A 569,611-nucleotide genomic window follows, 5' to 3' on the forward strand; every position below is an offset into this window, starting at 1 on the left:
CAATATTTGATATAGTTATGCAAGCAGTTACATGTAGAAGTAAGCAGTCCAATAGTCACAGAAGGCAGTAGATTCACTGTCCCACATCAACTCCCCAGAGAGATGTGCATCTACCTCCAAGGTGCTTTCCAGCCTCCAGTTAATCTCTCTTTCTTTGCTTCTATCACTGTATCATGCTATGCCTCTTTATCACTGCTCTTTAAACCACAGTTTTCCCACCCACAAACTTTAAGACCCACGCTTAGCTGGGGAGGGATTAGTCATCCACCCAAAACTGCTTTAAAAAATATTTGAGGGATGATCAAGAAACCATCCTCTAACCATTAGTTCTCCTTAGGGAAACATTGGTCACCATGCCTGAGCCATGAAATATATCTGTGACATTGTTTTGCTCAAAATACAAAACAACAACAACATTGTGGCACCTTGAAGATTAACAAATTTATTATGGCATAATGTTTTGTGGACTAAAACCCACTTTATACAAAAATGTTCATATGGGTGAAATACTTCAAATGGGTGCTGCCACTCTTTTTGGGTGACTGATAACCACTGGATAAAGAAATGCAGACTACCTCAAGTATATTATTTGATATGAATTCTCTGCTCTGTTTGAAGACTCGTGCATGTGAAAACCTGAAAAGCAAGTTTGGACATTACATTAATTTATTGCGTCTGACCAAATTAAGGACATTCATCTTAGAAGGAGGGGCTCTACTCTGTCAGATTTTATGATGGAACAAATCTGGAAAGAGGTTTGAAGTAGTTCTCAGGCAGAGATCTTTCCTAACCCTTGATATAAGAACGTGGGTTTTTAAAATGGAAGATGCCAATGATTAAACCTGGGATGTTCTACATACAAAAATGTCTTCGATCACTGAGATATGTCCCCTTTGCAATGGGGAAAACCTATGTCATCAGATATGACATTAACAGATGCAGTAACAATCCTAACCAATAATACAATCCTCATCACGCTTTGTTCACTAATGCAGTGAGTGGATGAAATACCACATCTCTCTGGCAATGGTAAAGATAACACAAATACTAAGTGACATGATTTATTTTATTTCAGAATTTGTATGCCACCTTTCAGGAACACCCTCCTAAGGTAGTTCACATTAAAATAGAAAATAAAAACAGAAATACTGAATCAGTGCAGGACAAACTTGGTGAAACTGGATCTCCGTGTGTGTGGGTCCTTAAATACTTTAACTGCTCATTGTATGCACACAGTTGGCCTCAGCTGCAAAGCCTTTAATGAACAGCAAGAGAAGCATATTTCTACAACCTCAACATAGAATAATAGAATTAGAGAGGGTCCTCTAGTCTAACCTCCTGCAGTGCAGGAATCTTTTAGCCCAACATGGAACCCACAACCCAGCAATTAAGAGCCTCACGATCTACTGACTGAGTTATCTCAGCAGCCATCAACTTTCAAGTAGCTCATGGCAGTATTATATTTGCTGGCTGACCAATTTCAGTGGATTGTGAGTTCATAGGATGGGTAGGTAGGTAGTTACGGTTAGGAAATGGTTGATAGTTGAGAACCTGGGTTTTTGCATGAGATATCCACTGTCAGCACTTGGGAGAAGATGGCACTCCTCCAGCTAAGAAGACAGATACAGTATATTCCGGCGTATAAAACGACTGGGCGTATAAGACGACCCCCAACTCTTCCAGTTAAAATATAGAGTTTGGGACAGGCATCCCCAAACTGCGGCCCTCCAGATGTTTTGGCCTACAACTCCCATGATCCCTAGCTAAGAGGACCAGTAGTCAGGGATGATGGGAATTGTAGTCCAAAACATCTGGAGGGCTGAAGTTTGGGGATGCCTGTTTTGGGATATACTTGCCGTATAAGAAATATGGCCCGCGTGTAAGACGACCCCCGACTTTTGAGAAGATTTCCCTGGGTTACAAAGCAGTCTTATTCGCAGGAATATGCAGTATTTTTGCTTGAGTAAGGGAAAGGGATGCAGCAGAAAAATTAGCTTGGGGTTGCAATGCAATTGCTGCCTCTGGGGTTTCTCTGCTCTATGGGGAATCTACCTTATGTGTGTCTGTCTGCTACTTATGCTCTGCTTGTATATTTGTAATTAAAGCACTATTTTGGAGACACCTTAGGTTTTTTCAGCTGTCTCTCTTCAAGAGGAACTAAATATGTTAGTGCTGTTCCTGGAATTTCTCACTACTCAGGAAAGTGGGAAATGTTTTAACAACAGTACTGTATAGTGTGCAGACCAATATAAAAGAGTGGGGCTAAAAATGTGAATGTTGTTCCTACATATCAGCTCTCTCAGTGGTGGGGAACTTCCAGCCCATGGACCTAATTATGCCCTCCAGACCTCTACATTTGGTCCAAGTAGTTTGGCCCAAACTATGCCCACCTGTCCATTTTCTGGTGTCCTATGTGGCTCAGGTAAAGTTGTCGGGTCAAATTCAAAATGATTTTTTCTTTCCAGCTGTTAGTAGTTTGGTGTGTGTGCGGCCTTTTCCGTTGCTGCAAAAAAGAGCAGAATTATAGCTGGAAAGGAGGAAGCAGGATTGGGTTTAAATGCGCAATGTCAGCATGGCATTGGTTTGGTGAGTTTGTTGCCACCATAAACATGGCTCACAATGGGTAACGCTTTGGAAGATCGCTGTGGCAAGGGAATGTGAGAATATGAAAGACATTGTTGCTAAACCTGATGAAGACGCCATGACATCCGTAATATCCAAGAGAGATGTGATTTCCAGCAACTGGTATACAGAGGCATACTGCACCTAGCTATGATGGTTATGCTCCAACAACACTGGCAGAGGCAGCGTACCTCTTTGTACCAGTTACTGGGAATTGCAACTGGTGAGGATGCTGTGGGACTTAGGTCCCACGTGCAAGTTTATCATCAACAATTGGGGGAACAGGCAGCTGGAGTAGTAGGCTGGCCTTTGTTCTGATCCAGTTTTACACCACGGTTTTTGTTTTCACTAGGAATGCTGACATTTACAGGTGTTTTTTTTTTTAAATAAAACACACATTCTTCTCATGTCAGATTTTTCTCTCTTAACAGCAGAACCATCGCCAAATTTACCCGGCAGCAGCAAGTCTCTCCTTTGGTTTCACTAGGACGGACTCCCTGTGTTATGTGCGATTCGGACGGCAGCCTAGTCGATGTTGCCAACCCAAGCATTACTGCGCGGAGGGCTGGATTCCGTGTTACTCATGCGTAAGGCAGACTCGCTGGCATCAATGGGGTTTAAGACACAGCTATGGATACCCTGATCTGGACGGAGTCTGGATCCGTCCTGTGAACTTGGCTCCACGCGCACCTCCGCCCTCTGCTTGTCCCCGTTTCCTCTCTGCGCCACCGGAGCACAGGGGTCGCCCAGAGGATCCGGCGCGGGGATAAGGAGGAGCCCGAGCCCTTTTCCCCGGTTCCTGCTGCGCCTTCCACCGTTGCCATGGCCAACTGTCCACCGCCTCCCCGCCCCCGCCGCATTTCCGCGCGCGGCCAGGTTTGGGCGGTAGCTGCTCCCGCGGCGACCCCCCGCCTCCGCGTGGCCGTGCGCGATGACGTGCGTGATGACGCATGCGGCGGGCGTGGCGGCGGCGGCGGAGGCTCGGGGCCCCTCCCCCAGAAGATGGCGAGTCCGTGCGGGAGGCAGGAGTGCTCCATCGAGAGGCGCGGCTTCCGCCACCAGCTCGACTCGTGGCGACACCGGCTGCTGCGCTGTGTGGGTGAGGGACCATGGGGGGAGGGGAGCGGAGCCCGGGTGGGCGGACAGGCGGGCGGAGGGGAAGCGGACCGCTTATGTGGAGACACCCCCCCCCCTTTTCACCTCCGCCCCACTTCCCCTCATCTCTCTCTCTCTCTCTCTCTCTCCACAGTGAGGGGGGAGAGAGAGCGCTGAGCCCCTCCCCCACCCACTCCTCGGTTCGCCCGCCGGCTGACCGCGCGCGCGCCCTCGCTCGCTCCCTCCCGCGCGGATTAGCCGCTCCACGCGCGCCTCACACACCCCTCCCCCTTCCTCGCGCCTCACGGAGCAACCGCGGCCTAGGCTCCGCCCCGCCCACTCCGGCCTGGTCTCTCCTCCCCCGCCCCCTCTCGGGAAGGTGGGAGGACGGGGGAGAGAAGAGGGCCCTTTGTTTGGGGGAAGGGGGTGAGCTGGGCTGTGTCCGCCGGAATGGGTCAAGGAAGGAAGTGCTTCGGGTCGCCTCCTCTCTACCCCCCCTCGCCCGTCTATATATTTATATATATATTTATATATATATGTTAAGCTCCCCCTCCCCGCCCCCGGTCAGAGGCTGATTCGGCTTGCGAAAGTTACCTTTGATGGGGATGATGGCAGAGTAGGATTGTTCCGGGGTGACCACGCCCCTCTCCCATTTCCAGATTTTTGCACACAGGTCATTCTTGCTTCCCTGTCCCCCTAATCGGTTTGCTCCTTGGTTTCCTATGTTCAGCCACATTGTGTCCGTGTGGCCAAGGAGCTAGGATCCTGCTCCGTTTATCCCCTGGTGTGTGTGTGTATGTGTATGTGTGTGTCGAAATATAGTCACCGATTTACCTTGCAAAATGTTATCATATATACCCTAATAACATGATACCTCTTGTCGAAAAGCTAGTACAGTATTCCCTTAAATCTTTTGGATTGTGAAGATGACAGAATAATTTGCCTTGGAATCCTCATAAACTGCTAGGTAAAAACACTGAAATTAAGATGTTCTTTTTTAAAAAAAGGAAACACTTTTTGTTGCACTAGTGCATGTATCAAACGACATTCAGGACATTGTCATATTTGTTTAACTATCAAAAAATAGACCAGGGCTTTGGAGAGAACCACAAGCACATCTGAGTGATGTCACTGGTTAAAAGGTGGGTCAGAGTTAACTGGTTGACTAAAAAAAGAATGGCTTCTTGCCTTTTGGAAAAGCTACAAGCAGGTAATGCATTAGCATATTTCTTGAGGAGAAATATGTGCTGTGAGTGTGCTTGTTTGTATTCAGATTATCAGTTAGGTGACTGTCTCTGGAATATCATTTTACTACTTCCTCTGCCTGATGGAACTGAACACGAATTTATTCTTCATCCTAGTATCTTTTTTATGTACTTGAATGGTGGCGTTCGTGTCTGGGTGTTAAAGTATACTCGAAGGCTAAAGGCTAGCAATCTTTGCTCCAATTATTTCAGGTCATCAGTTACTTGAGTTGTTATGTATCCCTGTTAGTAGTTGTGGGCATTTGTTTGAAATTCTGTGATTTGCAGGGAAGATTGCTACTGATGTTTTACTCAAGCTTGGTCAGAAATACTAAGGATGTTTGCAAACTCAAAAAAAAAATATCCAGTGGTAGTCATACTCAGAGTAGACCACTTAAGTATTGGTTTCAGTGGGTCTACTCTGAGTATGACTTAATCAGATATCACAAAAAGGAAACCTGTTGGAGCACTGCTGCTGCAGATTTGGAAAAAATGAACATAGCATCTGGGGGAACAATTCTTTTTGCTTCTCTCCCCACCCCTGTAGTCTCGGTATCTATTTGGGTGCACTTTCCCCCCTTTTGTGTAAACAGAAGATATGAAGGAAATGACTAAGCTGCGAAGGTTAATCACCTAGCTATCCAGATTATTTTTTGAGGTAAAGTACAAAAACATTTTAGAAGGTCCAAAGTATAATTGTGTTGGTAGCATTTTATCTTGATAGCATTGCACCTAACAGTTTGAACTTCAAATTGATCAGTTTTATGAGGTCTTAGCTTCATAAACTTCCAGGGTGCAATAAGTATTGGTGATATTTTCCCCTGATCTTTCTCTGGGAAAGTACAATATTTGAGTTTATGAGTCCATTCCAAATTAAACTTTAGTAGGTGGGAGGATTGGTTTGGTTTGCATACAGGACTCTAGGTTTTGACTCAGGTAACAGTAGTACTGGGAAAGAGAACTACCTGTGGCTTCAGAGGCAAGGTTCCAGTTCCACTGGCAAACAGGTTGATTATGTGTGGCAGCTATCATTGGTCCGATTTGGGGCAATAAGTCCATAAGAAAACTGTTAATTTTATCTTGGGTTCATGGTCTTTGGTTAGGCCATATTGCAGTAACAACATTTTAAATAGAACTCTTGGAGGAAGTATGGTAAAGGTCCAACTGGGGTTTTAAAACATCTAAATCAGTGTTTGTGAACCAGGGCGGAAGGGAGGCATATGATGATCTTGAGTGGGGACAGAAGTGTTCCCAAAATATGCACAGTGTAAGTAAAAAAAAAATCAACCCATTTGAGAATTAAAATAAATAATGTAGGAGCCAGGTTTGAAGGGGGAGGGTGGGATTTTTATATTACTAAAAGGGGGCATGGGTTAAAAAAGATTGAGAAAAACTGGTTTAAAGGCTTTGAATTTTACTAGAAGAGTTGTTAAAAGTTAGCAAGTCGGTTGTTTAGATAGAACTATACTCTAATGAAGTTTAGCTGAGAGTATTAAAAATTGGAAGGGAAATCTTTAGTTCTATTCTCACCAAAATATACTTTGATTAAGTAAGCTCTCCTTATTGCTCAGGATGTGGAAGCAAATAAATATGATTTGTTTGATTTTGCATTGTTAAAAACAAGGTCATTTGCCTGGATGCCAGGCCAGTGAGTTTAAGTTTGAAATCATAGCCACTTGTCATTTTACAAGTTATCAGATATCTGTGCTCTACGTATTGTAATAAAAAGTGCTATAATTGGTGCCAGGAAGGTTACATGCTACGATAGCCAGATTTTCATCTTCATGTTGAAAGCTACATGTCTTTGAAGTGATATGACTGACTTTTGAGGGGGGGGATATCACATACCAATAGCGTAGCACTGAGTTGTAGTTTTGATTTCCATGTTTTAGAAATTAGGAGTGTATTTTTCAGGGTTTGATATGAATCTGATTAATTTGGAATGCTGTGAGGGAATAAGGGAAGTTTCAGATAGAGGCTTGATACTTAGGGCTACTTTCTAACACTTTCTAACACAGGGAACAAAGTCAACAAGCTTTATTTTTATGGTTGCTTTTGGTATTGATAAAAAGTAATTCACAAGATATCTTTTGTTACCTAATATCTGATTGTCCCTATAAGTGCTACTTTAGAATTTATATGCACCAGACCTTCGTGCAGGCATCATAGTGACACTCACATTTACCTGGCTCCAGATTCCAAAAGATGTAATTCTGTGAAGCTGAAGTATGATATTTAAAATTAGAAGCACAGTAAAGACAAGGAAAGATGTTCTCTCACTATTCTGGTAAATTTTAATAATCTGTAAGAAAAATAAAATCACTATTTTCTTCTGAATCTTAATGAAAGTGCATTATAATGTATGTTTTGTTTCCTGTCAATAGTGCACATGCCAATATTTTGTTCATTCAACTTTCTCCCTTTCATAGGAGCTCCACTAATATACCCCTGAACCTACTTCATACATTTCCCTGAATAGTGAAGGAAAAATGACCCCGTAAACCTTCAATGTGCCCATACTTTTCCTTTTTTGTGCATGCTATACCCTGCTGGATTTGGCTCTAAGAAATCATGAACATCTTAGGAAACTAAAATTAATAATTATGTATGGTCTACATAATAGTAGCATTGTTGATTGTAAATCAAGTACCCCTGAACTTGGAACATTGTGAGTGGGTGTGCAACTATAGGTTGTTCAGTATTACATCTGGTTATCATTTTACAGTGCTAGATACTGTATAAAAGTTAAAATATGGAATTGGTATTACTATGGATGCATATAGTTACCAACCTTGAATAGCCTGAAGGTTATTCTTTCCAAGATGTATAACAGTCGTGCTTATTTCTTTGATCGTGAATAGAGAGGCTGTTTTCATTGACTTCTGTTTGTAGGCCTTTCTGGTTGTTCAGCATCAAATATCCAGGTAACTCGGGATTGCAGAGCAGTGGAAAATGTTAAAACAACAAATCTTCAACAAAATGCACAACATTTAGAGGCCTGCACATGCTTTAGCTACAGAGTCCAGCATTCTGTTCTCAAAATGTCTATGTGAAGCTCATATATCTGTAAGTGATAACTGAGAAAATAATTGGGCCCAGCTTTCATGTGTTATAAAAATAGAATGTGTTTTTCATATACGACATACATATAACTGTTCTATTCAGCTATCTCTACCTGTGCACAAAATACCTTCTAACATTTTCCTCTGACCTAAGATGGCCCTGGTTAAGCAGCATGTACAGATATTGAAATGTTTTCTTCTCATTGGGATCATCTTTGATTAAAGAAGCAAACCCTTTTCTTTTGCATCTTTTGTGGTTTCTTAGACATGTGCTAAGAATATATGGTATATATTTCATTGTGCTTTGAACTTTGTCTAAATTATATAAAGTAGTTACAGGATTTGTGTCTGTTGTGAGAGCTCAGTAGGTGTTAAAAGTCTGAAACCTAACTCTGAGGACCTTGCCATCAGGGCTGTCTTAACCCCATCCGGCACTGTGGTGCAAAGGTCCCTCCGGCGCCCCCCCATTTTACAGAGTTACTGACCTTTACTGAGCAGCACTTTGTCCGGCGCGGCATGGCAGAGGCGCCCTGCAGGCATTGCTGCTCCAGGCCACCTTGCCCCTGGGGGAACTGCTGCTGCCGCTGCTGCCCAGGGCGGGCGCGTCGTCGTGGAGCACTTCCCCGCCCCACAGCACGGCCAGCAGGAGGAGGAGGAGCCCCGGCCACAGCCGCTGCATCGGCACCTGGAGTGACCCGGCGAGGGCGCACAGCCCTTGAGCTTCCTCTCCTCTCCTCCTCTTGAAGCAGAATCAGCGAGACTCCTGCCTAGAGTGCCTGCTGCCACTCTAGGCAGGAGTCTCGCTGATTCTGCTTCACGAGGAGGAGAGGAGAGGAAGTGGGGGGGCACCGGCAGCAGCTGCTCCCAGACACCAGCCGTACGGCTCCCCTTCCGCGCCCCAGGTGGCCAGGTGCCCTGGCACCTTGCGCCACCTGGCCCAGGCCTAGAGACGGCCCTGCTTGCCATTATTAGTTCATACACTTATTCCAATTTTTCTTGGCCAAGCTATGCACATTTAATCATGAGATTTTATAAACCATTCAGATTATGTACAAAAAAGGTCCAAAACATGGTCCCTGGTGCTTCTGGTTAATTCTTGCTTAATTCTTATCATTCCAGTAGAGTAATAAGGCTTGGTTATTGTGTGTGTGTGTGTGTGTGTGTGTGTGTGTGTGTGTGTGTGTGCAGTTCTCTTGGGGAGAGAAAGAGCTGGGAGGGACTGCAGCATAGGGAAGGTAAATTGCACAAATGTTCTGTTTCCTGCTCATTGGGAATAAATTGAAGCTCTTCTTACTTTTGCAATTATTCTGAAAATGCTTATTCAAAATTTTTCATCTTGAATCCCATGAGATTATATTGAATGAAACAGTTACATTTCATTTTTCTTGTATTTAAGTACTGAACTTAATTTCTTATCTACATTAAGAAATCTACATTTTCCAAGTTGGTCCAATAATAACTGGCCAGAGTTCTAGGCAAAGAACATAAAACAACAAAAGGCAGCCAACCCTAATATAAATTGACCCTGTTGTTTCCTCCTCCAGTAATGTTCAAAGGAATAAACAACTGTAGAAATTCATTTTCCGGTTACGCTTTTAAAGGGAATGTGCATCTCTTGCTTCCTTGCCACTGTTTTTGGGTGTTTCCTTCCTTCCTCCTTTAGACATCTTAACTATTTCCTCTGCTTCATCTTCCATTCTCAGTTCTAAATCCTTTATTTCAATACTGTACTACATAATTTGACTCTTTCCCCCACCTCATCTTCATGCCTAGCTTGCTGCATGCTGAACACTGGCAAAATGTCCCTCCCTCAGTGACTTTAAAAAAATAAATAAGTAAAACTCTAGATTGACCTCAGGGTCAATCTTAAGGTCAAACTTACCACATAAACTTCTGTGTTACTGAAATATGCTTTGCTGATAATTATACAATTGAAGTATAGAATTTTATTTATTTCCTGTTGAAGTCAAACTTTCTAAAGAAAAAAGAAAAAAGTTCCAGGGGAACAAAAAATATATCAATATCTAGTACTGTATCATTGTCTAAGCTGGGGTAGACAGAAGGTAATTCAGGATCTCTGGATGATTTTTGGTAGATCAGCAAGCATTTCTGATGCCCAGTTATTAAACAATGGCAACAAAACAACTCTCCCTACCAAAATTAGTCTGCTGAAATGATGATTAATCAGGATTGGACTGTTGTGTGAAAAGATGCTAAACTCAATTAGTTGTGATCCTGAAAATGCTCAGAATATGCTCAAAGGCACTTTGTTCTTTAATTCTGTGTGCCTTGCACATGGCTCTGGTTGGTAGATCTCAGGACTCTAGTGAAAAAACAAAGTTGATCTTACCAGTCTAAGATCTGCCCACCCTGTCCTAATCTACTACTGTAGCCAGATAAGCAGTGTGTAAGAGTGAAGAAAGCTGATTGGTACTGTACAATGGCTTACAGCAAGTGACTCAAGCACAAGAGTGTCTTTAGTGTGGCTTGAAGGCACAGTGTTGTATTCAACAAAGTCATTGCATGAGCAGAACTTCTGCTTTTGCAGCAGAACTTCTCTCTCCCCTGCTTTCCACAAAGCAGATAAGGGTTGCATGGGGGGGAAGGTGATGGAAGGGATGTTCTGTTGTGGAGTGTAAGTCCTGTTTGCACACTGGTTTCAGATACAGCTCACAAACACTTTTTTCTAACTTCTTGATCTCTTGCAGTCCCCTTTATCTACTTTTTATCCATTACAACTAATCCTCTGTTTCCTTTGAACATTTTTGTTGTGTGCTAGAATTTCATTACATGTCATTGGCACGCTTTCCTGAAATGTGATGTGTTTTCCTTCGTATGTTCCTAAATTCATTTATATTTTTGTTCCTGCTAATGTTTGCAACATTACCCAGTGTAGTGCCATCTGTGAATTTAACTAACATGCTGTTTACCCTTTCTTCCAGATCCCGTTTCTGATCCTACTTCCACATTTGGGAGTATGCAAGGGACAAAAGCACCTCTTTGCGTAGCTTGACTGGATGCCCCAAGACTAGGATGTTAGTATATTTAAACCATTTTCCTTCCTTTGTTATGTTGCCAATAACTATTTGTACATTGGTTGTTTGGCTATGATTGGCTATTGTGGCACTTTATAAATAGCAGTAGTAAAAAAAGTTAACTTACAGAGCTTCTGTAAAGTTTGGCCAAGATGTTGAAAATGTGTGCCAAAAGCCTAGTGCCTAATTAATCCCAATATGATAGGTTCTTGGAAGCACTGACTACTGTCTGTTCCCTTTATCAAGTGAGAGTTGAGAAAGCTCAGTATTTCTAACTAAAATAAAGCCAAATGTACTTGGGAGTCTGATTTTAGGTGCCTGTTTCCCCAAAAAGGAATAAAAACTTTGTGATTATGGTATTATAAAATGGTTTGCATTCAGGTGATTTGTGCAAGATAGTTTTAAATAGTGATGATTCTAGTCTGTAGAGACTTTAATATCTAACACACAAAAATAATGGCATTGTTTTTTTCCATTATTTTTATTTGGTTCAGAATAGCCTGTGCTCCACAGTTTAATACTGTACCAATCTTTCTCAGTAAAATCTCCATCTTGAAATTGCTTGAAATACATGACTTTGGTGTCTATGCTTTATTTACTTATTTTTATTTTGTAATGTGAGGGATTGACTGAAAACTTAATAATTCGACTGGTGTAGCTGAATCAGCCAAATATGAAAACATGGTTCCCCTACCATATTCTAAATTCTATGCAAAGCAATTCGTAAATGCTCAGATTCCTAGAACTTTCTCTTAACAGTAATATTAGCTTTGTCAATAACTTTTCAGAAATGTATTTTGCTTCCCTTTGTTCAGTCTCCACATAAAGCATGAAATGAAAGAGAAAGCAAACATACAGGAAGACATAATAGAGCAGTGTTTCTCAACCTTTTTTGGGCCACGGCACACTTGTTCCGTGAAAAAAATCACGAGGCACACCACCATTAAAAAGGTTAAAAAATTTAACTCTGTGCCGCCCTATATTATAATTATGACTGTAAGAAACACTTGCCAAATATTGCTTTCCGGCGGGTCAGTGATGTGTATTGGCGGCCGCCAGGCTCGTTTGCATCGAGCTTTGGGAAAGAGGAGGAGAAATATTGCTTTCCGGCGGGTCATTGTTGTGTATTGGCGGCCGCCAGGCACGTGACAATGCAAATCACCCTTCTCGTCGCCGCACGTCGTGGCACACCAACCAGCGTAGTGTGCCGCGGAACAGTGGTTGAGAAACGCTGTAATAGAGGTGTCCTGCTGTAACTGGAATCATAAGGGGCAGTGATAAGAATAAGTAAACAGGCAATGCAGTCAAAGGGGAAGTTCACTGGAGTGGGATGGTGAAGGGAAAGCATGGGATGTGTTTCTTTTTGCTGCTTGGCTGCTTGTCCAGGGGCAGTTGCTACTTGCCAACTTCCTAGTCATTGACACACCACTAGTCCATCTAGTTACTGGCAGAGGTTCTCCAGCATCAAGCACTGATAGTTTTTCCTGTCACTGCTGCCTGATATCTCTTAAGTGGAAATGACATGAATCTCTCATATATTTTGTTTGGAAGTGTTTAATAGGAGTGAAAGGCAGAATGCAGAAATATGTGGTGAGGAGGAATGAATGAACCAGTGGAATATTTGAAAGTGGTTGAAAAAAGCAGAGAGTTGTGAATGGGTAAAGGAAAAAAAGGAGATGGAAGGGTGATTGAGGGACAGTAGCATTGCAGTATGTGCATATCACTGCAGCAGAAGAGAGGGGCTGTACGCTAAGGGAATAGAGCCAAAAAGCGGTTTAGAGAAGATAGCTTTATAAAACATCACACCATGCACAGAATAGTAATTATATTTATATCCTACCTTTCCTCCAAAGAGCACAAGGTGATGTACATGGTTGTCGTCTTCCTTGTTTTATCCCCACAGTGACCATGGAAGGTAGGGAAGGATGAGAGACTGATTGGCCCAAGGTCACCCAGTGAGTTTATTGAATAAATAAAGAGCAATGTGCAGTGATTAACTTGTGGTTTTAGTGGCAATTCTGGGGCACTTGTTAATTGTTATTGCTGGGGTTAGCATTCCTTCTCTGGAGCTCTGTGCCCTTTTCTGGTCAAAGCTGGAGCCACCAAGCCGAGATGGATTTAAAGGAGCAAGGCAGATCAGGTCCAGCCAGGAAACAGAGTAGAATAGGATCTGAGGCAAATATCAGGGACAAAAGGGCTGAGAAAGTGAAGCCTCTTATATTTTGTGGGCCACAACAGTTTGGCCCCAATGAACAGGGATAAGAGTGGGCTATAATGATTTCTAGCATAATGCTCATGCAATTCACAATTATATTTGGCCTTGATTACAGAAGGACTCCAAAGCCCTTTCTGGAGCTGGCTCCATGCTTCAGTAACATTAATTTGGTTTGAATAGAGACAATGCTTTCCTATATTGTGCTAATTAACATACATCTAAGCTCTGATTGAATTATCACTGGTTGCATTTTTTGCACCACATTGCCATTTAGCTCCCGGTTTATATATTTATTTTCCCTAACTCTTATGTATACAGTACATATTTGCCAACTCAGATCTCACTTCCTACATCTGACAATTATTTTTCTTAAAGTGCCACAGGACTCTGTTCTTCTTGGTGCAACAGACTAACAAAGCTACCCCTCTGGAAAAAATTCATCCCTGACATGTCTGTCAGTGAGGGCTTTGGATGGAAAGTTACAGGAGGGGGGAAATCCTCTTATTTGCCTTGCTTTCTCCTCCCCCCCCATTTGCTTAGTAAATTAAGGTTTTAGAATTAGATCATGTATGTGTGCTTGGGATAGGGCAGCAGGATAAGAGATGGTCACATCAGAATTTTCAGATCTCCTACCCTTGTGGAAAAAGCACTAGGGATGCAAATGACCCTCCATCTCTTCCTCAACCCCCCCCCCCAAAAAAACAAGTGGAAGCTGATGGTTTTCTTTGCAGGCTGCCAGGGAATGTTGGCAGCAGGGAGCAACATGTATGCAAGAGCCCTTAGCCAGCTGGTGCTGCGAGTTAGGCTAAAGAGTTTTGGCAAATGGCCAACTGCCTAGGGACCAAAGATAGGGGAAATTGGATGTATACTCTCTGAGGCCAATCTACCCTTCCAAACAAGGTATTTAAGTGGGGCTGCTTCCTTGCAGCTTGAAGGATCACAAGATGGGGAAAGTACATTAGCCTCCCAGAGCAAACTTTACTTGACCCCCCCCCCCTTTCACATGTGATATGTTCATAGGTCTCCTCTTTTTTATATGAGTATTGAAGATTATTAATATGAAGATAATACACAGGGCTGTGCAAGGGTAACATTGTGTCTCTGGCTCAAAATTCATGTTGAGAATCTTGCCTTCCATTGTTTTGGGCTTTTAATTTGGGGCTTGAAAATAGATGTGCTTAGAAGTTGGTATGAAGCCCAGAGCCCTATTTACAAACAGAGATGTACATTCTGTTGTTGCAGCTTCACCCCAATTTTTCACATTTTAATACAAGATACTTTTATCTGGAGCTTCCTTATATGTTAAGCAGGGCTGATGTGAGTAAAAAACTCAAGGGTGATAGTCAACTAAGAGTAGACACACTGAAATGAATGTACATAATGAAGTAATGTTCATTAATATCAGTGGGTCTACTCAGAGTAGTTCAGGGTTCCTGTTCCCATGGGACAAGTATGAGAGCTCATCTCATACTGGGGTGCAAAGTACAACCAATCAAGCAGTGGGAATTGTAATGTATAACCTCTTCCATTGATGTTGATTTACACTACTGACAAGAGTGGCATATGCTAGATATTTTAAACGTCTCACTATGCTGCATGCTGTGCCATCAGGCCAGAGTTCCTCTTTTGTGTGTGTGTGTGTGTTATATTTTGCTACCCAGGAAAGGGAAGCCCTATATTTGTCTAGCACAGGGATGATTTCTATGGATTAATAAATCCTTCCGTGTGTGTGATTCCTTTGTTCCTGTTAAAATCACCATGTGTTAATAAGCTTTTAATTTGCACTTATCCTTGCTGACCATAAGAATGCCAGCAAGATAAATGCATGTAAAGGCTTTCATTCTGGTAACTACACAAGAAAGTCCTGAATGACAAATTGCTGGCTGACTGAGAGAGATGCACCCATTTGCTCTTTCATCCAATCCCACCAACTGTTTCCTATTCTTTTGCTGAGGGAGGTAGGGAGAAATGGTATCTGCTGCTTCAAGCAGAGCAGGATTCAACTATTATTCTTGTCATGGCAAGTGTGGCACCACCCTCTTGCAAGCGTGAGGAGTGGCCAGCTTTCCTCCCAACTTTGAAAACCAGGGAATGGGGAAGGATCATCCCAGAAATGTCCAGGCAATCTCTTCCCCCTTCACCTCTCTAAAGTTGGGAGGAAGGCTAGGGATGGTATTGCAGTTGTGTGATTCAAGCCTGTGCTAGAAATTCACCAGACACATTTTGTGACTGGTGCAGGTCCAATTGTGACCATGTGGAGATCTCTGGATGCCAGGTTGGCGACTTACATCTCCATCTGTCTGGCCCCTCCAGTTTTCTTGAGCAGGTAAGCAGAAGAGCTTATTTATTGCATATACCTATTCCACCTTTTTCTCCAAAGAGTACATGGTTAACCCTCCTCCTCAGTCAATCCCTACAATGACCCTGTGAGGTAGGTTAAGAGGCTGTGACTGATCCAAGGTCACCCAGTGAGCTTCATGACTGAGTGGGGATTTGAACTCTGTTCTCCCTGGTTCACACTCTGACCGCTATACCATACTGGCTTCCTAGAGTACTTCTGCTATTGGGCTGCTATATAAATTAAATAGGTAAATAAATATGGAGAAAGCAAAACAATGCGTAGAGAAGGATATGAAATATTTTCCTTGGATCTTGAATTTGTTTTATTCTGGATTGTTTTATTTGATGTTTTAATGTGTTGTAATGTGTGGTATAGTGGTATAGAAATGAAATTAACAATAACAAACACATGGGAGGATGGCACCATTGTGGCGACCATAACCTGGGTTTAATGTGCCACTTGTCAATTAGCTTATATATCTGAATTTATAACACTTATCGAAGCCCCCTGGAGTTCCTTGGTCCCAGAGGGACAAACCAGCAATACCTCTCCCTTCCTGCTTATGGACATCTTGGGTGCTATTTGAAAGCAAGTGCTGTTGCCCAGCACCAGCTGAATCCCCCACATTCCTGCCTCTTTTTCCCACAAGATAAAGAGGCCTTTACAGTTGTTGCTTGGCAGACAGGCCCGGAGCTCTACTGCTGATAAAGCTGATAAAGCTGACATGATCCTAGCCACTCTTTTCTGCAAGAAAGAGGTGGTAGGGGTTCCAGCCACTGCTTGGTGATGGTGGTCCCCTGCTGAGTAGTTGCTGAAGTTTGCATGTTCCCTGAAGGAGAGGAAGGAGAGGATGTTTCTTGAGCCTTCGCTTGGTGGAAGGGCCAGAGCTCTCTCACTAAGCATTGGCTGAAATTCACAAGTTCCTAGCTTGCAGGAAAAGTTGGGCAGGGGGAGAACTTCTTTTGGTGTTGGGCAGAGGTACTTGCTTCTAACAAGCCAGCAGTGGGGAAGACCCTGGCAATCACAATTTTTGGATTGGCTTGACAGTACCAGCCCAAAATCTTAGACAACTTAAAAGCCATTAGTCCTAGAAAGGCCACTGTTACTTCTAGGAATGGATTTCACTGGTCAATTCTTGCTCTGGCTGTGCAGGAAGAAATGAGATTTCATTCTCTTGGACTACTCTTAACAGTTTTACTTCTCATTTAAAATTAGTTATCAGCCAGTGTAAAGAATACGGAAACTGCCAGCAGGGTTCTGCAGAATAGTGCAGAACTAGGGAAAGAACTCTGCTGTGCATGGTGCTTTAGAAATCCTGGCTTCCATATTGTTGAATTCATAAGACTGCATTTGCTGTTGCATATAAAGAGAGTCATTTGTAATAAAAAAGTAAAATCCTTGACTGTGGTCTATGAAGTTGTGCTGGCCAGCAGAAGAATAATCTCTTATTTAAAAATCTTTGTTTCTAGTCTAAATATTATTAAAGCAATTGGAGAAAAAATGCCATACTCTAATAACCCACGATACTTTTTCTGTGAGCATGATGAAGGGACAGTAGTGATATCTTGTATGTTGGGTAGAAGAGGTTGTTGATTAGATGTAGAAAGTGAGAGAAAAGCATTTACAGTTAGGTAGATTAAAAGTCAAAAGTACATAAAGCCAAAGGATGTGTTGGTTTTTTTTTTTGCTTCCCATCCCCTTCAGATCTAGAAGATTAAGACACAGTCTGCCAAAGCAATTACCACTTCATGTGAAGGTAAAGGCAACGATTACCTAGGATCTGCAGATTTGTTTCATCCATGTCAACTAGGTTTTTGCATAGGGATGTGCAGGGATTACATGATGTCAGCAGAGAGCTGGGGTGGTATAGTGACTAAGAGACTGAGCTACAAATCGGGAAGCCCTTTATTTAAATCTTGAATCTTGATGGCTTTAGGCAAGTCACATTCTCTCAGCCTTAGCCCCTAACCACAACATTGGATAATAATGCTGTTTTACTTTACAGGGAGTCTATAAAAATTATCTTTATTCAAGGTATATCTATAAAGATGAAACTCTTTGAATGCTTTGCTGTATTGCTGTATAATATATTTTTAGAAGAGACTGAATGTTTTCAGTAGGAGGCTGAGTATTTGGCTTTTTTCATTCTGTCTTTCTTTCTTGTAATAAGGGAAGCTGAATTCTACAACTTCTATAAATTATGAATATTCAGCAGATATGCATTATTCCTCTTACTGTACTTTGCATAATTCTGCAATTTTTACTCTTCTGCATAACTTTCATTGTTTTTTGTTTGTCATAGAGAAGGCACAAAGCTTTACACTGTGCTGAAATGCTGTTCTCTTAACTACTGGAAATCATATTCTGCAATTCCTCTAGCTTTCGACATTTCAACAAGCAACACCCACACATTTCCAAGTATATCTTTGCAACATTAATGCTTCTTTTTTAAAAAACTGTTTACATGTTCATCACATATGATTATTAATATGTGTGACTATTATGTTGAATATACTGAAGTGTGTGCATTTGGCACATGTAGCTGTGTACATAGGATTTATGTTCAATGTATGTGAAGGATGTTGTTAATATGAGAAGTTGATATGATCCTTAGAGGCTATACAGCATCTGTATTAGATGTTTGTCATCAATAGGATCTTAGTGAAGGTGGAAGTGATGCTGATTATGTGAATCTCTTGGAGGAATTCAAAGACACTCATGGAGTTAATGTAACTCAATGTCCTGCCCTGTGGCCGAATGAATTAATTTACACAATTCCTGATAAACATCTATCCTGTTTTTACACAGTCATTTATCTGAAATCTTACCACTTGCTAAGGTCACATTCCTACATGTATGTATAATATATATGCATTACATATATACATTTTGGTGTGAAGTTCTTCATTTTGAATAATCTCTACAGAAATAACAAAGGCAGTTTATCTCTTGATGAACAGAGCCAAAAGTTACAGAATTGCTTTACCCAAAGGAGCCAACATATCTACATACAGTACTAAATTTGCAAGAACAGTGAAGTCAGACTTCAACTGTGAAACTATTAGATTTAAAAGATATGCCCAGGATTCTCTGTATCTGGGGCTGTGAGCACCCTTGCAAAGCACTGTCTTTATTCACACTTGTATTCTGCTTTTGTTCCAAGGAACTCAGGATGACATACATGGGGGAATTATCCCAAACAACTCTGTAAATGAGGTTAGGCTGTGAGTGAGCTTTGTGACTGAGTGGGACCCAGTGTAATCAGTTGTTTCGATAATCACTGCATTTTTCTGTGTATAAGACGCACCCTACTTTTGGGGACCCCAAATTTAGAAAATGGACATATGAACTATCTGTGTATAAGACGCCCCCAGATTTTAAACCTTATTTTAAAGTAAAAAAACCCTAGTCTTATACACGGAAAAGTGCGGTACCTATGTGTGCTGGATTAGAATGTTGATTCGCTTGTATCATATTTGCTAATACTGAAGTAAAAACGTGAGGCCCCACCTGAGCATACGTGTCTCGTAGTGTACTTGCTGCTCCTAAGCAGCAACGGAGAGTGGGAGTTGGCGCCAGCTGCAGGAGTTCTGTAGCTTTGTTGTTTTACCTCTTTCTCAGGTGTAGCATATTTATTTGTATGAAGTTGTGACTGGTATCACAACTTTATTGCAGATAAAGTCGCTCAGATTCGGGAAGAGGTAGACTCCACCGTGGGAGCAGGGCCGGGGCGGGAGAGTGCTAGAGCCCTGTCTAGTCCAGTTGCGTGGGATCAATTCCAATCTGTTACCTCCGAGGATGTGGACAGGCTGCTTGGACGAGTGAAACCAACCACCTGTCTCCCTGATCCTTGCCCATCCTGGCTCATAAAAGCGAGCCGGGAAGGGCTGGGCGATGGGCTTCGTGGGTTGGTGAATGCTTCTCTCCGTGAGGGAGCCTTTCCAGACCCGCTGAAAGAAGCGGTTATTAAACCGCTTCTTAAAAAACCATCTTTAGATGCGGCCAATATGGCCAACTATCGCCCAGTCTCAAATCTTCCATTCTTGGGCAAGGTGATTGAGCGGGTGGTTGCTGAACAACTCCAGGCACGCCTGGAAGAAGCGGACCATTTGGAGCCCTTCCAGTCGGGATTCAGGCCTCATCATGGGACTGAAACTGCCTTGGTCGCACTGGTTGATGATCTCCGGCGGGCTAGGGACAAAGGTGAGAGCTGTTTCCTAGTTCTGCTGGATCTCTCAGCGGCTTTTGACACCATCGACCATAACATCCTTCTGGGCCGTCTAGAGGGGTTGGGAGCTGGGGGCACTGTCATACAATGGTTCCACTCCTTCCTCCTGGGCCGTGCTCAGAAAGTGGTGGTGGGGGATGAGTGTTCGAACCCCTGGGCTCTCACTTGTGGGGTGCCTCAGGGCTCTGTCCTCTCCCCCATGCTTTTTAACATCTACATGCAACCACTGGGAGAGCTCATCAGGGGGTTTGGGCTGGGTGTTCATCAGTATGCGGATGATACCCAGCTCTACCTCTCTTTCGAATCAGAACCAGTGAAGGCAGTGAAGGTCCTGTGTGAGTGCCTGGAGGCGGTTGGAGGATGGATGGCGGCTAACAGATTGAGGTTGAATCCTGACAAGACAGAAGTACTGTTTGGGGGACAGGAGGCGGGCAGGTGTGGAGGACTCCCTGGTCCTGAATGGGGTAACTGTGCCCCTGAAGGACCAGGTGCACAGCCTGGGAGTCATTCTGGACTCGCAACTGTCCATGGAGGCGCAGGTCAATTCTGTGTCCAGGGCAGCTGTCTATCAGCTCCACCTGGTACGCAGGCTGAGACCCTACCTGCCTGCAGACTGTCTCGCCAGAGTGGTGCATGCTCTGGTTATCTCTCGCTTGGACTACTGCAATGCGCTCTACGTGGGGCTACCTTTGAAGGTGACCCGGAAACTACAATTAATCCAGAATGCAGCAGCTAGACTGGTGACTGGGAGTGGCTGCCGAGACCACATAACACCGGTCTTGAAATATCTACATTGGCTCCCAGTACGTTTCCAAGCACAGTTCAAAGTGTTGGTGCTGACCTTTAAAGCCCTAAACGGCCTCAGTCCAGTATACGTGAAGGAGCGTCTCCACCCCCATTGTTCTGCTTGGACACTGTATTTTATTTTTCTGTTGGAAGCCGCCCAGAGTGGCTGGGGAAACCCAGCCAGATAGGCGGGGTATAAATATTATTATTGTTATTATTATTATTATTATTATTATTATTATTATTATTATTATCCCACTTTATACATACTGTAAATCTCTCTTTGAAGCATACAACACAAACTTTGTAATAGTTTCTTATTGAGAATAACCAGTTTGGCTACATATCCTGTGTAGATGCTTTGTTGTGCAGTAGTCATTGGAACATGTTTTGCAATTTCCCTTTAGATTAAAAGTTAGCAAGAGTGTGCTTGGTCAGCCAGAGATAAATCTATCTGCTGAAGGGAAAGCTTGCCACATTGACTCCTGATCCCCCTAGCAAGCTTATGGTATCTCTCACTCAATGCACCCTGACGCACTGCCGCCATCTATTAATGAGTGGAGTCTTGGCCTTTGGTTTGGTGATTGGGTTGGACTGCCTGTGGAGTTGTTACTGGGTGGATTGTATTAAATTGCCTGAAGTGCTGGGGAAGAACCACATGGCCTGTGTGGAGAATGCTTCACATACGTTCTACCCACTCAGTGCCACAGCTTTTCCTAACTTCATATATATGCAGTGATGGAGAATGAGCTGCTAGTAAATGATGAGGAACAGGATTTTGGGGTTGTGATGGAGAGCTTCAGGGCCATCCGGTGTACTGCAGCTGTGAGAAAGGCAAATTCCGTGTTGGAGATCAGCAGGAAAGAGACAAAAATTAAAACCCCTTGTGATCTTGATGTGTCTGCACAAAACTATGGTGCAGTCATAGAGCTGGAACAACTTTATGAGGAAAAGTTTGAACGTTAGGTTCAGTGCCGAGGGCCTTCTGGCGGTACCCTCGCTACGAGAAGCCAAGTTACAGGGAACCAGGCAGAGGGCCTTCTTGGTAGTGGCACCCACCCTGTGGAATGCCCTCCCACCAGAGGTCAAAGAGAACAACAATTGCCAGACCTTTAGAAGGCATCTCAAGGCAGCCCTGTTTAGGGAAGCTTTTAATGTTTGATGGATTTCTGTAATTTAATATTTTGTTGGAAGCCGCCCAGAGTGGCTGGGGGAACCCGGCCAGATGGGCGGGGTATAAATTAATTAATTCATTAATAATAATAATAATAATAATAATAATAATAATAATAATAATTCTATTTAGTTTAGAAAAAAGGTGAGTTAGTAGGGGATGATAGAAGTGTATAATGTTATGCATGGTGTGGAAATTTTCTCTCTCATCATACTAGTACGAATTGCTACTAGTCCTGGTGGCTAAACATTACTTCCAGCATCAGAGATGGCATGCCTTTGAATCCCAGTTGCTGAGAAATAACAATGAGAATGGGACTTGCTCTCATCTCCTGCTTTTGGCCTTCCCACAGGCACCTGGTTGGCCACCTTGGGAAACACTGTGGTAGCCTAGAAAACCTTTCCCACTCTTTTGCATGTTAGTTCTTTGAATGTGAGTGTGTAAGCGTATCAAAAATTTGTGATTTTATTCCACTTGATACCGAAGACTGAGTAATCTGAGGCAAGTGAGAAGCAAGAATAGTAGCACAAAGCTCTTGCTGCTATTTTGTAAGAGCAATATAGCAGGTTACTAGTTTGAGTCATATACCTGAAGGTGTTCTGTATTCTGTACAGTTTGAAAGAACCAGTGATAAGTCCATTAATTTCTTGCAGCTGCCTTTGCCATCTTCTCCACATCACTGAGAACACATTATGACACAACATGTTCTGAGAAGCAAACCTAGGCTCACATTCCCTGGCTTGGCTAGCATTCCAATCTTCACTTTTCTGGAAAGGAAAACAGGCTGGCTGGCTCACATGCAGGCTCTCATGTGAAACACAGGCAAAAACAGTGTTTATTGACAGACATTTGAGACTGCTTGTATGAGGTTTGGAAGGAAAGGACTAAGCTGTTTTGTTTCTGCTCTTCAGTGGCTAGGGAATACTCCAGGAGCAGTAGAAGGGGTTCTAGGACTCAGAGGGCTTTCTGTCTAGTCTCTAAAGGGCTGTAATAGAGCATTTTATTCTGTGCCACAAAGCAATCCTATTTCCATTGTGAACTTGTGTAGGTACCCAATCTCCCTCTTTTTATAGTGTTTGCTCATCACAGGTGACTAGACAAATGGCTATGTAAAGCCAGGGTATGCAATAAGAGATAACCGGCTAAGTAAAGCAATTGAGAGATATTTTAGGGTTTATGCATCTTCAGTGTGATGAATTGGACTCAAAAGACCAGTGCCAGCCTAGATTCTGTGCTGAGCTGTGTTGAGCTTTGAAGATGATAGTGCAACACATTATACAAGGAAAAGCTAAATGAACTGTGTTTGTTTTAGCCTACATGATGCATGTGTACATCAAAATTTTCCAAAAGATTTAATTATCAAAGAAGGGAAACAGGTCATTAAACCATTAGCCTAAAATACAGGGTTAGATAATAGGGGAAATGTCCAGTTTTCGTATTCTGGGTGCATACGCGCACACCTACTCCACAGTGAAATTTATTTATTACCAAATTTAACTATGCAAATTGTTTTAAGTTGTTTTTTCAAAAACCAAGATCCATTTAGTTTGAAATAAGAGCTGCTTAATGGGCTACTTTTGAAGGTGACCCGGAAATTACAACTAATCCAGAATGCGGCAGCTAGATTGGTGATTGGGATCGGCCGCCAGACCATATAATACCAGTCCTGAAAGACCTACATTGGCTCCCAGTGCGTTTCCGAGCACAATTCAAAGTGTTGGTGCTGACCTTTAAAGCCCTAAACGGCCTCGGCCTAGTATACCTGAAGGAGCGTCTCCACCCCCATCGTTCTGCCTGGACACTGAGGTCCAGCGCCAAGGGCCTTCTGGTGGTTCCCTCACTGTGAGAAGCAAAGCTACAGGGAACCAGGCAGAAGGCCTTCTCGGTAGTGGCACCCGCCCTGTGGAATGCCCTCCCATCAGATGTCAAAGAGAAAAACAACTACCTGACATTTAGAAGACATCTGAAGGCAGCCCTGTTTAGGGAAGTTTTTAACGTGTGACATGTTAATGTATTTTTAATCTTTGTTGGAAGCTGCCCAGAGTGGCTGGGTACAAATAATAAATTATTATTATTATTATTATTATTATTACTACATCCCGAGTGGAAGAAAATGTGTGCATCAGCATGCATCAAGATACCGTTTCCTTTCAAGTAACTCTTACAATAATCAATCAGTGGTCCTTCTATAGTAAATAATAGCTAATTTCTTGTAGAGGAAACTTTTGGAAAATCCAAATACTGTACCCTTACTCATTTTTGTAGAATGAAAACATCAGCAAGCCTGTTTTTCATTGTACAATAAATGGCCTTCTCTTATTGCCAAGTCTTCATATGTAAAAGCAGTTCTGAAATGTTGTGAAAAATAGCAAAATTAAAACATCCTGAGTCTCTTACAATTTCTGTGCTCTTATGCTTGTCACTGTTTGTATAACTGCTTCTCTTCAGTAGCTGTAAATGATCAAACATGCATGTGAATGATGAAGGTATGAATACAGGAATTTAATGGACAACCATGTTAATTCTTTTCCTTTGAAATATAGAGAAAACATAATCTGTCAAATAGGGAAAGAAGGAAAATATCATTGGAGAAAGGAATGTTTTCTACTATCTCCTAAGAGTGATTGAGAGAAATCCTAGTAAAAACTAGGCAGGATCTCATTTTTCAAGATCTCTTCAGGGTATTTGTTGCAGATACATGCACATGATTTTTCTGGACTCTTTAAGTGATTGAAAGTAACAGGCAGGTCATATCCCTTCATTTCTGTGTTGCTTCCTGCTGCATGTTGTTTGCTGCTGCATTATGCCAAGTCCTTTAAAATAATTTTTGAATATATTCATTCTTGCCTTATTTGGCTTTTTTGGTGACAAGTATTACATATAAGCTCTTCTGCTGTTGCTATGCAACTGTTAAATCTAATATTTAATATTAATAAAAATCAAGTGGCATTACCATTGGTGAGAACAGTGAACAAGGTAGGATTCTATACTGTCCAGGCTGTGTAACCCACTTGGCAGACATTGTGAATTTTCTATTGTATGCATAGCAAACTCCATGGGACACGAATCGTTGGTAATTACTAATACAGATATTGTAATAGGTTTGGGTGTGTTTTTTAAAGCATTCAGCCTTGCACAGAACTAAACTGTTTGTAATCTTAAGTAGTAACATTTAGATACTAACTACACATTACATGCTTTTGTATTCAAGCTTTCTGTTCACCCCACCCAGTTTTTTCAGTTTATATTCTTGAAAAATAAAAAACCTAGCAAAAGCTGCTTATTTCATGTATACATTTTGTGGGGAGGCAAGTGCATGGATTTAGAAGAAAAACAAACATAAAGTGATATAGGAATATCTAATTTTGGATGGTCTGATGCAGTGTACCAACTGAAGCTTCTGATAGCAATGGTACAGGAAGAGATGTAGGAAAACAATATATATCCCAGATAACGGATAAAATAACATCAGCAGAATACATTATCCACTTATCCTGTTAACATGACAATTATGGGGAAGGGAATGGTTTTTAAAAATAACCCTGGGTATATTTCAACTTATCCCATTTTTATATTGCCTGCTATTCTATCAGGAAAAGAATCAGCAATATGAAGACAGAGAGGTTAAGGACCTATACAGGTTAGGAGACTAATATACCTGAACAAACAAAAAACCAGGATAGCCATTTAAATAACAATTGTAAAATATAAAGTAGCTGACTACAAATTAATTAGATGAAACGTTTTACCTCTGACACTAAAGTAAAAGCAGACACAATCAGACTTGTAAAAGAATATGAACAACTACTAAGCATATAGGGATGGTTTCATATATAGAAGAACAGTAAAATAATCTACGACACAACAGAAGGTATAGTGGCTATAGGGAGAAAAGACACAGGGAATCAACTACAAGAAGAACAATGGGAATCTATGGACTAAAAGACCCTTTAAATCTGTATCAACAAATATTAGAATGCAGTCAAAATCACAGATGATATTTAACACCATTAGAAATAAGCCACATATACAGTTTGCCAAGCCCTCAGTGTTACAGAGGATGCCTAGAAGTGGCAATGTTCTAACACGTGATGGAAAAAAACAATTTCTGGCAACTTGAAAAACAATTTCTGGCATTTGTTTGTTGAACTTGCAGACCCAACCCAAGAGACTAACCATGGTTTCTTTTCTGACTATGCTTTGATATTATGTCCAAACTCTATAGCCTAACTTAACAATGCTTTGTTTTGCCACCCCACCTCACTCACCAAGTTATAAAGGCCTGAGGCAAGAGCAGGTGGAGAAACAGGCCATGACTTGTTTGCTTATGTGTGAAACAGTTCATATATAAATGCAAACAAACAAACAAACTGTTGAACAAAGCATGGTTGAAACAAACCATGGTTTAGTGTTATATGCAGACACAGCCATTCTCTTGTGGAAAGAGTTAAACAAAATATACCAGCAAAATACATTATTGAGTTGTTGTTGTAAAGCAAATACAATTATTTATATAACATCTACATGTTACATGCATATGTGCAAGAGTGCCCCAACACTTTTTTCTTTTAAAATAAAAGGAAGGGAAGTTTCTCTGCTTGTCATTTCTGCATTTCACAGATTCTTCTCTGGCTTTTTCTTTTATTTTATAATAATAAAGCAAATGGTTCTCTGTTGGAAACATGTGCATAATATACAGATAGTCTTTTAGAATTTTAACTTTTTCTTGGTAATTATGTTTCCCCAGACTTGACTGTGACTTATATTTCTGTCAGTTTTACTTTGTAACTTTAAAAAGTTAGCAGAGTAACTGTAAGATAATGATGTCCAGCTGCATTCATTGTATTTTGGCTTATTGTGTGCTCATTGCTTTACACGCATATATATTTATTACACTTCCCCCTTCTTTTCTCTGTATTTTTGTCTCTTCTGTGTTTGCTTCAACCTGGTAGATTTTTTGTTAGCTGATCAACATTGATCAAGAAATGCTTCTGGTAGCAGTTTCAATCCACAGTAGCAAATTTAACCTCTTACTAACATTAAATGATAGCAGTGTGTTCTAAGTTTTACATCTGATAGCTAATGACTGTAACACATTCAAATTTGCAATATGGTTCTTGGGTATACTTTATAAATGAAGTATACACACTGGGTTGTGAAGCTTGCTTGAGAGAGAGAGTCATGCATCTCTAAAGCAACATTGCCCTATATTGCAGTCTATTGTGGGTCCAAAAATAGCTGTTGCATTGCTTTTTCCAAGGCTTTCTTGAAAAAAAATCATTTTCTTTCTTGACTTCAAATATTGTAGTAAATTGTAGTAAAAGTAGAAATTATACAAGTACAATACTGTTAAGTATATGTGGAAATTGTACTACAAAATCCCAAAAGTATGTCTTATTTTTCAGAGTAAACTCTGGCAGAATTAACAAATGTCTCCTAAAATGTCCCCAGTATATTTTCTAGAATGTGCCCCTTTCCTTATGGTATGAGTAATGGGTAGCTAGTTTGGCTATCTCTTTAGCTGCAAGCCATGATTTAGATTAACACTGAATTTACATTTACAAATAGTGGCAATAATTGGGTGGTGGTGGTAGAATCTTTTAGAACAGAAACACTCTGCACTCTTTAAAAAGGCATAGAAAATATTCTCTGTAATAAACAAGCGTATACACAATGCATGCACACTGTATTTTGCTGTTTCCTTTGCACCTTAGTGGCTTTCCTTTTTCTAAGAAATTCTAAGGCTTGAAGTTCAGAATCTTTGCTAAAAAGTGTGATCTATAAGATGAGGCAAAAATACATATTTTTTATAACCTAAAAAGAGTGGTGGATTTTTGTGGAAAAATTAATTGCATTGATAGACAAACATTTCCATTTGTCTACTCTATACTTCTTAATTATTAATATAGTTATTTGGTGTAACTCTTAAAGATAATATACATAAAGGCTCATTTCTCCTCCCCCAATTTATTTGTCATGATTGACCAGGAGGCCTTGAGTTCATTGCATAAAAGCATGCTAGGAACAGATGAATAAAGAACCATTTTCAATATTCTGACAGTAACATATATTATAGAGAAAGCTAACTATTCTTTCTTTGCTTTTAGGATTTGAAAGTATTCTAGAAGGGCTGTTTGGACCTGAATTATTAAAAGATCTGAGTTTGTTTAAAGGTATTAAATCTCCCCCCCTTTTTTGCCTTGATCTGCATTTCTAATGACAAAATCAACCTCTGCTCTGCCTCTAGAAAATGTATGTTACCTTGGTGATTTGTGCTTTTTCCCTCCCCCCAGGCAATGCTCACAGTTAGTTTCATATTGGCTAAAATTACTAATGAGCATGCCTTCATCTCTGTATAACTGGCAGTGGTTTGGGTGTTGCTTAGAAAAATCAGCTTTGTGTGTAGGCAAATATTATACTTTTGTAACACTGTGGAATTAAAAGCATGACAAAATTCAAATTTGTGTTTTCTGAATTTCACCAAGTGTCTTCTAAATCATGTAGTGAATTGGGAAATGATCTTTAGCCATAAGCAAGTTGTGGTCTTTATAGATATGAAGTAACAGCTTCTTCTTCTTCACAGACTTTGAGCCTGAAGGTGTCTCTGATTGGTCTTTTGATGAAAATTGTCTTTTCTGCTGTTTGAGACGAGAGAAAGTGAAGGTAACAAAGCAAATATGCTCAGTTTTTTAAAAAAAGGATTTGGGTTTTTATCTGGCTTTAGTTTGGCAAAATAGTAATGGGTAGAGGAGCCTACATTTGCTTCCTTAAAGTAAAAGGACATCGAACAAAGGAAAAAGAAAAAGAAAATTGGTCAGTGGAGGTCTTTTCCTTTTACTCATTTCCTATTGAGAGGAATCTATATGCTTAAATTCTATGTTGTATGTGAAGACAAATGGTACTCAATTCCTTCAGTGGTTGCGAACTGCGAGGTTCAGTCTGTAGGGGCTACCCAGCATGTCACTTTGTCTGTGATTGCAATATAGAGTCAATTTTCCTATGTGCACTTTGTGGAGATCTCTTGCTTCACTGCAATGAGAACAACAGAAAGCTATATCTGCCAGAATCTAACTTCATTGCTTGATTGTGGTTCTTGTGTAAGTACCTAGCATGTGGGTAGAGTTCAGTCTGATGGCAGCTGTTTCATTCTCTGCACACATTAATCCACAATTGCCAACAGATAATTAGCTTTGCACCTTCTTTTCTTGGCATAGTGGACTGTGTACTACATTCGCAAGCTTTTCTACTAATCTTTAAATAAGCTATGCACCTCTGTCAGTAAACTCATGAGATACTGCAGTTACTTGCTGAGTCCAATATCTACAGGAGCGACAAGTGCCTTGCTGTTTTTGGAAGTATCTGCACACTGTACACACCACCACTGTCCTTTTTTGTATCATTATTAAAGTGGGGAGAAGAAAGCACATTGTAATCTAGGCAGATCAGAATGTGGACTGCTCGGAAAGCAGATGTTAGTGATCCTAATTTTAAGTGTAGGAACAGCACTATGCTTATGGCTCTTCTCACCTCACTGCAAGTTCTCTACCAAATTCATGTTTCCATTCTGAATCCATATATGGCTATTATAGCATCAGGCAGGCATCCTTAAGCCTAGGGTCCAAAGTGTGGAGACTGTGATGCCCTCAGACACCTCCTTGGTGCCTTCCAAAACCCACTGCCTTGCCTAATATTTAATTTTTTAAAAAACTGATAATTGTTTTGTTTGGGGGAAAGTTGCCTGCTTTTTCTTTTGCCTGCATTTTGTTTGTTTTGGGGTGTGTGTGTTTCTGTGGCCATGCAGGTGTGTTTGGCCTGTTTTTGGAGGGTCCCGGGCATTGCCTTTTCTTCTGTGAAATGGTCCTGGGGCTCATAAAGTTTGGAGACCCCTGATTTATGTCCTTATAAAATGCAGTGAATATTGATCTGTTTTCAGGAAGATGGATATGAATTTGCAGTGTCCCTTACTCAGTCATGCTGAAGGTATTGAATTTTGTCGGTTAGCTCAGTTCTAAAGTTGCAGATTGTTTTCGTCCTGTGAAAAATGAATGCTAGATAAAATAAATTTAAGCTGGGTTGATATGTTACACGGCTAGTGTTACTTAGCAGTTGCCATCCTAAGTTATGATTGCAATTCTCTTTTGAGCTTTGTTCAGTGAGCACTGCATTGGCTATCACTGTTAGATAATAAGACATTTGAGGAAAATCTGGGGGGAAGAATGTCCTGATAAGAAAGGTGTTTCCCTCCCAGAATGTACATAAAAAGTTGTAAAAATAGAAATATATTTGGTAGGAGCTCTATAATTAGTTTTGTATTTTAGATGAGCACAAAACACTTATTTTAATGTAAACTGTCAGTGTAAATGTAACATTAAATATAATATGACTTTTGGGGGTTTTTTTTAAAAAAGAAAACTTTTCCAATCTGCTTTATCCCATTCTTGTGACAAACAACAGACAACATGGTAATATTACAGGAATAAATAGAAATAACAAAGACCGTGAAAACACTAAATCATATATATGCAACTGGAGGGAATGGAATACATAACACATATGCAATGTGTCTCTGAAGAGGCGAATAAGACTCAAAAAGTGCCATATTCAATGTGCAAAAAGTCCAATGTAATAAGGGCCTAAGGTCTCTCAGATGTCTCAGATGAAGACGTCTGAGAGACCTTAGCACCTTATTACATTATCCCATTTTTGGGCAAGGTTCTAGAGTGTGTGTTGGCACCTCAGTTTGAGTGTAGGAGACTGATTATATCTGCCTTGCTGGGATAGGACTTGGAGGCACTCTTTAACAGCGGGTCCCTTCCTGGAGGGGCAAACACAGAAGGTGGTGCTGGGGGACTCCTGTTTGATGTCTTGGCTGTTGACCTGCGGGATTCCTCAGGGTTCTATCCTGTTATTTAACATTTACATGAAATTGCTGGGAGAGGTTTCTAGAGTTTGGGTGCTCGGTGTCACTAGTATGCTGATGACACCCAGCTCTATTTCTCCTTCCCACCTACAGTGGTGACTCGCTTAACGAATGCCCTGCTTAACGAAATTTTCGCTTAACGAAAGGTTTTTTCTTGCGGAGGTTGCCTCGCTAGACAAATTCGTTTTCGTCTAGCGAATCGCGGTTTCCCATAGGAATGCATTGAAATTCAATTAATGCGTTCCTATGGGCAAAAAAAATTTCAATTTTTTTTCAATGCATTCCTATGGGATTCGCTAGACGAATTTTTTCGTTATAAGAAAAGACCCGTGGAACGAATTAAATTCGTCTAGCGAGGCACCACTGTAAATGCAAGAAAGCTGTCTTGGTTCTAAAATGGTGCCTGTCGTTAGTAATGGACTGGGTGAGAATGAACAGATTGAAACTGAATCCAGACGAGACAGTAGTGGTCATTTGGAATGCAGAACAGGGAATAGGGATTCAGGCTGTGCTGAATGTGGGTAACACTTCCCTTGAAGACACAGGTTTGCAGTTTGGGTGTGCTCTTGAACTTAGCCCTGAGCCTGGATGCAGGGCCGGCTCTAGGTATAGTCCCGGTGGTGTGGGGTGCTGGGCTGGTAGGCACGGCGCTGCGCGGCTTTGCCGCGCAAAAGTCATGATGCACCCTGCGAGGGCAGGGGCGCCGGAGCGATCTCCGCCCCTCAGCGCCAGGGCGCGCGACCTGCTTGAGAGTGCCCTGCCTGGATGCCCAGGTCTCTGTGGGGGCCAGAAGTGCATTTGCACAGTTAAAGATTGTGTGCCAACTGTACCCCTTGATCACTGGTCACAGTGACATATGCCTTAGTTACATCCCATTTGGTTTCCTGTAACAAACTCTACACTTTGCAAAGTGCTCAGAAACTTCAACTGGGTCAAAGAGCTGCAGCCAGATTGGGGCCCAGGGTTGGTTATAGGAAGCATATGTCTCCCTTGCTATAAAAGCTCCATTGGCTACCAGTCTGTTTCCAGGCACAATTCAAAGTGCTGGTTACAACCTATAAAGCCCTACAGGGCCTAGGTCCAAGCTATCTGAAAGACTGTATTCCCTCATATGAACCTTCCTGGGTTCATATGAGAACTTCAGAGGAGGCTCTTCTCTCAGTTCTGCCACCTTCACAGGCACACTTGGTAGGGAGCCTTCTCAGTGGCTGCTCCCAAACTTTGGAATTCCCTCCTTAGAGAAGCTACATTGGCTCGCTCCTTGTTGTATTTTTGCCTGCAGGTGAAGAGTTCCTTGCTTCAACATGTTTTTGTGAACTGACTGTTTTAGGTGAAAGAGCTGATGCTGTGTTGTTATTATTGATATGATTTTAACAGATTCTATATATGTATATAGTTTTAATTCTATTGATGTTTCTTTTTAAAAAAAGATTGTTATGTTTTTAACAGTTCTTGCTTTTATCTGTAAACTGCCTTGAGTTCTGTTAGAAAGAAAGGCAGAGGATAAATAAATAAATACTAACATTTGTTGTTGTTGTTTAGTCGTTTAGTCGTGTCCAACGTTATTATCTATATTCATTTTACATATTTTATGGGGAAACTTTGATGGCATGCATGTACTTGTGGTCTGTACTCCATGACCCTTTGCACAGTTATGCCTGGGTCCACTGAGGGAAGCAGATCAGTCCCATGTCATGTTTAAGAAGCTGGATAGGGATCTGTGTGGAGTGCTCATTTTGATCCACAAGTGTCCAAGCTTAGCAGAAGTTTCCTTATTGCATATGTGGAACCTTTTTTGTACTCCTCCCTTCTCTTAGACAGGAGTCAATGATGATGCCTGTTCCACAGAGATTCTGTCATAGATCAGGGATAGGGTTAAGATTGTAACCGAAGTGTCTGCATTGCAGATGGCTATGCTGTACGATAATGGTGTTACTTTGCATTGCTTTTATCATTTTTATCTATTTACAGAAATATTTATATACTGCCAACTCATAAAATATCAAGGGGATGTACAACAGTATATACAATAAAACATAACATGCCATAAAAACAAAAAACACCCAATAGTAATCATTAAAATGACTGGCTAATCGGGAAAGTTTAAATAACTTCATAAACCTGTCAGCATAAAAAGCTATTCGTGAGACACCCGAAAGTCAGTAGCAAGGATGCCTCATGAATCTGTGGTGGAAGAATATTCTACAGCATGGGCTTGGCAACATTAAATGCCCAACCTCTGGTTGAAGCCAGTTGGACCTGTGTAACTCAGGGAACAACTAATTGCTCCTCTGGATTATCTTAATGATTGAGTTTGGATATAAGGGCTCAGGTGGTCCTTAAGGTATCCTGGACTCAAGTTGTTCATGGCTTTATATATTACCACAAGAACCTAGAGCCTGGTCCCAGTAGCAAATGGAAGCCAGTGCAGATAGTTTAACAGAGTTCTTACATTCCATTGGCAGTTGGTCATCCATGCCTTGTAGAATGGCGTCTTAGGTGTAGATGCTGTGTATTACACTTGAGACTCTAGGATATTCAGGCTGTTCCTGGGAGTATATGGGTATGGTTTGCCTAAGCTCATTCTTAGATGATGCTGGTGCCACTGATAATGTTTTTGTACAAGGTGCAATATGCTGAATACATTTCTTGCTGGCAACAGTTTCAGATGGTAAAGGATAGAGGTAGCAGAAAGGCAGTTTATTTGAGGCAATGGGGCGAGAGCCTAGATCTGTGAGAGCAACATCCCAACCTCAACTCCTGAGCTTTGTCTTGTAGGCCCTGTTCCACTAATCATACAAGTGGACCACAAAATTTGGGTGCAATATTTTGTTTGTTCATGAGTTAATTGCTCCATAACATAGTTTCCAAGTGGAGTTATTGGTGTCCCCAACTGTGAAGTCCCACAGAGGATGGGGAAACTAGTTTGAGTGGTTGACAGTTCAATGACCATTGTGGATGGAATAAATCAGTGAATGCTCATATCCCCAGGTCATCTCTCGCTTTGTGTTCATTTTCCATCTTCCCCTGTATTTTTACTGTTGGCTATTCATTCTGTATTTTATGAGTCTAACGATTTTAAGGTGTTTTATTGATTTAAATGTACACCACCTTAGTTTTTTTTAATGAGTTGTTGGATTATAAATATTATAAATAAAAATAATTATTTGGATACATTCTAGAAGTTTGCACTTCTAGGTGAGGCGGGAATGAGGGGCCTGCCAGATCATCATGGCTGATGAGGAGTGACTACTCATTGGGAAGATGTTAAACCCCATGCTGGTGGCTATTGTAGCAAGGCAGTTTTATCCCTTTGTGGGCACTGTTGCATACACGTGATATGTGTGAAGTCTGTGGTGGTGTGCAGGAGAGGTGTTCCTGTGCGTGAACCCAGTCCAATAGTGTCAAGTAAATGGATTAACTGCTTCAGCTCTCTCAGTTCTTCTGGTGGTTTCAAGTAGTGTGCAAAGGATTGCTTCTCTTCCTCCAGGCTATCTTAGCTGTTTGTGTGGTACAAAGTAGGGAAGCATCCTTGCCTTATTGCATTGTAGTTTGCAATTCAAAAAAGATGCATGCTAACAGTAGTATTAGATAGTTTGCACCTGGAATGCATGGTACCCTGATGGTGGAGCTCCCTTACTCTTCATTTACAGTTGGCGGCAGTGCTTTTTTTTCTGGGGGTACTCAAGGTTACGTAGCACCAGCACCTGTTTTCCTAGAAGAAAAGCACTGCTTAAAAATGTGGCACTTAATGTAACAACTTCATGGTGAGTACCGCCACCTTTTTTCTAGAAGAAAAACTGGTTGGTGGCAACTCTTGTTAGCTTTCAGCACCAGTTGAAGACCTACTTAATCACCTGGGCTTTTGGTTGAATCTGTGTCACTGCACTTTCTAAATAGCTATTGAACTATGTATGTTTTATTGTTCATTGATTGCTTGATTTTTAATGCATTTTGTTGTATTATACTCTGGTTTTAGATTATTTTATAAAGAAAAGTAGGTACCAAATCTTTTTTAAATAAATAAAAATAAAGTGTGTTCATTGCAAAGGAATGGATTGGTCAGTGCACAAGAAAGCCTCAATCTGTATCCCTGTTCCATCAGTCTCGCTGAGGAATCCATGACCCATACATGCTCCTCTTGTCATTGTGGCCACCTTATATTCTCCTTCAATGAGGTGGGGTTTAGATGTTGGAGAATACAATATTAGGGACTGTATGCATCTTTCCAGAGGAGCATGTTGCACTGAAGTTAATTTTTATTTATTTAACATTTATTTTCAGTCTACTACAACAAAAGACTTCTAAGTGGTTTACAGTAGGCAGTCATAGTTTACTTTAGTCATGATTATTCTGCCGTGTATTTTCTGGTTGTGCTTATTATGCAAGAAAGGATAGTACAGAGTTGTTAGATCAAGCACTGCTAGTGAGCAGAGTGCTTGAAATCCAAGGCCTTGGTTGTTTGTGCTAGGCATTCCTTTTGTAGCTTGTCCTGCAGGCTTAAAGGTTAAGGTAAGGTTCTGGGTGTATGTTAAGGTTCTGGGTGTATGTTAAGATACACTTTGGTGTTAAACTACCCTCCCCCTCCCTTGGTTACCTGTGTTGGTGCTTGCATCTTGTGCTGGTGTTGCATCTTGTGTTTCAGCTTAAGAGTTGAAATTTCTGTTTGGCATTTGTGTCCAGAATCCTAATGCAGATCCTAGGGCATGGCTTGAGGCCACATGTTGCAACAGCCTTGCTGAAGCTAAAGTAGGATTGGTTCTGGCCAGTGCCTGATTGGGGAAGCGCTTGGGAACCCTACCTATGCACTGTTGAATTGCCTTGTGGAAGAAAGTGTGGCATGAATAAATACTGTAGAATTCCTTTGGAAAATCAGAACTCACAAATGTTCCATTTTTCTTTGTTTTTTGCAGCACTTTTTTTATAAGCACCCTGTTATCCTTGGGTTTGTGTACAGCAAATTTTCACTAAAGTTTCTCATCGCCAGGTTCTTTCTTGTGATCTTACGTATTGTGGTTCTATAGGTCAAGAGGGGTGTAAGCCCTTGCTGTGATCTGGATACATGAGATATCCTTCACTGCTGCTTTTTTGTACCATGGTTTGCTGGGGCTACATAATATCCTACCAGCCTTAGTCTGAGGGTGGTTGATGTTTTGGAACTGTTGAGCATATGTATTGTGTTTTGTGTTATTAGCCTATGTTTGACAGTGTGCTATACACCAGCACAGGGTGGTTCTTTCCTTGAAAACAATTGGTGCCTAACTGTAATCAATCCACTTCTTTATTCCTTCCTTACAATCTCTTTTCGATCCATTTTTGTCCTTCACTGATGTAGTTCTTACAGTGTAATTTTCCACACCGCTATAACACCATATTCAGTTGGCTTATGTGGACAGCAGCAACCCTATTCAATGAAGCCAGTGTTAATGAAAGTATTTTTTTTAAAGTGCTGTGAGTTCTTTACTGATATATACTAACATTAGGTACCTTGTTCTATACAAGATATTTTTACCTGTAAGGAAAGGATGGATTTTCAGACAATGCAGAATAAAGTATGGTCTTAAAATTCATGTGAGTACTTCTGTTTCAAAAAGTTGAATCAAACAGGTAGCAAGGCAAACTAAATTGTGCCAAGAAAAAAAATAAAATTATTTAGCCTTTATAAATTATGCATAGGTTGAAGAGCTTAAGTCAAGCTGCTTATTTTGCATAATTCTGGCAAGGAATTATGTGGGATATTAAAGGTATAAGTTGCCTGAAGCACAGGGGAGAGTGTTTCTTAAGACATGCTAGACACTTTACCTCACACCCAACCTCTTAACGGGCATTGATCATTTATTTTAAAGTCCTTTCTTTGTCTTTGTTTCCAGTGTGTGTGTGTGTGTGTGTGTGTGTGTGTGTGTGTGTGTGTGTTGAAGAGCAATGTTTTGACGACCTCCACTTATTTTGTTACATCAAAACTAGGGTGAGCCCACCATCTTGTCATTCTCTCTTCACTATAGTACAAGACAGGCTCTCATTTCCATCTATAACATTGAAAACTTTAGGAACTACTTACATGTGCTCCCATAGTTAAAACAATATTTTAAAGGCTGTGACCTTGATTATCATTTTTGCACCTTTACTACTTCTATGATACCTTTTGGAGATACTCACTTGCCAATATGGTTTAAACCAATATGGTTTAACAGCTGCATAATGTCACTGGCAGGGCCGGCTCTAGGTAGACCCCCGGTGGCGCGGTGAGCGAGGGCGCCGGGCCAGCAGAAACCATGCTGCACCCGGCGGGGGCGACGGAGCGATCTCCGCCCCTCAGTGCCAGGGCGGCCAACCTGCTCGAGACTGCCCTGGTCACTGGGTTGAGATGGTTAGACTATTGGAAATAGTTGCATGTGGATAACATCAAACTACAATTTTTCTTTATTTTGGATCCAGCAGCAGCTGTCCTCATCCTGCATAAATACCTACAGACTATTTGGGATAAGAATTAATCAACAGGGGTTTAATGGAGACAAGGGGGAATTCCTGTTGAGTGTAATCACACTCCTCTTAAAGAACCAGGTTTGCTGCTTGGCTATGTCTTTTGAATCCAGGTTTCCTCTTGGAAAGGCCAGATGGCAACCATGGCCAGGAGTGCTATCTAGTGGTTGCATATGGAAAGTAGGGACTTTGTAACTGACTGCTGTGCTTGATGTGGGATTCTTTTTAAAGAGGTCTATTTCAGATGTAAAGTTTCCAAATTCTTAAATAGGGGTAAGAGCATTAACAAACTGAATTTCATTGTGTGCTTATGATTGGGTTCTCAGACAGTCATTTTTTCTCAAAATCTTGACTCTGGAGATTTAAGGTCAACCTTGACAGAAAATGGGTACCTACATGCCTAACTGGGCATGTAAATTGACCTCAGTGTTGATCAGTTTCCTTAGCTACTTTGCATGTACTCTCCCTAAATATAGTAGTGTGGTAGAGGTTTTGATGGAAAGGGACTTTTAGGTGGGTGAGAGGAGAAAAATGAAGTAGCTTTTTGGAGGGCAGGAGAAAGTGGTAAAATTTTCAAGACTTGGGCACAGACCTTAGTAGTAAAGGCAGCAGTGGCAGCATAATCCCCCCACATATTTTCCTTTAACCAATTTTTTCTTGCTCCTTCACATAATTTAGAGTTGTTGCAATCAGCAGCCAGGTTGCCATTCCACCGCCCAGTGCCTTGGTTGGAACAACCCCGTGTTTGATCAGTTTGAAGTGAAAATTTTGAGTACTTTTCCTTATATGATAAATTTTATTAAATAATGAAAAGATCGTTCTTCCTTTCTTGTTCTGTATTTAATATTGTGACTTTGTTGATGCATTCATCATTGTATGCATTCATGATCAGATGTAGCTGCCACTGAGTTTAGTGGAAACTGCTTCTTAATAAATGTACAACCCTAAGTGTTAAGCAATGAGAGATGGCTGACAAATTCTGACATATATTCCAAATTGTATCAGATCAAATTGTATCACTGTCTTTACAGTGAGCAGTTTTTTAAAAGTCAGCATAAAAAAGAAGAGGTGTTTATATTTTTACATTTGTGTTAAATATTTTTCATAGGAACACTTAGTCAGTCTGGATGAGCCAGCTTTGGAAGTTGGGCACCAAGCTCTGCTTAGACAAGAGCAAGCGAAAATCATTCGGTTCGAGAGGCAAGCGGAAGAATTTATCCATGCAGTCTTTTATCGAAAAGGTTGGTCATGATGAAAGAATGAAATTAATACTCTAACTGGCTTGCATGCTTGGCTAACTGATCTTTTTAAAATACTTTTTTGAGATAGCCATATATTATTTCCATTAAAACTCTATTCCATTAAATAATCTTTAAAAGGACACTGGTTGGCACCTTTAAATATATATTGCACCCAACATGCTTCCCAAGCACTTCCCAGAGGCCCAACAATTACCATACCTGGTTTTCAGGCATTTGTGAAGTGCTGCCTACAGGGAAGAACAAGACCTTTGAACTATCTCCTGAGTCCTCTGATTCCTGTGGTCCAACACTGATGTATCAATCAGCCAGTGTTATTGTGATGTTAGATGGTTGACATTTGGGCAGTCCTACCCACCTGTTAGAAGTTGGCTCACAGAGTTGAGGGGAGTTAAAGTTTTGTCCCACTGGGCCCGAAAGGTTCATCACCCTCTGGGTAGTTTGTGCTCTAAATTTTGTCTCCATGCAGTGGTTCCATGTGCTTTTTTTTTCTAGAAAAAGAGGTGCCATGAACACTTCTCTTTTTCTCTTATAATGGCAATCACACCCACCTGGAACTGAGTTCTGGAGAGTTCCAGCTGAAAAAAGCCCTGTTGGTGCCCAAGATTTCTCAGGCAGCTGGACTGGTGGGAAGAGAAGAATTTTGCGGAGTTATTAATAACAGCATTTACATAGCAGAGTTTGTGTTCAAAGTACCGCACATAATATTATGTCAGAACCAGTAAATAGGCAAATATTATATCCATGTGGTTGTGGGGAAGCTAAGAAGAATTGTGGATTTAAGGTGGTTAGTCTAATTCTACCTAGAGAGTTTTGGCTTAGGTGAGATTCACATTGATAATTTATTAGTTTATGCTCTTTAGCTCAGCTTATTTTGGTGGGCAGATTATTGCAGACCTAGAATTCTATTTGGGGACATACATAGGGTCTCTGTCTTATGTTGGCAAAGGGCTGTTATACTGGAAGGTGATTCTTTAAACCTCCATACAAAGAAATACACGCTTAATTTGCCTCCCTCTTCCCATTCCAGCATAGAATAAATTATTTCATTCTTGTGAATGTATTATATCATTTTAAAATTCTCTGTGTTAAAAATTGGGCATTGTGATCTTAAGGAGCTGGTGCAGACATAGGGGCTCTTTTAAATGCAGTTAAGAGAGGGAGCTGTAGGGAATGGGTGCACAATTCTATAAGTTGCATCAGATCTTGAAAATGCAATTAAGAGAGACCCTGATGTAAGACCTGTGCCTTTTTATTGTCTTGCACTTGCACGTTAAAATATTATAGCTTTTTTAAATAAATAAAAACCCCACAACCCTCAGTTTCAGAAGTTGTCTTGCTTTAAAATTTGTTCCACATAAAACTTCCTTCTTATTTATTTTACCATTTAGACAGTCATAGGGTCTCTGACCCCAACATTCCCCTAGTGGCCCGTGAGATCATGCAGCGGATGATTCGACAGTTTGCTGCTGAATATACCTCAAAAACTAGCTCTACTCAGGACTCCAGCTCGCCCAATAGCACAAAGAACCAAAGCCTGCTGAAAGCATCTCTGGTAGCCTCATCCCCTGTGGGTGCAACGGCTCAAAATCCTGTGCTCAGCAAACTTCTCATGGCTGACCAGGACTCGCCCTTGGACCTCACTGTCAGAAAGTCTCAGTTGGATCCTAGCGAACAAGGTATGCCACATTTCTGTTCATAGCCCCTTGCAACCATTTGCAATTTGCTGGCCATTAATGACTAAGTAAATCATAGAACGGAAATAAGAGAGGCATGGATTGATTAGTAGTGCATAAGGGAATGGAGAAAAGCTGTGCTGAAAATGGTGCGAAAGTGCTATGTGCCCTCATTTTATTAAGCATATTCCAGATGGATGCTGGGTCTGCCAGAAAAGAAACTTACTCTCTGGGAAATTTACTTATGCTGAATTAATGGGTTTGATATTGTCCTTCCAGCCTCCATGTAGTGAATTGTGCCTGTAATCACACTTGGCAAGTATTTTGGCAATTTGCTCATAAGCAGAATGCCTGTAATTGGAGCAGAATACTCAAATTGTCTTACAGCAGCCAGCTTACTAAAGGCTGTTTTATTTACTTTAAATATAGTCCTACATGTCAATTGTAACTTTCTTTGTGTGTTTAGTTCTTTGTGTGTGACATCTTTTAAGTATGTGGTATCCTACACATAAGAGTGTGTCTTCTGGTGGAGGGCTTTAAACAGGACCCACATATTTTGGCTGACCTTGGTAGCCAGGAACCAGTTGTGGTTATCACTGACCCTGTTCTCCACCTATTCTTCTGACATGCAAAGGAGATTTGGTGCAGGGTCAGGACCTTGTGGCTGGTGTTACTCTGAGCCCCAGAAGCATCAGCACTTCTCACTGGTTCCAGGTGATTATGGTGTCTAGGGTGAAGTCAAACATGAGATTTCACCTTTCCCCCAAGTTTCAGCCTTAGTTAAATTACTATAAATGCGTCACCAGACTTTGGAAATACTGATGCTCTGTCCAGTGTCAGGTGAAATCAATGCTTCTTGGGTGTTCTAGAAGAAAGATGGAATTTTGTTCCTGACCTTCTGGAACACTTGGAAGCAGAGGAACTTCTCATTGATTCCAGGTGTAGGTTTCCCACAGGGATCCGATTGGCCACTGTGAGAACAGGATGCTTGACTGAATGGGTCATTGGCCTGATCCAGCAGGCTCTTACATTCTTCCAGAGTTCCGAACAACATCGGAGATGAGCCCAACCTTTCTCATCTTATGCTGGAGGTAGCAGGTGGTTGCCAGCATCTTAAGATATGGTAACTGCATTTGTCAACCTCTCTTTGTGGTGCTTATGTTAAAAGAAAACCTTGGTGTTGACCAAGTGCTTTTGAAAGAACAAATGCTAGGTTGTAGCAGTTGAACATTTTGTTCTTTTCCCTTGGAAGTGAACAAATACACAGTACTTTTAATGGACTTGAAGAATTTTGCCCTTCATCTTACATTATAATGTATGTTTATTTGAATGCATTCTAGAGGCGAGAGAAATCCATAAGCTATTGAAAGCAATTGTCTGCCCAAAAGTTAGTTTATTTTGTATGCCACTTGGGCTTTGCAGAAAAGTCAATACATATGTGTTAGAAAATAAAGCTCTTAAAATATTATTGTCTAGAAATTTTCACAAACAGCTTAAGCAACAGTGTGATCTGATACATGTTTACTAAATAAAATCCCACTGTGTTCAATTGTGCTTTCTCTTAAGTGAGTGTGCATCAAATTCCGACTTTAAACCTGTAACTTCTTTGCTTTGTTTTCATAGAAAGCTGAAAAACCATTCATTCTTTCCATTCTGGTATTTATTGAAAACATAATTTGTTTGCCCACTTGCCTTTCTGGTCTCAAGGCTACATATACCTATTCCTATAGCATTTCCTCATATAACTTACTAGAGAGAGTTCCACATATATACAGAATCCATCAGCTTTTTAACACTTTCTTAAGATATTGAACCAAAAACCTGACCCACTAGAAATGATGTCTTACCCGCAAATACTGTTATTACTTAAGTCTTAATGTAATGCAAATTAGAATTAATCTTTGTCACAGGTTGATGTTGTTGAGTCACATTAATTTTGTTAGCTACTGTAAGCCTCAAATCCTTGTAAGCATGCATAGCTGACTATTCTCCACTTCTCATGTTATTTCATATGTGTAAAACTTCACCTACACCAAACACAAATGAAAAGTGATAGTGAAAGGGATTGTGAATCTCTACCGTAGAAGAATAACATGGGTCTTCTAGTTGGTTTTCTCGTAGAACCAAATAAGTATTTAATTTGCAGGGGGTAACGAGGTACTGCCCCATCTTTCTATTAATAAGTAGACCTTTTCCAGACCTGACTCACGCCCCTTAAATTGCAAAAATACATGTTGAAAAACTAAATGTTCTTTATTGTTAAACAGTATAGATGATCTTGAAAGGAGGGTTTGCTTTAAATAACATTGCTTTGAATAATTATGAACTTGAATGTTTTCCATTTCTGTGAGCCAAATAGTACATTTTAGCATATAAATGCATGGACAGCAAATATTACCAAACCTCCTTAACTGTCCTATTAATGTAGTTACAAACAGGCTTGAAACAGTTCCAAAACTGTTTTGGTAGAGGAGAGAACAGAAAGATTTAGATTCATAATAAAGTTCTGGTTAAGAGTCTTAAAGGTGGTCTGTACAACCATAGCTTTGTTACTTGTTTGCTAGAAAAGGAGACACTGTTTCACTGAGCTGCAGCTGCTAAAAAGTGAGTTCCTGTGTGCATTAGAAGTTGCTGTATACTCCATATGCTGGGAATGGAGTTGGATCCCTTGAGAGTTTAGGTGTTCTATGAAACACAGCAATAATTCAGTGAGAATCTACCCAGCTTATTAAGAAAAAGAAGAATCTGTCCTGCTTATAGGATGCGGGCACCTATAAATTTACACATTGGCAAATTGTGTGGTAACTACTCTACCCTTGCCACCGCTAACCCTTCCTCTTTCCCACTGGCTACCTCTTAAAAGTTGTTAGTAATAACAAGTAGCTCATTAATTGTGCAGCTTTTAAGAGTGTTTATACTTAAGCTTCATGGGAGATAGTCTTTGTGTAGAAAAAATGATTTCATCAATCTTATTAGTTAGTCTTCCACTTATGGCTAACAATATCTCAAGTATCTTATAAATGCAAAATATATTATTATGTGACTTTTAAAATCCAGTCACATGACTTTCTAGCATCTGCTTTACTTCCTTGGAACTTGCAAGGCTAGCATTGCTGAACTAGTTACCGGTATCTCTGTTCTAACTGAATAGCTCATGGATTGAATATCTGGACTGCAGCACTTTTAAAAAAGCAAGAATAGTGGTAGCCAAAGTAGTGCACTCCAGATATTGAGGGGTACAATTCCCATTACCCCAGCCAACATGGCCAGTGGTCAGGGATGATAGAAGTTGTAGTCTACAACAGTGGTTCCCAACAGGTGGTCCGGGGACCCCCAGGGGTCCGCGAGCTATGCCAGAGGGGTCCTCAAGATGCTATTAGAATAAAAAATATATTAAATATATTTCGTATGATAACAGATTTTTTGTTTTGGCCGCTTCCTGCATGAGCAGAGTCTAGCGCAAAACTAGAATTAGATAGAGGCAGTAGTTCTGCTATATGCCCCTTAGGTGGCGCTTTACAAACACTACTGTTTTGCAAAGAGGCAGCGCGTGCATTCTACTAACGCTCACCTCCCCAAGATGCTTTGCGCGTGTCGGCTTCATTTGTGCGCTACTGCGCAGGTACCCTGTCTTCTCCATTCCCCTCCCTCCTCCCTGGCGCGCGCTGCCTCTTTGCAAAACAGTAGTGTTTGTAAACAAAGCGTTGTTTTTCGCGGAAGCTACAGTTCGCGTAGTTAAAAATGAACCGTTGGTGAAAAAGTGGTTCATCTCATTAAGAACTGAAAATTAAAACTAACTGTATACTGATGGAGTACTCTGTTGTAACTGTAAAAAACGTATAAATATAAAATATAAAAAGACTCTTAATTTGGCTCTCACTTTTTAATTTTAGGATTAGGAATTAATGGGGGTCCTTGTCACAATAGCGGCTCAATGAGGGGTCCTCGAGAAAATTTTGTTGGGAACCCCTGGTCTACAACATCTGGAGAGTGCCCTGTAATCTATCCCATTAAATAGTATTGTTTTTGCTAAATTTAAAGATGGAATAATTAAAGATGGAATATAAATATATTAACTAAAATGAAGTGTACCCAGAAAATACTTACAGTAATATGAAAGCTGCAGTTTGTTTGCAATAATAATTGTAAGGCAATAATTTCCCCACTCTTCCTCCATTTTGTAGTTCTTGAATTAAACACTTGTTGAGTTTTCTTTTATGGGTACATGAACTCCGGTTCTGGTTGTTAAGATGCTTTTTCTTTCCTGTTCTGCTTTGTGTCTTACTTGAAACCATCAATACATAGACTACATCTTAATGAATGTATGGTGGATAACAAGAAGTATACATGCTCAAAAAGTAGTAACTTGATCCACTTTTCAGACACTATGAAGTGTAAGCAGAGAACCATGTTTTGAAATTAACCTGCATTCTATGCTCTCAGATTTAACGTGTTCATACTGTTTAATCTACCATTAATATTTTGTTGAATGAAAGTCATAATATTGATATGTCCTTAACAAAACAAAATAAGGAAAATAAAATAATGGCTGATATGTCAAGAGACTTTGATTGAGGTTCACTAGGAAGTTCCAAAGCAACCCAAGATTAACTGAGACAGAGTTTCAGCCATAAAAACTTGCCAAGTTGTATGTTTGTGTGTGTTTAGTTTTATTAATTTCTTCCTATTCTCAAGTAATTCTCATGTCTCTGCAGACGGAGTACTTGATCTGTCCACTAAGAAAAGTCCATGTGCAGGCAGCGCCTCCTTGAGCCATTCACCTGGCTGCTCCGCTACTCCTGGGAATGGGTAAGGGAAATTCTTAGTATTTTTAATCTAAAAACCCCCTCAAGTTATTTGCATAACAACAAACTGAGGGTCAAATTCTTCCTCAGGGTTGATTTAACCCTTCAGAGTATAATTACATCTTGTTAAAACACCATCTTCCTATCCTTAAATATGCAGTCAACTGAAAAATCAATTCCATTTTAGGAATACTTTGGTTTTGTACCTGATACATGAAATGTAGAGCTATGATCTTTCAACTTTTTAAAAATTTGACTATTTTGACTTTGTTAACATGCTCAGCCACACCTGTTGTATTTGACTATGGGAGCATTGGGCCTATGAGCGGGCTAACAACTTGGCAGGGGTTATGTTGGGTGCCAGTTGTATGAACAACCATTTTCCCTTGAAGCTTATACAAACAAATACTGCAGTTTTCATGATTGTAGCAAGTCAAAAAGTGTTATCACAATGCAGTTTCAGACGCTTCATGTATGGGAGTATCAGGTCATACAACCAGTGGCTGCACATGATCTTTGTTGGGTTTGAGCCTTTGGTAGTTCCATGCACATCCCACAGGTGACCACATGAGGCTTGATGAGTATCTGAACCCAATTTCAGCCTTTGATAGGATGGGATGATGGCTGCCTTGTCTGAATAGATCAGCAAACCAAACAGTGTTTCCTTTAGTAGTCAGAATGTTTAGGCAAGGCCACTAAAGTAAAGATAGTGGTTGAGCAAAAATTGTAAAATATTAGTTAGGATTTTTTTTTGTATAACATGCTATTATAGTACAGTGCTATAATTCCATTTGTTTTCTAATGGCTCATTAGATATATGGTGGATTTGTAATTACTTACCTTGGAGTTGTTTCCAAGATGAATACTCAATAATTCAAACATTCCAAATACTATACTATTATTAGACTAGTAGATAGTTTCTGGGTGCAGATTTTTCTTGGTGAAGGTTATACAATTCCTTCAACCTTGTATTTTTTGTTGCATGCTCTGATAGGGGGAAGATACATGATAATAAAAAAAATTGGGGTGATACTTTAAAATGCTGCAATAGAATACATTTTTGTATAATTTTAAAGCTAACCAGCCCTTAGAATATTTAGTGGCTGAATATAGATGTGGAATTACATAATCTTCAAGTTGCGGGACTTCTAGTGATATAAAAATGACCATTGTTGACAGTCACTGACTTATAACTGCAAAAGAGACATTTAAATTCCTCACAACATGGATATATTACTTAACCCTGTATGTCAGAACTCTAAACACTGTATTGTGAAGGAGAATATCAATTTCTGTTCCCTTTCTGAATATTCTAACAGGTTCTGTGCATTAAAAAAAAGTGTTCCTACATGGCTGATTGAAATCATCTTCAAGAGATCAGCATGTGTTTGTGCTTTGTACTGTTCAGTTAAATGCCAGTTAACTATTGCCCTCTGTCTTTCAAAGTGCTAGTTCAGGCTTCTTCAAACTCGGCCCTCCAGATGTTTTTGGCCTTCAACTCCCATGATCCCTAGCTAGCAGGACCAGTGGTCAGGGATGATGGGAATTGTAGTATCAAAACATATGGAGGGCTGAGTTTGAAGAAGCCTGTGCTAGTTAATCTTTATAACTGGACAGTGATTTTTAGAACTAGCTGAAATATTCAATGCATGTTTAAAGTTCTGGTAGAAATTTATTATTTTCCTTGGGTGGTTCTTGTTCAGAATTCATGTGGACTGTTTGTTACCAAATTAAGAATCTTCAAATTCTGAGTAATGTTTAATAGGCATTTACTAAAGAATTAGGAAGTCCAAACTTGAATGTATGTTATTCCTTCTGCCTTGCTATGCATCCAAATCTTCTGTATGTTGTTGTTGTTATTGTTGTTGTTGATTAGATTTCTTACCTGCCCTTCATCATGAGGTCCTAGGGCTGGTTACAAAAATGTAACAATACAATATTGAAGTACAAATTACAGTCAAGAGAGTAAGGTGGGTCCTAAAATACATATCTCAGATGTCAGATGGCTAGGTTAAAGGGGTATGTGAATATATAAAGGCTGTCTGCTAGATAGGATATGCATAGTAATCATCTTAATGAGCAAAGTACCAAGAATGCATTGCATACTTTTTGTTCATATTATTTACAGGAATTGAAATAATTGTGTACATAAAACAAGATGGATAGTCTGATTAGACTGTAGATAATATTCTTTTTTTAAAATAGATTTAACCTGGATCTGTTTAATCAGTAAAGTTGGAAAGAGCATAATAAATAATACATATGTGGCAAGAAAATATCCTGCTTCTTTACCTAGGCATGTGAAAAACAGAATCAGTTTGATATTTATGTGGCTTATGATTAATTTTAAAAGGAAATGGAGTCTGAATTTGTGAAACATTTTTATTTGAGAACCATTCCGTTTTTCTGTTTTAATGTTTAATGCAAAGTAAGCAAACACCTTTGAGTTCTGCTGAGCGCTCTTGATGCTGAGCAGCAACTTTAGCATATATAGTGTTAATCCATGCCCTCCAGAGCTTTCAGCATTTTATAAAAAGTGCAGGTGGCAGGTGTGTGAGAGTGTGTGTGTTGAATTTGCTGCATTTTGTCACTTGGCTTACTCTTTTATTACTGTACTTGTTTAGTGGTAACGTCACACTAGTAATACAGTCGTGAATAGACTCTAGCAAATGATTATTCCTTTCTAATCTATAATTAAGATGCTATTTTCAGACACTTGCGCGAAGCCTTTTCTGCTCCAAGATTTTGTGAACCCAGCCAAAGACCAGCTGACAGGTTTCGTTTTTCTTTGCCCAAAAAGCTTCTCTTTATTTTTGAACATTTTTTTTTAAAAAAACTGACTGCTGAGACTTAAAAAAATAAAAATAAAAACCCACAAAAGTGATGTTACCCAAGCAAGGTCTTCTAATAAAGGAGTGGCCCCCTCACCCATTCCTCCCTACCTGTGCAAGTCCTGCTCACATCAGTTTCCTTCCATCCAATTAGGCGACCTGGGAGACCCAGCCAGCACCATGCAGAGGGACTTCGGAGTGGTGATGGGGTGCCCCCGAGAAGTTGGCAGGATGGAACGAGGGAAGGGTCTGGCCACTCCACATCTCTCAAAGTTCCATTGGCTCGATCACTGCAGATAAGCGAAGAACTGCTGAGCAGAAACCAGCATGCTACAGCTGCCAGCCATGGGCCGTCTGGGCTGCAGAATCACGGACAGCACATGATACTATCCAGGGAGGCTTCTTGGGCAAAACCACACTACGAATTCAACTTCACCCGAATGAAATTCAGGGGAAATGGTGCACTCAGCAACATCAGTGACCTTCCTTTTCTTACAGAAAATTCAGCCTTTCAAAAAATGGCACTTCAAACTAAACAAGATGGGAAAAAGGACATGAGCCATTCAACTCCTGTGGATTTAAAGATACCACAAGTTCGAGGCATGGACCTTTCATGGGAGTCCCGTTCTGGCGACCAGTATAGCTATAGCTCTTTGGTGATGGGTTCACAAACGGAGAGCGCGCTTAGTAAAAAGTTAAGGGCTATCCTTCCGAAACAAAACAGAAGGAGCTTGCTGGATCCCGGACCAGACTCCTGGGGCTCAGATGCTGAGCAATCTACCTCTGGACAGCCATATCCCACCTCTGATCAAGAGGGAGATCCTGGCTCTAAGCAACCTCGGAAGAAAAGAGGCAGATACAGACAGTACAACAGTGAGATATTGGAAGAAGCGATCTCTGTGGTGATGAGTGGGAAAATGAGTGTCTCCAAAGCTCAGAGTATTTATGGGATTCCCCATAGCACCCTGGAATATAAAGTGAAAGAGAGGCTGGGCACTTTGAAAAACCCTCCAAAGAAAAAAATGAAATTAATGCGGTCGGAGGGACAGGATGTCTCTGTAAAGCTTGAGATAGATCCCCAGGGAGAGGCAGCACAGAGTGCGAATGAGTCAAAGGATGATTAGGGATGTTGTAGAGTGCCAATTACATTACAAACTGGGTGAGCACTATGGCATTGTTCAACTCCTGCTGTATGTACCCAACTCCTCTTCAGTCACTGGGTGCAGGACATGCTCTTTTGCAGTTCAGCAAAGACTTGTATGGACACAGGGGGGAAAGGGTGCTCTGAATGTTGCATATTTGTAAATTTTCTGGCCCGGAATGGCTTAGAGCCCTCTTTTGTGTTTTTGTTTTGTTTTGTTGTTGGGGTTTTTTTTTTGGCCTTTTGCATGTTTCTCTAATATTCTATAGAGAATTGAGTTACCTCACAAAGAATGCAGACATGGAAGTGGACTGTTTGCCTCTTGAGCCTGCATGGACTTTCAGTTATTTTATTGGGTTTGCTTTCTTCATATGGCCTTTAAAAAAAATCACTTTCTTGAGCTCTAGTACCAGACTTGTAAAACAAAAACTGGATAATTGCTTATAATTAGGCTTTCACAGTTTTTTATTCTTCGATCCAGTTGGCTTGAAAGAGAGTTTAACCTTTTTAAGTATGGCTAGTCATTTTGAATTCAGTGATTGGTGATTGGATTCCTAGTCAGTTGGGTCTAATTGGAGCCATTTTGTTTTAAATTCAACTCCTCCTTTACTATTTGCAATCTGCTTAGTGCTCACCCGGCGGGGCGGGTGGGAGTGGGATGGGGGGAACTTTACATACACTACCTTCAGAATGCTTTGGTTCATTCCTTTGGAACACTACCTTCACTGTAATTGTGTTTGCTCTTTTGCAAAGGCAAGAGAGTTCAGCTTGCCTGCTTGAGGATGTAGCCTTATCTCAACACTCCATTCAGGAGCATCAGGGTACATTGAATGATATACTAGGGTATTCCTCACTTTAACAAAATAATGGCTTTTTTGTGACCTACGTGCTTTTTAACAGACTGGATTCTGAGTTTGCTAAACTGTGCGTTTCCAACATCTTGTTTAAAGAACTCTCTTCTGGGAGTCAGGAATACATATAGTCGCTTACTGTTATCTTGGGCAAAAAACAAACAAAAATCCTCATCAAACCAACTGATCTCTAAACATACAACCTCAATAGTCTGCCTAAATAGTCATGTAAATGAAGGATCTATATTAATGTTCAGGGAAGTAATTTTTACAAATTTTAATAAAACCCATTATCAGATCACTCTGGTCTGATTTAGGCTGAGCATCTTATCTAGTTGTTATACTTGTCAGGTTTGAACACCCAATGGGTGTTTCCTTTTTAAATACTACAGTTGCCAGTAGCAGGAAATGTTCTTGCATATCCTGAATTTCTGTTTTTATTTCATCCACTATTGATTTTAATAGGGGACTAGCACACACTCACATAGGCAGATCACCACAAGCACTCCTAAATCCACAGTTCAGTCTTGTTAGTTGCAGAGGCATCTAAACATTCTTACATGTTAAGCTTTAAATAAAGCTTTCTGGACTTGCAGCTTCACTGAATCAGACTTACTGGTTCTTTGGGTAGAGAAACAATTTAATCTTAGCTGTGCAAAAGATTGGTAAGACTCCACTCTACTGCTTTGCACAACCAAAAGAGGCAATGGAATTTGTATGTGAGACATCATTTGAGCACTGTTCTTAATTAGTTATCCTGTGTTAATGACTGAAAGTGGATGCTAAGATTCATAGGAAGAAGGCCTAGATAGCCCCAGGGCTGCTGCTTGAATTTGAGGGCAATTAATTGAGTTGGCCTTCTTGATTGGTTGATTGCTTCCCAGTAACCCACTGTATTCAAAGGTTAGGCACACCATTGCTGTCGTGTTAAATATGCACTTCTCATTCTTGAGAGAGACTGGGCTTTTGGCCCAGATATGCTTTGTACTACTGTTCTTAGACTTTTCTTTTTGTTTTGGTAGCTTAATGTATTTCCATACTCAAAAGCAGAGTTCCTTTAGCTATCTAGGTGTCATCTCAGTACAGAAACCTGTTTGAAGCTCCATAGTGGTGTAGAAACTCTGCAATATACTCCAGCTTTTCTGGAAATTGCAATAAAAATGCACTGTTTTAAATTTGTGGTTTCATCTGCTATTGAAAGTGTGGGAGAAGATTTGCTGCAAGCTAGAAGTGTGACACTTGCATAGAGTTTTGCTGTCAGAGGTTTAACCTTTTGTGGCTGTTTTTATTTAAGTGATGTATGAGTTGAGTTCCGTAAAACCTTGTCATGGTGTATGTGCTGTGCTCATTTTACTTACCTAAATATTTTCTATGTGTATCATTAAGTGGATGACAATCGTGCAGCAGAAAAATGGTGTGCCTACCCTTTAATGCTGCAGTTTAGAAAGAGAACTACTTGTACGTCATTTCAGACCATAGGTTGAGAACTGTAAATAGATAGTGATAGTTGCGTATTCTTATTGCTTTGGTTAGAAAATAAATTAAACAACCAAACACTTAATTTTCTCAGATTAAAGTCCTGGGACCTGACGATTGTAAGATTCCTATCTGCAAAGCTTTGAAATATAACACTTAATATCTGTGATCACTTCCTATTCAGGTAAAAAAAAATCCCAGAAGCTTTGGAACAACCATATTTCCTCAAAAGGTCTCTGCTTAAGAAAAGGAAAAAGTAGGTTATTTTTAAAGCACTAATTGCATTACTTTTGTAATTGCAATATAAAATAGCCATTATTGTTTTGTGAAGCATGGTTGAAATTAGTTAGTTGTCCCTTTCTAAAATTTCAGAAGCCTCTCAAAAATAAACAAAAAGCTGCTGAATATTCAAAAGATAAAAATATATCTATATTTTACCTTATTGTAGGTTTTGTAAACTTAGTCTGTAATATTCAGGTGCACCTTTTTAATGTTTAACTTTTGTTTAAGACTTCATCTCACCTGTTTTTGCCCAGGTGGCTCATCCTGTGACTGTATCTCACTCTAGATCCTAAGTGATTGACTGAAGTAAGACTGCTCTGACAGATGCCTTTGGTGCAGCTTTGAGTAGTATTTGGGAGCATCTTTCCTGTTAGGAAAAAATGGAACCAGTATTTATCCATTAGCATGCTTAATTTTCTGCTGAACAGAAGTTTGCATGGCCAAAATCCTCAACTGACCATAGTTTGATGTGGAAAGATGTGGTTTGCTGCTGTCTTTGTAAGAGAAGCCTTGTTTTCTCCTGTTTTCCAGTAAATGGATGCTCATGTAATTTGTGCAAGACATAGGGCTTAGGCCTTGTTTTCCCTGTCACTTTTGAGAACATTTTAAGGGGACAAAGCCAAGTGTAATGCTCCAGAAATGGTGAAGTCTTTGGGAGGAAGAACTGGACATTTTAATCACATGTGTGTTAGATCCAGAACCAAAATTTGGTGGAAATATTGTGTATCTGTTGATGGTGTCATGTACACCTGGATGACAGAATGAAACTGTGAACAGTATTTGTGGCAGCCTCTGTTTATACAGACCAGGTATCATGAAGGATAGGTTCTCCCTCTACTCCCAGCCTAGAAGACTAATGTTAGAATGTGTTTGTGTAACGTTTAAAATCAAGTTCACTATTGTACTGGAATTTAGATGTTGCTTGGTAACCTTTTGCTACAGCAGGTTATACAGATGAGTAAGGCTTAGTGTTGTAGGGGTACAAGTGTGGAGTTAATTATTGTGCAGTTCTGTGGAGCGAGCCCAGTGTGTAGAAAATGTATCAGTTTTTACTTGGATCTGTAAAATATAAAAGCTCTTTCCTGGCGATCTGATACACTATTACCTCTGTCAGCCATTCTAGAACCTCATTTTCTGTGCCCCAGGCCTTTTTGTTTTCACTACACCTCTAAAGAATGGAAGTTGTAGGGTTTGGACTGTTGCCCTTACTTTATATATAGATATATATATATATATATAACCTCCAAACTCCTGAGTTTATTAAAATAATTGAAAGATAACTCCTCCAGGGGCACTAAGATCCTCCTCTTGCATTAGCCAAATGCCCCAAGAATATGTCCTTGCTTCTGTATGGCCCTAGTACTGCTCCATACTGCCCGCTGCTCTGCCTCCAAAGGAAAGGCCTAGTCTGAATGTTTTCTTAAATATTTTCTAATGCAAATCTGGAATAATTTTTAATTATCCTTTAAGAATGAGATGTACCTTATAAACATGGTAGCAGTGCAGGTCTGCTTTGTTTCCTGTGGCTTACCCCAAAGCTTATTGACAAATGATGGGGCAGTTTGAACTATGACCTCAGATGACACCATGATTGCTCATAAACTGTCAGGAATTATTTATGCTTTTAAAAAAAATTCCCCCATGAAAACCTCCACACATTGGCTGTATTTGTGATCCCATTGACATCATGCTATTGATGTCTCATGGTAAGCTCCTTAGCAAGCCAAAAAAGGAAAGGGGGGTCAAATTTCATTGTGGTGTTGACAGGGAAAAGCAGATTCCACCCTCCGTGTATAATAAATTTAGGATTAAATCTTCCTAAAGTCTCTGAGTGTCTCAGAGGTGATAAAGAGGATAAAGGCATGGCACCTGAGTGGGTTGGGGAAGCATTCCTAGCATTCCCCTTTCTTATCCAAAAGCACTTTGCTAGAACTCTAAAACAGAAACCTTTAAAAGTCTAGCTTTCAGCCCCACAGTGGGATGGTTCACATATTAGCCAAGGCTGCTTGAAGGACTTGGGCAGTCTTGAAAAGATAAACTTGACATAAAAATATTTTTTCCATATGTTTTCAGGCAAAAAAAGAGGTGCTTCTAGGAAGTTATAGGGTGTCCATTCTTTTTTGGATCAGGCATCTTTTGCTTTTCTCCCTTGTAGTTTCAGAAATGTAATTTAAAAAATCAACTTCCCTGCTGTCTGCAAATACACATTCTGCAGTTGGCTTTTATAACACATGGGTGTCTAATGGCTTTCATAATTGAATTTTAAAACACTGTGATTTAGCACCATTTTAACAAGTCTAGTCTCCTCCTAAATTCACATGCTCTCTCTTTCCCTCTACTCTTTCCACAGAAGGAGCTCGGAAACATTTGCTTTTGGTTTTAGGTATATTTCATTCAAGCTAGGGTTTGTGGTTCAACACAGACTGGTTAGTTTAAAAATAAGCCACTTTCAAACCACGAGTTAAGCAGGTGGCTTCGTGAAGTTAGCCAAAGTTAGTGTTAGATAACAACCTCCAGTTTGGATGAAGCGGCCCACCCCACTTAACTTAAACCAAACCAAAGCTTTCAAATTCTTCCCTGCTGTGCAGCAAGAATGAGGAGAGGAAATACATGAGCCCAGCAGGAGGCAAGGCTCATTCGCATAATATGAAACCATCGTTTTACATTATGCCCAAATGTGGCCATTATATCTGTGCTCCATCAAACAAAATTTCCGAGTTGTGTAGTAAGTGAACAGTTTGGTAAATTGTCATGATATATACCAGGGTTGGCCAAATTGGTTTATGAAGCATATGCAACTACTGGGCAGTTCAAGATTGTGAACAGAAAATCACTGATGGAGAATTTGGTTTATTAGAGATAGAGATTTTCTGTTCACTCCTTCCATCAAAAGCTTGCAGCTTCACATTAGATCCAAAGGAGACAAAGAAGAATGCAGTGGTAGATATTTGGGCCTCTGACATCATGGGTTGGTAGGCAGAAGGAAGGAGCTGCAGACTGACCAGGGACTGGAAGTGATCTAGGGCTTGGAAGAGAGGGAAGGATTTGGAGATGTGCATGTTTTGGCCCTTTAGCCTTATGGAGTTCTCAAACGTAGAACTTGGCAACCTCCTTGGAAATACACCATAGAATATCTAGTCATAAATTGAAATTTTGCAAGTGAGCAAGCTTTTGTTAAAGTCTAAAATTATGCAGATATAATTAAATTGGATGTAACAAGTATTGTAATGTTACTTTTTGCAAATTTGTGGACAAATCTATGTAGGCACCTAAAATCATCCACAGATGCACTCAAAATGCCAGGGAAAGAAAAACTCAAGTTGTCAGCCACTGCAGCATCTTTCTGACAGAGTTTGTATAAGTCAGTAATATTTTCAAGCCTGCAAAATTACCTCTAGGTAGGTAATGGCCTGAAAACATTCATTATAAAATTCTCAGATTATTAACCTGATTGCACAATCCATTTTTATTAATACAAAGGTTTTTTTTTTAAAAAAAAATCCTTAGAAGATTAGATGTTCCATCTGTTTATACAATAAATACATTGCTTCTTTGGTCGCTAGTTTATAAAAAACTGACTTAACTATTTCCTCTCCCACTCTAAAATTGTGGACATACCACTTCAGCCTCTAATGTACCTCACATTTGGTGCTACACTCATCAGACCTTTACAGACTTGATAGAAAGATAGATAGACCATTAAAGCACTTGTCTGACCTGTTTTGTTTTGTTTTTAAGACAGAAAAGGGACCTTTCAGCACTTTTACTGTTACAACTAGAGTCTTAATTTATCTGGTCTTCAGAGTCTAAGGTACTGTAAAAGTTTCAGTCCAGGAATTTTATAATGTTCAGGCAGCTTCTGGGTGTACACGCATGATATTTTAATTAAACATTTCAGTAGACCATTTCAGGGCTTTAAGGTTTGGGATCTAAATGGGGGAGGCTAGGTAAAGTTTCCCAAATGAAGAATAGTTTTAGACCATTGTGTAGTGCTCAGTTTGAAAGTATATCACTAGGAAAATGGGTAGGGATTCTCTCTCCCTTTTGTCTTCAGGGAATGAGCAGTATTTAGAATCTTTGGCTGAAATTCAAGCCTTTTTACCATGTAAATTTTTAATATAAATTCACTGACATGCTTTTTACATCAGAGGACTGAAAATGGATCTTAATGTTTAAGTTGTCGAATGGTATATTTCTTAAATGAAGGGGGAAATTTAAAAAAACTAACTAGATTAGCATACCAGCATTAGTAATCTTAAGGGATTTTAGTATGTAATAGGAAAGTCTTTGATTAAAAATCTAATCTTGAATTGCTAGTCTGTAACTAGGTGCATTCTACATTAGCAGGTGAAACTTCTTTACTTGTTGAGAGAGGGTAGATGGCGGCTGTCATATGCCCTAGCATCAGAAAAACAGATTACAGACTGCAGCCTCTTGGAGTCCCATTGGGTGGTTATATCCATGGGATTTTTGCTTACAGCAGCTTACTGCTGCTTAAACATGTATAAATATGTTTTGAGTGTTTGCTCATAACTCTTTCTAACCTCCACTTGTTAAATTGTCAAATGTTGGTATTTTATCAGTCCGCAGTGTAAGTTATAAACTAACGTGCTTAGGATTCCAGCTTGTACACACACTGTTTGAAAACCCTCAGGGACAGTTTACACACTACCCTCACTCAATTCAGGTACTTGTACACTATTCTTAAACCTAGCAGTGACTTGTATTTTGTTTTTGCTTTTCTTTTGATGTGCTAATAGCACATCCTTGATGAATGTCAACTTAAACTCAGTTCAGGTATCCAGGTATAACTCAGCCAAACGGATTTTAAAGCTGCATATTACTCTCCAGCACGCAGTGCCTCAGACACGTAGTGGCATTCTGTATATTCAGTTATTACTACTGAGCAAGATCGCATGGGGGTTCCTGATAATTATGTATTGTAAGAAATTTCTATATATAGTATGTGTATTATGTTATATACATATATATTATATATGTAATCTTAAACGTATATATTTAAAAATGCCACTACCAAGCCAGCACAGCTAATGTCAAATACATTCCTGGCTGTCCCTGTAAATGGAACAGGGGCAGCTTCTCAGTATGGCTGTGGTTTCTCCTTCATCCCAGGTACTTCTAAACTTGAGCCCTGGCCCTTGGGTGTCTGACCTCTACATTCTAGTTATGCAATGTCTCTAGGAATTCTGTGCACTGGCCACTGTGATGGAAGCCAATGGGCCAGATGGGCTTGAGTTTATTAGTAACCCTTCTGCCAAAGTTGGTGTTTTATGGCAAGAGTGTAAACCTTTCAAATAATCAGCAGCAGCACATAGATTGTGGGAGCACATGATCGCGCCTACCTTTATGCTCCATGTCGGGCGTGTCACCTCTTGTGCCGTGCACTAATTGTGAGTGTGTTGGCATTTCACGCCTGTAGTGGTGGGTCTGTTTGCTGAGCACTAAACAGTGCATGTGTGTAACACATTAAAATAAAGCCTGCTGCTCGCACCAGCATTAATTTCACTGTAGCTGTGCGTCAGCAATGCCTCTGCTTTATTATTTGATGCTTTACACCTTAGAAAGTTCTATTTATGTAGAGTATGGAAAAATGGCATTTTTCACAGACCTCTAAAAGTACAAGTGTCATGGAAAAATAAAGCAGGAACCCCCTTTTTAATCTATGGACCTCATTTCAATATACTGTTTACAGTTTGACGGAATTGTATAATTTAATATTTCTCTTGTACTGTAGTTTGTATTTATTTACAGATTTTTTTGTACTGTGTGATTTGAACTTTTTTGTTCCTTGCTATGATCAACATTTTATGTAGTAGAGCACTTATGATCACAAATTAAGGTTTTGGTTTGATTGCACTACATTTAATTTTTAATGCAGTTCTGATTTTTTGACTGGACTAAATAAGCTGTGTCTTAATGTATGTGATAAGTACTTATAAATTTTTAATTCACGTGGTCCACCTTTTTTTTTTTTTTGCATTGTATGTCAAAAGCGCTGATTCTCTCGTTGTGCATGTGTAAGGGTTTAACAGCCCTGTTGTATTCTTTGGCCATGTCATTTTGAAAACACATTCCCAGCTGTAACGTGTATGGTAGTTTTCACTGGATGCTAGACTTTTCAGAACCACTATTCTTCTAATAAATTTTGTTGTGAAAACTTGAATGGTTCAAAGCACTGGTTTCTAAAGTGTCTTTTTAAAATATCTATGGTTCTGTTTCCTTGCGATGCTTTCTTTAAGTGGAGTACCAGGGTGGGTCAATATATTTGTATAAATACACAAACAAAGCTGTGTTTTGTATTTGAGTAGCAGAGCAGATGCTCATGAATGTAAAAATGTACCCTTGTCATGCAGTAACTGCCTCTCAGCCACATTTTCAGTTCCCTCCTTCAACCACCTTTTAATGTTTAGCTGATGTGTAGGTTTATCTAGCAACATAGCACTATCCAATGACATAGCCCGTTATTGTGGTTTTGATTCATCTAAACTGTCATTGTATCACTTTTACTAGTTGAGTTACCTTTTTACATGAATTGATTAAATTGACTTGTTTTATCTTTTTTATTCTTCACTATTTTGAAGCTCCTATAGAGAACTGGGATGCAAGATTTAAAAATAAATTGTACCAAATGAGGAAATGTCATCACAAGGTGTCTTTTACCTTTCACTTCCTTGTGGTTCTTCCAAGTGCTCTTTCAGCGTAGTGAAGTATTATTACTAGACACAGTATGTTTTCATTGTATCCGAGGTATGATAAATCTCAGGCCTGCCACATGGGAGCATGTTCAGAAGAAATTAACACCATATGAAAATAATGTGTGAACTTTTGTTTGCTACATTCTTTCAAAAATGAATATCTGAATGTAACCACAGACACTGTGAAATATTATTGTCAAAAATCGTAATTGCTAACAGCCTTTAATTTATATGGGCAAGACAACCGTCTTGAGCAACACAGTACATACCTGGATAAAAAGTCAATTCCTTTTTCATATGGCTTACGTGTACTGTAGCACAATGCTGCCACTTGGCACTGATTTGAAATCAGTGTTATAGGGCCTTTCTACATAGTCTCGTCTCTCCCCAGTCAGTCAAAGAAGTAGATCTATGGTTTTCAGCTGCTGCTGGATAGAAGGCCATATTAGTGATGCCTGTACTTTTTATAAACAACCTTTCCACCATCCACTCAGGATGATTCATTTACAGCACTTTCCTTCCAATCTCATATTCCTATTAATATGCAGTCTTAACTACCTCAGCTGTGTAGTTTGCTGAGTTCTCAAGTCATTATATATGTGCAAGTTTCTGGGATCCTCCTTTGTCACACACTTTGCATCAGCTACAAACACAACCAAGGGCAAGGCTATGTGGACAGAAAGAGGCTTCATTTTCAACAACTCTCTTTAAATTCTATGGGCCATCGTAAGTGGACTTTTAATTGACTAGTCCATTGTGAGAGGAGGGGAATCGCTTCCTCTGAGAAACAAAGGCTGCAGACCTAAGAGTACTCCCTGAGAGTCAGCCTTGTTAATAATAATAATAAATGTTTCATAAATTTTTATTTATACCCCGCCCTCCCCAGTCAGAACCGGGCTCAGGGTGGCTCACTGTTGAATTCAATAGGACATGGGTGGCACTGTGGTCTAAACCACAGGCTACAGCTTGCCAGTCAGAAGGTCAGCTGTTCAAATCCCCGCGACGGGGTGAGCTCCCATGGCTCTGTCCCTGCTCCTGCCAACCTAGCAGCTCGAAAGCACGTCAAAGTGCAAGTAGATAAATGGGTACCGCTCTGGTTTCTCTCCAGATCGTATAAAATTTATCCAGATCGTATAAATTTCTCTCCAGGTCGTATAAATCTTTCGCCTTTTGAATGACAACCTTCCAATCCTTTCAATGCAGCAGCCCTCACGATAGGATTAGCTGGAGACGCTGATGGTAGCAGCCTGAATCTAAACACCTTTACTGGGAAGGAAATCTGACTGAGTTTAGTGGGATTTCACTTCCCAATATGTGTGCTGTTATTAGTGAGTCATGCGTGGGAGCAGTTGCTGCTGCTGGCTGCAGAGCAGGCAGAGTAGCCATTTTCGTTTGTGATTCATATGCCACATAGGCTGAAGATTTGTTAGTATTAACAACCAGCCTGACAGCAGGCCTAGTACTACCTATGCCTGAAATGCTTGTATACGAGCCCAAATAATGTGACTTCGCTAAAAATGCTTATAGCTACTTTTTTCTGCATAACAAGAGTTGTAACTGGCAGCACTTCATTCTGTTCACTGTATTGCTAAGCTCTGTGTTTGCCTGACTCCAGATATTTGATTCAACTAATTGGAAATATTTTAAGACCCCGACAACAGCTCATTTCACTAGCAAAGCTTCCTGTGCTGTGGGTGAGAAGTAGGGGAAGGGCAATACTGTACAGGCAGTGGAAGATTCAGGTGGCTGTTATTTCAGGTAGCAAAAAACAACTTCTCTGCTCCCCCCCCCTTTCCATCTGCTGCAAGGAGCATAATTTGCATCCCATTCATTGCACAGCAGTATAGAAACTATATACTTCTTTCAACATAACATAATACAGGTGGTAAGTCAAGGCTGGATTTGCCTTCCCCACTGCCCTTCAGGTCTCTACACTGTCAACTGAGTGGGGAGGACTCTGCATGATTTTCATGCCATGCTGTTACCTTTGGCTAAGGCACCTTGCTGTGACTTTTCCCTTGAGCCCTTTTATTATAACTGTATTTAATCCTTTTATGCGCGCGCACACACACACACACACACACACAAACAATCCTTTTGAAATAGCATCGTGAGGTTTCAGGCGTGTAAATAAACTTTAACATCAAATATATTCAGCAACGCAACACTAAAAATGGTGCTGATTTCTGAGCCAAGATTTGATTGGTGCATTTTTCTCTAAGAGAATTCAGTCAACTCTAGCATAGTCCCAGTATTAAGGATTTCATTAGCCCCTATTGGCACTGGTTTCAATCTGTGAAAGAAAGCAGAACTCTGTTCTATTTGGTTCTGCTTCAGTCTTGTCTACTGGTACTCTCATGGATGGATGGATTCTTGCACTTCATCTAAGTTCCCAGGGTGGGTTTAAACATTTAAAACGGTTTAAGACAACTTAAAATGACAAAATAAGGTCCATCTTAAGATATACACCTCAAGTGTCAAAAGTCAGAGTAAAGAGGTGGCAGACACACCTCTGTGGGGGAGGAGTACTTAGGGGCCACCGCAGAGAAGGTCCTCTATGGCTGCCACACCACCCATCAGTTACAGCACCTGAGATGGTCTATAGCAGGGGTCAGCAAACGTTTTCAGCAGGGGGGCTGTCCATTGTCCCTCAGACCTTGTGGGGGGGCTGGACTAAATTTTGAAAAAATAAAAAATGATGCAAGAGCACCATGAGCCCCGGTGGCTGTTTACCTGTGTCTTGCGAGCAGCAGGGGCTGGCGGGGGCGGGATGATGAGTGGCGCGCAAAAGGGCTCCGGAGAGGGGCTCTTTAAAATGGCAGCTGCTCGAGCACTGCTGCTGCTGGCACCAACAAAGCCCAGCCCCCTTCTTCCTCTAGGCAGGGAGAAGCCAAGAGAAGGGATGGATCCCTTCCAGTCGGGATTCAGGCCTCATCATGGGACTGAAACTGCCTTGGTCGCACTGGTCTCCGGCGGGCTAGGGACAGTATGCGGATGATACCCAGCTCTACCTCTCTTTCAAATCAGAACCAGTGAAGGCGGTGAAGGTCCTATGTGAGTGCCTGGAGGCGGTTGGAGGATGGTTGGCGGCTAACAGATTGAGGTTGAATCCTGACAAGCAGAAGTACTGTTTGTGGGGGACAGGAGGCGGGCAGGTGTGGAGGATTCACTGGTCCTGAATGGTGACCCAGAAATACACATTTCTTCCATTTTGGATGACACCCGGGGCGAGGCACACTCCCCGCACCCCCTTGCTACGCCACTGCACTGATGGTGCCTTTTGTCTAGTGTGGGTAGCCTTAATCATGAGAGACAACTCTAGGCATTTGTAGGAGCCCTCAACTTTTATTTGTCAAGGGGCACATTTGGAAATCGAATAAACTGATGTAGCCACTATAAAGTACCAGTTTCACACAAGAAAAACCTGGAGATGCTGAGAATCCCCCCTCTCAAAAACACAGACATAACACTATACACCCCAAGAAAATAAAATACAGAAAAAACGCAGTCAGCATTCTCCAAGAAGCTAAAAAACTAAATTAAAAAAAAAACCACCCCAAAACATTAAGAGGGCAGGGGGATTGCGGGGTAAAGTCACGTGCCTGAGAGTGCTGTGTTGCCCACTGTGTTTTGCACTGAGAACCCTAGATTATACCCTTAGCTACTGTATAATTTTATTTATTTGTATTTCTTATCTGCTTTGTTTGCCATTGTTCTAGGCTGGGTTATAACAAATAGTATGAGGCTAGCATATAAATCTATATAAATAACAAATGCTTTACTCACATAACAGCAATTCATTTATGTTATCCATATATTTATCTTCTCTTAAAAACTTCTATTTGCACAGGATACGGGCATCATGTGATGTTTTAAAGATGCTCATCCATTTTCTAATGATTAGTTGACATCCTCACCTGAAGTTTTTAAGCTAAATCTGTGGAATTGATGTGTGAACCTGTGCTAAGCGAGTGAATGGTATCTTCTGTTCATAGAGTGTAGTAAAATCGGGACTTATATAAACCTGTACAGTACTAACCTTTTAATGTAGTAGAAGTGGCCTTGGGTCAGGTAGCCCTCCATAGCTTGTGGCTTTTATTCCTAGCTACAGAGATTGTTCTCAGAGCCCTGGAATTGTTAGATTAGAAGATTTTTTTTTCTGGGTTTGGGTTTCATATTTAAAGCAATTCATCAATTCATAAGTTTGCAAGCTCTTATTTGTGTTTTTATTTTATAAAGGTGGCCGTGGTGGCTGCCACGATGCCCAGCTGTTAAATGAGTGAGTGGTGTTTGTACTAGCAGCAGCAGGAACACCATGCATTCACCCAGAATGGGTGGGGGGGGGGGAGGAAGAAAAGCTCCCCAACGTCCTTGATAATCAGAAAAATTAGCAAGGACCATTGTGAAAAGCCCTTGAAATGAAAGCAGTACGTGGGTTAATGTTTCAGCATGATAAATCTCCCCTGGTTTAAAAGGGATGGACTGAATGATAACGTTTTTCAATTAGCCACAAGAAGGTTGTTAGATGCGTCACAGCTGGTGATTAAAATGTTGTATGGGGGAAAGTGGGTGGGTGGGAAGGAGAGCAGAACGCTCTGGAAAGAAATAAAATGCACAGATCAGGTACCCTTGATATAGGTTGCAGAGGCTTCCTTACCTAACTTGATTGGATTCAGATAGTGAAGAAGGTTGCTTTTTAAAAAAAATGTATAGTACCTCCAAAATTCCATACTCTGAAGAGCTAAAATTCTGCCTTGCTGTTTTTCTGGACTTTTTAAGTAAATTTGTGAATTGGTACAAAAAACTACTTGATTCTCCTTTCTCCCATATAGAGTTTATGAATCCAAAAGACATCACCAAAAACAAAGAAAAGCAAGGCACTTGTAGGTTTGATTGGCTATGTATTTGGCTTTTTGAGAATTGTGTACAAAATCCCCCCTCCTCTTCACAGACCCCTTGATTCATAAACTATTTTTTTCTGGCTCAGCTTTCCCTGTGTGTTCAGAGCAGACTAATTTCTGCCAACCACCCTGCATTTGGGTGACAAATGTCGGGGGGGGGGGGAAGCACGAGGCTTGTTCCAGATTATAGCCAATGCTTTTGTTGTTCTGATTCATAAACTAGCCAGCCTGAAACAACATAGGCAACACAAACTGGCCTTAGTTTTGTTTGTTTGTTGCATTTCCTGCATGAAAAAAACCACAATGATGGGAAATTTTATTCAGTTTGAAGTGGGTCTCCCCCCTTTTTTTCAGAATCATCAGCGAGAGATTCATTCAGGAATAAAAGACATTATTGGTGTTCTGAAAATGCATTTAAGGGTTAAACTAGTGTTTTTTCCCCCCTTCCTCAGCCCATCCAGGTGTGGGTTGCAGTTTTTCTAACTCACCACCTGTGTTTTTTGGGTTGCTATGAGGAGGTCTGGACCACTGTTTATAAGGCGTGTTTCTGCACAGAGGCGATGTGTCACTTCTTCATTGACCTTTTTAAAGCCTCTGCAGCTCAGGCTGAAAACCATGTCCATCTTGTGACAAGCTCTGACTGTTTCATGTTCCTTTGGTTTCTGTTGCCCCCTTAGTCTGAAGGGGAGAGGAAGTTCTGCTCCTGCTGGTGCTGGGACTTCTGCTGCTGATAATCTGTTTTGTGAGTTGGCTGCTGAAAAGCATAAGGGAGAGGGAGAGAACTGTCTCCCTCTTTATGTCTAAAAAAACCCAGGGCTGGGTTTTATAAGTTTATAGCTATGTCTTGTGTTGTTTTTTTTTACAGAGCGCTATAATCGTGGTGCTTAGAGTGATCTGAAAGGAACAGAAACACTTAGCCTTGAACTTTTGTTCTGCTGCTTCTTCTTGTGCCTCTGAGGTACAAAACATGCCTGTAAACTTATCCTCTGTCAAACTGATTTACCAGGGGGCTAAATGGAGATGGAAAGGAAACTTGGGAGGCAGTGGGTGGTTAATTGGAACACACGCACCCCTCTTATTTGGATATACAGCAGCTCAGTTAGATGGGTTGCAAACTGTCTGTTCCGTAGCTGGGGAAGATGCATCCATTTTGGTCATATTAAGGAAGTGGGGGAAAGGGTGTGTGTTCATGTGTTAAGTAGAAGATTTTGGTGGATATACAAATAGGGGCCAAACTGAATGGCCTGAACTTCGAGAACTAAATTTCTCAGGTTAACCCCCCCCCCCAATCCCTACAAATTGAAGATTACTGTTGCTTGCTATTGTAGCTAATCTCTTGCCCCCACCCAAAAATCACCAGCATTGCTCAGAAATTTTAAAATGTTCTTTAGCAGCCTGTGTGCATCCTTCACAAAAAAACAACAAAAAAACAGACTGTATATGCGCATGTGGGGATTTGTGCACACATACTAATTGAGAACAGAACACCAGCCAGTGACAGCTCTGTGCAAATAGACATGTTTCAGCATCCAGCTATGCAAATAGCTGCACTGCAGAGCAAAATCTGAAAAGCATTAATTGTGGCACTGTGACTGTTGCATGGCAACAGTTGTGTTTGAACAAATGACAGCTACTGCCCCTTGATTTCTCTCTCTCGTACTTAGTGACAAACTGGAATAAGAAGCAATGATGGCTGCCCTGGGGAAAGCTGTGGCAGGTGCTATAAGAGCCCCAAAGTCAGGAGGCAGAGAGGTGAAATCTGTTGCGGGTGACCTCTAGGCTCTTAAAATCATGTGCACAACAGAAGTGGAACGGAGCTCCTTGATGAATGGGGGGGGGTGGGGCTTTATAGGGGCTAAGATGTGTCATATCAACTAGGTAAAGTAATAAAAAAAGGATAGCAAAAATAAACCACCCTCAATTTCCAATGAAAGATGTGTTTATATTGGGATTTTTAAAAGTTAGTATTTTAAAAAATGTGCAGGAAAATCTGTGAAAGCTGGAGGCTCTCAAGAGTTTTGGAAAAGTGGATCCTGCAAAGAGTTACTTTATCTGCAAACAAGCATATGCAACAACCACCATTTTGAATGGGAGTTCTTCTGCAGTGTGTGAGCTTAGCTGATCAAGATCCAGACTCGACATCCCTACATGCATCAAGGCTCGCCAGGCAACAGCCATGAGAATCCTTTTGATGATTTAATATTGCTGCAGCTCTGAAGGATGATGCAGCTTCAGTTTCCACACTCACATTTCCCCCACCTGCTGCAGCCAGAGAAACTCTTGTTTTGACACACAGCATCTGGGGGTGGAGGGTGGGTAAGAGGCCCAGGAGGAGAAACAGGAAAAGCCACAGCTGAATCCTGTTTAATGACTGTGGCTCTGCCCAAGAGATGAGAAGGTTCTGCAGGTTGTGAACCCTACCTGTATCCTAATTCTTGCTAAGAAACCTTTTGACTGCAGTGTTTGGACCAGACTCAGTGAAATGTCATGAGTACATCCCTTGTTCATTTTAAAAACTATTAAATGATCTTGAGGTGCTGCTAATAAGGTTGCCAGACTCAATAGAGGACAGGACTTCTGTGCCTTTAATTGCCCTGCTCTCTTTTGAGTCTGGAAACGTTAAAGAGAAACCAGCAGACCCTTTGTTTAATTTCCAAGCAAAGGGTCTGGTCTGCTGGTTTCTCTTTAAGGTTTCCAGACTCAAAAGAGAGGAGGGCAATTAAAGGCACAGAAGTCCTGTCCTCTATTGAGCCTGGCAACCCTAGCTGCTAAACCGTTGCTATTTTCAGTTGGGGTTCAGTCACATACTGCCAGATCAAGGAGCACAAATGTGGTTGATTTGATGCTCTTGTACATCAAATGTGTTTTCCCCAGAACTTGACCTTTTGTGATGAGGAAAGTACTGTGAAAATTGGGGTGGGGTGGGGCGGCGCGGGGTGCAACAATTGCTTGATGTAATATTGTGTAAACTCCCTTCAAACAAATCGGAATGATGTTTGTCTAACCTCCTTGAAACAAATTAGGATGAATGCTCAATAAACAGGTCTAAGAAGTGACCTTAATAAGCACAGTTCACCTTTTATTTGGCCCCTTGAGACTGCATTCCTAAGCATACTTACTTGGAAGCAATTTTCATTAAAATCAGTGTGACCCTCAGTTAAATATGCTGGTGTGTTGGTCCTTTAAATTCCCAGTATTCTTCTAGTTAATTTAACAATCAAAAGAAAGCCCCACAGTGATTGAGCAGAACCCAGGAGAATGCTGTTGAGAAGCCATACTCTATCCAGGATCTTTATAGCCCAGTTTAAGTACTTAAATATGGCTGTTGTCCTGACAACTGCTTGTGCTGGCTGAAGTTGCTGGGAGTTATAGTTCAACAACAGGTACCATGTTGGTTACCTCTACTTTGGACTGTGACAGGGTTTCAGTTAGGCTGAGGTTCTATCATTTTAGCTTACTGAGAATAGCTGTTAAGTTTGCCTGACTTTCTCAAGGATAGTTCAAATAACCGAATGGAAAGCTTGGTTTACATCATTAGTTCGGTCACTTTTTCCATTGATCCTTTCTTCAGTTTCTGTAGAACTGCTTGATTGACATCATAATTGAATGTTGATTTGACATCTCAGTATAATTAGTAAACTAGATTGAAAAAACCTGTTTTCTAGGATGATGTCCTATACATGCATTTGAATATGTATTGGACTGAACAATTATATATTTACTTAAGATACTTCATACCATTCTGATTCAGAGATTGGCAAACACTGTTTATGAATGAGCTGCAAAGGAAGTTTCCATGGATTATGTGGGCTTGCAAAACAGTCAGATATGAGGTTTATGTACCTAACAATTAGAGAATAAGGTTCTACTTCAGGCAATCTGAGCTCTGGTTGTCTCATGCGGCAAACCTGTGTTTGGACTGTACCACTTCAGTAAATGGTTAGAGATTTAAAGTGATTGAATGCTCCTCCATTCAAAAGAAATACACATAGAAAACAAACATGTTAGAGAGAAAGGCAAAGATCCTTCTCCTTGCCATCTAGTTTTCTGTATGCATTTTTTTTAAGTGGAAGAGCATTCAATCTTGTTGAGCCCCTAAGAGAAATCTGCAATGGTACAGCTGAGAAACAGGGGTATTCCCTCATTTGTGAGAGATAGGCCTGAGCAATCCTGATAAGAAATTAATGTGAATGCTTTTTCTTTGGAATCAGTAGTCAGCTTCTAATAGTGGCTACGTTCAGATATGGTTTGGTGCTACTGTCAAACCTCGGATCCTGAACACTTCCGTTTTGGAATGTTTTGGCTCCCGAACACCGAAAACCCAGAAGTAAATGCACTGGTTTTCGAACGTTTTTCAGAAGCCAAACATCTGACGCGGCTTCCGCTTGAGTGCAGGAAGCTCCTGCAACCAATTGGAAGCCGCGCCTCGGTTGTCGAATATTTAGGAAGCCAAACGGACTTCCGGAACGGATTACATTCGACAAACGGGGTTTGACTGTATTTGAACAAGCTTTGTGTTCACACACACCCTATTCCCTCCCATACTCAGGTTCAGTTAGTTTCCTTCTCTTTAGCACACACGATAGTCCTTTGTTCAGATGCCATTTCATCAGAGCACAAACTATGGTTTCTGTGCTTGCTCTCCAAAACAAGATTGCACACTATGGTTCAAAACTTGTTTGTATTCCTGCTTGGAGGGTAGGTGTGAACCATAGTTTGCCAGATTAGATGTGATGGCAAACTGTGATTTGTCCTAAAGATGAAGTAACTAACTGAAGTGGGGCACAAAGGGGAGGAAAACATGAGCACAAGGCCTTGTCACCTAGCTTGGCATTAACATATGAACCGCTCCAGTAGTGCAGCTCCTGAGTTCAATAATGAGTGAGAGTGAATAATTTTTCATGCACTTCCCAAAGAGAGAAAGGTTGATCGTTTTATTCAGTAGCTGTCAAGAAATAATACTGCTCACTCTCTAAGATGATGTATCTTCTCTACCAGGAGCCTAGCCGCTGGATTATATAAATTATATATAAATCAGAACCTGGCTACCTACTTTGGGGGCAGGAGGGAAAAGATTGATAGGGCTGTTTAGTGGAGCTTTGCTGTTCTCAAACACTCCAGCTGTCATCCCCCAGCCCCTTGCTGTGCTCAGGGCTGCTGCCTCCTTCCACACCTGTTGAGTTAATTATTATTCAAGACAGCTCTTTCAGCTCTTCATGTTTATGGAATTGTGGTGGCTGATGCGGAGAGGGCAAATGCTATTGTCCATAGGTTGGCTATTCAGTCTAAGTATGTTAAGGATCTTGCATATATAGCTGTTATAAAGAATATGCATTGTTGGGTGTCTGTCTCTTCCTAAACTCCTGCTCCTGTGAAGCTGTTGAGGACTTGCACTGAATTTGGGAAGATAATATTTATTTTATCACTTACATATTTGGCCTTCCCTTCGGCCATATTCCCAGAGCATTGATGGCAGTCTGTTCATTGCCTGAAATGGGGAAATGTCTGCAGGGAAATGGGGAATCTGGTACAGTCGTACATTGGAAGTCAAACAGAATCTGTTCCGGAAGTTCGTTCGACTTCCAAAACATTCGAAAACCAAAGTGCGGCTTCTGATTGGCTGCAGGAAGCTCCTGCAGCCAATCAGAAGCCATGGAAGCCCCATCGGACATTCGGGTTCCAAAAATAGTTTGCAAACCGGAACAGTCACTTCTGGGTTTGCGACATTTGGGAGCCAAAAACTTTCGACTCACACGGCGTTCAAAAACCAAGGTATGACTGTAGTTGTTTTCCAGCTTTTTCACATTGGTTTCCCCTACAACCAATCTTTCTAAGGGACAAATGTGAAGGAATAAAGCAAGGTTTGTCCCAATAACTTTTCAGTGTTTAATATACTGAGGCTATAGGTGAGCCGTGAGGAGGCAAGGGAGAAATGACAAACATAATCTTGAGCTTTTGCTTTAGTTGCCTGCCCATTTTAGGTAGACAATTGGAGCTGCCATCTTTGTAGAGCATGCAATGTAGGGGAGCAGAAAGGAGAGAGAGTTGTGAAGATTTGCAGTGTAAAGTGATTTGTTCCCCAACTTTACTGATTCTTTCTCTCTCCCTCTCTCTAGTGAGGACGCTGCAGATTGTCTTGGCCAGCCGAAATCTCCATTGGAAAAATTTATGGTCAGACTGTGCACGTACCACCAGAAGCACTTCGTCCGTGTCCTAAACGACATATGCACTGACGTACAGACAGGCTGTGAGGGGCAGCAGTTACCTGGAGCAGAAAACATGGATGTGTCCACTTGTAGCTCTGCCTGCAGCCAGTATCGCACTGAGAACCAGGAGCTTGGAACTTCTTGCTCTGAATCAAAGCTCCCTTCTTCCCTGGACACAGAGCAATCAGGGTCTCATGGCTCTCTGCGCATACTTTGCCATGCCCTGAAGCAGGCTGTGGATCTGAAATCTACAGATAGAAGGGAAAACTGCAGCCCAGTTGTCCGAAGGGACTTCTCTGAGCTTCCTAGCGTTAGAACAAGTTCTGCAAGTCCCAGGGACAGTCCCTCTCAAGGATACCTCACTGCCTCCAATTCCCATCACTCTACTAAAAGTCCCGAAGGCCAAGCCCTTGGTAGTGACCAAGAGATGGGGGGTAGGAAAGGTGAGGATGACAAAGACCAGGTGCAAAATAGAGCTTTGCTGGGAGGCTACAATGCTGTGAAAGCAACAAACATACACATGAGTGAAGACGGTCTGGTGGGCTCCCAGAAGAACACTTTTAAAGCTTTCCCAGAGGAAACACGAGACCCAGGCTTCACCACCAACTCCCCTAGGAGAGCAGACAAAGAGAATGCCTTGCAGTGCAGCTCCTCCAAAGCCTCTTTGCACCCGGATACTGAAATGAATGACCAAGAAGCAAGACTGAAGGCAGAGAACCACCTCCAGGCTTCAGGGAAAAGCAAGGGGAGCTATAACATGCAACCTGTTGACAAGACTCATGTGGAGAATGCCAAGGACAGCTGGCTATCCAATAGCTCTGTGCCAGTGGCTCACCACAAAACCACCAATGGACACTCCAGGACCAGGTGTAACTCATCCTCCACCAAAAGCACACGTAAGAGCAAAAGGCCTTCAGGGTTGAGAATTAATGACTATGACAACCAATGTGATGTTGTTTATATCAGCCAGCCAATTACAGAGTGCCACTTTGAGAGCAAGAGGGTGGTCTCCTCTAGGAAGACGGCAAGGAAGAGCACACGTGGATACTACTACAACGGTGAGTGCTGTGAGATTCCCACAGTTCGCACCTTGGCCAAGACTTCCCATGTTCAGGAGAGTGGGAACACTCTGGCACCAAGGCCTGAGGTGCTGACAAGCCCTAGCCAGGGAGCTTCTCTTCCGAGTGATAGCTGCTTAGCAGCAGCCCAAGCCATGAGTGGCGATGGTGACAAAAGACCTGCTGTGGTTGTCCCTCAAGGAGATGCCTCCAACAACAGTACTCAGGAGAGAGGTGAGATGTGTCCGGCTGAGAAGGCCACTCCTGAGGTAAGTTTTGTGAAGGAAAGAGATGACAGTTCTGCTGAAGCATCCACAGTTGCTCTCTCCCCGCCACCTGGCCCTGCTTTGCGTGTAGAGAAAGGCAGCCTGTCCAATTCTTCACTGCAGACCACTCTTGTCTCTCCCTGCCAACTGAGTAAAGGGGAGCCACAGGACGAAATGGACGTGGACACTGTGCAGAAGGCTGGCAATGGCACAGACTCTTGTAAGAGCAGTAGACCCAATGAAGACAGTGGCAACGCAGGAGGTTCTGTGGTGCTGTCTGCCTCAGAGGTTGCTAATGGTGAGGAAAGTGTCATGTTCTCAGAGACTGAGGCTATCCCTGAGCCTTCCATTCTTCCAGACCAGGTGCCTCCTGATAGCATGGCCCTTCAGCCCCCTGAAGACCTTTCCCCTGGAATGGACTTGATGCCTCCACTGGAGGAGCCTGCCCCTGTTGAACACTTGCCACCATTTGTAGAACTCCCTTCCGATGTGGAACCCCCACTTCTTTCCCCTATAGACCTGGCAGAACCTCCTGCCCTTGTCCGTCTGGAGCCTTCCATAGCCTTCCCTGCAGAACTCCCTCCTATCCCAGAGCATATGTGTCCAGAGGAGCCTGTTGCCAGTTCAAGGGCAGTGTCTCCTGGCATTGTGGTGTCTGAGCCTCCTGCCCATATTGACCTAGAGGCTCCTTCAGGGGCTCCTCCTATAGAATCTCCAGTGGTGGGACCTGGCAAGTTAGATATGGAACTCTCACAGCCACTTTCTGATTTGGATGCTGCAGAGCTCCCTGACAGCTTGCAGGGTGCAGATGCACATGAAAGTATTAATACTCAAAATATCATTGAAGGGATTCTGGACTCAGGTGGAATCCACTCTGGGGAAAGTGAGACTGTGTTGCCTGTTGCAGATAATGATGAAGGTTGGGGAGAGGGAACAGTAAAAGATACAAGTGAAACAAGCACTGTGGATGATGGAAAGGAACTTGGTAGCGAAGCTCCAGCAGTGCCCCAAACATCAGAAGTGGACAACAAGGAGGAAGCTTCTTCCAAAACAAGCCCAGACAAAAAACGAAAGTGGGAGAAAAAACCTCAGATTGTATCCGATCGCTGTCTTCGAAGCCAGCAATCCCTGTCACCTGCAGAGGATAGTCATAGGCAATCCACTTCTTCCACGTCTCTACAGCTTCCTCAACTTCAGATCAAGTTTTCTAAAAGCCCTGGTGCTAAGCGTTTCAAGAGGGAGGTGCATCTTGATGGTGCAGCATCGCTGTGTTTTCCAAATGACGGGTTTCATGAAATGCTGCTAAACAACATTGGGAATTCTTCTGAGCAGCAGTCAGGTGACAGAAATGACATCACAATGGGACAGGCCTCTCAGACACTGTTAGCGAAAAAGACAGTAGTAGAGGAAGACCAGGATGAGGAAGGAAACAAGGACAAGGCAGGGGCAATGCTTGAAATTTGCTTAGAGGGTGATTTTGATAGGAGAAGTGGTCACGTCCCAGCAGAGACCTCTGATAAGGGTGAAAAGCAGTCAGATTTGACATCAGGCACTCCAGAGAACTCTGACAGTATGATGGAGGTTACAGAGGAGTTGCACACCCAGCATGGGCCCAGTTCTGTTAGCAGGAGTGAAAGCAATCTTGAACTACCAGAGAGGTCTGTAAAATCTAAGAAGCCAGCTCTCCAGTTCTACAACCTGAGGCACACCCCTGCCCCGACCCCTGTGGCCACTGCTTCCAAAAACACTTCTGGAAAAGAAACCGTACAAGGAGATTCTAATGCTCTGACTATACAAGCAGGCTCTAATGTCACAGACACCGTTGGCTTCAGCAGCATGGAAGTGCTTTCTGACAACAAGCCCAGTTTTGTGGAATGGTGTGCTGAGGAAGAGAACCAAGAACTCATCACTAACTTTAACACTCAGTACATGAAGGTCCAGAAAGGTTGGATTCAGCTGGAGAAAGAGGCTCAGCCAGCTCCAAAGGTCAAGAATAAATCCGACAAACTGAAAGAGATCTGGAAAAGCAAGAAGAGGACCCGCAAATTCAAAGGGCCCACGGAGGTCCAGAAGCTCTCCCCGGTTCAGATGCTGTTCATGAAGGGATTTGACATGTCCAGCATCTGCAAGTGGTTTATGGAGACCACTGAAACCAAGTCTCTGGTCATTGTGAAGAAGATGAACACACGTCTCCCGGGGGACATCCCCCTCATCAAGCTTCCACTCCAGAAGGGCTGCTATTCCGGCAGCTACCCTAGCTCCCTTCAAGCTGAGCGTCTGAAGAAACACTTGAAGAAGTTTGCTGCTATGACTCCGGCAAAAAACACCATCAAGATTCAGAGGCTGTGGGCTAAGCTTCGAGAGGGCTCTGAGGAGAAAGAGCCGGAGCAGGCTGCCAGTTCGAAGCAGACGCCTCCCTCTGAAGTAAGCGTGGAGCACAAAGCCGAAACCAAGAGCGCCCAGCCTCCGAGCACGCCTGTGCAAACCAGCTCTCGCATCCTGAGGAAGTACTCCAACTTGCGAGGCAAACTCAACGCCATACGCAAGGTGGCCAAGCAGGACAAGACTGACAGCGTGGCCAAGCACCCCTCTGCTGAAAGCAAGCCGAGTGGCAAGAGCCTGTGCATTAAACCCCTGGTGTCTCCGAAACTGGCCCAGCAGGTCCAAGCCCCCCCACTTGCGACTAAGACAAGCCTGGTGGAAAGAGGAGGGAAGGGGCGAAAGACAAAAGGCAAGTTACAGGAGGACACCTCATCTAAAGGCCACCTTCAGCAAACCAGGAAGAAGTCGCCGGCCGAGAGCAGCAGGTCACAGAGGCTGTTGAGCACCTCAAGCAAAGAAAGGCTTCCTCTTAAGAAAGCCAGTAAACTGAAGCCTGCAGGGCCTCCTGCTACGAGGAAGCAGGCGGCTGCCGACAAGAGTCATAAGCCTGTGTCTGGGAACGAGAAGGCAAAGAAGCTGAATGACTTGCGGCCTGGGAAAAGGAAGCCCCCCATCCAGAAGGGGAAAGCCAAGGCCGGTCAAAAGGCAAGCTTGCCTTCCAGGCAAGCAGGGCTTGCTAAGCCTCCCAAGCAGAAAGTGGTGCAAGACTCCAGCAGCCGACCTCCCAAAGTGGCTGCCCAAAAGGCAAGCAGTGGCAAAGCCTTGACTAGGTCAATGAAGCGAATTCAGGAGAGCAGCAGAGCCCAGGGCAAGAGGAAGCTGAGGGCAAGCAAAGACTCTTCACCCAGCAAACGCAGGTGTCTGGATGCAAAGTAACCGGCTGGGGTTGGGGGTGGGTAGGAGGTGGGTCATAGAAATACTTCCTAATGCATTAAACAGATCCACTTCTGAACATTGGGGGGGGAGGGACGCAAGTGTTTAGCCGAAGGCCAACCCCCCCCCACTCTCGGATGATGAGGAGCCCCCTAGCTGTGTTGCAGCCAGAAGGGGAAGCTATTATTCTCTGCCCTTGAGAAGGAAAGTTGCTGCTTCTGAAAGCTCCTGGAGTGGAACTAGGAGTTTGGCAGTTTCAGTTCGAAGTACAGTGCCTTATTTATCCTTTTAGGAACTGAATAAATTAATCTGTGTGATTTAAAGGCTGGCAGTTTATAGTTAATGCACAAGCACTTGAACTGTAATGGAAAGAGAACCAGCTTTCATGCACATCCCATAGACCTTGGCAGCCCGTCTGCCGGGGTTCACACAGGAGCATTTTCTTCCTTTTGTGCATTGTAGCATCCTGGCACTGTTTAAACCAAGCAGGGCATTATAAAGCCAAAACCCAAAGCATTTGCATCCTTTATTCCTGTCAGTCAGTCAGAATGGTGTGTGTTGTTGTTAAAGTATGAACAGTTGGACTATCTTTTGTAACTGGGGCTTGGCTGTAACAAAGCCTTGCTCTCATGTCAAAAAGATGCTGATTCCGAAGCGTCAGTGATTGGCAGCCATGCTCGGCCAACTTTGTACTTAGCCAAGAAAGGAACTGGACCGCTTGTTTGGATAGAGAGCCCTTCCCTATTAAGTACATGCACACTGCCTGCCACTTCTGACGTGGTTGTTTACAGGTGGGCGCCTTTGGGCCTGGATGCATTTCTGAATGGTTGTATTCCTGTCCATTTTACTGTGAGGCCTGAACACCCCTGAAATATGGGTACTTGAAAGCACATCTTAGGAGCGAAATAGATGGACAAAAAACCATTCGAAAGTGAAGCTTGCATGCATCTTGTGGGTCTGTAAAATTAATGTTGGAAAGTGCCCGTAGTCAGAGGTTCTTCTCTGCTGTAAACGTACATGATTTCTATGCAGTTGCTGCAAGTTCCTTTTCCATCTTTCCCTGTTTGCCATAAGTCAAAAAGATTTTTAAAATTATTGTTATTAAAATAAGAATGAGGCGATGCTGGCTGCAAACATTTAGCAGCTAGAAATAGCTGGTGCTTTTGCAAGCTTTTCCAGCTTAAGAGTAAGCAAGCTCCTCTCTCCCTTGCAAGGCCTCACCCTGCAAGTTTAATCAATGCATTATGTAAAGGTCAAGAAGTATCTGTCTTCAGACAAGGTATTTCTACGAACACCTATTAGAAAGGCAAACAGTCCCCTTCTCAATGCAAACATTTGTTTTGGATCTGACAGCATTTGGAAGCAGCCTTTTTCTCAGAGGAAACTCCCTGCCCCTTGTACTTTGTGCTACCCATCTGCTGGGAGATAGACAGTGGTTGCTGCTACTCTGGGCTTGGAGAGAAAAGCAGCCTTTTATTTATTTCCATAGTTTTCCTTTAAATCACAACAAAGGCAGAGGTATTTGCTTAGAAACTTGTGCAAACTTCCTCTCGCTTGCTGTGCGTGGTACCCAGGAGCTTCCTGCGAAGGCCTTCGAATGGCTTGACCTTTCAGAATAGCTTTCCATGGATACCATCTGAGATCGACGTACTCAAACACATCTTTACACATTATTATATTAACTGGCTGGAACCAGTCTTTCCAGTTGGTGAGGGATTTGTAGAATAAAAGGAAAGGCAAACTCCTTAGGGAGCAAGAACAAGGCTTAGGTGCAAGGAAATTGGTTTTATTTCATTTTTTAAAGGAGGGAGGGTGCGGTAGCATTGGCACTCCTATACCAAAGCTCATTACTGCAGGCAGAACATGGATAACTAGCTGTATAATTTGTTCCATTGATCAAAGAGATTGGGAGGCAGCACCTGGAACTGCAAAGCCCTCCTGCTCACCTGCGTACCCAAGTCTGTGTCTTGAGAGGGTGCACTAAAGCTATAAGACACATCAGGGTGGACTCTTTTTGTATGAATACTTTTAAATCATTGATTTTTAACTTCTGTCTTTTGATGTAAATCATGCTGTATAAAATGAATAGTTGTAAGCATTAAGTCAGGCCTAGCATTCTCTGTAAAGATTGATACGTATTTGTCTGATTGCTATTTGAACTGCACATATAAAATGTGCTAGACATTCCACCAGGAGTATTAAAAGGTATTTAAGGAAGTGTGGTGCGTGAGCATGTAAGTGTGAGTGAGAGGAAAGGGTGAGCATGTCAGATTTTTCACCTCTACTTTTCTCCAACTTCAAATGCCTCCATCCCGAAAGGTGTAAAATCTTCCTGTTCCCTCAACCCAGGGCTGCTTCCCAACACAGTGCTGGGGGGCTGAGCACCTTGTGCTAATTTTGGCTACTGATTCTGATCCCGACACTGCTAATAAAATATTTCTACACCTATCTGCTTTCCCATTTCTTGTGTGGTCTGTAACTTCAGAGAATCCCTTTGTAAGCCCTGTGTAGCGTTCGAGAGATTCACAGCTGCCCCCCCCCTTCCACCTTTTTTGCAAGGTTGCCTATGAGAGGTTGGAATACAGTGACCATGACTTGCAATGTTTTGGTGAGGTCCGGAGAGAGTTTGGTCCAGTGGTTGATTTGTCCCAGGTTCTAGCACCAGTGGTTTCTGGCAAGACAAGCCTTTGCCATGTAGACAATTGACTAGGCAGGGGTGGCCAACTCCCAAGAGACTGCGATCTACTTACAGAGTTAAAAACTGGCAGTGATCTACCTCCTTTTTTGGGGATCAGGTCAAAGTTGTTGAGATTTTTTAGGGCAGGGGGAAGCCTACTTTTTTAGGGGAGCCAAAGTTGTTGAGCTTCTTTGGGGGGGAGCCAGTGATCTACCAGTGACCTACCACAGACGTCCAGTGATCTACTGGTAGATCACGATCTACCTGTTGGACCTACCTGGACTAGTGTAAGCTTGGGGGGGGCGAGGAGAGAGAAGTGAGCCAAGTAGTTTAAAGCAATTTAGCTTGTGGTTTTTTAAAGAAAAAAAATTCTGATGGTGATAGCTTAGTATGATTTATATTGAAGCAAAGCTACCTTCTGGTTGGGAGGCATTCTTCAGACTGTGCTCTGTGCATCAGTCCTGATGTCATGCAAGTGACACTATGTCACCGACATGCCGGGTTGATATGCTGTCTGCTAAATAAGTTGCAAAGAGGCCATTTCTTCTCCTTTTGATGCCCTGCAACCCACTTACTTTTGTGATAGTGAGAACTTGACTCTTAATTCTTCCAGTAGAAATAACTTTGGAAACCAGCCTTGTTGGGTTGGGCTCTTCTCTTTGCAACGTAAGGGGCTTAATTCCTGCACACTGTTTCCCATCCGTCCACTTCTTCAGCATTTCTTTTTTGTTTTGTTTTTGCAAGGGGGGGTGTGTCATCTGTTAAATGCAGTCTTGCGCTGTTGGTTTCTGCAGCGAAAATAGGTGTTTTTTTCCAGAATCAATGGTTATCTGCAGTAGTACAGTTGCTATGGCCTGGTGATGTTATACCGTAAACATCTTCAGCCACTTGGTCTGACCTGGTGCTGCTCTCTAGCAAAAGAATTGCGAGAGTAAGGGAAGAAGCTTGGGGTTGTGACTGTAATAGTGACAACTACTCAGTACAGTGACGAGAAAGGCTTTTCAGTTCCTCTAACCATGGCTGTGTTTCTGCTCCTCTCTACGTGCTTGGCAGGTTCTACTGCTTAAGCATCTTGGGCCCCATTGCCAAAATGGTCTAAAGGCAGTGCTTTTTGTGGGGGTAAAAAATGAATTATCATGTCTTGATAAAAGTGTGGTAGGTGTCAGCACAAGATAGCTGCCATGGGCAGCAAAAAAAAGAGGTGATGATACCAGTGAGTACTGTCGCAAAACCCCTGTTCACAAGTATAGTCAAACTGGGGTGGTTTGTGCATTCTTCTTTCCATGCTCCTTGGGCATTCCTAGAAGAGAGTGGATGGCTTTGCTTATTGGATAAAACCAGCCTCTGTACTGTTTTCTTTCCATCAGATGCAATGGGCCATCATGAATCCTAGCCTCTCCTTTAGCACACACCATGTTTGAAAAGGGACATCCTTCCCCCCTGATGGTATGGTGGACAATTCCCCATAACCTGCCCTGTTGCTCATCTCTTTATAGCTCATCTATTTAAATCTGGCCCTTTGCCCTCCCTGCCTGTTGAGACAAACTAGATGTTATTCACAAAAAGATCTTCCATTAGTTGTGCTTCCATTTTCTCCCAACAGCCTTCTTTTTGGTCAAGTGTGCAGTGCTTTTCTTTCCCTGTGGTTGAGAGTATTACTACTTCCAGTAATTTTCAATGAAGGCTGTTATCTTGTATTTAAGGGAAAGCCCCAACTTCTGTGCACATGATGAAGGCTTGATGGTGCAGGGCACACAATGCTTAGAGAACCTTTTGTAGCAACTTTTGCTCTGGAGAGTTCTTCTGTCATAGCTTCTGGGTGACTCCTGCAGGAATGCTATTTATGGCTCTTTCCTCCCGACATAATTACTGTCACTATGCATAGGGTTTTGCTTTGCGGTAGTCAGGATAATGATGATATCTCCCTTTTCCCATTCTATGTCTGGGGAATATTTAAGCTGCACAAAACTGTTACTGAGGCTTATCACTAATAATCTATTATTATTATGAGCTGTGACATCCTGGCCAGTTATTCCTATTCACCTTCTAAACCAGAAGCTGTTTCTCTCCAGAGTCATTTCCTTGTTCCATTTGTAGCCTCATGTGATAAGGCAGCCTTTACCAGCCTGCTGCCCACCAAATTTTTTGGACTGCAACTCCTATCTGTCTTAGCCAAAAACATCTAGATGACGCTAGTTTGGCAGAGGCTTTGATACGACAGTCCTCTTTAAAGGTGGTAGCTAGTACCTTACCTCTCTTTTTGTTGCAGAAATCAGTGTCAGTATGCTCTTCCTCATCACCAGTAAGCACAGCAAAGCAACGGGGAATTAACTTGTGCCAAAGGGAAATGCAAAGTATTGGGCCGGGTTCAACTATTGAGTCCCACTAGCAGGAGCCAGCACAAGGTCTCCTGTGAGTGCAAGAGGGATTTTAGCCCCTCTCCTCCCTGCCTCCCAAATTGGCTCTGGGCTGTGTGTAAGGATAATCAACAGCAAGCAGAGGAGGGAGAAGGGCAATTGTTCCTTCTGGAAAGCTGAAATGCTTGTGTTGACAGAATAATCTCCTTAGTGCTACGTTGAATTCCTCCACAAATTGAAAAGGGACTTCATTAAATCTGTGAGTGCCTCTGAAAATGTTGCTATAAATATAACTCTCTTCACTCAGTTCCCACATGCCCACCAAATAGAAACAAATATGCAGATAAGAGATATTTGATGATGCTATGCAATGGCCTACAAACCAGTGCCTCCCTAGTCTTTCACACATCCCACCTCTGTCCTTGCTTGGACTTCATCTGCCATCGCTCCCTTCCCTGCTACAAGCACACCTGATCTAGCTCTGCCTAGCTCTCAAATTTCATAGAATGGAGTTGCCTGGGGAGGTCCCCGTGTTCCTGAAAGGTCCCATATGTAATCATAGCTTGTTTCGAGGGGTTAAACTGCCTCAGGCCACTTCATGCATGCTATTTTCCTGCACGGAGATAATCTCCAGGCGGCATCTTTTGGCACAGATAATCTCAATGAAAAGACACTTGCATGTTCTTCCCTAAGCCGCCTTCTTGCTCTCCTGTTGCCAGTTAGTTTCTTTTGTATTTCCAACACCCCACCCCAATTTGGCTAGGTCACTGGAAAATTCCCTATCTATTCTAAGATGAACTCAGGAGCTCTGGTTTGCAGGTAGAGGAGACTCTGGCCTCTTCTTTAAAACCCTTCCCTCTTGAAGTGTCGCCCTAAGAATTGTTTCTCACAGAAATAGTGAAAGTGAGTGGAGTCTGAATGGGTTTTGTTACCCGTGTGTGACCTTTTAGCTAAGTGGGTCTTTTTACACTGTAATGCTTATCAAAGGTTTTTTTAAGGATCTGCTTTTTGTTTGTGACTTTAAAATGCAATGTGAATATATACATATATGTATATGTGTGTTTATATATAAATATATATTTAGTAGGTGCTGTGTTAACATAGCATCCAGCTAGCGGTTGTAATGCTTTCCTAGGTGCAGGGTAATTGCTGCCTTTTCTTCCTGGGTGGTCACAAAAACTAGAAGAATACTGTAAATAGTTTTAAAATATTTATTTCCTGTACTTTGTGCTAATAAGTCTCGGGTGTGCTGTTGGTTTGCAATGTAGTATGGTTTTTTTGGGGTGGGTGGGGGCTTCCTACTGCAAAAATAATTGGACATGGGGGGAGGAGAAGGACTGGCATCTGGTCTGGAGTTAATGCTGCAAAATCAAGGACTTAGTTCCCACTGAAGTTGCATTTGGGCTATACCCAGAATAGACAAATGAATGACACTTACATAATTGAATACTCCATTTTTAAAAGCCCTTTCACATAGAAAGCAAGCTATCGGGGCGAATTGTTTTAGCCTATCCTCCCCAATATGCTAGCTTTTGCATGTGGGAGAATGTTTTCATATGAAAGAGTGTTCAATCATGTGAGCTCTCACCTGCAATCTGAAGTGACATTACTTAGAACTGGGCCTAAACTGAGTAAAAGCATTACATGAGTTGTCTAAAATCTCATTTTCTGTGGAAGCGAGTCAAAGTACAGTTCTGGGCAGCCCGTTTTGTCACGTGCATCTTCGGGGACAGTACATGTGAGCAATAAGAATTTTTAGTAATAATGTTTTCAGTGACAAATTAATGTTTAAGTCCTTATGGGGATATTTGTGTAAATGTGTGTGCACATCTCATTGAAGACTGCCCTTCTTCACTGGCCTTGCCACATAGAGAAAGAGACATATTTTGCTTCAACATCTCTGCATGCTTATTCACCTGGGCAGGTGGACTCAGGGATACTGAATTAAGGGGAGCTCTTGCTGGGGATAGGAAGGGAGGAATGCCAGTGGCACACATGGAGGAAGTGATGGTGCCCTCTAAGCATCTTTTATAGTTGATTATTGTAATCTAGCCAGCACCTCTTGTGTTCTGTGTTTGATGTTTCCTGTGCTCATCCCCCCCCCCTTTTAGATTAAGCCAATCGTTCATCACTTCCCATGTTTCCAGCTGCTGTGAAGAGTCCAGGGCCCCATTTTTTTACACACACTCTCTCGCTCTCTGAATTTATTTTATTTTATTACTTTGGACCATTAAGTATTTATCCTCTCTGCTCCCTCTCTCTGCTGCTCCCTGTGTTGTATTAGTCTTATTTTGAATGTCTATTTTGTGATTATCTCATACTTTTTAAAGTTAGGCTAGTGTGGAAGGTCCTAAGGGTTTGTTTCTTGTTGTTTGTCTTGGCCATTCAGAATTCCCACCCATCACCCCTCTCTTCTTTCTATGGAAAACATGGCAATGCAGCTTCCTAATGTAGCTCCAGAAAACTTGTCGCTTTGCTTGCACCCTCCTTCTGCCATCTGAAAAGCTTCAGCCCTGCCTATATCCATTGTAAAAGCCCTCAATTCTCAGATGAAGTTGCTAAACGAGGTGGGGGGGAGGGTAGACTTGCAACCTTTCCACAAGGGCATTCTTAGTTTAGGATAACCTCCTGCCCAGTTGAATGAACCTCTATCAGTGTGTTGCACAGCACTCAACAAGACTGCAGGTGTGTTCTGCACTTCCTGTGTTGATTTATAGTCAGTTCATTCTTCACTCCGTGTTGCACAGGTATTTTTACTTGCTGTGTCTAAGAGACTCCTATCTTCCCCATATGATGAACCAAATGTGTGTGTTGGGGGGGTCTATTCTCTCTACTCCCCACCCCTCAGGTCTGGTACTGTGCACATCACCCAAACCCAGTGTGTGATCATGAGTTGGGCATTTGAAGGCTTAAGTTGGAGCCTCATTCCCTTCAGGGCCCTGGGAAATGCTGTGACTTTAGAAGAAGAGTGTGTCTGCTGTGAATTGTTGGTAAAATGTGTCATTAGGTAATATTTATATACCTCACCTGAGTAACATTTGAAAATGTATATAAAAATAAAGGTTCTGTTCAGTGGCTTCCTACCCGTTTGACACACCTACAACATTTAGGGCTACTCTACCATGGAAATTGTATTGAATCTCTGCCATTACTTTTGTGACAGCTCCATGATTTTTGTGTGTGCTTTATTAACTCACCAGTGGAAGAGAACGCATTCTTGTTACAGACTGTGGGGCTGCAGGTGAGGCTTAGACCTCTGCCTCTTTCCATGTTTCTTCTTCCTCTTTATGCATTGTTTATGTGTTTATGCGTGCCCTAAGGAGTCTTACTTTATTGCCGCTTATTAAACATTTCTTTTATATCAGTATTGGTGTGGTGTGATATAGTTTGATGTGCAAAGACAAGACACGTTGATGAGCCAACTCAATTGCTGCTTTTGGAGGTTATCAGGACATATACATACTTGTGAAGGGTGTCTCCAAACAATGAACATCAAGCATTGCCCTCTGCAGCATATGGCTACCAAACAATACCCAATATAATCTACTTTATTACCAAAGCATGGACTGCAGTGGCAGGCACAGTTTTTAAAAAATCAGACGTAAGATACTTTCCGTGTAATGGCTATAATTGGAAATGTGAAGTCATAAGAAATTCCAAAAACCCTAATTAGTTTATTTTGTGTAATTGAACTTGTTTAGGAACCTTACAAATGGAAGTTTAAAAGCTGCACATTCTCAGTGTGAAGAAAAATACATTTAACATTCTTGAGGTTTCTATAATAAATAGAAATGAAAAATAATTAAGATGGCAAAACCAGAATATGAACGAATGGCTGCAGATTTAAATGGCCCTGCAGATCCTGTTATGTTAACAGAGTTTCATGTTGTACCTTTCTGCAAAAGTCACCAGTCAAGGCTTTTAGTACTAGCAAGGCAACTTATGCCCTGCTGTCATGTAGTTTCTGTCTCTTAACCTGCAGCAATGGAAGTGTTAGCAGGTTCTGCATGAATAGCACACACACAGAGATACAAGGTGGGAGCCCCTGTAGAAGCCCCTGCAACTAGCCATCCATTTGATTCTCTGCAGGAGCAAAGGATAGCCTCCTTGCTGCTGGTTTTACCCATAATATAGTGTATAGTTGAAAACCTGTGCTTCTAATAACCAATTGTTTTATACTAGGGGGTATCCTGAGAGCACCTAGTATGCCACCCTTTTATTTCTCCCATATCCAATGTACCTCCTAGAAACCTGCAACCTTGAGATTACATTTACCAGATGCTTCCAGGCAAGTAGCTCTACCTTTTAGGAGGGAAACCCCCCCCCAATAGGAAACATGATCCATAAGTTTCAAGGAACAAGCATCTGGCTGAGGTTGCCCTGGAAACAAGAACACATGTACAGCCAAGGCCTCCAGGCTTGTACAGGAGAGCACATTGTTTCTCAGCAACTGGATTCTGGCATGACTACTGGGTGAAAATTCTGCATCCTGGGAATCTCATCTCAATTTTTTCGAACCAAGTTGTTTCAAGCCTTCAAGTGTCTCCTCTACACTTCAAAACCTCTGTCTAATGGAAGTCTCAAAAGCCCAGGCTGGGTAAGTAGCATTTCCAGTGGTTGGGACATGGCGACTTCTGTGTGCTATTTCTTTTCTCCTCCCAACCAAGAGAAGCAGAGCAAACCATGCAAATAATCTTCAGATTTGCTTAATTAACATAGTGCATATAGATCAGAGATATTAACTTTTCATGTGCAGAATCTGAAGGAATCTGGCTTGGTGTTTCTCCCCCACCCCACCCCACCCGCAACTCTAATGGTTTTACTTCTAATTATTGGTCAGTAGCTAGTGGTGATAAGTGCAAACTACTTTTTCTCTGCAAGAGTAAGTTAGATCAAAAGTGTCTTTGACCAATTTGCAGCGCTATTGTCCGGGGTCTAGCATTAAAAAAACCTCTATCAAACACGGATTTGGAAACATAGCAAGAGAAGGTACTGTCAGCTTAGTTCATTTTAACTGCCTAGATCTTAAAGAGCCACCTTATTTCTTCTGATGCTGTGGCCCAGGCCTAACCCCACCTGAGCCCTGGGTGGGCCAATGTATAGCACCTGCTTTGGAAGCCTGTGCTTCAGCTTTTATTGCAGGTGGTGGCTGGTATACCCAACTCCACAACCCATTTCAAGAGGGCAATGGTACTTTGTGGGTGGGCCTGCGGTATGAAGAGTAATGCTACAGTAAACTGAGTGCAAGAGACACATGCAATTCATTCCCCCCCTCCCGTTCTAAAAGGCAGGTGAAAGTGAGCATGATGGGTATGAAAATGATTATTCTCGAGTTCACAGCGGTTGGGTTGCAGAACAGGCACCACTCTCAAACTATCCAGACTTTTCAATACAGAAAACCAGATGGCATTTGGGCAGAAGACAGATTTTGTGGTGTAGAAAGGCAGTGATATAGGCAGAACCAGAGAAAACTACAGCTGTCCCTGTTGCTGCACTCAAATCATGGAGATGGCTGGCTTTATAACTGGGGACATGAGTCTCCCCATCCCATCCAGCAGAGCTACAACAGGAAGACCACTAGCCAAGGTTTCTCCAGCCTTCATGCAACAAGCTCCTACACATGTTTACTTGGCAGTTAAGTCTCATTGCGTTCAATGGTGCTTTACTCCCAGCTAAGTGAGTGCAAGATTTCAAAATTAGGGAAGTGGTGGTAAGTCCTGTTAATGCTGGTGGGTCATTCAACCTGGAGCAAGTGTGGCTCCTTTTTGCTATTAGATGAGAGGACCAGACTGCAGCTCCAAGGTTAAGCTGTTTTTAAATACCATTTACCTTGCAACCATCCGGTATAGGAGGCAACTGTTCATACAAACACTTCCCATTCACCTAAGGGATTTTATCTTTGCTAATTCTGCAGCAAACAATCCTCCTGCCTTTGCCCTGGGTGCTGCCTCTGCATTACTTGCAATTTAGTCCTATAAACAGAAGATGAGGTTGCAATGAGCAGCCAGTAGGAATAGGAACAGGTGGGTATTCAGCAAGAGAAAAAGCAAAACTGCCAAAAGGAAAAGGGAAAAAAAGACAGATGTGGTGCAGGAGAGCAGGGTTTAACACCAGGTAAAATGACAAGATATGAAATGGCAGGATCCCGTGTCTAGGCATGAGCTGTGGACATGGCCTCTCAGGGCACCACACTGGGCAAAACAAACAGGCATGGCCAGCCTTGCTAAGAATCCATATTGTGCACAAGTAGTGGCCCCAGAGATAGAGTCTGTGCTGGATATAAATACATCTGTTGGGCTGGATTTCCCAGCAAAAGTCTTCTATCTACACCTTTGTCTGGTCCATCCAGAAGAGCCATTGTCACCATGCCAAAGGAGATGCTCCGTTGCCAAACTTGAGAGCCCTGCCCCACCTCTCTTCCAAGCAGCCACAGGGGCAAGAGGAGATGGCAAGGGTGTTCCCAAGGCCTCTGTCAGGGCAGGCCTGGCCCACTTGTCTCTGGCTCTGGCCTGTCCCTTGCTGGAGGCTACATGCACTGGGAACAGCCACATTTGCTGGGTTTTTCCACCTCCTCCACAAAGGAAGAGCCATCGCTGCACTCAAAGGTGTATTTCCTGCGCTTGAGGCGCAGTCCTGCACAGCATCCTGGCCCTGGGCACGATCCCCGGCACTCTACCCAGGAGACAGGCCGGGTTGTCTGGCAAATGGCATAGCCTCGCTGGACCTGGTGGAAGTCTCGCACGGCCTCACCCCGACACTCCGACTCTAGGGAAAACATTAGAAAGAAGGAAGTCAGGCTAGGAGGCTCCTCTGCGATAGCCTTCCTTATACATTATGCTTGGGGTTCTGGTGAAGGTCAACTAAAAAAACTGGGCATTCTAGTATGTATAAGCATACTATGATGAATTATCTTGCCTTTTGAATGGTTAGCGACAGGTAGAAAAAAATCTTATCTGTCCCTTATCTGGTTGGCTGGGGGTCCTGCCAAAATGGTCTTGCTTTTTGTCAGTGGAAGAAGAGGACAGAGAGGCAGCATTGGGGGGGGGGGTGGATCAAGAATCTGTGGCTCTGTTGCTCATGCTCCCTTACCAAAGTTGTGGCCATAGTGTCTGGAAGAAGAGTGCAATGGTATTGTACTGGGATGTACAACACTGGCTGTTCTGTGGGACCACAGAATTTCAAATTCCCATTATAGCTGGTGCAGCAGAAGGGATGGAGGTCTACAGTTGCTAGAAAACTTACTAGGGGAGGAGGCTGGGCAAAAAATAGCATCTAAGTACACCCTGGGGTACTTAGGGGTTCTATGCACCCTGGGGTACATTGTGGGGTTTCTTCTGCCCACAATGGGCATACCTGGCTTAACACAATATTGGCAGCTTAGGTACAGGCCCAAGCGTCTTATCAGGGGAGGGCCCTCGGGGTCCTGAGCTATGGAGCACATGTGAATGTAGGGAAGAAAGGGAGATGTGCCTGACCTTGGTCACAGAGGTCGCCATCGAATCCCCCGTTGCATTCACAGAAGGCCTCGCCTGTGTCTGAGATCTGGCACTGACCATGAACACACTGCAAGCTCTTGCATGGGTTGTGGAGTTCCCCTTGCTGGTTGCACAAGGCTCCCTTGTAGCCATCCTGACACTGGCAACTATAGGAGAGGGCATCAAGGGGCATGCAGATTCCATGGACGCATCTGTAGAATGAGTGAAACCAAAAGCTAAATATAGGTGAATTCAAAAGGTTGCAGTAAGGCCACCCCATCTTCTAGAAGCAGCATTTAACAGAGGAAGGACCTGCAAGATTCTCTGTGCACCTTGGCTTCTCCAACATCGTCTTAGGAGTACAAAGAAGTGAGAGAGGAGGAGCATTCTCACTGACTCCCCAACTTCCCTTATCCTCCAAACACACAAGTACAACTTTATTGAGGCTGCTTTAAAGGTGAAGGAGGAAGTGGTATTTGGTATGTGCTGTTGTTCTTGAACGGTTACCAAACCTATGCCCCTGTGCTGGGCTTTAGAGGCAACTAATTTCTGCTTTTGTTGCTACAGTCATAAATGCCCCGACTGCCCCACCTCATCAGAGATGAGCAAACAGGAGAGGTTCACCATATCAGAGCCCACAGGATACGGATGCAGTTCCAGTCACACTTAGGAACACAGGGAGCTGCCTTATACCAGGTCAGACTATGGGTGCATCTAGCCCAAAATTGTCGTTCCTGATCCTTTCAAACTGGAAATGCTAGGGAATGAACTTGGCCCCTTCTGCGTGAAAAGCACATGCTCCACCACTGAGCTGCAATCCCTCCCCCCCCCCACTTTCTCCATCTTGCCCACAGCACTGCAGTGGGAGAAACCCACAAGAAAAGGGCTGAGGGGGATTCTACTGCTGTGTACTCACTTGTGACCCTGGCAGGGGTTGCTAATGGGCTGGTCGCAATGGGGTCCAACCCAGCCTGGTTCACAGTGGCAAATGGGGCCATGAGGGGTGTTGGGTTGGCAAATGCCATGCAGGCAGTAGAGCTTGCGGCAAGGCTCACAGCCAGGCACCACCCCCGGCTTCATCTGCGTCTTAGTGAAGTCCTGCAGCTCGTTGTTGATGTAGAGGTTGCGGATGCAGCCATGGAAGCTGGAGCCATTCAGGATCTGCCAGAGGCGGAAGGCGGCAGAGTTCACATCCACGGGCATCCCTGTGGAGGGGAGAGCCAGAACAGCAAGGTAAGGGGCAGGAAGAGGAGGGAAGAGCAAGGTCCTGGGGGAAAGAGAGATGGTTCTGGTGGAAGGAAAAGAGCTGTGGACCCCTTATTCTCGAATGCTGTGGAAAGAGCCACCTTCTTCCATTTCTCTCCCCTCTCCCCACTGCCACAGCAGTTTGGCACTTGGCTCTTAGTGCCCTGCAGTATGAGCTCAGACACCCCACCCTGGAGAGGAGAACGGAAACGTTCCTCTTGCATCATTACTATCCAATTGACGTGAGCTAAGAAGAGTGAAGGAGTTCTCCGTTCAGTTAGTGCCCACCAGGTGCAAGCATGTAGGTGAGAGAGATACCAGCCTCTCTCACCCCCTTCTCCCCAACTGGATTGGACCCAAGTCACAGTCCTACCCCCAACATAGAGTGGAGCCTCAGAGTTCAGCGTGTGGGCCTTGCCAAAGCCGTCCATGGTCATGGGGTCTCCTCCATCGATAGAGAGGTTTACCATCCGCTCAAAGGTCACCAGCTCTACAGTGTGGAACTGCCCGTCATTGATGGTCTCTGCACTAGGGAGAGAAGGGAGGTGTGGGATGGGAAAGGCTGGTGGCACCCAACCTTTGGCCTGATATCTGGCATCCACAACCATCTGCATCCATCCAGCATGGATCCACTTTGCCTTGTATTCCCTGTCACTTCAGCACTAACTCCCCACGATCCAGACCCCCAAACCCTTCCTTTTGCCTTCATGGTCAATGTGCAGCTTTGCTCAATGACTGAGGGTCACTCTGAGCTGGAAGGAGAAGCCAAAGGCAGAGGGCTACCTGTAAATGGCAGAGCTGGGGTAGGTGCCTGGATCATAGCTAACGCGCACGTGGCCTTGGTACAGCTCCACCGCCATGTGGTCAGTGTCCCCATTATATAAGAGGATCCCATTGTCTTCAGCCGTGGAGACCTGCAGAGAACGAGGGAATGAACAAGCAAGGGGCAGAAACATGAATTCTACAATCCAACCAGTCCCACAAATGGCACAGATGAAGAGTGTGGGCAGATGACCCCATCTTGGGGTGGCGGAGGCGGCGGCCTTGCTAATCAACACTTACCTGCAAAGTGATGTTGGCGCTGGGCCAGTTTTGCAGGTCAGTGAACTGGAGGTATGTGTCCCTGTCCACAAAGTTGACACTCAGCAGCTTCTCGCATTTGGGCCCCCCAAAGCCAGGAAGGCACTGGCATAAGGCACGACTGCCTAGCTCCACACAGTTGGCACCATTCTGGCATTCTGCCCTCTCGCATGGGGTGGGTTGGAAGGAGCCATGGGGTGGAATCTCACAGAGCTGGCCACTATGATAAGAGGGAGAACACAACAAGGCACAAATGGCAGGAGGCAACTTGGAGATAACACCACAGGGTCTTAGCAGGGCCACAGCTGGACCCTATGGCACTCATACAGTTTTAAGGCAGCGTGTGCTCTCCTCTGATTTTCCTCTTCCCAGAGGCTGAGTAAAATGTGCCTGGAATCACATGCATGATCTTTCCTGGTCCCCATGATCTTTCCTGGTCCCTGTTTGTGCCTGCACAGTAAAAGGACTCCAGTTCACTGCACTGGGGCATCAAGTGAATGGGACAAGGCAAGTACTCAAGTGACATACAAGTCATCACACTGCCCTGAATCACAAGGGACACTTGATTGAGACACTTTACTCGGTTTACTTCTTCTGCTTCTTCACCAATAAAGACAACCAGAATATCTTTGGCCAGGGGTGTTGTTATGGGCCAGTCCAGGAAACAGGGCCAGCCCAACACATTTTAGCACCTGAGGCGAACCACAAAATGGTGTGCTCCCCCTCCCCCAACCAGGGAAGAAAGGGTGAGAGAAGATGTACACCAGGAGTCCCATATGCCCAGAGACTTTGTGCCTGCCCACTAGGGGAAATAGGAAGCCCCGAACATTTGTTTTTTTAGATGCCCCTTTTATGACGAGATATGCATTGCCCCCCAACTGGAGAGGCTTGCTGACTTTCTGGATAAGCCTAAACTTAATGCTCTCCTCTTAGACAAAGATCAAAAAACGACCTGGATGGTCGCCAGGTTCTGCGCGCAGATTTGTAGGCGCAGACCATCCTCCCAGAACAAATTAGTCTGCTGGGAAAACAGTCGAAGTGAGCCCCCAGGGTGATAGGGCCAATCTGTATGGTAACTCAAACTTTAAATTTTAGGTTCTCACGTGTCTATGCGTTTAACTTAATTTTAATTCTTAAGCTGTTTACTGTATATTGTTTTAAATGCACATTTTATTCTTGTGAAAGCTGTCCTAGATGTGCCTTTCGAACTGGTCTATAACCGTGATAAACAAATGAATGGATGGTTGAAGTCGGAATCAAAGGCTATTGTGTGTGTGGGGGGGGGGGCCTCACTGAATCATGCCCAGAGGGCAGCCCTCATCATTTTCTCCCTAGTCACTGTAGAGGTGGTATTTGGGGGGGCTGTTGAGGAGGTGGCAGGTCTGCCCTCCAAGGAATACATCATAGCTGTTGCTGCCACCACAGTATCCCTTTGAGGCTGAATCCACTGCCCTGTGAATCCTGCCACCTGAGGCATTTGCCTCACCTTGTCTCATGTGCGAGCTGGCCCTACCACCCTCTTAATTTGCCCAGAGGCATTCTACATTTATGCAGGTTGATGTCATGAGTATGTGCCCCAAGTCTTTTAAGCTGCCCTCAGCTGCAGGACAGAGCTATGTCGCATTACTTCCCTATATACATTACTTCCCTATATACAGGAACTACTTTTGCCAGGATGTTCAGAACAGGACGTCTCGACTCCTTGGTGGGCAGAGCAATTCACACTAGGCATGTAACTCCTTGTGTGGTACAAAGTCCCAGCAAAAGTGAGATGCATTCTTTTAATCTCGTAAGCACAGTCAAACAACTCTGGAAACAGCCAGGCTCTTAAAACTAGAGCCAGGCTCTTAAAACACTGTTTGACACTTCTGGTAACAACTGATCACTCTTTTTGTCGTACCTCTCTCTCCCAGCCACCCTTGTGGAAGAGGAACTCTTCCAGTAGAGGGCAATCCCAGGTGTTGAGATTTACAGGTAGCTTAGAATGAGATGAACTGGTATATACTCCTGTCCATCTCACAACCTTACCTGTAGCCTCCAGTACAAAGGCAGGAATACCCATTTGGCTCATCAAAGCATTTGGCGTTGTTCTGGCAGCGATGGTCCAGGCAATCATCATAGTCCACACTGCAATTATCTCCCACAAAGCCGGGCATGCATTCACATCTGTAGGTAGGGACAGGAACAAGCCACTCACTGGCTATAGCTGCATCCGTTTCCTATCCACTTTATTAGGTAAAGGTAAAGGGACCCCTGGCCATTAGGTCCAGTCGTGACCGACTCTGGGGTTGCGCGCTCATCTCGCATTATTGGCCGAGGGAGCCGGCGTATAGCTTCCAGGTCATGTGGCCAGCATGACAAAGCCACTTCTGGCGAACCAGAGCAGCACACGGAAATGCCATTTACCTTCTCGCTGTAGCGGTTCCTGTTTATCTACTTGCACTTTGATGTGCTTTCGAACTGCTAGGTTGGCAGGAGCTAGGACCGAGCAACAGGAGCTCACCCCGTCACAGGGATTCGAACCGCTGACCGTCTGATCAGCAAGCCCTAGGCTCAGTGGTTTAACCCACAGCGCCACCTGGGTCCCTATCCACTTTATTAGTCTATTGCAATTCCCCTGGTTTACTGTAGGTTTAAATCTTTCTGCTTCCCCCTATGCCGCCATGGTAGCTGCTAAATCACTCACTTGGGCCCATCAGGGGTAGCCCTGCACACGGCATCATGCTGGCAGGGGCTAAGCTCCAGGGAGCAGACATCCATTAGCTGCTCACAGTAAGACCCTGCAGGAAGGAGAGAAAGGTAGAGAGAAAGCAGGCTCAGGCCCCATGTCCCCTGAGCCCAGTCTGCATTTGGCTGAACCAGCTCCCCCAAGGAAAGGGCAGGGAGGGAAGGAATGAGGAAGAACAACCTTTGCTGTCCCATCACTTGCATCCGTGCAACAGAATCAACAATTTATGGGAGGGTTTCCATATTTCAAACAGTGAAAATCCGGACCCGCAAAGTTATGGAGCTTTTCTTAGTTTGCCCAAAGTTGTTGAGCTTTTCAGGCAGATTCACATGAAGTTTTAAAGTTTGTTTTTAAGAAAATCAGCAAAAACGACAATGCCGACATGGGCTGCCATTCGTCCAGATTTTCCCGAACATCTTAGTGGGATGTACTACAATATTCTGGAGATGTCCAGGAAATTCCGGATGTATGGCAACCCTATTTTATGGGCAGCCCACTAGAAGCACCGTGAGATAAGGTATGGCAACCTTCCATTCATACAATAGATGCCAAACTACTTTGAGGGGTGGTTTTTCTTTTAACAATAAATTTTATGAAATAAATTTAAAATAAAATATTTATAGTCTCATGCTTCAGCCCAGAATGCTGTTATTTGTATCTAACTCCCAAACCCATGACTCAATATTCAACCAGGATATAGGTAGGTCTCCTTCTATTGTTCAGGGAAAGACACTATTGTTCATCGGCTAGATACTAACCTGGCAGGGAAGAGGGAACTACTACTTGGGAAGTTAGAGTTAGTTTTAAAAAAATGCATTGGGGTATCTTCAGGTATTGGTGGAGGAGAGGTGCTACCAATAAACTAAAAAAAGTAAGTGTTGGGCACTGTAGTCAGATCCTTAGGATAAACCTGCCTCTGGCACTGACCAGCTTAGAAGAACCTTAGCTCTCTTCTGCTTCTCTCCAAGTGCATCCGCTTCCATTACAAGCCTGGCCCTACCTGTGAAGAACGGAAGGCATAAGCATGTGTAATTGCTGGATCCATCAATGCATGTGGCACCATTCTTGCAATTGTTATTGTTGCAGTTGTTGGTCCTTAGACTGCAGGTTGGACCTTCGAATCCATCCACGCAGGAACACCTGTCAAAAGGGGAAATGAGGGTTGTTTAACAAACCGAGAGGTTAGAAGCTGCTCGCTTTGGGGCATTTCAGGGGTTTTGTGGGTGGTTTTCCTTTATCATTCTCAAAAAGAGCCCAAAGAAGGGTGAAAGGAAGCCAGGGCTTTCCCAGAAGAACATTCAGTGCTCTGCCAATGGTTCTGAATACTGCACTGTCTTGCACCAGAGACACTTTTGTCTCTGATTGGTAGGATGTAGATGGATCCACTCTGGAGGCCACTCAGCATAGAAGGGGTTAAAGAGATTATTGTTTTCAGGAGAGTTTTTGGGGCAGACACACTTGGAGGGGCTTTAAGTTGAGTAGTGGAACAGGCAGGTGAGGGGAGGGGTTAAAGAAGAAGAAGAAGAAAAGAGGGATGGGCAAGAAAAAGACACAGATGTGAGAAGCCAGAGGATATGAGACTCAAGGTTAAATGAGCCTAAATGTTTGTTTAAATATTGCCACTTAACTGTTTCTTGCTACTCAGCAGTGATTTCGGGTGTGTTTATTGTATTTTTCTCTGGTTGTTGAATTTTTTATACAAACCACCCTGAAATCCATTTTCATGAAGGGCAGTATACAACTATTTTAAATAAAAATGTAAACCAGCAAACAGGCAAATAAAATCAACTTTCAAAGCTATACCTATGGCTGCATTTGCATGCCCAAGCTAGATCAATGTGTGTGCTGTATCTACAGTTCTGTGCACATAATGCATGTGGTGCTGTGTATGTATGTATGCATGCATGTGCCTGGTTGTGTACCGCGTGGGTCTGAACTTGATATTCATTTACGTGCACCATGTCACATCTGTGCACACATCAGGAAAGGGACGCATTGCATTCACATATATGTGTGTGTTTGCTGGTGGCGGGGTATGTTGTACTATAAGCACAGGTGAGTGTTGTGTGCTGCATATGCTGGCATTTCCATTTATACTGCCTGTAGCCTATTTAGCTGGAAGAGGAAGCAGAGGTGGAAGAACTGATGACCTTCCGTCTCTGGCATATTGAATTGCTCTGCAGGCTGAGGGTCCTGATATCCTTTCCTAGAGGGTTCATCTCCCTGCCTACTACGTTTCCCCCAAAGGCAGAATCTAGTCTGGCATGTGCAGGCAAACAGCTTTGTCAACCCCCAAAGGACATTATGTGCTGGCTTTGAAGATGCTGGGTTGTTATGGTGACGGGATGAGAGGCCATTTAGCATCTTGGCAATTTGGGTACACAGAAAGGGCTAGGGCCCCATTCTTTCTCTACTGCCTGTGGTTTATTTTCAGCCACTAATTATGGTCTGTTTCCCAGAAAGCCACCCACACTGTACTCTGGAGAGTGAAGTGGGGAGGAGCCCTGTGTATTGAGGTCCAACTGCAAACCAGAGCTACAGCTCCCCAAGAGGCTGTATATGCCTTAAAAGGTTTCCCCTGCCAGGTCCCAACCCATTTTTACAGAAAGAAACTGACTACGGCTTCCAGGATTAGTGATTGTGGTGGTGGACAATCTTGGTGGAGGGTAAAGAGTGCATTTTTGCACAGTATCAACAGAATGCTTCCCAAAGCCTTTTCACAAATCTGTTACAAAGCACCCCTAAAAACATCCAGCTTTTGTTATGATGGCCTGCACCTCAGAAGGACATTGGTTTTAGTCTGGAGAGGCCTCAGGAGAGACTCCATTACAGAAAGCCAAGCTCACATGTTCCAAGCCAGCTGAGCTGCAAAAGCCCCTGGCAAATTCATTGTCTCCTTTCACTGTAAATCTCTGCCATTCCTCCCTTATAATTTGTAAATTTAGAAGTAAACGAAAGAGCACCATAAACAAAGAAATGGCCACCAAAATATCACTCTCACGATTACTAATCAAGAAGTTTTGATCGCCTGAGGCTCTTGTCTGCAGAGTCCAAAAGATACGATAATCTCTTTTCTCCAACTCACATAAACAGCAGATTAAGATGCATTTATAAGAAGCCATTTTGCAAACATCTTAGACACCATTTTCATTTCTTTACACTCATTCACTGCCAGTAAGACAGGTTTTGCCTTCTTTGCTTTTATGCTAATTTTTAAGCCCAAGGTAAGCATAAAAGGTGATGCTTTTTGCCTTACCAATTAGTAACATCCCTGTGGACTCCCACTTCTTCTTCTCCTCCTCCTCTCCCCTTTTTTTTACTGCTGAAGAGGTGCTCTCACCTCCACTACATACCACCAAAGCCTCACAGAACAAGGTATGAAACTCTCTCAAGCCCATCAGCCAGTCAACCCCCACTCCCCTTCCCCCAATTTTCTCCTTTCAAGCCCCATCAGGTTCCTCTTTCTTAGGGAGACCTGCTCTCTTTATTCTCCTTGCCATGCCCCAAACTCTTCCTTTTGCTTTCTTCTAATTCCTGCCCTAAACCCTCCCCCAAAGTCCCTACCGAAATCTCTACCATTTCCCCCCATTTGAGAACCTGAGCAACCACTCACGTGAAGCTGGCTTCACTGCCTTCATGAGACAGGCAGGTCCCACCATTCTCACAGGGCCTGCTGGAACAGCCATCCACAGAGAGTTCACAGTTTTGGCCCTGGAATAAGACAAGGAGAAGTAGCAGCCACAATACAAAGAACAAATTATAAAGCTCTGGCCAGGACATGAGGTTTCTCAGTCTCAGTTCCTTGCTCATCAGCCATAAAAGAACAAATATAATAATAGGAGTTGCTGCCTATACATAATGCAGCCTGTCCTTTTTGGGATTGCTTGTTTTCGCCACCAGGATTTCCTTTATAGGTATTAGTCAAGAGCTGCCTTCCCAACCAAGCACCCGCTGTAAGTTTTGAAGTTCAGTTTCCATCATGAGCAGGGACAATGGGAGCTCTAGTGCAAAACATCTGGCGAACATCCAGTTTGGGAAGGTTTGAATATATTTAAATGAAACAGCCAGTTCCACATCCCCCACCCCCAGAAATAGTGACAGCTCTAGGTCCAATCAGTAGGGACTGAGAGTGTATCTCGCCCATTCCTGATGGCAGTGACAGAATAGGCTGGTTGTCAAACTGGAGAATGGGTTCCTTCCACCATGTCTTGGTCCTTCTCTGAGCCTTTTCCTTTTTCCTTTTGGTCGTCACAAGCTGTCAGAGGCTATGGTCCCCAAAGCAGGGAGAAAGCCCAATCCTTCCCTTTGTCAATGATCCCTTCACCCTCCCTAGTCACCCCTCTCCTCCTCCTCCTCCCCATCCCTCTTCTCACCTTGTAGCCAGTGGGGCAGATACAGCGGTAGGAGTCCAAAGGGTCTTGTTGACATGTGCCCCTATTTTGACAGGGACTGGAGAGGCAGGGGTTACACTTGGCCTGGATGATGAGGGGAGGAGGCCCTGCATAGATGAAAGAAACCAGACAACCAGGAATTGGGGTCAGAGCCAAAGAATCACTGAAAGGGAGGGAGGATTTCCACACATCCTCCTGTGAAGACTGTCCCCCTTCTTGGCCAGAATCTTTTGCAAGGCACTTGCCAGAAACTTAGAGGACATCGCAGACGGATTAATGGTGGAGCTGAATATATATTAACAGATGGAGGATTTCTGAAAGGAGGGCCCGCCCACCCCACTCCGTGGCACAAAGCCAGGTTGTGCTTACTTGTTTTTCTTCTTTAAATAGTAGGCCCTGTAGCTCAGTGCTGGGACACATGCGTTGCATGCAGAATTTCCTAGGTTCAATCCCTGGCTCCTCCAGTTTTTAAAAAGGGGGGGCTGGGTGGCAAGTGATAGGAAAGACCTTTGGATGATGAACAAACAGTCCAACGGGGTTGAGTGAAGTGGCTTGATCATTCCAGCCCTACATGGAACACCTGCCCCTTCCTTTGCCATATAAAGAGGCCAGGAACAGGCTGGAAGATGCGAACAGTTGGAGTGCTCCGACATAGACACTCTTACCAAGTCAGCTAGGATGGATTTGGCTCTAGTGACTTAGCTGGATGAGAAGGCTATGGAAGGAGGAAGCAACATAGCCTCCAGTCAGTGTCCTTCCTCCAGGTCTTCCTTCGGAGTCTCACCACCAAGACACTCATCTTACCTTCTCAGCACTATGGACCAAACATGATAGGAGCAGCACATGTGTGGCCAATGTGGTGAGACACAGAAGTTGCACAAGCCTCACCACAGTTCCAATCACTAGCATAAAGCCCTTCCTTTCATCTCCCCCCCTCCTCGCACATTAACAACCCTCATGCTCCCTCTCTATGTGCCCCATGCTCAACCAACAGGCCCAAGCCCTATAGTACTTGGAGTTACCCAAACTGTTCACCTGACCTGCCTTGGAGCTAAAGTGCCCCAACCTCAGTCCCAGTTTGGTTGGGAAAGGGAAGAGGGCCAAACAGCAACTGGGCAGAGCAGGGTGGACCAGAAAGAGCCATTGTTTGGACAAAGCTGCTCTACAAAATGAATAAAGTATAAAGTATCCTATAAAGTATTTATTCACTTACCTAGGCACTCAAACTTCTTGGCAGGAGTGGTGAGCAGCAGTTTGCCCTCCATATCTGCAGGGCCAGCACAACGGGCAATGCCAGGCTCCTTGTAGCCAGTTTTGACCCAGCCTGAGAGCCAGCGCATGTGGCAATCACAGTGCAGTGGGTTGGCACCGATGGCTCTGTGAAGCAGGGAGAACCAGAATCTCAACAGAACTCCTTAAGGTCTGTAGGGGGGCTGTCATTCATTGCATTTTATCTCTCTGGCTGCCTCTAGTGGCCCTGGAACTGATTAATAAGTAAGGTTTCTATTTTCAGACTCTGAAACTGCCCTCATGGAGCAACATAGCTGCAATCTGAAGGAGTCTCTCTCCTTCTTCATACTGTTCTTAAAGGTATGATTCACACATGCTGGCTTGCAACTTGCTATCTCAGTTCCTGATGACATCACTCAATAAGATGCAGCTAAATGTGCAAATTGCGTCCACCGAAACGCAGTGTGTTGGTACCACTCATCACTTCAGGGTGCGGGTGCTGAGTGATGAACACACATAGAGTAGTCCCTAGGGTTGCCGCCTTGCCTAGAGGTGCTGCTTATTAGCATATCTAAAATCTTTTCAGATGTATGTAAATTGAGAAACAATTTACTCTGAAGGCTGAAATTGCTCTGCAGGCTGAGGGTCCTGCTGAGGGAAAAAACCCTAAACAAAAAACATACCCCAGTCTTTCCCCAAATGTACCTTTCCCCATCCTTCTCCTTAGATTCTAATCCAGGTAGAGTCTGTTGCAGTGCTTTATAGTTCTGAGCATTGGGGTGCTGGTCTATGCTGGTTTCTCCTGCATTATTCTGAAGTGCAGTAGAAGACAAGAGGCACAACACAACTTCCAACACAACTTCCTCCCCCCACCCCACTCAGTCAACTGGGCATTAGGAGCCTGTACAGGCTGGTTTGTGTGTGTGTGTGTGTGTGTGTGTGTGTGTGTGCGCGCACACACACACACACACACACACACTCCTTTGCCTTACTTAAGAGGTGCAAACTACAGGATTGCAAGCTTGGTTGCTGCCTCCTGATAAAAGGTGCCAGGAGGAACTTCAGCAACATTGCAAGAAAACAGAACCAGACCAGTTCCTGCTGCTGTTCAGCATGAAGTGCACACATCTGCCATCACGTCAGCCAAGGCAGCCATTACACCAAAATGAAAATAGGCTTTACTCCTGCTTAGCATCATTCTCTGACCTGGCGGATAAACAACGGTAAACAAAGGATGCTTTCTAGCTTTTGCCTTCCAAGTATTGTCCCACAGAGCATCAGGTAGTAGTGCCAAGCTGGGATTCTCATGCAAGAGGAAAGAATGGGTGTTCAAACTGATGCAAATACTCACAGGTGAGATAGGGAGATGACATCAGCAAATATCCCCTCAGGAAGTGTAGCAACATCATTTCCATGGAGGGACCTGTGCACAAAACACAAGTAGCATTCTCAGTGTCCTGGACTGCGGGACCCACCAGTCTTACTGTACCTGTTGTGATGTAACCTTTAAGAAGGTTAGGGGAGCATGATCTGCCTAAAACCAGGGAAGTCAGGAATTGGGGTTTTTAGACTTAAACTCCTTCCCCCTATACCATCTGCATCATATGTCAAGCAGTGGATTACGAACCCGCAGACTTATGATAGATTGCCTGCTCTGTGCCCAGATGGTGTGTGGCTGAGCCCTAACTGGCCAAAGAAACAAGGAGAGCAAAGTGGATGTCCATATGACACACAACACACACAAACTAAGCAAGTGGAGGGCCCCTCAGCCCATTGTTCTCCCTCCACTACCAATTGCCTGGCTGCTCACTTCTTAAAGTAACAGTTTCCCAGGAATTAGGCCAAAGTCAGTGAGGGGATTCTCCTTGAACTGGGGCATAGGGGAATACAGGAATACAAGGTACCTACAGCAGCCGTAGCGAACGGAGACCCTCAAAGGCCAGGGGAGGGATACACTGCAGGGCATTGTAGCTGAGGATCCTGAGGGATGGTGGAGAGAAGGAAGAGTTTGAATCATCACACATTCCTAAGAAAACCCCCAGCCCACATACTGTCTGATATCCTTCCCCCAGCCCCATATTAGTTAAAGGAAGGCAAGTTTCTTCCATCCTGCTCCCTGTGCCCATCAAAAAAGCTTCTCCTGCAGGTGGGGTGGGGGCCTCCCTAAAATTGGACTCAGGTCCTAAGGTAAGCTAATGTAAGAAAATTCATAGAAGGAAACCCTCCTGGCCTTTCCTCCCCCAGCAAACCTCTGTGCCCAAACCCCCATTGTTCAGGAGACACCCCCACCAAGCCTACAGACAGGCTTTTTGCAGGGCAGAGTGGGAGGCGGGGACAGGAAAATTTCATTCTGTGAAGGTTCCCTAGGTAAGCACACCTTAGGAGCCAAGCCATTGTTTCTTTCAAGATTCTCTAATGGGCAACTCACATAAACTGGGGCACGGTGTGTTCTTTGGGTGTGGTTGGATTCCACTCAGTGAATGCTAACAACCCATGAAGTTCATATTCTCTCCAGGTATTTGCACAAGTCTAAAATTGCAACTTTGATGGCAACACAGAAAATAATCGGGTCTGCTGGCCAATGATGAATTTTTACTTTCTACATTACTTCTGTTCAGCTCAATTCAACTATTCAGTTCATCTTTTTTTTAAAAAAAAGGATAGGTTTTTTTTCCATTAAATAGCAGTGGCATTCTATTTATTGTTAAGATGATTTTAAATATATTTCTCAAGAGATCAATCAACAATATGTGTCACCAGCACCCTTACAATTGAGATGACTGAAATCCCACTAAAATCCTGTAATTTCAAGGCTCAGGCTGCCAGAAAACAGTTTAATCATATTTATTGACTGAGACGTTCAGTCCTACATTTGTCTTTTAAATGAAAATAAGTTTCCAGCCCGTCTGGTTGACCCTTAAGGTTGGAACTCAGAAACTGAACACCACAGTCAATAGAACAGAAAGAAACCTATTAATGTTAATGATGATTTATAAGCTAATATCAGGGTGGGAACAGACAAGTACATGTGTATGGGTCACATGGATTTAAACAAATTCCAGATTATATAAGTAGTTGTTGTCACAGAACACCTTGTAGACAAGAATGAACTGCGGTAGGCATGCATTCCTGTTTAGTTAGTTGGAACCAGCAACTGCCACCCCATCAATTGATGTTCTCTTAGGCCAGGCAGTAGACCCCAGGGATCAATGGCATTTCTACCCTGCTTTGCACAGTGTAAGCAAATGTTATCATCAGTCATTTAAAAATGCATTTCTCTCCCTGTAGAGGAGGCCTCTTTTTGCTGGAGGCGTATCCTCCCTTTCTGATCTGCTGTTCAAATGCTGTATTGGGCACTCACAGAGTGGTGAGCTGGCTCATATTGGTGAAGGATGAGTTGCTGAGAGAGCTGATCTTGTTGTTGCTCAGATCCCTGTAAGACAAAAGCACGGTGCAAGCTCACATCACATTTAACTCTCTCTCCCTATAGAACAGACCCTCCAAGTGTCCCTATTTTCCAGGAAAGTCCCTGATTTAGAGAAGCCATCCTGGTTTCTGATTTGATCCCAGAATGTCCTGCTTTTCCTTAAGATATCCCTATTTTCATTGGAGAAATGTTGGAGGGTATATGGAGTTATCCAACCCCCAAGCAATCCTGTATAGGGAAGATTATTAAAAATGTTTTATTATGATTTTATGTATGTTGGAAGCTGCCCGAGTGCTGGGGCAACCCAATAAGATGTGTGGGGTAAAAATAGTAAAATTATCATTATGGAATGGGACGTCCCTATTTTCATTGGAGAAAATGGGAATGGAACAATTCTGTCCTCCCCAGGTTTCTGCATTCAAACTCTACAGTCTTTTGCATTCTTAAGGACACTCTCATGTGAACAGTGGCTCCACAGATAGAACATCCAGCAGATGCAGTTCTGGTGGCACCTTCAAATCTGCCTTCTCCTTAGGCAACAGCTCTGGGCCGATGACTGCATGATGTCAGCTAATTCTTCTAATCTCTTCTCTGTCTGGTGCTGCTGCTAGAAAGGAATCTTGATAAACTGTATCATGTAGGAAGAAGGAAATCTAGCAGTGCACATGCTCTGAAGGCCAGGGAAAATCACAAGATGACCTGCAGAGCATGGAGTGAATCTTGGAGTCAGTGCACTTAAGACTTAAGACTTAGCTGCATTTCAACAGCCAGCAAATAAAATAAACTGGGAAGGCTCCTTTGGAATTCCTTAGGCAGGCAATAAACAAACATTCGAGATGAAAAGACAGTGAGGTAGGGTCAATGGGGCAGGGGGAAAGGCTATCATGCAGAAAATTCCAGGAACCACATATGAGAGAGCAGCCAGAAGGGTAATCTACCTCTTGGGGAACTGAAATCAGTTCCTAAAGGACTCACAGTGCCTTAGCAGAAAAGCAAAGCTATTCTAATGTCCAGGGAAACCAAAGTAAATAGAGAGATGGATGAACTCCAAATCCCAAGTCAGATGGACCTGATGGCGTTTTTAGAATTATTTACTTCACCCAATATCCTGAGCTGAGTTAACTGCACCTTGCTCAAGAGAATCCAGCTTTTTTAGTTGTACGGCATTCAGTGGCAAACGGTGCCGCCTGGCCGCCACCCCCTGGGGGCAGGGCGCCGCGCCGCAGTGCGCATGCGCCCTGATGCATGCATTCTGACATCACGACACATGGAGATCGCGCCAAGACGGACTGTGCATGTCTGCACATGCGCAGTCCGTCCGGGTTGGCACTGCTGCTCTGCTCGGCCGGCGCGCTCTGAAGCGGAGCAGGTTGCCGGGCGGCACCAGCAAAAAGTGAGCAAGCCGCAGAGAGGCTTGCCCGCGGTTTGCCGCCGCCTGGCAACCCACTCCGTAGCGCACTCTGCTTCTTCCTGCTTGGGCGGAGGAGATGAGGGGCGGGCCAGGGGCCGGGGCACTGCCCTCACGCGCTGCCCCCGCCAGAGTGGAGCTAGGGGCGGCCCACCCCCTTTGCCCCTCCCTTGCTACGCACCTGGCGGCATTTGTATTTTAGCCACTTTTGGGAATCTGTCCCCATAACCAAGGTGGCTAAAATCTAAAAAAAATTATTAGTTAAGTTTCTTGCCTTACACCTCTCACCTCCTCTTCAGCTATACAAGCTAATATGTTAAGCATAATTTTATGTAATTCAGAATGGGTCCTATGCCTCCCCTCAAATTCTCCCTTAGGCAAAAATTATTTCTTATCCTCTATGCTAGCTTCTTTGACCACCCTCTTCTTGTTGTTTTTCAGAAGCTTCTCTGCTTCCATATAGCTCTATGGTATGTGTGTGTTTTAACGAAATATCGCTTTTTTGGCATTTTGATGGAAGAACCATGTGGGAGATACAACATCTGGGTGCCATTTGGCCTTTCTGCACCTGCTTTATTCTCTTTGGTGCTCTCTTGGGAGCCTGAAAACAGAATGGCCACCTGATTCCACAAAGATCTCCTGTACCCCCAACCAGCCCCTCTGTACTGGTCAAAGGCTGATACCATGTGAGCCAAATCAGTTGATCAGCGTGCAATGAGATACGAGTTGCGCCACTCCCCACCTAGGCCTGGTCTAAAAATTTCCACAGACATGATGCACAAATGTCTGAGAAAAGGCCACAGCCCATCTCCTGCCTCTCTGAAAGAAAGACTATCGGGGACCCACACAAGGCCACTTCTTCTCAGATACTTACACCAGCTGTAGGTAACGGAAGGTGGAGAGCTGTCCAGGAACCAGGGTGAATTGGTTGCCATCCAAGTAGCTACAAGGACAATGAAGGATGCATCAGAGGTCACAGCAGCAATTCAGGAGAGCAATGTTAAACTTCCAACAATGGTGTTCAAAGGACTCTAAACCTAGAAGCTATAACTGTCCCTGCTCCTCTGTCAATGATGCCAGCTAAGGGAGAACCATCTGAGTTATCTTGTACTTGCAAATGCCTGTGTTTCACACCTGTATTTCTAACAGGGTGGCATACATGCTCTCCTAAATCTGAAACTGTGTTTGTCTCAGGCTGCCTTGCTTTCTTCCAGTTTTCCAGCTGTTTGATTCTAGGTATCAACGTTGGATTCATTAACGCTGCAGAGTAATATAACAGTACTACAGGCCCCTTCCACCTGCCACAGAACTCATTCCCCTAAATAAAAAATCCCTTCAGAGTTCATGCACTGGATCAAGGTCTAGCTTTTGAGGATGATCTGCAGAACAGTGCAAGGTATAAAGCTGCATGCCCCTCACTTGGCTGTTCCCAGCCCATCCATGGGTGCGACTTGCCAGTTTCCCCATTGCCCCTTCTTCGCGGATGCAGTGCCAGCAGAAGGGCCCAGGCAGCATTACTCACAGCTCTGTGACGTTCTTGGGGATCCCTTTGGGGAGGGATTTCAGGTGCTTGTTGCTGCAGCGAACAACAGTGTCTAGGCAAGTGCACTCCTGGGGACACTGAGGGCGTGGGAAGCAGCTTGTCTCCTCCTGACCTGCCAAGGCACAAGCCAAAGGGTTCACAGTGGAAAGAGACGGCATGGTGATGGAATAGGAGATCTTGAAAGCAGACGTTATCCTATGTTTCTCCAGGGAAATCTAGATCTCGGTCTGCCCTTATATCACCATTATAAAGTGTCCCACTTTATCAAAGGGCCAGAGGCATCAGCAGCAATTAGAACTGAGAATATTAATCAACTGGTGTGATTAATTTATTGCAAATAAAATGCAGCTCTTAATTGGAAAGAGTGTGAAAGGTCTCTTTGACATCTATGTCCTCCTATTGATTTACACAATTTTTTCAATTCTCAGAAGCACATGGGAAAAGCTATGGGGCTGTTAATTCCCCTCCCCCTGAACAGCAGCCACCCCTCAATACCCTGCATACACGCACCATATCAGAAGCTGCTGGTTGGACCAGGGCCAAAGGCTTAAGATGATTTGCTAGACAGTTAATGATTAACCTATTTAGTAAAGTGACGCTGTGTTAAACATCTCCAAAAATATTTCCTGCATTAAGATACTGTACTTATTTATACTGAGTGGTTAAATACCTGATTAAATTGCCTTGCTTTTAACCAATTAATTGACTTTGGGCGGGGGGGAGGGACCTTGAGACCACTCCTAACCACAGCCGACGGCGGCACAGCCCGCTACGTCAGTGGGGGCCTGTTGCATCCTTAACAAGATTTGTGCTATGTTTCAGTTTATCTCTAGTTTGAAGCTACCAGGCAATACAAAAAACTGCTAGGCATGTCCATGTAATTGCTGCTGAGCTTGACCAGTGCCCATCTTGGGACCAGTGGCGGAGGAAGCCGCTCAGGCACCCGGGGTGGGGTGTCGCTACGTAGTGATCCTCTACATGCAGCTGCAGCTGCGAGCAGAGGATCCCGGCACCGTCCATACGGCGCTGCAGTGGTGCCGCCGGCAAACCACTAATGTAGCACGCATGTGCGATGTCACTACGTACGATGCATGCGCCGTACATAGCAACGCCACACAAGCGCTGTACATAACGGTTTGCTGATGGACAGTGCCGGGATCCTCTGCTTGCAGCTGCAGCCGTGAACGGAGGATCCGCCACATGCGGCGTGATGGCTGCTCGCGCCGCGGCGGTAGGGCACCGCCTTGTTACCCTCGGAGACGTGGCACCGGGAGTGCACTGCCCCCACAGGCCCCCCCCCGTTGCGACGCCACTGGCTGGGACAACAAAAAAGGCCATCCCAACTGAGGAAACAGTACGAGAAGAAGAAGATTGCAAGACATACATACACACACACACACAAACACATCCCCTAAATCTCCCACAACTTTTCAGAATGGGGCGACCCCATCATTTCATTAGTGGCTGCAGCCTTCTTTGCCCTTTACAGCAGCCTTTGGGTTCCTTCCACTTCAGCTGATCTGTGTGAGGAAACTCATTCCCATGTGTGACCTGCTACTGCAAGATTTGAGGGCTGAGGCAGTTTACACACACTGTGCAGCCTGGGCTAATGGACATTCAGCGTTTTCAAAATCTTGCTTAATACATGGCACTCCCATTTTCCGTAATGACTTCCTGTGTGCCCTCTGTTGGTTTAAATTCATATTGCAACAACTCTGGACAGGGGAAAGGGTTGGACATTTATGGCTTAATGGGAATATCAACCTCATACAACCACAACAGCCTTCCCAACTGTACTACACTTAGGGGTGTAGCAACGGGGGGCGATAGGGGCGGTCCGCCCCGGGTTCCACTCTGGGGGGTGGGTGACAGTCGGCGCCCCCCCTTGCTACTCCCAAAGCGAGCCCCCTCAGCCTCCCGGTAAAAAGCCTGCTCGGCACGACATGGCACGCTGCGCCGAGCGAGCTTTTTACCTGGAGGCTGGAGGCTCGGGAGTCGGGGGGTGCGCCGACTGTCACCCCTGTCCAGCTCCAGGGTGGCACCCGCCTGCCACGCCGAGCGAGGCTTTCTAGGCTGGAGGCTCCATTTAGGCTCCGTTTAGAAGTCATGGGGGGGCGCGATCTCCCTCTACGTAGCATGCATGTGCAGCGGGATGCTGGGCATGCGTACAACGTAGAGGGGATCGCACCCCCCGCGACTTCAAAACGGAGCCTAAACGGAGCGTCCAGGCTCCAGCGCACCAGCGGGCTATCTGCCTGGAGCCTGGAAGCTCTGTTTAGGCTCTGTTTTGAAGTCGCGGGAGGTTGCGGTCCCCCTCTACGTTGTACGCATGCATCATTATGTAGCGGCGCATGCGTCATTACATAGCGACGCTCTGCCCCGCGCCCCGGGCATGGCAATTTTCCGCCCCGGGTGACAAAGCGGCTTCCTCTGCCACTGAGCACACTGGTCTGCTAGCGGAAACTCAAATAGGACCTTATGTGGGTCTGTGAGAAGGTAAACCTGCTATATAACCATAGCCTCAGTTTGCATAATTGCTCCCTCCCCATCCTTCTCATCCCCACCAAGAGCCTGTGAGTTACCTTCCTCACACCTGAAGTCGGGGAAGGCCACATCCTGCAGTGGGATTTGGCGTAGGAAGTCCGGATTATTGCAGCGGGGGTTCCCAGTCACAATCTTCCTTCTACGAAGCCAGTCGCCCAACCAGGCCAGGCGGCAATTGCAGTTGAAGGGGTTAGCGAGCAGGTTCCTGGGTGGGAGGGGTACAGGAGGGGGATAAATAAACTGGGCAGACACAGGATAATCTAGCAAAGGCTTGTAGGCAGGTAGGACTCAGTCACCTTCTCCCTTTCAAGACCTATAACACAGGCCAGAGAGTCTACGTTTGCAGGAAGCTGATTTTTTCTCAGCCAAACCTCTGGTCTGCTTAGCTCAGTATGGTCTGCAATACTGGTAACAGCCCTCCAAGGTCTTAGGGACAGATTTTCCCCAAGACTGCCACATAGGAGCGCTTTTGAGAGGCCAAGGATTAAATTAGGGACCTGCTGTAGAGAAAGCGTGGGTTCTTCTCCTGAGCTATGGAGCCTCCTTACAATCGAGGTGGGGTAGCAGAGTGGCCTACACTGTGCAGATAGCTCTCACCAAGGGATAGAGGACCAAGCGTGTTCACAGGTTAGTTAATAGGTTAGAATTTCCCCGCCTCGCAACTCACAGCGTGGAGAGTGACTGCAACGTGTCAAAAGCACCAGGTGCGATGGTGCTGATCTGATTGTCGTACAGCGAGAGGAGGCGCACATTGCGCAGTCCCGTGAAGCTGTCGTTGTGGATGCAGTTGATGCGGTTGTTCCTCAGCATCCTGGAAGGAAGACAGAGAATGGGAAGAAGCCCGTTCTACAAACTACCCCTTGAAAGCCAAAGGAGCCTGACAGCATTCTCCACCCTGCTACACCTCCTGTGTACTGACAACCCACCGCTGCCACTCTCTCCTATCTTCCCTACCCACTCACAACCCCAGTTAGGCCAACTTACAGGGTCCGTAGCCCATCGAGGCCCCGGAACATGGCGCTGCGCACTGACTCCAGCTGGTTAACCGTCAGGTGTAACTCACTGACAGAAGCTGCCCCTTCAAAGGCCCCATCCTCAATCTCTGACACCTTGTTGTTGCTCAGGTTTCTGGGAAAGCAAGGAACATGAAGTGATAGTGGAACACGGGAGCAGGGAGAAAGTTTTCTCAACTCAGTGTGCAGCCTATAAGGAGCATTTCTCTCCAACAGAGACAAATGAAGAATATTTGTAGTAGTTCCAACAGCGCTGGTTTTATTTTGCTCTCTTTAATTCTTCTGCGAGCTGCCCCTGCTGCACCCACTTTGAATGTATGCCGTATGTTAAGTCTTAAGCCTTTGACTTCCTCTAAAAAACAATTGTTTCTGAGTAGCCCCTGGCAATCTCGATCAGAATCTTCTCCCTCCTGTGCCTGCTGTTTGCACTGAAATGAAAGCTCCCACTGATGTCAATGGAAGCTTTATTCTCCTTGTAAACAGCAGTTGGGGGGGGGGGGCAATTCCAGCACTGGGTCATAGCTCCCCTCACTTCACACCATTGTCCTGATCTGGCTGGCCCCCCCCTATGCCAGCTGTTCAACTTTTAAAAATCAACTATGCAACACCAAGCTATGTAACAAAGGTCATCTCTAATTTGGCCTTTACATTCTAGGCATACATGCCAGCCTCTTGCATGAGAAATATCTGGCTCCTGTTGGAATACTGCTGCACTCTAAGCCCTATTCATATTGCCGCCTCCTTTTCCCCAGATCTTGTGTGCACAAGAGGTCTTTGGAGTATCTCCTCTGCTATGAGAACCCCTTACCCACATACTCACATTTTCTTTAAGTGTGGGAGCTTCTTAAAGATGCCTGTGGCCTCCAGCACTGTGATCTCATTGTTGTTCAGCCGCCTGCAACAGAAATAAAGGATTGTAAGCATACAGCTCAGAAAGCAAAGCAGCGAATAAAATAAAATATATGTGTATTCTAGGCCCATCTCTGAAAAGTAACTTCATTGCTTAACACATTATTTCCACTCTGCACTGAGTTAATCCCTGTGCATAAAAATGTGCATATTTATCAGAATATAAAGCATAATGCAAATGGATTGTTCTGCCAGGAGTAAGTATATGGCTTTGAAAGCCAATACACACCAGCTTTCTAAATCAAGCATCTACAGCAGAAAGCCACTTGTCCGCATGAACAATGTGCCCTTTTCCTACACAGAGATAATTTCAATAAATTTAATATAGAATAGAAATAGAAGGTGAAATGGCCCAATGAAAGACTCAGTACTGGATAGGGCCAAGGGCCATTCCACTGTGCTTGCATGGAGAATAAATGCTTCATATAAAAGGCTTCAGGTATCCATTTAGTACACAATATGGGATACGGGGTGTAGTGCACTACAGTAGGGAGAGGCACTGGAATGAAAAACACACCAGAAATAGAAGTTCTAAGCTTTGTCAGTGTGTAAGATGAACACTGGGTACAGAAGTTAGGAATCTGAGATGAGTGGCTGAGGCAACCCAGATGGGTGGGGAAAGAAGAGGAAGAAGAAGAAGAAGAAGAAGAAGAAGAAGAAGAAGAAGAAGAAGAAGAAGAAGAAGAAGAAGAAGAAGAAGAAGAAGAAGAAGAAGAAGAAGAAGAAGAAGAAGAAGAAGAAGAATTGGACAAAGTATGAATTAAGTGTATGGTTGCCAGACTCAATAGAGGACAGGACTTCTGTGCCTTTAATTGCCCTGCTCTCTTTTGAGTCTGGAAACCTTAAAGAGAAACCAGCAGACCCTTTGCTTGGAAATTAAACAAAGGGTCTGCTGGTTTCTCTTTAAGGCTTCCAGACTCAAAAGAGAGCAGGGCAATTAAAGGCACAGAAGTCCTGTCCTCTATTGAGTCTGGCAACCCTAATTAAGTGTGAGGAGAAAAAACCCTTGGACAACAAGGAGTTTCCCCCTCACTTCTATTTTCACCTTAAAAAAAGAACTGCGGGTGTCATAGATTCATGGTTAGCAGCAAGTATGTAGGGAACCTTTTAACCTTCACCTCCACTGTCAGAGGCAGCATTCTTCCAAATACCACTCACTGGGAATTACAAGTGGGAAGAGCACTGTTGTGTCAGATCCTGCTTGCAAGCTTCCCATAGGCCGCTGTGAGAACAGAATGCTGGACTAAACGGACATTTGGCCTGATCCAACACAGGGCTCTTATGTTTGCTGGGCTCTGTAGAGTTAAAATGAAATCCTGCTTCACAGGTGGCAGGCAGACTCAGTCTGGGAGGTCAGGTGTGCCTCAGCAGGGGGAGCAGGTCCTTCCATCTCAATGCAAGATGTGGGAGGGGGGAGAGCAAACCCCAAAGCCATAGAGAATGCCTCTGTGTTCCTGCCACAGAGATCAGCCCTCAAAACCCCAACAACCCTACAATAGCAACATTTGCTTTCTACAACTGTGTAAATAAAGCCACATGGAAAGCAAATAAGAGTACTCGGTTTTTGATAGTGAGGAAGGAAGTATGGTTCTTAGATATGGCCAAAGCATGCTGACTTACAGTTCAGCTGTGGCTTGAGGGAGGCGCTCTGGGATCTTTGTCAGCTTCAGGTTGGAACACTCAACCACGTTGGCTTCACAGCGGCACTTCGGGGGACAGACGACGTCACTGTGACATTCACTGTTCAACTGGTAATCTTCTGTACCTGCCACCAAGAGAAAGCAATGAGGGTGTGTGCACACAGAGGCGTGTGTGAATACTTGGGACTGTTGCATAAGCATATTCTGGAAGGGGATTCCTTCTGTCTGGGGGCATGAGGCCTCACATGCTGACTCTACTCCCAATATTCCTGCTCATCTGGTCCCAGACCTTCTCCTGTTGAATGGAGCTTCTACCATGGCTGCTTGAATGTGAGTAGAAGCCACCATGCATCTGGGAGCTCTGCTTTATCAGGGATCCCAGTTGAATGTAGAACATATTATATATATATATATCCATCCATCCTCTGGCCAGCATAATTAAGCCAGAAATTGGACCACCTGTGGCCTATTGAGTTCCCCACTCCTGTGCTACAGCAAATGGAGAAGTCAGATATAAAAGACAGAGACTGGTTGATCTTGTTCTGAGCCTCTGGAAGGACGCAGTGCCTGCAAACAGTCCATGCCACCACTGCTGGATCTAATGCAAGCCATTAAAAATACATTATAACAGCAATTCTGCAAGGCCGCAACCTCATTCTGCCAGTAGTACAAACATACCATGAACATACACATGCAACTCACATGCAAATTCTAGGATCTCCATACTGGCTCCCTTACCTGGAATGAAATACTGTTCTTTGGCTGTGAACAGAAATACGGAGAGTGTTAATCTGAATGCAGCAAATTTAATAGATTAAAGTCCGTGCTGCTCATAACTTCCTCAAACATGTATGAACGAGTATACTGCAGTGTGTGAAATGAAAACAGAATGCCTATTTCTATCCAGATACATATACTTAGAAATGATATCATGCATATTAACTTAATATGTATTTCTGATGAAAAATAGGCATATACTCCACCAGCCATCAAAGTGTGCACAAGATGTAAGCATTAATTTTTAAAATAAGAGAACAGAAGCACTGCAGTTTTTCACTTTGGGGTGTGTGTGTGTGTTTCTACAATATCTTCCCCTAGATTTCACTGAGGTGCTAAGGTCAGAATCCCTGAATACGTATGCAATGAAGTGCAGGAGGGACATCCAATATCTGCTCTGCCCTGATCCCCAAATCTATACGCAGCCCTACAGAAGAAGATCATTCATACGGGAGCAGCGGAATTTCTTGCTCTTGATCTGTCCGATGCGCTTGTTGGCGAGGCGGCGGGGGCTGGCACAGCGAGCACCACTTGTTTCAATAGGATTGGCACGCAAGAAGTCTGCCAGCCACTTCAGGTTGCAGTCGCAAATGAAGGGGTTCTGGGCCAGATGGCTGTAGAGGGAAAGAAACAAGAGCAGCTTGAATTTCAGAGTTGTTCTGGTGGCTGCTGTCAGAGCAACCTTAAATCTAGCAACCAAGATGCTGCTTCTAGCTGGCATAATGCTGAATGCTCTTGTAGGCACCCTGAAGGCAAAGTGGTCCATTTTCTTGTGACCTCACTTTGGTGGCAGGATGTTGAGCTCTGCCAATGGCCCTGGGCCAGCCTCAACACTCTAGGGTAGTCTTCCCCAACTTGGTGCCCTTCAGATATTTTTGGAGCAACTTCCATCAGCCCCAGCCAAGTTATGGGCAGCAACGTTTGGAAGACACCCAGTTAGGGAAGGCTGCTCCAGGAAGAGAACATGGTTGCAAAGGCATGGCCTTGCAAGGCTTCTTGCTCTCTTTCTAGAGCTCTGCCTGCCTTGGCCACAGAATCCTACCTGCCTTCTCAGTGGGACCCCAGTGTTCCAAGGGCATTTCCTCCCTTCCTCCCACAGAACCCTGTTCTCATTGGACACATCTTCAGAGAAGTCAGCACTCACAGAGTCTGGATGGCTCGCAAGGTGGCAAAGGTGCCCTTGGCCAAGGTCTGGATCTTGTTGTCATATAGCGAGAGCAGCGACAGGTTCTGCAGGTCAGCAAAGGCATCTGCCCGGATGCAGTTGATCTTGTTGGCATTCAGGAGCCTGGAGTGAAGGAGCACAAAACACCATATCAGTGTGTGTGTGTGTGTGTGTGTGTGTGTGTGTGTGTGTGTGCGCGCACACACACACACACACACACACTGTGGTGGCCGTAGTGGTAGTGGCTATTACACACACACACACACACACACACTTTCTTGGCCATTGCTTACAGCAGGGGATTCTGCAGATCCCACCCACTCAACTAACACCCAGCAAGTTACTCACACAGCCCAGACCGAGTGATAGGAGGTCAGAGAACAAAATGGCCACAAAAAAAGACAGGTGAGGAGACAGGATATCCACAATCTTTCTCTGAATTTGAGGTGGACAGAAGGAAGGGATAGTATAGATGAGGAATATAGGCCGATGAGGAGGGAAGCAAAGATTACAGCTGGGAGAAGAAAGTAACTCTAGATGGGATTGTGGAGTAGAAAGACACAGGGGAGAGTGAAGCAGGCTGTGTGGAAGATGAAGACGGGGAAGAAGAAAAGGCTTGTTAAGTAGTAAGGAGAGTTGCAGGTTCCAGGGAAGAGATAAAGGGCTGTGAGGTTTGTACAGAAGTATGCTGAAATTGTATAGGAGCCAGATGTGAGGTCTGGAGCCCCTTTGCCATCTGGATCAAGGTTTCCACACTGCACTCGTCCCCTGCTATAGCGATGTCCAAATGGCCCTCTAACTATCCCTCTCACTTGTGCTTACAGTAGTTGCAGTGCATACAAGCCCCCGAATACCCCTTTGGGCAGCTCTGTGATCTTGTTCCCGTACAAGACTCTGGAAAAGAAACAAAACCAGTGCTTGAATTAGTAGCGTCTCTCGGTGATTAAGTCCCGATGTACCTTGCGGAAAGAGGGCATCTTGAACTGAACCCAGGCTCACCCTTCATACATAGCAGACATAACAATAATGAGACTGTGAGGTGCCAGCTGGCTTATGATGCCAGCATCAGGGAATCTGGATTCAAATGTGATTTAAGTCCCTGCTGAGGCCCAGTTCGTATATGCAAATGGCCATATGCAGCCACTTGAAACAGCTAGGTAGGCACAGCTCCACATGGCAAGCTGCCTGTGTCAAGTGGCTCCCCACAAGGTTACAACAATTTCTCTCGTTCCATTGTAAACCTTCGAAAGAGAAGGGTTGAAATGGTGTGGCTGAAATTGCCATAGGACCATGGAGAGCTGCTTCATGCAAACACTCGCCATCTGGAGCTGTGCCTGCAAAATTGCATTTCAAGAGACAACCATGACACAGATTGCTCTTTGGAATGGAGCCACATTAACTTGCTGGTGCAGTGGGTGGTGGGGGAGTGTGGTGGGTGGGGGACTCACATGTTAACATTATCGGCAGCAAATGGGAATTAGAAAGGCCAAGCAATATGTTGGCCAAGGGGGCTGTGAGTTGGCATTGGCATAGTTAGGAAGCCACAGCGCATAGCCAGTGGAAGAGCTATGTGCGTGGAGCTTGTGCAAGAACTTTCTCACGCTGCATGCAAGTGGCATTTCACTTCCCCACCTAGACTAATGTCTGCCATGCTTGCTCCCACTGTGGCTACTCACAGAGAGTTGAGTGAGCGCAAGCCTTGGAAGGCATCAGGCGCAATCTCCAAGATCTGGTTGTTGCTCAGGTCTCTGAAAGGCAAAGACAAAGTTAACGCTCCTACGTATGCAGTCACAGCTCCTTCCTTTTCTGAAGGTGCCTCTCCCACCTTGTGTTCTTTATAGAGCATAATAAAGGCTTAGCAGGACTGAGATGGAATGTGCACATCAGCCAACACAGCTCTGTGCTCCCTCGAGTGCACCTTGCAATGCAACACCTGCTTCCCCTCTGCCCGCATCACATCTAGACAGAAGGTATTGCCTTAGGCCTGCACAGACTATTTGTCCATCAAGCCCAGCATTGTTCACTCTGGCTGAAGACACTCACATCCTTCGTAGCTTCTTATATGATGAGAAGGCTCCAGGTGGGATAGACTTGATGCCATTCAGTTCTAAGCGTCTGCATGGGAAACAGAACACAAGAAAGAAAATCCGCTTGACTGCACCATGGGAGCAACTGAAGTGCCATCTCTTCCAACAAGGATGCCACAGAGATCCGGCAGGAGGTAGCCTCCAAGAGTAGGCAGACAGCTGCATTCCTGAACAGATCACTTTGACACATCTCCATGTGTCATCTCCCCCAGTTCTCTGGAAGCAGAAATCTCTGATCCTGGTACAACTTTTAGCCACAAAAGGAACTGGTAAAAACCAGAGTCATCTCTGCATAAGGGAGGAGTGGTGAAGCTTTATGGACCAGTGGACCACATCTTTATCTTCCCCCTACCCTTGCGGGCCAACTTTAACAATCAGTAAAGGTAAAGGGACCCCTGACCATTAGGTCCAGTCGTGACCGACTCTAGGGTTGCGTGCTCATCTCGCATGACAAAGCCGCTTCTGGCAAACCAGAGCAGCACATGGAAACGCCGTTTACCTTCCCGCTGTAGCGGTTCCTATTTATCTACTTGCATTTTGATGTGCTTTCGAACTGCTAGGTTGGCAGGAGCTGGGACCAAGCAACGGGAGCTCACCCCGTCACAGGGATTCGAACCGCCGACCTTCTGATCAGCAAGCCCTAGGCTCAGTAGTTTAACCACAGCGCCACCTGGGTCCCTTAACAATCAGTAGGGCCACCTATATGCCAGTCACCTGACACATAATGACATCAGGTGATCAACACCTGTCAAAGCTTTGCACAGCGCTTCCCAAATGCCCAGCAAACCAGGTGATTGTCAGATGTTTGGGAAAGCACTATGCAGAGTGCTTTGCTAGTCACATGCTTGGTGCTTGCAAAATGCTGGACACAGACCTCTCAAAGTGCTTTGTGCTTCATTTCACAGACACCTGGCAACTGGCTGATCTTTGGGTGCTTGGGAAGCCCCTTTCAGTCATGCCCTACCCTTACATGCTCACTTGAGCGAAATGGCCTGGCAGGCCAAATCTGGTCCATGGGCCAGAGGTTCCCCACTCCTGCCATAAGCTCACAGTTGAGAATTGCCCTATGGTGTTCCTTAGGCAACAATATATTCTCTGTTCCAATACCAGCTGAATCAATACTAGCCAAAGGAGACAGGAGCACCCAAGCAGAGTAGATGTGATTAGGAAGGGTGCTAGTGCTCAGGTCCCACCATCCCCTGCCTACCCACCATGTTCCTAGTATCCACTCACATCTCAGTCATGGTCTCAGGCAAGTTGGCAGGGATGGCTGTCAGCCCCTTGCCGCGACAGTCCACAATGCCATTGCTGCAGGTGCACATGGCGGGACAGGAACCTGATGAAAAGCTGCAGATTTGGGTCCTGGTAGCATCCATCTGGCCTGCAGAGAAGAATGCAGAAGCTTAGTGCATCCTCTTTGCATAGGGCTTGCAACCCACGGCACTGCAGGGCACCCCTAGCCCTGCCTACCTGTTCTTTGCTTGTGGAACATTGTGGTCTGTTGGCGTTTTGGAATGTGTACTTTCTTCAGGGCAGCTAGAGAGCCTTTAGGTCACTAGCAGGCCCTCCTCTCAGCTCCTCTACACGTAGAGATGAATACATATGCAGGCATATATCATACATATGCAGAACTGCTACACAGGTTGATAGTTCAAATCAGCAGAGACAATAAATGAACAGTGTGATGGGGAGGGCAAGTGCACAAATGAGCATGAGATAGAAAGGGGAGGAGGAAACGTTGAGGAGGAAAACTGCATAAAGAGCACAGGCTGGTGCGGACCGCAAGCGGCCATCTTTCAAGATGGCAGCTTCCAGCACTAATGGTTTGATAGCTTCACACTGTTAGAACTAGAAAAAGGCAGGATAAAAGGAGACGGCGCTTTTAAAAGAATTTCTGCAGAATGAAAAACAATTTCTGCAGTCCAGGCTGCAGTCATGCAACCACCATGGCCTGCACGAGGCACAAGAGCTCCTGAAACTAATGTGTCATGGTAAGAGGGTCTGTGTGCATTTGAGAGACCAATGGTCTCTTGTGGCAGGTTTCACTAACCCTTTGGTTCCAGGGCTGATATGCCTTGAATCTGAGAGCAGAAGGGGCCTCTTTCTGGTGATTCTAGGGGTCTGCAAAACTCCCTGGAACCCCATAGATGCCACTGACCTGAACAGCTGAATTCATTCTTCTGAATCTCTGCAACGTTGAGGCCACGGAGGGCAGCAGGGCCGGCACACTGTGTGAAGAGCCCAATTGTGGGGCGCTGGCGCAGCCACTGGGAAAGCCAACCCAAATGGCAATCGCAGAAGAGCTGGTTGGAGTGCAAGCGGCTGTAGGGACCCAGGGGAGGAAAGGTGGGGGGGGGGGAGAAACATCAATCATTGTCTTTCCACAGCTCCCTCTTGAAACACCTGCATAGATAGGTAAAGCCATTCCTAGAGAGAAGGACTTAGGCTTACTGAGTTGGAATGAAAATGTGGGGACATTTCCTGGGAGAGTCCAGTCCCATAGGGATCTGAAGCTGTGGGGTTTGGGCCTTAGTACTCTCCATTCCATGGACTGGATTGCTGTCACCCAGCGTCCTGCCCACCACATTAATGCCACCACTTTCTGTCCCATAATGCACCTTGTCATTAAAGGAACCAACAGCTCCATGAACAGAGCTGTGGCTCTTTCTGCCATTGGGGGGCAGCATCCCACATCTTCGTAGGGCCCCAGGTTCTTGGGATCCTGGGCACAGGGCCAGGCATTACCTACTATGAAAACATCAGTGCCAAGAAGGGAGATCTGCAGGACCTAAAAGTGAAAAGTTGCCACCAGGATTCCTTGTACGGATTGGTAGCTCCCAGCCCACCATGCTTTATGAAATCTCCAGTCTGCGGTCTTCCACCCCACCCCCAGTCCCACTCTGCCCTTGGGCTGCTTCATCATGTGCTCACAAGGTGCGCAGTTTGGGCATATGGTTGAAGCTGGAGATGGGGATGGTGCTGATGTTGTTGTTGTTCAAAGTCCTGCAGGAAAGAGGAAGAGCATCAGTGAATGTTGGAGAGAAACATCTTGTCGTTTCATCTGGCTGTGTGTGCAGTGCACACACAAACAAACAACGCTCACAGAGTGGCATGTGACACTTCTCAGACTGACAGCACATCTCATTTTCAAAATCATTTTCAGCATGGGAGAAGCAAGGGCCAGTTCTAACACACCCCTACAACAGAGGAGTGACAGATCAACAGGTGAATTTTAGGGCATCCCTTAGCAAGAAAAGTTACATTGACTAATAGGTCTGCTTCCCTTCATCTGACCCACCACTCCCCTTAAGGTTGGGAGGAAGGCCCTCCTGACATTAGTAAGCTCAGGACTAGGCTCCAGTGGTTTGCACAAGGGGAGCTACTGGGCTTTGGGTTGTCACATGATCACTTTTGAAACCAGCCCAGGTATAATGTTATTTGTTTTGCTTTGTTTTCACTGCTGGGAATGGATTTTTAAAACCCTCTTAAGCTACAATCCTATGCACAATTGCATTTCAATATAGTAGGACGATTATTACTACTGGTAATTATTACTATTGTTGTTGTATTGATTTATCGCCCACCCTTTGAAAACAATTTAAAATTCAACATTAAAAACAGTTCAAAACAAATTAAATACTGAATCTAAAGTGACCCATCAACACTTCTCTTGGGAGGGTATCCCATAAAGTAGGGGCCACCACTGAGAAGGCCACCAATCTAAATGATCTCAAATGCAGGCCAACAAGTAGGGCTTCTGATATCCACCATAAAGCAAAGGTAGATTCATACTGGCACAGCTTCTCCTTCTGATAACTTAGCCCCAAACCAATGAGGGCTCTAAAGGTGGAAAATAGCACTTTCAGTTCTGCTAGGAAGCACTGCAACTGATACAGAATCGGTGGAATACCAAAAGACCTCCATCCTTCTGGGGAGAAGGAATGCTACCTGGACCCTGTATGTTACCAGCATGGGTGGGAATCTCAGGATATACACTCTCAGTTGAAAACATTTCTGATGTGGCCTGGTGCCTACAATTGAATAGTGGCCAGGAGTGGGGTGTTGAAGGCTATGGCAACCTGAGCCAGCAGATAATACACCAGTGATAAAGATATAGAGAAAAACAGACTCTGCCCACATTTTGGGGTGGGCACTGTTTCTTGCGAAGAGTTAGCCCTAGCCCCCGGGTGCTTCCAGACCACCCTCCCATCAACTGAGCTGGATTCTACCACAGTCATGCCTCTCTAGGCAGGCTCTCCATCCAGCCCGATGGGACAAACCTTCTACAGAGCCCTCCCAGAGACACTTACAAAACTTCCAGGCCACGGAGAGCACGGAAGGCCCCTTCCTCAATGCAGCTGATGTGGTTCTTGTCCAGTTGTCTGAATGATGAAAGAGGAGATTAATATACCTGTTCTCAATAGCTGTGCTGGCAGACCAATACCTAGGATGCTCGACACACAGACCAATCTGCTGCACTCAATGAAACGAGAAGAAATGCTGGAGGACTTGGTGGTATGCATTAGAAGCACTGGAGAACTGCAAGTAGCCAAGAGGAGGAAAGGGATAGGTATGGGTGGGTGGGAAATATGATTTGGGGTGCAACAGGCACTGCATTATATCTGTGGGACACGTTCCCACTGCTGTTATCCTATTAGTATTTGCTGTTGTAGAAGGAATTTTTGAGATCTTCCTCTACACAGTTGTTAGCCCTATGACCTCAATTTTTGCATGCATGAAACATAATGCCAATTTCTCCAGGGCAATGTGGCATGCTGTGCTTCCCTATCCGCTGCCCTGCTGGGCCAGGTCACTCACAAGTTCTTGAGATCAGTAGCTCCACGAAACGCCTTCCTGGGAACAGCCAGAAGCAGGTTCTCGCTCAAGTCCCTGCAGATGATAATTTTAAGAGAGCCATCTGTCAGTGGAGAGACAATGAAGTACGGGGGGTTGGCAAGGTGGTGAGGCATCAGGTTATGAGGACTAGCAGGGGAATACTAAGCAGCAATCGAGAAATATTCTGCACATGCTCAGATGCATGACCATCCTTACTGTTTTATATGCACCAGAGTGAGCTCTGGCACTGAAGAAGAGCTGTGTGTGGCCCAAAATGCTGCTCTTTTCACCAAACACCCACCAGGACACTGGCACAACAAACAGCATTGCATTCTGTGCCCCATTCATAGAATGAATGGTTCATCTCATGCCACTTCTGTCATGGCAGCAAGATGAGATGACTGATGGTGGTTTGAATACCTTAAGCAATTTAAATAAGAACACACATTTTCAAAGATCCAGTGTCCACCTGATTTACGGCAAGGTACAAAAGCAACCCAGTCAGTCCATTTTTAAAAATAGCAAAACAAACATGAACACTCCATTTTAAAAATAGCAAAGGAGGTGACCTAATGGACAATGAGGATGCATATTCCAGTCTCTGGCACCTGCATGCAAGAAACAAGGTGAGTCACACCGCAGCCTTATCAGGTGCAAAACCTCTTCCAGCTCTTCATTCCACAGCATGGCTCATCCAGTAACCCTGTTGGCCCCTTGCATCTCACCAAGAGTCATGAAGGGGTTGGGAGAAGGGAGTGGACAGTGGACACTTGCCTCTCCCAACCCTTGGAGTAGAGGCATCCTCAGAACAGAAATGTCCAGGGAGGGACTGCTGATTTATTAACAAAGACACTTGGCAATTCTATGCATCACACACACACACCACACACACCACAGTACCTGAGTGGAAACTTAAAAGAGCACAGGCTGTGATGGTTTTTAATTGCCTTGCTGCCATTTCCTAACTTCCATGCAAATTGTTTCGTGCAAGCCTATAATGGCTGATGCTTATCAGTGAGGTGCCTTCTGATAAATTTCTGTATCATGAGACTAACACACAAACATGTGCACACACACTATTGTGTGGACACAAACACACAGCCTGCTCCACCACCCCTGCGACCCTTTTTTGAAAATAACAACTGTAATCTAAGAGCAGGAAGAAAGTAGGATTGCCACAGTACAGCTCAAACCTAACCAGGAGAGGGCAGCAGAAGCTCTTGCATTGCTGACTGATGTCACCTCTTCAATCTGTTACCTTTGAGACAGAACAGCAGCTCCTCAGACTTGGCACATAGCATTGGGGAAAGGAAGTGTGCATGACATCCTGGTTTCTTCTCCACACTTCTGCTAACAACCAACCTCTCCAGCTAAGCGGCATCATTAAAAAACCTCCGCTGTTTATAATGAGTGTCCAACACTCCTTTAGACTGGACCCTCGTGTCGCTACAGGCAGCGGCTGTGCAACTTTTGCCCGAAGAGACATGTTTCTCTCTCTCTCTCTTTTTTAAAAAATAGGTTTTTATTAATTTTCTTGTTAAAAACATTAACAAACCACATAATTACAAACACAAACACAAACATTCTTCATCCACATATTTCTTTTACAAAAAAAAGAATACAGGGAAAAAACAAAAAACACACAAAAACACACACACACAAAAACAACAACAAAAACATGAAGTATTGGACAAAAACAAAGAAAATCTTTAAATGCGCTAACCCTAACCCTAACCCTAACCCAATACAAATTAAAGAATAGATAATGATGTAAATAGGTTAAGAATTGTGCGATATAATAAGGTTAAAGTTTACAAACTACAGAGAGGTAAACTGGAAGTCAAAATAAAAGAGGTATAATTGATGTGCATTTAGAGACATGTTTCTCTCAGAGGACGTGTTTTGGAAGCAACTTTCTTTAGCCTCCTTCCCTCTGGCTCACACCCCAGGAACCCACTACTGCTTTTCTAAGGAGCATGAGATGAAAAGGCTAGAGCTGAGAATATGTTCATCTTCAGCTGCAAGATTATTACTTGCCAAGAACTGGAAGATCCAAGAAATACCAACTGTAGAAGAATGGCAAATGAAAATGATGGACTTTATGGAACTTGCCGAACTAACTGGATGACTCCGCGACCAGAAAGAAGAGATGGTGGAAGAAGATTGGAAGAAATTCAAAGCATATTTGAAAAAATATTGCAAAATTTGATAGTTTATAAGTATTTTTGGAAGTTTATATAGGCTATCGGTTTAGAGGTAGGAATGCTGTTTAGTGTATAAATAAGATACGATTTTAAAATAAGGTAAATTTTAATCAGGAGATGATATTGATTATATTTAATATTGTTTTAGAAATTAGGAAACTGCTAAAGATGATTAAAAATGAAATTCAGATAGGAGGGACTTGAGGAAGTCGCCCAAAGAGGTTAAATGAAATTATGAAATGAGAAGATTATGTTTGTATTAATTGTTCTTTTTCTGTTTTCTGTTTTGTTTTGTTTTTATTAGTGTTATGTGTGTATTGTGTTTTTATAAATTTGTTTGAAAATGAATTAAAATTTTTTTTTAAAGAGAATATGTTCACCTTCGTATTCCTCTCCAATTCACCTCTGAAACATCTCTCTAACCCAGGCACTGTGGGGTTAAAGGTAAAGGTAAAGGGACCCCTGACCATTAGGTCCAGTTATGATCGACTCTGGGGTTGCGGCGCTCATCTCGCATTATCGGACGAGGGAGCCGGTGTACAGCTTCCAGGTCATGTGGCCGGCATGACAAAGGCGCTTCTGGCGGACCAGAGCAGCACACGGAAACGTCGTTTACCTTCTCGCTGGTAGCGGTACCTATTTATCTACTTTCAATTTGACATGCTTTCAAACTGCTAGGTTGGCAGGAGCTGGGACCAAGCAATAGGAGCTCACTCGTCGAGGGGATTCGAACCGCCAACCTCCTGATCGGCAAGCCCTAGGCTCTGTGGTTTAACCCACAGCCCCACCCGCGTCCCTACTGTGAGGTTAGCAGAGGCTTAACATCTTCCTGGTAATATGTGAATGTTGGGGGAGACCAAAACACTTCCAAAGATTGACACATTTATTTATCTATTCATTCAGTTTATTCCACATGTGAATGGTGTGTGCTATAAAGAGGCAATTTAATATTAGGAGGTGCTAAAAACAGCACTAGGGTATTCAGGTGATGGGATCCCTCAGCAATCTCTATGTAGCAGCAGCAGAGAACATGGTGAGGCCTTCCAACAGTTCAGTTGCTGCTGCCAACTGGGAGGGGTGAGGCAGTGAGAAGGCTGGCATGGTACAATCACATCAGCGGAGGCAACCTGGTGCTACTGCTTTGGAGCCAATCTGGGGTTTGGCCCACACCACCTGGTAAGCAGCAGCAACAATTCAGCTGTTGGGAGGTGAGCATCACTGCCCCACCACACCATCTGCCTTTGATATATAGATCTATTTACCTAGGCAATTTTTTAAAAAATAAGAAAATCCAGGCTCCACTATTACTTTTCCAAATTTCTTTCACTTTTTGACAACTAGCTAGTGAGAAGAGTTTGCTAACCTTATTCCCATGTATTCCCTAAGGGGAATTGTTTCTAGGGACTCATAGGTCTGGTTCACATGTTGTAATGGTTAACATTAGGTAAAGGTAAAGGCGCCCCTGACCATTAGGTCCAGTCGTGTCTGACTCTGGGGTTGCGGCGCTCATCTCGCTCTATAGGCCGAGGGAGCCGGTGTTTGTCTGCAGACAGCTTCCGGGTCATGTGGCCAGCATGACAAAGCTGCTTCTGGCAAACCAGAGCAGTGCACGGAAACACCGTTTACCTTCCCGCCGAAGCGGTCCCTATTTATCTACTTGCACTTTGGTGTGCTTTCGAACTGCTAGGTGGGCAGGAGCTGGGACCAAACAATGGGAGCTCACCCCGTTGCAGGGATTCGAACTGCCGACCTTCTGATCAGCAAACCCTAGAATCTGTGGTTTAACCCTTAACCATAGTTAAAAAACAAAAACAAACCATAGTTAAAGCTGTAGCGCCTGTCAGGTTTTCACTTAAGTCTTAGCTTATTGTGTCACAGAATGGTTAAAAGCACCAGCAAGAGCAAGTGAGCCTTAACAGCAGTTTCAATTTTTTTGCCACTCTTCATCTGCAGATCTGTAGCATTTGGGACACACTAGCTCCTTAACTATAGTTAAGAAAGAGGTCGAAGTTCACATGCAGGACTAAGCTGTGGGTAATTTTAACTAAAGTTTATAAAGCAACTACAAATCTTGATTAGCAAGTGACCTTAAACCATTAATGAAGTGGCTGGACTGGGTTCACACATAACGCTAAGCCATGGCTTAGATTTGTCTAATAAATAAATCATGAGCTAGCATTGTATATGAACCCGTCCCTATTCACACAATCCTATAAAACACTCATTGGGCGCATTTGGCTGGAGGCACTTTAAATCCAAGGAAAGAACCTTTGGGAACAGGGAGCCAACATTTCTCCTCTGAAAGAGTGCATGATCACAAAACTGTTAGAACAACCAGGCCCTTGTGAAAACGCCAAAGCACAAATAACATTCCCATCTAATGAGGACTTTTAGAGTTCTAGACAACTCAATATTCTGTGACGTATTGAAAGTTTTTAAAACCATAGTTCTTCTGAAAGTAGGAGTTCCAATCGCTTCATCCTCAGAATTAAAAATCTGAGAATATTAGAGATTATTAGGAACTTCAAATCTTCCAAAACATTGTTACCACAAATGACTTGGTTGGAGTCCACCAGCTCTTCACAGCGACTGATTATATTGCTATTTTTATTCACTTTTGGTTCTTTTCTTCTCCATGGTCTTGGTCTGTCCCCAACTACCACTAGCAACCTGCTGCACAGATGTTGAGCCAGAGCATAGTTTGGAGTAATGTAACCATCGACCTTCCCTGCCTTTGGAGAGTTCATATTCACACTCCTCTCTTCAGGGAGGCAGCTGCTCTAGAGGTGAGTGGAAATAATGGAGAAAATCACCCTGTTCTCTCCCTCTTGTACGGTACATGTATGGACCTGTTTTCATTCAGTATCACAGTAACTCCAAGGAACATTAAGCTGCCAGTTTCCCAGACACAAATTGCTCCAGTCTTGATGAATAACAGCTTGCAGCAACAGCTTTGTCTAGCTTAAGAGGAACAATCTGACCATTACTTGCACCATCCTGCCACCCATTTATGCTGAGTCAGATAAATTGGGACCCCCAAGAAAAGCAGCCTTATTACAGAATGGAGGATAATCTCTTAGTGAGTGAAAACTAGGGGACCCCATAACCAGTATGCATACAACAAAGTATGTTTCAAGCAATACAAATTCTGGTAGGACTACAGAGCAGGGCAAATATCTCCCAGGCTCTTCATCTGACTTTGAACTAAATGCCCTTTAATAGCAACACAAATAGAATATGAGGTTCATAAAACTAAAGCACTCACGTTACTTTTTACTGCTCAATGTTAAATGGGCAATAAACAGGGGTGGGTGGGTTTCCACATGTGATGGGAATGCTCAGTCTGGACAAGGGTGTTCCAAGAAATCTCTTCCATTCTACCACAAATAATTCCAACAGACCCCCAAGTCAGCCTTATTGTCTATATTTCCTGATACAAAGTGAAATATGATGTGCCAAGACGTAAACCACTTTGTCCAGAAAACATGCTGATTTCCTTTAATTATCCCTGCATTTAGTTTAGAAAAGATTATCTCATCTCTTTCACCCAATGACTCCTTTAAAACAGGCATGACCACCAGTCTCTCCAGGGCAATCTGACCCAATTTCCAGTTTCAGTTGTGGTCGCATCCCATCACCAAACAAATCACTGAGAGAGTTTTCCTGGCTAGCCTGCACCCTCAACATTGCACACTCTCTTTTGTCTTTGCCTCAGCCATCACTCCTCCCCTGTGTGCCTTGGACATGAGCCACTTGGAGGGATCCCTCACTGGGATTGGTGCCTCGATTGTGGGAGCAAGTGAAGCCTCCCAGTGTGAGATCCTGGCCAGCACTCAGCAAGGAACTAAAGCCAAACTGTCTGACATCCATAGGACATAGCTTTCCCAGTGGGGAGCCCACTCAGGCAGACAAGCCAAACACTTAATCTCCTGCCCTATGGGGCAGGCTGAGCCTGGTGCAAGCAGGGGGTGCAATGGTATTATGAGGCTCTCATTCTCTTGGCTAATCCCAACTTCACACTTTAACCTGATTGAGGCGTGTTTGGCTTGCCAGCCCCTCGTGCTGTTTGAGGGGATTAGGGTTCGGCTCAGCGGGATGGTAATTGCTTCCTACTGCTCCAGACCAGCTTGCCCAGCCTTTAGCCATGCCATGGAATATCCTGTCTTCAGTGCCCAGTCACCAGCAGGGAGATAATCAACCTGCAGTGCAGAATTGGCTTCCCAGACTCCCCGCTTCCATCTATACCACAGGGAGGTATGAGGAACATATATATTGTGCCCACAGAGGAAGGACCTGCCACTTTGTCATGCCTGGATTGTGTCTGCTGCATGCTGTATGTTGGTGACACTCAACTCTATCTCTCTGTTCCATCTTTCAATCCAAGAGATGTTCCTTAGCTTGTCACACTGGGAAGGAAGAGGTCAAACAAACTGAGGCTGAATCAATGAAATACAGAAGTCCTGTGGGATGGGAGACTGACTGCTCTGGAGGAGGTTTGGAGCTGGTTCTCAATGGGGTGGCACTCCCCTGAAAGACTGGGTACACAGTTCGGAAGCACTCCTGGACTTGGTGTGACCGATGTAGGCTCAGGTGGTGCTGGTAGCTAGGGGTGCATTCTTTGGCTGATATGCCAACTGCAGCCGTATCTGAATAGGTCTAACTCAGCCAAAACATTTTGTGCCCTGCTCACATCCAGGCTTGACAAGTGCATTATGCTCTTTGTGGGACTGCCCTTTGAAACTTAAGTTTTGATAGGGATAAGAATGTCAGCTTCAGTAATATATTTACCATACCAGCCACACTGGCTTCTGTGACATTTCTGAGTTGAATTTAAATGACTTGCTTTCATATTTAAAGTCTTAAATGGTTTGAAGGACCACCTGCACCCATCATCAGGCTGCCCACACACCGAGATGTGCAGTGGTGGCTCTCATCATGCACCCACCTCCTACATCAGTGAGGTTGGTGGCCATGAGAGGGAGGGCCTTTTCCGTAGTGGCCCCACAGCTTTGCAATGCCCTTCCAGAGGGTCCAGAGAGGGCTGCCATTCATTAAGCTATCTGGAAGTCTTTAAATACATCTCTCCTCTGTATCCTGTTATTGATCAATGCCTTCTGGCTTGGATTGTGGGTTGCTAGTGCTGTGAAAAGTGTTTTAACTGACAGGCTGAGTATGTTGATTGATTTTTAACAAGGACTGAAGGTTGCAATGTTTTTGATTTGTTGATATTTTGTGAACATTGAATTCAGAAGAGATAAGCAACCTTACAGATATATAAGGATGGCATGGAAGTTTTAAAACCTTTTGCCCCTTTACACCACCCTTTCTAAACAGCCGCCACCACAGTGCCTGGACATAGTTTTCTTGCTAACAAGTGAGGAGATACCAACAACCGCATTCCTGATGCTCAGCCTCTAAAAACTTCCAGACTGCCAAAGTGATTGCATGTGTGCATGTGACTGTGTCTTTCTCTCTCGCTCCTACCTCTATTTCCACCTCTCTTTATCGCCTTCTAGTTATCTCCTTTGCTCCATTCAGATCTGCTTCTCCTAGAAGACAGAATTAAATTGGAATTCTGATTCCTTATTAGAGTCTACTGTCTGCCTCATTTTCCTCTGGAGACAACATAGCTAAGTGCTGGGGCTCTCTCACGCCACGGTGCTATAAATTAAATGGCATTACCCCTTCAGCCAAGTGCAAGTACGACAGATGAAAGGTTGTTGGTGTGACATTCACTAGGCAGGCTTCTTGAGGGGTGTTTTTGCTTTAATTTATCCATGTCACATAAGTCCTGAGCCAGTTGCAATCAACTACTGGTGCTAAGTCTTCTTCTTCTTTGGCGATCACTCGTAACCAAGTAAGATTGTCTTCCATAAACACGATTTTAACAATGGGTCCGTAAGTGACTGTGGAGGCCAATTCTGGATCCACACGTCCTTCCACAGTGGGGACATTAGTTTTTGGGCGGGAGTTGATCACGGTGTGGATTTGCCAAGTGTGCCTTCCTCTTAGCACGTTTCTCCCTTGCATCCTGAGTTCGGGTGTCTTCAAAGCCCATGACACCTCTGGTAAAGGCTGTTCTCCAACTGGAGCGCTTGCAGGCCAGTGTTTCCCAGTTGTCAGTGTTTATACTGCATTTTTAAAGATTTGCCTTGCGACAGTCTTTAAACCTCTTTTGTTGACCACCAGCATTACGCTTTCCATTTTTAAGTTCGGAATAGAGTAGTTACTTTGGTAGACGATCATCAGGCATCCGCACAACATGACCAGTCTAACGAAGTTGATGTTGAAGCCTAAGCCTTTCTCGGAAAACAGAGGTTTTCTGGGACTAAACATGGTGGCTCCCAGACCTATGATGTACTGGGCCCAGCTTGAAAGCTGCTCTGACATCTGCTGCCACACCTCCAGAGCCTTCCAGGGCTGTCTCTATCCCAGCCATCCCTGTCCTGGCAGTCTGTGATGTCCTGTGGTGCAGTAGACTCCAGCTGCACCTTGCCAGGGTTGGGAGCAGAAGAAACTCCTATGGGGCCAAGAAGGCCCACTAGATTTCAAATGGCACCACAGCCACTCCCACCAAGCTGGTCGCCAGCACCACCAACACAGCATGCATCCTTCAAACACCTCCTCCCCCCATCCCTCCCTGTTGCTTGTGGGCAGTAATTAGTACCAAAGTGGCCTCGGATCCAGCCCCTGGGAGTGGCGCTTCCACAGCTGCTGGCCTTGCTGTGCCTGCTGGAGGTATGCAGACAACAGCCAGGAGACAGGTAGGATCAGCCAACAGCCAGCAGGTGGTGAAAATGGATCGCATTTCTCAGGGGAATATACCCTGCACTTGTGCCAAAGGGAAGCACACTTGCAACTCCGCTTCCCTTTGACACATTTATTTAGATTCAAAGCAGGAATCTACACCTGTGGGTTAAGAACATTGCACAAAGCACACTGGATAGCATAGAATCCACACCAGTTGTTTTGTTCTGGCATGCCATGGGATGGCAGGCTTTTGGAGAGCATGTTAAGGATGCTACCCATTGTATCGGACTGGCAACACAGAGACTCCAGAGGTGACATGGTAGAAAGAAAGAACCAAAGGATTTTAAGCACAACAGTGTTCTGAATGGGCCTTTAAAAAAAAAAGTAATCTCCCTCTGTCTCCCCTCCAAAACACATTCAAAACTGCAGACCAGCAGGCAGGTACTTGTAAATTCAAATGCAATTTACTGCAGCAGCAGTTGCCTCCTTCCTCTCCCGCTGTGACTGGAAAGCTGAAATGTATTTAGCCCCCTGCATGCAAATGAGATACTCTGGCCAATTCAATCTCTGTGGGGTGGAATATCGGGGAAGGATCCTTAGACCTCCACCCATGTATCTCCCCCTGCCCCCCCCCCCCGGCCCTCACTGCTCCATCTAGAAATTAGATGAGAGAGCCTGAGAGTCACAGACAATAAGGGTTCGAATCTGTTTAATGTCTTAAAGAGAAGGGTGCAATGGAATTAGTGCATTGGCAGATACCTTCCCAGGGAGAAGAAATTGAGCACTAAAGAGCGAAGGAAGCACAACAAGAACTGACAGCTGGGAGGTGAAGCATGACACATCCCACTTGGGAACAACAATGGTTATGAATTGGATTAAGCACTGGAATAAGCTGCCCAGGGAAGGGCTGAATTTACCATCACTCCTAGGTTGCCAAGCAAAACCAGGAGCTTTCCTAGAGGTGACGCGTGTAGCCAAAGACAAGGGTTGTTGTTGTTTTTAAATAGAATGGGCTTAGTGTTAACAAGAGGAAATTCCCTGGTCTGTGCCAGGAGAGTGGGTGAGAGAAACCCTTCTCATCTTGCAATTCTGTCTTTATGTGTTTTGAGACAGTGTTTTGTATATTAATTTGGTTTGTTGCTGCTCTTTTCTGACCCAAGGACAGCTATGTTTCACAGTGCCAGGCTTAGAGGCAAACTTCAAACATTCAGACTGAGCATAGACAAGACTGGCTCTGGAATTTGTATAGGAAGACATTCACAACAAGCCTTTTGATCATGATTCTAATCAATTCAGGGCTTCCTGGCAGACAGGATACTGCAAGGAATTTGATGGGTTTCACATATTCTCCCATTTCCTGGTTCCCAGATTTGATAAAAACCCTACATATTAAGTTTTCTCTGTGATTTGAAATGGTGCAGAAACACACTTGATTTGTTTCCAAAATAACAGGACTCAAGAGATCACTAACTATATACAACACCTCCCCCCACACACACAGTGGTGAAGGAACAGCAAACAGGGCGACTGGATTGCACAATACTAGAAGGTGTACAGAGCAGCTTCAGAAGTGACAGAGATGCAAAGAAAATAGGAAGCCTCTGCACTTTGTGTTTCTGAGGCAAGGCCAAGAGGTGTTTTCATGCTGCTTATTATACCAAGGTCTTAAGAACACCCACTACAATGGGTGCAAAAGAAGTCCAATGCCAGCTGCAGGGAAAAGAAGGAGCACTTTAGGTTCTGTGACCCAGAAGAAATGTCACAGCTAGGCAGTGCAGCATGACAGGTTTAATCCAATATAAGGAATGTCTGAAATTCTTTGCAGGAACTTTATCCACCTCCCTGACCGCCACTAACTAAATTCCAGGTGAATAAACACTGAGTTTCACTTCTCCAAACACAGCACTGCTGTTAGGGACTATGGTTACTGACCATATTATGAAGGCGCAGGAGCTGTCAGAATGGTAAATGTGAGGCCTAAGTGTGCCATGTTCTAATGGAAATCAATAGGGCAATTAGCACCTTCATTAGGGATGAAAACCTCGGAGAGGATAACTTGCTTTCAAAATTTCTGTGTTACTTCTCAACATGGATTTTCAGAAATTCACAGGCCTGCTCAACTATGTGTGGTGTGTGAAACATGAAGCATAGGCTGTGGATGTGGCTGGCTGCCACCAGGTCTTTCAGGGAGGTTTGCATGAAGTGTACCTAACGTTTGCCCTCTTGCTCACCAGGACCTCATCTTTCATTAAGAATAACATTTAAACCATCAGCTTCTCATGACCTGCCACAGTGCCAAGAAGTTTTCTCACTACATTTTCAACAAAGCCCAATGCACCTCATCCCTCTGTTTCTTCATCTTGCCAAGAGAGGCAATGTGAGTGGACATTGAGTGGCCCTACCAGGGCCATTGAGATGGGTGACTCCTTGCAAACTGTCTGGATCACAATATTTACTAAAACTAGCACACAGAGCAGTTCCTGGTTTCAATCATTTCTTGTTTTCTCCCCTGGGCACAAGTGAGAGCAACTTGTTGTTGTTTAGTCGTGTCCGACCCTTCGTGACCCCATGGGCCAGAGCACGCTCACAGAAAGCAAGTACCGTGTTTCCCCTTTTTTAAGACACCGTCTTATAACTTTTTTTCCTCAAAAAAACACAGGGTGGCTTAGTTTCGGTGGGGTGTCTTATTTTTTTATTGCCGGTATGGTATTTATGGCTCAGGGCGCCGCTGGGCTCTCTTGAGTGCTCGGTGCTGCAGCAACCACTGGTTCCGGGTGGCGGGGCGGCAGGCGTCTTTGACCAGGCCAGGCGGAGGCCGCTGGCTCAGGCGCTCCGCCCGCTGCTGCAGGGCGCTCCAAGCTCCTTGGCTGGGCCAGGCAAGGAAGAAGCAGTGAGCCCAGCGGTGGCAGCAAGCACGGAAGCAGTAGGGACGCTCTTGGAGCGCCGCTTCACAGCTGATCGCGCTCCTGCAGTGCCGGCCGCATGGAGTGACTCTGTGAGTGGAGGTGCCTGTGGGGGTTGGTTTCCGCGGCGTGGAAGTATGGCTTATTTTCGGGGTATGTCTTATATTTCTCAAATCCTTAAAAACCCTGCCATGGCTTACTTTATGACTATGTATTAAAAAAGGGGAAACAGGGTAGCTGTAAGTAGCTCTCTACTTCTGTAAGTAGAGAGCTACTTACAGAAATCAATGGAGAAATCCAGAATTTCAGTGCAGCTGTGAAAGAAGTCCAATGTGCCACCTCCTAAACAAAAGAGGTACTGCTAAGGTACTGCTCTTTATTGTCGTGTTTGTAGGGAGCCATCCTTGCACTTGGGGCCAGAGAAACAGAGGTGACACCTACAGTGGGACTATCCCGCAGTGGGTCTGCCCCATCCAAATCCCATCTGCCATGTATCCTTCCTCGTGCATCCAAATCTAGAACAAAAAGTGTCACCGGTGAGCAATTGAGAGAGAGGAAGTAGTGAGCCTATTTAATGCACCTGAAAACCCCCCTCTAATTTTCCTTTCCATCTGCTGCTCCCCTTGCAGCATTTCTCAACATAAGCAGTTACCAGCATAAGCCTTCCATCACCGCTACCACTTTGCTCCCCGTATGTTAACTTCTTATATATTTATACCTTCCATTTACACCCCCACTTTCCTCCAAGGAGCTCAAGGTGGTGTACATGGTTTCTTCCTCCCCAATATACCCTTACAACAGTCCTTGTGAGGTGGGCTGCCTAAGATACTGTGAATAGTCCAAGGTTACCCAAAGAGTTTCATGAGGACTGGGGTTTTGAACCCTGGCCTCCCGGGTCCTAGTCCAACACTCTAACTACTGCGCCACACTGGCACATATGAAACGGCCTTATCCTGAGTCAGACCATTAGTCTTCCTAGCTCAGCATTTCATACTCTCGGCTAGCAGTGCTCTTCAGGATCTCAGAAAGAGGTTGTTCCCAGCCTGCTTCCTGAAATCCTTTAGCTGATGCTGTGCTCAGGACCTTCTGTATGCAAAGCATGCACTTGAGCCATGGCCCCTCAAAAATTCAGCGCTGTCTATCCTGACTCCTCACTGCCAATAATCACAGCCATCCATTACTGGGCAGCTGCTGCCACTGCCAATTATGTGCTGAGTAAATCAATGGGCTGTAATTGCACTATTAAGATCTCATTACGCCCCTGACTCTGCAGCCCCAGCAGCTTGCACTGCGCTGTGACAATTTGGCTCCCACTGCCAAGCGACCACAGCTGCTGACTCAATTGTTTTTTTGTGGGGGTTTTTTTCACCCACTTCTGGCCACCACATTATAAAGATACAAACAAACTGGAAAGGATTCGTACTAAAGAAACAAGGACAATTAAAGGGTTTACTGAATGCACAACATATAATGGGGAAATGGGACTGACCACATTTAGCTTATGGAAGAGATGGGGACAAGAGGCACAGTCAAATATCTTAAAAGGTGCCTTTTTTAAAAGAAATATGGTTTATCAGGGACTTGTTTCATCTTGCTCACGTGATGCAAGGTTGGCATGAATGACAGGGGAAAGAACTGTTGCTTTCTCTACCGCCCCACCATCAAAGTAAATTGTATTCTTCTAATCATGAAGATCTACTGGTACTTGGAATAAGGTTTTTTTGAAAGACACGCTCCTGTTGGGATCCCAGACAATGCGGCTCCAAAGCCCAGCGCTTGGTGGTCACTTCGCACAACCAAGTTCTAGGTGGGCCACCACCACCAAGGGACTGAAAAAGGCTTCCACTCTGGGAAGCGCTCACCACGGAAAAAAGGGGGTGGGTGATTCCCAGAGTTGCTGTGCTTTCTGCCTCTGATTGGTGTTGTTGCTAATTAACTAATTACCCCCTTATCTAAATATCTTGGGAACAGCCATTTAATTATGGTTCTGAGTCATCATGGATATCAAGATCTCTCTCACTCTCTTTGTTTGGGCGTAAATGACTTTCTGCATATCTAAATCCATCCATGTGTTTCTGTCTATCCATTTCTGGTGCAGGAGAGGTGAACACAGCACCTCCCATTGGATATAAGCAGATCGCTTGTTGTAATAGTTACAGGTAGGTAGCCGTGTTGGTCTGAGTCGAAGCAAAATGAAGCCTGTTTGGCAATACAGGGTGCTTCCAGTCAGGAGTTTATTGTGAAATGGGTACTGCCAGGCATACAAGTTTGTTTGTGTGTGTGTGTGTGTGTGTGTGTGTGTGTGATGTCCACATAAAGTTGTAATCATTAAAATACCAACTCATACTTTATTTTTTACACTTAATCTAGATTTCCCCTTATCACATAAAATCCTACAAGTAAAAAAAATAACCTTATATATATATTCCATCATTGTTGCTGGCTGGTCACTGTGTAAGAAAAGGCTGGTGAATTGGATGGACTATTGGTCTGATCCAGCAGGCTATTCATTTGTGTGTAAGCTCATTAATGTGTTTGTTGTTGTTTAGGTGGGCAGTTTGTCACATTGATGGTGTTGTTTTCGTAAGCAGACTTTAGCACTACACCCCCTTACTTCCATCTGCTCCTCACCTGAACAAAATAGTCATTTGGTTTCTAGTGGCCCAAATGATATTTCCATCAGTTGCTGCATGCTGAAAGCATGTTAACAACCCAGTTAAGAGGAGCCATTCTCTCAGGATCCACACACAGTACATGTGGGGAATTACCTTGGAGGCTAGAATGGCAGTACATACATTCGGCTTTCAATAATGATGATGATGATGATGATGATGATGACGATAAGTCTTTCGCACCAATCCCCCTTTGTCAGTCTTGTGATGGAGGAGAGGGACAAAAAAGCACAGGAGCCCAGATATATCCCATGAAACGCCACCCACTGGTATAGACAGCAAACAGCAGAATATCAATTGCTATCCATGACAAAAAGAGGTGCCAAACATGCACAAATTGAATCTGAACCACCCACTTTTGATAGAAGGCTCCCATCTGGAAGTACCCCTAGATTCAGTGCTATGGATCATGCCTTAGGCCTGGAAGGCTTTGCACCTAACAGAATCCTCATTTGCCTGGCCTTCGCCATCAAAGGGGAAGTGATAACCTGCACTGCTCCAGAATGGACTCCAGGAGGCACTGTGCCTCAAGAAGACCAAATAACTTTGCACTCTGTGGTTTATGCATAATAAGTTTCATCATTGCCTCTTCTTCCAACCGGATAGGATGGCTGGCACTAGGCATGTCCCTGATGGCGTGGAGCTCCTTGTTTTTAGAGACACTCATCCAAGGTGAAAATGAGAAAGCTATGGTCTCTTTGTTCCGTGCTGGTGCTAGTTCCCACAGGGGGCTTTTCAGTGATGGTGTTGTGCTCAGAGTTCATTTTACTCCCACTGTAATGGCTTTACTCCGCTAATAAGTGTGAAGTGGGCATTCTCACCTGTCCAGATCTGAGAAAGGTAAAGACAAAGCTAAGCCAAGCTGAGAATTGAGTCCTGGTTGTACTGGGATTCTGCAGTCGGCCCACTAAGAGGCAGAGAGGCACAGGCCTGCAACACTCACTTTATAATCTATTCAGTGTGTTATACATATGCTTGTACCATAAAATACATTCCTTCTGTGTTTCAAAGATGAAGCCGAAACTGGAGAAAAAGCAGATTAGAACGACAAATGTTCAAGCTTGAACGAGAATGGACAAGAAGAAACAAACTTCTGTGAGCATATACAGAAGCAAATGTGTTCCGAGTGCAAATGTTTGTTTTATCAAGCCAGCTGACACTTCCCCCTTACACACACACACACACACACACACACAGCGGGGGGGGGGAGAGAAAGAGTCTCAGCAGGCTTGGCTGAATCCTATGGTTTGCAAAAGTAACCCCACCCCCAATATCTTCAAGGAAAAACCCCTGTGGTGGTGGTGGGGGAAATCCTTCCCCCACAAAAGCCCAATAAGTAATGTGAGTGCTCAGTAATCGCAGAATGCTGACATACTATTAAGCAGATGAAATGGAGGGTGGGAAACTGGGTGGGAGGGGGAATGGATTGGGTTATTGTGGCACTGGCTGACTGGCTGGAAGAGTGAACAGGAGGAGCAGGATACAGGACAAGATTTTGTTGCAGGTCCCACTCATGCAATTCTGTGACTACACTTGCAACATCAGATCACGCAGCAACAAAAGACCACAAAATCTTTCACTGCAAGCCTATGTCATTCCTATCTTACAATATGGTATTACGGACTGAGCACAAAGCTCAGGATTTGTCAGGGCATTAATAAAAATCACCAGAATGCATATTTTGTACAAATGAGTTCAGAAACTGAGAAATTTATAGCAGGGCACACAGATAACCTCAAATTCTGTCCATAAATTGCTAATTTAGTCACATAAATTAAACATGAGAAATTTTGATCATGTTGAAATTCTCATGTATATGATGGCCCCGCATTTGAAAATGCCTCCTTTTCACACTATGGAATTGTTAAGGCTGTAGACAACAAGTGCATTTTCAAGTGCACCCAGGTAAGAAATAAGTGGGGCCAGTGGGATGGCTGGCTCAGTGGAATCAGGTTTCTCAACATCATGAAAGCAGAATTTAAATTTGGCTAGGAAGGGGGGGGTGCAGGGATTTAATGGGTGTTAGAATTAGGAATTTGTGGCTTTCAGACATTGCCAGCCCTGTGTGTGTGTGTGTGTGTGTGTGTGTGTGTGTGTGTGTGTGTGTGTGTCACAGATGCAGGGTGTTGCGGGGGGGGGGGGATTGAGTGCAGGATGCAACACAATATAGTTTCTTATCAGCAACAACAAAGATTGGCTGGTAGCTCTATTTGTAGCTTGAATCAGCTGTATGGTGTGCAGCAACCTGACAATGTAACCTGAGAACAAGAAGAACTGCATCAGATAACTTTGTCCTCCTTCACCTTGCGGGGACAGTTCCTTTTATGATCCCTCACATCATACAATGGTTGAGACAGAGACACTTTAAAGAGAGAGAATTGAAATCCACTATAAATGTGAAAGAGAGGCCTTGCTATTAAAATGGTAACCTTCATTGCTTTCTTCATATCCCACCTCTGATTAAAACACTCCAGACAAACGTTTTACGTGTGAGGAGCTTCTGATTAGCAAACAATCTATGCATATCATACAGTTTAAGGAAAGACTCCATTCACCTTCTGCATTCCCACCAATGGAAGTCAGCTCAATTTTTTTATTTTATTTTTTTAAAAGGAAGTCTTCATTTGCAGAGAAACCAGAGATTGCGCTGAGAATCTCTAGGACCCAATGGAAGAGACACCCTCTCAGAATGAATATCCTGAGAAATGAAAGCCTGGTGGGTTTATTTTTATCAGTTTTGACTGAAGCTGGTTTTCTGCTGACATTTATACTCCTTCCTCATTATCAGCTCCCTGCCTTCCCACAGCCAAGATGAAAGTGAGGAATGAGGTTTCTGAATGGTAGGGCCCTGGGTGCAAAAACCTGCATGGAGAAAGTATGTGCCAAATCAACCACACACACACACACACACACACAGGATAAGTGTCTAGTAGGTAATTGCTTGGGTGCAGAGATGGGTTGCAGGGGACAGTGCTTAGAACTTCTGAACTCAGTGTTAAGAGGTCAGGTATCAAAAGAAACAAAAGCGTGTCCTGCAGAAAGTGTCTTCTACAATGCCTTTATTCTCCATGTGTTTCTCGTCTTCAGAATCTTGAGGGACTGTTCTGGAGGGAGTGTCAGAGGACAGGAGCAATTAAACAGTTGGACACACGAGTTCCTTCCTTCACTATAAACACCTCCCAAAGTTCCTTCCTTCTCTATTATCAGCCCAGGTACATAAAGAAATGGGGACAATAAAGGATGAGAACATCAGGACCAATTCTCTACTTTCACAACTAGGCTGTCAGCCAGTTCCTGTACTAACAAAAGGGCAAATTATACATTACATGCAAATGCATGTAACAAAGCCCCAACTGCTTTATTAAATGCACAGCAGCAATTTTGAGCAAAGGCATCAGGGTGCTTATGTTCTTCTCTGCTTGGCAGCTTTCATGATCTGGAAACTCTACAGGGGAAAAGGGAAGCTAAGGGAAGGAAATTTTTAGTGGAAAAATTAAGCACTCCTTCCCAACTGCTGCTCAAAAACTGCAGCTTCCCAAATGCAGTCACGTGGAACATGAATGGCTTCCTAGAAAGAGAGGAGGCCAGCCATGTCTTTCTCCAAATAATTGTAGCGCATGTTACCAGCATCCCAAGGAACTGGCAATGGGCATTTGAATAAGAGCTGGCATTGCATCTCCTGCCAAGCAGACAGCAGTTGGCAGACACAGCACCATTTCTTTGAGACTAGTATCATAGCCTCCAGTCACAGGGTAGGTGGCAGCAGTTCAGACCTTGGTATTAGCATGTCCAGTCAGTGCCCGGGTCTCTGCCACCCAGACAGCCAGACAGCTACCAGCCTTTAGTTAACCAAACAATGATCAAAACACTTCCATGTAAGCCCTTACTCTGCTTTCCCCACTACGGCTTGCTATGAGACACACATCACTTTTCCTGAGCTACAATAACCACAAAAAAATGCCTTGCTCATGTTACAAAAACTGCTCCTGGTCCCTTCTTATTCCTTTGCAATAATCATTCTACCAGTAGCTCCAGTGAAGAGCAGCAGGAAAAGACCAGGGAAGCTAGATGAGCCCATTTCATAGTCACCTTTAGTGGTTGCTTCAACAGGGGCTGCCCAGTTCCCCATGTGTAATAGAGGACATCTCTATTCTGTACTGAAGCCCGTATATCAAACATCCCAACAGGCATGGAAGTAAAGAAGAACTCTGCATTCAACATGGGAGCAATGGAAAAAGCAGGCAGGCAGCTAACAAATATATGGCAAGCAATGCAAACCCATGACACAGAAAAAAGGTCATTTGCAGCACAGATATGATCTGAATATCTGAAGGACTCTAATGAATCCAACACTTGGGGGGGGGGCTAGGATTGCTTCAAACATGAAACAATTTCAGCACCAACAGCACTTCCATCTAGGAAAAAGCATGCAACCCTTGTATAGACATGTGATGACTGCATATATGTGGCATATATGTGAATATCAGTGGCCGGGAGGGAAGAGCAATGCAGACTGTTGCCCTCACATGTTGTTTGTGGCTTCCTAGAGGCATCTAGTTTGTTGCTGTGGAAATTTATTTATTTATAGTTTTCCTCACCAAAGCAACTTACATATAATTGCCGTAAGAAATCAACAACAATGTCAAGGCAGTAGCAGTGGAGCAGAATGCTGGATTAAATAGATCTGTGGTATGTTCTCAGGGTACGTGCAACGTGTGCATTCAATGTAGGCAAACATTTTTGTTTGAAACAGGCCTCAGATCAGGGACAGGCCATTCTGTGGGCATTCAGTAGCTGTGGAATTCCCAACTCCCACCAGCCCCAGTCAGCATAACCAGGGTTCAGGGATTATGGTGCAACTATAACTGGAGGACTATAGGTTCATGATTCCAGCACCCTACAGCCAATGCACATAAGTTGTGAAAATGTGTGGGTGGGTGCAATGTGAAAACAAAAAGACTAAGGACACTCCCCCTACTTCAACCAAACTCGTGTAAGTTATCATTTTATCAAAGGAACTCTGGGAATGGTAGTTTTAGTTGAGTTCTCTTTATAGATCACTCACTCCGTCACAGAACAAGCTGATGTTGTAACTGGAGAGATGCCCTGATTCATAGGCAAAATTTCTCCTTTCTTTTAACTCCTTTAAATATTGATGTGCATGTATTGTACACTTTTGCCACTTTAATTCTCTCTCATTAAAAGTTCATTTCTTAATGTCCACTTCGGGTGAGAAGAAGGGAAGTTCCACGTCACGACCTAGGAATACTTGGTGTTCTTGCATCACCATAAGATGCTACTATAAGGCGCCTAGTGTGAATGCACATCAGCCCCACAGACATGCAAGACCCAGCTGGTAGGAAGTGGAATACATGCATAGAAATGAGGAAGGGATTCTGCTTTGGGTACCCGCCAGGCATTCATTATGTTCCTGGGTATGAAATCAACAATGTCTAATTAGCAAACACATTTCCTGCCTGGCGCTCAGAGAGCTGTATGCTAATTAAATATTGCAAGGATCTCAAGGCATTTCTGACACTGCGTTAGATACGGCAGGCTCAGCAAACTAGCCCCTTGTCCACTGACACTGCGGCAAGGAAAGCGTGTCTTTTTGGCTGGGTGAGCAATCTTCATACATCTCTCTTTTCAGACAGGAAGCAGGGCCCCATCTGCCTTCTTGCAGCCATTTATTAGGCTTGGAGATTCATCAAGGGACAGAAAGTGATCAGCTTGAAACACTACCACATCACATTGCGCGCGCGCGCACACACACACACACACACAGAGTGTTGTAGCCCTGACACAGCCCAGTGAGCTAAGCAAACACAGTGAACTCCTTGGAGTTTGATTCCTGCCCTCAAGCACTGCATGACTATTCTCTGAGGCACAGCAAGGAAGGAGCTGTGAATGCAGCTCAGAGAGCACAGGCCTAGCAAGTCTTTTAGCCTAGCAAAACGGAGGTGCCACATGAAACCACTGCAGGTATACTGTTGTCTGGTACACAAAAGGACCTCTTGGGTTATCCCTCACCTCATAGTTCAGACATGCAAACAGGCAATATACGCACATGTGGCAATGCTTTTGACCGCTCTAGTTCCAAAGTTTTGTAGCAGAAAGCTGCACTGAGGGAAGCAAGGCAGGCGCATCAGTGAGGTCGGTGGGGGAGTGGGAGGTAGGAGTCTAGGAGAGGTACCCCCTCCTTATTACCCTTCTAGCCTGACTTTTCAGCAGGGAGCAGAGAATCAGTGCTGAGAAAGAATGCAGTGTAATTGCCTGCAAAGTGATAGGGCTGTGGAAGTGAACCTGGAAGTGGCAGCCTTTGAAAAGCTAAGCTGTTTCATCTCTCAGCACTTCTTCGCTCTCCTTGTCAGGCCCAGGCGAGATAATAAAAAGGCCAGGAGGGTTTGAAATTCACACTTCAAAGTCAATATTGGAAGAGTCTTGCCCTGTGCTGCCTGCCAGATTTGAGACAGAGTGAGACTGAAGAAAGGGGGGGTGTTGGATGGGGACAAGGAAAGAATTGGGCTCTCTGGCCTTTGTTCTGCAAGCAATCTCTTGCAGTTTTCCTTCTTTTTGCTGCCAGAGATTGCAGTTTGCTCTGGGCTCCAGCTGCCCCTTCACCCCAACACACACTGCAATTAATGGCTATCCAGGCCAATCTCCTGTATAAGATTTTTAATAGGAAATGCACCATTAAATCCAACAGCATTGCATTTAGTCAAAGCCTGCAGTCACCTTTGCTCCAGCACAGCACAGCAAAGCAGAAGCGAGAGGTGGAATAGCCCCAGGGAGCAATCGTCACAGTCGTTAACTATAACTACTTTTATACATTTATCAGTGGTGCCCTGAGTATCGTACGGAACGGTGTGTATGACATGGTCTTTATCCGTAAGGGTCATATTATACTGTATCTCCAATAGACCAAAAGGGCAGGAATGGAGGAAGGCCAAGACTATCCATGAGGATGGTGTAAGGGTGGCTTCAGATGGCAGGGAAAGAGCAAATGCAGCTCCCCTCCCCAGATTGTACATGCAACAGGACCATGCAGATACATTCACAAAAGCACAGCAATGTTAGTACTTTACTTAGTGATAAAGACAAATACGTCCAAGCCAATTCAGAATGAGCACCTCCATTTACACTTGCTTCTTGCTTATTCAAAGGAGCTAGTTGGCTCCATATGCCAATATGCCAGCAAGTTTGGAAAAATATGCCAGCAAGTTTGGAAAACTCAGCAATGGCCAGAGGATTGGAGAAGATCAGTCTACATCCCAATTCCAAAGAAGGGCAGTGCCAAATAATGCTCCAACTACCGCACAATTGCGCTCATTTCACACGCTAGCAAGGTTATGCTTAAAATTCTACAAGGCAGGCTTAGGCAGTATGTGGACTGAGAACTCCCAGAAGTGCAAGCTGGATTTCGAAGGGGCAGAGGAACCAGAGACCAAATAGCAAACATGCGCTGGATTATGGAGAAAGCTAGAGAGTTCCAGAAAAACGTCTACTTCTGCTTCATTGACTATGCAAAAGCTTTGACTGTGTCGACCACAGCAAACTATGGCAAGTTCTTAAAGAAATGGGAGTGCCTGATCACCTCATCTGTCTCCTGAGAAATCTCTATGTGGGACTAGAAGCTACAGTTAGAACTGGATATGGAACAACTGATTGGTTCAAAATTGGGAAAGGAGTACGACAAGGTTGTATATTGTCTGCCTGCTTATTTAACTTATATGCAGAATTCATCATGCAAAAGGCTGGACTTAATTCCCAATTAATTCCCAATTAAGATTGCCGGAAGAAATAGCAACAACCTCAGGTATGCAGATGACACAACCTTGATGGCAGAAAGTGAGGAGGAATTAAAGAACCTTTTAATGAGGGTGAAAGAGGAGAGCGCAAAATATGGTCTGAAGCTCAACATCAAAAAAACCAAGATCATGGCCACTGGTCCCATCACCTTCTGGCAAATAGAAGGGGAAGAAGTGTTCTCAAAGCTACAAACATGAGTTTGACCAAACTGCGGGAGGCAGTGGAAGACAGGAGTACCTGGTGTGCTATGGTCCATGGGGTCACGAATAGTCGGACACGAGAACACTGTCCAACCATCTCGTCCTCTGTCGTCCCCTTCTCCTAGTGCCCTCAATCTTTCCCAACATCAGGGTCTTTTCCAGGGAGTCTTCTCTTCTCATGAGGTGGCCAAAGTATTGGAGCCTCAGCTTCACGATCTGTCCTTCCAGTGAGCACTCAGGGCTGATTTCCTTCAGAATGGATAGGTTTGATCTTCTTGCAGTCCTTTACCTTTACCTATATACAGTGGTATATACAGTGGTACCTCGGGTTAAGAACTTAATTCATTCCGGAGGTCTGTTCTTAACTTGAAACTGTTCTTAACCTGAGGTACCACTTTAGCTAATGGGGCCTCCCGCTGCCGCCGCGCCGCCACGCAATTTCTGTTCTCATCCTGAAGCAAAGTTCTTAACCCGAGGTACTATTTCTGGGTTAGCGGAGTCTGTAACCTGAAGTGTCTGTTACCTGAAGTGTCTGTTACCCAAGGTACCAGCGCATGAGTCTGCACTGAGGACAGGTCCAACTCCTTTCCCTCTATTCATAATGTATCAGAACATGCATAACACATGGGTAGGCAGACTAAGGCCCGGGGGTTGGATCCAGTCCAATCGGCTTCTAAATCTGGCCAGCGGACACTCTGGGAACCAGCGTGTTTTTACATGAGTAGAATGTGCACTTTTATTTAAAATGCATCTCTGGGTTATTTGTGGGGCATAGGAATTCATTCTTCCCCTCCCCCCAAAAATATAGTCCGGCCCCCCACAAGGTCTGAGGGACAGTGGACCAGCCCCCTGCTGAAAAAGTTTGCTGACCCCTGGCATAACTGATTGTGGAAGAATGATCAAAATATTTTGGTAGTTAGGCATTTCATGAAGCTGCTACAATACCCTGCAGTGAAAACATGGCACACAATACCTTTCCTTCAATGCTCACATCCCAATTCAGACATGCATATATATTGGCACTTCGAAAATAATATTCTAATGAGGCCTGTCTTCAGGGCCAGCCTCAATTCTCCCGCTGCCGCCACACATGTCTCCTTTGCTTATCTACATATTGCCGAGTTTAGGGAGGTAGAACTGCTTTCAGCTACCAGTTTCTACACACTTTGGGGAACCAGGGACACTTCACGTTTAAATATTTACCATCTACTGCATTTTTAAACAACCATAACATTTACACACATTTCAAGAACCACGAAGGCTGGTTTAGATTCTGGATTTCATGGTTATGTACGGAGCAGAGCTGTGAGATTTTGAGCAAAGCCTGCTGGAATCATGGTCAGCGCATGAGTCTGCACTGAGGACACGTCCAACTCCTTTCCCTCTATCCATAATGTATCAGAAATGAAACAAACGCCCCAATGCCATCCTGGTACTCACCAGGAAATTTATAACTCAGAAATCCAAGGGCCTCACATTGGTGGTAGGAACCTGGAAATGATAAGCTCTGCCTCTGGTGGCTGATAAGAATCCATAGGCCAGGCTTGGGGGACCTTTGGTCCTCCAGCTGTGGCTAAACCACAACTTCCATCAGCCCCAGCAAGCATGGCCAATGGCCAGGGATGATGAGAGTTGCAGTTCAGCAACAGCTGGAGGGCCAAAGATTCTGCACACCAGCTGCAGGCTTTTGGACTGCCCTTGGGAAGTTTTCAGAATTAAGACTCAGTAAGGGAACAAGGAATGACAGGTTTTCGTCTAGCATGCGTCCACAATGGGCTTGATATTGATACACTGAAGGCAGAGCCAGTGAAGGTATCTTTGCACTTGCAGTCTGGGACTTATTTTCATCTGTGTGCTGCTCCCTACCACTTTGGGGTGGGGTGGGGAAGGATTTAATTACATTGTAATAGTCATTGTAATTGTAAGGTCATTGTAATAATTCATCCATGTATTATTACATGTATTTGGAAAATGACAGAAACGCCAAGGAGAAGGATGACTGTAGGAAACAAGGAGGAGGAGGAGGAGGAGGAGGAGGAGGAGGAGGAGGAGGAGGAGGAGGAGGAGGAGGAAAGTCGTAGATTCAGAGCCTTCCCCCCCCTTCCTTTTTTGTCTTTTTTCCTTTTTTACTTCTTTTTTCCTTTGAATTTTGCCATATTATTTACTAGGTTGTGAAATATATTTGATATCAAATGTATTATAAGGAAACAACCGGTAATGTCAACAAAAGAAATGTTTTGTATTATTGTTTACTTTTAAAAATTAATAAAGATCATGTTAAAAAAAAAGAGTAATAATTCATCCAGGGCTGCTTTCTGAGTTGTTCAGTTTCCAGAGTCATATTACAGGAACTACCGGTAGTAGAGTTTACCTCTTCCAGAAGCACATACGGTACATTGGTGTAGAGAAGGTAGCTCAGTCAATAGAGCATGAAACTCTTAATCTCAGGGTCATGGGTTCAAGCCCCATGTTGGGCAAAAGATTCCTGCATTGCAGGGGGTTGGACTAGATGACCTTTCTGCCAACTTTACAATTCTATGATTATATATGTACAAAAGTAGCATACTAACAGATTCCCTGAGGAATTGCTCCTTCAGACTAGGGAAAAGGCATTTCCACTAGTTGCTGGCTTTCCCTTGGATTCTGAGCCAAATGGGGGCAACCCAAACATGGATGATTGGAATGCCTGCTGGATCTGTGCCTTCTTCAAGGCCAGTGGTTGGCCAATACAACCCTTGTATGTGTGGTGTGGTGTGGTGTGGTGTGGTGTGGGTGTGGGTGTATAGCGGACGGACTACCCAGACCTCAAACCAGATGCCTAGCATAATCCATAAGAGAGAAAAAGCAAGTAGATCTACATATTCCAAGCTTTGTGAATTCCTGAACTGACATGCAAAGGTGTACTATTCCATTTTTCAATTTTTTTTACCTGGAGTTGAGGGTTTTATTCACACAGCACCCCCTTTTTATCCTCACAACAGCCCTGTGGGGTAGGTTAGAGGTGACAAGCGTCCAAGTCATCATTTTAAACTGGGCCTAATTTACAAAGAAGAGACAGACCACAAACCAGACACAGCCTTCTGCTAGGATATGGCTTTTACTAATAATGAACTCAGCCCACCAACACATCTCCAGAACATAGCTGCCAAGTTATCCCTTTTTTCAGGGATTTTCCATTATGCTGAATAGGCTTCCTCGCGAGAAAAGGGAAAACTTGGCAGCTATGCTCCAGAAGGCAAGGTGTTGACCCTTAGCTACTGCAGACAGGCGATCTGAACCTAGGCCTGCCCACTCCTAGTCTGGCACACTAATCACCACACCATGTTGGTTCTCATCCTATGGAAGTGCTTATTCTGACCAAGCCCTGTATTATGACACCACACTCAAATGAGACACCTGATCCAAACACAGGGATACTGCATTACAATAGCTTTTGTTGCAGCTGAGCACCAGTGAGAGGAAATCTTCCCTTGGACCACTTCCCCCCCCACACACACACATACAGCAGAGGGGCAGCCCAGCACCTTCACCATCCAAGCAGTCTGTCTATTCCAAGACCTGGGTTGTCTGATAGCTTATCAATAATTCACAGGTACAAATGATAGCTTGAGCTGTCAGGGTCCGGGAGCCACATGCTGTCGCAAGGAGGGGCATTTAACAACTAATGCGCTTCTGAGTTGCAGGGGGGGGGGAAACAGCGCAGGGGATAAATATTTAACCAAGTGTCGCTAAGCAAATACACCATGACTGAGTCCTGAACATTACCTTACCCTGAGACGCTCCTGGAGAACCGTTAGTGCAAGTGGCAATGGGGACTCTACTTCAGATACAGGCAGTGGGGGAGAAAACCAGGTTTTCCTGGCCTATGCAGTTTCGTAGCATATTCTGTTTAAGTGCAAGCAACTCCCCAGGATGCTGAGTTAAGGCATAAGGTTAGGATGATTTAAATGCCAAGAGCCAAAGAAAGGAAATACTGAACTTTAGCAGCCTGTGAACAGTGAAAGGGGAACTAAAAGCTATGTTAAGATCTCCATAATTATCAATATAAATTGTTCATTAACTGGATGCCACTTTTAAGGTTTGCAGATGTTAGCATAAAACTATGAAACAAAGTTATACAATTTGTCCCCTGTGTGCCCCCCCATTCAATTGCATGGATTTTAGCTAAATTAAGTATAATACTCTTATTTCCATGTTTCCATTTCAGCAGCTGCCCTCTCTTAATTTGATACAAACCTTAATTTCTTTTATCCCACATTTCATCAATCAGTCGCCCTCTAGATCCACAATAGGAGATATTCTCATGAGAAATTGCTGGGATAAAATTGGTTTAGTGCTAAAATACATCTGGGACATGAAACCAAATGGCTGTATATTATATGAAAGAACACCTGGCATGCTTTCTAGTAAGCACATTGATTTGACATGAAAGAATGCTCTCTGCAAGAGGACTGCTGGGCAAGAAGATTGTTTGACGTCAAGTGACTCTGTTATGCAAAGTGGACAAATGCCATTCTCCCTCTCCTTAGCCTTGACTGCAGCCTGTTTATATGCATAGTAATGGGCAATTGAATACAGCTAGAAACCCTTTGTTCCAAGCATCTGTAACACACATTGGATGGGGAATCACACCCATCCCTAAAAAGCAGGTTCCCTAGTCTGATTGTATGCTGAGATAGCTGGAAAATAAACATCTGGGACTGCATGAAACCAAATGACAATTAAAAGAAACTGTAAGGTAAATAGCTAGTTTGGATTTGGGAATGCTGAACTGAAATTGTGAAAGAGCAGGTACTGCCAATATGCTTACTTACCATATACAGTGGTACCTCGGTTTACAAACACAATTGGTTCCGGAAGTCTGTACTTAAACTGAAGCGTACTTAACCTGAAGCGAACTTTCCCATTGAAAGTAATGAAAAGTAGATTAATCTGTTCCAGATGGGTCCACGGAATTCTTAAACTGAAAATACTCAAACCGAGGCGTACTTAAACTGAGGTATGACTGTATCTCCTTCAACCCTTGAATGCTGAATGCATTTGTATAATTTTACTTTCACTGCACTTGAACACAGTTAGACTGACAATCCAAGGTGAACTGGCAAGCCAGCCAGCAAAGCACTGTAGCCAGTTCAGCAAAAAGTTCTGCAGGTGCCCAGTCTTAAGAGGCTGGACAAAACAGGGTTGTAATTTGCCAAGTTTAAGGGTGTGTGTGTGTGAACTGTTCATTATATCCACGGGATGGCAGAGCTGGTGATAGCCTGCCTGAGACAGCTTGGTGCTCAGAGGTTCTGTGGATGAGAGAGTCACAAGTTTGTGACCCCATTGGTTGAGAGCAAGACCACCTACATTCGGGGCTGCAGAAGGGGGATTAAATTAAATGGAGATAGAAACAAGCTGGGATATTTCAGCTGAAACCTTCACTTCCTCGAGACTCACATTAAAAGACCAGGGTCTGCCACCATTCTGTGCAGTGTGTCATGGTGACAGGCAGAATGATGACAAGTGAGCTCAGTAGCGAAAGAGCAAAGCACTGTGCCAAAGAGGTGGGGACTAATAATGACAGGCCGCTCCTGTCACCAAGGCCTATGCACTTTAACTTGGGTGGGCAGCCAGGGGCAGTTCATTGTGACAAAGAATTACAAAAGGGACACAAAGGAGTCGCATGCTTCACTTCCTGTGACCTTCCCTGCAGACTGAGTGAGGTCTAATTCTTCTCATGAGTGTAGAGGCTGGGCTTTCTGTGCAAATCCCTTAGCGCAGGCAGCAGAATAGGTGTATTTGTTAGTGGCAGCCTGAGGGGAAATGCCTATCATCAAGTGCAAAGATTGTTGGGAAGAGGCAATGAGGAGTGTGTGTGTGTGTGTGTGTGTGTGTGTGTACCTGCACACAAATATACACCCAGGAGGACAAACATACATGAGGACTTCTCAGCTTTCAGAAGCAGGTGCTGGGATAGCTTAGTCAGTAGAGCATGAGGCTCTTCATCTTAGGTTTGTGGGTTCGAGCCCCACAATGGGCAAAAAGATTCCTGCATCGCAGAGGGTTGGACTAGATGGCGGTCCTGTCCAACTCTACAATTCTATGATTCTACTACGCCAAGTGTTGACCCTAAAAGTCAGCAGAGGAAAATGAATACCTCAAACATCAATTTTTGAGAAATGGCAGCTAACTGTCAGTTATTTAATCAGTTTAAATATTTGCACTGTATCTGGGGAGAGGGTGCCACTTTTTCCCTCAGGAGAAGAAATACTTGTGTGCATGTCCAGAACAGGAAAAGGTAAGTGGATGACAAGGGAGTAGTTACTGAGGTGGGGAGCCAGACCACAGAGCATGGGAACATTCCCCTCAAGGACAGCCCATTGGTGTAAATGGGAAACTGCTGTATAGCTATGGAAAACATAGGACTTAAATTGTGCCTACAATGAACCTCATATGGCAATAGCACAAACAGAAAAATTGGATCAGAATGACTAGTTGCAAGTTATTGCTTTGCCTAGAAGCCCCTTACCACAGACAAACATGGGTAGTACCAGAAGTTGTCACCTGATAACAACTATTAAAATCGCCTTAGAAAGATCCAGCTAGCCTACCATAGTTTGCACACATAGCGGTATATATTAGTTATTATAGCTAAGAATGCAAACCTCACATTCATCTGTTTACCAGACTTTGGTGATGCTCACCACAACTGGGGATGACCAACTGTACCCTGCCCTAGTTATGGGTTTCTCAGGTGCTTGTAGTGGCCATTGCCAGGGCCGGACCAAGACATTTTGGCACCTGAGGTGAACCACAAAATGGCATCCCACTCTCTGCCATGGAAGGAGTGAAGATCTATATCAGGGAACAAGGTGGGGTGGAGAATAAAGATCTGCATTAGAAAAAAGGGTGGAAGGAGAGCAGCAGCTCCTCCTATTCACCAAGAGGCCACTTGGCATGGAAAAGGCTGCCCAAGAATATGGCAGATCCGGCCTCCGAGGAGTGTGCCACAGTCGTTGCTGTTACCGCAGTGGCGGCAGTGGGCAATGCATTCCTTGGAAGCTGGATCTGCTGCCCCTGTGGATACTGCTACTTGAGACGGTCGCCTCACCTTGACCCATGGGCAGGTCAGCCCTGACTACTGCAAAGGACAGATGGTTGAATTAGAGTGGCCTATAGACCTGGCCAAAAACTGCTTTTCCTGGGGACTCCTTCTGAAAAGGGTTTGAGGAGCGATGAGATAATGCCACACATCCCAGCCCTTCAAAGCTGCCTGACAGCAAATCCGGTTACTCCTGTCACAACTTTTACAACTCCCTTTCATCTGGATTGAATGCTTCCTTCTGAAAGCCTGAGCCAAAGGACTTCCTGTTTCCGATCCTAATCTATGGCCTTATTTAGCAAGGCAGCACTTGTGCGCTTCTTCACAACTGTGTGATGCTCCCTGCCACAGTTTCCCAGCCATGTACGCATACACCACCTTATTATAATTCTGAAACTATAGAGAACGTTGCAAAAAGGGACAGAGCTTGTCATTGTTTAAAAAGTTTCTTAGGGGATGTAACAAGAGGAGTTCCGTCAAATCTGGGTGGTCGAAGCCTCAGGTCTCAGATGCAGTCCCCCCATCCTTCCCCCACCCCGCATATATATATGGGTTGAGACAGCCAGTGTAAAATCTGAGTAGGCCAATCCAAAGTCATTCACTCAGTGCGGGTGATTACATTTCACTATTACATATACTCAAGGGTTAGATTTAAGTTGGTTTAGTAAGCTGAGATACTTTTGCATTTCCTCTCCTCAGCTGCCCCCGTAATATCTCAGTAAATCCCCTATTTATGTCAGGAAAATCTGTTTCGCTTCTGCTTATCCAGAAAGCACAGCTTTTTCATGCAGTCCTTTGACCCTGAGCATCAGGAGCTCAAACCTTCACTGGCACTGACAGTCTGTTCAGCTGAGTAGCATACTGGCAGTGGGGGGGGGGGGGAGAGCCACAAGGGCAAGGCAAAGTAGTGACTATGCCAAGAGAACAAGGCTATAAAAATGTAGAGATGGGCATATTCATGATGTGTTCTTGCTAGGAGTCACCCAGCAGCCATCGAAGGCTCCATGCAGGGCCAGGGTGAACATTTGCTCAGCTGGAGGCCTTGTGTATATCCTTTGCTCTTGTCACAGATTTCCTGCCTGACTTGAGCATTGCCCCTAAGTAGCCTAGCCAAGCACCTTCACCAGCCACTGTTGCCTCTCCTAGTCAAAATATTCCATCACCCTGACCTCCTTTGCAGCACCAGGTGGCTCAGCCCTACATCTGCTATACATTACAATCCCAAAGCCAAGAGGCAATTATGTGCACACTATAAAACTGAGCTGGTGTGAGGTCCTGTTCCAACTCGAGTACTGTTTAAGCCCCTTATGGAGTCCTCTTACCTGTCTTTAGTTCTGAGTCAAAGCGTACAGTTTTCAAAATCCTGGGGAATCTCAAGACCCACAAATGAGATTTGGGGCAGGAACCCATTAGGGACTGTCCCCTACCCAAGGAGCTCCTATGAAAAAGGTTCGGGAGTATTTCTTCTAGATGTCCTCTGTTTATCCCTTAATCCAGGATGTCACCACTCTGTAGAACAAAACAAGTTCAATTTGGATCTGACAACCCTGTCAGTTGATTAAGGCCCGCCTGAGGCACTCCCAACAATACTAAAAGACATAGTTAAGCAAAGTATTATGCTCAGCGTAGATTCATTTATCTGAAAACACTGCTTTCTGCCACTGCCTCACCATCACTGACGACAGCCACCACCCACTAGGCAAACCTCCAGCTACACCACTATGGAACAAGCCATTATCAGGAGATGGGCAAATCAGAAAGGTTTGCCTCTCTGGTTAAGGGTGGGATAACTCTTTCTGTGGAGACCACCCATCCTGCAGCCACAAGGTCAATGCAAGCGCTGGCTAGGAGCAGAGGCTCCACCGCCAAGGCACAGAGGAGAGCAAATGTTTGCTTTTTCTCAGGTTAAGGCCCCCAAGCTGCCATGGAATGTCAGGGGTCAGCACCTGTGTAAAGGAAAATGGGCCGAATGAGGCCGGCAATCTATCTCCTGCTTCACCCCCCTCCCCCATGTCCTCTGCAGCCTTCATTCCGCACTATTTATTTTTTTATCATTTATGGAAGGAAATGAGAGAAAGTAGGAAACATGAATCCATGCAACCAGGCAGGCAGCCCAGCAGCAGAATGTCTGGAGAAAGCCAACAGGTGGGCCTCCCCCCAGCCTCAATTCCACTGCCTAAACCAGCCTTCCCCAAACCTAGTGCCCTCCAGAAGCAGAGGCAGACCTAGGGGCTGGCGAAACCACCTGCCACTGGGGGCACAGGCTGGGGAGAGCTCACAAATGTCACCTATCAGGCATTGGCATCCTCCCATGACACCTGGAGCACACGCACCCTCAGCTCAGCACTATAGCACCTGCTTCACCCACAGAAGGAATCTGCCAGGATCTCCAGTAGGAGAAGCTGCTGCTACTGCTGCAGGAGGGGACAGAAAGAGGTCCTTGGAGCAGCTTCCAGGCAGGGAGCAGTGTGGGCACCCCATCCAACCCTGAAGAGGCATGTTCCTCCTGTCCAGGCAATCTCGTTTGCTTTTTAGATTTTTTTGGGGGGGGCAGCACAGATATAGCTCCTTGTCGGAGGGTGCAAGGGACCCTAGGTATGCCTCTATCCAGAAATTTTGGACTACAGCTCCCAACAGCTTCAGGCAACACAAGTGTGGGCTGAAGCTGACAGAAGTTGCAATCTGAATCATTTGCAGGTCACCAGGATGGAGAAGGCTGGGTAAGAGTGAGGCAGTAAAGATGGTCCAAACCGCCCATTTGTGGTGCTATTTTCTCAGCTAAAAGGCAGAGCCCTGTAGCATCCAAATCAGTCTTCCCAAGAAGGTGGCATTAGCTTTTTTCTTCCACTACATGCTCAACTGTATACTGGCCTAGTACTGTGTACAACACTTTGGAATCTGGCACAGGTTTGGCTTCCTGAGATGTTCCACTTTTATTTAAGTTGGGTGTGGGGGGAGAAAGTATCTGGTGCTCAAGATGAGAAGAACAAGGCAACTGAAATGGAAGGCAGATTCTAAAAAGATGCTCTTCCATGCATCAAGAAACCATGCAGTCATGCAGTGCTCTATTTCTCCTCTTATGCAAACCAACAGCAGCCCAAATCCCTAGGTCTCAGTGCAGTGGTCACAAAACCCACAGACACACCAGTTTTGACTTACGGCACCAGAATGTGAAAACTTTATTCTTCTGTATATTTCAGATTTTGGGTTTTCTTGCAGACACAGATTCTGAACAGTCTTGGGCACTGGACCATAAAAGGCTGTCCCCCCCCCCCAAAAAAATGGGATGGTGGTGCCCTCTACCAATTGGATTGAGATAGCCAATGTGCAAAATGAGGAAGACATTCAATGACAGACTTTGTATCACCTGGTACTTTCCAACTGGATACATACAAATATGTTCAGCAAACATGACTTCATGAGTTGAACACTTCAAAAATACATAAGCAGCAGTTGCCAAGGCAATGCGGACAGCCAATGATTAATACATGAACTTGTGAGATCAGGTGGTAAGATCAGTGGTGATGGGGTGGTAGGCAGAAAACAAACCAAATGGTGAGCAGCAGAAGAAACAACAACAGAGGCAGAGGAGATGCAACAGGGGACTTCTGAGTGCCACTGTTTTGGGGTAGGAATCAATCACATACAGTACTGGAAACCCCCGTTTTAGGTGTGACTGATGTGTGTGCAATTGCACACATGTGCACAGCGCTGGACCCAGAAGTAACCCAGAAACTTCATGAAAGACGTTACTAAAAGGGCGGGGCAAGGGCAGCGGCAAGAGCGGAACAGAGTGTTTCAATTGTATGTGATTTCACGCAAGTGCACAATGACCCGGAATGCAACACCCGCGCAAATCGGGGGTTTGCCTATAATCGATTGGGAGGGCTTGAGCCAAAACCCACTTAAACAACTTGTTTTTATACTGTAAACCACCGTGTGATCCCTTGGATAAAGGCCAGTATATAAATTTTATAAATAAAACAAATAAAAACAATACATACTAAAATACACCACCAAATAAGTAAGGCAGCTAAAAACAATCAAGAAGGTAAAACAATAAGCAGTTTACAAAACTTAAAATGCCGGGGGGGGGGGGGAGCACGTCTCATACCCTCCAAAATGTTGAGTCCCAAAACCGGGACGTGCGTCTTCCCACCCATGCTCGCACACAAGTCACGTGACCTGCTTGAGATCACTGACCCCCCCCCGAAAGCATGCTTTTTTCGGGCTGGGCTGTCACGGTGCCCCAAAACATGTATTTTGGGGTGCCAAACAAGGTCACAGCCACTTTGGGGGGGGGCAAGATCTTGGCACAAAATCACGGCACCCAAAATGGCTGCGGCACCCAAAATGGCTGGATTAATAAATATGGCAGGGGGCAAGGGGAGCTCAGGTCTAAACCCATGCAGATCAAGTCTCTAACATGACAATATGCTGGAGAAATATGGGGAGGTGAGAAGAAATGAGCAAGATCTTGTCCACCCTACTCCATCTATCCAATTTGAAGCACATGAAGTGTTCCTCTGACCTGTGGTGTCAGCACTGAAAACACCTGATAATATTTACAGGTGTGGCATTTACTAGGTCACATATTACAGCTTTTTAAAGCGAGTGAATCTTTCTATAGCATCTTAATTTGCAACAACAATACACCTGGAAATTTCACGAACATTGGTTCCTGTTTGACCTTGCTCTCACTTGCTTCTCCATTTCTTTGTTCCAAAGTTAAGACATGTGCACGTAACAATAATTGTTAGCACCATCCATGAACAGATGTTGCAGGATTTCCCAGCCCTTTACAGGGAGCATAGAAAGCCAGATTATTGATTTACAGCACAGTATTTATATACCGTTTCTCAGGTGGACCTCACAAAGTAACAACAACAACAACAACAACAATTTATTTATACCCCGCCTATCTGGCTGGGTTTCCCCAACCACTCTGGGCGGCTTCCAACAAAATATTAAAATACAATAATTCATCAAATATTAAAAGCTTCCCTAAACAGGGCTGCCTTCAGATGTCTTCTAAAAGTCAGATAGTTGTTTATTTCTTTGACATCTGATGGGAGGGCGTTCCACAGGTTTGCATAAGGTTATTACAACAATAAAAATTGCTCTTAAAAAGTTGCCAAAAAATGGAAATAACAACTTGTTTGCTGGAAGCTGTTACTACTTATTCTAACTCCCCTCAGGCAAGATGGTTCTGCAGAAGACCTGGTGGTGGTGGTGGTTGGGAGGTGGGGAGGTGGAAGATTGAAGAAGCTACTATGGAAGCTAGATGGATCCCCCAGATTTCTTTATTTGCCAGTCCCCCTAGGGCAAGATGGTCCTTCAGACATCCCTGTGGTGCCAATTGGGGGAGGGACCGGTTTTCCAAGGTCTCAGGCAGAGGTCTTTCATATCTGCTACCTGACAGCCTTTTCTCTAGGGAACATGGACCATGTAAGAGCATATGACTGACTTTGTCTATGAAAGGAAGACAGAATAATGCATGGGATGCAGGATGAATAGCCCCCCCCTCCTAGTAAAGAGGAAGAGGGAGGGAAAGGGCCTTTGGTTTTTATTCTGTGGCTGCTTTAAATTTGTTTTAGATTTTATGGTAAGTTTTATTGTTATAGTCTTGTATTTTATAGCTTTAATCTCTTATCTTGTGCACCACCCAGAGAGCTTTGGCTGTTGGGCACTATAGAAAAATAATAAGCATGGAGTTTGCTTTTCCAGTACAAGAAAACCATTTGGGGGGGCAGGGACTAGGATTGGATGCTGCCAGATGTGTGCTGAAGGCAGGGGTGGGGAGCCTTTTTCAGCACAAAGGCTGCGTAAATTCTGGGGACGCAAGACAGTCAGTTGTGATGCTGAGGCAAAGGCAAAAGTGGCCGGAGCAATGAATGTGAATTTTACCTTTGTAAAGCAAGCCAGTTTCTGCACATACATACGCAAACAACAGGCATTATCAGAGTTCAAGGATACATTCCAGACAAGCAGAAATACTCCATTATGTGATGTTCTCAGGGCCCTGGAGTACCTCATTCAGCCCCCAGGCCTGATGTTTCCCTATGCTGGCCTAGATGACCCAAGAAGTCTACAGGATACAAGCCAGATAGTTGTTTCAGATGAAACAATGGGTCGGTTCAGTTCACCTGGCTGTTAACCAAAAGGCTGGTGGTTTGAACCCACCAAGGGATGGCTGTGAGCAGGACTCCTGCATTGCAGTGGGGATGGACTAGATGACCCTTGGGGTGCCATCTCTACAATTTTTTGATTCCATGATAGGATATCGACAGCAAGGGGAAATGATTGCCCAGCAGTGCATTTGCCATGGGGCCAAAGTGTGCCCAGGCAAAGAACACACTGCTCAGGGAGAAGTCAGGTGGGTTACCAAACTGGCATAGGTCCCAGACTGGCAGACAGTCTGCCCAGTCTTTCTCTCTCTCTTGAACACACACACACACACACACAGAGAGAGAGAGAGAGAGAGAGAGAGAGAGAGAGAGAGAGAGAGAGAGAGAGAGAGAGAGAGAATTACATGCACAGGGTAAGAGGAGTAGCTGACAAATGACAGAGGAGGGCCCAGGACGCCCAGGCAGTTCTTTCGCCTTTATTGCGGCTGACCTAAAACCAAATACCCAGGCCCTTGTCTCCCGGGCGACACCTGAAGGGCCCTGTTCCTTAGCAACCAAGAACAATAGCCCATGGGAAAAACACATGCAGCTGTTTCTTGGCAAACTGCTGGGTCCTGTTCTGGCTCCAGGTCCCTGCTGGCAAAGAATGGGATCCTGAGGACCCGGAACTGTCCTGAGCCGAACAAACTAGTCCAGAGAGGCCCTCTTAGGAATGATACCCTCCCGACTCCTGCAGGACATGCTAATCCACTCTTAGGGGCCATAGAAAAGAGCCAGATATGTCCATTAGTTTTTTCTCGCAGCCAAGTGTGCCAAGCCTCTGTGGGTGCAATGCAATTCTCACGCATAAGATGTTTCAGGCACTCCTCAGAGGAGTCATTTGCAATGTGTACGAGAACAGGCAGAAAGCCAGGACTCCCATGTTTCATTCATTCCCATATCTGCGAAAGCAGTAGGAGGGCGGGGGGTATCAGTTGTGCAAGAAGAGTGGGCTAATATAATGGATTGGGGAGCGGGGAGGATCAGAAGTAGGAGTCACAACTCCCGCACTGACTTGTTTCTTACAGTTAATACACCTTTGAAAAGAAGCTGCACATTTTCTAAGTGTGTAACTAGTCCACTTATGACCTCAATAACTTAATAAATCCCATCTCCTTTTCCAGATTCCAAGTAAAGGGGATGGAAAAATTTGTGTGTGTCTGCCAGTCAGCTAGGTTTAGTCACTATTCTGAGCCTACTAGCAAGGTGCTAGCATTTCTGCTCCTCCGTGTCCAAGGAAGTACATCAGCAATGCAACAGAATCCTCCACACAAATATGCACACATAAAGCTTTAGGAATGTGTTGCAGAACTGAAAGAACACTGTGCTATTTTTCATAGCAGCCATTCTCTTTATTAGCACTACTGTTTATCTCGTTCCCAGTGCAAGAACTCTGTACAGTACATCCAGCAGCAATTGCTTGGGACTTAGGGCTTTAGTATACTACCCAGATTTTAAGAGATTCATCCTTATCCAGAGCTGCCTACAATCTACATCTCTCTCCCAAAAATCCATCCCCCCCAAATGAAAGAAACTCACATTTGTACCAGGGGAACTCAAATTCAGCACACAGAATGAATTATGAAAATCGGGAAATATGTAAAATATTTTACCTACATGCATACACTCTTGAGCTCACTGTTTGAATAGTAAGAGTTGATTGGCAGTGGGAAGACACTCACAAGAGGTAGTGGACTCTGCCTCCTGGGAGGTTTTTAAGCAGAGGCCAGATGGCCATCTGTCATGTATGATCTACCGTAGATGAGACTCCTGCATTGCAGGGGGTTGGACTAGATGACCCCACTAGGGTCTCTTTCACCTCTACAGTTCTATGGTTCTATGAATACACACACACACACACACACACACACACACACACACACACACACAAAACACACATGGTTCAATTTCTTTCTTGATGGGAATGATGTATCAGCAGGAGGAGATTTTTGTTTAACTGAGGGAAAGCTATTGGCAGAGCCAAACTTGCAGGTCACAGGTTCCTGGATACTGGAGCCTTTTATAAACACAGCATTGATGTTTCAGGTGTATCACCATGACCACAAGACATTGAAACATGCTACTTTTAAAACATGAAACATGGAAAATGAGGTTTCGTCACAAGCACCAAATTTTGTATCACATCCTAGATTTCATGTGAAATACTACACACATTGAAAGTACAGGTGTTAAAGTAATCTGGTAGTTATTCCAAGACAGGTCCTGAGAAACAAGTCCCATTTGCACTTGCCTGTGTAACCTGCAGCTCTTTGGGGGTAACCACCAGTTCTGCCCATGTCTCCCTGGATCAAACAACAGATATATTCCAAGGATCCAAAAATCACTTGGAATCCATCAGAATGACCACAGGTGCGGCTGCAACAATTCCCATGACACCGTGCTTTTCCTCTTCTGCTGCAATTACATGAATTGCTGTCAGCCATATCCTTGATGACATGGCAGCACACACATGACATTTGTCCATACAACTGCATACCCAGAGACAACTGGGACTATTTATGTGGATGAAAACAGCGCTTTGTGTGTGAACCTGCCCTTAGAATCCAATTCATGGTTATGCAGGAAATATTACTGAGCAACATGCAAGGGACAGTAGATGCACTTTGGTCCAGACAGGTGCAAAAGGGCTACACCAACATCAACAGCACACTTTCTTACACATGCCCATGCCTATATAATTTTTGTTTCTTTACAAGATTTTTTTTAAAGCTGTATGCTTTCCTGCTGTACAAGCAAAGTACAGCTGTGTTCATCTTGTGAGTTTTCATCACCACCCCGAATGGCAAGTAACAGCAAGATTGTCAGCAGTGCCCTGCCATTTTGTTTCAGGGTGTTTTTTTGCTTTGTTTTTAATTCTCTGAAGACTGTGTGCTCCCCTCTTTCTTGAACTGGAGCACACATATGACCAGATTTTTAAAAGCAGTGCTGGGGTGACAAAAAGTCTCCATGTGAGGACCAGGTATCATATCACAGTAAATATTAAAAAGTTCCATGTATAGTGGAACCTTGTGTTATGTACGAATGCTTCAGGTTACGAGCTCTGTTAACCTGGAAGTAGATGCTCCCGGTTCCGAACTTTGCCCCAGGATGCGAGCGGAAGTCGCGCGCTGGCTGCGCGGCAGCAGCGGGAGGCGCCATATCAAAAGCGCACCTCCGGATAAGAATGGTTTCGGGTTACAAACGGACCTCTGGAACGAATTAAGTTAATAACCAGAGGTACCACTGTATATGGTTTATCGTGCTGTTTTACATAGAGCAGAATAGGTCTGCATTCTGCACACTGTGGTATTAGAAACTCCTCATATTCTGTTCATAAATAGATTAGGTAGAAAAGCTTCACTATGTGTCGCATGTAGTTAAGATATTGTGCTGCCATTGTAAAGAGATGTGCAAGTCTATCATGAAAAGATTAAAATTTGCATGGGGAGACCCCTTCACTGATAATTTGGAAAGGCCCTTAGATTCCTAATCCTGCAGCTAAACCCAGCTCAGTGTGCTAAGCCCAGGACATGCCTTGGAATCCTCTTAGGAATCATGTCACTGGCTTCTGCAGCAGTCTGCCTCCCATCTGAAGTACTAAGAACCCCCTTCCAAGGCTATCACATTTTTTTCTTTTTTGCATGGTCCCCTTTGGATTATCTCAACCCTAGAAAAGTCCACGTGACTCTCTGCTTCTCTCTACGTCTGCAAAAAGTTTCTAACCCCAGATCTCTCTCTGACTTTCTCCATTGCCTCCTGTTCTACCATGGGGCTACCAAAGGGCAAAGCCACTTTGTCTCCTTAAAAGCTTCTCCATTAAAATATACTTCCGTGTGTGTGTGTGTGTGTGTGTGTGTGTGTGTGTGTGACTAGTTGTCAGCAATGGCACCTTTCCTCCTGTGCCAAATATTCTTTTCAGGTGGCAACTTTCATTGGGACTACATCACAGGGCAAAAGTTAAACCTCTTCCCTATGCTTCATGGTCCTGCTACACTTAAAAGAAAAAAAAGCCATGTAAGGACAAGTTATGCAATTAATTATGTAGCATGGAGTTTGGCCTTGAGAGAAAATTGGGTCAGTTTTAAGCCAGACAGAAACAGCCAAAGTGAAGCTGTAGTATAAAAATGAACAGAACTCTCAATACCACAATATGCTTTCTCCCCTCCCCAAACATAGGCACATTCGGCTCCATATAGCACAGCATGAAAAAGCATACACATCGAGCTCCCCCCCCCCTTTTAAATAACTTTTTGGGATCTTTTAAACAAGAATCATAGCAATAATAAATGACACAAATAATGAGACCAAGTATTTTCATGTCATTTGCACATCACAAAAATAGCTATTAATGTATAAGTTCCTGGTTTGTGAATTGGTTTAAACAAAAATAAAGGAGAAACAGGATAGAACAGAGTTAACAGATACTGTAACATTCAAGATCACATAGCTAAACATCTAATTAGGAGCCCTTGTGATTGTGCTTAGATTAAGAATGAGTAATAGTCATTTTTCCTCCTATGTTACCAATGAAACAATATAATTATACACATGGAGCTTTCTAAAGCCTATCCTATTCTGGTGTAACACTTGATTCTCACATGGTAACTTTCTGAAACACTCATGAGCATATATACATGTGGGAAATCCATGTACGTTTTCTCTGAGTAGGACTCATGGGGAACCTGAGATCCTGTTTATGGAACAATAACCACAGAATTGTGTAAACCAGATCAAAACATAATTCTTCTACATGTGCTCACCTAAAAAAAAATCACATTGCAGACATCATACATTAATTTAGTATCATCTTTTTGTTCCCTTATTAATTTGCACCTGTGTAAAACTACTGTACAAACAGGCATGCTGCCAACCCCCTTGCTTAGAGAAACAGAGGTGAAGACAGACAGTTTAAGGTGTGCTGGAAGTGGTCTGAATAAACATGGATACCTGGAGTTAGGGGAGGGAAGATATCACAGCAGGCGGCAGCTTTGCCCCCTTTCATTTAAAAAGCCAAGCACTGCCTTGACTGTCAGCTCTCTTCCTGGCAAAGTCCAGAGTCAGATGTGAGAGAAGGACAATGAAGGGGTGGGGATGGAGATTCTGAGCCATATATTGCAAGCCAATCTCTACTACTGCTTCCTACCACCCAGTGCACAGACAGTGAGACATCTTTAGTTACAAATGGCTCCCTTGGGCAAAGTAAAAATTAATCCAGCTTTTCTTGTCTTTAAGAAAAACATGGGCGTAAAATGAGATTGAAGCCTCTAAGGAGCGGGAGGGGGGGGGGAGAGGCAGCCGGTGATGAGACATGCTAATCCAAAGACTGTTTAATTGCTCAAGCACTCTAGTAGACTTTAGGCAAGGGGTGGGGATGTTAACCACAGACGTCTCAGTCTAGGTGCCTAAGAGCAGATAAGCATGGAATGGTAATTAGCTTAACAGAGACAAGTGGAATGAACCCCCCCCCTTCTCCCTAAATAACTGTGGTCCATGCTCTTAATGACATGGTGTGTGTCTTTGCACACACATGTGCATGTACCCATTGCAGACAACTTGTCCAGGAATGAGACACTTCTTAAGAGACACTTATTTTCTCACCATGTATTGATAGCCAGAGCGATTCTATGATCTTATCCTCCTGGGATCCCTCACACTGCCACCAGCAAAGACAGCAACACAGCAATACCATGAGAAGCAAAAGCTCACACAGCGAGACCAGCAGTCACTCCACAGCACCCTGACAACTCTTGGAGGCAAGTAGCTCATGGAGAGAGAGCTACATAACTCCCAGTATTTGCAGGCAGGGCTGGGAAAGACCACCGTATGAAATCTTTTAGAGCTGCTGCCAGTCTGTGGAGACAATACCCACAGTCTGGCTCAGCATAAGGCAGTTTCTTCCATACCTTTGTGCCACCGTCAACTGCCAATGGTGACGTTGCTTGCCAATGGTGCCCCAATATTAGCCATGCATAGAAGACAAGAATGCAATGGTTGCTTCCTGGAGCAAGCACATCCCTTCTTCCAGAGGCAATGCACACAGCCATGCTCACAGGAATAGAGGACAATGATTCCCATATGATGCATGCATGCACAGGATTTCCAGAAGTCCTGCTGGGGTACCAATGATTCCACACAAACGATACTGCACATAACACATTTGTACTGAATCTGAGTGAGAGGGGAAATCTTTACTGAAGGGAGGAAGGACACTGGTGCATAAAGGTTAGAGAGTTGGTCTATGACAGGCATCCCCAAACTTCAGCCCTCCACATGTTTTGGACTACAATTCTCATCATCCCTGACCACTGGTCCGCTTAGCTAGGGATCATGGGAGTTGTAGGCCAAAACATCTGGAGGGCCGCAGTTTGGGGATGCCTCATCTATGACCTGGGAGACCAGGGTTTGAACCGCCGCTCAGCCATGAAGCTCACTGAGTGACCTTGGACCAGTCACCATCTCTCAGCCTTACCTACTTCACAAGGTTGTTGTGAGGATAAAATGGAAGGGGGGGGAGAAGAACCAAATGCACCACCTTGAGCTCTTTGGGAGAAAAGGTGGTATATAAATGTAATAAATAAGGCATGATGGACAGCAACAAAAGCAGGCTCACGGCAGGTAATATATCGCCTGGTAACTCAGTGGGAAAGAGCAATGCAATAGGAAACAGAGCTGTGGGTGCAACTTAAGAGAGAAGAAAATGTGTCTATCACAGGACAGATCTTAACTTCCTGGGGCTCTAACGGCAACAATAATTTTAGGTGGAAACAGAGAGGGAGCAGGACAAAAACCCAAAGCTTAGCCATACAACCAACCACTAACATCTTTGCGCTTGTCCAGAGGCCAAGTCCACGAGTACATACCACCTGTCACCCGCCAGCCTACCTGTGCATGGAACCAAGAGATTCCAGACCTGTAGTCCAATACCAAAGGAACCCTAACTGGAGCCATGGATCAGTGGAAAAGCACAATCTTCTTCTACATGAAGATTGGGGTTCAACCTTTGGGTTAGAATCTTACAGGACAAAGTTCTGGGACACGTATTCACACCAAAAAGAGTGAAATGTGACAGCCAACCAGAGTGTCCAGTACATAAACAAATATCCCAAGGTAGCCACCTGGCTCGTCTGTGTCACAGGAAACCTTTCTCTTTGCTAGCCTCCTTCATTCTCTTCTGCAATATGCACTTGTTGGGATGATTGCCTGTGCCTGCCTTTTATTTTCCTAGGACATATTGTTATCCACCTAACATTCCTAACCAGCTTCATTGGTTCATTTTCACCTGAACAGTATCTGGAGGCAGGGGGTGAGAGATGTCAGCACTGTGCTACTATGACCTCCATTTTCCCTTGCTAGTGCCCCACTGGGAAGGCTATAGGCAGGCTCCTGATCCCTGGTGAAGTGTTGTGATAGAAGATTAAATATACTGTTTCCCATTAGTATTTCCCATCCTGAGGTGAGAAACATGCAGATTCCCCATCAGTTCATGAGAACAGAGGCACAGCTATAGTGGTCACAGGTTTTATTGAAGAACATTGGTTCTGTAGTCTGATCTGGCATCATCACAGAAGAATGGAGGGTTGGCATCCTTCTTTATCTTGCAAGGTAATGCAGCAGTTTATACATTACTGTGCACTGTACACTCTGGAAAGGCACAGGGGCCCTGCTAGACCTTAAAATATGGTAGCCCCACAGAGAAACTTCTTACTGGTTACTACAGGGAATCTGCCTCTTGAGTGTGTTGAATGGTTGCCTTGTCACCTACAGAGAGACAAGAGACTTGAAGCTGGTAACAGGCATTAAATTCAAGTAATATTGTGCCACTTTGGGACTGCTGAATGAATAAAGGAGGGGAAAAACATCACCCTAGGTACTGTTCATGCCTCACTCTGGTCTCCCCAATTTTCCATTGGCAATCCACCTGATAACTGCATCTGAGTGTTCACTTCTCAGGGCAGACAATATTCAACCATCCACTGCAGGGAGATGCAATGAAGTGCCACTTGTAATTTCTGTTTTCTGTGCTCATGTGCCCTGCAAAGAAAAACAAGCTGTGTTTGGCCAGCAGTAGCAAGAGGCGAAGCAAGAGTGCCTTGTATTCACCAGCAGAGGTAACTATATTTCCCATTGCCCTCTCTAGAACACGGAAGGCATCCCCTTGCATTTGGAGAATTTAGGAGGAGGGATGGAGGAGATGCAGATGTCAAGCTTTAATGCAAGGACCCTGCCCTCCGAGTGAGTCCCCCTTCACTTGCTTACCTGCATGGGGTGCCTTGTCCCATTAGGCCCAAATGCTGGAGTGGAGGGAAGGATCTTGGTGGATGTTTGTGTGCAGATTCCCAAAAGACAGAGTGCCTGTATGAGCTCTGAGAAGACAGGCGTTATTCATTTGACCTTCCTATATCTGTTGCTAGCCTCAAGGTCTGTGCAAGTACCCATCTGTTAAAGTTTTGTGAGAACAGTACTATAGACAGTGGTGTATCCCTGTGCTGTCTTAATGTATCAGCTCTGCTTCCTTGCTAGAGTTTATCTACTCCTGCTAATATGCCACAATTGTCTGCAGAGTTAGTTAGAATCCTCCCCTCCGTTATGGCTAAGGTGGTGGAGGAGCAACAACTGTTTGGAGCTCTTGAGTGACTTGGGTGCTTTTAAATTCACACCACCACTTTCACAGGTATTGTGCTTCACTGTCCTCAGGTGTAGCATCAACCCTTGTGAGCACAAGATCCCAATTAACTTCTACTTGACTTCATGGCTCAGAGGTAAGAGCACTGCTCTTGTAAACCAGGGGTCACAAGTTTGATCCTTGGCTGGGGGCTCCATTTTTCTCCCCACAACAGCCACTACAGGAGCACCTGAAGGACTACCTTGCCCTGAGAGGAGGCGAGAAGAAGCAGTAACAGCTCCTTCTGCACAAACATGTCTTACCCATTCTATTGTGACTTTTTAAAAGCATTGCTTATTGTTTTAATAATCTTTTGTAAATCATTTTGTGAGGTCTGCCTGAAAAATGGTATATAAATACTGCAAATAAATACTTCTGCAAAGCTCCCCAACTCCACTCAGTTTCCTTCAGCTAACAGTGTTTTGGGGTCAGTGCAAATTCCTTGTTTGTGCATCTGTGGCCTCTGCCAATGCTAAGACACTTTGGAATGACCTTATTCACATCTAGCTAGTGTAAACTGGAAACAGGACCGCATACTTTATCAGGTATTTCTAGCAGTGTGTGAATCAAAACCAGACTGTCTTTAATGATCCCCGCCCCATATCTTTCATAATAATTGTTTAACTACATTAAGAACACATATCACATACACAATAATAATGTAATGTTAGAATGACATGAAGTTAAATCTCTTCCTTTCTAAATATCCAACCATATTTAGTTTTCTAAAATGTGAGGTGTGGGACTCAAACCTGCTGCCATGACCACTTGCAATGAGCCCAGACTTGAGCAGATACCCTTGAGCAGTGGAATGCCAGTGATTAAGCAAGCACAATTGATAGGGATTTGCCTAGACACTGACATGAGTCCCATTGCAAACACAGGCAGGCATAATTGGAAATGTCACCGCATGTTCAAGACTACAGGCAGCACAAACAGGGTGGGAAAGAATATTTCAAGCAGGGTATGCACAAAAGGAGACAGCAAAAGCAACAAAAAGAGGGGGTTCTTATTAAGGGGCTGCTGGAACAAAGAAGCCACAGGTTTTGCTCAGCAGAAGTGGATCCAACAGAGATAAATCAATGGACAAAAAGCAACCAGGGCAAATGTGCCCAGTATTAACGCATAGCTATAGGGCAGCCTGTCCTCTCCGCAAGCTTCATACCTACCAGCCATTCCTAATAATCCCCACTTAAAAGCATCCAGTAATAGCCTTTACTTCTCTATTTCCCACAAATTGAATTATCCCAGATTGATTTGCTTAGTAAACCATTGGCAATTTTATTTACTTCTGTTAATTGCTTTGACTTATTTTTATTATATGGATTGAGCTAAACCACATTAGGAGGATGGTCTTTTTAATTCTGCTAATAGCATCTAAACCCTCAAAAGGATTATTTTCTGTGGCTCTGCTGAAATAACATTGACCAGCTGGATAGACAGAATTCTCTGCAGTGTTCAAGGATAGTACTCATAGCTCCAAACTTTTGTTTAAAAAAACATGAATTTTGGAAACTGATAAATGGTGGGCTATTTGCACTGACACAAGAAAAAGGGAGGGGGGAGAAGGTGCCTTTTTCTATGCAATGAAAAACAATAAAAGTTACCTTATCAATATTTGGGAGAATTGCTAGGATCCCTGCCCTTCTTCCAAGGAGCTCAGCATGGTGGCAAATGGGTATTGTCCAATGTAATCCATTTTGAGATGACTGAAGCTGAGAGGTGTGCTGCCCAGTGAGCTTCCTGACTTAAGTATGCATGTCTACTCGGAAGTAAATGCTAGGTGTGTACAGGATTGCACAATGAATGGGAATTTGAACCTGGTCTTTCCAATCCATGCTCAGCACCCCATGCACTACAACATATAGGTCAAACCCTAGGCCAGGAAGTGTAATACCAGCAGTCTCAGTTCTGGAAAATGTTTCTGCATTCTGTGCTCAGAGGGAAGGGCCATAGCTCAGTGGTAGAGTGTCTGACTCGCATGAAGAATGGCCCAGGTTCAACTTCAATCCCTGGGCCAGGGATCCAGGAGGGGCTGTGAGGGATCCAGGTGGGGCTGTGAGAGAACCCTCCCTGAAACACCAGAGAGCTACTGTCAGTCAGTGTAAAGGTAAAGGGACCCCTAACCATCAGGTCCAGTCATGACCAACTCTGGGGTTGCGGCGCTCATCTCGCGTAATTGGCCGAGGGAGCCAGTGTACAGCTTCCAGGTCATGTGACCAGCATGACAAAGCTGCTTCTGGCGGACCAGAGCAGCACACAGAAACGCCATTTACCTTCCCGCCGGAGCGGTACCTATTTATCTACTTGCACTTTGATGTGCTTTTGAACTGCTAGGTTGGCAGGAACTGGGACCGAGCAACGGGAGCTCACCCCGTTGCGGGGATTCGAACCACCGACCTTCTGATCGGCAAGCCCTAGGCTCTGTGGTTTAACCCACAGCGCCACCTGCATCCCTGCCAGTCAGTGTAGAAAATACCAAATGAGATGGACCATGGTGTGACTCATAATAAAGTTGCTTCCTCTGTTCCATTCGTTGATTGACTATTCATGCAGAAAATTAATTTCATCAAGTACGAGGACACAGTTTAAACTTTTATGCGCATAAAGCAGGGGTGCAGATTGAAGCCTCCTCCACCACACAGCCAAGTATAGCTGCCTATTTCATGCCAACTCCTTTTGGACTAAGTACTCTGGTGATCCTCCTCACCCATTAGCACCTCATTTGTTATCACTGTCACCCAGCCACACTGACTCTTTGTTGCTTTGAGCTCACCCCCCCCCCCATCCCATCCCATTTTCCTGTTGATCACTGTTGACATTAACCCTGCATCCACATCTCTCCCCCTCCTTCCAGGCTGAGTTGCACAGACCCAGACACACACACACTCCACCCCACACACCCCACCCCAACCATTTTGGCAAAGCAAATTTCTCCTCCTTATTGGTATTCGGCAAATCACTCTCAGCACCGAGCCTCTTGCCTTCTTCCCACAGAAGGGTCTTTTGTCAGTTATGCCATTTAAGCACACACCCTCCCCTCCCCAGTGCTGTGGGATTGTGGTAGAGAATTGCAAATGGTAAACCCTGACATGTCTGGTGACAAGACTTGCCCCCTCACCAGGGGGGAAAAGCATAAAGGCAGGACAACCCTCACCTCACAGGAAGCACTTTGCAGGAATGTTACATCCAAGAAAAAGAAAACAAGTCAGGCCCAAACCAGCACCAAATCAACAGGTTGTCCTTGTTCAACTGGGGGTTGAAATGCCTACTCGCTGCATTCCTGATGGCATGAGATAGCTCAGCTGGTTAATGAGTGGTGCTGTTAATGCCATGGTTGCAGATTCGATCCCCATATGGGAAAGCTGCATATCCCTGCATTGCAGGGGGTTGGGCTAGATGATCCTCAAGATCCCTTCCAACTTTACAATTCTGTGATTCTACAATTCTAAAATGGGACGTAGACATTTAGTCATTAGCCTTATGAGGAACAGTTGAGGGAGATGGGTATATTTAGCCTGGTAAAAATGAGACTGAGAGGAGATATGTTGTTGTTGTTGTTGTTGTTGTTGTTGTTGTTGTTTAGTCGACAATAGCATGCCAGGCACTCCTGTCTTCCACTGCCTCCCAGTTTGGTCAGACTCATGTTCGTAGCTTCGAGAACACTGTCCAACCATCTCGTCCTCTGTCGTCCCCTTCTCCTTGTGCCCTCCATCTTTTCCAACATCAGGGTCTTTTCCAGGGAGTCTTCTCTTCTCATGAGGTGGCCAAATTATTGGAGATATGGTAGCCATCTTCAAAAATCTAAAGGGATGTCACATGGAAGATGGAGCAAACTTGGATTCAACTTACAGAAAAGGGGATTCCGACTAAACATCTGGAAGAAACTTTCTGATGGTAAGAGATGCTTAACAGTGGAACAGACTTCCTCAGAAGGTGGTGACCTCTTCCTCCTTGGAGGCTTTTAAGCAGAGAGGTTGGATGCTTTAGGTGAGATCTCTGCATTGCAGGGGACTTGACTAGAAGATCCGCAGGGTCCCTTCCAACTGTACACTTCCATGATTCTATTATTCATTTATCTTTAAGAGCTCACAAAGAACACAGCTATGATAATATGCTTATACCGTGTTTCCCCTTTTTTAAGACACCGTCTTATAACTTTTTTCTCTCAAAAAAACACAGGGTGGCTTATTTTCAGTGGGATGTCTTATTTTTTATTATGGTTTTTACTTTACGGTCTCCTCGGCCGGGCCGCTGGCTCGGGGCACTGCTGGGCTCTCTGAGTGCTCGGCGCTGCAGCAGCCGCCAGTTCCACTCACCATTGTCCACAGATACCAGATTCCCATGCCCTGGCCCAAATGGCAAATGCTGCTTATTCAAAGGGTTGTCAGAATTGTGTTTTTATCTTTTGGAAATCCAGCCATTAGGCTAGCTTGTGTCTTAAATTTCAACTTCAGAATGATTTGGCTAGAGACCTGTTCTGAGGAAGGAGAAGGGCATCAGCATAATTTTATGAGCAATTGTTAGATATGTTCACTTACGGGATACTGTATGGGATTGCAGACTTTTGTTTTGAAAAACAATAGCCCTCGAGACAGGGCTGGAAGACAGAGCCAGGGCAGATAGAGCAGAAGCAGTCTGGAAGTATCCCACTGACTGAAAAAGAGCAAGTTTAGAATCTACCAGATCAGAATGCAGCTGCCTACAGAAGGTCAGGTAGCTCTGTAAATTGGAGGTTTTAAAAGACACCCCAGTTGTCACCAGAACTGGGTATCTCAATACAGGAATGCCTGAGCAGGGACCACAGAAATACTGGGCTAGCAAGCCACACTTGGCCCTCGTCAGGGGCAAACTCATCCTTTGAAGCAGACACACTCTGCTGTGGTATGGATGAGTGCCCCCATGGCACTTTCTGCTGGGGAAAACAACAGAGGCTGGAGTGCCGTGAAGCACACTTGTCTGCAGCAAGAGCCTTACAAGCCAAGGGAAAGCATGCGCTTGTTTTGCTCTGGGCGGCGGGATGGCAGGCGTCCTCGGCTGGGTGGAGGCGAGGCCGTTGGCTCCGGCGCTCCGCCCGGCGCTGCTGGGTTCTCCGAGCTGCTGGGCGCTCCGCGCGCTCCAGCAGCCGGTTCAGGGCGGCGGGATGGCGGGCGTCCTTGGCTGGGCGGAGGCGGGGCCGTTGGCTCCGGCGCTCCGCCCGGCGCTGCTGGGTTCTCCGAGCTGCTGGGCGCTCTGCGCACTCCAGCAGCCGGTTCAGGGCGGCGGGATGGCGGGCGTCCTCGGCTGGGCGGAGGCGAGGCCGTTGGCTCCGGCACTCCGCCCGGCGCTGCTGGGTTCTCCGAGCTGCTGGGCGCTCCGCGCGCTCCAGCAGCCGGTTCAGGGCGGCGGGATGGCGGGCGTCCTCGGCTGGGCGGAGGCGGGGCCGTTGGCTCCGGCGCTCCGCCCGGCGCTGCTGGGTTCTCCGAGCTGCTGGGCGCTCCGCGCGCTCCAGCAGCCGGTTCAGGGTGGCGGGATGGCAGGCTTCCTCGGCCGGGTGGAGGCGAGTCCGCTGGCTCCGGCGCTCCGCTCGGCACTGCTGGATCCTCCAAGCTGCTGGGCGCTCTGTGCACTCCAGCAGCTGGTTCAGCGCCGTGGGATGGCAGGCCTCCTTGGCCGGGTGGAGGTGAGGCCGCTGGCTCCGGCACTCCGCCCGGCGCTCTGAGTTGCTGGGCGCTCCGCGCTCCAGCAGCCAGTTCCGGGCGGCGGGACAGCATGCAGGCCTCACCCTCCTGCTGCTGCCACAGCTGGCGTGCTAGGTCCCGCTGGCTGGCTGGGGCGCTCGGCGGTCTCGCTCCACATGTCATGGGTGTATGTCTTATTTTCGGGGTATGTCTTATGTTTTGCAAAAGCTTAAAAATCCTGCCATGGCTTACTTTATGACTACGTCTTAAAAAAGGGGAAACACGGTATATTATATTATTTATTATATCAGACTTTCTCCCTTAATTCAAAGTATCTTGGACCCAATGGGTTGTTGTGTTGTTGTTTTTTAAAAAAGAAAACTTGGTGTAGATCTGATTGCTCCGACAACACATGAAATGACTGACACCTGCTGCTTCCACAGATGGTCCTGATTTGTGGCGCTACATGGAACACACTGCTGGGGGTCTGTTCCAAGTTTGGAAGATGTTCATTGCCTCATCAAACACACATATTTGCAACCAGGAGAGAAAGTATTCCTCTCCAGCAAGTAGTCAAAGCACTGAAGGGGGGGGGCGGGACGGACATGCACTGCATCTATCCTAATGCAATAAGTCAAAATCTGCAAATTAGGTCAGTTTGTATGCCACTGTAGAAAGCCCTCAACATGTGTTGTCAAAATGCAAATAGCCTTTGTTGATAACTTTGTTAATAACCAGGATAGCCAGCAAGATACCGTCTCTTCATCTATAACCTCTTTATTGCCTAGAATACATTTCATACATGTGCTATGGAAACTGTATGTCAAAAGAGGATTTGGTGTGAAAAGTGATGGAACTGGAGATTAATTGAAAGAGATTCTTAGGCTGCAAAAGAATAAAAAGGAGTCACAGGCGGCTGCAATCTTCAGTGAAGATACAGCAAGGGGAGGGAATGCTTCACCCTTTGCCCTCCAGCCATTTTCCCCATTCAAAATTACCTCTCCTGTGATGAAAAGAGGTATCTCTATGTCATTTCCCCATATGTGACAAAGCTGCTGAGGGAGGGTGAATCTTGAGCAGAGGGAGAAAAGATTAAGCAGACCCCGCCTTGCCAGTCCTTCACTCGAACATGAAGTCTTCATGGTTGATATATCTATAGCTATATTCATTCTGCCTACCTACCGTGCTTCCACTGTCTTATATTTATTTTTCCTCAAGAAGACACGCTATGGCTTATTTTCAGGGGATGTCTTATTTTTTATTATGCGTCCAGCCTCGCCTCTTCCTTGGTGCCCCTCCAGAACTGCGCCTATCACTATATCTTATTTTCAGGGTATGGCTTACATTGCGCAAATGCTTAGAAATCCTGCTACGGCTTATTTTATGGGTATGTCTTATTTTCGGAGAAACAGGGTACCTGAGAGAAAGTGACTGCTGCGCAAGTTTGTGGTATAATTTGATCCTTATTTAGAAGACTGTGAATGTGGATAGGAGTGCTGTGAGTGTCTACAGAGATGGAGCCACGGCATTGTCATTCACATGGTATGGACGAAAAGAGTAATGCTGCCTTGTATAGAGTAAGCTGGATAAAACAGCTGTAGAGTCAAGAGAGCAAGGAGACAGACGATCATACTCTGTGGCCAGGCTGGCAAGGAATAACAAGCAACTTGTACAGTATTTTGAAACCTACCATACATTGTTTTATCCCCACTATTTTCTCTCCCCGTCACCACTTTTGCCTATCTTTCGGACATCCCTGTGGGTCACCAACTATATGCATAGCAAGGAGGAGAGCGATGGAAATGTATTTGGCTGCATGATTGCCAAGGTCACCTTCCCGCCTTGGTAATTTTCCTTGATGGGAAACAAGATTCATTTTTAACAGCTCTTCATTTTCACTGTGACACTGCCCTCCTGCTAGTGTGAGACTGGGGGGAAGTGGGGGAGGCCTGGCCCTTTGTTCCTCCGTCCAGTGCTGACAGTTTAATTAAACCCCATTTGAGGCAGGGTCAGCAAGGTCAGGTGCTCTCCAGCAAAATATCAACTAAGCACCATTTTCAGGCACCAAGGCTACTTAATGAGATACTCTCCAGAGGAAAAAGAGCATAGGTTTAAGGACACCTTTGGTAAATCACCACCTCTCAGCCTAACCTATCTCACAGGTTTCCTGCAGGGACAAAATACCATAGACCTATATATGCCATCTTAAAGGGAATGAGGGACCTAAATCAAAACAACTATACCACACATAAACCATGAAGATAAGTCACTGATGCAACAGCAGTTAGGAAAGAGCAACTTTGGGAGAGGCAGCCATGATAGTCTGAGGCATGGAAAATGACAAGTCTTTATAGTGCTACAGGACTGGCTGTGTCCACACAACAGTTTAAAGTGGATTCGATGCACCCCATATGTCCATGTCTTTTGCGTCATCTCTATAACATTGCTCTTATTCAAGTAGTAGTCCATACTCTCCCCACAACATTTAATTTGGATTTTCCTAAGGAGGGAAACCCAACATAAAATTGCATGTTACCCAACTGTGGATGTATGGAAGCACATTGGGTGGGTGGGTGTTTTCCGTCACCCATCACCACACCCCCTGTTGGTGAGTCACTCCTTTGTAGGCTGTTGGTGGGGCTTGTCGGGACACACACACATATTTACTTTTGTACTGTTTTGTACCTATGATACCTGCGTGCATGCCTACAACGGACCTCAAATTTCCAGAATTCAGAAAGCATGGGTTACTGGTGGGGCCAGGTCAGGCTGAACATACACATGCACACATAAACAAAACAAAACAAAAAACAAAACTGTAACTCAGTATTTTGGGCAAGTCTAGTATGTTGGAAAACTTGCATCTCAATAAATAAATAAATAAATAAATAAATAAATAAATAAATAAATAAAGTATTGAAGTATAGATGAAAACATATAAACAAATACTTCATGCATGCCCACAATTGACCTCAGGTTTTCAGAACTTAAGGAGGGTAGGGAAATACTAATTGAGGGGAGGGAATGACAACATAGTGTAAATACATCTCATCAAGCACAGTCCACTAGCGCTGATGGGAACAGAGTTCAATTCAAAGCATTCGTGCGTATGTGTAGATAGATGAATGTGCACAAAAGTTCACATGGAAAAATCTGTGCAACCCACATGCGCATTAGCACTCTGCTGTATACACAGCCTTTGTTGTTCAGTTAAGATGAAATATATCTTGTAGAAAGAATGCCCAAAGAGACATGTCCCTATCCAAATCCACACACGCAGACTGGCGAATTCTGAGTTCAAATGCAGGTTACTGATCAACATTATCAGGTACCCTTCCGTGGAGCTGATGACTTCCTGTGCCCTTGAGTCCTGCCTCAGATCTTTCCCCCCAAACACCAACTTCTCTCCACACTATGCTTTTCCCACTGAAACGTTTCCTTTAATCTAAACACACCGCTGTCTTGCCCATTAGCTGACACAGCCTGCTCCCCCACAGTGGTACAGCCTTATATACGCCCCCTTGGAAGGAAGTCCCATTGAGTTCAGGTAAATGGGTAGTTGATTGAAGCCTTAGTCCTTTTATAAAAAGGTCCATGAGGTAGAGAGAGAGAAATTTCCCACTGCCACAATGCACCCTCTCAACCTGCCTACCTGGCCACAGCAAACAATCACAATTACAGGCCGAAGGCTCAGAGCAGATTTCAACTAATGGGAGCTCACAAATAATTCACATCATACTTCACATACCTAGGACCAGTGCTTTTTTCTAAAATATATATATATATGTTTAAGGGTACTCTTATTTTCCTACTCATATTGAAATACTGCCCCTCAATGAGGCCAAACATAGATTCACAAAATGCTTAGGGGTGTGCGTACCCCTGCATCCCCCCAGAAAAAAGCGCTGCCTAGGACTGATATTTTTAAAAAAATGTCATTTGCAAAACGGATCATTAAGATTACATTACAAATCTCAATAGGTTTTGAACTATCATGATTTCTCCTGTGAAATGTAATTTTGTATAGATGCTGGGAAATCTTCAGCTCCCATCAAAGAACACCCCGAAGGTTTCTTGGGGGAAACTGTTACAGTTAAACCAGCTTGTTTGTCACTTAATAAATAGCCTTGAGAAACATTCATAACTGAAAAGGGGGGCATCCGTTGTATTCAAAGAGACTGTGAGGAATAAAGGGCCATCCTCTAAAACGAGACTCGTAAAGGGCATGGAAGGACAGCTGGCTTGTAGGGTGACACCACTTCCAGCTGTGTGACCAAGATTTCCCATGCAAGGCATGGTAACCGCAGTTTAAGGCTGTCATTCCTGCTAGTGCTCAGAGTTGATTTAAATGCACCAGACTCGGTTTCACCCTAACCGACTTCATCATCATCATGGTGGGAAAATACTATTTGTGTTATTGGAGAAAACAATAAACTGCAGAAGGCATTTTATGACTAGTACGGGATATTAAAGCTGGAATGATCCATAGGAGAGGAGACAGGAGTAAACATCAGAGGGGAACTCCATACACAACTCACTGAAAGTCAGAACACAAGGAGTCACTCCAGGCTTTGAGTCTGGCAGCACATCGGGGTCAGTATTATCTTCCTCATATTATAAATCTGAGTTGGGGGACAGTAGTGTTTCAAACTTAGAATATTGTAGTGGCTTGCTTAACATTAACCAATATATTCATAGCTAGCTTGTGTGCTAAACTAATGAATTCCTGAGCTCACTGCTCATTTTCTTTGCAACTGTCTATGCAGGACGTTGCTTCTCTCCATGCCCAGCTGTAATTTGTTTGACAGCTTGTCCTTATGACCGTCCCAATTACAAAGAGAATTTCCACACCAACAGCAAATACTTGCAGAAACATTCAATTAAAGGCATGGATGTAGTCAGGAGAAGTCAATATAGAAGTTCCAAGCACTGCACATAGTTGTTCTGTGTAAAAGAACGACACAAAGCTTAAAATGTGACAAGGAACTAAAGGTGATGTGGGAAATAGTCAGAGACTGTGAAGAGCCAGATCTTCTAAGACTAGGATCCCTCCCCTACCATACACCCCCCCTTGCCTCTCTCTAGCTGTTTTACCTCTGGGCCAACAAAGGAAGGAAATATGAGGGAGTTTCCTAAACATCCCTCCCTCCTACACCCATCTTCTGTTGATGAGATTTGGGTTTACAAGGATGGCATTAAAGACAGAGCCGATTAAGGGAGGGGGCAGAATTCTGCTCTACAATAATTATCTTAATTGTTTTATTTCTAATGTAAAAGCCAGAGGTGACCTTGAATGCAGCATTAGTTCCAGCCAGCATATACTTGTTGCCATTTCCACACACATCTATCACCCAAGACCTATAGCAATGTCTGTAACTTAATTTTAAAGAGGTGCCATTACCAGGCTGTGGGCATGCTGTTGCACAGCATATGCACTTGGTTTATCTGACTGGCTGAACCTATGTCCTGAAAGTGGGAGGTGAGGTGTGATAGTTGTGGGGAAGCTACTCTGTGACCAGCCAGCGAACTGGGCAGTGTTTCTCCACAGGCCACTGCCTACAGCATCCCTGGCATCCTTCTTTCCAAAGGGACTCACTCTTGAACTTAAATATCCAACAGCACCTAAGACACGGGGCCCAGCTAAATATACATCAGCTAATGCACTGGTATTGCCACCAGGCCTGAAATGCCAAAAGGCAATTAATGCAAGGCACCACACATGAAGACATACATACTCAAAGCCTTTTCTACATTTGAACATATATCTTATCATCATTAATCTCATTTGGGGATCTAGTTGGACTGTTGATACCTGTATTAATGTTTAAAGCAGGACTGATGACTTATTATTTTTTTACTAATGTGAGCTAATGGTGTTGGCTTTTCTTTTTCTAGAGACATACTTACAAGTCTGTTCTATGATATCTTTAATATCTGAGACTGAAGCATATACAAGGATGTCCTAATTTTTTTAACAACTTGCCTCAAATCGGTAAGATTTTGTATTCCAGAGATACCTTAAACACAATAAATAAATAAGGAAGGAAGGAAGGAAGGAAGGAAGGAAGGAAGGAAGGAAGGAAGGAAGAAATACAACAACCAAGGGAGTCCTTCCAGGGGAGGGAGCATCATGGCCAAATGAACAAAGGTTCTCAAAGAGCTATGAATACCCGAAACACCTAAAGAAAAGTACCCATATTTCTGAAAGGCACACTTCTGGCAGCCTCAGTTCTTGTATCACCACTTCCTAGTGTGATCTGTGTGTCTTTTTGGAAAATTATCACTGTGAAATATGAATGTTGAGTTCTACACTTGTTCCATGACAGCAAACATTACAAAGTCCTCCAAAACTGAATTTGAGTAGCCCTGTGTCAATGACTATGAAAGCATAATGCTTCTTCCTACAAACAAATCAAAGGGAACCTTAGGTATGCAGAAGCTCATTATACTTAACATTTGCCCCCCCCCAAAAAAAACCAGGGACACCCCCCCAAAGCTGTATATGCAATTCTCGGCTTATTTGACCACTTGTATTCCTTCATTCTAGACCAAGGGCTTGTGCGTGCACATCATTTTTTTAAAACTCAGAACCAGGCGGACATGGCTGGCCCACCCCTACAATAAGGGAGAGAATCTCTACCTCCCCCGTCACCATTTCCTTGGCACGGGGCACCATAGCCACCAGCTCTTTTATTTCATCCCAAGTTTTTCAGAGCTTTGTAAATTAATACAAGAACATTGACCTCTGCAGATGGGCAGCTTCTGCAGAGATTTTAACAACAATGTAACATGTTGTCACCTATCTGCCCCCATCAGCAGTTTAGCCACCACAGACGAGGCCCAAGGGCAGCCCCACGTACAGCATATTGTAGTAATTCAGACTTGAGGTTACCAACATATGAACTTCAGAAGTCAGCTGTCCCTGACCAGGAACGCCCATAGCTGGTGAACCAGATGAAGCTGGTAGAAGGCACTCCTGGCCAGAGAGGACACTTGAGCCTCTAGGGACAAAGATACATCCAGGGGTACCAAAAGAGTCTCCATCTTCTCAGGATTCAAACACAATTCATTAGCCCTCCTGCAGTCTACCAATGCATCCAGACACTGGCCCAGAGCTTGCACAGCCTCATATCTGATTCAGATGTCACCAAGAAATAGGGCTGTGTGCCATTGCCTTTCTCCGAAATGCCTTAAGATATAACATACAGTAATGAAATAATATAAATATTGTGTGTATCTGCTGCATCTAACAGAAGGTTGAAAATTAATCACATCCAGGCCAGATCAGGTAGGGAAGAAGCAGCTTTGCACTGCAGGGATTAATCCACCCAGAACTTCATAGTTAGCTTGACACCCTGGTATTATGTGTGGGTTTGTGAGTATGCACTTGTGTGCACATATGCTCTGGAGCCCCTCATGCAAACTCACGAATGTCTACATTTATATTTATGGAAATTTGCATCCAACTAAGCCGTTCTCAGAGTATATCCACTGAAATCAATGCACTTGACTTAGTCAAGGACAATGATTTCAATGGGTCTGTTCTGAGTATGACTTGGGGGTACATCGTTCTGGGAGGGGGGAATACACAATTGTGGGGGCACACTGTCCAACAACAGTGAATAACTGTTTAACAGCTTGAAGAAGCAAAGTCGACAGTCAATGGCAATGAGCTAGATCAAGCCATCAGCTGCCATGGTAACGGCTGCCTCAGAAACCGTGCCTTTTAGGGGGCCTGGCACAGGCCTATCCCCTCTCTTGTCCTTTTATAATCACATATAAAACAGAGCAAACCATCTCCTTGGTACTTCCTTTCACACTCATTCCTAAGGTCTTGCATCTGGATGAGAAGCATGTCCCAGAGAGCAGTGGGAAATATCTGCACATGCCTCCTGTCCTTGTTCTTGGGACTGGAGCCCCGAAAAAACCAGGCCAAGCTGACATCCCTCAGGAATCAACCTGGCATTCCTTAACATGTTGGGAGAGGGAAGGGAAGCACACACTTATTCTCTGAAACCTCTGCTTCCCTTACATGGCTGTGCTCTTTTTCTAGTCACAGAATACCACCCACTGGCTGAGGATACTGGGCTATGATCATGTGGGCTTTTCCCACTGGCCTTTTTACCTCTTCCCAATATAATTCCAGGCACTCGGCAGAGTCTGGTTTGCATGGGTTATTATTACTATTATTATTATTATTATTATTATTATTATTATTATTATTATTTATTTATTTATACCCCACCCATCTGGCTGGGTTTCCCCAGCCACTCTGGGCGGCTTCCAACAGAAATATTAAAATACACTAATTTCTTAAAGATTAAAAGCTTCCCTAAACAGTAAAAATGAAATGACAACATTACTGTGTTAAGTCTAATGGCTTGTCTTCCTTAGCTCTGACAGGGGTCCATTTCAGACACTTGATCGGATGGCTTTAGACATCTGTACCCTGCCACATATTCATAGCCTCCAGCAAGGAACAATGTAAGTAAGCATTTGCAGCTAATACCTGTTGATTTTCTGATCTTCATGAGTTTTTAATCTCTCTAAGAAACTCATATGTCATTAGAAAGGCCATTCGTAAGTGAAGAATACAAAATGAAGATAAAATTTAACTACTCTCTGATCCACTGCAGCCCATCCCTTCTCCTTATAACTCAGGTAGACAAAACGGCACCTTCCCAATGTAATCATACTCCAACTTCCACCAGCCCCAGCCAGTGTAGCCAATAGTCAGGAATGACGGGAGCTGTAGGCCAGAAATATCTGCAAGGCATCACATTGGCTACCTCTGACACAGTAAGGACCCTCATTCTCTGTGTGGGTAGGGAGAATGTATACCAGCATATAATTTTTACAAGAACACTTGTGATGATTTAAAATCTTTTAATTGTGGTTGTATGAACTTCTGCTCTTAAATGAGATCTGAAAGTCCTTCCACTAGCCTCATGAAAGTGATCTTTAAAAATCAGGCGAGCCTGGATAAGTGAAGATGGGGAAGGGAAATAAGACAGGGAAAAATGAAATGACTCTTGGTTATCCGCCAACCTCTACAAAAGCTAAAAAACAAAAAGTGTTCCAAGCCAAAAACTCAGCTTAAGTAATTCATTTGTTTCTACTAGTAGTTCTCCTATTGCAAGCTGTCATCTCTGCTAATGCTTCTACCTTCTGTGTTTGTGCCCACACACAAATACACACACAAACACACACACACACTTTAACAATGCAAGTGGCTTTTTCTGACTCAAAAGCTTTGCCAGAAACCCTTTTTGAATCCCTCCAACATGTGATAATGAGCCTTGGCAGGTGCCCACCCCCTATGATTTTGATAATGTTTTGTTAGCAGCTGCCGGTGCACAGAGAAGAAAACATGTTATGCAAGTCATTGTTACTCTTGTATTTATAGAAGCCATAAAGAAATACATAATTATAAACACATTTTATGGGCAACTGCATATTTCAAGTTATTAGCACAAGCTTTTAAGGAGACAGGTCTATAAAGGAAATGTTATTTTATACTTCCCTTTATTAATTATTTTACGTGAACATTTTATCTTTAATCTTTCTTTTTTAAAAAGACAGTTTTTCATTTTCTGTCTTTCCTAGCTCTTGGTAATTAGCAAGGGAGGATAGAAGTGATTATATATTGTCTGTTCAACTAGGGAGACAAAATGTTTAGATTCACAATCAACTCAGCAAAGCAAAAAATCTAAAGAGCCCTCTTACATCACTCATCACAGCCCTTTTTTGTGGGGTATACAGGTGTACACAGACACAAACGGATGCTTAATGGTACCTATGCAATATAACAATAGGCATATTTAGGGTGTTCCCTTCCATCTTGGTGAAGCACACATTCCAGTGCGTTATACCCAACAGAATTGCTTCACTCATTTGATTCACTTCAGGACTGCTTTAGCTCAGATATTATGGAATTGAAGATGCAATTCCATCCTTCCTTCTCATGGTGGCAAGGGGAAGACCATCCAGTCCTGTCCATCAACCAAAGAAGGAACAGCTAAAAGTAGTACAGTAGCTATAGGGAGCTTTGCTTCCCTGTTCCCACCTAGACCAAAGCTTTTGGTGCACTCTCCAGGCCTGCCTAGCCAGCCCTTGGGGTGCTGCCCAGGCCACACCTTCCCCCAAGACCACACCCCCCACTGGCCCTGTTTGTGCCTTCTTCAAGTGCTTTTGCCTGGCTGGAATGTGTCCTTGAACTGTGATGGTGCCTCTGGGTGGAAGATGGAGAGATTTGGGGCGTAGAAACCTCTGACTTCCGCATGTCTGAAATGAAGCCCACAGTATACAAAGGGAACATTCACATCTGCCTGCCCACCCACTTTTTGCCTCTGGCCCTGTCCAGCACCAGCAAGCAACCCCTTTCGAACATGGCGCTCAAGCTGAAAAATATTCCCCACCTCTGTTTTACAGGAAAGCCTTTAAGATAACCGATCAATGACTAACTTCCATATCGCTGCTGCTATTCTATATAGGCATTCAGCAGGATTCAGTCCACCTAAAATCTGCAGTTCATGGTGGATTGTGGTCATCTGTGTGCAACACATGACCTTGGAAATGCCCAATACACATAATGTCCTCAACGTCCAAGTGATATGTATAAAGATCTCAAGAACCCACTGGTCTTTCCATACCAAGGCGGCAATAACACCAGGCTGTGTACACACAACATTTTATTCTAGAATCAATGGAGACTGAGTACTTGTTTCTTCTATGTAGTTCACATGCAATCTAGATCTATTGCGTAGTCCGCCTCCCTTGAAAAACATTTATTGAGAAGCTGGTTTAACTGGGTGGGTGGGGGGACACCTCACTGCAGTTTGTTTCCATTTGAAAGACAGTGTGGCCATTTGAAGAGAAATGTAAGCAGACCCATGAATGGGGGATGTATCCACACCTGCCCAATAACACTGTGGGTGGGTGTATAACAAGGCTGCAGTCACCACTTCCTACTTAATTTACCTGGGGCATGTGCAGGAAGGAAAAGGCATAGGTAACCTAATCAAGGTGAGGGTTTTCAAATGTGTACCACACACCTCTTGAGAATGGCAGGATCTAGAATCAAAGACTGAAAGCAGCATGTGGATGATGAGGATGAATGATTATGGACTGAGAAAAACTCCATTTTTGTTCTACAAACAGGTTAGGGTGCATGCAGCCTCAATTTGTACCATGCCTTAAAACTCTTGTGACCTGGATCTCAAGATGTGGCAGTTGTGGACTGGACAAAGGCGATCCGTTTCTCATTCTACACATCCAGGGCACAGAAGTCAAACCACAGATCCACACCTTTATTTTCTGGTAGCCCCATCGGCCAATTCCAGTACACAGCAATTGGTGCACCACACCCGAAACCGTTTTCTCGCTGCTTTCCCATTCAAGATTTGCAGCACTCCCTCAACATCCTTCTTCAAAGGGGCAGAAAAAACAAAAGCAATATGCAAGATATTCCCAGGTACTTACAGCCGAGACAATGCTTGGTTATTCTGGAATAGGAGCTCTGGCAAAGTGTGCAGCTGGTTCCGATTCAGACGTCTAGGAAAACAGAGGGGAAGGAAGTTTCATAAGCATTCACAGACTCCCATCTTCCCTGGTGATGGTAGCCTGGGTTGATGGGAGTTGGGAGTCCACAGGTTCTGCACCTTATTATAAGTCCTACAACAATAGCAGCTGGGCTTAAAGGTCACTTGGTATTGTTGCTGCCACTAGTAGTCTTTGTGCCCCAATGATCTCACAGCTTAACTAGAACGCCTTCCGCAAACCTTGACCGATATTTTTCAGCCAACTACTCCATTTGCTTCAGCACACCCTTACAGATTAAGAACATAAAAATACTTGTGATAAAAGGTACAAGTGTGCATTTTCAAGAGAAAAGAGGGGTACAAATCTGTCAAAGGTACGTAGGAATGTATAGGTAAACTACAGGTGAAACTCGGAAAATAAGAAAAGTGCATTTATTTCAGTAATGCAACTTATTATTTTTTATTTTTCTTTTAATTTTTACAAATGCTTTCTTTCGGGAATTCCACAGTAATAAAACAAATAGTTGCAATAATACAAAAATAAACATCGCTATTACATTTCATTATTTACATTCCATTTATAACTGACCCGCCTAACGACAAATAATTACAATTACAACAAATAAAGGCTTGACATATCTTGCTTTGCATGTCATGCACCTATCTTATATATTGGTTTCACCTTTTAAGTTGCGTTACTGAAATAAATGCACTTTTCGATGATATTCTAATTTTCCTAGTTTCACCTGTATACAGATGTGTCGAAATAAAAATAAAAATGTCCAGTAGCACTTTAGAGACCAACTAAGTTTGTTCTGGGTATAAGCTTTCGTGTGCATGCACAGTTCTTCAGATGCACCTGAAAGCTTATACCCAGAACAAACTTAGTTGGTCTCTAAGGTGCTACTGGACTTTTTTTTTTTTTGACCGTGTCAGACCGACACGGCTACCTACCTGTATATAGATGTGTGCAATTTTAGTGGGTTTTTAAAAATTCAGATTGCAAACTACATGTGTTTTAAAATATAATTTAGAATTGTTTTTAAGGAAGGGGGAGAACAAAGAATCTGAATGGGCAACTGATACAAAGGTAGTATAGGACCAAGTATCAAGACACAATTAGATAGAGGTCCAATTGTGGTGTTTGCAGATTTGTACAGGACATGGATAATGGTCAGAGAGTGGCCACAGATTAAAGAAAAGGCAATGCAGCCTAAACTTCCAATAATAAATTACCCATCATGCTTTATGGATGAAGATTGGGGTCTCTGTATGATATCTCTATACTGATGGAAGTCAATTTAGCCTGGCATTTGCCCATTAAAGGGGTAGCATGTTCTGCACACTGCTAGGCATGCCAGTCTCATCCAGGACTGCACTGGAACAACCCTTTCCCCCCTGGCAGTGGCAGGACAAGGGAAGGAAATATTCAGAGACAATAGAAGCACGTTTTGCAGGTGACAATTTACAGCTGTTGTGTGGGAAAGAGGCAGACACAGCTTGGGTTGATTTGAACACGGCCCCTCGTTGAATGCACACTGCTGAGAATTATTTTAGATCTGAAAGAAATGGCGAACAGACTGGGAAGCATCTGGGTGTAAATGCCAGCCAGGCTGTTCAGGGCTGGGTGTAAAAACACTTAGTGTTCACACCATCTGCCTGTGTCAGCAGGAGGGTGGGGGTGGAGAAGCACTGGTTCTTGGTGTAGGTACTGGAGCTGACTGCTTTTGAGCTGTTCTCTCCACCCCTGGCCCAGTCCCACCTCTGAACTTCCTAGGACCAAGAAACCCGCCTAGGCCTGTGAATGGCCTGCATGGAGGGGAGAGAGAAAACAGGGTTTCTGTTGGGAAATCTCTACAGTCCCCCCCCCCAACGCGTGCCACACACACATCTTTTTCCTCTGTGTGTATACTTTCCCCACCCCCAGCTTCTGTAGTTTGATCAGTTCCCTGAGACACTCACAGTCGCTCCAGCTCTTTCATGTCGTCGAATACCCCTCGCTCCACCACACTGATCTGGTTTTCCATCAGCTGCCTGAAAAAAGTAATAAGAGCATCAGAGCTGGGATAGCAGAAGGGAAAAACAAGAGGAAGAGGACAAAAGGGAGCCCAGCATCCTAGCAGATGGGAGTTCCTCTTTGTTGGGCTGACTGTGCACAGGATAGAGAAGGGTGTGTGAGTGTTTGTTGAAGGCAAGTTGCTGTACAAAGGCATAACTTTGCCCCCTTTGCTCCTGGCCCTGCCCACTACTGGCATGCGGCTCTCAGAAGGTTGCCCAGAAAGAAATGCAGTCCTTGGGATGGAAAAGGTCCCCCACCTCTGAATTAAAGGGAGCACATGCACGCACACACACACACACAGCAGCCCCACTTGGCTTCAGTAATAACAGGGGTGGAGACATGAGGATAGTATCACTTTGGAGGCAGCAGGGAGAGGCCACTCACAGAACTCGCAGCTGCTTCAGCCCAGCAAAGTCATTTTTGTGGATGCGGGTGATGTTGTTCCCATTCAGCTCCCTGTGAAGTGAAGGACAGAAACACTATAAGTTAGGAAGTAGACACATGGTGCAAGGCTTCAGCCAGGACCAGTTAAAACACATTCATCTGCCTGAGGCAGAGGACAAAATGGCACCTGCCCACTGTCATGTCATGTAGAGGCTATGACTGGACTAGCAGTTGACTCTTATTCCAAGACTCGTGATGGGACAGTATGCTGAACCGCACCTGAGGGCAGCAACCTAGTTTAGGGGCTGCAGGGCAGGATATCTGAGCAATGAGGAGCTCTCTCCTCCACTTAGCACCTCCACCTGAGGTGGCCACCACACTTTACCTAATGGTAGGACCAGCCCAGTGCCATATCCATAGTCCCTAACGCAAGAGTGCCAGCCTCATATGTACTATTTCCACACAAGCAAAACAGAGTTCACCTGTCCTGGACACCTTACTATGCTTTCCACATAGTTAGCACCATATTTCACAAGAGTTCATCTATTGAGCAGCAAGGGGTTGTGGGCTTTCCGCACGCACACATACGCATAGGCAGACAGGCAGGACCCACCTTATTCTTCTGACTGTAAATTATTTTAACTAATTTTAATCCTGTATTTTATAGCACTGTAACCCATGCTGGAATCTTGTGGTGAAGGGCAGGTAAGAAATGAAATGAATGAAATAAAAAACAAAACAGCAGCTATTTCACAAACTTGAGATGGGTCTGAATTCTGACATTTCAACAGCATCTCTTTTCCTTGCCTGCTTCCACTGCAGAAAACGGGGTGGGGGGATATATTCCTCCTCAATCCTTTGCCTCTTCACTGGTATGAAAAACTAGCTCCATGGCCACCACTTGATGCCCCTCTCTGACCTTTAGGTCTCTGGGCTACAGCTATTCAGTTTCAAGTTTTGTTCTACAATTACTGAGGATGAGAAGCAAACTACTCCCCCCTTTCCTCCCCTCTTTTTTAATTGAGCCCCCAAATCAGAACCAAAAGTAGCCAGTGGGAGGACAGGTAAGGTTCACCAACAGAAGAAAGGAAAGGAAAAACCTGACTGGTTTGAGCAGGAGTGAAAACCAGAGCCTGGATAGACCAGGGAGAGATTTTAGATGGGATCTGGGATATACAAAGAGTCTGTTTTGAGACAGCGTTAAGTATGTGAAACTTTAGGTGTGTAATGTATGGCTATATGGTATGCATTTAGGGCTCTGGGTGTTCAAAGATATCTTTTCTAGCCCAATGTGGTAGCAAAGGAGACTGACACAAAGGGAACCACTAATTACTTGCCATGGCTGGAGGAAGTGCCTTTGTGTGCAATGCCAACTCTCTTCCAACTGTGATGAATGTGGAGTTTTGGATGCGTCAGAGCAAACATACACAGCACCGGCTTTTCTTCCCACTCTCAGCTTCAACCCACTGCCTACAGATAGGAGGGTCCTGGGACAATTTCTTTGCAATTCCACCTCAGCCAGACTGTTCCACAAACGGATTTGTATGCTTGGCTTGCGTAGGGTCAAGACTATGGATATGGCTTCGCCCATGAAACAAGCAAGCATCATCCCTCGGAGAGACCTCATTGTCCAGCTGAAACGGCAGCTAATTGCATCCATTCGATCACAAAGATTGCTGGCCTCCTTTCATTATGAGACTGCTTGGTGCGGGTGCAACGGGGAAGCACGTTTCCAAGACACCAGGAAGGACCACCCTGAATGGATGGGGTGAACAAGCATTGCTCCCTGCCCTTTTGTGTCAGGCTGAAACCTACACTCATTCCTGCTGCAATTATGCAAACTACAGTGACAAACATGCATGGCATAATAAGAACCTGAGGCAGCTAAAAGGCTAATCGCATACCCACCAATACATAGCGGCTCCAATCTGGAACACCATCTTCCAGGAGTGCACTTCTGAGCAAGTCACATCACCCAAAAAAAAACACCATTTTTTCCAGACACGACACCCAAAAATGCACATTTTGGGGCACCACACAAAAGCGCTGCCCCAAAAAGCGCCTTTTCAGGGTGAGAGTGTGGCCCGAAATTGTGCAAAACCGTGGCGGCCAAAATGGCTGCCGTCCTCTCGTGAGGAAATATGGGGTGTCCCATTTTTCCCCAGGACAGTTGATGGGAATGTAATTGCTCAGCAACCTGAATGATTTGGAGCTCGGTCTTCTCCACAGAAATAGAGAGCAAGATGCAAAAACTTGCATTTTACAGCCACCGTTCCTTTCAGTTCCTGAAATAGGGAGCAGCTAAAGGTAAAGGTATCCAAAACAGGGATAGTCAACATGGTGCCTTCCAGATGTTTTTAGACTACAATTCCCATCTTCCATAGCCAGCATGGCCAGTGATTGGGGCTGATGGGAGTTGTAGTCCATCAACATCTGGGAAACACCCCCATTAGCTACCCCTGCTCCAAAAGGGGAAAGACTTCTGTTCCTTTAAGAATTCTGAGGAAAACGTAAGTCAGACAGGTGCAACTTCTCCCATCATTGACGGGGAAAACTACACCTACTGAATTGTTGCCTCTTGCTTTTAAATGGGGAAGAACTCCCAGTTCTTTTAGGGATATTGTCAATCTAGCTCAGGATGAAAACATACAAGGTGAACATAGATAGCCAAAGGAAAGAACAGCCTACAGTTTTTAAGGCCATGTTAAAAATCTAGCTAGCCGTTGCCGTCGTCCCCCACTGGCAACATTTATAAGGCAGGGGAAACTGCCAAGGTAATCTTGTCCTCAAGCGCACAGGATCATAATAACAGTGTTTTGCTGCTTGCTGGCATGTTGTGAAGAGAAATTTAAACCGTGCCAATAAAAGACTCAGAACCTCCAGAGACAGGGGAATCGAAAAGGCCATTCAAGAGAACATCACAGCAGTCAAGACAACTGCCAGAAAGAGAGAGAAAGAGTTTGTTGCAGCTGTTGAAACTGTTCTAATGTTTGTGCGCCTCAGTGGGTGCCTCAATGCACAGCCCTATGCTCAATCACATATGGAAGGAGGAATAGCAGTTAAAAATCAGGGTCATGTGTTCAAGGGCTTTCTGGGGTAAACCAGCCACTCCAAACAAAATGACTTCATCAGGAAATTACCATTTATATTGCTTGTGGTGTCTAGGGGCCATCTAGGAGATGTGCCTATTGTCTTGGGTGCCACATGTGAACTCAGCTGCAGGTGTGCAGGCAGAAGCATAGTCATGTACACACACACAAATGCCGGAGTAGATCATAAGCCACAACGTTAAGAAATTTACATTTTCAATTACAAAAGCACAACCTTTTGGCTCGGGGCTCCCAGCTCGGGGCAGCCATTGCTAGAAGGGAATCAAATATTTTCTGGTATAGCTGAATCTTTTTGTTTTACCCCCTCAGTGCAGGCTACCCCACCCCCCACCCCTCTGCTCCAGTTTCCTATCTCAATGTGACTATTAAGTTACTGGTGTCAGAGTGCATTTCTCTGAAAAGCACCTGATTGTCAATTCAGTAAGGATGCCAAGTGAATGCAGCGTAACTCCTGAGTTTTAGCATGCTAAGGTGCTCATTCTGTCACTAAAAGCATTTCTGACCCTCCAGAGCAGATTTGGGGATGACATAGGGATGCAGGGTCCAATTGCACTCGCATCATTGTGCTGGTTTTCACTAATGAAACAATCTGGTTTAATACAGCCCTGGATGTTTTGCTTGTCACTTTCCTTGACACTGAAATGTCAAAATGAACCCCTTTGACAATAGATTACATTTTGCCAATGATTAATATTTCCCGGCTTCCTGATATTATAAGGACATACAATCATATACTTGCAAAAACAACACAAATCTTCATCCACACCAAACATGTAAAGCACTTTTTTACCGTTTTAACCATTGTGGCTTTCCCCAAAGAATCCTGGGAACTGGGGCTGGTTAAGGTTCTCCTAGCAACTCTCAGCACCCTTAACCAGTTCCCAGGCTTCTTTGAGGGAAGCCATGACTTGAAGTGACATAAGAGTGCTTTAAATGCTTGGAGTGGATGTCTTGGAGTCTTCCAGGCCTGTAGCCATGAGGCACATCAAATATATTTGCCTCTCTATATAGAAGGCACCTCAATACATTTCAACATTATTACCTCTACAGGCATACAAGAGGGATATAGACCGAGGATTCACTGGCTTATTCCTCCCCATCAGCAAAGAATGTAGATGGATTAATAATATATTTAGGCTTCCTCCCTATTCTGTGAGCTCAGAACAGGTTACAGTATTTTCAGTTATGAATAGATAGTACCTGCCCTGCTCCACGCATATATCTTTAGACCAGATGTTTCTGTTCAGATAAAATCCATTAGAAGGGGCAGACTTTCTGTCCTGTGTACAAGACACAGTTTGCCCTTGAACTGGCCAGTGTCCCCACAGCTCATTCACAATTCTGCACCCCACATGTGTGTCCATGACTGCCCTAGATCTGTGGCTCCCAAAGCTTCTTTGTTCCATTGAATTATGGCCTTGAGAACACGGAAGGGAGTTAGCAGCAGGTGAAAGCTTATTTGCAATGATGTCACAACAACAGGGCTATTTAACTCAATAGTGGTTCTTCTACCTCCAGGTCCCCACCAATCTCTCAGATATTAATTATAGTCTGTCAAAGTCATACCTCTACCACGACCAAAGGGGGGGGGCGAATGAAAGGGTGGGTGGAGGAAGCCTTCTCTCAAAAACATGTACAGTAATGAGATTCAGGAAGCTCATGGACACATCGAAGGCATGGCAACTTTTTTTCTTTGGCTATGAAACGAAACAACAACTTCTCCATAGAAGAAAAGGATGTCAGACTTTGCTATCACCAGTGGTAGAATCTTTTCCAACAGCTTCCACCTCTATTACCTAGTGACAATATATACAGTCTTTGAGAGTTGAAAATGTGGTCTGCATAGTTTTGCCTACTTCTGTGACACAAGCATTTTGTTTAATCCTTTGTAGGTTTGATGGAGTTTGCCAGTTCTCCTTAGGGCTGCAGCTCTTGAGCTGGAGACTGTGATTAATGACATATTAATATCTCTAGGTCAGAGAAGCAGGATTTGGGTATTGCCCTCCCTGCTTGCTGTTGTGAGTGGGACTACTGTTTTTGCCTCAGAATTAGCTGGGAAGGGAATGGCGAGGCACAGTGGCAGAAGACGACTTTTCCTAAATTGGCCTGTGAAACCTGGTACTGAAGCAAGAAGTGTAGCCTCTTGGGCAAGAGCTGGCAATCCTATTAAGGGTGTCTGAAGTCTGAGAGGTGATACATTCAGCAGAACCGCAACGTTTTCGGAAAAGAAAATTCAACAGTTCTGGCTAAATATATTCAAGGATAATTTAAAGAATCGAACTGATTCAGAAAACTACCTCTCAATACGCTGGCACTGGCTTGGCTCAATCTCTTATGCTCCAAAAGGAAATTGGGAATGAGAAGGGGTTGCAGGCTGTAAAAGGAACTTGCCCATTAGCATATGTAAGTCCATTTCAAAATGCTTTTTGTAGTGGCAGTATCATTGCTAGCCCTATCAAACCCTTGTGTATAACTCAGGAGATTCTTTTTATAACAACCATTATTCTTGATATTTCTCAAGAATACCAAAGCAGCAACCAGTCAGCTGCTTCCTAAAATATAGATGAGCTCTCCAAAGGGCACTGAGAATTTTCCCATGGATCAATTCCCTCATTATTATTTTTCTCTGACGATGGGGCTGGTTCTTCCTCTCTAATTAACCATCAAGGCCATCTTTCTAGCTGATTTTGATGTAACCCAACTTGCTATCATCCAGAATATTAATAATTAACAACAATAAATGGTTTTATTTAAAGAACAGCCTTCTATTCATGGCACTTTAAAAACCCCAACATAGACAAGCTGAAAACTTTTCAATGCCATTTTAAAAACATTGAAACAGGAGAAGGGCAAGTGACACAGAAACCAGTCGCAGTCACAGCAAAATTACCTGATTATCGAGTAATCAGGAAGCGCTGCAAGTGTTTCTTCCGAGAGAGAAATAAATGAGGCAGGATGGCGGTGAAAACGTGCTTCTCCCAAATAAAACAATATTCACAACATTTGCTCTTGCATTGAGACCATTAGCCCTATAAGGCAGTGTTTGGTTAATATCAAAAGCAAAGGCTTGATGATCCAGGGCAGGAGCTTGCAGGAATTTAAGCCCCAGACAGAAAGACCAAAGATAATAAGAATGAACGTGTGTAAGTAAGGAATGAATGTGATGCTATGAAAAAACTGCAAGAAAGGGGTTACCTGGTTTTAGGAGGTTCACCTTTGCCCGCAGTTCACTCACCTGTCAGGGAAGTATCCCTAGTTACAGTGTCCCACCCCCTCCCCATATACTACCAAATTCACTGCCTTCACTAGCTGCAAGTGACAATGGGCAAGCAAATGGTAACTGGCAACCACTGAGTATGAGCACACAACACTCCATTAGGTTTTATGAGGTTATTAAACTGTTCCAGCTCTGCCATAAAACATTAAGCCTCAAAAACTGCACCAAACCGTGAGAGCCATAATGGGAGGCAGGCAAGACTTTCTGGTCTCTACAGCGTTTACTACCGGGTTTTCCCACTGTGACTGCAATGCTCTCTGGTGTATAAAGTGACTGAATTAATGACTCTGGCAATTGAGAAAGAGGGGAAGTTGGGGCACAAAAGGGGGGAGTTACTGCGAGACTGATGTTGGCTAGAATTTGTGCACCTGACAAGCCCTGGCGATTGTGGCACAGCACTGAATCCTCCTGCAGGTCCTCCCAAACTCATGCATTCAATTAGGGATGAGCAGTGATAAGCCCAGCACAGACCTTTGCATACACGCTTTAAATAAATCATGAAATTAGCATATTCCAGTTACCCAAACCCATTTAAAATGCACCCTAAGACATGGATGATTAATGAGGAAGGCCTGCAAACCCGGCGACTAACATTACACCTAATATGCATTGAAGCAAAGATCATTCAGAAGTGATAGGTATGAAAAATATTATAGAGCAAAATAAGATGAAGTGGAGTGCATAACTACAGGAGAGGGGGAAAGGTGACAGGAATTGTCACCACTCTGAGCGACAGGAAGCCAACTTCACCCCCCAAATTCAAGCTTTTCCAGCGTGATTATTTTAAACTCTGACTTATAACTGTGCAGCTTTTCGTGTGCATACTTTCTATTGTTGCTCTTTTCATCTTAATTTTTTGTAATCTGCCTTCGACTCTTTGGCTATACGGTGGCATAATAATCTTTTCAATTAATAAGCTTCATAGTCTCCTCTGGTTACAGTGTACAGCTTTCTGCAAACTGAATAATGCAGTCAAATATCCTTTTATCATTCACAGTACTTCTCCCGAAACCACATTAGGATCTGTAAAAAGACTAACATTTGTATCAGCCCATGTCATCCTTTGAATGTGGCAGAGAACAATAAGGATTATCAAGTACACTTCTACAGATAAAATTATGCACTATATCATTCCTGGCAATGAAGTTCTTGCCTTTAGCCTTTCTTTGACGTCAGGGCTAAATTAGACACTATGGTGGACTATCCATGATTGGATGGGTGGTTATATGTCCTACTTTCCATAAGAGTGTCGCTATTTAAAGGGCTGCCAGAGGACAGCGCTCAATTTGAAGGAGTGTCTGGCCGAAAATCCAGTTTGAAGATAATGAGCCATAAGGAGAGAGAGCAAAAGATTCAAAGTGGCCCATCAGCAGTTAGCATCTGGACAGCAGATTTGAGCAACAACTGAGAACCCAACAGTGCTATACAGTATCCATTCCCACATAATGCTTGGGAGGGTAATATTTCTGTAGGAGGATTCCACACTACACTAACTACAACAAATTGATGCATTGGCTGGAGAGAAGAATCCCTATATACTGTGGTTTGAAAACTCGTAAGTGAATACTCAGAAAAGAAGCACTTGATGTCTGGATTCCACAATAACTGTGCAATGATAGGGGGGGGGACCTGGTAAGGCTCCCAGATAATTCTGGAGGACTGATCAATGTGCACTAGGACAGGCTTATTTGATCCTCTAGACGAGGGAAACACAATGCGATGCCTTCCAGATGTTGTTGGACACCAGCTCCCATCAACCTCTGCCGGCATGGTCAACGGTAAAGAATGATGGGAATTGGGAGGGCACAACATTGGCTGTCCTTACTATAGACATTCCAACATCCAGCTCAGCAACTCTTAGGCATGTCACTAAGCATCAAACTCTTCAAAAATGTGATACCAAGAATTGGCCAAACTGAATGATTCAGGATCATTCACTTTTTATTATTATTAATTCAAGGCAGCTGAACATGCTTTGTTTTCAGAGGTAGTGACTGACCCAAGATCTCCAATGAGCTTCATGGCTGTGAGGTTCTGAACCTGGGTCTTCCCGTTCTAGATCAACACTCTAACCACTGCACCGCAATGGCTCCCGTTTGCCTGGTGCCGAGGGAGGCGATATTCTGTCTTCAGTCTCCAAAGAGCAGCAAGCATGATAATCTCTCTCTCTCTCTCTCTTACACACACATTACTGTCCTATGCTGTACAAGGGAGGTATGCTTTGAAATAGCTACCCTTCCCTTACAGCCCACTGCCATTCTCCCCCAACAAACCCCGGGATTAAACCAAAGGTGTTAACAAAAGCCATTGTTCCTGCTCCCTTACCAAGAGAGGTTGCATTCCAGGAAGTAGATTAAGCAAGATTATATCAGATTTGGTTGTCTTCTTGATCTCCCTACCATTAAGTAACTGCAGAAATGTTTGAACAAGTATCATTCACAAAATGCAAGGAATTTTCAAGACGGCAGATTGTGAACCATTATTTTTTTTAATGGATGCAGTTCATAGATTCATCCCGCCAGGTTCACTTCTGCAAACTCATTGAGCACTGCAAACTCATTGAGCCTCTGAAAGAAACTGCATTTCTCAAAGTACAGCAGATGCAGGCAGAAAGTACAATTAGTCTTGTTGATAGGATGCAATTTATTTGGATATAAAGTCCATCTCTGTTTAGGGTGGCCATGTGTCTTACTTTATACAACACAGTCCTATGTTTAGAGGTCACATATCACCTGGACAGAGCTTTCCTCAATATGGTTAGATGTATTTAAAGTAGAGCAACTATTTCTAAATTCGCAGTGCGAATTGACCTCTTTTTTGTGTTGTGTTTCCTCATTTGGGGTAACATTTATGTGGTCACCAGGGATATAGGAACCCTTTTGCAGCCTGAGGGCTGCATTCCTTTCTGAGCAACTTTTCTGTGGAGGAAACACAGGCCAGTGGTAGGCGGGGCCAGAGGCAAAAGTGGGCGTGTCTGATGTAAATTATACCTTTGCAGAATATACTAATTTCTCTACACACACACACACACACACACACACACACACACACACACACACACACACACACCCTAGCCTCCATCCACACATGCAAGAGTTACTATCAGAGCATTGTAGGCATTTGTGGAATCAGAGTTCACAGACCTCTACTGAAGCTGAACGTTGGAAGATTCAGGGCAGATAAAAGAAAGAACTACTTCTTTCAGTACTGTACTAGGGAACTTGCTCCCACAAGAGGTAGCTTTATAAGAGGATTAGGCAAAGTTGTGGAGGACAAGCGAATCAATGGTTATTAGCCATGATGGCTATGTTCTGCTTCCAAGGCCAGAGGTCAGATACCTCTGAGCCACTTGCTGGCAACTGCAAGTGGGCAGAGTGCTTCTGCTGCTGCTGCTGCGCTCCATTACTTGCTTGCAGGCTTCACACAGGCACCTGGCTGGTCAGGGGAATCTTCTTACATTACACTTCAACCAGGTCAAAGCACTTGGGGAATCAAGCAGGGCCTGTGAGGCGTGTGGCTGGGGAGAGTTCCATGGGCCAGATAGACATGCCTGGAGGGCCACATTTCACTCCTGGGCCTGAGGTTCCCTGCTCCTAGTTTAAGAGAACAGCAGCTCTACCCTTGTCTCCTGAGGACTGAATGACCCTGTCTCTATGGCAACAAGGCCCTACGAAGAGAAGAACCTTAGGGCCCTTGTATGTTTTGCCCTGCATGGGAAATGGCAGGTTCTGTTCCTTTCTCTCCACCTCAGGAAAATGCTTCCGGGAGGGCATTTAAAAACAAAACAAAAAACCCTTCCAGAGCACCATGATTTCAGTCCCCTCCCCAAAACAAACACACAGAGAGTCTTTGATCTTTTTTTCTTTTGAAACCCTCTCAAGAGATCCTGTTCACATATTTTCTGCCTCACTTCTCCTTTGGCCCTCTATCTCTGTCCATATCATGAGAAAGCGGCAGAGTTAAGAAACAACCCATCCAGGGAGCCTAAAACTATCCTCCCAGAGCTCTCTTTGTTCTTCCTTCATCTCGCACATCTTCACAAGGAAAACTAATGCTCTGGTTAGCTTTTGTTTCAGGGCTGGAGTCATCCACAGGCAATGGGGATGCCATCAGCTGAGCCCAGACACACAAATGCTTTACGGTATAATGGGTCTCACAGCTATGTCTCTTTCCTCAGTTGCTCACCTCTGGCAGTTCTCCAGGGAACAGAGAAGCCCCCAGTAAACTCTGCATCTGTTCCTGTCTCCTGCCTAGTGACACCAGATGCTTAAAAGCCATTTGCACTTCCCCATCTGGCCAATGAACTTGTCTTCCCCTTGACTGCCTGAAAAGATTCCACCTCTCCTTCTGATTTTGGCAACTGAGACGGAGTCACTCTCTGCGTACAACCCTACTGCTCTATTTAACTGGGGTTGCTCTTCTGAAGTGCTTGCTCCACTACCAGAATCCCTAATAGAAAAAAAAAGCCACTGCGTGTGACAGGTGTCTGGAGTTGCCTCTTTTGTGCTGAGGGAATGACTGAGCAGCAAGGACTTCAGGCACTGTGTTCAGATTTTGGTGCTGTTTGACACCAGACAGAGAACCACCCACATGTACCTGGGCCTTCTTATAGAACAGGCATCCCCAAACTGCGGCCCTCCAGATGTTTTGGCCTACAACTCCCATGATCCCTAGCTAACAGGACCAGTGGTCGGGGAAGATGGGAATTGTAGTCCAAAACATCTGGAGGGCCGAAGTTTGGGGATGCCTCTTATAGAAGCTAGTTGATCTCTTTCTGCCCAGTGATTTTGTCCTCAAGTTCAAGTAGAAACCACATTGCAGCAGACCTGCTCTCAGCCCAATAATTTCTCACTTCAGCAACAGAGAAACTAAAGGTTTCGATGCTTCAGGTTTGTCGGTCTTCTAGACCGAAGCTCCTCTCTACACCTGGCTGCCTTTTCGTCTGTCTGCTCTGGTCTAACAGCTACAGGTACAGTCTCTAGCTTTGTCCAAGGGCCTGCGTCAACCAGCAAGTGTCAGAACCCAGAGTTATTAAGGATGACTCCATCAAAGGGAGCTGGTGTGAGGGGTAAAAAGTAGGGAACAGGTCACATCCAGTGTGAGAGGGCAAGGAACACTCCCCTTGACTTTGGAGATATTGTTGTCACCCTGCCAACCTAAACTTCTGCCCTTTATAGAACGTTACCCGGAACTCAATGTCTGCAGGTAAGGAGGGAGCAACACTGCCATGGCAGGCACCTCACCAGACCTGTGTGCGTAGCAAGCTCTGCACATTCAGCTGCACATTTGAGGCTCTCTGCACATGTTGTAATGAACTTATAGCAGAGAGCCCTGTGTATACAGCTGCACTCTCAGGACGCACATTATAATGAACACACCTAGGCCTGCTTCAGCCAGTCATTGTCTCCCACTAACCTACCTCGCAGGGTTGTTCAGAAGATAGCATGGGGAGAACCACCATGTGCACTGCCCAGAGATCCTCTGGCGATGGACGGACTACAGATAAAATATACTAAATAAATGTCAGGCAGGGGCTTTTGTAAAGCAGAGAGATAAACGCATACAGTCATACCTCAGAAGTCGAACGCCTTGCGAGTCAAATGTTTTGGCTCCCGAATGCCGCAAACCCGGAAGTGACTGTTCTGGTTTTCGAATGTTCTATTGGAACCCAAATGTCCAACGCTGCTTCCGCGGCTTCCAATTGGCTGCAGGAACTTCCTGCAGCCAATCGGAAGCCAAGCCTTGGTTCCCGTATGTTTTGAAAGTCAAATGGATTTCCGGAACGGATTCCGTTCGACTTCTGAGGTACGACTGTATAGGGATTCTACACACTCCCCTCCCCCCACATCCAATAATTATATTGTATATTATAATATATTATAATTATTACCCCTGTATTGGGAAGTTTCTAATATTTGACGTTTTATTATGTTTTTATATGTGTTGGAAGCCACCCAGAGTCTCTGGGGCAGCCCAGGCAGATGGGTGGGGTATAAATAATAAAATAATTACACACACACATATGGAGTATGGTAGGGAGAATTGCAGCCAGTTCTTTTAACTTGTTTTTTTTTTTTTTTTTGCTGCAAGCAGCAACTGAAGTCCCATTCACTGAGAAGCTCAAAATCATTGGAGAAATGCCTCGTAGTGTTGCTGTAAGAAATGGTGTAGCAAACGCACTCTGCAGCAGAGTCACAAACTGCCACGTCTGGGGACCACAGTATCTGCTTTGTAGGTAGAACAGCAGACAATAGGCCCACAATATTCATTAGGAAATCACCAAGGGTTAATTTGGATGAATGAAATGTTTACTGGAGCCATAGGTGTAATAAAATCCATTACTGTTACAAATAAAAGTTTTATTATTTGGTAATGGTTCCATACATACATGTGAGCATACACACGCACATGCACTGACAGAGATTATGACCGTCCACCCACAGAAAGCTCATTCTCTGTTGGCTCTCACATCACAGCTGCTTCCCCTTGGCAATCCCTCCCTGGAAAGTGATCACTGTTTCTACCCCTCCACTCAAAATTCATCCAGATCCTGTCCCTGTGACACACACACACACACACACGACCAGGCTAAGTAGCAGCATTCCCTCTGCCAACATGTGCTTTGACTAGCTGTCTTGAAAGGCGCAGCATGGCCAGTATAGAACTAACAGATTTTCTCAGTTTGGGGGATGCAACTTGAGCTGAAACAGGCAGTTTCAAGAACCAAGCTCCTGCTTCGAGAAGTTGAGCTGGGGCTGGTTGTGTGTTTACTTGCCTATGTTGATTTTCTTGTATGTTTTCAGGAAAACCAACAAAACACATTTCGAAGGAGAAGAGGAAGAGGAAGAGGAAGAGGAAGAGGAAGAGGAAGAGGAAGAAGAAGAAGAAGAAGAAGAAGAAGAAGAAGAAGAAGAAGAAGAAGAAGCTGGAGGAAGGCTTGTTGATCTATTCTACAAGCAACTTTTTTTGCTGAAATGGAAAGAGCACTGAAAAAAACATTTAAGAAACAATGTGTGGTTCAGTGGCTAAGAAGCCTTGCCCAGAGGGTTATTTGTGGGCTAAGAAAAAACCTGTTCTGCACTCCCCAAAGAATGAAATACAAATAATAACTAAACCCCTTTCACACTTACTCAAAGTACGTGCAGCTAAGCTACATTTACAAGGGCCACTGTGGCACACTTAAGGCAAGTATATATCTATATTTTAAAATGTGCCATAAAACAGAGGGCAGAATTGTATTTGTAGGGAGCAACTCGACCTGCTGCTGGGAAGTGTCCCCTGGAGGCAAATCCTGTTGCTTTACTGCCCATTATTGAGGCTTCCTTCATGCCTGGGATGATCCATCCCTGCTAACAACCTCGGCTTCCATCAATACAAACACTGCATAGTTTTTAAACTAATATTTTTCCAGCATGCAATTCCATGGAGAGGCGAACACAGCGTTGCCATGGCAATGCATAGACAGCATCTGCCTGGGAAGTAGCTGAAGGGAGAAACTGGAATAGAATTGCAAATTCCCCACAACCCAGGGAAGGATGTGAGGGAAAGGAAATGCAACATGACTGCCAGTGTGATCCACCACAAGCCTACCACGCTGTTTCAACACGGGAGCACCTTCTGCCAAGCTAGGAAGCTCCCTGGTGGGATCTGAACTCCCATTTCAGCTAGATAAGCTAGATGTACTTGCCTGCCTGCCTTGTCCGTCTGTCTCACTCACTCACTCACTCATTCACTCACTCACATAAAGTCCAATAGGAAACCAGAGGGCCTGTTATTCATTTGCTACTTGCTATGCCTAGCTTACTGCAATACATCAATGTGAACATATGTGAGCGAATACTGGGAAAGGGGACCTTCTCTTGGCTCCTAACCATTGCAATACAAACTCTCCCCCTCCCCAGTAGTACCACAAAGTGACAGAAGCGGAAAATAAGGAAATATTTCCCTTGAAATCTGATCCATTTACCTAGGCACACAATACTAACAAGCACAGAAATTCAGAACTTGCGGCAGTGCTAGCAAAGCAGGATCCCAATGCCCCTCAACCAATTCTTGCCCCCAAGCAGCTTCTTTGGAATTGATGCCAGCTCAATCCCAAGGCTGCTGGCATGCCATTGGCAATCCTGTGCCCAGTTCCAAAGCAATAGGAGGAAAGAGCCCGAAACCTCAATCATCTGGGTGGCTAAATGCTATCCAAGCATGCTCACACACTCCCCTCTCTCTCTATATATACACACACACACAAAACCTTATTTCTATGTTTTAGGTTGCAGGCTGGAGTCTGAGAGCTGCCAAAGCTGTGAAATGCTTCTGGGTTCATTCCAGCACCACACCTGCCATTCTGCTCTGTGCAGCATGGCTGGCATTAAATGTGGGCAGAAGGCAGTCTTTTACCATTCCAATTTTACAGTCTCATGCTTCCCTTTTGAGCAGCATCCTACACTCTGCGGATTTCTTGCCTAATCCGTCCAGAGATGCTGGATTAAGGAGACACTCGACCCTCAAAGTCTCTGCAGCAGCCTGTCACTATTCAAACAGCAAGCAACTTGGAATGGAACATACGGGGATCGGTGAAGCCGCACGATAAGAGACAGCTTTACTCTGACAAAAAGGGAGAGCGGGAACATACTGCAACTGTTGCCTAGATTAGGTGATGGCTGTGGCAGCACACATATTGCACAAGGGAAGCAGCATGCCATGAAACAGGGATACAAGACAAGAGGAAAGGGTAGGAAAGAGAGCTTCGCTAGACTATGGAAGTGACAGGTGTGAATCGTGGGGAAGAGGCTGCTCAGTTTTAAACTCTTGAGAACACATGAAGTAAGACCATAAGAAAGTCCCTGCTGGATCAGGCCAAAGACCTGTCGAGTCCAACATTCTGTGCTCATGGTGGCCAACCAGGTCCCTGTGGAAAGCTTAGCAGTAGCATGGCACTTCCAAAGGGCCGTCCCTTCCGTTAGGCAGACTGGGGCGCAGTCATTTTCATCCCTCAGATGCCCATTTGCTTGCCTTGCTACCTGCCCATCACTGCCACCCGCTTTTCTTTTTGGGGGGGGCTCTCCAGAGTGCCCACTGCATCCCTGGACTTTGCTCTGAGGGCAGCATTTTGGGTCACGTGATCCAGAGGGGTACATTCAGTGTAACACAGGACAGAATGGGGATGAGTTCAGAAGATACTATGTGGATGGGGCAGAAGAACCTACATGCTTAATTGTCTATGGCAGTGGTTCCCAATTAACTAAGTACAGAGAACGCCCTGTTTTTCATAAGCCAAGCCATGGAACCCCTACTTTTGAAAATGCTGATATATCTGTGATACTTTCTGTAATGTGAATGGTGCCACCATACCCTCCAACACATCCTAGAGCAAAACTGGATCGTGGGTCTTCCACACGAGTCATGTGACCCATGCAAGAGCATGGTGCCCCAAAATGGGATATCCTGGCCATTTGATGGGTATGTGCCACAGACCTCTTGGGGTCCGCAAACCACTAATTGGGAACCACTGGTCTATGGCATAAGGTAGCTTTAGGAGAGAATTGTTCTGTAATTTATTCTTGCATTATATAAAGAACATCTACATTTGATGTATCCCAATGTATCTACATGAGGTTTAATTTCTGGAATGTACAAAACCTAATTTACACATGTGGGCCATTTCAACACTTAAATATTCAAGTCCTCTCAGCAGGCTGCCATGATTTAGAGAACAATAGTTTTAAGGCATCAAGAACAGGCTTCAGTTAGACAAACACCTTCCGTGTGAATCACAGTGAAATTTGAAGGGGGAAAAAAACTTATCTTGAAAAGCTTTTGAAGCACAATGATTTACATAAACAAAGACAGTCCAGAGCTGAATAATGGTTCAATGTATATTCTGGCCCATCAGTATGGGGACATAAGAGTCACTGTAGCTTGGTCATTTCCCACGCCTTTCTGGCAACATGTGAAGAGAAGAAATACATGCACAGGCTGCCTGAAAAATGGCCACTTCCCATTCTGACATTGCTCTGCTGGTGACGCTGCAGAGGAAAGCTACCATGTCCATGTCCATGTCCATTGGCCTGGTTGTTTCCTTTCCATCATTGCCAAAGCAGCATAAGGAGCACCACTGCCTCCTGTCCATTTAGGTTTTAAAAGAATTGGGCCTTTCACAATGTTTGGGTTTTGTTTCGAACAAGGGTTCATTTTTCACTAGGTAAGTTGTCAACTGACCATATGCCATGCATGCCATACCTCTAAGACCAAAAATACTGTGTCACAGGCTCTGCTTCTGACCAGAACATCTAGACTGAGTGTAACTTCCTGACATTGTGCCTGTCAGTGGTGGCTAAAGGCTGCACTCCTAGGTCCACTCACTGGGGATTAAGCCCCAGTGAACTCAAAGGGACTTCTGAGTAGACATGGGTAGCTTTGCACTGCTAAGTCAAAGCTTAGGGTGGCATTCAATGCTAGTCCTACTCAGAATAAACCCACTGAAGTCAATGAATATGACTTTCTTAAATACAACCTGAGAGGGAAGAATTCAACGTCGCACTAAACCAGTTTCAACAGCACAAGTATTTTTGCTTGCCCAGCAGAAGAACCTCACATCTCCTCCTCCTCCTGCGTACTGTTCAATGGATTATCCCGACCCCCACAGGACTGATTTGATGGGGATGGCACAGAGGGAGAGAGTGGAAAGCCCCACCACTCTAGGAGGAGCCCTTGTGAGGGCTCCTGCTAGCAAACCCACTCATTTGAATCTGGTCCTTAGTGTTTAGCCAATAGCATGTTTGCATTATTTTATTTTCTGTGCCTGGTTCTATGCCTGTCAAACTGTGGGTACTGGGTATGAAATTTAAATTGGTTTTAGTATCTTGCAGGATATAGTTTGTTCTGAACAGCATGATAACATTTTAAGATTGTTGTTGCTTCTCACATGCATTGCTTTTCTGCCAAAATATTGCCCTCCACACACCTTTACAAGCTTGAGATTTATTTATTACTTAAGATAGGCAACATGATGGGACACAGGTTTAAAGAGTGGGTCCCATATGTTTCCATCACTGGGAAACAGCCAAAGAGAAACAAAAATTTATATACGTAAGCGGCACCTAGAGATCTAGCTTCAGTGATCAGAAGCCGCTTCTCTCAAAAACAAAAATAAAACATGCACAATGCAATATTTTAGCTGCCCAGGCAGGACAACAGTGGCAACTGCCCAAAGAACTAGAGAAATATAGTATTTCAAATCAGGCAAAAGCAGGGTGGGGTAGAGAGGAAGTGAATATTATCTCATAGATGGCCAAAATTAGGAAGTGTTTGCTCAAGGCTCAGCGGTTTTTGTTGTCAAACTTTCAGTTTGTCGCCGTTAAGGGAAGATCGTTCCTCCACTGCAAAAATGCAAAACTCGGACCAGGGGGAACCAATTTAAGAGTTATTGGTTCCGTTCAGATATCACGCTAAACCATTGGTTGTGCTTACCATATCGTAGAACTCAAAATGTACAAGCAAACCAAGATGCAGAAATGTTTGTCTCCTTTTGTTATCCCACACACACACACACACACACACACACACACACGACACATACACACAGCTTCATAAATTCCTAAGTTCACTCCTGTCTCCATGGTGCAGCAACCTCTCTATAGACAGACTGATGGCCGTAACTATGGTTTGTAAATATAAATATGCCGGGCCATGGTTTAACAGCCCACTTCAAATCATTGTTTCTGATTCTGGTTGCTGGCAGATCACAAGCCATGGTTTGTCCAGTAGCCGAGTACATGCTGAGGTGCAGCTCTGAAGCCACAATCTAACACTAGTGCTGTTGATTTTTGCCAGGATAGAGGGGCAGTGAGATTGGGAATGTGTGGGTGCAGCTGAAGCAGTCTGAGATGGATGGCAACAGTCCCACTGATGCAACTACGTGTCCCCAAACGCACTGCCAACCCGCCCCAAGCCAGATAAAGCAGTAGAAATGCCATCATCAAGAGGACGGTTCTTCCCCCCACACAAGCTGCCACTGAGTTTGTCAATTCAGACATGAAGACAAACTGTGATTAAGCTTCATTAAGCATGGCCTGGCATGATGTCCGAATTGTGCCACCATACCTTTAGCCTTCAGCCTTGAGCCATCTTTTCATCGCATCAGACTAAGGGCTGATTTCTACAGCACATTTGCTTCTCTGAATAAACACCTGCATTCTTTTTCAAAGTATGAATCTGCTTGGGCATTATAGCATGTTAACAAGCCTTTGCAGATCCAACCAGCAGCAATTACAGCAACTGGATAAAGTGCCAAAGTGATCAGAGGAATTGCTTCCAGCTGTATCCATTATTACCAAATTTATACTTTACATCTGCCCACGTGGTTGTGCTTTTTGTTTCTGTTTGAGAAGAAAAAAACCTCTATTCCATAAGCATACCTGTATTACAAATCAGCCCTGAGTGCTCACTGGAAGGACAGACCCTGAAGCTGAGGCTCCAATACTTTGGCCACCTCATGAGAAGAGAAGACTCCCTGGAAAAGACCCTGATGTTGGGAAAGATTGAGAGCACTAGGAGAAGGGGACGACAGAGGATGAGATGGCTGGACAGTGTTCTCGAAGCTACGAACATGAGTTTGACCAAACTGCGGGAGGCAGTGGAAGACAGGAGTGCCTGGCGTTCAACGAAGAGTTGAACATGACTAAATGACTAAACAACAACAACAACAACAACAACATTACAACAAATTACAATGCATTTAACATTTAAATATTAGATTTAGCATATATTAGGAATCTTAGGGTGGATTGTATAAATATATAATAAAGTGAATAAAGCTGCTAGCCATCATTTTTCATCTAAACCTTTCATGGATTATGAACACCTAATTAACTAAATAAATGCATAAAATCTACACCTTGCCCTGAAATGTGTAATTCTCTCTTCACATATTGAGTTACCAGATATCATTTACCAATAGCTTCTCAAAAGAAAAAATCCCATTTCCCTTTAGCATAACTGTTAGCTTAATACAGTAGATAAACTATTCAACTAAACATATGTCCAATGTTATTGTATGCCCAAAGGAAAGTTTGAGTGTTCTACAGAAAGAGAGAAGGCAGATAGCATTAAATGGGCCTAACTGTTAAATATACCCAACTCAATCTCCTCCCCACAGTTGTTTTTGTCCAAAATTGTGTGACAAAATGATTTCTCTGCACACACAATTCCACATCATTCAGTTAACTGTGTTGTGTTTCAATCCTCTGTGTTGACAAAGGATCCTTTGAAGTTTGAACATTTGCAGCAAATCAGAACCAACCAACTATAATCCTCTCTTCTATGGTTGTGTATACACATGTAGCCTTTGAAGTGGACAGGGATTCCCCCCCCCCCCACCAGTGGGCTTTTGTACATTATGGTCTGCAATTGTACACACCTTCATACAACAAATGTTATCTAAAGTAGCAGTTATCATCTGTGCAATTTGTAGAGTGTTAGAAACTCAAATATATAAGCTAGGTGGCAAATGGCTCCTTAAACCAGGGTCACAGTCACCAAAACAGAATGCCTAGTTGCTGTTTAGGGGATAGACAACTCAAAAGTTGTATTTTTCAATATGACTTTTTGGTTCCTGAAATTCATTCTGATTGTGCAGATAAAATATAACAGACAGAATTCTACAGGACGCGTTGCTAGTGTTTGAAAATAGTCATGATCCAAGGATTCCCAGGCATGCCCCTCCAGATGGTGGAGACATCAAGTGACCCTAGCGCCCGGGCATCTTCACTTGGTCACAAGTAGCTGATAGCCAGGTGCAAAATGAGCCTGGTGCCTGGCGAATTTTGAATGCTGTTTCTACATGCAGGTGGGCATGTTTTCAGACTAGTGGTCAATAGTGTTCTCTATACCCCTCCTGTCAATTAGTGTTTCCACAGAATAAATAGAATAAGAATAAGAATAAATAAATAAGAATACATATTTTTAACTGCCTTTTGAAAGAGAGGGACTAAATGCTGGTATAATGATTTTCAGAAGTTATATAAGGGTATAAAGAGACAGCTAGGTTGCTGTACTGTTTCCTATTTGCTTCTTTCATTCATAGACAAGGTGAGCTTGATGAGGGGGAGCAGCACAGCCCTGCAACAGCAAGTAGGCCTGTACCAACAGGTGACCTGAAAAAGCGCTCTCTTGTGCACACATGCATGCTGCAAGCACTTGAGAAGCACATTCTTGGCACAAAACTGTTCATAACCATTCCAGTAGAATGTGCTTTAGGTTGCCATATAGTGTGGGATAGGGATAGGGATAGCATTGTATGTGCAGCATTACGAAAAGGCACCAGCATCCAGCACTGAATGCACATTATTGCACAGTGTGTACACACCCAAATCTTTCATTGACTGGGATCAACAGGGCAAGGTAACACCTCTGGATTAGAATCATAGACTCTGAGTATCATCTAGTTCAACCTCCTGCAGTCCAGGAGTATGCAGCTGCTACATATAGGGACTGAACCTGCAACTTTGGCTTTATCAGCACCACACTCTAACCAATCGAGTTAGAGATATTTAATGGTCAGATTTCTCATTAGATGGTGGAAGGAAGTTTTCAGTGTTTTTGTAATTCTAACACCTTTCCCCATCCCATTTCTTTCTCAAGGAGGGATGTCGATAAAACTTCTGGGGTCAGTCTATGTGTGGGATACAGGGAAGGTGTATCCCTCTTTATGCAGAGTGAGAGAGAGTTTGGATTTGATATCCCGCTTTATCACTACCCGAAGGAGTCTCAAAGCGGCTAACAATCTCCTTTCCCCTCCTCCCCCACGACACCCTGTGATGTGGGTGGGGCTGAGAGACTTCAAAGAAGTGTGACTAGCCCAAGGTCACCCAGCAGCTGCATGTGGAGGAGCGGAGATGCGAACCCGGCTCCCCAGATTACGAGTCTACCGCTCTTAATCACTACACCACACTGGTGGGTAGGTCTTACCCTCTCAACGGGCCGTCCCGCCCACCTGTCAAAGTTAGTCCATGGAAGAGTGAGACAGATAAAGAATCTAGCCCCCTTGGCCAAAAAGATTCCCCACCTCTGAAGTAGGATGACCATGAGAAGTAGTGCTCCAACTGTGACAACTGAGGTCCCTCTTGTCAAACCAGGAATGGTAGCCCTTCCTGGTGTTCTGGCATTTCAGATCTGAGCCAGGTTTAGTGCATGTGGGCAGCACACTCATTCTATACTCACAAAGCAGCTCCCCGTGGCTGTGCCATGATAACAACTTCAATGAATGTAATTAAGGTGCCAGAGAAGGAAATGCTGTTAAAGAAGGTGCCCTTTTAAAGAAGGTGTCCCGCAGTGCTACTACTAACTGAGTTCACCAAGCTTCCTTTGTTGTGCATAGGAGCATCTAGGGCCCTGACCTAATTAGGCTCACTCTGAGGGCATTTATTGGTTTGTAGAAGGAATGATAATAGGAATGGGTGGATTGCCTTGTAGGAGATCCTCACAACGGACCAGGCTTGCCTTAGTGCCTGGGATGTGGCTTCTGAAACTCTTAGAATCTGCAGTACTTCAAGGGGAGGGAGGACTGTTGTGCTCCCACTGTACTGCCGCACTTGGAGCTGGGTGGGTGGATCATATCCCCATGCTTGGCCCAATAATGAGCTCACATGAGAGCAAAGAAGATGATAGCCAGAAGCAGGAAAGCTTTGGTGCCTTGATGTGGAGTTTTCTTGTACCATGCTGACCAGAGACAAGATGTTACCCTCACAAGAGACCAGGAAAAGGGCTGCATCTAAATAAAACTGCTATAATTACCCACTGCGAGAATATTCATGGTGCAGTACTGCCTTTTATGCAAAGTTGCTTAACTTCAGGTTTAGCATCTCTCTGGGTAGCTAAGGGAGCACCCCCTGCCCACCAAGTTTCTGCTGCACCTGATGCTCATAGGAATCTTCCACATTCACATTTTACACCACACGCCATCCCCATTCTTTTCTAGGTTACCCTGCAGTCAAGCATAAATCTGAAAGAGTATCCTACACATGAAGCCCCATCCCAGCCTGTCTGGCGATGGAGGGAGACATTCCTCAGAGGAGATCAAGAGACAGCAAATTGGGTGGTGGTGGTGGGGGAGAGCAGTAGGTCAGCCTTCCTCCCCCTCCAGATGTTTGGGACCGCAACAAGCTGTACTTGTCCAGGGCTGACGTGAGTTGTAGTCCAAGCCATCTGGAGAGCACCAGGTTGGGGAAGGCTGGAGGGAGGCTAAGAAGAGAGACTAAGGGGCTTAAGCAGAGGCTCTGGGGGAGCCCAGACAACAATTGCACAGGAGCTGCAAGGCAGGCTCAAGGGTCCTGACTCTCTCCTACAGACTTTGTCCGTTGCGTTTCAAGCTGCTTTCTGCATAAAAGCAGAAAAGAAACAGAAAGAATCGCAAGGCCTTAAGAGGTGCAAGGAGGGGATATCCTGCTTGACTGCAATAAATCCAACCACTCAGCCCCCTTGTTTCCCCCCAGCCTAAACAGCACGTTCCAGTGCTGCATTCTGGTGAATTATTTAGCATCCCCTCCAGCTTTTTACTTCCCTTTGCACCCCCCACCAAAGCAATGGACACCGTCAGGCTGCTGCTGCTGCGGAGGAATGAGGAGCATTCCAGCCAGCATTAAGTAAGTGTGTAATGAGGAGGGGTGTGTGTGTGCGTTAATGATCAGCCCCTGTTCCAGTTGAGCTCCCATTCCCTCCCCTCCCCTCCTGCCTTTATTCTGGATAATTCAGAACCTCACATGCAGAGATGAAAGGCACACACAGTGCCTGGGCTGCCATTCCCTTGTCTGTCTCTTCCACCCCACTCGATCTCCCCTTTATCTCCCTGGTATTCTGCTTTTGCCATGGATATTGCCTGAGTGGGAAGGGTTGATCATGGGGAGAGGATTTCTCCCCCCACCCCATGGATCCTCTTTCTTCACCCCTCATTAAACTGCGGAAAGAGGGGGCAAAGGGAGAGATGGGAAAGGACAGCCACCAGGGCTGCAGGCTTGGCTAGAGACAGCAAGCCCCCTCCTGTAAGGATTTGGAAGAGGAGGCAAGGGACACTCAAGACTCCACGGTCCAGATTCCATCCTCCACACCCACCTCCTCCAGCTGCTCCACATTTCAAGCCCATTTCTTCCCCCAGAGAATCCTGGGAGCTGTAGTTTGCTAAGGGTGCTGGGAATTGTAGCTCGGGGCATGCAATTTGCAGTTCGCAGGATTATTTGGGGGAAATAAATGTATAGTGTGGGTGCAGCCTTGTCAGATACACTTACGTGGTGTGGCCAGTTATATAAGGGGTAGGAAAGGGGGCTACGCTCCTAAAGAGGACTTGACTTTCCTAGGACCCCCCCCAAAAGGCATCCATCTAGCTCCACAGAAGAGGAGGCAGTTTCCCCAGAGAGTCTTACTAGAGCGGACAGAACACGAACACACGAACACACACACACACACACACACTGCATGCAGATAAATGGAGAAAATAAGCAGCCCTCGCCAGCCGGCCCACAGGAGATTCACACCCGCGTGAACGCGCCAGCACACACATACGCGTCCACGGTGCGTGCTCCCCGTTTCTGGAACCTTGCCGAGCAGCCAGCTCGTGCAGCTAAAGTTAGCCTGGTCCCGGGCATCTCGCGCGTTGCAAGTAGGCGCAGCGCAATGGCCGGATCGCGCTCAGCAGGAATCCCCCCTCCCACGACCCGCGCTGCTCTAAACCTGACCCGGACCTGCAGGCCACCGGACTCTGGTGCACGTGTGAGAGACGGGGTGGGTTGGGGAGACGTTACACACCCACCCAATGGTTTGGGAGGGGGGCACACCCGCACGGGGGCGCGCCGCAGTTCCCTAACAAAGGCAATCGAGTGATTGTTCCCGGAGACCCCGAAGGGATCTGCGGCGGCTGCCTCAGCCCGACCCAACTCCCTCCCCACGTCCCTACTTCCCCCAGAGGGATCATTGTCTGCCCCCCATCTCGGACCGTCTGAGCGCGTCTCGCAGTGGCACATCCTAAGCGGCTGGGCTCCATTGTGAGGGCGGGAGAGGGGGTGTGGCGGCCGGCACCGGCGGATCCCCTACCCGAGAGAGGGGCCACCCCAAGGACCCCCCGGGGTCGCAAATGTCTCCCCCTCCGAGGCACGCGATCCTCCCCAGCACTTACAGCCTTTCTGCACTCCTCGGGATGTTCTTGGGGACGCTGCGGAGCCCCAGTCCGTGACAGTCGACGGTGGTGCCGCTGCAGGCGCACGGCGCGGGACAGGCGCTCGCCCGGACCCGGCAAAAGGCCGCCCAGGCCAAGAGGCAGGCTCCCGCCCGCAGCCACACGCCGCCCGACGCCGCTCGCTTCACGGGAGCCATGCTGCCTGCGCTGGCTAGCGAGGGGCTGCCCCGCACATGATCGCACGGCGCGCTCGCCGAGGCGGCGTGGAGTGGAGAGGCTGCCTTCTGGCGCAGGCGGGCGATCCCGGCTTCTGCTTCTTCCACTTCGCGCCTTCGTCGCCTGTCCGGGTCACAGGAGGAAAAAGCCCCGGCCGCCCAGGAGGGTTAAGCACAGGAACACGCGCTGCCTTCGCGTCTCGCTGCCTCGCTCTCAAAGACACACATCCAGAGCCCTCGTCTCATCCATCAAGCCCAGACAGCAGGAGCAGCCTTGGCTCCGCCCCCGTCCCCCCTTCAGTCTCCTCACCCGCCTCGGGCGCCCAGATCTCTCCCCGCCACCGCCACCCACCCACCCTCTTCTCCGACAGAGGGCCGGGAGGGGGCGAAACGGGACAAGAAAGGCGCGCACTGTCTGCCCAGGGAAGCAGAGAGGAGGCTCCCACTTAACGCACTCGCGGAACCACCAGCCAACTGGCAAGACACCTCCGCGGAAGAGAGAGCTATACACTCGCGTGTACACACACGTACGTACACACACACCCAAGACCCAGCGAAGCACACGCTCTGAGAGTCTGTCGTGGAGAGACGCAGTCACGCGTCTTGTAAAGATGCACATAGAGAAAAATAGGCGAAGAGCGTCCCAAAGTAGCAGGCCAGACACAGAGGCCCAGGGAAGGAGAGTCGCCCTCCTCACTCAGACACACACACACAATGGGGTTGAGCTGTCCTTGGATAGTCATTTGTGGTAAACAGGGTTTTTTGTGATTTCTGTTGATAGGTTGTATTTTGATGTAAAACTCTCTGAGGTCACAATCCGATCTATACAAGAACACAAAACCATATTGGCTTTTTCCACCATCTCACGCCATCAATGAGTGCACCCAACTCCCCTTGAATAAATGCATGCTTTTGGCTTATTAGCTCAATTGCTAGGGTGGTGTAAATTTCAAAGGAAGACTCTTCTGAAGTGAATTGGCAAGCTAGGGTGCTTTGCCCTTTTAGGAACAGAAGGGAATCTGAGAACACCCTGAGCTTTCAGTATGAATGGAGCTGAAAAACAAAGGGATGTAACCTTAAGATACCTGGAATCGCATCAGCTTCTCAGGTGTAGTAGTGCTGTGTGTGTGTGTGTGTGTGTGTGTGTGTGTGTGTTTGTTTAATCTACAGGAAACTAGACTATCCACAGCTGCTGGGGTTTGGAATTTAACTTGAATGTGGTCAAACTGATGATGAGAGAATGGGGTCCACATATGTCCTTTCCTTACCTTACCTTACCTTACCTTACCTTACCTTACCTTACCTTACCGTACCTATATATGACACTACCTTTTGGATATTCACATGTAAATGATTGCCCAAGCCCAATACCAGGCCACCACTGATTACCTCTCTACTCCTATATTGACTGTTGATGTCTGATGTTACAGACAGGTAACACACCCACCAATAAGAGTTTCCAAGCACCAGTCTAACACCTCAACCTCCTCTCCAGTTTCAAATGGACTAGAATCTGGGTGCCATCTGCTTATTGATGGCACTTCACCAAAAATCTCCTAATGACAGCTCCCAAAAGCTTCATATAAACGTTAAATAGCATTGGGGAAAGATGAAATCCAGTGGGACAGACACCACAGAATACCTCCCATCATACCAGACTGTAGCCCCCCATATCTACTTTCTGGAAACAGCTCTAGAAGCAGGAGTACAACTAGTAAAGCACAGTGCCCTCAAGCCCCACCTCCTCCCTGAGATGCTCCATAAGGATACCATGGTTAACAGTATCAAAAGCCACTGAGAGATTGAGAAGAATGAGCAGGGTCATACTCCCCTCACATTTCTCTCCTGACAAATGTCATAAACCAGGGTGATCAAGAAAGCTTAAGTGCCACAAGCAGACCTAAAGCCAGACTTGAATGTCTCCAAGTAATCAGTTCCCTCCAAGCAGGCCTGAAAGTAGACTGCCAACTCTCTATTCTCCACAGCAATAACTGTTAACACTTCTGGGTCCAGGGAGGTCTCCTTAAGGATGGGACAAACCACTGCCTCCTTCATCTACCCCTTCTCCAGTGAAGTATTAATCAGTCCCTGAACCCATCCAGTCTGCTCCCTACGACTAGCTCTAAGAAACCAAGATGGGCAAGGCACAAGGAGGCAGGTGGTTGGCTGCACTTCTTAAAGCAATTTGTCCACATCCTCAGGCTGCAATAATGTAAACTAATCCAGTATAGATGGAACAGACAGTACTCTAGAAATCCTCATTGGACTTGCTCAAATTGTGGCATCCAATTTTGTCCAAATCTGAGCAATTCTGCCTCTAAACAGCAACAATAACTCTTCAAATGGTGGCAATTGATCTCATCTCCAAAGATCCCGCTTGTTTGCCACAGATGTTGCTCTCCACAACCAATCCATGGGTAGCATTCTGCTTACTATTTAGGGTAGCCCACAATTTATTTGCCTGTTTAGGTGTATATTACATCCCACATATCTATTCATTATGCAAACAGGCAGACTCATTCATCAGGCAGTCTTAGATTCTGACTGGTGGTAAATCTAGAGCATACGGTACTAGATTTGGCAACCTTTTGGTACATTTTCCTTACTAGAAGCAGGTACAAATTTGGCAGCGAGGAAGAAACACCTATTTGCATGCAATGCAGATACAGCACCAACTTGGAAGTCTTCCTTAATGACAGCTAGAGAGAGAGGCTAACCATATGCACATGTGAAGGGTTGAGAAAGACACAGCCAACTCGGTGTTATCACCTCAGTCAACAAAAAAGCAAATTCTAGATTAAACTATTGAGTCCTTATTTTGTTGAATATGACTGCCTGATAAGGCTGGTGCCATTTTTAAGGTGCTCAAAACATGAATAGTGAAGCCGTTCTACCTAGACAACAATATATAGCTTTCTCCACTTTTTATTCTGTTTACTCTAAATTGCTAAGGGCTGTCCATTTATCTTTAAGCACATGGGTATCCTAGGTACAATGAAGGTGTATTCAGCATGCATAAAGACATACATAATTTGAGCAGTAGGCTCACTGTGGAAACACACTCATTATTTTTTTGTTTTGTGAAAGGTACCATTTTCACTCCCAGATCAACCTCAAAGAAAACTCATCATTGTTAAACTCTCAGGGAGGTCTTCTTGAGGAAGGAGTTCAGTACTGCCTCTTCCAAAGCAGTTGGCACATTCCCTTCCTGAAAGGTGGAATTAGCCACTACCACCCCCGTCATTCCACCTTGGCTAGCTCTTACAAGATAAGTGCAAAGGTTGAGATTTCAGGTGGTAGGCCAAACACTTTAAAGTATATTGTCTATAACCTTGAGCCTCATCAAGGGAAACTCATCCCAAACAAAATGAGAGCAATCTAGAGCAGTCGTCCAGAGACCTTTTCAGGCTCAGGACCCACTTTTAATCCCAACATGCATATGGGGACCCATTTTGTAATCTTGCACCATATATTTGCATGGTGGTAGAGTGCTCCTGCTGCAACCCACCTTGGATTAGGTTGAAGACCAGTGCTCTAGACACCCCACTAGGCCTGTCATAAGCTCAGCCCAGATGCGAGCAACTTTGCCACCAAAGTGCCTAGCCAACCTGTCTCAACAGGAGTCAAAGGGTTCTAGTCTATCACCCTTCAGGGAAGTTCCCACCAACCCTATCACCTCTAAGAAAAGTTCTGCTGGACAACTTCTCAAGGACACAGTAGTCTCAGAGAAGTAGGTCTCCTTCACTGCTATGTGGTAGACATGATTATGCATGATCTTGCCTATGCTTGGTTGCATTTGATACACTATTTGTACCACCTTGGCCACCATCCTGCCTTTTTTAATCGTCAGAGCTCCCCCCACACTGATGGAGAGGGCACGCTCATGAGCAACTATGCTAATGTTTCTCTTACCATTACACAGCAAGACTAGGGCCAGTCATGGAGAATCCTCCCATAGCATTCAGCAATCCCTTGGGCTTCCCCGAGTTTCTGGGAGCAGCCAATCCTCCACACTGCAAGGGGGGCCTGCTGCCATCAGTCCAAACCTTACTAGGAAATAGTTGGTCTATGACACCAAGGTAAAACTTGTGGTAGAGCACCCAACAGCTGGAAAAGTGAAATACAGTATACAACTCCCATCCCACCTGTTCCTCTGAACCTCAGGTGAGGATGATTTTCAAGGCTATGAGTAATTACTTTGAGTTATGCCTACACCTGTCCTTCCCAGGGAGCAGCAGAATTGGCTTCCTCCGCAGTTCTCCTGTGACAGGTGTGCAAAGCTTGAGACCAAAGTGATCTAGGCACAGTGAAGGGAGAAAACCATCTCCCCTGAGCTGTCACAAATGCACACCAGACCTCAGCACTCAAGAGTTTCTAGGGCTTGCTGATCAGAAGGTCGGCGGTTCGAATCCCTGCAATGGGATGAGCTCCCGTTGCTCGGTCCCAGCTCCTGCCAACCTAGCAGTTCGAAAGCACATCAAAGTGCAAGTAGATAAATAGGGACCGCTCCGGCGGGAAGGTAAACGGCGTTTCCGTGTGCTGCTCTGGTTCGCCAGAAGCAGCTTTGTCATGCTGGCCACATGACCTGGAAGCTGTCTGCGGACAAACGCCGGCTCCCTCGGCCTATAGAGCGAGATGAGCGCCGCAACCCCAGAGTTGGACACGACTGGACCTGATGGTCAGGGGCCCCTTTACCTTTACCTAAGCGAACCAAGAGAGAGGGCGAGGGAGCCTATTGCATGAAAGAAAATAAATGTTTAAAATCTCTCTATCCCAATGCAAACAGAAATGAATCTGACACAGCACTGGGAATAACACTGGCTGAATAAGCTCTGGGGTTTGGCAGTGGGTGCAAACTTTCCACCCAGAGTCTCTCTGGATGTAGGATTCAAATCAAAACACTGTGGTGGTGACATTTTCCCCTGTAAAAGGATGCGGAAGGAGCACTTAGTTCAGGTGCACTTCTTGCAGGAGGGCATGTAAATGCCATCCTTTGCCCTGCTTGAGTTACTGGTGTATTTGCAATGTACAATGATAGGTTATTTTGGTAGGGGTCACCCCTCTGGGGGAGGAAGCAAGCCCCTCGCTCTTCTTCTTTCTCCTGTCTCAGCATGATAAAGAAGAGGGTTAGTGGAAGATGACTCAATTTTTCATCTTCACTCTTCTGGTTATCTAAGTCATCTGAGGGAAAATACAAGTCCTTGGGTCCCTCTCCCATCCCAAGGAGCACTATGTGGTGGAAGAAACAGCAGTCCAGTCTTAGTCCCAAGACCCTTTGAACTGATTGCTTTATGAACAGCAACAAGTAGAACATGAGCAGCAAGGTTTGGAACAACACAGACCTCTGGATTTTCTTTGCTTCTCAGCCCTGTGAGGGTCTGAAGGACCAACACAGTCTCTATCAGTTGCTTTATTATCATCTATTTGCTCCGTAGCAACAAGAACTGGATCAGTAACAGATTTGGGAGTTACATGAATTGGGATCTATTAATATTTAACCTTTAACCTTAATTTTGCTTAGATAGAAGAAAAATTTGAAGTGTAAGATAAAATGACTATAACAAAACATAATTACGACATGCAAAATATCAACAACATGCAACATGCAAAATATCATATGACATGCAAAATATCAACAATTTTAACTATTCAGCTCTTCTTTGACTTAGCACTTCCACCTTTCCAAACTAGTTAAGAGCTTTGCTATGCTATGGCTCTACAGTTAACTTACCCTAAATAGTAAGGAAAGAATTAAAAAAGAATATTACGGCTACCAACCAAGCAGAGGTTCAAAGGAACAGGTTTCTGTGGACTTGGAGGAGTGTTAAGAGATAAATTCTAGATACTTTTGTAGGAGATGAATGCTTTTTGGGAGGGAAAAAGCTGAATAATAAAATGTTTTTGTTTAAACCTCACCAGTCAAAAAGCAAAAATAAAATAAGAAAATTGTGTATATAAAACTTAAGATTGTTCATAAACCAAAGCCCCAGCCTCAAAGGACTAGTTTAGAAGGAAAATGGCCACAAGCAGCTCCGAACCTGAAGAAGGGACAAATTTAAAGCAAGACATCCCTTTTCTTAAAGAGAAGGCAAAATAGTAAATGAAAGGTCATGGGGCAGACACCTGCAGAAACAGGTTTCCATTGTTCTGAGGAACTGGCATGTCTTTGAGCCTTATCAGGGCACAATGAGGCTTGTGAAAGTCACAGCTGCTGCTGCAATTGAGTAAAAATATTGTAACTTCCTCCCAATGGTGTATTTTCTTAATTTGACTAAGGCCTTCTCAGCAATTTCTATTTCTTAACATTGCAGAAAACAGGCAGAGGACATTTCCACCCTCAAGACAAAATATTAGGCCTGCTTAAACCATGAACCAGAGTTTTCTTGACCAAGTTTTGCCTCTACAGTACTCCACAGCTTTTTGGGAAATGTTGGGATAGGGCCTAGAGAGATAAACCACAACATTTTAAAAAGAGGTCCTACTACTTATTTAGGAACTTCGTAGAAAAGAATGAACACTGTAAAGGAAAAATTAATATTATATATTATAGGACATCAAGGTAAAGGTAAAAGGACCCCTGACCATTAGGTCCAGTCGTGACCGACTCTAGGGTTGCGGCACTCATCTCGCGTTACTGGCCGAGGGAGCCGGCGTACAGCTTCCAGATCATGTGGCCAGCATGACTGAGCCGCTTCTGGCGAACCAGAGCAGCACACGGAAATGCCGTTTAGCTTCCCGCCGGAGCGGTACCTATTTATCTACTTGCACTTTGACATACTTTCAAACTGCTAGGTTGGCAGGAGCAGGGACCAAGCAACGGGAGCTCACCCCATCGCGGAGATTTGAACCACCATCCTTCTGATCAGCAAGCCCTAGGCTCAGTGGTTTAACCCACAGCGCCACCAGCGTCCCATAGGACATCAAATATTATGTTAAATATAAGATTTTTAATCAGACTTGTAGACTATATTATGTTTTAAAGAAATGTAATCTGATATACTGTTCATGGGGGGAGGAGCAATTTATATTCAATATTTATGTTTATACTATAATTAATATTACTTTTTTAACACAGTTTGGTTGGAAGAATTAAACAAATTATTAAATAAAAAATATTTAGGAACTTCTATCACTCAGAATGGTATCACCACAACAGTAAAACCGAGGCGTGGGAGGAGGGAAAGAGCTTGACTAGTTAATTAATTAATTAATTAAATCTTATCCTGCCTTTCCTCCAAGGAGCTCAGGATAGTGTCTGTGTCCCCCTACTCCACTTATGTAATCTTTACAACAATCCTGTGAGGTAGGTCACCCTTCATGAGTTCTTCCACAGCTGAGAAGCAAGAGACGGTTATTAGCCCCCTTCAGCAATGGCAGATCCAGAAAGAGACAGCAGGAGTTAGCCAGGATCTCACCCTCTAATTGCTGCACTATCTGGTTCCATAGAGACTTTTAGAGGCCTTGCTGCTGTAGAAAATGTAATTCTTAATCATGGAAGTCAGTAACTCTGCAGAAGTTCAGTTAGGGTGGGCTAGACTCCTTTTTTTTTGTCCTGAAGGCAACACAGAGTGACAGCATGAAGAAATACAGCAGGCAGTTTTGGCAGCAGCAAGTAGAAAGCTAGTCTATTAATCAGTAAAATAACCCTGCAAGGCTTCTTTGTTGGAGAGAACCCAACAGAACAAGCAATATAGAAAGAAAGGGACCTGGGAGGCAAGTGGGACTGAAACAGCTCAAGTCTGAACCATCAGCTTATAGTGGCTCCAGCCCCAAACCTCTCCATGGGCCCTTGGTTTGAATTATTTTCATGGCAACAGAAAATATTAGAAAGTGTGCACAGGAGTTTGCTGTGTTGGATTTCAGTGCACAAGGGAAGGAGCTCTGTTAACTCCTGAAAAGGCTTCTGTTTAGAATATGCTATCTTTGTTAAAAGATGCTAAATATTCAGTACACAAACGCTGCAGCCAAAGAGAAAACTGTTTGGGCCTTGTTGCACCATGTAACTACTACAACACAAAGGTAACACAACTGGCATTCTTTGCTCTTGGCCCCTGGGGCTACTGACAGAAATTTGGGAGTCTAGCTAGTCTATCTTCATATTTCACTGCTTCCTCAACCATGGGCTTCCTACTTAGGTCTCTGCATCCCAAAACTTTACTTGATAAGGAAACCATCCCAATTCCTACAAGCCAGTTTTATGCTGTTTCATCCTTACCTGGTATATACACAAGCACACACCTTTCACTTTGAAGGGAGCTAGTTTACAGGCATATTCACACTATACATTTAAAGCACAAAGAATTCTGAGAACTGTAGTTTACCTCTCATACAGCTACAGTTCCCCAGCACCCTTCACAAACTATAATTCCCAAGATTTTTTGGATGAAGCTATGTGCTATAAATGTGTGGTGTGCTTGTGACCTGGAAAATGGTGTTGGTGCTGGGATACAGTAACAGTGGACATTATTGAGAAGAGGGAACCAATTGCATTATCATTACATAATCAGCTGCAGGCTTGGGCATAGACGCAAATAGGTCGCTAGATAGGAACAACAGATCTCTCTCTCTCTCTCTCTCTCTCTCTCTCTCTCTCTCTCTCTCTCTCTCTCTCTCTCTCTCTCTCTCTCACACACACACACACACACACACACACACTCTCTCTCTCTCTCTCTCTCTCTCTCTCTCTCTCTCTCTCACACACACACACACACACACGCCTCTGGATAACTATTTGTACCTGCAGATTAAGTTTCCTGTGCAGTTGAGCATTTTGCAACAGTCCTCCATCTCATTTATCCTACCCAACCATCTCTCTTCCTATCTGATTTGTTATAATTGGACATGGAGTGCTGTGTGGTTAAGGGGGAGGGAGCCGAGGCAGATTGGTCAAGTTTGTGGGGTACCATCTCCATGGAGACTGCATTCTTTGTTTAATGCTTCCGACACACTTCAAAGGGCTTTGGGTTTGGAGCAGGCCCTGCTATGGCTCTCGAGATGTGGGAGGGGAAGATGTTCATGTTCATATTGGTGCAGCTGGAGTCAGAATAGCAACATGTGGGACAGGCCCACGGAAGCTCGCTGGTGCTAACTTTGAGAAACAGGGAGTCTGACCTGGGATACCAGAGGGGCTAGGGCATGTATACCCCCACCCATGCTTAACCAGATCATTGAGCTTTGCAGTTACCTAGCAACTGTAATACACATTGCCTTGCTGGGCAGCACAGCTTCAGAAGTCAGTGCCAGTCAGGACAAGGAAGGTGTGTGTGTGTGTGTGTGTGTGTGTGTGTGTGTGTGTGTGTGTGTGTGTAGAACTGGGAAGAGTAGAGACCCAAAGCTGAGGATGGGTGCAGAGCTATTTTTCCTCCAGGGCATATAATCCTCTCAGGCCAGCCCTGCCAGATGCTCAGGACTCCTATAGTCCCCACAGTGGATCTATGAACTATTCCTGCCTTACTGATTATGGTGGGTGTCACTGTCTGTTCCCACCAGAATAAAAGAATAAAGGGGAGGTCACTGAGGATTTCAAGGTTGAAAGTAGGAATGTCAGGGAAGCAAAAAGCATGCTGAAAATAAGAGGCTACTCTACCCTCCACTTTCAATCAGAACAACAAGCTGCTCACATTGAGATGTGGCCAATGGATTTTCATTTATTTTTAAATTTTACATCCCGCTCTTGGTCAGAAGAACTCAGAGCAGGTTACAACACTAACAAATAAGAACTATCAGAAAACTATAGACGAACTTATTAACGACTTTAATAAGCTTTTGGGTTAATAAGTGAAATTGAGCTTTTTGTCTATCAGTTACCAATTTTGGATTGGATTATTACAATGTAATTGGAAAGCCTTCTGTAGAAAAGCCAGCAAGCCCTGCCAGAAGCTCAGAGAGAGGTCTGGCTACCATTCACTGCACATACTGCACATTTTTCCACTAGGCTAATCCATCATTGCTTCCTCATGTTCAACTTTCAACATGCATAACAAGTGGGTCACAAAACCTCTACTTCTGATGCTTCATCTGGAGATAATGAAGACCAACAGTATTAGTATCAAATAGCTCATATGCAGATAGACATAAGTAGAACTGAAAGTCACACAACACAACACATGTTTCCTGCAGTAATGTACCTGGCTGTAGATCACCAAGTCTTGATTGACAAATGAGTTGTTACTGATTTTTTAAACTCATGATTGGATTGAATTGCCTTTGCCACTAGATGGTCTTTGTGAAAGAATTAAGATTTGCTAACCCTTCACTGTTTTCTGATGCAGGAAGTTTGCCAATAGCAACACACAGAAGCAACCCTAACCAAATAGTTAAGTATTTAATTGGCGTTGGGTGGTGGAATAGTTTGAGTGCTGGACTAGGTCTGGGAAGATCCGGTTTCAAATTCCCATTCACCCAAAAAGCAATTGGGTGACCCTGGACAAGTCACTAGCTATCTCTCAACTTAACCGACCCCCAGGGTGGTTGTGAAAATAAAATGTGTGGGGAGGGGCCCTGAGCAACTTGGAAGGATAAAATAAAAATGTCAAAAGCAATCATCATATGGAACTAGATCCTAATGAAAATGAATGTAATTAATATGACACACCTAGTTTGAACGAATGAGATTATTTTGAAAATAATGTGTTTTGGAAGACCGATTTAATGCTAGAGAGAGTAAATGTAAGGGCAGATTTCAGACGAGTTCTTTCACAAATGTATTTTGTACTGTGCCTTCCCTTGCTTTTTCATTTGCTTCGCACAAGACCAGGTACCTGGATCTGTATTGATCGATCAAATCCTTTATTCTCCCACAAGACTAACATAATTCAAAGAGGTCCTCAAAAGCTCTGAGCCCATTTTTTCCGTCCCACCAGTCATTATCCACACATTTACCCCTTAGTGAAACCAGACACCTCCTCAATTGCTTTTTATGACAAAAGCAGAACCTTGCTTTCATATTCAACTAGGGCAGTTCATTATTCCTCTCTCATATTCCTGGTGGAGGCACAATTAAAATTTTCACAAATTCTAGTTCTCTTCATAATTTATTATAGAAATCTCTTTCCACCATTCCTTTCCTACAAAGTCTCTTTATGGAGGTTTGAGATGTGTCATTACATGACGATGATTTGATTGCTGCCTTAATGGAATACATCAGGTTCTACATTATATGCCATTAGGAAAGTAATTTCAACAATCATTACCACTATTCATTTTTTGTCTTGTCACACCAGCACTCTCTTGAGGCTGGCAAAATTATTGCACACAACGGTCTCCATGAAGCAGGGGGAGCCCTCCAGGTGTTGTTGGACTATGACTCCCATCAGCCCCCACCAGCAGAGGCAATGGTCAAGAATCATGGGAGCTGTAGTCCAACAACATCATGAGAACCACCCCTGCCATAAAGAGATACGGAGATGGAATTGTAGCCAGAGCATCCAAGATGGACTCTGAAAGTCTCTCTCCTGATGAAACAACAATGACTGAGAAAATGCAATGAAAGGTGTGGCTCAAAAGTCCTCTCTTTATTTGTAAGGCCCCCTGTCATGAGCTCCAACAACTTTGACTTACAGCTACTAACACAGAGAACCAGAAGATGTCAAGGGAAAGCATCTCTGAGCACTTGTGAGCAGCATGGTATGTGTGAGAAGACCAAATAAAAGGGGCTAGAAAAAGCAGGACTTACCTGAGACAGAGATCAGTTCTGGAGTCTTTTTTCCAGTCCTAGGCCGAGCCTTGGAACATGTGGCTAAAACACAAAATGTGTGCTGTACCTCCAGGATAATTTCTCTCACCGGCCTGAGTTCAGATATAAACAAGACTTCCAGCTCAGAATGTGCAGCTTCCCCAGCTCTTGTTCACACTAACAACCATGTTTTAGCTACTGCATGAACCACTTTGCTTTATGGCTATAAGGTGTGACATATTGCGTACCCATGAGAAATGCAGAGGAAGAAAAGTAGGTAATAAATAGCAGAAAGGCTCTGGGCGGCCCTAGAATTTGGAACTCCCTTCCAAGTTTGGAACTCCCTCCCATCTTGCCTCCTTTGCAATGGCCTCTAACCACTAGGTGAAAACTTCCTTTCTAGCATTTGGCCTGCTGTGCTCTTCATTTCCAGGTTAACTGGGCTCAAAGCCTGTATGGTTGCCACATCTCCAGAACAACTTCTAGAAGTAATTGTTGTCAAAAACGGGCCAATTCAGCGTCAGACTAGTAATATTTGAGAACACCAGTTAGTCAAGTCACAAAGCCTGAAGGCCACTCCTGCCATTTCCTTAACTTACAAGGGTCTATCCAAGACTTATTGCCTTGATATAAGAGCAGCCCTCATGCAAGTGGGCTGTGACAATTATTGCACTCCTGTTTTGGGGACAATGTTGCTACCAGTGCTAATTATTATTGTTTACATGGCAATACAAGCAATAAAGGCATAGATTTGCTCGTGTCCTGCTGGGTTCAGAGAGACAGAGAGTACATTTGTCAAAATATGACTCAATTCCAGCCATTGGTTGCTGATTCGACATGGTGACCAACATCTGCAAGCATGGAGGTGGAATTTACATATGCCCTTGAAATGTAGGTTAAAAACATTCATAGTAGCTGCTAAATACTTGGATTTCCACCACCTTTAGGTCTGATATTGTCAAGTCAGAGGACACACAACACCTCCCCCTTCCAATATGGCTTTATTCCAGCCTTTAAAGCCATCCAGAGTTCCATAATGTAGCACGTTATTGGTTACAACGGAAGCCTATTTTGGTCGTAGCTTCTGGGATTTGTTATGCGGTCCTACCAAGGGCCTTCACGGTTGTTTGGGTAATTGACTGTAGCAGTCTCCCAGCCCAGAGAAAGTATTTATTTGTAATCTTGATTCTTAGTTTATTTCCTACGGGCAAAAGGAAAGATCCCACCACTTGGGTGGCTCAGGAAACTGGCTTCAACTGCAGGTACGTGGACTTGAGATGGTTATTGTCCTGGAACCCTCAGAGACTCTTATTACAATAGCTTTCCTAACAGATGCTGCAGAATGTGCCAGCTATTCCCCCACCGCATTCTAGCCATCGTTTACACAAAATGGATCAAATTCCACACACATGTGACAAATTTGTGGGAATTTGGTTACTGTTCCATGTAGAATCTCGAAGCCAGAGACCCTGTTTGTACTCACTGTTACACTTTCTCCCTCTCTCTCTCTCTCCCTCTCTCTTCCTTTACTTGGGAGAAATTCATTATCCCTCCTCAGGGAAAGAGTGGGATAATTTACTGCTTATTAGGCTAACTTTCCACTTGCTGTTGCCAAGTATGTCTGGCATATTTCTCCATAGTGTCAAACACTGCAGTTTTACTGCAATAAACTCATGCCTCTTTGGAGAGGACTTGGTTCCCAAGGGTTTTTCCTGATTGCCTTGGCTCCCGGAAGGGGGCAGGAAGGATTCAAAAGGAAGTACACTGGGCATCGCATTGCTTCTCTTCAACGCCATTTGATTTTCCTTTGCATGGAGCCCACCAAACCCTTTCCCTGGCCCAACAAGAGAGGGAGGCATAATAGTCCTGTCCTGCTTTATTGATAGAGATGCCAAGGAGTTGTCTTCTCTGTATTTATGGCTAGCTAGAAGGTGGTCCTGGGATGGGAGTCATTAATAACTGCTACAGGGCTGTTGTGTTTCATCTGCATCAGGAACTGCATTACAGCATGTCATCGGGTTGGCGTGTGGGCCCCATTTTGCTTGGCTTGAGGAATCTGGAGCAGTTTGCCGTTTGTATCAAGTGAAGGCAATGAAGAAAATAAATCACAGGGCCCCATCTGCTAAAACAGAGAAAACTGGCCAAACCAAGAATGAGAATAGCAGTCCTTTGCTCCATCACCTCTCATGTCACAATCCCTTTCACCTAGGTACCAGCTGATCATGCTAAGGTGTGTAGACAGGAAATCTCAAGACATGGATGAGCAAATAGCTCCCTCTTCTGGCTCTGTAGCAGAAGATTTTTCCTCTCTTTCCCGAGAATAAAGTAGAGTTTGCTTAGATTTTAATATCGGAGAAAGGGAATTGGCAGATGAGTATCAGGTCCTTCCACCCAGTTATTGACAGACACTTGCATGCATGGGAAGGCAACCAGGTTTCACATCCTATCATCACTGCTGCCATGACTTTTCAAACTCTCACAAAATTTCATTTTCCAGGAAAAATAGCTTTGAGACCTTTCCCAAGGTCAGTCTCCAGGGAAGTAGTTTGAGTTCAGGATCTCTCCGATTCCCTTAGTTTTGACTGTCAGCACATGGCAACAAATAACTTCTCTGGGTTTTAGCAATGTTAATGCTTCAGAAGTAGCATTGGCTACATGGGTTGGCAGAATGCAGTTATTGGTAGCTTGCTGGATGATTGCAAGGCATAGCCTCTTCCCCATCACTTTGTTCTGAAATAACTTGGATGTTCTGTAGATTGGTATTTCTACGCACAGGTTATCCCAAGGCATGGCACATTAAGCAGTTTGCAATTCAGAGCTGACTGGGAGCTGCCTTGAGCCAGAGAAATGGTGCAGCTAATCCAACATTGTCTAGGCTGACTGGCAGTGGCTCTCCAGGGGTTTTCAACAGGGGTCAATGCCAGCAGAAAGCCTAACTATGCCTTCCCCTCTGATTAAGCCTTGTGGAGAAGTGGGGTGGATTTTGACTGCATCGTTGTCTTGGTTCTCTACTCCATTAACTCAGTCCATGGGAAGAACCTTCTTTCCATAGTGATCATCTAACACAGGCTCCCTCTTTCCCCAAATGTCTTTTCAGAAGCCCTTCTAAAGCAGAGATGGGGAACCAGTGACCCTCTAGCTGTTAGTGGACCACCATGCCCACCATCCCTGACCACTGGCTGTGCTGGCTAGAGCAGATGAGAGTTGTCCTCCAGTAACAGAATGGAGGGCCACAAGTTTGCCCATCCATTTTACAATGTCTGTGAGGACTAGTGTGATGCATACTTTCTATACCATTGTGGAATACTGGGCCAGTAATGGGAAGAAGAGCAAGAGGAAAAGAAGTGGGTTGCTGATAGTTGGAAGGGGACAGGCACAGGAGTCCCCTGATCAAGTCCAGCTCCAGAAGTACAAACTTTTAAAGTCATTATGCTTATGGTAACAGACTCTCTGTCTCTTAAATCCAATCACCATTCTGCATAAAAAATAAAATTAACCAAGAGCCTGTTAAGAAGGCACCAATAACCACCAGTATTTAATGTAGGATTTTCACATTAACAGCGGGCAATACACCACAAGAAACAACATATTATTTTACTTACATTACTACATTGCATAAATAAGTAAAGGTTGTCCACACAAGGATAAGTTAAGAGAACAGTAAAACATGAAAAACAATGGGGGCAGTCCTGCTTTCACTTACAATACCGCTAAGATTTGGATGACACAAGCTTAAGATCTAGAGTAGCCAAAACTGGTTTTGCCCACTATGACTGCTTCCCCTAACATTTTTTGGGCACTTTTCAGTCTTGTCTATGACCTCCCAAGTGTTAGCAGCTTTCTACTTCTTTGGCTGAAGCTCCATACCAGCTTGGGGGTTGGGGAGATGAGGAACATAGAAGCAGCTAACCTGTGAGTCTCCAGATGTGGTGGGACCCCAAATTCTTTATCAGCTGCAGACCATATGGCTACTTGTTGTGGGTGACAAGAGGTCAAGTTGAACAACACCTGGAAGGCTACAGGTTACCCATACCTGCTTTAACAGGGGTGTATACATCTCTACACATCAGAAGGCCGTTTGACAGGGTCCCTGACACAGATTTAGGACTCTTTTTAGAATAATAAAAAGCTCAATCCTCACATATTTAGGAAATTAAAATATACAGTGCTTTTGCAAAAGCCTTTGAGCCAAATCTCTCTGAGACTAAGGCAGAAGCCAGTTATCAGGAATAGTAAGTGGCCCCTCCAGATGTTGTTCAACTCAGCCACGTTAGCTGCGGCTGATGAGAGTGTACTGGTAATAAGTGGGAGTTTTAATAGGCGTTTTGTCCAACACAACTTGGAGGGCCACAGGTTTACCACCCCTGACCCAGAGAGACACTTCTTCCTTTGGGTGCAGGGGAAAACTTAGCAAATATAGAGCTGCAAATAGCTGTATTGCTATAACCTTGCACCACCTTCCCACCTGCCCTCTTCTCGTTGATGGAAGGAAACAGGAACATTTCTTTTATTCATCTTGACAGCCTCTCCTCCTTTCCAGGGAGTGAGTCAGTTAGCCTTCTGCATTTCCAAGTTCCTCTCTTTCAGTGCATTTTCAACAGATTGTTAGTCATTAAACTGTCAGCCCCCTGTCCTGCCTGAGCAATGTACATCAGAGCCTGGGCCACAGACAATGGGAATGTGACAGGTAGGGGGCAGTGAAACAGACTCCATCAGGCAGAGCCTCAGCCAAAACGCTGTCTTGACAATCAGTGCTGACAGAAGAATAATTGTAGCAGGCAGAAGGCAAGTGTCTGTGGCAACAGAACTGGCGGCCTTTTGAGGGGAGAAAGATGTAATCACATTGCAGGTGATTCACGAGACATGCTAGAATTCAGACAAGGAGCCCTTGGGCTCTTATTTTTTTTAAGGGGCAGTTTGCAGAAATTATTTCCTGCTACCGCTGCTCTTAAATGAGGGACCTGTGGCTTTCCAGATATTGCTGGACTACAACTCCCAATCATCCCCAAGAATAGGACATGCTGGCTGGGCTAACTGGAGACTGAATCCAACAACATCTGGAGTGTCACAGGCTCCCCGCATCCCTGGTTTAAGATGTTCGGATACTTCCGACGCTGGGATTTGTGACAGATGAGCCACAGGCCTGAGGGAGATCCCTGCAATCTGGGAGAGGCAGCTAAGAGCACAGCTACTTCTCAAATCCCATCAGTAACCACAACAGAGAGACTTCCATACAAAGAGATGCCGAGATGAGCCTAGCTGCCAAGGGGATCTGAAAGCTTGACTCTACTGTGGATGCTAATGGGAATTGCAGGGGTAAAAGAAACAGTGTGTGTACACACTAAAAGCCAAAATCAAAAAACAAACAAACACCAGCCACAAAACAGGACAGTGTAAGCCAAGTCCCAAAGAATTGTTAGGAAGATGGACAGCTCAGAGAACAAGGCATACAAAGCAACCTCTCCAAAGAGAGGCTATACTGCAGACACTGTCCAGTCCATTCTCAGGCTAGACAAGTGGTTGAATAGTGGTTTCCTCATGTTCAATGGAAGAGTCTGTTATTCTGGCAGACACACAGTTGTAGGCCAGGATCCAATAAGTGAGGTTAGAGGGATAAGCGAGTCCTGACTCACAGCTTGGGAGTAGCAGGCATTATCCACAGAGCTGCAAGTCTTTGCTGTGTGTGTATATATCTCTATATATAGAGAGAGAGACCATTGAGTGGATCTTCAAATGGAAGACTCCTTCGTCGAGGAACCATGGAATCGAGTATATTTACGGGAGTCCTGTACCAGAAGGAGAATAATTAGTACATTTGTACTGAGCTGTGCTTGCAAGCATTAGGAAAGGACAGGAAGCCACGAACACATTTCACCCCATTACACGTCTACTTCCTGTTGAGAAGACCAGATTTAAGGCCAAGGAGCATTTTCATCCACTCTTCTAGCTTGGTTGCTTCTCTGCACATCTTCCTTTCATTCACGGATGCTGCCAACAGAAATAGCCTATTCAAGGCACTTTGAGGACTAACAATAACACTTTAACTTGATTCACTAGTTTTATCTGTCAGATAAAAGTTAACCATTCTGACAGCAGCTTCTTGGTCAATTCTTGGCAATGAGTTTAGGCATCAAGCTATAGACACACATCACACACTTAAAAAGAATATTTGCAGTGTCTGTGTCACAATGGGTCAATGTGTCTGAATGTTAACCAGAGGGTTGATGGTTCAAGCACACCCAGGGATGACTGTGGGCAGGATGCCTGCATTGCATGGAGCTGGACCAGATGACCCTTGGGATTCCTTCCCACTCTACAATTATATGATTCTATGATTCTAAAAGGCAGGTCTGTAAGTCCATAGGTTTCATACCAAAAAGGAGAACATGAGATTGCAAGCTGCTGCTGCTTATACTGTACATGGTAATGTATACATATAGAATTGAATTCCCCTTTCCTATCCTCAAGGGACCTAAGACTTGCTCAAATCACATTGATGGCTGGAGAGGAAGCAGGTTTCTGTAACTAGGGAAGATGAGAAAACTCTAACCTCTGAACCTTGCTGTCACTCTCTAAGATAGGATGATTCAGTTGCCAGCAACTGGCCTGCCTAAATTCAAGTCAACTTCTAACATGATCCTACTCATGCTGCATAGATTTACTAGCCTGTCGTGTCACACACTTGTCTGCCAAACTTCTGGAAATTAAGCTGCTGCAGAAAAAAATATGGAGCCTTAATTGAGAAGGAAGGAGCATCCAAATGCAAAAATGGCCATCAGCCAATAGGAGCAGAGGCATCAAGTTCAATTCCCCAGATTTGGAAAGGAAAGAAACAGCCTTTTGTTACACTGGGAAAGAAAGAGTTCAACTACCTAAGAGCAACAGGGCAGATGGGCTCAGTCCTACACTGGCTCAGGGGTTACAGGATTCAGTGGAAACCCTGTTGCACTGGAAGAATGCCACATGTGTCACTGCCACAACAGATATGCTGGCAGAACGCTCAGCCAGTGACATATCTGGAAGGCGTCACAGCTATGGGCAACAGAGACAAGCAGCACTTATGCTGGATCCCATACCACTTCAATACACATCCATGTCAACATCAACAGTACATCTTTATACCAAACATGGCACAGAAAATTTCCCTTCCAGTTGCTCCTCTGTAGGGTTGGCTACTCAGCACAAAAACTCTACTGGGATGACTGGTTAGTAACCATGTACATGCCTCTTTATCTTTTCAGATCCACTCTATCGAGTGCCATTCAATAAAAAAATCAATGTTCCGTAACTGTTGAATCAGGTTCAAGTGGTCTTAGGATGCAACTCTTGGAAGGAGGGTGGATAGGGAGGTTGGATGTGACTTGGGACTCCCCCACTTCCTGTTTCCTCTGGCTCCACAGATGGGTCACTGAGAATGCACGAGGGGGCTGAGCGTTGCTGCCAGGGGATATGAGGCAGTCAGTGAGGGAAAGGATGCTACCCAGAAGGCAGAGGCCATCAGGCACAGGGTGGTTGGGGGTTGGTTCTATGGGCTGCCAGGGATCTGAGGCTGGTGTGCAACAATGTGGGGTAGGGTATTTGAGGTGCTGGATCCCTTCCTACAAGGCTGCCTGGGGCCTCTTGGGTGCCGTGCTACTGAGGCTCACATGTTGGGATGCTGTGTATCGAGGAAGCATGGTGGTAGCTAGCATGGCTCCACTTGAAAGTCAGCCAGTGTGGTTTGCCTCTGGGCAGCGTGGGAGGTATCATTTCTACCACATTCTGGAACTGATGGACAATAGTAGGTGTTCCCAAGGAAGTTGGGGTCATGGCTGGTGTCTCCCCCCTCCATTCCCCACTCATGTCCAGGGTTGAGCATGTACTGCATTTAGTAGCCATTCCACTCGCATAGCAATGGCATATTCCAGACCCCAACATCAACACAGCTTAGGCTGCTCCGTTAGTCATGCGAGTGATGCATCTAGAGCTTTGGGCCTATTTCCAGACTCCCTGTTGTGCTCAGGATAATTTAGGGAGCCACATCAGTGCAGACAGATATGAACTGCAGGCAACCCCCTTCATGAACCAACCCCATTATGAGTGCACAGTGAGTGTTCTTCCAGCTGGCCTTACCATGATAACATTCTCCTTGCTGCTGTGCTTCTGCTCTTTCATGCCCGATTCCAAAACTGCACCCTTCCCTTTTTTATCCAAAGACCCTTGACTCCCCAGCACCTTACGCTGTATGAAAAAAAAAGGAAAACACCGGGGCTGTGACTGGGGGAGGAAAAGAAAAAGGCAACAGAACAAGAATAGGGCTTATTTATGGAAGCCTGAATATGTACACCCCATGCCATCAGAAAGCTTATGCACCTGGACAGCAGACAATATGCCTGATACGTACACCAGTGAGAAGTGACTTAAGCAGCACCACTACAGTGGAAGTTACTGCTAATGGTAGAAAGATCCTTACCTTGATTAAGCCACTGAAGGAACGAGTGCGAGCCCGCTTCTGGGTCCGGGGTGTGGGTGCACCTGCCTGAGGAGTGAGAGCTTCAGGGTGCTTCTGAAACTAGAACACACACTTTATAGCATGGTTAGTTCTGCAGCATTGCCCATCCGTCCCAAAGATCGATCCTGGTTCCCACAAAGCCCCATTCATGCCTCTTTGCTCCAGGCAATTACTCAAGTTCTACCTGTTGAATGAGCTTCTTTTTCTTGGCAGAGTCTGGCATATTATGAACATGGTGGAAGAGCTCTTTCAGTGCTTCTTCTGTATGTTGCTGTGTGTCTTCTTGGTGGGCAGAGGGATCCACCAGTCCTCGCTTCTTGAATTTCAGAAGCTGGAAGTCTTTGAAATTCCGGGGCACAGGCAAGTCCAAGTCATCCTGCAAAAATTCAGAAGAACACTCTGCACTTCAGGCTGTTTTGTCTTATAAAGACCATTAGCACCCCACTCCCTATCTTGTCTTTCATCACACTAATAAAGGTAGTCTGAGCTTCATATCCAGTAGCAAAGCCAGACCTGGGTACACAGCTGAGGGCCTGATCTTTTCCTCTCTCCCCATTAATGCATGTGCTAAACTAAATGTTGTCCTATTTTTGACAGTTAAATGAGAATTTGTTCCATTCTCTAGAATTTTAGCATAACTAGAACACATTTTATTAGAGGGGATATGTAGCAGTCCAAGTGGCAAAACTGGGATCTAATTAACGTTTTTTCTGCCTTGCTAAGGAATGGATTCCCTTCAAAGAATCCCTTATTGGAAATTCTCATGAACACAGCAGCGTCGCTAGCCTTCTGTCTGCCCAGGGTGGCAAACCCGAAGGCACCCCGCGGGGGGGGGGGGGCGTTCGTCGCGCGTCATCACGCACACGCCGCACTACGGAGCGGGTTGCCGGGGGGCGGGGCGTCCGTCACCTGGATCTGAGGATCCCAATGCTAGAGCGCCGCCGCCAGCAACCCGCTCCGTAGCTCGCTGGCGCCCCTCACCGCTCCGCCTGAGTAGGAAGAAGCACAAAGTGCACGGCAAGCCTATCCATAGCACGCTCTGCGCTTCTTCCTACTCAGGCGGAGGCGGAGCGGCAAGGGGCGTCAACGGCCGCTGCTGACGCTGCTCGCTAGCCCGCCCCTTGCCTCCGCCCCACCAGAAAGAAGTGAGAGGCGAGGCCAGCAACATTGGGGCCTCCGCAATGGCGGTCACGCCGCCGCCACGGTAGCAGCAGCCATCGGTGGAGGTGGCAAGAGGGCGCCGCGCTGCCCCCCGCAGAGTGGAGCCCAGGGCCCCCCGTCCCCTATTGTGACGCCCCTGCATGAAAAAAACTGTTTTAGTCATCAGTTTGCTGACCTGCTGGTGCCCATGTTGGGTGTTCCCTTCCACGACCAATGTCATGGACTGCTCTTACCTTTGAGGCATGTGTTCTGGAGTCCAAGTAATGCAGCCTTGCACATTCCCGGATATATGAGGGAGCCTTGGAAGGAGAGTGAAACAGAAGGAGTCAGAGACAATTAAACCGAAGTCTCCCCAACTTTGAGGTTCCATCCTATAGCAGTTGCTCCAGGCACTCACCCCGCCAGACCAGCAACTTCATACAGTATTTGAATGTAATCCATGCAAAATCTTCTGAAGTGTGCTTCCTTTATAGGTAGGAGGGTCACCCAGGGCAAACATTCAGTCCTTTATCATCTCAGATAGGTTGTATGCTACCAGATGCTTTAGGAGTCTTACTTTTTGACAAATGTGAACCTGCCTAGTTTTCTAGAGATTTTAGCCATTAATAGGGATATTTATTAAGCTAAATAGCAAAGAGGGACAGATGAGGACCCAGAGAGCAGTCTCAGAGGCTATGATAGCAACTGATCAGGAAAGGGGCACTGTCTGGTTAAGGCAGAGTTTGGCACGGTAACTACAAGGACACTCACATGTGCAGGATAGTTTGCCATTTAGAATAGGAGGCCTTGTTTTCACATATCAGTGCCACTTGTGATCTACCCAGCAAAGGGAGCAGGCACAGTACATGGCACCTCCAAGGAAGTAATAGATAAAAAGATGTCAGGCTTGACAGCGTCAGGACTGTGCACAGAACATATTTCCCCCCAGGAGGGGACAGCCTGAGACATTTGCTAAGCAGATACTGAAAGAGAAAGAGATTGTCCCTTCCTTTTGCAGCACCTACCTTGAAGAGCTTCTGTGAGTGCTTGATCATGAAAGCCATCCCGTTATTTAGCTTGGAAATGTTTTCCTGTAGGTCACTGGCAGTCACCTGGCAATAGTGGGAAACACCAAAGCAGGATCGTTAGAGTGTAGGTAAGATGCAAGCTCCCTGGTAGAGGTAGGTTTGTTTTCAGGAGTCAGGACACAGCAGCCAAGCTGGGATAGGACAGATGAACTCCTTCCCAGCCTGATTTTTTGTACTGCTGCCTAAAAATCTAACACCACTTACATTTCGAGGCCACAAAATGTGAGGTGAAAACATAAGAGCCAGGTTATGAGCTGACATCTTGTTCCTGTCCTGCTTTTTGGCTGTCTGATAAAGCAGATCCAACAGCAATTTGAGAAGGCTGCGATTGGGGGCTGGCAGGATCAAGAAGAGGAGCTGCAGTGCTTCAATCTGACGCTGCTTATCGGGTATGTTGGTCTTGTTGCCCTTGTCATCAAACTGCATCAGATCTATTAACATGAAAACATCTCAAGAAACTTCAACTGCACACACATTTCAGGAAACTATACACTATTTAATGAACTGCCCCTTCCCAACTTGCCATCACACTCCTTTGCACTCTTCCCTTCCTCAGCACAATCAGAAATCCCAAAGGTTTCTTGCTTATATATTCCTATTATAACATGGACAGAGAAAGTAGGCCTTTCTCTAATCTTAACCCAATAGCTTTACCACTGAACAAGACAAACCCCAAGTTATTGATGCTGACATCCTGTGGGCCAGTTCCCACTTCCCTCCAAGGCTGACTCACCTGAAATTTTGAGGTGTGCATGGAAATGTTTATGGGTTAACAAAGGCTCTGGTAATTCCCCCAAGAACATCTTCAGCAGAGTGGCCACATCATTGGAGTGAAACTCCCCTGAATCCAAGTCAATTTCTGTCCCACTGTTCAAGGCTTCTTTCAGGTTCTGCTGCCTGGTACTGTTTCCTGGCACTCGGAACAAGCCTTCCACCCGCAGATCTGTAGCATGGGAAGAAAGACAAAAGGGGTATCAAGAATATGTTAGATAAAATGTTGTCCTTTTCTAGTATACTGTATTGACAAAGCTTCTTAACCTTTTATACTTTCCTTTTCTTCCTGCCACATTATCTGAACATCCTACAGGGGTCTAGTACAAAAAAATCACTAAGCATTTGATATGGGGGTGGGAGGAAAATAGTGTCTAGAATCACATAGCTCCTAGGACTTCCTCAGCTCAGAAGTGAGTTAAATCTGTGCCCCCAGACCAGTCCACTATCCGTGACTAAACAAAGACAGAAAGGAAACCACAAACCACTTACTCTTATGCAGATACTCTATCAGTTGAGATATTTGAGCAATACCTTCTTCAGTCAGTGGAGTTCCAAAAACCACTCCTTTCTCTAGAGATGAAAAGGAGGAGATAATGAGTAGCCAACATCATCAACTGTTGTAAGACCCAGAAATGTGTAAGCATTTCCATACTATACTGAAAAGACAGAATAAAAAAGACCCAGTTCACACTGTGTGTTCACTTCGACCCTTTCTCTTGCAAATGCAACTCCTCATCTCCTTAGGTTAAAAAAAAGCAAATAAAAAACTCTTATTGTGATCTGGAAAGGGAAGTATGCTGTAAAACAGATACTTGGGTTTTCTAAACTTGGATCTGTTTCAAAATGACCCAAAGGAACAGATTCCACAGAAGAATAGGAAATATATAAAAACCTAACTTCCTGGAGCAAACCCAAAGTCCATCTTGACAAACGTTCTGTTTCCAACAGGCCTAATTGAACATTTCATAACAATGATGGTCTTCCCTATTTGTCTCCATCATAGGAATTCATAGGTACACAGCCTCAGCACATGGAACTCCATTTAGATACCTGTAGGCCGATATGTTTCTGCTATCAGCTCTAAGTCAATGTTTCAACTTTAGCCAAATGCAGGGCATCCTGAGTCAGCTAAGTGCAACATGCCAGCTTCAGGCCATCTCTTGATGCTTGGTCCTCTGCCAAAGGCAGCATATAATCCCACAAGTTGCCCAGCTATAAGTTTTCAGCTACATAAAGGATTTCATCACACCTTCTCCCTCCATGCTGGTTGGAGTGGCTGCAATATTTACTTCTGCAAAACCCAATGTCTGTACAGGAGGAAAAGGTCAAAAGAAACTTGTCCCTTGGACCCAGGTTTCACAATTAACCCACAGTCCAATATCTGGAAACTCCTATGAAGCAGAAGAGCACCTTGAGCTGCGCAGAATACTAGTAAGTATTTTTGTAAGCTTGTAGAGGCTTGCTGTATTTAGCCAAATTTCTTATTTGTTCAGGGGGAATCCTAAAGTAGCACCTGCAGAAACCAAGGAGGTGTATAATCAGACATAGTTCTGGTTACAGGTAGGTAGCCGTGTTGGTCTGGATCGAAGTAAAATAAAAAAAATTCCTTCAGTAGCACCTTAAAGACCAACTAAGTTTTTATTTTGGTATGAGCTTTCGTGTGCATGAAGTGTGCATGCACACGAAAGCTCATACCAAAATAAAAACTTAGTTGGTCTTTAAGGTGCTACTGAAGGAATTTTTTTTATTTTACTATAATCAGACAATTAACAAGATTGAGCTGCAATAACAAATATACTTAAGTGAGGTGAGGTGAGAGGTAAAGGGATGCAGGCACCACATAACTGCTAAGTTATCTGGGCTTCATATTTTGCTGATATATTTCATGGGCTACATCATGAAAGCAGAGCGCATACTCGGCTTATATCTTTAAACACTGTGTGAATGAATCCAGTGAATCTAGGAGCACAATGATTTAGTATTACTGAAGTTACTGATCAGCTCCTGAAAATAATTGTGTGTGTGTACACACACAAACATCATGCCATGGCTTTCTATGAAGGTAATTGCCAGGCCAATCGGAACAATCAAAAAACTGAAAATACAGGATTCAACTATGAGGGGGGGAAAGGATAAGATCTTAGACATTTGTTGTAGAATACACTCTAACTGGCTACATTAGATATGCCAAAGGTCCTGTTACAAGTGCATAGTTGAAATCTGAATATCTGCCCAAGCCAGACACAGCAAGCAACTCCTGTTAGCCAAGAAATTAACTGCAATCAAGACTGACTTTATTGTTTTCTCCTCATAGTATTGGTTCCCTCCACCTCTCATCTCCCTGCAGTCGAATATTTTACTCTTGCTGTTCAAACTCATTAACCACCAGCTCTATTACCCTATAATATGAATATTCAATAAAACCTGTCAGTTAAAAAACCAGCTTTAATTGAGCATTGCTTTTCTTAGTGTTCCATTTACTTCTCACCCCACTTCCTCTCACTTTTCCAAATCCATGCTGGTTTCAATAGCAACATGAACTCTTATGAGTTTTAAAAACTTGTTGTTTTTCTATCACCAAGTATATGTATTGTTACAAAGTTACCTGAAACTTCATACATATAGGCTGTAAAGCAGGCATGGCCAAACTTGGCCCTCCAGATGTTCTGGTACTACAACTCCTATCATCCCTAGCTAACACGACCAGTGGTCAGCATCTCTAAGCAACATCATGGGAACATTGCTCTTAGCAGCTACATAGGTCTAGTTAAGACTTTGAAGAGGAGATACAAATAAGGGTACAGTGGTACCTCTGGTTACAAACGCTTCAGGTTACAGACTCCACTAACCCAGAAATAGTACCTCGCGTTAAGAACTTTGCTTCAGGATGAGAACAGAAATCGTATTTCGGCGGCACGGAGGCAGCAGGAGGCCCCATTAGCTAAAGTGGTGCTTCAGGTTAAGAACAGTTTCAGGTTAAGAACGGACCTCCGGAATGAATCAAGTTCTTAACCAGAGGTACCACTGTATCTTCAAAGGGAACCGAGACTGAGAGCCAGCTGAAGCAGGAGAGTTTAACTATAGGAATCCTCTTGCCTGCTAGTAGCACAGAATGACCAGCTGACCAAAGAATTAAACGTAAATGTTTTACAAGTATGCACGGGAGCACAACATTCATCCAAACCTGGCACACCCAAAAGTGTAGGCAGCACAATGGGAGGAAGAGGGTACACCAGTTGACAGTGATTGCTTTTCTAGGAGAGATATAGGGCATAGACTACACTGCTCAGACTATTTGCTCATCTAGAACTGAGTAGGCTATTTGTCTGGCTGGCAGCAGCTGTCCAGGATCTCAGGCAAACATTTTTCACATTACTTTAAACTGTAGATTCCAGGGATTATATGTGGAACCTTCCAAATGCAAAGCGCATGCTCTTTCACTAAGCAAAGGTCTCTCCTCAGCTCTCCTATTCCAGATGAAACAAGAGGCACAGGCCATTACTATTGCAGCTGTACGTAGTAAACTACCCCCAAAAGTGGATCTCATGTTGTGGGCAGGCATCTTTGCACACCACACCCTCCTCACTCTCTGCTGCTTTCCACCTCCTCTTCCCACCCTCCATAGGAGCACACACCCATGCAGTTTCCCCCTTTCTGCTTCAGGACTTTTTTTTGCATATACAGTACTACCTTCTAGCATGGGTGGTACCATTTTCGCTACAGAAACAACAGCTTTTTCCTCCATAAGAATGGAATTGAAAGGTCCGAATGACGCATGATCACGCACAAGGCGCCAAACCCAGAAGTAGCCCTGAAGCATCATAAAGATGTCCTGAAAAGGAGGAGAATGGGGGTGGAACAGGGTGGGGGTAGAATGGGCTTACGCATGCTTCGCCAACACGCGCAGGGATCCAGAACTGAACCCCCATGTAAAATGAGAATTGCCTGTACTGCCCATCTTATTTCCTTTTAATAAGGGGGTGATCTGCACTGTACTTGGACCAGAAAAGTTTTCACATACTTCCTTGGAGTTGTTGCCACATATGTGGGACACTTAGCAGAGGCTGTACTCAGGATACCAAGGCTCAACATCAAAAAATTAAGGGGAAAATGTTAGCCAACACATCAGGCTCACCTTTGCGTTTCAGAGACATCAGGGAACGGAAAAACCCTGAGGATGTGCCAGGCAACTGAGGGTCCTCCTGTCCCATCAACTGGGCTAGCTCTGCTCCAGGTAGGTCAATCAGCCGGGTGATGTTACTGACCACAAGCTCTGTGAATGCCTCAGGTTTCTCATGTCGCAGCTTCTCCACAAAGAAGTCTGGATTGAAGATGATCTGATGCCGCTGAAGGGAGGACTCATTGCAGATAACTAAACTGCAAATGGCATCACTAGGGAGAGAAACAAAGATACATTACTTTGGGAGACATGCTTAACACAAATTAAAATATTCAGCTACGCAGGAGCTACCTGCAGACCTGGGGTGGGGAACCTATTTCAGCCCGAGGACAGCATTCCCTCATGGACAGTCTTCCTGGGAACCACATACCAGTGGAGGGTATATCCACCACGTAAAAGTTTCTAAAACACACACACAATATGCCCAATGCCCTGCAGCAAGGCAAGAAAGAGATGTTACAATAATTCAGAATAGGTTCAACCTAGATAAAAGCACTTGAGGATGCAGGGCTGGTGACAGGCTTTGGCAGAGTCCTGAAAGCTGAATAGAGAGGCTTGGAGGGCCACAGTTGGTCCCTATGGCCTGAGGCTTCTTATCCTTTTGTAGATACTAGTATAACATGTATAAATCAAGTCAGGTGGGGCTGACCAGATAGCACACCATCTAGCAATCAATCAAGTACAACCTGCAGATAGTCCTTCAGCATGGTCTCTAACTATTTGGAGGGATGCACTCACCTGTCATATTACACATCAGACCCTACAGATGGCCAGACCTTATGACTGGCCAAAGTTTGGTATAAGGATCCTAATCAAAATACTTAACAAAAAGACCAACAATTTAACGTACATTCCAAATTACTAAGTGTGTATGAAAATAATCTAGAACAGATTTGAGGTAGAGATTGCATCATCTTCTGAGATGTGACATTCTGTGCCAGGTTTATCTCTATGCAAAGAGAGCAAATTCCCATTTTATGAGGGGGTTCAGTTGGACTCAACAAATATAATTATCTGTTTTCTTAGAGGTGAAGTATTATGAAAAATTTGTTGCAAGTCAAACATTAAAAGACATTTCTGAGATAATGTATCCAACACACAAGAAGAAAGGCTGTCACATGAATTTAACCAAATTATCTCTTATGCACTTGAATGCCGTAATGCAGTGGAATATTTTTACCAAGATTACCTGAAAGCCACCCCCTGGTAGGTAATACCCTGCTGCAGTGCCAGTCTAGGGGTGAGTTGTATCTGGACAGTAGGTTCTGAATAATTGGAGCAATTAAGTTGGCAAAATCACTCCAAAAGCAGCAAAGCATGGAGAAGTACCGCTTTCTCCAGCCACTTGGTGAGTTGGCTGCCAAGTGCAGTCTGATTCCAGTGCTGCTCAGTAGACTTCCCTGCAGTTTGACGTGCTTAACAAGCCGAGGACAAGATGGAGCAGTTCAGCTCAAGCAGCTGGGAATGACTGTCGATTGACCTCCCACTTGCAGCACATTCTGCTGTCTTATACATGTCAGCCCAGGCCAGCTCCACCACTAAGTACGTTTTGTCCAAAACACATTGTAATCTAATTAGATCCAACTTCTCTCTACTTGCTTAATGTGGTAGTTAGCATCTTCACCCAAGAAAACTGATCACAGAAAAGCTATGCCAGTTATTCACCCTCCCCTCCCCTGTGTCCCAGTAATGATCTAGAGACATTAAGGAAAATCCACTGAACTAAATCTGACTGTCATTCATGCAATACCTGCCTATTTGTGGGGTTTCAAATCTAAACTTCTAGGAAATCTGATAGCCCCTATTACTTAATAAACACAGAAAATCAGATCGCTTACACAAGTGCAGAAAGCTTCTGATGAGGCATTGGGAAGCAGAGACACAGCGAGAATAACTTGCTCCTTGTTTTCAGAAACAGATCTGCCTGCTCCAGCACAGCCTATGCAAATTCCATGCACACTAAACAACACAAAGACTCATTTATTAGCCCTCTTGGCACAAATGCATCAACCTTGATATGGAGCCAGAGCAGAACTCAAGCTAACCAACTTCTTCTCCACTTATCCTACCCCACAGAAAGTGACAGATGGAACGCTAGGCATGTCACCTCCATCAGACTTGAACACTGAATGGAAAAAAGTGCCCTTGTCATAGTCATTGACAGACTCTGCCCATGATTTTAAACAATTGCTTTTAAGATTTCTTCAATTTTAAGCAAACCCTCACAATAGTTTTGACATCGCAGTTGAAAATAACTCTTGGACTCATGCTGGTACATTCCCCTCATTCATGTCCAGTATATCACCGCATTTTCCCTCTATAAGACGCCCCCCCCCCATGTATAAGATGCCCATTTGGGGAGGACTCATATTTAAGTAAATGGGGGGTGTATCTGTGTATAAGACACCCCCTAATTTTTGACCTTATTTTTAGGGAAAAAACCTAGTCTTATACATGGAAAAATACACATGCTATGTGTATATGCGTAGTCACACAATATATAAACTTTCATCTCTACTGACTTTCCTTCCACATCTTCTGCATAAAATTATTGTCTTTGTCTTAGTGCCTTCATGACTGTGCCCTACCTACCCTACCTGGTAGATCTGATGTCACTCGCTGCTGGAGACTTGCAAAAGCTTGCAACCTTAGCACTTAACTCCAAAATATTTTACTTCTTCCATTGACTTCACCATTCCCAGTTACTAGAAACCTTTCACACATCATCTCCGTCCAGACTTACCACACATTTATTTTTCTTTATGTAGGCCTTTGGTTGAGTGGATATCCTGCCTCCTCTTCAATTACTATCCTGTGCTGTTGTCAATTGCATTACTGATTAATTTTGTGGTTATATTTTTTGAGGTTTTAATACAATTGTACTCTTTTAGTTGTGATATTTTTCTAACCTGCCCTGGTTAGAAGGGCTGGTGAAAGGCTGGCTACAAGTAAAATAACAAAATAATTAATAAAAAGAAATCTTTTTAAAATCTCCCCTTTTCATTTTTTCACTCCCGAGTGTGTAACTACATTTGATGTCCATTGCATAAGATCGTGGGGCAGCCCGCCTCCATCATTTGTTGTCTTTCCCACCCCCAATTTATTTTTAAATTTTATTTTAGTTACTCTCAAAAACCTAACAATCAAAAGAAAACAATGCCAAAAATAATTAGAGGTTACATTCCATCTCTTCTTCTTGCCTTTTTCTCATCTGAAACCAGCCTGAAGGATCTTTGGAGTACAGTTTTCCCCTTGTTTTAATTCTTTAATCTCCCATGCATTTGGGGTATACTGTAACAAAGAAATGGGCTTGCAGTCCATTTATTGTCTTGCCCTGACAACTAAAATCCAACCCAATTTTATGATTAGAGACCTCACAGTTGGAAGCAGCCCTAAACCCCCTTATTCCATACTACATTTTACTGGGCTTTGTAATTTTGAAAGGTCACTTTATCAGCAACACTCCCCCGCACAAAAATATGCCTGCCTATTATTAACGCTAATGAAATGGAAATGCGAGACAGCACATGCAGTTAGAACCCTTCTCAGACAGCCCAGTCATGCACAATAGAAAAAGCCCTGTACTGCAGCCATGTTAAAGGAGGAGGATGTGTACAGCCCACTCCCACAGTTTGCATAATATTATAAAAGAGCAGTTAATGGTGTGGGCAGGGGGAGCAATCTTGTTTGCTTTGCAGCTTGGATTCTCTGCTTTTATCACCATAGTATTGCAATCAACAGTGCAATAACCTTCAGTGTTGCTGCTTTACCCCCTCTCTATTCTTTCCTTCCAATTAGAAAGTGGGTATCCAGGAGAAGGAAGAAAAGATTATTTGGTTTTTATTACCAAGGTTGAAGAAAAACCAAATTAGCAAGGGCAATGTTTTGCTCATGAAGGGGTTGGGGCAGAGGAAAGGATGAGTGACAATGCCATGAGTGAGAAGACTTTTGTGAATGGAATAAAATCCTCAAGGACTTTGATCTAGTGCCATAGCAAAACGAAGGGGAGCTGGGCTCAATAGAAAGACAGACTAATGGAATTATGTGATCGCTTTAATTGATGCAACATCTAGGCATCTTTTAGTAGCATATATTTTTTCAGTCATGCACAAGGCTGAGCCTCTGACATCTTCCAGAACTTTTAACTTGGTGCTTAGGACCCTATGCTTAAGTACCTAATACTTGAAGCTGAAATATCTGAAGAGCACCTCTAGTACGTACTGACTCGCCTTGGTTTTAAGGTCTGCAGTGTAGGTCCTACAGGTGGTTTGGGCCATGACAGAGTGGGGGGGGGGGGGCTTGTGCAATGCTTTTCCTCTAAGATGCATCTGGCCATATTATTGTAACCACATTTTCAGTGGGTCAAGACACATTTCTTTGCATAGGTCTTCGGGGGTACAGGATTAGTTAAGAATATGCATTCCACTGCAGTGTTGTTACTGATGTTGCTTGCTTTGATATGCTTCAATTTATGGCAAGGCATGTTACTTGTATGTAATTCAAGCTGGGATTACAGGGTGGAGTAGGCTATAAAATACATATAAAATATAAATAAGGCGAGGAACACCCACATGCATTCGAGGTAAGGCCACAGTAGAAGATGATTGTTCAGTCATGGCAGGTACAGAGGGATATTAATACAGTAAGTAGAACAGTTAATTTAACTATAAAAGATATTGCAAGGAGCAATTGGCCTATGGGGAAAATATAAGAATTGATTAAGCACAGAACAGTGTCTGCTTAACATATAAAATATTGACAAATTGTAATCTGTGGTTTGAACAATGGTATATTTGTATCAGTGCTAGGATGCTGATGGCATCATCAACTACTGTTTGGAGAATAAGAAGCTAATATTTATTATTGTTCATGCTTTTTTGCATTTCATTTCCTCTGATTTAAATCCTCACCAACCATGTGTACATACACCTGCAACTTGGAATAACACTTCATGCATCTGAAGGATTGCAGCCCTTTAAGGTTATGCCATAAAATAAGTGTTAAGAAAACTTTCCTCCTGTAGTCTCCAAGTTCCAGAGGGTCAATATCAGAGCCTTGTAGCACCATAAAACTATTTCAAGGAATAAAGGCATTAAAAGTAATTGCAAAGAAAGGCCTTTTAACTGTGAAAGGTGGTCAGAAAATAAACTATGGAGGAACCAACTGCTTAATAAAACATGCCTATTGTGGAGAAATGAATACTGAGTGTTCATTTTGGCATTTCTTACAAAAAGAGCCGTAGTCATGCTGTCTGTATCAAAGACCTAAGCTAATGGATGACTTTGAAGATTACATTGTAAGATCAAACATAATTGCTGCAACTGCAGCTCCTAAAAAAAGAACTGGTGCTTCCTGAAAAATACAACAGAAAATAAACTGCAGCATTAACTCTACAGCAGACTCCATCAAGCTTGAGCAAAGAAGCCATTTAACCTACAGGATGTGATGAATAAACATGCTGAAGCCCTGAAAAAAATCAAAAGGTCACAAAGCAAGGAGGATGTTATTAGAATAGAAATTTTATTTTATTACACAAGGAACCTTTCTTCTAGTAGTGACACAACCACTCATAGCAAAAAACAAACAAAACAAAACGGCAAAGGACTTGATCATCTACACACCACACAATGGAAACAGAATAAGTGGACAATTGCTTTATCTGAGAAACTACGGTAACTAAGAGAGTACTCGACCTGAATGATGCAACCAATAATTTGTTGTGCATCCCATTATAAAATATTCAAATAAATACCCTGATGACTGACACCCACCAATTATGCATATAGATTTATGGGGAAATGTGACACATTAGTATTCTATTCTGGGGGTGGGGATCCAATTGTTTTGAAAATGTCTTCTGGAAAATTAAAAGGTATTTTAAAAAATAGTGCTGAGAGAGGTTGACTGGCCCACAGTCACCCAGTGAGTCAAGTAGATATGCAGCCTGGTCTCCCAGATTCTAGTCCTACACTAACTAGTACACCACATTAGCTCTGTATTAACACTATTCCTTTGAAATTAGGGCAGAAACCCACACTTTGTACTTTAGGCTGACACATGGAAAGACAGTGCAGCATAGTGGCTAGTGTCAGACTAGCACCTAGGAAACCAAGGGTTCAACTCCTCACTCGGCCCAGTCACTTGTCTCTCAGCACTAACCTACTTATAGGCTTCTTGTGAGGATAAAATGAGGAAGGGGAAGAACCATGTACATCACCCTGAGCTCCTTGGAGAAAAAACTGGTAAAGGTAAAGGTAAAGGGACCCCTGACCATTAGGTCCAGTCGTGACCGACTCTGGGGTTGCGCGCTCATCTCGCATTATTGGCCGAGGGAGCCGGCGTATAGCTTCCAGGTCATGTGGCCAGCATGACAAAGCCGCTTCTGGCAAACCAGAGCAGCACATGGAAACGCCGTTTACCTTCCCGCTGTAGCGGTTCCTATTTATCTACTTGCATTTTGACGTGCTTTCGAACTGCTAGGTTGGCAGGAGCTGGGACCAAGCAACGGGAGCTCACCCCGTCACAGGGATTCGAACCGCTGACCTTCTGATCAGCAAGCCCTAGGCTCAGTGGTTTAACCACAGCGCCACCTGGGTCCCTAAATGCAATAAATGTTTCCAGCAACTGCTACCTGTATTTGGAACCATTGCTGCCTCCAGCTGCGGAGGTATTGCACAACCACATCATGGCTAGCAGTCTTTGACAGCTCTCTCCTCCATGAATTTGTCTAATCCTCTTTTAAAGCCACCCAGGTTAGTGCCCATCACTGCCTCCTGGCAGGGCGAGTTCCATAATTTGACCAAGTGCCTCGTCTTTCATCTGTCCTAAATCTTCCAACATTCAGCTATATTGGATGCCCACGCGTTCCAGTGTTATGAGAGAGGGAGAAAACCTTCCTCTATCTATTATGCCACCCGTAATGTTATCAGATTCTTCTGTCATGTCGCCCCTTACTCACTCCCGTCTCTGCTCCACCCCAGACTTCCTCCTCGCCCAGGCGCGTCTAGAGGGAGAAGCGAGATCCCCCCTTGTTCTCCTTAGCCCCTGGGCAAAGAGCAAGAGCAGACGGGTTGCTTCAGAGCATTGCACCTCCGCTCTATGAAACAGCTTGCCCTGGAGGCAGGACCACAGGCCTCACGTCCCAAGGCCGCACAAATGCTTGAGGCACCACAGCGAAAGGCTCATATTCCCTATGTCTTGTTTCTGTCTCAGTCCAGCAGCTTTTCACTGAAGGGGGGCCGCGATTCCCTAATGCTTGCACAGCCCGTGCCATCCCCGCCCAAGGCACGCGGGCATGCAACTCTCCCTCTACCGCCCATCTCCAACCCCGCCCTCGCCTGACCCACTTCAGCTTCTCAGAGACTTCTCGCCACGCTACCTCGGCCCGACCGACCTACCTCGCCGCTCGTTTCTCTTCTCCTCTCCCCCTCAGAGCCGACCTCGCCGCCATCTCATATCTGCCGCCTTGCTTTCCGATTGGTCGCTTCAACTGCAAAAGCCTATTGGCCGTTTGCAAAATAGTCCTACCCGCCGCCGCCTCGTGACCGCGCAGCCATTGGCCTGTTCGAACACGGCAAACGCCTAACGACCATCAGGCCTGGAAGCGCCGTTGAAAACCGAGGAGGGGGGAGGAGGAGCAAACCCAATATGGGACGCTAAGCTTTCTGGGGCTTGTAGTATTCTCGGCGACATTTCCAATGCCTTCTTGATAGCTACGGGGTTATGATGTGATCCGGTAGGCGAAAGGAAGCGTTTTCAACCCTTAGAAGGGACAGCTCTCTCCCCCTGCCCCTCGTATATTTCCTGCGCCCTTAACGAAATACAGTACTTGTCGCCATGGCAGGGAGATGCAGAGCTGGTGTACAAAAGGTCCACTTGTGTGTGAGCTCTCTGCCCTTCCAAGTTGGTAAAGGTAAAGGGACCCCTGACTATTAGGTCCAGTCGTGACCGACTCTGGGGTTGCGCGCTCATCTCGCATTATTGGCCGAGGGAGCCGGTGTATAGCTTCCAGGTCATGTGGCCAGCATGACAAAGCCGCTTCTGGCAAACCAGAGCAGCACATGGAAACACCGTTTACCTTCCCGCTGTAGCGGTTCCTATTTATCTACTCGCATTTTGACGTGCTTTCGAACTGCTAGGTTGGCAGGACTGATCAGCAAGCTCTAGGCTCTGTGGTTTAACCACAGCGCCACCTGGGTCCCCCAAGTTGGTAGGTGTCCTAATAAGGTTGCCAACTAACCATTAAAATAAGCAGGCCAGGACTGTTCTTGCGCCTTCCCCAGTAAGTCAAGACACAGAAATCAGCTAAGAAAGCAGACACATCTTTTACCCAAATATTAGAATTAAAATAGTGTAAACTGATGTGCTTGTTTCTGTAATGCGACTGGAACTATTCCAGTTAGTAGTTGTATCTTTATAGTATAGCTTTTAGGATTAAGTATTTCATAGAATCATAGAATCATCTAGTTCAACCCCCTGCGATACAGAGATCTCAATTAAAGCATCCACTACAAGCATCTACAAAAGGAGGGATTCTCTGCTCAGCCCTCACACCAAATTTGCCTGATTCTGCCTGCTTTGAAAAATGTATTGTCTCAAATGAAATGTCAGTGTTGCAAACTAGATGTTAAATGGCAACCCCATCCCTGACTCACATGCATCAAAAAAATAGTTTGGTGCGTTATGGTTTTTGTAGATCTTGTCAACCTTTGAAATAAGAAAGGGTTGAGTGATTATTGCTCTGGTCAGTGACTCATGAACTGCCATGCAAACTTTTGCAGAGGTTATTTTCCCCGACGTCTGCCTTGCCAGTATACTCACGGTCCACCCCCAGCTTATATTGACAGCTTGTAGATAAGGAGATAATGGCTCCTGTTGCTTTGTCCCTGCTGCTGCCAATCCAGCAGTTCAAAAGCATACTAGCTAGAGTAGATAAATAGGTACCAATGTGCCAGAAGCAGTTTAGTCATGCTGGCCACATGACCCGGAAAAGCTGTCTGCAGACAAACGCTGGCTCCCTTGTCCCAAAAGAGTTGAGCATCACACCCCATAGTCTAATTCGACTGGACTTAACCATCCAGGGGTCCTTTTACCTTACCTTTTACCTAATCAGTGAAGGAAGTTAAGGATGCTCTGTGTTTTGTTGATTAAGACTGGTGAGCAGCAGGTGAGGATTCAAACTTACTGTGTGAAGGGGTGTGTGTTGTTGCTGCCTGAGCAACTGGGACTGATTGCAGGAACTATGGCATGATTTTGCATGTGTGTGGGGTGGGCATTCTCCTCATTGTGGATTCATTGGCTCTGTCCCTGTGCATGTGTTGTGACTGGTACACTCCTTGACTGGGATGTATGTAGCAAGAGAACATATAAAATGGGCACATGGAATTTGGTTCAGAATTTCTCATAGCTTTCTACCTCTGACTATAATACTACTATTTTCTAATTTTCACAAATACCAACCAGTCACTTTCCTCATATAATAAATCCTGAAACGCAGAGAACATTAAACTTTCTAGAATGTTTAGCATAATTCCCAAAAGCACAACTATGTTGCTAGTTCTGGCACTTTTCAAGCCAGAAAAAGTAGACAGATGAGGACAGCAGCGTTTACACAACCAACTTCCATTGGTTACATTTATTGCTCAGAAGTTCATTAAACTTCTCTCTCTCGCACAAAGTTCAAGGCTAGATGAAGAACGCCTATTTGTGCAAAAAACCATGGCAGTAGCATCTGGTGAGAAGAGCCCTACTGCATAGCTCCATAAATAGTAGAAGGGAGTCTGGGCTAGAATACACATCTTCACCGTTTTTTGGCTGAGAAAAGTATACACTGCAACTGTGTGGAATTAGTGATCTCATTCCACTTCCAAAGAGCAGCTCAGGTTGTGAGGTGGCAGCAACCAGATCCAGAGTCAGGTTGCCTTGACAGGAACTGCAGCCCAGAGGAGTTTCAAGGGGATCTGCTTTCTTCAGACATGGGGCTGCTTCTTACGATGCCTCTTGCCTGCCTGGGCACCACGCTGGGCCCCCTTCATCAGGCCCTTATACTGTCCCTGAAGTTTTGCATTTTTCCTGCCAGAAAGAGAGGGAAGAGATTAGAATGAGTACTGCCATAAGCACAGCAGCTACGTGTGTAGTTCTCCCATAGAGGCATTTAGGTGCCCTGCTTCTGCAGCAAAAGCAACTTCCTATGCTCTCCCCACAGCATCCCCATATCATACCTTCTGTTAAGTTTGGCTCTGTTCAGTGGGATGTAGGCATAAGGATCCAGGCGGCCCTTCTTGATATCACCTTTGCCTTTCTGTAGAAATAGAAGAGAATTAGTGCTTAGTGACTGGAAGCAAGACATGGAAAAATGCAGACTTCTGTATCTAGCTTAGAGATATAGAGATTCGTCTTTAAAAGGGAGCCAGCCTGCAGCCCTGTGTTTTGGGTGAGAGTTAAGAGAATGCTGTTTACAGGTAGGTAGCCATGTTGGTCTGACGTAGTCAAAACAAAATAAAAAAAATCCTTCCAGTAGCACCTTAGAGACCAACTAAGTTTGACAAACTCAGTTGGTCTCTAAGGTGCTACTGGAAGGATTTTTTTATTTTGAAGAGAATGCTGTGTTATGTAGAAGACTGCCATACCATAAGTACCGTGTTTCTCCTAAAATAAGACATGCCTATAAAATAAGCCATGGCACGATTTCCATGCGTTGGAAAAATAGAAGACATACCCCGAAAATAAGCCGTAGTGCTACTTGGTGAAGAGGACAAAAGTGGCATTTGCGGTGGAGAGGAGAGGAAGGCACGAAGAAGAAAAGAGGAGCGATTAAAGACGCCTCGTGAATGACCTCCGTGTGCGTCTCTTTTTCTCCCCCTGTGCGCGTCTTTCTCCCCCTGTGCGCGTCTCTTTCTCTCCCCCTGTGCGCGTCTCTTTCTCTCCCCCTGTGCGCGTCTTTCTTTCTCCCCCTGTGCGCGTCTCTTTCTCTCCCCCTGTGCGTCTGTCTCTCTCTCTCTCTCTCTCTCTCTCTCACACACACACACACACAGAGAGAGAGAGAGAGAGAGCCCACCTCTCGCTTCCCCCCACCTTTTCCCCCTTCCATTCTACCGGTATGTGCCCAGCCATGAGTTGCCTGTTGATTTCCTCTTGATGGTCGAGACAGAGAGCGAGGCAGGCAAACTGCAGCTACGGTAGGAAAGTAGCAAGCTCTCGCAGACACGCGGGTGGTTTTTTTAAAACTGACATCCCCTCCCTTTTCGTTTTGCCGAGAGACCCAGACAACTTGCATTCCTAGGCTTCAAAGGTTATGCATATGAAAGAGGAGATTAAGGAGATAGATAAAGACAACTTCCTATTATCACCTTGCCTTTGTCCTGAAAGGTAGAAACCTTATGGTAGCCATGAGATCTGGGCATCAAAGGAAAGTACTTAACAGCTATTTGATAAAGCCAATTGTGATCTCAGGCAGCATCTGGCTAATCAGTCCTGAGAGAGAGAAACGTGATTTCTGTTGTACAGCATCTGTAAAATTAATATAAAAAATCATTTCCCTGTTATGATCCAGCCCCCGAATAAGACTTACCTTGAAAATAAGCCATAGTGTGTTTTTTTGAGGAAAAAATAAATATAAGACGTGTCTTATTTTAGGAGAAACACGGTAAGTCAAGGAACTTTTCTGATAGGAGACAAGAAATCTTCAATGTCTGTACCAAGACATCTTTTAACATACTTTGATACTATGAATCTGTACTTGAGTTTCTTGGTAAGTCCAATAAACAAGGCTTCCTATGATGTGGAAAAAGTGGCTCTATACAAATAATCAACTTCTGGGAGCTATAACAATGCCAGGTTCTAACTATTCACATCACAATCTTACCTTTGCCTTGTATGCTTGTCTAGGTGCTGCATTCTTGCCAATAGGCCGATGGATTCCAACACCTCCAGCTGTGAAGAACAAACAATAATGGAATAGTTCCTAGGCTTCTCTCAGCTGTACAACAAGGTTTCTGCCCAGTCCGCCACTGAATTGTAGGCTTCTTGTAGCCAACAATGCTTGAAGTGCAGCCAGCCTGTTTGAAACACTTCTCCCACCACATTGTTGTGCTTCAGCAGCACGAGAAAGCATACTGTGGATGGGCTATCTGTGTTAAGGTTTAACTGGGAGCAAGACATAGCACTGAGTGGTTTTGTAGGATAAGCACAACACATTATCCCATGTTTCAGAGGTCCAACTGGACTTGAGTAGAAGTTGGCCATGGTGTGGAACACTCTTCCAGCAGAGATTTGGCAGGTATCCTTGCTTTTGACTTTCAGGCATCTCTCAAAGACCTACTTATGCCAGCAGGCCTATACAGCTGATTGAAATGATTATTTTGTACTCTTTTTAATGGTGTTTTATGTAAACATTTCATTGTATACCATCCTGAAATTTTCAGAGATGGTGGTATATAAATAACCTTAAGCAGCATCTCATTCTCTTTCCCTTCCCTATTACAGGGATATGTATCCAATGTGGTAAGGCAGCTAAGTCCATACCACCAGCCCAGAAAAAAGCACGTACCCTTATACTGTGGTTTTGCATCAGTGCCCGGTTCCTCATCATCTGCTTCTTCTCGGAATCTGCGCTTTTGAGCCTTTTTCTGCAACAGAGTTTCCAAGCATCAGCACTTGCTACATAAATTAGGCTTCTCACTAGGGTCCAAGGCCTTCTCCCTTTCCTGCATTATCTACTTGGTAACAAGAACTGTATTTGACAGTCAAGCTCAGTTTCCCTTTGATTTCAGCAAGCAATTCACCTTGGCAACTGTGTGGGCCTTTAAAGAAAATGCTTGAAATTCCTATTTTCCCCCTCCTGCCCATGTCTCAGTACTTACACTTCGGATCCCGACTTCCTGCATAAGATCTGCCATCTCTTCATCCACTCCTGTAACAGAAATCAAAATTCAGCGCGAGAACAATACATAAAACATCTTTGTAAAATCATTTGCATTTATAGTTAAAAGTGTGCATTTCAGCTGCTCAATATGTTTTTACACATTGAAATGGGAAAACTTTAATCAGAAGCAAACACCAGAGTGTTCAAAGGAGCTTACTCCCAGAAGAGTATGGACAGGACTGCAATCATGCCACAAGCACACCAGAACACTCTTTGAAAAAGAGTGCTAGTGCTTCATTTTTGTAATAATCCACACACATTTTGGTTGCTGTTTTTTATTACAAGGAAACAATGTAGGTTGTGTTAACATTTAACAGCTGGTAAGCCCTGAGCAACATATTTTAGAGGGATCAGCAAAAAAAAATTCAGCAGGGGGCCGGTCCACTGTCCCTCAGACCTTGTGGGGGGCCGGACTGTATTTTGAAAAAAATATATGAACGAATTCCTATGCCCCACAAATAACCCAGAGATGCATTTTAAATAAAAGGACACATTCTGCTCATGTAAAAACACTAGGCAGGCCCCACAAATAACCCAGAGATGCATTTTAAATAAAAGGACACATTCTACTCATGTAAAAACATGCTGATTCCCGGACCATCCGCGGGTGGGTTTAGAAGGCAATTGGGCCGCATCCGGCCCCCGGGCCTTAGTTTGGGGACCCTGTTTTACATGTTCCCTAAGATATTTGGAGGAGGTGCTGCTGATTTGTGTTGCATCCTATGGAACCAACTCCATTTGTGATTACATGAAACGAGTGCTTTCTCTGTGGTGGCACCTACATTGTATTGTATGCTTGATGTTTTATTGGACTGCTTTATGTTTCCAGTAAATTATTATATTATTACATTATAATTATTAAATTATTTTAATAGAAGAAAAATAGTTTGAAATAAATACATATTTAAGCACATTATAATTTTATGTGAAGACAGTGAACAGTCTTAATTTGAAAGGGATAAAAAGTGTCAAAAGCCCTAGAGTGAATCACATGTTGAAAGTAAAACAAATAAATCACATATTCACCAGCCTACATAAAGCCCAAGTTACCTAACTTCCAACAATTCCATCAAACAGTATGAGGATCAATAAACGTATACAATGTTGATACTATCATAGTGGAACTGGACTTCACAGCTGGTTAACAGAAACTAGTGCTTGGATACCAAGCCCAGCCATAGTTTGTAGACCACTGATGGCCAGTTTCCAGCTGAATACATTAGGCTATCCATCAGTACCTTTAGCCCCTTCTTCTTCTTCCTCCTCTTCACATATAATAAGACGGCCATCAGCTGATACCTTGAAGTCATGGCTGATTTTAGCAGCCTGGCCCGTGCCTGGTTTGGTAGCTGCATAAAAGATCACAAAAGACTTACAAGGAGATAGGACAGCCCCTCTATCCCAGCATAAATGATCTCTCACCTTCCCCAAACTGAAAAGGCAGATTGTGCCACTGTCAAACTGCTCCTTACCCAGAACCCTTTGTGCCACATTAGGGTCCAAGAAGTTGAGGGGCTCATCGCCTTCTCCCTCCTTAAGCCAGGCCTGGCTTTGTTGCCGTAGCACTTTCCTGGTTTCTTTTCCTTTGTGCTGCTTGATGTCACCTTCAAGGTCAGAGTCAGAGTCTGCCAGGACCTCCTCCATACTGTAAACAAGGCAGGAGGCAATGCAAGTAGTACTTACTGAGGGTGCAGAGGAACATAAAGAACACTTCACCTTCTAACGCACTTGCCATGGCAGACATCACTCCTGCTCTAGCCTTAAAAAACTGTAGCTTTTAGGTTCAACAATGGCATGACATGAAGACAAAAGACCAGCACTACATCAATACCTCTCCCCCATGGGTCGTTGCAATGGTCCTCCTTCTTCTACAGAAGTAGCTGCTGCCCGTTTCACAGCTTGCCGCTTGCGGTTCCTTGCCTCAGCCTTGCGGATATTCAACAGCACCTTGCGATACGACTCAGGAAGCAACGCCTGCAAAGGCTCAAACCTGGGAAGTAGAGATGGAAGACCAGTGTCACAGAAATCAGTCTCTCGCGTATTCCCCACTACCAGTCATAGACGTCAGACAGCCATTAGACCAGTGCTTAACCTGTGGCCTTCCAACTGCTGGGACTAAAATTCCAGCTAATCCCAGACCTTTGGCCATATTGGTTAGAGCTAATGTCAGTTGGAGTCCAGAACATCTGGACTACTATCAAGTGCTTGGTCATCACTCTCAAGGTATGTTTTGTGTGCATGAAGCTGTATCCAAGATGGCACAGTTCAAGAAAAGCACATCTAGGAAGCAAGTGCTTTGGAGTGAGCAGATATAGATCTTAGAACTTTTCCTTCTTGAGCATCACAACAAGGGATCTCCCCGGTCCTCCCTCTAACCCCAGAACTAACCCAAATTTGCGGATCATTTTGGAGAGGAGGTTTCGCAGCTTCATGCGGAAATGGCGTCTCATGTCGTCTGTCAATCCTCCTATGGCTTCTAACTGTAAGCAGAACACAAGCTTTAGAATTTTGATGCCCCCACCACCACCACCAAACCTTGCATGAAATACAATTCCCTTTGTTCTCTCTCTCATGCATGTGTGCAAACTTGCCCCCCTCCCCGGGCTTCTACTGCTTCCCAACAGAACTAGAAGTGGCACAACACCTCACCAAAGCTGGGAAAAGAGTGGATCATTAATTCCAATATATACCCATGAACTCTGAGTCAGGAACTAGACAGACAGTGGGCAGAAATAGGTTCCAATAATTCAGGCACCTTTCTGCACCACTCTCTTTTAAGTTACGCAAACTAGGCTACTCTTATTCCCAGAACCTTCCTTCCTACAGGCTGCCCTAGTGCATTTCCTCTTCTCACCATGGTCTCCAAGTGCCGACTCAACAGTGCCGTGTCCAGGAGCAAGAGTGCAACCTTGAGGAAGCCCAAAGCTGACTTGACGACATCCCGCGTCCGTGAGCCTACTATGAGGCAGACATGCTTCATGAGCTGCTCCAGGGCATCTGACCCAACGTGTTCTGCAGTAGAGTAAAGCTAATCTTAGACATACTTCAGTTCTTCAGATTCTACTGATAGACAACAGAGGGCTCTCATTACTTTCAGCAAGTTTCCTGCTCAGCAGCAACCCAGCACAGGCCTCACAGCGCTTACATCTGGTGTGGTGATTGGAACCCCAAGGGCAGAGAGCTCTCTGCTCAGGATAGTAAATACAACCATTCATGTCACCCTTAGACATATTCATTAGCATGTCCATCCAAGCAATAAGCTCAGTTCAAATGGCAGTCTCCAAATGCTGTTTGGTGCCTCCCAACTTTTGGTGCCTGCAAATTGCAGGAGAATTCTGTACTAAACTACTGAGGCTATAAACATTATCCAGCAAGTTTTTTGCATTCAGATCTCTCACCTTTGAACTCAAAGAGCAAACGGGCAAGAGCGAGCACCGTGCAACTGATCATGGTGACTGAACTCGTCAAGCCCGCATAGACCAGGAGGAGATATCGCTGCATTCCATCTGGGGGAATAAATGCTGAGGGTTATTGCACTGAAACTGCTAAAAGTATGATACCAACCATACGACACAGGCAGCATTGGGGCTGAAGAGCCCCCCCCCAAAAAAATGGCTACAATGATGCAGAAAACCCAATGTGAATGAAAGGTTTTCAAAAGAGGAACCCAGGCACTATGGAGACAATGCTAACATCCAGGTCTCTGAGTAAGCTGGAATATCAAAGACCAAAAAGACAAAAGTACAGATATCAATAGTAGATAGGCAATATTGGGAAGGGAACAGGCAACAGTTATAAGACACTGAATTAGGAAGAACAGGAAAAACCCCATGTTCTGCCTACTGAAAACACTTCTTCTGAAAGCAGGAACCAATCTGAAATGTTAAATGAGTTCTGCTTTATACAGTGCAAGGGTGGAAGACTGGGATATTCAAAGCCTCGGCTAGGCTAAGTGAATCCTGCATTTCTTTAATTAGTGTGGAATTTAATATCAGATGCCAAATTTAAAATTCTAGTACTTATGATTCAAGGATAATCTGAAAAATGTGTAGGCATTGCCTGATAAGATCTATGAAACAGGAGATTAAGGAGGATTTCTAGTAGTCAGGTGGTTAGACTTCAGTACCCTGCCCTTTGCTAAACAGAATTACACACAAAAAAAATCAATATGTACAGATTTTCAGTTTGCACAAAGTTCAGCCAGGTCTCAATGCAGCAATTAAATGCAAAATTTGGCTAATCTGGAAAAACTCAAAAGAAGTTACATGGACCAGTGATAAGAGGAGAGCTAACTAAAATTAATGGAATAAATGAAGCAGAGATGCAAAGCAATGTACAGTAGTAAAAAATAGAAGAGGTGTATATAGGAGCCAACAGAGCTTTTGACAGAAAGGGGGCACAGAGGAACAAATTCCATCTCTTTTTGGAAACAGCCCATGTGGGCAAACCAGGACTCACCGTTTGGTGTGGGGCCAAAGCGCAGGAAAGCATGACCAATCTCTACAAGTAAGTTGTAAGCGTTCTTGCGGGCACCCACCGACACCTCCTTGGTGCAGAGTATGACCTAAATACAAAGGTACCTGTCATCACCCCGTACCACCTCTGCCCCACAGTTTTCAACATCACTGTATTATCAGCATCAGATTTCAGAGAGAACTGAAATATAAGCCATTGGTCTAAAATGCATTACCAGATCAGAGCTCCAGCCAATCTATGACTTTCCCAAGCACAAAAACTACAGCCATCAAGTTGACCTATTTTTTTTTAAAGTGTGACAACAGACAAAACACTTTCAGCAGTAGGAAACTTCTTGTTCTGAGGATTTCACAAAGGCAGTTGCTATCTAATTCAGATTCAAGGAGGGAGAAAACCTTTCTAGTTTATTGCTTTTAAAAAAGAGAGCAAATCAGGTGAACCTGAAGATGGAGCACTGCAGAGCAGGCAGGTCAGAAACTGGCAGTAACTTCCAGCTGTCAGGGACTAAGGCAAAACTGCATATGCCCTGCCTGTCAGAATAAGTGGGAGCAGCAACCCACTATAGGGTATCATCCTCCACTGATGAGAGAATATATTTATTCCCTCATCGCATGGTAGGAGAAGCAAAATTCCTAATTCTGAATTACAACAGCTTATTCACAGCATGAGAACAAGATGTTTGTAATGCAAAAGAAACAAAGCAAGCAAGGAATGAGAGAGGATTACCATGCTGCAGAGCTATACAGGGCTTGAGTTTGTTTGCAGCAGGCAGGAGAGGAGAAAATTCCATTTATAGGCCAGAAAGATGTGGGGATTCAGAATATAGGAGAACTTGTACCATAACTTGGCTCTGTTTGGAGATGAAGATTTAGTTCCATGCATGCTCCCACGTCTAGCCCCAGAAGTACTATTTCTCCCCATCTTCTGCGGACACAAATGCCCACCTACTTTCCCCATTCCTTCAGCACCCTGCCTGCCACTGCCTTTTCTGCTCACCTCTGGCACCAGGGCAGTAACAAAATCCTCATGCTCCACTGCGAGTTGCTTGACAACATGGAAGAGGCACTTCAAACGGGGCTGGGAACAAAGAATGGGAGTGTGGAGTTAGAGACAGGCAGGCAGAGCAATCTCTTATTTCTATCACCACCCGTGCTTCAGCACCCTACCCACTACAGGGGGGAAAGCAACAAGTGTCTTCTCCCCAGACATCTTCCTTACCCTCTTGGCAGGTGAAGTGGCACTGGGCAAAGAGCCTAGTAGGGCACTCTGTAGCTCCTCCAGATGACTTCTAACAAAGTTCTGACAGGCAGGTCTGTCAGAGGCACATATTTCCTCCAGCACCCGATATGCCTTCTTCTGTATCCTGTGGTCTTTGTTCTAGGATGATTATACCAGACAAATTAGTTAGCAAAAACAAACTGCATGCACACAAGAACAGAGGCTCTCAGCCTGCACAATATGGAAAAGGGGGGGGGGAGAGTATTCTAGAAACCATCTATAGAATCATAGAATTGCAAAGTTAGAAGGGACCTGAGGACCATTAATCCCTTTTAGATATTTTAGTTGCATAGGAGCTGAATATTTGTCAGTGGTTTCCATGCGGTTGAGAGACTGTTTAAATGTCACAAGTGTATGGAATGTGAGGGTCAATTACATGAGTCTTTTGCACAGAATCAGCATCAGTTGGAGCATCAGAACATTCTCCTTGCTGCAGAGAAAATGTTCAAGGATAAGCAGCTCCCACACAGCTGGGAAAACACCTAGGAGGTTACCCCTGTGGCCACGAAAATGCAAGAGGATAGGCACTCAACATGAAACAAGGACCATAGGGTTGCCCAAAGCAGATAGCTAGGTTATTACAGTATCTGATTATGCCTGACCAGGAGAGCAATGGATCATAGACAAATATGCCCTACTGCTTCCACACAACTTTGGGGAGAAGAAGGCAAGTAATATGGATAAGGTCAAACAACTCTGCAGCCTCCTTCTGAACAGATTAAGACACTGTCTCCCTAAATGTAATAGTTAAACTGATTTTAAGGGTGTCAATATGGCACTCTCAGGAAGAGCAGGGATTGTGGTGGTCAAAGCTAGCAGGCCTGGAGCTTGCGATGTTCTACAGCATACATTCCAACAGCCAACTGAAAGGCAGCTCACCTGTAAGGAGGGCTGGATGGTGCTATAGAGATCATGCAGAGATGGCTCATCTGCGTAAGGGGCCATGGCTACAACAAGGTCCAACACAGAAAGCCTGCAACAGGGAAGGCACAGTTAGCAAGCGTGAAGACAAAAGCTAATCTTTAGGACTCTGCTTCTCCCTGGGAATAGTACAAAGCCAACTACTTATTAGTGCAAACCTACAAGATTCCACAATTACTAGGGCCAGGAATGGAAAAGCAATGTGCATCCCACTCTCTCTGCCTTCTCTGACTCGCAGGGAGAGGGGAGCACCTGGGAGGAACAGAGGAAAAAATCAGGCCTCCAATGAGGTGCTCTGGAGCTTAACAGGTGTGGGACAAGAGAGGGGCTTACTCCACAAACAGATGAAAACAATATTGATTTACATAGGCCTATGTAACAGAAAAGTGGGTAGCACAACCCATCTGAGGATACTCTTCTCCACTGTATGGAAAAGGATGGACTCTGGGGTGTCCTTACCTGGTGAACTCTGAACTATCAGAGCTGGTCAGCTTCTCACTAGCTTTCTCTAGGAAAGCATGCACCATCTGCAAGAGAGATAAAGAGTGTGTCATCCCCAGAGCTTCCCTTTTGCACTACACGTACATTGTTTTATTTGTATGCTGCCTTTCCATAGTTCAAACCACGTGCAAGGCAGTTCCCAGCATGGGAAAACACATAATTACAAATATAACCAAACGTAGTCATAAACAATAAATAAAACATCAAAAAGTACACAAATTGAACAATTGCCTCATAAACCATAATAAAATCTTTAAAAGGATACAAAAAAAATCAGTATCAATAACAGTAGCACCCTGCCCCAACAAAAACCACTAAACTGAGCAGCCTCAGTTTTTGTAGGTATAATCAGTCAGGGCCCCATTCTCCTAGGCCTGATGGAGAAAGGCCTGCCCCCCCCCAATGTTTGAGATCCATCCAGCTACAGACACATCCCCCCTCTCTCTCCTAGCACTGGCAGACCTTAGAGATGTGACCAGCTTGTATCCAGTTGGTCTGAAGCAAGCAGAAGTGCAAACCATCTTGGATCTGACCTAAGAGAACTCAGGCCTAAGAGAACTCAGCTATAAAACCTGCGTGAACACTTCAGGGTTAAATAGCATTTTGACTTGTGCTTTTGGAAGCCATACTAGCAAACACTGCAGTCTTTCAGTTCCCTGCTATGACCTTGAAGAGTGAACATTCCAAAGCGGCAGGTGAGAAGCCTTTCTAGCAAAGGGCTTTTCATTTTGAGCTGATAGTCAGTGTTCTGCACATCCACCCACCTGCTTTTATATTAATATGCGAGACTTACAACAGAAAAGGAAAATGTCTTTTATGTGTATAGACTGTTGCCCATCAATCCATCCTGTTTTATCACTACAAAAATATATTAATTGTATTAAGAGGCTAAAATAAGGAGAATGGCCCTTCTCTGAGGTCCAGCTTCAAGGGCCTTCTGGCAGTTCCCTCCCTGCAAGAAGTGAAGTTGCAGGGAACCAGCAGAGGGCCTTCTTGGTAGCGGTGCCAGCCCTGTGGAATACCCTCTCATCAGCTGTCAAGGAAATAAACAACTATTTGACTTTCAGAAGACATTTGAAAGCATCCCTGTATAGGGAAGTTTTTAAGGATTGATGTTTTGCTGTGGTTGTTGGAAGCTGCCCAGAGTGGCTGGGGCACCCCAGTCAAATGGACAGCATACAAATTGTTGTTGTTGTTGTTGTTGTTGTTGTTCTTAGCAATGCTGTTCACTTATAGAGCCGGCCCACATGAGATAATTGATAATTATTGCTATTACAATCTGTTACTCACCCTTCATTCCAAGGTCCTGCCTGGAACAGGTTACAACAATGAAAACACAATATTAAACAAAGTTTAAAATTAGCCCTGAAAATCAAATCTTGAGAATTTGGAAACTAGTAACCCTGCTGGCTTCCCACTTTCTAGAGGAAAGGTTGCCATGCAGGTAGAATGACAAAGCAAGTGGTGATGATCTCAGAAGTCTAGTCTCGTTCACAGAGATTTGCTCACCTCTGGCTCTGTCACAGTCAAGTAGGCCCGGATAGTGTCCAACACAGAGCGCCGCTGTACAGGGCTTTCACTGGCACCACCCTCCTGGCTATACGCATTGAATAGAATGGGCAGGAAGTTCTTTGCAAAACGCCTGACTTCAGCACGCTCGGCCTCTGCAAAGAGAAGGAAAGAAAGAAAGATGTTGCTGGTGAAGCATGCTTCAATATGTTGGAATTGACAGCAGGGCTCCTGCCAGGCTCTCTACCCCTTTCTCCACTCTTGCATCCTCAGCAAGAAGCAGAATTAGTCCAGAAACAGCTCCAGGCACAGTGACTTGGCTAGAGTAAACTGAGCAATGGTCACTTCCAAAGACAGATCTTACCTGTTTGACAGCCTTTGTTAATTAGCCTGCGCAAAGCTTGGCACACGATGAGCCGCAGATCAGGACGATCGCTGATGGCCATGCCCAAAGTACGTGCCAGTCCTTTGAAGGAGGATACCACATCGGTAGGCTGGCTACAGAAACCAGGCAGAAGGGTCCAGATCTGAAAGACAGAGAAAGCAGCATTGTTACGAACCACAGTGTTACACTCCAAACCTCATAAGCACAGGGTCCCAGTCCTAGATGCAGAAAACAAGCAAAGCAAAACTGTAGGGGTGCTGCCTCACCTGCCACTGCAGTGTATCATAGATCTTGGCTTCTAAGTGCCGTTTAGCCTCGGCAAGCTCTGTGGCTGGAGAAAGGGAAGAAAGAGGCCTGTGACTGTAGCTTAATATATATGAATAAGTTAACCTAAGGGGCAAATCAATACACTCTGCCTGCAGGACACCTGGAGTTTGCATGTTATACAAAATCTCATGAAATTAACAGGCAACTGCTGTCATGATGTACTCCATACAATAGTTGACCCATATATTTGTGCAGATCTAACCCGTATCCAAAGCCACAATTGGTGCAGACCCAAAGGATGAATTTCTGCTTGCTGAATGCAAACAGTACTGGTGTGCAGCAATGGACTATAACTAAATCCCAAGACTGAGACTTCAAACATGGAGCTTTAACATCTGTATTTTTTTCATTCTGTATGCCCAAATACCCCAAATCTGGTACTTGCTGAGGGGTAGGGGAAATCTCATTAGAAGCTGTATTTTGTTTTGGGAGTCTGGTATGGTAGATTTTCGGATGGATTCTCCAGGTGGAATGTACCACAGCTCTACTGCAATCTTAAACCCTAGAGATGGAGCTGTTGTCGTGCTCTTTTAAGGTCCAACACTCAGGTCTGCTTGTACGTGCTCATGGTCTTGCCCATCTACATTGTCAGTTACCTCTGTGTTTTAGAGTGGCAGCCAGTGGCAGGAAGTAACTGGAGAAGAAGGCAAGGGGTGCATCTCGGATACTGTCTCGGAGTACAGGAAGGAGCCAGCTACGGGGGAAATCCAGTGTCTCCCTTGTGGAGGAAGCAGAAGAGAGAACAAATGACAACATTACGAGGATTGGGGAAGCAATGTACCTGGGTATGCTGGATTTTGGTGCTGATGTGCCTTTGCAAGTAATTTCAGCTACAACAATGCCCTAAGACAGTGGAGGTGTGAAAGGCCCAAGTAGTAAACACCCAGTTCAGCCTACAATCATGTCCAAGAATTTCTGTTCTTGGAGCATCCAACTAAATGGCAAAGGCAGATTCAAATGCGATTTTGCTAATCTCTTCTAAACAGAGTTTGCAACATGCAACAGTGTTCCAAATTAATGGAAAAGTATGGGATCCCAACTTTTCTTTTCATATGAACCCTGATGCAGATGCCCATTCAGACAGTCACATATTCAGGTGGTGGCGAAATCCAATTCGAATCTGCCTCTGGCCACTGCGGATGTTGAACTAGATGGCTTGATCCAGCTGGGGTTGTCTTATGGGAAGGTATAGAAACATAGAAACATCAGAAACCCAGAAAGGCAGAGATTATACTCACTCTGTGCCATCAATATCCAGGGGCACAGCCTGTAGAACAACCTCAGGGCCCATAGTGGTCACTGCAGCCCCTAGAGTCTGGTCGAGCAGCACAGTGTGAGGAAAGTGTGGGGAGCCACGCAGGTCAGCTAAGGACTGTAAGCACTGAAGAAAAAGGAAAACGAAAGAGAGCATCACACAAGCAAGCATGTGTTATAAAACAGCCTACCCTCTTATAATGACTCCTATCACTGACTTCTTTATATCCACTGCATAACACACATTTGTTGTTGTTGTTGTTTAGTCGTTTAGTCGTGTCCGACTCTTCGTGACCCCATGGACCATAGCACGCCAGACACTCCTGTCTTGCACTGCCTCCCGCAGTTTGGTCAAACTCATGTTCGTAGCTTCGAGAACACTGTCCAACCATCTTGTCCTCTGTCGTCACACATTTATGCACACATTTATGCACCCACAAATCTCCAGCTCAAGGTCCTAAGAGCTCTAGAAAAGTTTAGCAACAATGCATCTCAGACGTTTGCGGGGCCCCAGTGTCCAAATGTTCTTTTGCCATGGAGATCCCCTTCTTGTCTCTTGTGGAACAGGGCTCGGTCACCACAGAAACTCCTTTACCTTACACATGGTGAGATGGCACTGATGCCCACACACTTCAAAGAAAGTCTTCAGAACCTGCAACACGGAGGCCCATGCCGCATGGAACCGGTATGTCAAGCCCTCTTCCACTGCCCTACAAGGAGGAAAGCAAATAGCTATTCGACACGCAGCCTTTCAAAACCAGGATTTTGACCTCTTTCCCACAACCCACTGGGCCACTTCTTCTACCTGAACATCTTGCAGATGTGAGCAGCTGATCCAGAGGGGGTGGCAGAGGAAACCAGCCCCAGCTCTGCCATGTGGGGGGCCACACATTCATTAAGCAAGACCTACAAGAAGAGGCAAACACACACAGAGAGAGAGCTTTAGCACTAGCCCACTCTCCTTACAGCAAGGGTGGGCAAAGTCCAGCATGTGTCCCAATTGGGCCCACGAGACAAGTTTTCCTCAAACCATGCCCTCTTGCCAACACGGTGACATAGATGCCAAAGAATCAGGAGCATTAAAGTGCTCCAATTGTTCCTTGACAAGAGAAACTTGCTGTCAGCTGACTGGCTATGCAGCAAGCCTGCAGTGACGGACTGTGCTGAGGAGTTCCCCACCAGCACAGCCAATGCCTGCTTAAAGCAGGCTTTCGGTGAGTGCCAATCACTGCTTGCAGCAAGCTGGCTGTAGGGCCAAGTATTCTGCTACATCCCGGGGTTGAACTGAAGCTGGCAATGCAAAAGTTCTCTGTAGGTGTGTATTCACAAAGAGGACTTTTGGGGAGAGTGGGGTCGCTTACTTTCACTGAAATGCCAAACAAATCTTTATTTCAGCAGCACACAATTCTTGACAGCCCTACATGGGTACACGTGGGAGTAAAGATAGGACAGTACCTTTAGGGTTTGAGCAGCAGCCGCTGCCACCTGTGTGTGAGGAGAAAGGAAGCAGTTCATTGCCGCACTGAAGAGGCGGGAAAGGTGAGCCCAGCACAGATCCCACTGCAGCCTAAAGAATGGAGAGACTTTTTGTTATGGACCAGCTGGGGAGTAGACCCAACACCACCCATCCATCTCCCCCACGACTCTCCTCCTTACTTTGCCAGATTGACATGTGCCCGCTCCATGACAGATAGCCAGGCCAGCAGAGGCTGCAGGTCATTTTCACTGGGTAAATAGTCATATAGGGCCTGGTAAAGCAGAATAGATAGCGTTATTGGTTGTTTACTGAATCTGCATTGTTTTAAAGTTGTATTGATACTAGCTTGTGAATTGCTTTGAGAAGGGTTTTTGCCTTGACAAGTGGGATATATATGTACCAAAACAAATAACTAAATATTTGAGCCCCCAGGGCTGGTTTTACACCCTCCATTCATCTAGTCTGACTCTTACAGTACTCACCATGATGATCTGGGCATTGAGTTCAGCTGGCAGGCAGGATGGGGGTGGCTGGGCAACGAAGAGGCTGTGGAAAGCTTTCATAGCACATGCTGTCACTAGCTGGGGGGGGGAGGAGAGAAGATGTGTAAAAATAAGTTCTTTTAAAAGCATCAGACACATTGGCTCTCCCACAAAAGCCTATGTGCCAAATATGGTAATGAAGTGCCCCTCCTAAAATGACAGGGCAATTATTTCCCATCCTCAAGAGGGACTTTAGGTACATAGGTAATTCATACCAAGCCCCCATTGGTAACAAACAAAGACTATTCATGCTTTCATTCTTACTGAAGCATGTTGGCTCTCCCCACTGGGCGGTGTGGCATCCCCAGAGCAGAGGCAGCGCCACAAAGCCACTGTTAACCAACAGAAGAGAGCTCACCACATGGCTGAGGGTCATAACTCGAAGGAGGGTCTCGCAGGAAGATTTGACAGATGGGGCAGGCAGGCAGGGCAGCAAGTCACGCAGCAGAGTGAGTATATGAAGAGTGGTTGTGGCCTCTTTGGCACCTGGAAAACCAAAGAGGTCTAGCACTGCTACCTTCTCCAACACAGTTTATTATTATAAATCTCACAGCCCACCCTTCAGGGAGATTTGTCCCAGAGCAGCTTGCAAATATTAATAAAACACAACTCATGAATTTCCCGTCTCCAATACCTCCAGCTTTCTCAATCTCTTGCACACAGAACTTGGCAGCAGAAGATGCAGCTGGGTGATGTGAGGGAGCCCCATCCCCAAAGAGGAATTCACTACCTCTCAGGATGGAGCAAACGCCATGCTGAGCAGCCTTGCGAACCTGCAACCGAGGAAAGGGGAGGCAGAGAAGGTGGTGAGCTGGGCTGTACTTCATGCCCAACTCCAAGCAGTTACATACTGGAAATGAGCTACATCTCTCGTTACACTTTATTGTTAGCCCCCATAGCCATTCCACATGGAAAGGTGGGACATACATTTAACAGATGAAACAAAAGCGAAAGTTACTGTGGCAGCATTGGGGTGCATGCTGCCAAGTGCAGTGAAACTGTGCTGAGCAGGGTAGGTGATGTGAACTCACCTTGGGCTTGACATGGACAGAAAAGCTGAGAAGGCCATGAAAAACTTGCATCGTCACAGAGTAATTCCAAGCTACCAGGTTCTGTCTTCGCAGCAATGTAGCTAGGCAGGAGAGCACCTGAAAGGAGAGAGACAGGTTAAGGATGGACATAGAGTGCTATCACTATACCAAGAAACATCCTTGCATATACACTAGTGAGCCCTTAAGCCAGGGGTTCAGTTTAAAATTTCTGCTGCATCTGACACCACTAACTACGTCCTTTATCTTTAAGCCTATCAACAGGATTCATTCAACCCAGCACTGCTCCACACACCTTGCTTGTGGGGGTCGTGGGGTGAGAAGCAATAAACCAAGAAGCTATGCAGAATGGCCCCTGACTCCTGAACATGCATTTTTTATTCATTTTTATTTCATTTCTGCATTATTTCCCATGAAGCGTCTCAAAGGGATTTCACAATACAATCACAAGTGCACATCACACTACATAAAGGATTCCATTAATCACAACAGCTGCCCACACCCAATATCCAGGTGTCCCTCCTGCCCCACAGTTAGTCCTCTCCTGAAACACTTACCCAGCGCAGGGCCGAGGTGGAGTCTCCACAGGCTTGGGAGCCTAAGATCCCCATAAAGGCCTTTGATGTATCAGAGAACTTCTTGATCAGCACAGGACCTGGTACCCTATTTGGGAGTTAAGAGATAGGAGGAGGCATCAATGTGAGGCAGAAACAATAGCAAGTACAGTCGGACCTTAGAAGTCGAACAGAATCCGTTCCAGAAGTCTGTTCAACTTCCAAAATGTTCGGAAACCAAAGTGCGGCTTCTGATTGGCCGCGGAAGCCTCGTTGTACATTCGGCTTCCAAAAGAACGTTTGAAAACCAGAACACTCATTTCCGGGTTTCGATCATTCGGGACCCAATTTGTTCGGGAGCCAAGGCGTTCAAGATCCAAAGTATGACTATATTCCACTACCCTTTGCTTTCAATGAACTTTACTCTCTTGCAGCTAGGCTTAGTTTGGTAGCACCCTGTACCACACTCCCAGTCCATGAATCACCCACCCTGTTTCAAAAGACAAGAGAGTCACCAAAGGCCCAGACCAGATATTGCACTTCATCACTTGCACAGTTATCCATTGTCAAGTGTAAGAGCAACAACATCCACACTTGGGTCATGGTGGGGAGTTCTGGTCATCTTATCTAAACAGAGATATAGTGAAGTGGTAAATGTTCACAGAAGTGCTTGAGTGATCAGGGCTGCAGAAAAGATACCAGAAAATGAATGTCTAATAGATTCAGGATTTTTTTAGCATTAAGGACAGTTTAAAACAGGGTTCCCAAACTAAGGCCCAGGGGCCGGATGCGGCCCAATCACCTTCTCAATCCGGCCCACAGACGGTCCAGTAATCAGTGTGTTTTTACATGAGTAGAATGTGTCCTTTCTTAAAAATACATCTCTGGGTTATTTGTGGGGCATAGGAATCCGTTCATATTTTTTTTCCGAAATATAGTCTGGCCCCACACAAGGTCTGAGGGACAATGGACTGGCTACCTGCTAAAAAAGTTTGCTGACCCCTAAAAGGTCAGGTGCAAAAAATTGCTAGGGAACTTTTATTTCAGTAACACATCATATGAATGTGTCAATCAATTAAACAGCAACACAAAGAGGAAAGATATTTATAGGGGATTCATTGCCAGAATACAAGAAAAAAAGAGGTCAAGAGTGTAAATGGATTCACAACAGGGCCCAACACATTCATCCTTTCCCAGATCAGCCTTTGTCTGGGAAATAGTCAAGATAGCATTGAAGGTTATGCTTGCATCCTCAATTGTTCTAATCCTTTTCTAAAGCATCCTGACGTGGGCCACTGGTCTGGTCCAGAAGTACTTTTCTCACGTTCTTAGAACTCACCTCTTCAACACCAGATTCAGCAGGTAAGCAACAGCAGCCAGGGACTCTGGAGATTCCACAGCTTCCAGAGTAGTCATCTGAGGAGACATAGTATGGTGGAGGGAAGTAATCAGAAAGGATGTTGGACTCCCTGGGATTGCATCTTGAAGTCTAAAGGAGCACCTTTAGGTTATTGGTTTGGTTTTGCTCTTATTATGTTTCTATTGTGTACTTTGTGGTTTTATTCTGTATTTTTATGCTATGAACCACCCTGAGATCTTCAGATGAAGGGCAGTATCCAAATTTAATTAAATAATAATAATGGCAACAACAACCTGGCCATATGCTGGCTCAGGCATCCCCAAACTGCGGCCCTCCAGATGTCTTGGCCTACAACTCCCATGATCCCTAGCTAAGAGGACCAGTGGTCAGGGATTATGGGAATTGTAGTCCAAAACATCTGGAGGGCCGAAGTTTGGGGATGCCTGTGCTGGCTCATGTGAAAATCTTCCCCCACCTCCCATATTGTTATGATAAAATGCAGGATATGCTGCAAGGAGCACTGAATCATAGCACGCTACCACTAGTATATGAATGTCAGAAATATAGACGAGGGCTGTGTTGTGGGGCTCAATCGTTATCATGAGTTCATTGGCTCCCTCTGCAATTGCTACCATGGGTGGGCTATGGATGCACCATTTTGCAATTTTCTTAGTGGCTTATTTCCCTGTTCCCTAGGCTGAGTGCATATCAAGTGGAGCCTTATCTCACCATCATCACTCCAACTGGTGTATGGAATTGTTTCATGCAGTGGGATTGGTGTTGGTTGTGCTTACTGAATTTTATGTAAGCTTCCCTGGAAATTTTCCTTGAAGGGCAAGATGCAAATGTAGTAATAAAATAAATAAGTAAAAAGCATGAAGGGAAGCAAGATAAACTGTTCATGCAAATGCTACAAGGTCTTGCCATTACTTCCTGTCTGCTATTTGCCCTATGACGGTCAAGTCTGTTTGTTTATTGGGATTATTGATGGTACTGCGATCACAGCAGTTGTTGGTAACCACACTCAACTGTACACATCAGTGACCAGAAACCTCTAGGTAGCTCCTGCCTGCCTCATTTCACAGTACTGGTACTTACCAATGCACCAAAATACTCTGTCTCACTCTCTACGCCACCCTGTGCTCGGATCACCTCGGTGACAGCAGCCAATACCGCACATATCTATCAAAGAATCCAAGTGTGAGAGTTCAAATTAAAGCCCACCTAATTAATTTAACATTCCCTCACAGCATGCCACCCCAACGGCTACATGCAAGTATTGTTGTCCATCCTTATGAATGCTTCCTGGAGAGACTGAAAACTCCACCACTGATTACTGGTCAGCATGATTTCAACATAGATAAGCAAATAGCTGGAAGAGCAGACCAGCTATCTATAACCACTGTGCTGGGCTTTCAGCATCTCTTGAGCTGACATGAGAGTAGGAGTGTTGTGTCTGAACTAGAGATCCAGGGAGATGAGTGGTAGATTGACATTCATTTCACTTGCTCCTTCAATCTGGAAATGGAGACACAATGCCCACTTTTCTCATTCCTGCAATCTAAGTATGAATTCAAGTTCTGCTTTAAATTTCCAAAATGGCATAGCAATTCTTTCTCCATTTCCCTCAGAACAATGAAGGCGCCAAAGTGCCCCCAATATGTAGCAGGAAGCCAGTGCATTCATAATGTGCCTCTGAGGATCCATCTCTTACATTATTACCAGACAGCCATCAACTACAAACTGTTCAATCCTGAATAACGAATATAGTGCACACAGTTCTCAGTTATGAACAGAGAGAGGCAGACTGGCCACTCTTATGAATATGATTATTACTTATTAATCTTGTAGCTTTAGGGCAGTTAACAATGAGCTAACAACATACCAGTATCTGCTGCTTGTGTGACACATTGTCAGTTGACTGCTGTTACTTCTTTTAGTCTATCACTTTGGTTGCTTGGTATCCACTTTTCTCCGTTCCTTCTAATGTATTGTTTACCCACTTTCTTCTCTGCTGGCCTCTCTTCCATTCCATCTCCTCTTACAGTCACAAACTGACTTTTTCCTCTACGTGCTTACCCCCAATATTCTATGCCCTCCCTTTCACTGCCCTTGTGACTTCCTAGGAGCTGGCATTCAAATACCTCCTTGTGAGCAGCAGAGTTGGACTCCCAGAAACGTTGCACTTTACTGAAGGTGAGGCTGGTGCAGTCACTCAGTCCACTCAGGAAGGTGGCTGAAGATTTGTGGGTCTTAGCAGTTTCGGCATTGTCATCCTCCTCCATGCGCAGCTGACTCCCTTCCCCATCCCGTGAGGCAGGCAGGGGTCCTGAGGACTGCAGTTCATTGTGCAGTTTCAGAGCATCCACAGTCAGGTTACTGTTTTCTGTAAGGGAAAGACAGACCTTCAACACTGGGGAGGGAACACACTTCATAACGGATTGCTATGGGGTTTCTGTCCATATAAGGCCTACCAAGAAAGTCACAAATGACAAGCCAAGTTGTTTCCAGACAATCCAGAAAGGAGATTAATCCACAACAGGCTGGCCACGGCTTTAGATAGCTACTCACTGGCTTGGTATCAAAGTATGCACAAGTATCCTATTACTTATTCCAACTTAACCATCAATGAAGCAGCAGTACTTCATCCATAGCAACAAGGGTCGCTGTGGAAAATGAAATGTCACACTTAATAGGAGAAAAGATATACTTATTGTCCTTTGTATTATGCTATGGGGCACATAAGATGCTGACACCAGCTATATCACACAGGGTGGGTACAGGAATTCATTCATGTCGGGCAGTTCCACGGTTTCAACGTTCAATAATGTAGGATAACTAAACAAAGTTCATTTCTCCGGGTGAAGAATGCTTTTCTTCAACCCCATAACTCTATAAGCCCTTGTAGCAGATTTCACTCTCTCTGAAGCCCTTCTATTCCGATCCCACCTCCTCCTAGAAGTGCATTCTATTCCCCCACTTATCGTGGCCGCACATACCGGATCGGGGAGCGAGCAAGCGACCCCGGGCAGCCAGGCGGTAGCGTCTCCCCTCCGGGTTACTGTCGCTGCTATGCCCCTTGCGCCAGCGCTTGAGTTTACTGGCAGAGCCAGACCGTAGCTTGCCCGAACGCCCCATTCTGAACGGCGCAGGCCACGAGAAATCCCACGTGCAGCTCCTCAGTTCCGCCTTGTTTTCCAAGTACTTCCGGTTATCCGCCTCCGTGCGGAGAATCAACTTCCGCTGTCCCTCCAACATTTTCCGCCGCTATCCAAAGAGGTAAAGAAAAGAAAAAATACAACATCCACTTCCGACCCCGTTAATAACCCTCCATATGCGACGAAAGGATAGTGGGCGTAAAAGGCCGTGAGAAGAATCTTAATGCTGCCACAGTCCTTTACTCACTAGATGAGTCTATTTGTCTGTTATGGCTGCAGGTGTTTTCTTTAAAAAAAAAGGTGGTTAAATTGTTCACGAGCGTGGTGAGGATTGATAGCAAAAAGTAGATATAAAGCGGATTTCGAACTTGTGTTTTTTTATTATTATTATTAACTAAGAGTTAAGAACCAGTGTATAATGCCATACTCATTGATCCCATTCCTTCTTGACAATTATTCGCAGAAAGGCATGGGTTCCAACTCCATATCTGCCGCGTATTGGTGTATTGACTACAAACGACCAAATTTATAATCCCCTCCATACCAGTGCCAACGTTTTGCAATCATTTTGTTGAGTTTTTCAGCCCAAACCCTATGTTTTGCGGTGACCCCCGAATTGAGAAATTTATACATCAAACCGGGGGTCATGGGTGTCACCCCAAAACCCAATGTTGTTCTGTTCTCTCCAAACCAGTGCCAAAGTTTTGCAGCAGAAGCCCCAAGCTTTACAGCACTTCCCCAATAGCACAGTAAGAGATACATCAAACTGCGGTTCCTAGTTAACAGCACTCAAAATCCCACCTTGCCCAATTTACTCCAAACAGATGGTTCCATGTATCAGTTTTGCAGTTTGGGGGATGCGACAAAATGCCTAAATAACTTAAGCACCAGTTTACAGGGGATCCCAAGTTTTGAGGTTCGTGATTAATAAAGCTAGATGTAGCACTCAGAAGTGCTACATTTTGTTTTCAAGGGCAGGGCTGGTGGAAAATAGAACACCAGTGTGTCTTGTATGAAAATGGGGTAACCTGGAGGCATAGTACCTTAGGCAGCATTGATTAGTGCCAACACTGTGACCATGTGCCTTGGCCATTTATGGAAGAATGTGCCTTTGGGGGTAAAGTCAAACCATTGGAGAGTTACAGCATCTGCTGTGTCGGTAGCTGTAGATACCAATACAGGAAATACATGTTTTATTGCAGGTGGGGCAGAGGAAGCAGGAGTGCAACTTGGACCTGTGACCATGGGTGCCGGGGCCATGGGGGCCATGCAGTGTGGATGGCCCTGACACCAACATTTGTGGGTGCCAAGCCCCTTCATGGGGAATTTTGTGGGTGCTCATGTTGGAGTTGGCACCTATGAGGGGAAGACATCTGTTACAGGTGCACCATGATGTGCTCATCCCAGTGTTCATTCCTCCTCTGGTCCATGCTGTGGATACACAACCTGTCTGTCTATCTCCAGGCACTGTGATCGTCTGCAAGGGATTCCCACACTGCAAGATTAATATTGTCAACCTTCATGTCGTGTTTGCGGACATCTTTGTAACACAGAGTTGGTGTAGTTCCTGAAGCCAGTTCCTTGTACCGGTAGAAAACCTTGGAGATCCTGCAAATAGGCTGGGAATGTGGGCTTGAGAGAGAACATATTTATTTCAGACTCTGTCCTGCCATGTGATTCCCCAAATCTTCCTGACGCAGTACATATGGAAGGCATTAGGGTGTCACTCCTGCCCATGACTCACTTCCACAAAGCAGCATGCTCAACACGCAAGCCTAGAAGACCTTCGTTTTGGTATTGAGAAGATTTTTTTTGCTTATAACAGTTGTTAGCATCACATTCTCTCATACATTTTTGTGAAGGTTTTTTCAGGCTAGTATCACTGTAGCTGGGGTGGGGTGCGGTCAGATATCTGTCCTGCTTTGAGCACGATAGGAAGAAATTAAGGTGGGACTTTCATTCCTTTACACTCTAGTTTTCTAGAGGCAGAATCCCCTGCCACCCAAGAGGAACATTCAAGCATGCAAAGTTGCAAACCCCTGTTGCGTGAACTGGCTATGAGCCTGTGTTATAGGTGTTAAGTGTCTTCATTAGCATGTGGTGGTTCTAATTTAAGGCATTCATCCTAAGCAAGCTGGTGCTCATTTTGAAGGATCCCATCTGTAATGTATGGCTCCCCTTATGATCCAACTCTAATCTGCCCAGTCTGGCTCATTAGGGATCTATCCTCATTGCTGTGTTAAATAACATCTTGAATTAAGGGTGAAATTTAAAAACAGAGCAGTCCAGGGGATGAAGATAAAACTGAGGGAGGGGGGCAGAAAAGGAGCAAAGTATATTTCTGGATGAGCAAGTTATGTCCCCACGTTATGATCTCTGGCAGAAAAATTACAGTAATGTTAGTGACAGGTGTCTAGCAGTTGAAGGGGGTGGAGTGAGGGCCAGCTAATTAATTTTGGGGGGCACTTTCCCCCTGCGCCCCCTCTAGCACCGCCCGTAGGGGATGCCCAGGCACTTTGCAATGGTGACCATCCCAGCGGATGAAGGTCACGTTGCCCTTCGCGTGCGCTTCGTGAGCGCCGAGCCGGAGGGAGCGACCAGACACTTCCTTCTGGACGCATGCGCCAAACCTTCATAGTTCCTCCTAAAAAACGCACGTATGAATTCCAGTCTGAGACACAGACGGCCGGACCGAAAATCAGAGCATGCGCAAAACTGAATCCGGAGGGAGGGGTCCAGTGGGGCTAGAATGCCCATAGAGATTGTAAAGATGCAGACACACAATTCAAATATCTGGAGGCAAACTTCCTGGCTCCTTTAGAAGTGGTTTTAGTTTCTCCTGGGTTGGAAAAACTGCTCAGAGAAGTCAGTGAATGGAGACATTCAGAATTTTTATATAGCGTGCTCCTTTGTAATCCATATCTTATTTTATGTAGCAGGTGCTATTTAACATAGTTTCAGTACACTGACACATTGCTCGGCCATTAGCCAGTTATTTCATATAACCCCTTAGAAGCCCACTTGCAAACTAGCGATGGGCCTGAGCCTTGTTTCCAACCAAAAAAAGCCCCATAGAAAACACTCTTAAGGTTGCCACACATATACAATACTTAAATTACCCCCTCCTCGGACTTGTTTACAGCCGAAATCGGCGATGCGGTGCGCTTATAATTTAATAAAAACATGCCTTAAATATAATTTTCACACGACAAGTTCTGCACACCTATCTTGGCTGCTGCGTTTGGCGAGAGGGAGCTCTGCTGCCCAATCACAACTAAGCCAAAACCTTAGATTTCTTTCTTTCTTGATGGGCAACCCTCATTTCTCTTGGGTAGAAAAACGTTATGCGAAAAGCGAGCCCGGAATTTGTCCGCTGCCTTTCTGTGGGGATGCGTAAGCTGCGCCACCACGTCTTTGGGCGCACGCCCCTTTCCTGGCCGAGAGTCTCCCGGTCGGTGGCGTCGCAGTGTGCAGAGTGCATCTTCGGCGCTTGCATCGCATCCCAGCTTCTCGGTTCCCGCCATGGCTGCTGCTTACAGGCTAGTTTTGGTTCGGCACGGCGAGAGCGCCTGGAACCTCGAGAACCGCTTCAGCGGCTGGTACGACGCAGACCTTAGCCCGGCGGGGCAGGAAGAGGCGCGGCGCGGCGGAGAAGCGCTGAGAGGTGAAGGGGACCGGGGTGCGGCGCTGGGGGCTGGGGAGCCGGGAGGCTGCAGCAGGCGGAGCGAGATGGGGATGCTTGGAGGCTCTCATCCCGGGGGAAACGGGGAGGCGGACCAGAACTCAGCGCAGGGGTCGGGATGGTATCAGAGCAAAGCCAGAAGCTCTTGCGGGTCATCTTTGGACCACGGAGTGTCCCAGTAGCGGGCGATGAAGAAGGAGGTTTGGGCGTGCGGGTGTTCCCTTTCTCCTGCTTTAGCCACGTGGTGAGCTTCCGCGTTCTCTCCGCGCAAGAATTGGGTCTACAGTACAGTGGTACCTCTGGTTAAGAACTTAATTCATTCTGGAGGTCCGTTCTTAACCTGAAACTGTTCTTAACCTGAGACACCACTTTAGCTAATGAGGGCTCCTACTGCCACCGCACCGCTGGAGCCCGATTTCTGTTCTCATCCTGAAGCAAAGTTCTTAACTCGAGGTACTATTTCTGGGTTAGCGGAGTCTGTAACCTGAAGCATTTGTAACCTGAAGCGTTTGTAACCCGAGGTACCACTGTACTCGGAAGTAAGCCCCGCTGAATTCAGTTTCACTGGCTCTCCAGTAAGCGTGCGTGGAATTGGCAAGGATGCTCTACTTCCCGGAGGGGGCTTACTCTTGTTGGGAGGGGAATGGAAGGCCAGAATGGTTTGGGGGGTTTCGAAGCGAAACCGGGAGTTGGACACGTTTCTGGGAGGGACACGTGTTCTCGGCCGTTTGAACGGCAAGTCTCTCGCTCGGAAAGATGTGAAGTAGGACAAAGGAGAGGTTTCCTGAAGCTCGTGCATCGGCCTCCCCGCTGAAGAATCGAAACGCAGCTCCCTCCAGCCGGCACTGAAGCGTGGGGTGGGGGCGTCCTAGGCTAGCCGGAACTCCGGCCTTACTCCTTTCAGAGATTGTGACGCCTCTTGGCCCCGAATAGCCTCGGGCTAAATCTGTGCCAAGCATAACAGGGATTGCATCTGATTCCTCTGGGCGGCAGGATGAATTGACTGAAAACGTGCCGCTTGTTCACTCGCCAAAGGCGTCACGGCCTACATAGAGAGGGTGGTATAGGCTACTCTCCCGGTGTGAAAAGGGGCAGCTGCCTCTCTAGCCATGTCCCCCACCCCGCTCCGGCTGCGCGACCTTGGCTAGGTCACTTTACGCATTTTGGGGGCACTGTTTCGGTCTGAATCAAGGCATGCCCCCATTGCCTCTCAAGGAAATCTCCACAGCAGCGTAATATTATTTAATTTAATCTAATAATTGCTTCTCATGGAACATCTCAAAGCTCTTTTGGAATAAAAACAACAGCAATAAAATTACTTTAAAGCAATAAAATTACAGCAATTTAAAAGGCCAATTAAAAAATTACTGTCCTATACAGAGGGAGATAAAGATAAAAGGCTTGCTGGAAATAGGAGAAGCCTTAATATGGCATGAGAGTATCGCTTCCCTGCATTCCTTACACATGCACCCTGCGCTTGGCCACCCTGCAGGATTGCATTGGCAGTCTTGCTGGGCCTTTGATATGGAAATATAGCAGGAGCAGCTGAGTCATTCTGTCTTGCAGAGAGAGAGAGAGAGAGAAGGCTTGTGCTCATTATTGTTACAGGAAATGTGGGGGGTGGGGTGGGGGGAAGAGCTCCAGGAAGCAACTAAGGTAGGGACAGCATGTCTTCTGCAGGCTCAAGAAACAGCCTGGCCAGTTCCAGTTTTTGTGCATTATAATTATCTATCTGGGTTCTGCCCTTCTTTGAGAATTGCGTAGAGCGTTTTGAGTAAGCAGAATAAAAAGCCCTGCATTAAAAAGTGTCGATTATTGTTAATTTCTAATGCTGTTATTGTTAATTTCTGGTGCCCTCTTAAGGGATCATCCAGGGTTGGGTGGGTGTTGTTTGCAAAAAAGACATTTGCATGCAATGGCGCATGACTTGCCCTTTGCTTGCCTTTGTCCGGTTTCATCTTCTGTGTTGCACAATTACTGCTTTCCCCACCCTGACATTGGTTGGCATTATTGCACAGAACCTCTCTTCCTTTCTACAGAATGGGACAATCAGGCACATGGGAGCAGACAAATGATTGTAAGGACGTGTTGTTAAGGCTACACTACAACATAACCTCTTTCTTTTAGATAGAGGTGACTGGTTGTTTCCTCTCCTCTTGGTGAGCAGAGCGTGGCTGCTGTTCAGATTCCTCCCCCGCCCCAATGATTACATAAGCATTTCATCTTTCCACTTTACTGGGTTTTAATGTAGCTGGCCAAAACGAGCCAGCTACATTGTAAAGTGGAAGATGAAATGTGCAGTACAGTGGTGCCTCGCTAGACGAAATTAATTTGTTCCACGGGTCTTTTCTGATAGCGAAAAATTTGTCTAGCGAATCCCATAGGAATGCACTGAAATTTTTTTTACTTCTTTTTGCCCATAGGATTAATTGAATTTCAATGCATTCCTATGGGATTCGCTAGACGAATTTTTCGTAAAACACATTCGTCTGGCGAGGCAACCTCTGCTCGAAAAATCCTTCCGTTAAGCGGGAATTTCGTTAAGCAGGGCATTCGTTAAGCAAGGCACCACTGTCTTTAGCTGAGTTTGCTGCTAATTTCAGCACTGGAACTTGGTAATAGTAACCTCAACATATGATTAGTAAACGTACCTATTTGTTTGTTACCCCTGCTACTCAGTCTTCACTTTGTCGGGGGAGCATTTACTGGATTCTCCCCCCAGGGCCGTCTCAAGCCGGTCGGGCGCCCTGGCACCATGGCGCAGAGATCACTCTGGCGCCCCCGCCCTGGTGGGCGGGCGCAGCTCGGCTTCCGTGCGGCTTTGCCGCGCAGCACCCTCCTGCCGGCCCCGTGCCACCGAGACTACCCCTAGAGTCAGGCCTGTCTCCCCCCACCGCCTGGATTTGGTGGGTGACTACCTATGTCAGTGAAACATTGAGGGGCTTCCACACTAAGGTGTTAATGTGTTGCAGAGCATTTGGGATAAAGCATGCTTCAAATAAGATAAGCATTGTACTCTCTGGGCCCTTCCAGATGCTGGTTATGAGTTCGACATCTGCTTCACATCTGTGCAGAAGAGGGCAATCCGCACCCTCTGGACTGTGCTGGATGTCATCGATCAGATGTGGCTACCCGTAGTGAGGACCTGGCGCCTCAATGAGAGGCACTACGGTGGCCTGACAGGCCTTAACAAGGCTGAGACGGCGGCTAAACACGGTGAGGCCCAGGTGAAGATCTGGAGGCGTTCCTTTGACATTCCGCCACCCCCAATGGAGCCTGATCACCCTTTCTACAGTACCATCAGCAAGGTGAGCTGGGAAACTCTAGTCCATTAGTGGCGTGGGGGGCAGGGGGGGGGATGGATCATTTGGAAGTTGTCATGCAGCGGTACCCTGTGAACAGGATGTGACTTCTACAACACCTTCCTGTTTCTGCCCATTGTTGCCCCAGAGCCATGGATTCATTGGACTCCCATCTTCTCCATTGCTTGGACTTTTGCCCTTACATTACTTTCCCTTTGTCCAGTTATTTTGGGAGTCCTACGGTTGTCCTTGCTAATTGCTGGTTTTATATGGGGTGTCACTCCTGCACTGTTTTGACAATTTAATGGAACTTGCCCCTTTCATGCAATTAATCATTTACATTGTGCCCTTTCATTGATGTTTGTACTGCATGGTGACAACAGTCAAGGTTATATTCGTGGAGGGGCTGGAATCTTCCATCTATAGAACAACATGTTTGTTAATGGTTTTACCATGTGAGATGGTCAGATCACAGGCTTGGTTTCATCCGATCACATTAGTGTGGATTATAATACCGGTACCATCTGCAGGCACTGAAAAGCTAAAACAGCTGAGTACAATAGGTAATGAAATTGAAAATAGGCAATGAAATCAAACAGGCCAATCAGGTTAAGTGCAATAGGCAATGAAATTGGGATAATGGCTGTAAAAGAGGCAACTTCTATAGCACAGGTTGCTGAAGAGCCAAAGCAGTGTGTAGAAACTGCAGAGAAGTGGATTTTGGCTAAATGTTAGGAGAAACCTTCGCACAGCACAAGCTGTGCGTTTGACATTGCAACAGATTGCTATGGGGAAGTGCTTGGTTTGCATACCCTGGAGGCATTTAAGCAGAGACCGGATGGCCATTTGCCAGAGATACTGCAGTTGTATCGTATATTGCAGATGCTGCAGTGAGTAAGAACTAGATTATCTTTAGGGTACCCTCCAGCTCTGTGATTTTCCAAACATTAATAGCTTCATACCACACCTGGGAGGACAAATAGAAAATGTTGGTTTGGGCAAACAATTATTATTTAAGGCCTAGCATGCTGTTGATATGAGACGTAAGGAAGGGCCGCTGACCAGAGCCCAGAGGAAAAACAAATGCTTAGATAGGCTCCTGTAAAGTGTCTATTTTAAAATGTCCAGTAACACAGGCAACCAGCGAGCATGGTTCACAGCTGGAGCATGTGGTAGCACAGGCCAAAGAAGAAATTATTCCAAAGAGAAGGTGCTTCGTAGATCTCCCTAAGTAGGTGACTTTGAGCATCTCCAGGAAGCAGAAATCGTGTCTTAAAAGGCCACCCCATATTCTTCCGCAGGATCGTCGCTATGCTGACCTCACTGAAGATCAGTTGCCTACATGTGAGAGCCTGAAAGATACCATCGCTCGGGCCCTGCCCTTCTGGAATGAGGAAATTGTTCCTCAGATCAAGGAAGGCAAACGTGTGCTCATTGCTGCACATGGCAACAGTCTGCGAGGCATTGTCAAGCATCTAGAAGGTGAGTCTGCTTGTGACTTGAGACACCCAAGGCAGCACAAGCCTGGCCAAGTCTAAAGGCAAGCCCCAAGAGGGTTGCCTTCTAACAGTCCTTGGGAGGGGCACTATAACCAAGCTCCTGGTGTGATTCACCCCTTGCTCTTTGCAGGAATGTCTGAGGCAGCAATCATGGAACTGAACCTGCCCACTGGAATCCCCATTGTCTATGAGCTGGACAAAAATCTGAAGCCCATCAAGCCCATGCAGTTCCTTGGGGATGAGGAGACTGTCCGCAAGGCCATGGAAGCTGTGGCTGCCCAGGGCAAGGTCAAGAAGTGAAGGCAAAGCCAAGTACTCAGTAGAAGATTCCCCCCCTCACCCCTTTCCTTCCCAGCACATGCCTGCCACAGCCTGAGGGACTGGGCAGACGAGCCAAAGGAGGTGAAGCTTCCTGGGGCCTCGATCTTTCCTTCAAGACCAACGTCCTTCCACATTCACTTCCCCCCCCAGCAGGATATGGCTAGATACACTAGGGATGTGGACCACAGTCCAGCACGGGGGTCTGGCAGATGAGCAAACCCTAGCGCCATGGAATGCGATGCTGCTAAAGGGAAGGGGGGAAATCCCCAAGCATTCCGAAGAGAGAGCCCCTCCTGCCTTCTTTCCATTTTATGTGGCAGCTGTAGTAGTGTTGCTCAATTTGGTTTGGTCACTCCTGATTAAGGCTAGCTAGGGGTGCTTCAGACAGCACAACAGGGATGCTCAAGGACCATTTATTTTTTATGGGTCTTTTTAAAGAGAGCATGTAATTTTGCTAAACAGTCTTTTTTATTTTTAGTTGTCCCTGGAGTTACGTCTGATTCTGTATTAGGTAACAATAGCCAGCTCGTTATTTCATTGCCTTCAAAACGATTGTAGGAAGGGGTGAAGCTAGGGGAAGAGAAAAGGGACCACCACCCACCCTGGAATCTCCAGCTGCAATCCCATAACTTCGCTGTGTAGTGCCAGTAAGCCCAGATACTGTGTATCATCATGTGTTGCTTTTCTGCCCCACAGTCTGTGTGGTATCCCTGCCTGATTTAGGGCAGGTTTACACTGGAGCTCACTTCACTGTACAATGGCTGCATTTGCCCTAATCTCAGTAAAATAAAGGAATTATGTGCAATAGCTGCTGTGTCTGTACAATCTTATTGATTCCAAGGAATAGTGTTACTTGTTCCCCCCCATGCTGATTCTTCCATCTCTCCTTTCCCATTTAGTCACAGTATCTATCCAATCCAAGCGGGTCTGAAAAGGACCCAGGCATCTTTTGTTCCATCTTAAAACTACTGGCTGTGGAGCCCAAGTAGGTAAAGTCTATATAAGGACAAGTGTTACTAGCTGATCCCCAAACCACTCCCAAGGTGAGCATTGCAGGTGGTCGGGGTCCCTGTTGGCTTACACCAGTTTCTCAACCGCTGTTCCGCGGCACAATAGTGTGCCGCGAGACACTGGCTGGTGTGCCGCGACGTGCGGCGGGGAGAAGGGCAATTTGAAGCCGGACGGGTCACGACGCTGCTTCCGTTCCCGCCGCCGGCCGACTCGGGTCCTGCCTGCGCCTCCCGCCCAGCCGCCGCTCGGCCTAGTCGCGGCCGCCTCCGCTCTTCTCCCTCTTTCCCGCCTCCCGCGCTGCTGCCCTTTATGCCACCTGGGTGCGAGCGCCGCGTCCCCCCGATGCCTGAGGCTCCGGGTAAGGAAGCGACAAAGCAGAGCTCTCTGCCCCTTCCCGCCGCCTCGCGTCTTTCTCTCCTCCTAAGCGGGAGGCGGCCTCGGCGGCCTGTTTATTAGAATGCAAGGCCTGGGATGGAGAAGGGGGGTTCCCTTTGCATTTGCTGGTGGGGGTGGGGGTTTCGCCACAGCCGTATGACCCAGCGGCTGCGAAGAGCCTCCTTCCGGCCCCCGACGAGGTTTGCAGAACAAACTTGCGAGCGAGCGGTTGCGCTGTCTTCCAGGACGAGGTCTTTCTTGCGTGGATGGGCTTGTTTTTGTTTTGCTCGCTCGGGAGCATGCACTGCAGTTCCCCCGCAGTAAACTGATAACGTGTGTGTTTGTGTGTAAATAGTAACATTGCATTTGGGGGTGGGGGTGGGGTGGAGAAGCAGCTCCCTGGAGGAAGTGGCAAGGCTGCCCTTTGTTCGCGTTGAAGCTGTGTGTAATAATGTGGCCGATCCTGTCAGCATTTAGTGAGCAGGAGTGAGGTTTTTGATGAGACAGAGATGGTTTGGGCCATTAAGGAGTTTTGATACCTGGCTGCTGAAAAAAAAAGTTCGAAGTTGAGGCCTTGTATGTAGCACATCTTTCAGTCGTGGCAAACTGCTGTGCAGGGAAATCTTTTAAATACCATTGTTTAAGAAAAAATATTTTTAATGGAAAGTTAATAAAGAACAAAGGTTACTGACCAGGCTGGATACTGAAAATTGTGTAAGTAATGCACACCAATAGATTTCTAATACAGTATGATGTAAAATGTCAAGCAGGTAATACCTTTCTTTAAAAGAAAACCAGAAATGGGTATTCAGCTCTTAATGAGATTGCATACAGTCATAATTATATAGTCAACATAGGGCGGCAGAGTTAATTTTTTTAACTTTTTAAATGGTGGTGTGCCTCGTGATTTTTTTCATGGAACAAGTGTGCCTTGGCCCAAAAAAGGTTGAGAAACACTGGCTTACACACACACAACTGCTACAGATCAACAGAGAAATATAGTTCCCAAGTACGGGATTTCTCTTCCACGTGGCCCTGCTGGCAAAGAGAGGGATTCAAACCATTATGTTTTCAGATTTGGTAACTAGTTTACATGGGAATGTCAAAACATTGCAATACTGTGGATACTAAACATAAGCCAGTACTGTATACAGAAAATGTGAACACAAGAGAAAGAGGAGGGAACACAAAGGCTAATCCTGGTTTACTTACACTTAACCATTTATGTTTAGATAGGAACAATATCAAATTTCCTTTGTGACTAGGCATTCATTCCTTTGGTTCTCCCCCTCGAGTGCCTTGGAGCTATCTACTTCAGAGCTTGAGCACTGCCTGGGATCCTGCACACCTAATCACCACCCTTGCTTCTCAATAACATCCTCCAACAAGGGCAGGGGGTTCACTAGATCAAACTTATCTAGGACTAAATGGACCCAAGTTCAAAGGAGGAAGTTAACCTTCTCTAGAGAAAAACTTTTATATAGCCTATAGGTGGTATTCATTAAGGATAAAAAAAACAGAACTGCTTATGGCTCAGAAAGGAAGAATGGAAGACAGTTTTATTTGTCCTTTACCAGGTGTTAAGATTAAAATCAGGCAGGAAAGACAGGGAAGAGTTGGTTGGTTTATAAAACAGTACAACAGTTAAGAGGAATCAGGAGTTGTCATCAACTTTTCTTTCCCAGACCATTCCAGAAGCGAAAGTGGCCCAGCTCTGTTTTGCACACTCATAATCTGCAACAGCAAAGGAGGCTGCTTCCATGCCCCACTAAGCTTGCAAGCTGTAGCAAAGCCTCTCATGTACTTGCTGTGCATCTTTGGGCATACATCAGTCACTACGTCTGCAGAAACTGGGGCTGTACTCTGGCTACCTTGCGCAGTTCCTTGCTATGTGTACTGGGGCACTGCATTTCACACCAGCTGATTGGCACCATCTGTACCCCTGAAATCAGAACAGAAATCTATAGTTACACAGACACACTTCCCAGGGAAAGAAGGGTTCCTCCACTCATTAAAGGTGCCTTGTGACCACCCTGAGACCCCCAGATATAAGTAGTGATGTTACTAATGCTGCTTCCTTAATCATACATTTAAGAGGTCCAGAATATGTTGGCATGTTCAGTAGATTTCAGCATTATGTACAACCTGCTTGGAACAAGACTGGTCTTACCTGCTTCACTATGAGCCACCACTACCCCCAGCTCATTTTCCGCTGTTGTCAGCAAATAGTTGGACTGTGCATCACCCAGAGAGATCTAGCCCCACAGGTTGAGTTAAGGTGCAATACCTAAAGATTTCTCTTCCAGCTAGCACATACATACATACATAGCACATAAAGGAAGAAACAAGGATACAACTTTGGCCAAAACAATATCTCCTGGGCGGAAACTCTTGTAAACCTCTACCTGTCACCATGCATGAGGTGGGAAGGAAAGAAAGTGTGAAAAGCAAAATACTGAGACAACTTCAAGGGAAAGTGTGCAGTGAAACATGGCCGATTTGAACACGAAGAGGACATCCATCAGATCTTGTGCTAAGATATCATTTATCTAGAAACCACAAGCCTTTTCTTCAACAAACGTACAAAAAGAGGCATTGCTAAATATCCTCTTGCCCCCACAAGGTTTTGCTCTTCCTCAGGTAAGTTCCCCCAAGAGCAGTAATGATTTTATTATTATTTTTATCGCACGGTTTTCTCCAATGAGCTCAAGGTGGCAAACCCACTTGTCCCCCTCTCCATACTGTCTTCACAGCAACCCTGTGAGGTAGGTTAGGCAGAGAGATGGTGACTAGCCCAAGGTCTCCCATGTCCTAGTCCGCCACACACATGTATGTATTCGTGCCAGGAAGAAATGCTCCTGGCTATGCGCATTAGGTATACTACCTATTCCCATCACATGTAACCAAAATGTTTATTCCACTGACCTTGTCTTTCTCTGTAGCTCTGACATCTTCTCTCCTGCAGCAGGAGAAGAGAAGGTAAGAGTTCACCCTAGTCCTCCTCTCCCTCCCCTAAAAGAAAACTGACTATACTGACTCAGCTATAAGCGATTGCCAAAGAAGCAGAAGCAGCTTTTGGAGGAAGAGTTAGCTAGTTTAGATGAAAAACCAAAAAGTCTGAACATGAGGGCAAGCACTTTACTGAACAAAGTAGATCTGGGTCTTGCTTATGCCTAGACAGATGACTGCCTGGGATTCAAACACTGCCTTGGGTTCCACCACAAAATTATATAAATGAAAGGAACATAAATAAAACAATTCCCACTAGCGCTCAAGTGCTAATGCTGAGAGTAAAACAAAATATTTATAAGGGCTGGCCTTTTCTCCTCTTTAAAAGCGCAGACACCCAACACCTCAGAAGAAGCCCCCACAACAAAGTTGTCTTCCTACCGGATAGTTCCACGGAATGGGGATTTTAATGGCGTAGAGCCAACATACAAGATGTGCACCTTGGCAAAACGAGAGTTAATGCTGCAAACCTGGGTGGGAATATTGGGGGTGGGAAAAAGGGGAGAGAAAACCATAACTGAATTTCAGATTAAACAAATTGAACGGAGCAATCACAGGGAACAGTAACTTCAATGCCTCAGCAATTCCCCCTCCCCTTTTTCCAAGTAACAAAAGTAATTTTAGGATTGCAGTCGGTGATGCTTTCTGCTCTGTGGAGGAGAAAAATCAAAGCTAGTTTTTGAGATGAAGTACGTGCTTCTTCCTTTCCATCAACAACACTTTGTTCTGGCAAGGGCAATGCTCGCAAGATTTATATTGGACTTGCAAATGAAGGAACTTGGGCTTCTGGTATTCAGGGCCTGAACAGACCAAGAGCCCTGATATTTATTACTAGGGGCTGAGCTCCTGCTCACTGCACTTGCCAGCTACACCCACCCACTTGTCAACCCCCCTCCTCTTATGCCTCACCAAGTCAACCCCTCCCATTAGAGCACATCAAACCACCACTACCTGGTCCCATTAGTTTGCCCTCAGCTCACCTAGGCTTCCATCCCGTCTCTCTCCTCCAATTCTCTTATCCTCTGATGTTGCTAAGGCCGAAATGGTGTCACTGGAGAGACAGGCAGCAGCAGAGCAGGATGGTTGCTGGGCTGCTGCCTAACCCTTCCTGGCCATTCTTCCATGCCAGACACCTGCCTCCATCTCTCTCCTCCTACCACCTTTGTCTCATCCCCCAACACTGCTGTGATGGGCAAGTGGCTCTCAGAAGTCTGTTGTCACACTGTAGTTTGCAGTGCCACCAGCCAAGCAAACTGCTGTGTGAAAACATCCATACCATTTTATTATATATAAGACATCTATATCCTTTCCCCGCAAAGCTAGTCAAGGTTGCAAACATGGTTCTCCTCTCCATATTATCCTCCTAACAACCCAGTGAGATAAGGGAGGCCAGGAGTAGATGAATGAAAGACAATTCTACTGTGCCAAGATAGAAATGAGGTTACCTTGCACGTCACTGTAGCTCCCACATCAGGAAGAAGCTGAGATTCCACGTCCCGCATCACAGAAACCACTGGGAGCTAAAGAGAAGCAAAAAAGACTAGTCATGATTTATTTGATGCATTGCTTTAGAGTGGTGCTCATCAACCACGAGTCCTCAGGTGTGGATGGACTAAAACTCCAATCAACCCCATCCATTTTATCCAATGGCCAGGGATAATAGGTGTAGTTCAACAAATCTGGGGGACTCATGGTTGACAACTACTGTCTTACAAATGTTAAGATGACACTATAAGACAGGACTACAACCCCCATCATCCCTGACCACTGGTCCTGTTAGCTAGGGATGATGGGAGTTGTAGTCCCAAAACATCTGGAGGGCTGAGTTTGCCTATGCCTGCTATAAGATAACCATGTCTCAAAACTTCTTCTGGATTACCGGCTGATCGTACACCACTTCTTCTTCCTCTTCTTCTTCTTCTTCTTCTTCTTCTTCTTCTTCTTCTTCTTCTTCTTCTTCTTCTTCTTCTTCTTCTTCTTCCTCATATTTATTAAATTTGTATACCGCCCTATACCCACAGGTCTCAGGGCGATTCACAGGATAATATAAATGTAAGCATCTAATCACTACAGGTGCCGCAGGATATATTTCAGGCTTTATAGGGTGTCATGCACCATCCAGTTCACATGACATAAAGCTTACCTGCCTTCTTGCACAGACCCATCTCCAGTCAAGAATCTGTGAGACCCAGAACAGCTCCACAGCTATTCACAGAATCATACTGTAGAGTTGGAAAGGACCCTGAGAATCATCTAGTCCAGGCATCCCCAAACTTTGGCCCTCCAGATGTTTTGGACTACAATTCCCATCATCCCTGACCACTGGTCCTGTTAGCTAGGGATCATGGGAGTTGTAGGCCAAAAAATCTGGAGGGCCGCAGTTTGGGGATGCCTGATCTAGTCCAACCCCCTGCAATGCAGGAATATGCAGCTGTCCCATACGGAGATCGAACCTGTAACCTTGCCATGATCAGCACCATGCTCTAACCAACTGAGCTATGTTGACTCATCCAAGGTCACAGTTATGCACTCCCCACCTCCCCAAATCTGTGACTTGGTTCCTCTCTTGGTCCTACACTATGAACTAGCACTGCTCACATCAAAGCATTCTGCCCTTGCAATTCCCACTACACCACACCGTCATACTGTTGCCCAGAGGTTGCTTCAATCTCACCATGCCATTCTCACTTTTCTTCATGAGACAACCAGCCAAGGAGGCATAGATCGAACCATGACGGGTGTAGGTGCCGCTTCCGGGGGTTCCTTCCTCTAAGCTGCAGAGTCTCTCTCCTGCAGGACAGAATGCAAGTCAAACATCTCATTGCCTAGAGTTGACTGTCCTCTCAAACAGTTAATACACACAGCAGGAGAAGCTGTCATAGTGAAAAGCAGGAACTCATGTACCCCCAGCCCCATTTATTGACTCTCATCATGCTGTTAACAGGTGCGTATCAAACATTAAAAACTTTCCTATGGTTTAAAATGGGGGCAGGAGGGAGAGGAGGCACAAATCCTAACATTACTCAGCTGCGCAACTGCGTTGCAGTTTGCCACTGCTGCCATCCTGAACACGGACTGTCCAGATACCTCTCCCGTTGAGCTACCTGGAGTTATAAACATGGACCACTTATAAACGCCATCTCCAACTCCTCAAAAGATTCCATCATTTTTCTCCGAAAAAATTTACACATCATTTGGGAAGACAGGTGAACTAATGCCAGTGTACTGGAAGAAGCAAAGATCACCAGTGTTGAAGCAATGATTCTTCAACATCAACTTTGTTGGACTGGTCATGTTGTTCGGATGCCTGATTATCTTCTTCCAAAGCAGCTGCTCTATTCCGAACTTAAAAATGGAAAGCGTAATGCTGCCTGGTCAACAAAAGAGGTTTAAAGACTCTCTCAAGGCAAATCTTAAAAAAATGTAGTATAAACACCCGACAACTGGGAAACACTGGCCTGCGAGCGCTTCAGTTGGAGAACAGCCTTTACCAAAGATGTCATGGCTCGAACTCAGGACGAAAGGGAGAAACGTGCTAAGAGGAAGGCAGGCTTGGCAAACCCTCACCTTGATCAACTCCCACCTGGAAACCTATGTCCCCACTGTGGAAGGACATGTGGCCTCCACAGTCACTTACGGACTCACTGTTAAGACCGTATTCATGGAAGACAATCATACTCGGCTACGAGTGATCGCCAAAGAATGATCGCGCGACTTCGTTTCTGCACCCAGCCATGACGCCTCCCACCCATAGCTGCCAAGTTATCCCTTTTTTTAAGGGATTTTCCCTTATGCTGAATAGGCTTCCTCATGAGAAAAGGGAAAACTTGGCAGCTATGCTCCCACCCCAGCTCTCCCAGTCACCCACCAGGGACGCAGTACCGCGCGGGAGCCATCTCGCCCCGGGCGAGTCTGAGCGGCGGCCTCCCTCGCGGGAAACGCGCCTTCCGAAGTAAGTCTCCTCCACCGAAAACGGGGAGCTGAACCGTTGTCTCATTGGCCAGCTCTGCTGTCACATGACTTCCTCCCCGCGCGCATGCTTTCCTCCCTGGGCGGAAGAGCCTTTAGAAAACGGGGCGTGGGCAGAGGGATAACCACATAGGCAGAGGGCGCGAGAAGACCGTGCGAAGCGACGCGCAGTGGGTGACGGGAATCGTAGTTCCGCTTAGCGCTTGCGGCGTGGAGTCGCGCATGCGCAAGCGTGAGGGTGGTCAAAGACAGGGAGCAGGATGCCTCGGTGGATGCGGTAACGCGGGGAGCGGGTTGTAGTCTCGGTTTGACTACACCCTGATCATGGCAGCACCAGGTAAGGCGAGGGGGAGCCCTCTGACGCGCGGTGGTCCTGCGGTGCATGCTGGGGAAGACCTCGTTTCCCCTGCACGCTTCGGGAGAGCCTGCTCTGTCGCCGCCGGGTAGCTCCTCTTCTCCTTTGCTGCTTAAGGGCTTCGCCTGTTTGCTAAGGCTCCCGTGCCCGGTCTGTGAAACAAAGCTGGGGCAGGTGCTCTTCGCTTTCGCAGATACTGCTTAGCAGCGTCCCGAATGACTGCATCCTTGGAATGCACGTTGGAACAGACCTTCCCCAAGAGGCATGGCTAGAGAGCCGCTGAACTCGGTAGACACGCGCCTTCAGGTCCCTACGCCTCTACAGAGCTTTCGTGGGATGGATACGAATGGTGCTTTTTTTCCCCTGTCCCCACTCCTCTCTGGGGTTTGTTCCCGCGACCGCATCTGGGGTTGTTATGCCTAGAGCAGGCGAGCTGGGGCTCACTTGGAGGTGGAGTTTTAACCTCAGCTGATCTCCTTTTTCTTAGAAAATGTAGTGGAGACAAAATCCCTTCCCCCACCCCACTGGGAGCCTATTGACACTCACGCAGGTCCCGCTGTCTGATAACCATCTCGGTGGTTAATCTTCCCTTGTGTGACTTCTGCTGTTGCTGCCATCTGCTAGAGGGGCAATGCTGCCTTCAGAAATCACCCTTAATCCGTGCTCAGGAAGGATGCCAGCTCTGCTCAACTGGCCGAGAATGGGCCGAGCTCTGGGTGCATGTGACTACTGGCAGGGACAATGTCTCTCTCTCTCTCTCTCTCTCTCTCTCTCTCTCTCTCTCTCTCTCTCTCTCTCTCCCTCCCTCCCCTCCCTCTTTCTCTCTCTCTCTGTGTTATTTTCTGCTGTAATGTCAACACAGACAGGCTGCTGTGTGTCAACACTTTTATCATCCAGCTGCATATGAGCTGGTATACTTTGCCTGAAAGCTTTAATTTTGTCTCTAAATATATTGCCTCATGAAAACTAATTATGTGATATTATTATTATTATTATTATTATTATTATTATTAAATAAATCTCAAAGTGGTTTACAACAACGCATTCTGTTGTGAACCAAGTAAAATAATCTGTTTGCCTTGGGGGTGGGGGAGAGACCTGGAGGTGTTCTTGCTATTTATTTGGCTACTGGGCAGAGTGCTGCAGGAATTCTGCAACATGTTGCCCAATTTTACCAAAGTTTCTACAGCAGCAGAATTAAGAAGACCCAGAACTATGCTGATTGCTGTCCCTCTCCTCTCCCATCCCTGTGAAAATACATTCATGTGTGAGAGGCTGTGAAGTATTATTATCTCTGTTTAATGTGCAGCTATAACTTACCCTTAGATGAACCAAAATAGGGTCACTAGGTTTGTGTTCAGACTAACAACAAGGAATGTACTCTCTTCAGAGCACTAGAACACCTTTTCGAGGCAAGTAGAATTTGAGTGGAGTGAGAGGTTGCTGGTACAGTAATATGTAAGTGGAGATTGGGCATAATGGTTGCTGCAGAGTCAGCCATAGGCCTACTTCCCTAAGTTTCTATGCACTAAAAAAAAATTATTTGATCTCTCGACAGTGGTGCCAAATTCCTTTTTAGGTCTCTTTGTTTCATTTCTGCACTATGACCCCCTTACTAAGTTCCACCTTGCTGGTACTGTCACCACCCCTGAGGGGTTCGTAGGGTCACATTCTTGGTTAATATTAATTGGCCAAGATCAGCTTTCTCCAGAGCTGGCCTAGCTCAGGTTCCCTCTTGCTCTTAGATTAGCTGCAGCTTGATGCTGGAGTTCTGCAAGCAGGTAAGTGCCATCATTTCGTTCCTCTTCTTTTATCATTTTGGCCTCCTTAGCCCTGCTAGCTTTAGTAGACAGGTCTAAATAGGATTCCCCCCCAAACTGAGGCAGAGATGTCAAGGGGATATGCTGAACTCTCTCAAGACCAGGACTGGGTTTGGGAAGGTATCACTGTGGCTCCCCACCCCCCTCTTGCCAGTCAATTCTTTCCCAACCCAGAAATATTTTGCAGAGATGAAAGGATGCATGGGAGCAAGGATTCAATCCTTTCCCTCCCTGCATGTCAGTTCTCTAAATCTCATAGGTGCTCAGCTCTATATGGGCTTGTCTTCCATTTTGGAAGGGTCCATCCCTAACTCAAAGTATGCCCCCTACCCTTAAAATTCTGGGCCACACCACAGCAAACAACTTTGGGGAAAAGGCACTGTATCCCTGCCACTCATGAGATGCCTGGTTTCCTCAGTCATTCTTTCTCTCCCTTTGCTATGAGAGCTGAAGAAGAGCCTGCTGGATCAGGGAATGACCTGTCTAGTCCACCATCCTGTTCTTACAGAGGCCGACCAGATGTATGGGAGGAACCTGCAAGCAGGACCTGAGCACAGAAGCCCTTTCCCCTTCTGCAGTTTCCAGCAACTGGGATGCAGAAGCTCCCGACCCTGGAGGCAGAGCATAGCCATCATGGCTAGTAGCCACTGATAGCCGTTTTCTCCATCATGTCGCAGTGACAATTGGGAAAGGAAATCCAAATGCAAAGTTCATAGATGTGCCTCTTTGGCATTTGGGGTGATCTGTGTGCTCTGGGAAATCTCTTGCCCTTTGAACTCGGTGTATATGCATTCACACAAAGGAGCCTGGGTATTCCATCTTGGAAGATAGATAGGCAGGAGAAATGGCAGAGCCACAGAGGAGACACTTTCAACTCTGGGTGCATTCTACTAGCTGTCATTACTCACACGGACAGCAGTGGGTGAGCAAAACCTTTCCACCAATGCCACACTGGAGTCATCTGAAGGGAGAGTGACTCCTCACCCTCAGCACTATTCTGTGATCAGCCGTGACTCTTCCACCTTCCTACATCCCTTAGCATCATGATGCTGGAGCAGTAGACTCAGCTGCTGAATATTTGGCACCAAGCCTTTGCCTTCCATCTAAACCTGGTGTCCAATATCTACTTAACACTGCTTCTTCCTGTCTCCACAGGCTCTGAGTAGCAGGGATGAGGAGCCGCCAGAGGATGTACTCCGCTGTCATGCGCTTCTTCTTGAAATGCCTGCGGATAGGTCAGCGGCGCCGGTTCTGGCTGACTAAGCATGTGGGGCAGCTCTGGCTGTACGGGCGCCTCTGTTTGCGCTCCCTGGTGTACAACTCCTTTGCTAATGGCGACACTGCTCTCGACGCCCTCTTTGAGCCCATCTACTGGCTGGTGGATCACGTCACCCGCTGGTTTGGGGTGGTGAGTATCTCAGGAGGAAAGGCAGCAGAGTGCAGCTTCAGGCCTGCTGGAGACATGTTTCGCTCTAGGAATCAGAGTTTGAGCCCCGGGCTTCAAGCCACCATCAAACATCTAAGCTGGGCAAAGAGATACATGACCTTGCAGATGTGGGGGGAGATGGCACTGATGCTTCGCTGAATTCTTTGGTGGTCCCCTCGTGCTGCTGTTTTCTTCAGACTAAGGGGAGACCAAGTTGGGTTTAGGGTGGGGATCCATCCACCAGAGACATTCCTCCATTGGAAGGGCTGAGACTTGTCTGCAGTGTGTTGGTGGCTCAGACCCTTCCCTCTTCCCCCTCAACAGGTGTTTGTGGCTCTGGTGATCACTCTGACCAGCTCAGTAGTGGCCATAGTGTATGTCTGCCTCTTGCCACTCGTCTTGCAAACCTACCCCCTTCCTTGGATCTTCTGGCATTTCATCTATGGTCACTGGAACCTTGTCATGATTGTCTTCCACTACTATATGGCCATCACTACTCAGCCCGGTTTTCCTCCACAGGTAGGGTAGAGGCACCAATATCTCTGATTTCACTTTTATTAAGTTTATTTTTTAACACAGAGATCCATGGTAGGACATGATTTCCTACCACTTCTTCTTTCATTGGTGACTCTTACACAGAAGGTTATGGACAAAGGGCTGATCTCGAGTTGCCGCTGTGTGCAAGCTCCAGAGGGCCCATGTCCAAATATGCTTCACCCAGTGTGTTTTGGGTTAGTGTAAGGGCAATGACACTCTTGCAACCACGCTAAAGGCTACCAATGTTCCTTCCAGCAGCAGTTGAAGAGCGATGTCGCTGCTGTCTCCATCTGCAGGAAATGTATTTCCCCGAAGCCTGCCCGGACCCACCACTGCAGCATCTGCAACAGGTGGGCATTCCCCTTGTATCAGACCAGTGTCACGTGTGAAAACCTGAACCCTTTAAAGATGCTTTTTGGGCAGGCAGATAACCAGAGTCATTTATCTTTCACATTGTATGTGAGCATGAAATGTCTTGTGGTAGCTGGTGTAGAATCCTGTGTCTGGCAAAGACTCCTGAGAATTATAGAAAGCTTTCTGAACTCCATGTTCCCCTTTTGGCATATACTTCTTGTGATTCTCTCTTATATTTCCCCCAAATATCCAAATACATGTTTCAGAATAAAGCACGAGAATGCAGGAAGCATAACTACTTGACTCATTGCACACTTTTGTGATCTTCATAATTTTGGATATGGAGTGAGAGTTTCTTCTGATGCAGAATTGAGATGACAATAATAATCTGGGCATAGATGAATTGTTGCCTGTTTCTCATGCTGAAGTCTTTGAGTCCCTCTAACTCAGGAATCCCCAAACTGCGGCCCTCCAGATGTTTTGGCCTACAACTCCCATGATCCCTAGCTAACAGGACCAGTGGTCGTGGAAGATGGGAATTGTAGTTCAAAACATCTGGAGGGCCAAAGTTTGGGGATGCCTGCCAGTCTAACTCTTTCAGTTGAGATATAACCTGTAAGAACATCAACATAGTTTCTCTGCACTGAAAAAGAAAGTGCAATAAATAGAGGAGGAGCGGCATGGGAGGGAAAATAAAATTGTTTGGTTTGAATAAATTAGGCAAATATGAACTTCAGACTGCATATGTCTGTTTTGCATAATGTCTGCTACCTGTGGGATTAGGGATAAAGGACTATGCAGAGCTTTGGAAATGCTGCTCAGTCCTCCTCCTCTTTGAAGTTTCTTTGCTTTCTCCACTCAAACCTTTGGATTTATTTCCCAAGCCATAAAGGTTAGAAACTTGCCTTTTTTTAATAAAAGGAAACATGGTCAAGAAACTAAATTCTGCCAAATGCTGTGTAGCCTTGGGGTGCATCTGTGTATCTATAGACTATATGCATCTCTACCTTTAGGAACACCTGCAAGTTTGTGCAGAAGTCTCCTTACACTAAGGTAACATTGCCAAAGACTGCAGAGGGCTTTGCATTGAGGCCAGTGAGCAGCCAGTACCCAGCTCTCGCCAAGCAGCCTTCAGCCGGTCTCTTGCTTGCATGCACATTAAGGGATCGAGTGGTGACTTGTTCTTGCCTTGTGTTGCTGCACCGTGTCATGTTCCATAGCTGCATCATTTCCTTAATATTTAAGCTGTGCTGCACTGTCAGCAACCCCTTCTCCTTCTGTCTCATCTCCAGTGTGCAATAGTGCCCTAATGCAAATGCTATTTCCCTTCCACAGGTGTGTGTTGAAGATGGACCATCACTGCCGTATCCTTTTGCAGGCCCATAGCTGGACTGACTTGGGGATCTCTTGTAAGGTCACTTGTCCCAGGAACGCGATGATATATGCAAAGTGATAATATATATCCCCAGTGAAAGTAAAGGATGTCTTGAGATTAACTGGTAAGGGGATAAACTTGCAACATCGAAGAGGAAAAGGGCAGATCTCCTGTGAGGCATGTCTCAGTCAATGTTTTAGGAACAATCAGCCGCATTTCAGAGGGGGCATTCCTGTTTCAGCACCAAAGCGAAATGGTTCTTAGGCCAGAACTGCTGTTCCTCCTATGCGAAGCATCATCCCCTGTTCTCCTTGGCTGCTGGGTTATGGCTTTATTAAAGTGTGTCCTGAGTAAGCAGATCTCCTCACTCCCCCAAATTGAAAGGAGCAGCAAAACTGGGAGGAGCCCCAACAGGTGGCATGATAATCAGAGGATCAATTAAATCACCAGTACGGTTTGGGTGGGAGCTCCAGAATTGGCTATCCCCTGTTACAGGGTGAGGAGGGTTGGAGATTTTTGCCTGCCTGTACAGACCTTTAACCCCAAGGGACAGCATGGCTGAACAACTGCGTGGGGCACTTCAACCACCGCTACTTCTTCTCCTTCATGCTGTTCATGACCATGGGATGCATCTACAGCAGCGTCAGCGGCTGGGACCTATTCTGGGAGGCCTATGCTGCCATTGAGGTGAGGTTTCTGGCTGAACTGGGGTCTGGGCACATGGTGGCATGGGAGGGGGGGTGTGCTTTCTCAGTGGAGGGGGAGGGGCTCTTCCTCCTGGCCTGGAGAACTGCACGAGGAGTTACATAGGCCGAGGAGAAACTGAGTGTGTGTAACTGGCAGCCTCTTTTCCATCCGATAGAAAATGAAACTGCTTGACAAGGGGAGACTGCACGTGACAGCCAATCAGGTGGGGTACCTGCTGCTCCGCTGCTCAAGTCAGGGACAGGGCAGAGCATGGCAGGGGAGCTTGCTGCTCTGCCCCAGGAATTGACTCTTAAAGCCGTGGCTGTGACTGCTCAGATTCCCTTTCCTGGGCAGAATCACTCCTTCCCTTCTTCCTCCTAAGGGAGCCCAAGCCTATTCATCTGCGGTTGGTTGTGCCATCGAGGGGAGGAATTGTTTGCCAACTGGCTAAGTTACGCTGTATTTTGGTCTTCCAAAAGATAATGTATGAATGGGGAGTAAGGGAAGTGAGTATTGAACCCCAGTACCCATGCTCTGCCCCATCGCTGATTCATGATCAAGACCCTTGCCTCTCAGGAGGTGTCTGTCTTGTGCTGTGCTGTCTGTCCACCCATTTGTCCTTGAAAGACCTCCACATCTCATCGGTTTGGGGTCACAGCATCCTTCGCTGCATCCTCACATCTCTGGCCACCGCAACATCTGCTTTTTCCTTGCAGACTTACTCTCAGACACCACCACCCACCTTCTCCTTCCGCCAGCGAGCTTTCCACAAGAGTATAGTCTATGCCTGGGTCCTCTGCAGGTAACTGATCTGGTTGTTTGGTGCTCATGGGGAAGAGGAGGGGCAAGTCTCTCCGGAATGCTTTGAGAAAGCTGCCAAGTCAGCCTCCGGAGCACAGAGCTTTCTAGCTATCTTATTCTCTGCTCTCTGCAAAAGCCTCATCCAGCTATCAGTGAGAGATAATAAGCAACTTGCTCCAGCTATTTCAGCTACTTTGTGTTTGTCCATCCGCTGCAACATTCCTCTGTTCATTTCCCTGCAGTTCAGTAGCCTTGGCACTGGGCGCTCTCATGCTCTGGCATTCTGTCCTCATCACTCGTGGTGAGACCAGCATTGAAAGGCACATAAACCGCAAAGAAAGAAAGAGACTCCGATTGAAGGGCAAGGTGAGGAGGGCAAGGCTCAACCTTCAATTGGGGGGGGGGATGGAGGCAGAACAGCTGAGCACACCTATTTGCTTGATGTGTGTGTCACGCTAGAGTTCCATCAGTTCAGGGTGTTTAGTTAGAAAAATACCTAAAACAGGGCCTTTTCTCCTGCAGCCCCTTCCTGTATAAACAAACTTCCTCTTGAGTTGACCCTGTTATTCTCCGGCTTCCAGAAAGCACAAAACTATTTTTAATCAGGCATGCATTTGAATATACTTTTTCTTTTAATATTTTATTTGAATTAATTTGAATTAATTTAATTTTAATTAATTATATAGAACTCAGCTACTTATAAACAGGGATACTTTTTTCAGGGTATGATTCCGTTGCACTTATTTTTGACCATTTGAATAATTCTGAAGTTTGACTGTAGTCAGATTTTCCCAAGAGGGGTTGCTATGCAGAATGGAAATATGAATAAATATGCTAGAACCACCTAGCAGAATATAATTTCATGCTACTTTTCCATTTGCTCTAGGTCTTCCGAAACCCATACAACTATGGTCCTTTGGGAAATTGGAAGGTTTTCCTGGGTGTGGAGACACAGAGGTGAGAATGGGAAATGTGCAACTGGTATACTCTACATCTGCCCTGTCTTTTGGATAATAGGGTGGCTGGGATTAGCTAGATCTTGATGAAGCAAGGTACCATTAGCACAGCTGAAGCTGCTTATTTTGCATTCCACAGTAATGCTGTAGCCCTCTAGGTTCTCTGTAATCTGGAAAATGCTTGCTCGGAATATACTAGCAAGCCTGTAAATGTCTTCCTGTGTTCCATTTACTCATTGAAAGATGTTCTCTTTTCTAGGCACTGGGTCACCCGAGTTCTACTACCCTCCACACACAGCCCCTATGGATCTGGCCTGACTTGGGACACTCCACCCTGCATTGTGCAACAGAAGACTCCTCTCTTGACAATTTGAGTTCGATAAAGGGCAGAGTTGACCAGCTGCTGGAAGACTGGAAACCACAGGCTGCTTTCAAGGAGCAGCACAATGGACAGCTTAGTTCCCCGAGGTGCTGGTGACCTCACATGCCACAATTGCACCAGCTGCAGCAAACTGCTCCAGCAGTCTTAGGATGAAGGTGAAAAAGCCACCCCCCCCAGCTGCAGGCAGCTGCGGTGAGACAGCCATGTCTTGCCCACATAATCCAGCCTATGTAGGATGAAGTATTGGTATTCCTGGTAGTGGTGGAGGAAGGAGCAATATGCCCCCCCCCCATCTCAGGCCCCTGGCTGGTATGCCAGGGTCTTGTTACTCTTCCACTATGTAGGCAGGGATTTTTTAAACGGAAATAAAAATCATTTTAATATGGTGTGGCATCAGTTCCTCTTTAGCTGAAGAGAAGGGAGACAATGGTGGCAATATCTTAAGAAACTGATTGATCTCCCTGTAGCTCACAACTGTCTTTTCATAACAGATTCCAGGCAGTGTACAAGACTAATGCTGCTTTTACAGATAGCTGTAGGTCTTAAGAGATTTTGTTGGTCCCGGCCATTAGGTGTAAGGCCTTGGGTTGAAGTCTAAAAATATCTTTCAAAGGCCACAGATTGTCCCTACTCTTGTATATGCACCATTGCCAATTTTTCACTCTGTTGACCTCTCACCAAACTGCAGATTTCTGTAGCCCTTTCGAAGCAGCAACATGAGAAGCTGACACTACCTCTCTGTGTTCTGCCCTTCCATGTTTGTACAAATAATTTATGAGTAGTCCAGAGCTAGTGGTGCATAGTAGGATTAAGGGGGAGGGGTGCTATGCAGGACTGGTTTTGTTTGACTACCTGAAATTCAGCTATGGAGCATGTATGAAAAGCAGCCCTGAGAAGTGTATGGTGAGGGGTTCCGTTATAATAGCCATGGGACATATGCCATTAAGCACTGCTTTCTTTGCAACCATCTACTTAATAAGAGTGATTAGGCCTTCAACACAGCCCCAGGCCCCACCATTAATTCAAGTTAAGGTGTGTGTGGTCAATGGCTAGACCAGTGTTTCTCAAACCTTGATCCCAAATGATGTTGGACTACAATTCCCATCATCCCTGACCACTGATCCTGCTAGCTAGGGATGGTGGGAGTTGTAGTCCAACAACAGCTGGGGACCCAAGTTTGAGAAATGCTATTCAAGAGTAGGTACCTTGCCAGCAAAAGTCTTACACCCAGGAAGGGTAAAGCATGGACTCTCTACTACTGAGGCTTAGCTGTTTCCCAGCAGGTACAACGCGCTATGTCATGGCCAGTCATGTACTTTCATTGATTTTCAAATGCAGTTCTACTATGTTCATTAATGAGGGTTGTCACTGGAAAGACACAGCAGAGGAACTAGGGAGCTGTAACCTTTGATGCCATGTATAAAATTCAGATGGGCAGTAGTGACACTCTTTAAAAACTTTATTTGTCGAACACTTTCCAAACAAGCAAACCACCACCTCATTGCAGAATGCCACACAGGGGCCCAGGTGGATTTCTGAACTCATCTTACTCCCAAGGCAGCTGCAGCTTCACCAATTTAATACCAGTGGCTGATAATCAAGAAAGTAAACCACCAGCAGCCTGTACTTACAGAAAAAGGCATACCAGATCAGTCAGTATCTTCCTATGCTAGTTTGCTAGATTTCTCCAGCAAACTAGCATGAAAAACACCTAGACACCTAGGCTCAGCTCTTGCAACTTGTATTCAGAAATATTCTGTATCAAAGTAATTCACTGTTTGATCTTTGCATGAGAGGTGCTAAGTTCATGCAGTAGGCTTTAGTTCTATTAGCACATGAAAAATCTCTCTGTACACATACACCATTATGGCAGGAAGGTGGGGAAGCTGGACTTAATATAAGGCGAAGGCAAGGCCCTTATTTCTACTACTTCCCCACAAGAAGCACTTTTGCCAGAGGTTGTTAGCAAACAAGTTTTTATTCTTCTGGCCCCATACATACATAATATACGGGGGTCCTGCCACCTCCACTCACTACCGCACTGCAGCAGGAACAGGGGCCGGCTGTTCCTTCCTACTGAACGCTGATGTGATTAAGAAAGGGCAGTCCACAAAAAAGTCCTCTTCTGCCCAGAGCCTTGCTGGAAATCTAGGTCCCAGGACATCAAGGCCGACAGCTTACCAGGTGAGTGGGGGCAGGTGAGATTGTCAATCAGGATTTGCAGTGTGAACCTTCACCTGGCAGGTGTCCCAAGCAGAAACCTGAAGAAAAAGAACACCACAGCAGGCTTTAGCAGCAGCAAGGCATGAACAAAGGGAACCCTTTTTATTTATAAACAAATACCATTTTCATTTTTTTACAAATTTAAACACAACCTTACACCCAAATACAAAACCTACTTTTATCCTTGACTTCCCTTCCCCCTCCCATCCCTGGTTCATTTTATTAACTCTTTTCTGCTACATATTCTATTTCCCCCCATTCTCGTTTTCCCAGTTTTATATCAAAATATTTCTTACTGCTGAATTTATTCTATTACTGTTAACATTTTTATGTGTTTACAATAATTCAGATATTCTACATTTTTTCCAGTCTTCCTTATAAATTTCCCCCCACCCTGATTGCTTAGTCAGAACCCAAGTTATTAATCCAAACCTCTACGCTCAATCAAAATGGCTTCATCCCATCTGTACAAGGATATGTTATCCTACCTCCAATGTAATTACAGTGAGCCTCAAGGACAGCCGAGTCGAGCAACTACAGTCACACCTCGGGTTGAGTACGCTGTGGGTTGCGTACTTTCAGGTTGCGTACTCGGCGGACTCAGAAGTTTACTTCCGGGTTCCGCCCCGCATGCATGCGCAGAAGCATTCTGCGCAATTTGCATGTGCGCAGAAGCCCTCTATCAGCGATTTGCACACATGCTAAAGCGCCGCTCAGGTTAAGTACTTTTCGGGGTGCAAACGGCACCCAGGAATGGGTTAGGTACTTAACCCAAGGTACCACTGCACAGTGTATTAAAGTTGGTACTGTTTTTTCTACACTGTCCCCCAAGAGAAAGAGTCCTGCTCACCATTCTCCTCGTGCTGCCACAGCTTCCTTCCGCACCAGGCGCTTCTTGTCATCCAAGGGTTTGGCTAGGGCTCGAATCACCCGTGACTTGTAAGGTATCACCTGGTAGCAAGCAGAAGCCACCATCAATGAGGTTCCCACAGTTCCCATGGAGGTCTTAATACCTGTTTCTGCTAGCAACAGGAGACAAGTAGATCTTGGCACAAGTAAGGCAAATGAACTACCCTGTTGGAGCATCTGGCAAGCTATCGGGCAGATCCATTACTTACCACCGGAGTGGGGAGGGAGGCAAGTGCATGGAGGCACTGTAGCGCAGCAATGCGGATTGCCTGCAATATAAACGGTACATTTAGTCTTCCACTGACCATCCAGGAGGAAACCAGGAGTATCCAGCTGCATAAAGAGGCTACCCAGTACTCACCATAGCAGGGTTGTCTGTCAGGCTGATAAATTTGCCCACGAGTGTGTCAATGTGCAGGCTCATGACATGTGGCGCCTCGAGCAACAGCGGCTGTAGGCAGTGCAAAGTTGAGAGCTGCACCACAAGGTCAGGACACGACAGAGCTTCCAGCAGGAGAGGTAGCAACTGGGGGATAAGAGGGTAGAGTCATGGAATCAACAGAATTGTAGAGTTGGAAGTGACCCTAAGGATCATTTAGTCCAACTTCCTGCAATGCAGCTGTCCCTTACAAGGACTGAGCCGGCATCATCTGCACCATGCTCTAACCAACTGAGCTATCCTAGCTAAAAGAGGGGGGCATCATTCTTCTCCAAAATAATTCCCAAGAGTTCTTAGGGCTTGGTGCTCAGCACTGCTGCACACTCACCGTAGGCAGCTCTGTCACTAGCACTGGTTTGGGCAGGTGGTTCAGTATGTGAGACAGGCCTTTCAGGTAATTCGCCTTCACATCTAGGAAGAACAGAAGGGCAAGGCTGAGTAGGCAAGCTCACAGTTTTGAGCTCTCCTACCCAAAATCATCTCCAGAAACTCCGAGGGGTCGGGGAAGAGGAAGAAAAAGGCAAGAGGCTCGAACTGCTCCTCTTGTTGTCGAGGGTTCAAAAGCTCCTGCTGTCCAAAGAGGGCTACAAAAGGCAGGTCATGCAAGGAGTCCACAATTTCTGCAGACAAAAAAATTGCTAAAATGCTGCAGTAGCTTCTCCATTTCAATTTGACCATTATTCCAACTGTGCTCCTCCTGTTAATTCAGATGATTTCCGTAAGGAATGGGACAGAGGAAATTCTTACCAGGAGCTGCTGTGTGGAAACCCTGCACCAACTGCGGCACACACTCTGTGAAGAAGCGCTGGCGAAACATGAGGCGCACCTCAGCATGGCAGCTCTTGCCCAGCACATCTGGGGAGTCGGCCATAAGCAAGGCAAGGCCATCGCCCACCGCAGGGCCAAGGACCGTGTCCCCCAAAAGCACGAGGAGCTGTAGGGTAAAGGACAGGAGCCATTCAATGTGGTAAGGGCACAGTGGCCTTCCTGAGGGTCCCAGGCCTTTCCCAGAAGCTCACCTTGTCCGTCAGGTGTGTGGTTAGCGGGTGATAGCGTAGCAACAAAGCCTTGCTCACCTGCAGGGCAAAAATAAAGCCACATTGAGCTCTGTTTCTGGCAGACATGGGAGGGATGGGGGATGGCAGAAACTCACCCACAGCAGCAGAGTGAGGGCCTGGCTTTGATGAGAACCCTCATTCAGACCATGCTCCAACTTGTTCATGGCCAACTCCAACAGCTCATCTAATTGAGGCCCTGGAAAGGGTAAAGAGACTGACTGTTGTTCCATGCAACTTCATGCATCAGTCAAGAAGGGCATCACTTAACACAGCCCAGCTCTGAGGTTTCACAAGCCTCTGAACAACACCCCCAACCCTTCAGTCCTAGGAGAGACACAGGCTATTGCTCCATCGGTTACCTGCTGGGTGCTTGTTAACCAGTCCTGCAAAGCATTTGGCAGCAGCTGTGGCAGTGAAAGGGCAGTCACAGGAGCAGCTCAGGGCTAGCAGTTCACGTAGCAAGCGGTCTTGCTGAGGAATTGGAACCTGAAAGGAAACCAGAGCGTGGGGAGGCATGGAGGCAACAGCAGAGCTTCAAGCTGCCGGCTCCCAACATCACTTGCCTAGGGATCAGGCACACAAGGCAGGATGGGCAGATCCATTCTCTCAGCCATGAGGCAACCTCCCCCCGCCCTCCAAATCTTCCCCAGGACTCACATTCCTTGGCAGTGAGCAGACAAAGGCCATGAGGAGTGCAACAAGCCTTCTCTGGGCTGCCATCAGACACTGCCCATCCTGTAAAGGAAAAGAAATATTGTTTCCAATATCCAAAGTCTCTGGCCACATTTTCCCATATGCAGCAGCAGCAGCAGCAGCAGCAGCAGCAGCAGCAGCAGCAGCAGCAGCGCCTCACTCATACAAGATACCTGGAAGGGCTGGAAAGTGGTGGGAAAGGTGTTTCCAGGTTGGAAGGAAAGCTCTCCATCCAAGAAGAGGGGAACCACTTTGGAGACACTCTGGGCAGCCTGCCTGCCAGGAAGAAGAAACAAGAACACTGGTTTACAGCACATAATAATATAACAATTCATTATTTATATGCTGCCCATCTGACTGCGTTGCCCCAGCCACTCTGGGCAGCTTCCAACAAATTAAAACATCAAACATTAAAAACTTTCCTATACAGGGCCTCCTTCAGATGTCTTCCAAAAGTCAAGATAGTTGTTTCATTTCCTTGACATCTGACAGTAGTATAAAAACACCAAGGAGGGGAAGGGGAGACTGCCTGCACTTCTGTTCATGGAGTCATGCTAGAACCTAACCTTATCCAAAAGCACAAAGATTGTGCATCACTACTTGTCACTCTGCAGGGACAGAGATCACAGGATGGCAGCAGCTGTTACTCACTCTGGTCTTAGGTGCGTACACGCACTGCTGATGACCGATACCATGGCTGATAAGGCTTCTTCCTTCAGCAACACACTGCTTGGCAATGTATGGGAATTCTCTGAAAATAGTCACGAAAAGCGGGGGGGGGGGATAAATGTGAGGGGATGGAGACAATTCCTGGAATCCTATCAGCTCCAAGGTCTGCCTTTCAGTTTGCCACCTGCATAATGGACACCTGACAGGGACACTGAGATTGTCCCCGAGTGGGTAAAGGCCAGCCCAGCACAAGGGAAAGGTCCTTCCCTTTCTCTCAAGGTTCGAAAGTATACAGAACCCCACCTGAGCTGTGGGTACTGGCCTGGTTCGGGGAGCACAGGGTCTGTGCTCATCTCCCCACCTTACCTTGCATCGCAGCCTTGACTGCTAAGCCCACCAAGCAGGGCACCACAGCCTGGTGGAAGTACCAGTAACTCTGAGCATCTTGCTGGCACTGGAATGCCACCTGCTGCAGACTCTGGCACACAGACACCACAGAATGGGTATTTGCAGGTATACTCTCTGCAAAATAAAAAATTCAAAAGAGCATTCAGGGTGGAGGTTACCAGTTCCAAGTTTTTTTTTTTAATTACTAATACATTATCACCATGGCCATTTAAAGGCATCACATTGTGTCAGAAATGGGTTAAGGGCCAAAACAGTCAAAGACTGATGGTCCTAGGCTTCCAACAACAAGCTGTACTTCTCCCGCTAATGACAGAATTATGGGACTGTACAAACAGCTCTCTACTAACCCCTTCCATACGAACAAGGAAGCTCTGCCTTACAAGGAATCAGGCCCCTGGGTCCACCTAACTCAGAGCTGTCTACACTGACTGGCAGTGGCTCTTCAGTGTTTCAGACAGGAAGTCATGGAAACATAAATTGTAGGGTTGGAAGGGACCCTGGGGATCATCTAGTTCAACCCCCTGCCATAGCTGCCAAGTTATCCCTTTTTTCAGGGAAATTCCCTTATGCTGAATAGGCTTCCTCATGAGAAAAGGGAAAACTTGGCAGCTACGCCCCCTGCAATGCAGGAATACGCAGCTGTCCCATACAGGGATCGAACCTGCAACCTTGCCATTATCAGCACCACACTTTAACCAACTGAGGTATCCAGTCTTTTCTGGAGATGCCAGGGATTGAACCTGGGGCCTTCTCCATGTTTAGCAGATGCTCTACTACTGAGCTCCAGCCCTTCCCAATCTTACACATCCTATTAATGACACACAGGTGCTGAGCCCTTCTGTTATTGCTGTCCCAAGCACTGGGCTAGGTTCCCCGCTTCCAAAGTATCAATAGTTTACCACATACAGTTCTTACACTACCTTGCTGAATCTGCTGGAAGTGCTGCAGCAGGACTGGAACTGTTTCCCTCACTATACTAGGGTGTGTGGACACAGCTGCTAGAGCCTGCAGGCGACGTTCCTGCTGGGATGGATTGCTGTCCTCCTGAAGCTCTGAAACACCATACAGAACACAACAGCCAGTCAATGAATTTGTCCCTAGGGACAAGGCCATGGAGGCACCACCTTTTACCCCTCCACACGCACAGGGATTTGGGAATAGTTGATTCTTGGACCTGGAGCTAACCTATCAGTCTGCCCATTTGGCCTTACTCACGTTCCTCAAGGTACAGAGACTGTGCAGATACAAGTCAAAGTCCCCTGCAACGGCTCTGCCTACAATGCAGCTAGCACTCAGGGACAGACGCTGTGAACCTCTGCACAAATGCTTAGTAAAGGCAGAAAAAGAGAGGACATCCACTTCCCCACAACCCGCCCAACTTGCATGCTGTACCTGATTGCAGCCCTTCTGAGAACTTCTGAACCAAGCACTTGCTGAAGGCTTGTGGATAGAGGGGAGCCAGGCGTCCAGCCGCCTCCATAGCTACCATGCTGCAGGGATAAAGGAGTGTGCAAGGATGGGTGAACTCGTTGGTCACTCAATACCGTAAAGCAACTCACAGTCCTTTCTGTGGTAATCTAATTTTATAATTGTAATATCGAGTTGTGCGTGCATTACATTTTATAAAAATGTTCCCTTGATTACAAGAGCTCTTTGGACAAGAATGCAGTTAGACAGCGATGCAGACTGCCCAGGGTTTTGTTAAGCTCACTCCACCTGGGTTCATCTAAGAACTTATCAGAAGAGGGTGGGATTCTCACATCACTATAGAAACTATGAAAAGGTATCACTGGATCTGTTTGGGAACTGTCCTGTGACTGGCAGGTTTGGATGCACAGCACACTGAATAGGAAATGCAGGAAGGGCAGAGGAAAAGATATAGCGCTTGAAATCTTAAAACAAACAACAGGATGTTAGCAAGCTAGACATAAAAAAAAGGGATTTAGAGATTATTATACTACGAGGGACATTTTTACGGAAGAATGTTTAACTACACTATTGGGTTCAGACTGAAATGAATCTGTGCTAAGAGAATGAGGATATGCGCTCTATTCACACATTAGAACAAAGCATGATAAACCAAAGGGTGTTATAGTACAAAACTTAAGGATGAAAAAAGATCATAAAAGCAGTATCAGTAAAGCCCTTTTCTTAATTAATACACATGCAAACCTTAACAGATCAGAGTAAGACAACACCAAACAGAAGCAGAATATTGGATTAAGAAATGAGTAATTCATGAGACTGTATTAGAAACCTTGTCATTTGCCATTTACAGGTAACGAACTAAAAGAATGTAAACATTTTCAATATTTAGAAAGAGATTAAGCCCAAAGACAATTCTGGGAAGTTCAACAATGCCTGCCATTTCCCTTGCACCCACAGGGTCCAGCCTTGTTTCCACCCCTCACCTCGTCTGGGAATCGTCCTCATGCAAGATTAACTTTGTAAGGTGATCCACAAACATCTCCACATCTGAGAGGGTCAGGAGCCCTGAAACAGAAGACAGACTGAAGTCCAAAGCTTTTCCTTTCCCTAGTAGCAACACTCTGCTATCAGTGCCAGTTTTACTATATTGCATTCCACTTCCTAGAGGCTGTCTGCAGCCCATACAGTTCAAGTTATGCAAGGTGGGGTGGGACAGTACCTAATCTGATTCAAGTCCAGCTGTCTGGCTGCACACACATGATGGAAACAGGTCTGTGTGCACACTAGGTGGATCTGTAAAGGAATGCACACCAAGGGGGAAATCTCTAAACAAGCCGTAATTCTTTCCTGACTCCTGGGAGTAAGTAACCCACAGATCAACACAATACCTTGCAGTGATCCTAGAAAGGTCAGAACCCGGATGCCAACCAACTGAAGTTGCACACTGGACTCAGAAAGTGCAGAGAACACCACGGAACACAGGGAGTCTTTGAAGCAAAGCAGTGGACTCTTGTCTGCAAGGGAGAGAAACAGGCAGTGTCATGAGACTGACCATCCTGGGCACGAATCACTAGAAATTACAAGGTCCTTGGTAGGGGCACTTTACTTTCTAACCCGGAGTCTGAGAGGACTGTGATCAGAATTTAGATAGTGAGGAATGAGAAACTTCCTAAAATTCTGAGTGGTCAGCAATGGTACATGGATAAGAAAAGAACGCAGATGGATTGCTCATTAAGAGCAGTCATCCACCAAGTTTACTCAACTGCAGTCACCACGTCATCCTGCAAAAAGCATTTCTACTTGGTCACTGAAAGCCATGCTCAAAGAAGCTTTGGTTCTGGAATACTTGGCTGGGGTCCCAAATGCATTGCATTTAAAGCATTCTCATACCACTTCAAACAGTCATGGCTTCTTCCCCCAAAGAATCCTGGGAACCTTGGTTTGTTAAGGGTGCTGAGAGTTGTTAGAACAGGGATTGATTGTTAAACCACTCTGGGAATTGTAGCTCTGTGAGGGGAATATTGGTCTCCAAACAACTATCTGTTGTTTAAGGTGATATGATACTGCTTTAAAGGTGTGCTGTAGTTGGAGCCCAACTCTTTTGTGTACATTATCTAAGACTTCTCTCACCGTCCACAAGAGCTAGAATTTCTTCTGGGAAGCTATCCTGTCAAACTCTTTGTTTTTCAATTCTGTTGTCTCTGCATTTCTCTTCTCCCTATTACTGCACCCATCTCACTGCCCAACCCCCTTCCCAGACAGGCCATTGCTAAAACCCATAGATTAAGGTGACTCTTCTCTGCAAACAACTGCTCTGGGCAAGACAGGAACATTGGAAGCCCAGGATGCTGCAGAAGGCAGCACAAGAAGAATGGAGAACCATCTCACCGTCTTCCTCAGGCCCCCACTGTTGCCGCAGCTCCAAGAAACCAAGCAGCACTTCCAAGATTGTCCTGTGCTGGCTACTCTACAAGAGATCAAAAAGGGCAGAGGATGGGTTGAAGGGACTAAGACACAGAAGGAGAGACAAGTTCTGCAGGCCATTGTCCTACATGGAATTTGAGCCCAAGCATATGCCTGGGGCAGGTATATGCCACTAAACATCCCTTAATATGAGATTGCAGTTACCTAAGCCCCTTTCACTACTCTCCATCCAAGCATATTCCGCTCCCATTTGTCCTCACCTGCTCATGCTTGGTGTACTGTTCCACCAGCAAGGGAAGTACACTGTATGTGATCCGGTAATAGGCTCGCAAAGAGGCCCCTGCAGCCGCCTGCAAGAGTTTGGCACTTGGCCACACCAGCTTCATGTCAGGCTCACACAGATGGTGTCTGCAATCTGAAACAGGTAAGAACGCTTGGGAGAAACAGTATCACTCCCGATGCCACTGCAGAAATCCCAGCAAGAAATAGCACTACTTAATTCCACCAGCTTGCAAACTGCAAACAGTTTCAAAGCTTAGTGGAGAACTTGCTGCCTTCCCACAAGTCAGCTCCAGGTTCCACCCCTTCCCTCCAGTCCTGTAAGCCATGGCTGTAATAGCATGAGGAGATATTTTTCCCTTGGGGAAGTGGTCATTTCCTCCAAGCAGCAGTTTATGAATTAGAAATGGAAGGTCTTTCACAAGACTGGAAAGATGCTAGAAAAGGGATGTTGCTCCAAAGGTTACCTTGCAGAATGCTTGTAAGGAAGGAATCTAAAAGATCCTCATCATCAGAACTGAGCACCAAGCGGGACAGACATGTTGACAGAGCACGCAAAGCAGACAGACCTTCTGCTTCAATCTTCTCACTTGCTGTCTGGAACACCTGTTGAGGAGCAGGAGGAGAATCAGCTGTACAGTGCAGACAATCCTGCAAAGAATCCAGTCAGTGATCCTGCAATCCAGCAAGTAATCCAGTGATCCAGCCAGTGATCATACTGGTAATGAATGGGGGAGAGGATTACAGGTCCGTCAAATATTACAACAGATAATTCATTGTAATGAAACTACTGTATTGGCACAAATATATGCCGCACACAAATATAAGCCACACCTTTAAAATTCAAGGGGGAAAGGGGGGGTACCTGAATATAAGCCACTCCCTTAAAATTCCGCAGGCACTCACATCCCTTCCGTTTTACTGAATATCTGTTTCAGCAGCAATATCGCAAAAGGCAATTTTTGTAAGGTCACGAATTTAAATTTAAACCACACTTTAACTTTTCACGGTCGGAATTTAGAAAAAAAGTGAGGCTTATATTCAGGCCAATACGGTATATAATGTTTCAAGCAGTCCCCAGACACAGAGAGCAGGAACAATGTGATGGATGCACTTTCACAGGACACCAGAACCACCTCGCTTTGGGAATCGTCACTCCTCTCACCTCCCTGCGCAGGGACGACCAAAGGCTGGGTAGGAACTCCTTCAGCTCCTTCTCCCCATAGATCATGCAGGCAGCATTCTGCAAAAGAAAGAAAGGTGGGGGTGGGTGGGGGTGAGAGTCAGACACGAGTCATCAGGGGTGTGTTGTTAATTTGCAGTCAAGATGCTGCATTACCTAGAAGCAGCACCAGAGCCACCTGCCACCCCTTAAATCAGCTTGAAGGGCACATAAATCCCAGTGCAGGGGAAAGAGAAAACTGCAGGCTTGCTTTGAGAAAAGCTGCAGGAGCAGAGAGGGCTGCATGGCAACCTACTGCGGAGCCTTGATACCTTTGCTCAGGGCTCTTACCAGGGTTTGCAGGGAGTCCAGCTTGGCACTTTGTACGTCAGAGTCCATTTTCTCAATGAGCAACGGGATCAGGAACTGTAAGGAGAGATGATCCTGGAAATCTCAATATACTTTGCTCAGCATAATATTATTATACCTCAGAAGATCAGACCAGAGCCCAAACAAGCAGGCCTCACAAATCAATGTAAAACCCATAAAAAGAGCACAATGCAATACTCCCCACCGACACTACCTTGCTAGTGACCGGGTATTTGTGTTCGAATACTGGACAGTCTGCTATCACCTTAGCCAAAGAGTGCTGCTATTTGTGTGAGCGGGAGGGGAGTGTCCATCATTGTAGAGGGTCTAGATTCACTCATGCAGGCAGGAAGCTACCACTGGTGGTTTTGCTGGCAGTAGCCACTAGAAAGCTCTGAGAGGATCATCAGGCTCTAAGCTGCACCTGACTGGAGCTGGTGTAGCAAAAAATCAGGAAAAAACACTCCCCACCTTTTGCCTGGCAGGGCTTTGGATATGATGCTCAGGTGCCCACTGCTGCCGGGCCAGAGTTAAGATTGCTCTGGGAGTTTCATAACTTTCTGACTTTATTCTAATTCTATGAGGGGCAAAATATACCTACCACAGCAGCAATTTGTGTAGCATACGGGCCATTTCAGAGAGCCATTAATCCCAGCTTTTTAAAAAATAAAGAAGAATTTAATTCGTCCCGCAAGTCGCTTCGTATAGCGAAAATTTCGTTTTGCGAAGCGGCTCCCATTGAAGTACGGTTTCCCATAGGGTGCCTCGCAAGACAAAAAAAATAATTCATCTTGCGAGGCACCCTATGGGACGGAAAAAATTCATATTGCGAAGCGCGCCATAGGAAACTTTGTCTTGCGGGTCTCCATTGAAATCGCAAAATGCTTTCGTTTTGCGAGTTTTTCGTCTTGTGAGGCATTCGTCTAGCGAGGTACCACTGTATTTATTTATATCTATAAATCAATCTCTCTGTCCAAAGTCTGATGGTAGTAGCAGTTTGAAAGATCAGTGTTGGGAAATGCAAAGGGACCGGAGTAAATATACTCCCCAACTCATATATCTGCAATAGACTGAAGTCTCAAAGTTAAGGGTAAAATTATCTCTACAATATGCTTGTTCTGTGATTAAATGCGTTGGCTTATCCTAACGAAGGCTCTGACAATGTGATGCTCCCATCAAGAGAAGAAGGAAATTTCACCTTACAACTTCTTTGGCCCTTCAAAAATCTTGTCAAGAGCAGCATGAGAGGTGGCGCAAGGGGGAGGGAAGATCTGCAATCAATGTCCCCTTCCACAACATCTTCTGTTGATGAGGAACTATTATAAATGGCTGCATCATGGGCCCCAGTAAGGGAAGTTTTTAATGTTTGATGTTTTATTGTGCTTTTAATTCTGTTGGGAGCTGCTCAGAGTGGCTGAGGAAACTCAGCCAGATGGGCAGGGTATGGATGGATGTATGTATGTACAGTATGTATGTATAAATTAATAATAATAATAATAATAATAATAATATGTCCACCCCAACTCTGTCAATGGATTATTGCTCAACATAGTATATCAGGATGGGAACCAACTCTGCTACAGGGTCTCAGGAAGAACCCACAGGGCATAGAAAACAGACTTCAGCCATGATACACAACGGCCCTACCTCAGCAAAAATGGGAGTGGAGGTCAGCACTGCCCGCAGGCTGATGATCAAGTCTTCCCTCTGGATTCCATGAGGATCATTGGAGGGCTGGAACAGAAGCAAAATGGAAAGATTTAGACATTAATGTGCTGAATAAACCCATCTCCATATGGACACCCCCAGTTCCAGGCATTACACAAACTATCCTGCTCCAACACCCATATCCAAGCATTGTGAAGGAGGGACAAAGCACCAGATTTACTCACTCACAGGGGTAAAGTCGATGGGGAAGTAGCAGGAAGTCACCTCAAACAACTCCTCTGTGAAGGGCCCTGAGAGGTGAAGACAGCAGTATGACCAAAACAGTCAGTCATAAGTCTGCACACGGACTATTTATTTACATCCTATTTAGTGCTACCATTCTCACAGGCCACAAATTGAGAGATAGAAAGAGAAAGGGAGTAGTCCATGGCCTCAACAGCAGGTATAACCTGTGGTTCTATGTTCAATGATTCCAAAGCTATGCACGCTTTAACAAGCTCCCCGTGCAGCCTGCATCCTCACACACCGCAGGCATGATCAGAAGTTTAACCAATCAACCAACCGCTTCCAACATGGGCTTCCCCACACTGACAAGGACTTGGACATACCCAATGCATAGCCTTTCACAATGATGTCGCGTACGATCTGGAAGGCTTTTAACAGGTTGCGTGGGTCCTTCTCTCCATCCATCACCTGGATGAACCCGAAGGTGAAATCGGCACCCAGACCTTTCAGTTCTGCAGGGGAAAAGCAGCAGGTAAGGAAATTCCCAGGGTTTTCCAGCAGGGTGTCCGACTCAGCCCCTTCCACAGCCAGCCATCCATCTCACCTGCCTCTCGAGTGCTCATGAAGTTAGTAATGATACTGTAGATTGTATGGCGATCCGCTTGCAGCAAAGACTGGAAGATAAGAAAAGCAGAGCTGGGAAATAAAGCAGTATTACGTGAACCTGTTCCAAGCCTTAGAGATTTATGTTTTTGTTATGATCCTCTCCAGTTCATGTTATCATAGTCTGGTCTGTAGATTTGGGTGCCTAATTTGCCTTCCATAACATCCTCTCTATCTTTATTTTTAGTCTTGCTGAGAGCAGCTCCAATTCCCTTAATGTCCCATGTGAAAATCAAGATACAGTATACACATTCACATCGGAACTAGAGGCATTTCACAGCAGAATTTGCATACATTACCACACACACAGGATACATGTGTCCACTCCTTTTATATTTAATTACTCAAGGCTCAGAGAAGTTGCCACAATCTCATCTTGTCCACCCACCCAACTACTCTTTCAAATAAGGTTATTAATAAGGGCAGTGGGGAGTAGATAAAGAATGGCAGCTAATATAGTTACTTGCCAAAGGCAACTTAACGTCAAGATAAATTTGAACCTATATCCAGCTCTGGTGCAATATTCCCCCAGGTTGTGTTTCATAGTTTTATTTATTTATTTAATAAACTATTTCTAGCCTGTCTTTCTAGGCAATGGACATCTAAGATGACTTACAACAATGGCCCATTACAAAATATCAGTAATACAGCCATAAAATGATCAAGTCTCAGATTTCCTAATATCGTTTAGACAGTGTCAAAGAGCAGGGGAGATGATTCTCAGAACTTCTGCCATGACCCAGTGCTTCAATTCTCTTGACAGCAAGAAAATATTGATGAGCAGGTCTTTGCTGTCTATTGTCCACCAAGAGGGACCACATGAAGTACGTACAGGATACTTCAGGAATAAGTTTAATAATAATAATGAGAACAGAAAGGCCAAAGCATGGATGTGGAACGCAAAGGCAAAATTTAGAGTATTTATCAGGGCTTCTCACACTTACCTGGACATGAACCTCCTGGAAAATGGCTTTGAGAACAGACACTGCCAGGCCTGGAGCCAACGCCACACACATACTCTAGAGACAAGGAAAGTAATGGTAACAACTCAGAACCCATCTACATGTAAGAATGGCTGCCGGTTAGCATGCTTAAGGCCTCAGACTGCCCTGTATGGCATATTAACAGTCAGTGCAATGGAAACAAAGAAAAGGAGTCCATCATTTAATCAGTGTGAGAATGACCCAATCATTAAGAGAGAAAGGGGGGAAATTCACTGTTAATTAATCCCTATAAGGGACGCGGGTGGTGCTGTGGGTTAAACCACAGAGCCTAGGGCTTGCTGATCAGAAGGTCAGCGGTTCGAATCCCCGCGACGGGGTGAGCTTCCCTTGCTCGGTCTCAGCTCCTGCCAACCTAGCAGTTCAAAAGCAACTCAAAGTGCAAGTAGATAAATAGGTACCGCTACAGCAGGAAGGTAAATGGCATTTCTGTGTGCTGCTCTGGTTCGCCAGAAGCGGCTTTGTCATGCTGGCCACATGACCTGGAAGCTGTACGCCGGCTCCCTCGGCCAATAACGCGAGGTGAGCGCTGCAACCCCAGTTGGTCCCTTTACCTTTATCTAATCCCTATAAATCCCAAGTGGATTCAGAAAAGATTATTTCTACACCAGCACCTACTACCTTAATCAGCCTGTCTTGTAGCAGCTTTCAATGGTCTCTGTTAAATGAGCCAGAGCTGTCAATCTACTATCCTTGGGGAACCTTAATTTTTTACCACTGAGCAGATGAAGAGACAGTGTCCCCAGTTTTGCCACAGATTGCTATCACTTGATTATTTCTGCAAGGCTTCTTATAAAAATTATTTGCTTTTTCGTAATAATCTTATCAGGTGATCCATTCTGTATTTCTGTTTCTTTAATATATTTTGCTCCGATTTTATTGTGTTGTGTTTTGGTTTTAACCAAGATCTAGGGCACTACATACATATACTTTTATATTAAGTTGCAAAACAGAAATGAATAAACGAGAATGACTACCATGAAAAAAATTCTCACCAGAGCTTTGAGTCCCTGCAGCACAGAAGAAATGACCAGGTGATGATCTTTCAGCCGGTTCTCATAGAACAAGACCAGGTGGGACACTGGAACAGAAAAGCATTATCAGAAACTAGGGCTATGGTGGTAGCTGGGCTTAGCTACCACAAATAGAGATCCATGGGGCAAATTGGCATCCACATCCACCTCAGCAGATTTGAAAGGATGAAGGAAAATGCAGAATCATTACAGGTCACTTGGCAATACAGGCATTCTCCCCCTACTCTTGGCTCCTCAGACCTATTTTAAAAAATTCATCTGATGACCGATAAGTGGTTGCACACAAACATAAAATACCTAGCACTATGACCAAAGAAACAGCAAGAGGACATTCTGAAAGGGAAACTGCAAGCTAACTGAACACTTAAGATCTCCCATCTCATAGGACATTCTTTGGTGCAGAACCATATCTCAGACTGCCTCTAATCATGTGTTCTTGGGATTGCAGATATTATTATGATTATTGAAAGTTAACAATGCTACCCACATAGCTCTGGACCACAGCATGGTAAAGAGGTCCCTGTGAAGCCACTTAGTGATGGGCACTGCCAAGGGTCTGAAACTAGCTTATACACATTTGGGAAAACTCAGGCAGGAGTCTCAGTATTCCAGGAGAGTCATACCATTAAGTCAAGCCCTCCCTCTCTGTGTCACCCTAAAATCCATAATCCTCTTGAAAGTACAAAATACATTACTCCTTACTGCTTCAGTAAGGCATTGCCTTCCATCTTCACTCTCTTCCAAACATTTAACCGCTTTCTAACAGAAAGTTAGAGCTTTCAATAAACCTGAGTTCACCCCAGTTACTCAACGAAGAAGCATATGGCGTGTCAAAAACCACTGAGTCATTGACTCCTGCCTGCCTAACCTCCTGCTGCTAATCACTACCCTCGGGCATGATCCCTTGAATGCTGAGGCCAGCTCCTGAAGCAGCACTCTCCATGGTTGCAAAAGAGTGAGGACTGAGCCCATATGTCTTACCTTCCTGCTCTTGAAGGAGGGAGTAGCATTGCAGGAGGACTTCAGAAAGCGTTTGGATGCCCTGTGCACGCATCCGAGGATCTGCATTCTTAAGAGGAGACCTGTATTTACAGACACAAAATGAAGATTTTACAGGCCATAGAAGGAAGAGAAGACAGTGAAATATGTTGTTTCAGCGAGTTTGGCGGGGGGGCAATGAGAGACAGTATTCTGATTTAATTTGATGATTCAGTTAAGTGATCAGCTTCCCTTCCTTTTGATCGGGGCTTCATAAGTTATGAGCCAACATAAAAGTGATTAGGAGAAAAAAGGCTGTAGCTCAGTGGAAGAGCACTTGCTGTGCAAGCAGAAGGTCCCAGGTTCAATCCCCAGCTTCTCCAGGTAAGCCTGGGAAAAACTCCCTGCCTGAAACCCCAGAAAGCCAATGCCAGTCACTGTCAACAAAACTGGGCTAGATGGACCAATGATCTGACGCTGTCCAAGGCAGATTCCTATGTCCCTACATTATGTGTTTGGCTTCCTCCCTTTTGTCCAGGGCGTCATGATTTATTGGCTGGTTTGGGCTAGTTTAGCTTTAGGGAAATAGAGCCTAGGCCCCACCAGGCTCACATGCTCCATCATCTGACCATCGTCTGGGCAACAGGAGTTCAGAAGCTTTGGCTTCTCTTCTTGATTAACTACAAGCTCGCTGCACCGCTTAAACCTTGACAAACTGTGGTTAATCTACACTGTGAGAAGTGGAAACAAGCCAGCTTCAAATCAGTTAATGAAGTTGGCTTGTTTTCACTAACTATTAGATTACCTACAGTTTTGGGTTCACATGACATACTAAACCATGATTAATCTAAAACTGAAGTGAAAGTTTTCAATCAAGTGGTGATTGTGCTGAATGAGGCATGGGGAGCAGGTAGTGTGAAGTCTGTGGGGAGGCTAGGCTCAATCTAAATTGATATGCTTATTTATTTTTAATTTGTACTTATAGCCATTCACCGAATGGCCCCAAAAGTATCGCAATTAAAGCAATATATGAATGCAACCTATGACTTGGATTTTGTAGCCAACCACTTTGTCATGGTAGCCTGTGCTGATGTCTAACCCTGCCACAATATGCTCAGCATCAGCTCCTGGCACATTACTGCCAATGGAAGATTGCTATACAGTTTAAGGTAGGGATCAGGAAGCTGGGGCCTTCTAGATGTTCTAAGACCTCAGCGCCTACCAGTCTCAGCCAGGATGGTCCATGGTCAGGGATGATGAAGGCTGCTGTGGTCCAACAACACTGGATGGCCACAGGCTCCCTATGCCTGTTTTAAATTCCAAGGAATTCAAGGTTGGTGGGAACCACAATAATGAACCCAAAGTACAAATTAAATTAATGGTTAAAATGCTTCTGCACTATCTGAGATATATACACAAAGAACAATGTTTGCAGTTGTTTAAAGAACACTGACGTGTCAATATATTCCTCTTTGCTCTGTTCTGGTCCACCACATAGGTGCTCTTCACTCAACAGACTGCTTCCTTGCAATGAGCAATGACTACATCTGGCAGTCTGACCATCAGGATAAGAAAGGGAGTTTTCATTTTTCCTTCAGGCTGATTCCCACCAGAGCAATCTACTCATGTCAGGAATGTGAAGTGAGTGTGGAGGGAGAGCATTTGAGAGAATAACTACTTGTCTAGTAAATCTGTGGCCAAGGTAAAATTTAACCAATGATTTCCTGGCTTGCAATCCAAATTTAACCTCTATGCTACATTGAGAGGAGGGCTCATCACCACCATTTAACGTAGCTACCAGCCTAGGCCAAACATCTACCCATAAGAGTGCCCTGCAGTTTATCTGGTTGGCTAAATGGAGGCGCTAGCAACTGCTCTGCCAACAATATGTACACCTAACTGCCATGGAGGCACTCTCCTCCCAGATTGCTAGGGAAATACTGGGAAGACCTGAAAGCATGTAGCCCAAAACCTTGAGTTACTCATCCCAATGTCAGGGTAGCAAAGTTTCAGGATACCCTAATCATGTAAGTCATTTTATCTGAATTGAATTTTGCCCAGCGTGGACAAAGGGCATCCATCAGGCAGGCATTAAGCATTGAACAACAGAATTATAATGTTGTTGCAGTAGTCCAAAGAGTCATCCTGGACACCGGCATACATACATACATACATACATACATACATACATACATACATACATACATCCCAGAGCAGTAAGCTGTTGCACAATCTTCTACTTACCCCAAGTTTTCAACTACATCTAAGATGGTGCAGGTCCCAGCTTTTACTCCTAAGAAAAAGGAAGTATCAAAAGGTTAAATCACGATAGGTAGATTGTTACACCAAACTAAACAGCACTTCTTAAAACAAATTTAGACATGGGAATCCAAGTTTCAGGTACAGTGCAACTTGCCTTTCATGTTTGCACAGCTCAGAGGCAGAGCACGTGATCTGCATACAGAAGGTCCCAAATTTCCTTCCAGTTAAATGGACCTTTTGCTTGAGACCTCCGCTCAGAGTATGGAGCAATGGCTCAATTGGTATAAGGCAGTTTCTTATACTTCTTATCACAAATTGAAAACCATTTAATCTACAGGAAAAGGAGTGGGAAGCTGCATTTGCCCTCCACTTCTCTGCTTCCCCACTACAGTGCTCTTCCCCCACCACAAGCAAGAAACACAGTGCTAGTCTGCCTGTCCTAGTCTTTTGAAAATTGAAGGGTTAACTAAGATTCCTTGCAGTGCTTCTTCCAGCCAGGAAAATGATAGCCAAGAAGCATACTGTCTCTCTAGGCCAGCGGTAGATACCCATGTGGTCTCCAAATGTTCTAGACTAAAATTCCCATCACCCCTACCTAACCATTAGGCATGCTGGATGGGACAGATGGAATCCAGAAATTTTAGGAAGTGTCAGGGTGCCTACCCCTCTAGGCCCTTAATGAGACAGGCAACTTTTCCCAACTTTTTGTAAAGAGGTCTAATTGCAAAAGTGAATGGGCAAAGGAACATCAGTTCTCAAGCTAGTACTGACACATCTCTGAGATACTGTGCAGTTCATTTAATTTACCGGTATATGCCTTGGACCAAGTAAGACTTTAATTAAGCAGGTGCTCATACAGCTACCTAAAAGCTTATTGAGTGCTACAGAAATCACAAAGACAGCATACAGAAGAAGAGCAACAACTGCCGGCAGTGAGCAAGGCACAGTTGACTTAGTCAGCTTTTCGTCTGGAGATGGTGCATTCTCCAGGGAAAGTAGCCTGCCAGATCACTATTGAAACAGCCTCTTACACAAGCAAACATGCATGTGTTTGTACACACCTATCTGAAAGACTGGGATACACAGGTGACTCAAGGCAAACATTGCTTAACCCTGTCCCTAACCCTAAACAGAGGCATAATATACTTTGTTTTTACACCAGAGGAAAAAGCACCGGTCAGCTTCTGTCCTAATCAACCCTGTGATTGCCAGTTCATGGGTAGCTGCCCTCCTTTGCTCAATTCACTTGAGCACTCACCTGCATTCCCAGTGACAAAGAGGAATGGGCACCTGTCATTATACTGCACTGTGTTGCTGCATCCTTGCTGGCAACTCCAAACATGAGGACTTTGCATCCCTGCAGGAGTCCAGGAGCTGTGAGTTGGCACATCGGGAGAGCCCTTATCGCAAAGGGCTGTAATGAGCCTGAAAAGGCAGTGGCTGCTTGGGTCTGTGGAGCTGTATGTCTTTGCTACTTGAGTGCTCACTTAAGGACAACAGCTGCTTTACCTCAGATTATGGCTGTGATGATAAACACACTTATTAGGAAGTAAACCCCAATGAGACTTATTTCTGGGTAAAGTTGCTTAAAATTACACTATATAGCCAATACATTTTATATCCAAATTTCAAATGACTTTAGTCATCTGCTCCCCTAGTGACATTATGTATGTATGTATGTATGTATGTATGTATGTATGTATGTATGTATCTCTGGGCCATTTGCCCATGTTGCACAGACAGCTTAATTTGTAGAGTTGCACAATACATTTTAAATGATGCAAAATTTCATCCAGACGCAGATTTATTTATTTCATAACATTTATATAACACTTGATGTCAGAAAAATCTCAAAGTGGTTTACAAAAAGAAGTTCTAGCACTCAAATTTTAAACTGCCACCCACATTTAACAAATTTCAATGTTTAAATTGAATTTTGAAAACTTATTTTAAATTATTCCAAAGTTCAAGTTCAGAAACTGCAAAGAAGCCAGTGGCAACCATCCCATCCCTGCTGAGTAGTTCTCAAACTACCTCATTAGCAGTGGGGAGAGCTGTCCAGCAGCCTCCTTCATTTTCCCTAGATAAAGGCATGAAACAACCTGTCGCTTGAAAATACTATCTCTCTTGCAATTAGAATGGGGAGGTGGGAGGAGACAGCATGGGAGTACAGAATATCTTCAGTCAAGTTTGGCACAATTTGTTAAAACAGCTGATAGAGTACTGAAAGACCAGTGTGAATGAACCAATTATAAATCCTGCATTCTATTCTTTTCATCAGCATCTCACTCTCAAAAGTACAAGGCGTACTAATTAAAGAGCTGCAAGATTTATTTTCTTAGGAAGCTGTTCTGAAAGCCAGGAGAACCATATTTCCAAGAACACCTCTCTATACTTGAAGGCTGGTCCAGAACCTAATTTGGAGAGCGTGTGTTGCTTAAAAGGAAGGTTGTTTAAAAGTTACTGCACTCCTGTCCTCTTCTCAGCTGTATCTGGGGCAAGTTCAGATGTGTTAACTATGTTCAGTATATCATTATTCCCAAAGTAAAGTTGGTGTCCCATATGCATATATATTGGATGCCAAAATGAGCCCAAAGAGAAGGTAGTGACAGGTTCTTATAGACTGGGGGACCCTGAGATATGCAAGACAATACTGGGTTTGTCTTTAGAGATTCTCAGTTCTTCCAAAACACAAGCAGGGTTCAAGGGCCGCACATGCACACTGCCCCCATGCTGTTCTGCAACACTGGCAACAGAAAGCAGCACACAGAAACACAATGCCCTCAGCTTCTGGAGTTAGGAATTAACTGAAGATCTATCTGTGCAAGCTAGTTTCCTGGTTCATGAAGTTGGGATAAATAGTACAAACATCTAAATGCAGATGACATCTACATGTGGATGTCATCCAATTCACACAGTTCCTGGTCCAGTGAGAGCTAAGAGATATCCATGTGGATCATTGTTTCCATACACAGATTTCCTTAGTTAGGTCAGGATGAGGAAGCATGGTTGATTGACAAGAGAAAAGTTTAAAACTTCACTCTTTGCCCTTCCATCTTCTTCTATTTCCATGAATGTTTTTCAGAAGGCCACAGTGAGTATTTAAATGAAAACAATGTATTTAGTTTGTTTTTTGGTCTTTATTTATATTGCATGCCTTACCATAATAATTTTGTTGCAGGTCTACACTTGCAATACCTATTATGAACCTCACCAATGCTGCTAAAGTTTGCAGCATTGGCAAAAGCTGTAGCTGTGCTACAAACAGCCTTACAAGTACAAATAAAGTGAAGTCATTTTCAACAGCATATCAGAAACTAACACCCACTCACCCCTCAGAAATCTAGGAGTCCTGAGTTCCAGAACTCACAGAGTTACAGTATATGGGTTAACTTGCCTTCGTGTGGAAACATGGTAAAGCAGCTACATCATGATGAATTCCCAAGTGGCTACCACACCACAAATAGTCATCTGAATTATGATAAACCATCTATATTTTCTTATAAAACATTAAGTAAACAAGCCAGTGTTTCCAGGAAGAAAAGTATGCCTCTTCATGATGATGGAAACTCAAGAACACTTCAAAATCCTTTAACAGTCTTTAAATGATTCGGTCTTCTCTTGTATTTTTAAGGTAGCTTGGGTGATTAAGGGTTAGGTTTCCCTATCTTTTCATAATTTTACAGTACAGGCAAAGGAAATGGATTAATAAATGGTAGAAAAGAAGAGGTCAAGGAAACAGGAAATTATATTGAGTATGCCCAGGTGCACAGGCTCTCCGTTGATCTGATCCCCTGGAAAAGTACATTCCTGAAAACACATATGGTTTTATCTCTAGCCAGCCTTGCCCACAGCAGCCTCCTCATAACCCAACCTCAACACAAGCGTCCAGCTCATTATCGTCTCTGAAATAATCTTCAGGAGGCGAAACAGCTCGTTACTTTGCCCCTAATTAATGCCGTGAGTCACACTGCCTCGCCCGATCAACACCCTGCATGCGCCCACCCGACTAGCCCTAGTAAATGCCAGTACGCCTTATCCCGATGTGGGTGGATGGAATGAAGTTAGGCAGAGGCACTCTGCACACGCCCAGAGAATCTCGTTTGCATTCCTTTACACACTCCCCCGAATGAATTCCGATCCTGAGCACAAATCCAACTGGGCGATCTTTCTCCCTGACACTAGAGCTCTCCTCTTCTTCCTCCTCCCTCCGTCCCCACAGGCTCCTGACCACCCCTCGAACCGCCGCTTCGGTTCCTCTCTCGCCCAGCCCGCGGCACTGCTGGAGCCCGCCTCCTGCTCCCCGGCCCTGGCCTTTGCCCCCCCCCCCGCCCCATCCCCACACGCACCTTCCGCCGCCTCTCTGGCCGCGCCTTCCCGCTCCCAGCCCGGCAACAGGGACGCGTCCGCCCCCAGGTCCACCTCAGCCCCTCCGGCCGCCATGATAAAGCGAATAGCAAGGCAGGCGAGAAGCGCACAGCGCGCGTGCGCGTCCCCTCTGTCACGTGTGAAAACGACAGGGGCAAAGCGGGCATCACGTGGCAAGAGGGAACTCTATCAACGGGCGCAGTTCGCGGGGAGGGCCGTGAAAAAGCAGGGGCGCAGCCCGAAGGGAGGTGGTGGGCAGGCCTGCCAAAGGTCAGGGCGGGCGCCTTAGGCCGGGTCACGGAAGGGGTGGGTTTTGCTTTGCGTTAAGAGGGCGCGCAACACGCAGGAAGCCGGGAAGCGCAGAAGTGAAGCTCGATGCGGCTTCACACAACCATTCCTCCGATGCCAACAGGCTTCCACGCGCTCGAAGGAGGGGGAGGAGAGCGCCGCGTTGCGTCTGCTGGAGACTAGCCTGTGGACAGAGGCTCTTCATTCTCGGAATGCCATCCCTGGATATACAAAGAATGCCACACGCACTTTATGATTTTGTTACTAGAAACGGCGCTTAGTGTTAAAGATGCAGGCTTGTTTTCCATTTGCTTTGTTTGTTGTTTAGTCATTTAGTCGTGTCCGACTCTTCGTGATCCCATGGACCATAGCACGCCAGGCACTCCATTTGCTTTAGGAGGCCTAAAAATACCAGGCAATTGGGCAAAACACGTGCATCCAAGGAAGGAAACACTCAGACCTCTGGTTTCAGTGAGGAAATCGTTTTAGCGATCCACGCTCCAAGTATAAATTATGGCAGCGGTTCTCACATGTATCCGCCCACCTACCCGCGAACTGCAGTGCACTTGGAGGAGGAATCCAGTGATCAGGACAGGAATCATTGTGGTTTGGTGTTAGTGGTGGAATGAATAGATCTCTGCACCCCGCTCCACCTATTTATCTTTCAGAAGTCTGCTGTCTTTGCTGGTTATCATTGCCACCTTCATAAAGAAGTCCCATCTCCAGTGCTAAAGAATGAACAATTGTTGTACATTTCCAGTACATTTAACGCTTAGCTTACAGTGTGCAAATGGTTAGGGTATTTTTCAGTAGGATAAATAGGCACATCTAATCTTTTCCCCTGAGCAAAGGTCAAAGAAAGCTTGCCCTCTGAACTAATGCAAAGCACCAACACTAATGTTGTTCCAGCATTTACTAAAAACTAATTAATTTTCTCAGGCCTTTGCTGGCTATTTATATACGGCAGTTTTATTTTAAAGTTATGTCTGCCCTGGCCTATCAACTGCTGCTTTATTTTATATTGTAATGCATTTTCATGTATTTTTAAAAAATGTACACCATCTTGTGGTTTCAAATTAAAAACAGCATGTAAAGATTTTAAATAAATAAGGACATTTGTTGCTTTTAAAATACATTATAGTATCCTTTTCTACAACAAAACAGTGCTTATTCCCAAGCAAATGTATTCTGCAGCAGGGCAAAACACTATTCCTATAGTTATGATGGTGCTATGATTTAAGTGCTCAAGTTTTCAAAAAGCAAAACTCTGCATGCTCTTTTTTATTTCTTTTTAGTATCTGGATTAGCAAAGTTTTCTCTCTCTTGCTTCAACATTATAGCAGTTACAGGTAGGTAGCCATGTGGGTCTGACGTAGTCAAAACAAAAAATAAAAAAATTCTTTCCAGTAGCACCTTAGAGACCTTCTTCAGTGTGCATGCACATGAAAGCTCATATCTATGACAAACTTAGTTGGTCTCTAAGGTGCTACTGGAAGGATTTTTTTTATCATAGCAGTTGTAAGGCATTGATGGCAGTTGGGGTGAGAAGAGGCATGTTAATTGTGTACTTCAACTGAGGTATACACACAACTATCTAAACCACACACACAACTCACACATACTTCAGAAAGGTCATTAAGTCCAAAAGGTCTAAAATTACCTAGCTCCACCACTCGCCAACACAGCGTTACCTTCAAAGGAAGAGTTATGAGATAAGAGATATAATGGAAGAAGTAGGATAGGTATGACACATATCCAGCACTCTTGATGGGACTAACAGCCTGAAAAAGCGACACCTGGATTTGACCCCATTTGGGGTTGGCCAGAATGGTAATTGACACCAGAGATCAGAACAAAATCCTGAACTTGCCATGTCTTCTCTTCATAGCATCCAGCATTATTATGTAACCATGGTCAGCTTTCCCAGTGGACACCTCTGCCGCACTAAGCTGGCTTCCCAGTGATAATCAAGGCCTAAAGGTCTGAGAGAGCATTAGTTCTATCACCCCTCAAAAGCAGATACACAGAACCTCTCCCCCCGCCAGGCTGTAGCTATCTACATCGTTCAACTAATACTAAATTATCGTTAATATGTACATTAATATAACACGCTGCTTTACAGAGTAATAAAAATAAAGGTGCACCGTTCACCAATGTATTTCCCCAGTCCCATCATGAAAATAGGGGGCTGAGGGTTGAAAAGCTTCATAAAAAAGGCAGGTCTTTTTAAAACAAAAATAACTGAGGGATTGGAAGGAAGGAAGGTGGCTCCCGTTCATATTTTGAAAGGGAGTCTTATGCATCCAGGGCAAAGGCGAGTCTCTTCCACTGCCCATAGGGTAGACTGCCATGTCAGTCTTGCTAAATCCAACTCCCTTTCAGTACAACAACAACATCGCCTTTACATATTATTGCTGGGCAAGCTGGCTCCTCCGCAAGGTAACAGGACTTTGGGATGCCAACCCCAGCAGGGCCATCTGACTGCTCTGGCATTTGTTGGCATATAAAGAGCCAGCCTTTGCAAATTATTATTATTAATAATAATTTCATTTCTATGCTGCTTTATATTTTTAAGAAAAAAATCTCAAAGCGGTTTACAGAATATTAAAACAATAAAACAATCTGAAGAAAGTCAAATATAGAGTATACAGTCAAAGCAACATAATTAGCAGAAAACTAAAATATTATCCTAAAGATTTCAAAATAAAACATTACAAATCTGGCTGCCCTAAATTGGGCCTGGAGGTCGCGCCTCGTGAGAGTTCTAGGAGGCAACTGAGGAGCAGCCGTGCGCTACGAGCCCAGGCCAGCTCCCGCTGCTCCCGCTGTCGGGGGCGCTGGCCCTGCTCGCTTTCTCCCGCCCCCGCCCCCTGCAGCGTGGTAGCCCGGGTCACGGACAATCCTCTTCCTGGGGCTGGCAGAGAGAGGGCGGAGTGGAGGCCGGGCTCCTGCCGCCGAGTCACATGCTCACCTGGAGAAGGAGGAGGAGCTCGAAGTGTCTCCCAGGGCCGGGGGATCCTCCCCGGCTCAGATCCCCAGCTCTTCGCGGAGTAGCGGCTGCAGCAGCGGCGAAGGCAGTGGCGGCGGCGGCGTCAGGCATAGGAGCCGCTGGGCCGGCCTGGGCTGGATCCAACCCGAGAGGGCAGCAGACCTTAATCGGCGCCTCCCGTTCCGCAAGACTCCAAAGCCCCGTCTGGAGGGAGGCGGAGGCGGCAGCCGCGCCGCACAAAGTTTGCGTGCTCGTCCGGAGGGCGGATTGGGGATCCGGCTCCATGCTGAGCGGCAGAGCCCGGAGCCGGGCTCAGGCTGGTAGATCCATCGCAATCGCAGCCTGGGGTTGTCGCCATGGGCAGCTGCGTGGGGAGGCAACACCGAGAGCGGCCGACCACCCCGGGGCACCCGCGCAAGCGAGCAGGTGAGCGCCGCCGGTCAGGCACCCTCTCGGTGCCGTGGCAGCCGGAACGGGCAAGGGAATCTGGGCCGCTGGAAACACCACCGTGCTTGGGCCCCTGCAGACACTCCCCTGGGGGCCCTTTGCTGGAGAATTAACTTGTCTCAGATCCCCCACTCCCCACTCCCACCATAATCGGGCACCGAGACCACTGCCAAGACTGCGAATAGGGTACCACTCTGTGATTGTCTTGAGTGGGCATCGGATCTTTCAGGATTGGGCCCGGATGAGGGCATAGCGGAGCGGACTGTAGTCTATGTGCTTCCCCTCCTGTTAGCGATGGGAAGATTCGGTTTGGGGGATTTTTAAATGACCTGGATCTACTGGGTGCTCTGTACTTCCTCGGAGGATCGTGTGGGATGTGTGTTGGTAACTGTATTGGTGGGGTAAGGCTCCCTGGAGCAATCTGGGTTTCTACTGATCCCTTAACTCCGTGTTTAGGAAGAGTGTGTGGGATGTCCCAGAAACTCGCCTACCCGATTTATGTAAGAGCCAGTCCGGCCCGTCTCACCAGATGGGTTGGAAGTGCAAACTACTGTTTCCCCACTGGCTCAGAAGTACAAGTTTGGGCTTGGGGCTGCTCTGAGGTCAGTAGGCTGCCACCTCAGGTTTCAAATCAGAGTAATTTTGTTTATTATTACAGATTTACTAAAAGCACTTTTATGCAGCTTTATGTGTTATTGCAGAAACAAGTAGTGCACAAATACCGTAGTAATAAGATGCATTATAAGCCATACAAAAAGAAAAGAGCAATATAAAATTCAAATGATAGTGTGCATAGATTTGTGGCTAGGTCCTAGCAAGAACATTTCCTTTGCCCTTGCTGCTTGATTGGAAACTTGTCCTGCAAACCATCATCAGGTACTCTGGTCCATGTGTGGGCTCCCGGACCTTCACAGCATGTGCTAAGGCCATATTTGCTGCTGGAGAGATTGCAGCCTTCTCTAAACCTAGGTGCAGAAATCCATGTCCATTTCCAGGTTCAAGGGCCCTCCCTGCTAAGTCTTCTGCAAAATGATAAGAATTGAGCTAGCTCAGGCTTTGCTGCCTGAGTCTGTGCATGTGACCCTGTGTGGTGTGTGCCCATGTGCGCAAGACCTGCCCTGACTTTTCTTAGTCCAGGTCAGTCAAGAGCACAGTTGGTTCCCACCCCAGACGGCTCAGATCAGTCTCACTCTGCTGGAGCTGCATTAGTTGGATCAATAGCAGAAACAGCTTTAACCCAACAAGCTCATCAGCAGTATTTGGCATTGGCGGCAGTGCACACACACATTGATGCAGGGTTTCTGGAGACAGAACAGTCGACTTCTCAGCAAGAGAGAGGCCTTTCTAGACATGAGAGCATCTAAGGTACAGTCTCTGTATATGGCTGCTCAGGGTTGATTATGGCTTTTCATAAACTTGCAGATTACTGGTGGTGCTAGAGCCCTGATTAAAACCATGCGCTTGCACTGCCAAAATGATAGGCGACACCTTCTCACATGCTTCCTATAAATGCTTATTTTGGGAGGTGTTGTTTAGGGGCTCCCAGGCAGCCACTCTGCAGTTGTTACTCTGATTTCACAAAGAATTGTGTCCCGAGGTGTCCCTCCACGATGCAATGAGACTGGATTTAACTTTGCTGAGCCCTGCACATATACACTGAGACCGGAATCCACCAGCAGCACACACTCTTTGCTCTGATCTATAGTCCATGGTGGTCTGAACAGGGTATGCATCTCTGCATGTTCCTGCTGGAGAACTTTACCCACTCTAATAGAGATTGGGCTAATAGGACTCCTTGGCAGAAACCCTGAAATGCTTTGGCACCATAGTGGCTATTTCACTGTGTGGCACGAAGGTTTATACTTGACACCCTGCTTTATATGATACTTGAAGTGCTCACTTCATGCTTGGGTATAGGAAGCTGTTGTCTATGAAAGCACAATAAACTAGTCTTGAAAGTGCCATGGCACTTTAAATATATATCGGTGCTACTGACCTAAATGCTTCCAACTACACTTCTGGAATTTATTTCTTGGAAGACCTGAGCATGTACTTTAAAACCAAAAGTAAACACTTGGCACAGTTTGTAAGTCTTTCTTGGCAAATCGCTCTGGGCAGGAATGCCTAGCTTGTGCTTGTGGGGAGCACTGGCTGGAATCTCTATTGCTGTTGGGCTGGGTTGTGAGAAACAGGAAACACTAGCTTCCTTGTAGAGCTCATGTTTTGCATGTAGAAGGTCCCAGGATCAATCCCTGCTATCTCCACAAAGAGCTGGGAAAGCCCCCTGCATGAAATCCTGGAGAACATCTGACAGTAAGTGTAGACAATAGTGAACTTGATGGAGCAGTGCCTTGACTTAATACTTAGTTCCATGCTGGGAAAAGGATTTAAGATTTTGTTAGTCTAATATCTTATACAGCAGGGAGCTGGCACCAAGAAGCAGGATCTTCTGGGAAAGGATACACTATTCAAAAAGAATAAAGTTTCCCCTAATGCATTTAGTCCTTTTATTTAACCGTTTTTGCAAGCATGTCGGACTCCTGCTTTTGTTGGGCTGCAGTCCTACTCACTCTTACCAGGGAGTAATCCATATTGAGCACACATTGGGACTTGCTTTGAAGCGAAAAGGCATAGAATTGTGTTCGTTAGGGAGCAGTCTATCTCCCTGCCGCAGGAATCTTGAGCTGCTCTGAGGCTTTGTGGTGGTCTTTACCTTAAGTGCTTATGAAAAGTTGGGCTGGCACTCCTGGTGATGTATTGCTGGCATTTTGCAAACGCAGGCAGTGTGAGCTCAGCTGAGTCTTCAAGAAACAGCAGAAACATGTCCCCGATCTACTCATCCAAGAGTGTGAACTGGAAACTGTGCAGTCAAGTGCAATGCAAGCATTTTGGCTGATGGGATCTGCTGAGTTCTGGACTAAGCAAGTGTGGACTTTAAAAATATTTGGGGGTGTGAGTTGCACCAGAAGCTTAGAGACCAACAAAGCGAGGCTCTTACAGAATGACTTTTCTTTCACTAGAGAAAAATAAAAATAAAAGGAAAAAGCCTTGATTGGGTTAAGGGCATTGAAGATCCCATGGAACTATGGGAATAATTTTGAGCACTGATACCATTGCTGAACTCCAGCGCAAGAATGACTTTTTGTCTCCAATCATGACATAGTGTCAACTTAAAGGCTATTATCTTGGCTTCCGGTCCTAAATTATGGGTCCGTTACTGTAAGTCAGTCACTGCACTTCATCCCAACAATGAGCTGGGTGGAATGATACTTAAGTTTCCCTATCCCAACTCTCTGAGGCTCAGGCTGTTTTGGACACTATGTTCTCGCAACTTCAGGGTTGTTTCTTGTGTCTGCATGCATGGGTAAACATAATATGTAAATTGCTAACACATGGACCTGCTTTACTGATAGGCCTATGAAATCCCACGATGGTTTGGGAATTCTGCTTTTCACAGCTCTTTTGATGAGTCAGACCCATATGTTACCAGTTTACACATTCAATTTGCCCATGCATGCACATGACGTCACTGAAATGATTCCTACATATGCCACACAAATGTAGCGTGTGAACCTATCCTGGAAGAAACTCATCAGCTGGTTTGGGTGTTGTGCAATGTGCAGTCGCCTGGCATGGTTCTTTCTCTGAGTACACCCTATCATAATCAGAAACTGGCCCCACCAAGGACTTCAGGACTGACTCATGCCTTTGCTCTGCTCATTGCAACTGCCTGCGTGTTGCTCCCTGCAATAATTACTGTTTTGTAGGAGGAGAGAAAGGGAAACAGGAAATGGGGAGGGCTGGGTAAGTGGGTTGAGAGCAACACTTGTAAGTTACACCTTCCCAAAGAGGAGGCTGACTGCATCTGATCCATAAACAGAGCTGTTTTTCCTATTGGGCTTAGTGGCGCGTTGCCCCAGGGCGCCGGCCTCTCAGGGGCGCCCCAGCGAGTGGGGGAGCTGCGCAGCTTTGCCAGCGGCCTCCCCTTTCCCTGCATGCACGCCACATGTGCCCCGTCAACCATATGGGTGGTGGGCGTGCAGCTTGCCTCCCAAGCGTCCGCGGGAGGAGAGCGATCCCTGCAGAGGCTTGGGAAAAGGTCAACAACTCTGGGAAAGGGGGGGGGTCGGAGGGATCTTTGCACCACGGCGCTGGATATGCTTAAGACGGCCCTGTCCATAAAGAACAAGCAGGTGTGTGTGTGTGTGTGTTGGATATCATATGTAGAGGGAGAGAGGACTTCAGAGAATCATAGGGCGGGAGGAGAGGTGGGCTTATAGGCCATTGGGTCTAATCCCTGCTTGAAGAGACCACCACCACCACCACCTTCCTTGATGAGAATTATTCCTTCTGTCACCACAAGCATATTGCTGTTGAGTCTCTTTCTTTTTGCTGGCCCCTGCTTGCCCTGCCTCTGTTGATGTTATATTGACTGATTTGCTTTGATGCTGTAGGTAGGCAGGGAGTTGACCTGTGTGGTCCGGGAGGTCATACCTGCCTTGGCGGCTATTGGCTTAGCTACTCTGATGTCACAATGAGGCTTGCCTGGCTTGATTGTTTGCCAAGGCCTTGGAATCTGTTGGGTTCTGTGGACCGCAAGCGTCCTACGTGAAACCAAACTGCATTTTTGTGGCGAGAATGGTCTTACACATGTGGGTGCTGAGTCAGATCTGTTGAGCCATCCTGGGGCTTTTGAGAAAGAGGGACTTGTGGTTTCTAAGGTAAGGGAAAGCTAGAATGCTAAATACATGTGATTGACTTGTGTGTGACCGCGTATACGTGTGGTGCTGGGAAATAATTAAATCATTCAATTCAAACTTGGAAATGGTGGGAGAGAGGTGGAGAGTCCTCATGGCTCATGAGGAGACCCTCCCTGCAGCCTGAAAAGGACGACAGTGAAGGCGGAGGAAGCCCCAAAGAGACAGGAGGTGCAGTGGGTATTTGTTTACACCGCTCAACCTCCCCATCTAACAGCTGGTGTGTGGAGTAGCGCAGCAGCTGCTGCTTTCCGCATGTCTTCCAGCCTCCTGCTAGTCCCAGAGTTTCAATTCCAGTTGTTGATATTTCTGGTATGGATTGAAGAAAGAGTGGCAGAGAGGGTGTTTAGAGGGTGCTCCCCCCATAGCTGCCAAGTTCTCCCTTTTTTAAAGGGAAATTCCATTATGCTGAATAGGCTTCCTCGCGAGAAAAGGGAAAACTTGGCAGCTATGGCTCCCCCACTTTATGTGATTTCACTTATGCACACAAGGGCCCAGAACGTAACTTCCACATAAGTGAGGGGGATGCCTATACTGAACTATGCTATGGTGGTACAGTAATTTAGAATAAATGGCACTGTAATGATCCTACCAGCCCTGCTGGGGTAGGACAATGGATTAGTAGACTGGGAATTTTTTTCCAAACTGGCTGAAATTATGATACTGGTACCAACATAGTGTGAACTGATCAGTGTGTTCTGATAGGGCCCAGCCCCTGGGTAAGCAGGTATTCTGGATTACTGTCTGCCTTCTGCCCTTTTTCATTTGTGTGATTAAATTCCCTGTTTTGGATTGAGCTTTGGTTTGGACTTATTGCCTGGTTCAGTTGAAGGATGGGTGCAGGCCTATGATCCTGGTTATCTTTGTGTCCCACAGGTCAGATTTTAACCCCCTGGTTATTTAGTGGAAGTCCCACTCTGTCTGTCTCTTATTACTACAAGAGCATCTTGTAAGGTTGGAAGCTGTGTGTCTCCAACCATCTTTCTTTTTTGGCAAGGTTCAGGTTTTCAGTAAGCTAGTCCTGTTACCTGCATGCAACAGTTCCTCTGGCAGGCTTTAATCTATGCCCAGCCCTGATTGTTTGCTTAGCTCAGAAGGTGTTGCCCAGATGCTTCCCTGCAGAGCAGCCTAGGCAGGAATTCACACCTGGGAGCCTAAGTTTACACTTACTGTTGCTTGAGGGTGTGGCATCACCAGTGGCCTTCAGAACCATCAGAGAACAGATGTGCACAGGTTGTCAATTTAAAAGGGCAGATTTAGGGTATCTTAAGGAAATCAGCCCTGAGTGCTCACTGGAAGGACAGATCGTGAAGCTGAGGCTTCAATACTTTGGCCATCTCATGAGAAGAGAAGACTCCCTGGAAAAGACCCTGATGTTGGGAAAGATTGAGGGCACTAGGAGAAGGGGACGACAGAGGACGAGATGGTAGGACAGTGTTCTCGAAGCTACAAACATGAGTTTGACCAAACTGCGGGAGGCAGTGCAAGACAGGAGTGCCTGGCGTGCTCTGGTCCATGGGGTCACGAAGAGTCGGAAACGACTAAACGACTAAACTACAACAACAACAACAACAACAACAACAACAAAAATTGCAATCATTCCTGTCCTGCTGCATCCTCAGTGTTGGTGAAAGACAAGATTGCCTGCAGCTGAGCCCGTTCTGTGTTGACCAGATCAAAATAGGACAGGATTTCTGCACCTTTAATAGTTGTGTAGAGGAGGAAATTTTGCTGGCTACAGCTTGTCACATTGCAGAGCTGAGAGAAACTGTACCCAGTAGAATTCTCCTTTCTGATCAACTGTTTTGGGGCCATATCCTGAGCTGTGTTTGGTTAGCCTAGCTGACTCACAAAAGCTGGGGTTCTTATTTGCTGACAGGCTGGCGCGCCGCTGCCTGTTCATTGTATTCGTAACCCTCCCCTCCTCTGCACCATGTGGCACTTCCCTAGAGTGCAGAGTGCAGAGGCACAGGAAGAGCAGTGCCAACATGACTTCAGTTGATGTGGCTTTTTCAGCACACTTCTTTCTTTCTTCTGCTGTTTGGGCCCTGGAGTCAATTTTGCAAGGCTGGTGCTGGGAGACTGCTCCGGCTTTGCCCAGTCGAAACCAGAATACAGTTCTAAGGGAAAGAAATGTCCTTTGCGACATAACCCAGCATGGCTCATAAGAACATAAAAAGAGCCTGCTAGATCAGGCCAACAGTCCACCCAGCATCCTGTTCTCACAGTGGTCAAACAGATCACTGTGGGAAACACACAAGCAGGATCCGAGCACACCAGCACCCTGCCCACCTGCAGTTCCCAACAACTGGTACAGTATTCAGAGACTTACTGCTTCTGGCAAAGGAGGTGCTACATACTTACTGTGGCTAGTAGCCATCAATTTGCCGTCTCCCCCATGAATTTGCCTAATCCTCTTTTAAAACCATCCAAATTGGTGACCATCGCTGCCTCCTGCGGGAATGAGTTCCACCGTTTAACTATGTGCTGCTTGAAGAAGTACTTTCTCTTATCTGTCCTGAATCTTTCAATATTAATTGTATGCCAATGAGTTCTACTGTTGTGAGAGAGGGTGAAAAATCTTTTCTCCATCCACCTTCTCCACACTGTGCATAATTCTATGTCACCTCCCACTTACCTTTCTCTAAACAAAAAGTTCTGGATGGCCTCATTTTTTTAAAAAAAAAAAAATCTTGGATGATCCTGCAGCCAACTCTGACATTTTCCAGCACTGTGTAACATAATTCAGTGGGCAGGATTGTCCTTGGCTAATGCATCATGCATTTACCAATCCTGGTGGTGGTTCCCTTCAGAAAATGCTGATCCCTTCTGTTTTCTTGCAGAATGCCTCTTTTGTGCCCAGGCAATTTGTCATCCAAGGGCTCATGCAGGGCAGAAGGGAGAAAGAGAGTGGGCACAGCTGTGTCTGAAGGGCATGTCCAGGCAAGAAACGACAGAGCAGTGTTAACACAGTGCATGGGAGCATCTTGCTTCCAGCAGCACAAAAAACAAAATGCTTTATGCCCTATGTGTATCCCCTTCTGTGACCGCAGATGCTACGTTTATGCTGCGTTGTCCCCAAATGACTTCTGGATGTGCAGTATTCCAGCCGCCTCTGTTCCTGCCAGGGTGCTTATTAATGTGTGTTGCTAAGGAGCTGTGCCTACCCACCAGCAGATTCCCATTGATGGGCAGCTGAGGAGTTGTGATTTACTGCATTCACACAAAACAGACAACACTTGTAGGGAGAGATGTTCAGGATCCTGAGGTTTAGTCGTCATCTTCTGTACCTGGTTCTCTGCCTTGTCCTGGCAGGAACTCTTTCATACCCAACTCATTTCCATATTTGCCACAGGTAGTTTTATGAGGCTCCTAAATCATCCCTCCCTCTCTGTGTTTCTCTGTGAAACCTCCTCGCCGGGGCCTAACAGACTGTTACTGATTGCAGGCTGCACACCAGTCTTCAAGTCCATTGAGCTTTCTGCCTGCCTTCTGCTTTTGGTGCTCTCTTGTTTCCTTGCTGTGCTACGTGAGGGCACGCATGAAGCATTCTGAAAACAGTAGCATGCTATATGGAAACTATATGTTATACATATTTTCAGCTCAGGAATATCGCAGGCTCAAGAATGGCAGGAGGGTTAACGTTCAGTGTGTGTTATCACACGCAGTCTACCTTCATAAGGATGTAATAGGACCCCTGCTAAGTCAGACCTAAGGCATCTTTAGCCCAGCATCCTGTTTCCCACACTGGCCAACCAGATGCTTATGGGAAGGAATCCCACAAGAAGGACGTGAGAACAATAGTCCTTTCCCACTGTCGTTTCCCTGCAACTGGTGATCAGAGGAACCAGAAGCACTATATCCTGGTATAGCAGGCAGCCATCACGACTGGTAGACTGCGAGAAGCCATGAATTTATCAACACCCCTTTTAAAGATTTTCAGCTAGTAACCATCAGCACAAGCACCAGGAAACTAGAGTTTCCTAGTTTCTGCCAGTGGCATCCACAAGGGATCCTAACATTGGCTTTGAGGGATTTGGCAATGATATATGGTACACCCTGAAGCAGTAGAGAGCATGTTGCATGATAATGGCCCACTGGGCTGAGGATAAATCCTGAGCTCGGCCTTGCCTGCCCTCTCCTTACTCCCTGCCCTGCCCACATCTTTGTGGCTTTGGTGTTAAACAGCTGGCTCCTATTCTGTGCTGTCGCCTTCCTGATTCAGATATTTCAGCTGGATCCAGCATGTATACATTCCCTTTAATGGTTCTCTCTGTTTTGCTTCTGGGCACTTGGTTTCCAAAGGAATTAAGAATAACATATTGAAGCAGACGCCACCTGACTCAGGAGAGGCAATGGCAGGAAAACCATCATAAGTTGTCTTATGTTGTTCAGACTGGCTACATGGTTCCTTCTTTTTTCAGCTTGCCTGATTCAAAGTGAAATTTATATCCCGCATTGCCAATGCTTAGTTTCAGAGGGGTGGTCGGGTCAGTCTATATTGTAGCAAAAGCAGCAAAGAGCCCTTTTTGTAGCTGTTGCCTACATACCGTATTTGGTAAGAGTCTGCCTCAGTTTTGTGCATTTTCTGGTTACAATAGCAGGTACATGACTATTTAAATATTTTCTGACCCGAGATCCTTAGTCCAACAGACCACAAACATTCATTTCTTCCCAGTGACACTTGTTTCTTGATTCACCTGCACAGCGGAAGACTTTTAAAACAGCCTCTGTGTGTGTGTGTCCCCAGCATGAACTCAGTGTGGCTTGTCTCTTTCCTGTGTGCCATTTCACACAGGGATCCCATAAATCTAATATAATGGTTGTCTTGATATACGATCAAATATTTTAATTCTTCTTTCTGAGGCTAGCATAGGAGAGTCACTTTATCAAGTCATGAGCTGTTCTTTCCTGTCTCAAAAAGGCATCTGAAGTCATTTTTTAAATGCCATGGTAAAACCAGTCTAGCAACTTGAAACCTGGCTTCCCCTCACCCACAGAGGAACACCTTGCTTCCGTGGCCAGCTCCTGAATCTGCCTTCTGATTCCTTTGTCTAATGAATAGAGTCCATTGCTTCCTAAGACAGTCCCAAAGCCTAATTCTTCATGTACTGTATACGTTTTACATTTTGCTCCCTTCTTCACACAGCCTTTGGGGTCACACCCCTCCCCATAATCTGAGTAATGTTAGACATGCCATCATTTGTTTTGCACTAACAGGATGAACCATTTTAACATCATACCCCCAAGTAACCCAGAAATCAACATGTTTTCTTTGTAGCGTATAATTATGTCCATAATTTTGGTCTTGTTTGCCAGAGAGGTGACTGGGCCAGGTACAAACATAAGTCCGGGGTGCTCTAGGTATAAAGCAGGACTTTCAGGCTTGAGGGTGCTGAGTTTGAAAGATGGCAGATTAGAGATCTTGCCTGATTCCTTTCTGGCATGTTGCAAACACAGTGCATTTGCTACCTGTACAGGTGAGCTCCCTACTGACTGTAGAGCTAGAGATTGTGTTTCTGGGGAATAAAGAAGAAAGTAAAGTATATTGAAGTGGAGATGGGGGGGGCTTAGGTTAGACTTGGCAGAGCAGGAGGGGAGCACAGCCCATTGTTTTCTGGAGAGGGAGACAGCTGGCTTGCAGAATGCTGGGGAGAGGGAGGCAGCCCATCCCTACTTAAGCTGGGGAGAGGGAAGTTTGGGGTGGAATGGGGGGTGCAGACTCAGGTCAACATGTGATGTGTGTCTGAAACATGTGATAATGTGTCTGAAAACACCCGATCGGGAGTTGGTGCGAAGGGCATGTGTGTGTGTGTGTGTGTGTGTGTGTGTGCTGTCAGTACCCTCCTGCTTTGGCGAAGGAGCCCCAGTTCCTTTGAAACTTGATAGTGATAGACAAGCAGGGCCGGCGCATCCATTAAGGCGAACTAGGCAGTTGCCTAGGGCGCCAAAATGGAGGGGGCGCTGGTGTGTCTCCCTGCTCGCAAATGCTCTCTACCGCTGCCGCTTTCACTCCTGCTGCTACTTGCTGCTGCAGAGGCGCTTCCCTGCAATGCCCTGCAGGGGGCACAGGGCCGTGCCGCCTTGCCCAAGCTGGGAGTGGAAGCACTGCCGTGCAGGGCAAAGGGAGCCGACTTGGCTCCCCGTCCCCTTTTTGCCTCTTTAACCCCATCTGGGCTTCCTGCTCGCCGGCTCCGAAATGGTGGACTTGCCGAGGCTGGAAGAGTTGGGTGGCGGAGGCACCAGACAAGCAGGCTCCACTGTGGGGAACAGAAGCTTGTTACAGGGCAGAGAGAGAGAGAATCTGACCCACTGCTGGCAATTTCCAGTTATCGGTTTGGCGAACTTGATCTTTCCACACTGCACAAGTGCTGGCTAGGCCTAGCAACATCCCATGTCTTCTTAAAAATGTGGTTAGTTTTGCAGTACAACAGGTTCTGCAGAGTGACGATAGCTTAGCATGTTTTTTAAACCTGTTGTCTGTTGATCTCCTCGGATGCCTCCCAGCTCTTATGATTATGAGATAATAATAGTTGCCTCCACAGGGCTGATTGCAAGTGGAAGTTAGGTAATGGGGGGGGCAGATCTTGTTGTCTCTTCACCTGGGTTTGAAAAGGATCTGAATATTTCATTAAAGAAAACCAATAAATGGCTGCCAGCACAGATAGGACGGTGCTTTTCCTGAGAGTCCCTAGGTTCCCAAGAAGTAGACGGTATTGCCTATGCACTTGCACTTCTGCTGGAAATGGTGGTGAAATATTTGGCTGGCTGGATCCATAACCTGACACAATAAGGCTTTGGATACACTCCTCTCTGTAATGTTGCTGCAACAGCCATGACTCAGTGGTAGAGCACTTCTTTTGCATGTTAGAAAGTCCCAGGTTCAATTCCCTGGCATCTCCACACAGGGCTGGGTTTGTTCTCTGTCTGAAACCCTGGGCAGCCACTGGACAGTCAGCAGACAATGCTGAGCTTGGTGGTCCAGTAGTGTGACACTGTGCAGCATAAGGCAGCCGTTTCCTGTGTCCTTGTGCCTTCTAGGAGGAGACCCCCCCCCCGGTGGCATATTTTCTCCCCAGACTCATCAAATCTGGTACTTAGATAAAGGAGGAAGGCTATTTCACACCACCTTCCACACACAACTGCAGTGTCAGGAATGAGTGGTCCATCTTGAGCTATTGTGGGATTTGGGGGGAGCAAAAACCTACACAAAAGGAACATCTTGTAGCAGGGTAAGGTGTTTAGAACCTGTGGCCGAACTGGCTGGACTTTGGTGGCAGCGTCATTAAATAGCAGCAGCTTGGCACTTGCTACCTAAGGTTGGTAGTGGCTGCTGCTCACCACTTCCCTCTCTGCTTTCTGACCATGGATTCAGAGGCTGAAAACAGTTGTTTGAGATGGATTCCTGCGCACCTTCTGCCTGGTTTTTGAGCTGAGCGTTGACTTCATGAAAGACAAAGCAGGGGTCCTGGTTTTGGAAGTAAACTGGATATCTCCTAGCTCCTTATCTGAATCAGAGAAGGCAGACCCAACCTTTCTTAATCTTGAAGCTCCTTCCGATAGGGACCACAAAGCTGCCTACCACTTTAAGAGCTTGGCGAAAGCAAGAGAGCCTGTGCCAGGCAGTGACAGTGCTTCCTGGGCGGAGGGACCACTGCTGCCCACTCTCACTGCCTTCTGTCTTTTAAAGTAGCAGGCGGAATGGCCAGAGTTGCTCTGATTAGTGCCTGATTGGCAGGTAAACCTAGAAGCTGTCTCAGGGTTGTCCAATGGGGACCCAGCCTCCTCTGAAAGCAGCCTTTGTACCTCTTCAGTCAAAAACCATTTCCTCAGCATGCTGAGTTGCCTGGAGCCAAAGGAATGGTGTCTCTTGTCTATCGAGGTGGCTGCTGCCTGCCTCTTCCTCTGCCTACTACTGAGCTAATTGTTCCCAAGCTAATCTCCTTGAGAAGCTTAATTTAGCTGGGGGCTGGGAGAAGCCAGGAGACTCTGCCTATGGCCTGGTACGGTAATGCCAGCGGCTTGCTGTGGAAAGCGGGTGGCCAAAATAAGTTCTGATTTTGCAGCGCAAGTAGAAGTTATTTCCCTTTGCCTCCTGTATTACAAGGTGCATAAAGAGAACTGTTTGCCCTTGGGGTTCAATTAGCTCCAGCAGGGGGGGCCTTGCTAGCTCCCCCATCCTTCATTGCAGAAGTTGTCTGCTAAAGATGCCACATAACTCATTTTAAACAGGCCTGACCTGTTTTTACTTCCCATCTGTCCAGGTTTTTGTTTTAATTCAGCTTTGATGCTGGGCACCAGGCCATTTAAAAAGCAATTTACGTATTAAAATGGCGCAACTACAATAGTTCATATGCAAATAAGCCACAGCTCCTTTTGACTGTGGGAACCCTATTGCCAGGCCTGCCTTGGGTCCCCTCCTTCTCCCCTGGAGGTAAAGGACCTCTAACCAAAGTATCCTGGTCCCTTAGTCGTGATGGCAGCTCCCCCTTCCTATCCGGGGCAGCCATAAAAGGTTGCTACCTAAGGTATCGGTGGCGCCATCCTCAATGATGCAATGACCATGTTTGGGGACAAGGGAAGGGCCACCCAAGTTTGGGACTTGACTTGTCTCTTGCTTTTTCCAGCTTTGTTCTCTCTTACTTCAGAACATGTCTTGCCCCTGGCTTTTCTCTTCATCTACCCACCCTAATTAGACTTAAACCTGCAGCACAAGCTTCTTATACAGCTGACTTGAAGCTAAATCCCCTTGCAGAGCCAGCCTGGGCAGGGTCAGCTCAGGAAGCTGGCCTTCTGCTTCCTCCACAGAGAGCACTGAGCAATGTACCTCTGTGAAATGGATGAGGGGTGAGTGGTGTGGGGAGGCCTCCCCTCTGTGCGCCCCTTGAATCTGGAGGGCATTTTCCTGGGGGATGAAAGGACCGCAACAGCATTGGGGGCAGGGCGAGAATTATTGTCTGGAAAACGATGTTTACTCTCTGTGCCTATGATTTCATCTTGCTTGCACTCATGGAATCCGTCACAGAATTTGGCACCCATAAAGTCTCCGTTTTCCTTTTAAAACCACATATCTGTTGCTGTTATGGCTGTGAACAAAAGCTGGGACACGTGGGCAGGGTTGGGCAAATTCCTCGACGCCAGAGGACCCTGTGCAAGGCTTCCAGCTTTAGGGGCGGGTGTGGGGAACAGGGACAGGAAGGTGTTTGGGTCTTCCCTTGGGTGTGTTGTTCCCATCTCCCTTGCGTCTGACCATTCCCCAGATCAACTCATTTGAATGTTTCGATCTTGGAAGCAGAAGACAGTATGCACGCACACAAAAAGCAAAATACGTGCATATTTTGCATGATTTCCATAATTTATTCAGGTCACCGAATTTGAACCTCCTTGGTGCAGAAATATACACAGCCCTCATTGTTCGTCTTTCCTCCCAAGTACCAAGGAGAGGTTGTTGCGAGATAAGAGTCAAACAATATTGCATTGATTTTTCCAACACAATTAGTCTCTATGATCTCTTCTGCTGCAGATAGTGACCCCACAACCCCTGAGCAGCTGCTCCATAAAACTTACTTCCTGGTAACCTATTGGTGAGAGTTACAGATTCTGTGCTGTGGTGGTTTTGGAGTGGGTGGGACGAGTCAGCTGGGCATGAGATGGGAGCAGAGAGCCAGTATTTGACTTTGTTCCAATGGGATCCATGCAGGACTTGCTCCCTTTGGAAACTGCTAAGTGGCACTTTTATCCAGGGTGGGGGGTGGGGTAGCTTTTACTTTCCCAGCTATTTAGTGGTCTTATGAATATTGCATGAGAATTGCAGGATCCTAAGAAGCGGAATGGCTCTATATTTCGCTCCCTGTTCCTTGGGAGCCAGGCTAGTGGCTAGCTGTCCATTCTGGGATTCAAGGGTAGCCATTTCCCCCAGCAGTGTGTGTGACTTTCTGACCTGTTTCAGGGTTGTCATTGGCCAGCAAACTCTCCGCACAGGTTTTATTTCTGCAAATGGTACTGAAGCACTGCTCTTTCTCAATGCTCCCATTAAACTGCAACTACTTACCCCAATCAATGTCTTCCTGGCCATCTCTAGTACCCCTAGAGATTGTGGCTGGTTAATTGCTTACATCCTGGCGGCAGATATTCCAGTCACCGCATCTGGTGGGGTTGGGCTGGATCAGAATGCTTGCTTCCCGCACATCTCCCCCTCCCCCTCCGCTTTCTCCAGACTGAACATTGCAAGGAGGCTGAAATCTACAGTGAAAAGGACACCAAAGTCTACAGCAAGCAGCAGCATTCTGAGGGCTGCTTGGGAAGCAGAGGAAGCCTTGCAGTGAAATCAAAACTTTGCTCCATCTGGCTCAGAATTACGGAGGCTGATTAGCAGTGACTCTCCAGGTTTTGAGGGCCAAACTGCACATGGCACTGAATGTGTCACTTGGAATCGTGTCAGGGTTGTTGTTGTTTATTTGATATTGGTGCAGGGCCGTAGCTTTCATCAGGACCACAGTGCAAGGGGTGGGGAGGTTGAACCCAGTCAGGGCCGGCGCGTCCATTAAGGCGAACTAGGCAGCTGCTTAGGGCGCCAAAATGGAGGGGGCGCTGGGCAGCCTGCCCGCCGCCCCCTGGTGCTGCCTGGGGCTGCCTCCACTGTGCCTGTCACTGTTGAGCAGCTTCAGGCCACTATCCCAAGGTGTGCGTGTGCCTCCAGAGAGCGGCCTGAAGCCGCTCAACAGCTGACAGGCACAGTGGAGGCGGCCCCAGACTCGCGCTCCCCGCGCGAAGCTCCGGAGGCGCGCGGGGAGCGCGAGCCTGGGGCCACCTCACTGCGCCTCTCAGCTGTTTTTATTTTATTTTTATTTTTTATTTATTTATTTTTTATTTTTTCTATTTTAGGGGGGGAGAAGGTGGCGCAAAAAACCCTAGCACCGGCCCTGAACCCAGTTAACACACACACACACACAGTGCAAGGGGTGGGGATGTTGAACCCAGTTAACACACACACACACACAGAGAGAGAGCGCACTGTTGTTAGGCTAGTAACAACCAAGGGTTGGGGGGGTGGTCATTGAGAATGTGGGGATGGAAGGACCCTTCTTGCACTTTACAGTCCTGATAAAATCAGGCCTCCTTGTGTCTGCTTTAAAAAAAAAACAACCACCACAAAGTGTTTCCAAGTGATGCATTAGGCATCACATGTAGTTTGGCCCTTTGACAAGGAATGCTTCCCAGCCCTTCCTGCAGATGCCAGGGGCTGAACCTGGGACCTCCTGCAGGAAAAGCATGGGCTCTGCAACTTAAGCTGCAGCTCTTCTGAGGTCCTGTGCCAAAGAAAACCTCAGGAGACCTTGCTCAGGGCTGCCCTCTGGTTGTATCTAAGATCCGTTTCCTGCTGCTTCTTGGGACCCATTATGGATATGACGTCTGACTGTTCACCCACGAGTGTAAGAATCCTAAGGACACGCAAGGCAGGCCTGCTCAGTTGGATCTTGTATTGTGCTCAGCCTTTGACCCCTGGCCTTATTTGTCGTACATAAGCTTTGGTCTCCAGCTGTTTGGGACTACAACTCCCATCACCCCTAGCTAGCAGGGCCAGTGGTCAGGGATGATGGGACTTATAGTCCAAAACAGCTTGCGACCCAAGTTTGGGAAACCCTGATATTCACTATTGCAGGCATGAGGAACATAGGATACAGTCTTACACTCAGTCAGACAAATGGTCTATACAGCTTAGTATTGTCTTGTTTGTTTGTTTGTTTGTACCCCGCCCACCTGACAGGGTTGCCCCAGCCACTCTGGGTGGCTTCCAAAATATGTATAAAAACATGATAAGACATTAAACCTTAAACAGCTTCGCTATACAAGGCTGCCTTAAGATGTCTTCTAAAGGTTATATAGTTACTCATCTCCTTGACATCTGATGGGAGGGTGCTCCACAGGGTCTATCCTGGCTGGTCATGACTCTCTGGGTTTTTAGGCAAGGGTCTAACCTGGTTTTTAGGCAGAGGTCTAACCTGGAGATACCAGGAATCAAACCCAGAACCTTCAGTATGCAAAGCAGATGCTCTACCGCTGAGCCCAAGGTCTTTCTTTCCCTGTAGAACCTTTGGCTCTCCAGATGTTGCTGAACTACAGCTCCCATCAGCCCCAGCAAGCATGGTCAATGACCAGGGAAGATGTGCCTTGTGAAACATCTGGAGGGCCAAAGGTTCCCCATATCTGCCCCCCTGAAAAGATGTTTTACGATTCAGGAGGCAGCCTCTCGCTTGGATTATCTGTCAGACCATCATGTGGGGTGCTTGAGGTGCTCTGTCTCCCTTCACTGCCAGCCCCCCCACCCCGCCCATTGAATACCAAGTGGGGATGTGAACCCAGATCTCCCAAGTCTTAGTCCGACACTCTAACCCAGCCTTTCTCAACCTTGGGTCCCCGGATGTTCTTGTACCACAACTCCTATCATCCCTGAGCACTGGCCATGCTGGCTAGGAATGATGGGAGTTGTAGTCCAACAACATCCAGGGAACTAAGGTTGAGAAAGGCTGCTCTAACCACTACACCACACCGCCTTAAAATAAAAATAAAAATCAGCATTTTAAAATTCTGCATTTTTAAAACTGTTCCCCTCTCCTTTTCTCACCCTCCTGCCCTGCCCCACCCCATTCTCTCATTTGCCCATTTATTTGAATGGTTAAATCAGACAGCTTTAGAATGGGATTGTACTTGTTGTGAGAGCCACTGTGGCGACTGTAGCCAAAAAGGTGGGTGCAATATTATTAATGATGATGATGATTATGACGACGACGACGACGACTCTGAGGCATGGTTGAGTTGGGGACTTTGTCTGAATGCACTGTCATGTGAGAGATTGTCATGTGACTTGGCATTTTCAAAGGTTCTCTCTATATTCCCCTCATACTCTGGAGCACAGAACATGACTCAGAATTCCATCTCTCCCCCCACTAATTACACACTTAATGTTAGTGCTCCTTGGCCCCATCATTATACTCAGTGGCGAGTGACATTCACTGGGTTGTTTTGCAGAGCGCCAGTTATATCCTGAGCAGGGCCGGCCCTACGTGCAGGCTGGGTGGCGCAGGGCACCATGACGCCGGCCTGCCAGGAGGGCGCCGTGAGCTGCACCCACCCGCTGGCTGGCCGGTCCGCCGCGCAGCTGCGCCCACCCACCCACCGCGCTGGAAAACAGGGTGGTCCATGGTCTGCAAGCTTCATTCAGGGAGCTCACGGCATGTCTGTGGATTTGGGCTGGAGACAGGAGCTGGCCCACCCATCACATAAAACATTGGCATTGATTTTTAATTGTTTCTTATTGCCTTTTTTATTGCAGTGGTTCCCAATTAGCTCAGTACTGCAGGCCCCCTGTATTTCAAAAGCCAAGCCGTGAATCCCCTTCTTTCGAAAATGTTGATATCTCTACGGTAGTTTTTGTTACATGAATGGTGCCATGGATCCCCTGGGTGGGTTACGAACCACCAACTGGGAATCACTACTTTATTGCATCACCTTTTGAATTCTATGGAATTCTAATTGAAATACCGTCGACTCGCAACTTACATGCATTTAAGTTGTGCGACCCCAGCTTTAACTGGTTGGCACCCAAAAGGCAGGGGGATGGCAGAGGGGGGGGGAACCTTTGGCAACCCCAACTCCCATTGCCCTTGGGAGAGCCATTCAGAGGTGCAGGGAGAGTCTGTAGCTGCCTTGGAAGAGAGCGCAGAGGTACAAGGAGAATGCTGCGCTGTGCTTTTTATGGTTTTAAAATGATGTTTTGACTGTACACAATTTTGGCTTTATGCGCTATCCCCCAGAGTGTAACCCCCGCATAAATTGAGAGTCAACTGTACAATCAAATGCCATGTATAAGAGATTAACCTTCAACGTTGCACTGTTACCCTCCATCAGTGCAACCATTTCTGGATAATCTTCCCTCTCTTCCGCCTTCCTCTGATTCTCCAGAGCAGGTTTAGGAGAGGTGCAGGGGGCCTGTGGAAGGAGGAAGGAAAGCCCCATCATGCTCGTGGGATCCTTTGCGTTGGCTTCTGCTAGGACACCAGGTGAATTGAATTTGGGCTGGAAGGTTGTATTCAACTAAGTCTTACTCAAAGTTGAGCCACTGAAATGAACGGACCTAAGTTAGTCGTGTCCATTAACTTCAGTGTGTCTGCTGTGAGTTGGACTAGTATTGAATACAACCCGAAAGAAGCAATAAAAACCATACAGCATCTAGCACAGCACATTGGCTGCAACAGGCGAAAATAATAATTTAAGTGCTGTGCCATGACCCTCAGCAATTTCGAAGTGGTCCCTTGGGGGGGGAGAGTTTGGGGACATAAGATGAGCCTTCCGGATCAGACCAATGGCTCTTCTAGTCTAGCATCCTGTGTTCACAGTGGCCAAACAGATGCCCGTGGGAAGCCTGCAAGATGAACTGTTCCAGAAAATGAGCTGAGGAAGGGATGTGCCTGCCTCTCGGAACATGCTCCAAGGCGTGTAGCAAACACCTTCCTGTGTAGCCCAGAACATTCCTAACAATTTCACATCTAGCCCAGTAATTAGGCTCGTAATGTTGGTATTGTTTGCCACATCATTATACCCAAGAGTCGGTTGCAATCCCCATATTATTTTGCAGAGCAACAGTTATGACATGGCATTAGCTTTTTGTGCCAAATCATCTCAAAAGGTGGCTCATATTTAGTTTTGGTTACAGGTAGGTAGCCGTGTTGGTCTGGATCGAAGTAAAATTAAAAAAAAAAAAATCTGAAGAAGTGTGCATGCACACGAAGAAGTATCTGAAGAAGTGTGCATGCACACGAAAGCTCATACCAAAATAAAAACTTAGTTGGTCTTTAAGGTGCTACTGAAGGATTTTTTTTTTCATATTTAGTTTGTTATTCTGTACACACACACCAAGACTATCCACACAATGCTGCTTCCGCAGGTTCTCTCTTCTTTATAGATGTACATTCTTGCAATCTTTCCTGTGTTATGCTCCGTATGTATCCTATTAAATTTCATCGGTTTGTGTTCTCGGCACAGATCTGCGGTGTATCGAGAGCCAAAAGAAAGTTTGTCCTCTCCTCTGTGGGGCTTTTAGCCCCCTCCAATTCCATACTCAATTAAAAGTAAAGGTTTCATAGCCTTCTCTGTTTAATGCTGAGTTATTATTTCTCGAGACAGCTTTCCACTCAAATTGTGAGGCTCCCTGCTTTGTATTAGCTGTTCCTCAACTTGGTTGCGTGCACAGTTTTTGGATGACACATTTAGAAAATATGTGGAAGGCCAAAACAAAGCTAAGATGGAGAATACAAGATTTTGTGCAGAGATAAAAATGAAGTAAATGTGCTATTCGGAGTGGGAGATTGAGGAGAGACATGGGAAGTATTGAAATGTCCCCCTTTTAAATCACTGTTAAGAAAAATGAGTTTCCTTTAGAAGGGAGGTATTGGGGTGTTTGTTGGCAGATATACACCTGCTGGCTTTGCTTTGGGGTGCCTCGTGGATCCTGCTCCTGGTAAAGGGGCAGAACTTGAATAAGACACTCAAGAATCCATGCCACAGTTAGGAAGAGAGCCCAGTTGAACTGAATACTATCCTCAGAGGAGCCCCTGCCTTGCTATAGCTCATCCTTTGCCAGCCTTGCAACTCACCAGACTCCAGCTCCCTAGCTTATTCTCCGGCTAATTCCCTGTGCTATAAATACTGCCTGGGGTGACAAACTCCTTAAGGCTCCGGTCAGGGCGGTGGCTGTGCAGGAAAGCTCTGCCGGCGGCTACGTGACTCGTGCCAGGCTGTGAAAAGGGCGGGGCAATGGCTGGCAGAGGAAAGAGTCTAGTTAGGGTGAATCTCTAGCTTTGGGACCCCCCATTTGAAGCCTCCCTCTCTCTCTCTGCAGGTCGCAATGAACCTTTGAAGAAAGACCGTCCCAAGTGGAAGAGCGACTACCCCATGACCGATGGGCAGCTGCGGAGCAAACGGGACGAGTTCTGGGACACGGCGCCGGCCTTCGAGGGCCGCAAGGAGATCTGGGATGCTCTCAAGGCTGCTGCCTATGCAGTGGAGGCGAATGACCACGGGCTAGCACAGGCCATTATTGACGGTGCTGGAGTGACCTTGCCCCACGGTATGTGATGTGGGACGGGAAGGGGGCAAGAGAAGAAATAGCACAGGGCTAGTTCTTTCTGCCTTGTCTCTTGCCAGAGGTAGAAATCATGCCCTGTGCTGTGAATGTAAAATGGGAACTTCTATCCAGGCAGAAATCGTAAAGCAGGAATAGGCAGTCGGTGATCCTCTCCAGGTTTGTTGGACTGCAATCCCATAATCCTTCCAGGACTGTTGGCCATGTTGGCTGGGCTGATAGGAGCTGGGAGCAGGAGGGCCCAGAGATTCTCCCATCCCTGTCTTAGGGCCTGAAATCCCTGTTTGTAACCCCTTGCCTGCCTGCCACAGTACAAGCACACATGTGCACATGCAAACCCAAGAGAGCAGCAAATGTGTGTTTATCACCATGCATATTATGCAGGTTAGACACACACGGAAGTAATAATTGGCCGTGCCTCCCTGCTACTTGTCTGCACTGTGAGAACTGTGTTTACTGCCACAAAATATATGAAGTGTCCTCAGAGCTGGTACTTCCAGGAGGCTTGAGCTCTTTTGACCCCTTCTGTACACATTTGTTTCTGGATTAAGGACAACATTCTCCCAAGACCTGAACAAACTGAGGCAGCTTTGCACTGTCCCTGCCACTTCACCTTCAGGAGGAAAGAGAAAAAAAGTGCAAACTCCATCCCTGTTACCCTGTGAATTAGTCTCCGTATGGATGAAGCATTTATTTGTTCTTTATTAACATTGTATCCTACTCTTCCTCCCAAAGGGGCAAACATCAAAATGTTAAAACAATACAATCTTAAAAACGAAAAACACACATGTACAACTTTTGGAAACAATTTAAAACTGTCTAAACACAATTTAAAAGCAGTCACATATCCTCACAGTTACTTTTTTCAAGGTTGTCACGGCCAGTACCTATAACCCATCAAATGCCTGTGTAGTGGCACCCGCCCTGTGGAATGTCCTCCCACCAGAAGTCAAAGAAAAAACCAACTACCAGACTTTTAGAAGACATCTGAAGGCAGCCCTGTTTAGTTTTTAAAGTTTAACAGACTATTGTATTTTAATATTTCGTTGGGAACTGCCCAGAGTGGCTGAGGAAACCCAGCCAGATGGGCAGGGTATAAATAATAAATTATTATTATTATTATTAATTATTATTAAACAGGGAAGTTTTAAATTTCTCTTGAAAGCCAATAATGAGGGAGACAGATGCTCTTAATCCTGGAGGGGTGTTCCACAAATGGGGAGCCACCAACGAGAAGGCCCTGCCATGGGTCAAAACACCAACTGGGCAGCAGCCAGAGTTGGTATGACTGACAGGGCCTCACCTGCCAATCACAGGGCCTGGGGTGCTTAATGTTGCGGGAGATGCTCCTTTAAATACTTCGTTCCCAAGCCATTTAGGTCTTTGTACACCAGCACTCACATCTTGAATTGGGCTCAGTAACTTGCTGGCAGCCAGGTGGCTGGGCAAGGTTGCTTGGTTAGAGAGTTGGACTAGGACCTGGGAGACCAGGGTTCAAATCCCCGCTTGGCCATTGAAGCTCATTGGGTGAGCTTAGGCCAGTCACTTCTCTCAGCCTAGCCTACCTCACAGGGTTGCTGTGTGGACTGAATGAGGAGGTGGAGAACCACGTACATCACCTTGAGCTCCTTGGAGACTTAAAAAGGGAAATAGAAATAAATTAAATAAGGAGAGGAAATGGAAAGCTTACATTTGGTTTGGTTTAGAATTGAGGGGAAGAGACTGGGTTCCATTCCCCCTTGTAAGCCTCTCACGCCCCCTGCTGGCGCTTTCTTTCTCCTGCAGGCTCCCTCACCGAGTGCTATGACGAATTGGGTAACCGCTACCAGCTTCCAGTTTACTGCCTGGCCCCCCCTGTCAACCTGATCATGGAGCGGAGCGAGGAGGAGGGCGTGGAGCCCCCCGAGCCAACGCCCAACACCCGGCGCGAATTCCCCCTCAAAGTCCGCCTCTCCACGGGCAAGGACCTGCGCCTGAGTGCCAGCATGACAGATACTATCGGGCAGCTAAAGAAGCAGCTGTATGCCCAGGAAGGACTGGAGCCCACCTGGCAGCGCTGGTTTTTCTCGGGCAAGCTCCTGACGGACAGGAGCCGCCTGCAGGAGACCAAGATCCAGAAGGACTTTGTCATCCAGGTCATCATCAACCAGCCGCCTGTGCCGAGGAACTGAGCTGGAGGCAGGTGGTGCGGCGCCCAGCCTTCAACCCAGGGACTGTGATTGCAGGAGGCTGCTCTTGCACCTGGAGGGGGGGCAGCAGGTGGCGCCCTCGGAACCAGGGCCGGAAGGTTCCCCAGTGGCCCCTGAGAAATTGCACACACTCACTCGCTGCAAGAGGCAGCAGACTGAGTTAACAACGCAGGTGGGCAACGTTGAAAGTGGTTTCTCCCCGTGGTTTGCCTCTCGGGGCCCTTTTGGGCCAATTTTTTTAAACTTCCCAGAACCCCAAGGATCGGTCCTCCCCCCTCCCAAATTATCCAGGCTCTGGGCTCGGCTGGCACCGAAACACATGCCTCCCCCACCCCTTGCTCAGCTCCATCCCGGGCGGGGCTGCCTGCACTTGAGCCTATATGACGGATTGCGGATGCTGTCTCCTTCAGGGGCTGGGCACAGCTCTTGTTGTCTGGGCACTGAGAAGCTGGAGACCAAAGCGTCCCTGACATGAGGGACCAGGCTGGGCCCAGGGCTGCACTACGTGGGTCAAGACCCTGCCAGTTCTGGCTCCCCATTTCCAGGCCACTGAATGAGAGCTTGAGTAAAATGCCGAGGTTGGCCCTCTTTGCACAATTTCATGGGATGAGCCCAGCAAGGCAGCCCCTCAACCAGATAAGGTGCAATATGGGGGGGAAGATGGTTTGTATGTATCAGTGTAATTTATCAATAAAGCCTTTTCCAACAAGCCTGGGCCTGATTTCAGCCCTTTCGGTGCCTTCACTTTCTGCAAGCATCGAAAGACTTAAAGAACCAGCCTTATGAACTTGGTAAGCCGGATTTGCTTTTGAAGAAAGAGGTTGTCAGGCTGACCTTTGCAATGCAATGCCGGAGCATCTCCAGAAGGGCAATAGGCAATCTGCATGAGGCAAACCAGGTAGGAAAGGCTGTAGCTCAGTGGTAGAGCAATTGCTTTCATGCGGAAGGTCCCAAGATTAACCCCAAGTGGGGCTGGGAGGGATTACTTCCTGAAGCCCTGGAGAGCCTGTCAGTGTAGACGAGGCTAAGTGAAGTAGACCAATGATCCGTCTCGGTATAAGGCAGCTTCCTGTCTCCCAAATTTCAATATGGAACTAGAAGTTCCCTGGAGTAATGTGGCTGTTAAGCAGAAGGTTGGTGGTTCAAGCCTACCCAGGGATAGCTGTGGACAGGATTCCTGCATTGCAGGGAGGGGGTTGGACTAGAGGGCCCTCAGGGTCCCTTCCAACTTACAATTCTGTGATTCTGTGAATTACATAGTGGCCACAATAACAAAAATGGGGGGCTGGTGCAACATGTGGGGAACCCTCTGCCGGCTGGCTGCTTATTTCCTCCTGTGCTTCTCCGTTCCAGGCCTTTTTCTTTCCTTCTTACCTTCAGCTGGTCTTGTTTCCCTTTTCACAGCCTGGCTGGAAAGGGGAGAAATAGACGCTGCCTGCACAGAGGCATTTGCACAGAAGAGGACCAGGCAGTGCACCACTTGTGCCCTTCGCAAGGGGAGGGAAATGTGGGTTGGCAGCCCCCAGGCTCCCCTTGTAAGGTCTAGCTTGGCCTTCTGATCCAAGTTCTCCGGCCACATCTAGCCAAGAGGTTTTTGAGACAACACACCAGACGAATACGTTGAAAAATGGTACCACTAACACGTCTTAAGCTTATTTTATTGCTACAGTGGTCTTTCTGTTTTTGAAAAGGATGCCCGCCCTCTGTGTACAGGTGCTCATTGCCCACCTGCAAAGCACAAAGGAGAGAGGCGAGGGCAAGGGAAATTAAAACGGCAGAACCCGTGTGAAAGATCCACTTGGCCAATCTCTGCTTGATGGACAGAAGTGCTCAGCAGTTCACATGACATGTGTACAGCACTGCTTCTGAACATTTACACATGTGGTCTTCTGCATTACTATTTAATACTATTATTACTATACTCTGTAGATCTCAGGACAATTTACATCATCATCATCATTTGTATACTGCCCTATACCCGCAGGTCTCAGGGCAGTTCACAACATAAGTATAAAGAATATAGAATTCATAATAAAAATAGGAACAACAATGAACCCCAAATCCCCCCTGTTATTCAAAGGCAAAGGTAGTTATGGCCACCAACGTGAATGGCTTTGGAAGAGGATTAGACAAATTTGTAGAGGATGAGGCTATTATAGCCACTAGCCCTGGCGGCTATGTTCTCCCTTCACTGCCAGAGAAAGCATGTCTCAATACCAAAACCTACCTGTTTCTCCAAAGCAGCATACAAGATTTCGTGTGAACCAGCATCCACATCTAGTTATTAAGCGACCATCAGTTCCCATCCAGATTCATACATTGATTTTGTTCTGTGGCACTCGTACAGCTGCCGTTCTTTAAAAACAACGTGTGAACTAAAATAATATGTATACTTGCTCTCCTTATATGTTGGTTTGGGGTCAGGACTGTCTAATGAAACAGGGCTGGTGACAAAAAGAGCACCCACGGATTTGTAAGATGGGCCAGGATATATTTGGACAGGTCCTCCTCTCCCCCCCCCCCCGCTTGACTGCTGTGGCTCATCCTGGCCTCTTATCACCTCGGAAGCTGCCTTGTAGGCTTGGAAGGTGTCCCACGTCATTAATTCTCAGACTGGTTATTGGGAATTGGGATGTTATCTCCATCCTGTTGTGCAGAAGAGCACCCTGGAGCTCAGGAACGACTTAAGTAGCACTGCTGTCACGGTACAATTGGGGGCTATGAGACAGAGGGATAGACTGATGTGTCTGTTGCCATAAATAACTTCCAGCTCATCCCTTCCTGGTGTCCTCTCACCTGCCCCCACCCTCCCCAGTTCACCCAATGTTATTCATCCTGTTCCACCACACTTTCTGTTCCAGGCTTTGTGCCTATGTTAGCTGCTTGGCAGGTTGGTAAGCTGTTTCCTGGCAGAGCCCAGTGGCTTGGGCTAGTGCCCTCATGAGCAGGCCCCTCTGGAGATTTTGGCACCCACAGCAGAGGGGAAAAATGCCCTTAGGGTATCGTGTGTCTCACCACAGAGGCAGGAGTTCTATGCTGGGGGAGCAGCAGCCACTACTAAGGCTAGTGATGGAAGCCTTTTAGAAGAAGGTTGGTTGGTTGACTTAGTTTATTTACATGCTGCCTTCACACAATGAGCAATGCCCAAAGTGACTTACAAGTTACAACGAACATTCACTTTTCAAAATACAAAGCACTGGGGTGGGGGGTGGGGAGAAAGGCCAGTTTACAAAATGTATACCTCTATTCCTAGGTAGCACTTTAAAAAGGGAGTTGTCCTTGATTCCAGAAGCTCATAGTAATTGCAGGATGGATGCCCCTAAATTTATCATTTATTGCATTTATATACCACCTTTATCTTCCAAGGATTTCAATGTGTTGTACATGGTTCTCATCCTCACAACAACCCTGTAAGGTAGGTAAGGCTAAGAAATGGTGACTGGCCCAGGTTCACCCAGTTTACTTCATGGCTGAGCAGGGATTTGAACCCTGTTCTCCTAGGTCCCAGTCCAAAACTCTAACCATTATGCCACACTGGACAGAAGGTGGTGGACTCACTTCTGCTAGTAGTTTTTAAAGCAGTGGCTGGATGGTCACCTGTTTCAGGGATGTTTCTGGAGTGGTTTTCCTGCATTGACAGGTGGCTGAACTAAATGAACTTTGGAGATCCCTCTCAACCTGATGGTTTTATTACAGCCATATTTCAGATGCTACAGCTTTTGACATTATGATCGGCAGCTCTGTGCAGGGACCACCACTTTTGGAAACTCCACGTGTACGTGGAGATTCTGGGATGCATGTACACATGACAATACAAATCTCCCAGGAGTGACTCATAGGATAACTCGGGACACTTGCCGCTGGGCACGGAGCCACAATCCCTGTCCCCAATCTATCCAGGAGAAGGACATCTGCCTATATGGAATTGACAAATCTTCCCCAGGAGTCAAGGGGGAAACTCAGTGCGCACCTCCCTATTGGGAGGGAGTCTCTAGCTACTAATGGGTCGTTTTTAGGAAGGTGAGCTGTGTGCAGTTGGAAAAGGAGAGATTGCGACAAGCTGAGCTCACGGCAAAGGCGTTTGGAGTGGGGAATGTGAACAGGGTCACTTGGGAAGGACGCACACCAGGTCTTTTAAGTCGGCGGCTGTGAGAGGACGGAGCAGGTCCACAGAGTCCTGCATAAAGCTTGGGAAGAGAGCAGAACCAGGGGGGAGCATTGGGGAAAACCTCACACCTCCAGGATAATGGCAGAGAAGATGGCAATGGACCAGGGGGTGAAATGGGCAACAGACCTGATTGAACAGAAGCTGGCGCTGGAGGAGGAGGAGGAACAGGTGAGTCTTGGGGATGCATTCCTGGGACTCGGGAGGCAGACCCAGCAGCTGTACTGGATGGGGTGTGGATTCCTGGATATCCACGGGAGGCAGACTTGACCCACGGAGAAGTATCTCATGTTCTTGCCAACCACGGGAGATAGAACAGCTTTACTATGAAATGGTGTGAAATGGTTGTTTCGAAGCAGCTGATTTATTTCATGTAACCTCCTTTACATGTAATTAGCAAATAATATACCGGAAAGGAGGGACGTGGGTGACGCTGTGGATTAAACCACTGAGCCTAGGGCTTGCCGAACAGAAGGTCGGCGGTTCGAATCCCCGCGACGGGGTGAGCTCCCGTTGCTCAGTCCCAGCTCCTGCCAACCTAGCAGTTTGAAAGCACATCAAAGTGCAAGTAGATAAACAGCGGGAAGGTAAACGGCGTTTCCGTGTGCTGCTCTGGTTTGCCAGAAGCGGCTTTGTCATGCTGGCCACATGACCTGGAAGCTATACGCCGGCTCCCTCGGCCAATAACACGAGATGAGCACCGCAACCCCAGAGTCGGTCACGACTGCACCTAATGGTCAGGAGTCCCTTTATATCGGAAAGGGTGTCACCATTTTGAGTGTCTGAGTAAGGGATGTTTAAGGCTGGCGCTGCTATCTCTGCCCCCAGTGAAAATGTGGCTTGTTTATTTGGTTGTATTTATTTCATGTGTTTTTAGACAGTTTGTTGTAGGCAGCTAAGAAATTATGTAGTGGTTATTCTGGACAGCTTCAGAGAGATGCCCCAGCAGAGATCATGGGAAGAAGAGGGAAATAAGAATAATGCTGAAAGATAAACTACCTGTAGGGCACCAGAAGAGACTGATGTGGAACATGGACGGCTCTGGGAGACGCCATTTTGAGGATGACAGCAATTTGCAGGAAAGGGTCTCATGAAAACCAGTCTTGCATAGTCTGCTCATCATTGTGATCATAGAATACATCCACTTTTTAAATAGGCGTGGAAAGAGAAGCCACAGCTCACTACACGGTCAAAAGAAAAGAGGTGTGGGATGTTGCAATGCTTTTCCTGTCTCCTGTTTGCTTCACCCAGAAACACCGTTCCTGCTCGCCTGCAGAACCGCCAGTTGTGGCCCGGCTAGATACCCCACTTCTGGAGGATGAGAAGAAGCATGGGCCTCTCAACAAAGGTCTTGAGGGGCTTAAGGTGAGAGAGGCTGCGGCCCTCAGTGAGGCTCTTGCATCCTACTCTGTTGGGCCCAAAGCTTTATAATGTATGAATTCATAATACTCCTGGGGGTATCATAGAATCAAAGAGTTGGAAGAGACCACAAGGGTCATCCAGTCCAACCCCCTGCCGATCAGGAAACACCATCAAAGCATTCTTGACATATGCCTGTCAAGCCTCTGCTTAAAGACCTCCAAAGAAGGAGACTCCACCACACTCCTTGGTAGCAAATTCCACTGCCGAACAGCTCTTACTGTCAGGAAGTTCTTCCTAATGTTTAGGTGGAATCTTCTTTCTTGTAGTTTGAATCCATTGCTCCGTGTCCGCTTCTCTGGAGCAGCAGAAAACAACCTTTCTCCCTCCTCCTCCCTTCTCCATCATCCAGGTTCTATCAATCCAGTAGTCACAAGGATCCAGTGGAAGCGTTTTAAGTTGTCTTTCCTGTCATTATAAGCCATGCCATGTTAATGGCCTTTCAAGTGTAGTGTAATGGTTAGAGTACAGCACCAAGGTTGGGTGAAGCCCGGGTTCAAATCCCCACTTAGCTCACTGGGGGACTCTTTGGCAGTCCCTCACTCTGTGCCTAATCTGCCTCCTCACAGGGCTCTTGAGGAGAAGGTGGAAAGGAAAGAGACAGGCTGAGCTCCTTGGGGGAAAGGTGGAATAAAAATACGAACAGATAATACACAGTCAGGAAAGATCCATTATCAGAGTATGCCTGCTTGTGATCTCGTACTGTACATTCCAGATGAATTCCCAAGTGCCTTTTCTGCCCTCTAGTGGCTAAATACTTCCACCGTTCCCTGATATTGGGATAATAATAAGTGCTTTTTTCCCCTAAAAGAAAATATTTAGGGGTACTCTCATTTTCCTACTCATATTGAAGTACTGCCCCTCAATGAGGCCAAGCTTAGATTCACAAAAAGTTTAGGGGTATGCGTACCCCTGCATCCCCCCCAGAAAAAAACACTGATAATAATAGCCTTCCTCTTCTGACTCTAGCCAGGGCTGGCCCATCCATGAGGTAAAAGAGGGTGACCGCCTTGGGAAGCAGGATCTACAGGGAGGGTAGATCCAGCCTCTATTGGCTTATCTAGATCAGTACTGTCTACTACGCTGACTGGCAGTGGCTCTCCAGGATTTCAGAGAGGATGAATCTCTCCCAGCCCTACCTAGAGATGCCTGTTATTGAACCTGAGGCTTTCTGTGTGCAAAGCAAAACACTCTTCCACCGAACTATGGTCCTTCCATAAATCTCTGTATCAGAACGACGTGGGTCCCTTCAAGCTCAAGTCGGACCATCAGCCGTATATTGTGGCCTGCCCACCGGGTGCTTGACAGCCCCCCTCCTCGATTTCTGCAGTTCCCTGACAGGCAGCCAAGCCAGGAGATTTACAGAGCCCCAATGGGCTGTCATTCAAGATCGATGGACAGCCAGCATGCAGCTTGGCAGGGCACAAGCCACGCTGAGTGTTTCTTTCAGTGCAGTCCTAAAAATAAACCCAACATAGTAAAACGTAACATCATTTGATCTGGCACTAGAGCAGGAAAGTTAATGTTCTGATAGCTACATAGGATGTTCTGGGCTACATGGGCCGTTATTAGGTACAAATTCTGCACACACCACCAACAAGCCCCACATGGTAAGAGGAAAAGTAGTGGATATTCCTTTTATAATCTCCATTGCCTGCAGGAAGTTTCATTTCATAATGAGGCAGTTGCAACTCTAGTTGGCCTGGGAACCCAGTTCTCTCATGCCTTTGAGGGGCAAAGGAAACACACTCTGCATATGCTCAGATATGCTCCTGCATGCTCTAGGGCTGAACTCTTGTCATTAAAAAGGGCTGAACCCATTGGCTCTATTGCAGAATGCTGCTGTTCCCAGACTCAACTGAACTCTGCTCCACTGTCCTCAGCCTAGCAGGATATCTTGCTGGAATCTGGAACAGTCCAACACCCCCCCCCCCGGCATCCGCCACCCCCTTCTAGGATCTTTCAGACGGGCATTCAAAGGAAGTTGCTCTCTTGGTGAGTGAAATGAGAGAAGCCAACATGAGTCAGCAGGAGTTTATGTTGCTTATCACAGTGCCAATTTTAAATGTGAGGACTGGAGTAAACAAAGACAAAAATATTCCATTTGATCATCAAGCCCTTGGTTACAACAAGCTGGCCGAGCCCGGCCCTACCATTAGGCAAAGGGAGCATTGTTGCCTTGGACAGGAAGCAGTGGAAGGCAGAGCTGTGTTGATGACATTGCCTACTATCCACCTCCTAAGCTCCTCGGCTGTGTTGGGAGCAAGATCAAACTTACCATCCACTTGGCGGCTGCACATGGAAAGAGAGGCACCATCTCATCCTTCGCCTCTGGGAAGGGCCTCTTGGGCCAGCCTTAACTGGAAAGCAAAAGAAAGGGGTGGGCAGAGTGGATTTGCTGCTGGGGGGGGGGGATAAAAGCAGGGATTTAGTCCTAAGCAAGAGTTTTTCTGTATAAATCTCTCTCCCACAGGGCCAGGAAAGGGTGCGGAAGAGCTCTGTGGACTTGAGACGAGAGATCATCCAAGTTGGTGGCACACAATACCTCTTCGAGCTGCGCAAAAAGCCAAAGAAGAAAAAAGAGGAGAAGAAACCAGAGCCTGAGCCAGAGGAGATTGTAAGGGGTGGCGGGAGCTTCTTTAAGCGGGAGGAGGGAAAGAAACTATGGAGGCGGCAGCAGGGAGAGCAAGATGGCATAGTTCCAGTATAAGGGAGTTGCCTTATATTGAGTGGGCTTGTTGGTCCATCTAGTTCAGTATCACCTACTCTGACTGGCAGCAACCTTCCCAAGTTTCAGACAGGGAGACATTCCTGGTCCTGCTGGAGATACCAGGTGCTCAACAACTCTTCCCCCAGGGAGGAGTCCTTGGGCAAGGTACCATGAGTGGGGCCCACTTTGCTGCCGCTGTTGTTGCCTCTGCCCACTTGCTTGTCCTCTCCTTTTGGCTACCATCTACCCAACTGTTTCGAGGGGGGTGGCAGAGTGAGGTGGGCCTCCTGCTCTTTCCTCCTTGCTCTTATCCCTGCTCACTTGCATAGAGGGGCCAGGTGAACTGGCAGAGTAGGTAAGGAGGAAGAGGAGCAACAGCCACAGAGCCCAGCGTCTTCAGCAGTTGCGGGTGATGAAGGAAACCCTGCTGGGGGTTGGGCAGGTGCCCAAGGACCCCAATTCCTGATGCTCACCCTGCAGAGAGCTAATTGCGCTCCCGGAGCCCTCTTGAAATGCATACCCCATCCCATGTGCGTGGGGGGTCAGGGATAGCTATGCCCCTGCTCCTTTTTTTTGGAACAGCCTTTGTAATGAACTTAATTCATTTTTATGATTCATTTCCTACAATTTAATGTTGTGCATTCACACCAACTGAGTGGCAGCAACGGCAGGGTCGATGAAACAACAAACTTGTCCACAATATCTTTGCTTGCTTTTTATTTTTGAATACAGTATATATACAATACATACAATACACCCCTCTTAGCACCATTCCTCTATACCTCACACTACACAAACTCATGAAACATTTGGGTAACTTAAATACAATTTTCAAAATAATCAATTACCCAATCACCTTGCCACATTCAGTGTAGCAAGGAAACTCCACCTCCAGTTATTCAAATTATCAAAAGCTCACAGGTGTGCTATCATTCAGATCAGGGCTAAAAACACACATCTCTGAGTAGCACCATTGACCATGTCAATCTTAAAGAAAAACCTAACATTTATATGCCGCTTGATTGTTTTAAAAAAAAGCCTCTAAAGTGGTCCAAGCCCCTCGCCGTGGGCTTTCAGAGCTTTTGAAACACCCATTGAAGCGTCAACCCTTTCCCCTACAGACGGGCCCTGTGACGGAAGAGGACTTCTTGAAAGCAGCTGTGCAAGGCAAGGTGCATGTGGTGGACAAGTTCCTGGCAGATGGGGGGTCCCCAAACACCTGTGATGAGGTATGACGCAGCGAGCAGCGCTTGTTCTCTGTGATCTTTCCTTTTCATGAAATGCCTTCAAATGCCATCACCCTATTTGGAGAACCAACCATCTCCACACTTGGGATAAGGCTCACAGCATTGGTGTGTGTGTGTGTGTGTGTGTGGCTGGCTGGCTGGCTGGCTGGCTGGCTTCTGCAAGCAAATCAGGATGAATACTCAATCACTATGTCATGTGAAGAAGCCCTAATTCTGTCCTTCACTTAGTTCCGCAGGACAGCATTGCACCGTGCCTCACTTGAGGGGTACACGGAGATTGCAGAGAAGCTTTTGGCCCATGGAGCCACAGTCGACTTCAGAGATCGAGTAAGATAAATAACCCTTCATTACATCATTCTGTATCTCTGCCTGCTCATTCCCCACCACCACCACCCTGCTATCTCCATCTATGCCCACATATGCTTCTTCTAAGCCACTACCATCAGTTTCCTCTCTCTGGTACAGGGGTAGCATTTACTGGGTGCTCCAGTTTAAAAAGAGAGACTGGCTTTGTTATGTTAAGTAACGCTGGGAGATGCAGTTGCATGAATCTCAAAAGGGTTTGGGGCAGGGAAGGAAGGGGGTGAACATAGGAGGGAGAGGTTCTCCTCTTCTGATGGATGTGTACTGCTTGCCGACAGCTGGACTCCACAGCCATGCACTGGGCCTGCCGAGGAGGACACCTGGACGTGGTGAAGCTGCTGCAGGAGAAAGGATCCAATCTCAATGTCAAGGACAAGGTGAGGAAGGTTGGGAGTCCAGGATTTGGTTCGTGGTGGGAGAACAGCACTGTGGGAGGAACTTGACAAGCAGACAGTGGTGGGGGAAGGAGATTTGCGTGGGAGGAGTGGAAAGAAGGAGGTTTTAAGGGGCTGTGGGATCTTGCAGCTATTCTGGGTTAACAGGAAAGTGGTTCTGGTTCTGGAGCAATGCAAGGTCCTTCCAATAAGAACATGATGAAGCACATGATGGAAGCAGGGGCACTAACATGAAGTCATGTTTCCCCTTTCTTGCTCCCGTCTTCACCACCTGCCCAAATCCAGCTTCTCAGCACCCCACTGCATGTGGCCACCCATACTGGCATGGCAGAGATTGTGGAGCACCTGATAAACAATGGCGTGGATGTCAATTCCCGTGACCGGGTAAGAGGCACATTGTGTGGTTGCTTATCGCAGTGCACCCTGCTCATCTGGGTCTAAGTAGTAATTGTACACACACACACAGGTTTGTGTAGGAATCACACCAATCTGTGGAAGGGCAGGTTATAAATATAATACACAATATATGGATACACAAAGTCCCTTCTATAGGGAGGTGCATGCATGCAAACAAACAAAAAAAGATAAAAGAAAAGATCAAGTTTTAAAAGGTGGTATATTAATTTAATAATGTCAATAATCTCCCCTTCATTACTGCCTTCAATTCCTGAGTCCTAGTCCTAGTTTCTCTTCTTTTCACTGAAGGATGAGCTGCCCTGTATACCAATGGTTCTATACCTCTCTAGGAATTTTTAGTTACAGGTAGGTAGCCGTGTTGGTCTGAGTCGAAGCAAAATAAAAAAAATTCCTTCAGTAGCACCTTAAAGACCAACTAAGTTTTTATTTTGGTATGAGCTTTCGTGTGCATGCACACTTCGTCAGATACACATGCATGCACACTCTGAAGAATACACATGCATGCACACTCTGAAGAAGTGTGCATGCACATGAAAGCTCATACCAAAATAAAAACTTAGTTGGTCTTTAAGGTGCTACTGAAGGAATTTTTTTTATTTTGCTAGGAATTTTTAGCTAGGGATGCCCAAACCGAGAGATCATCCATGGATATTCCCTAATCCCCAGAGTTAGTACCTTCCGTCCATTAGAATGGGGAAATTGCAGCCTACTCTGTCGATGGCACGCAGAAAGGCTTTAAGTTCAGCTGGCTTAAGTCTTTCGTGGTACAGTATTTGCCATGCTCTTCTCTCTTTAGCTCACCAACTGATCTCTGCCCACAAAGCAATCTATACTCAGTGCACCCAGACTCCCGTTTGAAGCACTTGATCGATCTGAACTGGATGAGCAGGCGGATAAACTAACAATTTCTGCTAGTCTTATGAGCAGTGAGCATAAGAGTTCTGGTGGCTGCCTGTCCTTGCCTTACACATAGTGGTGCTGCCATGTCTGTTGCAGGAGGGAGACAGTGCCCTGCACGATGCTGTGCGCCTCAATCGCTACAAGATCATTAAGATGCTGATTCTGCATGGGGCAGACATGATGGCCAAAAATCTGGTGAGTGTTGCCCCCTTGTGGCCCATGCATGGAATAACAATGCAAAGTACTCGATTCAGGTATATTATTATACCTGGAACAAACTTAGTTGGTCTCTAAGGTGCGACTGGACAGTTTTTTTTTATTATTATTTAATGCAAAGTACATCTGCTGCCCAATATGTCCTTTTGATTCATCATGGTTTGTGTCCAGGCATAGGCAAACTCGGCCCTCCAGATGTTTTTGGGGCTACAACTCCCACCATCCCTAGCTAACAGGACCAGTGGTCAGGGATGATGGGAGTTGTAGTCCCAAAACATCTGGAGGGCCGAGTTTGCCTATGCCTGGGTTGTGCTCTTGATGTTATATGTGATCCCATTTTCAATTCTGCTTTTGCCTGCAGAAGTTGTGGGGCAGTCATACGGCTTTGTTTCCAGTTGGTGCGTGTCTCATGGTCTCCTGCTATACCACAGATGCTGTTGGTTTAGGACTTTCCCCCTGCTTTTGTTGTGCTATAGTGAAGGGTGCCCTCCCAGAGGCAATGTGATATCATTGTGGAAGCATTGCAGAACAACTACAGTAATAAAGTGCAATGATGTGGATGCTTCAGAATAAATCCACCACTAAGGCACTATTATTGTGTCAACGACATGTTTCAGACTACATTTGCAACAACAACAACAACAACAACAACCTGTCTGGAGGAGACCCCAGAAGCATGCTTTCTTAATTTCAGGTGCTGCCTGCTTGACATTTTAGAAGGCAGCTAGCTCATCTGCCAGTTCTGAGGTGGGGAAGGTCCCCTGTGTCAGGTTTCCCCCCCCCCCCCAGTCTGTTGGTTAGACACTGCAGTTTTGTGACCCAAGGATGCTGATCTTTCCTTCCACAGGCTGGGAAGACACCCACCGACCTGGTGCAGCTATGGCAGGCAGACACACGGGAAGTGCTGGAGAAGCAAGAGCCCGAGGCAACAGAGTTGCCAGCATGAGCAAACGGACAAAAGATGGAAGTCCAAGCAAGGATGGTTCTGGACTTGGGAGAGGCTGTGCCATTAACACTCAATAAAGAACCAAGCAAACGAAAAACCCGTGGGAGTCTGGTGTCCTCTTTGGGTTGCTGTAAAGCAGGAGGTGACTAACTTGTGGCTCTGCACATGCTGTGGGACTCCAAGGCCCATCAGCCCCAGCCAGCATAACTACGGAAAGTGGAGTTCAACAACTTCTGGAGGGATGAAGGTGATCCACTCCTTTAGAAGCGCATAATGGGCAGAAATTCAACAAGTCATTGCTCCTATCAGCCTCATGTGTGACATTTTTGCCAGCCCCACAGCTGTTACAGGAGCAGGGACTTTCTTAGGTAAACAAGTGCTAATTTTATATCCACTAGGTCCAACTGAGCAATGTCTATTTGATCCAGCTCCATATTATTCAGACAGGTGCACGATGGCAAATTTGCCCATGAGATGCTACAGTCCAAAACTGTTTGCACTCTGTTGCATGGTTTCCATAGCTGTCAAGTTCTCCCCTTTTTTAAAGGGAATTTCCCTTATGCTGAATAGGCTTCCTCGCGAGAAAAGGGAAAACTTGACAGCTATGGGTTGCGCATATATGGAAGTCAAGATTCAAAGCATCTCCTAGGGATTATAATGTAACAGTGCATCTTTCCTCAAGCAGTGGGAAAGGCTCGCAGCCTGAAGAGCAGCAAAAGGCCTGACCTCAGCGTGGGCCTGATCTGAGCTGCTGTGATTGAGTGATTGGAGATGAACACTGGCTGCAAATCCAAAGCTATTCCAGGAAGGAAGGAATGGTGAAAGAATCAATGGAGGCCCGGCAGGCTCATATAACCATCTGCATGCAGATCCTTGCAGTCTTTCCTGGTCTACCCAAAACCTCCTTCCTGTGTATCTACTCGCTAACTACTGTAGCTGGCAATAATATATCTGCCCCAAACCCCATCTCCTCTAACTGGCACACATGCAATACAAACATAATGCACATTAAATACCAACTTCTAGGGGATCTGGGGTGAACAGGGCAACCAACGCCAAACTGGCTCAGCAAATGGAGATGAAATCTGCTGTTCAAGGTACAGAAATTCCTGGTGCTTAATACTAGGACAGCAAACTCATCTTCCTCCTAAGAAGACTAAAGCATGTTCCACACACATACATAATAGATATAACACCACATTCCATAAAGCCGAAACAGTGCATTAAGGGCATAGTCCTATGTCTACTCAGAAGTCTTAGTGTATAATGAGGCTTTCTCCCTAATACGGTAAGTATGTTTAGGCTTGCAATCTAAAACGTTCAAACAGATGAATCAATTTCCAAAACCAAAATTCCCAAGAAACCCACAGCTCCCCCCCAATCCTTCCCCCCTGCTAGCTGAAAGAAAAGCAGATTGGCAGGGGGGGTATTTGGGGCCCCTCCAAACATCCTTTTATTATGCATTTATGCTTAGGGTGGCATGGGGCAGTAACGAACAATTCCACTCCCCATACTGTCTGCACCTGCAAAGTTTGGGAACAAGGCATACGACTTGGCTTCCTATCAGGATCCAGTTGACGGACCCGCTGCAAACCAGCGCGCCTCCTCCACTCCTCTCTTGGAGTTTGATAAGGGATTCATGGTGCGGCGAGGCCGATCTGCTTGGACTCCCACCCCACGCCGACGGGGCGGGCTCTCCCCGCCCCCGATCAAGCGTTGTGCAGCTCCCACAGGGCGCAGCGCTACGCCGCGAGAGGGCCATGGTGCGGGTGGCTGTAGCTGCGCGGCTCCTGCGCCTGCAGTGGCAGAAAGGCCATCACCTGCGCCCCGCGGGGATTGGGGCGGGCAGCGCCCCCAGGAGGTTTGCCGCGGGGGCCTCGGCAGCCACACCCTCCCGGCGCCTCGACCTGCGGGGCATCTACCCGCCCCTTGCCACCCCGTTCACCTCGCAGGGAGAGGTGGATTACAGCCGGCTGGAGGAGAACCTGCGCCTCTACACCGGGATTCCCTTCCGAGGTAGGGTCGGCAGGCGGGGCAGAGCACCGGGGAGGAGAGGGCGGATGCCGCAGCATCTTTGTACTTTCTGGAGACCGATGTGGGTCGCAGTTTGTTACTGTGGGGTTCTTCCGGGGGGGGGGTTCTTCCGGGGGCGTTGGCAACGCTGTTAACTACTGTACACATCCACACCATTCATTTAAAGCGCTATGATGCCGCTTGGAACAGTCATCGTTTCACACACACACACACACACACACACACACACACACACACACACACACACACACACACCATAATCCTGAGAGCTGTCGATGGCTAGAGGTGCAGAGAGTGATGGGCAGCGCCTCCCGTTTAGTCATTTGAGAGGCAAAAGGAGACATACTGCCCTACCCTGCTGGCTGCCACCTGCCCTCCCATCCCCACTGGAGCAGCGCTGGATTCCCCTGCAGCACTGGGTGCTGAGCCGAGAGGGTGCAAAACTGAGAAAATCCATAATTGAGAAGATCCATTTTGGGGCACCAAATTTAGGCCTCACACAGAGCGCCATATTACAAAAGTACTTGTTACAGGTAGGTAGCCATGTTGGTCTGACGTAGTCGAAACAACAAATTAAAAAAATATCTTCCAGTAGCACCTTAGAGACCAACTAAGTTTGTCATAGGTATGATAAGTTTGTCATACCTCTGACAAACTTAGTTGGTCTCTAAGGTGTTACTGGAAGATTTTTTTATTTTTTTTATTTTTTTTTCATATTACGAAAGATTACTGGTAGCTACTCAAGTCTGCCCCTGGCTAGAGAAATGGTGCTGCCATTGGCACTGATTTTGGGCGAAGTCATGCCAGTTTCCAGCGAGATCTGGCATAAACCGTATGAGATCTCATGCAATTTCAGCGAGATCTTGCCTGAAATCTGTGTGATCTCCCCCAAAGTCTGCACTGGTGTTGGTGCCACTTCCCTGGCGGATGGTGGTGGGACAGACCCACAAAGATGCTGCCTCGGGGCTTCCACCGCCTGAGGCAGTGACCTGACACCCTACCCAATGACTGTGCAGGCCTTCCTAAGAGTGCTTAGGAGACCCCTGTTCCCCTCCCAGAGCTACTGTTTCCAGAATGGTTTAAGTCTTAAGACAAATCCATCTTCATGGGGGAGCTCTGCGAAGTGTAGCTCTTTGAGAAGAATTGCTCTTCATTCATTGGTAAGGCAGCTAGGGATAAGGACCCCATTCTTGGAATATACTCTCCAAACAGATTTGTGGGGATCTTGTTTGCATCCTGGAAGGCAGGTTCACAGTGAACTAGGGCCACCTTCTCTATAACTCTGGAAAGAGAAACAAAACAAAACAAAACCCTCAATACCTTTAAGAGCTATCTGATACACAGAAATGCAACGTGTCTTGCTAGACCTTCTGCCCTGAAGCTGATAAAGGCACAGAATGTTTTGCAGGAAAAATGGATAAGCAAGTGGTTTCACTGTACTGTATTGTAGGCAGTTATTCCCAGCCAGCTGGAGGTATGTGTGGGTGTGTGCTGGATGCACATACAGTGCTGAAATGTCCTTCATGTGGGATATGTCAGTCAAATCCAACATTCTAAGAGAGGACCAGCTGCCACTATGTGTCAGTTAGTTTGGTCCATTGGCCGGTTAGGCTGCTGCTTGTGTTAAGAAGTAAATGCTGTGATGGAGTCTTTTAAGGACTCACTAATATCTTATATATAGTTTATATCTATTGTAACCTAAGTATGTACTCAATGAATCTGACAGTAAACTAGTTTATATTGTTATCATTCAGATTCATGTGCATTTATTCTTTCAAGAGGGACAAAAGGGATTAACAACCAAGAGGGCAGGAAGGACTCAAACAAGTCAGCAATCCGCTTGCTGCAGTGTAAATTCAATAAGGAAATGTTTAACCCTGCTATATTATATATAAACCTTCCTACACTTCAGAGCTTGCACTGCTACTTCTCCAATGGTGACAATTTAACAGAGCAAAACCAAGCCTTTCATTTACTTGTTTCATCCAGCGGGACCTTTCCCAGTAAATAGGAAAGGGGTACACAGCTGAATTGAATTGTCAACTATGCTATTTCTTCAAGGACACACCTGGCTGCCCGCGAACTTTGGCCTTTGTCCACCACTCTGCAGGAGATGGGGGAGGAACCTGCATTTTTGGCGTATTTTTCCTTCCCCTCCCCCCCCCATTATGCTATCCTAGTCTTCACTAGCAGAGGACAACTTTGCATGGATCCCCCTACCAGTAACCGGCTGCCAAACTTCCTGGATTCCACATGCCCAGGCATCCTTTCCTAAAGGGTCTTGGTTCACCACCTATCCAATTACAGTGACTGCCCTTTTCTAAGTGTAGTTACTATGTTGCTGACAGTTCCCCATCCCTGCTTTTGTAGCCTTACCTGTTGGATTTCTGTCTGAAATGCAGCTGCTAAAGGCACAGGAGCCCTGCCAGGAAGAAGTCAGTAATGCTGCCCAGCATGATTTTCTTCTCCTGGGGGTTTGGACATGGTTTGGCAGGCAAGAGTAGAAAGCTTCTGTAACTCAATTGTTGTTATACCGGTAGCTGTGAGACAGGTGTCTTCATTTGGTTGGCTACTTACCACCTTGATTTTGTGGCCAAGCCCACTGTTAGATCACCAGAATGCAGCTATTGGTGCTCCAGTAACATCCTGGTTAGACTACTGTCATGTGCTCTGTTGTGTATTGAGTCAAAGGATTTTATCTCTGTATTATTATTGTCTGTATTTGCATTAGGATAAAGTAACTGCCTTTTGGTTCCAGAGGGTACAGCTACTATTGGTTCATTTAAGCTGCTGTATTTGGATCCTCTGTCTTATTGGTTCCCTCCAAAAGGCAGCACTGTGATTGCCTGATATTGTTCCCTCCAAAATGTATCCCCTTCTAGCTAGTTCCCTGTCCCTATAAATGTAGCCTTCCTGCCCTCACAGTCAGTCTTGTTCACTTTAATAAAGAGCTGTTACTAGAGAACTGTCTCCAGCATGTTTTGTCAAGAGAGCTGAAATCACAAACCCCACGTCACAACAACTGGCGACGAAGGTGGGATCCGGAATGCTGAGGAGCGGTTAAACACAGCCCTGCCTCAGAGTCCGGATTGCAGCTGAGAACAAGACTCACTGGCCAGCTGAGAAGACGACCCTGCCCGCTAGGACAATGGAGAGTCCAAGGGTATTGGAGCCCTTCCAGCCATCAGAGCCCCACACCTGGGAAGACTACGTCGAACGCTTTGAGTTCTTCGCAGTGGCTCAAGGGATCACCGATGCCAGCAAAAGAAGGGCCACATTCCTGAGCTACTGTGGGCCCGAGACCTTCAAGCTAGCCAAGGCATTACTTGCTCCAGCGAAGCTGAGTGAGACATCTCTCCAAGATATTCTTGCCTGCCTAACAAGCCACTTGGCGCCTACTGAGACCAAGATGGCCCGGCGGATGAAGTTCCATAAGAGGTAGCAGCATGCTGGGGAGTCTGTATCCACATTTCTGGCTGAACTCCGGAAGCTCGCTCAGCACTGCGGCTTCCAAAATCTGGAAGAGACTCTCCTGGATCGGTTTATTGGTGGTCTGAGCAGCAAGAAAGCCAGAAGACGCATCGTGGCTAAAGAAGAGGTTACCCTTGCTTCAGCCTTGAAGGAGGCCACCGCCACGGAGAATTATGAAAGAGAGGAGCTTGATGCCAGTCGCAAGGCCACTAAGCCACAGATAGAAGTTGCGCATGCCATGGACGAGCTAGAGGCTACTCCGAGCCAGAGCCCAGTCCGTGGGGTCGAGTTGGTGCGTCAGGCCTGCACAGTGCACAAAGATCACCGAGGCAGTTGCCCAGGTTGTGGCGGAAACCATGGGCGGAAGAGTTGTCGTTTCAGGGATGCTATGTGCCGGATGTGCGGGAAGACAGGTCACATCGCCAGGGTCTGTAGATCGGCGGCGTCAGGAGCAACAGGAGCACCTAGACTGGAGCATCGCAGACCGCCCACAGCAACTCATTTTCGAAAGGACTGCCACTACATAACGGAGATCAACGGGAGGGCCGTGCAGTTTCCAGCGCAAGGCAAGGCACACGTCAAGGTGAAGATTGAGGGTCAGCAGTGCGACATGGAGGTGGACTCCGGATCTGCATTCACCATCGTGTCGGACCAGACCGCGAAGACATTCTTCCTCAGGGGTAAGTTGCCCCCTCTGGAGCCCTTCCCGGCAACCTTGCAGTCGTACTCAGCAGGCCGCATCCATGTTATGGGAATGTGTGCCGTGAGAGTACAGTTTCGGGACAAACAGGCTGTACTCAAACTGGTGATTGCGAAGGGCAGTCGCCCCAGTCTCCTGGGCACTGACTGGTTCCCCGCCCTGGGACTGAGTATCTCAGGGCTTAATTCAATCCAAACCTGCCCTGAGATGAGCGAGGCATTATGCAAGGAATTTGCTGGTCTCTTTAATGGAAAACTGTGGGGCAGTCTTTGAAGACTTCATCAAATCTTCAATAGGCTCAAATTACAGCAGCTAGGAGGAAGCAGTTACGAGTTTCCAGTCTCTGCAGCCACAGCAGGCGCTGTGATTCTTCATTGGTTTGACTTTACCCCCGGAGGCACACTTCATGAGCTAGACTGTTGCATAGCTGTCAAGTCTCCCGTTTTTCGCAGGAAACCCCCGGATTTAAACCCGTTTCCCGCTGGTCTCCCGAATTGAAAAATATTCCGTAAATCCCCCGGATTTGCAGCCACTGCCGGCTCCGGCGGCCATATCCCGGCTCCTGGCTGGCTGCTCACTCACTTGGATTCGGATATCGCCTCTGGACGCGTCTGGACATGCGCAGAACCATTTCCAGTGCTGCTCTGCCCATGTCTGGGCACCGGAAATCGAGCAGAGCTGGCACCGGAAGTCGCTTCTGCGCATGTCTGGACCAGGGTGCTGGATAATACGTGATTTTAATATTGGCTGCATGGGACTTTCTCTGGGTGCCCTTGCCATTAGAGGTACAGCAGCTGGGGAGAGAGACGTCAGTGTTGGCACCCTCCCCAAGCAGATTTATTGAGTCCTTTTTGCACAATTATGTTTAGATTCCAGGTTAACACTTTTTTAAAAAATTCATCAGGGTTCCTACTGCACTCCTAGTTCTTCTCGTTTTATTCACTGCTGCTTTATTGTTTTCTACTGCTATTTGGGCTTGTTTTGTTCATGCACATTTGTTTTACATGTTATCATGTTATATATATATATATATATAGCTATATAGCTATCTACACACACACACACACACACACAGAGAGAGAGAGAGAGAGAGAGAGAGAGAGAGAGAGAGAGAGAGAGAGAGAGAGAGCACACTTTTTTCAGCCAGAACTTGCCAGAACTCAGTTGGGTGCCATTGCCATTATAAGAGAACAAGGTTCATGGTGAGTTATGGCACCACTTCTTTAACACACACACACACACACACACACACACACACACACACACTTTTAGTATTTTTAGGTTTTGGTGTTTCTCTGTTGCTTTGGGGTCCTTCTGTTTAAAAGCAGGACAAACTCTTGAAATGAAAATGGCTGAGTACCATGATGGAAACAGAAACCCATTGCCAACTCTCTCTCCCTCTCCCTCTCCCTCTCTCTCTCTGCAGGTTTTTTGGTGCAGGGTTCCAATGGGGAATTTCCCTACCTGACTCAACAAGAACGCCTGGAAGTGGTGAGACGGGTGCGCCAAGCTATGCCCAAGGATAAGCTCCTGCTGGCTGGGACCGGATGTGAATGTGAGCAGCGTGCAGGGGATGGGGCCAGAGGATGACATTCTCCAGCCACAACACATCCTGAATTAAGATGCCAGAGCTGAGCAATGAGCCTATATAGGCACATTCTGTCCCCTGCTTCCATCTCTAGTTCTCGGAGCCTCTTAATCTCACTGAGACCTTCCTTTGGTCCCACAGGCCTCTTAAAACCCTTTTATTATTTTTGTCCATTTATCCTCTTTGTCCTCCTTCCTTTAGCAACTCGGGGCACCATCGAGATGACAGCACAAATGGCTGATAAGGGCGCAGATGCTGCTCTTGTGGTGACGCCTTGCTACTTCCGGGGAAGCATGACCAGTGCAGCCTTAATTCATCATTACAAACAGGTGAAGGATGGGACGCAGGCATCTCCCTGGTCAAAGCCCCAGGGACGGGGGTGGGGTGGGGAGGCTGAGATGGTGGTAGCTTGTATTACAGGTTGCTTGATGTTGCAGGCATGAGTGGATTTTCAATAGAAATGCAATTAAAATAAATACCTTTAATTCTGAATTCAAGGGCAACTTCTCCCTAAGATGCTTAGGGTTTTTATTGCAGGCACCAGTGTTTGCCTGGGTTAAAAAGTATTTATTCAGAAAATAAAAAGCTTATTTGAGAAAGTAAAAGATGTGGGTTTGAAAAGAGGGTGCCTTTGGTCTCTAGCTACCTTGAATTTTAGAACAAAGATCTGTATTATTAAATAATCTTTCTCTGTGTCTAATTCAGATCAGTGATGATTCATTTGCAGGGTTCAGTGTAGTATTAAACATGTGCTATATTTCCACAGCTACTGGGCAAGGTACCCATAAAGTAAAATGAATAAACACTTGACTTGCTTCTTCTAGGTCCTATTCCCTTTCATTATCAAGATGTTCTTCCTTGGAATGAGACTGACCTTTGAGTACTAAGTTATTTAGCTTGTGTATGAGAAGTTATTTTTTTATTTCATAAAATTTATACACCACATGATTGTAAAAAACAAAAAATCAATTTCCAAAAAGATTTTTTTAAAAAAACAAGAAAGGTTTACAGCCAGACTTTAAAATATACAAAAGTTAAAATACTAAAGCAGGTTAAAATTACCTCAACTTTTAAAGCACCTGAGTAGACTTGTCTAAACAAGAATGTTTTTAGCAGGTGCTGAAATGAGTTAAATTGTTCCCCAAGTCAAAAGATGCTTGCAGACGCTTAAGGCCGCCTGGGAGCCTGGGCTGCAAGTCTTGTTGAACATTGCTGTGTTGGAAGAGTGGAGAAATGCAGCCCAGAAAAATGAGCATTTTGTTGCAGGGATGATGAAACCTGTGTCGCCACTACAACTCCCGTCATCCCCAGCCAGCATAGCCCAATGGTCAGGGATGATGGGAGTTGTAGTCCTGCATCATCTGCATGGCTGCAGGTTTGTTGTATTGCTTCACGCTCTGCATGACTGAGAATTTAAAAAACCCAAACCTGTCCAGTCCCAGTGAAAACATTGGCTAATAAGTGTAACAGCACACACAGTTAAGTGTATCTATACAAGATCTACCACAGCAAGGGGATGACCGGGGTTGACATGGATTTTACTATGTGAAAAGAAGCATGTGAATCAGTCTTTGAAGGGTAACTTGGTGTGTGGAGGCTTCTTACAATCTGCATGTGGGTTGTCCCATGTGCCACTATCATGCTATTTTGTGTCCTCAGGTAGCTGAAGCATCTCCAATCCCTGTGATACTCTACAGCGTCCCGGCCAATACGAATCTGGAGCTGCCCACCGATGTGGTGCTCAGCCTAGCACAGCACCCCAACATTGTGGGGATCAAGGACAGTGGTGGCAATGTGAGTGAAGGGGGGAAGGCGGGTTGCGATTGCATCTTGGGGTGCTGGCAAGAATCTGAGTTGGAGGGCCTGTCAGTATTGGCCCTCTTAAGCAAGCTAATGGCCCACGGGGGGGGGGGGTCTGGAGACCTGCCAGCATGCCCCTCCTCCTAGAGTATTGAAAGATTAACTTTGAAGTAATCATTTCCCACCGTTTAGAAAAGACTGTTTTCCATGTCAGGGCACAGCCAGGTGGCAGTTTCCCCACACTCTTTCCACCAGCTTCATTAATGTGTAACCCCAACAGTTTGGATCCCCTCCAAACTGATGCAAAGGTTTTGTGCTCTCTTTAAAACACTTTCGAACTGTGGTCCATCCTGCCAGTGGAGCTATGGAATCAGCAGTTTCAGTAATAAAACAGCTCCATTTGCTTATCCCAACAAATCCATCAGGAGATATGTGACTGGAAATCGGCTGTGATCTCTTTCGAACCCAGACCTTCAGCGGTGGCTCTAACAATGTATTTCCCCTCCTTTTGGTATTACACTATTTCTGTTTCCCAAAAGTTCAGCGCCACCTTTGTGGGCCTCTCGTCTACCCCGGAATTCGGAAGGCTGTGCGTTAACAACGTGACAGCACCATGTGACCTTAGACTACTACCCTCTACTTAGTAGCATAGTCCATCCCTCCCTCCCCCCTAGATGTTGTGATCCCCCATTGTAGGTAGAGCATTAGATAAGTGAAGCAAAAAGAGGGGAGTTGCTGTGGGGGCTGATGCTCTTCTTTCAAAGACCAGGAGCTGCCTGATAGCTTACAGGGGGAAGCTGCAGAACTGATAAAGCCAGCTTTGAACAAGAAAGGGGACATGAATAAAGCAATGGCAGAGCAGCGTTCTCATTGTCAGCATCAACTGCTGCCCCCTCATTTTGATGGATGCCTACTGCTGTCCTCCCCTATCAAGCGATCCCATCTCTTGCCAGATCACCCGCCTCGGACTGCTCGTCCACAGGACCCAGCATGAGGACTTCCAGGTACTGGGAGGATCAGCTGGTTTTCTGCTGGCCAGTTACATTGTAGGTAGGTAATATTGGGAGCTCATGTCCACACGGGGCAGTTCTGGAGAGAGAGAGTGGCTGGCTGGCTGTTTCAGGACATGGGGAAGGGTTAGAAAGTAGCCTAGGGTGTGCATTATAACATTTGTCAAGAGATTAAAAAAGCATTTTCCAACTTGGTTACCCTTGATCAGAGTACCGTATTATTATTATTATTATTATTATTATTATTATTGTTATTATTATTATTATTATTTCTGGGAAGTAGGGGTTGGAAGCTGCTACAGGGAGACCAACATTTGGGCCAGGCTTTGCTAGTTTGAAACAAGCAGAGAGAAAAAGAATGCTGGGGAAGTGGTGTGTCTGAATGGTGCAAAGATGCCTGTTTCACTGCTTAGGTGCTCCACTCTTTTTTGACGGAACTGTGTTCCTTGCTCCAGGTGCTGCTGGAGCAATTTGTGCCCTTGCCAATGTGCTTGGCTCTCCAGTCTGTCAAATTGAGCAACTGTGCTGTGCTGGAAGCTGGGATGAGGCCCGTGCACTGCAACACCGACTCATTGAGCCTAACATTGCGGTAAGAGGCAGAAAACGGGAGGAAAGTGAGACGTAAGAAGTGGGAATACCCCATTTCCATGGGAATGTATGGGGAGGAAAAGGCCCAGCTGGAAAAGAGGTAATGCTTTGGTGGAGCTGCCAACAATGGTTGTTGCTCATGGTCTGGAACACAGGCTGTGGGTCAAGTCCTATCCTTCCCCATCCTTTGCAAACCATATTCCCTGAAGCAGATGTTATCTGCACCTTAGTACCAGATCAACAGCATGACCAAGCAATTGTGTTTTATTGCTTGCCCTTTGGTTTTACATTTCTCCCACTTTGCCTTGTCCTATTCTGCGTGAGCGTTGGTGTTCTGAGCCATCTCAGCATTCCATTTTTATTTTTGTGACAATTTTGGGAACGTCAGCCAAGCTTTGGGTTTTTCATTGCAAAACCTGTGACTTATTCACACTACAATTTTCTGGATTTTGAAAAAGCATGATATGCAACTGTGAATTTTATTTTTATTTTTTGGCAGTTTCATTTTGGCTCCATTGAATAATTTCAGAAACATATCTGGGGCTTGTAATTCTAGTACTAAACCTATGGAGCCCTTGTGCCTCCCTCCCAAAGCTTGATAAGCAAAGAAAACCTGCTGGGTGCATGGGTGGGGAAAATAAATAAATAAATGAAGGGGAGAGAAGAGGTTTCCCCAGTTCTCCATGTATTTATTTCCCCCCCACCTGTGTAAGATTGCGATCACATAAGTAAAGCGAGCGCAAGTTGCAAGCTCACTGTATATCCTTGTACTAGTAGTACTTTCTTAGACCTCATGTAGTCTAAGAATTAACCAACCGCTTTTTCAAATGCACATACGCTGTTGACTTCAAATGTTCACGCTTAGTATGTATGATCTGCACCATTCCCTCCTTGCCTGAGTTGATTAAGTGTCAAACAGGAATTCTTGGGTCATAAAACTTTCCCATGTCTAATGTACTGGACATTCTGTGACCACAGACAAGTCCTTGATGGTGCAATTCTTCAGTTTCTTCTGAATTCTGCAGGCCTGGAGCTGAGTGATGCTTGTAGGGAAAGGGGGTTCACGTACACCTCTGCCACACTGTTGGCCACAGAGCAGTTCTGAGTGCCCCACACTGTTTCTCTTTCCACAGGTAACAAGCAAGTTTGGAGTCCCAGGCCTCAAACAGGCCATGGAATGGTTTGGTTTTAATGGGGGCTTCTGTCGCTCCCCCTTGCTCCCGCTAAGTGAGGCACAAGTGAGGGAGCTGCGCCAGGATTTCAGCTCCAACGGATGGCTCTGAAAGACAAAGCTGTTGCAGGCAATGGTTGGAACCTTGAAATGGGCAGCAGGCATATTGCCTTCCAGTTAAGCCTCGAAATTCATATCCTGCAGCTTACTAAAATACAACTTATTCAACTACACTGTTCATTGGCATGTTTGAAAACCAAAGTATTATTACAGGTGAAACAGCATAATGAAGATGCCAGAAAAGTTTTCAAATGGGCAAGTAAGCACTTTTCATTGCAGTAGCTCTGAATTCCTTTTCCCATAGAGGTTCTAACCCTTCCTGCTTGGAATCGCCAAATTTGTCCTTAGCTGGGGTACTTCTCTATTGTACCTGTACAAGGGTTGCTTTGGGAACCATTTAACATTTGAGGGCCCGAGGCACTATCCTTTCAGGTTGACTTCCTTTCCCCTGCTCCCCCAGCTGACAAAGAGAAAGAAAGCAGACCCCATGTCCTTTGCTTTTCCAAGGGGGTCTGGATAACAGCTGGAGCCAGCAAAATTAAAACTACCATGGTCTGCCAATGGACAGAGTTGCAGTCCAACAATATCTGGAAGGAAATAGATGCCTCATCCTCCTACTCCCCATCATTACAATCTCAAAGGAGTCTGCTGCATGACTACATGGCCTACTTCCATAAGTCAGTAGGTGTCAACCAACTGCAAATTCACAAGGTGTGTAAGAATGGAAGATGGTGGAGCCATATTTGTTTGATCCATAGATTCATGGTACTGGCTGGTGTTAGCTCACCAACTAGGAACGACCTTTTAACAGGGAAGATGCTTTATTTGCAAGATACTGCTTCCTGGGGTTGAGTCTCTTGCCCTCAGTGACAAAGATAGCATGGGGTGGAATTAATCTTTAGAAAAGTATGTTCTCCAGGTAAAAATGCTTTGCCCCATCTACTATCTCAGTAATGGTACACTCTGCTTGCAAAGGGGAAATAGAGCGACTGAATAGATGGCGAAACCAGCACAATTTCGGGCCAGAGCTGTGCGTTGAGACAAAGGAGGGAAGCATGGATTGTCTGCACAAAACAAAAGCAGCATACAGTACAGATCTGAGTGTTCCTGCTGCTGTACTCCCTGCATAAAGATGATTAGAAAGGCTATTACAGCATGCACACAACCCACCCTTGCTGATATGTTACATTCTTCCAATGGGAGGAAAAAGACATGGAGGCAGAGATTCAGCAACTCTTTATTTGGCCAAGGCCCTTACATGGGCAGAGACACGAAAGGCACGAGGGTGGCATTGACACGCAGACATTCAGTGTGGAGGTGGGCTGGTAACAAGAGGCTCCAGCATGGCACTTAGGGAAACACACCATGCAGGTCAATGCTTGGCTAAGAACACCCCCCAGTCTCGAAACAATCCCATTTTTTACTTTCAGTGCACAGAAACACAAAGTGGCTGGGTAGAAACTAAGTTGCTCTTCAAAGGCCACTCAGTCCCAACTCAACCCCCCAGCCCATCATTTCACAGGCTGATATCCCACAGCTAGCTTTCCCCTTCTGCTAGCCCAGCCCTATAATTCCATTCAGCCTGCGAGGACCCTACCAGGAGCTGTTTCTTTCTTCTACGATTTCATTGCCCCAGCGTAGCATGCAAATGTATTAGGGATGCCCTGCACACTCTCTAGTTTTTGAAGGCTCTAGTGCTTGCTTGCTTGCTTGCTTACTTACTTCCCCTACCAAAATGCTCCTGAAGAGCTACACAGCATTACCAGATCTCAGTGCAACCACCTCTTTGGACCTAGTGGACAAAATGGGGATGGACACCACTTCTTTTGGGTATTTACAGGGCTGTGTGTATGCCATTTCTCTGTGACTGCATTCAACAGTATTGGACACAGCAGTCAGCATCATGAGACTTGGTTGTATTTTTATTTTAAAGCAAATTTCTAGCCATTAAGGCAGCAAAAGATAGGCTTAAAAGCATTCAGGCAATGCCTGATAAAATCTCAGAAGCTGGAAGAGAGAATTAGGGGAAGCACAAGTGTTCAAGAGATATGGCATTTGTGCTCTCCAAAGCACTTTTGCCTTTTCCTATTACTAGCAAAAGCAGAAATCATGCAAAATAAATAATTATATGCCAATTGTTTCCGTGTAATTTATACATGTTGCAGAATTCAGCTTTTCTTTGTACAGAATTGTCATTTTTGAAGGGCAGAATACACGCAGCCCTGTGTCTATGGCACTATGGTGCATGGATGCCATGCAACAGCTCTGGAAGATCTCTCCCTCTGGGTCAAGGAGCACAGGCCTTATATAAGGGAGAAGAGCTGACTTTCACCCAAGAGGCAATCCAAATACTCACAGTGAGAATGGCCCAAGTGAACTGGATAAAGCATCAGAAGGCAGTGGCAGAAAGCAGTGGCAGTGTGTCCCAGATAAACTCTAGAGCCTAAAGGATGGCAGGCATTGCAGCTCAGGTCTCCTTCTTAGGGCTGATGTACAACATCGGGGAAAGGCACATTCAGAAGGTCTAGAATTCTGCAGTATATAAATTTTCCATTTTTGCAATAAAAATAAATAAATAAAAGGAACAAAGAACCCCATGGAAGCGACATGGAAGAGAGAGAACCAGAGGTTTAGGGCCATTGAGGGCAACAGGAAGCTGTGCTAAATGCAAGTTCCAACTTCTCCCTTGAACACTGAAGACCAACCCATCTAATCTCATGAACTCTCAGCTGCACTAGTCTCAAGCTAAGAAAAAGGTAAAATGATGTCTATGCATTAGTGAGTCACTCCTTGTGCCTCTAAGGTGGTGGTGGGAGCAGTAACACACACACACACCACACACACACACACCCCGCCGTTCCCACTGCAACTGAGGCTATAGCACTAGAAGACTGTCCTATGGAGAACGTTCTTGACAAAGGAATGCCACAGCCTCAGGAATGACAGACTCACTGTTTGGCAGGGGACAGTGGCTCTATAAGTTGAGTTTTGGCACTGGATTACACTATGGGGGCCAGGCTGTTTTAAGGAAGTGACTCAGGTAGGGTGCCCACCTGATCAGGGCTGGTGTCTGTCTCTGTGACTCCTGCACTCCACACTCCTGCCAACCCCCAGGTTGAGCTGCAGTTTCATGGGAGAGTCCTGGGGTAGGGTGCTTTAGAGCTTGCCCCCATCATGCTGTGAGGCCATGCGCCAATTTAGAGGCACTCTGAGCACGCTGGACGACTGCCGGGCACTTCTCCCGTCGCAAGAGTTTGTTGTTCTCAAAGAAGCCTTCATTGCGGGGGATTCCATGAGAGCCATCAGGAAAAGTCAGAAGCCCTTTGGAAGAAAACAAAACATTATTATTCAGCAGGGCTGCAGGGCTCAAGGCGGAGGATCAGACTTGCAAGACTTCAGCTGAGGAGAGCTGAGAATGCAGAGCTGTGAATCAAGATGAGGTACTGAGGTATACGTCAGCCTATACTGTGCTTTGGAAGATGGTGTTTGCCCAGTTCTCACTTGTTCCCATCCCACACTGCAGCCATCCTTTCAAAATAGATTTAGCCCTAGAAGATCAGTGTTGCTGCTTGGCTACTCCAAACAAGGAGTTTGCAGCACTCACCAAAGCCATCAACGCGTCCACCCTTGAATTCTCCCTCGAAGGTCATGTTGTCATACCGTGTGAAGACTCCAACGCCGTTGAATTTCCCCTGTACAAACTCCCCTTCATACCTGTGTCAATAATAGGACTGTGTAAGGATAACGTACTATGGCATACAGCCAGAAACTCAAAACACCAGGAGGAACACAGTATTCTGGACAGAAGGCAAAGAGGCATCACTAAGGAGCTCTTTAAACATGAGTCTGTAGTAATCACAGTGACTACAGAGAACCTAGGATGAGAATGGTGTAACAGCCAAGAGAAAGAAGTGCTTGCTTATGGTTCTGAATCACAGAGGCATGCTCACATACAAAAAGGTCTTCATGCTAGGCATAGCAAGGCATAGACATTCTTCCAAGTTCAAAAAAAACAGCAGAGCAGCCTGCTCCATAGAGCATCCTTTTACTCTCATTTTCTTGGGGCTGCTTAGGTCATGCACATGCACCAAATGCAAGCCTAGAACAGTGTGTGCCCCAGCCCTGTACCCACCTGGAGCCATCTGCAAAAGTGAGCACCCCACAGCCATTGAAGAGACCATTCTCAAAGTGTCCCAGGTAAATGCTGCCATCAGCAAATGTCAACTGCCCAACACCATGCCGGCGCCCTAGGCAGGGAGAACAAGCAGTATTGCTCTTTTGTCAGTTGTCAAAAAGGGAACCATGGTGCCCATTAAGCAACAAATCAATGAAATCTATGGTGACACTTTTAATTTCAAAAACGGGACAAAAGGAATAGGATGTGGGCAGTGGTAGAGGTCATGCTGGCTAATATGTCTTACAGAGCAAGAATGTAACAGACCCCTGCTATTGCTTGTTCCTTCTACCATCCACAAGGCATGCTGGAGCTTAGTATGCATTCATACAGGGACTCACAGTGCAGAGACAATACCGTTCCTAAAGGGCTTTGTGGACCTCAAGGTTGCTAAGTTTGATTGTGCAGCCAGTGAAGGATCTTAGGAGTCTCCAATATATCGCATGCATGTTCCTAAAGAACAAGTTTTGCCATCCACCACCACACATAAACAACTGCCAGCCAATGGGATACAGTGGCCAAGAAGAGGTTTCTTGTTTTCTCCATATCTTGATGGGAGCACTTGTGGGACCAGAGCAGAGAGCACTACCTGGGAGAGGAGGTTGGAACCACAACAGGGTATAAGGAGCTGTAGTTCCTTCCCCACATGCTATAGTCCCAATCCAGATAAGGCCCCCTGCACTTAAAGGCACAGCCATATAGGTAATGTAATGTGTAGTTTGGCCCCTAAAGAGGAAGTTGTATGCAGTCCGCCAAGAACAGACACCGTCCCCTGTATCTTGGCTCAATGAGGGGACCCCTCCCTGGACTTGGCCAGCCTCACTCACCTTCCTTCCACTCCCCACAATATTCCTCCCCGCTGGAGTAGGTGAAGGAGCCCTTGGTCAAGGTCATGGTGCCAGCTTTCAAGAAGGCAGGACAACAGCTGCAAGAAAAGATGCAGGAGTTTGAAAGCAGTATGCAGGAGCAAAACTCTCAAACACATGTTCCCCCCAAAATAGGGTATCCTACCTTAGTAGGGAGGACACACAAGGCTTAATGTTTAATAGACTATTGTATTTTAATATTCTGTTGGAAGCCACCCAGAGCTGACCTGGCATATATGTGTTTTGCAGACTCCTGCCCTATTTCTCCACATCAGTGCCACACAGAGCAATTTCCTGCCTCCACCAGACAAGCGTATCCATTCTTTCCACAGGAAATTCAAGCCTTATGGCTCATGTTGCTATTTCTTCTTGGGGTTTTTCCACCAGACTAGACTCAAATGCAGCTCCAGCACAAAGGGCTCTACCTCCATGAAACATTCATGTGTGGAGCCCAGATGGGGACCCAGCCTGGTGCTTCCTATCTCAGAGGATTATTCAGGTAGTTTTCAGCATTAAACTCTGCTATCTCCCCCTTCCTACTATCAGCAAGAGACTAGTAGAACTGCAAAGTGCCCAGGCCCCTTTGTACTACATGTTTACTACGGTACATGCAGGTGAATAGTGGGTATTTTTATGTATGCCATCTCCCCTATTTCTTTACTGTTTGACAGGTCCTAAAAGCAACTAGCAGAACCTACATGTTGAATTCCCTGCTTAGTATTCCAAACACCCGCCTAGAACTCCATGCCTTGGCAAGGGCAGAAACCTTTGTGCCAGGCTAAGCAAGGATAGCCAAAAGGAAAGTTTACTGTTCATATCCATCTACACTTGGCTCTGTCCAGGAGGACAAGTTGAGAAAAATGCAAGGAGCTTTCAAGGGCAGATCAAGGGAAGGGGAGGGACTGAATAATAAAATCATTACCATGTTGTTCTAAACTGCCTTAAGGATTTTTTATTTTTTTGCAGTCAAGTGCTGAATACATTTTATGAAATAAAGTAAGAAAGATATAAAATGATGTTGTTGTTGTTGTTGTTGTTGTCGTCGTCATCATAATCATCATCATCATCACTGATTAATTAATCTTCATCTAAACAATCTCAAAGCACTGAAATCCCTGATCTGAGTTACAGTACTGTGCAGCAGGCTTCTGAAATCTTTGGAACTTACAGAAGACCTACAGAAGACCTTCCACAGACCACAGCAATCTACTGGGTGTATAAGGGACGAGGCAGTTTCTCAAGTAACCTGGTCCTGAGCCGCATAAGGCCTTGTACATCAGAAGCAATACCTTGAACTTAGTCCAATAGCAGACTGGCATCCAAAGCAAATTGCACAAGTAGGGAGTTATATGCAGGTGGTAGTTTTGCCCCAGCAATCTAGCTGTCTCATTCTGCCTCAACTGCAGCCTCTGAAGCAACCCCAAGGGTAGCACCATATAGACTGCATTGCAGTAATCTAGCTGTGACATTACCAATGAATGGACAACTGTGGTCAAGGTATCCTGGTACAGGAATGGCACTACTGGCCTGCAGACACCTGCACCTCCAGAGACAGAGCTGGATCTATGAGAATTCCCAAACTACACCCCTCCTCCTTCAGGAAGACATGAAATTTTGAAACATTGGAGGTTGTACTTCTGGCTATCATACATTGTAAACCCAAACAGACAAAACCTTCCTTCCTTCCTTCCTTCCTTCCTTCCTTCCTTCCTTCCTTCCTTCCTTCCTTCCTTCCTTCCTTCCTTCCTTCCTCATTCTTTAGAGGCATGCAAGTTAGTGGGCATTATAGAATCCTGTGGCAATGAATTCCATATTGTATAGAGCTAGTCTTAAATCAAAAGTGTTGCCTATCAATATCAACCGAATCATAACTCTGAGGATTCCACACAGACAACATTCAGAACAATGGACAAAACAGTTGCATATTAGCATCTTTGTAATTGGAACATACAACTGGCAAGTGAAAGAGAAAGGAGCCCCTTGGGCAAGGAAGGATGTACACTACATCAATGAGCTCACAGCAGGCAATGACATGAGCTGCCTGGAAGCTCTGTGGGAAAGAGGAAAGCAATGAGAAACGGGAAACGTGTGCAATTTGTATTACTGGAAGACATAAAGGCAACCACCTAAGATAATGCCTACCTTTTGGGAGACAGCAAGTAGGGGTGGTATTCAACTTAGGTTTACTCAGAGTAGGTACATTGAAGTTAATAGACTCAACTTAGTCATGTTCATTAATTTCATTAGGTCTTTCAATTAATTTCATTGAGCAAAACTTATGTTTGATTTTAGATGAAAAGGGAGATGCTGCAGCGCTAGAACCCAGGCCTCTCCAAATAGAAACACCCTACCCTAACAGGGGCAGCAGATAGGTGGAATTTAGAGTCAACTAATTTTAGTTTTGTCCCCATCCTCCTCCCTGCTGAAAACTACAGGGGCAAGACTGAGACCTGGGAGGAGGAAGCTGATGGCCCTGGACTGGTGGTAAGTAGGAAAGCAGGCAGGTGGGGCCTGGCTGAGGGCAGATAGACATTGGTGGGGCAGTGCCCCATTAGCCCCAAATGGACCAGCCTCCGTGGTCCTACCCACACAGCTAGAAGAGTATAAATGAAAGGATCTCATGATGAGGCCTTTGCAGTCTCTGCAGGGCTTAGCCCATGACATTGCCCTCCTCCCTGCACCTTATTGCCTATCACCCAGGGATGCCAACCATATACCGTATTTTTTCGTGTATAAGACGCCCCCGTGTATAATACGATCCCTATTTTTTGAGCCCAAAATTAAGAAATAAATGATTGCAACATTCAATGTATAAGACGACCCCCGATTCCAAACGTAAAAAAATTGGGGGAAATATAGTCTTATACACAAAAAATACAGTAACTCAGTACTGGAGTGGCCTTATGTGAAGCAGCACAAATAAAAATATGCTGGGTGGGAGGGCAACAGAGGAGAACCTTCACCATCATGAAGTGTTTGTGTGGGCTACTTTGAAGCACCTAACTTGGCACTGGTTGCTAGACTAGATGGACCCTTGGACTGATTCAGCAGGACCCTTGCTTTCTTACTTTAAGAGCATTCCCTGGGGTTATTTTCTGTACCTATAAATATAGCACCATTATCAACACAGATCCAAGAGTCATCCTTCTATGAAACAAATATATATTTGGCATGTATAGGTAGCATATAGGTCCACTTATTTGTTGAAAACTATAGTCATTCAGCATGTTGGCCAGAACTATAAGAATTCCTAAGGAATCAGATGCAGACTGAAACCAGGAGGTGACACTGTTCACTTCCCAAACAGCATCTTTTGATTAATATTTAAACTCTCTCCCTTGTTCATTAGCATCTAGTTCTGGAAATAAAGAATGGTTAATTTATTTTCAAAGTCCACAGTGAATGATAGCAAATCAATACATGGTACTGCTCACCTACCAAACTGCTGCTGTAGTAGAACAGCAGGGGAACTAGCATCACTACAATCTGAGCCCAGATTTGAGGCTAGCCTTAGACTTGAAGTCATGTAATAGTGCAGTTAACCTGTTACAAGTCCATGAGACAGAAGAAAATATAAGAGGTTCAAGGTGCATTAGATGTCAAGATGTAAATAATCACTACTCTTTTAACCACAAATTACCAAGACACTCAAACCAACAAATACAACTGGAGCAAAAAGTCATCCTCATGAAAATACAACTTTAATCTGTTCACGTTTGGAAGGCAAGCAAGATATACTTCAGAATCTTCTTGTTAATGACCAACTGGCTAGAGGGCTACAGAGGAGGAGATGAGGTTCGCCTACTCTCCAAGGGACCACGCGATGACTGTTGCTTCCCTGGAAACAATTACAACAGATTGCTGGAGCAGAGCGATCCCAGCTGCTCTGCAGCAGCAGCAGCAGCAAACCAGGCGTGTGTAACAGTTTCTCAAGCTGTGAAGAGGGACACCCCAACCCACTCGGAAACCAGAAGAATCTGGCAGTAACCATCAGGTCGTCTTACCGGGCAGCGGGAGCCTGGCATGAGTCAATTAAAACAGAAAGGCAGCTACAAAGAGAGAAGTGTGTCGCTATTATGCCTCTGCTCCTGCTCTTCAAGCCGCGGCAAAATGCCTTTCACGCAGCCTCAACACTCCGGAGTCACCACGGTGCAGAACCACAATTGCCAAACAAACGAAACAAAACCCCACAACTCTCACCGCTTCGCCCCTGAATTCGGGTCCTTGCAGGCTGCTGAAGTCACGCCATGCCGCCCGGCGAAGCCACGCCCATCCCCTAGTGCCACTCCTGCTACTACTGCCACCCGATCATAGGTACCAAGCTCCCTAGGGCCCTAGGTGCCCGAGCAGCACCCACAAAATTCCCCATGAAGCACCCACAAATTTCAGCGCCGGGGTCATGCGCAGTGCATGGCACCCACGGTCGCGGGGCCAAGCTGGCCCTCGTGCACGCGCTGCAGGCAGCCCCCCGCTACCACCCTTCGCCACGCAGCCCTTGTCGGCGCTCTCCTCCGCCGCGGCACCCCAAGGCCCCCGTATCCCACCCACCCCAGTAGCCTCCGCACGGCGGCTCCCAGCCCAGGCACCGCTTCCCCTCACCCCTTCTGGGCAGCATCCCCGACGGCCGCGCCCCTCACCTGCGCTCCGAGCTTCTCCGCAGCTGCCACCAGCCCCACACCCCTTCGGTCTCCCCCCATCGGCCGCCTCCTCCTCCCTCCTCTCCTTTCGCTCCCTCAGTTATGCCAGGCTTCCCTCACACCCACTACCCAGGGCAACCGCCCACCAGGAACCATCCACGCACGCCGTTGGCTGTTGCCCTGGCAACCCGCAGTAACGCGCCTCTTCATTGCCCAACCTCCCTGCTGAGCTCCCCCGCCCTTCCCACAGCAGCCTTCTTTGTGAAGGGCGGGGAAGGTTTCCCCCTCCTTTTTCTATTTTTTACAGGGCGGCCATCTTTGTGAGGGGCAAGAGTGCTCTCTTTCCTTCCTACCACAGGCTACGGGATGCCATATTGAGGCCTTCCTGTACTCCTTTCCTTTGAGGGCAAGTTCCTGTTGCTGTCCTCAAAATACATAATTCATGGTTAAAAAAGGGAAAATGTGAAGAAGAAGATTCTACTTTGAAAAGAAAAAGACATTTCTGAAATCAGGGGAGTGTATGTTGTTTGTGTATCATTTGTTTATTGTAATGTAACAAAGAATGGCATAATTTAAAATGTTTGTTTGGTGGGTGTTTTTTTATGCTATGTCACAATTTTATTTACTTGGAATGTGTCATCTCTAAATGTATGGTGCTGCTTTTGCAAGTCAGGTAGGCTACTCTTGATCTGTCTATTCAAGTGGGAGCTTAATATCCACTCCCACAGCAGACAATAAACCACAACTCTCTTAGTACTAAAGCAAAGTAGGATTTAATTTCAAGCTCATATGTTTGATGCAATTCCATAAAAGGGGACAGTAAAGCAGTTGTTGTAATTTATAAAGGTTAAGTAGATGATATGTCCTATTTCAACCCTTGCTCTCTCTGTCTTACAAAATTTGTTTTCAATAGCGTAAGAACTTAATGACAGCTGTGCTGGATCAGGCCATCTAGTCTCACATCCTGTTCTTACAGCAGCCAACCAGATGCCTACACAAAGTTCACAAGCGGGACCTGAATGCAACAGCACTCTTGACGTAACCTTTCTTTCTTTTTCTCTTCTTCCAAAACGATTTGACTAAAAAAAGAAAAGGGCAAAAAAAGGAAAAGGGAAAAAAGGAAAAAGATGCTGACATTGCTGGTGTGTTCCACCTTAGGTTGTGACATGACCTAGTTGTGGGTCACAACCCACCAGGTGGACTAAAGGAAACTTACTATGATTGCTGGTACTGGAGGAGACTGAGATCTGTTACCACTGGAAAACTTATCTTACTCCACAGGCCAGGCAAATACCATTGTGGGAGATCAAAGTCTTAAACTCATCTTCAGCTTCCTATTGACCTAGAATTAACAGTATAGGTAGCCAGACTAACAAGCTATGGGTCACTTCTGTCTGTACCACACAATCCAGGGAGCAGCCAGTAGTGTAAGAATAAGCAAGGGGACCAAACTTCTGTCCCATTCATCTCAAATTCAATAAGTCACTTTGTTTTGCTCTCTGTATAAATCCTGCTTTTCCATGCTGGGTGTGTGAGACTTAGAATCATGGAATGTGTGCTGCCCAGATTAGTTCTTTTTTCTGTTCAGTGCATTACAGATACCATGCTGGCCACAATGGCTAAAAGGAATAAAATATTAAATGGATACAAAGTATTGGAATAACTGCTAGTTGAATAATTATTTGAAGCTGTTAAGCTTTCACATAGCTAAACCAACCTAGCTTGGTAAAAGAAAATACATTTCATCCACTCTATAACTCCTTATTTTAGTTATACAACCAGACAAGGATAAATGACAGTACCCTATCCCCATGTGTTACTAAGCTTTTTTAATGTTAAATACCTTAGATAATTAGAACGCAAAGGCTCTATCTTTTCACACTTTCTCCGAAGAACAGCTTGATACACCACCACTCTTGCTCTATTGTTCACACAAAGAGAAAAAGAGAGGGCGAGAAGAGCAGTATACAGCCCATAACTGGATTGTTGTAATGTCAAATCAACACAGATTGTTGAGAAGTCAGCAGACTACATACTTATGCAAAGGCATCCAAACTGTACAAAAGCCCTGTTTTTCTTTTTAAAAGATGCAGCCATTCCATCTTCGTGTTTAAACATCAGAAAAACATTAAGAAGAATCTGCTGGATCAGGCCAACCTGATCTTGTTCTCACAGTGGGCAACCAGTTGCCTATGGGAAGCCTGCAAGCAGGACCCGAGCGCAACAGCACTCCCTCCACCTGCAGTGTCCAGTAACTGGTATTGGGAAGCATACTGCCTTTGACAGTATAGGCAGTTTATACCTCCCCAGATGGTGGTGGTTCAAATGTGTTTGGCAGACGGCGATGGCCATTCTTTCCCAACATTTCAGAATGGCAGGTGTCATTGTTAAAATGATCCACTTTGCCATTCTCTCAACTTTAGAATATCTTAAAACAGGAAGGGCAGCAAAGGATTACTACTTATTTGGCGATCACTCGTAGCCAAGTAAAATTGTCTTCCATAAACACAGTTTTAACAATGAGTCCGTAAGTGACTGTGGAGGCCAATTCTGGATCCATACATTGGTTTCCGGGTGGGAGTTGATCATGGTGTGGATTTGCCAAGTGTGCCTTCCTCCTAGCATGTTTCTCCCTTACATCCTGAGTTCGAGCGTCTTCAAAGCCCATGACGCCTTTGGTAAAGGCTGTTCTCCAACTGGAGCGCTCGCAGGCCAGTATTTCCCAGTTGTCAGTGTTTATACTACATTTGTTTAGATTTGCCTTGAGACAGTCTTTAAACCTATTTTGTTGACCACCAGCATTACACTTTCCATTTTTAAGTTCAGAATAGAGTAGTTGCTTTGGAAGACGATCATCAGGAATCCGCACAACCTAACCAGTCCAACGAAGTTGATGTTAAAGAATCATTGCTTCAACACTGGTGATCTTTGCTTCTTCCAGTACACTGATATTAGTTCGTCTGTCTTCCCAAGTGATGTGTATTACAGAGGATTACAACAGTCAGGTGACCCAAGGGACTACTCCAACGGGTCAGGAGGACAAATTCTTACAGCTGCTCCAGCCTTACAATTGGAGTTTGTCATTTGTCTATTGTACATCTGAAAAAAGTGAGCTGGGTGAATTCACAGAGACCATGAATATACAGATGATGCAATACTATTTTTATGCATCCATTCAGCTTCCCATTGTGAAGATGGTTTGCAAGGTTTGAATGAGTTTCCACATGACTTAAAAGTACCCCTTTGCTGCCTACCAGGATTTATAAATCTGTTTGTCTTCAAAGGCCATAAGAAATTGCTGGGTTTTGTTTGTTTGTTTTGCTGCAAGTCAACACGACAAATCTCCCAGGATCTGTGCAGTCCCCCTGGGACTACTGGAGTGACAGGGTCGTTTATAGTGCATACAGTGGGATGTGCATTGTTCTCTCTGTTGAATGGACAGGTTACTAAGAGTCTTACAGTGAGAGCACCCGATATGGAAAACCTTTCTCCGTGTGCTCTTAGCTGTCAAGTTCTCCCTTTTTTAAGGGGAATTCCCTTATGCTGAATAGGCTTCCTCGCGAGAAAAGGGAAAACTTGACAGCTATGCGTGTGCTTTTTTAAAAAAGTCACGGATGGTGACAATGCAGTGAAAGGAGTTAACAGACCGCTGAGGGATGGTCAGTGCAGTGCACGTGGGCGTGGCTTTGCAATGGAGGAGTGGGACGGACGAGATCCTTTCAGCACAATGAAAGGCGACCCTTACAATTAAATGTTATTATGCAGTGTGCCATGTGGGCTGTGCTGGGGAACCAGGCAGCGTCGATGACGGCAGGCAGAGGCCTAAAGGAAAAGCACGGATTTGAAAGGCGAGGATGAGTGGGAAAAGGCGCAGCTCATCATCTCCATGCACACTCTTCATTCCGAACGCATGACTTAGCTATGGGGTGGGAGGGAGCGCGCGGGGCACAATGAAGGGGGGTGGTCGTGCGAGCCACGGGGCGGGGCTTCCGCGAGCTGGGCGGGCCTAGCTCTGCGAATGGACGGCGGCTTCTTTAGTGGGCGAGGCTTCCGGGCGCCCTGTAAACAGGGAGCGTGATTGGCTGGTGCCGCTCTGGCGGAAACGGCGGTGGCCGCGGGGCCGGTGTCAGGTGATCCGAACTGAGCGGCGCTGAGTCGCAGAGCGCGGCGGTGCCCTGGTCTGTGCGCGCAAGTGCCCGGAGTTGCATCCGCGCCTCGTTCGGGCTCGGCCTCTATGGATGAGACGAGCCCCTTGGTGTCTCCGGAGCGCGGGCCGGCCGCAGGGTATGGGGTTCCCGGAGGTGCCGTGCGCTCCCCGCCCTGCCCCGCCGCCGCCCCCTCCGCGCCTCCGCCCTGCCCTTGCCCCTGCCCCTCGCTGCCGGGCTCTCCCGCAGGTGGCCGCGACCGGGAGCGCCAGCCCCTCCTGGATCGGGGTGCGGGCGCAGAGCGTGGGGCGCGCGGGGCGGTAGGGTCGGCCGGGTCGGCGCAGGTCCAGGCACCAGTTGGGTTGGGGGCAGCGGCTGCTGCGGCCCGCGTGGAGCGGGAGCCCCGGAATGAATTTCCCGACGACCCAGAATTCGCCGAAGTGGTGCGGCAGTCGGAGTTGGCGAGCGAGCGCGGCATCTACCCGGAGCGCATCTACCAGGGTTCTAGCGGCAGCTATTTCGTCAAGGACCCGCAGGGGGTGAGAGGATTAGGGCTGGGGTGTGTGTGGAGACTATTCAGCCCATGGTGTGGGGGAGCGAGCGAGGGGGTCTGGGTGCCCGAAAGGTGGCTACTTGATGTTGGCAAGTGGTCGCCCTGCGTTGTACTGTGCTAAGATAACACGGGCCGGGGAGTCTCAGCTGGGAACTCGCTAGCTGGCCTTTGACTGACTTTACAAGGATCGCAATAATGCATGTGAAGTGCCCTGAACACTTGAAAGCGCAGCGCTAAACAAGTTTAAGAATTAGTATCATAGGTAAGGTTAAGAAGATGATGGTAGAATAGTGTGTATGCCTTTGCCACATCCGTGACCAGTTCTCTGAAGTGTAGGGTGGTCTTTCTTTGTTCCAAGACACTCCTGCCTGCTAGTAGGTGCCCTCTAATCTCTACCTCCTCACCTTTCCTCAGTTCTGCTATTGCTTGCACTCCCCCTTCTTTGGAGTGGCCAAAGGACAGTGCTCAGTATAACCCATAAAGTACAGCTGATCTGTCAGCTGTGCCCTTCTCCCCTGTGATGAACAGCCAAGTGTAGGCCTTATTCTTAATAAAACCAGTTTTATTATTGTAAATATAATATAAACAGGTACGGTCTTGCTCTTTAGCATCTCACAGTTCCAATGTTTGTTTCATAGTGTTGCTGTCAGTGTAATACTATGGTTATTGGGGAATAATACAAAATATAAAGCTAGAAGCTTGAGCCCTTCTTGCCCAATGAGGAGGCACAGTACTGCTTGACATGTTGAGGTGTTTTGTTGTAATTGGGTAAAGTTATCTTGGAGTGTATCGGTTGGCTGTTTCCAGAGGCCAGCATAGCTTTGTCCAGTTAAAGGCTTTAGTAGCTGGTATTCTGGTGTCAATTGCTGTCCTGGATTATTAGTTCTGTTCGGTTGTCTGGGTAGGGGAGGATACCTGTTGTTTGTTACCCATTCTTTGTATTTAGTTTGGCCTTATCTTCATTATGCTATCTGAAGACGTATGCATGCACACGAAAGCTCATACCAATAACAAACTTAATTGGTCTCTAAGGTGCTACTGGAAGAAATTTTTAAATTTTGTTTCTTCATAATGTGTTTCTTTAGTTGGATCTGTCTCTTTCTGATCTTGAAGGAGAAGGCACGTGGCCCGACTGCCCTAGGCGGTATTACTGGCGCAGGATTCTTCCTGGTAAGCTTCTAGAGCATGGGTAGGCAAACTAAGGCCCGGGGGCATCTCTGGATTATTTGTGTATTTGTGGGGCATAGAAATTCGTTCTTTTTCCCCCTTCCAAAATATAGTCTGGCCCCCCACAAGGGACAGTGGACTGGCCCCCTGCTGAAAAAGTTTGCTGACCCCTGCTCTAGAGTATACCATATACTGGTAGTTCTTGTACATGGGGGCATATGGATAGAAATTAGATTGACACTTTGGTAACAATATCTTTAGTGTGGCAACGGGTGCCAATTTAAATAAAATATTGGGGGGATGTAAGCTCTGTCCCACATAACTGATCACATGGCATGACACGACACCCACACACCCACACCATTTGAATGGCAATGCCCATCAACTTTGGGGAGCCCTGGCCCCTCAAATATTTTATTGGGGGGGGGGCAAAGGTGCCTTGGTCCCTAGGAGTTGGCTCCTATGAGTGTGGCTGGACATTGTGAACTCCCAGCTGATTTCCCCAGTGTTCAGATGGGTTTGGAGCAGGGGTTATATGGTATTGTTTTGTTAGTGTGAGTGTGTAGTTTAACCAAAAGTTACTCAACTAATACTGCTTCCAGCTTGCGGCTCCACTTTACAAGTGGCTCAAGAAATCTAGCTCATTTGAATATGACCCCATTAGAGGGAGAGCTGAACAAATTCACTTGAAGTTCTTGTGTGCTTGCTGATGCAACAGCTGTATGCTTGTAAGGCGGATAGATCCTTTTGCGGAGAATGACGGTTGGTGTCTGGGAGCAGCTTATTGGCGTAGTCAAGGGCGGCAGGGAGGGGCAGCTACCCCCCCCTAAATCAATAAAAATCAATGAATATACATAGTTAACTGAGGTTCTGCCCCCCCCCCCCCCAATCCTGGCTATGCACATGGAGCAGCTGATCAGCTTCCTTTCCTGATTGTGTGCTTCCTGAACTTTTTGGCCTTTTGGATAAAACTGGCATTGTAACTTCTGTTCTTTAAGCTCATCTCTGCATTTTAAACATCTGTAAAATCTGGTTGAGATATCAAGATGGCGGGGGCTTTATTTTGGGAGAAAAACTGAAAGAACTATACATGCCTAATTTGTAGAAGAATATTCAGACTGGTCTCTTTCAAATTTCAGGTTATGTACTCTACCCTTTGCCCTTTGCTATGAAGAATTCCAGGTCACCACTGCTAATATTTACCCAGTCTACTTTCTAATCTTTGAATACCATATGCTGCTTTGGGTATTCCCCCATTAGCAGACATCAATGACTGTTTATCTAGTGACTTAATTCTTCCCGTTTGAAACCCAGATTTGTCAAGAGGGCATAAAAAATCTATAAAAAATGGTAGATCAACTACTTTGTGCCTATTTCAGATGGCAAACTCATTGAAACAATTTTTTTTCTTGTTGCACCATAAAATGGTATGCATGCTAGTAGCAGTGCTATGTAAATAGTGGAATTAAGGGCACAATAATGGGTTTTAAGTGTGTTAAACCTTCCATGCAGTAAACATACTTGGGCTGTCCTGGGAAACACTGACATTCATGTCATTGGAAGTTTTTTAAAAGCAGATTGAGTCCTTTTATTCAGTTTGTTAATTCTAGCATGTGTATTTTTTTTAAAGCAATACTACTGTTGTTGTTTTTCAAGCAGATTTGGGTAAGCATGTATTGAATGAAAGCAAGATGTATGCATTCATACCTGACCATGACTTAAGAGAGGAGATCTGTTAGATTCACTAGCATTCCCCTTTTTAAGTTCTAGCCCATTATTTTCTTGTTTGCTCCACTCCCTTGCCTGCTTCCAGGAAGGGAAGACTGCTTCTATCATGGATTGAGTGAGGTCCAGCTTCTGAGCCCTACTCCCTTGCCTTAGGACAGGGGTCAGCAAACTTTTTCAGCAGGGGGCCGGTCCACAGTCCCTCAGACCTTGTGGGGGGCCAGACTATATTTTGAAGGGAAAAAAATGAACGAATTCCTATGCCCCACAAATAACCCAGAGATGCATTTTAAATAAAAATACACATTCTACTCATGTAAAAATACGCTGATTCCCCGACCGTCCGTGGGCCGGATTTAGAATGTGATTGGGCCACATCTGGCCCCCGGGCCTTAGTTTGGGGACCCCTGCCTTAGGATTTCGGTGGGAGCTGCTGCTTGGTATGACACCTGATAAGAACATAAAAAAGGCAGGGAACATTGTCTGAATGATCATAGTTATATAGGGGCACCATGTCATTTCTGTTCCTGTACTAGAATGGAGTGCGATTTTATCTTCTGTAAGCCATCTTGAGAGCCTCTGAGACTATAAAGCAGGCTATAAGTATTGTAAATGAATAAATCTAAGCAGAGAATAATCCTGAGGCTTTGCTTTCTCCTCTGGCTTGCTGTATCACTGTACTTACAAGGAATTGGGCATATCTGTCTTGTGTTGGGTTCTGTGGGCTGAGTTCTCGAATAACTGATCCTACTATAAATGGATTAGCATGTGCTGTGGTTCCGGTCAGCTGCAGTTTATTCTTCATGCCTATGTGAGGACTGACTGTGTGCATGGCCATGTGGCTCTCCTTGTGACCCGTCATAACTAACCAGATTAATTTACTGTAGCTTCCTCTTTCTGAGTTGCATGTGTTGATTGTATGAAAAAGCATGACTTATTTGCTGGCCATGCCAGTTTTGTTATAGTGATCCAGCTTCTTCTTCCTGTCTGGTTTGGGTTTTGGATTCACTTCCCTTTTAGCTCAGTTTGTGGGAGATTCCGCCGGGATGAGTCAGCCTGGTCTTTGTGCTGCTGCCCTAGGTGAAGGCAAATGGATCGATGCAGCACTACTTCCTCCAGTTTTGCTTGTTCATTAGAAAGGAGCCACTTCAGCCAGAGCTTTGTGGGGGAGGCTGTGATTTCTGGGTTAGTTGCTGCCAATTAGACCTGACCTCTTTATATGTGTGTTTGTGTGTGCCATTGGTAGATGGTTGGATATAACTGTTGTATGTGTGACTGGAGATACGCTGCTGGCCCTGCCTTTCTACTAACTGTGATGGCAACTCTTGTGTCCTCTCTGCCCCATGGTTTAAAAAGTCATCTCTTGGTACATGGCTGGGAGAGAGAATTCTCTAACATCTAGTATGGAACCGACCAGCTAGAAGACATGGCTTCCTCAGCAGTGCAGCTGCCTAGAGAGGGAAAGTGAGAGCAGCCAACATACATGATATTCAGGGGTATCAGGAAAGAGGAATTTTGATTCTGGTAGATTGCCAGGGTTTCCCCATCCAGGTAAACAGACATGTTTAATGGCATCATCCAAAGCATAGGCCTGGCATTTGAATACTGTATATAGTATCCAGGAGCCTGGCTGGCTTATTACATATTACATTTTTTTTCGGTTTCTATGCCAGTCACGATGTTCCCATCCTTTTTAACTCTTAGCTCCCCTTTACTAAGAGCCTTGAATCTATTTGGTATATCTAGAATTGTGTGCCGAAGCTCCAACCTTCTGTTACTATACAATCCAGAACCTAGGAAAAAAGCGTGCCAATTTTGCTTTTGCGTTGCATGTGTTTTGTGTGCATATCTGTCCTTTTTTTTGTCACAAATTGGAAGATTCTGATTACAGAGCTGTATGAGTGAAAAGGCCGTGGGTGGGAGGGAGCAGCTGACTGAAGGAACTCTACTCCTCGTATTTGATTTTCAAAGTTTTAGTAGAAATACCCATTGTATCTTCAGAGGGATCACCTGCAGTCATGAGGCCTAGTATGTTCTGTTAAAAAACAAATGCTCATAATTTTTTTAATGCAGGATCTTCTGTGGAAGGTAGCCTCCTATGTTGACTTATGTCATGCAGTTTCAGCTACCCAGAATCCAGGACCTGCTGGTGGCGCATTCGTGGAATAGGCCAGGCTATAGTGTAGGCAGCAAATGGCCTGGTGCTTGTAAGTAATAAGTAATCAACTAGTGCTCCATCTAGTGGTTGCACACATACATCTACTCCTTCCTTAAATCAGTGTCCTAGGTTGGAACTAGGCACATCAAAGAAACGTTTCTGTTAAATGCGTTGCAAACTTTGTATGAGAAATCGGGTTAGCAAAAATGGAATTCCACAGCGCCATCTGGTGTCACAGTGTTAGAATGCATAAACAACACATATAAAGTGTTTTTTCTTTACCAATGTAGCTGAGTCCCCAGAAACTGTTCCAGAGTGTGGACCTTTCCTAAGCTGTGTGCCTGTCACTTTGGTAATCTTATATGGCATGCTAGTACAGTATTGTTGTTGGTGTGGGGACAGAGAAGGGGTGGAGAACCTTTAGCCCTCCAGTGGCTGCTTGACTACAGTTTTTCATATTATTGGCCATGCCAACTGGGGCTGATGGGTGTTGTAGTCCAACATCTTAGAGGGCCACAGATTCTCTATCTGTGGAGCACAGTCTACCAGGCTTACAAAGTATCAGGAGGGGTGGGAAGAGTCTTTGGTAACATGTGGCACTCTGTACACTTTACTTCCTTTCCGGAGTTCCCCAGGATCTTTGTCTCCTGATTGAGTGTCATCCTGCTAGAGTCATCCTGAGATGAGAAGCGGCAGCTGCTTGTTTGCATCTCACTGTTGTAAAAAATGACATGGCAGTCTTTCTCTGAGACCGAGGGTGGGACTCTATAGAGAAACCAAAAGGACTTGTGGTAGGAAAGGCTGGATATTTATGCCACAGTAAGTTCTCTGTGCACACCCTGACTAAAGAGAGCACTGACAATGGGGTTGAATGGGCTTAGAAGGAGGGGGTAAGTAAGTTTTAGAAGGGGACCGGAACTCAAAAGGTTTGAGACATTGCTTTACGATTGAAGGCCCCATTCCCCTGCTGCTGATGCAGCAGCTAATTGTAGCTCTCAGTTCGAGTGCTTTAAATTGCATGCTATGTGGACAGGGAAGTGAAACTTCCTAGTAAATTTCCCAACAAGAGATGCCATAAACTTCGTTATACCTACCTAACTAGTGAGGTGTAGCCGATCAGTCCCAGGAGGTGGAACTGATCAGTCTGCTTGGCTGATTATTTAGATCATTGTGCACCTGGATTATAGAATCATAGAACTGTAGAGTTGGAAGGGACCCCAAGGGTCATCTAGTAGTTCAACCTCCTGCAGTGCAGGAATCTCAGCTAAAGCGTCTATGACAGATGGCCATCCAACCTCTGTTTAAAAACCTCCAAAGAAGGAGAGTTTACCAGCTCTCATGGGAATCTGTTCCACTGTTGAACAACTCTTACTGTCAGAAAATTCTTCCTGATATTTAGTCAGAGTCTCCTGTCTTGTAACTTGGATCCATTAGTTCGGCTTCTAACCTCTGGAGCAGGTGAAAACAAGGTTGCTCCATCTTCCATGTGGCAGCCCTTTAGATATTGGAAGATGGCTATCATATGTCCTCTCAGTCTCCTCATTTCCAGGCTAAAGAGACTAATTTTACTAGTTTTTAATTTTGGAATTATTTGATTAAGACAGGGTAGGGAACCTTCCATATGTTGTTGGACTCCCAACTCCCACCATTCCTGATCAGTGACCATGCTGGCTGGGGCTGATAGGAGTTGGGTCCAACAACCCCTCAAGGGTCACAGATTTCCCCACTGCAGTTAAGAACTGTTGTCCTAGGTAATATGTTTGTTCAGAGAATGTGCACTCAGCTTGGCTGCCTGAACTCTTGGGAGTGAAAAATGAGAACTATTGGTTGAAGGTCTCCTCTTGAAAAGTGGGGCACCAGGTCCCTTGTGACGGATGTGTATGTTTTAACTGGAAGCATTCTTGTAAATGTGTAGCTCTTAAAAAGAAGACCTCTAACCCCTTCTCTTTCTACAATATTGATCTGTTTGGCAAGAGCCTGGTACTCTGCCATGGGTTGTGGGGGTTGACTGCCCTTGCCGTGCCCAGCTTGAATTAACCAGCTTCCCATTTCTGTCTGTCTCAGAAAATCATCGGCGTATTCAAACCCAAGAATGAGGAACCTTATGGGCAACTGAACCCTAAGTGGACAAAGTGGCTGCAGAAACTGTGCTGCCCCTGTTGTTTCGGAAGGGACTGCCTTGTTCTTAACCAGGGATACTTATCTGAGGCTGGTGCTAGTCTTGTTGACCAGAAGTTGGAACTGAACATTGTTCCCCGCACAAAGGTGAGCCTGGGGACAGAGGGGGAAGCAGACAGCAGGATTTAATAGTGGATAGGATGCCTGGATAGAGACCTGTGTGTTTCTGTGTGAGATCCCCAGTGCCTACTTCCTAAATAATAAAATCCTGCCTTTCATCCAGCCTCCACTTCTGTCTCTTATCTTAATAGTTTGTTCCTATATATCTATTGGTATTTCTCACTCCTAGCCCAGTGAGGACTTCTGTCTTTTGATTAGAAGCAGGGAGAACAGCAATTGAGGGAAGAAGCAACTGGGAGTAATCCCAGAATTATTATATTCCATTCATTCATTCATTCATAAATAAATTTGTCCTTTGTCAATTGTGGAGAGTTGCTGGTTTTTGCATTAATTTGGTTACTGCATTCTTGAGTTTGATCTCCATATTTAAGTTTTGGGATAGGAACTACATGTAGAAGAAGTTAGAAGAACGTGACTACAGATGAAGACTACAGATGAAGAAAAGTTGTAACCATAAGCATGGAATGTTTATATTCCTTTTAAAGTACTATCTACTTTTCTTTACTTTTTAACAACGCTGCTAGAGGGTATAGGGTTGATGATGCTTGTCTTTTACTCTTCCCACCCCATTGTAATTTTTCAGGTCAATAAATTATGCTCAGACTTTGTGATGTGTAGGTTTTCGGTTTTTTTAATAAAGTAGGCAGACCTGGATATGCCTAGATTTTTACCATGTTCTGTAAATAGCAGAGAGTGGCATTTATGGAGTATGCTTTTTTAAAAGTCATCTCTTTTCCATGCCCACAGGTGGTGTACTTAGCCAGTGAAACATTTAACTACAGCGCCATTGACAGAGTGAAGTCCCGGGGCAAACGCCTGGCCCTGGAGAAAGTGCCAAAAGTGGGGCAGAGGTTTCACCGAATTGGGCTTCCTCCAAAGGTAGGGGAGGTTTAAGGTGCCCAGAAATGTTTTATGCCACTGAGCCAGGCCTTGTTCCCTTAACCCACCTGCCTCTTGCTCTCAGGTGGGCTCCTTCCAGATCTTTGTGGAAGGCTACAAGGATGCAGATTACTGGCTACGTCGCTTTGAGGCTGAGCCCCTCCCAGAGAATACTAACCGCCAATTGCTGCTGCAGTTTGAGAGGCTGGTGGTGCTGGACTACATCATTCGCAATACGGGTAGGTTCTGTGCCAGCTTTTGGCCCTTAGGGTGGGAGCACTGCCGACTGAGGAATCTGATGGGAGAGATATTACTTGTTGGGAAGCCTTGTGAAGAGGGAAGTCTATTTTGCTCTGCTATTCTGAATGTAGCCTTTGCTCAATGCACGTATTCCCTGGTATGCAGCAATAACAAGGCTGGGATAAGGTTGCCTCCTCCAAATAATAGGGGACGAACGACTGAAAGATTAATGATGTGTCTTCCTTCTTCTCTCCCCCCCCCCCCCGCCACTTCTTAATACTACAATGTGGATCTTGCTATCTGTGGTGAGATTTCTCTGTCTTATCAATGCATTTCCCTTCTTCCACAGACCGGGGAAATGACAACTGGCTTATCAAGTATGACTGTCCTTTGGACAGCACAAGTGTGCGGGTGAGTAGGGCCCATGCTGCTCTGATGGTTCCACTTGGGGATCTATCTTGTGTTCTGCAGCAGCAGCAGGCAGTATGAGACTGGAAGGAATTGGTATGCAGCATTGAGGAAGGGCCAAAATTCAGGAAATGTCTCTAATCAGGCGCCATAGCTGCTGAACATGTCTTAGGCCAAGGTAGACTAGGTGGCAACTTGCTGCTTGTGGAGTGACAGCCCTTAGTTCTGAGTGATATAGAAAGTTGGTCTTCAGTGTATAGCCTGGCACCAAGACATGGGAGAGTCCAGAAGTTGCTGAGCCCTTTCCGGTGAGTGCCAGAAAACAGAAAGCTAGCATCATGGCTCTAGCAAGCTTGCAGAGGGGCAAAACTGGAAGGGAGAAGGTATTGTCAAAGGAGTGCTAGACTTGCTATGCCCATTAGCAATGCTTGGACTCCCTTTGGGCCGGGGGGGGGGGGATGGGGGCAGAGAAGATTTGAGGTAGGGCTTGGTTAGAACTTTTGGTAGTATAAGCAGTGCCCATTATGTTGCTTTTGGGATGGTGAGTCTTGGATTGCCCCTCTCGGCTATTCTGGAATTATACTTGGGAGTATATCCTAGTAACCTCAAGGACTGCCTTGCACCACATGAATCTTGCATTCATTATCTGAGGTCCCCTCCAAGGAAGGTGTGGACTAACTTCTTGCTGTACTAAAACCTTGCCGCCGCCACCCCCCATTGTCCCCATGCTCTTGCTTTATTTAAACATCTGCCATTGTTTAAAACATATATTTTCCTTTCAGTATTTCTCCCTTCTCACTGTATTCAAACCTCTCCCTCTTCCATTCTTCAGCAGCCTCATGTAAGAAAGATTAAGGATGTGGAGCCCTAAAATATTCTATAGTACCTTCACACAACATATTCCACTCCTGGTACCATGTATGATATTCAGCATGAAGTTCCAGATTCAACTTAGTTACTTAGAACAGATTCAGCTGCTAATTAATAAAACAAGCAAACAGCCAATTTTGCAAAACTGAACAAGCTAACTGACAAACTTGCTCTTAAGATTCTATTCATCTTAAAGATACAGTTATATATATATAATCACTGGGTATGTGTGTGTGCAAAGGGCTACATAATAGGAGAGGAGAGGCTTGGAAATGGGGGTGGTCTGTGTGCAAGGAGGAGATTAAAAAAGGAAGCAGGTGGAGGGAGGAAAAAGGGAGTGAAGGTGTAAAGAGGGGTTGCAAGAAAAGGCATGGAAATTAAGGTGAAGAGCAAACCAAAGGTACAAAAGGGGCTGCAGAATAGGAGTGGGTGGTGGCTTCATAATAGGGTGGAAGCTGCAAAGGTGCTTGGTAGTTGCAATATGTGGGAAGAGGAAGATGGAGGAGCTTACCAGGGGAGTGGTCTGTGTGCAGAGGTGGGGTGTTGCACAAAAGGAGAGGGAGGCAGGCATGGATGTGGGGGTGAAGGTGAAAACGAGTACAAAGCGGAGCTGCAGAATAGAATAGAAGAGACAAGTGGCTTCAAAAATTAGTTTGGGAAGGTAAAAAGGGGATTAGGTAGTTGCACGGGGTGGGAAGGGGAATCTGTAGAGGGTTAATGCGGGAAGAGCAGTGGAGTTGCGGTTGATAAACAGTGAGTAGTGGGGCAGAGCACTGTGTGTGTGTGTGTGTGTGTGTGTGTGTGTGTGTGTGTGTGTACGAACATTTTAGGATATTGTTTTATTCTTGCTCTTATATTTGGTTTTAAAGTTTATTTGTTTCCATGCTTTGAACCATTTTCCAATAAAAAGTAACAAATATAACAGTACCCTTTTCTGGTTCAACATTCTTCCCTCTCTGTAGGACTCAGAATGGGTAGTGGTGAAGGAGCCTATAATTAAACTTGCTGCCATTGACAATGGCCTGGCTTTCCCTCTCAAGCATCCAGATTCTTGGAGAGCATGTAAGTAGTCCCAAGCACCAGAACCCAAGCAGATTCCCAGTAAGCAAGTGTTTCTGGCTGGTCCAGGGTGCTCTTTAAGGGCTAACTGTCTTGTGTTTCCATGTGCAGTCCAGGATATTCAGGGCCTCCGGTACTAGGATTGAGACATCTTCAGTGTCCTTTATGGGATGTTGCCCTTGTAACAAGGCTGTTAACATTTGCTTTTTGTTTCTCCCCACCTCTCCAAAGACCCTTTCTACTGGGCATGGCTGCCCCAGGCCAAGGTGCCCTTTTCCCAGGAGATCAAGGATCTGATACTGCCAAAGATTTCAGACCCTAATTTTATCAAGGATTTAGAAGAAGACCTCTATGAACTCTTCAAGGTAACCACAGGCACCAGGGCAAGTACACCTGTGATTCTATTCATTCTGCTCATGAGCAAATAATTTGTGTGGATGCTGGGGGGGGGGTAACTGAACCTATTCCTCTCCATAAGAACAGAAGACAAGAAGAGATTTGTATGCAGCACCCACCCTAATCGTGTCTGTCTATCTGTTGCTGTCTCTTTTGTAGAAAGATCCAGGCTTTGACAGGGGCCAGTTCCACAAGCAGATTGCTGTCATGCGTGGCCAGGTATGCTCCTGGCTCCCATTGGAGGAATGGGATCTGGGCTGGGCACTGGGCTGTTTTTGCCTCCCTTTACAATTGGGTTCCTGGCTGCTGACCCCTCTCTTCTCCTCCTCCTAGATCCTGAATTTGACCCAGGCCTTGAAAGATGGGAAGAGCCCCCTTCACCTGGTCCAGATGCCCCCTGTAATTGTAGAGACAGCTCGCTCCCACCAGCGCTCTGCCAGTGAGTCGTACACGCAAAGCTTCCAGAGCCGCAAGCCCTTCTTTTCCTGGTGGTAGCAGAGGCCTCTGCGACTCATCGAGGAACCCGAGTTAATCACTTGACAGCGGGCAGCCAATCCTCCAGACTGAGGCCGCTGTGCTGCTGCCAGTGGGAGATGTAAGCAGGCGCTACCAGCCAGCCTCAACTCTGCACATTCCCAGCAGGAAGGGAGGCCCTTCCTTAGACCTGACTGCTCCCCCCCTCTTGCTGCGGGCAGAAATGCCCGTCCGCTCCCCAGCCTGAGCATGGCAGCATCTCCCAGCAGGTGCCTGCATGCAGCATCCTTTGGTTTCAAGCCGTCCCTCTAATGGCCATCTGGGTGGAGAACACCCCCAGGGTCCTCTGCCTGGGAAGGCTGGCAATGAAGGGGGATGATCTGAGTTGGATAGAAGTGCTCCTGCTGTGTGCAACTCCCAGCCTTGATATTCCTCCCTCCCTTCCTGCACCCTGTTTTATCCTGCAGTGGAGGGGGGGGGGCCCTGCTCCACTAGGTTTGCTCTGTTATCTGTGGTCCTACCGAGCTCCTCCTAGTGCTGTAGGCACCAGTCATGTCTTGGGGCTATCCATAAGGAGCACAGCTGCCACCGACTGCTCCTGGGAGGATGCAAGTTGGGATAGAGAGGAAAGAAGAACTTTAAGGGTCGGACTAGAGCCTGTTGGTGCAGCTTTTGTCTGCCTGGGGTAATGGTAAATATTAGAAGGTAGGTCCTGAAAGAGTATAACTGCTGTGCTTCCTTCCCTTCCTTCTGCAAGGGAGTAAATGCCTCAAATAGTAGATTTTAACATTGGTTTTAAATAATTGAACCCAAGTGCATACACTTGTTTTCCATGTAGTCCCGGAGCAACTGAGAGGATCACTATATCCTAGCACTGTTAGCCTTGGGCTAGTATTTCACACCCATCTAGTCTGATCCCTAGGGGAAGTAATAGCTGTGCCTCTTCTCTGCCAATGCTGGGGTAAGCGGGAGGCAGAAAAGAGGCCACTGCCAGAGGTAGAATCCTCCCTTGGGCTGCGTTTGGGCATTGACAATCGGGAGGGGGGAGGAGGTTCTCTGGGTGGGGTTGCCTGCTGCCATGGGGGAAATGCCCTCACCGCATCCTCATAAGGGGAAGCACCCACATTAGGATCACTACCATACCGAGGCCCTTTACACCCCCATGTGCAGTGGAATGGTACAGTGAATGCTGCTTTTCTGAAAGCTGCTGTGCTAAATCCCTGGCATCAAGTTTCCCTCTGAAATTGTCCATATAAGTGTCCTGATTTCTCCTTGGGTGTTGCTGATTTGGCTGCCACTCAGGCCTGCGAGGAGAAGCCTTGCATCGAGACCAGCTTCTCTGCTGTTCAGAGCAGGCGCCTGGTGCCCTGTATGTGGGGGGTGTGCCTCTTTCTCACTTGGGGGACAATTCCCTGCTGTATGCCTGAGGTGCCAGGCTGAAGCTGATGTACGTGATGCCAGGCACGGGTTCTTTTCCTTTTTGCCAGCCTGAACTGAAATGTATCGTTCTTATGCACTGTAGAAATGTATGTAATATATTTAAATCAATGCAAGTATCTTCATAACAGGTCTGCAGTTGCAGAGCCAGTCTCTTGCGTGGTTTTTTTTTTTGTCTGCTTGTGTTAATGGGAACTGAATTTTCTTCCCTGCTCTCCTCATTGCAATAGTGCTGCTGCTTGCAATTGTGTCATGGCTCACACTTGCTCTCTACTTCCCCTGCAGTATGAATATTCCCCACTAGGTGAAGCTTACACTGCATACATCATTGGAAAGTCCTTCCTTGTGTTTGACTTTTTTGTATTGTAAAGCATGGCATGGGAAGCTGGCCTGCACCCATGGGCTTTTTTTAATGCAGGGGTGGGGAAGCTGTGACCTGCCTGCCAGATGTTCCAGGCTATAAATTCCACTATCCCCAGTTACTGGCCATGCTAGCTGGGGCTGACTGGAGTTAAGAGTCTAAAAACATCTGAAGGACCACATATTCTCTACCCCTTTACCACCTGCAGAAAAACCTTCCCGATCCTTTTATAGCCTTTAGGAGAAAGAATCATGCATTTCATCCTGTTAGCTTGGATGGCCCTGGCTCGAAGTGATATTTAACACAACATATACCCTTAATGTGTTAGTATTCACTTCTATTTTGGTAATATAAAATCTGTACAGTTAAAAGAAAAAACAAGTTGCCCAACGTCTGCACCAAGTATGAAGCTGATTGTGTGCAAGACCACCACCTTGCCTTGAGAGAGCTATTATAGCTAGGCACCCAAATGGGCAGACTTCTGGTTGTTCAACAGGGGTAAAGGACCCCTGACCATTAGGTCCAGTCGTGACCGACTCTGGGGTTGCGGCGTTCATCTCACATTATTGGCCGAGGGAGCCGGCGTACAGCTTCCGGGTCATGTGGCCAGCATGACAAAGCCGCTTCTGGCGAACCAGAGCAGCACACGGAAACGCCGTTTACCTTCCCACTGTACCTTCCCACCTATTTATCTACTTGCACTGACGTGCTTTCAAACTGCTAGGTTGGCAGGAGCTGGGACCGAGCAATAGGAGCTCACGCGGGGATTCGAACCGCCGACCTTCTGATTGGCAAGCCCTAGGCTCAGTGGTTTAACCCACAGCGCCACCCACCAACAGGGGTATGTGAGTACAGTACATATAGGCAGAAGACTGTTTAAACTTAATGGAGCCTTAGTTCCTGTTCTCTTTTGGAATTACCAGGACTGTGTATGGGCCCCTCACTCCATCTCATAACTTTTTCAAACACACAGTTTTTCAAAGGACTGACCTCCCTCACAACTAGGTGGGCGAAGAGAACTTATGAAGACAGCTAGTCTTGCAGAAAGTGAGACTTTCTAAGGCTATCACTGTAGGCAGTGCTTTTGGTGCAAACCCAGACCCTTAATAATCCATCCCCCAACCCCAACACTTGACTCCCCTCAGATTTAGAAGAGGCAATTGACACATTGGCATAATTAGGAAATCCACTTCAAGACGTGACTCTAGCCGATCTTAAAAGGAGGCTAGACAAACTCATGAGGGACAGCCCTGCTTACATGAAGGTGCCACATAGTTTTCATGCAGCTGGGGCAGCCTGCCTCCAAATACAAATTACTGAGTGGGAGCCAACAAGAAAGCGGTTACCATCACACTCCTTGTGGACTTCTCAGAAGCATCTGATTATGCAAAATACAGTGCTGAACTAAAGACATTGGTGCAATTTAAGCAATTACTACTTGCATTCACAAAGTGCTTTCATAGAGGGGACTGTATAATAAGCTTTATTAAATATGACCAGGTACATTCAATCTGTAGTGTTTGTGCTTTGTCATAGCCAGATGTGGTCAAGTCTGAAAACCAGAACAGGTAGTGCTTGAAAGAGGAGGGTTGGTTTCAAGTTTATCCGCCATTTTTGCCAGTGTGAAGCACAGAGGATATTATACGAAAACTTTTTGCTGTAAGAGAAGTGCATCTTCCATACGAACCCCCCTTGGGTTCAGGCTACTCCTGTTCCATACAGTGACATTTAACTACAACTGTTGCCATCAGGTTCAGTTGCTCACCGACGGAGCTGGTGCAGGTAGTCTGCAGTTCCCATTCCACTTTTTTTCTTCCTGTAGTGGGAAGCAGTGTAGTGGCTGGTTTGATCAGCTGTATCTATCTCCTTATCACTATTGCTGCAGCCATCAGCATCAGCACATGATGTGGCGCGGTCTTCAATCCTATAGGAGAACAAAGGCACCCATTAAGAAATGGAGTAGTATGTTATCTCTTCTGGAGAAGTAAGCAATATGTACAGGCAATAAGAAGAGAATTTCTACAAGTAAAGGTGGAAATAATTTACAGGTGTGGCTACTACTGCATTTGAAAGTTCTCTTGCTAGTTTGTGAAAAGCACACTTGCTCTCCTTTTCCTCTAGATTAGCAGTAGTAAAACTGACCCGCCCAATTCTCAGCCCCAGCCATATGAGCAACAATCGGAGGTGATGTCTAGCAACATCTGGTTGGCCACAGAAGCCAAACCTTGCTGATCTAGCTGTCTTTGTATCCTCCATGTTTAAAGAATTTAAAATTCTGTTCAAAGGGAGAATAAATTGTGTGAACTGTACAAATAATGCAAATGAATTACATTTACATGTTTACTTACTCTGCATACATAAATTCTGATTCAGTTAATGAGGAGAAGAGGGCAGGAACTAGAGAAAGTTTTGCCCCTCTGGTTTCCGAAACTGCACATCACCCACATACTTTTGCATCTATATTTTCAGCTGTAACAGCTACAACTTACATACAGTAAGCTGAAAGCGGAGGTTGGTAAGAGGCTAAACTCTGTACCTGTCAGCAGATTCTGTTTACACGCTATGCCCGAGTACAATACAAAGCACATTTGCTCCAGTTTTGAACACACTGCAATATAACCAATGAACACAGTTTTAAGCAAAGGATGCTCTAAGCCAGGCATGTCAAACCTGCGGCCCTCCAGATGTTTTGGCCTACAACTCCCATGATCCCTAGCTAGCAGGACCAGTGGTTGGGGAAGATGGGAATTGTAGTCCAAAACATCTGGAGGGCCGCAGGTTTGACATGCCTGCTCTAAGCCATGGATTTATTAAGAGACCACTGTTGATGACATATGGCCATAACTATTTTACATCTGCACAACAGCTTTAGGAGCAGGTAACACCAGTTGCTTAGGAAGAGCTCTGAGGCTGAGGCTGCATTCACGCTATAAAGTGGAATCATAGTGCTTTAAATGTAAACAGCCATGTCTTCCCCCACAAAAATTATAGGAACTGCACTTTACTAAGGGTGCGGAGAGTTGTAAGGAAGTCCCTGTGTTCCCCCCAGAGCAGTTTAACAAGCAATTCCTTGTCACAGGGAACTCCTGAGAACTATAGTTCTGTAAAGGGAACAGGGTCCTCTAACAACTCTCAGCATCCTTAAACTACAACTCCCAGAATTCTTTGGCAGAAGCAATGACTGTTTAATAGGGCTTTATGGTGTGAATGTGACCTGACTTGAGGTACAGCAGCTGGTCAAAAGTATACAAACCAGCAATTTTTAGAATACATCTGTAAAGGTGGGTAGGTAGGAAGTTCCTGGCTTTAGGTAGAGATCTACTGCTTACTCCAGGAGTTGAGAACCTGAAGTCCTCCAGATGTTGCTGAAGAAAGCCCGTTCTCTCTTTATCATTGGCGATGCTAGCTAAGACAAATGGAAGTTAAGAGTCCAATGAGATTTGAAGCGCCATCGCTGGCCTACAACCTGCTGTTGGAGAAACAGCAGAGGAGAGGAGATCTTTGTGGCTTTATTGTTAGATGGTGAGTGCAAGAGCTGTAGAAGCAGGGTGGCATGAACATGGAGACCATACCGTAAGCGGCTGAAGTGTTGGAGCTCTAGGAGTCTGGTGCCACCACTCATTTCTGAAGGAGGTCTCAGGTGTGATCTCAGCCTCAGCTTTCTCTGCCTCCTTCGGAGCTGTTGCAAGGCGTGAGCAATGCATCGGCTCCCTGCACATTCCCAGACCAGCTGGGCCCTCTCCTCGGCTTGTGCATCCCCACTGCTGTGGAAGAGGCGGCGCAACTGGAACAGCCCCACCCCCTGAAAGATGTTGGCAGATGCTCTCTTGCGAGTGCAGGCTTTAGGGGTCTGATGCTGTGGCAAGTCACAGGCAATAGAGGCGGGGGTACCCATGATGCTAGGGTCCCTCCACTCTGTAGCTGAAGGTGGTTCTGTGAAAGAGAGAGAAAATAGGGTGAAACAGCAGAATGACTAATCCTGCCAGCCATTGCTATTCCCCTGCCACCCTCATCTTTACCTATGCCTGCCTAGCTGAGAGACACAACCTTTCCATAAAGGTAAAGGGACCCCTGACCATTAGGGTCCAGTCATGACCGACTCTGGGGTTGCGGTGCTCATCTCGCTTTATTGGCCGTACAGCTTCCAGGTCATGTGGCCAGCATGACAAAGCCGCTTCTGGTGAACCCGAGCAGCACACGGAAATGCCGTTTACCTTCCCACCAGAGTGGTACGTACCTATTTATCTACTTGCACTCACCCTGTTGCGGGGATTCGAACCACCGACCTTCTGATTGGCAAGCCCTAGGCTCTGTGGTTAATCCACAGCGCCACCCGCGTCCCGAACCTTTCCATAGCCATGCCTCAAGGCATCCATCCTTTTTGCCAACCCAACTTATCTGCCGCCACCTCCTACAGAACAAAACTAGTTCCTTCCCCACTGAAGGAATTGGGATTCCTATTCTGCAGCTGACTCCTGGCGCTTGGGGATGTGTAGGCCATCAGAAAGAGAGCACCTCCATTTTCCTAAGCAAGCTGCTGAGCTCCCCCAACACCATCCAGATGGTGGTGTTAATTCTCTGGCAGCAGAGTATTAAACCAGGCCGCTGCTTGCTCAGTACAGGTGTGCTCAAGTTGGGAGGAGCTACATACCAGAAAACAGCTCCAGGCTAAAAGCAGGTTTGCATGCATGGAAATTCCACAGAAGCTGGGATGAGTGCCAGGGTGGGGCCATATGGGGCAACAGCTCACATTCTTGCACTCAAGCAAAAGGGCTGGCACTTGTCTTCTCCCAGCAGCCTCCCATGCCTTGATGTCTCTTATGGTAGAGAAAGCCTAGGAACAGGAGTCAATTTCCAAAGAGAGCCTGAATACCCACTTGCCCAAATATGAGCTACAGGTTAACTCTGGAAAGCGTAGATGATGCAAGCTAACTCGGCAGTGTCCACTCCTCACAGCTGGAGCCTCGCTTGCCAGCTCGCCGGATGATCCCAATGAATCATGGTGTTTCAAACCATGAGATGGGCACGCGGGAGCCGAAGAGACGAGCCAATACCTCAGTTCCCGGGAGCTAAGGATGCACATTTATATCGCTCCGAAAAAGGCATTATACATATGCAGCACGCATATTTGTCCCTCAGCCCGGTTGCTGTGCAGGAACCGATATTGGGACTGGATGGAAAGAGAGAGCTGATGTTGAGCCACGGGGAGACGCAGAATTGAATCTCCGTGCTCAGCAAGGAGATAACTGCGTGACAAGGGGGCAGGGTCTCAGCCTATGCTACCTTACCGGGGTGTTGGGAGGATAACTCCCAAGTACGCACCCCTCAGCTCGTTTGCATACAGTATTATTATCCCCAAATAATAATCCACGCGGGGCCATGGGAGATCTAGGCTAGGGCAAGTTACACTGTCCATCTAACCTTCCCCCACAGAGTCATTCTGAACTTCTTCGAGCAAAAACATGATGTCAAGGGAACAAAAAGGAGCCCAGCAAAAAATTATTCTGGTTCGTACTGCCTCGAGATACTGGCAATAATTGTTCCCTCTCCAGCCGAGCGAGGAACCACGTCCCTTCCCCCACTCGGGGGAATCGGGCATTTTACAGCAACAGATCGAGGCCGATGCCCAGACCTGAGTGGATTCGGGCTCCTCGGACAGGTAAGTCACAGACCTGGCGGCTGCTGTCGTCCTTTAGGCCACGGGTCTCTCGAAGGCTCCTGGAGACCCGCCAGGGCGGGCGGTTCCCCTGCTCTCGCCTTGCCTCTCCCCAAGCCGATTCCCGTCATTCGCAGGCTAACGCGGTGAAGACCCCTTTGTCCATTGAAGAGCGCAGACAACCTGCATCTCAGCCAATCGGCTTCATCTGCCTCTTAACTCCAAGGTTCCAAATCCGAACTCCGAAGATAACCAAGGCAGCCAATCGGGTGGGGAGGAGGCGGGGCTCCGCTGTCCCTGCTGGTAACGCGTGGCAGGCGGCGTCCTTGACGTCAGTGGGAAGGGCGTTAGCCTGCAAGGAGAAAGAGGGGCGTTGCTTTTTCCTGCTGTGGTTGACTGACAGGGACGGCGGGGTGTGTTTGTGTGTTTTGTCCACAGGCACAGATGCTTCTGCCTTTCCTTAGTCTGAACCTAATTCCAGCAAAGAGTTAATTGGCCCGCTGAGAAACCCGATCATGCCATGTCACCGGCGTGGAGGCTTAATCTTTATCCTATCCTCTCCCCATTCCCACTTTATTTTCTGCTTGTTTTCCTTCAGTGGCTCGCGCCGAATTCTCTCTTTGCAAATAAAGGGTCTGGACGGAGTATCTGGTTCTGGCAGGGCAGGGATTTGAGGTCCGCAGGGGAGCGAAGCACGACCGGCCTCCCTGACAGCAACCTGAAAAATAGGACTTGCTGCTGGAAAGGATCGCTAGCCTCACCCCGTAACGTCTGGCTTCTCAGACCACTTCGGCAACCTGCTCGCCTTTGCCTGTCAGGGCAATTACTGGCCTGTCTGGCAAGGCAGCAGGCGAGAAAGGGTTTGGAGCGTGCCCATGGGCGTAGCCAGGATTTTTGTTAGGGGGAGGGTAGGCCTTTTGGTTGCGGGGGGGGGGGTAGAACCTAAGTTAGCTAGGTATTTTTATTGATAGGAGGGGGCAGCTGCTCCTCCCTGCTCCCCCCGGCTACGCCCGTGAACGTGCCTATTCCGCTCCACTGAGCCACGCAAAGTAGTCGCAGTCAGACACGTGTTATGGGTCGACGTGGAGGGAAGGCGCCGGCTCCCCAGCCAGCTCCTGCTGCGTGCCAGGAAGCCAGAACCCTCAGGCATGAATTTTTGCCGCCGTGTTCTCTGGGAAGTATGTAGAAAGATGCCATGAGATTTGACTTGCCCTTTGATCCCCAAGAGGACGCACACTGAGATGTAATTTGGCAAGCTAGAGGGGAAAAAAGGATCAGGGTTAAAGGAAGCCCTATTTTCATTTAGACCTCTGCAGCCCTTTCCAGGGACAGTCGCATCCACTCCATACACAGGGAAAATTATCTACATTGTCACATGTGAAAATTGCACAAGTGTGTATCTTGTTGTAGTTCCAAGCTAAAGAATGCGTCATCACAAGCAAGAGCTTCCAAATGTGCAAAAGTGAAAAAAGACATATTTAAATGAATTTTTAAAAAACAAAAAACTGAGTGCAATGTAAACTTTTTTTCTGGAGAATACCATGTGAGAAGTGGTGCGTGAAACTTAAAATCCTGCATGTCACAGAAATCATTGCCTGCAGCATCTTAGGAAAGTCAAGAGACCCACTAAGATCAAAATTAGAGTGATTTCAAGAATGAATCCTTTATATGCGAGTTGACAACCTCCTTTTGGAACATTCAACCCTGCTAGAGGACAAGCTGGTTTGGACCTGTTTAGGAGAGGACTTGACTTACTGATTCACTCATATACGACTTATCTTGGTCACCTATTCATCCTGTCCTCTGGGCAGCTCACAGCAGTTTTAAAATAAAGCCATATCTCTAAAGACAGTTTACAGGCACAGGCACCAGATAAGGAAACAGTTTATCCATTTGAAGTCTCCTAAGTTTTTTATTTTTATATTCACAAGTTAAATCAGAAGTGTGGAAAGAAATAACAACGGTTTTTTTCGTACTCTCCTCTGCCTCTTTAGAACATGGGGGGGGGGGGGGGAAATTGACCTGAGTTCTGACATCCAAGATGAGAGCAGGCTGGAGTTTGTTTGCACCATCTAGTGGTGCTGGCCAGGACCTGGGCTATCTGAAGAGTCAATACAATGCAAAGTTTCGAGGGTGCGTACATGCCATACACTTAAAGCACTTTACCCTCTTTTGAATCCTGGGAACTGTGGCTGAGAATGGGAACTAAGGATCCTGAGAATTGTAGCTCTGTGAAACTATAGTTCCCAATCACCTTTTTTTTTTGGAGGGGTGGAGGAAATGTGCTTTAAATGTATGGTGCCTATGCAGCCAATGTGCCCGAACCCATCTGCAAGGGAGAGGCAAAACTCTGTGCCTGCAGGGCCCACATGCTGAAGCAACCTTTCTGCTTAGGAAGAACTGTTGGCTAAAGCAGCCAGCTTTAATGGGTGTTTTGAAAGCTCTCAGCTTGGGACTGCAGGGGCGTGAAGGAGAGAGGAGTGAGGAGTTAGCAGAAGGATGGAGAAAGAGAACCACCCAGAGAAGAGGAGGGGCAAGGGGGGGAACAGGGAGGGACAGAGCCGGGAAGCTGAGAGGCCCCTGCACAGGAAAGTCCATTGAGCTGCAGATGTTTGGCAGCTGCAGACAGAGGAAGTGCCTGAGAAGGGGGTGAAGTTTGCTGGGCTCCAGAAGGCAGAACTGGACGGGACAGAAGCGCCTGGAGGCCGCAGTCTTGCAGCATGGCTCTTCCACCACCTCCGTCCTCCCCTCCACCGCCTTGCCCGCAGTCTAGAGAGACTTTGAGTCTGAACAGGCCCTTCTTGAGAAGTCTGCTGGGAGTGCTGCGCATTGGCCAGCTGCTGACGGGGGCTGTCTGCTGGGTGACTTTAGCAGCGCACAAGTATGAAGGAGCCACCTACTTTGCGGTCTTTGCAGCGGTCCTGCTGTGGTTGCTCACCTTGGCGCTCTTTGGGCTCAGCCTGCTGGGCCGCTGGTCTCTGGTGCCGGTGCTGGGGACCCGCTGGCTTATGACGAACCTAATGCACGACCTGTTGCTTGGGGTTATTCTCTCTGCAGCTGCTGCAGGCATCCTGAGCCAGAAGGCACAGAGTTTCAGCTACTGCAACCTGCCAGGCTACATATTGTCCTGCAGTTACAAAGCCTACCTGACTGCTGCCGTCTTTGCAGGTATCACTGCCTTCTTTTACCTAATTTCAGGACTCCACTGCCTGGTACGACATTTCCAGGGGCACCAAGATATCTGAGAGATGCAAGAAGGTAGGCTGATGGGCAGGGATGGACAGACCCTTCTTCAACCAGACGGACAAGCCTTGCACACATATGGTCCCCACAGACTGTTCCAGACTCATCGTTGCCTTCCTGATGGAGAGAAAAAACTTCAATAGACTTTATTGGGAGAGGGGGAATAATCCCCTATATGTCCATGGTACTGATGGATGCTCTATACCTTTCATCAACGGATGGATGCATGCTTTCATGACCCAGAAGCTAGAAATGGTGTATCCTTCAGATTAAACGTGGGAGCCAGATTGTGGGACTTCCCCGTTTCTTTTCTTCCTTCACTTGGCAGGTGGGTCTCTGTGGATCTAGAAAAGTTTGGCCTGGCCTATGATTCCAGAATATGTGGTTGACATAAGGTGCCCTGGAAGCCCTTGATCATTCAGTGTTATTCATAATCCTTATAGGAGCAGATTTAATTTAGTTTGTAGTGTTTGTCCATATGTTTTTATGCCATATACATAAGATCTCATCCTCTCACATTTAATTAATGTTTAGTACGGTAATAGTGAATATCCACCCTTTAGGGTGCTCTGTTGGTATATTATTAATATTATCCCATTTCAGAAGTTATATAAGCATAAGCTTAGGAACCACCCCCCAAAGCTTCCATTACGTTCTTTTCTCCCTCCATAGCATTCTGTTTTTAATCAGATATTTATAAATGATGGTTCTTAGTAACTTTTTATTTTAGATATGACCTGGATGTGGACATTGTGACATTTATAGCATAGCATAACTCCAGTAACCAGTTTTTACTTTTTAAAAATGGATGTGTTGAGGCTCATGTCTTTTGGATATTTGCACTCCCTAACCTGGATCTCCTAAATGCTGATTAAAGCAAGAGGCACATTCTCTTTGCATTTGCTCGGATGAAGTTTCTTTGTTCTTACTATTAGATATGTAAGCTAAATACTGGCACCAAAATGGGATCCAGAGCTGAGCTTCTGAGTCCATTTCTGAGCCCTGGCAATCCCTAGCTCAAATTACACACATTGTGCCCATAAATGTCGCTCTTGTAACTTCCTGAATTAATTAATGCTTCAGTTCCTTGAAATCTTCTTGAGCCATTGCCTCATATTTGAGGAATCCACCCCACAAACCAATAGGTCATAAATAGTAGGCAACATTGGAGAGTTCTGCAACAGGTTGTGTGATGATGGAACAAAAGAGGCCAGAGAGCAGGGCCCTCTCAGAAATTGGAGGGAGGTGCTGGTCATCAGCTGAGGCCAGGATTGGAACCCAGGTGGATCACAGACGTGGATCTACCCAGCATGGCTCTATATGAGGTTGGGACCAAACCTTGATATTTGGTACCTTTAGGAGGCAAGTAGTTGGATATTAGTTCTGTGATCTGCAAAGACTTCCTAAAGAGACCCAAATGCAGGTTCCTACTGAAGAAGACTAATAGTGTGTGTGTGTGAGAGAGCTACCAGATTCCAGACTGTTCTTAGCCCCTTTTATGGCAGGGCCCGTATCCTCCTGCTCCCATCATATTCCAGAGAAGGAGGCACATTTTATTCTGCATGAAGCATCAAGATAAATCCTGTCCTGGGTGGGAGAAAGAAGTGAAAGAGAACCCCAGGGTAGACATTTGCAAACAGGCACTGCAGCTGAATGGTTGACAGTGGAGGAAATGTAATTACTGCAAAAGCTGGCTCTGGGCCGGAAAAGGGGAGGAAAATATTCCTATGGAAACTGTGAAGAGAAACAGTTACATCACATGGAAGACTTCTAACAGGGTCAGGGTGCAGAGTGCCCGAATTCCCTGTGCCTAGCAGGGAAACAGGATCCAGTGCTGTCTGGTACTGCTCCCACATATCTCATGACTTTACATGAAATATAAGAATGTGACAGCACTAACCATACAAACCTTGCAACTAGGATCAGCCCCCAGTTGCTACCATGTAAACTGAAGGCTTCATCATGCTCATGGATTGTCACACATTGGATTTCACCACCACTGGATTTCTGCCTCTGAAATACAGAAGTGCCTTGGATAAGAGACCCCTGCACCCTTTTGACTTCTAATGTTTGCCTAATTGTGCTAAACTCCCAGAGCAGCTACCACAGCTGTCTTTTTATAAGATGCTACATCTAATGTGCCTATATATCCCCACCTTTTTTCAAATGGTAGGAATAGGATCATTTTTGTTGGAGTCTCCTTTCCCTGTGATAAATTGACCCTATTCCAGCAACACCAAATGGGGAAGCTCACTTCAACCATGCTTAAGACATCATATCTCAGAGTGGACCACAGGAGTTTCCAAAAAAAACCACCTTGGCCTCCAACCTCTGGACATTCCTGACTTCCTTTCTTCTATTCTACACATAATAAAAACCTTGCTCCCCAGCTGTTTTCATCTTCATTATTGTACTCTGCCAAGGGTATTTACTGAACATTCATCTGCTTGCACAAAGCTTACACAGAGGTTATACATTCCCAAATTTGTTTGTAGGAAGGTCATGACAATGAGCATCCTATCTGTTTTGGTTGCATGGAAATTATGTGTGGTATTCAATGAAGTTTTATGCAGAGTAGATCCATTGGAATTAATGGACCTACTTTGCCATGTTCATTCATTTCATTGGGTCAACTCTGAATAAAACTTAAATAGCACCCTATATGTCTTCTCATCAATCATTATCTCACACTTTTTAATGCATTTTCCTGTTGCTTTGTTTTGTTTTTTAAAGTGAATTTGTTGTGCCAGATCCCTTTAATTCCACAAACCTAAATTTATGTTATATTTTCCTCCAAAATAGTGAGACCAATGCTTTATCTAGCTCAGCATTCAATCTGACAAAAGTGGCTAATGAATACCATAGGGACATTCATAAACAAAGCATAATTGTGATATCCATCACCTATTTTATGGCTCCCTGCAGCATCAGAATAGAAAAGATCCCCCGTATCTTCCCCCTTTTCCTATTCTCTCTCTTTGGATTTGAAGGTTGTAGGTTTTTCTCCTGGGCCAGACCCTTTTCACTTCTCACTGCTGATCCTTGCTCACTCAACCTTACACCTACCACATGCCCTGCCCTTTGTCTGTGTGTTCCAGGCACAACAAGATACCAAGACAGAAATCTCATTTGGAAATTACGTGAAAATGGCCCATGTTGCTCCCGTGGGAGTTCCCTGCTAATCTTTCACCACATGCCATTATGCCAGTGACTCTGACTGCCAACAGTTATCACAGCAGCCTCTTGAGCCTCCCTCCCGCCATGTTACTCACGTTCACATGTTAACACCTAGTATCCGGCATGCAGGTGGCAAACTACCCATATATTCCGGAGTATAAGACAACTGGGTGTATAAGACGACCCCCAACTTTTCCAGTTAAAATATAGAGTTTGGGATATACTCGCCGTATAAGAAATATGACCCGGAATATAAGACGACCCCCGACTTTTGAGAAGATTTTCCTGGGTTAAAAAGTAGTCTTATACGCAGGAATATACAGTATTTCTGAAATGGAGGGTGTACTTTTGACAGTCATGGTGACTAGATGCCAATTACAGACCTATCCTTCATGCATGCATCAAATCTCCCCTCTTCTTTTTTTTTTTTTTGAAGCTATTACAAACAAAAACCTGACTCAGGTGAGTTCAGTCTATTGCTCTCAGACATGACCATGGCAAGGTAAATATGCCTGCAAGGACAAGGAGAAATCTGTCTTAAAGGGTCGTCCAACTGGAGTTTCATTGTCACCAACCCAGCTATGTGTGTGTGTGTGTTTTAAGAAAGCCGTCAGAGCAAACCTGGAGATGTGCCGCAGTGTATTTCACAACTCTCTTGCTACTAATTTACTCAGAGATATTGATTTTCTTCTTATCTCTGTTACTCCATTTTAAGCAAGCAAAAGACAATAATTCCATTGATGCTGTGTGCTATCGTCATCTATCAAGATGACGTCAGGGACCTTTTGAATATGACACAGTCACATAATAGGTAAGTTATAGGTACAGTACCAGAGGCCCTGGCTGCTAGCCAGGCATAATCATGGAAGGTTATTCTATGTATCTAAAGCAGGGATGGGGGATGTGTGGACATATGTTGTTGGACTTTCTCCTATCAGTGCCAGCCAAAGTATGGCTCATGGTCAGGGTTGATAGCTTGTTAGTCCAACAACAGCCACAGATTCTCCATCCTTGATCTAAAGGGTTGATACAGTATGTGGTTTCCCACAAATTCAGGGCATTCATTACTCTTGAAATGATTTATTTTAAAGAGGTGGGAGTTTGGAACATTAAGAAAGAGAATCCCTATCTCATGCCCTATCTCCCACCTCTCAACCTGAACCCTATCTCTCAACTCAAATCAAGCCCTGTCTAACTCTCTCCCTCAGAAACCACTCCTTTTATTCTCCCTCCCAAAGTGCTGCTCCTCTCCCCTCTGTGGCTAGCTGACTTTGTAGTCAATCGGCAGGGGCTCCAGCACTGGTGGAATTTCCGAGGGACTGAATCACCAGACTCTGGTCTGCCTCTGCTGTCCGTCACAGAGAGGAGCAGCTTACCGGAGCCACAGTGGGGCATTATTTGGTTCCATACTCCAGTTGCTATATTGGGATATGAGACTGGACAAGCAGGTAATGGAACAGCAGCCCTGGTTTGGATTATCTATCCACTTCACAGTCAGCCATCATTTCTGGCAAAAGGTGCTCTCCATAGGCAGTTCTGAGTCACGCCAGCCTATGCTGCTGCAGCGGCAGAAGTCCATGATGTAAGACCCCTCATCATCTCAAAACAAGCACGAGCTGGTTATGAGCCAATATGAGGTCTGAATCCTGGCCCTTCCAGGAATCCACAGACCCGTAATGACTCTGCTGATTACCTGCCAGCCAGTTTAAAGAAGAATGGGGAATTTTTGAATTTGAGAATAGAGAAGCAGGGCAGCCTGTGAGTCAAAACAGACAGAGAATGAGTAGTCCTAAATACAGGGCACTGTATCTCCCTCAGCTGTTTGATACTCAAGAGGTCATTGCATCACTTTTGGGGGTAGATAGAGGGAAACACTGAGAGGTGAAGGGGTATAAGGCAGGAAAGGTGTTGGCTGTTTATTGGATCCATTTTTGGAGCGGTGTCTACAATTGTTTTTGCTTTAGAGAGCCTTAGAGATCAGGTTTCTGGAGTCAAAGTCATTCTTTCAATAAAATTCTGTGAACACTGGAACAAGAGGTTGCAGTCAGGGTAACAGCCTTATTAAAGAAATCATGCAATTGGCAGCTACTAAGATTGTAGCCACGATCCTCTATATTCCCAGTAGCAAAGCAGAAACCAAAACAGCAACACAAAGAGTCACACAAAACAGTAACACAAAACAGAAACCAAAGGTAGCACAGCAACAGCAACTCGTCAATCATAGCACTGTGCACCAATGCCTCACATTACTCACAGATGGAAGGTACCAATCAACACATGGCAATGGCAGAACAATTTCATGGCATTGCCCTAATCATTATACACTCCCACTACTTATATAACACCATAGTCGTCCATGGAGATAGCACTAGGTCACTGCTACCTTATCAGGTACCGTGGCACAATGAAGAGGAGTGTAGAGTCAAATACATACAGCCACAAGCTTCAGACTCCCCCCCCCCCAGAGAGCAGTTTGCATCCTACTCACAGTAACCCGTCTTTTGCTAGGCAAACAGACAGGCCCAGACATGGAAAGGCTGACATTCCGATCCCAACAGTCAGCCAGTTCCCTGGTCAATTCAGTAGCAAGCATGCATTGAGAACCCACAGGCGCCCCGGGAAAAGGGATTTCAGTCTCACAGACAGCAAATTGTTCCCACCTAGAGAATCATCAGAACACTCTGAATAGCATAGTTGAAGGAGGAGAAGCCAGGACTCATGGTGTTTTGTTCGGGAACGATAGCCCGACTTCCAAACAACGTGGGTTTCTCATGTGTAAGTTCAAACCCTGGATGAAGTATCTCAATAGGCATTAAGTGCCAACTTTTAAATGCCTGCTGAATTGTTTTTATTCTGCCAGGCCTATGCAGGCAATTAATAATATACCGGTAAACAAAGGTTTAACCTTTGTCTCTTGCTAACTTGTTAAAATGCTTTTTATTGTTAAGTTTTACATTTTATTGCATTTTCTAAGGTAGCGCATGCCACCCCTGGTATTATATGTAACATTGGTACAAATAAACACAATGAGTTTCTTTTTTTCAATTTAAAAATTGCTACCCAATTAATCAGGGGCACATTTTAACTGATTACCGCATTTTTATAAGTTAAGCTAACTAATCTACCAAACCTGGCAGCATTAGTGTGATGCCCTTCTGATGGTAAACACACCCACTGCTACTGAAAACTGGCTACGTTACAAGGTAAGCTGGCAATCCAATTCCTGATTCTGACACCCATTGTACACCAAGCTTGTTCTTCCAAGAGCTGCGTCCTACCTACCTACCTACGAGAAGTGCCAACTGGCTAAATCCCAGATCCAACTCTTTCCCCAAGCACTTCAAAACTTGTGCCTGTGCTGATCAGTTCCTCTTGCTAGACAGCAAGAACATTTTCCACACAAAGCAACAAGTTTGCTTCAGATCAATAACTCCTTAGCCACACAGTACTTTAGTTCAACTGTGACAAAACATATTCATACTGCAAATGTAAAGTGCTTAAAACCAGTTCCCTCAAAGAGCAGTAGTTCCCAGGTTCTATACAAAAAAGTGAAACCAGCTTTAAATTTGTGGTGCAGGCATATTTTGCTTCTCTTCTAGTTGCAGGAGGAAGCCTGAGAAGCCCCACCCCAAACCACTGGAAATCCTTCTGAGATTTCACCAGCCTTGTTTTCAAGCCTACTTTGTCTAAAACACCCTTTTTACAATGAGCATTGTGCTCCTCAGGATGCTAAATTCTGCAGCCAAAGCATCTTCTGTACTTGTGCAATGTAAGAACACATGCTTATAAATGTATGCCTCTAGTTCAATAGTAGAGCCATGCTGGATAAATGCACGCAGTGAATACAAAACCGAAAAGCACTGTGAGGAGAAAGCAGTAGCAGACTGGCATGTGTATGAGAGAGAGAGAGAGTGCGCATTGTAAAGAAATAACTTGAGGGAGGCAGTGTATTCTTATGTAGTTTCAGATGCTCTCTGCTCAAAGTTGTAGATAGGTTATTTTTGCAGAAGCAGAATCCCACTGAGGTGTGAGCAGCTGCTTATTCCTGTTGTTGTCATCTTAGCAGAGATCAGTTATTGGATCTGGACAGCCACCTTGTGGGTTTTGAGTGAAATTGCAGTCGAGAATGAGCATTACTGTAAATTGAGTTCCTTTTGTCCCTGTTTTGCACCTAAAGCATAATGTATGAATGGAGCCAGTACATGCAACTTTATAGAATTCGTGTACATATACGATTAGAAGGTAAAGAGTAATAAGCAGCCTGAAGAATTTGCCTGAATGAAATTTCATAGGACTCCATAAATATGTTGCATTAGTTTTTATTCAAGGTAGGCCACTTATTTCACTTGACAAAAAAAAATGGCTGGGATGATGTATTGCCAAAGTGTTTTAGCAGCAGCTTTATGCAGATAATTAATTAGGTTTCTTTTTGGTGTATGGTACTGTCTCCTGCGGGACGCGGGCTGTGGGTTAAACCACAGAGCCTAGGGCTTGCCGATCAGGTCAGCGGTTCGAATCCCCCTGCGACAGGGTGAGCTCCCGTTGTTCGGTCCCAGCTCCTGCCAACCTAGCAGTTCGAAAGCACCTCAAAGTGCAAGTAGATAAATAGGTACCGCTACAGCAGGAAGGTAAACGACCTTTCTGTGTGCTGCTCTGGAAGCTGTATGCCGGCTGCCTCAGCCAATAAAACAAGATGAGCGCCGCAACCCCAGAGTCGGTCACGACTGGACGTAATGGTCAGGGGTCCCTTTACCTTTACCGTTACTGTCTCCTGCAGGTCCTTGATAGCTGGCCTGAGGCTACCCAATTTTACAAGTGTTTAATCCATTTCCATTCTATTGCTGGTGCAGATCTTTGCTTTTAGCTTCATACTTGAATTTGCAGTTCCTCCCTCCTTGAATCTCCCCTTGGACCATGAGCATAGCTGGTGTGGGACAGCTGCCTCCCTAAATCGAATAAATCAATAAAAATACTTAACTGAATTTCTGCTTCCCCTAACATAAAGCCTTCCCTCTGTTATGGAAAAATGCCCCTAAAATGCGCAGCCTTTTAGGAAGGACAGACGCGGGTCGGAAGCTCCAAAATTTGCGCTAGGTTCAGCTCCGCCGGGAAATGACAGAGACCACACGATGCTGTCAGGAACAACAAACTGATCCTTTATTAATGAAAAGACTACAGCTGTAGGGCCCCTGCCTCAAAGAATGTAGGAAGGACCCCAGGAAATGGTGCATCTCCCTTTTATACCCTTCTGTCCCCATGTGGAAATCCCTGGACTGGGAGGGACGGGAAAGACAAGGAAAATGGGTGCTGATGGGATTAACTGGGTGTTGATACGACTATTTCTTCATATGGTGAAATGTCAATTTGTTCTCTTCCCTTTGTTGATGGGTTTTCTTTTTGTTTGACAGGAGGGAACAATGGTGGGGCTGTTCCTGGTGATTGCGGAGAGGTTGGGGTCCATCCGGCAGGTGTTTTCCTCCAGGTCACGCAAGGATGATCCCTGGGATTATGTAAAAGGTGATATTTCTGGAAGTTTGAATAAACTGTCCCAGTTAATCCATCATTGTTGTCCGTGTGTGTCTTTTGAATTGATACAGGGTGGCGATGGGGCAAGGTTCAGGTGGGCTGGGATCATACACGGTTCATGCAGCATTTCCTAATACAGAGAATTCTATGGAAAATGTAGTAGTCCTGATATGTGAAGGTTCTAAGATACAAAACAGCAATTCTAATACAGAGAGATTCTAGCGTAAGGCAAAAAGGTTCTGTTGCGATAAACTAAAGGAAAAGGCTGTTTCCCAGAAACGTATAAAAAGGCACATAATAAGAGAAACGTATAAAAGGGCACATAATAAGGAGACATATCATAAAGGGCTGCATTATTAAATGATTGTACTAGTGAGTGAACTGTCACTTTGTTTTTTGGGCGGCTTTCCCCCTCCTTCTTCCATGGAAAGATCGTCTGGGAGGCTGCAACAAAGGTATCTTTTGGCTGTCAGTGTTGCAATGTTTACCCACACCTCATTGAGTCCTGTTAAAGGATTAACAGGGTATCCCTGGCTTGAAAATGTGAATCGTTGTAATTGTTTTGTTCTGGGGCGGAGGGGAAGGTGGAGAGGGGAAATGTGTGAGCTTATGCTAAAGTTGAGAAATGTTTGCATATGCTGATCCTTAAGCCTTCCTTAAGGCAGGCGGAGAAGGGGAAGATGGCGTTGCGCAGGATTCTGGGTAATTGCAGCTGTCAGATACGGTCACCCCTCTCTGTTCATTAATAATGGTGCCCTGCTCCCCCACCCCATATAATTTTCTATAACACCTCCCTAACATAAATCCTGGCTACGGCCATGTCTTGGACCACTGAAGCTTGCTTTGTGCCCAAGTCTGATCAGAAAAATCACACCCCCTGTCCCTGCACCATCTCCCCTGGGCATGTACAAGCCATGCCATAGGCTCCCTGGCATACCATAACCTTCAGTGAATGTTATGAGCTACTGAAGCTCTTTTGGGACTTCAGCGAGTTCCTCTGGGAAGATTCAGGTCAGCCCAAGACATTTTGCTGTCTGAGGTGGAACAGCGATTGATCCCCACACCCAGGTCAAAGTGCATAGCATTCAAGGCAGCTCAAATTACAGAAGGGCCGGAGCTCAGTGGTAGGGCATCTGCTTTGCATCCAGAAAGTCCCAGGTTCAATTCCTGGCATCAAGCTCCCTGCCTCAAATCCTAGAAAGCCACTGCCTGTCCGTGTGGGCAGCACTACTGGCGGAAAAAGCGGTTCAGAGACGGGGAAGGGACCAATCACTGAGCCTATAAAAAGCAGCCCGCGGCGAATAAGAAGTACGAAGGCTCCCATAGGCTGGCGGAGGGAGGCTCTTGCTCAATAGGAACTGCAGCTTTTCCAGCAGAGGATGCGCGCGGCGGCGGCCGCTTTCCGCGCTTCTGATTGGCCGGCTGTCTCAGGTGGGCGGGTCAGGCCGCCGCTTCCCTGAAGCGTGCGCTGCGCAGCGGAGCTGAGGCACAGCCGGGTCCTTCTGTCCAGGAAGTGTCGGCGGCCGCGGCGTTTGTCGGCGAGACGGGTGAGGTCGAGGTTGGACGTGGAAGGGGAGGCTCCGCCCTTTCGCCCTATTTGGGGCCGTAGGGCTTGTGGGCCGCTTGTGTAGAGGTAGGTGGGACGAGCCGGCGGCGCCTCCTCCTCCGGCGGAGCTCTGTGGCTGCCCCGCAAACGGAGCGCTTGTTCCGTCGGAGCCTCCGGGGTCCAGCTCATCAAGAACTGAATTCCCGTTTTTCGTTTCTTTTCCGGGAAGGGGCTGCTGTGCCGCGATGTGCGGAAGTGCAGCAGATGAAGCTTACCCTACGCTGGGAGGTTCTGATAGAGAGCGCTTCACCTGCTGGATTTCTGCCTGCCATGGCGCAGGAGTCCCTGGGGGGGGGGAGGAGAGAAGAGGCTGGTAATTTTAACCTCCTTATCTGGAGGAAGACATTTTGCCTGCCTCCCAACTGCTCAGCTAGCAGGCCTTGCTGTTTTGTTTCCCCCCTTTTGATTCATCCGGAGTGACCCAGGTAGTGACATTGCCAATATCAAATAAGTTGCAGAAAATGATCTGGTCATTCCTCTCTCCACCTGAACGTGTTCCTCCTGTGTCGCAGATGCACCCCACATTCTCGGATGCTGTATTCTGAGTATCACTTAATGTGGACTGCTTGTCCCTTGTCACCCTGGACCTGCCCTGCCAGAGTAGCTAAAAAGGATTACAAGAATGGATTCCCTCTGTGCCTTTGATGCATGTTTATGAAAAGATATTTAATATGTGCTTGCAGTTGTGGGTGTATAACATAAATTATTAGGCCAGATTAATTAGCACACTGTTGGCATGCCTTTTGATGTATATGGCATAGGGTTACAAGGGCCGTTTCCCCACCCTGACTCCCAGGCAGCTGCAGTTGTTGTTTGCAAAAGGAGGAGATGCTTTTGAGGAGCTTTCCCATGGCTCTGCAGCTCTTGGGACATTCTGAGATTTGTGTGTTAGCTCGCCCTTTCATGCAAGTTGTGGGGAAAAAGTGACACCTGTTGTAGGTATCTCCAAGGGCGTACCCACCATGGGGCAAGTTAGGGCAGCTGCCCTACTCTAGAAGCCAGCTGCCCCCCCCCACAAGGGCGTACCCACCGCGGGGCAAGTGGGCCGCAGGCTGCCCCTCCCTAGAAGCAGGGCTGGTGGGCAGAGGCGGAGCACAGCCCGGTGGAGCGCGGGTTCGACATTCCCGCCGCGCCGCACCCTCCCTCCAGCTCCCCGCCACGCCCTCAAGCAAGGCCAAGCACGGTGGGGAACCAGGGAGCGCGGCGCGGTGGGCGGGAACGCCGAACTCGCGCTCCGCTGGGCTGGGCTCCGCCTCTGCCCACCAGCCCTGCTTCTAGGGAGGGGCACAGCCCGGCGGAGCGCGAGTTCGCTGTTCCCGCCCGCCGCGCTGCGCCCTCCCTCCAGCTCCCCGCCGCGCCCTCTGGCAAGGCCAAGCGCGGCGGGGAACCAGAGAGTGCGGCGCGGCAGGCGGGAACGCTGAACTCGCGCTCCGCTGGGCTGGGCTCCGCCTCCGCCCACCAGCCCTGCTTCTAGGGAGGGGCACAGCTCGGCGGAGCGCGACTTCGCCGTTCCCGCCCACTTTGTGGCCCCTCCCCTTCCATGCCTTGGCCCCTCCCCTTGCCCCCCCCCTAGTTTTGATCCTGGGTACGCCCATGGGTATCTCTGTTTCTCATGACTTGCCCAGTCATAGTGAATGCAGTTCCTTTGCATGGAGGGATGTGGGCACTGCACTTCCCAAAGGTCATCTCTGTTGTTTCCTTCATACTAGGAGGTGGGGAAGAGTTGACTATTTTTATTGTTCATTTTGTTGTGTTCCTCTCGACCTTCACTTCTACAGTATGCAGGTTCCAGAGCGTGAGGGTGGAGCGACCACAGGGAATGGACTGGACAGCCCCACGGCTTCCGATTCCCAGCCAGTTTCTCCTTTGCCACCCAAGCCCCCTTCCTTGGATCTCTTCAATCTAGTAGTATCCTACAAGCGACTGGAGCTGTACTTTGAACCACTGCAGGATATTGCGGAAGGGGTGTGGTTTCTCCTCAGGTTGGTGCCCAGCTTCTTCGTTGCACCTTGTGGGTGATGGTTGTGGTGGAGCTAGAGAAATTTTTGTTGTTGTCTCCTGCCATGTTGGAGGGCAGAAAAGCACAGACTCTTTGGGAGTCTCACTTTTACAAGTGGGAGAAAAAAGAGAGAAGAGGAGTCCTCCTGGCCAAATATTTAATTCCACTTGTTCTAAGAGATACCAAGCATTCAGCATGGGAAACACTGTGTGCAGTTGGGCTTAAACAAGATATGCTGCTGCATTTGTGACTATGCTAGTGTCTGTGGCTGATTGCAACATCCCCCCCCCTTTAAAAAATACCCTGCCCTTACCTTGCTTGTGTCTTCATTCAATCTAATTTGATTTCTTATTCATATACTGTTTTTCTGTGTTACTGTGCTCAAGGCAAGTTAATGTACTCCATGACCCGAGACCTAAACTTAGGCTTGCCCTTCCCACCCCCACCATTTTCATGTTCATACCTCATTTGTACAGCTAAATATCCTTTTGGAGTGGCAATAAATGCTTGATCATGTATGTTTCACAGCTGGCAGATGCCTCTCTGCTCCCTCCTTACTTGCCTGGGCCTCAACTTTCTGCTGCTGACTCTTAGTGAAGGTGAGAAAAGTTGGACCTTTGTGCTGGGGACCCAATAGGCCTCCTTTCAGGTATGATGTGAGCCATGGGGGGATTGATCCCGTGGGGAATGGAATATGTTATTGGGCGCAGATTATGAGGGCTAGCAGTACCAATTGTGAGAGGTAGTAAGGGAATAGAGTGACTGGCAGGCAGATGGGCCTGCTTTCAGGTGGTTTATGGGGTAGTACATAGAAAGCTGCCTTATATCAAGTCAGGCCATTGGTATGTCAAGCTCATTATTGTTGACAGTGACTGGCAGCAGTTTTCCAGGTGTTGAGAAAGAAGACATTCCCCATCCTACCTGGAGATACCAGGGATTGAAACTGGGGCCTTCTCTGTTCAAAGCAAACGCTCTACCATATAGGTGATAGTGGTACAGGTGTGTTGTGACTGGCCAAACAGTGGGGTGGTAAAATGATCTCTGCATCTATCCCACCTTTCATTCCAGCTGCGTGGTATGGGCTTTGCGTCCTACTGATCTCGGTGCCAGCCATGCTGGGCTACCTGCAGGAGACCTGCCGCATCCGCCTGAGTGAAGAAGAGCTGGCACGTCGTAGGTACCACAGCGTGCGGCGTGAGGATGTGAGGAAAGTTCAGCTTGCACGACATGAGGCTGTGGCTGAAGTGAAGGGCTTGTAAGTGCTCTTAGGGAAGGATGGAGAAAATGAGTTGACCCGTAGGTGGATCCCTTTGAAGTATGTGATTGGAGGGGTGCTTCTTGGGCTTCTTGTTCACACTACACATTTTTTTCCTGATGGTGAATATTGCACTCGTTCTGAATCCACTGGGCTTAATAGTCAACCCGTTGCAAGATCGAGATTTCCACCTCTTTATTGTGTTTTTCTCTTGTGGTTTTTTTTTGTAACAATTTTTCTGTGTTTTGTTTGAATATTTCCATTGTAGATAAGTAATGTGCAATTGTTACCCTGAATAGTGGGAGCAATTTAGCCTGCAGAACTATTTAGTGGTCTTTCTGTTCACAATTTGTGTGGTATTCCATTATTTCCCTTCTTTTGTTTTCCATGATTTCAGCCTCTTCACTTAACAATGACTTTTTCATCTATTTTTGACCAGCTGATTTTTCCTTTTGAGTTTTTATTTCTCCCAATCATTTGTGTGTGTGTTTTTTTACACAATGATATTTCAGGTGCACAACTACATAGCTCTGAAGCTGTGCCCAGTAGGCCACGATAATCCATTTCTTCTTCTGCTTCTTCTTCCAACAACCATGCACTTGTGCTGTTGAAGAGCTGTGCACAACTGCAGAGAATTGATCTTTTAATGTTTAAGTAAACAGCTGCACAGGCACTAGCACAGGCCAGTGTGTGTCATGGAGGCTTTTTTGGGGGTGGGCAGGCAGTGTCTTCCCAAATGGACCTTATCACGGATACCGCCCACAGCATTCTAACAGATGCATTACACAGTTGGCCAGCAACCCAGGCGTTTGTGTCAAATCTTAGTGGTTGAGGGGGAAGGTTGGGGACTATATTTAGGGATAGTCCATATGATATTGCAGATGCTACCCATTTCAGCATTGCTGTGGGGCAAGAATTGTGTCATGACTGTGGGGAATATAATTGCACACTAACGTTGTGTGTGTGGAATATAGTGGTGACCCCACTTTTAAGAAACTCTGGGAGAGCAGTGCTGACTCCTCCTCTAGGTTAGCTACCTTCCAAGGTGCATTACTGCACTACTGCTATTCACCCTTTGGGGGCATTGTGCACCCTTGCTAGTTGGGAGTGTGGCTCTAGGAGGAAGAGTTACGAAGCATTTACATGACTCTCCTGCCCATGCCGCAAAGTACTTCCTCCTTCCAGGACAGTGGATCGATTTCAATCACCAGGCAAGAAGCCTCATTTTTAAGTCATTGATTTTAATCAACTTTTCCATTTGTACAGTTATTTTCCCCAAGAAATGGGTGTTTTTGCTGCTCGATAGAGCTATTAAAACATATTGATTCACAACTAAATGCAACCGTTACTTCAGATTTACTACATTTATTACCTACTTATGAGGAAGACACACTACTGGTGCATCCTTTTGTTTAAGAAACAATGGATTTTGATGATGATGATATTTTAAAAATAGGGTTTTTTAAAAAATTAACATATTGTATTACTTCAGCGTATCTGTACAGACAAGGATTTGCAAGTCAAATTTCAGAAGACACCAGAATTTCCCTAAGTCAAGGACTGGCGGTTAGCTGCTCTGATCGATGTTTTATCAGAACATAACACTTTATCACAGAGCTGTGAATTCAGAAAGTGGCTTATTTTTTGAGACCTGCAACTTAGGGAGAAACAGCTGGAATCCAAGCGCAAGTTCTCCCTTTTCCCCATTACTTCCCTACCCAAAGTTGACCATGCCAGTAGGCACTTTGTCAGCATTTCGCACAAGGTGTTAGAGCCTGATAGCCTACCGATCCATCATATGACTCACTGTGTTGTAGCTGGTGAACTCAAATCTCTTTCTTTATGGGAGTCTGCATTCTTTCATCTGAAAGTTAAGAGCAGAGGTGCCATGTTATTACATGCCCCTTTAGTATATAGGGTCCAGGCAAGCCGTGGTTAGGATTGCACTGTTAGTTTTGTGGCAACTCCGAAGTTGTCATTATTCAGATTTGTGGCTATAGGAAAGAGACGCCCAAAATTGCTTCAGCAGTGGATGTGAACCCAGGGTCTCCTATGCTCCACAGACAGAGTGCTGGACTCCAAATCATGCTGGCTTTTGTCCCCTTTGTTAAACTTACACAGTTGCTTACTGTATCCAACTTGCCTGCCTGGAGCTAGCTGGCATAGGAAGTTCATCCTATGCAGGGCTCATCCTGACTATGCCCTGTGTGGATGAGGGAATCTGTTTTGAACTTCAGCCTTTTCCCTGCAATTGTCTTGAACTGAATGAGGGGCTGGGGATCACTTTTCTCCATTTGTGAAGCAGCTTGGGCATAGGTTGCTGCAGTGGCTGTGAGGTTGTGAGCAGAGGAACATGTTTAACTCTGCTGTGATCTCCTTTTCCAGCTTAATCCAATTAGAGGCCCTCTTGAACCGGCTGTGTGGCAGTTGTGAGGCTGTCTACCGTGTCATCTACTGGGAGAACCCTTCTCTCTCTTCACAGTGAGTGTTGCCTTAGGAATGCTTTGTGGGAGCTAGGTATCTTGGGCTGGTTGGATGCAGAGGAATGGTGGGAGGAACCAGCTGGGGAACCCGCAAGGGAAGAAGGCTCAGAGCCCTGGGATTGGTGGTGGGATGATGATGATGATGATGATGAGTGGTCAGAGGGAGAAGACTGGGAGGAGGAGGTGTCAGAAGCTGAACAGGTATCAGGGCTTAGTGAGCTGGGAGAGTCTGTGACAGACAGACATCCAGAATCAGGGGCAGAAGCTGAAGCAGGAGGGGAGGGAAGCCAAGAGGCAGAGAGAGTCTGGCTGGGGAAGGTGTCTCCCCCTCCTGCTGCGACAAGCTCCCCTCCCCCCTGGTCTCCCAGAAAGAGGTATGAAAAGGGTGGAGGAGAAGTTAGTTTCATGCTGGTGCAGTCTCAGATTGCTTGGGGGAAACCCTGGAGAGGAGGGAACTAAGGCAGATGTGAGCAGATGGGGACCTTCAGTCTTAGCAACTGCTTCATGGGGGCAAGACCTGCCGGAGATGAGTTGCATTGCTCATTAGGCCTGACACTCCTGTGCAGATCCTGCTTTTGCTAATAAAGAGTTAACTCCAACTTGTTTGGTGTTATTTATTGTCAGCTCGCTCCTGTCACTGGGACATTGCTGCCTTGCTGCTTTGGGGGGGGGTTTGCAGGCTTGGTTACTGGGTCACTTTACAGAGGTCCGGGGTTCCTGCCTCCCCCCTCATATTGGGTACGGTAGGTGTCCATGGCCATATATATCATGGCTGGTGTTCATAGGGAAGCTATCTGGCTGCATCTGGCTGAACAGGTTTGCCCAGATTGAGGGGAGGTTATTTGCTTGAAAGGTAGACAAAGGAAGGTGATGTCATCATCATCATCATCTCATTTTATTTGTATGCCACCTTTCCACAGTTAAAACAATGCTCAAGGCGGCTTACAATATGAAAAGATTTACATAGTTACAAACATAGCAAAGTAGTCATAAAAATAAACAAAACACATCAAAACCTACATAACCAAACTGAACAGTTTCCACATAAAAATAAAGATACCAAAAAAATCATATCAATAACAGTAAAAACTCCAGACAGAACTTCCCCCAAAATACCCCAGTCCTTTCTGGACAGCAGCAGCAGCAGCAGCAGCTGCAGCAGCAGTTCTTATGAAGCCTGTCAGGCCCCATCCTAGGACAGGTGGAGAGAGGCTCCCAGCAGGTGCTCTCTGTTCCATATCCAAGAGTGATGGGCGGCTGGACAGGCTTGAGGTGCTCTCAAGGCACCTGGCTGTCATCCTGATGCCCAGGTGTGTCATGCCCCTTCTGCTCCTTTTTTTGCCCAGGTTTTATGGGATGCTGATGGCTTCCGTTTGTGCTCTGTACCTGCTGCCATTATGTTGGGTCTTTGTGCTGCTCAATAATGCTCTTTTCTTGGGTAACGTGGCATTTTATCAAGGTAAGAGATTGCTCTTCTCTCCTGCACCCCTCTGTTCCATTGGAACCTTGAGGCAGTAAGCTGCAGCTGCTGACTGGAGACAGGGTGCCCAGGGTCAAGGCTTTCTTTGCTGTAGACCTGTGTGAGGCAGGGATATGTGTTGTACCCACCCCTGCTGCTACCATATCTTATTCCAAATTAGGGCACAGTGTGTAGCTGCTAGCTGCCCCAGTCACATAAATGCTGCCCCAGCATTCAAGTCGCTCTGTTCCTTGGGCACAGCTTGGTAGTGGAAGCCTTTTCCATTTAGAGGTGTCCCAGTGGGGAAGCAGATCTTGATACGCTAAGGATAAACTGCCTGTTGCAGAAAACAGGGGGTTATCACAAGGAAGACAGTCCTTTGCTGGAAAACAGTTTTGGTGTGTGTTGTGAACATTTGCCCTCAATGCATCTCCTTCTGGAATTTTGTTTGTGTGGGATGGTGGCAGGAAAGAGTGAAAACAGGCATGAACCTATTCAGAGCACAGCTCTTTTCACAGTGCCCACTCAGAGTGAAGGCACTGCTTTCTGGCCTCACTTTGAATAGGCTTTGTGAGGATGTTGGAGCAGTGGCCAAGGGGCTGTGAATATCAGCAAACAATTGCAGCCCACCCCCAAACAACACAAATAAGTAAATGGGGGTGGGGAGATGGGGGTGGGTTCAGGGAACACTCCAGTCTCCTGAGTTTTGTGCTGAAAATGTGTGCTGGAGAATATTTACTGCGGTGGTAGATAGCCTTTTTCCTTGTCTACTGAGGAGCTATGGGGTTATGGACAGTTCTGTCTGGGAGTGAGATTAGTGCTAGAGAACTGGAGGGATTCAGGTAGGCCTGCTGGTGTTTTAAATACCATGAGCTACATTGGACATTGGTTGCTGGTGTGCCAGTATCTACCATATTTTCTGGCGTATAAGACGACTGGGCGTATAAGACGACCCCCAACTTTTCCAGTTAAAATATAGAGTTTGGGATATACTCGCTGTATAAATAAGACGACCTGGCGTATAAGACGATCCCTGACTTTTGAGAAGATTTTCCTGGGTTAAAACGTAGTCTTATACGCAGGAAAATACAGTACTTCTTGGGTGTTTGGCTTGGAGATAGGCTTGAATGCCATGCTGTTCCTCCAGTGCTGAAAGCCTGGACTGTTTGCTGCAAGGCTTTTCCGAGCTTCTAATGAATGTCCAACCATTACCCTTTTCCTGTCCCTCCCTAGTGTTGCTGGAGCTGAAATCTGCTGTAGAGCAGCGTTTGGGCCTCAAGCCCGTTTCTAGGACTCCAGAGCCAGTGGAGCTGGAAGCTGGAGAAGTCGGGTCTGGATCCCTGCCAGACCGGACACCTACGCCCACTAGTACCGAGGTAAGGCATGGTAGAAGAATAGACGGGTCTGTGTTGCCCACTTCCAAGTAGAATGAGAATTGATATGCTCATCCAAAGTGCCCAGAGAGTATTGTTTTGTCTTTTGGAAATGCCTGAGGTCATAGTTCATCCTGGCCTGCATAACAGTCTTATTATCTGGTGGCTTCGTCGTTGATTCCAGATCTACAGTCCTAGGAAATGTGTCCCAGGCCAGAGCACAGAAGACAAACTTCCATCTTGCTTCTTTTGGTTGTGGTTCCATGTATCTCTCCGCCACCCCTCCCAGTCTTCTGTAGGATAGGGAATGATGGAAAGTGCGGCCCTCCATATGTTGTTGGACTCCGATCCCCACCAGCGCCAGCTGGCCTGGTCAGTGATGTCGTCCAACAACACTTGGAGGACCACAAGCCATAGTGTGCAAAGTAAGGTCCTGATGGGAGTGGCAGAGAAATTTCGAAAGGGGTAAAGCTATGCATCGTGAATGAAAACCTCCCAGACCCTGTTCCCAATCTTGTTTTGCCTACACAGGTACGTCTATTTAGGGCAGCTGCCATCCTTGTTCTGTCCCTTTCTTGCTACTTTTCAGAGTTCCCAAACTTTTGAGTTGCAGCTGGTTAAGGGGAGGTGCACCTGGAACCTACTGTTGAAATGTGGAGCCTCAAAGATTGTGCCTGGCTTAATTTTCTCCAGTTTGGTGCTTAAAAGTATAGTAATGTTTTCAGCTTGTCCCTGTCTCATTTTTTTTAACAACTTAGCTAAGTTTACATGAAAATGTGAAAGGGCGATGCCCTTCTCCCCCTTCAGGCAGCCTTCACTGCTTGTCCCTGTGTTTTCCCTTTGTGCTGCTCATTAAGGCATTTCGGGATCTGCATACCAGCATTGTTCGGGGTCCAGGCAGGAGGGGAAATGCAGCCTCGTAGCTTCCATGTTCCTCTTGCATTTGGGTAGCTGGAATGGGATGGGGCCATCTGTGTAGCACCCCTCTTGGATTCATTTACCACTGTTTCAAGGACTGGTGGGCCTTGCTTCCTTAGTCTTGCAACATCAGAACAGCCTCTTGGATCAGGCCAATGGCCCATCTAGTCCGGCATCCTGCTCTCACAGTGGCCACCCAGGTGACTGTGGGAAGCCAGCAAGCAGGATTTGAGTAGAAGAACCCTTGCCCCTCCTGTGGTTTCCAGCAACTTTCATTCAGAAGCATTGCTGCCTCCAACTGTTACGTTTTTTGCTTCCCCCATAGGATTTGACCCCTGGCAGTGTGGAGGAAGCAGAGGAGGCAGAGCCTGATGATGAATTCAAGGATGCTATTGAGGTATGTGCCCTGAGAGAGCCTCCTAGGGCTTGGACTGATCTGTGCTGTGCTGTGGTGGAGTCAGGTGATGTTGCTAGGCCAGCAAGTTTAAGGGGGCGCCCGTCATCCTGTCACTTAAGGGCAGCACATCAGAGTCCATGTCTGTGATGCAGTGAACATTTTGGTATGGGAAAGAGAGAGAAATAGGGGACTTTAGACAGTGTGCTTTGGGTACACCTTTTATGGGCACACCCAGCCCAGCTTGGGCTGGGCTCTTCTGGACATCATCTCTTGTCTTTTCTCTTTGCTGCGGGAGCAGGAGACCCAGCTGCTAGTAATGGTGAGTGCGGGAGCTGGGCCACCCTGCCCTTTGAGCCAAAACTCACTTCAGTTGCTCATGCAAAGTTGATGTCTTTGCCGTGTTCTTTGCCCTGATTGTGCCCACCTTCCCAAGCTGGAAACCTGGCTGCAACCCTTCCACCAGCTCGGCATTTTGTGTGTTGCCCACGGTTGGCCCAGCCTTTCCTTGTCTTCAGTGCTTTGTCTGTGGGCGGTGCCCCCCGTGCGCCCTTGTCCTCCTGCCCCCAGAGTAGGCACTGTGTGAACCGGCTGCTCCTTGACATGCTTCCCTCTCCACCTTCCCAGGAGGATGATGACGTCTCCCACTGCTCAGCGGAATTCGACATGGGCCTTCCTGACAACCCCTTCATGATGAGCAAGAACGAGGTGATTCGCAGCAGGGTGTCACGGCTGACGGAGCGGCTGCGGAAGCGCTACCCAACCAACAATCTCGGTACAGGATTTGGGAGGGTGTGTGGAAGTGGCAAGAGTGGATGGTGCAGTGGGACATGTGTCTTGTTGGGACTGAAGCGGGGAACTGTGTGGATGAGCTTTCCTCAACCTGGTGAGGAAAGCTGGTGCCCTTCAGATGCTTTAGCCTGCAGCTCCAACCAGCATGGTCTTGATGGTTTGGGCTAATGGGGCTGTAGTCCAAAACATCTGGGGGGCACCAGGTTGTGGAAGGGGGGTGGAGAAGATTGGCAGAATGGGAAGACTCTGGCCCAGTTGCTGCCACAGAGGAGGCCTGCCTGATGTTAGATGCCAGAAACATGCCATTGTTCCCAGGGCTGTATGTCCTTGGAGCTTTAAAAATATGTGAGCTGAGGTCACTTCGGATTGTGAAATATTGTTGCAGAGGAATAATTTTACAGGCAAGGTGCGGGTGGGGTGGGGTTAAGCGCTAACATTTTTACAAATAGCCCCTTAACTCCCTTTTTTTCATAACCTCCGGAAACTGGACTTGTGAGTTCCTACTTGCCAGTGTAACATGTCATTCTGCCCTGAGAGAGATATGAGCAAGCCTACTTAGTGAAGCTGAGTGGTTAGTTGTATCAGGCCCAAGTCTTTGTTCCTGTTCCAAGTCTAGCACTTGATCACTTATGCCACGCTGGAATCTCATCCTGATGATGCCAAATTCCACATTTATACGGGTTACGGCCACCTCTGCTCTTGGCACAACTTTGCGGCGTGGAGGATTGACATCACCTGGGAGGTGCAGTGTGTGGACCCATTTCAAATCTCCTCGGATCAAGGGTCCTGAAGATAGCCCTCAGTGGGATGCCCTCTTGGCACGTGGTCCCACCTGGATGAGCCTCCTGGACTGTCTAGTGGGGCAGCAGGTTGTGCTGGGCCTTTTAGTAGGAAAGGACTGTGGGCAGGGCAATATTTCTATGCAATTTGGTGGAGGAAGAAGAGGCACCAGGTTTGACCGTTACAGGTTTCTTCTCTGATTTTCCGCAGGGAACTGTGCAAGCTGTTCAGCCACTTTCTCTGTGTTAAAGAAGAGGGTGAGTCTCTGGCCCAGCATGCCCCCAACCACTCCTTTCCCATTTCCTGCTGCTCTGCCTTGTGGATCTCAAGCCTGACCTCTGGTCAGCAGTGATTGACCTCCTTGAATCCTTGCATTTGAAGGAATGGCTTCCTAGGACCTTGTTCCTATAGCTGTGTTTGTCTCTCTTTCCTTCCCTCCAGCGGAGCTGCAGCAACTGTGGGAACAGTTTCTGCTCCAGGTGCTGTTCCTTCAAAGTTCCCAAGAGCTACATGGGGGCTACAGGTGAGTGAGGAGTGGGAGAGCGAGAGATGGCCTTTCTGGCAGGCAGCTGGGGAGTCGGCTCCTCCTTCTTTGTGCGCTTGCTGTTTCCCTTCTGGGGGAATGGCTTGGTGTAATTCTCACTGTTTCTAATGAATGCTACAGTGGGGAGATAGCAGAGGACACAGAAGCTTTCTCTCTCTCTTGGGGTGTGTGTCTGAGGGCAAGTGAAGGCTTGTTGGGTTCTGTGGGTGGAAAGCTGCACAGTCCACTTGGTGGGCCCTGAGTCTCTGATTGGTGCTTTCTACTGCAGCCCCTGATGCCCAGCGGGAGACCGTCTTTGTCTGCGGGCAGTGCAACCAAGCGCTCGTCAAGTGAGAAGCCGATCTGGAGCCCTGCCCTCTGCGGAATTCGCTCTGCGTCTCGCCCCGTATTTGCCGATACTTGCGGGGAGCGAAGCAACAGCACACTGCACTCTTCCACTCTTCCCTGTCTTATCTAATAGGAGAGGGGCTGGTGCAGTTGCCACGTGTGCCCCTCCCTCTGTGAGCAGCTGGTGAGAGGTCCTGCACTCATGATTAACAGCATAGTAGGAGACTCGTGCACTAGACTACTGTAGGCGCTTCCCTCCTTCCTCGACCCAGAAGCAAAAAAGTCCTTTGCCCCCATTTTCCCTATCAGGAAGCTGGCCTTCCTCACCTCGCAAGGTGGCTCATGGTACTTGGACTGCCAGGCACCTGTGTTTTGTGTTTCACTACTGAGCGAGATGCTGCGTGTTTGGAAGGGGAAGCTGGGTCTTCCTCTGGGTGGCATCTGTAAGTTGGCTCTGCTGTGTAAAGAAGGCAGACGTGTGTTGCCCCAAGCAGGGCTGATTGTGTTATGCAGCTGGACCTGTTTCCTCTCCCTGTGTCAGATATGGATGGCATCTCTTCCCTCCCCACCATTGACTTTGCTCTTTCTAGATAGCTTTTAGCCAAAGCTCTTCAGTCTGGCCCAATCTGGAACTGGCATTGTCCTTCCCTTTGATGCTTTGCTGTGTTGGAGGGAGCAGAAGCTACTGCAGCCAATGGGAGTTCATCACAAAGCCCATCTGGAGGATTGAGGCAATTGCCCTGCGATGTGGATCCTTCTTACAGGAGAGAAGAGTTTTGTTTTTATTTTTGCTGCTCTCTAGCAGACTTACACACACACACATGCATATATATAAATAAATAAATATATATATGAGCAATAAATAGTGTCCTTGGCAAGTGGAGCCAGTGCTCCTAGTATCTGAAATGGCTTTTGATGTGATGAAGGCGGAATGGGCAACAGGGGTCCTAGTTATGCATAAAGCTTGCTGTGGAAACGAGCCTTAGGAGTGTATCTGCAAGGTGAAATAATCAAATCCAGGGGGTGCTAGATGGAGAAGATTAGATGAGGTATCTGGGGGCAGCAGGGCAGAAGAAGGGAGAGTGGAGCATACAGGATGTCGGGATCTAAACAAAACAAAAAAAAAAAACCAGACCACTGTGTTTTGAGAAATACATACAGGCTATAGTCTATTGAGGCAAGTGGGATGGAGAGCTGTAGAGGAGGCATGGATGTTGGCCAAGTTCCCGTACAATGTGTAAAGATGGACTAATGTTGCAAACTGGACCACAGTAAGTGGGGAGGTGTACTGGGAGTGCATGGCAACTCATTTTCCAGCTCTTTGGGGTGAAGCTTTTTAAATTGGGGGTGGGGTGAGGGGCAGGAACACAAAGAGATACAAAACCAGACATGGGCGTAGGCAGGGGGCAGGAGGGGGCAATTGCCCCCCCTAGAAGCAAAGGCTGAGGGGCGCAGTGTGGCAGCCCCAGGCTCCCGCTCCCAGCGCGAAGCTCCAGAGTCGCGCAGGGAACGCGAGCCTGTGGCTGCCTCCTCCGCGCCTCCCAGGTCTTCGGAGGCCGCGGCCCCAGGCTACTGCTCCCGGCGCGAAGCTCCAGAGTCGCGCAGGGAACGCGAGCCTGGGGCCGCCTCCTCCGAAGACCTAGGAGGCGCAGGCCACGTGGCCCCGCCCACATTTCCGCTGTGGCCCCTCCCCTCCCGCCCCTTGCCCCCCCTAATTTTGATCCTGGCTACGCCCCTGAAACCAGACTGGAAATGGATTCAGGACAAACAAAAGGTACCTTTTCACACGATATAGAATACAGCTCCTGGAATTCATCACAGATGTGATGGCTGGTAGCTTAAATAGCTTTAAAATTGTGCAGGGAGGCTCTGCAAGTACAGGGGTCTCCCCACATCAGATGTTCACCCTCCGTGTGAGTGATGGGCCTTGGCTAACTTTCTTCCTGTTTGCTAGGGATGGAGGAGAAGTTCAGTTCGGTATGTATCTGAAGCCAAATGGTATCAAATCAACACTTTCCAAAACAATTCGTGAACTGAAAGTCAGCAATCCTTTGAAATTCACACTTAGCCAAATTTTGTGATGCAGTTCTCCAGCCAAGCGATGTTTACAGAAATGCACATATTTGTGTGTGAAAAATGAAGTTATTTGTGAAAATAGCATAGAAAATTACATTATGTTAGGGGAAATTGCTTGCAAAAATGTGTACACAAGTCAAAATTGCATATAACAACACGTCTATTCAGAGAAATGTGCACTAAAAGGCTGGTGAATTTTCATGAGGATTTTTAAAAAATTGCAAATTGCTGCAATGCGAAGAACTAAGATAGGAAATAAGAGAAACTGAGAGAATGAAATTGACAGATCCTTCGCTCTGTACTGCTTGCTGGTTGGTTGTATGTGTAAGTAGAGCAGGTGTAGGGAAATATGGTGCTTCTTTAAGGTAATCTGTAAAGGGAGGTTAAAACAACATTCTCTTGTGGATGGTTTTGAATATTGAGTTGTGGTGTAGCCTCTGCTTTCCCCTCAACCATCTTAGCAGGAAAAAGCATGGACAGACTCCTCAGTGCCATGTCACAGCTTGCTGGTGCTTAAATCTGGGGCTGAAATGTCACTGGTGATTTATTTGAATTCTAGTATGAAATAAACCATCCTTGGCAAACGAACACAGTCGCTGCTCTTGGAAATAACCTTAGGGAGAAGGTCAGGTTCTGTCATGGGTACAATGAGTGAGGAGAAAGGATTATAGAAAGAAAGAACAAGGCTTCCTTGTTAGCTAAAGTTCACACAATGTTCCTTGTGTTTAGAATCGCATCCTCCTCGGTTCCCTTCTGGTACTTACAGCAAGGCTTGAGATTCTATAGCTTACTCCCAAAGGCCAGATATCGGCGGCATTTTACACAGGTATAACACGGATTGAGATGACTTGTTTTATTTTATATTTTGGTACGGCGGCTCCTTGTAGAGTTTCAAAGTGCAACCGCACGGAGAGCTGGTCCTCCATGTTGCCTGGTCATAGCATGCGGCTGCCACCTCCCCATCATAAGGTTGGTAATGTGCAAGAGGACAAAGCGCCACATGGCAGGATGCTAACAGCTCGTTGGCTCTTGCACAATTGAGAAGCCACCCTCCTGCAACTGGTGGAACTTGGTCTTCAGCCTGAGCAGGATGATTCTTCAGGAGCAATTAGCCGACCTGGTGCAGCTGTATTATTAACTTTATAAATTGCTTGTTAACATGTCTCTCAAAGCAGCTCACAGACATACAGTAAAAACAGCTGAAATAGTTCTTTAAACAGTACAAAAAAACCCAACTCGGGTCCAAAATATAACATTGTGGAGATGGTACTCCCAATACTCGCTCAATAAACAGTATTTCTTAAAATTTCCTGTATTGTTAGCGCAGTGTGACATTTTAAGCTTCGCTAGATGGCGGTTTTCATACAGAACTGAGCATATGATAAAGAGTGCAGCGGTTGTGGCTCAATATGCAGCTTCCGGTATATTGAGAGATCTTGGCAGACTCTCCCGCTAAGATAATGCAAAAGCTTTTGTTCTATTTATTGCTGTGTGATCGCAGATGTAAGGATGTGGCAGTGCTGCAAGCTAGACCCAAGAACCACTGTGCTGCTGTGGGGGAACTCTTAACAGGGCCTGTATGGACATGGGAGTGAGGGATGTGAAGAGGGGACTTTAGTGCTGCAATGAAATCAGACGCTAAAGTTGCAGGTAATTTCCTGTGCCTTATTAGTATTTCTGCATCAAAAGGAAGTGTTGTTTCAAATTAAATTATGAAGGATGCTTCTGAATAAAATTAATATTAATTTGATAAACCCAGTGCCTTTTTAAGAAATCCACAAGTTTCCATAAATAATAATGTTGAGATAAAAGTCAAATGAGCGGAATGTATAAGTTGGCTTTTGCAAGCAAATTTGAGGCAGAAGAACTTGCTTAGCTTTCTCATTGATTTTCAGGGGAACTGAAAATGGAGTGCTACATTCATGATTAAAGCCTGCCGTTACCAGAATGATAATGGCAGTACTCTAAACACAACAATGATGCCAGAATTCAGTGTCCCTGAAGACCTTGACATGAAATAAATGCAGCATGAATACAGCATATGACTCAAAACATTGAGGCTGGGCCAGACCTAGTTCCCGCTGAAATCAATGGGGCAAGTTAGTTATGATATCAATGGGAATTAATTTTGAATTTGGATCTGCCATAAGCAGAAAATAAATATTTTATGAATACTTGGCTGAGCTGGAAATGCTATGCAGATGCTACAACATGAGTGCTCCAGCTTCATTTTGTGAAAGATTCATAAAAATAAATAAATCACCTCATGAAATGAAGTTGGAACACTTTAAATGAAAGACTTGAAATGTATAAAAATAATGAAAATATCCTGAATGACAGCAAGAGCAAGAGCTGTCTTAAGTTCTGCATGCATGTCCCCGAGATGAAACAAGGGTCAATGAAAATTTAAGCTATATGGTGGCAAAACCAAGCAGGCAAGATGGTGGTCAGGACAAGTTCTATGGGATTTATTAGAGTGGATATTGGACAGGATAGAAGATGGCAGACCTGTTTTCTTTAAAAAAAAATGGGCCAAATTTAATAGCTTAAAATGGCATTTTCAGTGAAGGAAATTGAATGCAGATGACCGCATCCCCAGGTATGGTATTTTTAATAAAAGGCTGTGCTCCATGAACAAACGCAACTCTTGAGTAACACCAAACTAGGGATGCTTCTACTCAGTGGACCTGGGCCAGTAAAGAAATGTTTCAGGTTGCTAAGGCCTTGAGGACTAGTCCCATGTATATGTTGATCAGGTGGGCACTTTATTTTCTACCTAATTTGCTAATTGGATGTAGCACGGAATTCTTGGACAAAAGTAAATGCACTGTTAATCCCTCTCTGTGATCTGATGCAAAGAAGTGGAAAGTGTTCCTTTCGTAAGTCACAGAAGAGTAGTATTTACGGAGCTAGCGGTGTTTGCATTCTTCCCCTGAAGTCAAGCAATGATGGCTCTGAAGCTGTCAGGTGCCATGAGAATCTGTCAGTGCCCAAGTGATGTGCAGGCCATATAAATAAAAATGTAAGAACAGTGGGGAATGGCCTAGCTTGTAAATATATCCCAGTTCACAACCTGAAGGGGATTGATTGAAGTCCTAGTGGGAACAAAATAGCTCACATTTTTGAGGGGACGGTCTGTGAGAAGTTACCAGCCCAGTCGTTTTCCCTCAGCATCCTCCAGCGGGATGGCAAGTTTGCCGCGACAAAAGGCAAGGCTAGCCAAAGACACTTAGCGGTTTGAGGCAAAGGACAAGATGGCAACACCAGACCACCACCACTTCAGTGTACAAAAACCGATTGAACTGGTGGTTGAATCTTCAACAACATCCTCTCAGTAGTGTGCAGGGAAAAGTGAGTCACGACACGCAGTTGTGGCCAAAAACCATGAACTCAATAGTAAGTTGTGTGTGTGTGTGTGTGTGTGTGTGTGTGTGTGTGTGTGACATGCTGTATGATTTGCATCTGGAAAATCCAAGGGCGGAGGATTCCCTGAGTGGAAGAGAGGTTCTTTCAAGAGCTCCTCAGCTTACCACCCTCTCTTCCTCAGCAAACTTTGGCTGGGAATGAGCCCCTGTGAAAAACCCCTCTGTGTGTGGGAGCCAGGCTCAGTTCCTACAGCTTGCTTTGTGTTGGGCAGCCCCCCCCCACCCCACAGCTGGTGTGGGGAGCGGTGAAACTGGCAGTGCTGATGCTATAAATATTCGCTCCAGGATTAACTTGCCAGCTGGTCTTGACCATTCAGGAGTCTGGAAAACTGCCAGATGGAAGGGCCCCAGGGAGACACATTCGCCCTGTGTTTGCCATCTGTCGGGCAGGCTCAGTTGGTGGTCTGGCATCCTGTGTGGTGGACACAGCCACCTGGCAGGCCCAGTTGGTGCTTTGGTTCCTCACTGGTGCACGCACGGGTCCGATGTGCTCCTCCAGGGTTGGGGCACTAACCTACTTGGTATAGTCATTATATTTCTACAAGCCACATAGGCAAGTCAACATGGAGAGGGGAAGGAGACGGAATTGGTGATGGGCATATTTTTCAGTGAAACTTCACATAAACGGCTTCATATAGCAAAGTGGTCCGTCCATCCCCAATTACAAGTGGTCTTGAACAATTAAACCTATAGACCGCTTGATGTCTATTACTCTGTAAGGGACCATGAATGCCTCAGGCAGAGTGAATGCCTCATACCTTGCTTGGTATTGCCACATGCAGATCCCCACCATACATTCAAAGCACATTCAGTGCACGTTTAAAGCACATGACCTCCCCGAATAATCATGAGAATCATTGTTTCACCCTCATACAGCTACAATTCCCAGTCCCCTTAACAAAATACAGTTCCCAGGAATTTTTTTTGGGGGGGGGGGAAAGAGGAAGTTTTGTGCTTTGGATGTGTGTTGAATATGTTCAAAATCTCTGGGGTGGATCTGCCCCACAATGTTTAAGGATGCTGTACAGATCTCTGCCTCAAAAGATGCCGATGCAATAATGACCATGTCATGACGGAATAACTGCTGGACTTTTCAGTTGAGGGGTGTCACCTGCCTTCAAGCATCATATTCATATAACAGACCAGCAGCCTCCTGCAACTTGGACAACAACTCTCATCAGCCCCAGCCAGAGTAGTAGCCAATGGCCATGAGAGCTGGAAATTGGGGGAGCCTTCTAGGGAGACCTTGCTTAGTGTCTGCTTAAGGTTCTACATCAGGTACCCCCAAACTGCGGCCCTCCAGATGTTTTGGCCTACAACTCCCATAATCCCTAGCTAACAGGACCAGTGGTCAGGGATGATGGGAATTGTAGTCCAAAACATCTGGAGGGCCAAAGTTTGGGGATGCCTGCTCTACATGGCTTGAGAATTTGCTATGCAGAACCTAGGAGAGGAGGCCAGAACTGGGGATTGTCAGTTCAGTGAAGTATTATGTAGTTGGGACATTGTAGCTTGTACAACGCATCTGGTGTCTGGCAGTCTGAGATGTTTAGAGCTTCATACTGCGCCTGGCCAACTCCTACTAGGTCAGGGATGGGATGGGGACCCTAGACTCTCCAGATGTTGCTGGACCACAGCACTCATCATCCCTGCCCATTAGGTTTGCTAGCTGGGGATGTGGGATTTGGAGTCTGACAATATCTAGTGGGCTAAGTCGTTCAATGCACTATGAAAATGAAGGGTTGCAATTGGAAAGCATTGGTCGCCCTGCTCATAATGTTTCAAAATCTTTGGCTTCTCACTAGTAGGAATTAAGAATGGCCTGGGATTTTCCTTCAATGTTCCACGAAAGGTTGCAACTAAAATTCTGTGTGATTCAGCCTCTATTGGATCTTGGGTATACTGGGATTGATAAGAGATGTTTGCTTGCAGGGGCTAAGACTTATTCTTCTGGTGAAGGTGTGTTGGGAATGAGGTGGATTTCTGCATGTTCTCCAAAGCATCCAAGATGGGCAGAACTCTGATCTGGAACTTAACGGAGCTGGTTCTAATGGAGTTTGTGCTTTAGAAGAAAGAGTCCTGTTGCAGGGATGGGTTCCCAACAGTATGTGGCTTTGTGTCGGTCAGCCCATAGAAAAAAGGGTATTCTGTGGACTAGGAGTGGGGAACCAAAAAGTGTGGGGAGTGCTGTGAAGAAGAGTGAGCAGGGTTCTTGGAATGAGTGGGGATTCAGTGGGGGTCTGCCCCATAGAAGAAGGGGTAGTGCATGGAACAAGGGTAGGAGAACATGAATTTGACAGCAAATTTCATCTCCTTATTCTTCTTCTCCCAGCGGTAAATGGCCAGGACTAGCAACCGCCCACCCACCTTTCGCCCCATCACCAGAAAGCTGCCGCTGAGGTCATCAAGCTGGGGGCAGGGGCAGGCACCTGCGTTCTTCATGTGCAGCACCAGCTTCTTGGTGTCCTTGCGCTTCAACGGCCCCACTTTGAGCAGCTTCTTCTTCTTCTGTGCAGCCACCAATCGCCTCTCCCCATTCTCTTTCTTGATCTCCTTGATGCGCATCTTCACCACTGTAGGGGGAAATGGGAAGCAGATTGTGTTAGGAGCTTACAGACAATTGGGTGAAGTCAAAGTGAAGGAACAAGAAGAGGGGTGTGTGAGTTCATAAGGACAGGGATTAGGAGGATTGGCTTGATTGGCTTGATTGACAGCTATGCATGTGGCCCTGTTTTTTTTAAAAAAAGTCACCAAGGGGAGATGAGTAGGTAATAGAGTTGGGTCACACAGATTGTCAGGATCTGGTTTGTCTCCTCTGACTGAATGAGAGGTCGTGGAATTCCTCTTTAACTTCCTGTTGAGTACATTTGTTTGTAAATGATAGATTTGTATTTGACAAAAAGACAAGCCACCATCTGTTAAGCTTTGGGCACACTGGTTCTCTATAAACCCATCACTGGTTCATTGGAGAAAGGTTCCTCAACAGGTGCAAGTCATCCTGGTTTTGTCCTTAGTCCAGGAGTGGAACAAAACATGCTCCAGCCTACTCCTACAAAAACCAGAAATGAAAGAAAATATCTCTGTCTGTATGCCACAAATAAACAACACAAAAATCAAGGTTAAAAAAAAGCTATAAATAAATAATATACAGTAGTGTATTTTCCACCTTTCTATAATGTCAACGTAATAACTATAGGGCCAAAAAATGCATTTGCAATATTTATGCAAGCATGTGATGATAATAGAATTTGACCTTATAAAAGATTTGAAAGCAAGGTTACAACAATCTAAAAGCTTAGGAAGCACAACCTTGCACAGAACCTGTGCAATTAAAAAAACTTCAGATGGCCGATTCCACAATTGTAGTAAGAGTCATATGGCAACAACATGTAGAAAAACATGGAGAAACTCAGTGCAATCAATAAAATACAATCAATATTATTCAGTGAAGTTCTGTGACCCCCTTGGATCCCAAATGCCTCTCAACTTGGTCAGCTGCAGTGGCATATATTCTTGTACAGAAGTTCCTTATGCAGGAGTTCTAAATGACATTTTAAAATAAATAATGTCTTTGATTGCTATGAATTGATGGTTGTATTTTCTAAGCTTTTAGATATATATTTTTTGCATCCTTGTTTTTAATCTGTGTGTTTAGAATAAGATCAAATTCTATTCTCATCACATGCCTGTATACATATAGTGCCAGTAATGCATTTACAATAGCAAGTAGGTCGGATTCATAAAAAGGTGGAAAATGCAGTATATTTTAATAGCTTTTTTGGGGAAGTACAAAGTTAGTTACATCAAGGATCAATTTTGTTGACTACAGCAGGACTTTGAAGCTGCTGCATAATCGTGGAAACCACTGTGATTGTATCCATGCACTGATTTTCTATGTGAAGAGGATCCTATGGATGGCTGGGAGCCATATAATATGGAGGGAAAATATCTCATGTGAAGTGGTTCTCGGCCTCCCATACATCATGCACAAGATACATAGTTGATGATCCAAATTGCCTGGTCTTGTGTGTTGAGAAAAAAATGGTGTTCTACCCTGGAACAACTTGCCACCAGCACGTATGATGTGTGTTAAAGAGAGATGTTAAAGGTGTTGATTTCTGACCATTTTCTGGACAGCTCTCTCCTGTGTATATCTTGTTAGTACCAGCAATATAAGCTGCCCTTTGGTCATGCTGAAATCTGAAGCAAAAAGAGCTGCTGCTGGGTGGATACTGTACTGTTTTGTTTTAACTTTTTTTTTTAACCACACTGTGTCAGCCTGAACCCTCTTTGCCATGGTCAACTGGGAACATCACTGTTGAAGCCAAGACTTCATCAAAGAGATGGATGCCTCGAAGGGGAGTTGCTGGGAGAGAGATCTGACAATCCTCTCCGATCATTGCCTCCTATTTTCAGCATTTAACTGTTTTTCTGGGATTATCATCTGAAGTAGCAGGCCGGCCTCCTTCCTTCTGGAACGAGGCACATCACGTTTTATTTTTATGATGATTTGTTTAAAAAATGTGTATGTTGCTTTTCCAGTATAAACAGTCTTCAGGGCAATGAACGAATTCTGCATTGTGTTAAGCATAATTAAGCCAAAATTAACATAGATTAAAAAATACAGATGATAAAAAAAACACCAGCAGAAATAATACCGATGAAATAGTTACAAGTAGTTAATAGCTTAAGCAAACAGACAAGCAGGCTCGACATGCTTTCTTTGCTTATTTTGCATGTTTATCCTTGTTTCCTGCTAGGAACACAAGTCCATGTCTCACCCTCCCTCCCCACAACATCCTACCCTCACATTAACCCTATAAAGTTAGTTGGACTAGGCTAAGGTCACCCAGTGAGTTCTATGGCCAAGTGGGGATTTGTACCTTGGTTTCTTCAGACCTGGAGCCCCGCCTCCAGAATGCTGGTCTTAACTTTTATTTATATATTTCTGCAACATGTCATTCGCACAATAATAGTGCATTAATTATTGGTTTAGACTGGACCACTCACACATCATTCCACTTTACTAATTGTTCTGCAATGCTACCCCGATGTTACCACATTATTGCCATCTGCAGGGATACCTTGCGCTATAGTGCAAAACCAACCGACCAACACTTGAACCTTTGCCGCATGGAAAGTTACAGGAGCTCAGCAGGCAGCTACAGGCCATTCATAGATTGGAAAGTAAACTGTATAGGTGCCCTAAAACCTTCGTACACACAGACACTATTGAAAGTGGGATCCACTATAACCACCTGAATAACATAATGAGAACAAATCAAGATTGCAGAATTAAATAGATGTCTGGGGTCCTAGTTCAACGGTCTAATCACAGGCCTACCATCTAAAAGATATTGTTTGTGCCAAGCTAATCTACGTGGGGAGGCAATCCACATCCAGGGTCTTTCCACCTAAAAGAGCCTCTTCCCTAATTTCCAGATGTGGAAGTACTCAAAGGGTCTTGCATAGCATGCAGGTTCAGATGGTGGTTCTTCAGATACCTTGGACTCAGTCTGCTCCAAAACATAAGAAGCTGCCTTACACTGAGTCATACTAATAGTTCAATATTCTCTACACACCAGGGGTGACTAACCACGTGGCCCTTCCCATGTTGGACTCAAACTCTCATCAGCCTCGGTCAGTTATCAGGGATGATTGGGTCCAACAATATTTGGAGCAACACAGGCCTTAGCCACTCCAGTGGTAACCAGACAGTGGTAGATAGTGACTCTGCAGAGCTTTGGACAGTGGTTTTTCCCCATTCCACCTGGAATGCTGGGGATTAAATCTGGGACCCTCTGCCAGCAAAATACAAGCTCTGTCCTAAGCAATGGAGTGGAGTTGTAAGGCTTTCTAGGTTGAAACAGTCCCTTGCTTTGGGCCAGAAACAAGCTGGAAGGCTGTTGGAGTTCTGATGGCAAAGGCTGGGGTTCAAGGGGAGCTTTGCCTCCCAGCAAGTTGTAGAAGATAGGGAAATGCAAGTAAAGAATTTGCAACACCTTCTCAACAGTTGTTCTGCGGAGCTTCAGCTTCACTCTCAGATGCCCCAAGTGGAGACTCCCCAATCCCGGCTGCTTTGAATGGATGACTCACCAAAGTCACTAGAACACATTTGTTCCATGATGCCATCTGCCTTGTGCTCCATCTCACATTGGGTGCAGATCTTTGACACTGCAAGATGGAAAAAGAGTGAGTCCTCATGAAATATACTCGGAGTCGAGAGTGAATTTCATGCTCTTTATTCAGCTCTTAGTCATCAAGGAGAAGAAGAGAAGAATGCCCTTTCCCCCAACCATCTGCTTATATACATTATTTACACAATGGGCTTTGCGTGATTGGCTACTTCAGGGCTACACCTGTGGGCCAATCAGTTTGTGGATTGACTTCTGCCAGCAGCCTGATTGGCTGCTCCTGCAGGCCAATCAGGTTGCGGATTCACTTCCACCTGGAGTTGGATTGGGTGGCTCCTGCGGACCAATCAGACTGCTGATTCTGGATCCTATTGTTCTATGATTCAGCTCAGTACATAACACCTCACCTGCCAAATGTTTGGGACATTGCTCACAGCTCTGGCCCTGCAACTTCCTGTCTGTATTCTCATGGGCAGCCCACATCTCATAATGATTATTTTCAATCCCAGTTCATCTGCCTCATCACGAACTTTCTTTGGCCTGTCATGAAGTATCTTGAACTAACAGAAGGTTTGGGAGTTTGGCTCACTCAAACAGGAAGCCCGTAATCCTTATTGGAAAGCCTTTTCAACAGCTGGATAAGACTTCTTCTTCTTCTTCTTTTTGAGGGGGGAATACTTGTTTCTCATTTAACTGATTCTTTATCCACCTCTTAATTTCCCCCATTATACAAACCTCTATCCCTGCCCCAGTTAAATAACATTCCATTTAATTTTACCATCTTCCTGCCCACTAAACGTTTGCGTGTGAGGGTTAAAAGGATAGAAATCAAAGGAGACATTTGATGGGAGAGGATGAGGGAAACGAAGGCTCTGTGTTGTATGACGCGAACCTGTCAGTCAAGGGCAAAAAGACATTCTGGTGGTCTGGGCTGACTGGCGGGAATAGCCTGAAGTGTAGGCTAAGCCAGTGATGCTCAAACATTTCTCCCCACGGACCACTTGAAAATTGCTGAGGGTCTTAGCAGACCAGTTAATGATTTTTCTGCTTGTCGTAACAATTGTAATGTGCCGGGCTATACGCTGCATGGTTTTGTATAGTATTTTGTATTGCTTCTTTTATTTTTTTCTATTGTGCTACAATTTGAATTCTATGGAATAATAAGAATAATAACTTACAATAAATAAAAGAAGCAATAAAAAATACAATTAAAAATTGCTGTGAGCATTTAATATGAACATGCCATGGATCACCTGAATGAATCTTGGGGACCTCTGATGGTCCATGAGCCACAGTTGGGGATCCCTTGGGCTAAGAACGGTCATGCCGTGTCTCCAGCAGTGATGAATGAAGCTGAGGACCATTTTGTGTCCTAGGGTGGGTTAAATGAGATGTAGCACCACCCTGCTTCTCTTCAGAGAAGAAGAAAGACAGAGAAGCAGAGAGAAGGAGTAAGGAGACAAGGGTTGGCCTAGATGTAAAAGAGGACAGAGCACCTTTATATTTTAATAGTTAGGTAGAAGAGGTATTTTTTTGTGTGAAGCTGATCCTTATGAGGCTCCCAGCTTTATACCAACATTAAAAGTGCAAGACATCCTTTGCCTCCAGTTACCCCCAGCATATATATATATATGCTACAAAAAACTAAAAGTATGAAAGGGGAGTGTGACCTGAAATTTGCATGAAGACATTGTTTCTTTAGCCTTTTCAAACTTGCCCCTAACTTTATAGGACACATAACCCAGCCATCTGCTCTATAGGTGAGCATGTCGAGATCCTTACAGACATAGGAGAGTCTGTAAGTTGGGTCACTAACTTAATACTGGCATGAAACAAAGAATAGAACAGGACATCTCTGGTGCCCTCCTGAAGCCACACACAGAGAAATGTCATTATAACAAGTTAGTAGGTGTTCCTTAGCATCCCAGATCTGGTACGGATGATCAATCTTTGGGGGTGCCATCGCTCAGGGTATTCTACCTGGTGTTGGTGAGTGGAGAGTTCATTTTCATTTCAACAAGTTATCACTTAGCACTGTAATGTCTAACCAGTGTGCTGAGAAACTATAAAATGATAAAATTGTGAAAATTAACCATAAAACCAGCAAGTCAGTAAAGCTCTTAAAATGCCTGCCTTAAGCTCCATTGCTGTTCTAGAATTTGCATCCCTTCGCCAAGGGTCTCCCACCTCCACCAGCTATTCTACAGTTTTGAGAGTCAAGCCCATAGGACTTCCTTGGAGATCAGAGGCAGGGTTGTTTAGGAGGGCAATTTTTCAATGGATGGTGTTAAGTTAGATGTTGGAAGTGATGACTAGGAAGAAGCAGGAAGTGTGCTTGGAGCTTGCTAGACTTTGGATTCCAAGGTCTGTGCTAACAGGCAATATTTGTCCTACTCCTGGTTCCCTGCCTGTTCATTTGTAAATAAACAGATTTTCGCAGCCGCACCATAAATCTCTGCTGCTCACTCCTCCAAGCAGTGATCCTCCTAGGAAAATGATCCTGCAAAGGCTCCTCTGAATTTCCCACTTGTTTGGGGAGTGAAATATCCTGTGCCTCCAAGGATACTCCTGAATTCAAAATGAGCCTGATGGAAACTCATCCATGAAAAATGTTGCTCCAGGAGAGGAGTGTTGAAATATGCGACCATGGATTTTGGGAGATTCCCTCCACCCCACCCAGTGTGCACAAAACAAGGTTGCCATATGCACTTAAAGTGGGGATTTGTAAGGTACCCTATTCCACTGACTACCGGTAGTAGGAGAAGCTATAGAGAAGTCATGGATTCTGGCTCCTGTTTCCAATCTTACCAAGTGCCTTGTCCTATGCTATACATCTCTTTGGATGTTCTTCTCTGTTCAATTGGACACTGCCTCCCAGTGGTTGTTCTGTGCTAAAGAATTTGCTATTGATCACACATTGGTAGATATGTATGTTTGCTGCACTTGCTTTCCCAGTGCATTCTTTAAGCCCTGTAGCCTGCTTCTGACCCCCCAAATTAGAGTTTTAGCAGTGTGTTTTCAGGACCCACCCTATTCCCATGACTGTAACCTGGTTTAATGCAATTAAGGATTATTTTTACAGATTTGAAATCTTCAGCAGAGACTGTCCTAGAAACTGATAGGAAGCTGCCCCGCTGGGAGTGTGCTGTGTCTCTGCAAGGGAACAGATACAGGGCAAATGGTCAGATGGATGGTTCGCCCTCTGTTGGGATGCTGCTGCTTTTGTAAAGATGCTGCTTCTGAAAAGGGACTTTTGGAGGTGTTATCTCAAGGACAAGGAAAGCCCTATATAGAGCAGGGTAGGGAACCCGTGGAACTTCAGGCGTTATTGGACTCCAACTCCCCTCGGCCCCTACTCAGCAGAGCCCAATGGGTAGAGATGATGGGAGTTGTAATTTTAGACCACAGGTTCCCTGTTCCTGTCATATAGCAGCATTCAAGAAAGAATCAAAAGATCAACATATGCATAAGCTCATCGTTGCAGTATGCTATTTCAACATAATGAAATGGGAAATTATGTAAACTTCACGAAAGGAACACCACAAATATTGTGAGTGTTGAGAAAGCCACTTACTACTCTCATTTCGCAACTGTGACAGGATATTTTCTCAGAGTCTCAAGTACTGTACAGTATAATGTCTCACAGCAAACGTAATGAGAAACTGCCTGGTCTTGGGGCATGAAAGAGAAAGGAGAGATGATTTTCAGCTTTGAAGCCACTTGCCACTACCAGATCAGGAAAAGGCTTGGATAAGCAATGAACATGGGGACAAAACTCCAGTTCTGGGCCTAGCCCTTCTGGACTATACCCTTAAAGACTGACAGTCTCTTGCACACTTTGCAATACCAGCAGCACTTTGAACGATAACCTGAGCCAGGAGCAGCAAGAGCCGAGCTGGATGCATGTGTGAACCTCTTACCCTAGGAGCCAAGGTCTAACGGGCTCCTACCCTTATCCAGTGCCCTGTTGGCTGTATGCCTGAGCCTCTTACCCTAAGAGCCAAGGTCTAATGGGCAGGATGAGTTTGGGGTTCTGTAAGAGAGACATTGCCTCCCGGACAACCTCTTAGCACAGGTCCTTTTCCCCATCGCAGTCTCCCCATGCCGTTACCTGGTGGCTGAGTTGCCTGGCTGTTTCCAAACTGCACAGCGATGCACAGGTCGTTGTCGAAGGGAAACTTGTTGCAGTTGAGCATGTCAGGCCAAGGGAAGCCGTAGGATTCCATGACAGGAGCGCACGAGTCGCGCACCACCTCGCACAGCGATCGGCATGGGTAGATGGGCCGGTCCAGGCAGACAGGTGCAAAGAGGGAGCACAGGAAAAGCTGTGTGTCGGAATGGCACCGCTTGGCCAGCAGGGGCACCCAGCTGCTGGCTTGCTGCTTTACCTCTGGCATGGATTCGTGCTCCAGCAGGTTAGGGAGACGCATGCGCTTGTAGCCCACATTGTGGCAGAGCTGCAGGTCGGCCGGGATGTCCACGCACTGGGGCTGCTTAGTGTAGAAGCGTCCATGCTGGAAGTTGTCGGATTGCCAGCTGTAGTAGTCGTACTCCTGACTCACGGACAGCGCCCAGCCCTGCACCAGAACCAGCAGCACAGTGCCCAGGGCATTCCATGGGCAGGGTGACATCATGGCTCAGAGACACTCCCCTCGAGGCTCCCTCGGCTGCAGGGGAGAGAGAGGGAGAGAACGTGGAACTCTGGTTGCCACGAGCGCCGATGGGAGCCAAGCTGAATGGGGGGCACTGTCTGGGCCAAGCCCAGCCAAGGAGCCAACACCTGCCTCTTAAAACGGGTGTGCCTGCACCTAGGCAAGCAAAAGCATTCTCCCCCAAGGTTGTATCTGGCACTATCGGTGGGATGAAGTGAGCTGAAGCTAGATTAAGTTGAAGTCTCTGCTCTGGGCTGTTTAGCACCACCCCCTCTAGGTTTCCAAAGCAGTCTCTTGGGGGGAACCGGCAGCCAATCTTCACCAGGCATGCTCCCCCCCTCCCAGGATTGAGTTGGGAGCCAGCCACAAGGATGTCCCCACCTCCAAGTCTGGGCCGCTCCTCCAGCCCTCTCTCTTTCTTCCTCCCCCTCCTGCTTTCCAGCTCTCTCCCTCTCCACCCCCCTTCCCATTCCCTGCGCACACAGGCACCAGGGCCCAGCTGGCAGGACTATGAAATGCCATGAAGCAGTCGGTGTTGGGCAGTAGATTTCAGGAAGGGTGCAATTTTCCTGCCTCATATCTGAAGTGCTCTTAATACCGAACTCCTGTCCAGAGAAGGCTCTCTGCTAAGTGGTGTGCATGTGTGTGCTTGTTTTGCTTCAAGCATAAAAATATCTGTGGCCAGGACTGATAAACACATTTGCAATACCTGCTCATTGCATTCAATAGACTCTCTGAGATGGCTGAATAATATCCAACTCACCACTACTAACTAAATGTTTAAATGATCCTCTACACATGAAAATGACCATCTATTCATTTTGTTGACCAGGTTATACAGATGAATGATGTTGGTGTGGAAGCCCAACTATCCCTTTTGCAACTCGAGAGAAGCAAATGTCAGAAAAAGAAACTTGAATTTGCCACTGGGCTCTGGTACATTTGTGGGAGGGGATAGGCTTATATGGGAATATAGGGCATTACAAGGGCCAGTGCTGGATACCAGGTGGGTGCCCAGTAAATGCCTGAAGTTTAATTGAAGAGATGATTTAATGTGGGAAGTATAATGGAACATTATACTTACCACATTAAATCAAACAAATGCCACAGATTGCTATCAATGATTCTAAGCTGACCAAGTGAGAAACTTGGATCACTGAAGACTGCCTAGCTATGAACCACATTCTACAACATCGTTAGCTGCATGAAGGTTGCAAGTCCATTCATCTGGGTACACTAACATTCAAAACCAAGTCAACAAGATTATGTCTAAAGCTAAAGCAAATTAGGGTTGTCAAATGTCAGGAACCCCCCCCCCTCCATCCTCGCAAGTTATTTTGTCTTTAACAAAAACCTGATCTGCAGAAACAAGCACGGGAAGCTTATTACGGACAGGAGGTGAGGATTGGTACTGGCTAAACTCTAAAGATCAAAGTGCTGTTGAAAGCAGAGAACCAGGAGCAAGTAATAAATTTGGTAGCCTTACATGTTGATTACAGGAACAGTATACATATTTGAATGCAGTACACATTCAAAAGGCAGAGGCTTTGTGTATTCTAGTGCCAGAACAAACACCAAGTTCCGCTTCAAGCCTTAAGAAAAACGAAGCAGCAGCATTCCAATATAGTCTGTGCTCACCCATCATGGTAAACCATAGTTAATTGTTTACCATGAATGTGCAGGTGTCTGTCACTTTCCCCCTCCCTAGGGGAAACAACAAACCACAGTCCCTGGCTTAGCTCTGTGAGGTGTCATGGTTTGTTTTGCTCCAAACAAATGACCATGTAATGTCGAGGTTTGATCTTGGCTTCCTGAATGTGGTTTGCTTGAGCTGTAATCCCTCATAGGACTAAGCCAGGGATTGTGGTTTGTTGTTTCAACTAGTGAAGAAGCAAAGCAGGAAGGATATCCTTGTTCATGGTAAGACAGTAACTATAGCAGCCTTCACCAACTTGATGCCTTCCAAATGTTATGGACTTCAGTCCCCATCAGTCCCAGCTAGCATGTCCTTGTGATGGGTGAATTGGGCCATGGAGCGAAGCACATTTGAGCTCACTGAAATCCATTAATTTAAACTCCACCATATAAGCACTCCCCCAGGATCTGAGATAGACAGTGAAATGCTTTTCTATTGGTCTATCTATGGCCCCCTCCACATGCCCTTTTTATTGTGCATGCATGATGATTTGTGCTTATGGTGGCATCATGGCAGATAGACGTGACCTCACTTCCATTACTGTATGCCCCTTGAAGGCACCAGGATTGGACACAAACTGCTTCATTTCCGTGTCCTGTAACTTCCTACTGAAATCCTGCAACTTTTTTTGGTCCAGCTTTTGTTGCACTCTAGTGCAAGGTGCCCTTTCAGATGGCAATAATGTGCTGATATTGGAGAACACCATAGAACAATTAATACAGCAGAATGATGTGTGGACAGTCCAGTAGAAATCCACCACTAATGCACTACTATTGCATCAAGGGCATGTTGTAGAATGCACCCGCAGACAAAACGCCCTATGTTTTTGAGCTTGGAAAAGGCAGGGCAGTTCACAAAAGGAGGAGTTATTCCTACCTCATTGTTTTCCTTGTAGTTCTGCAATGGTTGTACATGCCTTTGAGTCCCTGGAAACAGGCTCGGCTGCAGAGGGTGCCCCTCCTGAGGGCAGGCACCATTAGAAAGAGATTATTATCCACGGTTTATCTGAGCTGTCAGTGGCCCAACCCTTGTGAGGGGACCTCTGCTAACTCCTGAGTATCAATTAGTCATTTCCCTCCTCCTGCGGACTTTGCCCTGTGTGGGGAGGGGAAGCCTCTAGCTGAGTTTGGAGGTGAGCACTCAGTAATGCTGGGCCTGCTTGGAGACTTAGGGAGGAGGAAATATTCTTGCTCATGATGCAGGTGTCAGGATCTGGCTTAGCGGGACAAGAGGAAGCAGCCTGGCAAAAGTCCATTTTGATGGGATAGGCTAAGCCAATATTAACATGTGGAGAACATCAGGTTGGGGGGAAGCTGGGCCCATCTCTCATTCTTGGGGTCTTTTCTCTGTTTTCTTGCAGAGATACATGGAAATGTAGTAAAAGTCAAAGGAAAAGGATCTCCTTTGACTTAAAGTTACTGCCAGGATAGGGATAATTTCACTTGTTGCATGTTTGCTTATTCCACATCTCCTAGGAAGGAAATCATCTAGTTAAGAATAAATCAATCTATATACTTGACCAGAAACTAAAAGGCAGACTTTCAATAAAAATAAAAATAAAAGATAAGAGAATCTCTGCCCCTAATGCTCCCAGTGCTTGAGGTAAAGGAAAGCCTTTGCTGTTCACTTAATCACCTAAATTTAGATACCTTTTAATCAATTTTAATGAGCTACCGCTGTTACAAATAAAGTAGAGGCTTCTCTGTCTTTGAAGCAGTGTTGTAGCTTACCCAGTAGCACCTCTTTGGGCTCAGATTGGGCTTTTCTTCTTTGGATTTCCACAGCCAGCTGAAGCCACAATTTATTTCTGGGGATACCAGAGGTTTTTTTCCTTTATGCTCAGTAATGTTTCCCTCCCTCACCCTTTAATTTTTTTTTTGGACTTAGCATCTAGTCTAATGAAGAATGTTGATGAAGTCCAAAATCTTATTTGCCTCTTTGTGATATTTGGCATTTGCTCTGCTACTCTTGCTCTTACATGACCTATAACTCCTCATCCAATAGTATTACCATCATTTTGAGGTTGGGGTGCCACAGCAGCCTGCGACCCCTTTGTAGCCCCCTCCCAGCCACAGCAGCAGTGGCAGCTGCAAAGGAGGCCACTGTGTGTGGTGACTGTGGCTATGGAGGCACCTTTGACATCTCACATCACTACTTGTCACTGGATCAAGAGTGACAACTAGGCAATGGGAACTGGTTTCAGGACCCAACCAAGGGATCCTGCCCCACCCATCAGGACAACCTTCAGGAGCTCTCTATTCTCCAGATAACACCATAGTTGGGGCATAATGTGACTCTTCTTTATAGTGGGGAAACATTTGTGACATATCTGGGAAGTGAATTGAATAAATTTATTCTGCATTTCAAGTCAAATCACTTGCTACCATCCCCTCTTGCTGGATATCTGAACGCACTGTATGCTCTTCACCCGGTTGCTGTCACATGCAGTTCCTCACATGAACATAGCTCCGTCCACATTTAACTTAAGTGTAGACACGTGCCCAGCCTTGTCATTCCTAGCTGCACTGAAGAGACAAGTCGCTCTTTCTCCCCCGGCCCCATTAATCTGCGGCTGCCAATGCAGCTCAGATAAGATAAAGCCATGGCTTTATCAAGCCCACTGGAATGAGGGGAGGTGGCCTGAGGCCCCCAGGTACCACAGGTAGGAACAAGATAAGCTCAGCAGGCTCTGGGACTGACAGAAAATCACTGGCTCCTGATGAATGTGCTGGGATGAATCAGCGCAGTGTTCAGGGAGCGGGTGGAGAGAAAGGGAGACTGGCAGGCCTTGGGGTGTGAGTGTCATGAGGTGAGACTGTGCAAGAGGAATTTATAAGAGTGTGAAGGTGGACGTAAGTGTGTGCGAATCAGCACTGGGTGTGACTCGGAATAGATGGCTGATTCTCCCCCTTTTCTCTTCTGCTTGAAAAAGGAATCTGTCAGATATGTTGAAACACCAAACTCAGGTGACCCACTCATAGGCAGCAGCATTGCCCAGCTTGCTCTACCTCTTTGAGAACTCCAGAAAAAACTTGGTGTGCAAAATTCTCGGGCAAAGATTTGTGTAAGAAGCTGAGTGCATGTTTCTGTGTGAAGCAGCACCTCCTATAGGCTTCACTTTCTCCTTCCTTCCTGTTTTCATGCCAAGAAATAACCATTCCCAGATGCTGGAGTGGTGGGAAGGGGAGAAAAGTCCCAGTAAACAAGTTGAGGAGAGATCCAGGAACAGGCCGTCCTTGGCTTTGCATGCATGCACAAGTGCATGTAATGTATTTCCCAGGCATGCACCCCAAAGTGCCCCCCCTGTGATTGTAAACACAGTTGCATAGGCATGAGTGGATGTTGATCTCAGTTAAATAACTTTAACCATACTGCTCATTGCAGGAACCAAATCCTTCCAGGACAAAATGTTTCTATAGCCCTTGGATACAGTATGGACATAATTCATGCATAGTCAGAATTAATTGTGCCCCCCCCCACAATCCATTGCTGCTCTGGGGTCTTCCACATCCTACACACCTGATGCTCCTAATGTCCAGTCCCAATTGCCATGTAACTGAGCATACATGTGTTCAAGAGCACACAAGGAGGTTGTACAGTCACTGGCAGTACCTGACAACCTAGCAGTTTGAAAGTATACCAGTGCAAGTAGATAAATAGGTACCGCTGCGGCCGGAAGGTAAACAGCATTTCTGTGCACTCTGGCTTCTGTCATGGTATCCCGTTGCAACCAGAAGTGGTTTAGTCATGCTGGCCACATGACCCAGAAAGCTGTCTGTGGACAAACGCTGGCTCCCTTGGCCTGAAGCGAGATGAGTGCCTCAACCCCATAGTCACCTTTGACTGGACTTAACCGTCCAGGGGTCCTTTACCTTTACTTTTTTGTTTTTTACAGTCACTGGGACTAGAATGCTCACAGCAGTGAAAAAAAGTGTGTTGCGGAGGATTGAGTTGCTGAGCAGAAGAGGCTGAGAAAGTTGGTTGGAATAGTAGGTCTTGAGATTGCCAGGTCTCCAGAGTTTCAGACCCACAGATCTCAGGGCAGGAGAGGAGCCTGGGAAGGAAAAGGTGGCACATGGCAGATGTGGAGAGACCAGGTGGGCTGAGGTAGGGCCAAAGGATGGCTGTGCCTGACCTGATGACGGGTAGAACTGGATGGACATAGAAAGGGAGCAAACTGCAAAAGCACCCCTTAAGCCAAGCAGAAAACAGCCTATCTGCTTTATCACCCTGAAATTTGAGTCCTCTCAGAGACTCTGAGACGAAGGCCAAAACTCTGAAATGTCAAGTCAAATAACCTTGAGATCTGGCAACTCAGCATCATATTTTGAGTACAGTATGGTCCATCAATGCAAGCAGGTGGACTTTCTTCTCTCCTCAACGTGTACAGCTTATGTTATTCAGATTCTGGAATTTTTCCATGGTTTACTTGGTACTCCTCCTACACATTGCCTGCATGTGCTGACTAGCTACTCCTCTTCCAACCTGCACTGTAAACCGTGGTCGGATTTGCTCTAAATGCTGCTGCTGATTTTAGGGGAAAAAAAGAAGAAGATTAAGCTATGCTGACCCTCCTGGACCAATGACTGGTAATCCGGGTGACATGCTGTGATGACCTGTATGTGCATCTAGGTAAGGGTAGAAAGAGTTAATCCTGATCTACTTTCCATGGTGGCTTGTTAGTGGAGACATAGAGTTGGAAGGACCTCAGAGATAACCTATTCTCCCGTGTTCAACTGCAGCATTTCTTCCAGCTTTAATACCTTCCATGAAGGGGAACCCACCAAATCTAGAGGCAGTTGGTTCCATTGTTGAACAACAGTCATCATTAGGAACGTTCTCCTAATGCTTGCCTGAAATCTGTGTCCCTACAATTCCCACCCATTAGTTCTATCCCTGGGCTCTATACACACTATAAAGCACCCCCTGCAAAATTTGTTAAGAGTACTGGGAATTGTAGCTCTCTAAGGGGCAAATGAAAGTTCTTAAGAGTTCTTAGAGTTCTTGAGGAGATGCTTTAAATGCATGGTGCATATGCACCCCTGCTCACTGGATCAACAGAGCACAAGTCTGTTATTTATGTATGACACTGCAGCAGCGAGAATTTTGATAGCACAAAATTGGAAGACTGGAGAAATACCAACTAAAGGACAATGGCAAGAAAAACTGGTGAACTATGCAGAAATGGCAAAATTGACGGACAGACTACTACGGGGAAAAGACAACAGTGACTTTGAAAGAAAATGGGAACCATTATAGTATACTTGCAGAAACAAAGGAAGACTATTGACTTGATGGCAGGATTTAAATAAACACTCACATCTTTAGCAATAAAAATATGTAGAAAATAAAGAAATAATATAGTGTACATTTTAGAGATAGCAGTGTGTAATAGGGGGAAAATAAATCAGAAGTGGAAGTTGGGGGAAGCCCAGGAGGGGTGGGAAGAGGGAATGTACTGTAATATGAATGTTATGGATATGTGATGTTTGTAATAATTGAAAAAGAAAATGGAATAAAAATGTAACAACAACAACAACAGAGCACAAGTCTGTTTCATCTTCGGTGTGACAGCCTTTCAGATGTCTGAAGATATCTATCATGCATCCTCTTAATCGTCTCTCCTCCAGGCTAAACATGCACATCTCTTTCAACCACAGACCACACACCCTACTCACCTTCTGGGTGCCCTCCTTTAGACATGCTCCAGTTGGTCAGTGATTTTTTTTTTAAAATGTGGCTCTCGCTGCTATGTCCACCAGTCCCCATTGGGAGATCTGGGATTAATCCTTGCCTGCTCTATTTCCAATAGCCCCTGGAAAAGCAAGGGTTAACCTTTTGCTCCAAGGAGAGATGTTAGCATGCCTGGATGCTAGCTGGGAAGGGCAAATTGATTTTCCCCTGGGGTCTTTGTGTTTGCTTTTTTTGCTGGGAGACGCTGTTGGAGACAAGATGACGCCTGCTTGGGGGCACTGCTTGGAAAGGGGGAATTGAGGGAATGCTGCATATTGACAGTAAGGGACAGGGGCATCTTCACTTATTATTGACTACCTTGCACCTAGAATCCTTTGCTCTCCTGTGCACTTGAAGTACTTGGCAAAGGAACCTCTCTGATGCCTTTTCTGGGGGTAGCGTTATACGGCCATTCATCATAGTGGCAACATAGGAACTGCAGGAGCTCATTATGGCAGCCCCCATGACAACACTGCCAAGGAGAGCCTAGTAGCCCCTGGGGGAGGGGGACTCCAAAATGCAAGCAGCGGAGACACACACAGCAGTGCAGCACAATTCTCAATTCAATAGGAGCCACACGACTGCAACCCCGCTCATGGTTTCCTGGGAATAAGCTCAGGTGGACTCAGCGGTGCTGACATCTGACTTGCACAAGGTTGTAAAACACAGTGAGCATCCATGAAAGATTTTCAGCCAGCTGAAATGCAAACTTGAGCTTTTGGTCAGAAGTGCACAGAACAATTTCAAATGCAAATTGTGCCGGCAGAGGATGTAATCGCTCCTGAAAAAAGTCCCAGAGCTGCACTCTCCCTCCACTACATTGTGGGGTTAGAGAGCTGCCATGGCTGTTTACACTGTGGTTTTCACCCCAGAAGGAGCGGCTTATCTGTATCCTCCAGCATGCTGTGAACTGAGCCATTGCCATGCTCTTGCTAGTCTGAAATCTGGGGAAGTGAGGGGAGGGGCTTGAGAACAGTTAGCTCATGGTGAACCTGTTCTATTCATTATTTTCATTGCCACGATCCTACACTTTGTCGACGGGAAACTCCCCACTGGAGTAGAAATCATATATCAAATAGATGGAAAGCTCTTCAATCTGAACAGGCTGAAAGCAAAAAGTAAGTGTTATGAAAAATGTACCCCAAAATGCGTTGCCTTTTAAGAAGGACAGACGCGGGTCGGAAGCTCCAAAATTTGCACTAAGTTCAGCTCCGCCGGGAAAATGACAGAGACCACACGATGCTGTCAGGAAAAACAAACTGATCCCTTTATTGCAGAATGCAAAGCTACAGCTGTAGGGTCCCTGCCTCTGGAAAGAAGGAAGAAACCCCGGGAAATGGTGAAGTCCCCCTATATACCCTCCTGTTCATGCATGGAAATCTCTGGACTAGGAGGGAGGGGGAGACAAGGGCGACGGGGTGCAGAGATGACTCTTCCTTTCAGATGGAGAGATGTCAATCTCTCTTCTCCTGTCGTTGATGGTGCTCCCTGTTGTTTGGCAGGAAGGGCAATCAGTCAAGATGGGTGCAGAGGTGGGGCAGTTCCTGGCGATTTCCATGGGGTGGAAGTCCGCCCGGCAGTGTTTTCCTCCAGGCCATGGAAGGGTGGGCTACGTTGAGGATGGCAATTTATTTGAATAAAGTTGTCAAGCTAATCTTTCTATTGTCCGTGTCTTCCTTCGTTGGGTATGGGACGGTGATGGGGAGGTTTCAGGGGGGCTTGGGGTCAGAGAAGGGTTGCACAGAAAATAAGTATGGAAAACATTTCTAATACATCCTGACGTATACAGTTCTAAAATATAAAACAGTGGTTTTCTAATACAAAGAGATACTAACAAACCTATTTTCTAATACAGAGGAACACTAGTCTAATTAATCAAGAGTAATACTGAGGTTGTGGTTAGGTTCTTAGGCATATAGGGAGGGACGCCTTTCAAGGGATATAAGGGGTTTCTCACATTTAAGGCACATAAGGCCAGCAGACATATAATCACAAGAAGCAAGCATATAATCACGAGAAGGTAAAAGTTCATAGCAAGTTTGTATAAGGTTTGTATAAAATGGTAAGGCTGTATAAAAATGGGCTGCGTTACTTGGTGGAGTTTATGATAATTGTCTGTGATAATTGTCTAGGCGAGGGTTGCATATGCTTGTCCTTAGGCGAAGGGGAAATGCAGATGTCTAGGCAAGGGTTGCATATGCTTGTCCTTAGGCGAAGGGGAAATGCAGAGTTTATGTTGGATTTTAGGAGGTGTTTGAATATGTTAATCCCTGCGGAGGGGGTGCGGGTCTGTGGAGGGAAGGAGAGCCAAGCTGTGGCGGCGAAATGGTGGTGCGAAGGACTCTGGGTAGCCGTAGCTGTCAAGCTGTGGTTACCCCTCTCTGTTCATTAATAATGGTGTCCTGCAACCCCCCCAATATGATTTTATAACAGTGTCCCCTCTCTGAGGCAATATTGTTGTGTAACAACCAATTATTGCCTCATATAATCGACAGTGACGCATTCTCCATTTCACTGTATGCAGCAGTATTCTAGCACTTATGGGAAAAACAAGTGGTCTATGCTTTACATTTACCAGAAGATCCACCAATATTGACTGGAAAGCGTAGTTTGTTTGTTTGTTTTTACCTTTTTGTGTGTTGTCAGGTGTCAAAGCTAGCTCTCCTCTGGTCTCACACCTCCATCATGGCACAGCAGCAACAATCCCTGGTGAATCCCCTTAGGGCTTTCATATCGACCATGTCACCTGGCACTCACCATAGCTGCCACAGGTTTGGACATGTCATGAGAGAGATGCCTTTGCCTTGGGCTTTCTATGGGATTTTTTTATTATAGGCTCTGGTCTTGCACTGTAGTAGGGAGTTGCTCAGTTACTCTTAAAGGGAGAAAGCTACTTGCACCTTGGATTCACTTGCCCAATTAGAACTGACCCAATTATAATTTATACAGCCCCATAAAAACCATTCTGAAAAGGGCACATGTCCAAATTGGTCAATTTAATTCTATAAGGAATCATTCCAGGTAAATCAAGGCATATACACCTTCTTGTATCTGCTGGTTTCATGAATCCTGAAACTGCTTCTTGGTAAAAAGAAGGCTGGCACACTACAAAGTGCCAGGTGAGATAAGGAAATGTGGTCATAAATTGATCTAAATCTCAACAATGGACTATGCAATCGCCTGATCTTTTAGAAAACATGAGTCCTCCATTGGGCGAGTCCTCCATTGGGCGTATAAGGAATAATACCACCATTGGGTGCATAAGGAATGTTACACTATACAATAACTAACTATACATAAAACATGAAAGCAATTACACACAAAAATGCCCCCCCCCTTTTGTGGAAATAACATATACTTGTCAGACATAGGTCAAGGTTTCTGCAGAATATCACGTAACATAAAACATAATTATATATCAGTTGCACAATCTTGAGGGCACAGTCTAAAATAAAAAAAGAAATATCCTTGTAACTCATTCCCCCCCCCTTGTCCGTCCCATTTGACACATTTCAGCATTCCTACATAATAACACATAATGCATAAAACCTTCACATTGTTAAGTCTACACCATTTGTATATCTTGAGGCAATTGGGTGAACTTGAGATAATTCTTGCTGCTTTTGCATGTATTTCCAACCTTGGGCACAAGGGCTTTTCTTGTCTGCCTTTGAGTCACTGGGAGGAAGTTAACAGCACTTCTAAACCTTGCTGAAACATTATAGCTAAGAGATAAAATGCCCTTCATAATTCAATTACTTAGTTTCTCAAGTCTTTTATGGGAATAAATTGTTGCGGCCACTGTGATGCATTGGCAGGTTGGTAAGGTGGTGAGGGGATGGTATTAGCATTTGATTTCCTGTAAAACATCCTTTTGAAAATAGGCCTGTAGGGGGTTGGGGCCTGAAGATATAATTAGTTAAATAATAATAATAATAAAGGGGAAAATATTCTATAGCAATCTAAAGTTGTACAAGTATGGTTAGATTAATTTCATAGACATAATGGAAAAACTGATTTAATAAATGGAAGCAGATTATTTGTAAGCTAAAGAGAAGCGTCAAAGCCAAAGAGAAATAATAAAAGAGGAAAAAGGAAATTACTGTTTGTATCACTTCACTCCCCCCCCTTTTTTTTTTGCTGTGGGAGAAAGGAAAAAATAAACACTTGTTACTGGAGTTTAGTCTTCTTAAAGGTTCACATATCCTTTAGAAATGTTCTTCCTGGGAAAGCTGTGAGAATAATTTTTGCATGTTAGGTTGGAACTTTGCAAGGGGGGAGGTTATGCAGGAGTTAATGCTTGGGGTGAAATGCAAATGCGAGATAAGTATCTGAAGGTGCTTCCTGAATACCCATTGGAAAGGGGGAGCAGACCCTTGGTTTGCATAGTCTGGAGTTTTTTTTCTAAGCCCTTGACTAAAATCACAATCAGTATCCTGTTGAAAGGGGAAACAAACAACAACAAAAAGTACTCAAGCGATGAAAGTACTCAAGCGATGAACTCAAAGTGGGAGTGCTGAGATATTTACCTCTGGAAAGAATTTTGCATATTAGATTTGGAATGATGGTCCAACACTTGACCCTTTTGTTTTCTCAAGTGACCCCCTGGAGTCAAAGACACATAAGGAAATTTAAACAAATTTTCCCCTGCATGGCACAGGCCCTTCAGCATTTGGTTGCTGTTTTTGTTTTGTTTTGTTTTTAACCTCCTTTTTCTCTCTATTTTTCTCTTCAAGCTGGCATAGCCTCTGTGCATGTACAAAGTTCATGATTCAGAAATCCATTGTACCACTTGAAAGTGTTGCTGGTGTTGGCTAAATTACCATTTGAATAGAGGAAGGGAAGGGTGAATAGGTTAGATTTTACACAGAAACCCAACAATTTACACTTCCACCAAACCAGCAACAAAAAGTGGTCAAATTAAATTATTTTTGGTCAGTTTAAATCCATTTCTATAGCTTTTGTGTCCTGAGATATTTCTGACACCTCTTACTTCCTGTTCCTTGCTGCTTAGGAAGCAGGCTTATAAATCTTAAACTTTAAATATATAAAACTTCAACATCCAGACAACCCAATGTTTTCACAGACAACCCAACCCAATACTTTCACAAGAAAGCTGCAATAAAAGTTTGGTCAAATTAAACTCCTTAATGAAGTCATGGCACTAATTAGCCATGTTTACTGTACTATATAAACATCTCATACCCCAGGCAAAATAAATCTTGATTTGCCCCCTTTATCTACAGGGTTCGGGGTGAATTCGTAATTGCAAATGTTTTCGTTTGTTTTTAATTAATTTATTACAGCCATGGCAGACTAAATTCTCTGCCCCCTTATCTATGGGTGATATGGCCAGAGCAGACTTAATGATATTCAACATTCTCACTCATCTCAGCCTCACCATCTTCCAGACTAATTCTTCTGGCCTTTATGTACAGGGATGGTCAAGGCTCATTCTGCTTGATTATGAATTTGTATGTGCTTGAACTGTTGGGTGGAGTTTTGCAGTTAAAAAATAGCTGACAATATGGTGGGGGGGGGGGGAAACACCAGACATTCATTTCCAATGTATGATATACCATCTCTACCTCTTTCTAAGTGGCACCTCAAACTCTTCATGCCAAACTTTAAAAATCTGTCTTTCCATCCTTCTCCACCAAAGAGTAAAGCTTGACTGAATTCAGGCCATTTCACTAAGCCACCAGAGTTTAAACTCACTTTTCAGTGCTTGAGTAATCTAGTCCACCCCTTCTGAAATATGGGGATCTCAACACTATCACCGCCCTTAGGATACACATACATTTGAGTACAGATGCCTGACTGGGAAGGAAACACGGGCTATGCCCTATCACGGAAGCACACGTGTGTACTAAGGGAAAGATAAGGAAGGGGAAGATTAAAAGTACCAACGTTATATAGAAGCCTTTAGCAAATCTTAAGATTGGATAAAGATTGGGAAATGTTCAAGACTTTCATATGTGCTTAAACTTTAAACCTTAATAGAGAAAGTGATAAAAACTTATATAATCACTCCATAACAACAATGACACTCTTGTTCCAACTCTGAAAACCAATAATCTTTCCTTGCCAGAAAGCAGAGCTGGGCTGAATTTCAACCCATCACCACATCAGACACATTGCCTTTCACATAGCTCTAAAATGGAAGTTAGAAGGGACCCTGAGGTCATTTAGTCTAACCCTCTAAGATACAGGATTCACAAGATTTGAATGAAAATACCAACTTTATACAGAACCCTTTAGCAGATGAGTTTTTTTCCTTAAGAGACTGATATCAGGAGCCCGACAATAACCCTTCTGTCCAACACAATCAAAGTTAAAACTAGACTCAGATAGACAATTCCTGGCTATGGAAGCTCTACTTTTGACAAACAAATCACCTTTATAGGAATAGCTGTTCAATTTTCCTTTAGTCAATATTCCTCTAGTCACTTGGAGAAAGACTCCCCTTTGTAGCCTCTCTCAATAACAACATTTGCACACCTCATTCTCATATTTATCATGTTTAAGATTGATTGGTTCAACATTGTTTCTTTATACTAGAAATTTAAAACAAGTTGGCAGTTTTAACTATGCACACTTAAGAAGGCAGTCTATGGATGTTGTGGCCAATCTAAACACAACCCCACAATATTTCTAAACATTGAGTACATCTCTTATCCACTTATAGCTGGAGTTTATGAAGTGAATATTTTCAAGTTTCGAAATTTTTTCAAAGCATTGAGCAAGCATTTTCAAAGTTACAACTCTTTATTTTCCTTCATCCTGCCCCTCTTTTCTGTTGAAAAATGGGTAGGTACACACACACACACCTCTTTATACTTTTGGAGAGAGAAAAAAAAACCTTCTACAGCCTCTTTAAAACAAACCTTTACACACTACTTCCACTCTTTTTAATATTTGCCATGTTTTTGGGTTGATCAAGCCCTTACATAAAAATTATTTAAGCAAGCTTGCATTTTGTTTTGGTTTTTTTCTTGTTTTAGACCCTGAAACATTTCTTAAATACAATTGGAGGCGTTTATCAGAGTTCAGACGGGAAGTAAGCTCTCCTTGGGCTTATTTCTCCCCTGAAGCCTGCAGAGTTGTCTCTTTGGACAGGGGTGCACCCATTTTTTTTTATTTTTATTTTTTGCCCTGGTCAGTCTCCGAAGGGGCACTTGCGCAAGTTCTAGCCCTGGGCGGTCTCCGACGGGGCCTTGGGGTCTCTCGGGGTTCACGGGACTCCTGGGGAACCTGGGGCACGTCTAAGGAAAGTGGACTGACTCCGATAGGAAAGTGGACCGACTCCGATAGGAAAGTGGGTTTGGGAAGGTTTGCTAAAGGGCTCTCTAAGGGAAAATGGGGTTTGGAAAGTCTCCTTAGGAAAACGTTCTAGGAAAGTGGACACACTCCGAGGAGGACTCCTTATTCCCACCCACAATTTAATAGTGCCACAGCAATCTCCCTGCCTCTTGCTCTCTAGACTCAGGTCCTACTGAACGCTTGCCTACGCAATGCCAGATCGGACCTGAGGAAATGCAAAGTAGGAAGAGGGAACGGGCGCACTTGCAATCTCTGGTCATGGGTCATACCTAACAAAAGGTCGCCATGGCAGAGGGGCGTCTTCACCCGGGATAGCTAAGCGAGAGAAGGGAGAGTTGCCAAGGCTCGCTATCTGGGCAAAACTCCGACGGACAACAAGCCTTGGGGAGGAAAAGGGCAGCCGCAAAACCTTCCAGCCTGGGCAGACTCCGACGGGCTTTGGGTTTTTTGGCTATGAAAAATAGGAAAGAGTTTGATTGCTGTGACAATTCCCACCCCGAAAAGCCAATTTCCCTATTGATACTCACGTCGCAGCGCGCTGCCTTCTTTTCCTGAAGCTTGGTCACCTCGCAACAATCAGGAGAAGAAAAATCTTGTAAAATCAACCCCCACGGCCGTCTGGATCCTGTTTGTTTTCCCTGTGTGGTCCCGCTAAGGATCCCAGTTAGGCCAGAACTCCAGGGACAGTCGGGGAAGGGGATCCCCCCTGCAAATGGCTGGGTGCGCTTGGGCTCCCCAACCACGGCGCCCCAAGAGTACGGCTAAACGGAGTCTCCTGCCCTGGCTCGCCATATTGTTATGAAAAATGTACCCCAAAATGCGTTGCCTTTTAAGAAGGACAGACGCGGGTCGGAAGCTCCAAAATTTGCACTAAGTTCAGCTCCGCCGGGAAAATGACAGAGACCACACGATGCTGTCAGGAAAAACAAACTGATCCCTTTATTGCAGAATGCAAAGCTACAGCTGTAGGGTCCCTGCCTCTGGAAAGAAGGAAGAAACCCCGGGAAATGGTGAAGTCCCCCTATATACCCTCCTGTTCATGCATGGAAATCTCTGGACTAGGAGGGAGGGGGAGACAAGGGCGACGGGGTGCAGAGATGACTCTTCCTTTCAGATGGAGAGATGTCAATCTCTCTTCTCCTGTCGTTGATGGTGCTCCCTGTTGTTTGGCAGGAAGGGCAATCAGTCAAGATGGGTGCAGAGGTGGGGCAGTTCCTGGCGATTTCCATGGGGTGGAAGTCCGCCCGGCAGTGTTTTCCTCCAGGCCATGGAAGGGTGGGCTACGTTGAGGATGGCAATTTATTTGAATAAAGTTGTCAAGCTAATCTTTCTATTGTCCGTGTCTTCCTTCGTTGGGTATGGGACGGTGATGGGGAGGTTTCAGGGGGGCTTGGGGTCAGAGAAGGGTTGCACAGAAAATAAGTATGGAAAACATTTCTAATACATCCTGACGTATACAGTTCTAAAATATAAAACAGTGGTTTTCTAATACAAAGAGATACTAACAAACCTATTTTCTAATACAGAGGAACACTAGTCTAATTAATCAAGAGTAATACTGAGGTTGTGGTTAGGTTCTTAGGCATATAGGGAGGGACGCCTTTCAAGGGATATAAGGGGTTTCTCACATTTAAGGCACATAAGGCCAGCAGACATATAATCACAAGAAGCAAGCATATAATCACGAGAAGGTAAAAGTTCATAGCAAGTTTGTATAAGGTTTGTATAAAATGGTAAGGCTGTATAAAAATGGGCTGCGTTACTTGGTGGAGTTTATGATAATTGTCTGTGATAATTGTCTAGGCGAGGGTTGCATATGCTTGTCCTTAGGCGAAGGGGAAATGCAGATGTCTAGGCAAGGGTTGCATATGCTTGTCCTTAGGCGAAGGGGAAATGCAGAGTTTATGTTGGATTTTAGGAGGTGTTTGAATATGTTAATCCCTGCGGAGGGGGTGCGGGTCTGTGGAGGGAAGGAGAGCCAAGCTGTGGCGGCGAAATGGTGGTGCGAAGGACTCTGGGTAGCCGTAGCTGTCAAGCTGTGGTTACCCCTCTCTGTTCATTAATAATGGTGTCCTGCAACCCCCCCAATATGATTTTATAACATAAGGTTACTGTAACGTCCGTCATAGAGCTTCAGTATGCTGATGACAACGTAGTGTGCGCAGGCTCAGAGGATGACCTCCAAACCATCCTAAATATCTTTGCAGAAGCTTACAAAAAGCTTGGCCTATCACTCAACATCCAAAACAAACAAACAAACAAACAAAAAACAAAGTGCTGCACCAACAAGTACAAAACAACCCCTCTGCAGCGCCACAAATTCAACTCAGTGGTGTAACGTTGGAAAATGTTGATCACTTTTCCTACCTAGGCAGTTACCTTTCCACAAGGGCCAACATTGATGCCGAAATCCAGCATCGCTTGAGCTCTGCGAGTGCGGCTTTCTCCCGATTGAAGTGTAGAGTGTTCGAGGACCGGGACATTTGCAGGGAAACCAAAGTGCTTGTTTGCAAAGCAATTGTACTACCAACCTTACTATATGCTTGTGAAACATGGACCACTTATAAACGCCATCTCCAACTCCTCGAAATATTCCATCAACGGTGTCTCTGAAATTTTTTACACATCACTTGGGAAGACAGGCGGACTAATATCAGTGTACTGGAAGAAGCAAAGATCACCAGTATTGAATCAATGATTCTTCAACATCAACTTCGTTGGACTGGTCATGTTGTGCGGATGCCTGATGATCATCTTCCAAAGCAACTACTCTATTCTGAACTTAAAAATGGAAAGCGTAATTCTGGTGGTCAACAAAAGAGGTTTAAAGACTGTCTCAAGGCAAATATTTAAAAATGTAGTATAAACACTGACAACAGGAAAACACTGGCCTGCGAACGCTCCAGTTGGAGAACAGCCTTTACCAAAGGTGCCATGGGCTTTGAAGAAACTCGATCTCAGGACGCAACGGAGAAATGTGCTAAGAGGAAGGCACGCTTGGCAAATCCACATCGTGATAAACTCCCACCTGGAAACCAATGTCCCCACTGTGGAAGGACGTGTGGATCCAGAATTGGCCTCCACAGTCACTTACAGACCCATTGTTAAAATTGTGTTTATGGAAGACAATCTTACTCGGCTACAAGTGATCGCAGAAGAAAGAAGAAGAAGAAGAAGAAGAAGAAGAAGAAGAAGAAGAAGAAGAAGAAGAAGAAGAAGAAGAAGAAGAAGAAGACCGTTGGATCTCCATGTATGTTAAGCTGCCATGGCATCAGATATAGTCATGTGGTTCAGCCCTGTGTTGCCAAGATCAGATTCTGCCTACTCTGCATCGGTGCATATTTTGAGTCCCTTATGCTCCTTGCCTTAGGTGTGCCCAGGCAGTGATATAATACTCCTTCTTACTGAGTCCAATATCTTTCCTCCTAGAATTTCCAGGACCCAGGTGGTTTTTATCATGGACAATTTCCTATGCCTTCAGCTGTTCCCTCGGATGCTGCACCACTGCAAGAATGAACAAGATAAACAACTTAAGTGGTTTATTTACGTTTAACCGAATGACCTTTTTTTTTTTTTTTGCAAAGTGGCTTGGAAGAGCCTAGCTGAGAAGGTCAGGCCAGAGGCAGGGCAGCAAGTTTACTACAACAGAGTGTTTTTGCTGCTTCTTTTAATACATCCTCATATGTATGTGAGGTCATGATCTAGGGATTTCCAGGCAAGTGCCAGCCCTAATGCCCCCAAAAGGACTGGGAAGGACTGGGAGCTGTTTCAGCACTGGTCAGATATTCTGCCATTTTGAACAGCCTGCAGTTTTGACAGGCAACCCTGTGCATAACACATAACTGTAATATAAATCTGGACATTGCCAGATTGCGGATAATTGATCATCCGTCCCTATCAAGGATCAGTTGTAGCTGGCAGCAGGGGAGCTGCTGAAAGTCACCTTCTCTCTCCAACCTGGTCCTGGTTCTGCTGCTTGGGCTGTTAGTGACAAAACTAGATCCACATTGAGCACCCCCAGAAATAAAAATCTGTGCTTTAGGGAAAATACAGGACCTGTTGAGCACCCCCTTGACAGCCAGAAGAACCAGCCACCAAATACACCTCCACCTTTATAGGATAAGCTTCACCAACCTAGATGTTTTGGACTAGAACTCCCATCAACTCTAGCCAGTATGGCCCATGTTCAGGGATGATGGGAAGTCCAAAACATCTAGAGGGAACTAGGTTAGGGAAGGCTGTTGTAAGGGCTAGTGAACAATGATGGCTGGCCCATTGGTTATGTAGCTGGGTGACAAGAAGCAAAGCGCTGACTGCGAGGGTTTATGGTTGGTGCTGGGGAAAATATATTAGGCATATCTGGTTTCTGGGCACCCTTGTTCAAGAACTGCCTCTCCTCCCAGCCTCGATACCTTACATGGGTGTATGATGAAACAATCACTTTAGTTTCCAAACTTTGTGTGAATCTACTCAACCAGTTTGGACCTACGATTTGGTTGTCAGCGATAGTAATAACCCCACGGCTGTAAGTCCCCAGTGAATTCCTCTGAAGCGTTCTTTCATTTAACATTGTGAGATTGAGAGCTGGTGTAGTGTAGTGGTTAGAGTGTTGGGCTAGGACTTGGTAGACCAGGGTTCAAATCCCCACTCAGCCACAAAACTCACCTGGTCACCTTGGACCAGTCGCAGTCTCTCTGCATAACCTACCCCACAGGGTTGTTGTCACGGTAAAATGGGGAAGAAGAGAATCATGTATGCTTTGAACTCCTTGGTGAGATGTAAATGTGATTGATAAATAAATCCTGGGTGAAGAGTGGCTAACACTTGCTATCTACACACACACACACACACACACACCAAACAGAACAGAGATACTTCAACAAAACAGCAAATGGCATGTTGTGTTGCTTTAGTGGGAACACTGTATTAAAATATAAGATCTTATTATTCCACCCCACTCAGCATCCCTCAGGCTCTGAGCTGGGGAATTGAGATCCTCCCTTTAATAAGGACGCTGACAATCTGGAGAGAGTTCAGAGGAAACCAAGTTGGGAAGATGATTGGGCTGGAATGCAAGACCTATGAGGTAAGCCCACAGAATTGGGCCAGATCACTAAAGAGAAAATGATGGGAAGCGGACAGCACAAAAACTGCTTTCAAATAAATCAGAGGCTGCTTTGAGCTGGATGATAATTTGAAGGACACCAAGCCTGGGAGTAAAGGGAAGGAGTTTTGGAGAAACAGTGGAGGAGGGACCTACTTTAAAGGAGACTGTAAGCATCGGGCCAACTGGGAGACTCCATCATTGCAAGGGTTTTTTTTAAAATTTTAAAAATGTTTGACAAATATGGTTTGGGAGAGGACTGGGTCAGCTTGGTCCAGTTGAGGGATGGGTCTTACGGAGATTTTAAGTCATTTTTTGCACTAACATGGTGATTCAACTGGTTCGTGGAAAGGGGAAGGAGCTGGGTGTTCCTATATAGCCTACACCTAAGAGGGTTCTCATTTGCTTTCCTAGCAGGTATTCTGTGTTTTTTCACCAGTGGCATGATAATAATAATAATAATAATAATAATAATAATAATAATAATAATAATATATTATTTGTACCCCGCCCATCTGGCCGGGTCCCCTCCGCCACTCTGGGTGGCTTCCAACACACATTAAAATACATTAAAATATCACAGATTAAAAACTTCCCTAAACAGGGCTGCCTTTAGGTATTTTCTAAATGTCAGGTAGTTGTTTATCTCTCTGACCTCTGATGGGAGGGCGTTCCACAGGGCGGATGCCACTACCGAGAAGGCCGTCTGCCTGGTTCCCTGTAGCTTCACTTCTCGCAGTGAGGGAACCGCCAGAAGGCCCTCTGCGCTGGATCTCAGTGTCCGGGCTGAACGATGGGGTGGAGATGCTCCTTCAGGTATACAGGACCGAGGCCATTTAGGGCTTTAAAGGTCAGCACCAACACTTTGAATGGTGCTCGGAAACATACTGGGAGCCAACAGGTGAAGCCTTATCTGTATTTACATGTGGAGAAATTCAGCACTTGTTGAATTTCTGTCTGGCGTGCAGCTAACTGCATGGGGTAACCCTACTTGATGCTGGCTCACCATTTACCCACTAGGTGATATGTCCTCCTGACACCAGGTAGGTTTTCCTGTCCTCTCCCTCTCTATCATAGGGTGTTGTGCCTGAGGTGCTCCTCCCCAGCCTCATTAGTGCTGATCTGCTCCCTGTCTGTCAAAAACCCAGCCAGGCTGAGAGAGTCGCTGCTGCAATTACTGTCTCCTCAGAGAGCTTCTGCAAAGACACCACGTGTGCCTGCAGCTCAGCCAGCCACAAGATACCAATTAATGTTACTGACTGTGAACAGCATGGCCAAACTTGACTGCTTCCCTCTGGCACTGCTTCCTGCCAACCCTTCCCTACCCCCCCCCCCATGCTGCAGCCTTAGGGAGAGAGTGATCTTCTCTGCACCCCCCTTCCCCTAATCTGGCTCTCCCTCTTTCATGCACCCCCCCAAAAAAAAACTTACTATGTTTTTAATTCCAGCTTTGTGGCTGAATGAGATGGCCCATGTCGTAGGGTGCCAGCCTCTCGGGATGAAGATAGTTTTAAAAAGGGGAATAGGCAAATGAACAGAGGATAGGACTATCCATAACTGCTGCTAGTCATGAGAGCTATGCGATGTCTCCAGGATCAGAGGGACCATGCTTCTTAATACCTGTTGCTGCCAGGGAATCACAAGCAGGAGAGGAGGGCTCTTGGAGTCATGCTCTCCTGATGGGCTTCCCATGGGCATCACATTGGGAAAGGGGATGCTGGACCAGATGGGCTTTTCCTGTGTTCTTACGTTCACTTCCTGTGGAGAAAGGAATCACTTCCCCCCTCATCATTTGAATGAGGGAATCTGCAAAATCAGGGGAGGCCAAGGGTTTATGAGCTCGGTTCCTGCTGTAGTATAATACTAATGTTTGGCGTATCCAGAGTATAATGTGATCGGCAGTTGAAGGGGGTGTCCCAGAGAAAGGGAGAGAGGATGATGATGAGCAAGTTCCACAGAATATTCAAGAGACCTGTGCACAGTGATAAAGGGTGGGTTGATGGCGGTGATTCAGAGTGCTGCAAGAAGAAAGCCTCCAAATGAGAATATGGTTCACTATGGTTAGATCCCCCAATGTCACCTTTCCTTAAGGGCTCTTTTATGCCAGTGTGGTGTAGTGGTTAAGAGCAGTAGACTCGTAATCTGGGGAACCGGGTTCGTATCTCCGCTCCTCCACATGCAAGCTGCTGGGTGACCTTGGGCTAGTCACACTTCTCTGAAGTCTCTCAGCCCCACCCACCTCACTGGGTGTCTGTTGTGGGGGAGGAGGGGAAAGGAGATTGTTAGCCGCTTTGAGACTCCTTCGGGTAGTGATAAAGCGGGATATCAAATCCAAACCCTTCTTCTTCTTCTCTATGAGCATCTTACTTTTTGCAAGGAAGTAGCACAGTGCCCTCTAGTGTCACACTGGCAGCATTTGGGGGGGGGGTCATCCCTGGCTCAAAGGGGAGAATGTCCCCTGACTTACCTGCAATCCTCCTGACGGCACAGCACCCTCTCTGCCCTTCAGTTCAACCCAATTCTTGATGTTGATCCACGGTCTGGCTTTGCTGCTCTGCTAGGGAAGCCTTGCCAGTCCCATAGGCCAAAGGTGGAGTGCAAACCTGGCCTTGGGTTTGCAAAGATCCTGGAGTGTGAGAGGATCTCTTGGATGGGGGCACCTCTCCTCCTTTCAGAGGCAAATGGGACTCCCATCTCAATCAGGCTCCAGTTGGCCCCTATGTCTTTGCTCCATGAGACTTGCTCATCTCAGGTTGCCCTGAGCTTCAATCCATTCTGACTGAATATATGCATGAATTATGCCTCTGAGCTCCACCACCCACCTTCCTGAGGTCCCTGGAATCACTGCAGAAGGTAATAATAATAATAATAATACTAATAATAATAATAATATATTTTTTATATCCCACCCATGTGGCCAGGTCTCCCCCGCCACTCTGGGCGGCGGTGCCTTTGGACTGTCAGTATTTTGAATTAATGTGGATTAAAGTGTTTTGTCACTCTAGTGCAGCAAATCCACGACGGCCTTGGTTTTCTGAGGTTTGGAAAGGGACGGGGAAATGCATTGAAAAGTGTGGGGTGAACAAATGAACAAATGACACCCCACAAGCAAATCAGGATGAATGCTCATTGTCATCTAAACAGATCAGAAAGAATGTTTAGTGAAGACAGGACATGGAAGCTTTGTGCAAGCATGTAACCTCCAGGTAAGCTTTGGATAGGTGCTGGATAAAGAGGAGGACTCCAGAGGTTGGCAGGAATGAAGTCTAAAGACTACAGGGGGATTATGAAAGGCCTGTCTGGGCTGGGCTCAGAGCCAGTTGGCCCACCTGCCCTGTCTGTCAAGACACCTTCATTACTGCACACCCTCTGACGTCCCGGCACTCCTTGACCTTTGGGAAGGAAGACACATGGGCTCAGCATGCTCTGGCCACTTGCCCCCACCTGATCAGGTAGGGCCTCTTCCCCGCTTTTATATCCCACTTTCCCATCCAAATGGACCTGCAAGTTGGCATAAGAGCAATATCAGAACATAACAGATAAAGAGCAAAATAACACAAGAAGGAACTCCCACCTGCAGCAAAGCAAAACAGAGTTGAACAAAGACCTAATAACCAGGCCATTGAAACATCGGAGGAAAGCACTTTCAATTGTTCCAAGAAACCAGGTGCCAGCAAAGTTGGTACTATAATGGGAGTTCTGTGTCTCATGCACCAGTTAACACTGGGATCATCCAAATGACCTCCTTGTTGAACAAGCATCCTGATTTGCATGGACAAAGCTTACACAAGGGCATAGGAGCCAACTCCTAGGAGCTGAGGTCCCTTCACCCTCCAATAAAATATTTGAGAGAGCCAGGTATCCCCCAAATTTGATGGGCATTGCGTGTTCATGCGTCACATCTTGGGATCGATTATACAGGGCAGGCCTTACCTGCCCCACCTCCCATTTATTTAAGTTGGCACCCTATGCCCTGTCTTTATTGAGCATTTGTTCTGATTTAAGCTTGTAGGGAGGTTATATGACAGTAGGACAATGAACATTCATCCTGAATTGCTTGTGTGGTTTTCACACACATTCCCATGAATTCTCAACTCTCCCCTCCACACATATCAACGGCAACCTCTTGGGGTGGGGGTTCTGATCCAAAGAGAGCACAGGATTCTGTGCTTCTCTGACAGCTCTCCCTCTCTGTTGTGTCGGAGCTCCAGCAATATCTTGAATCCTGGCACTAGCCCTGGAGGAGGAGCTGGCTGGGGTGGATGCATGACCAGGCTGGCTGGGCCTGTCGAGCACCTGTGCCTGTCAGTGACATGCCGGGGCCAGCAGACTATCTCAACCGGTCAGTGGAGGCAGGAAGAGAAACAGGGACTGTGCTTGCAGTTGGCCAATGGGGGCTGGAAGCTCGTCTGAGAATGCGGTGAGACCCTCGGCTGAGACAGGGACATCTCTAGCTTCACAGGTACTGAAACAGCATCTCCTCTCCTTGTTAGCAGTAAGGCCTCACTCAGCCCCCAAGGCTACTGTAAGAGTTGCTTCCTTTTATAGGGCCAAAGCTGGGTACTGGGAGATTGGAAGCTGAGTGCCACCTCTGAGCAGGTACTGTTTCGCTGCCCCTGCTGACTCCAGAATAGAGCTTTGGCTTCTTCTTCCCTCTGGGTGAATAACCCCCTCGTAGGCCGCTAGAGGACTCTTTCTCCAGCCCCCAGCCTGTTTTGTTTCACGCCGCAGGCTCCGATGCCTCCATGTCCTTGTCATTTGCTCTCTGCCGCTTAAGATTTATTAAGGCTGTTGGCTACAACTGAGTGCTTTAGAGCTGCAGGCAGCAATGGAGAAAGCGGAAGGCAGCTGTAAGGGAAGAGGGGGGGAGTTCATCTAGAACAATGGCGAAATCCCTTTGGCAAGGAAGGGAAGCTACGCAGAGGGGGGTGGGGAAAGAAAAATATTGCAGGCCTAGTTCCAAGTACCCTTGGAAAGAAAGAAAGGAACAGGTGATATAGCAGGGTCAGGTTCTGCAGTGGTGCATTGAAAAGGGGGGGGGGTTAGAATTCTGACATTTAAAGCTAAAAGTGATGACAGGGAACTGTGCGGCAGAAAGCTGCTTTTCTGTTTATTTGGTGGTTGTGGTTGTTAATTACCCACCCTCCAGCCTAAGATCCCAGGTTGGGTTACAACAATTAAAGCACAATATTAAAAGCAGTTCAAAACAACTTACAATCACAGCAATAAGATGGGGGGTAATAATAATAATAATAATAATAATAATAATAATAATAATAATAATAATATATTTCTACTCTACCCATCTGACTGGGTTGGCCCAGTCACTCTGGGGACCCAAGCTGAGGAAAGGCTGCCAGGTATTACTATTAGAGATCATGAATGTGAGTTGCAGAGTTGCAGAGAGGCGACCTCTGTGGGGGCTGGCAGGGAGGCACTGAAAAATTCCGCCCACCTGGCGTTGATCAGTGGTACAACCGCATGTGGCTGGGCGCCTCTTAAGTGCTCCTCACAGAGCCCTTTGACTCGAGCCTATATGCCAATCCCAGCGGCCTCCCTCTTCTCCTAGCTCACAGACCCTCCTTCCCTCCATGCCACACACTTGTGCTCTTGTCCCCAAAGCTGCGCAATGTGTCCTTGGCCGAGGCTCAGCCTGGTTGGTGAGAGGGGAGTGAAATGCATCTGGAGGCGGCCCAGTTAGTGCTGTGCCATGCTGCTGCTGCTGCTGCTGCTGCAGCTCACGCTTCCCATACTAATAAATATTTCCTGGCTGGTGGAGGCACTGCAGAGATGCTGCCTACCGCATTCCCTTCTGCCCACCCAGGACAGAGTCCCTTCCCTTGGAACAAGGTCAAGGAAGAAGGCTGTGCTGAGATGGCTTTGAGCAGCAAGGATCTTTCCTAAGCCCATCGGGGTGTCGGCTGCCCTCCTCCAGCTGCATTCATAATGCTCTCCCTGTTTGTCAGAGCTGGCTGGCTGACAGGGAGGATATGAAATATGAACAGAACAGCTCTTTGTACAGAAGGGAATCCCAGAAGGTGTGCTGGGGGAATCAGAGCCACAGTCCAGCAAACCTCCCTTTTGGGGGGATTAGTGGCTGCGCTTAAATGAAGGCCCCTTGACTACCCTCTTGTGCGGACTCAGGTTTGGCCTCCATCGCCTGCAGGTCCCTGGCTTCTTCTGGAAGCAATGGCAGTAACCCAGGCAAATTTCTCTCTGGTCCAGCAGAGGATGTACTCAGGAGTTGTGGTGCCAAGTTAGGCAATGTAAGTCAGAGTGCACATATAAGAATATAAGATAGATTAGTTGGTTAGAGCATGGTGCCGATAATGCCAAGGTTGCAGGTTTGATTCCCATGTGGGACAACTGCATATTCCTGCATTGCAGGGGGTTGGACTAGATGATGCTCAGGGTGCCTTCCAACTCTTCAGTTCTATGGTTTTATGACATGGGAAATTGCATGCGGGGTCACAGAAGACAAGGATACTGGGTGTGAGGGCTGGCGATGGCAGCAGGAATATACAGCCAGGCACCTGAGCAATCAAACTCCTCTCGTGTGTAAGAACATAGGGAGAGCCTTGAGGGATCAGACCAAGGGCCTTTTTGGTCCAGCATCTACAATGCCTGTGGGAAGTCTGCAAGCCAGGTGTAAGTGCAGCAGCACTCTCTCCAACCTGTGAATCCCAGCATACTGCCTCCAACACAGGTCGTCGTTCATCGTTTCCATGGCTAGTAGTCACTTGCCAGTTTTCCACTTTCTTTTCTCACACCATCATGCCAGGTTCCTAAAAGAAGTATGTTAGAGCAGCCTTCCCCCAGATGATGTTGGACTACAACTCCCATCGGCCCCAGTCAGCATGGCCCATTGGTCAGGGATGATAGGAATCGTAGTCCAACAACATCTGGGGACCCAAGCTGAGGAAAGGCTGCTCTGAAATACTTCTAAAATATCCCATAATTCTTTGCTGAATCATCTAAGCCAAGAGTCTCAGTAGAATTCTATGTTTTGGGGCCAAAATAATGTACGCCAAGGAGGAGGGGGCCCAAAGAGTGCAAAAGTAACAAAGTTTTCCCCTGCATGCATTATAATGTTTTAGTTACAGGTAGGTAGCCGTGTTGGTCTGAGTCGAAGCAAAATAAAAAAATTCCTTCAGTAGCACCTTAAAGACCAACTAACTTTATATTTTGGTATGAGCTTTCGTGTGCATGCACACCTCTTCAGATATGGTATCTGAAGAAGTGTGCATGCACACGAAAGCTCATACCAAAATATAAACTTAGTTGGTCTTTAAGGTGCTACTGAAGGAATTTTTTTATTTTGCATTATAATGTATTATTGTTGCAATATATTGTATTGTTATCTTCATCAATAACATCAACATTTCCATATATTGTTTTTTGTCCCGTTGCCTTTGTTTGTGGGTTGTTTTTTTTTGGTGTGCCAAGATAACTTGACTAGCCTTGTGGGTGCTATTTATGGGTGGGTATGCGTGCCATATGCTGTTCCACCTGGCAGCCAAATGTATTGAGCTAGTCCTGCCCACAGCCACCTCTTGCCCAAACCTCCATGCATAGCTCTGTTTTTACTGAGAGCAGCTGCGCACCAGGGTCAGGAAGAGGAGCAAGCTGTTGGGACAATGGGAGTTGTGGCTGGTGCGATAACAAAGCTCTGAGCATAAAGGTGCCTGGTTTGAGAATGGGTGGTTCCCTTTACGCGAAATCCAGCCAATGCACTCTCTTTAAAATACTATTGGACTTTAAAGGAGGATTGGACAAATTCATGGAGGATGAAGCTATCAGTCGCAACAAGCCAAGATTACTCTGCCTCCATGCTTCTGAATTTGCTGGAAACTCCAGGAGGGGAGGGGGCTGTTGTGCTCAAATCCTGCCCTACTGGTTTCCCACAGGCAACTGGTTGGCCACTGTGAGAACAGGATGCTGGACTAGGTGGAGCTTTGCCCTGATCCTCTGCACCATTCACAAAGAAAGGGTGCAGGATTGCAGCCATATTCTATCTATCTGGCAGTGGCTCTGCCCTATCCTTCGTTGCTCCTATCCTTCGTTCACCTTGTTTCTGCCTTCCTATTCTTTGCCAAAGGGGCTGGCAATTGGTCAGCTCAGATTGTGACCAGACTGGGATAGATATGAAGTGTAAACAAGATGCGTAGTAATAAGTAGCTACAGCTCTGGCAGCTTGAACGTTTTATGTTTGGTCTTCGCAGACCAGACTTTGCAAAAAAACAGCAACTTTGCCCTTTAGACAAGAGGAATTTGAAAATTAATATGCAAAAAAGAGAAAGATCTGGATTGTTGCTGCTGGCTAGTGAAGATGACGCCAAGCTTAAGAAGCTGCAAGCTGTGCAGCCCCCCCCCCCCCGTGGCACCATTCTATATGGCCAAGTAGGAAATGTAAGCAAAAGCTGACTTCATCTTCCTGCAGTCTCTTCCTGAACAGCGAATGTTTGTTGGAGTCTGGTTGTATAGTTTGTTGATGGTTCTGATCCTGCCGGCCAGATAAAGTTTTGCATCTGTACTGGGACTTCAGGATGGAAAACAAACGAAGGAAGGAAGGAAGGAAGGAAGGAAGGAAGGAAGGAAGGAAGGAAGGAAGGAAGGAAGGAAGGACTGGGTGCTTCCTGGTCCTGATTCAGTTAGGTTCATTCATGATGCTGCAGGGAGAAGAGCAGTTCTAAGCCAAGGGCTTGGTGCTCCAGTTGGTCTGCATGACTGTCCATCCTTACTCACAAATAGTAGCTGCCCCTACCACCCTCTCCCTTCTCAGTGAATTATGATTTTTGCTTGAGTCCCTTTGTCTGCTTGGAGGACCTCAAGTGTGGGAGGGGAGCGGAGGCAGAGGAGATGAAACCTGCTTTAGACTATCCACCAAAAGGTCATGCATCAGAGAGCATCTCCCACACACAAAGGTACCCTTAGAAACAGTTCTCTGGAGTTTCTCCTTCCACACGCACCTGGTGCCTTTATAGAAAGGTCAAGGCATATCTCCAGTAGCTTCTGCAGTCACCTGGCTTGGCTGCTGTCAGTCTCCATCCTAATGATCCAGTCGGAGTTTGCTTCCTCCCCACCCTTGTTTTGGAGTGCAGCTGACAGGCTCCTAGCTAAACCGCTTGTTCTCTCTGTTACTTTGAAGAGGGCTTGAGCAGGCAGATGATGACAGCCTGGCCATAATGGGTTTAATGAACTGGGGAAGCAGCTGCAGATTGTGATGAAAGCTAACAGGGAGGGGAGTGTGAGCAGGATGAGGGCTTTCAGATGCCTTCCCTTTTGGTCTTCATAACACACAACAACAACAACAAGAAAGCTGACTGTGATGGTCTTGGACGGCAGAACCAGGCCTGGATAGAGCTGTGGGATGGAGAATCATGCAAATTTTCAAAGCTAATAGCCAGCACCATCCTTAACTTTCCCATTCTTTTGTGCTTTTGGTTTCACTGCAAATGGACAAATAAAGCAGGCTTCAAATGAATGTTGATCTCCAGTGAACTGAAAAGCAATGAATGAGTTGTGCCCTGTTTCATGTGGGACACCTAAGCGATATAAGAAGAACCTGCTGGATCAGGCCAATGACTAGCATCCTGCCTTCGCAGTGGCCAACCAGGTGGCTAGGGGAAACCTGCAAGCAGGACCTAAGCACAAAAGCACTTTCCCCTGCTGTGGTTTCCAGCATTTGGTATTTAGGATCATACTGCCTCTGACCATAGTGTAGAGATGCTTAAGTATACAGAATCCTGCTTCGATGCATGAGATGAAATTCCACGTTTCCTTCATCCCAACCATTTTAGGGTTTATGGATTTGATGTCTACATAGACAGTTGGCTCACGAAATGAAATAGTCCCCCACAACAAGTTAAACTAACCCATATAAAACCAGCATATCTGAGAGAAACCTAGGTTACAAAAGCAATTCTTCCTTTTTAAAAAAAGTTTTCTATATGTGGGGAATTTTGCTTTGCTTTGGATGGAAGAGGATTCAGTCATGTGAGCTCTCAAGCTGCAGTGGGACAGCCTAGACCAGGCATCCCCAAACTGCGGCCCTCCAGATGTTTTGGCCTACAACCCCCATGATCCCTAGCTAACAGGACCAGTCATTGGGGAAGATGGGAATTATAGTCCAAAACATATGGAGGGGCGAAGTTTGGGGATGCCTGGCCTAGACTCAGATTTACCAGTGCCAGTTTGGGGAGAACGCTAAGCCCTTCCACAGGGTTGGGGACCCTGTAGCCTTCCAGATGTTGTTGGACCCCAACTCCCACCAGCCACAGCCAGCAGAATCAGAGGTCAGAGGGGTTGGGAGCCATAGTCCAGCAACATCCAGGGGGCTGCAGGTTCCTTATCCCTGGCATTCATAATACAATGCTGGCTTGGCACCATAATTCAGCATGGTTGAGCACCTGTTGACTGCCTCCCCTCAAAGAGAAGAAGTGGCTGCTGCCACATGTACATTTAACCTCTCCTTCACCTCGGTAGAAGGCCGATGACCACATGGATCATGTCCTGCTGCTCTGCTCTTTCTCCACCTTGCCTCCACTTACCTTGTCTTCTCCTGCAGAGGGTGGACAAGTGAAGACACTGGCCATTTTGAGGAGCAGCAGTAGAGGAACAGCCACAAACTTTGGGCAGACCTACACCATACATTTAAAGCACATTACCCCCCTTCCCAAAGGAGGGAACTATGGTTTGTTAAGGATGCTGGGAATTGTAACTCTGTGAGAAGGAAAACTACACAAGTCACTTGGAACACTTTCCCTGCTGAAATCAATCAGGCACCCACAGTTCTGATATGTTGTCACATGCAGAAACCCCCCCCCTTTTTTTGGCCCTCTGTTTTTATAGAACGACTTTGATTCAGTGCTGGTCATTTGTTTCTTATTTTTTCATGCTATGGTTTTATGATGTTTGAATGGGTTTTTTTGTACACTGTCACAATATTTTTATGAGTAGGTGGTTATTATAAATACATACATAAATAGAACAGCAGCAGCAGCAACAGCTGTACACCAATGTGCTGCCCCCCTATGGCTACTGCAAGGGCCCCTGCAACCCAAAGTTAAAGGGGTCCACTAAGGTCCACTTGCAAGAAGCCTCCCTGCCCCAACCTTGGAGCTGACCCAGATTCAGTGATCACTAGAGTGATTGACGTAGGGGTTGATTCTCCCTATGATCCAACTCAAACACCATATTACTGACAGCTTTTTAGATAATTTCTTTTACAAGCTACATGGCAGGCAGAAGTCCATTAGCTGAAGTTTTCCCAGCCCTGCATCTCAGAGAGAGGGACGGGGAGAGGGGGCAATGTATTGTACACACTGTACTGCATTTTAGGGCACACCTACTTACTTACCCCTTCTGCGCCCTTGTGTGCATGCCATGGCCCCCTACCTCCCCTCTGTTTCCTGAAGGCATTCATGCAAACACAGTGGCAGGTACCCTGCCCTGCTAATCATACGTTGCAGAGTAATATGTGCAGCTATTCTTTTCTTCCTGCTGTGCAGGATTTCCCCATTCCACAACAAAGAGTGAAATGGCTATTATCCCCATGCCATGGGCTAAGAAAATAGCCCCTAAACAGAGGAGAACTGAAGGTTCTGAGAGCACGGGTGGGAAACCTGCGGCCCCAGGGCCACTTCCAGTCTTTGCCTTAATTGATTGTGTGCAGCTCTTCTGGACTACATTTTGTATGGGGGAGGAAGCGGGGGAAAGGGAAATGAGAGAGAGAAGAGAAGAAAAGAGAAGAGAAGAGAAGAGAGGCCTGCTCACCACTAGTATGTGCCCCCACAGCAGGTTACTTCAAAGGGAATGTGGCTTTCGATGGGGGGAAAGTGTCTCTATTCCTGTCTGAGAGGGATAGGCCTTACTACCCCATAGAGAAACACTTAGATCTGCAGTTTGGCTTCCCTCCAAGTGCAGAGCTTCCTTAATGCATGGGTTAATTCTCCTTGCTGTGGCTGTCTTGGCAAAAGTAAATTAGGCAGGGACACCTGGGAAGGAGCACCATCTGCCAGGTGTTTTCAAAGCCAGCTCACAGGGTACAAAAAAGAGCAGTCTCTTGCCAGCAGAATTGTACAATTCTTCATGGAAGCACGGACTCCCCTTCACTCCAGATTAGGAGACATGTTATATTTTCTTGGCACAGAATTGTTGAGGGGGGGGGAGGAGCATGGGGAAATGTATGTACATCATCAGGTGTGACGAATAGACCCGCCCGCCCTCCTTTTCACTGTGGCTGTGTACACGAAATGCATTAAAAGCACATTTCCTCCCCCCAAAAAGAGAACTGTAATTTGTTAAAGCTGCTAGAGATTGCTACTCTATGATGGGTAAGCTTCTCAAGATTCTTTTTCGGTGGGAGGGGTGTGTGCATTAAATGTATGGTGTGTACTATGCAGCAGGTGTGTACTACCGTATGTGCATGCTGGGAAGACACAGGGAATCGCATCTTCCAAGCTAGTGCATGAAAAGAAGATACAATCATTGCATGTGACTATCTAGATGGAGATGCCATGCAATTGCATAAGCAGAAGCCTTCCCTGTAAGGGGCAAAACATGTAACCGGTGGAGTGAGCGTCAGGTACGACTAGTAAGGTAACCATGGCCAGGAACTTCTAAGGTGTGTTTTTGTTGCTCTAGTAGGGAAGAATGATGTCATCTCTGTTCCTTTAGGGCCTGCGAAGCTGTACTGGGAGCAATTTAGTAAGCTCTGAGACTTCTCTGGCATCAGCACATTCTTCCTTCACTCCTTCCCTCTCCACCTGCTTTGAAGAGCATCCATGTGCTTCTGTGTCCCAGAAGATAGGGAGCTCTTTGAGAGGAGGAAGAAAGAGAGAGAGAGAGAGAGAGAGAGAGAGAGAGAGAGAGAGAGAGGAGAGAGAGAGAGAGAGAGAGAGAGAGAGAGAGAGAGAGAGAGAGAGAGAGAGAGAGAGAGAGAGAGAGAGAGAGAGAAGCAGAAGCGACAATATGCTTTTGAGGCCAAACAGGCAGACACGTTTAATTATACACTGTACAGCACAATATATTTTAACTAACTGCTAGCTATTTCCCTAAGTACCCCCTTATCTCTCAGAGCAATATAAAACCTGGGGTGGATTATGCTGCAATTCTGGAATCTCTGTATATATTATCGGCTGGGATCCTGCATAAACACTCCACTGAGTCAGAACAGCACCAGGTCTGAAAATAGCTCAGCACTGTCTAAACCCAACAACCTGTGAACACCCTCTCCCTCAGTACATATGGGGTGACAAATTCCAGCTCCCTGGCTTGAGAATGATCCAGCCATTCAGGAAGAAGCCGAAGCATAGAGATTAAAGGCAACACAGCTTCTTAGTTTTATCATAGACATGTCCCTATTTTATGAGTGGAGAGGGGATGTCTCAGCTGACCTGTCTACCCACAACCCACAGAACTGCTGCTTCTGCTAGACTCATACAGTGCTTATACCAAATGAATATAGAGTTGGAAGGGGACCAAAGGGTCATCTAGTCCAACCTCCTGTGATGCAGGATCATTACAAAGAAGCTCCTTATATGCCAAGCAAAAGCTCAGTAATCATCAAAATAAACTTCTGGCAAAATGAGTGTGCAATATGAAAAAACATAATTTCAGTTTAAGTACTCCGCGGACCTGTCTGGAATGGATTAATCCACTTTCCATTACTTTCAATTGGAAAGTTTGCTTCAGGTTAAGTACGCTTCAGGTTAAGTACAGACTTCTGGAACCAATTGTGTTTGTAAACCAAGGTACCACTGTATGTATACAGAGAAGGGCAACTAAGATAATCAAGGGTCAGGAAAGCAAGGCAAAGGAAAATTTAATCAAGATGCTTTATAGATGGTATTTAATACCTGCTCAACTAGCTAAAATGTATAAAACAAAAAACAAATTTCTGTTGGAGGTGTGGTAAAGCAGAGGGGATGCTCATACATGTTTGGTGGACCTGCGAAAAAAGCAAAAGCTTCTGGAACATAGTGTATGATGAACTTAAATAAATGTTTAAGTATAACTTTATGAAAAATACAGAAGCCTTCCTACTAGGGATAACGGACACAGGTATAACAAGAGAAGATCAGAAAATATTCCTTTATGCCACAGACCTGGCAAGGACCTTAATTGCCAGAAAATGGAAAAAAGAATTCGTGCCAACAAAAACAGAATGGCAGGATAAATTACTAAATTATATCAAATTGGCTAGATTAACAGAGGCAATTAGGGGATTCCCCAGACAAGAATTTCAAAAAGAATGGGGAAAATGTAAAGCAGGGGTTAGCAAACTTTTTCAGTAGGGGGCCGGTCCACTGTATCTCAGACCTTGTGGGGGGCCGGACTATATTTTGAAAAAAATATATGAATGAATTCCTATGCTCCACAAATAACCCAGAGATGCATTTGAAATAAAAGCACACATTCTACTCATGTAAAAACATGCTGATTCCTGGACCGTCCGCAGGCCGGATTAAGAAGGCGATTGGGGTGCATCCGGCCCCCGGGCCTTAGTTTGGAGACCACTGATGTAAAGAATACTTTACAAAACAGTGCCCTAAAATACACACCTGGACTTGTTTTGATTAATGTCTGCAGGAGACTTTGTGGTTGTTGTTGTTTTAAATCATAATTAAAAAAAATCATAATAATAATTCATAAAGGAAACAGTTATAAGAAATAAGGAGGCCATGTACAGGATAAAGGAAGTCTTTTATTTTGTCGTTTGTTTTGTTTTATGTTATGTTTATTTTATGTTATGTTCATGTCTAATGGTGGTGGATTCGTTTATTGGAGTTGTGGTGGATTTATGTTGTAAATAAAATAAAGTTTGAGAGGATCTCTCCTCCTCTGCGAGGGGAGACGTTGCGGGCAGGACACGCTCCTCGCGTCAAGTGGGGGGGGGATGTATCGGCCCCCTGCTGCAGCCAATCCCTGCTGCCGCGCCAAGCCTCTGGCTGGCCAATAGGGCCAGCCTGGGGGCGGGGTTTGCAGGCATTTAAAGCAGTGCGGCAGCAGGGGAATCCTCCTTCTTCTGCTGCATCCCTACGGATCTCCCACCAACCCTCCCTTTAGGTCTTCCCTTTGGGTGTGTGCTTTGACCTTGCTATGGACTTCGGTTGGTTGCCTTGGTTGCCCAAGGGGCCTGGTAGGAGTTTTTTTTTATCCATTTGGCTAATTGGCACCGGCCTCTTGGTTTTTTCGCCTACCTCGTGGCAATTCGTCACAACTTTTTCGGTATTTGGCGGTTAGGCATTGGAATATGGAGTTGTCTGGTGTGTTTGAGGACTGGTTGTGGCCATCATCCAACCCTCCTCTTATAGGGGTATCCCCTTAAGGGATCCGACGGTTGTGGATCCCGTCCGATGCCCTGCTGAGGCTAGGGCCATGGCACGACCCCCGGTGACACCAAGGGAGCTTTCAGTTGTATTTGCATCAACAGGCTCCTCCCTTGGGGTGTTAACCTGATATGACCCCCCGCTGAGCGGGGTGGAGTCATGCTTGCTAGGGTGTCCAATGCCTAAGCCAATACCTCTCACTTGCTCTAACCAATAAAGTTGTGGCCTTATTTTACCCATTAACTCAAATCCATGTGTCACTGTGTCTTCATTTCTCGCGCGGGGGGGGGGGGTCCTCGAACCGCAAGCTGGTAATAAATCATAGCTGCCAAGTTTTCCCTTTTCTCGTGAGGAAGCCTATTCAGCATAAGGGAAAATCCCTTTAAAAAAGGGATAACTTGGCAGCTATGTAATAAATGATTATTTATGATTATTTCAACACACCCCTCTCAAGAGCTGAATGCAGCTTAAAAGAGAGAGCAATGCTTAATTCTGTACACTCAGCTCTCTTTTTGCCTCTGGTGTACAAGTTTAAAGGTTTCTGTTTCACCCCATTAGTGCTTTTGTTCAAACAGGCTTTACAGGTTTTTGAAACAATTAAAACATTTGTAAGATTTAATCAGCTCACGGGACAAATGGAACAAAGGAAATAAACATGTAAGCCATAGGTGTTGACGTCTCTCTCTCAAACCACTTTCAACTCTTGTCTCTTTCTCTCTAGCTACCCAAATTTCTTCTACTAGCATTTCAAAAGAATGGTTGAGACTGTTTTCACAAGTTATCATTTCTGGCTATGGTGCCTACTTGCATTCTGAACTCCATACCTCAAGCTTGGTGGATCATCTCACCTGGGATAATTACATCACTCCTTTCCTTCCATAAAGTATTTGAGACATTTACACTTATCTTCAACCATCATGTCCTCTGTCTTGGCTTTTAGGAAAGGTACATAGATGGATTTGCTCTCTTGAAGGTATCAGGAAGGAAATCAGATTGTGTCAGATGGAATCCACATTGCTGATTACAGAACTCAGTGGGAATTTGCCTTTGTCTTTGCTCAGTGCCTCAGCTCATTCCCACCCCCTGGGCAGCTTGGCAGCCCTGGACAGAAGGGGGTCATTAGGCATTGCTAGTGAGATGTGGTGGTCAGGTCAGGAACATCCTTGACACTGGTACAGTGTGAGTCTTTGTCATGGGCCTCCGTATCTGTCTAGCAGATGGATGGGAAGTGGGGAGGGGAACTTGCGAGCAATAGCTGAATGAGTGCCTTGGTCAATCTGTCTCTGGAGGGTTGACCAAGACTCCTTCTGTTCACTCTGATGAATGGGTCTTGCAATGGACTGTTATGTTAGGGTAGGGAGGGTCCCTCATCTGTTTGTTGCTCATTTTCACATCACCCTGCTGCCCTGTGTGTCTTGATAAGTGATGAGCCCACGGCACAGTAGTGGAATCAATAATGCACAAAACAGCTTCACTGGCTCCATCTCAGCCCTATACAGGACCTGAGTCTTGCTTGATTCTCTCTGCCTGGGGTAAGTGATGGATGGAGCAATGCAGTAGAGTGATAGCTCTGGGCAGGAGGCAAGGGCACACATAGGCCTGGGAGAGCCCAGAAGGGCCTTTTCTCAGGGAAGATTCATTGCTGACTATCCTGCTCTTTTCATTTAGTGCAGTCATGTTTCACAGACTCGGAGATCATACTCTGTCGAAACAGATTGTATCTGATCTAAGGCTCGAGGGGGAAATTAGTACGGTAAGTAGGTGTGGGTGAACAAATGCTCCACTCATTCCTCCATTCCAGCTTTGGGAAAGGTTGGGTTGGGGTGTTTCTAGGAAACCACAGAATGAGATGTTGCCAGATGATCTACTTCAGCAAAATGCAGGTGTGGTGTGCATGTTGCTGGATTCCACCGCTCATTGTCCCTGACTGTTGGCCATGCTGACTGGGGCTAATGGGAGTTGTTGGGTCCCACAATTCCTGGAGGGCCACAAGCCCCCCAACCATGCTCTATAGCACTCTGTTAGCAGAACAAATAAGAAAGTTTAGTGCAAGCAAACAAGGAAGTTGAATGCAAGATTGAATGAAACCAATTAGATCAGGTTGGGCTTGTGTATTTGTGTTTAGGACCTAGTCTCCTATGTCCGATCACTGTCAGGTTCTGGGAGACTCCAAAATCTAGAAACATCTCAAATTTCAGATGGTGCCTATTTCCCTGGGGTGCACAACTGAGAGGATCGGACACATATGCCTTGCCTGCATATGCCTTGCCTGCAGAAAGTGTGAGAGCCCTGGGATCTCCATAGAAAACAACAACTCCTGTGTCACTGGGAAAAGCCTCAGCTAGCTTCTGTAGGGTGTATTGACTTATGTGGCCCACTTTGTAACAAGAAGCTCGATATCCTCATTTGCACTTCCCTGCTTCCTCTAGACCCAATACAGGCTTCTAATCCACTGACTGAATATTCATGAGCTTGCATGCTATTGCCAGATCTGCTGGAAAGCTCTCATTCCCTAAAACAACGCCTTAAGGAGGCAGCATAGATTATCCTTGGAATTGGAGTTTGGGGGCACCCTCAGTTGTTCAATGTTATTTACAGAGATATTTCCTTTTGGGAAGCCCAGTAGTGGGGGTATAGGCTTGAAGTTCACTTATGCCCTTTTCCTGCACAGTTCTGCCTGTGTTAAGGACGAGCTCAAATGCAGCAGCTTATTTTGTTTCCTGAGGTGTCATCACCACTGTGCTAACAAAAAAGAGAGCAGCTACTGGTAAGATGTTAAGCCCTTTACTTCTGCTCCAAGAAAGGAGTGGCAGACCACAGTGAATGTGTGAGTGTGATTTTTTTTTTAAAATTCATACATCCAAAGGCAGAAGTGTTGCCATAGAAACACAGCACATCCTTTTTGCCAGCTGGGGGAGATGGCTCCTGGTTGACGTCATAGAGAGGATGACATGCACGTGGAACAGAAAGGTGTGGACAGTAGACCTATTATGGGGAACCAAGAAAGGGGAGCATAGGAGCCAATTCCTAGGGGCCAAAGTCCCTCTGGCCCCCCAATAAAATATTTGAAGGGGCCAGGCTCCCCCAAAGTTGATGGGCATTGCCATGCAAATGGTTTGTGTGTGTGTCTGTGCTGCATCTTTGTGATCGATGATGTGGGACAAGGCTTAACTGCTCCCTCCAATATTTTATTCGAGTTGGCACCTTTGAAGGGGAGCATCAGGAGGTTCTGAATGGGAACCCCAATCTAATATGTAAATTCTGTGTCTACTGTCTCAGTGCAGTAGTGGTTGATGCCCACTGGGACTGGTGGGGCAGAAGAGAGGCAGACCCAACAATAGGTGGAACCAGATCTAAATGAAAGGCAAACCCACTTCCTAATTAGTTGTAAATAAGAAAGCAGGCAGACAGAGAGTTGGTTGACGGTAGACTGAGGTTGGTGGTGCAGTGCCCAATTTGCCCATGCAATGGATGGAGTGAGGATAGCAGGTAGTCCTGCTGAAAAGAGAGTACTTAACAACTGTGGACAAGGCAATTCCTACCCCCTTTTGTTTGCCCTGATATTCTGGCACTTGCCAGAGGGCAGCATCTGATTTGTGACACACAACCTCACTGGACTTTCCTGCATCACCTGATTTCACTAATTTTGAAGGCTACAACCAGGTTCTGTCTGATGCATCCGTGGGTGATTGCAGTGGGCGATGGCTTCCATGCCATGCTGGAACGGAGAAGCTTGGCATTCTCTCAAACAAAGTATCTTAATATGAAGCATTGCATACAATCATCAGTCACAAGAGTGAATGTCAGTAAAATAAAATGAAAAAAGAAATCAAATGACTGGTAGAGAAAATAAAAGCTAATCACATCCCAAAGCTGAATATCACTGGCTAGGATCCCTGTGGTGTGCAGGCAAATTCCCCACCTACCCAGTTAGAGAAGATGACACAGTTTAAAAACATTTCATAGATGGTTATTTTTAGATTCAGAACATTTCTTTCCTATCAGACTAGTTCTCTTGTGATTCTAGGCATCTGGGTGGTGTTGGTTGTTATTATTGCTTCTTTTACTGGCTTCTTTCCATCAAGAGCAACTGATCCCCTACAACACTGATGCCACATACCATACATGTGTGTGGTCATGTTGAGAAGTTGGCATTTTCTGGACAGATATAGTTTTTTTTTTACAATGGACTTCCTTGGTAGTGAATATAATACTATGATTGAAACACAGATAGTGTCAGCTGGCTCCAAGCTTCTATCTAGCCGTTGTAAGGAGCAGGAAAATGCATGTGTTTGTTGCTGGTTTGCCACTTGTCTTAGGGCTCTTCCAGACTTTTGCTGTTTCGGGGTGGGATTCAATCACATACCAGTGAGTCCATCTTTTGCACCACAAACCCACTTCCTCATCCCCAAAGCTGGTTTTTGTGACAATGAGAGTGATGGGGAAATGCCCCAGAAAGTGTGGAATAATACAGTGGTACCTCGGTTTATGAACACAATTGGTTCCGGAAGTCTGTTCATAAACTGAAGTGTTCATAAACTGAAGCGAACTTTTCCATTGAAAGTAATGGAAAGTGGATTAATCCGTTCCAGAGTACTTAAACTGAAGCGTTCATAAACTGAAGCGAACTTTCCCATTGAAAGTAATGGAAAGTGGATTAATCCGTTCCAGACGGGTCCGCAGAGTACTTAAACTGAAGCGTTCATAAACTGAAGCATGGGTGTAATTGGTTCCGGAAGTCTGTTCATAAACTGAAGCGTTCATAAACTGAAGCGAACTTTCCCATTGAAAGTAATGGAAAATGAATTAATCCGTTCCAGATGAGTCCACGGTGTTCATAAACCGAAAATTCATAAACCGAGGTGTTCATAAACTGAGGTTCCACTGTACTTGCTTGACAGAACTATCACATAACTTTCCCACAAACAATTCAGAATAGTCCTGTTCTTGCAAACTTGTGCAAACAAGGCAGCATGAATGCTCAAGAAACAGGTCATCTGCAAAAGACCTTAGCGAAATCATAATGCCTCTCAGGATGCTTGTGCCAATACACCAGAGCCCTTGCCACTGGCTCTCTAATCTGGACTGAACAAACTGCTTTTATTCTGCCAACTGCAGGTTCTAAAGTCAGCTTCTGGACTGCTCTGACCAATAAGAGAAGCAGTCCCAGGCTATCTGCATCTTCAGGCCTACAACCTCTGTTATTATTTTCCCTGCTATATTATTTCCATTAGCACATTTTTAAAAATTCAGTGCAGAGAAGTAGCTAGGTCAGCATTGCCTCCCATTGCTTTTCCAATTGAGGTAAAAGCCAGACCACTCCTACCACATGCAAACTAAATAGGGCTGATAGCGGCCGTATCAGTAGCAGGCAGAGCTTCAATCAATTTTCTTGGTAGATTAATCGACTAAAGCTTCTGCTGCAGTTTGCCATCTGATTAATTAGTAGTGCTAATAGTGAAAGGAAGCCACCCAGCAGACTTCAGGCACATGCCAGCTCCTCCTTCCTTGGAAAAAAACAGAAATGCATGGAGACGTTCTCTTCCAGTTCAGGGCTAAAGCAAGTGCATACTTTGCATTTCAGAGAATTCAGGCGGACAGTGCTCAAATGAAACCAGTGTCAAAAATGACCGCAGTTTAGGTCCTTCACAATACAAACAGGTAAAGTCGGTTAGTTATACCAGCATGTTCTGCATGCATAAGTACACAAAGAAATACAGGATGAAGATGCCCCTTGTTGCTCATTCCCCTTATCCCCCTCCCAATCACTGTAGTTCCACTGACGGCTGTGCCTTTGTACTCTTTGAACTGAGGACAATGCAAGATTCCTCCACGAAATTCAATGCAATTTGCTGACAGTCAGCCCCCTTCCACGGCAAGACACAGCATGCCTGACTGCAGCAATCATGACCTAAAAGGACTGGCTTGAATCCAGTAGGCAGCAGGCACAATTACTCCTTGCCATAAAGCACCGATGTTGGCAGATTCCTCTCTCCACTGAGTACCATGAGTGATTTGTGAGGCGTGCTTCCTTCCCAAAGGCAGCTCATGTCCTGCAGGGAAGCTTATTTTTAGAACACCATGGAAAAGTCCCCATTGGCTTGCCTTAGGTCTTCCCGGTGATCTGAGGTGCAAGGAGATTCAGTCCCAACCCAGGACATAATGGAGTGCCCCAAGTTCTTCAGGGTTTCCTCATCTCTTCCTAGAAGCATTCTATAGATATTACACATGCCTACAAACTGAGGCTGTGCATATGTTTAAAGCACACGACTCCCCCCCCCCCAGGAATCCTTGGAAGTGTAGCTTGGCAAGGGTGCTGGGAATTGTAGCTTTGTGAGTGGTATATGACAGTTGTCAGTAATCTCTTGGGGAAGTCATGTGCTTTAAATCTGTGGTGTGAATGCAGCCAGAGGAGACAACATATATTGTAAGCTCCCTAAAGAAGAGACCTATCATTTTTGCTTATGCTACCCTGCGAAGCTCCAATGCACATTGACTTTGAGGTCTATCTATGATATGCCATAAAAAGCACGTGGTGCATATCACACAGTAACATGTCTTCCATCCTTAAATGCATGCTATTCGTCATTTTACTCTGAATGCCATCATGCACCTTCTATCTTGTATACGAGCAGCAAATACAAATATTACATAAACAGAAAATGTGGCGTCTCCAAGAGCTAGAGAACTGAACTCTTTCGAACCCATACTGCCTATTCATAATAAATAATCCTGCCAGAGACCTCACCATCATTTCCCTAGACTGAGCACGGATGTGCTTAACCCAGTCTGCCAGGGCCTTCAATTATTGACTTATGAGTATAAGGCACTGTCTTGACCTAAGACAGTTTCCTAACTTGCCCTCCTTCCCAAACACGATTCCTTTTAATGGATTCAAATCACCCTAGCTGTGTATCACTCTTCAGCCACCCCCCCCACTCTGTTTTTCCCATACTGCAGACCATGCCAATTGCCTGCATAGGTCTAATGAGCCCAGGCTTTGTTCAATCTTCCAGAAGTTTTGCTCCTCTCATTGAGCTGTAGCTAATCTTTCAGCCTTTCTTGTTGATGTGATTCTGTGCAGTGATCTCCAATGTGCAGCCTGAGTTTCCTTTCCAAACCTTCAGTTTTCGGGGTGGAGGGGTGGAGGACACCATGTCTGAAGATCCGTAAATGAAATTTCAGGCTGCACTTTGCGGAGCACTGCACAGAATGGCAATGAGAGATACTAAAACATTTCCAGAGCAGAACTCCTCTGCAGATAATTACAAGTTCCAAGCACTAGGCATCATTGTTGGCTTTGGGCCAGGTATGCCCAGCATCTGCTCAGGTCGATGCAGCATTTCTGCCCATGCCAGCAAACAGCTGGATTACCACTGGCTCTCAAACCTCCATTCTGCTGATGAAGTGCTCAACTGCAGGATTGAGAAGCTTCTCAGCAATCCGTATTGCTCCTTTAATTTGCCTGAATGACAAGATCCTTTGAGAAATTTTTCCATGTGCCTTTGCACAATGCATCTGACAGGGTCCTGGGTTGTATTAATTGGGAAGAGATGGGAAGAATGGAGGAGGGCCAGAATGACAGGTTTGTCTTCAGGGTGAGGCAGAAGAAGCAAGTATCCTGGCTTGGAAGTTGGGTGTGGTTCTTCTGCAGGTGTATACAGGATTGAATTAGGCTTGTAGCTGATATTTATATGTGTGTGTCTGGGTGTAAGTATGCATATCTGAAGTCTCTTGGAGCCACATAATAACAACACTATATTTTTAGACCTAAGCATTTATTTTCCTTCCTTCTTTCCTCCCCCCCCCCAACAAGTAGCACATATATATCACAGAAACAAGCATAGCTAAAATATTCCTGCTATCTGCATTTATCTCTGTTTCCCTTATGTTGCTGCTGTGAAGTCTTGGAACATGCAGAAACAGTCACAATTTTCAGGACAGAACACACAACAGTAAAAGGTTCATAAACAGGCCAATATCTACGAGGGGGCTAGAGAGCTCAGCTTGGGTGGGGGAAGATTCACATAGGGCAGAAGAAATCATACCCATGTTGTTTATATTCCATGAAGTCTTCAGTACCCTATATAGGTCATTGCCCCTTCTCTATGTCTGCTGAATAAATTCTGCAAACTAAGCAAAGACATGAAAATAATAAATGTGCATAATTCATAGAGATTGCAGAATCCAGCCTTTTCCTTAGCACTGAACTCCATAATTCAGAGTACATTTGCAGGAAGCAGCTGAATAGCAAAAGGCCCCAGGAGGTAAAGAAGACAAAGAGCAGAATCCTGACACAGAGTAGAGTAGGCATGGACTGAGAAACCAAAGGGAAGGATAAGTAAATAAGGCAAAATCCTAAGGCAAGGATGATGAACCCGAGGCCCTCCAGATATTATTGGATTACAATACCAATAATTCCTGGGTTGCTAATGGTGCTGATGGCACTTTGAGCTGAACAACATCTGAAGGGGTCAGGTTCACCACCTTTGCCCTAAAGAAAGGACAAGCAGAGGAGACAATGAATTGAGAAAAGGATCCATCAGTGAGAAAGGTGTTATGAACAAAGCTCCCATTTGGCCTCCAGCAGGTGTGGAGAACATTTGGCTCCTTCAGATGTTGCTCAACTACAACTCCCACCATCCCTGGCTAATGGCCATGCTTGCTAGGGCTGATGGGAGTTGAGACAACAGTGACTGGTGGTCACCTGGAAGTTGTCCTAAGGAGAAAGCAGAGCAGGTAAACCCCATAAAACAGGATAAGGGACCTTGTGCTGTTAGGAGAAAAGGTGAGGACAGGCAAAGATGCTTTGGAGATTAGAGGAGTGTGGGTCAAGGAGTGATATGAGAATAGGGCTATTACTTCCAGGTGCTAGGAAACCTCCTGTACCTTTAAAAGTTCTGTAAAAGGGAAAATCCAACCAAGGGTGGAGGAAGCCACACCTGGAACTGTAATTATTATTTTAATCAAATGGTCAAAGCAAAGGTACAGAAAATCTCTCAAGGTGTGAACATTGCAAGTTTAAGGAGGTAGCAAAGCCCGAGAGATGCAGGGTTGAGTTTGAACTATCCAGCTTTCGACTGAACTTCATAGTTAACTAAGGGCACTGCATCTAAAGTTGCCCAATTGTGAACTCAGGAGAGGGGATACAAATATATTTAATTCCACGAAAAATTATGGTTTCTTTCAATCCTGTTTGGGGAATATCATTCCCTGGAACAGGGAGAAAACCCCATTATTTTAAATTCCAAATAAACATTCAGAGATCATAAAATGCTTTTATCCATATTTCCATCCGAATATGAACCATAGCTGCCAAGTTATCCCTTTTTTAAAGGGATTTTCCCTTATGCTGAATAGGCTTCCTCGCGAGAAAAGGGGAAACTTGGCAGCTATGATATGAACACTCCCTTGCCAGTTCTAGACAGTAAGCATGGAGGATCAAGTATAGTGCAGACACGCCACCCCAGGGAGGGCTATTCTGCAGGAGGCCCTTCTGTCGCTGTGCCCTAAGTGCCCATTAGTGCGGCCAATTAGTCAGTCCCACACCATATACCAGGTCTCCCTTAGGCTTTGTATGGGATGGGGTGGGTATGTGGCAGCTGGGGCCAAGCGTTCCCCATCAAAGAGAACTGCCCTGGAGGCGGAGGCAACAACGCCCTCCAGCAACACCGCGACCTGAAGCTATGCGTTATCTCCCGCTTTGAGGCTGGGGTAGCACGTGCCCCAAGTAGCCCGCACGCCGGCTCTCGGAGGACAAGCAGGAAATGAGCGCGAGCCCGGTTGCTCTTTTCCTTGCTCTGCACAGCTCCGCCTCTCGCCGTCCCTCCCGCAAGTCAGTGCCGGAGCCCGGCGCTCCAGCGTGGGGACACCCTGGGGGGATGCGGCTCCCACGAAGGCAGCCTGCCCCCTCCCCTTGTAGTGGAGATGCCATTCACTGAGGAAGCCTGAGCGTTGAGGCTGGGGGCGAGCGAAGCAGCTGCCGGTTGAGGAGGGGATCGCGTTGGGGGAACGGGTCGTCAGCACCGCGGACAGCGCTAGGCGGGGCGCTTTGCCCCCGACTCCTGCGCCTCCGATTCCAGCACCAAGGACAGCGCAGAACTCTCCGCGCCCGTTGCCCACCGCGCTTCCCCGCCGCGGACGCCGCCCCAGCCCTGCCGGTGGCAACAAGCTCCAGGGAGCCGAGCGCTTCCCCCGCCTACGGCAACAGGGACATCGCCCTTAGGTCGGCTTCCTGGGAAAGGAGGAGCCTTCGTCACCAACCTGCTCTAGCCTCGGCTTCGGACTCCCGAGCTCCCGAGCAGCGTGGAGCAACCACGCTGGCAGCACAACATGGCAACCGAGGTGAGCAGCGCGGGGAAAGCAAGAAGCACAGGAGGAAGCTCTGTCGAGTCATGGCAGCCGCTGGGAAGCATCTCCTCCTGCTTTGCCTGCCTAGTTTCTGCCCAGTGCGGTAGGGGATCGCCAGACCAGGCGACCCTCACCGAAACTGGCTGCTCCGGCACCGCATCCTCTGGGTTTGTTCTGCAGGCCCCATAAGTCCCTTGTGCCTCCGACTTCAGCGCCGGTTAAAGAAAGGCAGCGCCGAGAGCCTCCGGCGTGTGTCTGGGGCTAGGATGGTTGGCACGTCATGGCTCCCTCTGAAGCCTCGCCGTGGTCTCCTCCCCAGCGTGGCGTTTCCCCTGCTCCGCAATCCTGGTTCACTAAACAAGGCAGGGCATTGCTAATAGAGAATGAGACCTCGCTATGCTCAGTTGCGCTGAGGCAGTGTGTTTCCCTGGGTGCAGCGCAGGGAGTCTCATGGCAGTACCTGCCAGCGTCAGACAAGGGGCAGGGCGAGGACAGCAGCATCCCTGATGCTTCCCCAGGCTGTCCTTTGCATGTGGCTCTGGTGATGGAGGATGAGACCACCTGTGGCATATGACTCTCCGGTTTAAGTGTGGGTCCCATTAACCAGCTTTGTCGGCAGCCACCCCCATCCCATTGCTCCGCGAGGAAGGTCTCAGTGATAGAGCCCTGGGACCTCCAGGTAGGACTGAGAGAGAGAGAGACCCCCTGCCTGAAATCCTGGAGAGCCACTGCCAGGCAGTGTGGGCAATACTGAGCTAAGATGGACCAATTATGTGGCACAGCATAAAGCAGCTTCCTAGGTTCTTATGTGGGGTTCAGAGCAGAGCAGAAAGGGTGGGGAAACGGGGATCCAGCAGCGCTATCCCCCCAGGTGTTCTATAGCCAGGAGCTCTCCAAAGTCAGCTCCTTCATCTTACACCTCAAATCCATCCCTTAGGGCTGTTCTCCACAACCTTCCCCCTCCCGCGCCACAAAACAAGGTCTTGTTTGCTGTCGTTGTTGTGCTGTTGCCGAGGCAAGATGCAGCAGCGAGCAGGCGAAAATGGTCTGAGTCGGAATGGGAACTACCGAAAGGCTGTTACTAGGGGGAAAGGCGGCAGTTTCTAAATGCGGGTGGTGCGGCGCTAGTGCAGCCTGCTACTAACGCCACAGCAAGACATCCCTGTAAAAGGCCAAAGCATCTGAGCACACGGTGCGCCCTAAACCCCTCCCCTGTAGAGTAGACCACTTCCCCTTCCTGCTAGGAAAGTCAATAATTTTTATCCCAGCAGCAGATCTTCAGCATAGCAACCCTTGTTGTTGAAGTTAAGACCTCGGTTGACTCCCATTTTGCACATGCTCAGATTAAATAACCCTTGACTTGAGCCCAAACCCTCTTGAAAAAAACCGAGGAGTGTTCCGAAATCCAGGTAGAAAACAACTGCTGGCTTCTCAATATCTAGGATGGTTATTAATCTGGAGGACCCGAGATCCAATATATAACAGAGCATGTGGGAAATGTAATGAGGTCAGAACCTGAGACATGCCTTTTTTTGAAGTCTTGTAAGGAGACATCTAATAGGAAGGAAAGGTGTGCTTTTCCTGCCAGACAGGGTGAGGGCTGCTAGCAAATTGGGAAGGAATATAAAATTTCATCATGCCTCTAAAAGCCAGCATCAGACTGTGAACAGGCAGGATGACAGATTATCCTACACTTGCTTTCCAGGGGATCTGAAATGCCTCTTTGAAAGTTTGAAACTGGGCTGAAAGGATTTCTGGTTTATATATACTGGGCAGCTACAGAAGTTTAAAAAGGTAAAGGTAAAGGACCCCTGACAGTTAAGTCCAATTCCACAAAGCTCACTAGAAACTAAAGTGAGTGGGATGGACCCTGGAGCTAAGAGGTGTGCAGTTCCATATTGATTATTAATCACTCTGGGATTCATCACAAATAGGAGAGGAATAGTTTGAGACACAAAATCTGCTGCCACATCTTGGATTATCCATCACACAGCTCTAACTCCCAGAAATCCAATTCAGGGTTTTGCAAGCTGTCAGTTGGCATATACTGCTGCAGTTAATTTTTGTTTTCTTTCTGTTACTCCATTCTACATCTTTCAGTGTTGGTTTTAATGTTTTGGACCTGCTATGCTTCAACTCAAGCTGAGTAAATTTCAAAAAGTTGTTGAACTGATTTTTGAGATCAGTTCAACAGCTAGATAGTTGGGGGTTTTTTAAATAGTTTTTGCCAAAAGTGCACTTTCTTGTTCTGTTAATAGCTTGTTGACTTGCCACATCCTCATTCAGCATATTCCATTATAAATAATTGGTAAACCAATGAGTCATACAACCTGGAAAATCAAGATACAGAAGTATACCTCAGTAACAACAAGGTGTTCCATACCTAACTATGTATTTTATCCTTACACTATCAAACCCTCAAAAATGAAGTGTTTCCATCAAAATATTTTTGTTAAATTGATTTTTCCAGAAGGTTGTTAAATAGTTCCAACTTTCCGTATAGCTTGTTAATCCTATTCCCATACTGTGTTAATCCTATTCCCATACTGACTCAAACAATATGCATTAATTTTATCAAGTAACAGATATTCCATGCATTCATAACTCTTTCATAGCTTTAAGTTATTCTTCCAAATTGTTTTTGTGATTTAAATTCTTGCAAATATAATTTGGTTATTGAAAATCCTCTGGTTTTATCCATGCCCTCTGCTCTATAACACAGGAGAAACCTCAATGGTATTAAAGGCGATACGGAGAGAATGGGCTTTTACATAATTGGGGGGGGGTGTTTCAAAAAGATGGAAAAATAATGCAATACAATGCAGAAAAATATAGGTAGTGCCAAGCTTCTTTTCTTCTGACACAAATTTTGTACATCTCCATTTCTTTAAGATTCCTTATTTATTCCTCTTTCTGTTGGATTAACTGTGTCTTTGAGAGTCTGTATGCAGGAAAGCTTGGGAAGCTTCTGGAGAAAATGCAATCTCCTTCAAAAGCAATTTAGTTCTGCTGCAGAACAAATTATAAGTATAGCTGGAAATACAGAATTAATAGGATTTTTATTTATTTATTATTGGTTACCCACAGTTTAGTTCACACTCACATATACGTTACATCATTGCATGGGTCAAACACAGTGGACCTTACTCCAAATGGAATCAGGACACTTCTAAAGAATAAAGAAAAGTGTCTGGTTATAATTTTTCAGAACTGTTTGGATACTTCGTGAAGAAGGAAGATGCACGAGGTTTTTAAAGACTTAGATAATCTGAGTTTAGGAAATGAAAGTGTCAAGAGAACACAAAAAGTAATATGGCATGACAAAGACAAAGATGCTGAACATAATTGTTAGGAACAAGTGACTCAATGTATTGTTTCATGCATCTTATGCAGTTTAATTATTACTGTGACACAAATAAGGTAGGGCAGAAATGGGTCGTGAACCCATGATTACCCACACCGAGTCTAATGCTCCAGCCATTGAGGCACAGTGCTCACTGCTCAGGTGCGTGTGTGTGTGTACACACACCCACACCCACACCCACCCCTTCTGGATGAAATAGGACCAGAAAGGAAACGCCCATTAGAATTGCCAGGGGATATTCAGCTACAAGCTGGCAGTTTATGAAGTTTTATTCATATAGTCACAAATCTAGGGGAGGCTGGAACAACTCAGAGTGTTTAACAAAAATGTTTATAATGGGTTAGCCTCAGGAAGGATACACACTTTTACTCCCTAAAGTTATGTGACAGATGTCTGCAGTGTTTATGGAGGATCTTGCTTTGGGGTTGTAGTTCTTGAGCCTACATTAAATAAGGAGACAGATGCAAAGGCTAGTCTCCATATCAGCCTGAGGCTCTTACCTTTTTACCATGCATGATCTGCTGCTCTTACTTTTTATCTGTGTCTTTGGCTGGCCGGGATTCAAACTGGAGGTGGGATGAGTCTGTACATTCAGCTCAATCCAGTCTCAGAGTTGGCTGGCAACCGGGGGAAGAAAGAGTGTTTGGGGAGCAAAAAACCTCTGTGGTTTATTCTGGAAGAACTTGTTCTTGCTTTGTTAGGTGTGTCCCTTCAATTGAGGTCATCCTGTGATCTTTCCTATATGTTCCTGCCAGCCCCACACTTTGTAGATATATAACCCCAGAGTTTCAGGTTTTCCAGTCATTGATGGTCTTGGGAACCTGCTCCATTTCTTACTACAAAGCATCTTGCCAAGTTCCAGGCACACATTGCTTGTATATAGGGATAGCCCATGAAATGTAATAGGAGGGCTGATTCACACATGGATGTTGCACAGTTCTCAGCCAATAATGTGCACTGCCTCAGTTGGAATTTACTATCCATTGTGATAGAAAAGCTTCATGATGTTTGATCTATGATCTATGATGACTGTTTTACACATCTACGTTACTAGCTAATGGATATGGATGTATGAATTTACTCCGTGTCTAACCTTCAAACTGCATTTCCAAATCTAAAACCCTTGCCGGTATTCTAACGTGATGCTGAAGAAAACTGTGTTATAATCCACTGCAGCAGGGCTTACCAAAGTTGTGCACTACAGTCTCATAGAACATACTTTCAATCAATTTTGGGTAGGCTTGCAATGTTGAATTGGTTAAACAGTTGTTGAATGGCCTTCTAAATGGTCAACTAAAGAGATGCCCTCCAATTAAGTAGGGGAGATGAGAGAAGGGGATATTTCCATTGCACAAGCAGAAATCAGTTGCATGAGAAGAGCAGCATTGACTACAACCCAATAACAGTACCTCATAATCATAACTATTTTTTAAAAAAATTAAAATTTGTATCCAAGTCAATGTAGATTCAGGGACTCTTTAGAGCAGGGGTGAAGAACCTGCAGCCCTCCAGGTGGTGTTGGGCTCCATCTTCCACCAACCCCTGCTAGCATGAACAATGGATAGAGAGAGTTGTAATCCAGCAACATTTGGAGGGCCACAAATTCTTGCCTTAGATGCATGGCATCAGGGTATGGCGTGAGCTTCCCCCTCTGCCTGTTAACCACCTGCCTCTGCTCTTCCAGGTCCACAATCTCCAAGAACTACGGCGGAGTGCTTCCCTGGCTACCAAGGTCTTTGTTCAGCGGGACTACAGTGATGGGACCATCTGCCAGTTCCAGACCAAATTCCCCCCAGAGCTGGACAGCCGGGTACAGCCAGTTTTCTCACAGGGTTCATGCTGACTGGTGAAGTAGGTGACAAATCCTTATGTCAGACGAAGGCATTGTAGTCTGGATGCCGGTGAGAGCAAGGTGTTAGTGCACCAATGATGCTTCAGACGCTCTCGAAATCTTAAGCTGCACAGAGTGGTTTGCGGCCTTCTTAAACACCTGGGGTATGCCTCGTTTCCTTTTGTGCTTTATTCTAACTTGTTAGCTGTTTTTATCATATACAAAATACATAGAAGACTATCTTGCTCAAAGATGTGAACACACACACTTCCATTCCACAGTGCCCCTGCTTTTGTTCCAATGCTCCCTTCTCCATGATAGCATCTATTATTTTGCACTGGGTGAAAGATGGGTGCCATAAACAGTGGAATGGCCTCCTGTGCATACATCTTATGGCATTCTTTCTCTTTTTTTCTCCTTTCACCAAAGATTGAGCGGCAACTTTTTGAAGAAACTGTGAAAACCCTCAACAACTTCTATGCGGAAGCTGAGAAAATAGGGGGCAGCTCCTACCTGGAGGGATGTCTGGCCTGTGCCACAGCCTACTTCATCTTCCTCTGCATGGAGACCCGCTATGAGAAGGTTTGGAGCCACAACATGCATTGTATTGTGATATAACAATTGAGGTTGTTGTCGTATAATATTGATTGGTCAATATGGAGTGTGCAAGTTAGATGAACTACCTGATAATCCACATTCATAAGATGTAGATTCCTTGTTTCTCCCATATTTAACAATATCCTATCCAACCGCTTCTTGTGCCAATAACCTCAATTTGTGAATCATTGGGGGTTAGGACTGAACTAAATAGGATATAAAGGGTTACCATCCAGAAATGCTGTGAACCCAACTATTGTAGCAAAGCTGTAGCAAACCGACGCTATGCATCAGTGCATATGGTGCTGAAGCACCCAGAAATTAGAATGCCAAGCTGAGGTTTTTATTTATATACTGGCTTTTATTTACTTAATTGTGATAGTATGTGATCTGAATTCTGAACCCACACAACGCAGGATCATGTAGACAATGAGGTCGCACTGGCAGAGTTTTTAGCTTTGTCTGATGTGCTGATGGCAGGAATCCAAGGAACACTTGGCTCATGCATATGGACTGAAGGATTACTTGCACAGAATGACCACCTAGAGTTTGAAGAGTGGAGAGAGAAGCCCAGTGTGGACACATCCTCATTCTTTGATTTTGTTCTTGAGAGTCCCCCCCCCTTCCTGGTTGTGTCTGAAATTTGCTTATCTCTAACAGCAGGTAGGCAGGACCTTGAATATCCTTGCCTAGTAAAGAGCTCTGGTTGAATAGAACCAGGGAGACCTGCAGCAAAATGTTGCAGTGTGGAATGTTCTTGGGCTTCTCCAGATGACCTGTTTATTGAGGACTCATCCAAGTTTACTAGCACAAAGTTTTCAGGGCAATTTTACAGTGTCCTCTCTTTATTGAGCATTTCTCCTGAATTGTTTGTGGGGAGGTTATATGACTTCCTGTCAATTGACCATCATCACACACTTTTTAGTGAACTTCCTCATCACTTTCCTTCCTGCAAAAAGTCTGGAACTTTTTAAAAGTAGATTTGTGGTGCCACAGCACTTTAACTGTGACAACCAAAATTGCAAAAATGCAATTAAATTCTTCCTGCAATATAGTGACAATCTGTTCAGTACCCTCCCCAGGATACTCCATTACATTTCCCACCCAATCCTTTTTCCTCCCCACCCCCCACCCACATGCTGCAATAGTATTCCATGGCCACTGAACATGTTCTTTTTGGGGTTCCCCATAATTTTCCCCCTAAAGATTCTTTATACTTATGCAAAAGTTAGAGTTTCCTGAGGCCTGTTGATACTTCCCTCTTGCCCATAGCTGTCTTGACTTTATAAGCATCGGTACTGATGTCTGAACATAAGAAACAGAGGGAATAATGAACAAGATTAAAAGGGAAAGGCGCATGATTTAAACTGACAGCCTGTTTCAAGCTGTAGGAAATGCTTTCTTTGTCACAGGTTTTGCTCAAAATGTCAGACTTGACAACTTACTATTTTCCAGGGTTGGGAAAATATTCAAAATAGCAGAGCATTCTGGTACACTTAACAGCTCTGCCTTCAGGTTTAATACATTTCATCTGAATGTAGTGCTACCTTTCTGTGAGGTCTTCAGCTAATTTAGATTGGGCTCCCATGAATTCAAGATGCAAATGCAGTCATTCACAGAGGCACATAAATAGCATAGGAGAGAGACTAAAATAATTCTTCTGGTATCACTTACAAAAAGTGTTCTCAGGCAGATAGTAGGGCAACATGCTCTGGGTAGGAGCACAGTTAGGCAATAGAGTGAATTGCCCTGGGAAACTTTCAAAGCTTGATGGTTATCAATCAGAGATTACTGAAACTGGGAATGGGATATCTAGGTCAACACTAGCTTCTGTTATTGAGGTGTTTCATCTGTTGTGGTTTCATGAAACACTTTTTCCTTCTTGAAGTAGGTGAATTCAAGAACTTCTGAGGATCCCAGTAAATGGACCGTCTTCCCTGTATTTTGTGTCTCATTCTCTGGGGCTACATCTTTGCTAAATAGTTGCTGAATGGTTGTCCTATTATCTCACCAGGTTCTGAAGAAGATCTCCAAGTACATCCAAGAGCAGAATGAGAAAATCTATGCTCCTCGAGGGCTGTTGCTGACAGACCCAGTGGAACGGGGCATGCGAGTTGTATCCTTCCTGGTTAGCACCAAAGGGGAAAGGGGAAGATATGGTCACCCTATAGATCGCTCTTCTTACCCATGTGGCTGACTCTCACCAACACACACACACACACACACACACACACACACACACACACACACAAAACCATTTCCTGTGTCCCAGCTGAGATTCTCTGCTCCAAATTCAGCGTTCAAGCTCAAAAAAGAAGTTGCGGGATCGTGCTACTTAGTCTACTTACTTATTTCACAGCGGTTGTTTACTGCTTTCAAACCACAGTGGCTCTCAAAGCGGTTCACAAAAATAAAATCAGATCTACAGGCAGATGATATTACTCCACACAGCAACAAATCTGGAGTCCCAAGTGCTATCAGTGATATTTCGAACAATAGCATTGTGTGACTCTGCTCCCTTGACAAGAGTTTGGGAAAACGGGGCAATATAAGGCTGAGGTTTTTAGGAACATAGGGAACTGCCTTATATGGAGTCAGACCACTGTCTCATCTTGCTCAGTACCACTGAGCTATGACCCTTCCTAACTGCTGCTCACTTTTCTGCTGCTCTCAGCAGATGGGATCAGTGGGGCTTTGGCTGGTTTCAGGCACAGTGTGTGGACAGTGATGTCTAAAGTAACCCCCCAATTCCCTTTGCTGGTGTTGCTGCCTCCCCAGGTTCACCGCAGTGCTACAGGAAACGACCCATGCTCCCAAAGGGGCTACCAGGCCTATGCTTAGCAGCCAGAGGTTTTCAGTCTTTGTGGAGTCAAGCTCCTTCACCAGAGGTTGTGTCCAGCTATTGCGGCTTCTGGCTCTGCTCCCTTGAAGGGATGTGGTGGCCAAGAAGAAGTGGGTACTGAAAGGCACATGTGTTCCCTCCAACCCACCAAGCATTCCTGCTGCCTCTAGTGCTGCCAGGACTCACAGTTTCCTGAACTTGTCAGCAAAATGTATTTTAGCCTTCAAAAACACAAGCAAAACACCGTAGGGATTACAAAGGATGTGCTTGGGGTGTGTTTGTTTAGAGCTTTAAAACTTTGCTCTTCAGATGAAAAGGGCTTGCAAAGACCAGAAATAAAACAGTCCCTGCCCTCGGGCTCACAATCTAGGGGACACAGCACAAAATGAAAGAGATTTGGGAGGGAAGAGGTAAAAGCAAGCTCAGGTGCAGGTTTTTAGTTACAAAGAACATCTCATAATGGAAGGCAGTAGCATATAACTTTAGGGTTGTCCCTGCAAGAGTGAGCATGCAATATATTCATGGGGCAAAGACTACTTTTTGTGTAAGGAAAGATTAACTATCTTATCATGCGCCTGATTACTCTCTCAAACATAAGTCTCACTTAGTTCAGTAATACTTACTCCCAAGTTAATAAAGCATTGCATGCTTTTAACTATTTCTCTTAGATAAGTGGTGGTTAAGGATTGGAAGTAGACAGATATGAAACTATGACTAAGGAGCATCCTTCTTTCACCTTCTGTGTGATATCAAACAGCAGGAATGGATAACCTGTCACCCCACAGATGTTCTTAGGTTCCAGCTCCCATCAGCTCCAACCAACTTGGTTGGCCAATAGTCTGAGATTATGGGATGAAAGCCACAGATTAAAGGCTCGCCCACACTTCTGCTTGTCATGCCACTTTCCTTGGGGTAATGGAGCTCTTTACTGCTGAATCGGAACAAGTGTCAATTGGATTTTCGGTGGACTGACACTTGCTCCAATTCAGCAGTAAAGAGCAGGTTTTCCTGGGGAAAGAGGTGGGGCAAACAGAAAACCTCTGGGACCTGTTCTTTCTAGGTGAGGGATAAGTGGAAGTGAGCAGAAGCTCCAACAGCACAGGATGCCAACCCCTTCTGTAGAAGAAGACAGCTGATGTCAGAGAAAAACAGATGAGGCACATTTTTATTCAGTGCATAGTTGACTTGTGGAAGCACAACAACATGTATTTGAGACAGAGCAACTGCCTGAAAGGTGCACTGTCATTTCATATTTCAGCTGCACATGCCAAACTGTCTGAGGTTGGAACAGTCAGGAACTTGCTCTTACCAGATAAGCTGATGTATTACAACAGAGGTGAGGAAACTTCTTCAGACTGAGGCCTCGTTCCCTTGTGGGGAACCACCCAAGGGCTACTTGCTAGTGGTGGGTGATGCCAGAGGCAAAGGTGGGTGAAAGATTGGATGGGACTCTTCCAGCATAAATCAGAGGTTTATATACACACATCTGTCCAGCCAGGCAGAAGAACTCAAGGTGGGCATAAAGCAAGATTGTCCCAGGAGGGGCATGGCCTAGGGAGTTTCACAAAAGCTGGATGGAGAGATCTGCAAGGACACAGTTGGCCCCTGGGCTGGAGGTTCACCACCCTGCTCAACAGCATTGTCAAGCTCTATACAGTAGCTCTATGTGCATTTGTGGCCGAACAGGGGTGTGTGAGGCTACTACCTCTCCTTGTTCCCTGTGTCCTCCTTATCCTCTTGCCCACAGATCGAAATCTCCATCTATGAGGATCGTTGCAGCAGTTCCAGCTCTGGCAGCTCAAGCAGCAGCAACAGCAGTGCTGGCGGCGGGGGTGGGGGAGCCGGGGGCCGGTGACTGGCACAGAGTCCCGGCAGGGATTTGTACTGCCGGGACGATGGTGTCTCCGAGATCCGCAGACTGCGCTACCAGAGCACCCGCTTCTGAGCAGCCCCAGGGGGGTTGGGGTGCCAGCAAGGAGGGTTGTGACATCCCTGGGGAGGGGCTTGTGACAACCAGTGGGGCGGGGGTGGGGGGCAAAGTCGTTCTAAAGAGGATGCTTGGCCTCAGCCCCAAATGAGCCCAGTCTCTCCATGGCTCAAAACCTGGATAACCTGAACTGCTTGACATTTCCTGTGGGCTCCTGGGGACACTCCTGCCCACCCCCTCCCCGGGATGTCCAGATGTGTCATTGTCCAAGTCCTGCAGGCACACAAATACCCTGTCTGAATGCACCCTCTTGCTCAAGGTCAAATGACCAGTAAAGATCAGCCCAGCATGGTGAGGTGGGGTGGGGTGGGGGTGAGGGAACTGGTGGTTTTGGGACCCCGTGACAACCCTTTCCCTGAGCACCACGGTCCTCTCCCCTCCTGCACTGGCACTGACCCCCCCATCCTAGCTCCTGTCTTTCGCTTGCTGCTGTGCATGCCATTCTCCTGGCACTTTAGGCATGGTCTGTGCATCCAACATCCACAGTGCTGTGGTGGGGCCCCTGCAAGTGCTTTGCCCACCCTCCCCTCCCTCCTGCAGGGCACTGGTACTGGCAGAGATGTGCCCTCTCACAGATTCCAGGATGGACTCTGTACTAGGGCACATGCCTGATGCGCTGGATCCTTTTGAGGCAACAGAGGGGCAGGGGCATTGTATGGAGCCACAGGAGGGGGTGAGACAGCACTGCCCCCCCCTCTGGTGGGATAGCAGCATGGATCCTGTCGAGAACTATATAGTCTTCCAAAGTTGAAAGACTGCACCTTGCCACCTCTGACCAGCTGCAACAGGTTTTCCAGTTCAACCAGGGATCGTGGAGAGCATCAGAAGATGGAAGGTGTTGGAGGTGCTTTAGTGGAGAGGCCTCTGGCTCCTCAATTCCTCAGCTCATCCCAGTCCAATAAGCGTCTTTGGGATTATGTATGTAAATATTTAATATAGCCCTGGCTACCAAAGCTCCACCCCTCCCTTCACCCTTACACCACATTTGGCAAACAGAAGAAAGAGGAAGGAGGATGAAAACTCTGAGGTGGGTATGGAACCCTGCAATATTTGACCCACTTCCCCAGTGCACAGGTGTTTTGTAGCATCACCTTATCACTTGCATGCACAAGTTCTCTCCTTGCTGCATGTTCCTCCTCCCTCCTTCCTGTAAATAGCTACCTGGGCCCCACATATGTATGTTTGAGACCCTCTTGGTTCTGGAGCTTCGGTACGTCTTCTCTGAGTCCCCAGTGCCATTCTGTGAAACGAGATGGGAAGGCAAGGGGGAGATGACTGAACCACTGGGTCAGTGGACTGGGCTGCCCAATGAACAGGTGTCCAAACCATGGGCGAAGCCTGCCACCACTTCCGGCAACGGACAGCAGCTCCAAAAATGCTTCCAGCTTCTCACACACCACATGTCCCACGCACAGCTAGATTTCCTTGTGGGGGTCACTCAGTATAAGACTTTGTTTGCACCCAGTTGTGGAGGGGGAGATTGTTGGAGGGTAGACACTAGGCTGTCTTGGATGCTTGGCCTGGGCAAACTCAGTAGTTACTCCAGCACTTCGTTAGTGCTCCAAACTTCTTGATTTCAGAATGGGATTTCCTCCTTTTTGATGGTGGGAATGAATGTGTTTGGAGAGTTACCAGACCCTAATTGTGCTGCAGAGAAATGGGAGAGCTGCAGAGGGCATCACAAATGCATAGAGGTTAAGCCAATGTGACTCTGGGAGGGTTTCCCCCTGTACCCAGATGCCCTGAGAAACTGCTCCCCATGCCATATATTGGACTCATGGATCTGGTCATAGTTGTATCCCTCTGACTCTACATGAAAACGTCTGACAATAAATGAGAAGTGAGAATCTACAAGTGTGGCTTTCTTCCTATCTGTTCTCTTAATAAGTAATAGACCTGGCTCCCGCGCATATATTTCATTCACAGCCACCCATGCTGTTGTCTTAAGGCTGCATAACCCATTAGTAGAAATGGTGGAATCTATATAGTATATAGTATGCATTGCCTGGATGATCGAGGAGTAGAACTATCAGTAGTATCACACTTTTAGGACCCTGTTCTTCTTTAATTGGACCTTTATGCATATGCTTGATTCTAGAGCCACTGATGTGTGGTTGAAGTATGCATTTAACATTTAACTGGTGCTAGCACCGCTCTTGAAACAAACAAGGCAGATGCTGGAATCATGATCACCAGAGACTTTGCTGGTTTCATATGCACTATGCAGATTCACCTGTTTTGTTTGAAGATATCAATGGAACTGATGTTCAGCTGACCTGCTGCCTGGCTTGGTGGTACTCATACACAAGTAGGTCTGCAGACAATTGCTCTAAAGCTAGCAAATGAGCTTCATCAACAGATGACAGGTTTTCACATGCAGATTGTCTCACTGATGTGACCTATGCAAAGAAACAGAGTCGGGTTTGTGTAAAAGGCCCTGCACCCTTCCAGCACTCAGAGCTTTGCCCATAACAGTGATGACCATGTTAATAAACAAAGTTAGTTTGGATATAATAATAATAATAATAATAATAATAATAATAATAATAATATAATCAGTAGGTTTCTGATTGGCATCCTTCAAGCTGCTCACACCATGTATAAAATACAAATGTACAAATGGGGACATTAATGTACAAATGGGGACATATATATACATATATACATATACATATACATATATATATATATATATATATATATATATATATATACATACATACATACATATACACACATACACACACACACACACACACACACTGAAAAATAAAAGGTAATTGTACAATATTTTCAAATTAACACTCCATCATGCACATTTGACTTCCCATCCACCCCTTCATGCTAAAACTGGAATGATACAGAGAAGATTAGCATGGTCCAGAGTAGATTGTGAGGGTGTGCAAGGGCAGCAAGGGGAAGGAAAGAAAGATGAAGTCCCATAGCACCGGGTGTTCTCCCCCCCCTTTTATATTTATTACTTAAAAAAACTAATAACACAATATTAACAGTACAGAACAATCTCTGCCTCATAACATAGAGGAGAAAAGGGGAGTAAAATAATTTTAAAAACATTTTTCTGTCAGTATAGTCCATCAGGAAGCATCAAAATTCAAACCCACAATGTTCATAGCAGCCAGAATTTTTTGTATACTTCTAGGTCTAGGATATTTGTTTGCATTTCATCTTGCCAATCTGCTGCAAAAGAATCTTTATACTTCTTTAGATTGTTCGTTAATTTATCCACCAAAGTGACTTGCCAGCCCATCTTATACCAATGAGCTATTGGGGCACTCTTTCGGTCCATTGAGCAACAACTTGCCAGGCAGCTGCGAGAATCTATCCAATTAGAGGTTTGGAATGGCAATCCCCATTGTTGTATTGAAGAGAGAGAAAAGTTTAACAGGACCAATACTGGAGATTTCATCACTTACTGTCCAGTCATTCTAGGAATTTCTGCAAAGACCACAGGCTAAAACTGCGACACATTTTCACAAGCCTACCACATATGCTGGAATGACGTTTGTTCCTTATATCCTCTCTAACACAGTTTCAAATTAGTATCATGGGCTGGCTGGAGGCAGAGGAGTAGTGGGAGGCACCAGCTGGGGAACCCCCAGGGGAAGAAGGCTCAGAGCCAGGGGACTGGTGGTGGGATGGCGATGCGTGGTCAGAGGGAGAAGAGGGGGCAGACTGGGAGGTGGTGGTGGCAGAAGCTGAAGAGACAACAGCGTTTAGTGAGCAGGAAGAGGCTGGGACAGAGAGCAGTCCAGAATCAGGCAGAGGCAGAGGCTGGAGAGGAGGGGCGCCAAGAGGCAGAGATCAGGCAGGCTGCTGAAGGAAGCCAGGGAGTCTCCCCCCCCCCTTCATACCATGGAGGTATGAAAAGGAGCATAGACAGACACGGCAAAGAAGTCTCAGGCTGCATGGGAAGGAGACTTAGGGGGTTGTGGGGAAGTGGGAACATTCAGTCCTTGCAACTGCCTCAATGGGGCAAGATCTGCTGGAAAGAGTTGCTGTGCTCACTGGGCCTGTCTTCTTGAGCTGTTTGTTTCTTTGAATGAAGAGTTAACTTCATGGACGCCTTGTGAGTTATTGTTTATCTGCTCCCACCTCCCTCCTTGACAATTAGATATATTCATTTGAAACAGTCTCATACCATTTCTGCACACTTTTTCATGTTCGTTCCCTCATACTAGATGATGCTGATTTAATGGGCAGCTTTAACCACATAAAATTCCAACAACTGCCACAAATCTCTTTTCCACAGGCTTGTTGGTGTTAGGTGGCGTGAGAGTGGCAGTCCATCGGGAGTGTGAACATAGCATTGCCCTCACTTGCTTTCCATGGATCGTTTGGTGTCAAGGCTTATGTAGGTCGGCCTTCCCTGCCCGCTGCTTGCTGGACTACAACTCCCATCAGCCCTAGCCAGCATGGCCAATGGTCAGGGATGATGGGAGTTATAGTGCAACATCTTGAGGGCGCTAGGTTGGGGGAAACTGATGCGGATCTTCTGCTGTGCCTCTCTGTGCCTTCACCAAGATCTCAGTTATTCAGAACTTACAGCAGTGTAATAATACATATCAGAAAAGCATGTGAACCAAGCCAGATAAGAGTTTGTTGGCTTGTAACACTCACCTCTCATTTAAAGTGGGCTTTATGAGCCCCAGGAGTTCATTTCTGAGCCTGATATGGCTCAAGAGAACTTCACCAGCATCTCTTGTCCCTGGTAGCGCTTGCTTGATCAAGTTTGTGCAAGACTTCCCTGACAGGTGATCAGCATGGCCAATGATCTAGTTGTCAGGAGTATGGACTTTGCAGGACTGGGGCCCTCCTGAGCTTGTTCTGGGGAAGCAAGGCACGGCTGCTCAGGTGAAGCCACTTGATAACTCACTGCACCTGGTGGCAAGAGCCAGGGGGATACAAGCCCAGCATTTCCCTTCGGCTCTTTGCCACAGCAACACGTTCTCTGCCTTGCTGTGTCTGGCCTCTTGCTTCCTGCCTCCTGACCCTCGCCGTCATGATTCCTGCCTCCTGACCCTCGGACCTTTGGCTTTGGGACTCCTGCCTCCTGACCTCTGCCTGCCCGACTCCCTGCTTCTTGACCTTTGGACCCTCGACTTTGCGACTCCTGCCTGCTTGACCCTCGGCCCCCTTGTCAACCGGACTCTCGGCCCTGCTCCCGCACCGCCATCTTGCCCCCGGTCCTGACGTCCTCAGCCGGGGCTTCAACTGCCCACTGACCGGACCGTGACACTAGTCTGGGAGACAGAATTCTTAATCCAAGCTTTCCCTTTGCCCTGCCTCCACCACCGAAAGCATTGACCACAGACAATGTGTTGCATAGGGATTCTCATTCATAGCCAACTGTAGCATGCAGGGGTATGGGGACTGGGACCAATACTTTGGCATGGATTGCAGCGATTCAGAGAAAACCTATGTGTGAATTCATTATTATTTTTACTTGAAATATTCTAACCATGAGGTTGTAAAGCCCTGCAGGTCTTCTGAAATTCATGTCTGTATCACAGCACCCTCAAGTGGTGAAGGATTTTAAGAGGCATAACCAGGGCTCTAAAAAGTAAAGGGACCCCTGACCGTTAGGTCCAGCTGCAGACGACTCAGGGGTTGCGGCGCTCATCTCGCTTTACTGGCCGAGGGAGTATATATAGTTCAAACTCCAAAAGAGCACAGAATTCTGGACTGAGAACAGGATGTTTCATGTTAATCTCAGCTTTTGTGGTTTTTGAAAAGTGAAGCTTCTAGCCCTTTGGGCTGTGAAGGTGTGCTGAAAAGCAACGTGGGCAATATCTGCTGAAATCTCAGGACCTGTAGAGACCTGTATAAGTTTAGCAGTGGCAGAGGAACAAGCCTTCCGTGTTCTTTGCCCTTCCCATGACTAGGAAAGGCAGAATAAATTATGCAAAATATAAATAATTGAAGAATGAATTATGCAAAATAAGAGAAGTGTACATATTCCCCCAACTTGCATAATTTATATAGATTGCAGATTTCGGCATTGGCACTAAAAATATTTATTTATTCAGTACACCAAGTCCTTGCCATAACCATGGATTGTCTCCATGGAAAACCTTACATTATTTTAAATAACAGTAGTAATAGCAATAATGTAGAACAGGCACCCCCAAACTGCGGCCCTCCAGATGTTTTGGCCTACAACTCCCATGATCCCTAGCTAACAGGACCAGTGGTCAGGGGTGATGGGAATTGTAGTCCAAAACATCTGGAGGGCTGAAGTTTGGGGATGCCTGATGTAGAACCACAGACTTCTACTTTTGAATGCCCAATCTATGGATGACTCTCTTTTCCACCATGTTGGACCATGTTTACACAAACAATTAGAAGGCATAATAGAATAGAGACTCTTGATCCCAGGGTCGTGGGTTTAAACCCCATGTTGGGCCTAGTAGTAATAATATGTAGTAATAAATGTAGTAATAATAAATAAATAAATAAATAAATAAATAAATAAATTTTATTTATACCCCGCTCTCCCTGGTCCAGACCAAGCTTAGGACGGCTAACACTGAATATAAATACAGTAAAAACATTAAAAAACAAAACAAAAACAGTTGATTAAAATATAAGAATACAGTTTAAAATGCAGCTTAAAATGCAGCCTAGTTTTAGTGGTAGCCTATATATCAAAGTCATAAGGGGAGAAAACGTCAAATATTCACCGGGGCCAACTATCCATGCTGGTCCTACATGGGCCAGCAAAAAGAGCCGAGGGAAAATTTATATACAAATCCCATATAAGGGGCTCCATCAAAATAAATAAATAAATAAATAAAATAAAATGAAATTTTTTTTTGGGGGGGGGGGTTTAGACCAAGTCCAGCCCAAAGGCCAGGTAGAACAGCTCCATCTTGCAGGCCCTGTGGAAAGATGTCAAATCCCACAGGGCCCTGATTTCCTGTGGTAGGGCGTTCCACCAGGCCAGGGCGAGAGCTGAAAAGGCCCTGGCCCTGGTTGAGGCCAATCTAACCTCCTTGGAGCTCAGGACTTCCAAAGTGTTGTTATTTATGGACCTTAAGGTCCTCCGTGGGGCATACCAGGAGAGGCGGTCCCGTAGGTACGAGGGTCCTAGGCCGTATAGGGCTTTAAAGGTCAAAACCAGCACCTTAAACTTGGCCCTGTACTCCACCGGGAGCCAGTGCAGCCATTGCAGGGGATTGGACTATACGTCCCTTGTGGTCCCTTTCAACAATTCTATGCTCCTCGGAATATGGTGCAGCAATATCCTTTATTGTTTGATCAGTGATTCATCATGACACTGGTTGTTGGTTCAGTAAAAGGTCTTATTGATTCTGTGCCTCTGTTTCCGTAGGACCAACACAGCAATAAACACTGTACAATAAATGCTGTAAAACCGTATCAACTGTATAAACTATGACAGGCTGTGTTTGTGTTCAGAATAGTATGGATGGATAACTATTTTGTGTTGTGTTTTTAAAATATGGTTCTATTAAAGGCCCACTCATCCCTTGATGAACGTAACATCAAGTGATGACTTCCACAGGTGAAACAGTCATCACAGATCAACCACAGCAGATAGAGCATTCAAACTACCTAATGTAACCCTGGGCCCAATATTTTTCACACATTTAGCTGAGAGCCATGAAGTAGTATCAGTGAGTGGTGAACTATCAAATGATATATAAGGAAGTGTGAATGCATCCTATGAATCTCTTCCATCCATCTGAAGATCACACAAATGAGCTGCCAGAAAGGGCAAGACCCTTTGCCTCTGTGAAATGGATACTCTTTAGTTTTATTGACTCTTGCGTCAATGAGAGCCGTGCTTGCTATGGCCTTGTTTTACCTATCTTCCACATCAGCTTTATTTCCTTATTTCTCATCAACTTCCACAGAAGGCATCATCCTTATCTATTTCCTAGAAAGACCAAACCTGAGTTAAAGGTAAAGGTAAAGGGGCCCCTGACCATCAGGTCCAGTCGTGTCCGACTCTGGGGTTGCGGCGCTCATCTCGCTCTATAGGCCGAGGGAGCCAGCGTTTGTCCACAGACAGCTTCCGGGTCATGTGGCCAGCATGACAGAGCTGCTTCTGGCGAACCAGAGCAGCACACGGAAACGCTGTTTACCTTCCCGACGGAGCGGCCCCTATTTATCTACTTGCACTTTGATGTGCTTTCGAACTGCTAGGTGGGCAGGAGCTGGGACCGAGCAACGGGAGCTCACCCCGTTGCAGGGATTCGAACCGCCGACCTTCTGATCAGCAAGCCCTAGACTCTGTGGTTTAACCCACAGCGCCAACCTGAGTTAGATAGCCCAATAGCCTGATCTGCTCTTCTGCAGTTACCTATGTACCTGGGGACCAGGCTGATGGTCCACATGCACCAGAGGCTGGAGTCTAGGGTAAAGAGTGCCATTCAGTCACAGCTCATTGGATGCTGGGTGGTCATCTGTCATGGATGCCTTAGTTGACATTCCTGCATTGCAGGGGGTTGAACTAGATGACCCTCAGGGTCCCTTGCAACTCTATGGTCCTTGATCAGGCATCCCCAAGCTTCGGCCCTCCAGATGTTTTGGACTACAATCAGCGCCGTCTTAAGCGCCCCTGTCGCCATGGTGCGCCGGATCTCTCCGGATCCCTCCCGCCCCGTTTCCCAGGTGGGCGCCGCGCGCAGCTCCGCAGCGGACCGACGAAACGGCCGGACAGCGGGAGGGCGCCGCGAGCCCTCCTGGCGGGCCGGCGCCATGGTGCCCTGCGCCACCGGGGGATCTACGACAAGCCGGCCCTGACTACAATTCCCACCATCCCTGACCACTGGTCCTGTTAGCTAGGGATCGTGGGAGTTGTAGGCCAAAACATCTGGAGGGCCGCAGTTTGGGGATGCCTGTCCTTGATTCTTTGAGGCTTTAGCTTCTGTCTTTTTATTCCCCTCCCCATGGGTCTTCAGAGCTAATGCTGTGGTGTTTAGTGCCCTCAGCTGGGGGAAAGTATTCTGCAGTTCAAAGCATGCCTAGATGAGGAACACTGTAGATTCTACAGTGAAGAAGATAGAAGATATTAGGTGGGTATGAAGGTCCATTGCCTGGGAATTCAGCACAATAAGAGGTGGGCGGGCCTGGGAACCATCACTTCCCTCAATTGCTGGCCTCTGTGTGTGTTGGCTGCAGAGTTGTTTGTGGAAGAAGCAGGGAATTATGGAAGTCGTGTACCCCTAGATCTTTAGGGAAAGGGAACGAATGTGGCACCACAGAGTCTAATTTTGATGCACTTGACTATGATGTAATCCAAACCTTTCTGAATATACATTACACCCTCCAGCAAATCATGTCAAGGGGGGGGGAGGGATGTGACAGATGAGTTGGGAAGCTTGGGCTGACATAAGATAACAAATGGCCCTGTCATTTTGTAAACACAGTGCAGGATTTGATGTTCAGGATGATTCGAAAATGCTAAATTAGAGATGTAAGATCATGTGACATTACTGAAACGGTATTAGCATCTTGAATCTGATCTGAGGTGTGGACCAGGCTGCCTATTCCATAGAACTCCTCAGCTCAGCTGGCTGGCATAGATTTCAGATGATGACTAAAAGCAGTTTAGATCCAAGTGTTTGAGCTTAACTGGATTATGGATTTTGCTATTAGCAAACACAAATTATTTGTGTGATAATCACTGAACATTACAGACACCGTGACAGAGATCTAGCAACACTATCTTAACTTTCCATGACGATTCAATGCCAGCCTTAAGCCTCTTGACAATCAGCTCCATATATATATATATATATATATATATATATATATATATATATATATATATATATATATATCTCACAGAGCCAACATCTGCAAGAAGTAGGAAAATTGTGGTGGAAGCCTGGAAGACAGAGAAATGACAGAAGTGATTCTGATACCAATGTACTAGATTAGCTATAAATTGAGATGATTACATTATTCCTATCAGTTTTCACTCTTTCTGACTAAGGTAAAACCATCTCAGCTGCAGCTAATGACAAACCTGTCTCCCTGCAGGCCACCTCTGACTGTCAGTGATCTGGGGACACAGGAGTCCCACTGTAGCCAGAAGGTGGGGAGTCCTATACCTCTCTTGCTTTCATAACCCACTCCGTCACAGAGCCTGTCCAATAAAAGCTCTGACTGATGTACATTTGTGTTTCTGTGCTAGTGAAGGCTAGTGAACAGGGGTCTCTGTTTCCTATTTGTTTCTCAGCTGCGTTCATGATGAGCCACCCCCTGCAGGGGGGCTCAGGAGTTTTAGGGACTATTCCACTACCACACCCACATCAGGGTTCAGCGCCTGCATCTTATCCACCCTCTGTCCCCTCCTACCGCAACCCCCCCCCTAGTTACTGCTGGTGTGATAAATCATGCAGCTGGGCTGCATGGTGGTGAAAGATAAGGGGGTGGGGGGAACATTGATATCATGGTCTGCTGGCTTCTTAATCTGCAGACAGTGGCAATCAACCAAATGAACATGGGAGATGTAGCAGTATGAGATTAAGTGGGCTGGTAAAAATGACAGGCAGCCTGAAGCAAGTCAAAACCAGGCAAGTAGCCAAAGTGGGCTATTGGTCCCTGCAGGGTTGGTGTCAGCACTCATCATCCTTGGGCATCTTCCAGGGCCCCAGGGCCCTGGCAGGGCCCACTGCTGACATCTGTTCTGGGCTCCACTAAGAAGAACTAAAATGCACCCACCACCCTCTAAGCAACCACCATTCCAATTTCCTATGGTGTTACTGGTGTAGCATCACTGCAGGGTATTGTGGGAAATGAAGAAGACAGGCTGCTTGGAGCATTGCCATTCACTGCTACAAACCAGGTCCCTGACTCTTCCCCAGCAACTGATGCTTGTTTTTCCCAATTATAACTCCCTGAAGGATTCACCCTAGAGACTTCACCGGTCACAAAGTGCACAAAGGTGTTTTTTTTAATACCCAAGGAATTGTTCCGCATATGAGATGATGTGAACATCAAAACGTTTTATATAAACTATCCACTGCTGACCGGGTTTGTAGCAAGAAGTTGTGCCTTTCCTTTCCATTTGCGATCATTCAGCTTGTCTGCATTTGTATAAATATATCCATATTTAAGCAAACATACGATACATTTTAAAATATGATTAAAAAAATTCCTTCCAGTAGCACCTTAGAGACCAACTAAGTTTGTCATTGGTATGAGCTTTTGTGTGCATGCAGATATTTTTCTTCTTCTTCAGATATTTTTAAATATAGATTGCTCTGCAGTAGATCCTGCAAATCACCTGCTTCTGGCCTTATCTATTGATTATCTGGCTACAGAAATATGCCAGAGCTGCCCAGAAGGAACTTGGAAGTTCTGGCTCCCATCAGTAACAAGGAGAGGCTCCTCACCAAAGAGAAGATTTTTCCTGGTTGTGTGTTGCTCAAGCGTCATTACTTGCCCGATTATAAAATAAGCAGTAATGTGATTGTAGCATTTAAAGCTGGGATTTAAGCACAGCACTAACATTCAAGAGCCAATTTCCTTTCTGGCTCAACCTTTTAAAAAATGGGTTTTCCAGGAAACAAGTGGAGATCGTTTTCTTGAGCTTGGTCTCCCAGGCGAATGATGGTGACATTGTGATAAGTAGCCTGTCACAAGGTCAGCGTCATGTAGGAATTTTGTCCGAACAGCCCCTTGATAAATTCCACCTGCTCCGACTGCTGAACAGCATCTTGCCTCATACGCCCTGCAGAGTGTTATGCAGGACTGCCCTGTCACAAAACCCCTAGGTCAGTGATGGCAAACCTTTTAGAGACAGAGTGCCCAAACTGCAACCCCAAAACCACTTATTTATCGCAAAGTGCCAACATGGCAATTTAACCTGAATCGGTGCATATTCTGCAGTAGCTGTCACTACTCTGACTCCTATTTAGCCTGGTTACCATATTGCATTGTATCTGGGGAATTTGTGTGAAGTCTAGGCAAGCTCTCTCAGTGTTTGCATTGAAAGAGAAGATGCATATCGATCATTTTGCCGTTCATTAAACCAACAATTACCCATTCTCAGAACCGTTGTTTGCCTTCATTAAGGTAAGTGTAGTTAATATGTTTTGACATCACCACCACGAGACTGGGTTTGTTTTCTCTATGAGCTACTCATCTTCTCTGTTAGGATAAAATACTTGTTTCTGCAGCAGCCGGAGCAGGTTTTAGAAAAAATAAATTCCAACAGTGTTTTCCCTGCTCCCTCGCCCAGCCCCGACCAGCCGCTACACAGGATGTCCGGCATGGCCCTGGGTGCATCCTCACCCGCTACACTTGGTTGTGGTTCAGCTTGGTGAAGAAGTACGCCAGCAAGTGGGAGGCAATCATGGCACGGTGGGGCCCGGAGCCCTGGTGCTGGGTGAGGGGCGATGAGCATGGGGTGGAGGCAGCCCTACCTGGCTACCCAGCACTGGAACAAAGTGGCTTCTTGAGGCTCGCCAGTGATACCATCCACCCCTGCCAGCTCCTGCATGACGCGCCCTGCCCGGAGCCTCCCATTGGCACTGGGCAAGAGGAGGAGGAAGGCGGCTGCTCGGCTGCCCCATTTGAGCCGAGGATTCTATGCACCGCCTGTGCCTTCTGCCGGCTCTGTGCTGGGGCGATGGCGCGTGTGCCCACAGAGAGGGCTTTGAGTGCCCCCTCTGGCACACATGCCATAGGTTCACCACCACTGTCCTAGGTTGCATTTGTTACATTGTGTTGAGCTAGGAAGTCATTTTGGGCTGAACTCAAGAATGCTTTGCCTGGTCCTCAGGCTTACAAAGATGACTCCACAGCAGGAATCTCTGAACTTTGTTGCATTGCAGTACCTGGGAAAATAAACCCCGAAGTTCTTCGCGAGAGTCAGGAAAGAGCTTTATTATTATTCAAGAAAAGCAAGGAAAGGGTGATTCGGTTCTAGTGGGTTCACCTGGAGGAAATGGAATCACTAACTTGGGGGAGAGAAATTGTCCTTTTTGCCACATGGAAGCTGGGCATTGTCTATCGCATGAGCCACTAATGCTGGGCATGCACTCCAGCTGGCAGTGCCCACAGTGTAACACCATTGCCACTGAATCAGTTCTTCACACAGCGCCGCCTGTCTGCCCCCAAGGAGAAGCCTTGCTGGCAGTGGCAATGGAAAGAGCCAGGCTCATTGTGGCAGATGTGATCACACGGGGCTGGTCTTTCTCTGCACTCATTTACATCTGAAAAACAGAAGGAAGAGACATATTTCACCCAGCGGGAGGAGCAGATACCAGCGGGGATTTCAACAGAGTGCCCAGCATCAAGGAAAACCAGCTCCTTGGAGCCTACTCCTTGCAGCTGAAAAAATGAAAAAATGATGCCTGCAGCAAACGGTTACTCTAGTTCCTAATGCAAGAGGTAGTCGCTGACCCAGCTCTTCCACAGTTTTGTGCCATGGAACACCCCAGAGGGACCTAGAAGAGGACATGCTATGACAATGCCTGCCACCATGGAAGGTCTGGTGGCTCATTGCTTGCAGACTTTTTGGAGCACCAGCTGCTGGCCTGCTCAGCGGATACTGGCTACTATTTAAAACAACAAAATAACAAAATGTATATACTGCTTGATTGTAATAAAAGCTTGCAGAGGTTTACAAAAAAAATTAAAATATTAATAAAAGACAGCTTAAAAACTTACCCAGGCACTTGTTGGCATCTTGGGGATCAGTCTTGAAGCCAGGGTGGCAGTGGCAGGAATGCCCACCCTGTGTGTTGACACAGACGTGGGTGCAGTTATGCAGACCATAGGTGCACTCATTTATGTCTGGGCAGAGAGGAAGGATCATAGTGAGCGCAGCAGTGGTTAAGTGTTCCTGTTCACACATGTGTCTCCAACCTCACGAGGAAACCTCATGGGCACCTCTCAGACAGCTATTCCCACTGGGGAAAACATGGTTAGATTCCCATTCCTGAAACCCTCAAGGTCAGCCTTGTAAAAACGTGCCCCAAATTCCCATGACCATCACCACCCCCAAATTGCTGGGGTGGGGGTGAAAACCTGGCCAGGGCAACTAATTATGCAGACCTCAATGGGGCAGCAAGCCTTTGTGACAGGTGGCTCAGGTGGCACCCTATATTTAGCCATTTAGCAGGTTAGTGAAGCCTCTAAAGAGATCCAGAGGAAAGCCATTTTGCACCCAGTGGACAGTGAAGCAAGTTTTATCAAGAGCATGAACTGTGCTCCATTTCCAAGGAGATGATCTGAGAGACTATCCAGGCATCAGTGCTTAGCATGGGAAAGTAGTGTTTCCCCATGTCCACTACTGTACTCTGGTGTGGGGAAAGCTTGCAATGATAGGCTGCTGATTCTTTTTCCCCTCCAGAGGGCACCAGTGTCCTATCTGATTGTTGCCATCTGGATATGCAGCAAAGAAGCAAGAAAAGGCTTGGTCACTCCTTCAGGCTGTGCTCTCGGACTTATCTGACCAAGTGACACGTCTACTTTTTAATTGATCAATGGAAGCTCTATGGAACCATAGCCCAGATGCCCAGAGTATGTGACCTTCGCAGCACAGCAAGGGGGTGATGCGGCAGATTGGGATTCTAGCCTCTATTCCAGCTGTAGGTATCTCAGTGCCCCTGCTAGGTCAGGTGTACGGAAAGCAAGAGCCCCTCAAGAGTTCAGTTCCCTAGAACTAGGCAAGGCACACAATCCAGACACATAGCTCATGCAGGCACATGTGTATTTAGGTAATACACATTTGAGCACATGGCAAAGAATGATACGGCCAACACTTATCAGCACCCTTGTGTGGCACACCAACGTTCACTCACATTTCTGGTTCATTCAGGCACACACTTGTGAACATGTGACTCACACGGCATATATGTGCACATCGTATTGCCACTGTTTATCCCCTGAGGTCTGCTTCCAATCAAACTATCATGGAATCTACATGCATTTCTGCTTCTCCATCAGCAGCATAGTGGTATGTCAATTCTCTCTCTCTCTCTCTTTCTAAATTTTAGACATATCTGAGGACTTACCTTTCTAAGAAATATGGTCATATAAATCAGCAGCAAAGACCCCTGAGGGTTTAAAATGGGGCCGGAAGCACAGGATCATGGAGCTGGAAGGCACCTAATGGGCTATCAAATGGCCAATGTCTCCAATCTGGACTGGAACCTGTGCTCTCCCAAGATGAGCTGTTCAGAATCTGGAGCCCCACATCAAACCAATGCCTTCAAGTTACAAGAAAGAAGAAAACTTTCTGACAGTCAGTGCTGTTCGACAGTGGAACAGTCTCCCTCGGGAGGTGGTGGACTCTCCTTTTAAAAGCAGAGGTTGGATGGTCATCTGTCACGGATGCTTTGGCTGAGATTCCTGCATTGCAGGGGGTTGGACTAGATGACCCTTGGGTTCCTTCCAACTCTACCATTCTATGATTCTGTGATTCTTCCCACTCTCTAGACACACTGTAAATAAAGATGTCCCAGATTCAAATTATCCCTGAACAATTGCGTCCGGCCTTTTTAGCTTCCTGCACAAGATGTATTTCAAACTCGGTCTTTAGGGCATGTAAACCCATACCTAGTGCAGAAGACCGGATGCGGGATTTTTTAATCAGCCATGATGTGGAGCGCTTGCTGCCCTGCCTCCCCTCTGCTTCTTACTTACTACGTTTCTTGTGTTAGTTTCACTGATAACAGTGATGGGGAAGGTCAAGGATAGGAAGAGACTAGGGTGGGATAGAATCAATAGTTATGTACACCCCCCCCCGCAAAATTGCCCTGTGGACTCACAACTGAATGAGTCCTCAGCAGAAATGCAACATGGACCTTAGCACGCAGCGCATGGATAAAAGGGAAGCTGTTCTGACCCTCCTGAAATGCAGCAAATAAATGATGTGCTGTAGCAATGGTGCTTTCTCTTGGCGACACCAGACTTTGAGGCTTGTTGTTCTTTGAGGCTTAGTCTGGCCAGATAGATCAGCTCCTTCTGTACAGGTGAAACGGTTGCAAAGAAAAAGCAGTTCTGCTTTTCAAGAGGACAAAGGCTTCACAGCAGTGCAAGGCCAACTGAATTTCCCATCAGGAAGATGTGGGTCCTGGTGACAATGCCAGAGATGTGACTGGACTTCAGGCAAACAAATAAAAGCTTCAAGAAACAGAATCCTCTAGAGGCAAGCCCCAAGAGGTCAAGATATCTTGGATTTGATTCTACATCATATTGGAGAGAGGATTGTTTAAGCTGAAGAACTGCAAAAGCTCTGCATTCCAGAGGACAGAAGTAGACCTAAGAGAACTTTGGCAATGGAACTAATCATGTCCAGTGGGGATTGGGCCCTCCTTTCCTAGACATGTTCTAAGTCAGGCATCCCCAAACTGTGGCCCTCCAGATGTTTTGGCCTACAACTCCCATGATCCCTAGCTAACAGGACCAGGGGTCAGGGATGATGGGAATTGTAATCCAAAACATCTGGAGGGCGGAAATTTGGGGATGCCTGTTCTAAGCAGAGGCTGAAAGGCTGACTGTTGGGATTTGGGGTTTAATTTTGATGTAATTTTGGATTTCCTGCATCAAGTAAGGCGTGGGGATTCTGCTAAACTGCAGCTCCCATCAGCCGCAGAAAGCATGGCCAATGACTAGATATGATGGGAATTGTAGTTAAGCAGAGAGCAATCCACAGGCTTCCCACATTTGAAGACGGCCTACAAGACCCCTTCCAGTCCTAGGATTCTATGAGCAAAAATAGCAAAGGGATCTGTTCTCTCCACAAGAAGCATATTTAGCCTGCAAATGAGACAAAGATGTATGGAATGAAATTCTGAAACTGTATCTCTAGAAGCAGGAAGAGTAATGTCATTAGTCAAAAGAGAGCCAGATAAACTTATGAAGGGTGTTGAATGAGAAGCATCATTTTAGGTTTCAGGAATAGTCAAATGTGGTCAGGAAATAATTAACCGTCCCCAAAAGGTGTGGGTTTCTTTTCTTTCCTTAATAACAAAAAGAAAATCACTTACTCATTGGTAGTGATGAATGAACTTTGCAGTTAGGTTTGGAATTGAGCTGGGTAGGGAATGGGGAGCAGGAATGAACTATCCCACCCCTAATTCAGAAAATAGTAAAGAGGGAAGTTGAACTCAGTTCCAAGCCTGTTTCAGACACACTTGTGCCCCAAAATGACAAGATCCAAAAATTTATCCAAACCCTCACAATGGCAACCCATATCCATTCACCTGTCTATGCCCTCTCAAGCCCCTTGTTCCTCTGCATATATCTTTGCTGCTCCTCCAACAGCACGGAAAGGGAGAGGGGTCTCTTTCTCCCCTTCCCTCTCTACTGTCTGCATGCTGCTTTGGTTCTGTGTTAGACACAAGATGTACTGGGAAATGTAGTTCCCCAGAACTATCGGCATAGATTACTGGAGAGTTACACTTTCCAGTACTTCTCGCATCTGGCACACAGCATGCCAACTGTCCTCTCCCTTTGACTGCTGAAGCACACACACAAGCAAACAAAAGCATGGAAATGAAGGAGCAATGGTGGATGGGAGGCAGGAACACAGGACGTTTTTAGTCCTTCTCTGGCTTGGATTTTAATCTGAACCAATGAAGAACTTCAGGGCTTCTAGTTCTTGCAATATATTTTAACATAAGCTCATCCAGATTTGTAGTCCAAGGATAATGGTTTGATCCTTCACAAGGGTTTGCGAAGGTATCTTCTACCAAGTCAGGTTGATTGGTACCTACATGGATTTCTGCCTTTTCTCTTTCCCCCCTCCTGGTTTGTGGCGCAAATCACTTGCCTGAGCCTTCTAGGCTTCCTTTACTGAATGCTTTTTGTAGCAACCATGTTTTTCAGTGTGTCTAAGGCAGGAGCACAATAACTTGAGAACGGGAAATGCACAGCCATCAACACAAAGGAGAAATCATGGCCAATCAAGACACCCTGGGTAATGCCCATTTTTATTCATTTTATTTACATATGCACTGCATATTTACAAACATGCATATCCCCTTCACAGTTATGGTGTTCATAGTATAATAGGCATTGGCCATGCTGGAAACCTGTTTTCCATGTGACGCCCTTACCTTTGCCTTGTAACAATCTTTGGTATGGAGCGCTTTGCTCACTTCTGTTGTGTGCATGTTATGCATTAGAATAATCTAAAAAAAAAAACAGTTGTTGTTGGATTACAGCTCCCATCACCCCTGACTATTGGGCCAGTAGGACTCCAATAACATCTGGAGGACCACAGATTCTGCAATCGTGATCAAAATGGCAAGGGATCAAAGATTTTGGTTGAGCTGTTTGCATAGGGAAGAAGTCCACCACAGCTCAAACAACTGAGCTACTAAATAGCAGAATGGCATGGCCTTGGCTGGGAGACAAATGGTCAACATGCAGTTGTCTTACAAGTTGAAGCCTCCTCGTGTGTAGCCAAAGTCCTGTGCAAATGCCTGCAGTCATTTGCCCTGCGGCTGTTATGGCTACCCATCTCCCTGAAGCTTCACATGTGTCTCTCACAAAAGGAAATTGGCACACAGCTTGGCACCACCTCATTCTTGGCCTACGTTGATCTTCTGAATATAAGTTGTGGCCCCGCATTCCCACCCATACCCCCAAGTATAGCTGCAAGCAGGTGCTTATAGACAGTGTAGAGTTTATTGGGTGGAGTGAGCGGAGAGACCGGGTGGGTTTAAACTTCAGACACACACTGGTAAGACAAGGTCAAGGTGAATCCCGGTCCAGTCGGGCTGGGGGAGCAGGAGGAGGAAGAGGGAAGGGAAGCAATCATGTCACAGGCCAAACCAGCAGGCACAGGGTAACTGTTATCAGTTTTAACCAAGCAAGCAACTACCAGCGGGAGCCGCCATCTTGGTTAAAGGCAAGCTCCTAGGAAGATGGCAGCCACTCTGAGGAGACAAAGCATTGGTGGGGCCTCTGCCCTGTCTTGTTTTCTCAGAAAACATGCAAGGGGTGTGACACTAGTGAGAGAGTGTCGTCCGGCGGGCTGCGTAGTGCCCTTTGCAAAGATGCCTGCCCCCACCTCAGTCCATGTTCCCAGGGGCCCCCATGAGAAGACTGGATGAGAGAGATTGGAGGGGAGGAGTACAGGGGAAGCCACTTCCATCTATAAAGGCCGCTATTTGTCCTTTATTGGCAAGGCTTAAAGTGCATAGGAGTGAAAGCAGAGTCCGAGGCAAAGTGGAAGAAGAGGGGCAGAGGGCAAGATGGGGCTCAGCCAGCTCCCCGAGGAAGGGTATCCACCAAAGAAGGCCACTTGAGCTGCACAGAGAGGGAAACAGAAAGAGAGACAGAGAGAAGGAAAGAGAAAGACAAGGCAAGAGTTAGTGGCGGTTGGCAAAGAGGAAGGTCTTCAGGGGCTGAACCAAATGTTTGCTGCCTGACAAGGGCCTGGTAACCCTACCTACCATTGAACATACAGAGGAAAGCAACAGGTGTGTGTGTGTGTGTATGGGAAGTAAGCACCCATTTTCACACTTCCCTGCAAACTGCACTCTTTGCCCACTGCTTTGCAGCTGTTCGGCAACTATTATGCTTTTCCAGACCCATGCCAGGTGCCAGGTGTCTCATTTGGCCCAAAGGTATACTTTACCGCTTCTCCTCCTTTGCTCAGGCATCCGAACATGGCATACAAAGCAGGCGCTACAGTGCCCCCCCACCCCACGCCATCTTCTCATTGGTCAACGTACAGAGATCATGATTCCAAGCTCAGGCCCTCACTGGCTTCACTGCTTTCCCTTGCTCCTTCCCTTCTTGGCATTATGAAATAAAGAAAACCCAGCCTCAGGTAAACTTTTCACCGCTCGGGTGGCTTCAAGGGAGGGCTCAGCCCCTGTGGGGAGTGCCTCTCTCTCTCCCCCCCCCCCGCTCTGCCAAAGCCACCACTCACCAACGCAAGCTGTGCCGTCCTCGTTGGGCTCAAAGCCGCGGTTGCAGCGCTTGTTGCTGCGGCAACGGTACCCGCCATATGTGTTGATGCAGATGGGCCTGCCCCTGGGGCAGACAAAGGGGAATTCTGCACACTCATCCATATCTGAGGAAAGGGGGCAGAGGGCGGGTGGAGGGAGGGAGGGAGGGGGGTAAAGAGAGAGAAAGAGAGAGTGATGGAGGCCCAGGACAGGACAGAATCTAACAGCAGCCTCTTAACACCACGGTTGGGCTGTTGCTTTATCCCCAGGGACTACAGCTGTGCGGCTGTAGACAGCTGCCACAAAGAGCCCGCCTCGTGCCCCATTGAGCCCGGTTGTGGGTAGAGGAAATTGCACCCAAGCACCATTCACATCTGCCCCTTCCAGGTGACTCACCAACACACCGGCCGTTCTCATGCTGAGAGAAGCCTTGGCCACACTGCGGGGGAAAGAGAGAAATGTGTTATCCATGTGCTGCATAATTGCCTCCCAGCCTCGGCTCCCTCTCTACCTTGCCTCCTCCAAGATGCTATTTCCAGGAAATCGGGGAGTCTGTGTGCCTGCCTCAGACCATATAGCAGCTAATGTGGTAGCTCTCAGTCCTTAAGTCTCTTTTTGTTATCATCTCAGTTCTGAAAAGGTATACGGAAAGTTTCCGCTCAACACTTTAAAACAGCAGGGGAACCTAGGTTGGGCTTTCACAGCTGCCAGGAGATGAGATGAGTTGCCCAATCATTCCCCAAGGTCTCAATTTCCTTGTGCGCCTATTTCTTCACCTCCAAGTGTTTTGCAATGGGCAAATTCACTGTCCTGCAATCTGGGCAGCAAAGAAGGAAAGGGTCAGTTGCGTGCTGTTCTAGACCTCCTAAGATCTGTGATGAAGGGGGATGACATATTTTGCTGCAACTCCACGTCTCTCCAGTATTTATAACAGTTCTGTGTAGCAGTGGGAGTAATGCTACAACCAGACTACCCAAACCCAGACTCTGTGATTCACATATAGAACCTGTTGGACCCGTAGCCTTCCCACTTCACATTCAGAGCCGATTCCTCAAAAAAGAAAATGGGGCATCCTTTGCAAGTGATTTCCTATAATGCACAGTAAAGGACCCACATCAGATTTCTGGATAGTGGGTTTCTATGGGAGGATGGGCAGCAGCAAGTCTTGTTCATTTCCATGGTGTAGATGCAGGTCCTATTAAAGGTAAAGGGACCCCTGACCATTAGGTCCAGTCGTGACCGACTCTGGAGTTGCGGTGCTCATCTTGCATTATTGGCCGAGGGAGCCGGCGTATAGCTTCCAGGTCATGTGGCCAGCATGACAAAGCCGCTTCTGGCAAACCAGAGCAGCACACGGAAACGCCGTTTACCTTCCCGCTGTAGTGGTACCTATTTATCTACTAGCACTTTGACATGCTTTCGAACTTTGCAACTCAGCATTCACCTAACAGAGAGGTTATCTAACCTACATAGCTTGCACTTGTCTGGTTCCCCATCCACCTGAACATGACTGGTCCAACTATCTGATGATGGTGTACAAATTCATATCCAGACCTTTAGTCAAACCAAGTGAATATTCAGGTTCTCTTTGCAAACTTCAGCAGCCTTTATTGGTCAACTTGACAGATGGCAGCAGAGGAACCAGAGCAGGGGAAGGACAAAGTCTGCTCTGGACCACTTCACTAGGAATAACTCCAGCAATTCCTGCCGCAGCCAGAGCTGAAGAAGTCGTGTTGCAGAACTTTTTGGCACGGACTGTCCAGCCATTCTGTGCCTCCTGCTGCTGCAACTCTAGTGTTGAAATTCACTGAGCTGACGGAAGCACATTTTGTAGAAACGTCATTTCAGTTATTATCTGTCTAGCACACCAAGGCCCCTTCAGCTGGTTTACAGCCTCCCTGACCAGTTGAACTGTTGCTGCCACAAATCAGGGAGCTCCAAAACAGACCACTGAAAGGGAACAGACTCAAATAACTGATGTTATTAGTGGCATTTGTATGCCACCCCATAACACAGGATTAGGAAATTAGCCCATCTGATCAGCCTGAAGGAGTCCTCTAATCAAAGGTCTGCTTGGTCCAAGTCCAGTTTAAAAATAAGGAACTCTAAGAAGGGAAAGTGAGCAGGGGCCCTGAACCTGTAGCTAATGTTTAAACAGCAGCCAGAGCAGATACACAGGTCACCTGGCCAGAGTCTTTCCACCTGTATTTCTGTTTAAATGATAGCAATTGTTTTTCAGTTTGCATCTATATGTATAACTTGACGTTTGCAAATTTCATGCCAACTTGTGTCCTCTTTTTTGGGGGGGGTATGTGAAAGTGGACACCCTCCTGGGAAGGCTGTTGCCTGACTGGGCAAGTAACCACCAACTCTGTCCCTTCAAAGAAAAGGACATTTGAAAGAGAGAGGAAACCTTGCCCAATAGTAGCCTGTGAGCTTGTCCTTTTCTTTCGATCCCCAAAAGTAACTTCTTCTGCAAATCTAGGGCCCCCTCCAACTACTTGGAAGTCACTGTCTTAATTTTGGGTGGCCCCATTTTGCTTGACAGGCACTCAACCACCACAGTTCACTCTTAAGAAGGAAGAAGAGGCCCCTACAAAAAAATATTGCAGTGCATCTTCTTTCAGCATACTATAAGTCACAAGCAGCTAAAGCAAGTCACTCTCTCCCATTTTTTGTTTTTTTATAGATGATACTCTGCGAACTGCAAATCTTAGGGACCAGTGAACACACTCAGCCTTCACTTTCTTTTCAGAGACAGGGAATTGCCCTCTTTTGATATTTTATTTTTAGATTTATTTATTTGCACTTCTGCTAATCTCAGGATTCCCCTTTGCCTGCTGAGACACCCTCAGTGGCTCTTTTGATGTCCGTTTCTTTCAACAAGGGGGCACTGAGTTTGGTATTGGAGGGAGTCATTACTATGAGGATTCTTGACATGCCTTGTGCAGGAAACACAGCTTAGGTTTGCAATTTGCCTTTCTAAGGGGACAAAAATAATACCTCTGTCAGCACAGAGCCTCCACCAGAATTTTGCATGGCCCTTTTTCTCAGTGAGATGAGAAAACGGAAAAATGTTTCAAAGAGGAAAGGGTGAAATTGAGGAGGGATCCATTCTAAGTAACATGAACATGGCTGGCAAAGGCAGGGCTCACCTCCAGAGGAAGAATGGTAAGAGGTGATCCCGGAGTGTCCCGGGGATAGGGGATCTCCAGCACGGAATTGATCTCGCTGCTTGCTATCGACCGGCTGATCACCCGGCCATCTGGCCAAGTCACCTCCAGGCTGGTAGGCTCATCCTGTCCTACAGGGAAGAAAAGCAAGGAAGGGTTGAACCCGGGAGAGATAAACAAACAAACAAAAAACCTGCAGCCCACCCAGGGACCCGAATTGCTCCGGAGAACCATCTTCCTCCTATGCAGTGGTCTGTACTTTCATTTCCCTCTTCCCCCTTTCAACCATTTCTTCCTGCAGAGATGAAAGAACTTGGGATTTGATGAGGCTCATGTCCTTCCATCAAGCACTCTGAGCTAACACCAGCATGGCTCTTGGGCACAAGGCCAGCTGTGAGCAGGGATGTGGGGCATTGTGGGGCGCGGGCAACTCTGACTTTCCGTGCCACTTGGCTTCTCAACTCACAGCGTGGTCTAACCCGGCCAGGCCCCACTAAGCTGGGCCACCTCAGGGCTGTGGAAGAGTAATGAGGTGTGGAGACATGCCGTCCCTTCTGCAGGAACAGCTGGAGGGGGCAGGCAGGGGCCTCGCTGCAACGCACGTTCGCTCTGCTTTAAGCTCCTGCCACTTGCTTTTTAAATAAGGAAAGGAAGCAGACTTTCCAAATGTTTTGAAGGGCTGCACACTGGGGACAGGTAGGTTTCACCAAATCTACACTGTTTTTCAGCAACATTAGCAGACTTGGGAGAAGTCAAAGATGGGGCATTATGCCTAGAGGCAGAGGTTTCAGACTGAAGGTTGTTAGAGGAAGGACAGATACAAATGTCTGCATAGCTTGCAATGTATTCTTGGTAGCGCAGGGCAGGTATTATCAGGGACGAGGGGACCCAGGAAGCTCAGAAGCATCATTGGATGGACAGGACGAGAAGAGACCTGGGAGGGCACACACCTCGCTCAGGTTCCAAGCCCTGCTTCCAACTCCTCCACACTCACCCAAGCCAAAATGGGCAACAGGCTCCATCTCGCACAAGTACCCAGACCCTCCGTCAATGATACGCAGATGGGCACCACTCTGACGTGTGAAGAGCACCACCTTGGCACCGCGGGCAAATGCCCCAAAGCGCGTACGTGGGATCACTCGCAGCCAGTTGTTGCCAGCGCCCTGTGGAGATGGACAGACAGATTCAGCCGAGGAATGAGCAGGCATGAAACGGAGGAAGGAGTGGACCATGCTTGCTCAGATGTGAGCTGGGATCTGAGTGCATTGTGAGGAGCACCTCTCAGCACCCACCTCGTTGACCTTGAAGACTGAGAGCGGCTGTGCCATGGACTCTCCATGTGACAGGATCAGGTCCAGCCTCCCATCGCCATCAAAATCCACCACTGCCCCCCCTGGAACGACACAATGTCCATAAGCAAAGGTCTTGTTTAGCTCCCATAGGAAGATATTCCCCTTCCACAAGCATGGCTGGAATAAGAAAAAGTAGGAGTCTCAAGGAATAGGACACTGACCATCCGTGTGCCTCTTCACCCCAGAAACTGCTTCGGTTCCTGGTGCCAAATGCTTTGTAAATGGCAACACCATTTCTGCGAATGTTACTCAAGATTTCAGCATCTTGGTGGTGGGTGGGAATTCCACACAGCCATCCTCTGGATCTTAATTTAATTGTCATGAAGTAAGATTCTGGCCTGGCTTGGTTTCACCTTTTAGTGGGGTAGGAGTCATCTTCTTGATGGAGGCACACTTTAATTATTTTTATGGGTTATGATATGCTATGAATTCTTACTGTTTGGTAAGAATCATAAAGTTCTGATCTTTTCATGGGGCACCGAAGCCCCCAGCTCTGCCAACCCTCCCCTGTCTCTTTTGAGTGCCTGCTGTCTCTGCAGTGAGGAGATGCTCCCTGCATCCATCCCTATGCTGATGATCCCTTCTTCAGATGTTGGTGTAAGTCAGGCACCCCCAAACTGCGGGCCCCCCTAGCTAACAGGACCAGTGGTCAGGGATGCTGGGAATTGTAGTCCAAAACATCTGGAGGGCCGAAGTTTGGGAATGTCTGGTGTAAGTTCTTTGGGACACAAGAAGTGTGTGACTTTTAAAGGAACTGCTAAAGGTTAAGCCAAAAGCCAGGCAATCAGACCTCTGGATTCTTCCTGGCAGAAGAGGCAAGGAGGGTTCACCACTAGGGGAAATCTGAGTGGCGGCATGAGAGAGAATCTTGACTGTGGTGACACCACAATTTTGGAACGCCTTTTCTCAGCAGGTGCACCTGGCACCAACTCTGCTGTCATTCCAGCACCAAGCTAAAGCCCACCTGTTTACCTGCCAACCACTTCAGTGATACGTATGTACAGTGGTACCTTGGGTTACAGACACTTCAGGTTACAGACACTTCAGGTTAAGTCTCCACTAACCCAGAAATAGTACCTCGGGTTAAGAACTTTGCTTCAGGATGAGAACAGAAATCGTGCGGCGGCAGCAGGAGGCCCCCATTAGCTAAAGTGGTACCTCAGGTGAAGAACAGTTTCAGGTTAAGAACGGACCTCCAGAACGAATTAAGTTCTTAACCAGAGGTACCACTGTAATGGTTATGCTGGGCTTGAAGCAGATTATCTGTTCTTGCTGCTGCCTGCTTTGCTGGTCTTATTAGATATTTATTCTGTTTTATTTTTGGTTGTTTAGATATCGTTTTTTGTGCCTGGGTATTTATATGCAGGGTGGAATATAAATATGAATTTTGGAACAAGCCCCCACCCCAGGCTGTCTGGTGGTTAGAGTAACCCCTCTGTTCACTAAGCCCACTCCTGCTAAGCGAAGCCACATGATCATGTTCCACAAGAGACGTTGTGGAGACCCACCTGTGCCACGCCCCTCGGGTTCCACAGCATCGCCAGGGTTCAGTTCCTCGATGGCCGGGTCAGCATGCTCTCGGCGAACCACCCTGTGGCAGAAGGGGAGTATGCCAGTGCAGAGAAGATGATCTTCCCTCCCGCAAAAGGGCCCATCATGGGAGTCAAGCCACTACTCCTGAGTAGGCACCACCCTTTGCCCACACACTCTCTTGCCAAATCCTTATCTTCCCAGAAAGGGGCCCTGCCCACTCGCATAGCAACAGGTTTCTGCACGGACTGCCCAGATTTGCCACATGCTGCTGCTATCACTTTATTAGCCTGAGAAATGTAAGCGGCTCTGTTTAACGAGCCATTGATTGCCTACAATTAATGGGAACCGTGCATAAGTGCTAATTAGTGAAAGCCAGAACCTCCAGGGATGTGGTCTAGGCGGAACAGAACTGCTGTATTAGTAGCGGTGGAGGAAGGAGCTCAGTCACAGCTCTGTCGGCTGACTGGAGGGAGGGCAGAGCAGGATAGGACACGCCCTCCTGTGGGTTACGGCAGTGGGGGAACTAAAAGGCGCTAGATTCTGGATGCAGAATCCAGCCCTCCCTCCTCCCTCACCCCATATTCTCAAGTTCTGCATGCAGGACTTCCTAAAGGACGCAGTGGGTTCACCGCAGACCCTGGTGCGGGGGTTGCCCTCCCTGCAGTGCCCGGCAGCCTGGTAAGATGGGGAGCCCACTGCCCCAGCCTCTGGTGGCCATGTGGCTCTCACCCACCGGAAGAGGCGGTTGGCGGATGAGCCGCGATAGGCGATGTTGTTGAAGAAGACCTCCAACTCCTGGTCATTGTCAAAGTCAGCAGCGATGACGGTGCGGACGGGTGATGGCATGGACAGTTTGGGCGTGGCAATGTCCTGGGGGAAGGACGGGGGTTAGTGGGGCAGGGCTTGGGCTGGAGCAGGGCCAAGAGGAAGCTCAGGTCTAAGGAGGGGAGGGGTCAGGCGGCAGGAGGCATTGTGGCTGGCAGGGCCAGAATACATGGGAGCTGCGGAGTGGGGAGAGAAGCAGAGCTGGAGGAGATGGGGACAGCGCAGAGACTGCAGTCTCTTGCAAGGCAGCAGCTGGGGAAGGAACCAAGGAGAGGAAAAGGCTGCCTGGTCGACACGGCAGGAATAAGCAACGGTGCGGAGCCGCGGGTCTAAAATACGAGGCAACCCTTTAAAAACAAGGAACATCTGGCGGCCCAGCTGGGGGCAAAGGCAGCAGTCTCCTTGGTGATCTGCAGTTCTGCTCAGGCTTTCCAGAATGCGTGGGGGGGGGGAAATAAAGCACAGAGGGAGCCCCGAGTGGCGGTGGCAGTGGGGATCCCTGCCTGCTCCAGCCCAGCCTTCGCACATTGAGCAGGAAGGTTTGAAGGGGAAAGGTTCGCATATTCAGCTGGGCGCACTTGGAAGTGTGCCCGCAACTGGGAACTCTCGATTGCACAACGTTCCTGATCCTAAGCACATCCAGCTGAACACACAAAGAAATCCTCCTCCAGAACCTCAGGAGTCAATGCACAAAAGCTGGCAAGTGTTTGTGGAGCTGCGGGGGGGGGGGGGTTGGGGGAGCGGAGCTAGGAGCTAGGCCCACATGGCCTTGCATAAAAACACACACCCCACACACTGTATCTATCCCCAACACCAAGCCGTTCACTGAATGCCCAGGTAAGGCTTTTCGGTTCCACTCTTTCTTAGGCACTTCAAGGACTGGACTCTCCCTCCCTGATCCCACCACTTCCCTGCTCACAGCCCAGGCCTTTCACCATTTTGGGACCTCCCTCTTTCACATGACACTTACTCGGAAGCGGCCACCTGCGCTCATCTGCAGGTAGAGCCGGTGAGGTCCATTCCAGTTACCGTAGATCAGATCCACTTTGCCGTCGCGGTTGAAGTCGGCCAGTGCCACGCCGCGGCCGTGCTGGTAGGGGTCATCCAGGCCTGTGGAAGGCGGCAGAGGAAGTCAGCAGGGCTAAGAGTGCCCTGAAGGCAAAAGGACGCTGTGGACTCAACTGAGCCTTCCCTTCTGCTGATGCCGGGCTCAGAGGTTGAGCAGCTTAGAGGTTAACAGGCAGCTCTTGCCCCAAGTGGCTCAAATTCAGCCTGTCAAGGGAGAGCAGAGGATGGGACAGTGGGAAGCAGGCTACAGGGGGCAGAGGATGGCTGGCGGAGCAGGCAGCCCACAGGCAGGGGCCAGAGGACCTCTGCAGATTCCTATGGACACCTAACCCATCCTTCCTGCCTCTCCCTGCAGCCCCCCCCCCTTTACAGCGAGCCGGGGAGGGAGGGAGGGGGACGGATGGACAGGAGCCATGGCTCCCAAGAGGGCGCAGCTTTGCCAGCGCCCCAGCAAAGCGGCATGGGGGGGATGACAAAAAATTCTGCACTGGGTACCACCTGGGCTTGCTACGTCTCTGCCCCCTACTCCTATCCTCTTGCTGACAAGGAAGGAGTGTTTCTAAAGGGAATAGGTGTCATCAGCAGCACCACGGTGATGGATGCCACCCTGACACCTCGTTAAACTCCAGTGATCAGCCAGACGCTCAATTACTGGTGGTGGCTGAGCCCTCAGGCACTCGCCATCAGACACACACCAGCAGGCAAGGAGAGGGACAGGGAAATGGCAGGACCCCGCCAGGATGAAAGAGGGCCAAGCAGCTGCTCTGGTGAGTTCTGCCCCACAGCTAATGGCTTCCTATGACGCCCTCACCCTTGCCACACACTCACCAGCAGAGGGCGCTACGTCTATGAAGGTACCGTCACCCTGGTTCTTGAAGAGGAAGTTGGCTCCGTTCTCGTTGTCGCAAAATATGTCGGAGGCTGCTTCACTCAGGATGGGCCCCACAGCCAAGCCCCGGCCCCCTGGGAAGAGGAACAGTGGAAACCACAAGACAGCACAATATGGGCATTACAGGTGGGACAGGTTCCCGTTGAGATGTTTCAAAACCATCAAGCCATCCACTGCTTGGTTGGCTCTCCTGCTCCCTCACACCTCTTCCCACAATTATTGAACTTCACTTGGATGTTGGGGTTCAGTCTTCACCAGCAATGGTCACCCCCACAATTTTTACAAAAATAGTTAGCCGCAGTTCACTGCCATAGAGACTGAGAGCAAGACAAAAATGGCAAACAGCTCAGCAACACTTCCCCGTTGCCATGACTGAAGGTGCCTGCCTTCCACCCCTCCTAAGGCTCCTCCTCTCCCGGATGTTTCCTAGGCAGCCTCAAACTGTGTCTGTGCACCACTGGTCTCTGTTCCGCCCTCCATATTATCCTGCACATTCTTGGGGAGTAGGGGGGATGGGAGCTTGTCGCAGCTGGAGAGGGAAACTCCTGGGGTGCTTCAGTAGTCCCTTGACCTCTGCTTCAGCCTCGGAGTCTGAACTGCTGCCTGTCACAGGTTCCTCCTGCTCACTAAACCCTGTTGTCCCTTCAGTATCTAGCACCTCCTCCCAATTTCCCCCCTCTGACCTCACCTCAGTGTCCCAACACCAATGCCCTGGGCTCTGATCCTTCCCTCCCTGGGATTTCCAATGGGGGTGGTGGTTCCCCAGCTGGTGTCTTCCACCACTCTTCACCATCCAGCCAGGACCTGACACCTCCCTATACTGGAGGCTTGGGCTTAGTTGGCCAAACATGGCTTTTGACTGCTATTTTAGTTTTCCTAATAGCCGGGATCTGTGTGTTTTTCCAACAATAGAACATCTGAGGCATTGTGGGGAAACAAAAGGGTGGACGTACGTGGCTGTTGCTAGAGGAGCTCTGTCACTCTTCGTAATGCCCAGCCACGTATAGGAACATAGGAAGCTACCTTATACTAGGCCAAACCACAGGCCCATCTAGCTCAGTATTTAGAGTCATAGAATCAAAGAATGGTATAGTTGGAAGGGACCACAAGGGCCATCTAGTCCAACCCCCTGCAATGCAGGAATCTCTTGCCCAACACTGGGTTCAAACCCACAACTCTGAGATTAAGAGCCTCGTGCTCTACCAACTGAGTTCAGATAGGAAACTCTTTTCCCTTCCTGAAGATGCCGGGGGCTGGATCTAGAACTTTCTGCATGCAAAGCAGAGGCTCTACCATTGAGCTACAGCCTTTCCCCTTATGCTGGGCTGGCTCTTGAGAGAACAATCCTCTGCCCTCATACCTGTGAATTTGTTGACTCCGGCATCTGCTGCCACATCATTCAGTGCCACAATGCCATTCTCCAGGTCGCTGGCAGCTGTGTCCATCTCGATGAGGGCATGGGGCCCAACTCTCATACTGGCATAGTTAGCTATGTAGATGGAGTAGCGGCCAGAGCCCTGTAGGAAGGGACGTGGGGGCAGGTGAGAGGCCTGAGTCTTCACTGGACTTGGCCCCTCTCTTCCCAGCACGAGGGCAGACGCAGAGGGTGCCGCACCCAGGGCCCTGACAGGGATGAGTCTATAAAGGTAAAGCCAGTCACAGGCGCCTGAGCATAAGCGGCGTAGTCCAGCCATGGGCTCCCAAACAGGGGGATACCATCCTTCATGCTGCCCTGTTTTGCCTCAGACATCTCTGCCAACCACTCCCTGTCGTCCCCGTCCCCCCAATTGTTTCCCTCATGGCACCCTGATTTAGCAATAATCGTTTGAAAATAAGCCACGCAAGGCAGAGGGAGAAGAAAGCGCAGGTGACAGGGGCATAAATCACCTAGACAGGCTGTGTTTATCAGCAGCACGGCACCCGCCTGGCATGGCAGTCCCTGATGGGAGTCCTGACAGCTGTGAGGGGAGGGGAGGGGGAGGCAGAGCTCGGCCTTGAGAAGTTGGGTGGAGAGCAGGCCCCTCTAAGCCCATGTCCTCCCCCTCTCCATACAACTGCACTGGTGCATCTTCGCTCCCAGCTGGCGCCACCCACAGCCCTGAAATCACAGCCTCAAGCCAGCCCATCCCAACCTGTTCCACACACTCACCGTCCTGTCCACGCACGCCACTGAGCGCCCAGCAAACCAGCTTGCCACACCCCGGTTCACCTCATCACTCAAGATGTCCTCCCAGCGCCCGTTCCGAAACTTGAACAGTTTGTCTGTATAGGTAGCTACACCTGGGAAGGAGAGATAAGGTATCAAGACGTTTCAGGGTCTCCTGGCCAGGTGCTGAATCAGCTCTCCCTTTCTCGCCTTCTCTCCCAAGACAGGAAATCAGTCTGAGTTGTGCGTGACTTTCTCTGGAGCCCTAACCGTGTAATTATGTGAAAGGGCCCTCCCTAATTGATGCTCCAGACGATCTGTTTGTTCAGCATTCATCCTGATTTGCTTGCACAAATCTTGCCTGGTTAGACTATGCATTCGTTCTGATTTGTTTATGGGGAGGTTATATGACAACGGGTCCCTTCAGACTGGTGCTTTTTGTGGGTATATTCTGCAACATGTCACTGATGCAATAATTGTGCATTAGTGGAGGGTTACTGGACCACCCTCAAATCTACTACTTTATGAGCGGTTCTGTGATGCCCATGGAGCACACCATCACCATCGGAAAGGGAACTTATGCTTAGTGCAACAAAAACTGGATAAACACCCACTGACCCCGAACTTCTGTGATATGAAAAGTTGCAGGATTTCAGCAAAATAAAAAAAAAATCCTTCCAGTAGCACCTTAGAGACCAACTATGTTTGTCATTGGTATGAGCTTTCGTGTGCATGCACACTTCTTCAGATACTAAACTACAGAACATGCACCTATTGCAAACAAAGCAGTATGTTTGTCCTGAAACCTTTTCAGGAACGAACAGGCTTGAAAGTGGGATCCTATATAACTGTCCCGACACCATCATGAGCATAAATCATGATGAATATTCAAGAGAAGAGACATCTGGAAGGACCCAATGAACATGCATCCTGATTTGCTTCTGGGGTGTTTACATGTCTTCCCATTAATCATTTGTTCATGCCACACTCTTTAGTGCATTTTGCTGTTACTTTCCAAACCACAAAAAGTCCCCTGCAAGTGGGTTTGTTGAGCTAGGGCAGCAGAGTGCTTTAATCCATTTGAATTGCACAAATCTAAATTGAATTGCTCTTGCAAAATACTGACAGTCTAGAGCAGTGTTTCTCAACCAGTGTGCCTCCAGATGTTTTGGGACTACAACTCCCATCATTCCTGACCACTGGTCTTGCTAGCTAGGGATGATGGGAGTTGTAGTCCCAAAACATCTGGAGGCACACTGGTTGAGAAACACTGGTCTAGAGCAGGAATAGGCAACCTTGGCTCTCCAGATGTTTTGGAACTACAACTCCCATGATCCCTGACCACTGGCCCTGTTAGCTAGGGATCATGGGAGTTGTAGTTCCAAAACATCCGGAGAGCCAAGGTTGCCTATGCCTGGTCTAGAGGCACCCTAAAGCCTCCAGCAACTGGAGGTTTGGAGCGCAGAGACTTGCTGCAAGCTTGGCTCTGAACTGCAGCATTACACTCTGCAGGTGTGATATCCATAGATGCAGATCACTGCAAGCGATGAATGAACCCCCGAATACTGATCTAGATTGAACCCTTGCGGCTCTCTCATTTGGACCACATTCCCTCTGCCCATAGATGCCTGTTCCTGATCATCCGCCTTTTGGGGCTCCCCCTACTCTGCCAGCCTCGCCCAACACCTAATTGCTCGCTGGTACTGCAGGGTTGTGATCAGGACTGCGCGACAATGAATGCAGCAACCCCAGCAAAGCTTAAGGGCTGGTAAGGGAGGCCCAAAAGAATAAACTCATTAAGGTAAAATGTGCCAGAGCAGCGTGGAGCCATGTTCATCATAAAAGGAAAGGGGAAAATCAATGGCAGGCACTGGCCGGGCCCTGATGCCAGGAGTAATGTGAATGGCTGATTTAGGGAGCCTTTGGCAGCTGCAAAGCAGTAATTAGGTGTGTCAGGAAGACTGATAAGTGGAGCCAAGAGCAGGTCGATGCTGCAGGTGAGGGGCCCAGCCCTACTCGGGAAGGATGCGATGGGGAAGTGATCGCTTTTCTAGGCAGATTTCTGGAGACCCCAAGCAGTGCTTTGGACCAAAGGAAAAGCAGTGGTGGGAGGAGAGCATTTATCTTTTCCAGATATATTCCGACTAGAAATGGCCTAGTTCCAGCATGGATTCCATAAAGCAGTGGTGGCCAAACTTGCCCCTCCAGCTGTGTTTGGACTACAATTCCCATCATCCCTAGCTAACAGGACCAGTGGTCAGGGATGATGGGAATTGTAGTCCCAAAAGAAGCTGGAGGGCCAAGTTTGGCCACAACTGCCATAGAGCAAGTCACAGGCTGCCAGATCTGATCAAGCAACATATTTCTAGGATTCGAACATGTGAAGCCATCCAAGCAAAGCGCCTGTTGACTTGGGTGCAATTCCTAACTAGCCCCAAGGAAGGGGCTTGGCCTTGGGACAGAACCAACAGTGTGTATTGCAAAAGCATGCCGAACACCATCTCTGCTCCTAAAGCAGCAAAGGGTCTCTTAGCAGCAGTCTAGGAATTAGGGAACCACCTTCCCAGAAAAGAAAATACCAGACCCTCCACCATTAGGTTGCAGCATTTCTGGTGGGGGTGGGAAAGAATATGCTTTGGGGTTTCATTACTTTCTCCCTTGCGAAATCTCAGTGTGGTCTCAAAGGATTTCTCCTTGCCCAGCGAGATACTTGCCTGTCCCTCAGAGATCCCAGGGCTCCTGGAGCTGCAGTCCCTGCTGGCAACTAGAGATGTGGCAAAGCCCTGAGTCAGCAGCCAAGTCTCTCCTCTCCCCCCCCACTTCCTCCCCCCCCCCGCCACCCGCTGCTGCCAGAGAATCGACAAAATCACTCAGCTGGGAAATTAACTCCAGCCTTGAAACATCCCACCCTGGTGGCCAGTGAAGGTCAGGGAACTGGAGTCAGTGGCTCGGGGCTGGCAGGTGAAGAGCCCCAAAGCCAACAGTGTGAAGGAGGGGAGCCTGCACTGCCAGGACATCAACCAAGAAAGGAGAGTGACCACTGGACATCACTACCACTGCCACATGCCCCTCTGTGGATCACTCCCATTCCCTTTTCATTCTGCTGCTTGCAGGATAAATGCCAGGAACTGTTAATGATAGGATTGTTTGTGATGAAAACACCAAGTTTTCATCATCCGTGAGTGAATGTGGACTGATGGGTGGGAACCATGTGTTTTATGGGTGTTATGGGATGGGTGCATCAGAGCAGAGGTGAATGGAGATGGCTTATGGCAGGCGATGGGTAAAGAACTTAATAAAAGGCGCAATACTGATCGAGGTGATTCTTGAGAGGCAGGTGGGTCTTGATGGATGGATATCAAGGACGAGGAAGTTCATAGGGCACAGGAGAAGCTGGGTATGCTAATTGGGTTGCCAGCAGGCAAATGTCAGGAAGGAACAGCTTTCGCACTCACCGGAAAAGGCATTGTTGGTGTTGAGGAAGTAGATCTCCTCTCGCCCGTCCCCATCAATGTCGCATGCTGTCACACCAATCGCATTGCCTTGGCGATCGCGCAATGCATAATATGGAGAGCTATGTTCATCCACCGCAAGGTTCACCAGCCGGCCCCGTATCTTGTCATACTTCAGCACCAGGTTGGGACCATTGTACCTGAAGGAATGGAGAGCAAGAAATGTGATGTGGGAGGCGGTTCAAGGTAGCAGTGGCCCTTCCCACCCGATCTCTTCCAGAAAATCAAAGTCCACCATTCTTCATTTTGTGGGGTTACCAGGAGAGGCAACAAAGGGCACATCCCATCATTGCTGTTCCCGGGGGGAAGGAAAGGGTGTGTCACAAAGAGAGTGGAGCTTGAAGCCAAACATGGAAGGGACTTTAGAATGTCTATATTTATTCCACTTGTATTCTTCTCCTCCCTGTAGTTCAGGGCAGCAAATGAGGGGGACTATCCCATTGGATCCCCACAACAAAAAGAACAGCAAAGCCAAGGTAAAAATATGGGGTTCATGGCTGGCTCCATTTCAGAGCACGGTATCTACTATAATCCTGCTGTAAAACCTGGCACTGTGGATGTTCCAAATCAGGTAGATAGCACTGCAAAAGGGTTTTTTAATTCTTACTTTTCTGCAAATAAAAGCAAAGGAGAAAACCATCCACCCACGAACAATAAGAACAATCCACCAACCCAGCAAAAATATATATGTGAATCATACCTAATTTAAACATATTTTGCACATTCATATAATCCAGCCATATGCCCGAAAGGGTATCCAAGTGAGACAGATGATTGTTTGATACATGATGCTTTAGTTGACATTCCCGCACTGCAGGCGGTTGGACTGGATAACCCCTGGGATCCCTTCCAGCTGTACAATTCTATGGTTCCATGTTCAAATGTGCAAAGGGCAGTAAGCTTTTCAGACCACCGTGCAGTGGATGGTTATCCTTCCAATTGCAGTGTTAAATTATAAGGATTTGGAGGTGGGCTTCTGGCCGTGGGGCTCCCATCTCTATGGAAGAAGAGTTCCTTTTTCTAATTCATGTCACTCAAATTGAAGGACTCTGGGATTCAGAAAGGCAGTACTGGGGCTTTTAAAAACCAGCTGGTAAAGCAAGCCAGGGAGGTGCTTGTCTGTAAGCACTGAGCATCTATCAGAGATCTGATGCCCAGAAGATTCAGGTTGAAATTCCCCTTGTCAGTTTGGGGATCAACACAACCCACGTGAAGCTTGAATGCCAAACCAGCTATGACATTGGGCTAGTTTGAAACCCCTGGCAGGCAACAGCTGGCACTTCTAGTACAGGGATGGCAAAGGCTTAGGGTACTGCCTTCATGCAGCACCTGCCCATCTTCGGGATGGCTACGGCCCAATGGCACCCTCCCATGCCAAACATCCAGTTAATCAGCTTCTCAGAACCCGGATAGTCAGATCCAGCATGAGACCCGGATTCTTTTAGATATCCATTCATGCTAACATCACACAATGCGAAGTTGCAGAAACGCCTGAGCAGTTTCATCTGGCAGCTAATGATGTGTGACTCTAATGTGGTTAGCATGGAGTTTGCGAAGGCTGAAAATGCACAGTCTAGAAGAGGTAGAAAATTAATACAGCAGAGGAGAAGGAGGTCAGGGAGGGAGGGAGAAACCTTGAGGACAGTGTTACAAAATAACGCTCGCCAGCACCCAACGGGAATCAAGATTGGGGCCTGATAGTGAAGTGCAATCGATCAAAAGAGCCATAGCTGCATCGGAGGCTGAATCCTGAGCATCAGAGGTGCATCAGAGGTGAACATATCAATATATTGGCCAGATTCACCTGGAAGTGCTAGTGCCTGTGAGACTTGGGAGAAGAAAAAACTGGCTTCTACCACACAATTATTGAAGCCATCTCAGAAGCAATGAGTTCCTATAAATGTACACACTTTCCATTTCTTCATTCTCAAACAGAACATGGATTCAGATGCTTCCCAATGATTTCAATAAGTACATGATAGCCAGATGATCTGAAGCTTTTATCATATGACTGGCTACAATATTCCCCCTCCTCCCCATCTGTAATCATGAACAGGAAGGAGGCTTTCGTGTGAATGCTGTGTGAAAGGGTTAACAGCTGCTCTGAGTTCTTCCAGAGACTTATTTCTATATGACATTTTTGTGGTTGGCATAGCATTTGCCTGATTGGACATGCACCCTACTGAAAAGCACAGTGCTGCCTAGGCTGTGGTGAAGGTCTTTCCGGAAAGGTAGCAGTCTGTGATCCAGAGCGCTCTAGATCTGAGCAGCTAAGAAACTTTATTGGATAAGACAGTTCCGCCCCTCTCTCAGGAGCCAGACACACATTAGGAACAAGTGCAAAAGCAAATCAGAAGTAGCTAGGCATGAGAAAGGCAAGTTGGAGCAGAGGGCTGGGCACTGTTGCTACATACCGTTCCATTGCTCTAGGGCCCATTAGCATTTGGACATCAGAAAATTAAAGGGAGTACATAAAGCTTAAAATGTAGCTTTTTGATATGTATGAACATGCTCAAAGTCTCCCAGATCTTGTAATAATCTCAGCTAAGTTACTTGTACCACATAGGTGCCTAGATCTCCTTAGGAAGCATGCAAGAGGAGTTGAAAAGACATTCTGTTGCCTTTCCCCTTCCAGTTTTTAAAAAGTTGTCTAATGCCTCGTGCACAGATGAGTGAGCACCAGCTCCCAGCTTAGGGCTTTCTGCCTGGGCTGACTCAGCAAGCGCTATACCCTGGCCTCGGATAAACAAGTTACACAAGCAGCACTCATTGGGTTATGAAATGTCCCGTCTCTGTTTATGGTTATGGCCTGGCACGGGAGGGAAGCAGATAATTGCCTTTCCCCTCCACATCTCCCTGGGATGGTTGCAGCCAAGCTCCCTGGGACGGTTTTAATTCCCCCCTTCCCATCTGGCCCACCCACTCCTCATTCTTAGGCACAGGAAAATATGGAGCACCGCCCTTGTCAAGACTATAGAACACAGATGGGATGGGTCATCCAAACAGACTCCTTAGCAATGGAGTAGGGGCACGATCCCATTTCAGGCCACACTGAGCACTTGCTCTGGGACTGGCAGTAAACCCTTGAGCTAGCACGTGTCAGTGATCAAAGTGAAGCCAACAGCAGCAAACCTGCTTGTGCCCAAACTTGTCTTCAGGTGATGCATTCATCTCCTTAGCACACCCCCTCCCACTGCTAACATTTGGCACAATAGCAGCATCTGTGCTATTAAGACTCAACAATGTGGGCATGGACCATGTGGGAGTGGTATCTGAATTGACGTTGCTCCATATGGTCAGCTTGGAAGCAGAGACTCCATTGGCAGAGGGAGGAAGACACCTGCAACAGAGATCGGAGAACACCTGCACTGACTCACCAGGTCAGCCTGGTCTCACTTCAACATGACTCAGCCAGTCTCTGGTATGAGCACATATTGGACAGCAATAGCTTCTCTAGCATGCACTGGAGGAGATACTGGGCATGTGAGGGGGTGTTTGCTATAGGATGCTTCTTGGAGTTGCACCAGCACTAATGACAAAACCAGAAGATGAAAGGGGAAATGCTACCATCTGATGAGTGGAGAAATAATGGAATTCATCCCCAGAGAACACTTAATGCATTGTTGAAGCTCTTATACATAGATCAGACCTGGATTTGGTGTTATTTGATTTCTATTAGGAAGCTGGAGAACCTACTTATTAATCTTGCAGGTGACACAAAACTAGCAAGGTCTGCAAACATTTTAGGGAATAGGAGTCAAATTAAAAAGGAATTTGGCAAATCAAAATCCTAGCCATAGGTGAGCTGGGGAAAAAAGAGGAAAATAGGAAGCATTTTGCAGGGGAAAAACCCCAACTGAACTTTAGAAAGACTTGGCTAGGTTGGCAGTAATACTGCTGAGAAGTGTCTGGAGTTAGAGTGGATCATAATCTAAATGTGAGCTAGGAGTATGGCAAAAGCAGACAAAATGTTGTTTTGAGGTTGCCTTCACAGAAGCAGTGTCTAAGAAGCAGAACCTACTTGCTCTGTTCAGCACTGTTCAAGCCACCGCTGAAGAAGTAGCGTCTCCTTTAATAAGAACATTGACAAATTGGTGACAGTTCAGGACAGAATGATGGAGATGCCAAGTTTGGAATGCAAGCCCATGAAGAAAGGTCAGTGGGACGATGGGACAAAAAGGATGGATGGATTCAGGTTAAACAAAATTCAGGTAAATGAACAAGTTTGCTGACTTGATGCAGACATTTCCCTTCACTAAAACTTTAAGAAGTCAGATATAGACCCGCCAGAGATGCTGTAGATAAGGGATGGTGTTTCCACAACCTCCCAGAAGTCATTGGACTCCCATCATCCCTGATCACCAGCCATGCTGGCTGGGACTGATGGAAGCTGGAGTTGAGCATTGTCTGGAGAGCATCATGTTGGCTATTCTTGCTGTAAAGATATTGTGCAATCCCAGTAATCCATGATTTAGCAGTATTCACTGGAATCAGAGTTCCTTCAAATTGTTTGCGTCATGAGGACAGCAGTCTTCATAATTATATCCAACGATGCTTCAGTGAATGTTAATATTAGTAGTAATGGTAGCAGCAAATCTCCACAGTCTAGATTTGTCTCATGAGGTGTAGGGTTTCTGTCTCACGGTGTAAAGTATTGTGGCTTGCAGTTTCTCAAAGGCTTCTTTCCTACATGGTCTAGAAGATAGACTCATAGAAGCGTAGAGTTGGAAGAAACCACAAGGATCATGTGCAGAGGTCTCCAAGGGACTGTCCAATCAGGGCAATCTGTGTATTGCCTGACACTTCCTTTGCTGAGGACTGCATCTTATTTGGCTAGCAGATTAAGGGGATCCTTGGGATACAGCTGAAATCCTGCTGCTATTGCATGGGGGCAGGGCTGTCCTCTCAAGGATGCACTCCTGGACCTGCACACATATATGCACACAGAGTATTATGCTTGCATGGAAACCTCCCTTGATGTTTGCTCCCTCCAGATGCAAAACTCTTGGGTCCTTAACAGGACAATGTGGTGTGGGCCGGATGGCTGGCTCTTCAAGCAGCTGGCCAAGCTTCAACTCCGCTCCCCATCCCCGCCAATTGGAACTAGGAAGATTGGGGATACACACAGCTGAATGCCTTGCTCACTGCTGTGCACCTTTGCAAGCCAAGTATGCCAATAATGAGATGGGGCACTTCCTCGCTCTGCAGCCAATTAACACAATGTCAATTGGTGCACACCGAGGCCTGTCAGCACAGCAAGAGAGAACCTGGAGAGGAAAGGCTTGCCCCTCCCTCCAAGAGAATGCTAGCTGCTGCTCAGTCCAGGTGAGATGCCAATGGCCAGAGTGCTGAGTCACAGCAAGGGAACCTTTGCTTTTCCTTAGGTACAAACCATTTTTTGCATTGCTTTTTCCTGCTGTCAGATACTCAACCCTAAAGACTGGGGAGAGGGTAAGGTAGTTTAGTTTTCAAGTCAAAAGTCCTAACCTAAACAGCTTGGGGCAAGGATACGTGGAGAATCGCCTCGTCTCACATATGCACAGCCAAACACTATCTATGGTCAGTTTCTGAGGCCTCTCTCTGGTACTCCCACTGAATGAGGTTTGGTGGGTAGCAACCAGAGAGCGAGAAAGAGTCCTTTTAGTGGGGCATCTTTGTTTTGGAATGCCTTCCCTAAAACCTCTTGCCTCTGCTGTGGTCTTTTTGGTGCCAGGTGAACCCCTTTTTATTTTCCTCGGCTTCCCTATCTTAAAAGTTCTATCTTAAATTTCTTATCGCTTTTAAGATCTTTTACACTGTTGTTGTTTTCCACTGCTGGTTTTAAATCTGGATTTATTCTGCTGCTAGGTTTAGTCTGTTTTCGGTTTTATGCTTACCTGTTATTATATTTTCACATATTATTGTCTTGTTTTAGTGCAAACCAGCCAAGGGACTTTTGTTACTGGGCAGTATAGAAATACTGTAAGTAAGTAAACAAGTAAGTAAGTAAATAAATTACAAGATGGCAGCCACATCATAAAGAATGAGGTGGAAACTCTGGCCTGATAATGCTGACAGGTTGAGGATAACTTCTGCAGCCAGGAAGTGTGCTGCTATGTGGATGACCACACTCTGGAAAAGAATGGCTATCCACTTGGAGGAAAGGAGCTGGCTAAGTGGGCATAAAGTCAGCTCATCTGCATAGGCTGTGTCAAAGGCTGCTGACCTTGGAGCTGGGCAAGAGGACTTGGCGAAAAGAAGGGGGCTTGCCTCGCCTTTGAGTGGATGGCCAGGTCAAGGCACGCACCACAGCAGTTCAGCATTAACACAGGTGATATGGGGCGTTGGGTATTAGGGCAAATGGGATATAGCTTTTATTTTTGATGCTCACCAAATATGGCACCAAACACACACATGAAGGAGGTACAAGGAGGAATGCAAAAAAAAGAGGAGGGGCAGACTTGGGGTGTAGGAAAATGGAACAGAATGAGTGCCTGGAATCCTGAACTCCACGTTGCAATGACTCACTTGTTTGTAATGTTAAAGAACGAGAGCCCAGGATCCTTCTGAATGGAAGGACATGCATCTACTTTATATAACGCTGCCTGGAAAACAAGTTGGGCCCTGTATCACAAAGTAAAGGAGCCAACCCCTCAGCTAAACTCGTTACTGCAAAAGAAATTGTGCTTCTTTTTGTGTTCATGCGGCACAAAGAGAATGAAAGCTTTCTGGACTGGGGGAGGTGGGGTGTGTGTGCTCTGTTCCACAGAGGCAAATGCAGAATGTGCTTGCATGGAGCAAGGTGGGGCGAGGAGGCAGGGGACATGGGTGGCCATAAAACACACAACGTGGCTTTGGACAGCTGAGGAGCGTAGCAGCCCAAGAGAAAATTCTGGGACCCTAATATCCCCAAGCCTTTACAAGCTGTGTTATTACTTTGTCTTGCTGCTGCATTAAGGATGTGCAGGACAGAGCAACACCTAAGGAGGAATTCAAGGGTTTCAGTGAGAGACGGAGGCTACGAAGAAATGAGATTTCTTGGGAAAGTGAACTCAGCCGAAGAGGTGAATACGATCCAGGAAACGCCAGACATAAAAGTTATCCGGCAGATATATGCTCTTTCCCCCAGCTCAGTGCAATTCAGAGAATGTTTTATGGGCCGGACAAGTTATACAAGTGGTGGCCAAGTATAAAGGGACAGCCCCCCTCCAGTGCCCATCCACCAGGTCATGACTCCCGGGTGGCCAGCTGGCAAGGGGGGCTCTAAGGCAGCTGCAGGCAGAAACAGTTTGTCAGAGAAACGACTTGGGAAGACAGCTGCTAAAGGAAAGCTTTACTGCAGATGCACGTTCAGGCCTCCATCCGTACCTTTGCACTGTTATTACTTCAGGTTTATTTCAGGTGCTACAGCCTGACCCCAGCATGTTGAACATCAGAATGAGAGAGCAGAAATATACACCTTTTTCATTCCTCTAGAACCCACCCTCCAGCTCATGGACCAAACTTGGACAGGGGTTCAGATTTTGCCTGTGAGGCTGTTTCTGCCAAACCACACACACTTATAGATACAGTATAGACACAGTTGCCAATGCAAAAATCAGGAGTCTTAAAAGAGTGTCCACAATTGCGCATTGGCAAGGGAAAGCAGGCTTCAGCCAAAGTCAGGGCCGTCTCAAGCATGTCGGGCGCCCTGGCGTCGTGGTGCGGAAATTGCTCCAGCGCCCCTGCCCTGGTGGGCACAGCGCGCAGCACAGCTTCCGCACGGCTTCGCCGGGCAGTGCCCCCCTGCTGGCCCGGCGCCCTGGTGCCCCGCGCCACCCGGCCTACCCCTAGAGCCGGCCCTGGCCAAAGTGAAAACTGGCTAGAACCAAAATCTGCTGGATGATAGCAGAAAGCATGACTTGGCCCTTCAGCTGAACTTTGCTGGACTGCATGTGCATGGTGCTTTGAAGTCCCTACTTTAGGACTTCAAAGCATCCAATCACCTGGTGTCGAATTTGTCCAAAGGAGCCAAAAGATTTCTTACCCCCGCTCTAGAAGTTTGAGGAGTTTGAGGACACCAAGCCTACACTTGCCTCCAGCCTAGAATCTCCACAATAACCCAGAAAGACGTGCAATTTCCCCACTCTGCTGCCTCAGAGACACATGTCAAAGATGCATGTATACCTAGTCTAGACTTGCAAATGTGTATGTGAACCTGCCTAGTCCTGCATCATGTCAAAGCTCATCCCAACCATAGCAACCCTCTTTCCTGGCAGCCACCTCCATGCTCATACCTCTGACAGCACCCGGCATTAACCATGGTACCCACCCAGCCACGATGATCTCAAAATCTCCATCCTGGTCCACATCAGTCACGGCCACACCATAATTGAGCTGTGTCGGATTGCTGTCATAGTCAGGCGGGAGGATCTGATCCGTGATGGCTGTGAACATGGGCTCGCTTCGCTGAGATCCTTCGCCAGGCCAAGCCAGGACCAAGCTCCACAACAATAACAGCCTCCACCTTGACATCTACAAGGAGAGAAGCAAGAGACTGTGTCAGTCCTGTTGCCCTCACCCATCCAGCTGCTGGGGAATTCCCCCCCCCCAGGCATAAATTCTGAGTCATATTTCTGGTCACAGTTTTCAATGTGTGTGACTGCTCCCCAAGGGAGATGAGCCTCTCAGGCCTTCTCATTTGGATATGGAAGTGAATGAATCCCGCCTTGTTCTAGCCTGGGCTCAGATGGTGTTAGTACTCCAGAAATCCCCCTGGTCTCCATCCATGGCAGACTATGCGCCTGCAGAGAATCTGCCTGTTCCAGTGCTACTTACCCTGCAAATAATTGCATTTGGCAGGCAATCTGATGCAGCCTGCCTTATTGTTGGGAGAGAGCCACCCTGCTATTGCAGATCCAGGCAAACAGCCCCAGTCTTTGGGTTTAGGCCTGGTCATCCAGTTGCCTATTGCTCAAGTGCCAGTGATCCCCCGCACTCCCCCATTCAGTGCAAGCAGGAATAAGGAAAAGCAATGAGGTTGTGTTTCCTAATCCTCTGGTCTTGCTGGGGGGGAGCTCTGGAATGTGAGAGCTGTGGCAGGCTTGGGCTGGTGCCCAAAGCAGGAAGTGTTAGGACTATGGTTGATGAGAGAGAGAGAGAGTGAGTGAGTGAGTGAGTCTAGGGTGGGGATTTTTTGACCTAAAGTGAATTCAGCTGTCGCACAGATTTCACATTGGGATGCAAAACCAGGCTTGCTCCAGAGTTCCACATCACGGTTGAAGAGAAAACAAACAAGAACGACAGTGGATTAGACCTCACAGATACTCTGCCCTCTTCAGGACTTTGATAGGAAGAGGGAGATCCTGAGTTAGCCTGTGCCTCCAAGCAGAATGACCCATCTCTACCCTTTGACTGCATCAAAGAGAAACAGAAGATTCTGTCTCTGGACTGGGCTGGGCTGGGCTGGGCTGGGCTGGGAGGGAGGGAGAGAGGAGCAGCTATAAACTGAGTGCCAGGCAGAAACAGTGCTTGTGTGCTTATCTTCAATCTGGAGTTCTGTCACTTCTATAGGAAGATGTATATATGCACAGCCTTCCTGCTAGCCAGACGTTTGCTGGTGACCGTGAAATTAAATTAGCACTCATAGAGAATTAACGCACTGTATGATGTATGGGCAAAATAGACAGAAATTTAGAATTGCTACAAAAGTGGAAAGGCCTTCAGTACCCCAAAACTCCCAGTGGGACACTACAAACATTTCTCATAATGGAAAAGGCCATAGTTCATTAAAGCCATAAGCATAAATGGCATTCCTAAATCAGATCAAGCGTTCATCTAATTCAGGTCTCTTTCCAGCCAAGGCCACGAAACACTCGTAAGCAGGTTAATCCCTCCAACAGCCAGCCAGAGGTATACTGCCCTTAATCAAGGAGGCTCAATTTGGAGTGTCAAGGTGAGCCAGTGTGGCTCAGTGGTTAGTGGGTTGGAGTAACACTGGGGCCCCGTTAAACTCACTGGGTGACCTTGGGCCAGCTACTCTCAGCCTAAACCTACCTAACCTACCTAGCAGGGTTGTTCTGAGGATTAAATGGGGAGAGGTGGGATACATATCCAAGCAAGCAAGCAAGCAACAAACAAACAAACAAATAAGTATACTATTCCATTTCACCACATCTGTAGGATGATAATAATAATAGCCATGTTCAAATATATGAAAGGATGTCATATGGAGGAGGGAGAAAGATTGTTTTCTGCTGCTCCAGAGAAGCGGACATGGAGCAATGGATTCAAACTACAAGAAAGAAGATTCCACCTAAACATTAGGAAGAACTTCCTGACAGTAAGAGCTGTTCTGCAGTGGAATTTGCTACCAAGGAGTGTGGTGGAGTCTCCTTCTTTGGAGGTCTTTAAGCAGAGGCTTGACAGGCATATGTCAAGAATGCTTTGATGGTGTTTCCTGCTTGGCAGGGGGTTGGACTGGATGGCCCTTGTGGTCTCTTCCAACTCTATGATTTTATGATTCTATAATAAAAAATAAAAATAAAAATTATACCCCACCCATCTGGATTGAATCTAAAGCTGGTCATGGGCTCTCCTATTTGTTAGAAGTATATAAATACAGTGAAGGAAAAGGCACCTTTCAGTCTGTACAGGATGGGCACAGCAGTAAAACTACACACCAGAGGATATAAACAACATCCAAAGATGTGTGCAAGGACTTGGTGAGATCACACTTCTATTCAAGATGAATCCCTGCCCCCTGGCTACGTCTGTACAATAATTAGGGACTCATAGCATCATAAACCTGGAAGGTATTAAGAAGCATTTAGCCTGCTCCTTAAGGCAGGGTCTTCTCAACATTAAGCCACATCCAGATTGCTTATTGGCTCCTCCTACAGGATAATCCATCAGATACTCCATCCACAGGCAGAGGTAGAGCCGAGACAGTGTCCTGCACCAGAGGACACTTTCCCAGTTCAAGGGACTGTTTAGCAGGCGTCTCAGGTCAGAACCACCCTCCTGCACTTGAGGGTGCATTTTCATAATTAATGGAGATAATCCTTAAAACAGGTTAAAGCCACCCCTTTCCAAATCTGTACATGCAACCAGGGTAGCCAGGAGCTTGGCAGGGGAGGCACTTTTTCATTCTGTCGTCATGTGCATATGGAAACTCTTGACAACTTACACTAATAAGCAGCTTCTTCTTTTTCTGGGGCTGCCAGCTTGGAGCATTCTTAAAAATGCAGCCAACGGTCAGGATCAATACTGTCTTTAAAGCCTCTCGGGGATACTTTATCCACCCTGATTATGTGCACAAAAGGGTGGTCAAAACATGTAATCTGTCTTATGATCATTCCTATGGAGAACACCTGGTAAGCTCAATATTAGCCATTTGGGGCTCCCCCATTCCCCTGTGGCAGTACCTGGCTGTGTTGTAGACTCCAGCATGCAGATCTGCTGTTAACTTCCCCATCCCCACCTCTGAGTTGCTCAGTTGTGGCTTGGCTACGAAAGTGTTTCTGCATGGTTTCAACCTTCTGCAGCAATTTCCCTGCTTGGACCCATGATACAGGGGTGGGCTAGAATCCTTAGAAGCATCCAATTCACCTAGGCCAGCAGCAGCATATAGTGCCAGAACCAGACACATCCCAAATCCATTCAGCAGCTCTTGGTCTGGAGCCAGCTAGATCCTGCTAGCTCCAAAACCTAGTCTCACTCACCATATGTTCAGTTATTTCCTGAAGGGGGAATAGGTGGTGTTTTCATGGTCATTGCTTTTTATATGATAACATTTAGGGCAATGGGATTCATGGTGTGGCTGGCAATAAGTTGCCATACAAGTAGCCAGAAGGCTGTCTAACAAATACCCCACTGGTTTAAAAGTCCCTCTCAGATCAAACTTCAATGGGTGCCTGATATATGAGAGAGTAAGAGAATTCTGCTCACAGTCATGGTGCAACATGATAGGAGCCAACATGTGCAATCCTGTTATTCAGATAGGATCTTGCCTCTATCCACTCACCATGGAAATAGTCTGAAGAGCGCCGTAGATTCCTCCAGGCATGGAGATTAGGTAGGAGCTTACTGAGAGTAGGGTACATCTCCCATGTGTTGGGCAACAGCAAGCGATATATCACATAGAGCTGACAGTCTGGGCACTGGCACCACCCTCCAGTTCAAGCCCAGATTAACTTGTTGTCAAATTAGAACAGGATGGTAACAGGTACCTGGTGACAAAGATGGTGTGTTCTACCATCGGGCTCCCAGCATTTGGTTTGGGCTAATTAAACCCATACATCAGTGAACTCCAGATAGATCATTAGGGAAATGGCTATTAATTAAGTTGCCTTCCTCTACACACAGAGAGAGCGCTTATATCTGTGCACAAGGCAGTCAAGCAGACAGTCACACACTTGATCTTTGTAACCCTTCCTCCTCCTCCTGAGGGCTCTCGACTTTCCTGACTTTCCCACTGGAGCTTGGACAACCTGGTCTCTAAAAGTGTAACGTCACAACGTCACCACTTAATAGTTGCTTAACAAATTAGATGGTATTACATTGATGGTATTCCATACAGAAACATGGAGTGGGGGAGGCAACTGTTTACATGAGGAATGAGCCTTCTGGATTTTGTTGGGAGTCCCATCAGCATTGGCTAGTGGTCACGAGGGTAAGTTGTAGCTCAACAACACCTGGAGGACCACAAATTCCCCACCCAGTTGTAGATCATGGAACACAGGAACATAGAAAGCTGCCTTATACTCAGCCAGACCACCGGTCCATCTGGCTTTCATGTTGGTACCTATTATCTACCCTGAATGGAAGGTGCTCTCCAGAATTTCAGACAGGAGTCTCTCTCAGCTCTATCTGGAGATGCCATGAATTGAACCTAGGATTATCTGCATGCAAAGCAGATTCTCTGTCACTGAACTACAGCCCTGGAAGTCTCTACTCCCCAGCCCCACAACTATGTATTCACACAACTATGTATTCACACTAGCAAACCACAGGACATGCACACAGCAAAGAAAACTCCCAGATGCACAATGACCACACATTCCCCAGAGATTCCTATATGAAAGTCTTTACCAGGCATGAATTATGTGATGAGAGAAGATTTTGTCTGATCCCTTCACTTGATTAACTGATTAACACCTTCTTTCTTGGAGCCTGGAGAGCATCCAAAAGGGAACTGAACTGGCGGCGGGAGACAAAAATGAATGATCAAGCCCCAGAGCGGCTGATGGCTGCTTCTATTCTCAGGATGCTAGTCTCTTGTTTTGGATGCAGCAAGAGTCCAGCCCCACCAAGTGTGATGTGCCCATGGCATTAAATGCAGGATGGTGCGGGGAAAGGCAGCAGAATACTACATAAGTATCAGGCACCTGGGCAGGAAAAAGGGACCCTCCCAAAGACCAGGGAGACGGTCTTCACTCTGAACAAGGGAGGAAATTGTGCACAAGCAAGGAGAGCCAGGCCTTTGCCTGCTCATTGCTGGGTTGTTTAATAATCCCTTCCCTTGTCTCTTATGGGCAGCTCTGAGAATGGAGACAGTAGAGATTAGGTAAGAAGGCATACATCCAGGCCCCGGGTCCAGTCTGTCCTTGGACCAAGCTTGGGCTCAGAACTGGGGTCAGGCATCTTGGCAGTCGCCTGCTAGGGGGATCCACGGTATAGATTTGCTTCTAGAGATGCCCTTGGCAGCTGGGGAAGAAGAAAAAATAGCAGTTGGTCGCCATCTTGTTCCGAATGTGGACATTGATGGAAGTCCTCTCCATGACTTTGTGCCCTGCACACCACCATTTTCTGTTCCACTAAACGGGCCAGCTCTTGAGTAAAGGATGCAATGTGTACAAGAATGCCCACTCAGTGCCCGCACTGCAGCAAATTTGCCCTGGACGGCTTGCTGTGGTCATAGGCAGATCCCCCTTCTCTGCATTGCCTGTCCAACTCCAGTGCTTGTAAAAATCTGACGTTAAGGTGGTGATATGGCACCAAGGAGGTGAAAAGTTTCTAAAATGGGCAGTGCTGGTTCTCCACCGAGCAAAGGAGAAAGCACCCCTCGGGCCATGGAAGCAGCTGCGCAGTTCCATGTCTTGCATGCTCCTACAGGGTGTGGTTGATTACACTGCAATTTGTACCCGTTTACACAAATGGACGGAGATACACTTAACTCAGCAGACCCTGCCCCAAGGAGCAGATGGCACTAGAGGCTTAGAGGAAGGTAGCTGGTCCTGCTAGTGACACAGCAGGGCCTCTGCATGCTGGGGGCAGACAGCGGGATCTGCATGGCATGTTAGCATGGGCATTTGATAATTCCCAAGTGAAGGCACTGCTTTATTTCCTGTCATGGAGAGAGAGAGAGAGGTCTGTCCCATTCGCTCCAAGGCAACAAGGCCAAGACAGGTCCTTTGGCGAATCCTGGACACCCAGAGAGAGGATGCAACAGAAGCAAAAATTTAATTGTATTGTTGCTCTGCACCAGCAAGCTGCTGCAGAGTTCCTGCTATTTATCCTAAATGACTTCATAGCCCCCGTGGCACCGCCATCTCTGTTATAAAGCCCTCCAGCAACACTGCCTGCGCTACTGTGGACTAGTGACATCACTAGCTCACAATGTCATTATCCAAATGCATCCCCACATTTTCCTCCATGACATCACAACTGAACAGCCAATCAATTGTGGTAGCATCAGAATAGCCTGGAAACATCACGAGACACCTCCTCTCTCCCCCCCCCCCCACACCGGCCCAAGCCACCATATTATCTTCCAAAGTGCTACTAGTTCAAGCAATCTTGGCACAAACAAACCCAGCAAGACTAATGTGTGGCATCATCACCACATTAGGGTTCAGGTCCTGCTCAAGTCTTTCAGGGCTGCTTTCCCTTCAAATTCTATTTTTCTGGAACCGCTGCTGAGAACAAGAAGAAAAATGTTCCTGTCCTGGGCTGCACTGCTGTCTTCCTTGAGCCCACTAAATGCCAGCCCACAGCCTGCATTAATGCTGCAGGAGACCTTCCCTGCAAAAGCGACAGGGATCACCCCCCAGGGTGTTCGGGAAGCAGCCACAGATACCTCTCCCCGCCTCCCACCTAGTGCCTAGGGAGTTGTTCTTCGGAGTTGCCCCCTTGTTTCCCCAGTGCCACACTGCAGGGTGGCCTGCCAGCCCCAAGCTGGGGCACAGCCAGCAGCTGCCGCCGGTGCAGTGTGGAGACAAAAGCAGTCACCTTAACAGCAAGCAGACCTTGGCACCCTTGGGATGCCTGTTCCCTGCTCGCTGTCCGGGGGGGCCGCGGCAACCAGAGAGGCAAAGTCCTTCCTCAGGCAAGAGCTGAAGCTGACCTGGACGGGAAAGGTGCCCCCACCCCACTTTAGTCCTCCTCAAAGCCAGAGCCTCTTCCCTTAGTTAGACCCCACCTCTCTGGGCCACTCCTTCCACTCCACTTCCCCAGCTTTCCGGGCTCCCATTGCTCTCCTCCGAGTCCCACCCTCACTCCCCATTTTCGCCCGCCCGGCTCGCTGGCGCCGCTTGGCGTCCGGGGAAGCGGGGCGCAAGCGCGCGCGCCCTGTGCGCCCTTCCCGCCTCTCCGGCTCACTCGCAAGAGCCCAACTTTTCTTCTCCGGCTCTTTGGGAAACTTCGCCCCGTCGGCCGGGTCGCGGCCAGCTCTACTCACCGGGCAGGCGGCGGGGGCCCGTGGCAGGGCCATGCCACCCAGCTGGCCACGGAGCATCCCGAGCGGGCGAGCTGCCCCAATGTCCGCAGCTGGTGCTGCCTGCCCGCTCGCTGGCGCCTCCGCTGCTGCTGCTGGCGCGTCTCCCTGGCTCCCGGCGTGGAGCTCCTCCGCCCCTTCTCGCGCTTGGGCAAGTCCAGCAGAGCGCGAGCGCCTCTTTATGTAAAGCCTTGTGCCCGGCAGGCGGCCAATCAGTGCGGCCCGAGCGGAGCCGGGCACCCAATGGCGACGCCGGGAGGTTGGGCCGCCTGGCACTGATTTACTACCTGGAATTGCAGGGGAAGCGCGGCCAGGCAGCGCCGATCAATACGGAGCCAAACTGTGACGGGCGGGGAGGATGTTGGGGGGCGGGCAGGGGCGGAGGTCTGGGGTGTGTGGAGGGCGAGGCGGGAGAAGGGGGGGTGCAGCCTCCTTCAAGAGCACAGCTGGTAACCTTCGAGAGGGAGCGGGGCTTGCCGGATCGGGGTGGTAAGAGCTGGAATCGAGCCCAGCAGCCCCGACGACGCGCACCCGTAGATGGGCTCCCGAGGAGACCCCGAGGCAAGCGGAGGGCATGGAGATGTTCCGCCCCCTCCCACCAAACCTCCCACCCACTCCACCTCCAGTTCGCCCGCCTCCCCGAAGCTGATCTTGGCCGGCAGGATGCATATACAGTATTTATATACTGCCGTGTGACACGCTCCATACTGTTCCTTTCCGGTGAAGATAGGAGCGGCGGCGGCGGCTTCGCCTAGGGAAGCAAAGGATGAACGGACTGGAGCAGCAGGAGATCATCCCAGGGATACTTGGAGATTATGGAGCGGGGGGCGGGGGGAGCCGGGCTGTACACCTGAGCTGTAGCCTTGGGAAATGTGGCATTCGCTTCTCATCCGGGCAGCAACACCCCTTTCCATTGCACTCTCTTCTGCCAAACAGCACCCACCACATCATCTTGGGCTGGCGCCCTTTTCTCACACACGGCGGGGTGTGTGCGCGGGCCACACACCCCCCGCCGCTTTTCCTGTTTTCTTCACCCCGATGTGGTTCTGAGCCGTACCAGCCCCTCGTGCGACTCCTCCGTTTACCCATAAGCTCTTGTCTGCCTAGTGATGATGAGCCTCCTCTCTTAAGCCTTCCAACTTTGGTTGAAGATGTGGACAGCAGATATTCCCCTCCCCCGCCAACCACCACTAACTTGGCGTGGGGATGGGGGTGGGGTGAAAGGGATGAGCAAAAGCCCAAGAGGAGCCGGATCAGACCAAAGGTCCATCCACTCTAGCATCCTGTTCTCATAGCGGCCAAGCACAAGCAAACAAGCGGAGCACAAGCAAACAAGCGCTGTTTGTGCTCCCCGGCAACTGGTGCGGTACCAGTGCATCTCCGGTGCATCCCGTGTCGGATCCTGGAGGTGGCATCGGGCAAGCGAGCCGAAGACAGGGTCGTGGCATCATCCTGTCCTTGCCAAAGCTCATTCATTCACACTTCCGCTAGCCGTCCCAGTCCCATCAAGTTCTGGCTCTGGCTTGACCAACTCACTCCCTCCCTTAAGGAAGGGCTGCTAGGTCCTAGAGCACGTTGTACCTGAGGCTGAGACCCCCAATGGCTGAGCGTCCCTTGCTTGGACTTCGACTACTTTGGGCGCTTCCTGGGCTGCTGAGTTCTTCGCGGTATCAGGAGGGCGCCAAGCCCTTTGCGCGCTGTTACTAGGGAGATTTCACTATGGTCTTGTAAAGGAGATTACTCTTGATTTCTCTAGTCTGGCTGCAGATGTAAGCGCACGTGTTGGTCTTGCGTTTTTTTGTTTTGTTTTTTAATGAGTTGCGTTGAGGAGAGTCCTTCGGTAGGACCGTAGCACGTGGGAGCCAGTTTAGCCAAGGTAGCATAATCACAGGATCAGTGCGGGCTTAGGCTGGATGTGTCTGTGTGTACAGACAACTAGAACCACCTTAGCATGGTCCATATGTCAAGGGGTGGAAAGACATGTGGCCCTCTAGACCTCTATGTGGCCCTTAAGACTGTTGGTGGCAAAGGAAAAAATATATAGGCATAAAAGGAGAATTCCCTGGATGCCACGATCCAGTTTTGGGGCAAGTACTCCACAGCAGTGTGAGATTCCAGGGGTTTCAGAGTCTGTATTTCCTTTAGGAAAAAATGAGGCACATTGTACACTGTGGTGTCTTTATGATATATGGTTTATTTACACATATATGCAGCTTGAGCCTACGTTGAAGGGGTTCCCAGCATCGTACCCCAAGAGTTTTGCTTCTTTCCTAGGCACAGTCCTGGATTCAAACAGCCGTCAGCCATTTCTCTGTTATCTGTTTGCCACATAACTCCTACTCTGTAAGCTTCTGGCCCATATTGCTTCCTCCCCCTCTTCTCTAAGCTCTTGGCTTTATCTCTAGAGTGAAAGGGGCCCCATGTCTTTGCAGTCTATGGTGAGTTCTTTTGGTCCATTGTACAGTAGTCCTTAATGCTCCATCCCTCTGGTGACTGCCTCAACAAAGAAAGCTTAGTCTATCTTAATTAGCCCTTAACACATGTTAATTCCAGAGGATTTAGAAGCATCTAATACACTGGTCTAGCACATCTTTTAGCATTCTAAAGCCTTCATTACATCTAACACCTACTGAACCCAGTAATTTAGGGTGCATCTCGCACCCATGAACTCCTAACAATCCTTTCCGGTGTCAGCCAAGATCACCGCCTATTCTGCAAACAACCTCAAAGTGCTGTGGCTGCAGAATACAAAGAAATCAGTCAAAAAATGGCCAAGATATAAAACAGAAGACCCCTTAGACCCCCTTGCAGGTGAGATCCATAGCTTTGCTACTCAGCCACATCATCAACCATACATCTGCAGATCCCTTTAAAGCAGGTATTGAGCTTAAGCAAGGGGTTTAATTATAAAACCCCTCTTCTCTAACGGCATAGCAAAGTTAATGGATGCTTCTTCAGGTCAAGTCACACACACCATCAGAAACTGTAAGGGCTGCTTTATGTATGGTATTCTAATTCCCCACATATATCTCCATGTAGATAAAAGCATGTACGCTTTGACGTTTCAAGTATGGCATGAGTGGAGATTCTTTGCATCTCAAGTACATTGATCAGGCAGGCAATATGTGAGTGGTTGAATACATCATACACTGGAGATTGTAATATTTCATGCATCTCCAAAGCAATCCAATATTGGAAACATCTGTGTGAGATGTACCCAGTGCCCTCTTCTATAGTGCAATTTCATTTTCAAGTTGGTCCAGGCCAGCCACAGCAGAGTCAGTATTTGCCAGTGCTAATTTGCATGCATTTGCTTCTTTTCTTGCATACTGTATTGTGCAACCTTACAATGACCTGCACCTAGCAATCATTTTGCCCTAATTGGGGTGTTGGTGGTGGCGGCGGCATATTTTAACAGAAAAACAACAGCACAACCCAAGCAGTCACACACATGTGTAAGAGGTCTTCCGACAGGTCAGATCTTAACCCTTGAGCATCAAAATTCTTCCAAATCCCCTTGCTTTAACCACAGGAACAATTACTCATCTTTTCAAAATAATCCACCCTGTTCTCTATTATGGTCGAAGCCTATGTATCAGGAGGGTAGCTGTGTTAGCTGATGAAGGTGAAAGAGGAAAGAGTCTTGTGGCACATTAAAGACTAACAAGGGTTACCAACATGGCGCTCGTTCTGGCAGGACCCTCTCCCAGTCCCTCCTGGAGATGCCGGGGATTGAACCTGTGACCTTTTGCTTGCAACGCAGATCTTCTGCCACTATGCTATGGCTCTTCCCCCTATAATTCCAAATGTTTCTGGGCATGATCATTCATGGACTAGAGTTCAGTTCATCATATGCATGAGAACAGTGGGAAATTGTCATGTCATTGCTATTTGACTCCACAGCTTATATTCTTCTCTCTAAATGTATATCAATGTCTATGTCTCTACACCTGCCTATTGACTACTATACCTCATGCATCTGATGAAGTGGGCACTAGTCCCCGAAAGCTCATGCTACAATAAATCTGTGAGTCTTTAACATGCCACAGGACTCTTTATTATCAATGTGACTGGAATCGATGTGTGAGTTTCATAGACAAGTGCGCAGTGTGAGCCTGGAACTTTTATCTCTTCAAAGGCAATAGAAGATTGCATTGGTGTGAGTGTGTTTTGTGCTGCCTGCAGTATATACCTGGAACACCCACTCCCTCAGAAAGTAACAGTGGAGCTAAGATTGGCAAAGACTAAAGCAAAAAATGAAAACGATATTCGAGCTGAGGCGCGCAGGTATAATTTATATTCAATAGGTGGTCAAACATAGACACTTCTCATGTTTTCCACACCTATAACCAGAGTTGCAAACATAATGGCTCACTCCATTTTAGTTGAGGTACTAGAGAAGGGAATATTTTCCCAGTATGTCAAACAGCTGCTTTTAGGGGCAAATTTATGAGCTTCTTCCTTGTAGCTAAGCATATTAGAGTACAAGCATGGTGATGACTTCTCATACTCTTGGGAGAATTAGGGTTGCTTCATATAATATGAAAGTTGCTAAAGGGAGAAGGGAAAAGTTAATACATCACACACATGTGTGTGTGTGCATAGGAGGGAATGAGGCACACTTACAGTGGTGAAATAGACATGTTTGTCAAACCACAGGTAGGATCTGTACAATTTCTTACACAGCAGTGATTTCTGAGTAGGAAATGCCTCTCTTTTTAAACCCTGGTTTGTGTGTCACCTCACGTGCTTTGAAAGCAGACTATGTGACTAATTAGTTTTCGAAACAAACAAATAAATAAATCTTGTGTGAAGCGGCCCTCATTTTTCCTGCCTGATAGGATACCTGAAAAGCACGCAGAGCCACCAATTAGGAGATATTGTCACAATAACAAATATGTGTATCGAGACACATGAACTGGTATAGAAGCAGACATATCCATACACTTTGTCGGATGCTTCCACATATAATTACACCACAGCCACCACATATATGCATGTGAATGAGCATGCACTTGTACAATCTCAAACAGTGACAGGACTAGATTGATGCATGCAGTAGAATGAGGTGGTAGGATAGAATTGGCTGCACCACTTCAGACTGAAGACAGGCAATATAAATTCCAAGTACACTCTACCTTAAACAAAAATTTAAAATCCCTGTAAGTGGAAAACTAGCACATCAGGGAGACAGTTTCTAGCCCAGCCATTTCCCCACTGTCCTAGTTTTCTACTTGCAGGGAGTTGCTGCTGCTGCTTGCTGGTTTACACAGGGCAGTCATTCAAAGGGGTGTTTTCCATTCACAGTCTGAAGTAGTATCCTCAGGACTTTACTGCCTAATTTCCAACTCATTTTGCTGCATCCATCCAGAGGTACCTTAACTTTTTCTGGTGTTCTGACGGCTCTGCTCCTGTTTCATTCCTGTAAGAGATAAGACAAGGAAAACAAAGAAGCCCAAAGAAACCCACCTGTGCATTCTCCACAGGTGAAGGTCTTTGGATGAAGAATGGTATACAGTTTTAATAAATAATAGTAATCATTCTCAGCCAACCAGTGACTGGCCTGTGGGGGATCATCTTCCAATGTCATCTGCTCACACTACGCATTTAGGGAGGACCTCCCATTTTAATTAGGGGGATACTGTCATCATCCAGAGGACCATGAAGGGTAGCAGGAATGACAGATCTTGGAATGGGCTCCTAACAGTTGTGTTGGGTGTGGGAGGCTTTACCTTTGGTGATGACCCCCTGAGCTACTGCTTTTAGAAGGCTACAGTTGCCATTTGTGTGTCTCGACAGACAATGGAGTGTGCCTCCAGGGGTGAAGTCAAACCACTGCATTTAGCAGTACTGAAGTAACCCCCCAGAGCGCAAGCCTGGGCAACGTGTATGGAGGTCCTGGGCTTCCCAAACGATAAGACTGTTAGGATTTCATGCTCCCCGATGCTGTTTCTGTTTGTTCTCGGAGCTGGAAACAACAGGCGCCATAATGCTGTTGTCTGTAAATAGTCTGTAAATACAGTGGTACCTCAGGTTACAGACGCTTCAGGTTACAGACTCTGCTAACCCAGAAATAGTACCTCGGGTTAAGAACTTTGCTTCAGGATGAGAATGGTGGCGTGGCGGCAGTGGGAGGCCCCATTAGCTAAAGTGGTGCTTCAGGTTAAGAACAGTTTCAGGTTAAGAACGGACCTCTGGAACGAATTAAGTTCTTAACCCGGGGTACCACTGTAAATGGTAGTTTAGAACTACGATGCCTCTTTCTTTTTGCTGTGTCACGAGAGAAGGCTAGTGTACATAAATCAAGTTGGTTTATGTAGCTGGAGCGCCCTGGAGAAGAAGGGGATGCCTTTTCCAGAGCTATGCTCATCGGAGGACACTCGGAGATCCTGGAGGCTGCAGATAGCCTGGAGTGCTCTCCCAACAAAGACCCTCCTCTTGGCCTCACTGATGTTGTCCAAAGGAAAGCAGAGCAATACACTTGGCACCAGCTTGGCTGCAAGAGTTGCTGGAAGGAGGCATACAAGGCGCCATCGTAGAGACTCCTCTCCTGATTTATGTAGGGTTTACTCCTTAGCCTTTTCTTCTTTTAGAATCATAGAATCGTAGAGTTGGAAAGGGACCCCAAGGGTTGCCTAGTCCAACTCCCTGCAATGCGGGAATGTCAGCGAAAGCATCCATGACACCTGCTGTCACTCCAGAAAGACGAATGCCTACAAGTGCTGGAACCCCCTGAGTTCTCTCACCTCTCAGAGATTAGGGTGGCTTTTAAAAGCAGGATCCCATATAACCGCCCCAAATGCCACCATGAGCACAAATAACCATGAAGGTACAACAGAAAGGACATCTCCAGCGCTGCCACTTTAAGCCACAGCTGTTATTTGTGAGATCTCTGAATAATAGAGAAGGCATTCTGCTTTATGGAGCCCTGGCTTGGCCCTTGGCTGTGCTCACTGAATTGCTCTGTATTGCCTATCCCCAGTCACAATGAAGGGCGAAAAGGCAGCGGGAATCCGGGATATGAAAAATGATGCCCTGATGCCTCCTGCTCGAGTTGTTGTCTTCTCCCCATTAACAATGCAAAAGAATAAAGAGTGCTAATGATATTGGCAGTTTATACTAAATCGGGAGGTGTCGAAACAGCAAGGAGAACAGCAACAGGAATGGGGGGGTGGCAATGGGGAGAGAGTGGCAAAGGTGGGTGGGGCAGTAAGCGGCAGCAAGTGACTCTGCAAGGAATAGAGGCTGTGTAGAGGGGGCAGCAGCCCAGGGAACTGGGAACAATGGACAGGATATTAGAGAAGAGCTGGCAGTGAGATATGGCAAAGAATGGCAGTGCAGAGAGGACTGGAGGGTGTGTGTGTGTGTGTGTGCGTGCGCGCGCGTTCGTGTTGGTGTGTGTGAGTTTTGTGTTCCACTGTCAGTCCAACTACGGCAAAAAGTCTAAATGTTACAGGCATCATCACTGGCATAGTTGTAGAGCTATGTACAATCTAATTAATGAATCGAATGTAAAAAAAAAAACATTGTGAAACAGCAGCTCCGAATTTTTCTCAAAGCCGTTTCTCACACCTACAAAGTCAGAAATAAAGGCAGTTATTTTTTTTCTGGGGAGGCACAGGGGTACACATACCCCTAAACATTTTGTGAATCTTTATACTTTTTTCCATTTACTGTATTTATTTTCCCCGATTTGAACTGTAAAATGGTGATTTTCTTGACTCAAAGTGAAAGTACTCCTAAGCATTTTTAAGGGGGGGGAAGCACTGAATAAAGGTATGGCAAAACACATGGTTCAGAAGATTAAATATTAAGTCTGCAATGGTTCTTCAAAGCTCAGATTGTTCTGATCTTTCTTTTCCATGGCTGCAGCTTCCAGGACAAGCATTGTTTTGATTAAAGCAAAGGTGCATGCCTGACTTTCTAACTTACGACCTCAGCCATCTGATACATAGGCCATTTTAAAACAAACTGATCTAATAAAGACCCCTTCTGTACCTTCGTCCCAAATATTCACCTGGAGCATCCTGCTAGTCTTGGTACTCCAAAGATGGTTGGAGAAGGGCCAGGAAGCTGAGGAGCAGAGCCAAGCAAAGAGGGATCTCTGATAACTTGAACGGAAAAACAGTTAACCATTTCCCCATCTGCAGAATGCCTTGTAATTCTATCGGTCTGTCTGCAGACTCAGAATGAGTGATAGAAAATCCCAAGGCCACCACAGTTTAAGCAGCCTTCCCCATCCTGGTGCCCTCCAGGTTTTCTGGCCTAAAGCTTTCATTATTCCTGACCATTGATCATGCTGGCTGGGGCTGATGGGAGTTGCAGTCCAAATCATCTGAAGGGCACCAGGTTGGGGGAGGCTGAGCTAAAGAAGCACCATGAAACTCGACTGGGCAGGAACACGCATTTGTTCCTGGCCTGATACTCTCAGCCCCTAACCCATGTGTGCTGGCAGCAGGTGGGGAGGTGACCGCAGTGAAGGGGACTGTGTGGCAGTAGCTCCGGTTACATAGCAAGAGCGAGTGCTTGAGAACAGCAAGACAGCAAAAAGGGCTTTTAGTGAGAATGAATAATTCACATTTTGAGCAATGTCCTGGCGACAGGAAGAGTCCAAATAGGTCCCTGGGGTCTGGTCCACCAAGGGAACGGTGAGGAGGGATGTCAGGCAGAGAGGGGCAGGGAGGGCAGAAGGACAAAATGCAAGGGAGGGAAGCTTGGGCAGCAGTGGCAGAGTAATCAGGCTCCTGACTTCTTAGTAGTGATATTGAAAGGAGAATTTTGCCCGCCACTGCTTTTCCTGCCATTGCAGAGGTGCGTCAGGAAAATTGGCTGGGTACGATGGGAGTTGTAGTCCAGAACATCTGGAAGGCACCAGGTTCTGAAAGTCTAATCTAGATCCTGGGGGACTTTTTACAAGACAGGTGTCCTCTCTCATAATACCCAAGCCACTTTTTTATAGTGTCTCTTACAGTTAGCAGCCCTGATGGCTCTTACCCTGATGGGTCTTTCTTAAAGGATTCAGAGTATGGAGAATCTCTGGCCCTCCAGATGTTGCTGGACTACAACTACCACCCAAAAAAAAAAGGACCAAGAGGATCATGGGAGTTGTAGTTCAGCAATATCCGGAGGGCCAAAGTTTCCCCGCAGATGGAGCACATGGTCTGGTTGAAATAAAGAAGAGCCATCAACCTAGTGCCTGTTTGCTTTTCTGCCGTTTCTGGAAGGAACATGCCCCAGACATGATACCAGGTCTGTGAAAGCAGCAAGTGTGCCAAGATGAGAGGGCACTAGCAGTCTAGAGTGGTTTCTGCTGCAGGCTTTTCCTGTGGAGAGGAGGGACGTCCAAAGCCATTGTTTCTCACATGGTGGATTCTGAGCTGGCGTCACGATTGAGTCTAGGAAATAACGATAAGAAAGAAGAGGCACTGGCAATAAGATGGCAAAGGCAGGAGGAAAAATGGAGCTACCCAATCACTACACTGTACACTTTGAAATATCCCCACACCCCTGGAGGCTCAAATCTTGTGCAAGACATTTGGGCTCATGTTCGTGTTATGTGTACACATGCAAGTGGTTCTAAGAATGAATCTGCATGTGCTTGTTTATACCAAAATTGCTGAGGCATGGAAGAACTTGTTTTTTTAAAAAAATTAATTCAATTTTACATTTTAAGCATCCAAAAATCATATCACATAACATAAATAAAAATATATTTCCCGAATCCCCCCCCAATGATTTCCCTCAACTTTCTCTTCTGGATTTTTTTTACATATTAGCTTCTCTTGCTTGCTTTAATATATTTCACTTTTACAACCTTTAACTTAATTATTATTATTATACTTTTCTGATTTTACACCATCCTTGTAATTCCTGTGTTAAATTTCCTGCTAGTGAGTCCATATCTTTGCATTGTTTCTGTTGGTACTATAACATAAATGGTTCCCAATCTTTTAAAAAGTTTCTATTGTCCTTATCTTGAAGTCTTTCTAGGTGTGGGATAACTTGAATATATTGGGGAGGTGCTCAGCTTTTCGCTTGTATTCGTACATACAGTTGTGAGAAGGGCTGAATGCACATTGCATTTTTGTATATGGCTGTCTTCCAAACCATAGAGGCAGCAAAGTAGAGCAAGGCAGTTTGCCTAGCCAAGTTGCTGACCAATAGCATTTTGAAACATTTCTTGCATGCCTATTTCTATCTCGTATCTGAATGCCTAATTACATGGACTGAACACATAAAACAAAATGGATTTTTTAACAGTTATCACTTAAGTAAACAAACATCTGTAAACTGGTTGTACACACATTCTGTGTAATAGCTGGACATCTGTATCGAAACTCTATGCAGGGCTAGGTCAAGTTATATTGCTATCTTGTGTGAACATTATTTTTCCTGCCTCCGCTGTGCATCTTTTGTGTTTTGGGGGTTGAGTTGGGTTCCCTTCTCAGGGGTTTCCCAATTGCAGCCCCTTCCTCTTCATAAGTTAATGAAACAAGAGGGGGGGGGAAAGGGCTGCTGATGTCCCAGAGTCTTCCCCTCAAGTTTTCCAAAGGGGCAATGTCATGGACTGGCTAGATGCAGAGGAGTGGTGGGAGGCAGCAGCTAGGGACACCCCCCCCCAAAGGGAACTCCCAGGGGAAGAAGTCTCAGAGCCAGGAGATTGGTGGTGGGACCATGATAAGTGGTCAGAGGGAGAAAATGGAGTGGGCAGGGAGGCAGAGGTGTCAGCAGCAGGAGAGGAGACAGGCAATATCTTACCATCTTGTGTTCCAGAATGGCCCAGTGACTCTTAATTTCTGATCTGCCTATACTGTGTCCTGGTCTGGCTGCCCCACATCCTATATGCAGTGAAGACATAACAGAAGCCGGGTGTCATTGTGAGCTCTAAAACTGAGATCGCTCCATAACAGGATTAATTGTGAGCTGGTGCAGGCTACTGATCCATCGTGGAGACTGTTCATTATGAAATCTCCTTACAGACAAGACCACAAGGTGAGGTGGTACCAGAGACAGCAGATGCATGCCAGGGCATTAGAAATCAGGGCAGGGGCGGGGCCAGCCCGCTTCACTGCTCGAGAATCAGAGCAGATACGGAGCATTGGAAGTAACTCTGATGCTGCTTCAAATATCAGATTCCGGGGAGCTCTGGAGCCACAACTGGATGCCGTCCCCATCGAGATCTGGGTACCAAAAGAATGGACCATGCCATGTGCATGCTGCCTGCTATTTCACAGCTGGCGTTTCCTACAGCTTAGACTCAGCAAAGAGTCTTGCCACTTCCTCAGTGGTGCCATCGGGGCAAGACATTGGGGCCAAAGTCCAGGGGCCCACTCAGCAGAAGGAGCGAGGCTGGCTTACTAAATTTTGAGGGAATGCCACTTCCCATCTAAAGAGCACCATGAAGTCCAGTGTCTAAAATTACCTAACTGCGCCACTGTGCTCTGTGGGGAAACAAGTGTGTGCTGATGGGAGCAGGGGTGGCACTAACTTTGGCCAGCTGCAAAGGGTTCTTACTTAGAAGCATCTGCAAATCAGAGGAGGCTATCCTGGATTGTGGGCGGGGAGAGTGTTATTTGCATCAATGCAGGGGAGGAAAAACCTCTACTAGTACTGAGAGAGCAAGCTGAGGCTGCATTCTCAGCCGGTTCCAAAACCCAGTTCCCTCCTGACAGCAAGGGCCTCCTGCTCCTTGGAGATTGCCAGCATTGCCTGCAGCGACCAAAGTGGAAATGCAGGGCAGAAACTGCACATTTTGTAGCTTCCATAAACCCTTGGATTGTGGCACAGCCAGGTGACTTGTGAGCAGCACGCAGAGCGAGAGGGAATGGACCAGCCCAGCTACCCGCCTATTGACCCTCATGAAAGATGGATTAGCGCCCGATGGATCTTGCTGACTAATCAGTTGCAGTCATTGTCTATCAAGACCATTTGGGTTTCAAATGGATGACACCACGGCCCCGCCCACTAGGAGCCGGTGCTCACTGATAAGGAGCATCTCTCGACCACTGCATGGGCTGAAAGGAGCTATTTCTCTTTGGTTAAGCCAAACTCCAGGCACACCGTGTATTCATTGTAACAATTCAAGCCACGCTCTTCCAGAAGGCGGAATCCGAAGATCTCAGTTTACCATCTGCAAGGCAAGAATAGCTCTGGGCTCAGAACCAGTTGGCTGGTTGATAAACGATCATCTTATAGTCTGGGTGACTGCCTGGATGTCCGCCTTCCAAGCGACAAATTTCAGGTGGGCCCCAGCTGAGAAACAGGTATCAATGGAAGATTGTAATTGCTACCATATCGCTCTGCGGTCTGCTTACAACATCGGCTTCCATGCTTGGGCTGCGTACACACAACATTTTATTCTAGAATCAATGGAGACCAAATACTTGTTTTTTCCTACATAGTCCACATGCAATCTAGATCATAGTTTTTGTCTCCTGCAAAGTGCTTCTTGAGAAACTGGTTTAATTCTATTATTATTATTTTAAATAAATTTGTATTCCATTTTCTTTTTCAGTTATTACAAACATCACATATCCATAACATTCATATTACTTTCCCTCTTCCCACCCCTCCTGGGCTTCCCCCAACTTCCACTTCTGGTTTATTTCCCCCCTATTACACACTGCTATTTCTAAAAAGTACCCTATATTATTTCTTTATTTTCTACATATCTTTGTTAATAAAGATGTGAGTGTTTATTTAAATCCTACCATCAAGTCAATAGTCTTCCTTTGTTTCTGCAAATATACTATAAAATGGTTCCCATTCTCTTTCAAAGTCACTGTTATCTTTCCCCCCGAAGTCTATCCGTCAGTTTTGCCATTTCTGCATAGTTCATCAGTTTTTCTTGCCATTGTTCTTTAGTTGGTATTTTTCCAGTCTTCCAATTTTGTGCTATCAAAATTCTAGCCACTGTGGTAGCGTACATGAATAGCATCCTCTTCTCTTTCGGTAAGTCTTGGCCTAAAATGCCTAACAAGAAAGCTTCTGGTTGTTTAATGAATATTATTTTCAACATTTTCTTCAATTAATTATATATCATTTCCCAGTACAATTTTACTTTTTTGCAATCCCACCACATATGATAAAACATGCCTTCTGCCTCACACCTCCAAGATTCTTTCTTTTCATTTTTGTACATTTTTGCCAATTTAACGAGTGATATATACGTACCATCTATACATCACCTTAATAAAATTCTCTCTCAAAAATATACAATCCATAAATTTCAAATTTATTTTCCACAATTTTATCCAATCTTCAAATTGTATATTGTGACCTATATCTTGTGCCCGTTTAATCATCTTTGGTTTCCTACTCCAAAAGGATATTGTATGCCTTTTTTTAGTAATTTCGAATTTTCTTCTATTTCTTCTATCACTTCCTTTTGGAATTTGGAGACCGAATATGAAAAACCTTTTTTGTTATCTTCTTTGAAAATATATTTTAACTGTCTATGATGCAACCAACTTTGGAGATGTTCTTTTATTTCTTCATATTCTTTCAGTTTTAGTTTTCCCTCTTGTTCAACAAGTAATTCTCTGTATGTTGGCCATTCTCCCTTTCCCCCCAATGTTTTAAGTGACAATGCTTCAATAGGTGATAGCCACCAGGGTGTCTTAGGTTCTAGTAAATCTTTGTATTTTTCCCACATTTTAAACAATGATCTCCTTATTATATGATTGTGGAACCCTTTGTGTATTTTGGCTTTTCCATACCATAGGTAAGCATGCCATCCAAACCTGTTGTCATGTCCTTCCAATTCTGTTATTTCCTCCCTTTCTAACTTGTTCCAATCACAGATCCATATTAGAGATGCAGCTCTGTAGTACAATTTTAAGTCTGGAAGTGAGAAACCACCTCGGAGCCACAGGCAGACCCTAGCCGCTTCTCTCACCCCCTGCTTGCTGCTGATGTAGCCTCAGGGCTCCGCAAGCGCAGCGAGTCTCTTCAAGCCCGGCTGGTCCCCTCAAGACCCCACTTATCAGTGGGGCTTTTTAGGGGGGTGCCTAACCCTGGCACTCACCCCTGTCGCTTGAAAGTCCCAGTAGTGGGCGTCCTTTAGTCAGACAATCCGCTCCACGCCACCATTTCCCTTCGCAGTCAAACCGGAAGCCCCGAGAAACTGGTTTAATTCTAAACTGGTTTAATTGCCAATTGATTCTCCATTACCCAGCAGTGTGGCAGAAGAAGAGTGGATCTACTCCTGCCCAATGAAGTTGTGAGCGAGTATATGCCAAGATTGCAATTACTACTTCCTTCTTATTCACCTGTAGGGGGTAAGGCTTAGATAACCTAAATCAGGAGAAGATTTTCGAAGGTGTATCAGCTAACCACACCCACCCTTGTGGACAGCAGGATGTGGAATAAATCTAGCCTGAAAACAGCACGTTGGGTGCAAGTATGAACAATTATGGATTGAGACAAACTACATTTCTGTGCTACAAACAGGTTAATGTGTACATAGTCATGGGGTGCTGTACAGTCCCCAGCACAGCTTCACGACAGCTGCCACTCTTGGTGTGCTGGGGAAAAGATTCTCTCCAAGAGCCTGTTGCTGGCTGTCCTCTGCCCAGTCTTTGCTAAGGAGCTGTTTGGAGACATGAAGCCTGAACCCAGAGATGCTAAAATGCATCCTGTTGGTGTTGTTCCATGCAGCTGCTGCTCCCATCTGCCCATGTGCTAGGAGCTCTGGAGTTAACCCTTTCAGCAGCAAGGTCAGGCGCACAATTTGAATTTGCTTGGCAGCATCACGTTTGTATCCGCCAGGAAGCCCTGGGGATGTGCTGGCCGTGACGTTACTTGGAGACGCTGGCGGGGAGCCTTGCTTACAGATTTCTGCTTAAGCTCCACTGGTTGGCACCAACCCCCCTGGAGCCCCCAAATACAGCTCTGTGTTGGAGAGGAAAGAAGGCTAAGCCCCGAGCTCACAGTCTGCACTAGCAGGGGAACAAATGTATGTGAATAGGTCTTGTAACCAACAATGATTTTTATTTATTTTTAAGTTGCAACTGAAACCCCCCCATGACCAGAGCTGGCTCCTGGTTTGTGCAAAGTGCCCTCTGATGGGCCTTCTCAGACTTACTTGGTAGTAGTGTGGCAAGCAGCAGCATTCCAAAGTTGATCTGAAGCTGCCGTTTTAGTTTCCCACAATGCTCCAGAACACCCATTATCATGTCATACTATGGCATTGTAGGAAATTAAAATGGATTCTTGCAGACCCAGCTTCCTGCCACTGAGGGTCCAGACCTGCTTGTAAGCACTGGTGCATCCTGCTGGTGCATTGGGGACCCGTATTATTCAGGTTTCTAGTCCCTATACAGTATACTACCTTTTGGCCCAAAGGCCCCCCAAGTGGTAAACAGTCTATTAATATATATACACAACAGAGTTCAGTACGATGCCATAAGTCAATTAGCAAGGAAATCTATATAAGATAGCAAAATTGCAATATAGGAGCTCCAAAAGAAAGCCTCCCCAAGCCTGAAGACTAATGAGTGCTCTCATGAACCCTATATGCCACATGCTTAAGGACAGCATTTGGGGAAGGCACAGAGAGATTTCCCAGAGATTTTATGTTTATTTGAATGTGTGATCTCCATAACCATGAGGGCTAGCATCTTAAAAAGAAATTAAAGCTATGATGGCCAGGGATCGAAACACTGCATGAAATTCCACCTAGTTTCAGAAGCAGAACCGCAGGTGACGGAAACAATTGCAAGTCCTGTGGCACCTTAAAGACTATCAGATTTATTGCGGTGGCATGACTTTGTGCAGGCTTGAGCCTACTTCATCAGATCCAACACAGCAGATGATGAACAGCCGCTTTATTGAGTGCTTGATCCTGGGCTAAAAACCTTAGGTTGCAGTTTCAAGTGATGCTGTTGCTGCTCTGCTGCTCTGATTCTTACACTACCTCTCTGCCCTGTACAGGGGACAAAGACAGGCTCTTGATATGAGGCATGCAATGGACAGAGTAGGCAAGCAGCCTGCTCCCATATGGTCATTTACACAGCACTATTAATGGAGTAATATGTGGATCTGTGAGATGTCCCCTATTTTAAGATATTACCTGAATCTGAGCAGGACCACCTCTTGTGTTGGACACATCCGTTCCATACATGCCAATGTCTGTTCCAGGGAGTTGCATTCTGTGAGTCTGGGAAAAAACCTTTGCAATGGGTCTGCCCTCAACCAGGAAGCAGCAGGAGTCAGCATAACTTCAAGAGTTGTGTTTATGAACGATATGAACATCAACCCCAACACAGCAGCTAGAAGGTGTGCTACACCAGCAAGGCTTTATGGGTCTAACTAGCTCCCACTGAGCTCTAGAGGAAGCCACACCCAGAGAGAGGAGTTTCTGTTACAGGCCTGGCACCCCACACTCGCCACACAGGGCACCCTTTAGTTTGCCAAAGTGCATAGCCAACCCCACAACCCTAAAGAGTTTCTTATTTCGGACTCTTTCGATCTGGCAATTTTCTTGGGGCTGAACTTTCTCCAGAAACAGTTGCATTGTGGGGCGACGGCTGGCCATGAAAGGCCTTCTCAAACAGCGTTGTGAGACTCTTGACAGCTCCTTTCTCTCTGCTGCTCACCCTTTCACACACGGGGTCCCTGTGGTCTTTCCAACAGCAGTTACAGATCAACAGACAAGGGGAGAGACAGGCAGCTGGCAGCCCCAGCAGCTACGTCAAAGCTGATTCGAGCACCATGTGCTGCTGAGCAGAAGGTCTTCTGCACAACTTGGAAATATTCAGGACACGAGAAGAGCCTGCTGGGTCAGGCCAATGGCCCATCCAGTCCAGCATCCTGTTCTCACAGTGGCAGATCAGGATTCGAGCGCAGGACCACTCTCCCCTCCTGGGTTTTCCAAGCAACTGGTATTCAGAAGCATTGCTGCCTCCAGCTGTGGAGGTATTACACAACCATCATGGCTCATAGTCATTGATAGCCCTCTCCTCTAACCCTCCTTTAAAGCCATCTACGTTGGTGGCCAACCTCACCTCCTGCGGGAGCGAATTCCATTGTTTAACTATGTGCTGCATAAAGAAGTCCTTCCTTTTATGTGTCCTGCATCTTCCAAGATTCAGCATCATTCAGTATGGAGGCCTGTCACAGGGATGAGACATCCAAGGGAGCCAGCATGTGGCCACTTTAGGGTGCAAAACACCCCAGATGTCAGCATGCATTGGGCTTAAAGAATCTAGCATTTGATGAAGGCAGGGACACGGGTGGCATTGTGGGTTAAACCACAGAGCCTAGTGCTTGCCGATCAGAAGGTTGGCGGTTCGAATCCCTGTGACTGGGTGAGCTCCCGTTGCTTAGTCCCTGCTCCTGCCAACCTAGCAGTTCAAAAGCATGTGCAAGTGGATAAATAGGTACCACTCCGGCGGGAAGGTAAACAGCATTTCCATGCACTGCTCTGGTTCGTCAGAAGCGGCTTAGTCATGCTGGCCACATGACCTGGAAGCTGTATACCGGCTCCCTCGGCCAATAAAGCGAGATGAGCGCTGCAAGCCCAGAGTCGGTCACAACTGGACCTAATGGTCAGGGGTCCCTTTACCCTTTACCTTTACCATGGGGAAGCAACGTTGAGAGAGGCAAGACACTGACAGGTTTCTGAAACCTTTGAGGCTGCAATCCTAAGCATGCTTTATGGACATACGGTAAGTCCTTTGAAATCCATGGGCGCTGCTCCTAACATATTTAGGATTGGGGTTACATGAAAGAGAAAAACCCACTGATCCACACCTGTCCCTATTGTTACAGATCCCTGATGGGGAAGAAGGCACATTGGGTGGAATTTTCTGTGCAACTCAGAAAAGCACAGGAGCCCTGGCAAATCAATGGATAATAGGTGACATTGTCTGCCACCCCCCCCCCAATTCAGAGCTCTGCTTATAACAGGAGATGCTGCTGTTGGCATGAAAGAGCCCCGGAAACCCAAGCAGAGCTCTCTTCTGGGTCTGATGCAGCTGCTGCCCTATAGGACAGTACAGAGGTGTGGGGCATGGGGGCCCACAAGCACTAGAAGACCCATGAAACCCAGAAATCCTCTCCAATCATTGCATATCATATACATTATCATACAGCACATAAACTGATTATCCATCACATAGCCGTATATGATATATGCCACATAGGAAAGGTGGTGTTTTTTTGTGGTACACAGTGGTTATACAATCATTCAGTTTGCTTTTATTTTTCTCTCTGACAAATTACTTCATATTTAATTAAATTTCCTTCTGTCATGATAATGTTTCATCTCCAATCAGAAGGTATGTAATTGGATGCTGGTATATAATCAAACTTAAGTGGGAGGGCTTCCCCAATGCATTTCTCAGAAGGGTCCACAGCTAAGTATGGCTGTCACCAGTCTGATGAAGGTAAGGGAGATTTGAAACTAAAACCCTTTCCTCCCCAGAGCCTTCTGTCGCACAGGGCATTTCCTCAATGCAAGTCCCAGTGCCGGAAAGCAATTTTGCAATTCAGCCTGGGATGTGGGGGGGGGGGAGCAGGGAGGAAGGCAGAGAGAGTGATAGGATTTGTAGTGTCATCCTGCACCGAGGTGGTCATTTCGCTTTTGGAATTCTCGTGCTCACTCCTGTCTCCTCTTTGGGGCCGGATGCTGATTAATGCAGAACTTTCGCTGGGATTCTGCAGAGGCGAAGGAGTGCTGGTGAATGAGCAGGATGAGTCAGGGAAGGCTGCATAAGGGCCAGCATAGGAAGGTGCAGTGAATATTTCACTGGGGCTGCTATTGCCTCCATCCCCAGCTGCTCAGGGTTCGGCCTGTTGAGGAGCTGGAATGGAGGATTTGACTCAGAAGCTCAGTTACAATCTGATCTGCTGCTGCTGCTGCTATGGAAACAGTTGCTAAAACCAGGGCAAGGTCCATGGCTGGACTGACAGGAGGTCCCAAGGTGCAGGCAAAATTGCTTGGGCTTCTCTGGGGGCTTGAGGCACCCTGTCTTCTGCAACACTTCCAATTTTCCCGGTAGTAATAAGATGACTCTCAAATCCCTTCCATCCCAGGTGTTCTAGCTGGGCTGGCTCAGCTAGGTCCATTCTCTACTGGTTTCAGAGACTGGCGGATGAGCCTTCCTCCTGCTGCATACCAGTGGTCACTATCCAGGAGCCGCAGCAGTATTTCAGAGCAGAGCTGAGCTTACTGCTAGGATATCCTAGAAGGGTCAG

At 45.9% G+C, this 569,611-nt stretch overlaps 19 protein-coding genes across 63 annotated transcripts; 10 read left to right on the plus strand and 9 right to left on the minus strand.

Annotated features, from left to right (window-relative positions):
* Positions 1–3,552: 3,552 nt before the first annotated feature.
* On the plus strand, positions 3,553–76,373 carry LCOR (ligand dependent nuclear receptor corepressor). 17 transcript variants are annotated; one of them, XM_088670670.1, is made up of 10 exons: positions 3,588–3,717; positions 10,966–11,058; positions 15,512–15,599; positions 17,917–18,032; positions 27,910–27,975; positions 28,386–28,465; positions 38,311–38,443; positions 39,853–40,140; positions 44,853–44,946; positions 69,257–76,373. In XM_088670670.1, the coding sequence occupies exons 3-10, from the start codon at positions 15,526–15,528 to the stop codon at positions 73,926–73,928; spliced, it is 5,523 nt and encodes a 1,840-aa protein (XP_088526796.1). In that variant the 5' UTR covers positions 3,588–3,717; positions 10,966–11,058; positions 15,512–15,525; the 3' UTR covers positions 73,929–76,373. The 17 variants fall into 17 exon arrangements, with proteins under 17 accessions (XP_088526810.1, XP_088526807.1, XP_088526797.1 ...); XM_088670674.1 differs by lacking the exon at positions 15,512–15,599 and adding an exon at positions 17,319–17,370; XM_088670669.1 differs by having other exon boundaries at positions 3,598–3,721.
* A 6,240-nt stretch (positions 76,374–82,613) lies between these two features.
* SLIT1 (slit guidance ligand 1) lies at positions 82,614–207,537 on the minus strand. 4 transcript variants are annotated; one of them, XR_015950249.1, is made up of 37 exons: positions 207,099–207,537; positions 182,552–182,623; positions 182,071–182,142; positions 180,050–180,121; positions 118,440–118,511; positions 117,932–118,003; positions 116,553–116,624; positions 115,780–115,943; positions 114,855–115,002; positions 113,578–113,649; positions 113,211–113,282; positions 112,357–112,428; positions 111,514–111,657; positions 110,820–110,983; positions 110,331–110,354; positions 109,573–109,717; positions 107,864–107,938; positions 107,015–107,158; positions 106,698–106,841; positions 106,069–106,235; positions 103,466–103,598; positions 102,818–102,886; positions 100,470–100,541; positions 99,017–99,088; positions 98,460–98,531; positions 97,092–97,255; positions 95,861–95,985; positions 95,101–95,198; positions 92,488–92,627; positions 91,446–91,539; positions 90,788–90,925; positions 88,742–88,979; positions 88,463–88,593; positions 88,053–88,202; positions 87,351–87,639; positions 86,435–86,646; positions 82,614–85,724 (listed from the first exon to the last, which is right to left on the minus strand). XR_015950249.1 is itself a non-coding variant. In XM_035133598.3 (37 exons), the coding sequence occupies exons 1-37, from the start codon at positions 207,293–207,295 to the stop codon at positions 85,486–85,488; spliced, it is 4,605 nt and encodes a 1,534-aa protein (XP_034989489.2). In that variant the 5' UTR covers positions 207,296–207,537; the 3' UTR covers positions 82,614–85,485. The 4 variants fall into 4 exon arrangements, 3 of the variants coding, with proteins under 3 accessions (XP_034989489.2, XP_088526811.1, XP_088526812.1); XM_035133598.3 differs by having other exon boundaries at positions 88,053–88,207; XM_088670685.1 differs by lacking the exon at positions 112,357–112,428 and having other exon boundaries at positions 88,053–88,207; positions 207,099–207,529.
* Positions 207,538–222,494: 14,957 nt separating this feature from the next.
* On the minus strand, positions 222,495–242,153 carry ARHGAP19 (Rho GTPase activating protein 19). 5 transcript variants are annotated; one of them, XM_088670687.1, is made up of 11 exons: positions 242,058–242,153; positions 234,616–234,872; positions 230,970–231,050; positions 230,440–230,649; positions 229,911–230,137; positions 229,644–229,730; positions 228,873–228,938; positions 227,663–227,854; positions 227,440–227,538; positions 227,100–227,207; positions 222,495–224,773 (listed from the first exon to the last, which is right to left on the minus strand). In XM_088670687.1, the coding sequence occupies exons 1-11, from the start codon at positions 242,108–242,110 to the stop codon at positions 224,717–224,719; spliced, it is 1,437 nt and encodes a 478-aa protein (XP_088526813.1). In that variant the 5' UTR covers positions 242,111–242,153; the 3' UTR covers positions 222,495–224,716. The 5 variants fall into 5 exon arrangements, with proteins under 5 accessions (XP_088526813.1, XP_060130666.2, XP_034989929.3 ...); XM_060274683.2 differs by having other exon boundaries at positions 222,495–224,975; XM_035134038.3 differs by lacking the exon at positions 242,058–242,153 and adding an exon at positions 236,499–236,619.
* A 2,108-nt stretch (positions 242,154–244,261) lies between these two features.
* On the minus strand, positions 244,262–266,433 carry RRP12 (ribosomal RNA processing 12 homolog). Its single transcript, XM_035133015.3, has 34 exons — positions 266,215–266,433; positions 265,360–265,601; positions 264,314–264,397; positions 263,195–263,271; positions 261,859–261,964; positions 261,284–261,400; positions 260,887–261,025; positions 260,611–260,738; positions 260,193–260,291; positions 259,890–259,981; positions 259,689–259,800; positions 259,039–259,139; positions 258,829–258,943; positions 258,218–258,360; positions 257,576–257,697; positions 256,919–256,983; positions 256,632–256,794; positions 256,268–256,422; positions 254,717–254,784; positions 254,216–254,309; positions 253,277–253,435; positions 253,055–253,135; positions 252,041–252,146; positions 250,981–251,088; positions 250,437–250,594; positions 249,971–250,062; positions 249,414–249,572; positions 249,055–249,227; positions 248,821–248,931; positions 247,521–247,570; positions 247,208–247,286; positions 246,524–246,591; positions 244,881–244,960; positions 244,262–244,731 (listed from the first exon to the last, which is right to left on the minus strand). The coding sequence occupies exons 1-34, from the start codon at positions 266,351–266,353 to the stop codon at positions 244,629–244,631; spliced, it is 3,888 nt and encodes a 1,295-aa protein (XP_034988906.3). The 5' UTR covers positions 266,354–266,433; the 3' UTR covers positions 244,262–244,628.
* A 3,420-nt stretch (positions 266,434–269,853) lies between these two features.
* PGAM1 (phosphoglycerate mutase 1) lies at positions 269,854–275,984 on the plus strand. Its single transcript, XM_035133017.3, has 4 exons — positions 269,854–270,037; positions 273,089–273,363; positions 274,659–274,839; positions 274,987–275,984. The coding sequence occupies exons 1-4, from the start codon at positions 269,896–269,898 to the stop codon at positions 275,154–275,156; spliced, it is 768 nt and encodes a 255-aa protein (XP_034988908.1). The 5' UTR covers positions 269,854–269,895; the 3' UTR covers positions 275,157–275,984.
* A 2,120-nt stretch (positions 275,985–278,104) lies between these two features.
* EXOSC1 (exosome component 1) lies at positions 278,105–283,586 on the minus strand. 2 transcript variants are annotated; one of them, XM_035133018.3, is made up of 8 exons: positions 283,441–283,586; positions 282,247–282,362; positions 281,018–281,092; positions 279,954–280,042; positions 279,489–279,522; positions 278,918–278,968; positions 278,734–278,818; positions 278,105–278,505 (listed from the first exon to the last, which is right to left on the minus strand). In XM_035133018.3, exons 1-8 carry the CDS (start codon positions 283,466–283,468, stop codon positions 278,399–278,401), a joined length of 585 nt encoding a protein of 194 aa, XP_034988909.1. In that variant the 5' UTR covers positions 283,469–283,586; the 3' UTR covers positions 278,105–278,398. The 2 variants fall into 2 exon arrangements, with proteins under 2 accessions (XP_034988909.1, XP_088526825.1); XM_088670699.1 differs by lacking the exon at positions 282,247–282,362.
* Positions 283,587–283,763: 177 nt separating this feature from the next.
* On the plus strand, positions 283,764–292,620 carry ZDHHC16 (zDHHC palmitoyltransferase 16). 7 transcript variants are annotated; one of them, XM_035132530.3, is made up of 11 exons: positions 283,764–283,878; positions 286,872–287,124; positions 287,467–287,661; positions 287,935–288,029; positions 289,369–289,397; positions 289,962–290,095; positions 290,271–290,318; positions 290,812–290,897; positions 291,139–291,262; positions 291,783–291,853; positions 292,112–292,620. In XM_035132530.3, exons 2-11 carry the CDS (start codon positions 286,888–286,890, stop codon positions 292,224–292,226), a joined length of 1,134 nt encoding a protein of 377 aa, XP_034988421.1. In that variant the 5' UTR covers positions 283,764–283,878; positions 286,872–286,887; the 3' UTR covers positions 292,227–292,620. The 7 variants fall into 7 exon arrangements, with proteins under 7 accessions (XP_034988421.1, XP_034988422.1, XP_034988423.1 ...); XM_035132531.3 differs by having other exon boundaries at positions 287,938–288,029; XM_088670691.1 differs by lacking the exon at positions 283,764–283,878 and adding an exon at positions 285,647–285,677.
* Positions 292,621–293,675: 1,055 nt separating this feature from the next.
* On the minus strand, positions 293,676–319,890 carry MMS19 (MMS19 cytosolic iron-sulfur assembly component). Of its 3 annotated transcripts, none has more exons than XM_088670690.1 (31): positions 319,754–319,890; positions 312,109–312,157; positions 309,868–309,968; positions 308,848–308,933; positions 307,796–307,870; positions 306,793–306,862; positions 306,572–306,700; positions 306,192–306,253; positions 305,943–306,029; positions 304,278–304,352; positions 303,930–304,007; positions 303,232–303,370; positions 302,746–302,900; positions 302,450–302,528; positions 301,450–301,575; positions 301,045–301,126; positions 300,026–300,123; positions 299,554–299,685; positions 298,592–298,747; positions 298,208–298,307; positions 297,730–297,832; positions 297,521–297,598; positions 297,223–297,349; positions 296,959–297,059; positions 296,825–296,881; positions 296,553–296,739; positions 296,134–296,216; positions 295,728–295,892; positions 295,576–295,635; positions 295,308–295,408; positions 293,676–294,495 (listed from the first exon to the last, which is right to left on the minus strand). In XM_088670690.1, exons 3-31 carry the CDS (start codon positions 309,938–309,940, stop codon positions 294,468–294,470), a joined length of 2,892 nt encoding a protein of 963 aa, XP_088526816.1. In that variant the 5' UTR covers positions 309,941–309,968; positions 312,109–312,157; positions 319,754–319,890; the 3' UTR covers positions 293,676–294,467. The 3 variants fall into 3 exon arrangements, with proteins under 3 accessions (XP_088526816.1, XP_034988420.1, XP_034988419.1); XM_035132529.3 differs by lacking the exon at positions 319,754–319,890 and adding an exon at positions 319,498–319,626; XM_035132528.3 differs by lacking the exon at positions 319,754–319,890 and adding an exon at positions 316,476–316,968.
* Positions 319,891–319,967: 77 nt separating this feature from the next.
* UBTD1 (ubiquitin domain containing 1) lies at positions 319,968–344,014 on the plus strand. 2 transcript variants are annotated; one of them, XM_035132533.3, is made up of 3 exons: positions 319,968–320,197; positions 340,874–341,101; positions 342,902–344,014. In XM_035132533.3, the coding sequence occupies exons 1-3, from the start codon at positions 320,128–320,130 to the stop codon at positions 343,285–343,287; spliced, it is 684 nt and encodes a 227-aa protein (XP_034988424.1). In that variant the 5' UTR covers positions 319,968–320,127; the 3' UTR covers positions 343,288–344,014. The 2 variants fall into 2 exon arrangements, with proteins under 2 accessions (XP_034988424.1, XP_088526824.1); XM_088670698.1 differs by lacking the exon at positions 319,968–320,197 and adding an exon at positions 321,349–321,583.
* Positions 344,015–347,314: 3,300 nt separating this feature from the next.
* ANKRD2 (ankyrin repeat domain 2) lies at positions 347,315–356,185 on the plus strand. Of its 2 annotated transcripts, XM_088670696.1 has the most exons (10): positions 347,315–347,450; positions 347,492–347,641; positions 348,722–348,835; positions 351,363–351,506; positions 352,721–352,828; positions 353,075–353,173; positions 353,488–353,586; positions 353,890–353,988; positions 355,018–355,116; positions 355,985–356,185. In XM_088670696.1, the coding sequence occupies exons 2-10, from the start codon at positions 347,552–347,554 to the stop codon at positions 356,081–356,083; spliced, it is 951 nt and encodes a 316-aa protein (XP_088526822.1). In that variant the 5' UTR covers positions 347,315–347,450; positions 347,492–347,551; the 3' UTR covers positions 356,084–356,185. The 2 variants fall into 2 exon arrangements, with proteins under 2 accessions (XP_088526822.1, XP_034989925.3); XM_035134034.3 differs by having other exon boundaries at positions 347,441–347,641.
* A 1,608-nt stretch (positions 356,186–357,793) lies between these two features.
* HOGA1 (4-hydroxy-2-oxoglutarate aldolase 1) lies at positions 357,794–370,640 on the plus strand. Its single transcript, XM_035132866.3, has 7 exons — positions 357,794–358,099; positions 363,715–363,843; positions 364,078–364,205; positions 365,536–365,670; positions 366,630–366,726; positions 367,142–367,275; positions 368,408–370,640. Exons 1-7 carry the CDS (start codon positions 357,844–357,846, stop codon positions 368,555–368,557), a joined length of 1,029 nt encoding a protein of 342 aa, XP_034988757.3. The 5' UTR covers positions 357,794–357,843; the 3' UTR covers positions 368,558–370,640.
* Positions 369,731–378,364, minus strand: MORN4 (MORN repeat containing 4). Of its 4 annotated transcripts, none has more exons than XM_088670702.1 (5): positions 378,347–378,364; positions 373,507–373,604; positions 372,638–372,752; positions 372,110–372,219; positions 369,731–371,826 (listed from the first exon to the last, which is right to left on the minus strand). In XM_088670702.1, the coding sequence occupies exons 2-5, from the start codon at positions 373,571–373,573 to the stop codon at positions 371,678–371,680; spliced, it is 441 nt and encodes a 146-aa protein (XP_088526828.1). In that variant the 5' UTR covers positions 373,574–373,604; positions 378,347–378,364; the 3' UTR covers positions 369,731–371,677. The 4 variants fall into 4 exon arrangements, with proteins under 4 accessions (XP_088526828.1, XP_034988760.1, XP_088526826.1 ...); XM_035132869.3 differs by lacking the exon at positions 378,347–378,364 and adding an exon at positions 378,183–378,286; XM_088670700.1 differs by lacking the exon at positions 378,347–378,364 and adding an exon at positions 378,145–378,286.
* Positions 378,365–382,245: 3,881 nt separating this feature from the next.
* PI4K2A (phosphatidylinositol 4-kinase type 2 alpha) lies at positions 382,246–396,137 on the plus strand. Its single transcript, XM_035132864.3, has 9 exons — positions 382,246–382,866; positions 389,995–390,195; positions 390,976–391,107; positions 391,193–391,346; positions 391,697–391,758; positions 393,588–393,687; positions 393,916–394,049; positions 394,240–394,299; positions 394,414–396,137. Exons 1-9 carry the CDS (start codon positions 382,417–382,419, stop codon positions 394,573–394,575), a joined length of 1,455 nt encoding a protein of 484 aa, XP_034988755.1. The 5' UTR covers positions 382,246–382,416; the 3' UTR covers positions 394,576–396,137.
* A 1,682-nt stretch (positions 396,138–397,819) lies between these two features.
* AVPI1 (arginine vasopressin induced 1) lies at positions 397,820–402,203 on the minus strand. 2 transcript variants are annotated; one of them, XM_088670654.1, is made up of 3 exons: positions 402,110–402,203; positions 399,925–400,285; positions 397,820–398,276 (listed from the first exon to the last, which is right to left on the minus strand). In XM_088670654.1, exons 2-3 carry the CDS (start codon positions 400,245–400,247, stop codon positions 398,114–398,116), a joined length of 486 nt encoding a protein of 161 aa, XP_088526780.1. In that variant the 5' UTR covers positions 400,248–400,285; positions 402,110–402,203; the 3' UTR covers positions 397,820–398,113. The 2 variants fall into 2 exon arrangements, with proteins under 2 accessions (XP_088526780.1, XP_034989457.3); XM_035133566.3 differs by having other exon boundaries at positions 402,025–402,203.
* A 2,358-nt stretch (positions 402,204–404,561) lies between these two features.
* Positions 404,562–406,150, plus strand: MARVELD1 (MARVEL domain containing 1). The gene has a single exon (XM_035133567.3). It carries the CDS (start codon positions 404,729–404,731, stop codon positions 405,251–405,253), a length of 525 nt encoding a protein of 174 aa, XP_034989458.1. The 5' UTR covers positions 404,562–404,728; the 3' UTR covers positions 405,254–406,150.
* A 9,338-nt stretch (positions 406,151–415,488) lies between these two features.
* ZFYVE27 (zinc finger FYVE-type containing 27) lies at positions 415,489–428,747 on the plus strand. Of its 2 annotated transcripts, none has more exons than XM_035133218.3 (12): positions 415,489–415,985; positions 417,339–417,542; positions 418,088–418,158; positions 418,628–418,814; positions 421,200–421,295; positions 422,644–422,756; positions 423,990–424,132; positions 425,373–425,444; positions 426,069–426,216; positions 427,224–427,270; positions 427,455–427,536; positions 427,826–428,747. In XM_035133218.3, the coding sequence occupies exons 2-12, from the start codon at positions 417,340–417,342 to the stop codon at positions 427,888–427,890; spliced, it is 1,227 nt and encodes a 408-aa protein (XP_034989109.1). In that variant the 5' UTR covers positions 415,489–415,985; position 417,339; the 3' UTR covers positions 427,891–428,747. The 2 variants fall into 2 exon arrangements, with proteins under 2 accessions (XP_034989109.1, XP_034989108.1); XM_035133217.3 differs by having other exon boundaries at positions 415,489–415,587.
* A 6,738-nt stretch (positions 428,748–435,485) lies between these two features.
* On the minus strand, positions 435,486–446,878 carry SFRP5 (secreted frizzled related protein 5). The gene is made up of 4 exons (XM_035133222.3): positions 446,744–446,878; positions 443,631–444,186; positions 439,482–439,559; positions 435,486–435,958 (listed from the first exon to the last, which is right to left on the minus strand). Exons 2-4 carry the CDS (start codon positions 444,151–444,153, stop codon positions 435,615–435,617), a joined length of 945 nt encoding a protein of 314 aa, XP_034989113.1. The 5' UTR covers positions 444,154–444,186; positions 446,744–446,878; the 3' UTR covers positions 435,486–435,614.
* A 21,421-nt stretch (positions 446,879–468,299) lies between these two features.
* Positions 468,300–502,180, plus strand: GOLGA7B (golgin A7 family member B). 3 transcript variants are annotated; one of them, XM_088670657.1, is made up of 6 exons: positions 468,326–468,489; positions 468,576–468,626; positions 494,758–494,883; positions 495,334–495,486; positions 497,516–497,617; positions 500,091–502,180. In XM_088670657.1, the coding sequence occupies exons 1-6, from the start codon at positions 468,418–468,420 to the stop codon at positions 500,196–500,198; spliced, it is 612 nt and encodes a 203-aa protein (XP_088526783.1). In that variant the 5' UTR covers positions 468,326–468,417; the 3' UTR covers positions 500,199–502,180. The 3 variants fall into 3 exon arrangements, with proteins under 3 accessions (XP_034988639.1, XP_088526783.1, XP_034988640.1); XM_035132748.3 differs by lacking the exon at positions 468,576–468,626 and having other exon boundaries at positions 468,300–468,489; XM_035132749.3 differs by lacking the exons at positions 468,326–468,489; positions 468,576–468,626 and adding an exon at positions 488,786–489,703.
* An 11,007-nt stretch (positions 502,181–513,187) lies between these two features.
* Positions 513,188–550,564, minus strand: CRTAC1 (cartilage acidic protein 1). 4 transcript variants are annotated; one of them, XM_035132743.3, is made up of 16 exons: positions 550,376–550,560; positions 543,029–543,231; positions 534,682–534,878; positions 531,230–531,360; positions 530,441–530,597; positions 529,020–529,154; positions 528,094–528,233; positions 527,032–527,168; positions 526,274–526,356; positions 524,706–524,806; positions 524,408–524,576; positions 523,396–523,544; positions 520,637–520,679; positions 520,222–520,365; positions 513,999–514,124; positions 513,188–513,541 (listed from the first exon to the last, which is right to left on the minus strand). In XM_035132743.3, exons 1-16 carry the CDS (start codon positions 550,430–550,432, stop codon positions 513,411–513,413), a joined length of 2,103 nt encoding a protein of 700 aa, XP_034988634.1. In that variant the 5' UTR covers positions 550,433–550,560; the 3' UTR covers positions 513,188–513,410. The 4 variants fall into 4 exon arrangements, with proteins under 4 accessions (XP_034988634.1, XP_034988635.1, XP_060130661.1 ...); XM_035132744.3 differs by lacking the exon at positions 550,376–550,560 and adding an exon at positions 549,928–549,946; XM_060274678.2 differs by lacking the exons at positions 513,188–513,541; positions 513,999–514,124 and adding an exon at positions 518,251–518,470 and having other exon boundaries at positions 550,376–550,564.
* Between the last annotated feature and the right edge of the window lie 19,047 nt (positions 550,565–569,611).

The sequence above is a fragment of the Zootoca vivipara genome, chromosome 5 (genome assembly GCF_965207765.1).
Source record: "Zootoca vivipara chromosome 5, rZooViv2.hap1.1, whole genome shotgun sequence".
Lineage (NCBI taxonomy): Eukaryota > Metazoa > Chordata > Lepidosauria > Squamata > Lacertidae > Zootoca > Zootoca vivipara.

Excerpts from the sequence above, each read along its gene's own strand:
- LCOR (XM_088670670.1), top strand. The coding sequence starts at position 15,526 with ATGTGGAGATCTCTGGATGCCAGGTTGGCGACTTACATCTCCATCTGT. Across the intron at positions 18,033-27,909 it reads CAACACCCACACATTTCCAA|GATTTGAAAGTATTCTAGAA; the intron begins GTATATCTTTGC and ends CTTTGCTTTTAG. Across the intron at positions 40,141-44,852 it reads GTTGGATCCTAGCGAACAAG|ACGGAGTACTTGATCTGTCC; the intron begins GTATGCCACATT and ends ATGTCTCTGCAG.
- SLIT1 (XM_035133598.3), bottom strand. The coding sequence starts at position 207,295 with ATGGCTCCCGTGAAGCGAGCGGCGTCGGGCGGCGTGTGGCTGCGGGCG. Across the intron at positions 118,512-180,049 it reads AACCAAGCATTGTCTCGGCT|GGACTTGAGCGAGAACCTGC; the intron begins GTAAGTACCTGG and ends TATCATCTGCAG. Across the intron at positions 88,208-88,462 it reads CCCAGCTCTGCCATTTACAG|TGCAGAGACCATCAATGACG; the intron begins GTAGCCCTCTGC and ends TTCTCTCCCTAG.
- ARHGAP19 (XM_088670687.1), bottom strand. The coding sequence starts at position 242,110 with ATGGCGGCGAGGTCGGCTCTGAGGGGGAGAGGAGAAGAGAAACGAGCG. Across the intron at positions 234,873-242,057 it reads GAAGAGAAACGAGCGGCGAG|TGATGCCATTTGCAGTTTAG; the intron begins GTAGGTCGGTCG and ends TTCTCTCCCTAG. Across the intron at positions 230,138-230,439 it reads TGCACACCTCAAAATTTCAG|ATCTGATGCAGTTTGATGAC; the intron begins GTGAGTCAGCCT and ends TCATGTTAATAG.
- RRP12 (XM_035133015.3), bottom strand. The coding sequence starts at position 266,353 with ATGGGGCGTTCGGGCAAGCTACGGTCTGGCTCTGCCAGTAAACTCAAG. Across the intron at positions 257,698-258,217 it reads CTGGATATTGATGGCACAGA|GGAGACACTGGATTTCCCCC; the intron begins GTGAGTATAATC and ends TTCCTCCACAAG. Across the intron at positions 256,423-256,631 it reads TAACAAAGGCTGTCAAACAG|AGGCCGAGCGTGCTGAAGTC; the intron begins GTAAGATCTGTC and ends TTCTCTTTGCAG.
- PGAM1 (XM_035133017.3), top strand. The coding sequence starts at position 269,896 with ATGGCTGCTGCTTACAGGCTAGTTTTGGTTCGGCACGGCGAGAGCGCC. Across the intron at positions 273,364-274,658 it reads TCTACAGTACCATCAGCAAG|GATCGTCGCTATGCTGACCT; the intron begins GTGAGCTGGGAA and ends ATTCTTCCGCAG. Across the intron at positions 274,840-274,986 it reads CATTGTCAAGCATCTAGAAG|GAATGTCTGAGGCAGCAATC; the intron begins GTGAGTCTGCTT and ends TGCTCTTTGCAG.
- EXOSC1 (XM_035133018.3), bottom strand. The coding sequence starts at position 283,468 with ATGGCTCCCGCGCGGTACTGCGTCCCTG. Across the intron at positions 280,043-281,017 it reads GAGCTACAGTGACGTGCAAG|GTTTGCAGCATTAACTCTCG; the intron begins GTAACCTCATTT and ends ATTCCCACCCAG. Across the intron at positions 278,969-279,488 it reads GAGCTACAGAGAAAGACAAG|GTAGAGGTTTACAAGAGTTT; the intron begins GTCAGTGGAATA and ends GCATGGTGACAG.
- ZDHHC16 (XM_035132530.3), top strand. The coding sequence starts at position 286,888 with ATGAGGAGCCGCCAGAGGATGTACTCCGCTGTCATGCGCTTCTTCTTG. Across the intron at positions 290,096-290,270 it reads AGGCCTATGCTGCCATTGAG|AAAATGAAACTGCTTGACAA; the intron begins GTGAGGTTTCTG and ends TCCATCCGATAG. Across the intron at positions 291,263-291,782 it reads GACTCCGATTGAAGGGCAAG|GTCTTCCGAAACCCATACAA; the intron begins GTGAGGAGGGCA and ends CATTTGCTCTAG.
- MMS19 (XM_035132528.3), bottom strand. The coding sequence starts at position 316,569 with ATGGCGGCCGGAGGGGCTGAGGTGGACCTGGGGGCGGACGCGTCCCTG. Across the intron at positions 308,934-309,867 it reads CCTCCTTCAAGAGCAGGAAG|TGTCCCACCTGGTCTTGTTC; the intron begins GTAAGACATATG and ends TTTCTGTTCCAG. Across the intron at positions 296,882-296,958 it reads CCCTCACTCTGCTGCTGTGG|GTGAGCAAGGCTTTGTTGCT; the intron begins GTGAGTTTCTGC and ends TTTGCCCTGCAG.
- UBTD1 (XM_035132533.3), top strand. The coding sequence starts at position 320,128 with ATGGGCAGCTGCGTGGGGAGGCAACACCGAGAGCGGCCGACCACCCCG. Across the intron at positions 320,198-340,873 it reads GCACCCGCGCAAGCGAGCAG|GTCGCAATGAACCTTTGAAG; the intron begins GTGAGCGCCGCC and ends CTCTCTCTGCAG. Across the intron at positions 341,102-342,901 it reads TGGAGTGACCTTGCCCCACG|GCTCCCTCACCGAGTGCTAT; the intron begins GTATGTGATGTG and ends TTTCTCCTGCAG.
- ANKRD2 (XM_088670696.1), top strand. The coding sequence starts at position 347,552 with ATGGCAGAGAAGATGGCAATGGACCAGGGGGTGAAATGGGCAACAGAC. Across the intron at positions 347,642-348,721 it reads TGGAGGAGGAGGAGGAACAG|AAACACCGTTCCTGCTCGCC; the intron begins GTGAGTCTTGGG and ends TGCTTCACCCAG. Across the intron at positions 353,989-355,017 it reads ATGTCAATTCCCGTGACCGG|GAGGGAGACAGTGCCCTGCA; the intron begins GTAAGAGGCACA and ends TGTCTGTTGCAG.
- HOGA1 (XM_035132866.3), top strand. The coding sequence starts at position 357,844 with ATGGTGCGGGTGGCTGTAGCTGCGCGGCTCCTGCGCCTGCAGTGGCAG. Across the intron at positions 363,844-364,077 it reads GGCTGGGACCGGATGTGAAT|CAACTCGGGGCACCATCGAG; the intron begins GTGAGCAGCGTG and ends TCCTTCCTTTAG. Across the intron at positions 367,276-368,407 it reads TCATTGAGCCTAACATTGCG|GTAACAAGCAAGTTTGGAGT; the intron begins GTAAGAGGCAGA and ends CTCTTTCCACAG.
- MORN4 (XM_088670700.1), bottom strand. The coding sequence starts at position 378,242 with ATGGGGGGAGACCGAAGGGGTGTGGGGCTGGTGGCAGCTGCGGAGAAG. Across the intron at positions 373,605-378,144 it reads GGGGATGCTGCCCAGAAGGG|CTGTTGTCCTGCCTTCTTGA; the intron begins GTGAGGGGAAGC and ends CTTTTCTTGCAG. Across the intron at positions 372,220-372,637 it reads ACTTTTGCAGATGGCTCCAG|GTATGAAGGGGAGTTTGTAC; the intron begins GTGGGTACAGGG and ends TTATTGACACAG.
- PI4K2A (XM_035132864.3), top strand. The coding sequence starts at position 382,417 with ATGGATGAGACGAGCCCCTTGGTGTCTCCGGAGCGCGGGCCGGCCGCA. Across the intron at positions 382,867-389,994 it reads TCGTCAAGGACCCGCAGGGG|AAAATCATCGGCGTATTCAA; the intron begins GTGAGAGGATTA and ends TGTCTGTCTCAG. Across the intron at positions 394,300-394,413 it reads TTGCTGTCATGCGTGGCCAG|ATCCTGAATTTGACCCAGGC; the intron begins GTATGCTCCTGG and ends TCCTCCTCCTAG.
- AVPI1 (XM_035133566.3), bottom strand. The coding sequence starts at position 402,139 with ATGACGGGAATCGGCTTGGGGAGAGGCAAGGCGAGAGCAGGGGAACCG. Across the intron at positions 400,286-402,024 it reads AGGACGACAGCAGCCGCCAG|AACCACCTTCAGCTACAGAG; the intron begins GTCTGTGACTTA and ends TCTCTTTCACAG. Across the intron at positions 398,277-399,924 it reads CAACACTTCAGCCGCTTACG|GATTGAAGACCGCGCCACAT; the intron begins GTATGGTCTCCA and ends GTTCTCCTATAG.
- MARVELD1 (XM_035133567.3), top strand. The coding sequence starts at position 404,729 with ATGGCTCTTCCACCACCTCCGTCCTCCCCTCCACCGCCTTGCCCGCAG.
- ZFYVE27 (XM_035133218.3), top strand. The coding sequence starts at position 417,340 with ATGCAGGTTCCAGAGCGTGAGGGTGGAGCGACCACAGGGAATGGACTG. Across the intron at positions 427,271-427,454 it reads TCTCTGTGTTAAAGAAGAGG|CGGAGCTGCAGCAACTGTGG; the intron begins GTGAGTCTCTGG and ends CCTTCCCTCCAG. Across the intron at positions 427,537-427,825 it reads GAGCTACATGGGGGCTACAG|CCCCTGATGCCCAGCGGGAG; the intron begins GTGAGTGAGGAG and ends TTTCTACTGCAG.
- SFRP5 (XM_035133222.3), bottom strand. The coding sequence starts at position 444,153 with ATGATGTCACCCTGCCCATGGAATGCCCTGGGCACTGTGCTGCTGGTT. Across the intron at positions 439,560-443,630 it reads CCAGGCAACTCAGCCACCAG|TGTCAAAGATCTGCACCCAA; the intron begins GTAACGGCATGG and ends TCCATCTTGCAG. Across the intron at positions 435,959-439,481 it reads AATGTGTTCTAGTGACTTTG|TGGTGAAGATGCGCATCAAG; the intron begins GTGAGTCATCCA and ends TTCCCCCTACAG.
- GOLGA7B (XM_088670657.1), top strand. The coding sequence starts at position 468,418 with ATGGGGGCTGGAAGCTCGTCTGAGAATGCGGTGAGACCCTCGGCTGAG. Across the intron at positions 468,490-468,575 it reads GGACATCTCTAGCTTCACAG|GGCCAAAGCTGGGTACTGGG; the intron begins GTACTGAAACAG and ends TTCCTTTTATAG. Across the intron at positions 468,627-494,757 it reads TGAGTGCCACCTCTGAGCAG|GTCCACAATCTCCAAGAACT; the intron begins GTACTGTTTCGC and ends CTGCTCTTCCAG.
- CRTAC1 (XM_035132743.3), bottom strand. The coding sequence starts at position 550,432 with ATGCTCCGTGGCCAGCTGGGTGGCATGGCCCTGCCACGGGCCCCCGCC. Across the intron at positions 534,879-543,028 it reads TTTGAGATCATCGTGGCTGG|GTACAATGGTCCCAACCTGG; the intron begins GTGGGTACCATG and ends CCATTCCTTCAG. Across the intron at positions 513,542-513,998 it reads AGATGCCAACAAGTGCCTGG|ATGTAAATGAGTGCAGAGAA; the intron begins GTAAGTTTTTAA and ends TCTGTTTTTCAG.